Source organism: Pteronotus mesoamericanus, unplaced genomic scaffold (genome assembly GCF_021234165.1).
Source record: "Pteronotus mesoamericanus isolate MK-2021 breed Mesoamerican mustached bat unplaced genomic scaffold, CSHL_Meso_final contig_90, whole genome shotgun sequence".
Classification (NCBI taxonomy): domain Eukaryota; kingdom Metazoa; phylum Chordata; class Mammalia; order Chiroptera; family Mormoopidae; genus Pteronotus; species Pteronotus mesoamericanus.
The window spans coordinates 21502029-22026638 of record NW_026555277.1 but is presented as its reverse complement, the minus strand read 5'-3'; the positions used below and the strand labels follow the sequence as shown (position 1 = coordinate 22026638).

General features: G+C 38.5%; 10 protein-coding genes, 2 non-coding genes and 4 pseudogenes across 16 annotated transcripts; 7 read left to right on the top strand and 9 right to left on the bottom strand.

The window, feature by feature from the left end:
• Positions 1–8495: 8495 nt before the first annotated feature.
• Positions 8496–41520, top strand: CASP10 (caspase 10). Its single transcript, XM_054585839.1, has 8 exons — positions 8496–8631; positions 11785–12138; positions 13285–13378; positions 24688–24823; positions 29640–29779; positions 36529–36637; positions 37548–38040; positions 41310–41520. The coding sequence occupies exons 2-8, from the start codon at positions 11792–11794 to the stop codon at positions 41440–41442; spliced, it is 1452 nt and encodes a 483-aa protein (XP_054441814.1). The 5' UTR covers positions 8496–8631; positions 11785–11791; the 3' UTR covers positions 41443–41520.
• LOC129080563 (septin-10-like) lies at positions 27799–29592 on the bottom strand (annotated as a pseudogene).
• A 31175-nt stretch (positions 41521–72695) lies between the features above and the next one.
• Positions 72696–95777, top strand: CASP8 (caspase 8). Its single transcript, XM_054586211.1, has 9 exons — positions 72696–72839; positions 73761–73875; positions 83944–84281; positions 87640–87745; positions 88469–88607; positions 89737–89873; positions 91511–91652; positions 93922–94423; positions 95608–95777. Exons 2-9 carry the CDS (start codon positions 73777–73779, stop codon positions 95741–95743), a joined length of 1599 nt encoding a protein of 532 aa, XP_054442186.1. The 5' UTR covers positions 72696–72839; positions 73761–73776; the 3' UTR covers positions 95744–95777.
• Positions 95778–97873: 2096 nt separating this feature from the next.
• Positions 97874–129921, bottom strand: FLACC1 (flagellum associated containing coiled-coil domains 1). The gene is made up of 15 exons (XM_054586210.1): positions 129816–129921; positions 124140–124298; positions 123572–123646; positions 118363–118411; positions 116785–116918; positions 114886–114979; positions 113232–113293; positions 111452–111549; positions 110365–110417; positions 108563–108662; positions 106846–106949; positions 103826–103888; positions 98888–98977; positions 98661–98770; positions 97874–98000 (listed from the first exon to the last, which is right to left on the bottom strand). Exons 2-15 carry the CDS (start codon positions 124250–124252, stop codon positions 97874–97876), a joined length of 1272 nt encoding a protein of 423 aa, XP_054442185.1. The 5' UTR covers positions 124253–124298; positions 129816–129921.
• On the top strand, positions 101133–102127 carry LOC129080710 (BRISC and BRCA1-A complex member 1-like; annotated as a pseudogene).
• A 7568-nt stretch (positions 129922–137489) lies between the features above and the next one.
• On the bottom strand, positions 137490–190226 carry TRAK2 (trafficking kinesin protein 2). Its single transcript, XM_054585838.1, has 16 exons — positions 190010–190226; positions 168388–168679; positions 164315–164509; positions 157381–157457; positions 155612–155728; positions 154396–154605; positions 153683–153761; positions 152075–152205; positions 151112–151186; positions 149637–149774; positions 147724–147803; positions 147205–147408; positions 145436–145734; positions 143815–144081; positions 141841–141946; positions 137490–139389 (listed from the first exon to the last, which is right to left on the bottom strand). The coding sequence occupies exons 2-16, from the start codon at positions 168476–168478 to the stop codon at positions 138711–138713; spliced, it is 2748 nt and encodes a 915-aa protein (XP_054441813.1). The 5' UTR covers positions 168479–168679; positions 190010–190226; the 3' UTR covers positions 137490–138710.
• A 190-nt stretch (positions 190227–190416) lies between these two features.
• On the top strand, positions 190417–213604 carry STRADB (STE20 related adaptor beta). Its single transcript, XM_054585837.1, has 12 exons — positions 190417–190634; positions 193634–193732; positions 199950–200030; positions 204762–204861; positions 207276–207397; positions 208296–208404; positions 209237–209360; positions 210557–210728; positions 211029–211133; positions 211294–211538; positions 212236–212278; positions 212780–213604. Exons 2-12 carry the CDS (start codon positions 193721–193723, stop codon positions 212921–212923), a joined length of 1257 nt encoding a protein of 418 aa, XP_054441812.1. The 5' UTR covers positions 190417–190634; positions 193634–193720; the 3' UTR covers positions 212924–213604.
• Positions 213605–217143: 3539 nt separating this feature from the next.
• On the bottom strand, positions 217144–276354 carry C2CD6 (C2 calcium dependent domain containing 6). The gene is made up of 16 exons (XM_054586178.1): positions 276298–276354; positions 274385–274459; positions 269609–269660; positions 268098–268258; positions 264038–264160; positions 261210–261254; positions 260224–260292; positions 258459–258538; positions 254930–255076; positions 249069–249174; positions 247589–247655; positions 245122–245165; positions 243787–244083; positions 225423–225503; positions 220254–223763; positions 217144–217431 (listed from the first exon to the last, which is right to left on the bottom strand). Exons 1-16 carry the CDS (start codon positions 276352–276354, stop codon positions 217144–217146), a joined length of 5202 nt encoding a protein of 1733 aa, XP_054442153.1.
• LOC129080708 (corepressor interacting with RBPJ 1-like) lies at positions 271435–272794 on the top strand (annotated as a pseudogene).
• A 9574-nt stretch (positions 276355–285928) lies between the features above and the next one.
• TMEM237 (transmembrane protein 237) lies at positions 285929–301659 on the bottom strand. Its single transcript, XM_054586209.1, has 13 exons — positions 301518–301659; positions 299557–299588; positions 299217–299221; positions 298004–298060; positions 295716–295853; positions 294347–294464; positions 293403–293560; positions 291429–291552; positions 290996–291187; positions 289892–289965; positions 289169–289262; positions 288116–288237; positions 285929–286279 (listed from the first exon to the last, which is right to left on the bottom strand). Exons 1-13 carry the CDS (start codon positions 301554–301556, stop codon positions 286212–286214), a joined length of 1221 nt encoding a protein of 406 aa, XP_054442184.1. The 5' UTR covers positions 301557–301659; the 3' UTR covers positions 285929–286211.
• Positions 301660–302738: 1079 nt separating this feature from the next.
• Positions 302739–340562, bottom strand: MPP4 (MAGUK p55 scaffold protein 4). Its single transcript, XM_054586208.1, has 21 exons — positions 340487–340562; positions 339436–339557; positions 337157–337234; positions 334924–335004; positions 333545–333676; positions 332818–332899; positions 331566–331651; positions 329958–330029; positions 329345–329541; positions 326568–326632; positions 324445–324462; positions 321334–321372; positions 319106–319126; positions 317785–317799; positions 316647–316688; positions 314404–314574; positions 313066–313146; positions 310568–310661; positions 310086–310194; positions 304973–305107; positions 302739–302930 (listed from the first exon to the last, which is right to left on the bottom strand). The coding sequence occupies exons 1-21, from the start codon at positions 340560–340562 to the stop codon at positions 302739–302741; spliced, it is 1908 nt and encodes a 635-aa protein (XP_054442183.1).
• On the top strand, positions 303847–303950 carry LOC129080823 (U6 spliceosomal RNA). The gene has a single exon (XR_008530221.1). It is a non-coding gene; the product is annotated as a U6 spliceosomal RNA (small nuclear RNA).
• LOC129080562 (cytochrome c oxidase assembly factor 8-like) lies at positions 309146–309641 on the bottom strand (annotated as a pseudogene).
• A 6087-nt stretch (positions 340563–346649) lies between the features above and the next one.
• Positions 346650–418911, bottom strand: ALS2 (alsin Rho guanine nucleotide exchange factor ALS2). 4 transcript variants are annotated; one of them, XM_054585832.1, is made up of 34 exons: positions 418848–418911; positions 408366–408441; positions 406889–407043; positions 402960–403894; positions 395920–396277; positions 394135–394303; positions 393016–393112; positions 388595–388672; positions 385262–385444; positions 383307–383478; positions 381336–381516; positions 379312–379377; positions 374288–374450; positions 370107–370238; positions 369581–369709; positions 369015–369085; positions 368549–368615; positions 367989–368191; positions 367809–367874; positions 366651–366749; positions 365920–366084; positions 364659–364770; positions 364381–364458; positions 360776–360909; positions 359685–359852; positions 355930–356047; positions 355015–355211; positions 352795–352917; positions 352155–352331; positions 351231–351276; positions 350962–351023; positions 350256–350405; positions 349899–349995; positions 346650–347945 (listed from the first exon to the last, which is right to left on the bottom strand). In XM_054585832.1, exons 2-34 carry the CDS (start codon positions 408383–408385, stop codon positions 347907–347909), a joined length of 5010 nt encoding a protein of 1669 aa, XP_054441807.1. In that variant the 5' UTR covers positions 408386–408441; positions 418848–418911; the 3' UTR covers positions 346650–347906. The 4 variants fall into 4 exon arrangements, with proteins under 4 accessions (XP_054441807.1, XP_054441809.1, XP_054441808.1 ...); XM_054585834.1 differs by having other exon boundaries at positions 355015–355172; XM_054585833.1 differs by having other exon boundaries at positions 359685–359849.
• Positions 418912–439590: 20679 nt separating this feature from the next.
• CDK15 (cyclin dependent kinase 15) lies at positions 439591–523122 on the top strand. Of its 2 annotated transcripts, none has more exons than XM_054586207.1 (13): positions 439591–439832; positions 440560–440709; positions 440898–440992; positions 447794–447873; positions 459435–459529; positions 460267–460329; positions 467948–468071; positions 469634–469754; positions 480603–480696; positions 490691–490754; positions 504221–504269; positions 510653–510792; positions 523031–523122. In XM_054586207.1, exons 1-13 carry the CDS (start codon positions 439710–439712, stop codon positions 523120–523122), a joined length of 1290 nt encoding a protein of 429 aa, XP_054442182.1. In that variant the 5' UTR covers positions 439591–439709. The 2 variants fall into 2 exon arrangements, with proteins under 2 accessions (XP_054442182.1, XP_054442181.1); XM_054586206.1 differs by having other exon boundaries at positions 523013–523122.
• On the bottom strand, positions 502615–502740 carry LOC129080789 (U6atac minor spliceosomal RNA). Its single transcript, XR_008530197.1, has one exon. It is a non-coding gene; the product is annotated as a U6atac minor spliceosomal RNA (small nuclear RNA).
• Positions 523123–524610: the final 1488 nt, after the last annotated feature.

Genomic DNA, 524610 nt, shown 5'->3' with positions numbered 1-524610 from the left:
CTCTCCCCACACCCCCCAAAAAAAAGAATGAAAGAAAGAAACCCCATACCTATTAGCCACCATTACCTATTCCTCCCACTCCCCGTCCCTAGCAACCACTAATCCACTTTCAGTTTTTGTGTATTGCTTATTCTGAATATTTCATATAAATACATACAACATATGACTATATGACTCTATGTGTCTGGCTTCTTTCATTTAGTATAATGTTTTCATCCATGTTGTGGAATATATCAGTATTTCATTTCATTTATGGATGAATAATATTCCAGTGTGCGGCTATACCACATTTTGTTTATCTATTGATAGAAATTTGACTTGCTTCCATCTTTTTGGCTATTACAAATAATGCTGCTATGAGTATTCACGTATAAGTTTTTGCATGGATATATGTTCTTTACTTCTCATGGATATATATGTAGGAGTAGAATTGCTGGATCATATGATAGCTTTATATTTAACTTTTTGAGAACTGCCAAACAGTTTTCCTAAGTGGCTGCACTACTTCACGTCCCCACCAGCAGTGTGTGAGAGTCCCAATTCTCTCCACATTGTTGCCAACACTTGTTATTATTTTTCTTTTTTCTTATAACCATCCTACTGGGTATGAAGTGGTATCTCATTGTGATTTTTTTTAATCCTCACCCAAGACTGTTTATTGATCAGATTGAGAAAGAGAGAGAGAGAGAGAGAGAGAGAGAAATGGATATTGATGTGAGAGAGAAACATCCATCAGTTGCTTCCTGTACTCGCCCCAGCTGAGGATTGAACCTGCAGACTCGTTGGTCCCCTGATCAGGAATCAAACCTGCAACACTTTGGCCTACGGGATGGTACACCAACCAAATGAGCCACCTGGCTAGGGCTCATTGTGGTTTCAATTTGCATTTCCTTAATGACTAATGATGTTGAGCACCTCTTCATGTGCATATTGGCCATATGTATATGTTCCTTGTAGAAAAATTTATTTAAATATTTTCCCATTTTTTTATTGATTGCCTGTTTTATTTTGCAGTTGTAAGTATTTATAAGTTCTGGATACTAGCCTTTTATCAGATATAAGCTTTGCAAGTGTTTTCTCCCATTCTTTAAGTTGTCTTTTCACTTTGATTCCCAAACTTTGTTTTAAATTTTTGCATTGTCATCTCTTCAGATTTCAGATTTGTTCTATTAAACTTACCATTTGTTTCTTATTTTTTCCTTTGACATATTTCCTGCTTGTTGTGCTCCCTCTGCAGATGTTCAGATCAATACCTGCATCTTTACCCTGCCATCCCTGAACTCTGGCCCGTTCAGTTTTGGGCACTAGGGACTGAAGTAACTACCTGCCCCTGCCACAGGAGTCCACAGACCTTCATCCCCCATGAACTTTATCCTGGGAAGTATGGGTTCTGTGACAGTCAACAGTTATAGCCATGTGGTGGGAGGAGTCCCTTTTCCTTGGAAAAGTGTCTTTTCGGTTGTTCTTTTTCCTACCGTTTGAGGAGAAATTTTCAAAAGTCTCCTTAAGAATTTTCACAGGAGGGGAGAGTATCTTGCATGCCTTTTTCAAGATTCCTTTGAATTTGCATGTGATCACTTAAAATTATAGAACTAGGTACAGAGTGCTATAAAAGTTACTGATTAAACTGGAGCAAGCTATGTTAGAACTAGGGTCATTGGAAAGCTTCAGCCTCAGAACCTGACCTTTAGTCAGTGGACTCCAGATAAAAATACACGTGAATAAAATGCCTAAGAATGTAACAGGGAAGAATACCTTGCTTGCTCATCTCCAAGCCATAAGGTCATCTAGCTAGAGCTAGATTTCAGAGAAATCAGGGTAAAAGAGCCCCCAAAGAAAGTTCCCTCCAGACTTCCTAAAGAGTTAACATACATCTATTGGGGTGGAGTTTTCTGGGCTATTGGTTTTTGAAGTAACTGCACAATAATTTTTATTTTTCAAGACTTCCAGAAAAGTCTATTGCCTGTACAGAGGAAGCTGAAACTGGGCCTGGGAAGTTGAGGTTCCATGTGTCTCCCTTTATATACTTTGAGGGTGGGGAATCTGGACCAGAGCCTGGATGTAAAAAAAAGCCACCACCACCACCCCGTATCGAGGTGGAAGGAACTACCAGCATTTGCCCTTTATCACCAGGGTAGTACTTGACTCCCACCACTATGAGACTATAAAGATCGTGATTGGCTTTTCATGTGGGCCCAGTCAGGAAACAGGTGCTAAGACATGTTTATTTCCATCAGCTCACCATCAGCACGTCCTCAGTAATTATGTTCTAAATGGAAGGAAGGATAAAATGCTGAATACAAATCACATGGCACACAATCTCACCTCTGTAACTTGGTTCAAATATTTCCCTGGAATACTAGGAGTACTTAAATAAAAGTTTAAGTTTACTTCAAATACCTCCTCCTCCTCCTAGACAGCCCTATCTGGATTCATTCCTTGCTCCTTGAGTCTCCTGTGGCACTTCGGTGAAGCCTCATTGCAGCATCACCCTCCCCGATAGTTACAGATATTACATTATATCATAAATAGCCTTGGGATCAAGAGCATGGGATTGGGAATCAGAGAGACCTAGGTTTGAATCCTGAATTCCCCTCTCGTTCTAGCTTTGGGGTGATGGCAAGATACTTTGCCTCTCTGAACTTTGATTTCTTCATCTATTGAATGTGGATAATAATGCTGACTTCAGAAGCTTCATCAGAAAAAAAAGGGATCAATAAATGGTAGTAGTAATAGTTATTGTGGAAGGCAGACACTTTTATCAATGTCTTCTTTCTAACTGTACCCAGTTCAGTGCTTTACACATAAGAAGGGTTTGCTAAATATTTAATATAATTGAAAAAAACCTATGAAAAAGTTAAGAAGTGACAGTTTCAGCAAGCGGCCTCCTGATATGGCCCAAGGAATGAAATATCTATAGTTGAACAACTGAATAGAAGACCAGGATTGAGGGCTTGTCTATCTTTACCCTTTTTTCCAATTGTGCTAATATGTACATAACATAAAATTTACCATTTTAACCATTTTCATCTTGATATGTAAGAAACATACAGATATTGTGCATGGAATCAGAAAGTCTCTAGATCTCCATCCAAAACCTACCTTTAGAGTTTAAAAAATATACATTTTTTTGTATTTAGGAACATTGTTATATCCATTTTCTCTTTATTATTTTTAAATTTAAATTGTTTTTATTTTTAATTCATTTGACATACAATATTATATTAGTTTTTGGTGTATAACCCAGTGATTAGACATTACATAACTTACTAAGTGATCATCCTGATAAATCTTATGCTCATCTGACACATATATAGTTAATAGAATATTATTGACTATATTTCGTATGCTATATTTTACATCCTCATGACTATCCCGTAAAGACTAATTTGTACTTCTTAATCCCTTCACTTTTTTCACCCATCCCTTCAACCCTTGTTCTATCTGACAACCATCAAAATGTTCTCTGTATCCGAGTCTGTTTCTGTTCTGTTTGTTTCTTTTGTTTTTTTAGGTTCAATTGTTGATAGATAATGTATTTATTGCCATTTATTTGTTCATATTTTTGATCTTCTTCTTCTTATTCCTCTTCTTCTTTTAGAAGACCCTTTAGCATTTCATGTAATACTACTTGGTGGTGATGAACTACTTTAGCTTTTCCTTGTCTGGGAAGCTCTTTGTATGTCCTTCGATTCTAAATGATAGCTTAGGGTAGAGTAGTCTTGGTTGTACGTCCTTGCTTTTCATTACTTTGAATATTTCTTGCTAATCCCTTCTAGCCTAATGCTTTTAAGATTCTCTCCGTCTTTAAGCTTTGGCATTTGAATTATGATGTGTCTTAGTGTGTCTTTGGGTTCATCTTGTTTGGGACTCTGTGCTTCCTGGACTTGTGTGTCTATTTCCTACACCAGGTTAGGGAAGTTTTCTGTCACTTTTTCCAAATAGGTTTTCCATTCTTTGGTTTCTCTCTTCTCCTTCCGGCACCCTCATGATGTGACTGTTGGTATGCTTGAAGTTATCTCAGAGGCTCCTTACACTATCCTCATTTTTTTTTGAAACCTTTTTTCTTTTTGCTTTTCTGATTGGGTGTTTTTTATTTCTTATATTCCAAATTGTTGAGTTGATTCTTGGTTTCATCTACTCTACTTTTGATTCCCTGTCAATTATTCTTCATTTCAGTTAAGTAGTCTTTATATCTGACTAATTCTTTTTTATGGTTTCCATGTCCTTTTTTAAACTGTTGAAGTTCTCACTGAATTCATTGAGTATCCTTATAAAAATTGTTTTGACCTTTGTATCTGGTAGTGTGCTTGCCTCCATTTCATTTAGTTCTTTTTCTGGAGAGTTCTCTTGTTCTTTTGTTTGGGACCTGTTTCTTTGTCTCCTCATTTTGACAACTTCCATGTGTTTGTTTCTATGTATTAGGTAGAACTGCTATGTCTCCCAGGCTTTGTAGAGTGCCCTTGTATAGTAGGTATTCTGTGGGGTCCAGTGGCACAGCCTCTCTTATCACTAAAGCTGGGCACTCCAGGTGTCCTATCCCCACCCTGTGTAAGCTGTGTACACTCTCCTGTTGTAGTTAAGTCTTGATTGCTGTTGACATGTCAATGGCAGAGATTTACTCCTTGGCCAATCAGCTGCAAGGGCTGGCTGTGAAGGATCAGCTGTGTAGGGACCCACCCCAAAAGGTAGTACTTACTTAAATGGGGCTTGGTTACCCACTGAGCCTGCCTCTTGAATGGAAGTGGTTGGGTGGCGCTTCAAAGTGGTCTGAAGCTGTCCATCAGGTAAACTGGCTCTGGGACCTCCCAGGAGGTTCAGGCCAAGGTCAGCCACCACCTGTGTTCTTCCTGGGGCTACCTAGCATAAGATATAAAGTGATCTGCAGGCGGCTGCTACTCGTGCTGGGCTTGGAAGTGCCAAAGCAAAGTCAAGCTGTAAACCAATACTGTCTGTTGCTAGTTCTGGCTCTGGGGCTTAGTGAGAGGAATGAGGCACACTCTAGTCAGATACTGCTTGTTAGAGAGATTTTAGGAAAGTCTGAAGCATGAGCTAAGATAGACCACTGGATGGAAAAGTTGCTATAAACAGCTTGGGCTGGACCTGAAAATTGTTTTGGGTAGGGTCCCAGGGAAATCACCTGGGTGGGGCTAATGGTGTTAGCCAGGTTATTGGAGTCTCAGATATGGTATCTGACTGTTGGCTCTTTGGGGGTGAGGTCTCAGAAAAGGAACAGTGGCCTCTGCCAGCACTTCTGTCTGGGAGAAAACTGTCCCTTCAGCTCTCATGAGATGCCAGACAATTCAGTTTCTTCCCATATGTTGCTGGCACTTCTCAAGGTGCCCTCCCAGTGCTGGAGCTCAGAGGAAGTGAATATAAGTAAGTCTGTGTGTGAGCCCTTTAAGAGGAATTTCTGGGACCACAGTCCTCAGTAGTTTTTGCAGCCAGAAGTTATAGGGACTTCTCTTCCTGGCACTGGAACCCTGGAATGGGGGGACTGGTGTGGGGCTGGGACCCTTTGCTCCTCAAGGGGACCTCTGCAGCTGACATATCCCTCATGATTTTTATCTGCCACACTTGGGTGTGGGACTTGCCAGTTCTGTATCTCCATCCTCTTAACAGTCTCAATGTGTCTTCTTTAAATCTTTAGTTGTAGGACTTTCATGGAGCTAGATTTCAGGTGGTTTTGAATGTAGTTCTTTAGTAGTTTATTTGTAATTTTGATGTAGTTGTGGGAGGATGTAAGTATTGCATTTCTCTATACTGCCATCTTGACTGGAAGCCCCATTTTAACCATTTTTAAGTGTACAATTTAGTGACTTTAAGTATATTTACACTGTTGTGCAACCATCACCACTATGTCTTTCTTAAACACCGAAGTTCTCTGGACGATGCCTAGGATACAGAAATGGCACTTTAACACATTTACTAATCAAACTTCATAATTATTACTTTTATTCAAAGATAAAATATCTTTCTAAGATTCTGTACTTCTTCCCAGAACTTGGCACATTTGAATTAGCTGAAAAGCAGTGCAGTGACTTAGAGCCAAACTTACTGGTTTAAGTTTTGGCTTTCCTACTAGCTCATTGTGTGACCTTGGGCAAATTACCTAACCTTTCTATGTCTTAGTTTTCGTGTCTTAAAAGGGAGGCCCTGACCCTGGGCAGGTAGCTCGGTTGGTTGGAGCATCATCCCATGCACTGAAAGATTGTGGGTTTGATTACTAGACAGGGTACATACCTAGGTTGCAGGTTCTTTCCTCAGTTGGGACATGTATGGGAGGCAACCAATTGATGTTTCTCTCTCTCATGTCAATGTTTCAGTTTCTCTCTTTCTTTATCTCTCCCTTCCTCTCCCTCTAATTTCAATAAACATATCCTTGGTAAAACGGGGCCTTGGTAATAATATTTACCTTAGAAATTTGGGATGATTAAGTAAATAAAGCATGCTTGGCACATAGTAATTGTGATGATATGTATTAGGTATTGTTTTTATTCTTAGAAATAATGTCTTCAAAGTCTCTTTCCTGTTGGACTGTGCTGTGAAGACAGACTTCATCAGTTTTGTCTACAGTTAGTTGAGTTCCTTGCACATACCTCAGATAGGCTTATATTTCAGCTCCTCCTCCTCTTCTTTTTTGCCTTTTTTTCTTTGTTTATTTGTACTTGGACTTATTGAGAAAAGATTAAGATGGCTCACTACTATCCATGAACTTCTGGGTTTTATCTTAAAGCTTAAGCAAGTTGAAAAAACTGACAGTTCTCTTTTTGACTTACAGAGGGGAGTATCCCAAGGGAAAGCCCAGAACAGTTGGTGCCTTCCAGGAGTTCAGTTGTAAGTCGTCCTGAGCTTCTTACCCAAGAAATAGGTCCCGAGCTCTACTGTGGGGAAAGTTGTATATCTGCCTTTAGAAGGTGCTGTTTATTTTTTTATTTTTTATTTTTGTAATAGGTTTTTAATTTTTATGTTTTTAATTTTTAAGATTGCTGTTTATTTTTTTATTTTTTATTTTTGTAATAGGTTTTTAATTTTTATGTTTTTAATTTTTAAGTCATGTTTATTCTACTACAGTTGTCTCAATTTTTCCCTCTTTGCCCCCACCCATCAATCCCACCCCCAGCCTCCGGCTTCCACAGTCAATTTCTACTCTGTTGTCCATGTCCATGGGTCATTCATACATGTTCTTTGTCTAGTTCCTTCCCCTTCTTTCCACCATTGTCCTCCTTCCCCATCCCTCTGGTCACTTTCAGTCTGCTCCACGTTTCCATGCCTGTGGCTTATTTTGTTCATTAGTTTATTTTGTTAAATAGATTCCACTTATAGATGAGATCATATGGTATTTCTCTTTCACCAGCTGGCTTGTTTCATTTAGCATAATATTCTCCAGTTTCACCCATGTTGTCACAAAAGGTAGGAGTTCCTTCTTTCTTTCTTTTTCTTTTTTTTAATACAGATAGATTTTATTTATTTTTCTAAATGTCAGGATCCATTATAAAATATTAAAAAATTTAAATCCATTATAAAGTCTCAACAATTAAACCGACATGACACCAGCACAGAAATGATCAAGTAGATCAGTGAAATATAATAAGCATTCTAGAAACAAATGTATATATCTGTCTAACAATGTAATATGTGATTAAATTGATATTTCAAATCAATGGGGAAAATAAGGCTTATTCAACAAATAGGTGCATGGATCACTATTACTTGAAATAAAACAAATATAGAGCTTTATTTCACACATTACACACAAAATATTCAGGTGAGTTAAAAATCAATATGTGAAATCTAAGGAGTTTTAGGAGAAAATACACAATAATATTTTTCTTACCTGAAGTAAAATATTCAAACCCAGAAGCTATAAAGTAAAATATTGACAATATGACTATATTAAATATTTAAGACTATATAGTAATATACATATAAAAATGTTAAAGGACAAGTAAGAGAATAGGAAAATATTTGCCACACTTGTAAAAAAGTGTTAATACTTTTTTTGTTTGTTTGTTTGTTTTTAGGGAAAAAAATTCTATAAACCTTTAATCAATAAATGGCTAAAGAATACCAAAAAGTCACTTAAAGCTTTTTAAAAATAATAGAAATAGGCAAGAAATATACAAAAACAGGTTTAGTTTCAACAAATAATAAAGGAACAATTAAAATAACACATCATTGTCACAATCGGATTAATATGTATTAAAAATATTGGTACTATCAAGTATTGGTGACTATGAAAGGAACTGGGTATTCATAGAGTCTTTTTCTTCATCTTAAAGCCGTCCCCTTAGCACCCTTAACATATTTTGCAGTGCTGGTTTGGTGGAGGCATATTCTTTTAGCTTCTTTTGTCTGGGAAACTCCTTATTTCACCTAGAAGGCGCTGTTCAATCAGGATCATCCTAATGCCAAAAGAGGGAAGGGAAAGGCAGTGACTACGTAAGCAGGAAATCAATCTGAAACTGAGATCCAGTTTCACTTCTATAGCCAGCAACGAGTCTTGAGTTTTCTTCTGTAAATCTTCTTGGAACTTGGAGCCCATAGAGGATTTTAATTTCATCAAAACTTTGTTTTCAATTTCCCTAAGAACCACTTACTTCCAGAGGATCAGTGGAATTTGATTTGAAGGTATGTTATTCACGCCTTTCTCCCACTGAGGTCTTAGACTTCAGCATTTTCCCCATGCTTTATGACATAGAAATTTGCAAAGTTTCTTGTTTTCAATAATGGCACTATTTCTTCCTGGATTTATCAGCCTTCCCAGGGAAAATGATAGTTTTAAAAACTATCTTCCAGGAAGGCTCTGACATAGCCTTTACTGGCAGAAATATGCTAATCTACAGACAAGAGACAATGCCTGGATGACCCACCAAAGGTATAGATTTAGGTTCTTTTTTTTTTTTTTTTTAAAGTGATTTTTAAAAAATATATATTTTCTTGATTATGCTAGTAGAGTTGTCCCATTTTTTCCTCCTTTTTATTCTGCTCCACGCTACACCGCCCAACCACCCCAGCATTTCCCCCTTTAGTTCGTGCCCATAGGTTGTACATAAAAATTCTTTGGCTTCTCCATTTCTTATTCTATTCTTAACCTCCCCTGCATATTTTATACCTACTATTTATGCTGCTAATTCCCTCTTCGCCGCCCCCCCTGCATTCTTCCCCTTCTCCCTCCCCTCTATTTTACTGTTCATAGTTTTTGATCTTCTTTTTCTTAGATACATCCTTTTATCATTTCATATAATAAGGGCTTGGTGATAATGAACTTTTTTAACTTTACCTTATTTGGGAAGCACTTTATCTGCCCTTCCATTGTAAATGATCGTTTTGTTAGATAGAGTAATCTTGGATATAGGTCATTGTTTTTCATGACTTCGAAAACTTCTTGCCTGCAAGGTTTCTTCTGAGAAATCAGTTGATAGTCTTCTGGGAACTCCTCTGTAGGTAACTCTTGCCTTCTCTATTGCTATTTTTAACACTCTTTCCTTATCTTTAATTTTGGGTAACTTAATTATGATGTGTGTTGGTGTGTGCTTCCTTGGGTCCAACTTCTTTGGGACTCTCGGAGCTTCCTGGATCTCCTGGAAGCCTATTTCCTTCGCCAGATTGGGGAAGTTCTCTTTTATTTTTTTCAAATAAGTTTTCAATTTTTTATCTTTCTCTTCCTCTGGCACCCCTATGATTCAGATGTTGGATCATTTGAAGTTGTCCCAGAGGTTCCCAAGACTCTCTTCATTTTTTGAACGTTTCATTCTGTTCCGGTTGAATGTTTATCTCTTCCTTCTGCTCCCAATCGCTGATCTGAGTCCCAGTTTCCTTCCCTTTACTGTTGGTTCCCCGTATGTTTTTCTTTATTTCACTTTGCATAGCCTCCACTTTTTCCTCTATTTTGTGACCAAACTCAACCAATTCAGTGTGCATCCAGATTACCAGTGTTTTGAACTGTGCGTCTGATAGGTTGCTATTTGCTCATCGCTTAGTTCTATTTTTGGAGCTTTGACCTGTTCTTTCATTTGGGCCATATTTCTTTGTCTCAGGGCACCTGCTATGTTGGAAGGGGCAGAGTCTTAGGTATTCACCAGGGCAGGGCTACCCAGGTCGTTGAGTTGTGACCTTGTGTATGGAGGAGGCATCCAAGAGGGAACAATACCTCTTGCTTGGCTCTCTGCTGGCTTTCAGCCAGTTCCCCCACTACCCACAAGCAAATTGGGACCTTCCGGTGCTTATTTCTACGTGGGTGGGTTTTTGTACATTCTAGGACCCTGTGGGTCTCTCCAATGGACTCTTCTGTGTGGCTGGGAGTTTCTCTTGCTGCCACAACTCCCACAGGTTTTTACTACCAGAGGTTCTGAGGCTTTCTTTTCCTGTACTGGAACCCTGGCTTGTGTGGTCTGTCTCTCTCTGCAGCTGTTCCTCTGGTTTATCCACAAGCAAATGTAGGACTATTTGTTTGCCAGCTGCCGCCTTGCTGTGAGTCCTTTCTGCCCCAGCTGCCAGTCTCCACCCCTTCTACTGGTCTGGATGAATGTTTCTCTTTTAACTTCTTGGTTGTCAGACTTCCATACAGTTCGATTTTGTGGCAGTTCTTGTTATTTTTTGTTTTTAAATATGTTGTTGTTCTTGTTTTGGTTTTGCGAGGAGGCAAAGCGTATCTACCCATGCCTCCATCTTGGCCGGAAGTTCATGATTTAGGTTCTTCAGAAACTTCAGGACAACTGTATGATATGCTAGAAAAGGAAGATGTCTCCAAGAAACCAATTATTTGGTTTCTAGTATATAGGGCTACTGAAGGGAAGACCCCATAGGTGATCACATAAAAATAGCATTCTTTTTGTTTCCTTTCTCTAATAATATAAGTAATATGTGTTCATTGTTTAAGATTTGATAAACTCAGACAAGAGCCCAGAAAAAAATTTATATTTTATATAATACCACATAGATATAACCACTCTTTGTTACTGATGTTTTGTTTTTGCTATGTTCTCTTTCCTTTAGAAAGTAGTTTCTTGTATCTAAATGGACAAGACATATAATGAGTATGTACCTTGTCCATATAATATGAATAATACTACTCTGAAAAACTATGTCAATTTATTGCTCCTTTTATTAGAATAAATTTCAGTGTAGAAAATACCACAGTTATGAAATGGTCATGTGGAAATATTGACTTGGTTAATTTGTGACTTTCTATATTGATTTGAACAATTCTCATCTAAAACCTTCCATTATTTCTGGGGTCTCAGATGATGGCTCCTCTTTCTGTGGGTTACAAGCCTGTCTTTTTATGGTTAGCAATGTTACCTCATTGTCTTTGGGTTGGTAGGCACTTTAGAAATATAAACCCCCAGATTTCTTTCTTTCTAAAATGTAGGGCATAAATCTAAGTGCCATTTCTGCCATTTGGTGGGAATGAATAAGAGCTCCAACCATAAGGGCTCTAATCAGGAGCTGTTCTGCTGAGTTGGCCTCCCTTTTGACCAGATTCTCTGGTGGACATTTCCATTTTGGAGAAATCTGGGTAAATGAGTTCCAAGAAAAGCTCACTCCAGATCTCCTAAAGAATTAACATGCAAGTGTTGGGGTCAAGTTTTCTGGGCTATTGGTTTTTGAAGTAATCACACAAATAATTTTTATTTCAGTAATTTTTACTTTTTAGCACTTCTAGGAAAGTCTAATAATTCCTGGAACAGAAGAGGCTGAAACCAGGAGAGGCCATGGGAAGTTGAGGTGCCTTGTGTTCTTACTCTCTAACATGCTACCTCAACTTTCTATCTTTCTCAGACTGGCCATGACATCTCAAGGTCAAAATTGGACTTCCAGTTCATTTGATAACGATGGAAAGAATTTTCGTGGAATGCTACTGGATATTAATTCAAACCTGGGAGATAAAGAAGTAGAACAATTAAAGTTTCTCTGCCAAGATTTCATTTCCCACAAGAGTCTGGAGAAGTCCAGCTCAGCCTCGGATGTTTTTGATCATCTCATCACAAAGGGGCTGCTGAGTAAGGAAGAACCCTTTCTCCTAGCAGAACTCCTCTACATCATGCAGCAGAACTTACAGCTGAAGCACCTCAACTACACAAAAGAGCAAGTAGAGAGTTTGCTGCCCACCCAAAGGAAGGTCTCTCTGTTCAGGTGAGGAGGAGTCTGTAACCAAGACAAAAGGGTTTTCTACTTGGTGTTCATGCAGGTCATTGGGCTCTGAAGGACCGGGATTAAGACCTCTTTCTTACCCACTTCTTTGGATGTTACAGTGATCTACACTAGGAGATTTCTCAGCTCTAGGTGCTAATGAGCGGAGAGGTTGGGCCTCTTGGACCTAGCAGTGGTTTCCTGTAGTTTTGTTTCTCACTGCTAAGGGAAGCTTACTTCAGTGTAGCAGGCCTACGTTTGTCTCTTTCCCAGTCTCCACACCCTCTGATGTCTTTTCTGTGAGCCACCCGGTGTGTCTGCCTATATTCAGTTATTTGAGAAGAAAAGAATACAACCTTGGAGCAAATCAGCAAAGTGAAAATGATGTCTCTGGGATAAGGGGGGATATCATTTATGGCATGTCCAGTTACATATTTTGGGTGAAATGCAGAGAGGTAAAATATAGGAATCAAGCCTATCATAATCAGACCTTAGACAACACTTTTTTAAATTGTTCACTGATATAGTATCTTCAGAGAACTTTACAAAGAGGAGCCTTTGAAGTGTAATTTTACCTAATTGCCTGGGTGATTATGACCTTCAGGCTTTAACACTTGGACTGGCTCCCAGAACCTGAGCTATCCTTGGGCCAGTGAGGGGATTCTGGAAATCATTTTTTTCCCCACTCTGCTGTTGAACAACTGATTTTCCTGAGACCAAAGAATGGTCTGTGGTATATGGAAGTGTTAGTGTGTGAATGAAATATTCAGTTTGTCTGGTAATTCATTATATGACTATCCAGAAGTTGCGGGAATGTCCTTCCTTCTTCAGCAGTGGACTCTACATTGCCTGGAATCATTTCTACAATGAAGTTGGAGATGAAATTCCAGAATTGTGTTTTATGTTTTTCCAGCTCTGGACTTGGCATCAGAAAGCCTGTACCTACCGTGTACTGTGCTATCTAAATTGAATAGGTCACGTTGAAGCTCAAAGTTTTAGTTTTGGGGTCTATAAAATGGGATTAGTAATTGTCTACACACAGGGTTGTGGTCATTTACATGGGAGAGAACATTTGTAAAAGTGCTTGATTTATTGTGCTGTCCTCTACAAGTGTGAGGCTTCATTTGTCTTTTTGGGTATGTATCTTAGAAACCTGCTCTATGAACTGTCAGAAGACATCGACTCAGAGATCTTAAAGGAAATGATCTTCCTTATGAAGGATTCATTACCAAAAACCCATCTGGTGAGTGGATCATATAGAATGGGGTCTTTGTGAGCATTGCTTTAATTGGTGTTTGGGAAGAAGCTGGAAAGGGTTTTCAAGATGGTTTATTTTATCTTATTTATTTATTTACTTTTTTATGGGAGACAGTATCATACAATGGTTAGGAACACCAACTTTGTGTCAAATGGACCTGGGTTCTAGTGCTGGCTCTACCACCAGCTCTTCCATATGTGATCGAACATTTCTGAGTCTCTACCTTCTCATATGCCACACCACTTCCTTCCAGGACTGTTCGGAGGGTTAGAGAAAATAATGTTCATAAAGCATTATCATAAGGCCTGTATATGACACACAATGACCATGCAGTAAATGATTAACTGCCACTGATATCCACTGTGTTTTATGATATAGAAATATTCAGGGCACAACAAGGACATGAGAAGGTGGGAAATAGTGGCAGAATGGGAATTAGTTGTTTGTCATCTAAACTATTAGAGATGTCTGAGGGAGTCGTGTGTCCTTTTCAGTGGACTTAGCAGTGTCTTCCATGTAAGGGTTCTGCGAAAATCAAATGAAACAGTTTGAGAATGGGCTTTGTAAAGAGCTGTATAGGTATAACGTTTTTAGTATTAATGTAATAATGTTATTTGCTAATATTCTTACTACATCGGTCACATTTGCTAATATTCTCTTTTAAAATGATACTTTATTGATTATGCTATTATAGTTGTCCTGATTTTTCCCCTTTGCCCTCCTCTGCCCAGCATACCCACTCCCTCAGGCAATCCCCACACCATTGTTCATGTCCATGAGTCATGTTTATCAGTTCTTTGGCTACTTTGGGCATGTACTTTACATCCCCGTGGCTATTCTGTAACTACCTATTTGTACTTCTTAATCTCTTCACCTCTTCACCCATTTTCCCATACCCCCCAGCCATCTGGCAACCATCAAAACACTCCCCATATCCATGAATCTGTCTCTGTTCTTCTTGTTTGCTTAGTTTGGTTTTTATATTCAGCTGATAGATTTGTATTTTTTGCCATTTGATTGTTCAAAGTTTTGATCTTTTTCTTAAATAAGTCCCGTTAATATTTCATATAATAATAATTTGGTGATGATGAACTCCTTTACTTTTTTCTTGTCTTGGAAGCTCTCTATCTTCCCTTCAATTCTAAATGATAGCTTTTCTGGGTAGAGCAATCGTGGCTGGAGGTCCCTGGTTTCCATGACTTTGAATACTTCTTGCCAATCCCTTCTAGCCTGCAAAGTTTTTTTTGAGATATCAGCTGACAGTCTTATGGGAACTCCCTTATAGGTAACTAACTTCTTTTCTCTTGCTGCTTTTAAGATTCTCTCTTTATCTTTAATTTTTGGCCTTTTAATTTTGATGTGTCTTGGAGTGGGCCTCTTAGCATCATCTTGTCTGGGACTCTCTTTGCTTCCTGAACTTGCATGTCTATTTCCTTCACCCAATTAGGGAAGTTTTCTTTCATTATTTTTCAAATAGATTTCCAGTTTCTTGCTCTTTCTCTTCTCCTGGCACCTTTATGAGGAAAATATTGGATCTCTTGAAGTTGTCCCATAGGCTGCTTATACGATCCTCATTTTTGGGGGATTATTTTTTCTTCTTCTTGTTCTGATTGTTTGTTTTTTGTTTCCTTTTGTTCCACATCATTGATTTGATTCTTGGCTTCATCCATTCTACTGTTGTTTCCTGTAAATTGTTCATTTCAATGAGCAAATCCTTTGTTTCTGTGGATCTTTTTTATGCTGCTGAGGTCCTCACTAAGTTCCGTAAGCAAACTTATAACTAGTGTTTTGAACTCTCTATGTGGTAGATTGCTTGTCTCTATTTTGTTTATCTCTTTTTCTGGAGTTTTGATCTGTTCTTTCATTCGGGCCATGTTCCTTTGTTTACTTGTTTTGGCAGCCTCCCTGTGTTTGTTCCTATGTATTAGGTAGAGCTGATTTGACTCTGAGGCTTGGTAGTGAGGACTAATGTAGTAGATGTCCTGTAGGGTCCAGTGGCACAGCCTCCCCTGTTACCCATGATGGGTACTCGAGGTGCACCTTTTGTGTGGGTTGAGTACACCCTCCTCTTGTAGTTGAGCCTTTGTTGCTGTTGGCAAGATCAATAGGAGGGATTTACCCAGGCCAGTCAGCTGCAAGAATTGGCTGTGACCACTCACCACCAACCTCCAACCACAATGGAAGATCAGCTGTCCAGAGGCGCAGGGTGGTGGTGCTGCGAGGTGGTCTGTAGCTGTCCACTGGGTGTGCTGGCCCTGGGGTTTCCTGGGTGATGCAGTCCAAGGTCTTCCCCCACCTGTGTTTGCCCAGTGCCACTCTTCCTGAATTATAAAGGAATCTTAAATGGCTGCTACTTGTGCTGGGCTAAGAGATTCCCAGGTGAAGCCAGTTGTGAATCTAGGCTGGCTGCTGTTAGTGAGAGCCTGGGGCTCACTAAGGCCAGCTGTTGCTTGTTTGATAGAATTTAAGAATTTGTGAATCATGAGCCAAGACCAGCCATTCATATGGAAAAGTAGCCTGGGTGGGCCTGTAAGTTGTGTGGGGAGGACGGAATCCCTGGGGATCTCCTAGGCAGGTCAAGCAGTGTGAGGCACAATGATGGAGACTCAGATACCGCACTGGTTTGCAAACTCAGTGGGCGGAGGATTTAGAAAAGGGACAGTGGCCTCTTCTTGCCTTGATGCAAGATACTTCAGTTTCTCTCTGTGTATCACTGGTGCCTTTCAAGCTACTACCCCAGTGCTGGAGCTCAGAGGGAGTGTGAGTAGGTGAGTTTGTGTGTGGGTTCTTCAAGAGGAAATGCTTCGGGCTCCAGAGGTTTCTTCTACTGACTCAATCCCTGCTGGCTTTTGTAGCCAGAAGTTGTGGGGACTTATCTTCCTGGCACTGGAACCCTGGGCTGGGTGGCCTGGTGTGAGGCTGAGACTCCTTGCCCCTGAGATATCCCTCCTGAATTTTCATCAATCACACATGGGTGGAGGACCAGCCTATTCCCTGTCTGCACCCCTTCTACCAGTCTCAGTGGGTGTGGTTGCTTTAATTCCATAGTTGTCTGACTTCCATTCAGCTCAATTTCTGATGGTCCTAAGTAATGGTGGTTTTATATTTTAGTTGTAGTTTGGATGTGGTTGTGCGAAGAGGTGAGCCATGTCTGCCTATACTGCCATCTTTACTGGAAGTTGCTAATATTTTTGCTAACTGGCAGGAAAGTAGCTGCATGTCTCTTCCAGGCCTCAAAGCTTTATATACCATATATAATTTTTTATTTTGACTTCAATAGCATCTTATGACAAGCAAGTTATTTAATTTCAGAAGTATCCATTTTCAAACTTTACCCTGTAATGGGACTTTCACTGTGTTATTCAACCACTATTTTTATTAGATTCTAAGTTATATAACATTTGATAACACAAAAGACTGCATATTACATATGTACATTATAAAATGTAGCACTAAGTGAACATCTATAAAGGTCCCCATCCAATTTATGAATGAGAACCTCAGAGATGCTCTTGAGCCTATGTGTGTAGCCCTGCTATACCGCATTCTCCCCAATCAACTTATATTGACAAATAGCTTTATTTTTCTGAATCATAACTGAGGAATGGGAAACTGTTTTACATGTGGTAGGTCAAATGAGGACCAGTTTGTAATGCATTAAACATGTTTATTGGTGTCAGATCTGTAGACCTGAGCAAGTTATTTTTCTGTTTTGGCTATACTCTGAGACATTTCCCCCCCATTTTCAGAGCCCTCAAGGATTTTAGCCTTTTGCATCCTTCGATTGATCATCTCTAGAGGTCCCTTCTCCCAGAGATTTGTCGTGAGTTCCTTGGGGGTGAGGGCTGAGTCTACTCATCATTATAGCCACAGAACCTTGCAGAATCTGTTACAAATGGTGCTGTGAATAAAAGCAGGAAAGAGAGTGATGATGCATCTACCCCTTTCTAGTTCTGAAAAAATGACCTGAACACTCTGTCTATGTGATTTTACAATGAATAACTAGGGGAATTAGCAGGATGAACTAAATCACAATGATGGGGATGTGAAAAGATATAAGATTCTCATAGTTGTTGCCTCTTGTCAAAATCTATTAATTTTTTCCCTTAGATAGCCCCTGGAAGTTTTTATTCCCTCCTGTTACTGTTTTATTTTTTATGCTCTTCTCATTTCTTTTTATTTTTTTATTCTTGAAAGAAAGCACCAAAATATGAGTACAGAAAACAACATGAACAAACATACAGCTAAATGAATTATTATAAGGCTAATACCTTTGAAACCACTACCCAGGTCAAAAATTGAATTTTACCAGCCAGTCCAGAAACCCCTCCATTTGCCTGATCTCAACCACAGCCCCTTCCCACCCTCTAGAAGTAACCACTGTCCTGGCTTTTATAGTAATTAGTTTCTTATATTTCTTTATGGTTTTATCACTTACCTCTGCATCTCTAGACCTCAGTTTAGTCTTCACCAGTTTTTTATTTTGAGTGTCCTTTAATTTATAGGTTAAACTCCCCTCTTACAGTCCTTTCTTTTGCTTAAAATTTATCTGTTGAAGAATTCTAGGACAACTGGCCCCTAGAATTTCCCCTCATCTAGGTTTTGCTGATGTGTGTGCTTGGTGCAGTTTAGCATGCTCTTCAGTCTTCTGCATTTCCTGCAAATTGGCAGCTGAAATCAGAGGCTTCATGAGACTCAGGTTAGATCCTTTTGGCAAGAACACAGTGGTATTGTGTCGCATTCTTTCATTGGAAGATGCACAAGCCCTGGCTTTCTATTTTGATATAAGCAACTGCTGATGTTCAACAATTTTGTATATCGATTCTTTGGGGTTTGCAAAATGGGGATTTTTAAATTCTATAATTTTTCCTCCTTGTCTATTATTTGGTTACCTTGTGATACAGTTTATATATAAATGCTCTATTCTTTCTTTTCTTTCTTTACCCAGTGTTTGTGATAATTGACTATTATTTTGTGATTCTCTGAAAGTTACCCATTATAAAAATATAAATTTGAATTCATAGATTTGAATGTATCTGGTGGGTTTCAATCCATTGCAATTATTATCCTTACTGGAGTTTACATTGTCTCATTTCACCCAGTGGTAGCCTCTTCAAATTGGTTCCTGAGTCTTTTTTACATTATGCTAGTGGTCTCCGCGGGCTTCCTTGGTAGAGCAAGAGATCACAGGTGCATTTTGTACAGTTTCTGCCCAGATCTTGAATCCATTATTTTTCCTAGTTTCTTTTCATGAGAAATGTTATTTCAAGACTACAGACTAGATGATGAAAATGCTCATTGCTTCTAGGTATTTTTTTTTCCAAAGAATAGTGCCAGGAAATGTGTGTGTGTGTGTGTGTGTGTGTGTGTGTGTGTGTGTGTGTGTGTATTCTGTGGTTACTATAAAATACTTCATGAATTCACACCATTATTTTTAAGTTGTATTAATGTTTTTCATGAATCCCTTATGTAGTACATCTGTGTCTCTTTTCCCTCCTGGGACGTGGTCCTCATGTCACAGTGGGTTATAAAATTAACTGCACTATTATTTCTTTTCTTCCACATCACACATACTACACTGTCAGAATATCAGTGCTTCTGCCTCCAATATGATTATTTACAACAGTTGAAACTTTTATTTTGTATGTGCTATACCTATTATCTCCCCATTTTTTTTAAGGGTTGAAATATATCTACACTGTTGGAGTATATAGCCACTATATACTAAACAATCTCCTTCTTTTCAAATTTTATTTATTTTATGTTTACACTATCTTTTAATTTTTGTTCAGTTCTCTTTCTATAAGTAACTATATGTGTGTAGAAACCTAAAACACCCCAGAAAGGTCATATTTGTCCCTCTAGTGTGACCAAGTGAATGTAGACCTCTTCCTTCTTGTCTGAAGGGCGTTCAGGTTCTTCTCCACTGGCTGGCAAAGAATTTATTTTTGTGATGAAATCTTTTGCAATTGCAATCTCAGATAAAACAACCTTATTAAGTCCTGGTATGAAAACCCAGATGAGTTTCCATACCAGGGCTTAATAAGACTGAGTATTGTATAAATATGGGACCTCCCAAAAATAGGAATTATATTCTGGAGACCAAGCCCCTTGCAGAACAGGCTTCCCCTGTTAGGTAAGTGTTCTAGGAACCCATCTGTATCAGTGTACCAGCTGGCATTAGTGTGAGAGGCTGTATTTGGCTTCAATGAATTTTTTTTTAAGACAATTTGATTGCATTTTCCCATTTCATGATGGCTGATTTATGAATGCACCTGCCCACACTGTGCTGGGCGACCCCCGTGCCCCACCCTCTCTATTCACCCAGTCCCATCCTGATGAAAAAAAGCCCTCAAAGGGAAACATTTTGCTGATGAGGAAGGGGTGAAACAAGAAATGGTAGATGTACTAAAAGGCATCAAAATCAGCAAGTTCAAAAACTGTTTTTAGCAGTGGAAAAAAATGTCTTGATAGGTGTGCTGCATCAAATGGAAGTACAATAAGATATTTTGGGAGAACCTTTATTACAGTATATTATTATAATTGTTCTATTTTATCATTCATGTTTGTTGTCTATCTCTTACTGTGTTAATCTAGAAATAAAATTTTATCATAGGTATGTATGTATAAGAAAAATAGTATATGTATAGGGTTAGCTATTATCCAAGTTTTCAGGTGTTTAGTGGGGGTCTTGGAATGCATTTCACCACAGATAAGGGGAAACTAGTGTGTAACACACACATATGCCATATACCCTAAAGGTCCATGAGTTCTTGGAGAATTAAAAAACCAGGGGATTTGTTTCAGATAATAATTTTTAATATGTTTGTGTTTACATTGGTTCAGAGCAATTACCTATTCAAATGACAGAATTTAACTTAAATGCAGAATTTCTCTACATTAGAGGAGGTTTCTGTAGTTTGAAATGCTCTCCAGTTTATTCTGCTAGTATTCTTCCCCAGCTTTGTACATCCTTTCACAATTTTTGCAGTTTCTGGGTTTATAAATAAAATGAGACCATGTTCTATTTTTACACCTCTCCCTACTCCATGGACAGAAGTACTTAGTCCTTGCAATCGGGTGGAGGATGGAGAGCTTTATAAAAGGAGTTCCTGGTATGCTTAACACTGAGCAATGATTTTATCCACTAAGAATAGCTAGGGAACGTACTTCTTCTTCCCCAGCTATTGCTGCGGGTCTTAGGCATATGCTTGAAGGCATTTGCGGCTACAAAAACATTTTTATGGTGAGGAGCATTCCAAACACTTCTCCTCTTTTAAATTAGCTTTTAAATCATCAAAACCTTGTGCTCAAGTAGCCAAATGATTTTATGTTTTTTGTTTTTTGTTTTCACTTGGTACAACAGTAACAGGATAAGTTGCTTTGTTTAGATGTGGCATAGAACTGCAGCATAACCTGGTCAAATTCAGGAAAACTGCATTTCCTTCTTAGAGTCCAAGTGATCTCAGCTTTATTCCAAAGGAAGTCTAATTGTTCACTTCAGAATTGTGGCTGAGTTATACACCTCAGATAATCCAGGTTGCCCTCTCTGTTGGACTTTGGGATCAGGCCAGCTTTCTGAAGTGTGTAAAGGACGATCCCTAAGCAACCCAGAGGAGTTTCCATGCTAGGGCTTAATAAAGCTACATTATCTGCAATTGCAATCGCAGAAGATTTGATCACAGACATAAATTTGTCACCAGCCACTGAAGGAGGACCTGAATGCCCCTCACCCCAAAAGGAAGGTTCTAAATTGTTATGGTTGCACTAGAAGGGCACAAATCCCTCTAGCACAACCTTCGTAGAGTGCCTTAGGTTTCTTCTTTGGTAGCTTCCATGAAAACTTAATAGCACTATAGCTGCCTTCAACTTTCAGGAAATCTGTTCTCTGTGTAGCAATCAACACAGAACGCTGATGTAAAGGAAACCACACTCAAATCTACTACCTTTTTAGGAAAAAAGCAAAGCAAAAAGCTTTGTTTTTTTATTTTACAATTTCTTTTTAATTATAGTTGACATAAAATTTCTTATTAGTTTCAGGTATACAATATGTGAGTCAACATTTATATACCTTACAAAGTGATTACCATAATAAGCCTAGTAACTATCTGTCACAAGGTGGTGTTCTTAAGCTAGTGTACAGACTCCATTTAAATTGTGTGTATATGTGTGTGTAGAAGCTGTCATTTAATAAACATTTAATAAACTCCCAAAGTATAATTCATTATACTTTGTCTAGAATTATTTCTTAGCCCTCTTTTCTCCATCTGGTAGAGAAAAGATGTTGTCAAGATAGGAGCACCTGTTTTGAGATTCAGAGAGAACTCATTTGCCCATAACTTACCACAGCACCTTGTGCGGGGTTCCCCCCAACCCTTGTGCCCAGCAGATCAGCTCTGGGTGAATCTTCCTTCACCCTCCCCTCTCCTGCTTTGTTCCCTGGCCAAGCTGTGGATGTGCTGGTGCCACTTGTCGGGGCACACACACTTCTTTGCCTTTTTGGGTCTTACACCTGTGTCTGGAATTTCTTGAAAATTTATAATGTCTCTTTTGATCAGATGAATTTATAATTCTGGCCTTTCCCTTGGTTGTTGGCATTTTGAGTGACTTAAAAAAGATATCTTATTGTTTATGGTATTACCATTCTCCCAATTTCCGCCCTTACTCCCACCTCCCAGCCCACCCCTCCAGATCCATAGTCAGTCCCCACACTGTTGTTCTTGTCTGTGGGTCCTTAGTAATGTTCTTTGACTACTCCCTCCACCTTCATTCAACCCATCCCCACTTGCCCCCTTCCCTCTTATGGCCGTCCATTTTTTGCACGATTATATGCTTCTGGCTCTATTTTGCACATTAGTTTATTTTGCTCATTAGGTCCCTCTTATAAGTGAGATCATATGTTATTTGTCTTTCACCAACTGGCTTTTTTCACTTAACATAAAAGTCTCCAGTTCCATCCATTCAGTTACAAAAGGTAGTAATTCCTTTTTTCTTTCTGCTGCATAGTATTCCATGTATAAATGTACTACAGTTTTTTATCTACTCATCTACTGATGGCCACTTAGGCTGTTTCCAGCCCTTGGCTATTATAAATTGTGCTGCTATGAACACAGCAGTGCATAGGTTCTTTTGAATTGGTGTTTCAGGATTCTTCAGGTATATTTCCAGGAGTGGAATCACCAGGTCAAAAAGCAGTACATTTTTAGTTTTGGTGGGGAATTCCATACTGTTTTCCACAATGGCTGCATCAGTCTGCATTCCCACCAACAGTGCACTGGGGTTCCCTTTTCTCCACATCCGTGCCAGCACTTGTTGTTTGTTGATTTATAAATGAGAGCCATTTTGGCAGGTATGAGGTGATATCTCATTGTGGTTTTAATTTGCATCTCTGTGATGGCTGGTGATGTTGAGTATTTTTTCAAGTGACTTCTTTTATTTTTACTTTTATTTCTTTTCCACATTATTCAAATTCATTTTATTTATGTGATACCTTTCTTTTCTACTCCAGATAGTTTTTGTCAAGCTTACATATCTTTTTAAAACATTGTTGTTCAATTATGGTTGCCCCCATTCCACCCCCCATAACTCTCCCCTGCCCTACCCACCCCCCACTTCCCATATGCAATGACTTCTTTTAAAACACACACACACACACACACACACAACTACACACACTGTAATTAACTTCCTCATCCTTACGTTACTGCTCTAATTTCCTTCTTCCCTCTACTGCCAAACTTCTTGGACAAATACTCTACACAAACTCCTTCTCCAGTGACTCAATTCTTGATCACATTCCAGTGTATTCCAATATGGCTTTGGTTTGCATCACCCCAATGAAACTATTTCTGCTGAAGATACCACAAACCTCCACATAAACAGCTTTTTAGTTCTCATGATTTCCCACATATGGTTTTCTTCGCCTTGAATGTCCTTTTCCATGTTGTCAAGGAAGGAATAGTCATCCTCCAAGATGTAATTCAAGTATTGCCTCCTATGTGCATCTTGTGTGAAGCCTGCTGTGTTGAATAGATGATGAATAAATAGACAGTATCACCATGTAAGTCATCTTTGACTCTTCCTTCATGCTCTCCCAATTGAGCTACAAAACTCACCAAATTATAATTCAGAAATGTTCTCAAACCCAGTGCTTCCTCTGCTTTTCTAATACTAGCTTTAGACCAGGTCTTGTTCATCTCTTCACCAGAGTATTTGATCTTTCTGACAATATTTTCTCTCTGATCCATTCCTCCTCCAACCTATCCCCAAGTCTTCTATTTAAAAACAAATCTATTCATGTTACTGTTCTTAAAAGCTACTACTGGCACCCCTTGACCCATGGCATACTTGCCCAAACCTCTCACATGGCGTGTGTGTTCTTTCACCATCTGATATCAGCCCACTGTTCCTGCCATGACCTAGCTCTCACCCATGACTCGTACTTAAAGCCTGCTTCTCCATATTCCTGAACACACTGTCTTTTCTCAACTGTTCAACCATCCACCATGCCTAGAGATCTCTTCCCCATATCCCACTCTGTTGATAGTGGGCAGATGTTCACATTCTGAGTAGCTTCTCTTTTCTGGAGGCTCTAATATAATTTTATTCATATATGTTTTTTCATAACCAGCTAAATACACTGAGAAACACTAATCATTGAAAAGATCATGATGCCTTATACCCCATATGTAATTCAATATTAAATTAATACTAGCCAATTTGCAGTTTTTCCTAGGATTACTTAAGATATTGTTTCTTTTAAAATACAAAATGTAAAATTCTTTTAAGACATTTTATGCTTATTTTCTTGGAGCCTCTGTTTTAGTGCTGCTCTAATCTATTATAGCTGTGAGTTACAAGTAGTATAGCTCAATGGATAAGAAGAGAGATTTGACATCAGACTGCCAGAGTTCAAATATCAGCTCTGCCACTTATTGGCTCTGTGACCCTGGACAAGTTATTGAACTCTCTGTGCCTCAGTTGTTTTATTTTTAAAATGGTGATTGTAGTAGGATCTATGTCATTGAGTTGTTTTTTGAGGTTAATACATAGCAAGCACTGTCTGGTGTATGTGTGTGTATATATACATATATATAAAATCTGGTATTAATATAGATTATACAGAGATTTACTTGGTAATGCCTCTTCCCCACACTATTGAACTCCCCTGGGATAAACAATCTACCTTATTCATCAGTGCAAAACCTGGCGTCTAGTGGCCACACAGATAGTGTTTAATGAATGAGTGGATAATCAGTAGGCAAGTAAATGTGACTCCATTGATTCTCTTGCAGACTTCCCTAAGTTTCCTGGGACAACTGGAGAAACAAGCTCTAATAGATGCAGACAATCTGACGTTACTGGAACATCTCTGCTCAAAAGCTGCACCTAACCTTTTGAAAAAGATAAGAAAATATAGAAGAGAGAAAGGTGACTAACTTATGCTTGCTTGCACCAGACCGTGGAAATTCTTAAACTAATTGGTCATATGATAATTGGTCACTCTGATGACATTCTCTTGGGAAAGCCAGAACTCTCCTGAATTTCTTTATTCACCTCATTTATTGAATGCATACTTTGTGCTAGACACAGTTCTAGAAACTCCTCTTGGGAACTTATATCCTAGAGGGAGGAAGTAGTTTTTAGACAAATGTCTTCTTCTTATTCTTATATGAGAGCGAGAGTATGGGAGATCGGTTAGAATGAAATAACAATAAAGGAGGCAGGATCGCCTAAGGATTATGTTAAGGAGTCAGGTCACTAGGACTTCATTTACTAGTGATGCAGTGGCCCTTTTCTCAGCATTTTTATGTCTCACTTTCCCTGTCTCTGAAATGGGGATAATGATAGTATTCACCTCATGTGTGTTTTTGAAGATATGCACTTTATATGAATTATAAATGAATTACATATGAATTATAAAATGCATATCTGGCACAGAGTAAAGCATTCAATACATGTTTCTATGAATGGTTTGTCAGAGAGAAGAGTCATCAGAATTTTCATGTGGTATTCTCAGAAATTACTGTCAGAGAAGATATTTATTATTATTCTTTTAGTCTGTCTTGTAGAAGTAGTATTGGTTTGGTATTATATAGAGGTATTAGCACAGAGCAGAAACAAAACCTGGCTGCCTTACTGAATATCAGTATGCTAAATTGGTGTTATTATGACTCTATTTTTCCACTGTTTAGCAAGAGCTATAGAGAACCACATCCATATTTTAGTTCAGTGAGTCAACCTACTGTGCAAATTTCTGTGGTTAAAAACAAAACTAGCCAAAAGGAAACTTCTCTCTAAGAATTCTATAAACACAAAATGAATTGTGGAACAAAATATATTGTTATTAAACTGATGAAATCTCAAACCATGCCTAAAGCAATGAATAAATGTATAATTTAAGTAAAACTTATGAATAATAAAAATAGGTGTCTAATCATTGAGGTTTCAAGTGCAAAATAAAAAGCAGGAAGTTGATGTTGAAAGTATATTTGGAATCCTCACTTGAACTCTGATCTCTAAAATTTTTTTATCTAAGCACACTGACATTCTCCTGTAATGTTCCCATAAACATAGGGGAGGTTGTCAGATTGTTTAGAATATCTGAAGTCTGCATAAGTCACTCTAGTGTTTATGTAGTAAATGCTTCCATGAGTCTTGAGGACTGAGTTTCATATCAGAAGAATTCTAATTTTGATTTTTCTTTTCTACAACCTATCTGCTGTGTGATTCCTTGGAATGTTGGGAGAAAGAAAAAAGGAACTCTTGTTTTCCTCTACTACTCTCATATCAACACTTCCGGAACACTTCTGACCCCCAGTGTGTGAGTTTTTCCACACCAAACAATTCTCCAGTTCTCTGCAGACACCAGCTGGGTGTCCTACATTTAACTCAATTTTGACACTAACCAGAGTTAGCGCAGGCCCTAAGGTCTCAGGCCCCCAAGACCACCCCCCACTTCAGATGCCACTTACAATTAGTGGGTCCCCACATTACACGCAGCATGTGTCTAATTTGGGTAGAAACTGGTAGTTTTAACGATGCCCCCCTTGGGTTCAATACTTTGCTAGAATAACTCCAGACTCAGAAAAACAGTTTACTTACTAGATTACTGGTTTACTATATAAGAAACAGCCAAATGGAAGAGATGTATAGGGTAAGGTATGGAGGGAGGGACACGGAGCTTCCAGGTCCTCTCCAGACAATTCACCCTCCCCACACCTCCACGTGTTCACCAACCTGCAAGTTCTGTGAACCTCTTCAGTTAGGGTTTCTTGTTTGTTTGCTTGTTGTTGTTTTGTTTTGTTTTGTTTTATTTTTTATGGAGGCTTCAGCTGTAGGTATGATTGATTAAATCATTGGCCATTATGATTAATTTGAACTCTAGCCCTTCCTAGTGGTCTGAAGGTAGCTTCTTCCAATCACATGGTTGGTTCTTCTGGCAACCTGCCCCCACCCCAAGGCTGTTCAGGAGCCCCCAACCATCAGTCACCTCATAGGCATATGAAAGACATCACTTCAGAGAGCCTAAGGATTTTAGGAGTTGTGTGCAGGAAAGGGAGCAGAGACCAAATATATATTTATTATTATATTATAGGTGTCAATGGATAGTTTAATAGTGACTTTCTACAGTCCTAAGAGTTTGGGTTTAATTCACTCAATACTTACTTAGATGTTTTTACTTTTAAACATATTTTGTTTCATCACAATAATACATCAACCACAATAAAGTGAGCTAAGGAATGGAAGGCCATCATGTTATATAAAATTTGATATAAAAGCTTGGAATCATGTTACAAATTAGATAATTAACAACAAAAATTTTAAAGTCCTATAAAGCTATTGAGAAGTTAGAATTTCATGTACATAATACATTTTAAAACATATGGCCCAAAATGTTACCTTTAGTATGTCCAAAAAAAAGTTCATCTTGGACTATAAATGCAATCAGAGAGCCGTAATATAAATGAGCTCAGTATTTTCAATGGCACTGATGCTGTGCTGTGGTATGACGCTCTGCCAAGTGACAGAAAGTGGACACTAGGAGAACCAATCTAGATTCATCATAACGCAGCAACTTAAAAACTTCTAACAATAATAAATACATAAGTGCTATCCTCCACTCTGGCTTATGTGTTGACCTAACACTTAAAAGTATTTATCCATGAATGGCAGTAACTGTGGCCATTTGCCAGATACAGAATAAGTGATCCAGCAAATAAAAGCAGCAAGAAAATCACAGAATACTCCTAACAGTTTAATATCTTTTGCTTGTGATTACCTTCTGTGATCTGAAACTTTTGTTTCATATGACATTGGAATTCTTGCAGTCCCTGCTCATCTTCAGGTTGCCACCTGTTTCCATGAAAGTCTGGTTCTGGTATGTCCCAGAGGCAACGTTCTTTTTAGAGACAGGTTATTTCTTCTTCCGAGAGTCTTCTCTTTCCTTCAAGTTTCATTCTCTCTTCTTGGTGAATTCTATTAAGCTGATCAAATTTAACCTGTACTTCTCTTTTAGCTTCTTCTAGAATGAATGGCTTCTTTCTCCATTACTTGCTGCAAAAATGTCTTCCTCCCTTTCTTCCTCCCTCTGATGTTCCCCATAAAATTTGTGTCTTTTGGTTTTGTAGGTCTCTTGACGTATTCTCTGGGCCCACATGCCCATTTCCTCCAGTTTGCAAAGCCTGTAAATTTCATAGTGCCTAGTATGGGTCTGTTCTCCCAGATCCTTTATGTGTGTAAAAATGAGCATTTCCCGGAGCTTTACGAAGTCTCAGTCATTTTCATTTTCCATTTGTAGAACACCCCAAGTGTGCTGGTGAATTTTGACCATATTATTCCCAACTTTTAACTCATCCATACTTCTGTCAACTGATGATCATTGGCACCAATTCAAGGCCTACAGGAATCCCCAAATTGGGGAGTGGTGAAGAAGGAAACTTTATTTAGTGCAAACAGTGATAGAGCACGACTATGAAAGTAGTGCTACATTGCAGCTGTTCAAACAGCAAGGCTCTGAGGCTGCCCCTGCGGCCAGGTGGCCCTGGGGCCAGACCTCTCTTCGGCTAGGCAGCTCCGCGATGGGCTGTTCCACTGTGGGCCGGACTGTCCTGCTCTGGCCAGACATCTTTGGTGTTTCAGCTCAATCCTGGGAAATGCAATCTTCAGTCTTTAGTGGAAAGTACACTCTGAGAGCCAAAGGGGAGCTGGTTTATATGCACAAAAGTCCCTGCCCTCGGTCCCCGACTGACCTGCCCTCATGCAAATGAGGGCTCTGTATCCTTAGAGTTTCATTGGTACAAAGACACTGCCCTGGTTGGTCAGAGCTGCGCAGCTCTGATTGGATGGGGAAAGCCTCTATCCTATTGGTTTAAATAGGGTTCTAGAAAACCTTTATAAAGACTTGTTCAAAGGGCAGAAACAGTGTGGGCAGGCAGTTCTGCATAGAGGGAAGCAGGTTAGTGCAGAGGCTTCTTTGCAGAGTGCAGTTTGCGTGAGAGCGCCTGTGCAGAAGTGGCTGCTGGGCTCTGCTTTTTAAAAATTAGAGCCCAGCTGGACACCAGAGGCCGTTCTCAGTCCTCAGTGTTCACACTTTCTACAAAAGGAAAATGGTGAGTGTCATTCATGGAAGCCTTGCTTTTAGTAATAGTTTCATATCTGTTGGGAAATGGTATATCTGGACACCATTGCTGACCAATTCACTCATGAGCTTTATCTTAAACTTCTGTAATTCAGTATTAGAAATTGCATCATGTTTACCTTACTGTCAAGGTTCTTCATGGTTAAGAGATCCGTGTCTTCAGAGAGTGCCTTGTTGGTGAAATGAAGCAGAGGCACACATGGATGTGAGAAAGAGAGAAGGCTTACTCTTCAGTTCTTGGAGACAGGCCTCAAAATGAGCATTTATGTAGTCACTATTGGTTGGTAGGTCTCTTTTTGTTTATTTGGTCACCAAATCCCACTGTACCCAACAATGGCCCATTTTAATTGAACATCACTTTCTTGGAGTTCATATGTATGAGCTTTAAATCTAACATGTGGATAAAATACAAGGATTCATGGTCTTCAAAATTAGTTTTAAACAGTGTACCAATCAGCATCGATTTTCTAGCTCCAGTCTCCCCAACACAGAAAATATTAAAACAGAAGCCTTGCTGAAAGAACATATTGACCAGTGGATCAGGCAAACCCTTAAAACCACTATATCCAGACACAGTTAAAAGAGCAGATATTTTCTCTTTTGCAGAAGCTGAGCAAAGCCAACTGGGGGCCAACGAAGTAGCATACTTTGAGGGGTGTGCCCCAGTGGTGGAGGAAGCCAAGGAGGGCCAGAAGGAAGAACTACTTTCTGTTTCAGATATTAAGCAAATCCTTCAAGCCTTGCCGGTAGGTACATTGCTGTGTTGGAAAATGTTTAACCACTATCTCCACCTCCACCACAAGCTCCCAAGAAAAAGAGAGGGAGAATGAGAGGAAGGGAGGTAAGGGGGTGGGGAGGTGGAGAGAGAGAGGGAGGGAGAGACTGATTTCCATGGCTGATTTCAATTTACCAATCTGATATCAACTGTATTGCAGAATTTTTGAAAATCTAACAATGGCTCTCACTAGCTGGTTTGAGGTGACTCCATTATGCTGCTGCTATGTTGTACTATGTCATCTTTTCTTATCTCTGGGGTTCAGTCAGGGCTGGCTTCATGGGCATATAGCCTGTGCAGTGGCATAGGACCCATGCTTTTTTAATGCTTAGCTGTTGCTCTTTTGAAATTCTTAATAATGTATGAACCTTTGTTTTGCACTGGGCCCTACAAATTATGTAGCCAAGCCTCCCCAGAGGACAAGAACCGAGTTTCTGTAGTGCCCAGCAAGGGAAAAGGGCGGAAGAGGGAAACACTGGGAGACATTGCACTCTGTTCCTCACAACATGACCATGGTCCTTGAGAGACATGTGACATTCTTCCCTGGGTTTTGTTTCTTTCCAGTGGACTTGGGCAGTTCTATTTTGCCAGCCTCTGTCAGCATCAGTGAAGTTAGTTTGGTCTTGGAAATTTTTGTTTTTGTTTTTAACTGTGGTAAAACACAAATAACATAAAATTTATCATCTTAACTGTTTTTAAATGTAAAGTTCAGTACTGTTAAGTACATTCACATGGTTATGCCACCAATCTCCAGAACTTTCTATTTTTCAAAACTGAAAACTCGGTATCCACCAAACAATAGCTGCTCATCTCCTGCCCCCACCAGCTCCTGACAAACACCATTCCAGTTTCTGTTTCTATGAATTTGACTACTCTATGTACCCCGTATAAGCAGTTGTACAGTATTTGTCTTTTTGTGACCAGCTTATTTCATTTAGTGTAATGCCCTCAAGGTTTATCCATGTCAGAGTTTTCTTCCTTTTAAAGGCTGAATGATATTCCATTTTGCTTATCCATTCATTTATTGACAGATATTTGGGTTCCCTCCACCTTTGAACATAGTACAAATACCTCTTCGAGACCTTGCTTGCAGTTCCTTGGGATATTTACCCAGAAGTGGAATTGCTGGATCATAGGGTAATTCTGTGTTTTAGTTTTTGAGGAAACACCATACTGTTTTCCACAGCAGCCGCATGGTTTCTACCAACAATTCAGAAACGTTCCAATTTTTCCACATCTTTGCCAACACTTATTTTCCTGGTTTTTGATACTAGCCATCCAAATGGGTGTGAGGTGGTATCTCCTTGCGGCTTTGATTTGGACTGCATCATTAATGATTAGTGATGTTGGGCATCCTTTCATGTTTGTTGGCCATTTGTATTTCTTATCTGGAGAAATGGGTTGTTTTCAAGTTAGGTTGTTTGTGGAAGTTTTATTTTTTTAAAAAATTTATTTATTTATTTTAAATTATCTGTTTATTGTTTAGTTGACTTCATTGGGGTGATATTGCTTAATAAAATTATATAGGTTTCAGTGGTACATTTACATTTTAAAGGACATAGTTACCTCCACCACCATCTTTTATTAAAAAAATGGAATTTGCCTCCTTTTTGAAGTGTGTGGTGTTTTCTTGTGATTAGATTCAAGCTATGTATTCTGGCCCGAATTTCACATAGATGATCTGCATTTCTCAACATCACATCTGGAAGCAACAGTGTCTGTCTGCCCCTCATTTCTGATGCTAATTTTGGATATGTGGTCCAAAGGTTGTCTGATTGGTTCATTATATAGATAGTTTTATAGAATTACTATTTTTCCTTACAACTAATAAACAAGTATTGGGGAGACATTTTAAGGTGAAGCAAATATGCTACTTTCTATCAAAATTTTCCTCTAAATTGAGCATCCATTGATCATTCTTGTGTGACTGAGTGTCTATTATGTTGATTGAAAAGCAATGATTCTCAAACTCCAGTATTCTCACCACATTTATAAGTCAACATTCAACATTATACTACGTTAGTTGAGAGCCCCCTTTTCTTCCCTCAAAGCTTCTTTTGCCCACTGAACTTAATTCTCCCCTATTCTTTCAAGTATTTTTGTGTGTGCTCAGATACTGATGTGTATGTACCACACGCATATGCACAAACACACATGAGACTTTGCTCGTTGTCTCTTAGAAATTCAGTAGTTTCTAAGGGCTGTGGCTCAGGCTCAATCTCTAAGTGCTGCTCTCTTGTTGACATTGGATGATTCTGGCCACAGGCAGATGAAGATGAAGATAGTTGTGAGGTGCTGGCAATGCAGGAGGCTTTGCGGGGGCAGCACCTAACATTATATATGTTCTCATAGACTCTCAGGGTTGAAAGGTGTATTAAAAGTTATCTAGGCAACCGTGCCCCTGTCCATAAAGTGGTGGGTAAAATAACACTGGATAAATCATCTCATGGTTCATATGCACCTAAGAGGTTTTCTTACATAAAAGAGCTCTGCGAACACTCGCATTTAATGAGAAGAAACTGTATTTCAAGCAATATCCCCTAATTTGATCTAAAAGCAAGTCAATATTTTTGAGTGTGACATAGGCTATCCTTACTGAACTATTCCAGAAAAAAAAAATGAAAGACCAAACATGACTGGGAAGCAGGTCATTCATTCATTCATTCATTCCTCTCTGACAAAGACTTGGTGGGCGCCAACAGAGGATGCAACATCCTCTGAGAAAGAGAGCCAGGCAGACCTTAAAGCTTACTTCCCATCCTTATTGCAGTTGATTTTATCCAGATTTGAAAGAGAGGAAACAAATCAAGGAAACCTGGGGTCTGGGGGCTAAGCAGAGCCCACTTCTGCATCTGGAATTACCCTAATTCCAGGAAACTTGCTCAGCTAATTTTAAAACCATCTGGACAAATGGGAAATAGCCTGCCAGGCCTTTGGATGTTGCTAATAAGGACTCCAGGTTTTTAAAGAAAGGGAAATGCGGCTTGTGAAAAGAAAGGCAGGAAGTCTTCAGAAGTGAAACTGAACGTCTTTGCATTTTGTTCCTTCAAAGAGCTGAGGAATTCTGCTATCGTGCACCTTAGGAGAGAGGCAGTGTACCTTTAATCTGAGTTGAAGATAAATCACTTCCTGTAGCCAGGAGCCTGGTGGCCCCAGCAGGGAGGCGCCCAGTGACTTGGAGGTGATTCAAACAGGTGTCCTGGTGCCACTCACCATGCAGCCAGTGGCAGGGTGAGCCCCTCCCCAGAACACCGTGGTCACGTCCCTCTGGGGCTTTCTGCTGCAGACCAAAGGCTGGGTTTGAGGTGGTAGGGGAGGACAATGCAGAAAAGCTGAGGTTCCTAGACTGTGTTTCAGTTTTGTACTTAGTTATAGAGACCATTTATGTAGCCCAAAGTAAAAACTATGATAGAGTACACACGGAGAAGTCTGGGTCGCCTCCTTGCCTCCTCCCCTCCCCCATAGATTACCATTTTAATTAGTTTTCTGATTTACCCTATTTTTACTTTCAAAAAAGAAAACCCAGCCATACCTCCCCTAGATTCTAAAAGAGATATCACACTAAAATACTGTTCTTTGCCTTACTTCCTTCATGTAACAGTATCAGCTGGAGAAGTGTATAGAGATTGACTTCAGCACCCTATGCTCACTGTGTGGCTATTCCTTAGTTCCTTCAACCACTCCCTGTTGGCAGATGTTAGAGTTACTCCTAGTCTTTAGTATAATGCTGCAATGAATAAATATCCTTGTGCGTGTGTCGTATCATATTCCTGCCACTGTGTCCTCATGAATATTCCCCTTTGGAAGAAGGGAGTTGATTCTGTTTTTGTTGCCTGCCAGTGACCTTTACGACGGCTAGAGATTAGGTATCTGTACTTTTCTACATCAAGTCAATTTTTTAAAACAGTTTACTTACCAGTTTTATGGTAAGGATACAACTCAAGACCACCCATATGGAAGAGATCTGTAGGGCAAGAGGTGAGAGTTGGGAGCGGCAGGGAGCTCCCGTACCTTCCCAGGGCGCATGTGTTCTCACACCCCAAGTCTAGATTTTCAACCCTTTCCCCTAACTCTGTGAATTTTCCGCATTTTATGCACCTCTTGTTTCCTCAGCGGGAGGGGCCCTGGCAGGATGAGCCTGCAAGGAGTAGTGGTAGATACTCTTAACACACCTTTTTAAATTTGGGTCACTATGGCAGAAATAGATATATTTGATACAGAGTTATTTAAGGTGACTTGGGAGAAGGGTTACAAATTAGTGGAGAACTCATTTCTTCTCTCAATTCAGAGCAAGCCACTGAATGCATGGATTATACCAGGCTTTTCTATGGGAGGATGAAGAGGTGATTTCTACTCTGAAAGCCTAGCATAGCAGCTTCTGGGGAATGCAGGCAGCCCTTCAGAAGAACCCTTCAGAACCCTTCAGAATCGCTCTGTGGAGAGCGAAGGAACCCCTGGCAGGGCTGAGGCCCCAGGCCAGCAGTGGCGGGGTGGGGGGCGGGGCAAGTGAGTGGGGGGTGGGCGGGGATGCTGAGTCTGAGGACGACGGTGCGGCTCCGCATGCTGCTTGCAGAAGCTGGAGGGAGGGACTTGGCCATGGTGTGTTTAGTTTCCTGAATCTTTGCCCAGAAACCATAACCTCAGGAAAATATTTCAGAATCTGCCATCAGGCTAACCTGCTTATAGACAAACAGGTTTTTGATGTTGTCTGTCTGTGATGTGTAAAGTTTATCAGATCTGATTCCTCATTTTTTTTTTCCTGTAAATTTAAATTTCAGAGTCCAGCACTCTCCACTTTCCTGGGAATCTCTGTTTTTGTTTTTTTGTTTATTTGTTTGTTTTTGCATAACTGAGACATTACATGATATGTTCTTGGTGAAGTTACCATTATAGAATATGTGTCATGTGCTAGGCATTGTTCTAAGAGCTTCCCCTAGGGCTTATCTCATTCAATTCTCCTGTCACCTGGACACAGGTGCCACTTTTATCATCATTTAATGATGAGGAAACTGAGACCCAACGACTCTAGTCTTTTGCTGGAAGTCACGCAGTTAGAAAGGAGTGGCGCTGGGATTTGAGCCTAGCGGTTGGGCTCCAGAGCTTCAGAGCAAAGACTTACTGTGTAGCTATAGGAGCTTAGGCAATGGCTTCACTTCCTTGAAAAATAAACAAGCTTCTTTCAGTCTTGCAGTTCTGCGGTTCTAAAGTTTCGCATGGCTTCCCTGGAGCATTACCTTCTCCCGAGGTGAGGAGGAATGTTCAGGGGCTCCGTAGGACTGCAGCTCGGGTCCTTTTTGGTGTGTTTTCAGGTCTGGGTGGTACTGGACTTGCTCAGCCTGAGCGGAGCACCCAGGACTGACCCTTAACCAGAGTTAATCAGTAACTCACTGATGAGGGCAGAGCTTGCTGGACTCTACCAAAAACTTGCTGATGGGAGAAGGAAACTTTAAGAGAAATTTTCTTGTTACTGTCATGTGACAAATAGCTCATCTTTGGCTTCCTCTCTATGACGGATTCTAATTTAGAGGAACCAGGGAGTTTGCAGGTACCCTTCAAAGCACTGAAATCCTCAGCTAATGCCAAAATCATGACTAAGTAATCTCAGGGCTATGGACTGGTTTTTGTCCTTCCCAGACTGAGTCTCTAGGCTTTTTTTATTCCCTCTTTCTTCTCCTCAGTATCTGGCCAGCCTCTCTCTAGCCAGTGACACATCAATGCCAATTCTTCCTAACCAAGCTTTCTACCAGAAACATTAGAGCTGATTCATGTGATGTTAACTCTCAGCTCAGCCCATGTAAGACCGTCTAAGTGGGGAGAGATATTGGAAGAATCTGAGTACTTCTCTTTCTAGGTGACAGAGTAACCCTGGTCTCCATGGAGATGTAGGGACCATCTGCTTACATTCTAACTTTTGAAACCAACACAGACGTCTAGGCAGTTTCTTCAGGGCATCTCCAACTGGGGTCTAGCCCGTAAAGATTCTGAGGGCTTAGAGTTCTTTGTGCCTGTCGTGGCTCTCCTTCCGCTCTCTCCGATTATCTCTGTCTTTCCCACCTTTCTCTGTAACCATCAGAAACGTGTTGACCTTTGGCTGTGGAGAGGATGCGCTCCCCCTCTCAGCCAGCCCTTTTAATTATTTTGAGAAAGGGAAATTTCTCTTTTAGTGACTGATGCCTCTTCTTTTCTGTTTGGATTCAAGAGGTACCATGTTTTCAGGTCATTTTAGCCAGACAGAGGCCCCGCTGAAGTCAACTCAGATAATTTGCAATCGTATGCTGTTTATAGTAGCCTTCAGAAAGAATTGCATATATTTTAAAATTCCTACTGTGATCTCTACCGAAGAGATTTCTCTGGTTTTGGAGGAATCAGATCACTCCAAATCCCACTGTCTGAAAAAAAAATTAGAATTTGATAGTTTTGTTGTCTTATTAGATCCTTACTTATGGATCCTTCACCTGGCTAATCTAAAAGGAAGATGCTTTTGCATAACCTGGGTTTTCTAAAGTTAAAGTACATAGTCTGTTACTTAACACTGAGGATTGACATTCTGCAATTAAATGAAGTGCAGTCTGAATTTTAATCAGGGCCTGGCCATTGACTAACTGCAGACCAGGGCCAGGGCCTGGAGAATTCCGTGATCAATGAAGCGGTTGGTTAGAAACATTAAACTCTTAAAGTGAGGATTCCCTAACAAGTGACTCTATCTCTTCTTCTTTCAAGGAGGAAGCTGTGTATAGGATGGATCGGAAATACAGAGGCCACTGTGTTGTTATCAATAACCAGAACTTTACCTCACTGAAAGAAAGAAGAGGAACCCAAAAAGATGCTGGTAAGAAAGGCTGTAAGAGTATATCAAATGCAAGTTGGGGATCTTAAAATAATTTTTTATTTCTTATTTTCTTTCAGTAATTTTTATCTTCCATTTAAATGTAAGGATGATATTATAAATATTTCTAAGCCTATTACGTAGCCCTAGTGTTTAAGTCCTTCCAGGCTGTGATATCAAACTACAAAGACTGGGTGGCTTACAGACAACAAACACTTTTTCCTCACAGCTCTGAAGGCTGGGACGTCTAAGATCAAGGTTCTGGTGTTCCAATGCCTGGTGAGAGCGGGCTTCCTAGATGGCCACCTTCTCATGGCTCTAACCTCACTTGGCAGAAGGGACAGGAGCACTTTTTGGGGCTTCCTAATGGGCCCAATCCTCATGGCCTAAGCACTTTCCAAAGGCCCCACTTTCTAATACCCTTTCTTTGAGGGTTAAGATTTTACATACAAATTCTGGGGGGACACAAACTTTCAGACCATGACACCTGGGGTGTCACCAGCCTGCTTAAAGAGCAAAAAGAATCCCTGACTGTTTATGGCTCTGTGGTTTGGGGGCGAGCATGCTGGGTCTGTATGAGAAAACCTGCATTTGGGCTCTAGCTCCACCGCTAACCAGGTTTGTAGCTGTGGGAGACTCACAGGACCTCCGCTCCCTCATCTGTGAAACAGAATGAACTCTGGCCTCTGGTGACCCTCAGGGCCATTGTGATAATGCTGTGGGTACTATAAAAAAGCAGATTACTTATAAAATTTTATGTCATGAAAGTAAAAATAAAAAAATCCAAAGTGTCAAGCTATTTGCTGTGCAACTTTTATAACTATTAGCATTGTTTGACCCATTCATTTTATTTTATTTCAATCAATTTCACTTCATTCTTTTCTTTCTTTCATTCTTTCTTTCTTTTTGACAGACTGCCTGATGCATGTGTTTCAGTGGCTTGGGTTTGTTGTAAAAATATATGATAATGTGAATAAAACAGAACTGGAGGAGGTTCTTAAGAAATATAAGAGTCATCCAGACCATGCTGAAGGAGACTGCTTTGTGTTCTGTGTCCTGACCCATGGAAAATTTGGAGCTATCTTCTCTTCAGATGAGGCCCTCATTCCCATTCGAGAAATCATGTCTCACTTCACAGCCCAGCAGTGCCCTGATCTGGCTAACAAACCCAAACTCTTTTTCATCCAGGCCTGTCAAGGTGAAGAGATACAACCTTCTGTATCCATTGAAACAGATGCTGTAAATCCTGAGTCCACACTCCCTCCCCTTCAGGACAGTGTTCCTGTTGAGGCGGATTTCCTTCTTGGCCTGGCCACTGTCCCTGGCTATGTATCCTTTCGTCATACCACAGAAGGGAGCTGGTATATTCAGTCTCTGTGTAATTATTTGAAGGAGTGGGTCCCAAGGTAAGAGTTTCACATTATTCAATTCACCTACCTGTTTGTTCATCTGTCTGTCCACCTATTTGTTCATGCATCTGTCCATCCACCCACCCATGCATACAATCATGCATCCACCCACCCACGCATCCACCCATCCATGCATCCATCTATTCTAACATCTGTCCAGCCATCCATCCACCCATCCAACAAACCTGTATTGAACACCAGTGTACAACTGGAAAGGAAGATATGGAATAAAAAAACAAAGAAAAAAAACAACAAAAAACACACCCTGGCTGGTGTGGCTCAGTGTGGATTAAGTGCCGGTCCGCAAACCAAAGTGCACAGGCCTGGGTTGTGGGCCAGATCCCCAGTAGGGGGCGCTTGATAAGCAACTACACACTGATGTTTTTCTCCCTCTCTTCCTCCCTTCCCTTCTCTAAAAATAAATAAATAAAATCTTTTTTTTTTTTTTAAAGACACAGTCCCGGCCCTCAAGTTGCTCACAATTTAGATGGACAGACAAGTAGATGGGGAAGAGCATTTTCCAGTGGTAAATACATATTGTGAAGCATAGGTGTTACAGGAATGCATAGAATTAGTACCTCACCCAGATTTGGAGGGTCAGGGGAAAACTTCTAATTGTGGTGAAAGACATGTTAAACACAGGAAACAACATGAATAAAGGCATAGGGGCCTTTTATTTGTTCCTTCCTTTATTCATTTATCAATCACTCATATTTACTGAGTGCTCTCATGCGATGCCTTGGACCTTGGTCACCTGCCTCTACTCAGACGACTTTCCTTCTGTCTCTGCTACATGCTCCTCACCTGGTACCCTGGAGATAGGCATTCGCCAAGGTTCTGCCCTGGACCTTCTATGCTTTCTCTCTGCAACCCCTCATGGCAGTTTTAGCTGTACCTGGAGGCCACTGGAACCTCCACGAAAATGTCTCCCAAATTAGTAACTCTGAGTTTCTGGAGGGGTAACTTCATTCAATTACATCCTTAGTGCCTGGCATAGTATCTAATATATTGTTGAGCTTGGTAACTATTTGCAACCAATGAATGATTGATTAAGTCAACCTCATTCTTAAGGTCAGTCTTGCACATTTTTTCACGGCCCACGAGTCATCCTACCTTTGTGTTGTCCTTGGACCTTACAACCCAATGAATAGTCTTGAACTCACCTTCTCAGCCCTCTCCAGGAGCTTCTACTCCTGAATCCCATTTCTAGAAATGGCCACAATGCTCTTCTGGGAATTTAAGATAGGGACTCAGGATTGGAGCCTTGATTTACCTAAGCTTTCCCCTCTTCTTTACTAACCTCTATAGTCCCAGCATAACAGTCAAAGGCAATGTCTTATGGCTCCATGGGGACACTGTAAGCCTGCTATAGTGGGTACTGAGCTAGGGACTAGAGGGACATTGTTAAGAAGAGAGACAAAAATGTCTTCTCCATGGAGCTTACAGTCCAGTGAGGGGAAGCTATATAATAAAAATGTAAATAAGTAGATATTTAAATTAATAAGATAATTTCAGATAGTGACACCTGCTATGAAGAAAGCAAAACAGGATAATACTACAGAGAGTGGTGGCAAGGAGCTACTTGAGAAGACTTCTTGATCAAGGTGATAGTTCAAGTGTGACTGAATGCTGAGAAAGAGGAGTCAGCCACAGGAAGGTTTCAGGACAGAGATAACAGCTCTGTGAAACAGGATAAAAGGACCAAAAACCAGGCAGGGCCTGCATCTCATCTGAAAAATAATGGTGATGATGAGAAGTAGTGGTAATATTAGTTTAGCCAAAAATCCATATGGTTTTTTCTGTAAAATAAAGTACTTATTTTTCATTTTCACCAATAACTTTATTGATTTGAATATTTTGCCAGCTATCCCCCACCATGGTATGATGTTGATTGTTCTCAATTAATGTCTTGATTTGATCACTAACAACTTCAACTGGTCTACCCGATCATGGAGCATAATCCAGCAAGAAATCTCCAGCACAGAACTTCACAGATCATTTTTGACATGCTTGATCAGTCACAGCTCCTTCTCCACACACTGACTGCACAAATAGTTTTATTGCATTTCAGTTGCATTTTTACCTTTCTTGAAATATGAAAGCAAAATATGGTGAAAATGCATCTTTTCTTCCATCTTCAATATTAAAATGGCTGCACAAAAATTCACCAATTTCAATAAAATTTTACAAATGTAAACTGACATGACAGATATCACAATGCAATCTAACAAAATTGTTTCAAATGAAGTTCAAACAACTAAGCACTACCAGAGCCAGCTTCTGAGAAACCAAACTGATTTTTTTTTGCCAAAGTAATACTACTAATAATACTAAAAATGATGGTCAATGGAATATTGTACCCATGGTTCTAAGTGCTTTACATAAATTACCTCATTTAATCTCATGGCAGTACCTAAAGTGAGTATTGTTATCGTCTTCATATTAGAGCCGAGAAAACCGAACACAGTAGTGACTTGCCTAAGACCACATACTCAGTCAGCAAGTGATAGAGCCATGATTCAAACCCAAGTCTGTCTCAAGAGCCTTTGCTTTGCTTCCAATAATATGCATTGCCCACTCCTGGAGCATTCATTCTAGTAAATGCTACATGCCCTACAAGCCCAAGTACAAGTGTTACCTCCTCCATGGAGCCTTCACTGCTCTCAGTCAGAAGTTCTGTCTTTCTCCTCTGAACTTTCAATGGAACTTTGACCTTCTTTTCATATGGCATTGATCACATTCTGCCTTGTATTATGAATTTGGTACCTATGCTATTCTTGGTACCCATTTTATGTCTGCATTTTAAGTGTTTAAGATTAGGAATTGTATCATATTTATCTTTGTATCCTTCCCCAAGCCAAGAACAGAGAGGGTATTATTAATAGGAGGCTCTCTTTCTCTATCCCTATCACCTGCCCGTCTTATCTACCTACCTACCTACCTATCATCTCTCAGCTCAAAGGAAGAACATGGAAAAATAATTATATGTAAAGTTCCTTTATGAACGAAGTACATTAAAACACAAGGTTTAATTATTATAATTTTCTTAAACACTGAATGTGGAATTGAAAATTTTATATAATTTAGCATTTGTTTTTCTATTTCAGAAAATTTCTATTTCTATTGCTTTCTATTGGGCAAGATTCCAGTTAGAATCTAGGCATGTTAGGCTAGGAAGAAGTCACATGTTTTAGGGTCTTATTTCTAAGACCTGGTACGTGATTACTGTCTCCTGATTGAAAATATATTTTCTTCTCTGCCTACAGACATCAAGATATCTTATCCATCCTCACTGCTGTCAATGATGATGTGAGTCGACGAGGTGGAACAAAGAAACAGATGCCTCAACCTGTTTTCACACTACGTAAAAAAGTCATATTCCCTGTGCCACGAAAATAACTTTTATTATGGTAGGGAGGTTTCATTGACTCTTAGACTTGAAAGGAACTTTCTCTTCTAACTTCCAGCCTACTATAGGAGATCAGTGACAGATGGTGAGCTGGCTTCCAGTCTATCATTCTAGTAATAAGAAGTGCTGTATTTTCAGACTCAGTAAATTCTGCTTTTTCTTTTCCCCTTTCTCAAAAAGTCTAAATGATACAAAACTTTTTTACTGATGCCTTGGGTTATAATCTTGGTTTTAGCTGTGCATCCTGAGAAAAAAATAATTGGCCTTTGTGTATGTGTAAAGTGAAAAGTGGGAACAGGAACATTTTAAGGTTCCTTTTAGATCTAAGAACCAGTATTCTTAGATTTCTCCTCCACATGACCACTCCTTGTTGTAATTCTCTGTCTTCCCTGGTGCTTTGTTTTGGACATTGGCTGACGATGAGATCGCGGTTTGCTGACCCTACCTCTCCTCCTCCCTTCCCAAGGATTCCTTTCTGCCCTACAACTGGGGGAGGGAGGAATTTGGTTTATGCCACGGCCATTTCCTGCTGTAGTGTCAGGGAAGATGTTCCTGCAGGAACTGTTTTTCCTGGGTTGCAAACTGGGTTGGCCCTAGGAAGATGACGGCTAAGTGTAAAGAGAGACACATAGTCAGCTCCTCTGGGAGCAGAAACTTTACAATCTGCTGTTATGTCCCTGTTGGTCAGAACCGTTCAAATGTTGGTGACAGAACACTCAACTCAAGCTGACTAAAGCAAAGAACTGATTGCATCTCTCACTTGAAAACAAGAATGCGTAGTGCTGACTTCCAGTGAGGCATGAGTCAGGACTCAGTCCTCAGTGCAGCATCTGTCTCTTGGCCAAGGGCCCTCAGGCTTGGCGGCTGCACTGTGCTGACTTTCGTCAACAGCACCCCCACCGCCTCTGCCTCCCCATCACAACACACTCTGCTTCTCCAGCCCCAAGGACAGGAGATGCAGCTTGAGGGACTGAAGCTGTTCACAGGGAGTGTTGCTCTCTCCTTAGCCAGAGAGGTGCCTGGCTATGCCTTGTGGATAGGGTGGCTCTGGAAGGAATACTTGACACTTTTAAAATTAAGGTTTTGAATGTTTTTACATATGTGAACTTTTTTTCTATTGCAGAAGGAATGTTTCTTTTTCAATTGCTGGAAAGAAGGTGATTGGAAGTGTTGTAGTTAAAGCCTTCATTTATAGATGAGGAAGCTGAGGCCCAAGGAGGCAGGGCAATTGGCTACAGCATTTCAGCCAATTATTGTTCACATGATCTTATTTCCCATGTAAGTGAACTGGACCATCATGGGGCATAATAGGACTTCATGAACATCTCTTTGGATATACAGATGCCCGTGAAAGATGTCAGGGAATGAAGAAAATTCTCAGTGATGTCTGATTTTATAAATTATTTCTGTGAAAGTCAAATTCATTTAAGGTGAACTTTCTATGAAAAATAGTCATGAGAACTTTATTATAATGTAGCTAGTAGTCACATGTATTTGAATGCAGTTTGGCAAAAGAAATGAATCTAATACATAGGTCAGGATGGTCTTCCAAATCAGTTGGTTGTGTAAGTCAAAGCTAACAGCTGGTGGTTACAGTCTTTGTTCACCTGGATATCCACAGCTGTTGGCCATTCAGCAGTCCTCCTGGGCAAGGGAAGCATGGTGTGGTTAAAAGGGAAGGGCAAGGCCTCTGGAAATGGAAGCCTTGGGTTTCTGTTCTGCCCTGTGGCTCCTTTGCTCTAAGACACTAATTCAAGCTAGTTGTTTGAGCCTTTTCTGTAAAGTAGAGAAAATATTATCTGCTGAGGAGATTAACGATTACATATATACAGGGTTGGGCAAAAGGAGGTTTACAGTTGTACGTGAAACACAGTATTACTATTTATTAATTGTATTATTTTTCATATGAACACCAGTAAACCTATTTTGCCCCATTCTATACATATTTTTAGATTGAATGGATATATTTTTAGAGATCTCTATTTAGATATATAGATAGCTAAATAGAGATAAATATATATGTATGTATGTGTGTATATATATATATATATATATATATATATATATATATATATATAATCTCCATTTAAATTTAATTATGGTGCTGTGCATATAAGGCCTTTAGATGGCAGATTCTTTTGGTAGTAACCTAAATGGCAATAGCAGAGTTTGAGTTCTCTTACATCTAATTCCAGCTGACTTTTAGCTGCAAATCAACACTAGCAATACCTACTGCAATCCTCGGCGTGAAGAGCTGGCTCTCCCATCACTGGTTCACAGTGTCCTCAGCAGCAACAGGCTGGCTCCTGGCTCTGAGTCCAGATGACCAAAACACTGCTGATGAAGTCTCCTTCATCAAAAACATTTGGGGTTTGATGTTTAAGTCCCGGGCCTGTGGTCTTTCTCATATTTCTATTTTGCTGGACTTTAGCACTCGTGCAAGATTAAATTCTAGAATCAGGAAGCACTCAATGGACTTTCTTTTCTGAGACCTCCAGCCAGGACTTTAGGAGTCACTAGGCCTTTATGGCTGTGGGTCACAGGTGTCTATACAGACACCAGGGGTGAAGCTGTCCTTGGTTCATTTTTCTTCAATGTAGTGTGTGCACACTTGTCCTGTGTGTGTGTGTTTGTGTGTGTACATTTAGAGTCCAGGAACAACAGGAGGTGATTTGATTACAGCTGTTTGGCTATAGCCATTGTCTGTCCAGACTTTCATGAAGGAAATGGGCAGACTGAGTGATGTTTCTGTATATTTTGCTTAGTTTTGCTCAACCTATAAGAGCTGTAGTTATTTTTTCTTTCTTTTCCCTTCTTTCTTCCTCAAAAGTTTAGCTTCTATAAAACAAGACACAAAAACATTTGATAGCATATTATGCAAATGTTTGTTATTTAATAATGGTGCTCCCAGTATTTACTATTATTAGAGCCATTAGTTGCCATGGCATTTTACTGGCCTCTTCTTCAGGGAATTTCTTTAATGATGGGCAGGTTTGATATCAAAGGGATGCCCCATAGCAGCCACATTATGTTCTGCCAAGGCTCAGGTAATTTAAACATATAAGCAACTGGTACACTGTGGATACTGACCAATCAGAATAGGCACTGACCAGTATAATACAGTGGTAAATGCTGCTGAATAACAGCCTTTATTAATGATCAAGTCTCCACTGAGGTCAACCAAATTAGAAGATTAGCTCATTTTATAGATAACTTCTGTGCCATATCTAACTTACAAAGTCTTCCAGGTCAGATCCTTTCCCAGAGATCTAGTCAAGTTGTTCTTAACCTAGAATTCTTGGGCCCATTGGAGCTTGTGAATGTATTCCCAGGGTCTTTGAGTCTTCTACCTTCACTTGTAAATGTTGTCATTCCTTTTTGGTTATCATTTTAAAAAATCAATAGAACTGCATCCTGGCTTTTCTGTTATGACCACTTTATATTTGAGCTCTGCCACGCAGTCTGTGCCCACATCCTGGCATCCACGGAAAGTGATGAACTTTATGTGGAATTTTTAAAAAAAGGTAAATGGGTTGACATTGATTAATAAGATTATATAGGTTTCAAGCAAACATTTCTAGGATACATGATCTGTATATTGTATTGTGTGCCCATACATTGAACTTTTTAATGTAGCGTGGATGCAGATCTATGGCTGGAGGTCCTCGGATTTATTGTCAGGTGCCAATCTTTAATTGATCTGAAACCTGTTCCAGTCCATCCTCTCACCCATGACAGGGTGGCAAATCTTCCACTATCCTCCACCTTTGCCTCACTCTTCCAGCACAAAGGGAATTCAAACCACATGCAGAGTCATGGATTTGGGAGCGTCAAAAAACCCGGGGACTCTGTGGTCCAGCCTTCAGAGTGTTAAGTGACTTGGTGAATTCCCAGAGCTGTTAATGGAGGATTTGCAATCCTATGTATCTACTGCTTTGCAAACTGCCACTTGGTTTCACATTTGGACAGATTTTATTGTTCTTTTCTCTGTTGTATTTGAATCCACCTCCTTAGAATGTACTTAAAAAACTGGTTCTCATTCTAAACTCTGGAGTCATATAAAACAAGTGTAATTATCCTCTGTGGAAGTATTCAGTGTCCAGCAGAAGTAAAGCCTGCTTGAGTGTGGTTGGTAGGGTAATAATATGGGTGTAATAATTTATAGTTTTAATTTGAACATTTCACCTAAAATGTCATATGGTGTGCTTGAGTGTGATATTGTTATATTACAGAATTACATGCTTATGATTTTGTAATAAAAGATTTTTGTAATAAAAAGGGGTGTTATTTGTGCCAGACCCTGTATATTGTGAAGTTATTTAACTTGTATTCTGGTAGAGTATGGGCCTTGTTCAAAGTCTGCAGTTTTCTTTCAATGTTGTGTTAAGAATATAGTGACACACCTGTATCTTAGAACAGGAACTAAATTTTTGAAAGTGAAACTCTTTTAAAAACAATATTAGGGGAAATTCCCTGTTTAAAGAAAGACTCATTTGCCAATAAAAACAACCATTTCTTAACATAACTTTTGCATATATGATTTTTAAAAGAGAGTTTTTCTATTAAAGTTTTAAAATTGTATTAATTCTTAATTTTTAAACTTATTTTGAACAGGAAATATAAAAAGATAAGGAAATCTTTACATTGTTCAAAGATAAGGAAATATAAAAAGGTACCCCGGAAAAATCCTGCCTCTTGTTCTGCCTACCGTATGCCCAGTCCTCCTACCTCCTTATCTCATAAATAATTTATGGGTCTCAATGCAAATACAAATACAACAAATACAAATATGTATGTATTTTAAAATAGATATTGCTTGAAGCAAAGTGTATACACTGTGAAACTCACATTTCTCAATTGGTCTTATTTTAAGTGATTCTATGCAAGATGATTGGAAATACTGGTACAATTCTAGAATGGGATTATGAGCTTTGTGGACTGGATCCTTGTAAATAGTAGTAATTGACTTACAAATAAATAAAGTGATTTTTTCCTTTTTTCCTCTGATTAATACATTTTATTTTACTTAATAACTTTTTTTCTGCTTACATAGTCATGTATGCTCTTTGTGTAATATTTAGGAAATACAAGAACACATAAAGAAAAAGAGTTAATTCATTTGTAATTCCACTTTGGCATTTACTTTTCCATTATTTTACTAACTTCCATGTCTTCCCAGTCATGCAACCGGTAAGCTTTGCCATGATCAATATCTGTACTTCACCCCAAGTCTCAGTGTCGAGCATGCCCTTCCCCCCCTGACAACCACCTGCTATCTTTCTATCTCACTTCCTCTAGGACCCTGCCACCAGGGCCTCTATTTGTCCATTAATCTTATCTGCCATCTTTCCAATGTCAACACCACCCCGCCCATCCCTCCCTCCCTTCCCTCCTTCCCTCCTTACCCAGCTAGAGTCTGGAATAACTTGAAAGGCCAAGTTAGAATTTGTCATTTTTGTGTTGTGCAGAGTGTCTGCCCCTGGTCCAGATTCTGTCCCTTCTCTTCCTACCACCAGCTCCTTCCAGATCACCTGAAACCTTAATGTGTACAAGAAAACATGAAAAATGTACACCAAGTAAGATTAGTGCACCCTTGCACTCAGAATGTTGTGGAATAATTTTCTATGATACTAACCTAAAAAGTTAGAGTTATTTCCCAAAAAGTCCCACCTTTTTCTTTAACAACCGACTATAGATCTGTTATTTGTGAATGATGTAAGTAAACACACTTTCACCTCCTATTTCAAAATATCAAAAATGACACCAAAAAACTAAAGAATATATATTCTACAATTTCATAAAATAATTAAAAATCCAGTTAGATGTGAAAAAAAATGAACCAATAATTAAAAGAAAAGGAATATGCATAAATAATAAAGATATTAAAACATAATTTATTTCCTTAGCAACTAGAGAACTGTAAAAATAAAGCCACAATGAGATACTAGTTACACTCATTATGTTGACAACACTTAAAACCCTGTCAGTAGTAAGTATGGGTGAGGACATGGTGCAAAGGGAAGTCTATGGCACTGCTTGGAGAAATGTAAGTTGACAGAATCACTTTAGAGAACTACTGGCAATCACTTTAGAATACTGGCAAGAAGACTTGCACACAGTATGATCCAGCCATTCCATTTCTGAGTCTATGGCCTGAAATAAACTCTTGCACATGTACCAGGAGACATGGGGGAGAATTCTCAGAGTGGCGTTATTTGTAAGAAAAATAAAAAACAAACAACCTAATCAACCTAAATATAGAAGATTCAATTGTAATCACCTAAGAAATACTACCAAACTGTGAAACAAAATGAACTAGAATTATTAGAGAGAACCATATGAAACTGCCATTCTTCTATGACAGAAAGAGTGATACATTGGCAATTTTATAGAGCTTGAATACATGTATCAGGACACATCGTTTTTCTGGAGCTAGATGGTGATGGATATGAACATAGTGCCTATACTCAGTGCCGCTGAACTATTCTCTTTAAAATAGTTAAAATGGTAAATTAAAAAAAGTCTATTTAAAAAGAGAAATACAATCTTGAGCAAATAAAAGAGTGAATACAATGTGATACAATTTATACAATGTTAAAAACACACAAAGTATTCCTATATGTTGCTTATAGATTCATGCCTGTGTTGTTCAAATACAAAGATATGCATATGGCAATAAACAAAGAGTTTAGAATAGTGGTTACCTGGGGTGGGTCAGGATTTGAGGAGTGGGGGTAAAGAATGTAATGGAAAGAATTATGCAGGGGTTTCATGTTTTATTTCTCCAGCTGGGTGCTGGGTCTATGGGTATTTTCTTCCTTCTGAAATCGTATTGCTTGTTTTGATGCTTAATGTCATTTGGCCAATAGATGGGGTGATTTCTCAGCTTGTTGCACTGTTGAGTAATTGGCCATGTAGGGTGTGCAGGGTGGCTTTGTCCTCTTGGTTGGAACAGAGTACGTTTCTTCAATTCAGCACACATCTGTACTTTGGGTGGTGGTTATTTCTGTGGTTGGTGATATAATTAGTGTTACCCAAACAAGGATTAGGAGCATTGACTCACTTTTTTTTGCCCTGGGCCAACCTTGTTGCAAAGTAACCATTTCAATACAGTCTGGAAAAGTAAGCAAGCCTGCAGATGCAAACCTGCCTTGTGATGCCTCGGAGCACCCCAAACTTATTCTGACAGGTTAGTGTTAAGTCTAAGCTTCCGATAGAGACACAGCCTTCTTCATCTGAGATACACCCCTCCCTCGGCTCCTACTCTATTGCTGTGGACATTTCTTCTTTCCCAGGTGCATAGAGGCTCAGTACTATATCTGATCATCCTACATCGTTGCTTGTTTCATTGCTTGAAAGATTCTCCTCATCCCCCTGCACACTCATGCCTTCCTGGATCCCCAGCTCCGGCCAGTGAGCCAGTTTGGCCTAGAGGTATCTTAGTGCTCCCAAACTAGCAGCTCCAGCCCTTGAGTCTAGCCACTTGATGGTGCTGAAAATGGTGACTCTGTGAGAGTGACAGAGAGGTGTTACTCTCCCATTTTATAGATCAGAAAATCAAGACTCAGAGGAGATAAGTTATAAATAAGTTCACACTGCTAGGAAGTGGGAAGGACCAAACTTGAACCCTCTTTGGCTTATCTCTGTCCAAGGCCAGGTGTCTGTGCTTCCTGTCTGCCCCACACTGCTCCTATGCATGTATTTCCTGAGGGACAGTGTGGGGGAGCTGCATGGGGTAATTTGCACCCCACCCCCCAGTTCTGGAGGTGGAAGCCTGGCCTCTCCACTTGAGTTACCACACTGTAATGTCAAGGACATGCCAGTTTTATCAACAATTTCGGGTCCATGAGAAATGGGCTTGGCCAGATTAAAGACCACGATAAAATATTAAAAGAGGAAGCTCTCTTACTTACAAGAAAGGTGACTCATTCTGCCAGTAACTGAAAACACGGCCATCAGTAGAAGAGTTAGGCTGGCTTAACCTCCTCAGGCCATTGGCACTGATGCCTTAGGTTTGGGATCCTTGCATGTGACAAACCACTCAATCAGGCTTCCCCCGTTTTTAATTTAGTTAGTTAGTTAGTTCTTTGTATTTAGTAAGGGGTTAAAGTTTCTGGAGAGGAAAATGAAACTAATTCAGTGGCAGGAAGAGTACACATGTGGGGACACTGAGCAGACTCTCATATTTCTACCACCTCCCGTCCCAGGTCCGCCTTTGCTCAGAGGTCTCGCCCGCCCTCGGGCAGGCAGGGCAGTGGTTAACGGTTCCTTCCAGAGGCAGCTCCATGCGCTGCCTGACAGTCCCAGGGCCCTGAGGCAAGAAGTAAACCCTTTCCAGCCCCACTTTTCTATGTTGGAGCCATGGAATTTAGAATTCTGAACTTCTCTCTCTCTTACCATCTTATTGTTCACAGTTTTTCTCTTTATTTTTAATGTTTCCATTATAGTTTCCATTCAAGATTATTCTGTATCAGTTTCACATGTATGCCATAGTGGTAAAAAAACAAACAAACAAACAGAAAACCATGTACTTTACAAAATGGTCCCCTCAATGTTTCCAGCACCCGCCTGACCCCACACAGAGTCATCATGATATTGGCTATATTCCCTGTGCTGCCGTCTGCATCTCTCTGTTCATACTTTTGTTTCATGGGTACATGTGTCTAATCTTCCTCATATCACTGTAAATGCCTTTTAAAATTTTCTGTTTTATTTGGAAATATAACACAAGCAGGTGGCAAAAAACTAAAATGGTACAAAAGAATACACGGGGAAAATTAAATCTTACATCAACCCCTGTCCCCCAAACCTCCAGCTCTTTTCAGACATAATTACCATCTCCAATGTGTTGAAGCCCTTCAGAGATTTCACAAAAGAAATAAAAATGGAAAATGACATTATGAAAATGTGTTCGACCTTCTCAGTAATTGCACAAAACCAATTAAAACAATGAAATACTCTCCCTCAGATTAATAAAAGTTAAAGAAAAAGAGATTGGCAAGGGTGTGGGGAAGTGGGCACTTTTAAATCTTTTGGTCATATACATTGTGCGGCCTTTTAGGGAGAGCAATTCACATCTCTCAGAAATGTACCTGTACAAGCCTGTGACAGAACAATTGACTATGAAGCCGGAAAAGCCAGCGTTCGTTCAGCCTGCTGCTACCAGGCCCACTAAGCTGGGACAGGGACTGAATCCCCACGGGCGCTTTGTGCAGGTGGCCAGCAACCTGAGAAGACGGTGGATTATGTACACCAAGAGCCCTTCTGAGATTCCATTTTAAATGGACCCTTTTTCTAAGGAGCAGAAAAGTGTAGGTAAGGGGTTTGGAACTCAGGGAAAAGGTCAATCAAATAAAAGCTCCATATTCTTTCATCTGTGCCCTGGGCTGTGGGCGTCTCACCCTGGAGCACAATGGCTCATATGCCACCTTGATGGCTTGCAGGCCTCCTGAGACACGAGGTGGAGCTGCTTATGGTCTCTTGGAGTCCGGGTGGGTCATACCTTCAGTTCCTGAAACAACAGCTTTTATGTGCATTGATTACTAAGCTTAGTAGCCATTACCTGAATTAAAATTTTCCAACTCTTGAGTTTCCCATCAATTATTCTCCTAGAAATTTTTTCTTCAGATATAGTCACCTTTACAAAAGCACATGCTCAGTACTGCAGAGTGTGCGATAGCCCCGAATAAGAAAGCGCTATTTCCTTAAATAGGGGAATGACTAAGTAAAACTTACAAGCTTTATAATAATATACTAGGCATTGAATTAGGGCTGTATTTAGAGACCTGGAAAGATTTCCATTTCGTCTCATAAGTAAATCACACAAACATATGGTTTGCAGCTCACTTTCTTTATATGTACAGTATATAAAGTCCAGCTAGGGGTTCAGTTAGAGATGGAAAACACACCTGTCCCTTAAAAAGGACATTTGAAAGGGAAGAATTATTACCTAGTAAAAGAAGGCGGATTACTAAAAGCAAAGTCGCTCTAGGGGGAGGGAGAGCATCAAGGAAGAAAGAAATGCCGGAGGCTCCTCCCCGCCCGCCCGGCTGGGGACTCGGGTTGTTTGAAAACGAGGCCGTGCCCACTGACGCTGGGGACGTTCACTGAAGTGTCAGGAGCCAGAGTTTGTCTGCAGTCAGCGAGTGGGCACTGAGGGGCAGGAGGCTGCCCTGGCGTGCGACAAAATTCTCTAGAGGGCGAGCACCGCTGAGTCTTTTGCAAGCCGCTGATAGCTGTGCTTGAAGAGCAGGAAGGAGAGCGCCCTGAATCGGGAAGCGAAGCCCCGGCCTCTGCTCGGCCCTGTGCTGCCCCTCCAGCGCCCTCTACGAACAAAGCCTGAAAATGTTCCAGGGGCCAACGAGACATTTTTCTACCGTTTAGCCGCAGAATCACCACTCAGGATGAAGCAGAGACTTGGAGCTGCGGGACGACACACTGACTGATACTGGCACAAAGCACGGATCCTGCTTTTGTACACAAAATGGTGTTTGTGACATAAGTGCATAGATGCTATAATACTATTTGTTCCTTATTCTGTATTTACTTTGCATGCCAGAACCTGTTCTCAGGGCTTTGCGTGTATTAACTCAATTTATTGTTAACTTATTATTGATTTTCAGAGTAACCTGCAAATGCAGGAATTACTAATATTTCTATTTATGAATAATATGAATAGGGGAAGCACTGAGTTATTATGTAACGTGCTCAATGCCACACAGCTAGTAAGGGACAGAGCAAGAAACAGTATGGCTTTACAAGCACAGAAAAAAAGATGAAAAGCATCCAAATGCTAACAGCGGCAAGCTCTCAGGGCAGTGCTGAAGAGGCCACGGGGGAGGCTCTCACTTTTTAACCAGTGTTTCAAATAAATACAGTGCTAAAACCACTGCTTTTAATTTTGTTTTTGTGTATGTGGGTGAGGCCTTTGGGGGGGTATTTTGCAAAGAACAAACTAAAATAATTAATAAGTGACAACTCCCCATGCCAGTCAGTAAGAACAAGTGTCCGACAGGAGCCTATGCTTTCAGCAGTCCTCGGGAGGGGCGTTTCTGGGAGGGGGTGGCGGTGGCCTGAGCAAGGTTCTACAAGAAGGTGTCACACACTCTGAGCGTTGCCTTCCCATTCACAGTGTGTCCGGTCTGAGCTGGGCCTGGCTGTCCACACTGAGCTTCAGCCTGCCCTCCCCACCCCAACTGCTTCAGGGAGAAGGCGGTCAATGGCTGCCTGAAGGATGCCAGGGGGCAAGGGAATTGGCACTGATGGAGCACCTGCCTTCTGCAAGATAACGTAAGCAAGCACTGCGGATCTTGCCTTGCTCACTCCTGGCAGCAACCTGATCAAGCAGTCGTCATTATCCCGACTGTCCAGTGAAGCAAATGAAGGTACCCAGGTCCTCAGCAAGAGTCAGAGCCAAGATTTGTCTCCAGATATGTCTGATCCCAATGTCCGAGCTCAGTCTTCTACACCTAGCTGCTTTCCAGACTGTAGAGGGCTAGACCCCTTTCCCCAGCCACCTGCTTCTGGAAGGCTGCCCTGGATGGCTGCCCAGCAACTTTAGATCCTCCCTCAGAGGCTGCAGGTCAAGGTGTCACTAGGGGGAAAGCCAAGCTAGAGGGGCTGACTTTGGCTTTCAACTCACCATCATGTCTAACTTCCTTCTAGGAGCAGCCTTTGGGCTACATCCACTTTCAGACTGTGTGGGGTTGGGCCTGGGCAGCCTGGGTACAGCTGGTCACCTGCTTCTTGGGAACATCAAGGTAAACCCGGAATTTCTAGAGGAGATTATAGGGAAAGAAGTGGTGAGTACCACTGCTCAGTCCAGACACCAGATTGGAGCTGGGGCAAATTGGGGTCCACCCACCTTCTCCTTGGTTATCAGTCACTGTTATTACCTGCAGGATACGTGGGTGGAGGAGGACAGTATTCAGCCATGTTCTTGATACCTGTGCTATGAGCTAATGCAATGTTCCCATATAGTGTGGGACTCTACAACAGAGGAAGGATCACCAGTGATACTGGGAGGCACACAGACAATATGCATTAAACAACAATGGATAACATAGTGAAAAGTTATTCTCTTTATAATTTTCTTACATGGTTGGGGAAGGGGAATCCACAGCCAGTGCTAACATATCTTTACTGTGTTTCAAAACATGCTAACTTACCTTTTTAACAAAGGAGGCAGTAGACAATAATATCTAGCTTAAACTTAGTAACAGTGTTACATTTTCAATTTATTTATTTTTACAACTCCTTTTTTTGTAGTAAATATGATGCTTTTCGATTTATGGTAATAACGTAGACTTTTCTTTTTAACATTTACTTATGCATATATTTATTTAAGTAAAGAAAGCGAATCAGATAAAAATTAGACAAATAAAAGAATAAGTGAGTAGGGAATATGATAAAAATTGTCTGTCATCCAGGGATGACTGAAGTGGACAACTCGGTGCCAGTCATGATGAAGGCCACGCTGCTCTGAGAGACAGCACCTGAAGTGCCTAGCGGATGATTCAACTATGCAAGCCTAAACACTTTATTTTTTACTTTTTAAAGTAAAATTTATTTTTAAAGATTTTATTTATTTACTTTTTAAGGAGACTGGAAGGGAGGGAGGAAAAGAGGGAGAGAAATATCAGCATGTGAGAGATACATGGTGTCTCTCGCATGCCCCCAACTGGGGACCCAGCTGAAACCCAAGCATGTGCCCTGACTGGGAGTTGAACCAGTGACCTTTCGGTTTGCAGGCCAGCATTCAATCCACTGAGCCACACCAGCCATGGCTAACATTTATTTTTAAAAAGTTTACATGTCCATAGGGTAGGAAACTGAGAAACACAAGAAGCAAAGAACAAAGTCATCCACAATCACAAGCAGTTTACAGTGTGACATGTCTTTCTAGGTCCCCATGTGTATTTACACAACCAACCTTTCATTTTTACGTAATTAAGATCATACAGTTAGGAATCATGCTTTCTCATACATCATGAATATTTACCATTTCAAAGTCCTAAAGTTATATAATTATTTTGATAACCAAGAATACACTATTATCACCTCAGTCTGGAGGGAAAAAAATCTAATCTTTCCTTTCTTGGTGACAAAAATTTCATAAAGGACAGAAAGAGCAAGAGGCCTCTAGATAATGATATTGGCAGAGTTACAATTAAAATACTACATTTCCTTAGTGTTCAGTTAAAAATGAGACACAAAACAACAGAGCACACAAAGTATATGCTTCTAGGAGAATTCATTATGATCCATACTTTTTAAACATTAGCAATTTTCCACTGATATACTTAATGTATTCTTATAGTACAGCCAGAAAAGGCGCACACATCAATGGTTATCACCACAACCTAAGTGTGAACACACCCCTCCCTCTCTCCTTCCTCTTGCCCAGGTTAATGAGCAAGTCCTGATGTACATTTCCCAGAGATGGTTTAACAATTCCATGTCCAGGATCCTTCTTTTCTATCATTTACAACAAAAAGATATTTACAAGTTGGTTAATTCACTAGCTCTACTTTTTTTTTTAATCATAACATTGTCACCTCAGGACAACTCAAAAGTAAATAATGAATCTTGTCCACAATAAACACAGGTACTTCACAAAAATGCACATATAGACCTATGGCTCTTATCTAAAATCATCGTCTAGAAATGGAGATACTAGCAAAGAGCCCTTCCCTTCACTTTCCTCTTCTCCCTCCTCCACCATTCCAGGGACTAAGTATAGGACCACCTCTAGTTCCAAAACTTAGGTTAACAAAGACACTCTCAGAAGACTAACAAAAGGGCATTTATAAAGGGATTACTTTACTACCTCTACTCTTAATATGCATTGGGCTTTACGACTTGTTTATCCTACAATATGTGGCAATATTAACTAATATGCACATATATAACAATGTGTACACAGTCTGAATTTGTCTAAAGGCTCATGGGCACAGACTCTCCTCTCTGTACTTCCTTCCCTCCCCCTCCTCCATCACCCTGTGAATGGTTAGCCTACTCTGTGAGACATCAAGTTTAACATTTCCATTCCCAAAACACAACCATTCCTATGAATTAACAGAAAAAAATATTTGAAGAGTGTTATTTTAGCTTTTTACTTTTTAACATATGTTATGTACTTTTAAACATCTGGAAAGACTACATGTTTCAACTAAGGGTTTAAGTTTGGCCACTACGTACATAATAAATAGCCCAAAAAGTACATAGATAACAGCCAGCTGCAAAAAGTGGCAGGGTTGCTCTCTGCCAGAGACAGGCAGCTGGAGACACAAAGAGCCTTTTAAAGGGCCAACGCATAAACTGTTATTTGCAGCCACTTACCCTGGGCTCAGCAAAGCCGGGGGCAGAGTGAGCTAGAGATGCCTGAGGAGAGACTGGAGAAGGAGGCTTTGGGGATAGAACTGAGAAAGTAGCCAGAGGAATCCCAGTGCTGACTCATCATCCAAACAGCAGCAGCCATCTTGCTCAGGCAGAGACCACTCCCCAGAGCAGCTATAGCATAAGAGGACCCAATAGCCCTGCCCCCAGGAGGACCTCAGCCCCATCCTGTGGTGTCTCTAAGCCAGCCAGCTGAGCGCAGAGTGGCAGCCACAGATAATAGATCCATGGCCAAAGGGGGCACAGAGTAGTCTAGAGACACTTGAGAAGAGACTGGATATGGAGGCTTGGGGAGAGAATGGAGAGAGTAGCTCGCAGGATCCTGGTGCTGACTCCTCCCCCATATTGCAACAGCCATCTGGCTCAGGCAGACCACTCCCCTGAGCAGCAACAGCATGAAAGGACCCAATAACCCTGCTCCCAGGAGGGGCTCTGCCCGGCCCTGTGTGTCTCTAAGCCCGCTTGCTGAGGACACAGTGACTAGATTAACAACTGAAGGAGACAGTCACAGACAGTAGATTCCTGAAAGTTTCAAACAGTCTGCTTAAGGTCAGATGGGGTCAACATTTGACATCATCAGAGGCAGATCCAGAAAGAAAAAAACAGCACTCTCCTACCATAGAAGTTCACAACACAAAGTCAAGAAATCAAGACAGATCAATTTAAGAAGCAGAAGCAAAAGAGAAGAGCCTCACAAATAATGGGAAGACAAAGAAACACCGCCCCACCCCTGCCCCAGTCAAAGGGAAAGGAGGAATCCCCAGAAAGAGAATCAAATGAAATAGAGGCAAGTCAACTATCAGATATTGAGTTCCAAACAATGGTTCTAAGGAAGCTAAATGAGCTCAGTGAGCTCAGACAGAATTACAAAAAAACTGCAGGGAAACTATAAGGAACTTACTGCAAACTATATCAGCATGAAAAAGGACATAGAAACTATCAATAAGACACAAGAGGAAATGAAGAATACAGTTTCTGAACTGAAGAACACAGTAGAAGGAATCCAAAGCAAGCTCGATGAAGCTGAGGATCAAATCAGCGAGCTGGAGGACAAGGTAGAAAAAAGCTCCCAGAAAGGGCAAGAAAATGTAAAAAGATTCAAAAAGAATGAAGAGACATTGAGGGAAATGCAAGACAACCTGAAACGTAATAATATCTGTATAATAGGGATACCAGAAGGAGAAGAGGATGAGGAAGGGATAGACAACCTGTTGAAAAAAATTAATGATGGAAAACTTCCGTCATTGGAGGAGAGAAAAAGTCACACAAGTCCAAGAAGCACAGAGGGACCCAAAGAGGCCCACTCCAAGACACATCATCATTAAAATGGCAAATATCAAAGACAAGCAGAGAATCCTAAAGGAAGCAAGGGAGAAAGAGGTAGTAACATATAAGGGGGCCCCAATATGGCTAGCAGCTGATTTCTCAAAGAAACACTGCAAGCCAGAAGGGAATGTCAAGAAATATTCCAAGTCATGAAAAGCAAAGGCCTGCAACCAAGACTGCTCTCCCCAGCAAGGCTCTCAATTAAAATGGAAGGTGAAATAAGGAGTTTCCCAGACAAAAGAAGGCTAAAAGTATACACCTCCACCAAACCAGCATTGCAAGATCTGCTAAAGGGACTGCTTTAAGAAGATGAAGAAAAGGAGTCTATGAATACCCCATTCCTTTCACAGTCACCAAAACTTGATATTACCAATATTTTTAATATTTATTAATTTGATTGTGATGTGTTATTTTAATTGTTACTTTATTATTTGTTGAAACTAAACCTGTTTTTGTATATTTCTTGCCTATTTCTATTATTTTTAAAAAGCTTTAAATGAATTTTTGGTATTCTCTATCCATTTTTTGATTAAATGTTTGTAGAATGTTTTTCCTAACAACCACCCCCAAAATTATTAACCCTTTTTTAGATGTGTGGCAAATACTTCCCTATTCTATTACTTGTCCTTTAATATTTTTATACGTATATTATCTTAAATGTTTAATATAGTCATATTGTCAATATTTTACTTTATAGCTTCTGGGTTTGAATATTTTACTTCGGGTAAGAAAAATATTATTGTGTATTTTCTCCTTAAACTCCTTAGATTTTAAATATTGATGTTTAACTCACCTGAATATTTTTTGTATAATGTGTGAAATAGGGCTCTATATTTGTTGTATTTCAAGTAATAGTGATCCATGCATCTTATTTGTTGAATAAGCCTTATTTTCCCCACTGATTTGAAATATCAGTTTAATCACATATTATATTGTTAGATATATACGTTTGTTTCTAGAATACTCATTTTATTTCATTGATCTACTTGATCATTTCTGTGCTGGTGTCATGTCGGTTTAATTGCTGAGACTTTATAATGGATTTAAATTTTTTAATATTTTATAATGGATCCTGACATTTAGAAAAATAAATTAAATCTATCTGTATTTAAAAAAAGAAAAAGAAAGAAAGAAGGAACTCCTACCTTTTGTGACATCATGGATGGAACTGGAGCATATGCTAAGTGAAATAAGCCAGTCAGTGAAAGACAAATACCATATGATCTCACCTCTAAGTGGAATCTATTCAGCAAGATAAACTAATGAACAAAATAAACCACAGGCAAGGAAACATGGAGTAGATTGAATGTGACCAGAGGGGATGGGGAAGGAGGACAATGGTGGAAAGAAAGAGAAAGGACTAATCAAAGAATATGTATGAATGACCCATGGACACAGACAACAGAGTGGGAATTGACTGTGGGAGAGGGGGGCAAGGAGGGATGGGTGGCAGAGGGCAAAGGGGGAAAAACTGAGACAACTATAATAGAATAAACATAATTTAAAAATTTAAAAAAATTTTAAAGAAAGAATTACACCTTTCATCCATCTTCCAGGGTTGGTGAACTCATATATACTTGAATGAATGAATGTCCTAATTAGAATCCTGGAAGAAAAGTTGAGACCCTAAATGAAAAAAAAGAGCACACCACTGTGCACTCAAGTATTTGAGCTGAAATGACCTCAGAGATTGTCTAGTCTAACTCCCTCACTTTGCAATGTGGAAATTGGAAATTAACCAGCCCCGGCACAAGTCTGAGTACGTCACTTCTGAGCCTGAGCTCGTCACTTCTGAGCCTGAACTCTTTCCTGAGCTCTGAAAAGTACATGCTTGGACTGCCATGCGGTGTCTTATTTCCTGATCAGAGCCCCACCCTCTCACGCTGATTTTCAAAGTCTAGTTCAACTTTGGAAATTCCAGAAGTACTTTGTGCCAGCAGAATATTTCTCATTTGACTTCCATTTCCAGAAAGACGCATCTGCATTTGCCCACTGGTAAGATTTATCTAGAATTTTGGGGAGAAACCAATTTGTTTCTGGAATTGTCTATGCCGGAGGCACTGGGATATCTAGATAATACTTTTTTTTTTTTAACTGAATATATATAAATTACAAGTTTGGTTCCTTGCAGCTTTCAGGTCTGCTTTTTTGCACAGGTGGCTAGATTTCTCAGAGTACTCATCACAACTTATTAATGGATAACAGTCTCAACTTTTGAGCTCCACCCTGCTTACTTAATCATGGTAATTAATTCTTTCTCTTTTTTTCTCCTGTTTAAATAATAAACAAGATAAAAATATCCAGTCCTGACTAGTGTGGCTCAGTTGGTTGGACTGTTGTCCTGTTAATGGAAAGATTATAAGTTTGAGTCCCAATCGGGGCTCATGCCTGGGCTGCGGGTTTGATCTCCAGTTGAGGTGCATGTGAGTGGCAGCCAATTGATGTTTCTCTCACACATTAATATTTCTTTCGCTTTCTCTTTCTCTTTCTCTGTCTCTACCTCTGTCTCCCTTCCTCTCTCTCTAAAATCAGTAAGCACATCCTTGGGTGAGGATTTAAGAAACTATATCCCAAAGAATATTATAGAAAATACAGGGCAAGAAAGTCATGGGGGACTTTATTTTATGGATTAAGCATGCTGGGTTGTGTTAAGGGAGCTCTGTGTGCTAGCTAAATGACTCATCAGATCTGGTGTGAACATGGCCAACGGAGGTGGCCATCTTGCACATTCTAAAGTGGCGACATTATCACGTTAGGTTTTTAGACCGAATCTTTCAGTTGATACTCACTTCAAAATAAGGTGCAAGTTTTCCATCAGAAAGTCATTTGCAGGTTTTTCACTTTGGAAGCATTGAGCCATGACATTGCAGAAGCTGGAATGCAGAGGAGACATTATTATATGATTTCTAGTGGCAACCCCATATGTATCTGTTTATCATTCTAGCTATGTTGTTTTGCAACATCACTGTCGTTTACCAAAACATCTTTTTTTTAAAAGTATATTTTACTGATTATGTTGTCCCCATTTTTTTTCCCTTTGCCTTCCTCTGCCCGGTACCCACTTCCCTCTAGCAATTCCCATGGGTCGTGCATGTAAGTTCTTTGGCTTCTCCCTTTCCTATACTATTCTTAACATCCCCCTGTCTATTTGTCCCTAGCAATTATGCTACTTGAGCCCTGCACCATTTCCCCCTTTCTCTTCCTTTATCGCCCCAGCTGATAACCCTCCACATGAGCCCCATATCTATGATTCTGTATCTGTTCTGATTGTTTGCTTAGTTTGTTTTTATTTTTTAGATTCAGTTGTTGGGAGTTGTGAGTTTGTTGTCATTTTATCACTTAGAGATTGCTTGGAGATTGCTCCATGTCATCACATTTCTTCTCCGGTTCTCTGGCCTGCCTTTTGTTTTTGTTTTTTGTTTTTAATTTATCTTTTTATCCTCACCAGAGGATTTTTTTTCATTGCTTTTAGTGAAAGAAGAATGGAAGGAGGAAAGCAGAGTGAGAAACATAGATGCAAGAGAGAAATATCTATTGGTTTCCTCCCATATGCACCTGGACCCAGGATCGCACACAAAGGGACCAGGATATAACCCACAACCTAAGTATGTGTCCTGACCAGGAGTCAAACCCTCAGCGTTTTGGTTACAGGCCAATGCTCCAACCAACTGAGCCATACTTGTCAGGGCTCTGACCTGCATCTTCACTCATCTTTTGAAAAGAAGCTCTTAATTCTAATGCAGTACAGCTGATCACTTTTTCCCTTACAGTTAGTACTTTTTGTGTCCTATTTAAGGGTCTTCTTTTACTAAATATTATAATAATGACATTCTCTTAGAGTTTCTCATAAAAGCTTTGTTGCTTTCCTTTTAAAATATTAACTAATTAATTTTTAATTGTCCTTTTTCTATTACCATTTCCCTCCCCTGTGCCGCCCTTGCACTGCCCCCTCCGTTCCCCCCATCCCGCAGTTACCACGCTGTTGTCCTTTTCCATGGGCTCTTTCTCTTTTTTTTCTTTTTTGCTCAATCACTCCACTCCCCCAAACACCCCCGACAAGAGCTGTCAGCTATCTATGAGCCTTTCTTTATTTTGCTTCTAATTTGTTCAATAGATTCCAAATATGAGAGAAATCACATGGTACTTGTCTTTCTCTGACTGGCTTATTTCACTTAGCATAATGTTCTCCAGGTCTATCCATGTTGTCGCAAAGGATAAGATTTCCTTCTTTTTTATAGCTGAGTAGTATCTCATTGTGTAAATCTACCATAGCTATTTTATCACCTCATCTACTGATGGATACTTGGGCTGCTTCCAAATCTTGGCTATTGTAAGTAATGCGGCAATGAACATAGGGCTGCATATTCTTTTGAATTAGTCTTTTGGATTTCTTTGGGTAAATTTCCAGAAGAGGAATTGCTGGTTAAATCCATATTATTTTCCACAGTGGCTGCACCAATCTGCATCCTTGCCAACACTTGTTGTTTGTTGATTTATTGATGATAGCCATTCTGGCTAGTATGAGGTGACATCTCATTGTGGTTTTCATTTGCATTGCTCTGATGATGAGTGATGTTAAGCATCTTTTCATATGTCTATTGGCCATTTATATGTCATCTTTGGAAAAGTGTCTATTCAGGTCCATTGCCCATTTTTAATTGGATTGTTTGTTTTTTGGTGTTGAGTTTTAAAAGTCCTTTATAAATTTTGGATACTAACTTCTTAGCAAATGTATCAGTGAATATGTTCTCCCATTCAGGGGGTTGTCTTTTTCATTTTATTAATGACTTCCTTTGTTGTGAAAAAAATTTTTAGTTGGATGTAGTCCCATTTGTTTATGTTTTCTTTTGTTTCCCTTGCCCAAAGAGATACATCAGAAAAAAATTTTGCTACAAGAAATATCCAACACTTGACTGCCTATGTTTTCTTCTAGTATTTTTGTGGTTTTGAGTCTAACCTTTAAGTCTTTTTGAGTTTATTCTTGTGTGTGATGTAAGAAAGTGGTCTATTTTCATATTTTTTTAATGTATCTGTCCAATTTTCATAACACCATCTATTGAATAAACTCTCTTTAGCCCATTGTATGTTTTTGCCTCCTATATCAAATATTAATTGACCATAAAGTCATGTGTTTATCTCTGAGCTCTATATTCTGTACCATTGAGATGTATGTTTGTTTTTATGCCAGTACCATGTTGTTTTGATAACTATGTCCTTATAGTATAGTTTGATATTAGGTAGTGTGATTCCTCCAACTTTGTTCTTCTTTTTCAAGATCTAGTTTCATAACACTGTGGTCATAGCTGTTGTTATTCAGGGTCTTTTGTGGTTCCATATAAATTTTTGGAATATTTCTTCTAGTTATGTTAAATATGCCATTGGTATCTTGATAGGAGTTTCACTGAATCTATAGATTGCTTTAGGTAGTATGGATATTTTAATGATGTTAATTCTTCCTATCTGTGAACACAGTATATGGTTCCACTTATTTGTGTCTTCTTCAATTTCTTTCTTCAGTGTCTTATAATTTTCTGAGTACAGGTCTTATATCCTTAGTTAAATTTATTCCAAGGTATTTTATTCTTTTTGAAGGAATTATAAATGGGGTTGTTTTCTTAATTTCCCTTTCTGATAGTTCATTTTTGGCATATAAAAATGCAACTGGCTTCTGGGTATTAATTTTGTACCCTGCTACTTTACTGAAATCATTTATGAGTTCTAGTAGCTTTTTGATGGAATCATTACAGTTCTCTATATCCAGTATGATGTAATCTACAAATAATGACAGTTTTACTTCTTCCTTTCCAATCTGGATGTTTTATTTCTTCTTCTTATCTGATTGCTGGGGTTATGACTTCCAACATTATGTTGAAATAAGAGTGGTTAAAGTGAACATTTCTGTCTTGTTCTCGATCTTAAGGGGAATGTTTGTAGTTTATGTGCATTGAGTATGATGTCGACTGTGGGTTTGTTATATATGGCTTTTATTACTTTGAGGTATGTTCCCTCTATTTCCACTTTACTGAGAGTTTTTAGCATAAATGGTTGCTGGATTTTATCAAATGTTTTTTATGTATCTATTGATAGGATTGTGTGGTTTTTATCCTTCTTTTTGTTTATGTGGTGTGTCATGTTTATTGATTTGCGGTATTTTACCAACCTTGTATCCCCAGAATAAATTTCATTTGATTGTGGTGTATAATCTTTTTACTGTATTGTTGTATTCAGTTTGTTAATATTTTGTTAAGGATTTTAGCATTTGTGTTCATCAGGCATATTGGTCTATACATTTCTTTCTTAGTGGTGTCTTTATCTGGATTTGAAATTAGGACAATGCTGGCCTTGTAAAATGAGCTTGGGAGACTTCCCCTCTCTTGAATTATTTGGAAAAGTTTGAGAAGGAGAAGTGTTAGGTCTTTGAATGTTTGGTAAAATTCACCTGTAAATCCATCCAGTCCAGAGCTTTTGTTTGTTGGGAGTTTTTTGATTACTTCTTCAATTTCCAGCTCTTGTATTCATTGATCTTCATATCGCTTTTTTAATACTCTATTTCATTTATTTCTTTTATGATATTTATTATTTCCTTCCTTCTACTCACTTTGGGCTTTGTTTGTTGTTCTTTTTCAAATTCCTTGAAGTGTAAAGTTAGGTTGTTTATTTGAGCTTTTTCTTGAGATAGGCCTGCAATGCCATGAATTTCCCTCTTAGTAATTCTTCCACTGTGTCCCACAGATTTTGGGTAGCTGTGTTCTCATTTTCATTTTTTACATGGTATCTTTTGATTTCTTCCTTGATCTCATTGTTAACCCATTCATTGTTTAGTAACATGTTATTTAGCTTCCATGTCTTGGTGTGTTTTTCAGTTTTGTTCTTGTGATTAATTTCTAGTTTCATAGCATTGTGATCAGAGAAGATGCCTGATATAATTTTAATCTTCTTAAATTTATTGAGACTTGTTTTGTGTCCTAACATGTGGTCTATTCTAGAAAATGTTTTATATGCACTTAAAAAGAATGTATATTCTGCTGTGTTGGGGTAAAATGCTCTGAAGATATCAATTAAATCCTTTTGATCTAGTATATCATTTAAAGCTGCTGTTTCCTTGTTGATTTTCTGTCTGAAAGATCTATCCATTAATGTCAATAGGGTGTTAAAAATTCCCTAGTAAGACTGTATTATTGTCAATCTTCTCCTAAATGTTCATCAAGATTTGCTTTATATATTTAGGTGTTCCTATGTTGGGTTTATAAGTGTTTACTGGGGTTATATCCTCTTGTTGGATTGTTCCCTTATTCTTTATGTAGTGTCCTTCTTTGTGTCTTATTATAACTTTGGCTTTAAAGTCTATTGTTTCAGATATAAATATTGCTAATCCCAGCTTTTTTTTCCTTTCCATTTGCATGAAATATCTTTTTCCATCCCTTTACTTTTAGCCTGAGTGTATCTTTCATTCCAAGGTGGATCTCTTGAAGACAGCATATATGTGGGTCTTGTTTTCTTATCCATTCGTATACCCTATACCTTTTGATTGGGGCATTTAAGCAATTTACTTTTTTAGTGATTATTGATAAATACATATTTATCACCATATTATTTTTTAAACTATGTTCCTCTTTTTTTCCTCCTTTTCTTCTCCTTTTCCTCTTCTTCTTTCTTCAAGCAGACCCTTTAACATTTGTTGCAATAGTGGTTTAGGAGTAACAAACTCCTTTAGCTTTTTCTGGCCTGGGAAGCCCTTTATTTCTCCTTCCGTTTTAAATGATAGCCTTGCTGGGTAGAGTAGACTTGGTTGTAGGTCCTTGATTTTCATCACTTTGAATATTTCATACCCATCTCTTCTCTCCTGAAAATGTTTCTGTTGGGAAATCAGATGACTGCCTTATAGGAAGTCCCTTGTAAGTAACTAACTCTCTCTCTCTCTCGCTGCCTTTAAGATTCTCTCCTTTTCTTTCAGCTTTGCCATTTTAATTACAATATGTCTTGTCATGGGCTTCTTTGGGTCCATCTTGTTTTGGGACTCTCTGCACTTCCTGGATTTGTGTGTCTTTTTCCTTCACCAGGTTAGGAAGTTTTTGGTCATTCTTTCTTTAAATAGGTTCTCAATCCCTTGCTTTCTCACTTCTCCTTCTTGTACCCCTATGATGTTGTTACACTTCGTGTTGTCCTAAAGGTCCCTTAAACCATCTTCATTTTTTAAATTCATCTTCTTTTTTGTGTGTGTTCTGATTGGGTGTTTTTTTCTACCTTGTCTTCCAAATTACTGATTTGATCCTCTGCTTCATATAACCTATTGTTTATTCCTTCCAGTGTATTATTTATTTCATTCTTTATTTCTGACTGGTACTTTTATTATGGTTTCTATGTCTTTTTTTTATGCTGTTGAGCATCCTTATAATCATTACATTGAATTCTGTAGTTCATAAATTTCTTGCCTCCATTTATTTAGCTCTTCTCCTGGAGAATTCTCTTGTTCTTTCATTTGAGTCCTCTTTCTTTGTCTCCCCATTTTGGCTGCTTCTTTGTGTTTGCTTCTATGTATTACATAGATCTGCAAAGACTCTGGAGCAGATCTATGTCAGATGATGATTGTGACCACACCTGGGCAACCTGTTTGGAGCTATCAGCAATCCACAGCTTGTGGATCCCTCTTCTGGTCCTGGATGTGTGCTGAAAGAGCCAAGCTGCACACCAAGCCCAGCTTTTAACGTCACCAGGCCCAGCTTTTAACATCACCAGGCCCAAGAGAGGGTTGGCTAAAGTCTCAAAGCACCTAAAGATCTACCTCTGCCTACTGGCTGTCTGTTAGGCTTAGTCATTGAAAAAGCCTCTGGCTATATGCTTCAGCAGGGCTTAAGCTCCTGCAGGGTGGGATGAGAAGGATTGCTGTGGGTGTGTCTATTGCTTTCCCTCAGGCTGATGCCACATGGAAGGAGTGCTTTGCCCAAGAAAGATGGTATGGAGAATGACTAAGCACAGGGATCCTGGCTGCTGACCTTTCAGCTCCCTCCCCAGAACCGCCAACTTCCTCTAGAGAACCACCAGCCCTAGACTCTTTTTTTTTGAAGCTCTAGCCTACTCTGTCCTCCATCCACCAATAGTTCAGGGTAAGTGGCTGCAAACAAAATTTTGTGTTTTGGCCCTTTAAAAGGATGGCTGTATCTCTAGACATCTCTCCCCAGTAGACTGAAACCCTGCTGCTTTTCACAGCCCATGGTTATGTAGGTGCCTTTCATGGTTCTGGGGGTCTATGCTAGGGAACCAGCTTGGGGTTTAGACCCCACATTTCTCAGGGGAACCCCCCTGCAGCTGAGATTTGCCTCTGAAACTTCAGCTGCTGCCTATGGGAGCTCAACCAACCCTCTTGTGCCTCTGTACTTCTTACTGATCCCAATGTGGCTCTTTCTGTAAGTACTTGGTTATAAGGCTTTTCCCCAACTAGTCATCAGTTGGTTATTCTGGATGATTTTTCTATAATTTAGTTGTAATCCTAGTTTGGTCCTTGGAGGGGATTAGTGTAGCTTCCCCCTACTTCACTGCCATCTTGGATCTCTGCTTTTCTTTTAATATTTAGGTTTAAGTTCCATCTGGATTTGAATGTCTGCAGGTAGAAGATAAAGGTTCATTTTATTTTTTTATGTCTATCCAATTGATCTGCCATTTATTATAAAGACCGTCCTTTTGTTTGTTTGTTTCACTGCAGTGCCATTTTTATCCATTATTGAGTGATATTATATGTATGAGACTTTTTTAAAGTAATAGTTTTAGATTTACAGAAAAAAACTGAGCAGAATGTAGAGTTCCTATGTACTGTTCTCCTCAAACTTTTGTCTATTATTAGCATCTTGCATTAGTGTGGTACGTTTGTTCAAACTGATGAGCCAACATTGACACGTTATTATTAATTGAAGTCTATAGTTTACATTAGAGTTCACTCTTTTCATTGTACAGTTCTCTTGCTTTTGCAAAATGCAAAATGTCATATATCCATCATTACAGTGTCATATAGAGTATTTTCACTTCCCTCTAAAAATTCCCTGGTTCCTAACCTCTGGCAAACAATTTTTTTTTTTTACTGTCTCTGTAGTTTTGCCTTTTCCTGAGTGTCATATAGGTGGAAGCATATAACATATAACCTTTTCATACTGGCTCTTTCACTTAGCAATATACATTTAAGGATCCTCCACATCTTTTCAGGGCTTGATAGCTCATTTCTTTTTAGTACTGAATAATATTCCATGGTATGGATGCACTACAGTTTGTCATTCACATATTGGAAAACATTTTTGTTGCTTCCAAGTTCTAGCAATTATGAATTATTAATAAAGCTGCTGTAAACATTCACGTGCAGGTTTTGTGTGTTGGCATAAGTTTCCAACTCATTTGAGCAAATATCTAGGGACATAATTGCTGGATTTTATGGCAAGAAAATGTTTAGTTTTGTGATAAATTATCTAACGGGCAGCATCACTTTTCATTCCCACCAACAATGAATGAGAGTTCCTGTTGCTCCTAATTCTCACCAGCATCAGGTGTTGTCAATGTTTTGAATTTTATTTGACTCTAGAAGATGTATGGTAATGTTCCATTGTTATTTTAATTTGCAATTCCCTAAAATCATACTATGTTGAGCATCTTTTCCTATGGGTTTTCTTCCTTCCTTCCCTCCCTCCCTCCCTCCCTCACTCCCTCCTTCTCTTTCTTCCTTCCTTCCTTCCTTCCTTCCTTCCTTCCTTCCTTCCTTCCTTCCTTCCTTCCTTCCTTCCTTCCTACCTTTTTCTTTATTTTCCTTTCTTTCTTTCTTTCTTTCTTTCTTTCTTTCTTTCTTTCTTTCTTTCTCACCATTTGTACATCTGTCTGGGTGAAGTGTTTATTCAGATGTTTTGCCCACTTCATAATTGGGTTGTTTGTCTTCTAACTGTTGAGTTTTAAGAGTCCTTTGTATATTTTGGACAATAGTCCTTTACCAGATGCGTTGACATTTTCTCCCAATCTGTGGCTTGCCTCTTCATTCTCTTTTGAATAACAGAAGTTTTAATTTTAATAAAATCCAATTTCTCAATTATTTTTCCCATGGATTGTGTTTTCAGTGTTGTACATAAAACATTCATCACCAAACCTAAGTCACTGGGTTTTCTCCTATGATACCTTCTAGAAGTTGTAGAAATTTGTGTTTCACCTTTATATCTAAGACACTTTTTGAGGTTAAATTTTGTGAAAGGTGTAAGGTCAAGGTCTAGATTCTTTGTTTTTTTTGTTTGTTTGTTTTGAGGATTTTTGTTTGTTTGTTTTACAGGTGGATGTCCAGTTATACCAGTGTCAATTTCATGAAAAGGTTATCCTTTCTTTCAGCTAAGTCACTTCACCTTTCTGAGCTTTGTTTTCCTAAATGTCTTTGTAACACCTGTCCCACCTGTCTTAGACTAAAAAATGTAGTTACCAATGAAGACCAAATGACATAGCAGGGAAAATGTTTTAAAACTGTATTTTGTTTGCCCTGTCCAGGTAGCTCAGTTGGTTGAGTGTTGTCTTGCTATGCCAAGGTTGCGAGTTTGATCCCTGGTCAGGGCACATACAAGAAGCAACCAATGAATGCATAAAAAAGTGGAGCAACAAACTGATGTCTCTCTCACTCTCTATTTCTCTCTCTCTCTCCCTTCCTCTCTATAAAAATCAATAAAGTTAAAAAATAAAGTAGGTTATTGGTAGAAAATAGCTTAGGGCTGGGAGCTTGTGAGGAAAGCAGGAGTGGCTGCCAAAGGATAGGGGGTTTCTCTGGGAGATGATTAAAATGTTCTGGTAATGATTGCACAGCTCTGTGAAGATATGAAAACCCACTGAATTGTATGATATGTGAATTACATCTCAATAAAGATGCTTAAAAAAACTATCATGCTTGACAAATATGTTCGTATTATATCATTAAAAGTGGCTCTTGGATGGTGGTGATGATTGCTCAAGAGTATGGACGTACTTAATGCCGCTGAACTGAACACTCAAAAATGGTTAGAATGGTAAAATTTATGTCATGTATATTTTACCATTATAAAAACTTTTTAAATGACTCTTTACACTTGTCCTTAGGGTTTGAGGTGCTCTGTTTCTTAGATAGGACAGATAGTAAAGTAACAACACGAAGGACCTACACCTTGTCTATGTTCAGACCTTCAAAAAAATATTGAAAAAGCTAGATTGGTGACATGAATATTGATATCGCAACCCAACAATTATTTCAGTTTCCTCCTATCTAGATCAGTGGTATAGGTCTAAGTTTGCAGTAGTTTTTGATAAAGTAGAGGGGGCAGGTACTAGCCACAAGGAAGGTGCAGAGCACACATGTTGGAATTGGTGACTGTAACCTCTTCTATCTGCCTGTGACTGTCTAATCATCTCAATATCAAAACAAAAATAAAAAAAATTTAAAATCCCAGTGGTTAAAAACTTTTAAATAACTAGGTGAGTCTTTTCAAGCAAGGCCCAGGAGGTGATAAAATAGGTTGATTGGAATGCAATCTCTTTTCCTTTCCTCACCACTTCCTGGAGGGTGTCTAAGGCCCAGAACCAAGCCTAGTTGCTAGGGCGAAAGAAGGGTGAGGATAGGGCCTGTGGTCAGTTATGTGCAACTTAATGTAGAAGCAACAAAGAACATGCACGTTCTCAAGACTTTGTTTCACTGTCAGTATTTATTCTTGGCAAACGTCCTGTGGTTCAAATTCAGATCCATGGGAAGGGTGTGCTGCAGCGAGTTGAGAGAAGGTTTAGTCCTGCTCGGCTTTCTTAGGGAGGCTTACAGGTCCCAGTCTGCTTTTAGCACATAAGTAGGCCTGAATCTCCAGGGCAGGTCTTCAGGTGGGAGCTGAGATTCAGGAGGGTGGAAACCATTTGGGGATCAAGTCAAACCAGGCTGTGCTTTCCCTACACTAGGCAGGGACCAACTCCTCCAAGTCCTGCTGCTACTGCAACACCTCCAGGTTTTCCAGCTAGTCTAGGATGAAAGACCACCTACATTATTCATTTCAGTAATGAACAGACACAGACATATATCTGAAGATTGAAGCAAGAAACTGTTTCGAGCAAGTGACTTCGTAACGATCCTGGCAGATCACAATAAGAATTTAACTTCAGGTTCATGACTCACTAATTAATTATTCATCTTCCTTTTTAAAAAGTGTTAAGACTGGAAGAGGCTAGGATCAATATCTTACAAATGATACATGATGAAGCCCTGAAACACCTTCCTTTTTCCACACCCATCCTCAGCATGGGCCTCTGGATGCCCCTGTTGACCTTCAACAAATACATACCTAGATATTTCTCCAGCAAAATGGTTTTCTTCAGAAACAACAAAGAAATGAAATTCAGGACATGTGTTCTAATGGCCTGTTGCATGCAAGTCCAGAGAACAAAGGAGAGGCACACTCCTTTATGCTTTATGGACTTAGGAGGGGCTGGTACGAAGTCTGTTGAAACAAACTAAATATTCAAAGTGTAATGACTATACACCAGCTGAGCTATAGCAGTCTCCCATTGGCTGAGCTGTTTCTGGGCAAGGAGGAATCTTTTCTTCCTCCTCTGAGGTAGTCAAGCAGTGCCACTTCCTGTTCAAGATGCAAGATACCCCTCTTCCTGTTGTGAAGAGTGGTATGTCCCTGAGAGTTCTCTCTTTTGTCCTCCTGACTCTATTTTAAGTGAGTTTTCTATTTATTAATCTTCACACCTCCAGTGGCTCATCCATTTCTGCCAGGCTGGGCTCAGGTGCAGGCTAGGAGATGAGCGTAAATCCTGGAGTGAGATGATCTTGGGTTGCTTTGCTGGCCTTGCCATGCTCAGCTGATTGACACTGAACTTAGTTTCCTCATCTGTACACTATGTCTAATAATTAAAATAGCCACCTTACAGAGACTGTGAATTAAGTAACAATGGTGGTGAATATTTATTGAGAATAGTGGAAAGCCGAAGCACTACTTACTCCAAGTGCTTAATCTGTTTTACCTCCCATAATTATGCTCAGGTAGGAATTTCACAGCTGGGGCCTGAAAACTGGTATTTTTTAAACCTCTCCAGTTAGTTGAGAACCATGGCTGTGTATCAACGTTTAGACAGTGATAAACTGTTCAGTGTCTTACCGACAGACTTCATTCTGTTACTCACTAGCTCACTTGGCCAAGTCTTTCATCCTTTCCAGGCCTCAGTTTCCTCATCCACAAAATGGGAACAAAAATAGCATCCACTTCTGAGGTGAAACAAGCTAGTTTAGGTGACTGTATCTGGCACACACAAAATATCTGATAAGTGTTAGCTGTTATGATTAGGCCAACTCCTTTTTCTTAGGTGACTGAAAACCCAAAGATCTTCTGACTTTGTGCATGGGTCATTCTGAATTAGTTTAAATTCATTGCTTTCCTAGCCACATTGTTTATTTCCAAGTGTTGTGGGAAGGGAGGCTAGTATATTACTGTGGGAAAATCCTGTGTTGGGTGCAATAGGACTGAGTTTGAATCTATGTATCTGTTGGAGCCTCAGTTTCCTCGTCCATAACATGGGAAAACAAAAATGCTGCATTGCTATGAGAATTAGAGACGATGCGTGCAAAGGACACAGCATCTAGGTAATGCCTTATTGCCAGCATTTTGGTTATAAAATGTACAAGATGTGAAGAAAAAGGCAGGAAACGTTTCCAAAAATTCAAACAGGAAACAGAGACGGAGCATGAGCAGTGGATGAAGAAAAGCTGGAGTAAGCCTGGAGCTCAGGGTCCTGGGTCACAGACCTCTCTGTACTACCACCTCCCCAGGCTTGGCACTGGACAGGCGCTGGTCACTACTAACCTCAGAGCGTGGCCAGGGTCGCGAGCAGTGTTGTTACCCTTACTTGGGGCGAGGCCAGACCCACCCCTGTGTTTTTGTGCAGAATCTCCCTGCATTTCTGCTAGTGGCCTGTTTTGACCCAAGGACAGCCCCTGCCATCTGCTCTGAGGAGCTGAGCCAGGGCTTCCGTGCAGACCTGAGCTGCCTCTCCTCAGACCCCTTTCAAGGGAAAATGGCATTTTACTTGCCACAGGCAGAGTGAAGCCTGTCTTTAAAAATTACAAGAGTTCTTAATTCTAAACTTAGTCTGTATAAATGCTTTCCAATAAAGCATGTCCAGCTTCCTGGGTTTCTAGTTTGCATGTCGATTATTGTCAACCCCCTCTTCTGCATGGTTGGAAATTGAGCCTCTGTTCCTTTAAAATAGAAACATTTTTTGTGAGTCACCTCTCTTTTGTCTGAGGAATCAAGTTTATTCTCTAGTTCTTTCTGTTGAGGAATTTTCTCTCTCACCGAACACCAGATTCTGCCCTCTGCAGCAGGGCAATGCTTTCACGGTTGTCTCTTGTGATTTTTTTCAAGCCCTGCTTAATTTGCTGAGAAATTCTGAATGTGCAGGACAGAGAAACAGGAAGTGAGATTTTGGAGGAGTCAGAGGAGCCTGGTGAAAGGATCGAAAGTGAAAGAAAACTCCCTGGAGGCAGTTCCACCCCTACTGTTTCTTCCTGATCTGTTTCAAGGGATATTTCTGTGGTTGTGTGGCCAAGCCTTAGGAATTTGAGCAGTGAAATTGGGCAGTTCAGGGGGTCTTGGCATCGGGGACTTGGAGACTGTGATGTTCCTGGGACAGGGTGGAGCAGGTGAGTGCCTGGTGCAGAAGCAGCTTCGGGGACTTGCTGAGTGAGAACATCTGTGGGTTCTGCCAGGCTCTCCGAGTGGGGTTTCTCTCTGAACTACAGCCACCAGCCTTGCCACTTCTCAACTCTGGAAATCTCTAGTTCCTCTGCTACATCTCTTAGAGCCTCCTCAGAATCTTCTCAGTGGCCTCAAGTATAGACAGTGTTTCTCTCCTGCCAGATCAGTGTGGAGATTCCACAAGACTTTACTTTTTTGTTTTCTTTTCCATTCAGTCCTGGGACAGAGGGCTGAGTGAAGCCTTCTTCTCTCACATCCCGATGCCCTGGGGTCCTTGGTGTCTAAGGCCCACAGTCCCCTTCTCCCCATGCCCTGTTCTAGGAACTTTCTTGGTCCTCACTTCCTACTCCCCTTGATGGCTCCCAAAAGACAACTCTTTAAATCTTTTGATACATATCCCTGAACTGATCTACATCTCTGCAAAAAGTGCTGTTTTGTGTGTGTACACTATTTTTTAACAATGTGACCTGGAGCAAGTAAGTGCTTTCTCTATGTCTGTTTCCATTTCATTAAATGGAGTTACTACTACATCCTGAAGAGATGGGGAAGGATGTGAGGAGATATGCATGTTAATTTTTACAAACATATTACTTGAATTATTTGCTCATTCTTTTTCTTTCTCTTTCTTTCTTTCTTTCTTTCTTTCTTTCTTTCTTTCTTTCTCTCTCTCTCTTTCTTTCTCTCTCTCTCTTTCTCCCTTCCTTCCTTCCTTCCTTCCTTCCTTCCTTCCTTCCTTCCTTCCTTCCTTTCTTTCTTTCTTTCTTTCTTTCTTTCTTTCTTTCTTTCTTTCTTTCTTTCTTTCTTTCTTTCTTTCTTTCTTTCTTTCAGTAAGCACCCTGTATTTTGTGCTCTGTGTTTTTTGGCAGGTACCACTTTCTAATCATGCATGATGGACAGTCTCCCCAGTCCTGCATAAGGACTTGCCCTCCAGTCCTTGACCTGATCCAACCTGCAAACCTTTGCCAACGTGATAGATCTAAAGTGCGTATCTCGTTGCTTTATTTTGCATTCCCCATGTTACTAACAAGTTGGAGCATCACTGCACACACTTGGGCTATTTGAGTATCCCTGGCAGGGAACTCCATATCCCTGTCTACAGGGTTTTTTTTTTCTTGTTGATTTGCAGGAAACATGTTCTATATATTATGAGTCCCATGGCAGGTCCTGGGAACACGAACATGAAAAATGCAGACACTGCCCTGTGAAGCTCAAAGCCTGGGACGGGAACTAGTCACAGAACGGTAGGACAGATGCTGGGGTAGAGGCTCCAGAGGCATCAAGAAAGAGTTAGGGATACCTCCTGGCTGGGACTTAGCCACTAACAGAATTTCATTCTATTGATGTGTTTTCACTCAGACTTTGTGAGCAGAATCAAGTGATAGAGAAGGACATCAATGTTCCCGTGGCACCTTTACCTAGCCCTGGATGGGGGAGAGGCACTTTCAGGCACTCCACTTAATCCTATTATCTATAAGACAGGTCTATGTCCCCTGAAAACGTATTCTATCTAGGGAAAGAAAAAAGGCAGTTTCAGAGAAGAGAGGTGTTTGATTTCTTTGTTGGTGTTGTTTCTACTTTTAACATCAGAAAACATTTCACCTGACTCACAGCAAAAAGACAGGGCTAATGTGTGCTTTGTTCACTGTTACATCTCCCAGGCTCAGACCATAATGAGGGCCCTAGGATTTGCCTCTTTGATAAGTTTGGCTCGTTGATTCTAAGGTTTTCTAAGTCACTGAGGGCGAGATCTGGTGGCCCCAGGGTCCATGGAGGTGATCATTGTATTTGAGTGTCAACAGGAAAACCACGAGGGCGCGTGGTGGATGTTAGCAGACTCTGTGAGCTGTGGTGAGGGACCCCACCACACTTGAGATCTTGAGTTTTCACATCTCAAGATCTCTCAGAACTGATAAATCAATATTTATTGAATGGAAACATTAATAATAAAACCAGAAAAATCTGTAAATTCCTGAATTATGAAAGCATTCTTCGTTATCATTCAGTCCAACTTTCTAATTTTGAAATATGGTCAGGAGGCCCCTGAAGTAAAATGATCCATCCATAGTCATATACCAGCTACTTGTTTTCTGTCCCCAGTAGCTGTAGGAGGAGTTACTCTGTTGAAAACAGGAAGTAAGCACTCTTGCTTCAGTCTGTTTTACACCCTTGCCTTCTTTGCGCCAGTGAAAACAGGCAGCCGTGAGGGTCCTAGGATTTGCTTTCGGTAAGTCATTTGGGCTTTTTGGGAGGAAGGCCTTTGATTCTAGAGTTTTCTAGGTTGCTGAGGTTGGATCTGGAGCCTTAGGCCCATGAAAGTGAACCTTGATTTGAGCGTAGATGGGGGAACCATTAGCAGTCCCTCTAGAGCCCCTAGGCCCATGGATTCCAGGTTTCAAGGCCACTCTAGCGTAGGGTGATGCCTTCCTGGGGGGTTTTCTGGAATGCTCCAAGTACAGCTCTCTATGGAGAGGTCTCATCTTTATGCCGATGAAACTTGTTGAATAGGAACCAAAATCGAAGTCTCAACTGACTTTGCTGCTATAGCTAACCATTCATCAATACACACCCACCCACATATGTACACACTAACAGGAGCGCACACACACAAACACACTTGCGACAAGCACATAGCCCTAATAATTCAATTATTTATTTTTTGAGACATTAAGAAAGTACAAAACAGTACGGAGAATAATATAATGGCAAGCATAAAGTGACAAAATTTGAGACCATGCTTGTGGAGTTAAGCATTTATAGGTGAAGTTATGAATTTAGTTCCGTTTGAAATGTATAGGATTGGTTATAAACTTTATTGAGATTTGACCACTTTTACTGGGCTGCATGAAAGTGCTGGTTTCAGGGCCCTGGGGCGAACTGTGTTTGTGTGCAGAGTGGGCACCTGGAAGGTTCTGAGGGAATCCTCCTTTTGGAGTGGTTGTCCTGGCCGGAAGGGAATAGCCACACTTGGGCCTATTGACACTTGGGCCTAAGAGCCATTTCAGCTTTGGATGACATACAGGTTTTTGTATCAAAAGGTTAATGTAAGTTTTGGATTCATTTTCCCCAGTTATCCATATCCCTAGAGGAACTAGGACACTGCTACAATATTTCTAGAATTGTTTGTGATTAGGTGAAATTTATTTGTCATTAAATTGTGGCATATGAGGCAGCGGTGGAGTTGTGACTCTGGAATTCAGATGCTGGGTCTAAATTCAGGCTACAACATCGACTAGCTTGGCGGTAAGGTTATGGCCCTCTCTCTGCTACAAAGGATTTGTTAAGAATTTCTGTTTTTGTGTTTCAGGGTAGTTTTTTTGTCTTTTAAAGTTTTTAATAATTTTAATCTTTAAAAATATTATGATTATATATTTTCTTTTACTGGCTTTCAACTGCAATTAAAATAAAATCATAATCTTTGTAGAGTCTTGTCACTGAAATTTCGAGTAAGATGCTCAAATCTGAGTCCCTTCCTGACTTATTTTTAGACTAATTTTTCGCAGTCATAGAATGAGGATAATGATTGCAATTTCATCAGACACTTGTAGTAAAATGAGACAAGAAAAAATACTTTTACATTTATATGTATTATATGTCATAAACATGTATTTCAATATGAACATTTGGTTATAGTTATATACTTTGGGGAATAAACATATTATAAAATATTTAATATACTTATATATTATGTAATATAAATATATTTATGTGAATTCATTGTTTAACAATACTGTAGATAGATAATCAAAAGTAAAAGAAAACCTCCTGGAGGTGTTTCCATCCCCATCCCTCTCCTCTGCCTTTTATTTTAAATATTCATTTGAATATATTTTATATATGTATGTACATACTATTGACAAAAGCTTTAAAAAGGTTTATTCCTTCTCACTCCATAATATTATTACTAGGTAATTATTCTAAGAAAGTAATCAGAGCGTATAAGGAGGCGTTCATGTTAGGATCATCCTAAATGTAATCAGAGACTGGTTACATAAATTGTGGTTCATTCATATGAGTAGATGCTTTACAGATTTAAAAATCCATGCTGTAGAAGAAAAAATTAAGACATCAAGATGTATGTACAATATTATCAGTAGAAAAATACACTTATGCCTCAGGAATATGGTGTGTTCAATTATAAGGATATATGTATACACACACACATAAAATATGTGGTAGGGAAGATAGTAAAATATTAGATGCTTATCTTTGGATGATGGAATTTTAGGTAATTCTAATTTTTCTTTTTATCTTTTCTGCATTTTCTAAAATGAATACAGTAGGGGTTGTTTTCATTAGGAAAAATAATTGTGGAGGGAAAAAAGAAAATTCTGCTTGCATTAGACTATTTGGTTGATTTTATTCTGTAAAGGAAGATTTGAACAGTGGTTAGAACTGATTTAAAATTTTAAAGACACTGAATCATTTAATGGTACCAAATGGGGCTGGACCTAGTTTAGACACGTTCCAGTATATGAATGAAAATGGGTACTTAAATAGGATTTTAATTTAGATATATGTACATTTATAATGCGCATGGTAACAATTTTAAACGGGGGAAAAATGTTTCACTTTCCTGTTCACCCGTAGGCCTTCCCGCAATCATCGCTAGGCCTCTCTGTTTCCTCTCCTCCGTGGCAACTACTGAGCAGCTCCCTGTGTGTTTGGTTCAAACATCTGTGACTATACAAGTCTATACACCATTTAATAATACATTATATAGAGCACACATATCCAACCCTGTGGTTCTTTCCATTCTTTTTAATAGTTGAGTAGAGCACCACTGGATGGTCAAAATCTTATTTAATGCTTCTGATAATGATTAAACAGTTGTTTCTGCTCTTTTGTTATTTCAAGCAATTCTGTCATGAATAACCTCCTACCTATGTTTCAGTACACTGATGTTTGAGCTAATGCAGGGAAAAACAACTGGAAGTTACCTTGTGGGGGTCAAAGGATATGTACATTTTATATTTTGATAGATATGGCCAAATTACCCACCTACCTGTTTGTATTTCCACCATCTCACAAAACTGTGTATTGCAAGTTTTGTATTTCACCAACTTGATAGTTGAAAATGGCCTTTTGTAATTCCAATTTGTTTTTAAAAAATTTATTGTGAATGAGGTTGAATATCTTTTCAAATGTAAAAAAAACATTATTATAAAAATATAAAGCCACTGAAAGTTACCTTTCTCTGAACTCTCTGCTTATGATCTTTACCTGTTTATGCATTGGGTGGTTGGTTTGTCTTTCTCTTTTTTAAAAACTGGCTTATAGGAACCCTATTTTAAGCAAATTACTATCCATTTTTCCCAATGCAAGATTTATTTATTCTTAAAGTGATTTTTGCTCAATATTTTAGTTATTATTTAAAGACATGTATCAATCTTTCTTTAATGTCTTTCAGGTTTCCTGTTACACTTGGAAAGGTTCTTCACCTCTATAAGATTATTTTTTAAAAATTCTCATTTTTTTCTTTAGCATTTTAATTTTAAGGATTAAACCTTTGATGCATCTGTAGTTTATTTTGATGCAAGGAGTTCAGTTAGGATTCATTTCAGTTTGTTCTAGAAGTCTATTCATTTGTTCTAACACCATATGTTTAAAAGCCCCCTGAATGTGGATAAACCTGTTTTATAGTGTGTTTGATTTGGCCATTTTTCATTGTTAACTTATAATAGCCAGAAAACACAGACCATATTATTTCTGCTTTTGGGGAATCTATTAAGATTTTCTTTGTGGACGGTTTTTCTGAATATTTTGTATGTGTCTGAATGCATGTGTATTTTCTACTGAGAGGATATGCTTGTTAGAATTTGTCAACTGTGCTACACAAGTCTTCTATAGTCTTCTTATAGTTAACCTACTAGATTTTGTAGTCTCTGAGAGAGATATATGAAAGATTCCTGCTACTTTGGGGAAAGTAAGTTCTTTGAGTTCTCTGAAGTTCTTTTGAAAGTTTAAGTTCTAATTTTTTGTGTTTTTTGTTAATTTACATTATATTTTATTGTTTATGCTATTATTGTCCCAACTTTTACCACTTTGACCCTCTTCTCCCAGCCCCAACCTCCACTCCTTCAAGCCATCCCCACACCATTGTCCATATCCATGGATCATGTATATATATTTTTTGGCTACTATAATCCCAATGCTGTACTTTACATCCCCATGACAATTCTGTAACAACCAATTTATACTTCTTAATCCTTTCACGTTTTTCACCCATCCTCCTCACCCCCCTCCCATTTGGCAACCATCAAAACATTCTCTGTATCTATTATTCTGTTTTTGTTCTGCTTCACTTATTTTGTTTTAGATTCAATTGTTGACAGATATGTATTTATTGCCGTTTTATAGTTTATATTTTTTATCTTCTTTCTCTTAAAGAAGAGACCTTTTAACATTTCATATAATACTAGTTTTGTGGTGATGAATTCTTTTATTTCTTTCTTGTCTGGGAAACTCTTTATCTGTCCTTAGATTCTAAACGATAGCTTTGCTGAAGAGAGTAATCTTGGCTGTAGGTCCTTGTTTTTTTATCGCTTTGAATATTTATTCCCAATCCCTTCTAGTCTGCAAAGTTTCTTTTGAGAAATCATCTCACAGGCTTATGGGAGCTCCCTTGTTAGGTAACTGCTTTTCTCTTGTTGCATTTAAGATTCTCCCTCGTCTTTAACATTTGGCCTTTTAATTGTGATGTGTCTTGGTGTGGACCTCTTTGGGTTCATCTTGTTTGGGACTCTGTGCTTCCCAGACTTGTATGTCTATTCCCTTCACCAAGTTAGGGAAGTTTTCTGTAATTTTTTTCAAATAGGTTTTCAATTTCTTGCTCTCTCTCCTCTCCTTCTGGCATTCCTGTCATGCGAATGTTGGTACACTTGAAGTTGTCCCAGAGGATCCTTACACTATCCTCATTTGGGGAGATTCTTTTTTCTTCTTGCTATTTTGATTGGGTATTTTCTGCTTCCTTATATTCTAAATTGCTGATTTGGTTCTTGATTTCATCCACTGTACTGTTGATTCTCTGTGAATTGTTCTTCATTTCAGTTAGTATATCCTTCATTTCTGACCGGTTATTTTTTATTGTTCCCATGACTTTTTTATGCTGTTGAGGTTCTTGCTAAGTTTACTGAGCATCTTTATAACCAGTGTTTTGAACTCTGCATCTACTAGATTGCTTGTCTCCATATTATTTGGTTATTTTTCTCAAGTTTTGTTTAGTTCTTCATTTGAGCCATGTTTCTTTGTATCCTCATTTTGGCAGCTTCCCTGTGTTTGTTTCTGTGTATTAGGCAGAGCTACTATGACTTCCTGGTTTGGAAGAGTTATCTAATGTATTAGGTGTCCTGTAGGGTCCAGTGGCACAGCATCCCCAATCACCCAAGCTAGGTGCTCGAGGTGTGCCCACCATGTTGGCTGTGTACACCCTCCTCCTGTAGTTGAGCCTTGATTTCTGTTGGTGGGTCAATAGGAGACATTTACCCAGGCCGATCAGCTGCAAGGATTGGTTGTGACCCCTAACCACCAACCTATGACCGCTGTGGAGGATTGGCCATGCAGGGGTCCACTTCACAAAACAGCACTAACTTCGGCAGGTCTCTGGTGCCCACTGAGTTTGCCCCTTGAGTGTGTCACTTGTGGAGGTGGTTGGGTGGCGGTGTTCCAACCTGGTCTGAAGCTGTCCACCAGGTATGCATGCTCTGGAGTCTCTCAGGATGTGTAGGCCAAGGTCAGCCACCACCTGTGTTCTTACAGGGGCCACCTGGCATGACCTACAAAACAACCTGCATTTGGCTGCTACTTGTGCTGTGTTTGAATATGCCCAAGCAAGTCCAAGCTATGAACCAAGGCTAGCTGCTGTCAGTGCTGGCCCGGGGCTACTTAGAAATAGGCACAGGGCATGCTAAGGCCAGATGCTAGTTATTTGACAGAATTTAGAAAAATCTGAAGCATGAGTCAAGACAAGCCATTCATATGGAAAAGCCACAGCAAACAGCTTGGGTAGGGCAAACAGTGTGAGCCAGGTTGATTGAGTCTCAGATATGGGGCCCATTTGCCTCCTTTGTTGGGGGAGAGCTCAGAAAAAGAACAATGGCCTCTGCTAGCATTTCTGTCTGGGAGAAAGCTGCCCCACAGCCCTTTCCCTGATGCTGGACAATGCAGTTCCTCCCTATATGTCTCTGGTACATTTAAATCCGCTATTCTTCTGCTGGAGCTCAGAGAGAGTGAGCCCAAGTGGAGCTCAGAGAGAGTGAGTCCAAGTCAGAGAGAGTGAGTCAGAAAAAGGGTGAGAATGGGCCTTTTAAGAGGAACTTCCTGCCTGGCTGGTGTGGCTCAGTGGATTGAGTGCCAGCCCGTGAACCAAAGGGTCTCTGATTTGATTCCCAGTCAGGGCACATGTCTGGGTAGCAGGTCAGGTCCCCAGTGGGGGGCACGTAAGAGGCAATCACACATTGATATTGCTCTCCCTCTCTTTCTCCCTCCCTTCCTCTCTAAATAAATAAATAAATAATAAAATATTTTATTTAAAAAAGAAGTACTTCCTGGTACTCCAGCAGTTTGTCTTCCAGAGCCTCCATCCCCATGGGTTTTTACAGCCAGGAGTTATGGGGACATATCTTCCTGGCACTGAATCTCTGGGCTGGGAGGGCCTAGTGTTGTGCTGGGACCCCTCGCTCCCAAGATATCCCTCCTGATTTTTTATCTGCCACACATAGATATGGGACCAGCCCATTCCGTATGTCCACCCTTCCTACCAGTCTTGATATGGTTTCTTCTTTAACTGTGTAGTTGTAGCACTTCCATTCAGCTTTATTTCTGCTGGTTTTGAATAATGGTTTTTCTGTAGTTTAGTTGTAATTTTGATGTGGTTGTGTGAGGAGGCAAATCCCGCATTTATCTATGCTGCCATCTTGAACGGAAGTCCTTGTTTTCTTTTAGGAACACAAACGTAATTGTGTCAGTCCTCCATGATGTGGCCTCCTTGCCTAGTGGTGCCTTCCCTCAGCTTCCCAAAGAGGCTCATTTCCTTTCCTCCTCCACTCCCTTTGTTCTACTCCTTTAACCACAAGAACACACCCAAGCTAGTATTTTAACATGTTTTATTCATGCAGATAATAGCTGCACAATTTCTCTTTAACACATTACAGGAAAAAGTAAATTCCTTTTCCTCGCTCCTTCACCCCCAAGTTGTAGTTTTCTCCTCCATTTCACAGAAGGAACAACTTTATAAATTTATTATGTCTCTTTCCAGAGCTTGCTTTTACATGGATGTCTGTAATCACTAAAAATCTAATTGTATTGCTTTGAGTATTTTTAAAAAGTAGATGTATGATTTTCTTTGTTATATTGCAACTTGGTTTTTTCACTGCCATCATAATAACATATTTGAATCTCTATCCATTTTTAATTTCAGAAAGAATGCATTCCCTTAACCTCTGCCTAATATTGTGTAGTATGACTATATTTTATTTAACTGTCCCTTTATTAAAGAATGCATAAAATGTTTCTAGTTGTTAAGGATTACCCATCATGCTGTAATGAGACTCCACAAACATCACTACTTTTCACACCTGTTGAGCACACCTGTTGAGCACTCAGGTGTATTTCCATAGAGCGTGATTTGAGAAATGAGCTTGCCAGTTTGTCCAGCAGTTTTTGTTTGTTGCACTTTGAATATACGGTGTTAGGTGCTGACCCCTTATTTAAGATATCTTTCCTAACTAAAGGTATTTTCATGATAATCAATTGCTTTGCAGTGAAAGATCTGGGCTCTGCAGCCCTTGTGAATTCAATGCAAAGTGTATCTTTCCAAGATACTGTGCTTTAGTTTCCTGAATCAACAAAACTTGTCTAAATAATGATGTAAGCTCTAAATTAAAAGGGAGAAAAAAGGTTTTGCCCTATAATTTCAGTTCTAAGAAGGAAATAATCAGAGATATATACAGGATATATGAAAAAGCCTCTCAATGCAATATTACTTTTAACCATAAAGAAATAAAAAATTACTGAATATAAAATTTGATATATCCACATGCTGAGAAATCCAGAAATGTTAAAAATATGCCAAAGAAGAATATTTAATTGTAGAGGTATATATTTATTTTAACTATTAAGTGGAGAAAAAAAGAACAGATGTACACACTTGGTTATGTGGTCTGATTCTAATTTTTATATAAATGTGTGTGTGGTGTATGAATGATAACTGAGATGATGTTATAATTTATTTTATTTTGGGGAGGGCTAATTTTTTTTTAAATTTTTTTATTGTTGAAACTTTATTTTAAATAGTCACACTGTTTTTATAATCTAGGTGTGGACAGGAAGGTGTTTTTTAGAAGTTTCAAAGTATTTTTGGACACTTTGAAAATATGTTAAAGCTTACCTTAATGTGCAAATTAAAAATATTTTTATTTTAACATCATATGAACAAAATATACAGATCCTGGTTCATTACGTCTGATTAATACCTCTGAGTAATAGTTGGGATTTGTGTTTTCATTCAAGAATGTTACTAAATGCAGCAAGTTTAAAGATCAAGGAACCCGTTTGCTTTGTTTCAGGAAGGAAAGCAGTTCAAACAGGTTAAGGTCATTGAGGTTAAGGGGAGTGGCAAAGGCACGGAGTCTGTGGGATCAAGGAGAGGATGGCGCTAGACAGAAAGTTAAAGCTTTCCTAGCTCAGAGTTCTCAAACCATATCTCTCTAGGACCACCTCTTAAGTTAAGGGAGAGCCTGAGAAAGAGTTCAACAAACAGTTCTTCAACTTTGCAGAGTTTGAAAACCACTGTTTCCAACTGAATTTTCACATTTATTATTCATACTACACCTTGGTCACAGCTCTCTGACCATTGACTAGTTTGTATCCCTATCTTCCCAAACAGTAAGCTACGTAAGAGCAGGAAATTGGCCTGCTTGTTTTTTCTTCCGTGTATCCACAGCAAAATGTCTGACATGTATTATAGTAGATGTAATAGCATTTGATGCAGGAACAAACCAGTTAATGGTACTTTTCTTTTTCATCTGAATATAATGTTGCCTTTTGACTTAGGCTACTGCTACATTCAACTACCTCTGGACAAATATGGATTTCAACAATTGTCTCTTTGAAATTGGGGAAGATCTGAACAGTGAAGAGGTGGCCTCCCTCAAGTTCCTAAGCCTGGACTACATACCACAAAGGAAGCAGGAACCCATCAAAGATGCCTTAATGTTATTCCAGAGACTCCAGGACAAGAGAATGCTGGAGGAAAACAACTTGTCCTTCTTGAAGGAGCTGATATTCCGAATTAATAGACTGGATCTCCTGGAAAAGCACCTGAATACCAGCCAAGAAGAGATGAAGAAGGAGCTTGAGATACCGGGCAGGGCTCAGATTTCTGCATACAGGTGGGGGGATTCCCTATTACGTGAGCACTGGGAGGCGTTGGAGGAGTGGACACATCTTTGTGGGAGGGTTGATTGCAGGTTGCTTGCTGATTTATCATGACTGGAGGCTCTGGGAAGATGTTATATCAGGGCCAGATTAAGAAACTTAGAGACCGGATATATAATTCAGGAAAGAAAATAGCTAAAATCATAAAATAAAATTTTCAAAGTGAAACATTACCTGTAAGTATGCTGACATTAAAATAGACTTATTCTAAATGTCCCAATTATCTGTTATGTGCCTATTATCTTGGTGTTTCTGCTTTGCTGATGCCCACATTGTGTGCTTACTCTGTTTATTTTGGATAAAGCATCACTACTTTTCACCCTGATATCCTCCTCTCATCTGCTTGTGGATCACTGTGGAAATTCTCAATGGAGTTCCAGGCTTGTATCCACACTTGCATTACAAAATCCTCCAATGAGGTATATGCTGCCAGCTGTTTAGGATTGGCCAGGCCAGAGGCTGCTTAGCCCCTGTGAGGCTGGCTGCTGCTGAGAGAACAATGGTGACCTGGGGGTCAGTCCTGCCAAAGGCTTTGCAGCTCAACCTTTCTTCACTTGTGGGTAAGCTAAGGGTGATAACAAGTCACATTCAGTTACATCTTTGTGATTCTTAAGACTTTAAATATAGAAACATATTACCAATTTCTCTCTTTCAATGCCCCCTGTTCTCACACATTCCTTAAAGTTATTTTTAGCTTTCCTTTCAGAAAACTTCTACTCAAGCATTGGCTGCACCCATCTCAATGTCTCTGCTTGCTTCTCGGTAACTGTGGTCTGTGCAACATGAAGTCCTCACAGCTGGGGCTGAAAACCATTGTCTGCCATTTTACTGGTCTATTAGAATGCCCTGGTCTTTCTATTTTCAGAGACCTGAGATTCTGGCATGTTCCTTGTGATATGTTTCTCTACTTGAAATTTGACCATCTTGATTTTAAATGACAAGAGAGATAGTCTGGGTATATGTGTGTTCTAGGGTTGCCATAACAAAGTACCACAAACTGGATGGCATAACACATAGAGGAATTTATTCTCTCATAGTTCCAGAGGCTAAAGTCTGAAATCAAGGTGGCAACAGGGTTGGTCCCTTTTGGAAGCTCTATGGAAAAGCCTGTTCCATTCTCCTCTCCTAGTTTCTGCTGGGTACAGGCAACCCTTGGTGTCCCTCATTTTGTAGACTCATCAGTCCAGTCTCTGCCTCCACCCTTCCCTTTGTGCCTGTCTGAATTTCCCTCTTCCTTTAAGGGCCCCAGTCAGTGGATTAGGACCCATGCCAATCTAGTATGATCTTATTTTAATGAGATCACAACAGCAAAGGCCCTTTTTCTAAAGAAGGTCCCACCGACATGTTCTGGGTGAACATGAATTGGGAAGGATAGGGAAGGAGGATCTTATTTTAGGAATAAGAAGGAATGGAAGGAGGACCATTCAATACTGGGTAATTTTGGTTTAATAAGATTGTGAAGTTCTTTTAAGGTATTTTTAAATTAGGTACCAATTAATCTTTAAAAAACAAACCAAAACACCAAAACGAAAAAAACAGCCCCAGAACTAGGAAAGCTGGAAGATTTCATTTTGTGCCTGCCGTCTTGGTTTTCTAGAAGCCGAGTTAGACTGCCATGTGAGTTAGACTGAGACAAATTGCCAATGCCAGGCAATAGTCTGTACCTCTCTGTGGGGGGTGGGGCAAGAGTACCTAACAAGGGCAAGATCTTTCTGTTAAAATATTCAGCGTGTTAGTTTGGTAACACAAGAGTCAGCCCAAGTATAATCTACTGCTTGTTCATCATTGTTGGTCATTAGCCAGGAAATAAAAAATGCTCTAGGTGGTCAATTTCCATTTATAAGAAAGTATTAGACATTAAAATTTTCAAATTATAATTTCTATTTATAAAATAAGTATCTTCTAAACTATCCAAGTTTATTTCTAGACAATGATACTACAAGAAAACCAATAGGTTTCAGTAATGAGGAAAATAAAGGGGCAAAATACCTTGTAATAAAGTTAAAAAGGGCAATAGCTTTTGATTGGACCCTATCTTGGCCAAAGTGAGAAAGCTTTAGCAAAATACTTCTAGGGTAGAGATTTAATGAGAAGGATGGAGCAGATCACAATACTGAGTAACTTCTTTCTACACTATTTTTATCTTCAGACCTTTAATTTTCTAATTTAACTTTAAAGTTAATGTGTTTTTGTATTTAAGTTATTTGCTTTATACCATAATAATGTAAGGTTTGCTGACTTATCAAACATTCCTTTGTTCATTGAACAAGTATACCCCAAAAGTCTATAATAGGTTAGGAAATAATAATGCCATGTATTGAGCACTTTGTGTGTTGCCAAAGACTGGCTTAAAGCATTTCAGATAAACTTATTCATGTAATCCTCAACACATTCCAATGATGTAGATATAGAATTATCTGTAGTCTAAAACGAAGAAAACTTGTGTAATTTTTCTGAAGTCACACTGCTCGTGGGTGGTAGAACCAAGGCTCCAACATTGTTAGTCTGGGTCCCTTGCATTTAAACACTGCCCCTCACAATCTTCTGAGCTTGTGGAAACAACAAGGGCATGGACCCTGCTCTCAGGCAACTCGCACAACTTTGTAAGCAGATAATTACACGTTACCCTTTGGACAATCCAAAGTCACAGTGGGGTAAATGCAGTGCTTGAGGTCACTTAGGCAGTGCCTGAGCAGTTAGTGGATCAGTGGTTGTCTGAAGATAGATAAAGGAATAGGAGTGTGGGGGGCACGGATAAAGGGGTGGGGGCAGGGCACCCCTTCTCCATGTATGTTTGGAGAAGAGATGATGGGAAGGTGGTGAAGAGCGGCCGGCCGAGAGGAAGAGGTAGGCTGGGCTCAGTTCACAAAGGTCTGTATTCCAGAGCCTCTCAAGCCTTCCTACTGAAGGTAATGACTGGCAGAACACTGACAAGTTTTAATTAGGAAGTGATGATCTGATTTGCATTTTGAAAAGCATGATTTCTAAAGTCAATACTATTTTTTTTTATTGCAATAAGCTCTTGATTTTAGAATGAAGATGAAAGAAAATCACAATTCATTTAACAAAATTAACTGACGAACAAAGTTAGTAGAACTTTCAGTTCTATTAAAGGTGGGAGTGTTGGGCTTGAGTCGATAGTCTTCCATGTCACTACACCAGCCTCTTTTTAAGAACTCAACCCATAATCACGTTATTGGCTGGCTTTATTTTGAAGGGAGACCATTGGAATCAAGTCTGCTGTGACTCTATACATCAAGTGGGACATTATTTAAGAAAGCATTTCTCAAGTGTCTCCATTTCCCACCACAGGGTAATGCTATACCAGATTTTCGAAGATGTAAATACATCGGAATTAAAGTCCTTTAAGTTTTTTTTGAACGAGGAGATCGCCAAATGTAAACTGGATGACAGCATGGTAAGACCTGGTGCCATGTTTTAGTCCTGAGCCAGTCAATGGGGATTTCTAAGATGGCAGAGAGGGCTGTTTGGTAGAAGCAACCTGAGTTTTACTTTTTTTAAAAAAACTTGAGTTGAAGAAGAAAGCTGTCAAGCATGAGAGTTGTAGGTGTGATTCCTTTGTATGCTGTGAAGGGCTGCTCACATTAATTATCAGGAGCAAGGCAGTATCAGGAGGAAGGTAGAAGGCTGGTTGTGGGGGTACAGCACAATGTGGGACCATGTGGAGCCAGGAAAGACAGTGGTGGGCCTGAGACGTTTTGCCTGTGTGTGTGTGTGTGTGTGTGTGTGTGTGTGTGTGTGTGTGTGTGTGTGTGTGTGATGCCAGAGGAAAGGCTGGGTGTGAGCCAGTTCCTGGAGCTGCTGCTATAGGGGCCATGGCTGTTTCACAGCATTCATGTGAGTGTGTCCATAGGTGGTTTCAGCACAGAGCCTGGGTCCTGGAGACTGATGGCTTCTCCTCTTATCTTCTCGCTTCTGTATTTCTGAGCCAGAAACCACAGAGTTGCCTCCCTAGTAGTATATTGACTTAATAAAACCAGTATGTCTTCTCAGGAGGGTCTACTTATAAAGCTTAGGGTGGACCTTGGCTTGGAGAAAGTGGAATTTTTTTTTTTTTAATCGAATCTAAAAGCCAATATGGCCCATTTCCATCTTCCAACTTTATCTCTCCTCCCTTTAGAACTTGCTTGATATTTTCATAGAAATGGAGAAGAGGGTCATCCTTGGGGAAAGAAATTTGGACACCCTAAAACGAATCTGTCACCAAGTCAACAAGAGCCTGCTGAAGAAAATCAATGATTATGAAGAACTAAGCAGAGGTAGAAACAGCCTGATAGCTGTGAATCAGCAAAATGTATTTTTAAATTGACAAATCCCACTATGTCACAGTGTTTTTTTAAAAAAATTTTGTTTATTGATTTTTAGAGAGAGAGAGAGGAAAGAAAACAGAGTGGGGTGGGGGAAGAAACAATCCTGTACCACTTATTTACTCATTATTGATGCATTCATTGGTTGACTCTTGTATGAGCCCTGACCAGAGATTGCACCTGCAACCTTGCAGTATTGGGACAACACTCTAACCAACTGGGCTACGTGGCCAGAGACATCACAGTGTTTTTTAATAAAAACTATGTTTCTGTTTCAGTTCAGAGGTTCATAAATAGCTGAAGTAAAATCAATGAATCATTGTGGTGATTAATACAAATTGATTGTGCACACACTACAAAAAGACAGTTTGCAAACTGGGAGTATTCAAAACAAAACATGGAATGAGGCTCAGGAGTATACTGTTATAAAGCAGCTTATGGAATGAGAAAGCAGTGACTGCTTATTTTTCACAAAGACTGGTTATAATGTCAGAATTTTCTGAAATGATAGGGGATTGACCAGTGGTTATCTCATATCAACCAAAAAAAGTTCAAGTTATGCTCCTGATTTTCAGAGGCATAAGCAATGTCAAATTAGTCTTGCAACATAAGCTAAATTAACCTTTGCTTGTATGGTTAAATTGGTTTTGTCAGCTCAGGAAGTGATGTTGTTGTTGCTGTTAATTTTAACATCTTGAAAGAAGTCGAGATGAATTTTCAAGTGGTAATACTTTGAGATGTTTTCAAGACTTGTTTAGCCGATTTACTCTTTGATATCCTCATTCCTTCCTCTCTACAACCTCTACCATTTATAACCACATTTTAATGGATCTGCTGCCTAATCAGGATGAAAGCTAGGTGGCTACTTGTCACCTTCTCTATGTCCTAAAAGATGTGTAAAAAGACCCAGACTGTGTGGCCTCAGGCCAGCAAGTTTGAAATAGATGCAGAGTTAGACAGTCGTAAGAATTTTACTTATTCTGTGGATTGCAAGGATATTATATGTTCAAGGCAGTCTGTGAATTTTCCTTTTAAACGAGGCTTTCTGTTGTTCTAAGTGCTACATGTTTCTTTCCTAAAGCATCCTCTCTGCCGTGTCGCATTCCAGATGTGTCTCCATCATTTGTAGAGGAGGCGTCAGTTGAGATGCTGTCAGTGTCGGACAATTCAAAAGAACAGGACTGTGAGTCTTCAAAACTGGACAGTGAGTCACAACAGGTACAAGAAAACCTCCCACTACTTCTTTTCTTTACATTGCAGATTCTAGTTAGTCTATTTCTTAGCCTTGTTAGCTTCCAGATAAACTAGCAAGGGGAAGACACTTAGTAAATATTTTGAGGACTGCAGAAAAATTTCACAAAAGGACAAGCTTAAAGGGTGACTTTGTAATTTAAAAATGTCTGATCTCCTCAGTTTCTTATGTGTTAAATTTTTATTTTAAAAGCAAAGGCAAAGACATAGAAGGAGCTGGAGGGCAGAGGGGTGAGGAGTCTCCTACCTACCCCTTTCAGCAGCTGTATCAGCCTGAATGGCGGTGGTGGGGGGGTGCGGGGTGCTTTGGGGGAAGAGACCAGAAGGACTGGGAAAAGTCAAGCCTTTTCTTTTTAGCTTGACATTCCAAAACTGTTTCTCCCTTGTGTTAGGTGTGAGTGGCAAACGCTCATGATCTAGCCATCTCTGTGTTCTCACCTCCATGAGCGGGTACTGGAATTGCCTTTTTAGACATAATCCCTTCTGTTCATGTAACCTTCAGCAATTCACCAAAAACATTCCACCTCATTAGACCACTCCTCTCTGTGGCAGGAAGCAGAGGAAACCCTGAATGTTACAAGTCCAGGGGGAGACTTGAAATTAAGCTTGAGAAAAACAATTTACTAGTGGGCTCCTGAGCAAATTACCAGACTTCTCTGTCTGAAAATCAAGGATTAGCCAAAGTCATGTAGCACTTTACAGAGTAAAGCACTCCACAAGTGCTGCCCCCAAGAAACAGCTAAGAATACTGAGTGCAAGAGAGATTAGGTAACTTGCTGAAAGTTTTAAGGTTACTTGATGTATAGGGCCAAGAATTCCATGCCCTACCCCAGCCCAGAGCCCTTTTCTTTACTTATAGAAGCTGCATGGATTTCCCAGTAAATGCTGAATATCTGAGCACTGACCCAGCCCTGGGCGAATCAGGACACCCTAGGGCCACCACTGACTGTTAATGTCAGGTACTAGAGTCTGGACACTGTAACCTGCAGCATAGCTAAGACCTGCCTGACCAGTGCATCTCTCACCTTCACTACAGTCCTGAGAGCAGATGAATCCATCAGCTTTAAAAGTCCTGGGGCACTTTGTCATGTGTGAAGGGCAGGCCCTCAGCTGTAAGCCTGCAAACATGGATGAGTTGAGTGGATGGTCAAGGAAATCACAAGGTCATGGAAGGGCAGCCCAAAGAGAGCGCTGAGACATCCCATCCATTCATCAAGCAACTCCTGACTGAGCCCTCACAAATTAAGAAATCCTAGTTCCTGACAACCGATGTCATCTGCCTTGAGCAAAAATGAGAACAAATAATACATTGTGATGACAATATTAATATAAGTGCAAAGTGCTCATGAGGCCCAAGCATTGGGACATTGACTTTGCACACTAATGGTGGAGCAGAAATGTGGCGACCCTGTTTGAGGAGAATAGGTAGAAACTAACCAGTTCATTAGGGAAACTATGTCACCTGGGGTCGGAGCCATGGAATGAGCACTTGCAGCCCAGTTTGGCTGGGGGGACTGCCTAACCTTGTATCAGGGAGTTGTTTGTTCATGTCTCAAGTGTTTGATCCACAGAGTCAGCTCCTGGGTTGCATTTTTGTTTTTCAGACATTGGACAAATTTTACCGAATGAAAAGCAAGCCTCGGGGGTACTGTCTGATCTTTAACAATTATGACTTTAGCATAGCGAGAAAGAATGTGCCCAAGCTTCAGAACATTAAGGATAGGAATGGAACAGACTTGGATGCAGGTATAGTAGAACCAAAAAAGAAGTAAAATATTTCTAACATTTATGTTTTTATCAAAAGGGGAGAACAAAAGCTATACCAACAGGGCCATATGTTTAAAAAAAAAAATGGATGTAACCACATTTGCCTATGGAGGTAAAGGACTTTCTTGTATTTTTGCTAGTTTTCTCTTTTAACTTAATTTTAAAAATTAAAGCAATGTATATATAATGATAAAATGTTAAATCTTATTAAAAGGCTTATACTAAAAAGTAGCAGTATGTTTTGCTTTTAATCCAACTAAATGAATAGTGCTTCTGTTGAATGTATCAGGTATTACAATGTGTAAAAACTGCCTTGGTATCAAGACCACTTATAGAAGTTACATTTATAACACAGCACAGCAGAAATTGTAACTCCTCAATAGAAATAGCATTTTTCAGATATTAAACTAGACAGAAATTCTTTTGCTCATCTTATCTCAGCTAAGATTGAGAATGCACAAGTTAAATGAAAAAATAATTTGCAGTGTGTGAACACAGGAATGGCTACAACTAAAAGTAATAATAGAAATAATCTGCCTCAACCATTGTGATATTAAGCATTTTTATTTGATTAAATAATTTTTAAAAGTGATTTTTATGGGTCATAACATCAGGTAATGACTTATTTTTTAAACTGAGTAAATTTTAGAAAAGTAAGGTAGGCTGATTTTAATCACCAGGATTCTGCCAAAGATCTCTGTTAACATTTGTTTATTCAAGCAAATCTTTCTATGATTTTAAAAAGCCGCAGAGCTTAAGTCCATTGATTATACCATTGATCATCATACATCTTTGTACTGAAGAAAAAGTTTCAGGTCTTTGATTTCCATTCACTTATTATTAAAACTCATATATTAAATTAATGTTTGACTGTATATCTGGCATTTTGTCAAATGGTACAATCGTATAGTTATGTAGGTTGAATAAGTCTAGAGATCTAATGTACAGTATGATGACGATAGTTAATAATACTGTATTGAGCCCTGGCTGGTGCAGCTCAGTTCGTTGAGCATGGTCCCACGAACTGAAAGGTCATGGGTTTGATTTCCGATCAGGGCACATGCCTGGATTGTGGGTTCAGTCCCCGCTTGGGTGCATGCAAGAGGCAGGTGATCAATGTTTCTCTTGCACATCAATATTTCTCTCCCTCTCTCTCTTCCTTCTCCTCTCTCTCAAATCAATAAAAATAATACTGTATTGAATATCAGAAATATGTCCGGAGTATATTTCAGGTGCTCTTGTCACAAATACACATATATATACAGTAACAATGTGTGGAGATATGCTATTAGCTTGTCTAATTTAATCATTTCACCATGTATATCATCATGTTGTACACCTTAAGCATATACAATTTTTATTTTTTTTAAATGAATCAGACAGGCAGCCAGAAGATACTGAAAGACTTTGACTAGCTCTATGAGCACATTTTGGGGGAAAATAATGTTAAGTACATAGGAAAAAAAGCAATAAAAAATAGTGCAATCACTAATTCCAGGAAAGACAAAAGTTTAATAAGAAAGGAAGAATAATTAATATTATGTTTAAATAGTACTAGTAATACAAACATTACTAATGATTCAACTAAAAATAGTAAATAATTGTGTAAGAGCACCAAAGGCTCATCACCCATAATAGGAATTCAATACAAAAGTCAAAAACTTATCAATGAATAAATAGCAATATACCCAAATTTATTACAAAATGGAGGTTAATAAAAAATAGTAGTTAAAAGTTGAATTGCCTTCTTGAAACATGACTGGGTGATATGGAAGGGTAAAGAGGGGATAGTTTTCTCGTAATAGGTCTTTTAGTTCTACTTAACTTTTTAAACAGTCATATATTGTGTTTTAACCATTTTGAGAGGGTTCAGAATAAAATAAGTATGGATTTTTTGTTCAAATTTTTGTTTTTGTTTTTGTTTTCTAATTATGTAAGTAATACATTTTTAAATTGGTTTGGTAATAAGCCTAAAAAGTAGCTTACTCATCTTGTAGACTAGTTGAGATAAAACAACAGGCCAACAATAGTACTCCCCTTTTTATCTTTTTATTTGCCTCAAGACTGAGAAGTTTTTTCAGCTGGTGGCAATAAATATTAGAAGCTTATGGAATCCAGCCACTAACATAAAGGGTCTTATTCTTAAGTTCTGGTTCAAATTCTTATCTGATCAACATTCTCTTTAGCTCTGGGCTGTGGTGTGGGTATTATTGTGGTGTAATATCACTCTTTGTATTTCTCTTTTCAGAGGCTTTGCACAACACCTTTGGTAAACTACATTTTGAGACAGTGAGTTTCAAAGACTTCACAGCAAAGGAAATCTGTGGCGCTCTGAAAACCTACCAAAGCATGGACCACAATAACAGAGACTGCTTCATCTGCTGCATCCTTTCCCATGGAGACAAGGGCATCATCTACGGCTCTGATGGGCAGGAAGCCCCCATCCATGAGCTGACTTCTTACTTCACTAGTTCAAAGTGCCCTTCCCTTGCAGGCAAACCCAAAATTTTTTTTATCCAGGCTTGCCAAGGGGATAACTACCAGAGAGGTATAGCTGTAGAGACTGACTCAGAAGAAAAGGATGCCTATTTAGAAATGGACTCATCACTTCAGAAGAGATATATCCCAGATGAGGCTGACTTTCTGCTGGGGATGGCCACTGTGAACAACTGTGTTTCCTACCGAAACCCCACGGAGGGGACATGGTATATCCAGTCACTTTGCCAGAGCCTGAGAGAAAGATGCCCTAGGTAATTCTTGCCTATCCAACCCTTCATTCATCCATAACTGTCTAGCTGTGGATCGTTACAGCTGTACTTCCCAGGTCAGCTGCAAAGTGGGGGAGAGGACAAATCTTGAGTTCACAGATAGAAAAAAGTGAGATACTTACTGAGGAGTTCCCTTTTGTACCACCTCAAAGAACAATCAGGAAGGAAGGTGAAGTCATATAGCCCAGCTCTGTATTTAGGTAGAAACATGACTGACTATTCAACTAGAAAACTTCCATGAAGTTTTCCAAAAAGGCTGTAACCCATTTCAATGTCTAGCATTCTCTAACCCTGTCCAAAGTTCTATATAGCTAACAATCTTCAAACTCTCTTGGAGTACTATGAAAGAAAAATACCAAAGAGTACAAACCCTTTATAGTTTTACTTATTTATTTGGCCTCTTTTGAAGCCACAAAATGTAGGAAAATATCCTTTTCTTGTTTAAATATCCTGTGTTTCCTTTAGTTAAATGATGGTTTTATATGTTACAGTTCACCCAAATGTACACACAACTGATGGATAGCAAGCAGCCTTCTGCAGGGTCCTTCTAGTTCTGTGTATCATTATGTTTTAAGTGTATGAAGAGTGAGAATTTTTCATGGTAGATAAAGGAGTGAACCATGACTTCAACGCTGTTTTCATTTCGTGATTCAGACTGTGAATCCTGCAAGGTTCTCAGGGCTTTTTGAAGAGGTGGATAAATAGGTTGTCCAATTAAACTGATTAGAGAGGCTGGTGAGAAAGGGGTGAGTTGACTGCAGGAGACGTTTGATTTTCACCTCCCTTAAGTTTGCTTACATCATAGATGAATGCACAGAAGAAATGTCAATTTGAGGCAGAGAATGTTACAGGCCATTGAGCTGATTATGGATGGATCTAAGTAACTTAGTACATGGAGTAGAGTGAGGTACAGATTGGGAAAGGAAGAAACCAAATCTGATAACACTGAGGTTTCTGATGGTCTTTAGAGATCCTGAGTAAACCAAAGAAAAGTTATTAAGTTCTGAGACAACTCTTTTATCTGAAAAGCTGTGGTATGTCTTGGTTTAGGAACTTACTATTTCAAATGCCTGTTGTCTTGAGAGAAATAACTATCATAAGCACAGCAAGTAAGAGGGTTTACTCGGTTTCCTAACATATGGTCACAATGTTGTTATGTTTTTCAGGGGTGATGATATTCTTACCATCCTCACAGAGGTGAACTTTGAAGTAAGCAATAAGGATGATAAGAAAAATATGGGGAAGCAGATGCCACAACCCACTTTTACTCTGACAAAAAAACTCTTCTTTCCACTTAATTGATGTATAACACTATGCTTAATTTTTTATTATGATGCTGCTATTATGCTTTTACTTTATGCTTTTATTTACTTGCATAACACTAGGCTTAATTTAATTGTTATTGTGATGTTTCTATTTATCTCTTGCCCCCCCCCTTTTGTTTTGATGGCAGGAAGGGGAGAGAATGGGAGTCAAGACAATTTAATTTGTATGCAAATTGAAGCTCAAATATCTAGCTTTGTAACAACTGCTAGATATTTATAGCCATATTCATGATTTTAATTGTACTTTTAATTTGATAAAGTTTTTAAAAACTATAGTAGATACAAAAAGTACAGTAAGTTTAAAAGAAGGGTAACATCATAATGGTTCAAAAACAGTGGTAGATGTATTTCACACATCTCTCATCTGCTTTCAACCCATAATCGTTCAGTTTAACTCCCTTCAAATTGTTAAGAATTTTGTTTTGTTTTGTTTTGTACTTTCAGTCCCTCTCTTTCCAAGCCATCCTTCACACTACTTCACAAGACCTTTTTTTTACTTTTTATTCTTCCAGGTTCTTTGACTTGCCTGCTAATTAAATTGGCATAAGATAAATTAGCAGGAGAAAAATAAAATTAACTTTCATACATGGGGGGGGGATGAAAATATGAAACTCAAAGAAATAACTAAATCAGGCAGATTTTGTTTATAGACAGAGTAACACTAAATTTGTGAAGAATTTATAAAACAAAGAAAGTTGGGCTTGGGGTAGTAAATTAGTAAAGAAGGAACATGTTCTGTTTACACTGCCTTATTGGCCCTGCACTCCTTATCTCTGGCAATATGAGGGATTCTCTTCTCTTTGGACAGGGAGGGTACTTTTCACATAGGTATTTATTTCCAGCTTTCAGAGGAATATAACAGGGTCAGAGTGTCCGTCTTGCACGGACTATTCCTCAAGTAACTTTAATTCAAAATAATTAATATACCCTGAACCCCATTACACATTTCTTTAAAATACAAATTGGAAAAGACTATTTCGTACATTAAAAGTTTTTGGAAAACTTAAAAATGTTTTTACAAATCTGTTATTATCTTTTTCCAAACTCCCTTTTCAGACTTTTCTCTTATTGCTCTTATAATATATGAATGCTTCTATGTTTGATTTTCATTTTTGCTAGCATTGCTTTGCTTCTTTCATGCTTTTAAATTTATAATTTATATCTTTTGTTCATTTGAAATATTTTTAATAAAATATAATTGAATCTTACTGTCCCTTGGATGTTGTTTTGCTTATTTTGTTTTTAGCCAATGGCATCTCACAGGAGGAAAATGTCTAAATCACAGGTATTTCACTTGAGCCTCCCAATGTTGACTCACGCAGTTGTATTTTTAGAAAATTGTTGTTCATATTTAGAAATTGGGAAATGTCACATAAAAACCAGAATATCTTCTTTCAAAATTGAAATATTCGACCACATTGTCCCCATGCTCCTGTGCGGCAGCAATGGAATGAGTTTTCCCACTGCCCCCCTCCCCCACCCCAATGTCCTCTATTGAAGCTGCTGCCAATTACTGACTATCATTGTGTCTCTGGGATTGTTTCTCCATATGTCCAGCCCACTTCCCTTATTTATGTTGCCTGACCTGGGGGCACTTGAATTCTTGCAATGGTTTAGAGGAGGCGGTGAGAGTCACCAGGTCAGGAAACATGACCAAGATGTGGGAGAGCGGGGACACAGGTGAAGAAGAAAGGTTTCAGAATCAAACCAATCAATTCTTTCTTGCTAGCTAAACACTCCAAGAGGACAAAAGGTACAGTCCAAACCACAGTCAACATTTAATAGGAAGAAGATTTTCAAATCAGTGTCTTCACAAAGGAATACGTAACAGTAGAAGAGAAAATAGTACATCCAGAGACAGCTCAGCTCTAGGTATAGAGAATATCACTTTTCAATGAAGAGTCATGAAAATCCTATGTATCTGAGGTGAGAATTAAAACTCCCAACAACTCAGAGGAAAGCAAATTGTGAAAAGACAAAAGTAGAATCAAGGCACCCAAAAACCAAACTCATCATATGTGTTTCTCAAGAATACCTTACATGAGTCCTCTAGGCTTACACAGATGGCATTCCTACCACTTCTGATGATGGAGAACAATTTTTCTGCTCATAATTCTTGTCTTTTGCTGCTACTATCTTCTACAGTGTCAGAATCATCTTCATAAATAGTAATACAGGTTGATCTTCCAAATCCTTCTTCATAAATTTCTTCATTCTTGGCAATTATCTGTTGCCTATAAAGAAATAGAGGATGTATCACTATAGATTCAAAGGGTAGAAAGGGCCGTAAGAGAGAAATGTGGTTTCATTCTTTTATTGGAGGCAGTTTCACTCATTACTTGCAGTGGTTCTGAATTTAATGAAATATGATATTTGGGTGACCGAATACCCATATGAGGAATTTTCTACTAAATCAACACAATGAATAACTTCCTTTTATCAAAATTTATTTCAGTGATTTAAGATGCATCTTGAGGTAGCATAATTTCTGACCTGAAGCAGATTTCCACAGGAACCAAATGTGACTGCATCTAAGGGTAAACCACTAACACTCAAACCTCTAAACTCTCAGGGGAGATGGATTTAAAAATAACCTTTAGTCACAAAACTGAATACACTGAGAGATTCTCAGATAAATCTCACACATCATTTTGTATAAAAACTAAGACGTAGGTAAGGGAGAGGAATCCAGACACATTCCCAGGACCATTTCCCCTGTTCCCCTGCAGCTGGTAAATTCTGTGGCCAGGCTCACAGTGAATATCTTCCTTCCGAAAGTGCCTGTGCCTTGACTTCATTAGGGAATGCCTGGGTTCATCTCCACCTCTTCCTCATCCAAACTCCCTCTCACTTCCTAAAGATAAGCGAGTCATGTTTTTGTGCATTATTCACACCTCAGATTAATGTTTTCTTCTGTCAGGAGCTGTATGGTGTGTTTAAACTTCTCTTCAGATTCGGCAAGCTTGGACTGGAGTGTTTTCTCCAGATTTCCCACCACAGCTTTCTGAAAGACATGTAAATTTTAGTAACTATCTTTCCCAAAAAAGAACTGTATGGCAGAGCTGCACAGAGATCTGGGGTCCTCCCACAAACTCCCATCCCCATTGCAGCCAGGACTCACCTCTCTCTGGAGTTCCATCTGGGTTTGGTAGAGGGTTGTGTTAAGTGATTCTAGGATAATAACTTGTGCATGCAACTCTTCCTCTATGATCTGTGTAAGAAGAAATTCTTTTGGGTTATCATGATGGTATCTATCCACTTATTCCCTCTCTAGGCACCTGGGCTGGAATGGGAAGCATTAGCTTTAGCTCCTCCTTCTGCTGCACCATTCGGTCACTGTGCCCTGTCCATTCTCCCTCCTCCATGTCTCACCCACCCATTTATACCCTCCTCCATAACCTGTTGCCGCTGCCCCCGAGCCAGCCCTGACTGGAGCTCACAGCGGTTATCACAACAACTACCAGTCATTTATTAAACAAGTATTTACTAAATATCTACTACAGATCCCAACTATATTACATTCTGGAAAAGGCAAAACTATGGAGATAGTAAAAAATATCAGTGGTTGCCAGGGGTTGGGAGGGGCAGAGAGGGATGTATAGGGATGTATAGGTAGATAGAGAGGATTTTTAGATCAGAGGAACCCTGTAGAATGTACAACACAAAGAATGGACCCTAACGTAAACTATGAACTTTAGTTAAAAATTATGCATTAATATTTGTTTATCAACTGTAACAAATGTACCACACCAAATGCAAGATATTAATAACAGATGAAGTTGTGTGGGGGTGGAGAGTGTATGGGAAATCCCTTTATTTTCTGTTTAAGTTTTCTATAAACGTAACGGTACTTGAAAAAAATAGGCTGTTAATTTGAAAAAAACTCTTACTACTGTATTAGGCACTAGGAATATTATGATGAACAAGACAAATATAATTCCTACTCTTATGGGGACACATTCTAGTGAGGGAAATATAGAAAGAATTAAATAAACAAAATAATTATAATAATAAATTAAAAACAAACCAAGGATGCACGTGGAGGACACAGTATAAGTGATGGGAAGGCATAAGTGTGGGGTCTACTTTAGAGAGATGCTAAAGAGACTGTAAAAATGAACCAGATGGGACTCCACTTTCAGGTGTCAGTCTCATTTAACTCTTACCCGTGCTTAGAGCCCTACCCATGTTAATGAGCATAAACTTTGAAAGTACCATCATTTATTGGAACTGCGTTGTGGAAAGCATGCCATTTTGCAATTTTTTCATTTATTCATTATAAAAATCAGCTACTACTTACAGAATGTTTGACATGTATCAGCCAGTGTTCTAGAAACTGAGGATTAGTGGTAAAGAAAACAGACAAAAATCCCAGCTTTCATTGAGTTTATCAGGTTAGATGGTTATGAGTCTTTACAGAAAAATTAAACAGGGAAAAGAAAAGGTCAGGCAGGTTGTTTAGTGGCCCCTGAGAAGGTGGCATTAGAGTGAAGACTGGAAGGAAGTAAGGAAGTTAGCCATGTGGATATCTGGCAAAGAGCATTCTAGGAAGAGAGCAAATCAAGTGCAAATACTCCAAAATAGGAGCATCCTGGCCTGCTAAAGGGATAGCAAGGAGTCCAGTGCCACTGGAGTGTCATGATAGAGGAAAACAAATCAAAGGGAAGGTTGAGGGAAAGAACTGCCAGCATGAAGCAGGTAGAACAATCCTCAGAACCAACACAGGACTGGAAACAGTTCATATCCCCACCAGCCGGGGCAGAACAACCCTTCTAGATACACACAGCTTTGGGTAGACTGCTCAGAAGGGTAGCATCTCAGTAGTGGGGAAAAATTAGCCCTAGATTATAGACTGCTGTAATTCTGCCTGATATACCTTAAAACCAAAACTTGAAAAGCTCAAACTGTTTCCAAATAACTTAACTGAATTCCAAAACAAAGCTCAATGATATTTAAAGGAATACAAAATATTCAGCACCCAAAAAGGTAAACTTCACAATGGTTGGCATCCAATTAAAAAATTACCAGGCATGCAAACAAGCAAAAAAAAAATGTGACTATAAATACCTCTAATCAGGTCCCCATCTCAAACAACCTAGAGATCTGCAGCCAGAGCTGAGCATCCCCAAGCCTGAGAACAGACCAAACCATGAAGATCTGTCCAGAGTCAGGCATCCATGAGTCCAAGAGCAGACCGAACCAGGCAGTGAGACGGTCGGAGGTGTCTCTCACAGCCAAAACCCTGGGAAGGTGATACGCTTGGCACCAGGGTTTGTGAAAACAAGAAGAGGGGTTAAAGCTATCACTTTCCACAAAGGAGGATTCTGGCTTCACCCATCCCTGCTTCATCCAGCCACTCAGGAGCCATGGAGGGGGCAGAACCCAGCAGCCCCACCGAGGAAGAAGAGGAGGAGGAGAAGGAGGAACAGTTGGGGAGCCGAGGCCCCACACTCGCTCCAACCCTGAGGGGGCTGAGGACTGGGCACTGGGGGCCCAGGCCAGTGTGGGCAGCCCCAGTGAGGGTGAGGGTGAGGCAGCCAGTGCTGATGATGGGACATCCAACACTCTGGGAGCTGGCCCCAAGCCTTGGCAGGTGCCCCCCCCATCCTCTGAGGTCCAGGTGTGGATGCCAAGGGTCAACTGTCCAGAGAAGGTGATCATCTGCCTGGCCCTGTCGCAGGAAATGTCACAGCCAAAACTGGAGTTGTTCAACAGCTCTAATACCAATGCTCTCGATGTTTCCCAGAAGTTGATTGAGATGTTCGTATGGACAAAACACAAGATGGACAAAGGCCATGAGTTGGCACTTGTGGTGGTGAACGATGACACCACCTGGTTGTCTGGCCTGACCTCTGACCCCCATGAGCTCTGCAGCTGCCTCTATGACCTGGAGACAGCCTCCTGCTCCACCTTCAATATGGAAGGTCTCTTCAGTCTCATCCAACAGAAGACCGAGCTGCCAGTCGCGGAGAATGTGTAGACGATCCCACCCCAATATGTGGTCTGTACCATCCTTGTCTACAGCCGTGTGCCCTGCCAGCCCTACTTTTCCTTGACAGAGACCATAGAGAAAATGTTCCAGTGCCCATATTTCTTCTTCGATGTTGTTTACATCCACAATGGCACCGACGAAAAGGAGGAGGAGATGAGCTGGAAGGACATGTTTGCCTTCATGGGCAGCCTGGATACCAAGGGCACCAGCTACAAATATGAGGTGGCACTGGCTGGGCCAGCCCTCGAGCTGCACAACTGTATGGCCAAGCTGTTGGCTCACCCACTGCAGCGGCCCTGCCAGAGCCATGCCCCCTACAGCCTGTTGGAGGAGGAGGATGAAGCCACTGAGGCTGAGGCCACTGTCTGAACCATCCTTGCACGTCCAGCCTTGTACAATGCAACCCGTGGCCTAGAGTGCTAGTTGTTAAACTCCACTCCATGGGACCCTGGGGGACTTTAAGGAGGCACTCAGGATACTTAGGAGCCCTGGAAGGAAACCTAGGATTCCAGAAATCATCCCAGGGACTGTGGGCACCCATTCCCCATGTTTCCCAGCTCACATCTCACTCCCCAGTTTGTCAGTTGTAATTTGTTCTTCCCTGTGTGATTTTTGTCATTAAAATAAAAATCTGACAAGTCTCTTAAAAAAAAATACCTCTAATCAATTAATAGAAATAGACCCAGAAATGACACAAATGAGAGGATCAGTAGACAAGCTCAATAAAGCAGTTATAAGAATACACTGGACCTACCTTGTTCGCAAACCCTTCCCTTTCCTTCATAGGACATTGCAGTCTGTTTGCCCAACAATAATGAAGCCCTGCCTGGATTCTAAGGTATCATTCCATGCTTTCATAATGGCTGCTCATTTCCCAAATATGTCCATTCTGGATCCAAATTAAATTCTCAGTGAAAGAAGAACCACAAGGCACCTTGTATGTTTGAACAGTTTCCCTTCAGGTGTCTCCCAAATGGAAGTCTCAGAAGGAGAAAGTTCCTTGAGGAGGCTGTGGGGTGAGGTGCACTCAGAGTTTTAAGGAGAGGATTGGAATTAGGGTTCCAAGGGGGCAGTATTATACTTCTTAGATTTAAAGGAAGAAATCTGGCATTTAAGACCCCTTTTGTGGTTTGAGCCTTACTAGAAATGGAAGACATCTGACATTGAAGATCACACAGTATACTGCTTACATATTTGTTCAAATCAGGCTCTGAAAAGACACCAAATTGCTTTGTTTTACAGATAGTTCTAAAGTTCTTTTTGACTTATTGATTCCAGAAAATTCATCTTTAGCTTTTCTATTTTTTATCAGTTTTTGGAAAATTATCATTGATTTCATTTGATTGAGAGTATACAAGGTCTGTCTGGAAAAAGTCCAGTCATTCTTAATATAACAAGAATGGTTGTGCAACATCAATGTGATCTGGCAGCCAAGGAGAGTGGACTGGAATGCACAGGCATGAACAATGACGACTTCACTGTACTAGTCAGTGGGGGTGGTAGACACCATTGAGTGAGCATGTGTACTGTGTGTCCATCACATTCAAAATGACTGAGTGAGTAGAGCAACAAATCTGCATCAAATTTTGCCTTAAGCTTGAACATTCCTCCATAGAAACTGTGTGGATGATTCAGAAGGCCACAGCTATGGGCAACTGGTGATTGGCAGCTCCATCATGACAATGTACCTGCTCATGCATTACATCTCCTGCAAAGATTTTTAGCAAAACATCAAATCACCCAGGTGACCCAGCGCCCATATAGCCCAGATTTGGCACCCTGTGACTTTCCAAAACTAAAATCACCTTTGAAAGGGAAAAGATTTTAGACCATTGATGTAATTTTGGAAAATACAACAGGGCAGCTAATGGCAATTGGGAGAAATGTGTGCCTACTCTGAAGGGGACTGAGGCATCATTGCCCTATATACAATGTTTCTTGTCTCTTCTTTAATAAACATCTCTATTTTTCATATTACATGGGTGGAAACCTTCTGTACAGACTTCATATAATTTTACTGATGTATTTGTAAGATGCTAATTCCACAGAAAAAATGAGAAACCTTACCTCTTTGGTCTTTTTAAGCTCCTCTAATCGCAAGGTATCATTTTCATGTTGTTTCAAGAGTTCCTAAAAATAATTTTATTTGGAAAGGTCAACAGTAGGGTACTGGAACTTCTTTCAAAAACTAGGAAAACCAGAAAAAGACTCAGAAATATAATATTTACCAAAGTTTAGATATTGGTTTCATGAAGCACATATTTTAAACTAATGACATCACATGTAGATGTTAAATAATGGAAATCTTACTAATGTTCAACCTTAGTGCATTGACAAATACTAAAAAGTATTTTTATCAAAGGCTTTCTTTGTTCATACACAGATTTAATACTGTTAAATGTGCACTCCTCCAAAAATTGAACTTTATATTCAATTCAGTTCCAGTCAAATACCAGCAGGTTTTCAAGATAATTCTAAAATGTATACAGACATACAAAGGATATAGAAAAGCCAAAATAACCTTGAAAAACAAGAGCAAAGTTAGATTTTCACTTCCTGATTTCAAGCTACAGTAATTAAGACAGTGTGTTGTTTGCCCTAAGTAAGAGCAAATATTTAATAGAATGGAATAGAATGGACAGTCCACCCCTGCCCCTTCCCAAATATAACAAAGACACCAAGGCAACTCAATGGAGAAAGAAAAGTTGGGTTTTTTTTGGTTTGTTTTTTTGTTTTTTAACAAATCAGTCTGGAACAACTGGATGTCATTCTGGAAAAAAATGACCTATGACCTCTACCTCACACACAAAAAAGTATTCAGAATGGCTCATAGAATCACGAAAGCTAAAATTATAAAGCCTTTTAAAAAATAGGATATCTTCATGTCCTTGGAATAGACAACAGTTTCATAATGAAGACATGAAAAGCTATAACCATAAAAGAAAAAATTGGTAAGTTGACTTTTAATAAAATTTAAAACTACTACCCATTGAAAGACAAGATGAGCAAAATGAAAAGGTACTTGTACAGAATATTTATAACCATAGGCTGGGAGACAGAATTTGGAACACATACATCTGACAAAAAAATTTCTATCCATAATACAAAAATTACTCCTACATATCAATAATAAAAACATAAACTATCCATGTTTTTTTAAATGGCAGAAAACTTGAACCAACAGTTCATAAAAGAAAACATATATATGGTCCAATAGGCATATAAATAATTGTCCAACACATTTAGTCATTAGAGAAACTAAAACTGTAATGAAATACCACTTCATACCCATTGGAATGATCAAAATTAAAAGATTAGCAATGCTAGCTGTTGTCAATGATATGGAACAACTGAAATTCCCATATATTTAAGATGCAAGGGTGAAATGGTACACCCACTGTGGAAAATAGCTTGATAATTCTTCATAAAGTTATTACGAGGATGTACCTTAGCTTGTAGTAATAACACTCTTAGATATACCCAAGAGAAACAAAAGCATGTGTCTACAAAAGTACTTGCACAGAATATTTAGAGAAGCTTTATAAAAGTCAAAAAATGAAAAAAACCAAAATCTCCCCAAACAGGAAAATGGTAAATGCATTGTGTAATACTCCTATGAGGGAATACTACTGAACAATAAAAAGGAAGAAAATAACTGATATTAATAACAAATGAATAAGTTTCACAGACATTATATTGATGGCAAAGAAGCTATACACAAAAGAGCATATACTGTATGATTCCATTTATAAAAAGTTTAAAATAAGAAAAAAATAATCTATGGTGTCAGGAATCAAAAGAGTAGTCGGCTTGGGGCAAATCTTGGGGAGACAGGGATTAACTGGAAAGGAGATTAACTGGAAAGGGATTAACTGGAGAGTTTCTTGATTTGGGTATTGGTTACATGAATATATACATTTGTCAAAACTCATCAAAATGTACATTAATATCTGTGCATTTTGCTAAGTGTAAATCATATATATGAGAGAGGGAACACCCATTTACAGATTTATAGTCAGTGTCAATAGAGGAAGAAGAGATGCACACAAATGATCAAATTTCTCCCCACTAAGAGGAACTACTACTAGCTGCTCAGACATCTGAGCTCTCTAAACCCCAGAAGCACTATTACAGAGTATGCTCCATCTCCTTAGTATTGTTTTGCTCAGTAATATAGTGCAAGCCATAAATAGGCTTTTACTAGTGAAATTAGTGGCTTTTCAGTTAGCATAGCAGTTGGAAATGGGATCTTAAAAATGGAATATTCAAGATACCTAACATATTTTAGAGACACTTTCTCTACTTTGCATGAAATGGGTACAATTATCTAACAAGCCTGTAGCTCATACACTTAGGAATGGGGTCTAAGACTCGACTCCCAAATGGTCCTGTGTCCTGCTTTGGAGCAGCTCTGGTTGCCTGATGCTCACTACAATGGTTACAGAATAATCATTGGAGCCTACTTCTGCAATGCCAGCACTTATACCTACGATGAATCTTTGATGCACCCAATAACTCAGAAAACTGGTGGTATAACTGTTTGGATCTGCTAGCAAACACATGTTTGTGTAGTAAATGCCTACGTGTGTGGTAGAATTTGGTCTGAGATCTACTTTCATCATAACCTTCTATCAGCCTCAAGGCTGCAGAGGATTGACTCACAGGAATAGCCAACCTTCACAACTTCTAACTTTTAGGGAGCTGCCCTTATTTACTAAGAGTTGTACATGACCAAATTTGCTTAGTTTAATTTGCAACAATACCCTTTCTCTTCAGGCATAGTCAAGAATGAGAAGGACATTCAGAGACCAGGATTTTGGCAAAACAGGGAATTTCAGCTTCTGTCTATGTTTCACATTCTATTATATCTTGTTAATTATAATTTTCATTCCAATAACCCTGTGGTATGGCTATCTAGATAAAGGACACCAAGACTATCAGTCTACTTGCATATTTCCTAGGGCAGATGGGAAAGGAGAAATATTCCCAGAAAGACAAAAGCTTGACTAATCACAAGGGCACACCTGGGAACCAGATGTCCCACCAAGACGCACATCCAGCCATTGGCGCGCTTTGGGCTGAGTTACCTCTTTCTCTCGATTGCAGTTCTCAAGGACAGCACTGTATGAGTCATTTATTTTCTTCCTTTCTTCCTCTGACTCTAACTCAAACTTTTTTGTCATCTTATTTTCTGTGGAGGCAAGAGGAAATCACACAGAGGTGTAAATGTGGGGGAAAAAACAGGTGCAGAGAGAAAACCAGCATATCTGTAGATAATAGAAAGTCCAGAATGGGTCACACCCAAGGTCGTTTCAGCTTGGTGATACGGCTGATGCATGCCTGGAGAGACATGGGAGTGAGGTCAGCATGGTGGTGGCTCTCAACCACATCAGCCGTGTGGGATTTATTTCTGTCTCTTGTTCTTTTTGTGTAGTTTATTTTAGACCTGTTGCCTATTATTTTGTTTATTCTCTCTGCTGAAGTAACCACTATGCTTTCTTGAATATCCTTATCTTAAAGTACAGCTCTTGGCTAACTTGACTTTTACTGCAATAAAATTTATTCTGTACTTAGCTCTGGGGTAGAGGTAGTCCTAAATGGTTTTGGGGAGCAAAGGAACCTGCCAGCAGAGACCCAGTCAACACTGAACAGAAGGAACAAGGGATGAGTGGCTAACACAAATTTCTTCAGCGTTACTGTGCTGGGGATGGATAAGGAGTCAACTCCTGGCCTCACAGGATAATTCTGGACTGAGCTACACTCTGAGCAGGCTAAGCCTCGTCTTCCAAAACTGGTTGTAACATCTTAACTTAGACAACACGGAATGAGTGTAATGTGAGTAGCTAGGAGTCAGGGAGGTGCCCTGGGATATGCTACACCAGGATTTCAGGCAAAGCCTCAAATAGGAGCAGCTCCACAGTCCATTCCCAACCTAAACTCTGGTGTCTGCATGCTAATTTCTAGCAGTCCAGCATCCTTACTGGGGTAGGAATGGCCTTAAGAATTAGCTTTCCCAGGGAGTGTCTGTATTTAAATCAGTAATTTGCTAAAATCAACTAAATTTTATATAAATTAGGTTTGGGCAGGATGTGGAATAGGTTTGTAGAGGCCCCACTCCTGCCTCTATGCTAGGGAACAGAGTTCCCATAGATTCCTCTCTCCCTTTTGCATTTATGAAAATGTTCAGCTGAGTGGGAGGCTCACCAACAGAGCACTTCGTGTGATCCCAACTCTGCGCTAAGTGTTAGAAATATTAAAAATATATAGCAGTGTATAAATGTATCAAATCAATATATTATATACTTTAAACTTATGCAGTATTAATGTGTAAATTATATCTCAGTTTAATATATGTTTATATCCATATATATGTACCAAATATGGCTTACTTGGGGGTGGATGGGAATATAGAATACAATTCAGTACAATATATTGTATTGCTCCTCCCTCAACAACCCAATATTTAAAACCTAATTTAAGAACTTTTTTTCTGAAACTTTTGGACCAGCCTGTATCTAGATAACAAGTCTGCATTCTTACAGATGCCCCAAAGCTTGCTCCAGCCTATGATGGCCAAACTTAGAATCAGTGAGTCTTGGAAGGTACAGACTCAAGCAACTGAACTTCATAAAACACTCCATTCCTGTTGTCACTTTCTTGAAAACTCCAGGCACCTACCATTCAGGAGTCTAGCCACATGGCTCATCACTGTTAGTGAATCCACGGCTGTCTTCCCTGAGTCAAGACCAAGTTTAATGGCAGTTTTTTTGGTGCACCTATCGTCAAGAAGTCAGAAGGACTCACTTTGCTGTAGCAGGATCTTTTCGCGCTCCAACTTCTCATCCTTCTCCCATTCTGCTTTCTTCCTTGACCACTTATCTTCTAGCTCATCATAAATGCTGTCCTGTGGAGGCACAAAGGAATCATGAAGGGAAGGCCCCTGAAAAAGACTTCACACTGGCCCAAGGCCCAGCACTGGGCCCTTTGCAGTTTCTCTGATCTGGGACCCTTGTTTGGGGTGGGGGCGGGTGGTGCAGGGCCCTGTATGGGTGACTGGTGAAAGTAAATTCCAGCCCAGCCCTTTGAGAGCTAGAGAAGCCTAAAAGTCAGACTCTGCATGGTGTTTGCCCACTGGGACTGGGCTTCCTTTCAAGACAGGTACAGTTCCTCATGTTGAAGATTCATATGTCAGCTCTCTCTGAATTATGCATAAATCACTCATAAATAGCACATGAAGAAACAAGGGAAATGCCTAAAAGTTAATTTGAACATTTAGAAAATAATAGAATGTTTTTCAGAGAGTGTCTACTTCCTTCAGCAAATCTAACTTCCTTTGTGGTTGAAGTTAAATAAGCCTAACCAGATGTCATCCCCTGTGGGTTGGCTCAGATTTCATGATAGTGGGACCTCAAGAAGCAGAAGGCCCACTTCCTGGATACTGCCAATAAGGTCTCAGAATCTTGACCCTCTTCCTTGTTAGGTTAATGGCAGAATTCACACTGGGCCTGGCCATGAGAGCTCACTTTTTATTGTGGCCATTTAAATAGAGTTTCTCTCATCATAATCTTCAAGACTGGCAGGCAGCTCGGTTTCAAGAGAGGTCACACTCTTTGGAGAGCCCCAGCTTAAAGCACACACAAAGCCTATCTAGGAAACTGGGCAGTTTACCTGCTTGTTAACCTGACACTTCTCTTAGGCTCTGGTCTATGACACTTTCCCTGGCTGTATCAAGGTACATCTTGAAAAATGAGTTTTAAATACAAGCTCAAAACAAACTGTGAGTGATAAATAGGATTTCAGAGGTGGTGCTGGCGCTGAACTTTATTTCCTCCTTTGACAGGGTGATTAACTGTCCTTGTTTGCTTGGAACTGAGTTGCTTCCTGGGACTCCAGACTTTCAGTGCTAAAACCCCAAAGTCCTAGGCAAACAGACTAGTTGGTCACCACAGGATAGGGGCTTGCTGCCTCAGCCCTTCCCTGTCCGCTCCCCATCTCCCATTCTCTCTTTTTCTTAATGAAGAAATCCTGCCCTAACTTCGTCCCTGGGCCTCTATCAAATTGGCTGACTAAGTGAATGGGCGATGTTCTGGGATGACTAAGCATCCCCATGTTCTACTGGTGGAAGTAGTGCAGTATTTCTGGATGACAATTTGGCAACTGTATAGAGGCTTTTACAATGGTTATTCCTTTTGACCCAGCACTCTACTAAATCAAAGATATCACAAATTACAAATATTAACAGCCATTGTCTTGGGGTGGTAATAGTTTTTTGTTGTTGTTGCTGCTGCTGTTGGTTTATGTATTTCCTTTAAAAAAAAAGAAAACACCAAACAGGTATTACTTTTGTAATCACAAACATATTTTTCAATGGGTTTCTTTAGGGGCCTGGGTGACTGACTTGTCACACATGGAAGCCATCACAGTCCAAAGGTTCACTGTTCTCTCTGGGCCCAGTTAGTGTGTGCTGCTTAGGTCCAAGGATGTTAGGAATCTAATGAAATTATTTTCTGGGCCAGAGCTCTAGATTCATCCCGACATCATTGAGCAACAGAACAAGCCTTGCTTTTCTTACTCTCATAATCCAACAAGAACGCTCTGAATCTCACCTGATACATAAGAAACATAGTCTTCAAATACTTGTGTTCCTTTCCCATCTCCTCTGGACAAAAGGAAAACAGCAACATCATTACTGCTCTGAGACACACACTTTCAAATTCAAATGTGAGCTCTCTTGCACACTTTCCTCACCTCAAACTCATCCCCTAGGCGGTAAAGCCACAGTGTACCTCAAAAATCACTCTGGAAGCTTATCAGAAACTTGGATGCCTGGACCATCCCCCCTACCCACCCCCTCTAAAACCTCAGGAACTGAGCTCTCAGAGGAGAGGCCCAGTATCTGGCGATGATATGTTCCTCAAGCAATTCTGATGGACACTGAGTCTGAGAACTAAGCCGCAGGGTAAACCTGAATCTTTGGAAGAAGAGAAGCAAAATCTTATAGCATGTACCTGCCTCTCTCTTTTTAAAATAACATTTCCTAGCATACATTGGTTTTGAAAACAATACATAGTCTCTTTTAAAAACTGGGAAATGAGCAAGGTATAAATACCATCTTTAAAAAAATGAAAGGCAATAGAAAGAGAGAAGATTATAAAATTTCTCTTTCTCTCTGTTGGAGGTTAGTCTATAAACCCAGAATTCTGAAGAAGACACACTTTCTTCCTCTCAAGGGCAGCATGAACAATGGGATAAATGGCCAACGCAAATCAGAGTGTATCAATGAATTTAATGAAACACCATTATTTTGCAGGTGAGGAAACTTGTTGAATTAGAATAGTAGTATATTTGCAGAACTTTAAATATACTTTAAAAGTACTTTCTCATTCTGATAAAGGCAAGTATTGTCCTCAGTCTGTAGATGGGGAAACTGAGACTTGATATTAGGGGACTTGCTTGTATCTCAAAACTTGGTCGCAGATCCTTCCATCGTCTGGGTGTAGGAAGGACAGTGGTAGACATGGCTCTCCTCTTTTCAGTTTAATTCTCAATCACTCCCTCTCCCACAGCCTCAGGAGGAAACCTGGAAAGTCCAGTTATAGCCCACCCACGGCCACGCAAGTTCCTTAGCCCTAGGCCCACGTGGTCAGCCTCCTGCCCCTTCACCATGGTCATTCTTCCAGGTCCTGAACATACCTAGTTTTTCCTGGGCAGCCAACTTCTCTGCCTTTAAGATTGCTTTGTAGTTGTTCTCCAACTCCTTGAGTTCTGCTGCATGAGCCTCTTTGAGCTCCCTGTGGGGCTCCGGGAGAAGGCCACAATCATCGGTGAAAAGAAGTCCAGAGTTGAGCTGTATTCACCTGATCCCATCTCGCCTCCCTCACATAGGGTGCCAGTGGGCACTCTGGGAGACCCTCACTTTTTGATGCATTCCCTTGGCATTTATCCAGAGAAGGGGGAAAGGACTCTTATTTTCACCAATCACTATCTTGAATGGAGCCAAGGGGTTCCTTAGATGGTCCTTAAGAACACAGTCTTGAAACTGTGGGCTGCATTAGCTCCCAAGATGAGGGTTAAAATGAAAGGCTTTATGAGTTGTCAAGACAACAAAAGACATGGAGGAACCTTACCTGTGTATTACTAAGTGAATGAAGACAATCTGAAAAAGTTGTTAATGTATGATTCCAACTATTTGGCATTCTGGAAAAGGCAAAACTATGGTGGCAGTCAAAAGATCAATGCAGTGATTGCCAGGGGTTTGAGGGGAGAGAGGGATAAATAGGCAGATCACAGAGGATTTTTAGGGCCGTGAAACTCTTCTGTACAACACTATAATAGTGGATACATGTCATTATACATTTGTCAAACCCCATAGAATGTGCCCAGGCAGAGTAGCTCAGTTAGTTAGAGCATTGTCCCAATACTCCAAGGTTGTGGGTTTGATCCCTGGTCAGGGCACATGCAAGAAGCAACTAGTGAATGCATAAGTAAATGGAACAAGTAGAAGTGTGTCTGTGTCTGCCTGTCTGTCTGCCTGTCTCTCTCTCTCCTTCTCCCCCTCTCTCTAAAAAAATCAATGAATAAAAGTTTTTAAAAAACACGTAATGTGTTTTCACAACACCAACAGTGAACTCTAATGCAAACTATGGATTTTGGGTGCTAATGATGTGTCAGTGCAGGGTCGTCCACTGCAACAAACGTACCATGAGAGTTTGGGATGTCAATAATGGCATAGGCTGTGAAGGTGTGGGGTAATGGGGGTATGTGGGAATTGTCTGTTTTACACTCCATTTCACTGTGAACCTAAAACTGCTCTAAAAAATAAAGTCTATTATAAAATAAATAAGTTAATTAATTAATTAAAAATGTCTTTTTAAAAAGCAAGCCTATGACTCAACTAGGAAGGCTTCTCTCCACCAGGGCTTCTAAGGCTACTCTTGGGTTCAGCAGGTAGCAAGGAGGGGATTTTGTAGGTTTCCTCACCCACACAAACAACAGAGCTCATTACTGCCCCTTGGTTGGTCTTTGGGGCTCTGGTTCCTGCCCCTCCCATACCTCCTTCCCATTTTTCCCAGGCCCTGATTTAACAGCAGGGAAGGTAAGAGGAGAAGAGGAGGGAGATGATGGGAAAGAGCAAGAAGAAGAGGGGACTGGGCTGAGAACAATAGTTGTTTATCATAGAAATCTCATATAGAATAAAAAATGGTTCTTCTCAGCAATCAACAAAAAGGGAGATTATAATGGAAATAAATAATTGGATGAGAAAGTACAAACCGAGAATAACCTTTTCTGGGCTACATTTCAGTGGCCTCAAATCAAACAATCCTACTCTCCAAAGACAGGTATACTACCTCCCCTCGCCCCTTGCCACCCAACTCCATTTAGCTCTGTCTGAAATCCCAGTGAACTAAAATCCTGCAAGGATGTGGGGGACTTCAGGCCTTCAGCACACAAGGGCTTGTGCCAGAAAACATACCTGTTCTTGTTTTCAAAGTTCTGCTTCATTTCAGCACAGCGGAGATCCATTTCATCAGAGAGCTGGAAATGAGGCCATCATTAGCAACACAGGACTGAGGACCCCCACTCCAGTCTGCAACTTCTGAGAAACCTTCTCATTCATGGGGAACACCCCACTCCCCAGGTTTCTCCATCATTACTGAGGGAACAGAACAATTCCTGTCTTGCTCTATGTTGTCTGGTATGTAATCGGTTCGTAGTGTTGCTGTACAGAAACCATCTCAGTCACTAAAAGGTTTTGTGAGCAGGTCTGGTTTCCCCTGCTGGGCTGTAATCCCTTTGTAAGAGCATGGCCTCTGGACCCTCAGACACATAATTCAATTGAACAATCATTTCTTGAACAAAGGGCTTGGTCTGGAAAAGCCAAAGAAGTTGAAGACTCAGACCCTGCCTTCAATGAACTGCACATCAGTGCTAACAAATCCTTGTTGGCAGAATGGTTGTATCCCAGTAGGTAGGATTTGCTCACTTCCATTCTAACACATGAGGCCCTCTGGTCACTGTCTCAGGAGGGATGGACACTTCCAAACTAGTTAGGACCTGCTGTCAGCTGAGACAAGGGTTCAGGACTTGTCTTTGTCCCTCTCTGACTAAACAGTGGCATCAGCACACTTCCTTTGCACAAGTTCACACAACAGTTTGGGGTGTTTATAGGTAGGAAAATTTTATTTCTTCTTTTTTTAGGTGAGAGAATTTTAAGCATCACAGTCTGAGGTCCCTATATGGAAACAATCTCTAAATATGTCTTCAGCAGGACTGATGCTTCAGAGAGTGAAAATGAGCATTTTGCCCAGTAAAGGTTGTTTTAGTAGGAAAAACCCCATAAACCTGGCAGTGTTTTCAGATAAATATAGTGATGGCTTAGTAGCAGGGGAGGACTCAGTCTGAGTCACAAGCTGGGTCTCTGGAGGATTCAGAAGCATCTGGGGGGTATGAGAGGGTGAGGGGTGAGCCTGCTGGAGATTCAACCTTTACAGGTGTGTTTCAATAACAACAGGAAATATGGCAGGGGATTCTGATTATCACTCCAGACCAGGCCACCAAGCACACCTGCTCGAAGTGGGAGAGAAGACATTATGATAAAATAGATGGTAAAATCTAAAGAAAATGTCACCTAAATCCCCAGGAAACAGAGTGTAATTGATATCAGCAGAATCTTAAGTGTGGGTTTTGGTGGTTTCAATAGCAACAGGAAGTGGTCACTGGAGGTTTCTGCGTAGCTTTTGAGCAACACTAGAAGCAGTGACCAATGCTGGTTCCCAAATCAGGAGCCTTCACAACCTCTGGAACTTATCTCACCACCAGGCAGGAAATGGCTGGCACTCTCTAGTGTGGAGAGGACAGGGCCATTGAACACACTGGAGGCACTGGGAGAACTCCCAGAAATTGAGTTAGAACTTGAGGAAGAGCTGGAGTTCTCGAAATTATGGATGAGGATGTAGACAGAAAAAGACTACAGGGTGACCACAGTCCTCTCGTCAGAGCTCTTGTCTGGAAAACATGGGTCCCATGAGTCAAGTCTTTGGCATCATGCCTGGCAGATAGCAGGTGATCTGAAAGTCTTGGTCTTTCCCGTACTCGTAGGGATATCAGCTAACTTAAGGATCACTCACCAATTTTTCGGCAGACTGGTGGTCTCTGTTCATTTGCTCTATTAACATCGTCAGCTCTGAGATCTGCTCTTCTAGGTCAGTAATGATATCAGTCCTATGGGATAAGTAGTTCTTTGATCATCCACAGAACTTCTATTTCATGCAAGTCAAGCCTCTTCTTAAGCATGACCAGCTGTGGCCCGCTGAGAGCTGAGCCATGTCCTGCATCTGGTCCACTATCACTGGGGTGGGAAAGGAGGAGTAAAAGGGTGGGGAGAAGGAATTTGGCAGTATGGTAGTTGAGCCTTAAACATGACCTTTTGGGGTAAGCTAGCCAGAATTGAGTGGGATGATTTGGTTGCCTACTGAATAGAAGGGAAAGAGGAATATGTCATAAATCTTTTAGGGTTTGACCTTGATTTAGTAATGATAGTTGAAATGGAAGGGGAAGAATTTCAGATAATTAGGAAATGAAAATTTGAGGAATGAGATTGATGCTGACAATGAATCAGACAAAAAATGTGCCAGAAACTGGATGAGGAGAGAGTTTAGGAGTGGCTTTCAGGCTTGATAAAGGTTTTCTGTGCTTCTGGATCAGGAGCCTCCATGGTATCTAAGATTATTCAGCCCTATTTGGTTGACCTGGAGTAAACAGGGTGGTAGGTCGTGCTGTGTGCAGTGCAGTAGAGAGGAAGTCCTTGGTTCAAGGGGATGAAAGAAACAAAAGGATGTGTGAGGAGAGGGCCTCAAGGCACAAGAAAGAAGAAAGGGTATGAGAAAGAAGAAAGGGTATGAGAAAGAAGAAAGAAGAAAGGTAGATCCTAACATGATCTTCAATACAAACAATACGCAGGGCTTTACCAGGGTATAAAACAAGTATGAACTATTGTATTTTATTATGCCATAACCAGTGACAACTTTCTTATTGAATCCAAGAAGTAGTTGAGGGTGCTGGCTTGACTGTGGGTACATGGCCCATCTCCTCCTGCAGAGGGCCTTGGATGGGTAGAGCAAAGAAAACAGGGCCTGAATGTTCCCACTGGAAGGAAGAGAGAGACTGGAGTCTTTCTCTAGACCAGGTCAGAGGAGGTTGGCTCCACGCATGACCTCTCTCAACAGTGGGCTTATCCCCAGTCTGAATCCCTTCCCACTACTAATGGCTTGGTTGTATCCTTTTTATATGCTTACAAATAGAGAGGTGATTAATCTGTGTGTGTATGTTTTCTGTTATTATTGATCTTTTAAATTTCTGTCTTGAGAAAGTACTTTTCACAGCAATTTAAAGCCCAAGGAAGAGATACTCACTAGGGGGTCATTGCGATAGCGCAGGTAGGAAGTACTAGATGGGAAAGAAGAAGATATGAGAGGCTTCGGAGGTAGAAGATAAAGGATGCGGGGGCTGCTTTTACATAGCATTAGAGGGTAGAGAGTGTGTGGGACTTGAATGACAGAAAGGATGACAGCATATTCAGCTGGGATGGAGTTAGGCCAAAATCTTCTATGCTGCATCTCCCAGAGGGAGAACTAAGTGATACCTTTGGACACAATGAAAAAGGGATGCAGACTTGGGCCTCCCAGGAACCCTGACTTTACTTTTAGTTCTCACCCAACAAATTTGGATTATTTTCTGAATATTTCACCAGTTCACTACTTTCAGGAAAAATTGCTCCCCTTTAGTATGAATCACACTATACCCAGTCATTTTCCAGATCTGTCGGCTGACCTGATCTTTATTCTGCCTAGAATGGGACTGATGGAGCAGAGAGGCAGTGTGGAGAGGAATAGGCATGAAGGGACCTTGCGACACTTCCCGAACAGGGACTCTGAGATTGGGGTGGACATTTGGGGCTTTTCCTTGAGGCCAGGCCCAGCCAGGCAGGAATAGGTCTAAGGAGCTGGATATTGGTCCAAAGACATTACCTGGAAGTTTTGACTTTGTCCATAGTCTCTGATTTCAAATGCTTTTTTCTATCAAACATCTCATCTCCCAAGGTGACAGAAATTTGCTCCCTATTCCGAAACAGGCGATAGCCAGGTGACACGTTGATTACTTCCTGGACATCAAGGTAGAAAGTAAGATAACATTGCAGCATGCCGAGATTCCTCCAAGTCTACTAGTTCCCTACTCACATCTAAAAACAGAGACGGGATGGGAGTCCAGCGCTCAAGTCCTTCCTGTACCCTCTCCAAGTTACCATTCGCCTTTGTATCTCTAGATTTCTTTCCTGAGATCCAATCACAACACTCAACTGGATCCAAAACCTAACTGTTGACACCCACTCCGCACTTCTCACCCAGCTCTGTCCTCCTCTATGTTCTCCGCAGCTGAGTATTGTGGAAATCAGTCAGTTTTTAAAATTAGATAGGCCTGAGTTTAAATCCTGACTCTGCCTCCAACCATAGTTATTCAACATCTCTGTGCCCCAGTTTCCTCTTCAGAAAATAAGGATAATAACTCCCTCAAAAGGATTTTGTGAAAATAATACAAAATAACCTGTGAGAAAATGCTTAGCACAGTTACAAACAGTATTTTTTTAGTCAGTTCTTCCTCTGTTCCCTGCTAGATGCCCTGGGCAGGCCTACTAGCTGTCACAGACACACATAGGACTGTGCCTTCTAGAGTTGTGCAGAATAGCCCTGCAGGATACAAGACCTGCCATTGTTATCTCCTAAATGTTCCTCATCTTCATTCTGTCCTTCCATACTCCTGGCCCAGACAGCCTGAGGCCACCACCATCTGTCTCTTCAGCTCTGGGGATACTTCCCCAGTGAACCTCTCTGCTTTTAGTCTGGCTCACCTAAATTCACCATCCTTTCCATCTGGAGGGCTATGAATATATTTGTTTATTTTTTTCCTTACCATTAAGGGATTACATGATCCTTTTCTAAGGGGGTTGGGGGAGAAGGAAAAAAATAGATAAAAGCACAAAGTAGTAAAAAGCACCAATTATATCCTACCCAAGGGTATTTTTTTAATATATAAATAAATCTTACCTTGTCGCATGCATGTGTCAGACCAATAAAAGCTCCATGCATCAAAAGGATTGGGCCCACACTTCTAGACAGGTGTCAAGATCCCTCAGGGTTTGGTCCCATCTCTTTTTCCAAAACCTCCTGCTCCTCCGCCCCTCAATTCCTTGATGGCCCCTAGCCCAGCATTTGCGGATTCCGATGCGCAGCAGAGGGCTCCCTGCATCTACACATGAGCTGTCCCCTGGCCTGGACTGACTGCCACCATCTGTTTTCCCTGGGATACTCTCCTTGCCTTACACAAGGTAGTAAACAGGTCATTAAGCACTCCCTCTGGGGTCTGGCTGAGCCAAGTCCAAGTCCTGGTTCTGATGCTTAGCAGCCACACACTATAAGAAGGGCACAGCACCTCCTCATAGGATCATTGCAAAGATTCAATGAGGTGAATGCATGTAAAGGACCCATGCCTGCACACAGTAGGTACTCAATAACTGTTAATCCCACCACCCTCATCCCACTTTTACTCACATAAGGGAAATTATTGCTCTCCTCTTGTTTTCCTAAATGGGTTTTCACTCTGTAAGAGAAAAGCATGCTCAGAAGCAACCGAAGAGCAGCGAGAAGTTCCAAGCTCAGGAACTTCTGTGTCCTGACCCCACCACTCCTCTGTAAAAAGTGTCATTCCTGGGATGATCTTTGAGGCCTGTTTCAGCTCTCAAAATATTATGGTTTAGGAATTAGAGAATATTTAATGGTCCAGAGATCATTGGTACACAGGTTGTGATAAAATGGCAGGTACTAAAAAAGTGGGAAATTGACTAGTCACTAGTCTAATAGTAGAACCATTCCTAAAATAAGGACCAAGAGACTTGGAGTGAAGATCCAAAGGGCTCTCCTAAGAGGGTGGTGCATAATCTTAAACACACACATTTTTTAATGACATGTACATTGTCTGTACAACTGCCTTTCTTCTCATTTGTACCAGGATTTGGTGTTCTGGGACCCTGAAGTAGCCAGTTAAGTTAATTCAGGATAAGCAAAGTATTACAATTTTGAGATCTGGTGCTAACCCTGATTATAATGAATGTTTGTTTTCAGGTACAGAAACATGAGTATAATATCAGGGATTCAAATACCAAAAGACTATTTATAAGGAATTTCATCTAGAAGTTTGAAAGATTAGAATAAGAGTAACTACCTTATGATGTGCTGACAAAAATAGGTAGGTCTATGTATATGATGCTAGGGCCTCTCCCCTTGGCCTCAACATATACTCACACATGTACACATACCACTGGGCAGTAGCTGTGAAGACAGACAACTGAAACCTGTTCTAAAAGTTCCATTTACCCATGATCAAAACTCTGGCTGTGGTGAGTGGGGTTGGGAGGACATTTCCTGTGGAAGCAGTTCCATCTTGGTTAATACCCATCAGTCTGGTTTAGCTCCCACATCTCCCACCCCTACAGGAGGCCTCCGGGGAGGCACTCAGGACTCTCTTGAGAAAACCATTCCAAGGATTTGGCTACCTTAGATGTGACCACCAACCTTTGAGTTTAGCTTTCAATGGCAAAAAAAGAAAAGTTTCTGTGTGTTAAAAAATGGGCATGGGTGCGGAATATATATTTATAATACAGTGAGGTCCACATGTAATTTAAGAATTAAAACCATTTAAAATGCAACTTAAATCAACCATTTGTTCCCAATTCAATGGTCCCCAAAGATAACTTGGTCTGTTTCCTCTGAATTTAGGAAAGCCTTGTTGGAAACCACTGGGTCTCTTTAAAAAGCAGACCATGGATTTGAGTTTATGTCCTTTTTTTTTTTTTTTTTTTTTTTCGCTCTTAGTAAATCTCATTGAGCAAACTGAAACTTTCCACAGCATTGCATTAACTTTAGAATTTCTGGAAGGGTAGGAATGTGACTATATAGATATTCATTTTGTTAGATAACTGTATTTTTCTCATTGAAAAGTAAAAGGTAAGAACGATCCAGAATAACTCATCTTTCTTTACTCTTTCTGTTCTTGTCAACCTGTTACTCAGATTACTCAAATTATACTGACCAAATTTTGACACTTTGTTGACATCAATCAACATTTGCTCATTTAATAAATTCAATGAGTGGTTAATATATGCAAACCACGGTGCTTCATACCAAGAGAAATGGAATGAGTTTATGAGAGAAAAAGGCACATAAATACTGGAAAAAGAAGCAGAAAAAAAGTTAAGTGCCAGAGAGAAATGCAAACAAAGTGATTTGTTAACTGTGTCTGTCAGGTGTTGAGAGTGCAGAGCTACTGCCATTTTTCAAGGCTCCTGATATCATAAAAAAACAAAAACAACCCCCAAGAATTGCTGAAACAGTGTTAACAACAATTGAGTTATATCTCATGTTTAAGAATTAAAAACTTTTGATACAAAAAGCATATTATATGTTTGCAAGAAAATTTGAGAATTCACAAAAAGGATGTAATTCAGAGGGCTGAGATGGCATGTTTGAGGACAGAGACCCAAGTTAAGAGTTGATTGGTGAGCAGTTTCTTCCTGTGTTCATTTGGAGGTCATGTCAACAAGTACCTGAGCCTCTTCCCAAGAGTGAGGGCAGAAGCAGCAGGCCCTCCTGTGCCTGGCTGCACCATTTCCCTTCCCAAGTGCTGTCTAGGCAGGACTTGGAGGCTGGCCGACATGGAGTCCAGGACAGCCTACACTGACCAAGCGTGTCTTCTCTGAATTGGTTTTAGAAGATGGCAGGGAGTTTGCCTTGAAGGGCCTACTGGAAAGTCATAGATACAATCAGCAGGTCTTTGATAGAGAATTTTAAAAACACCCACTAAGTTTTCCTCACTATGTTGCAAAGACAGAGGAGGACAGTATTGGCAAGGGTTAACGTTGGCAGCCAAAGTTGGAGCTGTGGGTATTAGTGAGTTCTCTCCCAAAAGAGACACTGGGTGACTGAGGCCTTGAGCTTGACTATTAAAATGGAAGTAGTATAAGATCCACAGGTATGATCATGCAGGCAGGGTGTCAGCACATAGAAGGCAGAAAATAGGGAATTGTTTCACTCATACACAGGATCCCTTAGAATCCCTTGTTATGAATGGATCCAATTCCCATCAAGCTTTGCCAATACCACTCCACTGAGACAATTTCCTTTGCTGTCACCAAAATGCAGGCTACTAAATCCAATAGTACTGCCCAGGCTTCTTCTTAATTGACTAGCAGCAGTTTTTAACACAGATAATTCGACCCTCTGTCTTTGAATATTTTTATCTTTTGCTTCCAGGACACTAGATAGATGATTCTTCATCTGTCTCCCTGGCCACTCCCTCTCAGTGTCCTTTTTGAATCCTCTTGTCTCTCCCACCTTTCAACAGGAGTGCTCTGGGGCTCAGTTCTCCTACCTCTTCCTACCACTATCTCCACTCCCTGCCTTGGACATCTCACCTGGGTGCAGGCTCTGAGCACCACATGCTGATGACTCTTGAATGTGTATCTGTAGTCCAGACCTCTCAGATCTGCTCACCCAGATGCTTACTTGACATTGTCACTTGGATATTAAGAGGTATTTTGAACTTCCTAAGCTCAATGCCCTACATAGGTGCACCTCCTGGAGTCTTTTCCAATCACAGAAAATGGCAACTCCACCTTTCCTATCACTCAGCCAAAAATTCTGAAGTCAGTTTTGACTCTTTTTGTTTTTTCTCATATTTTTTACCCATACCATTAGCAGATCCTATTGGTTTGTACCTTCAGAATGTGTCCAGAATGCAATCACTTCTCACTACTGTTTCCACCAGGTTCAGTCACCATCATACCTTGCTTGGGTCCCTGCAATTAGACCTCACTGGGGTCTACACCTTGGCTTCTCCTAAGGCTTCTATGCTTGGCCTGCAACACTCCTCATTCTTAATGCAGTAGCCAGATTAGTCTTTCCAAAAATGCAAGTTGGATCATGTCACTCTTCTTAGAATCTTCTGATAGCTTCCCAGCTGTTAAGGTCTTAGTTGTGTTCCCACACCCCCAAATTCATACATTGAAGCCCTAACCCCTGGTATCTCAGAATATGACTATTTGGAGATAAGGTCCTTAGGTAAAATGAGGCCATTGGGATGGGCCCTAATCCAATCTTAATGGTGTTCCCATAAGAGAGACAAAGACACAGAGAGACCCCGGAGATGCACATGTACAAAGGAAAGAACATGTGAAGAGGCAGCAAGCAGGCAGCCATCTTTAAGCCCATGAGAGAGTTCTGAGAGGAAACCAACCTGCTAATACCTTGGTCTTGGACTTCCGGGCTCCAGAACTGTGAGAAAATAAATTTCTGTTGCTTAAGCCATCCAGCTTTTTGTTGTTGTTGTTGTTGTTGTTGTGGCAACACTAGCAGCTGATACAGCATCCTTTTTAGAGTACAAGCCAAAGTCCTTACAGTAGCCAGCAAACTTCACTGTATAAATTTCATATTGCTGCTATAACAAATTACTGTAAGTCTAGTGGCTTTAAACAATACCAATTTATCTTACAGTTTTAGCGGTCAAAATGGGCAATGGTCTTACTGGGCTGAACTCAAGGTGTTGGGAGTATTTTGTTCCTCCTGTAGACTCTAAGAGAAAATCTGTCCCTTGCCTTTTCCTCCATCTTCAAAGCTGGTAGTTGCATCACTCCGGCCTCTTCTTCTATTGCCACATCTCTTCTGACACTTTGACTTCCTCTTTCACTTATAAGGACCCTTATGTTTATATGAGGCCCAGCTAGGTAATCCAGGATAATCTGTCCACCTCAAAGTCTGCCGTTTAGCAAACATAATTCTATTTGCAATCTTAATTTCCCCTTGGCAAGTAGCAGAACATGGTCACAGTTCCCAGGGATTAGGATATGGACACCTCTGGGGGACCATTATTCTACCAACCACATTAATCATCTCTTATTTCTCTGAGCCTATCTCCCAACCACTCTACCCTGACTTTCTCCATTCCAACCACACTGGCCTCTATGCTTTCCTGGAATAGGCCAGATGTGCCAAGCAAGCTCCCACTCATAGCCCTTGGCCTTGCTGCTCCCTCTGCCAGGAGTACTTGGCCCAGATGTCAGTGTGGCTTCTGCTGTCCCATTTACAGAGGGACTTTCCCTGATCTCCATACATAAAATAGTAACTGTAAGCTCCAAGAAAGCAGAATCTTTGTTGTGTTCACTGATGTTCTCCGTACCTGAAACACTGCTTAGCAAATAAAAGATGCTCAATACATGTTTTCCAAATAAATAAATGAATGGAATACAGAGACTCATGTAAGACACAAAACTAAGTCCCACTTCTGAGTTTATAAAATATGGGCAAAATTTTAAATTTATATGTAAAAAGAGTTATAATTTACATAAAACCTTAGACACAGGAAAGTAATCAGTAAAAGGATAAACACCATTAATGGGAGGCCTTTTGTCTGTGACAGGCATCATGAATTGTGACTTTTAGGGCAGGAAACTGTTGTCAGGGCACCTCAGATGAGAGCTCATTCAGATGAGAGCTCATGTGTAATGATTTTGAATGCTGTCGGTACAGCTGGCCATAGAATCTGTATGTAGGATCTGAGGTTTGGGGGAAATTACAGTGGGTTCTGGCAATTCTCTGATCTTCCTGGCATCAATTAGTTCAAGTTAAGCAAGGGTGTGAAGGCTCAGGAGAGACTGTTTTATTCACATAATTCAAACCATTCCCACCCCATGGACGTGCAAATACTTACCTTGGGAAGACAGTAGGTTTTGTTGTTGGTTGGATATAATTTTGGTTTTCTGAAGCTGGAGAAAGAAGAGTTGGCCTAAAAGGAAAAAATAAATAGCAAAAAAAGAGAAAATTGAAAATCTGGAAACCTGTTTTAGGACTCCCAGATTAGGTAGATCGCACAGTGACCCAAAATTGGAATACATGGGCTGACAACAGAGAGCTGAATGCCTTGGCACTTGTTCACTGTTCTGGGGGGTCCTGGGTTGGCAGTACAGCTTGTCCTCCAGTTTCCAAAGCTCTTTGTTCCTCATGGAGGGGTAGCTGCCATGGGGCCCTTTGGTTGGGAGCCCCCCTTTCTCTGCTCAACTAACTCTGAGACTCCCTCATTTAAAATTACACGAAACCTAGGCAGGACTGGCAAGAGCAATGTGCAGCTAACAGGCTGGCAGGGAAAGCTGTGCAAAGCTAGGCTTCCTGACCCTCTTGGGAATTTTGCTACTAAATTGTTTTGGAAATCTTATGAAAGAAAGAGGGCTGCAGATGGACCCCAAGCTCCCAGGCCATAGTCTAGCCCAGGTAATTCTTACTTGGGCTTCCCTGTGGAGGTCTTTCTTGGTGGCTGAGGGGTCTTGATTAGCTTCCGTGGTCCCAAGTTCCAAGGGTCCCAGCAGGTGCAGTAGATGAGAGGGCTGGGGTACATGGCAGGAGTATGGGGCAGTTTTGGCTGCTAGGTCAGGAGACCTTTGCTGAATTAGGGGAGCAAAAAATGGAGAGTTACATCATTTAGAGTCAAAGTAACAATATTTAGAGACAATTGGGAAAAACCCAGGGAAGGCTCAAAGCACGGATAGTAGATTCTGGAAGCCATTGATCTGGTACAGCACCTTGACTATAGAATCACACTTCGCCCTTGATCTGGGACAACGTCTTGACTATAGAATTACACCTCCGCCCTTTACCATCCAGTAGGCTTGACTTGAAAGTAATTTAAAACTTGCCGTAACTGAGTGCTTACTGTGAGCCAGGCACACAATAAGTAATAGATTATTCTTATCCCAATTTTACAGGTGAGGATACTGAGGATCAGAGAGGTCATAGAGGTAGCAAGCTGCAGAGTTGGGAACAAATGGAAGTCTACCTGACTCCTAATCCCTTGTTCTTCCATCGGGTCACACGAGCTCTCACTAAAGTAAAGAGAAATCTCTGCAGCAGTTCCTGCACAGAACTTTCTGGAAAATTAGTTCTGTTACTCAAATTAAACTGGATCTCCCAGTGTTTCATTCCTGGCCACCTGCCTGAATCACAGTCAAAACTCTTTCTTCTTGGCTCCACAAAAAAACCCCCCAAAAATCCCTGTTAAGAATTTTGGCATGAAAAACAACTACCAGATAAACGTGATCACACTTGATCACGTTTATCTTTTTCTTTCCAGAACCCCACTAACATGAGAGTGCAGGATTAAAAGAGGTTTCATGTCATAAGAACAAAGAGAATGGGAGAGGAGACAGTATTGTGGAAGTGATGTCAATACACATTTGGCACAATAACTTCCTCATTTAGCACACCATAAAAAGCTACAGCCTATGTTTATGAACTAGAAAGAGCCAAATCTCATGTAAAAGACTCTATAAGACTCAGAACTTGACCCTGGTAAATCATCCGGTGATAGTAATAGGCATCTCACAGATCCGTTGGAGTCTGTGGTAGGTCAAATAATGCTCTTTCTCCCACCCCAAAAATCGATGTTCTAACCCCTGGAACCCATGAATATGTTACTTTTTTGTTCCGAAGGAACTTTACAGCTATGATTAAGTCAAGGATCATGAGATGGGGACATTATCTGGATTGTCAGCGAGAGCCCAAAGTAATCACAATCACAAGCGTCCTTATAAAAGGAACGTGGGGGAGTCAGAGCCAGTAAAGGGTCAGGTAGGAGTGAGGAGGAAAGGGTCATGAGCCAAGGAAAGTGGTCAGCCTTTAGAAACTGGAAAAGGAAAGAAAATGATGATTCTTCCCTAGAGGTTATAGAAGGAACAAAGTCTTGTCAACACCTTGATTTATAAGATAATAAATTGGTGGTGTTTTAAGCCACTACATTTGTGGTAATTTGTCAGAGTATTTGTAAATGAAAAGAAAAAAAAAAACCAACAACACAGAAAATTTAGTGAAAATTAGCAATAGAAACATAGAAACCTAAGAAAAGAAAAGTTGTATAATTACTCCAGGTTAAAAAAAAAAACTGTATAAGAAAGCAGATATAATCATAGTAAGGTGCACACACACACACACACACACACATATATTTAAACACATAATACTGATTTAACAAAAACATGATTTGTGACCACAACTGTGGGGAGGGTAATAAGAGGAGAAAGAATGTGTGAAACCCTCATCTATCATAGCAGGAAGTCAATAAAGAACATATAAAATTGAAAAATTAACAAACAGATTAATTATTTAGAAGTATAATGTTAAGTTCCAAAGAAATAGCTTAAAGAGGTGAAAATAATTGCCTCTCGGGAAACTCTAGAGAGCACACTGAGGAGCAGAACTAAGAGGGGTGGGGAAGAAACTGCAACTTTTCATTAATGAATTTTTAACATGATTTGATTTTTGAATGTCTATGGATTATTTGATAAAAATTAAAACACCACAAAAAAATGCTATGAGAGCCAAGAGACCAACAGGCAATACAACAACGGATTTAACTCAAATTTTGAAGTCAGTGACTGGTTTCTATTAGTTCATTGGAATAAATTTTCTTAAGAATCAGCCGAAAAATGAAACGAACCTTTTTCTCTAATGTGACTAATGCTTGAGAAACCCAGTTACAGCTAAACGGGACCTTAACATTAAACCATTTTACAGGTGAGGAAACTGATACTCAAAGTCATGGATGCCTACACATTCTCACTTAAGAGCATAAATACTTACAGCTCCTGCTGTGAGTACCATGCTAGATGCTGGGTACTGAACACTTGCACCTTGCTCTCAGAAAGCATGCAGGTACTAGGGTAGTCTCAGAAAGGGAACTAAGTGAACTGTGGAACCAGGGCAAGAGACAAGGCCTTGAAGAAAGGCAGGAAGTGCCAGTGGTCTGGGCCCAGGGTATGGTGTGGAGTAGAGGTTAGGGCTAGAAAGGAGGCCAAGAGTCTGGGTAAACAGCAAAGACCTAAATATCAGGTGATAGGGCTGCCAAACCCAGCTGTTTGTGCTCCCCTGTGTTTGGCGCCCTAGCCAGGAGATCTCAAGGAGATGAGGTCAGGGAAGCAGACGGGATGGAGCACCCCAGGTGAGAAGACAATGCCACAGGGGTTAGAATTGAGGTGACAATCTGAAAGGATACTGCAGCACTAGCAAGAGAGTAGCTTTGCTTCTGCTTAGGACCTGGTATCTGCTTCCTGTGAGGACAGGGGCCGATTCTGAGGCAGGAAGTGACAAGTGAAGGCAGGCCAGCTCCCAGTAACCAGCTGCCTTCCCTATTCCATTTCTTGCCTGCCCATCTGGACTGCGCCATTCCTGAAGGCCTGGACTTCACCACGTCATTCTCTGTGCCCCCACGGGGCCCTGGCAAGGCAACTTGTCTGAAATGCCTACTAGATAAATATTTGTTGCTGAATGACAAACTGGGTGATTATCATCACAGGGACTAGCTCAACAAGGAGAAACTAATCCACAGGTGAAACTGCAAAAATGTAACGGTCACTACATTATAAAAAACATTAGAAATTTGAATTATAATAGGCCGGTGGACCACCTGGGCCGCCGACAGGGCCTAGGGACCGCCCACATCCGACGTGCCCGCGGCGGCTGCGAGCGGCGCGTAGCAGAACTCAAAGGTCCTTCTAAAGCTGCGCCTACGGGCCCTGGGCGTGGAGGAGTGGCTGCTCCAGTCCCGCCACTAGATAGATACAGTTCAGGAACTGCCGCAGGGCCCGCCACTTTGGCTATCCCGACTCGCTCTGGCCCCGGGGCGCGGTCTTGCGGGTCTGCGCAGGCGCAGGCCTGCAGCGCACGCACCTTTTTTCCGCGCGCACGTCGCGCAGCGCGCACGTTCTTTTGTGGGACCGGTTCGGGATCCCCTGAAGCACCTCGTCAGCTGGAGGGCATGGCTGGCCTTGAGAGTGGTAGGGCTAGTGAGAGGGCGCCGCGCGTACGCCCTCCTGGAAGGGAGCGTGGTGTGGAGAAGGGTGGCAAAAATAAATAAGAACAAACACAATGCTACAATCACTCAATGGAATTTTTTGCATAGATTTTAATTTACCACTTGAAAGCCTGTGGAAACATGAAGACGTGCTCATGCACAGATATTAAGTGTAGGCAGTGGATACAATTATGTAAAACAATATACCTACACGGAAAAGGGTTAGAAAAGAATATATTAAAAAGTGAAAATTAAATCGAGCTAGAATGTCAGAGTTATGATTTTTTTCCTCAACATTGTTTACTTAAATTTTCCTTGGGCTTTGGGGTCAGGTGGCCCCAACTTTGCATACAGGCTCCTCTGTTTACCAGCTGTGGGACCTCAAGAAATTAACTTTTAGTTTCCTGAGTCTCAGTTTCCTAATCTGGAAAATGGGCACATGGGAAGTCAGTCCCTACTGGGCAGTCCTGCACGCGAAATGAGACTATATCAGCAAAGCTCTTGGCACATTGCCTTGCACACATTAGGTTCTCAAAAACTGTTAACTGAGTTTAGAAATATAATGAAACTCAGTGGTATTTTGTTTACAATGGAAGCTTTTATTTCTAATTTTTGGGGGAGAATAGGTTTACTTTGTGTGTGTGTTAAATAAAATAGGCAAATTGTAAAGAAAATTATAATCTGAAGGAAGTAAAATTTATCCAAAATACTAACACCTAGAAAAGACCGCTGAAAATACTTTGGTTAGTGTCTTCTAGAATGGTCTCTAGTCTAAAGAATAGATTTACATAATTGTTCATACACAGGAACGAACTCTACATTCTAGTAGATAATCTTTCAGTAATGTCATGAGGTTCTTTGAAGGTAACTATACATACATCATCTTTAAACTTGATTACTGTGGAGAAATTTTTAAATGTACAAAAGTAGAGAAAAGAGTATAATGAACTCATGGATCACCTAGCTTCAACAGTTAGCAATTTGTGACTAATCTCATTCTTATGTACCCAGCCCATTTCTCCAACACCAGGTTATTTTAAAGCAAACTTAAAACAAATCTATAATTTACATTATGCTTAAAGAAAATCTTTAAAGCAAGTCTGTGATTTGTTTCTATATCATCATGACTTAATTTATGTTTTTGTTTACATTTTTGTCTTTCATTGTTTTCTTTTTAAATTTATTTTTATATTTTTTTGTAATTTTTCCTTTGCTTTTTTCTTTCATTTTGTTTTGTATTTTCCCCATTTATATTTTTAACCAGGTTTGTATTGATGAAAGTTTTGTTGCCTTTTTTTCCTATTATAAACCATGCCATGGTGTATATTCTTTTGCTCAAAAAGTAAAGGCTTCTCCCTCCAAACACCCATGAGGATGATACTCAAAATACTTACCAACCATGAGACAAGTTTATCACACAATCTGAATAGATATGGGGTTACAAGGCTGTTAGAGGGTCCTGGAGGACTCTACTTCTACCCTTGTGCTAGGCATTAACCCCTTAGTTGCTGAATCATGAGGAAATCTGGAGGGCCGAAGGGAGGACTTGGGCAACCCAGGTGGCAGGGAGGACATTTGAGGGTTTCGGACAATGTATACTTATAACTAGTATGGCAGTATTTCATTATTTCAGTAACGTGCGTACCAAGTCAACATCAGCCTTCGACTTTCAGTACTCTCCCAAGAAGTAACCACTGTTAGTTTTTTTTAGTATCCTTCCAGAAATTATATATAACGTATAGATAAGACCTTTCATGTCTTTACATAAATGAAAGCATACTTTACTCCCTATGCCATACCCTGCACTTTTTGCATGAGAATGTTTCCATATTAGCATCGATAGATCTAATACCTTCACAGTTGCTTGGTATTGCATTGTATGGCTCTAGGAATATAAGAATGCATGTGTGCGTGTGCACACATGCATGTGTGATTTAGGATTTTTTCACCCCATTATTGTCTTTCTTCTCCCTGCTGGTTTTACCTGTGGCTGAGTGGACTGAAAGTGCCACCTGGTGGTTATCCGTGAGCCAGCTGAGGCTTCAGAAAGGTCACTGGTTAGTATTAATAATCCAAAGAAAATAATTATATAAAACATTTTTTCCAAAGAGCTTACCTTGGACTGCCCAAAGATTTGTTTTTCCCATATGGTTTCTTCCCACATCCAGAGTCTTAAAGACAACACAGTGGTATAGAGAATTTGTTTTCCATCAATACAAAATCAGAATTCATTTTAGGTCAAATCCAGAGGTTCCAGAATTTAAGACTTCAGTGGTCATTCCAAGTGACTGAAATTCCAAAGCAGAAATTGCAGAGTATGTGCAGTGTAGAGAGACAGACTTCCAGTGAATCCAGTCACAAGCTTTTAAAAAGCCTGAACTGGCATGAGCACAAATGTCCGTTCAAAAAGAATGGACATTTTAGTCTTTCAATATTACAGTGAAAGCCTAAGTAGGGGAGAAAGTCACTCATACATTCAGACTTTCTTGACTGGGGCCTTGAGTTGTGAGGGTTGTCCTTGGTAGAAAATTGGCAAAGGTTTGTTTCTTTTATTGCTATGGAAACAGAATGGCAGCACCTCATTTGCTCAGGCACTCTGCTCTTACAGAGAGGAGACTGAAAGGACAGCCAGTTAACAAACTCTCAAGATGTAAGACAAAATACACTTAAGGTATACTTTCAGAGAAAATAGAATTAACCAGTACACCTAGGCTTAATTGGCCTGTGGCAGTAGTTGCCAGATAGAATCTGTGATGGAGTTAAAGCTTCTGTCATTTGCCCACAGAACCCTAAAACTCTGAAGTGGACACTTTCTTCCTTGAATTTCAAGCTTTGAAATCTGTAAAAGTGCAAATCCCCAAGACTAGGAGTCTTTTTCAGTTACTGAGAGTTCAGACTTTTTTTCCTAAATAAGGCCATTTTTCTCATTATAGAAAAAAATGCTGCTTACAGACCAGTGGCTTTCATTTTATTTTACAGAAACTCACCATAAGAAATAAACTTTACACATTTTATAATAAACAGTTGTATGAAGTAATACCCTTGTTACATACTATTCTCATCTATTCTTTTTCTTTTATTTAAAATGAAAGCTGATTATAAATCCACTAGATTGATTTCATGATCCACTGATGGGTTACAACCTATAGTTTACAAACACTGTTTACAAATTCATCCATTCATTCTACTCCACATTATTATTTACTGCATGCTAGGCACTTGTGAAGTGTGGGTATATACGAGGTCTGTCCAGAAAAAGTTCAGCCATTAATATAACAAGAATGACCTGCATGAAACCTATGTAACCTGAAGCCAAGGAAGGTGGACTGGAATGCACATGTGTGAACAATGATGACTTCACTGTACTAGTCAATGGTGGCAGTAGACCCCGCTGAGTGAGCATGTGCACTGTGTGGCCATTGCATTCAAAATGACCAAGTGAGGACAGCAATGAAAATGCATCAAATTTTGCATTAAGCTTGTACATTCCTCCGTGGAAACTATTCGAATGATTCAGAAGGCTGCAGCTATGAGCACCTGGTGATGGGCAACTGGTGATTGGCAGCTTCATGATGACAACACACCCACTCATTAACTACATCTCATGCAGAGTTTTTTGGTGAACATCAAATCACCCGGGTGACTCAGCCCCCCTTACCACCCAGATTTGGCACCCTGCGACTCCTGGCTTTTCCTAAAACTAGAATCACCTTTGAAAGGAAAGAGATTTCAGACCATCAACGAGATTCAGGAAAATATGGGGGAGCAGCAGATGGCAATTGGGAGAACTGAGGACTGAGGCATCATTGTCCTATGTACAATGTTTCTTGTATCTTCTTCCGTAAATGTCTTTTTCATAGTGCATGGATGGATACTTTCTGGACAGACTTCGTGCTCCACAGAGCTTCAAGACTAGTGGGGGAAACACAATAAATTGAATAAAAGCACAATGGAGCCTACATTAAGGTCCTTACCAGATGCAGTGGGAATGTATGGCAGGAATTTATAATCTAATGAGTCGGAAAACAGTTTTAATCAGAGAGGGGATCTGACTGGTTTTGCATATTAGAAAGATCATTTTGACTGCAATGTAGAGAAACAATTAGAGGGGCCAAGATAGGAGGCAAGGAAACCAGTTTAATGGTCAAATGAGGCACAATGGTGGCCTTAAATTGAGGGAGTAGCAGTGGGATAGAGAGTAGAGTATGCAATAGGACTTGATGATCAATTGGATGTCAGGATGAGGGAAAGGAGGAGGCAATGATTCCTTGGTTTCCAATTTAAATAATTGAGTAGATGGTGGTGCCATTTACTGAGATGGGAGAGTCTGGGGGATAAAGAGGCTCAGGAGAGTAGAGCCCCATTTCAGGCTTGGACATGTTGAGTTTGGTTGGAAGGGAGACATTCAAGTAGTAATGTCTATTACATGTCTGGGAATTCCAAAGAAGAGTCTGGGCTAGAAACACTTTAGGGGTCTTCCGAGTACATATTTAAAAGCTAAAGGAATGGGTGAGATCACACAGGGAAAGGGTGTTGTGTGAGAAGAGGGTCTAGAACAGAGCCCTGAGGAAAACCAAGATTGCTCAAAGCGTAGGCCATGTGTAGGTTAAAACATGTACTACTATCACCTCGATGAAAGTGGCTCAAATCAAAGAGGCTCATTAAGTTCATGAACTACAAAGTATGGAGGCAGTGTTATGAGCGTTGAGGCATATTCAGCTATGTCATTGAGGAGCTGGGTTTTTTCCATTTTTCTGTCACGCCAACCTCAATATGTTGACTGAGCGCAGTCGTGGTTGTGTTGGCAGAGGTGAGTGGCACCAGATGTTAGGTGGGTGGAGGCAGACAGGACCTTTGTTTACAACCTTTGTACTTGAGTTCTGGCTAGGAAAGAATTTGGAGCCAAGATGCAAACTATAAGAGAAAGCTTATTTAAAAAGTCACTGAGATAGAAGAAGTGAGCAGTAGAAGAAACGAGCTCAGGAAACAAGTTACAGAGGCAAAGGAAGGGGCCCTTGGAGCTTAGGTGAGAGAAGGGTAAATGTAATGTGTTGCGGGGCGGGGTGGGGGGGTGGATGGGGGAAAAGGAGGGGGATGGGAAAGGCAAGCTCCCAAGGGGGAAAGTACGCTGGGTCCTCCATCCTAAGGGCTTTTAAGGGTGGGGATTTCAGGGGAGGTCGCAGGGGAGGATCTCAATAGAACATTCACCAGCTTTTCAGATGCGCCCTTTCAGGGTTGGGTCTCCAGTGATTGGTGGGTGCCAGGGCAGGGGGTCATTAGTCAGTGCAGCTGGTCCTGATGGCAGCCATGGCATCACTTCTATGGTTTTGCTGTTTTTTGGGGCTTAGAGCTGAAACACAACTAAGGCCTAAATGTTATCCCTAGGGGTTAATGCTTAAGGGAGTGACTGCAAGGACCCATATGGGAATGACATGAGACCATCCTCTGGTCCCTTATTCCTCCTCCAAGGGGGTCTACCACATGATTAGCAACATGCCAAGGGAGGAAAGGTCAGGGGAGAGTCTGAATCACATAACCAGTGATATGAAAGTTCAGGGGGTCTAAACTGCATGACCAGCAATACACTAGGGGAGGAAAGGTTACCCTGGGGGTGAGGTCCTTGTTTTCCCAGTTTTGCCCATTGCAGGGCACCTGGGGCTTTCCATCCTGGTGCCTTTCTGTATCTGCACCGTTGTCCTTGCTCTGCTCATGTATGTGTAACTGCTACCACAGCTGCACTGTGGCTGTCACAACTGCAAGCGCCAGGAGCAGGTTAGATGGAGACAGACCAAAGCTAGAAGGAAGGGAAGGAAGTTAGGAAGAGAACAATGGATAGATTTGACTAGTCATCTAGTCAAATCCATCTCCAGCTAGAGATTGAGTATTTACTTTGTGTCTGTTTATTGTGTTAAATTTTATGTTTAAATGCTCTCATGATTTAAAAAGAGCAGGATTTCAGTCTTATGTGATCATCGGCTAAAAACAAAGATACAAGTGTCCTGAAGGAAAACCCAGCCACTTGACCTCGCCAAGGCTTAGCACTAATTACTACTACTTGGAGGGGTTTTTTTTTCCTTCTTTTTCTCATTTTAGTCATTAATAGAACTACTTGGAGGTTTTTTTTTTTCCTTCTTTTTCTCATTTTAGACATTAATAGAACTCTAAATGGCAGAGGGGAAGGAAATAAAGCCTTTTAGGGGCTAAGTGCAAACTGCTCTTCTCTTTGATTGAATTTAGGGAAATTCTGGTATTGCATTAAAGGTTCGTTTTTTTCCAAAGACCCAGAAAGAGGACTGATGCTACTAACATTAGTGATTTTGCTAAGAAAGCAAGAAAAATACATTTTAGGAAATAATACTTTGATGTTTATAATTTGGCTCTTTTGTATTTTTCTCTTATCTCACATCTCCTTTGGTGCACTTTACTCATACTTTCTTACATTAAAGAACAAAAAAAACCAAACAAACACTTCATGTTATTGCTGGTAACACTGCCTTATATTTTGTAGCACCTTTACCGAACATGCACATTTGTTCATTTGAAAATTTTATGGCACTTGGCTCTTATTTTTTTAAAAAATAGTGGAAAACAAAACTTGATACTAGCACAACTCAAACTTAATAAAAACAGAGATGGAAGTCAATATGATGCTGAAAGCATCAAATCTTTACCCTCATCAGAAGATTATTGGACTGACTTTGTATATCTACTGAGAATGGTTTGTGAAAGAAAACACAATTAAAGATGCTGGAAGTATCACTAAATAGTCTGTCAAAGACGTAGAGACTCATATTTCATTTAGTCCTCACAAAATGTTCACAATCCTAAATGGATATTAAATGAATTTTAAAAATATACTGCAACTAAATTGTGGCAAAGAGAACATCAAATAACTTTTTCTACTGTATCTACTAAATTTTCAAATTTTGTTGCTTGGAAAGTTTCTAGATAGCTAAAAATTGCTATTAAACTAAAGGGATCCGTTGGCCTGTGCACATCAAAGCCCAGTAAAACATGAATGGGAGTTTCCAGGAAAGAAGGTATGCATTTATTTTTAGGAAGTGGCCCAGGCTCGGAGCCACAGGTGAGCTAATGTTCAAAGACCTGGCTCCCGAAGGGTTTCCGGGAGATGTGTTATACAGGGAAAGATCATTAATCATGATGACTAAGGGAGTTAGGGTTATGGTCTCTACCAGTGGTCAACACTAGGGTAAGGGGTAGTTAGTTGATCAGTAGCTCTGGTCCTGATGGCAGCCATGGCCTTGCTTTGTCTGGTTTTGCCACTTTTCTGGGCCTGGAGCTGAAACAAAACAGAGGCCGAGATATTATCTCTACTTTGATGGAAACTCTTGTCTCTGAGGTCACTCTTGTTCCTAAGATTATTTGATGCTGATCAGAATCTCATTGTTCTGAGGGCTTAATGGTTAAGAAAGTGGACAAGTAAGGCAGGAGGAAGCAGGTGAATCAGATGCTTGATGAGGCCAGTTTAGATGGAAAGAAGGGAGAAAATATCTGTTAAAGAAATGAAGTTTCTGTGTGGAAAGATATGATATTCTGTGTTACAGAATATCAACAGTATGTTGTAGACACCAAGAACTGTTTCACACACCCTCTATACTATTTTTTAAAAATATCTAAGAAAAATACAGTAAGATCTGTTTACAACTTATGACTATTGTTGTTTTGTGTTGGTTTGGCAAATAGAGGGGGTTTTCTGTTCAGGAAAAAAACCATAATGAAAAGAAAAGACAATGCAGGACTATCAGCAAAAAGAACTGGGACAAATACACACGAAGACAAATGAAAATTTAAGGAGATACTCATGTTTATTATCTGATTTACATTTGACAAAGCAAAGGTAAGTGTAACAAAGAGCTGTTTGACAAAGTCAAGCCCCAGATATCAAACATCAGTATTTCCCTGGCAGCCGCAGAGGGCGCATTGCCTCTCCCAGGAAGCTGTGCCCTGCAACGCACACCGCTCAGCGTCTATGCATTTGGAGTACAGGCCTGCAGGCACCTGCTATCAAAGGAGTGGACCATTAAACACTCAGAGCTCTAGTTCAGACATCAAAAGTCAAAGTTAGTAACTAACAAGTACTACTAATTATGTACTAGAGTGGTAAGAAAAACAAACAAACAGGCTTTGAATACTGTGTCTAATACACCTGCAAGAAGTGGCTCTTGTGAGCTGCCTCTAACTTATTTCTCCCCTTTGAGAAGGCCTGTTCATTTGTGTCAAATCAAGACATAGAGTATAAAACTTTTTAAAATTTTACTTTAACAATGGTCATTAACTTTTCCCTAAAACACATGCCTAAGATTATTTACAGAAGATTTGGGATCATCACAATTCAGGAGAACGTCTAATTCTTAGCTTAGGAAGGTATCCTTCCTACAATAAATATAATAGGATACTCAGAAATATCTGAGGTATAATCACCTTCTTAGAGGAGGAAAAAAAGATTGGTGTTTCCTATATTGGCATAAAAGTACATACACAGTTGATACAGAAAAAACTAAAATGTTGAGGAGGAACTTGCTACAAGGCTCTAGTTCTTACTATACTTTGCACACAAGTTTGTTACAATAGAGATTCTCAGGCCGTACCAAAAATGATTTCAGGCAGAAACTTTGGAAAACAGTAAAATACAATTCAAGACAGGATTCATTTCTAGAGACAAACATGCACCAGTATACAATGACCATGTTTCTGGTGGAACAGCAACATTAATCTAATTTTCAAAAACTTAAGTCTGGTTCTCTTTAATCAGATGTGCTTTATTTGGTGTGAATATGCCCTTGCCCTGCCTCCTAAGTTACCATTTTAGCATTGATTATAGAAAAGTATACTAATTATACAGAATACTCCAGAATCTTATAGATATTTAATTTATATAATAAACATAAATCTGATAATTTAACATTTTGTACCACTCTCTGGCCCTACACCTTCTTACTTCCTGATGTCTCTTAGAAACTGGCAACAGGAAGATTATTTTCTTAGAGAATAAATAAAAAACTTGAAGAATCAGCCAAAATAAGTACCCCAGAGTTACTTATGAAGTAGAAAGTCAAACAGTATTTTTTAAAAAGCAAATTGGGATATATTGGAAACATAACATCAGGAATTCGTCTGGCCAATTCCCACCACATTCAGGGACACTTACATTTACTGATGCACCTGATGAAATCCTTTCTAAACATGTGTACCATCTGCTGACTTCAGCATGACTGAGTGAAGAGAAGAAAAAGGAGGAGGATACTTTCTGTTTTTAAGAAATTTATCTAGAAAAGCTTTATTAAAAGGTTATAAAAAGCATGGAAAATTCATACATTCTTGCCACTACATGCATGTGGGTTTTTCTACCCCTTTGAGCACATAGCTCTTCATGTAGGAAAGGCACCTCAAGAGGAGCGAGCAAGGGAACTCCTTTGACTCAGGAATAAGTGTATCGGTGGGAACCAGAGGAGTGAGACTAGTTCAGAAAATTCAGTTGAGTAGAACAAAGGAGCAAAAGATCTGTAAATTAACCAGCAAAAAGTCAGTGCCTCCCATTTTCAAAAATAAATCAATTAGTCCCTTCCTTCATCTTCTCTCCATCATGCCTTCACATTAGGGTACTTCTTCCTGAACTGCCCTGTCTAGATCAAGCCATGCCATCTGAGGAGCAGTCCCTGATCAGCAGTACCCAGAAAACAGATCCACTTCTTCCCAGTTCACAGCCAATTTGTCACAAGGCTGAAGCCTAATTTCCCAAGTTTCATTTTGCCATCTCACATATTTTGTAAAAAAAAACAAACAAAAAGAACCAGAGAAAAAAGCAAGAGCTTTGACTCTCCCATTAAAAAGTTCATTCTGTAAATTCACAGATATCTAGAAAAAGGCAGATGTGTTTTAATTTTATTTTACATTTAAAAAACTAGTCTCAAAGCAAGCACCTGGGTTTTTTACTTCAGTTTAAATAAATAATTTAATGTGCCTGAGAATTTTTGTGCAAATACATGTCATCTTTCATTAAAAATATGCATAGAACACTTTCAAAAAAGCTTAGCTGCAACCAACTTTCCTTATTAAAAAATGTACATACATACATACATATACAACATTCTCTAATTCCTACTGATTGTACTTCTGATTTAATCCCATCCAAATTCCAAGGAAATTCAATTATGTTCATACTCCTTGGCCACTAAACTTATCCAGAAGCAATATTCTGAAAACAAGTTTCTCTGATTCCAATTTACCCACATTTCCTTCTTAAAACAAACCCTTCCAACCTCCACACACATTGTGTTTTAGGATGTTGTATAAAAATACAAATTTAAAAAATGAACTTTTGTTAATCACAAATACAAAAGGAATTTGGGTGGTGCTTGGGCTCCCAGAGATTCAAAGACCTGAAAATAGAAAGCAAAAAGAGAGTCTCCACTACACTGATCTTATGAAAAAAGCAAAATTCCTCGATTGCTAAAGCTGTGAGTTTGCCATTTGATGGAAGTGTAATTTAGCCAGACATCAACAAGGGAAAACATAAAAGCCACCTCACTCTTGTCTCAGTAACAGACTTCCAGAATGGCTTTCTCTAGGCAACAAAGTTGCTCCTTTTCTCTTCCCACCTCCTCTAACCTGGGTGTTCTCTGCTTACGCTTACCAAAAAGGCAATGTGCTAGCGAATTAAGTATTCCTGGCATACTTCAATATCACTGAATTTATTTTCTCATCACTTTTTATTTTCAAGACAAGAACACCCAACCGAAGGAGTGTATTAAATCTTTTTTTCCTTTTCTGTCTCCAAACACTCACGACCCATTCATTTATACTTTTAATTTATTAGACCTCATTCCTTAAGACCTAATCTCAATTGTTTCCGATCTCTCACTTTCCTCTTCCCACATTCACAACCCATTTGCAACATTCCTTTTCTCTCCATCAGACCAGACTACCTTTATCAGTGCAAATCTATCCTTCGTGTGCTAATTTATATAGCAGGTCAGTTAACTGCTGAACCTCAGTCCTCCTTCAAGATATCCATTTTGGATGAGGATGTGCAAATTGAGGGGCCAAAGCTACCCATCATGATTGGAAGACTCTGATTCCTCCTCAATCCACTCAATAAATTACTACCTGAATTTAAATAAACAGTAGAGTCTGGTGTCTGAAGACCAAGTTCTGCCTCTTGGCTTCTTCCATTTTCCTGGGCATCAGGGGTCTTGATTGCTCTGGCTATCCCCAGTCTCTTCAGCCTCTCTACTAAGTTCATCTTCAATTGGCACACATCAGGAGGGTTCTGGGAAGGTCTCAAGCCATACATCTCCTGGAGGAATGTTTCAGCCGGTCGGGAGGCCAAAAAATTTTCAGAGAGATGTACTCGAGGCTCAAAGGGCAAAGGAGAAGGGCAAGGTGAGTGAGATGGTGAATTTGGGGGTGTGGAAGGGATAGCCAGGTCTTTAGGCAGAGGCTGAAGGAGCGAGTTCTCTGAGACTGGGCTGTGGTACACTTTAGCAGAGATGCCTCGCTCCTGTAGAAGTTTGGCCAAGCTCATGGTGCTACTGCAGGTTACAGTGGAGTCTCGTCGGTTGGTGATTGATTCACCAATGCTCAGTCTATAGGACATAGCAGGAGAATTTACCGCAGTGTTTGATGAACTGCTACTGCTACTTCCACAGGATAATGAAGGGAACCCAGAGCTTAAAAAAAAAAAAGAAATGCAGGAGAGACAGTTTAAAAATAAAAAGCCATCTCCAAGTCAGTATTTAAGTAATTACAGTAGTTATCCACAGAAAATATAGAGGATTAGGCAACACATTAATAACTGAACTCTGTGGCAGAGATCTGAGGAATGAAAATTTTGATCTTACTTAAATGATTGGCTAATTATTTGTAATTTGTAACTTAGTTATTAATATTAAAACATTTAATAGGATATGAAAGTTTACTTTACTCTTAGATAAAATTATTCTTAAATGTTAACTCTATATAATTGTGGGAATATAATTAAATTGTATGGTAGACATCAAAGAAATTTAAATATTAAGGAAAGTAAATTCTAGAAATTCTTGTTACTATGTCCATTCCAAAAAGTGAAATATGCCAAGAGACAACAATCTATTAGTAAACAATGAACATTTTAGAAAACACAACCTTTCATAATTAAATCTGAGAGATTCTTCTAAGGAGAAATTTCTTTTTAATCTTTAAATTTTATATTACTGAGAACAAATAAACTTCTAACTGTTAAATTTCTATTTTCAAGAATGTTAATTCCAAACAAGAGTAGAACAAATTTCTCTCAGCTTTGACTTAGAACATATGTTTCTGGACAATTAAACCTTAAAGCTTTAATACTTATTAGAATCTTTCTTTTTTTTTCCTTTTTTTAACAAATAAAAAAAACCAAGTAAGAAATGGTGATAGAATGGGGAGTATATTTCTTTACTCAATCCCTCCCCCCAAGTTACTGTATTTAATAGGTAAACTTTCACTTCATCAAAAAATACTCAGTATATCAAGATATCAAGATTTTTGAAGATTATAAACAAAATGCAAGTTTAGAATGACTAAATAAACTTCTCAAAGTATTAACTCAATCAATTGACTGCTTAGTTAAACTAAAAACCTCTAAAATGATGAGGTCCAGTATGTACTGCTAGGGCCCCACCTCCTTGTCCCTATTTTACTGTAGAATTTGCCTGTTCTTCCTGTTCTTTCCCAAGTTGTACACTTCATATGATGGAATCAGCCTGCATTGAGAGTGCCCTCAAGAACCAATTTTATAAAATTTATCTTGTTGACTATAAGAACAACATAGAAAGATTGCAGATATATCTGTTTATTACAGGCTTTATTGGGATCTTCATTGGATATCACCCAAATGCTTCCCTAAACAACTGCTTTGCTTCTATCTAATAGACATTGTGAATCAATCTTATTTCCCTCCACATTGGCAGCTGGAAAATTAAGACTCAAATGCCGGGCTCATCTTAGCAAGTATATAAAACTTCACACTAGCTTTACTCTTTTATCCATTTTATAGCCTTACTCTTGATTACTCTTTGCTTTATTTTTCTTCTCTCCTTCCAGTTAACAGTATCACTGCAATGTTATACATATTTTTGAAAACTACCTTAGATTCTATTTGGGAACTGGCAGGATAGGAATAGCAGCAATATGGTTTGTTAAGTTGAGATTCCTCCAATATATGTTGGAATATCCATGTTCTTGCCTATGCAATAAATCTTCAGCCTTGCCTAAAGGGGTCTGGCCTTTGTGCTCAGCCTCTGGGAAGCAACCTATGTCATATCTCGCAGAAGTGTCTTTGTTTAGGAGCGAGGCTGGCTACAGTAGATCCTGGGGCAGGCCTGGACACACCCAATAGTTGTAGGGTCAGGGCTGACCATGTCAGAAAGACCAAGCATTTGAATTAGGGCAGTGGCTTTGGGTCAGTGGACCTAGAGGAGAGTTCAACCATATAGGTAATCAATCGATCGATCGATCGATCATGCCTATGCAATGAAGCTTCAAGACAAAATCTCTGGACACTGGCTGGCAATGCTGCATGTGCACGATCATACATCAATGCCAGGGAATTAATGAATCCTAAAGACAAGGGAAGCTTTGCAAGTGAGACCCTCTCAGACCCTGATCTATGCATCTCTTTATTTGGCTAATTTTAACCTGTACCCTTCGTAGTAAACAGTCACCATGAGCCTAACAGTGTTCAGTAAAGTGCTGGGTCCTTTTAGCAAATTAATTGAACTAGAGAGTAGTTCTGGGAACCCCTTGACCTTGCAGATGCTGCCAGAAGGGAGGATACTCCGGTGTGGAGAGGACTGGTCCCTCGCAGTCTGGCTAATGGTAGGTATAGTCCCAGCTGGGCCATTTATGACCCGTCTGCCCCTGGACCAGTCACATGAACTTTCAGTATCTCATTTTCTTTATTTACACAACACATACTCCCTTTCCCTGCCTACTTCAAAGACTTATGAGATCAAATGAGAAAATACAATGTGAAAATATTCTAAAGACAAATTATCACAGAAAATTAAAATTCTGGGAATTAGAATGAAAGTAATTTTTAAAATAAAATCATAAAAACATAGGTGAGGAAAGAAGTGAGGCCTCAAATTGCCCAGACCTACCTGGGGGTAACCTGAGTGATATCAGAGGGATGTAATATCCTACAGGTGGTGAAGGTGAATGTCAAGTTTGTGCATGACATACACTTTCCTGGGTTTGAGGTTGCAACTGAAGTAGAGGTGTTTAGGGAATCAAACACAAAATTGAAAGAGCAGGTTAATAATGTAAAAAAATTCATTATTATTTATTAATAATGCAGCACTTATCAAGCGTTATTTATATAAAAATCCCCAATCTGAAATAAAATATATATAAATATGGTATTAGTATTGACTGGTTAGTATTTAGGTTCATCCTTCAATACTTTTAGAGTATGATTTAAAAGGATTAAAAATAGCTTAGAAATAGGAGAAAAACCCACTCTGAAAAAAATATATTAGCAACCAAGATCTAGTCATTCAATCTTTCTAGCCAATTTATCTATTCCAGCGGTTCTCAAAATGTGGTTTACAGACCTTGTTGAGGGAGTCTATAGATCAAAACAACTTTCACAGCAATGCTAAGATACCATCTGCCTTTTCGACTGGGTTGCCATTTGCACTGCTGGTCCAAAAGCAATGGTGGGCTAAACTGCTGTCTCTTTACACAAATCAAGGCAATGGCACTAAGCTGTACTCGTCACTGTTGTCTACTCACAGTATTAAAAAACAGCAACAAAACAAAATGCCAAATTCACATAAGAATGTCTTTGAAGAAGCAGTAAAAATTATTCATTAAATCTTTGCTCTTGAATCTTTTTCATACCGTGTGAGATGAAGTGGGAAGTAGGAATCAAGCGCTCTGCTGCGCGCCAACATGCCAGAGGAAAAGCGCATGTGCAGCTGAGTTAAAGTATTTTCATGGGACACCATTTTCACTTGAAAGAACCACGAATAGCAAACTACAGTTCTTTAGACTTGGCTATTTGGCAGAAATTGTCTTAAATATGAATGTAGTGGAACTGTCTCTTCAAGAAAAATAGTTGACAGTATTTGCTGCCACTGACCAAATTTAAGCTTTCAAGTGAAAATGAGATTTTGGAAAACTTGTATCTACCACTGAGAGCCTGAAAGCTTCCTAATACTAAAAGACTTATTTGATGAGATATATTATGTAATAAAATGTGTCAGCATTTGGATGATGTGCATAACTCAGTAGAAAAACCAGCATTTTCCAAATGACCAGTGCATAATGTTATAAAATCATGCATGGGGAAAAATGCATTAAAAATGTAGGATAGTCCAAAAGATTTTAACACAACAAAGTCTGAAAAATTCACTGATAGGGTTTCAGATTCCGTACTGCTACAAACCTTAAACTATCATTTATCACATTTTGGTGTAAAATCGAAGAATATCCACAAATACCTGAAAAGGCTATTAAAACACTCTTTCCTTTTCCACCTACATATCTTTGTGAGGCTGTATTTTCTTTGCACTCTTCAACCAAAACAACAGATTATAATAAATTGAATGTGGAAGCTGATACGAGAATCTATCTTCTATTAAGCCATAAATTGAGATTTGCAAAATTGTAAAACAAAACCATTCTCCTCACTACTTAAAAAATAGCTGTTTTTCATAAAGCATATTTGTGTTAACATATAATTACTATTTTTAAATGAGTTAATACTTTTAGAATTTCTCAGTTTTCATTTCTAATATGGTAATTATCAATAGATACAGCCTGCACAGACAAGCTCTCTGGAATTCTCGATGATTTTTAAGAGTGTAAAGAAGTCTGGAGCCCAGAAAGCTTCCAAGCCAGTGATTGAATTGATTTCTCTCTTCTGCCTTTTCTATTTATGTGACCTGGCTATGACAAAGTCGAACTAGAAAAGCCACTAAGTGCTATAGATTTTTATTATCTTACATTACGTTACAAGGCTAAGTACACTGCCATGAGACTTAGTAGAGACAGTCAGCTGACCATACAGTAAGTCAGGATGCAAAGTACAATTAGTTACTACACTATATTCAATCAAGCGCTCTTCTTACCTGTAGCTGGCCCACCTATTGAAGTAATGGGTGGTAGAAAGATTCCTGTTACCGGCTTGGGATCTGGAGGCTTCTGTTCTACTTGGAAAGGTTGCTGAACCTGAAAAGTGATACCTTCCTCTTCATCCTCTTCTAAGTCTGAGAGGTGATAAATGGCATCCTTGGGCAACTGGGTAAAGCCTTTAGTGATAACACCTGGTCGTGGGTCAAGAATGGTTCCTAAATTTGGTTGAGCAAGCTGCTGCCAGTGGTGCAGAGTTTGTGATCCTGAACGTGCAAGAAACAAACAAACAAACAAATAAATGGCATGTTATAAATTTCTCACAAAATTAAATCTTGAAACAGAAGCTAAAAATACATGTGTAAAAAAATGTAATAATAACATAACTACTTATTTGGTCTTAATATTTTGGCATAATTTGAAAACTAAAGTTCTCTGTGAAGGACTGACAATTTTGCTGAAGATACAAATAATAATCTTTCTATTTGAAAAGTTAACTTTAAAAAGGATATCTAAAGCAGGGGTGAAAAAACACGACAAAACCCTTAATAGGAACTCAGATCGGAGGCAGAGATGAGAAGGAAAATATGTGCCTCAGAGGTGGGGCTGTTCTTTTCCCAGGTGACAAAAATCAGTACTTTCTTGGCTTATAAACTTTCAGGTCAAAAGTCAGGATCCTAGAATGGAAGACACCTTGACTTTTTCAGAGAGAGAGAGAGAGAGAGAGAAAGAGAGAGTGTGTGTGTGTGTGTGTGTGTGTGTGTGTGTGTGTGTGCACTTACCCACCTTGCTCATGCCTCACCTTTCCTGAGGCTTGCAGGGAGAGTAGAAAAATGAAGGAAATGATAAAAATAGGACATCACCCCATGTTTCCTACCTATAAGCCCTGGTGAATGATTATCCCAAGAATTTGCACCAGGTGCATTGTCTAATTATGACACCGTAGTCATTTCATCCTAAAAATGGCAACTCTGACAAATACTTGCACTAATCATTAATGAATAAAACTAACATATAGAACTTGTGAGTTTGAGGGGTCCTACTCAAAACTTTGTCTGATATAGACTCTCTTGTGATAGTAGTAGAGAATCATTTGAAGACTGCCAATTTTGTATAAAAAATGAAATTTATTTTGAATTCAAGTTCTATCTTAGAAGAGAACAGAAACTGAACTGAAAATAACAGACTTGAAAAGAAAAATACAGGAACATATACCTCTAAGTAGATGACTTTACTGGGGTAAAGAACTCTTTTTTTGAACAGGAAGATAGAGGTGAAGTATTACATCTATATTATTTTTACTTATCATATCCCATTCATCTTACCATAAAAACTCCCATCAATAATATTCCTTGGCAAAGGACAAGAAAAGATTATTCTTCTTCCCTCATCTTTATATTTTAAAAAAATCAGTAAAAGTGAACTAATGGCGATGGCCTGGAGAACTCATTCATTTTCCCACAGAGCACTACCCAGCATTGCCCCCCGAACAGCAGTTAGGGACGACAAAGATGTCTTCTGCATGCAGTGCTCCTACAACTACAGTACAAATCTCAATTCTAGGGGAAGGAAAGGCCAATAAGGAACATGGCTTAAAAACGGCCTTTACTGATTTATTACCTTCAAGGGGTTTGACGATTTGTAATTTTTCAGGCATAAAACACCGAAGGCAGCTGGCACTGCTGAAGTCTGTGATCTCCGACCGGTCAGTGCAGAGAGAGGCAAGGCTCTCCGTGGGGGTGCCACGGCCACTAACCCCGTCTTTCTGGTCAGCCAGAACCTGGATCTTCCGCTCCCATTCTTCAGCAAAGAACTGCTTCTCACTTAAATAGTTCTGTCGCCGCAGACTAAGGCGATGCAGTGCTGTAGCCAACTCACTATCTCCAGAGGGTTCTGGTTGACCCACCTTCTGAACGTTCCTATGGAAGAATCACATTCATGGGCTGTAAGGACTGTAAGGGTCATGAGCAAAACCTAGACTTCTCCTTTCTGTAACGGTGAATATTCAAAAGACTGATCTCAAAAACAGTACTTTCTCTTAGATATCTGGAATACAGAAATAGTAGCAGCATACCGAAGTCATTAGTGTTATATATCACTTTTACAGATCATTTCAAGTGACTTTGGATAGGCAAAAATATACATATTATTATGTTATGTTTACTCACTTTTCTATTTCACTTGATATATGAACTATGACCATCTATAAATTCAGTTTAGTCAAAAATTAACTATTATCATATTTCATGAATCTATAGTATCATTGATTACAAAAGGTACCATTATTTTATGTACTACTCAGAAAGAAAAAATGCTACCCATTAAACTATAACATGTTACTAGCTGCAAAACATAAACAATTTCAAAAATATTAAAATGTGAAAAAAACTGCTTCGGGCCATAGAGTCCCCTATGAATATTACAGAATATTTAAAAAGCAAATAACAAGACTTATAAATACTGCATTTTCATAGTCCTGTGATACATTTTTTTCACTTTTCACCACTTTTTAGATTAGAGGTATCTTATAATTGAATATCAAAAGGAAGAGTAGCAAGCTGAGTTGTAGTTGCTCCTGGCTACTGTGTGTGAATTCACAGAGATCTGTTTGTTCAATCTTCTAAGGTAAGGTATTAACACATAAAGCTATGTGGGTGCAGAACATGCTCACTGCAGACCAGGCAATACAACTGAAAATCCAGAGTAATGATTTCTATGTTGGGAAAGATTTCTCACAGGTGCTAAATACTTACCTTTCAACACCTTTCAGCTGACTTTCCAGTAACTGCTATTTAATTTGTAGTTATTAGTTATTTAATGCTAGTTATTCAGTTCAATGAAAAAAAGGAAGGAAATCAGTTTAAACAAATATGAAATTATAAGCAAGCTAAGTTTTCCTCAATAGGTATTCATGCTTATTGTTTATCTGAAAGGCATCAAAGCAGTTGAGATTATGAACATGGGTTATGAGAAACTGTCATCTGTTACTATGTATAAACTACCAATGACCGAATACTTTCAAACGTATTTGAGTTTGAACATGAAGATTTAAACCTAAACTTTGCCACACCAAAGAAAAAAGTAGTAAAGAATGTCAGAGTTTAATGCAAGCTCCATTTGTTAGTACACTTAATTAAATGTAACTTTCTTACTCCAAAACACTTTTATAATACCAATGATCAGTCTTACAAATACTGAGATATGGCATCATTACTGAATGGAAACTGACAGTTTCAGAACTTCTGTGGGAAAGCACAGAGCAATGCCGGAATTTGAGTATGTGAATCTGTTATGTTGACATCACAAGAAACATACCATGAAACTTAGATTTTTTTCCCACTAAATTTAAACTTAGATTTTTTTCCACTGCCACGGTCTATGTTTCTTACCCTGGACCCTCCTCCAAGTTGCTCCGCTGGCTCAGGAGGGTTTTGTCCTCTGTTTGTTGTAAACCAGACTCAAAAGGTTTTGCTGTCATGATGACACTTGAACGGTTGGAGCCTGGAATGGCTAGCAGAGCTGGGAATGGGACAGAGCGGCCCCGTGTGTCATTGGCAATCCTGACAGTATCAAATACCCGCTTCTGCTGGGCTCTGTTAAAACAGAAGTGTTCATTATTGCCACTCTCTGCTGCTGGAGTGCTTTAGAAAAGAGACATGTATGTGTAATTCATTAAAAATAAAGCCACCCTGAATAGTCTCTAAAGCTTAGGAAAGATCATTAAAAAATAAACTCCAGAACAAGAGAACTCCCACAAATGTGAATATTAAGGGAAAAAAAAAAAAAACCCTGAAAAGTAAGCAGATTGACTACTGCATTGCATAATGCCTATTGCTTTGGGTTGAGGCTTCCTTTAAATTTCTATCCCAATGGTTGAATAAGAACACATGTATGTAATTTCTACTTACTTTTGTTTACAGAGAGAAGATTCCTCATCCAAACTCAATTTTTTACGCATGGTCCCCTCAATCTCAGATGCCAGAGATTCCTAAGAAAAAAAGTTTGAGATTCCTATAATAATTATGTAAGAGGCCTGCTAGGAGAAGTGAACTGTCCTTAAATTTAGAGTCTCCAGAATCCAGTACGTTTAGTGTTACAATAAAAGAAAATACAAATAAATATAGAAGAAAAAAAAAAGACATTCTGGAAGTGCAACTTTTAAACAAGAACGAAGTACTTTTTCAGGCAAAAACCAATATGATAAACAAATACTACATATGCAGACACAAAAATAAAAGGTACAAGAGGCCATAAATTAAAATGTTACTAGTGATTCTGTAGAGGGCAGCATTTGATGGTATTTAACAATTTCTTTTGGTTTCTCTGTAATTTCTAATTTTCTATAACAAAACATGGACAGCTTTTATAATATAGAAGAACCTTTACAAGAAAAATAAGCAATCTTCTCTTTCCCCTGCACAGGGATCAGAATTCAACTAGCATGGGTGGAGTGCTCGGCAGGGCCGAGCTGACAATGACTGGAACTGGAGGTATTGGTGTGAACAGTATGGATGGAAAGAATGATATAGAACGGTTTGCGTGGGTTTGTGTAAAAACATATGTATATTTCTCAGCTTTATCTACTGAAGGGCCTGTAAGCAACAACACTCTAGTGGCAATGGGCACATGGCACCCTGATCTTGGATTCTAAATACCATTCCTCATCAAAAGTAACTAAAGCAACGTGGAGAAATGGCTGATTCCAGGACTGGGACAGGGGAAGGGCAAGATGAGCTTGAAGGAGATACCCCTGGCCAAACCTGGGACGACTGGAATACCAAAATAAAAAAAAATAATGGGAAATAATAATAATGAACTAAAATGGGATTATATGAGTTCATACTGAAATAACTTAGTGAGCAATCAATAAATGAGGCAGAAAAGCTCTAACTTACAAAAGAATAATAGTTAATAAATGTTGAAAACATGAAGAAATTAGAAATCACCACTTGGCATTAAAGCACTGTATTGATGTCAACTTTCTGACACTGATGGTGGTGATGCGGTTCTATAGGAGAGTGTCCTCGTTTTTAGTAAATACACACTGAAGTATTAAGGGAAATAGGATGTATCTGCAACATAATGTTAAATGGTCCCGAAGAAAATAAAAGAATAGAGACTGTAGTAGAATGTTAAAAATTGACGAATTTAAGTGAAGGATATATGAGAGGTTTTTTTTTAAACTATCATTGGAACTGTAGTCTAAATTTTAGATTATTTCAAAATTAAAAAGTTAAAAAACAAAAATGTGCCCTCAATATTCTTCAGAAAATCTACTATGATTTATAGTTTCCGTTTTTAAAAAAAATTTCACAGGATTACATGTACGTGTTTAAAACGAACTAGATTGCTAAAATAAGTCTTTGAACCAACATTATAAATTCTGGCATAAACTTAGTAGTTTTCATTAAATAAACATAATTCCCTACTCTCATGGGGCTTATACTCCAACTGAAGTTAAATACACCAAGAAACTCCGGATCTATTGTAAAAGGTTTTATTTGAATAAGTGGGATGTAGTGTGGCTAGGGTAAGGATGACCCAAATTTAAGGAGTTTGATGGTCCACAGACCTGAACCTAATCTGCCCAGAGTTTATCTCATATATTACAATAAATGTGGGTGATCATCTGTTACAAAGAAGGCTAGAATAACTAAGAGTATTAAGATAGAGATATGCAAATTAATGCCTAAATCAAAGGACAATTCATGTTATCTCTTCTTAAGATGCTTTACACACCATCAGAAACTGTACCACTCTTAGGACAATCTAATTTTAAGCAAGTTTCCTTAAATACATAACATCTTTCTTAGTCCCTTACCCCAGAAAATGCTCCACATGATTGGGAGAAGTAGAGATGAGCAGCAGGGCCAGATCTACTACGAAGTTCCTTTATTTCTTCTTGGGATTCATGTAACATTCCTAGGCACTCCATATTCCTGTCTTGTAACTCATGCAGCTGAAAGAAAGGATGGTAATTAGTGCAGTTTATTATATTCTGAAATGACAACGGGAGAAAAAAACCCCATTGGCATAAATATTAATTTTATCCAGAGAGCTAACTAATCAATACAAAGACTCTAAAACAAACTAAGCAAGGACAGTACATATATATTTCAAGCTGCCAGAATCAGGTGAGTCTTGGCCAGAGTATACATAAACACAATTTCTTTTTTTTTTTTTTAAGATTTTATTTATTTATTTTTAGAGAGGGTAAGAGAGGGAGAAAGAGGAGAAAAACATCAATGTGTGGTTGCATTTCGTGCACCCCCTGCTGGGGACCTGGCCCACAACCCAGGCATGTGCCTTACACTGGGAATTGAACCAGCGACCCTTTTGGTTTGCTGGCCGGCACTCAATCCACTGAGCTAGGGCCAAAAACAGGATTTCTTAAAATTCCGAATGTAGCTGAGACAACTAACTATATTCATCAATTCAATATTTAATGCTTCATACCCTTAATCTCACAGAGGAAATATAATAGTTATGGTCAAGTCAGATTTAGCATACCGTTAGATACGTTCTGTTTTCAACATCATTCTGAAGCCTGTAAATGACAAGACCAAGTCTACAAAGTATTGCATATGACGTCAGGGTGCTCATACACCCTAACAAAGTAGTTTCCTCTCCCTTGTTTTAGAACCTTTTTTGTTAGAAATTTTTGAAGTTAAAATGTACTCTGAAAAGTATGTACATTCACAAGCATCAATAGAGTACATTCACAAGCATCAATCTAACAATTGATGCTTGTGAATGTACATACTTTTCAGAGTACATTGTAACTTCAAAAATTTCTTGAAGTGTAGTATGTTGACTATATTATCAGCAGCACCAGGACTGGGATGCTTATGAAACATGCACATTCTAGGCCCTCCTTCTAGACCTACTGAATTAGAGACTTTGGGGGATGGTGCCATTTCAGACTCACCCTGCCAGGTAAAAGAACCATCAAATTATATCTAATACATAAAATTTTTATGTAGATACTAAGTAAGAGATTTTTGCTATTTCTCCTGATACTTTAAAAACTGTTGGGTTAGTTAGGGTAAAGCAGGTAAGAGGGTCACTTATTCCTAAAGAATCTTATAAAAGTCAAGGTTTTCCCCATTAGTCAGTATGGATGTTGCTATGTTATTAGTTTTAGGGATAGAATTTCTTAAACGCTTTACTTCTTAGCTCTCATAATTTCATCTTGATCTTTTGCTGTTATTTTAAATCTTATTCACAAAGATGAAAGAAACTATTCATTCCTCCTCCTCCTCCCATATCATACAAGATAAAGGAAGATTTCATTACCTCCATTGTCAGTTGCTTTTGGGCATCTTTGGAAGCTTGTAGGTGAAGTCTCAGTTCTTCCTTCTCAATCACATGCTAACAACATATGATAAGAGACATGTGAAGCCTTCCCATATAAAATAGAGGCTACTCTCTTTAAGGGTGCCCCTCAGGGATATAGACTATGCTGAAACCTATAAAAAGCTTACCTTCCAAAAGCCAAATAAGAGCAATAAAATGGCCAGAACACAAAATCCATCAAGATGTTCAGAGGCCAATGAACATGAGTCAGTAATTCACATCACAATTTTCTGAGAAAGATCCAACCCCCTTTTACTGTAACCAACCCCGCCATTCTTTTAACGTTATTTCTGCAAATGATGACCTGTTAACTAATAGGTGACTGCAGATAAACATCCTCTTTGCTTAAGAATCCTAGGAACTAACTTCAAAGAAGCAGACTTCAACCTTTAGACATTCCAGCTTTGGGAGATCTGCTGACCTTGAATCAATTATCTGAACAGACTGTGTTAGCTTGCCTATGGTCCTCTCAATGGAGAACTCTCAGCCCCCTTCTTAGGATTCCTTTGCTCTGTTGTTTTTCCTTCCTTCCCCCTCCTTACAAAGACCCTTGCCCTTGTCCAATTGTTAAGCTGGTCTTTGAGATGAGGGCTCCGCCATCTTCTCAGGCAGTGGCTCTTGAACAAACCTACTTTCCTTCTTCCAGTCCCCTATCTCTTGATCACTGGCTTTTGGGCTGTGGATAGCAGCCAACCTTGGGTTTGGTATCATTGTGGAGAGAAATAGTGACTTCAAAGCAGTTATCCATACATCATGACACAGAGAAGACCAAAACAGTGATCAGATTAAAGCACTTTAAAAGGACAGGGACCATGATTATTTTGATTAATCTAGCACTTGGCACAGAGCATGGTACTAGGTCAGTGCTTAACAAACATCTGTTGAATGAAAGAATGAACTTACTTCTTTAAGTTTGTGCTGAAGATCTACTATCTGAGACAAAAGATTGGAGATCTCTTCTTGGTATCGAATCAGTTCATCACTCTTCCCAGACAATTCTTCAGTCATTTTGGACATCTGAGCATTTGTTTCACCTTAAAAACAAATAAGAATTTTAAAAATTAATATAAATGTTGACTAGGGGTTGGCAAACTATGGCCTGTGGGCCAAAACCTGTTTTATAACAAACACTAAACTATCACAAATACCTTTTTGTTTAACGTAAACTTAAAAAATAAAGATTCTTCTGAAATAGGCTAATCTTAGGAATCGAATATGAGGCAATAAAGCTAAAAAGAGGTGTCTTGTAAAGGCAGGCTAAAAGTTTTGCTTCAATCTTTTTTTCATTATTAAAAAGATACGTACTCAAATCTTTTTCTTTATGAAAGACAAGAAGGCTTGAAAAGATATAGGTGGGTTATATTTCTTTGCAAGTGCCAAGACATAATCTCATTTCTGTCTTTGAGAACTCTTCAGGAATGTAAATAAACTCCCACAAGCAATGAACATTAAACTTAACAAGTCTAACAAAGGAACATTTCCAGAATGGAACAGCCACAATCCATTAAACCTATTGACAAAGCTACTGAAGTGCTTCTGTAGGAGACAGACTTTCTGAGATACTTGGGAAACTGAATAGGGCCTCTAAAGCAATTCTTACAGCCTAGCATTCTTGAATGCACATGAGATAAAAGCCTAGAATTCCACTGAGGAAATAAATCTTTATTTCATATAAAAATTTTGATATCTAAACACAAGTGGCAGAACCTTTTCTCAGTGTCATATTAAACTATTTTTTAATTGACAAAAGGCCAGTAACATTTCATAGGATGGCAACAAGATGGAAGAAGACCAGGATCTGAGCTCTTGGGCAAGTAATATCTTCTCTGTTTTTTAAAGTAGAAAAGGTGGGTAATGAGAGTATTAATGGAGAAGATTCAATTTACCTTCCCTCTGGTTCTCTAATATTCTGATATTCTAAGTTATCGCATTCTGAGGCCCCACCGCCCAAATGAACTGATGTGATGTTACATTTTCTCTTTCAACATAAAACGTTATAAATTAATAGAGAAATTAAACATCTTTCTCCAGTAAAGCTGATCTTTTTCCAAGTAATTTATTTTAAAATTTATTTTAATTAACAGTACGTCAAACCAAAATGTATTCCTTTATAGACATACAGTTGGTACTTAATAAATTACACACTGAATGTAAAGCATGGCTTTGCCACTTATCTATCATTTCCTGACTCTGGCAAATCACACTCTCTATGGGACTATTTTCTCATCTGCAGAACAAAAGCTTTGGTTTCTTTCACTCTTAACATGCTATAACTAATAGAAAAATGGGTCTTTATTTAATGATGATGGCAATTGAAACAAAGATATTTCTTAAAAGTACATATGGTATTTTATTTAGAGTTGTGGGCTCAATGTGATAGTCCAAGATCTTCAGTAATTATTTAATACTGTTTCTTGAGATGTTTCTACAGAAACCATTGACTTAATTTCTGAGTTGGAGATATCCTACCAAAGAACTGCCCAAAGGCAAAAAAAGTATGTTAATACTTACGAAGTTCTTTAACACAGTCATTGACAAGCTGTTGTTCTTTCTCTTCATAGGTAATAGTTTCTGTCTTTATGTGACAAGCCTTCAAGAAAAAGAAAATAGTATGTGATATCTTCTAATTATTTTACAGTATTAACTTAAAAAACCTTTAATTCTCATTTGAAGAGAAAAGTTAATCACTTACAAAGGAAAAATGTTAATCATTTATAAAGCTTTATCTACCATACAATAAAGGTATGGAAAAGTGTATGACAAACATTTCTGCCTCATTCCTCTCAGGGCTGTTGTAAATGCCTATTCATCCCTCCAAACCCCACCCCCCCGCCACTCCCCATATGTCTCTGCCTGGCTTAATCCCTAGCCTCAGCTAAAATGTCACTGGCTTAAGTAGAACTTCTTTGATTCCCAACTCCATCATACAAGCTCACAGAACCTTGAAAGTTTCCAACATAGTTCTTACCACAGTTTTATTTAATTATTTATTTAAGCTCCACAAGATATATATTCTATGCTGTGGCTTTCTCTATTTCATCTGTCAGCTTGCCACTATCCATTTTTCAGTGGGATCAAAGAAACAATAGAAGGTAAATAAATATATGTCTTCACTGCCACTCCCTAACTAGAATGTCAGTAGTAATCCTTAGCTATGTCACAATTCACCTCAACACTACCTGGGTTTAAACCGTAAAGGAAATTGGGAATTAGGTTGAATGTACCTTGGATCGAAGAGCCATATTCTCTTCTTCCAGTTCCTTGAGCTTTTCTTGCAGCATGTCCAGCTGCAGCAAGCCTTGAGATAAGCTAAAGGACTCATTGAACCGAAGAGGTGTAGAACAGCTGGAATCAGTTTCACTCTCTTCAGAAGCAATGGAGACAATTCGAAGTAACTCATCTTTCTTGGATAGCTCATGCTGCAGTTGATTAACCTGCACAGCAAAACGGCCTGATTTACAAGATGTCTTTTATATTGCATTATTTCAGATAATATATGTAATATAACTCCTAATTCATGAAGCAATTATTTCTCACCATAAAATATGATTAGCTGCTAGATTTTACTGACTAAAGTAGCAAGTGCTAATAAGAGAATAAATCATCAGATACTTCTTAAGCTATCATTTTTGAGCATTAACACAACGAATACAGCTTTTTCTATACTAGGTACGAAGGAAAGCCAATTTTCACATTCTATAAAATAGACATATAGGAAGAAATTTTCACATAAGATGATACATTCACAGTTAAAAACAAAACAAAACTGATGAAACTTCAAAGTATCAGAATACATCCCTACTTTAAATTCTTATCGTAAAGGCTTATACTTTTTAAGTTCTATAACTCTGCATGACCTCCTAACTTTAGCTCTAGGGAATAAATATTTTAACATAAAGGCTCAAACATTATTAAATATAATGCATTTATAAAATATAAATGAAACTAGATAAAAATAAATTACAGAGAATTTGAAATTTAATCATTTGAGTTAATAAAAAATCAGTTTTCACTAAAAATATTTATTACTTAGGAATAAATACATTTTAAAAAATTTTTGGGGGGGTTTTTGAATAAAGATTCTTCACTGGGTATCTATTGGGGATATATTGTTAAAAAATAAAGTTAAGAAGAGATCATACACAAAGTCTATACAAAGGGGTGAGGATAAAATGCTAGAATCTAAGCAGGGTGCCGCAAGTGTGCTAGGTATCGAATACAGGCTTTTACACTGACTAAGGCAGACTCACAGAAGCGCACCTCTGCGCAGCACCATTTCACTTCTCTACTGGTTAGTTCAATGGTGGCCAAGGAAGTCCACATGTACTGGTATTATTTACCCATTTATTGTCATCAGTTCAAGGACACTCAGGAAAAGAAATTCCTCCATTGTGTAAGACCTAATTATTTCATGCTGCAAATACTTGATCAAAGACTTACTTGATCAAAAGCTTGTCCTAGCTGCTCCTCCAGGGCTTCATTCTGCTCAGACAAGACATGGTTCCGCTTTAAGAGAGCTTGTCCAATTCGAGCAGCTAGCTCCAGGTCACGATCCCTCTGTTAAAACACCAAATACACTTTTCTTTGAGTACCAACAAAATTAGATGGTGGTTTAGAGATTTTTGTAGTCAGTTCTGCTAAACACAAAAGCAATGTTCTAGAAATCATCAAGATTCATTTTAATGCCCAGATACCAAATAAACACAGGGCCTGGCACATAGGTGATGTTTAATACAGGGGTGGGCAAAAGTAGCTTTACAGTTTTAAGTATGTGAAACAGAGTTTATGCTTGTATTATTATGTATTAATTATTACATTATTTAGTTGTATTATAACTGTAAACCTACTTTTGTCTACCCCTGCGTATGCTGGTCAAATGAATGACCACTGCACTTATAAATGCAAGTGGGCATTTCTTGACATCAAGTGAGATTTATTCATTAATCAACACTATTAATTAGAATTTAGCAACCCAACCTTGAAAGTTACAACTTTGAGGAATTAGAAAAATCAATGTAGTCTTTATAACTGAGGTCAGGGTCTGGCACACAGTAAAAGCCCAACAAATATTTGTTGAATGCATCTGTCTATCAAGCATGGCAATAATGCAGAATTAGGTATTTAAGATGTGGGGATCAGGTAGGTATGCTAAAAAGTTTCATTTAGGGCAAACTTATATGGATTAAGAAAAGGAAAGCACAGTCAAGAACCCTATTGTTGGCTGGTGCAAAAATGATGATGTGAAACAAAATAGGGACAAAGGTCTAAAAGTTTTGAAGCTACAAGGTTCTGCTCAGAGTTTAGAAAAAAAGGGAGTCTAAAGAAGTTGGTGGTAATGATGCAGGGATGCCTACAGAAAAGCCAAGCAAAGCAAGAGTTAGTTACTCTTTCTGGGTACATGGTGATACTTGGCAAGAACACAGAAATCCCACCTGCATGGTAGTAGTGAGGACTGTATTCTGTAGGATGGGAAATTGTCAATATACATTTAACTGCTTTCTATATGGTATGGGTTCTGCTTACATTAATCACTATAAGTAAAATTAAGCTTCTGTTCTTTCACTCCATAGTACATGAAAACAAGTGGATGGGTTATTTCCAAAATTTAACACCCACTTATTTTCAATGTAGGCTAAGTGGCATACACAAAGTCATTCTAGGGAACTGGAGGCTAGGTGGGGAGAGGGAAGGGGTTCTTCAAAGAGAAAGACAGTCTTCCATAAGATCAACAAAAATTGAAGTCTAAGGAGATCCCTCTATGACTGCCAATTGGAAAAGATAACACCATACATATTAAAAATGTCATGGACAAAGTGAACTAAAAAAATAACCCAAACTGAGAGCAAAAATCTTTGGAAGATTTTCCAAACTGCAGTTGTAGATTTGCAAAGGAGCTGTTTCTTGAACAGGCAACTTTGCTCCAGATTGAGTAACAACATCTACTTTTCCAGGATAGGGAGGCCAGACAGCACCATTATAACAACAACAAAAACACCCCTAAATCTTCTATAATTTCATAACAATTAACTTCAGGAACCATCTGCTTTGGAATGCCAGTTGATATGCCAATTGTTCCAATTCTAACAGCATTATATTAAATAACCCACAGCAAAGACATCATTTTTCATTTGATACAAAAGTTTGATAGATTTCAAATGATCTTCAAGTATTAGTTTTTTGTATTGGAGAAAGAAAAAGTATATTCCTACCTCTGCCAGGAGATGTGTAACCATGTCGATGTCATTGTAAGTTCTGGTCATCTGCTCTACCCTGTCTGTGCCTAGAACTAAGATAGTTAAAAATAGTTATTTAAAAATAACAGAAATTTTTAACTATTCATAAGAACTGAAAGATACCAGCAATAACAAACCCAGGCCTTCACAAAAAGACATCTAGAAGAATAAAAAAATGTATGAAAAGAAAATGTTTCATGTTTTAGACAATCTGGAAATAGACTAATTATTACAAACAAATGTGTGTCAAACAATAGATCAAGAAAGTATCAGAAGACCACAACACAGTCACCTCCTGACTATCTCCTCCTCCCTCGGTAAGATTAGAACTTTAGCCCTCTCATACTAGAGAATGTGAGCTGGGAAAACGCATTAAATCACCAACTGTTTTATATCCTAATTTAAATTAAAACTACTGAGGGGCAAATCACCATTGTTTTATACCCTAATCTAAATTAAAGTTACTGAGGGGCAAGTTTTACAGTTACTAAGGAATTCAATTAGAATTCCATTGTGATTGTCTTGATTATCACTATCATGTGAGTTGATATCAATAAACAAGGAACAAGACTTGTAGGAGTTCTTGTAGCTCTGGTAAGAGCCATAATCCTCTTTTATCTTAATTAAAAACCCTTTATAATAATCCTCATATCCAGGCCTTTGTTATAAAATAAATTATATACTATATTATTACTTGCATAATTCAAGCCCAGTATTTCTGCACTTCATAAGCTCAGGAACTGCCAATGCAGTTGGATAATTTAACTTCAAAGAGAAGGACAGCTATGACTCCAGTAATTCTACAGTTACAACAAGCAATATCTTTTTAAGATAAAGATGATGCATAATATAAAAGGAATCTTTTTTTAATCCTCTAATCTTCATATGAGGATATATTTATTGATTTGAGAGAGAGAGGAAGAAGGAGAAAGAGGAGGTAACAGAGAGAGAGAGAGAGAAACATTGGTGCGAACAAGAAACATCAATTGGTTACCTCTCATACATACCCTGAACAGGGATCAAACCTGAAAACTAGGTATGTGCCCTGACCAGGACTCAAACCTGCAACCTTTTGGTGTACAGAATGACACTCCAACCAAGGTAGAAAGGTAGAAGGAAGGTAGAAAGAGAGGGAGAGAAACATCAACGTGTGAGAGAAACATCCATCAGTTGCTTGATCGGTTGCCTCTCGCACGTGCCCCAGCTGGGGTCCTGGCCTGCAACCCAGGCATGTGCTCTGATGGGGAATTGAACTGCTGTCCTTTTGCTTTGCAGGACGATGCTCAACCAACTGAGCGATGCCAGTCAGGGCTTAAATAAATGCTTACTGACTCTTACCTTGACCTTTCATTTTCAGATTAACAAGACTCAGTCAGTTAAAAACAGTTTTTATATAACTAATTTTAAAACTACATGACATGGCTTATATTACATGACTGACCAGAGGTGAAAATGCAGTGGCAAATTTAATTTGCAACAAAGCCAGTAAGTTAAGGACGTAAACAGCTGTGAGCTACAAGTGACACAAAATAAAAGAGGAAGAGAAAATGAAGGGCACAGTAATACATAAAAGAAGTGTTTAGCATAAAGCATGTTTTAGTGAGGCAAAACTAAAATGTACTTCCTATAAATGCTTACCATCTGTCATAGTCTGAAAATTTAAAGCTGAACCTTAAGAAGTTAATCGTGTTTAATGATCTCATTTTCTTGTATGAGGAATCTTGACTGAGAGGAATTATATGACGTGTCCAGTACCACAAAGCAAGCCATTAGCGGCAAAGCCAGGATCGTAATGGCGTGATAGTAACACCCATCCCAGGAACGGAAGATAAAACTCGGGTCTGCTCATTCCCGGTAAGGGGCCCTCAGATCATCCTGCTGTTTCTACCACTGCCTCACCAAGATCAAAGGGTCTTTAGCTGATGAAGTGCTGGAGTCTCCACCTGTTATAAAACAGCACAGATCCCAATTTTGTCCTTTAAAGTATGAGCATACTTACATACGAGAGGCTGGAAGGACATACATTAAAATGTTAATAGTGATTATCTCTCTGGAGGGATTATAGTTGGTCTGTTGTTTTTTTTATTTCAGTTTTTTGCTAATGTTCCATGCAGAACAAATGTTATTTTTGCAATAAGAAAAAAAGTAGCTCTTGTTAAGAGGTTTCATAAAGCAAACATAAATTTTTAAATGCTTAAATAATTATTATGGCAAAGAAGTTCGATAAAGCAACCAGAATTCTTTACTTCCTATGTTTTAAGTGAAACACGCTATATACTACCAAGCCCCAAAGGCTGAGCTGCCTCAATTGTAGAGTTGCTCAATCAATTTCAGTCATATAGGAAGGAAATGGATTCCTCCCTGAAGCCTGATGAGTTCTGTCTTCTCTTCCTTATTATAATACTCCTGATAAGGACGTGTTGCTTGGGATGATTTCAAAAGTACTCAGCACAAAGCCCTTATATGTTCTCTTGGCATTTAGGTATTGTGATTAAATGCTTCTAAAACCATAGCCTGATTATTCACCATAATTCTGTAACTAGGAATGAAGAGATAGTCAAGCAGGCTGACTTTATTACAATCAACCCCATCAAATCCTATTTTCCCTTCAGTTCTCAGCTGTTAAAACAGAAATATGTTTAATGGTACAGAAATTAGCAATGCCTCTTGCTTGTTTCCAGACATGAATTTCCCTAAGCTAATTCTCTCATCACGGAGATGAGAAAAAATAATTTTTTTAAAAAAATTTATTGAGGTATAATTGACATATAGATAAACATTTTTTTACAGAACAATTTTATAACTTGGTTTTGAAAGGTTGTTAATTCATGTTCAACATTTCTGGTATAATATTTAGAGAATCTAATATACCTTATACATACATATATATATATATGTATATATATGGGGGTTAATGCACTTAAGCACTTCACTCATCCTTTCTTTACTTTGCACCAGCTATCCCAATTTCACATTTTTTTCAGGATGGGAAATGCCAATGGTAATCCACTTTGATATCTGCTATATATATGTGATGATGCTTGATTGTTTTCTCAGATGTCCCCTTTTCAAGATTTAGAGTTTTTACCACAACTACTAAATTTTGAAAAGACTTCTAGTCCTTCATCACTCTCCAACTCTTCCACACCACAAAAGAAAAACAAACCAACAAAAAACAAACATGAAACACAAAAACATCACCCATGTGGTATCATAAAAGCTGCAATAGCTGCTGACAACTGCAGACAGGTCTTGAGGTTTTAACCCTAAAGAAGTAACCGCAGCTTTTGCTGTTATACAGAGAACATTTCTGCAATACAAAAAAAAACAACACAAACAAACAAACAACAAAAAAACAAAAACCAACAAAACAAAACAAAACAAAAAACAGAAAAACCCTGACTTCAAAAGAACGACAACAGACTAAAAAGGAGACTGATGATATACCACTTATACTGATGATATGCCATTTTTACTGATAGTATACCATTTAGGGCAGCCTTTCTCAGCAGAGTTCCCGGAGGAATTAAGCCCTACAGATAACGATTTGAGTGACTATTTTCCCAATTCTCTCAAGGAATGTACTTAGCTAGTGCATGACGCATAGGTGATAAAGCAATCCATTAAACATAGATGTTTTAGGGCATATGGACTAATTATTTTGTGGAACTGGCTGAGAAGGCTGATTTAAAGAATCATATATCTGCTCATCTCTCTGACCTGACTATGATTAATGCTTCCCGAACATTATCAGTTATAGTTCCTTTCCTGCAAATACAGGTCAATAATATTTGAGGGCAGAGCTTGAAGAAAAGTATAACTACCAACCAGAAGTCATAGTTTTTACCATGTATTTTTCTACAAAAATGTATTCCTACTCCTTAAATTCTCCAATTAATGTCACTGTGTAATGGCCAGTTAGCTCTGCTTGACGAAGCTCTGCATCAGCCGTTATGAAACCTGAGCGCGCACTAGCACTGTCCAGAGGACTTGCTCAAACAGACTGCTATGCCCCAACCCCCACCCTGCCCCGTCCCGTTTCTGATTCTAAAGATCTCGGGTGCGGGCCCAAGAATTTGTCCAAGTTCCCAAGTGATGTTGACGCTTTAAATAAAATTTATGCAATCAATCACTCTCCCCATTCTTTTTCTTATGCATTAGGAAGTGGTACAGGTGATTCCTTATTCCCAAATAAAAAATATCCTGAAAGGTAGATCAGGTTTCTGTTCTGTTTCTGTAAACATGAGCAACTACTACTTTCTGTCATGTGTGCTCTGGCAGTACCACTCACTCCACAGCTCACTCTGGGTCTCATTCTTAATAAAATGAAGAAAAACCCTGGAGTGACTGTTCTGCATACAAAACATCCTTTTGAGTGTCTTAAACTTTGTCTATTTATGGCGTGAACTAAGGTGGAGTTTTTTTCTTTTGGGGCCCATCCATTGCTATCATGTTCTATTTTAAAAGTAAATAACCGCTTTCTGGTTTCTTTGATGGGGCTTCAGAGAAGAACCAGTATCATTTCATTCATGTGAGATAGGCTCCCAATCCAAAACCTTGCCCATTTTTCCTTCCAAATTTCTTTATTTTCTTCTCATAATTCTTTCAGTTTCTTTATGTTATAAAAGAGAGAACATGCTACTTCCTTTATTAGCTGTGAAAATTCACTTTAATGACCACAGAATCTACCAGCATGTGTGGGAAGTAGAGATAAGAAGGGGCTGAAGTAGCACCAGGGAGCTTGTCAGGGTATAATAATTACTTAAAACCACAAATCTTGAAATGTCAAGGGGATAGAAAACTGTAGGAAAGGGTGAGAGAATGTTCTGTATCTTGCTTTTTAAAACCTTAGTCAATTGCTAAATAAAATAAATCACTTATCTTTTAAATCATAAGTTGCAAATTCATAATGAAATTTATTTATGAGTGTATTGTTAACCCAAAGAATTAATACCTTTAAAATTATAGTGAAATTAAAGTACAGTACAAAGATAAAGTATTAGTGGACAATTATAATCCCAGCTTATTTGTTTCTTGATCTTAGGTATATCAACATACAGAATATACTTTAATTTTCAAATTGTTGAAATGAAAATAGTGCCATTTGACTAAAGGAATAGGATAGTTTTCCAGAACGTGGAAGGACAGAATATATCAACCTATTAATCTTACATTTTTTCTTTTTCTAAAGATGTTATTTATTTTTAGAGAGAGGGGAAAGGAGGAGAAAAACATGATGTGCAAGAGAAACAGCGATCGGTTGCCTCTCTCAAACTCCTAACTGGGGACCTGGCCAGGAACTCAGGCATGTGCCCTAACTGGGAATGGAACTGGCAACCTTTAGGTCTGCAGGTTGGCATTCAACCCACTGAGCCACACCAGCCAAGGCTAATCTTAAGTTTTAAATTGCCATCTTGGACATTATGGTCTGTTTTGTATAAAGTCCTAAAAAACCAAGTTTTTAAAAATTTGCTTATCTTTTATTTTCTAGTTTTTTTCAATTTAAAATTTATCCTAAAAATAATTCCATTAAATCATGATCAGAGACATCTTTCTAGCTACAGTTCTTCCCCACCCCCACCTCATGACTTACAAGACCAAGAAGAAGTAAACTAAGGGATACTTTCTGTGCCACTTTATCAAAATAATGACAAACAAAATTTATTGTGATGGAATTTCAGTTTGAAACTTCCTTCTCACAAATCTGAAAACTCATGGAACAAAGGGAAATGAAAATCAAAACAGTGTTCCTTCAAAAAAGCATTTTTTAAAAAGTTTCAAGCAAGCAACTTCTCAAACTAGAAAGTTAAGGAAACTTAAAGAGCTATTCAGCTATTTAAAAAAATTACTGAGAACAGAAGTACGTTTTACTTGAGTTTCTTGATATTCCAATTCAAGTTTAAACGATGTTTAGAATTCTTTTTCTGAGCAGCGAATAACCTTGCTCTAGAAAACTACTATTAAAAGCAAGTTAATGATTAGTATGAAAATGAGTATTTCACAACAATCATTCTCCAGCCACAATCTTCAAAAACACTGAAGCACTGACTGGGAAAATCTCTGGGACCTGATGCAACCTCATATCTAATTCAAATGAAAAGAATTTCACAAACATATCAGCGTTGGACTGACACACCTTTATTATATATTACAACAGCTATTACACACATAACATTTGTATAAGGAATAAGAAAAAAGGAAGCTCAGCCTGAATTCAGATCTTTGGAATGGGGTCAAAAACAAAAATGTCTCCATAATTTAAACTTTAAAAAGTACTCTATTTAATTTTGTCATTTCTAAGAGCTTGGTGTAAAACAGACTTATTTTCAGGACAAATCTGGCTTAGCCTTTCACTGAAATATTCTCTGTGAATTCTAAGTAAATAATTAAGTTTACTATATAATGTATATTTATTTCTTCTTGGCATTATTAAAACTACTTATGCATCCAAGGACTATGCTTCTTAATGATTGACATAGTTCCTGTGACTGTGTTTAATAGGGAAGATAAAGAGTCAAAAAGCAGATGGCTTAGGATTTCAAACTACTGGGATAATAAATGTCAAGTGATATAAAGGAATATTAAATTTTTAAATGATTTCACCACCCTTTTTTTTTTTTTAGGTTCCCTTTCTACTCAGTTGGAGGAAGGATCAAGTAAAAGATGGGAGAAGTGGGAACCTGTGGGTGTGCCTGCGACCCTGGACACGACTCTCAGAGTTGTAAGAATGACAAACTTTCTGCATTCAGACAATTAGAATCATCACTTTGTGGTGTTAAATTAGCTCCAGTCAAAGCCAGTACACACTGAACAATGGCTAGGGGTGTCAGACACTTTAAAAGTCAACACCAAGATAGTGATGATTTTTATTTCAATGGACAAACTTTAAACGGGTAAAAAAAATACTCACTCATATAACGGAAAGTCTCTTCGGCAAGGACTGGAGAGAGGGCACCAGATGCATGCTGCTGCTGGTGTGAGGACTGAGCCCAGTCTTGATTTTCGTATAGAAAGAGAGAGTCAACTTTTAGTCTATACTGGGGTAGTTGTTCTTCTAGCAGACTCACCAGCTCAACTTCAGGGAGATCTTCATTGGAGCAGACATCTGAAGAAGAGAGTCCATGTAAATGATTCCAATGTATTTCAGTTACTAGGCTACAGAGAAAGATCACTGAAATAAGTTCTGCCAAAGTAGAAAAATCTAAGACACATTAGCCAAGATCAGTTCTCCACTGATTTTTATTAATGTATCCTGGCATTATAGTTGGTCTTTCTCTGGGTTTCTTTAATATGAGAACTTCTATAGTAAAAATAATACCATGAATATCTAAAAATATATTGCTTAGTATACATGTTTTTAAAGTTTAAAATGAATTTAGACAAATTTATTATTTCCTCTTTATCTATCTATTTAGTGCTGGTTAAAAGAGATCTGATTTCTAATAACCTACATGCTTGGCTGAAAAAAGGCAGCACAAAATAACCAGCAGGAGACAGTTCTAAAAAAGTAACACTACATGTTCTTTAGTAACAGAATTTGAACTTTGCAGGAAAATTCTTCAAAATCTGGAAAAATTATACTTTAGTGTATTTTCAAAGCAACTAGACATAAAAAAAATTAACATTTACGGGTTAAATATTAACCATTAACATTAACATTCTAGTACAGTGTTTCTACACTGGTATTGGACTAAGTAGTTCACCATTTTTTTTTTAAAGATGTAGTACATTTACAGCCACGAATACCTTTCATATCTCTACTCACCTGCACACCTCTAACTCCCCCACCCCACCCTATACATATCTCTGAAGTTGCCTGGGCTTCTTTGTCTTTGCATGTTTGTTCCTGACTTTCTGTCTGAAATAATGCCCATCATTTAACACCTCCTAAATTTAGCTGTTTACAAGAAAAGCAAAGTTATCCCTTGTAATATGCTTAAAATACTAGGGCTTAAAATAGAGAAAATACAGGATGTCACACCAACCAACCAACCCTCTCACTTTTTTAAGAGATCTAGTATTTCCTTTGTGGGTTGTATAAAGAAACATGTCCTAACTATAACAAATAACAACAAATGAAAACATACCCTAAAAGAGTAAGTTTCTACTACTTGACCTTGACTTAACAATACCAACTTAATAAATCAATTACAAGGAGGATGACTACAAACTACCCTATCCACCTAGAAGTACATGCTTTGGCTTCGTAACCACAACGATGAGATACATTTAAAACCTTAAATATGGTTTTAGAGGAGCTCTTAGCAGATTTCTTAAATTTTGAGCCCTAAAACTACATCAAATTCTATTTCCATGAATTCCATGTGATTATCTGAATTTTTCCTGCCACAAATACATCTCATACAGGTTGCCACTGTAACACCTGCAGGAAGAGAAGCTGGTTAAATACATGTGGAGGCATTCAAGGGTATGATGGAAATAAAGAACAAAAGTAACACTTAAAAACCTACCATTACCTAGAGATGTTCTTTGAATAAGCATTAATGAAATTCTATGAAAATTCAAAGTTATGAATTCTCCATTTCCAAAAGGTAATTAAAATAAATGAGAATACAATCACAGTTTAGTAGACTAAATTAAATATCCTTCAGACTAGTTCTTTTGCTTCTATGTTTCTGATAATCCACTACTCATTACTGTCCTGATTGTCCAATCCTAACAACTTCCTCTCTACCATTTTATTCTCCAAATGTCTCTTTCACATGCACACTTCTTTCTAGCCACCTTGCCTCCATTTAGGTTCAAGGCCTCCTTTTCTTTCTTTTGAATATGGCCTCCAAACTGGTCTGCCCTCATTCCACTCAAATTTGCCTCCACATCTTCATATCTTAATTACATCATTCTCCTACACAAGGTCATGTGGTCTGAATTTCATCTAGCCAGAGTAGACAAACTTCATGAACAGTTGGGACAATCATTAAAGATTCTAGAAGGTCATGCCTATCAGTACTAGGGCTAAATTAATGCTAGAATAAAGCATACTAGGAGTATAGTATAGAGTATGATCAAGAGCGCCACATAACCAAAGATTAAAAACAAGCTTCAAAAGGATCCACCTCATCAGTAAGTAACTTAAGGACCTGCCAAAACAAATTTTAAGTCTTCCAAGGAAAACAACCAAATCCAAACATCTAATAATGTAATATTTATCATGTTTATCATTCAATAAAAATTATTAGATACACAAAGAATAAGTAAATTGAAATCCATTAGCAGTTGGAAAATGAGTCAACAGAAACAGGCCCAGTAATGAAAAACATGATAAAATTAATAAGCAATAATTTTAAAATAGCTATTACTAATATGCTCAAAGGTTTAAAATGAAAATATAACTTGATGACAAGAGAAACAGAATATATTTCTATAATTATAAAACCCAAATAGAACTAGGGTACACTAACTATCAGAAATAAAAAGTTCACTTGGTAACATTAATAAATTAGACATTCTCCAGATGAACAGAACAGTAGACTTGAAGGCATAGCAATGGAAACTACCTAAAATGATGTACAGAGCAAAAAAGATGGAAATGAAATGAACAGAGCATCAATGACTTGCATCACAATATCAAGCATTTAATATACATGCAATTGGAGTCACAGAAGAAGAGGCAGGAACAGAAAAAATATTTTAAAAAATACAGGCTAAAATCTTCCAAATTTAATTAAAACTATAAATTCATAATTAAGTAAGCTGAACTACTTCAAACATAATAAACACAAAGAAAATCCAAAGAGAAAATCTTAAAAGCAACGAAGGGAAACAAAAGACATTACATTTGAGGGAACAAGGAAAGAATGACCCATCAGAACCAACATACGGGAGATGACAATGCAAGGTCATTAAAGCACATATAAAAGTCAACTTAGAATTCAGGAGCAGTGGAAACACCTTTCAGAAAAGATGAAGTTTTTCAGACAAGCAAAAAACTGCAACTATCCATTGCCAGCTGAACTACAGAACAAAAAATTCTTCAGGCAAAAGAGATACAAGACAGATACAGATTAATTTATATGAAATTCTAGAAAAAAGCAAACTTTATCTATAGTAACAGAAAGCAGATTAGTGGTTGCCTTGAGTCAGCAGTAAAAGGTGGTGAGTACTGGGTACGAGGGAGCTTTTGGGGGCAATAAAGATGTTCTACAACTTGATTGTACTGGTGTTTACGTAAGTGCATATATGTAAAAACCAAAGTGTACATGTAGAATGAGTGCATTTTATTGAATCTTCATAAAGATATCTCAATAAAGCTAAATAAAAAAATGGGAAAAAAACCTTTGGGTTTAGATGGGTTTCAGAATTTTCTGGAGTTTTAGTAAAGTAGTACTGTGCATTGACTGTATGTTATTTAACATCCCCAACTAGTTATACAGCAGTACTCTGTACTTAAATACACTAACACACTTTCAGCAAACATAAATATCTAAACTGAAGTGAGGTAAGTTTACAAACAGCTATTTCTAAATAGGTCATATTTCTAAACAGGTCAGGTTTTGTGGCCCAATGAATTTAACCAAAGTTTAGCAAACCCTTTGGGTGTTCAGAGTTTTTTTTCATTTAGTCTTGCAAATGAGGGCTTATAGTTCTTCACCTGTTGTGTGTACATGAAGTGTGTCCTGACTGCCTCTTACATGTCAAGTGTTCTTGTCAGGTGCTTGCAGGGTATACAAGCACAAGCAGCTTTGTCCTTGACCTTCGGAGTTAGGGAGACGAGTATGACAGCTCCTGCTGACCCGGGGCTCGCCCGTTACAGCGAGTCAGACCCAGACAAGGAATGGCACGCAAGGCATATTTTGATAATACGACAGGAGACCAGGGGATGAAGGAATTAATTCAGTTGGTTTCTGAGAAGAGGAGGCTAGAAAAGGAAGCTAGCATTTTATCACAGGGATATTAAATGTTGGATTAAGGCGTTTGCATTTTATCCTCTAAGCAGTTCAGTACTTATTAAACTGGACTCACCAGTGATGCTCTCTGAGTCTCTGTGATTGCTATTCATGAGGTTTTCTTCACCCGCTGGTGATGTAAAAATGGCATTCTGGGATTGATTCATGCAGGATCCTTTCTTGCTTTGGTTGAGAAGGACAGCTTTGGTATGAATTAGAGTAAAGGAAATCCATCAAGCCATTCAATAAAAAAATGGATCTGGTTGTATAGATATTTTCTTTTAAACAGATTTTTTTTCTGATGTGACAAATGACATCTGCAGCCACGAGTGCTCTCAGGTCATTATCATACCTTGGACAGTCATAACCTAGAACAAAGAATACATCACATGACTTTGAAAATCAGCATACTCTTTAATAACAGCCGTCCAATTACCTGTAATGTCTGTCGTTAAGAACGTTTTCCTAATCATGCACACGACATTGATACATTTCAAAATAACTATGCTGGATGAAAGGAGTCAGACTGAAAAAGAAGATATAGTTTATGATTCTATTTATATAAAATTTTAGAAAATGTTAACTTATCTATAATGGCAGAAGGCAGATCAGTGGCTGCCTGGGGTTGCAGGAGGGGTTACCAAGGGGCAGGGGGAAGGTTTTGGGGATGATGAGTATGTTCATTATTGTGATGTGGTGATGGTTTCACAAGTGTGTATATATGTCCAAACTTACCATATTGTACTGTACACTTGAAATATATGCAATCTAATGTATGTTAATTATAGTCAACAAAGCTGTCAAAATTTAAGATAACTGACTGCTCATTGTGGGACCTATAATAAATGTAAAAGTAAAATGTACTACAAAATAGCACAAAGGCCAGAAGGAGAAAAATGGAAATATACTGTTGTAAATATTTTATATTACATGGAAATAGTAACATATTGCTTGAAGGTAAACTGTGATAAGTTAAAGATGTATATTACAAACCCTAAAGCAACCAATGAAATAACTCAAGAATTACGAATAATAAACCAACAAAGGAGATGAAACGGAATAATATCCCGTTTCAACCATGACACTACTGACCAGATAATACATTGTCTTGTGCTTTGTAGGGTATTTACTGTTTCACTCTTTATAGAAGAAGTTTGCCAACCCTTGATCTAGTAGTAAAATACATCATATATCAAATAATCATCTGTCTAAATCAATGATTTCCTACATCAACTTCTTAAACAGAGTTCTCCCTACATTTAGATACTTGTAATTAGATCACTACCTCTAGAAGAATTCCAGTAAACTAAAGAACAGACCTCTTTTTACACCTACAGGTATATTTAAAGTTATTTTCAATTTCTAAGAAAGCATTTTAAAAAATGTCACAAATTTGCTTGCGAAGAAGAGAGGTGAGGGAAAGAGAAAGGAGGAAGATGAACAGGGAGAGGATAAAATGCTTCTCATACCAGTTCAAGTTTGTTCTTAAACAGAACTGTGGTTCCTAATCATATTGGAACCAGATAATATATTGAAAATTCAATGATAATCTGGAGACCTTCTGCATGACATTCTGTTTCATACCAGCTGGTTTAATCTTATATTTACATTACCATTCCCACTTTTCCTGTGACTTTATATTTACATATATCTCACAGGAATCACACACATGCACACACACATAAACCCTATTTATAAGTTTCAACTATGGACTCCAGATCTTTGCTCTAGAAGAATTGCTTCTTAATCAGTTTTGAAGCTTGTTAATGGGTTCGCCTTAACTCTTGCATACAAGAACAGAGAAAGCCACGCTGAACAGAGAACTAAGTCCATCTCCAGAGTCACACAGGAAGAATCTGGACCTCCTGGGCAATGCAAGAATCTGCCCAACCTGCAGACTGTGGAGCAGGTCAGGGATGATTTGGAAGTATGTTCTTCCTGACGACTCTTTAGAACTAAATGAACTCTTTGATTATGTCCTGGTCTAGATCTGAGCTCCTCAGTAGGACTAGCCTGGAGTAGCAACTGTGAGTATAGAATAACATCTATAACTTGGCATTAGACGAGCCTGAATTTTCAACTTACTTACTGGTTTTCTGACTCTGAGCACATTATCTAACAGTGCTAATTGTCAAGACAGGAGTTATAATTAACTACTTACTCTTTTTAGGGAGGATCGGGTACAAGGACTAAAATGCTCATTCCCTTTAGTTTCCCCTCCCCCCTTTCATTTGAGCCTGAAGAAAAGATGATACCTTCAGCCTAACATTTAAGTTTCTGACTCAACAGCCAACTCTAAGCCCAGAATGGCTACCCTGGTTGAGTACAGAACAGATATAGTGTAAAGATTACATCTGAATAATCTTCATAAAGAGGTAAGACCTGAGAAACTGTGTCATAACGAGACAAGTGTCATGAGGCGGGACTGCTGAGGTAAATTATTACTGAAGCTTATTTCTTCATGGAGTCTGGGGAAGGGCTGCTGATGATAAGTCTTCACTGTAACTGGTACCATTATCCATAGCATAGTGGCTGTATTAGTTTCCTGCTGCTGCTACAACAAATTACCCCAGGTTTAGTGGCTAAAAACAACAATCAATCTGTTATGCTACACTTCTGGATGGCAAAGGATAAAATGGTTTCAATGGACCCAAATCAAGGTGTTGCCAGGGCTGTGCTTCCTCTAGAGGCTCCAGAGCCCCCTCCTCCATCCTCAAAGCCACAGCACAGCAGCTTTAAATTTCTCTCTCTCGTTCTATGTCAGTTACCATCTTCTGCCATATCTCCCTTTATCTCTCTTTTCTAAGGATAAATGTGATAACATTTAAGGTCTGATGGGATAATCCAGGACAATCTCCCCATCTCCAAAATCCTTAATTTAGCCTCTTCTGAAAAATCCCTTTTATCATACAAGGTAATAGTCACAGGTGCCATAGGACTAGGATCTGGATGCTTCCAAGGACCATGACCCACCTGACCACAGTGGACTCTGGAACTAGACTGCCAATATCTGATTGCCAGCTCCACCACTTACTGGTTGTACGGCCTTGCAAAAATTACTCAACCTCGTTTATTCATCTGTAAAATGAGTCTAATAACAGAGCCTATTTTGTGAGGTTGCTATGGAGATTAAGTGAGTTGAGAGAGGAAAATAATAGCTCCTACCACAGAGGGTCCATAGGGAATTACATGAGTTAATACATGTGAAGCTCCTAAAACAACACTTTAGAATACAGTGAATAGTATGCAAATATTAGTTATTATTTCTATTACTACCAGTTAGTACTATTTTATTGTCATAATTATTATTGTACTTTACACAAAGTGAAGCACAATGTAAACCTTGCCCATGACTCCTTAATGGCAGCTTTCCTCAACATCAGAAGTCCCATTTAATTCTTGCCCTCTTACACGTGGTATTTACTGCTATTAATCATTTTCGTTCTACTTCTCTGATGCATGAATAAAGGGAAAGCGTTCAGAATCAGAGTCCTAAATGTAGTAGAAACTAAACTTTGGCAAGTGGAACAACACATTCTCAGTGTCTTTCCTAGTTTGTACACACACATTCTAAGTACTTCCTTGAGTACCATCTACTTTCTATGCTGGATCTCCATTCACTCTTTTTAGGAACAACTTTGCTGCTTTTTCATAAAACAATCAATCAAGCATGCACTATTAACAAGAAACCAGCCTTTGTAATTCATGCACATTTAGGAGAAAATGAAATAAAAATGGCCAAGTGACTTATTTTAATAAGAATAGGACTTTAAAAAGAACCACCAAAACATGGCATTGATAGAAACATTACTGGCAGAAAACAACATGGTTAATAACTTAGTTTAGCTTAGCCATGGAAACTAATCGTCAACAGTGAGTGTCTAAATATAGGCCCTGTGCCTTAAAAAAACTTACTTCCTTAACACAGGATACTCTGGTCAAAACAGCCTTCAAGAAAAACTAAAATAACTCAGGGAAACTTTATCTTGACAGGGGCACAGGTGTACAACAATAAAGTTAAATTTTATTGTACAAATAATACTTTGGGGATTAATTTAAAATGCACGTTGGCTGCTGATCAGCATGCGGAAGTAGGAACAGTGCCCGTCACCAATTCCAGCAGCAGCTTTTTTAGGCAGTAGCAGCCCTAATCCAGACAAAAAATAAACTGTGTCATTTAAAAAATAAATGTACATTGTCCCTACATTAAATAATAGATTTTTTTTTTACAGAGACTCACTAATTTTAATGTATCTGGCTACATCAAAGATAAGATATGCTAAATAAATTTTAAAAACCACGATCATTTCAAAACCAGACACTGAATCACAAAAGACTATATATGACAGCTTCAGTGTTAAGAGCTAAAAAGAAAAAAAAAGCAGGGTGAAACCATCAACAAAATCCAACCTGGGCAGTGAGCAGCGGCCTGACAAAGAAAGAGACCAAACACCCACACGAAGTCCAGCTGCACTCGTGTGCCACAGTATATATCGCATTGGCTACACAGGTCAGCTATTCTACCAGCCATTGTAAAGTTCATCCTGAGGAAATAGGATTTGCGCCCAGCAAATATTTTGTCTCTCTTCATTTAGTGCCACTCAATGAAAAGATCTATAGGGTTTTCAGAATATGAAATAAAGGGGCAGTTCTACTTACAAACAGGTTGAATTCCAAAAGGCTGTTAAATCCACCAGTTTAGAAGCCAAAACTGTGAGTGAGATTTAAGCTTATGGGGCCCTCATTTCCTACTGATATTTTGAGCGTAAAAAAAAAAAAAATTGCCCTGTTATGTTTAAAATGAACTTTTGCTGAGGTGGGCAACCCCTCCCTGCCACAATCTCTACCAACAGGAGATGGGAGGGAACCGCTGGCAGCTAAGGAACCCACATCTGCAGATTAGAAAAGGACTTGACCCCGTGATGCCATCTGTGGCTTCTGATGAATTCCCACAGCAGCACTTCCATTCCTCATACTTGGCCTTTAAGTTCCTGAACGCTTGATTTTAACCTTAACCTTTGACTAAACAGATATCCCACTTTAACAATGACCCTCTGCGAAAGCCTTTCAGACATTCACAGTTCTTCATCTTTGGTGAACTGTCAATGGCACAGATATATGTATTTTTTTCCCACACTGTGGAACAGTTCTTCATAACCATTCTTATTGTCCAATCCTTTATTTAATATGTATAATTTTCTCATTTTCACTTTTTACACGATTTCTACTTCTATGGAAATCAATTTATCATAGCCCTGTTTTTAGAGAAAAAAGTAAGGTTTGTAACATCTATAAAATACTTCGGAACTATATACATATAAAACAAACATACCATCTATAACAGTAATGGTTGAGTTGAAAATGACCGCTTGTTGGTGATAGCAGAGCTGAATCCCTTGGTCTGGAGCATACTTTGTCCCTAACCAGAAAGTTCATAAATTACAGTGTCAGGTCCGACCCTTCCACGTTGTTAATAAATAGCTCTAGCTCTCAAAGAGCACATGCTCTTGTAAAAAGCATGGCTATGCCTCTCATCTGGAGCTGCCTCCTAGCAATAATCCAGAGTTCTAACAACTATTCTTACCTAAGGTAACCCTTTCCTGGCACTAACTACTGGTATTAGAGAAACTCATAAAAATTTCCCCAAACAAAAAACCCATGATGGGAATGCAGATCAGTGCAGCCATTCAAAGAAACCATCAGAAATTATGCAGCCAAATTAAGTATTTATGTACCCAAAGCCCCAGCAACTATGCTCCTGGGTACATGTACCTTAAAGGAATTCTGATATCAGCCCACAAAGAAGCATTTCTGAGATTCTCTCTTGGATCTTTGTGATAGGTGAGGGCCTATTCGCTGGCGAGTTGATAGGCAAAATGTGGTGGATACATACCACAGAGCAACATAGCACTATGAAGACAGTTGTAAGCAAAAAATGCAAGAAGCAAAATGAGAGAGATACCACAATGTCATTTACATAAATTCAATTTTTCTGTCATATTTATAGACATATGAAAATGCTTGTCTTAGGGGGAAGAAAATAAGAGGGAATTTGGGACAAGGTATGGGGATAAAAGGGAAAATTTAAAAACCTATGGAAATTCTACTGCTCGGTTAGCAGGCTACTTACCATACACTTATACTGCGTCTCTTCAGTCCTTAAAGTCTGATCACCAGCCTGGATGCAGAAACATTTGCTGGAGACAATCTGTGAAGAACTCACAAATCCCAGCAATGTAAACTATGTGGACCCAGTTCCTGACAACTTCTTAAAAGGCCATGTTGCTTTTATATCACCACTTAGCTGCTCTAAAGCAGTATACTTAGATTTCAGCTAAGGAAGTGGTAGAAAAACAAAATAAAACAAAACAAAAAACAAGTGAGATGAAGTCTCAATGTTGACATTTTCAGGTGTTTGGTTATCTGATAAAAGCTCTGAAGGGAAAATGTTTAAGTTCAAAGATGACAAAAGTTTAAAAGTGGTACATAATAAACTACCTTCCTTAAATACACAGACCTCTGATTCTCATTTGATGAAAATCAGCCACAGGCTACAATGGAAATTTCCATTCAGTTTCTTTCTCTTTAAAACACATAAACACAACACAAACATGTGCGTGTTTGCACCTTTTATTCTCATTATAAATAAAGTAATGTGTTCATTCAAAAAAAATTCAGGCAGTATAATATGGCACATAAATATGAAGTGCAAATGAAAGCTAGTTGTAATCTTTTACCAGGTTTCACTGGGAAGTAAAATATTAACACGGTGTTTATCAGCCTATTCATTTATCTTTCAATGTCAAGTTATTATCAATATATACCATCATTTTAAAGTAATTCATTTCTGAATTACATAATATTTAGAATATACAATTATATAATCATTGATAGTTTCCATTAGGGACTTCCTAAAAATGAACAGGTTATTCATCCTCTTTAAAACTCAAGAATCGCTAACAAGGGTCAGTAAACTTTATTGTAAAAAGTCAGGCAGTAAATATTTTAGGCTTTGCAGCCATAAGGCTTCTGTTGACTATTATTTTTTTTCAACCCTTTAAAAATGTAAAAAACATTCTTAGCTAACAGAACTGGCTACATCTGGCCCACAGATATAGTTTCCTGACCTCAAGTCTATACCCTAAATCATGGTATTTTTGCATCACAGAATAAAAGATTACAATGACACCAAACTATTATAGAAAATACAACAAATAGTCAAATAAGATATATCAACATCTTTTAAAAACTACTTCTAGACAGGAATTCCATCTTTTGAGTTTCAAACGTGTTTCTATAAAAGATTATGATTGGCTTGGCAATATGAAAACCAAAGCACATTATTATCTGGCAGTTTAAATAATTTAGTGATGTCATATAATAGTTTAGTCAAAGAAAATAGAATAGAAAACAGCTCAAAAGTACTAGATGCAAACCTCCAAAGGGTTGTAGACTTCAGCCTCACATTCACAAAACAGTCTTGATTTATTTCTCTAAGAGAAAGAGCAACTTGATACTTAAACTCTATCTGAAATTCTGTATCCTTTTAAGAGAGCACTATCTTCTCTGCACCATCTGGCAAAAGAGCTACAAACAGTTACATAGGATATTCAATTCTAACATTGCCAATGCACTTAAGAGGGTTTTCTTACCACTTCTAAAGAATGGAGATTGAGTTTAATAGGAACTATTTAAATATATGTATGAAAGTTTGATAAATGGAGAAAATAATAGCTACCTGAAGGGTTATCATTATCAAGTAATGCCAAATAAGGTGCACATTTCATCATCTTAATATGGGACAGCGGAGCTCTGAGGATAGAAATAATTTTTGTTTGGGAAAATACATGGAAAACCCATTTGTGGTGGAAGGTGAGGCCTTCAAGCATCAAAAAGGAAGCTAAAATCCTGTGCATAAGACTAGGGAAATAATTGTTTGTTCTCCCTTTCTTTGGATGGGGAGAAGGAAGAGAAGGGAAAGAAATCCCATCCAGATGACAGTAGCTCAGAGGCCATAAGAACACCAGGAATTTACAGAAATCTTTGGGAGGGTTTTGGCTTCCCTATAACATGAAACAGAAGGTTTAAGACAACTTTGTAGTACTTAGAGTCTGGACACTCAGCTGACATTTGGGTTATTGACATATTAAAATATTTGCTCATAAGAGCAGTTGCTGTCAAGAATTTATATTCTAGAATATTAATAAAATCATCATAGCTATTATAGTTTAAAATATTCTTTAAACATAGAAAATTATGACCCTTTAACTGAAGTACTGGTTAAAAAGGGGGGGGACAATTATGTCTTCAGACATGAGTAATGCAGAGTAAATGGCATTATAGAGTCTGGATTTCCTGTTCTCTCAATTAAAAATGGGGAGAAGGGTGTCTTGAGCAGAGGCATTTTATACAATAGATTCTGTGGATACTAGTATATACTCTACTCCTAGAACCAAAAATTTCTTCTCCACTAAATTAGAAAGCATTTTTTTTTCAATGTTGACTGGCAAAATTTAGGTAGTAAATTAAATTAAGAGACACCATCACCCGAAAACCTACAAACACTTCACAGATTAAGAAATAAACTGGGTGCGGGGGGGGGGGGGGGGTATTAAGGGGCTAAATGGCAATGAAAAAAAAGAAATAAACTGAACAGATATAATTATGCTAGCAGACTTAAGATTACTGTGTAATATGTTCTTTAGGATTTATCTTCAAATCAAATAGTTACGAAGACCTCCTGAAGTAGAATTTTCATATAGCAGTAAACACAAATTTTAAAAACAGAAATATTTCAAGAACAGGTAGAAAGTCTGTATCTTCTTTTCTTTTGGTCCCCTTTAACAATCACGTGTAAACATGCTTTTGCTGGCCTACACTGATCCTAAATCTTTCAGTGATTTTAAATGTATAATACTTAATGTCTTCAGAAGTACAAGCTTCCAAAATATGCCAAAAGGAAACTGCAAGCAATATAGCTTTTTAGATCAATAAAGTAATCAGGGGCACCAGGACATGCAATCTTAAATGACCAGGAACAGGGTGTAACTCTAAAATGGGAGTGAGTGATGTCACGGTAGAATGTTTATTACATAAACATATTTATATGCACATATAATTCTAACATAACTCTAGAATTCTGCATATCTAAGACATATAACCATTTTAATAATGTAATTCTTCTAGGCAAAAAAAAAAAAAGTGTTCAAATTATATTATGGTTGAGGCATAAGCACAAGACTCATTATTTTCCAAACCAGTTGTCACAATCAATTCCATAACTTCATGATAAGGTTACCTTTTGAGGGAGAACTGACATATAATGAATGATTCTGGTTTGCCAATGAAATTCAGGAACAGAATAAGGACATAAAAATTTTGAGATATGGATGTCGGCTATCTGCAGTTTAGGAGACAATCAAGATTCTCAAATGAACTTGATGGGCCTGATAACTGAGTAGCTGATGAAACTTAGGAATCTTACTCCTCTACTTCCCTGTAATTGCTAGTATTCCTAGTTCTTCAGGATTTTATCACGGGCCCTCTCCTCTCTCAGAAATTCCATCTACTTCAAAGGCCTTAATTCCTAATTATGTGATAATTACTTCCAAAGTCTCTACCTTCATCCCACATTGGCGTTTCTTGACTTTAAACTGGAATTCTCAATTATCAACTTATAGTTAATACCATAAATTTACCACATTCTAAACAGAACTTATTATCCTCTCATGAAATCTGTTTCTTCTTGCTTTACTAATTAGCGAGCATCATCAACCCACCTGACTAGCAGAGCCAAAACCCTAAGTCATCTGTCTTCTCCTCAGTCCCTGCAGTCCATGCAGTTCCCAGCTACTGTCGATTTGTTTTTCAAGCCTATTAGTATGGCTTTATCCAAGCCCTCCTAACTGTCCCTGGCTACTGCGACAGCTTCCCACCTCGGCCCTCCTTCTCACTCTAAGCTCTCCTGGTTCTTGTAATGCACGCTGCTGACTCAGTCCACCCTCTCCCCCCCATTCCCTTAGCTTCCAATGTCCTTGTGCTTCAAATGTCCTTGCCTCTAAATGCACACACACAAGGAAATAACTTCTGGTAACTTGGTTTCTCATGCACATTTTCCTACAAGGGAAAAATATACTAACTATGGGAACCAAAACATGTGATCCACTTGACAGTTTTACCGTATATTAAGAGCAGACACTCTTGCCTATTTATCATTCTTTAGTGAGCTTGCTGAGCGTATCAACTGAATACAAAGAGAAAACTTCAGTTTCTAGATCTGAATAACTGAAGAGACACCACAGCCCTGTGAAGCTTTTCCTGAGCAGAAACTAGTTCTTTAGACACTGAGAGCAAAAACCAAAACCTCTTTGTTAAATTCATGACTTTACTGTAGAATATACCTAAGTTTCCTGAGATTGGCTTATTATGGTAAACAATTGATAATAAGGACAGAAGAGCTCTGTATTTCAAAAGGAAAATACATGATAGAGAAACAAATTCTCAGTTCTACTCCTAATTCAGTCTTTCCTAAAAATAGCTAACACTGATAGAGCACTTACTATGTGCTAGGCATTGACTTTATTCTTCTCCTATGGTATCTGTTTTTGCATTATGCACGTGATCCCCCTCTCATACTCACAACAACGACCCCAGGATGTGGGTATTACTGTCATGGTTTTATAGAGAACACTGAAGCTTCGAGGTTGATGAGAATCAAGCTAGTAAGAGCCAAGAATCAAACCCAACACTGTTCTTCCAGAGCTGGAGCCTCTCACCTCTGAGCACTATGCGGAAAGACTGATGGGGGGAGGGGGGCCGGAAGTGTGTGTGGTTTGAAAAAGCCTCAGAGATAATTCTAAAATAATCCTATCTCTCCACTCCATTTTATAAAAATCACATGACTACTAAAAGAGAAAAAAAGCAACCAAGTGCCCAATTTTTTAAAAAAATATTTTATTCATTTATTTTTAGAGAAGGGAAAGGAGGGAGAAACAGAGGGAGAGAAACATCTATGTGAGAGAGAAACATCTATGTGAGACAGAAGCACTGATCAGTTGCCTCTCCTATGCTCCCCAACCAGGGACCAAACCCACAGCCCAGCCATGTCCCTGACTGGGAATCAAACCAGCAGCCTTCTGCTTTGTGGGATGACACCCAACCAACTGAGCCACATCAGTCGGGGTGCCCCGAATTTGTTCTCATGTGGTTTATAATATGTTTTCTTCTAGAAAAAAATGAGTCATCTGACCCCAAAGTTGGCTGTGTTTATAATGAAGCAGAGTGATCGTTTTTATGTTTATTATCTTTCTTTAATAAGACAACTCTAAATCTGAGTTTGATTTTGCCATTAAATGACTATTCAACAATATTGAGACAATAGTGATAATACAGATATATTACTGTAAATTGGGAATAATTCTGACACTTGTTCTGAGCTGCTACATATAAGTAGAATATAGATCAAAACAAATTTTTGTTGCAATAAATTAAGTCCATCTACATCGTAGTATCTTGCAAATGCCACACATTCAATAAATATCTGTTAAATGAATAAATCCATCAGTAGTCCAGTTAAGTTCTTGCAATCTCTAGTAGAGTCAAAAACAGAACTACATGAGAAATTTAAGATTGTTAAAGCATTTGAAAATTGAAGGTTTTCTTGGCCCAATGTACAAAAATCTACTCAGGCCTCTCCTGGGTTTCAGTAAGAGCTCTGAGAATGCTACAGGGCTATATCGATTAAGCCCATCAGTTATAACAAAGTTGCAAACATTCCCGAGAGAGATGTTTTTGAAAACACTGTGGCAAAACCTACAGATCTTTAATTCCGCCCCCCTCCCATCAGTTTTCTTATTTGGAAAACATTGGTTGTGAGATGTTTCCCTACTAAAATTGAGGCAAGGTGATGAGAAAAGTCTAACTGCGATGGGGGTTTGGGGGGAGGTAGAGCCCTGAGATAGAAAAGACTGACAGAAGTTGACGACTCAGGTCATTACTATGACTAAGCCATTACTGTGTAATATAGTGACTATAGGAATATCCTCCAAGATTATACGCTTTTAAAGAGCTCTTTTTTTCCTTACACTAAATCATCTCAAATTTCTTTTTTTTTAATTTTTGAGATTTTAAGTCCACTGCTAATTTTGTTTTCTGCCTCACTGTGAGGCAATCAACCATCACACTTTACTATTGCCAGTCTGCCTCTCCTCTTTCTCATCTGCTGTTAGCTGAGAAACCAGATAAGCAGGTTATCAGAGAGTCCAGAAAGTGTCTGCTTGAGACTGAACCTCAGGACCTGTTTTTCTGACCCCTGGCTGTTTCCTCAAGGACTTCTTTCTTTCATCCCTCCAGCACTAGGGATTTAGTTGGCTTGCTTCTCTTCTTTAGCCAAGTGCTTTTCTCACCTAGTGATCTTTTCCCTCGGCTGGTTATGAATACACTTTGTCCTTTTTTTTTGCTGTCTCCCAAGAAAAGTATAAGTCCTCCTCTTTTGTGAGAATTTAACTGTTGTTATACAGAAATATAGAGTAAACATGGAAAAAACATGGAAAAACATGGAAACATGGAACAAACATGGAAAAAATGTTTGAGAAATCTTAAAACTTTTCATTGTGATTTTGTTCCTTAATCAGTGTTCACAGACTCCCCCCTTGAATGCTCCCAGAAGACTATGTGCTTTCTTCCTCACCTCACTGTGAGCTCCTTGAATGAAGGTATCTTATTTTTTTATGTCCAAAACTTAAAAGCTACTGACCCATGGTAGGCCAGCAATACATGCCTAACTACAAGATTAATGATTTAAAATGCCAATATACAAAATTACAGAAGTAATTTCATGAACAAAATTGCTTATTAATACATTTCAGTCCAATATCAACTAAATGAACTGCCTTGAAAAACAAAATCTTAAGCTAAGAGTGACTACAGGAATATCCTCCAAGATTATGCGCTTTTAAAGAGCTCTTTTTTCCTATATTTGAAAGAAAACATTGTTTTTACTTTATGAAAAACTATTTTAAGAGTTTGCTGCTAAAGCGTGATTTGTCATTTTTATAGCAATAACGCAGGGTCCACTTTTCTTGTAATAACTAAAAAAAAACTGGTTGTCAATTTCATAGAAAAGTTACAAATGAATTTTTGGCTCACAGCTTAGCTTTGTCATGTCTTCCACTAAGAGCATTTCCAGCTGTTTATATATTGCATTTAAAATTAAGTCCCATATCAAATAAGAAATGAGCAAATATCTACTTAAAAAGCTCAACATTGCTTATATGTCTCTTTTGCAGTCTTTTGATTTCTGTGACTAAAAATAAGACAATGGTTGGCCTAGGATCTGCTAAAAAGATGATAATAATGGGGAGAAAATTTTAAGTTGTTGAATTATGTACTTTAGGAACAGCTGTTCAATCTCAGAGACATTTTAGTTGGCTTCCAGTCTCCTTCTCTTCCTTTATTCCTTCAGACAGAGAGTGCTCTTTCTTAACCAACAAACTTCCCTTTGTTTTGATTTATACCACTGGCCTAAATAACCCCAAAGCACCACATAACATGCCTGTGACTGAAAGCAATAAAACAGAAAGCAGAGCTTTGGGTCCTTGGACCCCAAACCTGTACATTACATAAGTGATGAATTTGTAAGTCCATTTTCTAAGTTGACATGCATTTTAAATATAAAGAGGTATTTAAGTTCTCCTGAAAAGGTTACAAAACCACGTGAATGGGACTGTTGCAAATTTGTCATCAACCCGAGCCTCACACCACCGGCATGCCCTCCAATGTCCTCTTAAATGTCCTTTTCTGAGATAATTCCATACCATGCCATTCCCACTCATCTCTGAAACTCTGTCTGTTCTCTCCTGCTTTTACTCTCATTCCTCCCACCAATAAACCCACAAAATCTACAGTTTGTCTTCTCTCCAAACTCTGAGAATTAAGTACAAACATGATCTCAGTTATGCACTTGTGTACTTATTGATGGGGGTGTAAATTAGCAATCCTCTCCGAAGAGACGTGGTTGGAAGACAGAAGGGGGAGAGAAAATTAGTTTTCATACTACACCTTTCCATTTTTCTACCATGTGTATATGTCCACCCAGTTAAAAAATAATGAAGTATGTTATAATACGTAAAAGTCTCTATTCCTGCCTTTTCTCAACTTTGCTTCACTGGGTATCTCTTATCCTCCCCTCAGCTTCGCCCTCTTCCATGGCCTATTATCATGTTCAAAATTTTCCGTTTCATTTAAATTAGATAATAAAATCTCAAAAATCTCCCTTCCTCAAGAAGGTTTCCCCTATAACTATTGCCCTCTGTTCTCAGCCATGCTTCTTTAAAGGGTATTTACTCTCATTCTCTTCTCCCCAGCCCTCACTCACACCGCAGCTCCATGACAATCTGAATTTTCAGAAACCGCTTGCCCTTCAGTCGCCAGTAGTCTCTGCTGACCAAGCCAATAATACCTTCTTGGTTATTATTTTATGTCATCTCTGGTGCAATATTGTTGACGACTCCCTTCTTCAACTTTCCTGCTGTGGCTCTTACAATGAACGCTCTTTCTCAAACCCTTTCATTGCATCACCCTTCGTCTGTAACGCAGGGGCTGCCCAGAGCTCCAGCTGCAACTTCCTTCTTTATTGTTGCTGTTTTTCATTTACCTCTCTGCAAACCAACCACTGCCACAGATCAAACTACTTCTTATCACCCAGTGTGGCTCTTAGGCCAGTCTTCTTCTGGAGCGCCACAGATTTCTCCCCCCAAACGGATCTACTGCACAGTAGATGCCTGCTTTCTCTCACCTTGCTGTGTCCAATATATTACCAAATTAGGCGCAGTCAAATGCCAATATATACCTCAAATTCACCCACTTCTCCGCAGCCCCTCTCCTAGCATCCCAATTCACGCCGTCATCATCTCCTAGACTATGAACCAACTCCTAACAGGACTTCATGTTAATCTCTTATTCCTCTCTATTCTCCATAAGGCAACAAGAATCATGTTTTTGAAACTAAATTCCTTTTAAAAATAAACCAAGGGTTCCCATAATATCTAGAATAAAATCCACTCTTCAAATCATAGTCTACAAGGTCTGGCCAAGCCTGGCCCCGACTACTTGCCCCTCATCTTGCAACACTCCCCTCCTTGCTCTTACTCAGCCACAAAGACACAGACCTTTTGTCATTTCTTTTCACTTTCTCATCACATTCTTTTCTCTGGGCCTTCGTAACTGTTTAAGGTACCTGGAATACTCTTCCCTCTTGTTCTTTACAGGGTAGCCACTCCTTACCCTTCAGGTCTCAGGTGAAAAGTCATCGTACAGGAGAAGTTACCAGACTGCCTTATCTAAAGTAGCCTCCTCTGCCATCTTTATTTTCTAATTCAGAATCTAATCTGTTTCTCTTATAATATATACTACAATGCACTTCCAGGAAGGATGGGGGAAGGTGCTCTCTTTTCCCTTTCCTCCTCCTTGCAGATCAGAATGGCAATGTAAAGGCAGGAGCTCATGCAACTCAATAAATATGTGTTGTGGGACTATCAACTGAACTGGTGGGTGAATTCTTTCATCATTAACATGCATAACTTATCAGCTCCATTGTTACACAACACAGTGTGACACTATTAAATTAAACTCTATTTTATTTGAACCATTCCTTCCTCCTTCGTGACTTGTCAGAAAGTTTTCTGAAGAGAAAAAACTCAAAGTATGGCAACCACTGACAAAGACATATAGATAAGCTTCAAAGACCTCAATAAGCTTTACAACATGAATTAGTTCCACCTCTATACCATGAGTAGACTTTATATGCTCATTTTCTATGCATGAATAAACCATAATACATGGTAGTCAAATAGGATATGCCCAAGGTTACATGAGTCCATAGTCAAACTAGGAATAAAATCAGATCATTATATTTTAAGAAGTAAGCCAGTTTTTTAAAAAATTTCAATAAAATGACCTCAATTAACAACTGGTCAGTCAGCTATTTATTGGACAGCTTTCAATGTTTCTTGAATTAAACTAAAAACACTGAAAAGATATTTAAAAAATAGTATACCATAGCCTCTGCCCTAATGGAAATTGAAGATCTAAGAAATCTAAGAACTAATGGTGAGAGCTCTAATGATCTCTCTGATTTACATTCAACCTAAGAATCTAATAATCTGAAGAAATGTAAGAAAATAAGATAACACAACCTGATTTATTATTTAATGAGTATTAGGACAGAACTGTTCTACTGGGGGGGGGGGGGGCGGGGCAGGGGACAGGGGTGGAGCTTTTTCCTAGCTGGAGCGGTCTGGCTTCAATAGGAGTAAGATTTGAGTGAGTTCCTCAAGGACAGAAAGATTTGGATAGTAAGAATAGGGGCATCTGGTAGGTAAAGACAAAGAAAAAAGAGGCCTGAAAGAAAATAGAGCCAGTTTGGCAGCAGTATACAGGCCAATTAAAGTGGGAATGATTATGGGGAAAGTCCTTGAGGCTCTAAATTTGACTAGCTCAGATTAAGAAATCTAAATTTAAACTAACAGGGAACAAATTTCTAAATGGAAAGTGACATTTGAGAAATAAATCTAGAGTCAGAATAGAGGATAAATTTCAGGAATAGAGGGATGAGAGACAAAAAAAATTAGGAAATTTTCTCACAAGGTTAATGGAAAGTGACCTGGAAGACAGTGAAGTCAGGACTTGATCCTGAGGAGCTGGGACTGACTAGATGAACTTTATCCTCTCCTAAAAGATCATTAGTATAAGCCTCAATCACTTGGCTTAAAACCTCACAGTTTTCCTTGCTCTTCAATCCCTAAGACTTCTCTTTCTCAGACATTTGCTATCTTCCCAGCCCCCAAACTGGCTTCTCCAATGACGCAATATACTCCAGCCAAAACAAAGAATTGTATTTACTAGTTTCCTAGACACACCAGGAAATTCCCAATCCTATAACTTTGTCATGCTATTGTTTCTACCTTTAATGTCCTCTTTCCAAAGTCTAGACATTCTTCACACTCCAGTTCAAATGCCAGTTTTTTCCACCAAGCTTTCCCAGAAGCCCCAGTAATCACTGCTTCTCAATACTCCACTTTTCTCTACAAAACTTTAAAAAAAAACCCCAAAACTTATGAAGGTTCCTTATCTCCTCTGATAAATTGAACACTCCCTATGGAAAATATACCTAATTTATTTTTGTATTCCTACCTCCTCTTTTCATTGGTAGTTGAAGATCTTAATAATATATGGCAACAGCATATAATGGCTAAGAGAACAGACTCTGAAGACAGCTTGAGTGTGGATCTTAACATTGCCATTTGTTTAGCTATGTGACCATGGGCAAGTTACTGGACCTCTCTGAACTTCAACATCTGTAGGCATAAAATGGATATAATAACAGCAGATATTCCATAAGGTTATCAGGACTTAGATTAGAACAGTGTAAGCACCATAAAGATGTCTATTAAATACAGTGGAAAAACAATGAAAATACTGTCGAGTGTTGAGTAAATCTTTATTTATGAAAAGCAAAATGTCAAAAGCGAAGCTAGTCTTTAGGTACAAAACAAGTATATACAAATTCTTGCTACATGTTATGTATGCCCTAAAGGTTAGCTGTGCCTTTTAAAAATCTTCCTTATCTTAACAATGGTTCTATGTTTGACATTTGACATTCTGAGAAAATATTTAGTTCAGTTTCTTGTGGCAAGAGACACATAAATTGGTCTCCTTGCTTCCAGTCTTATTCCCTTTAATCTATCCTCCGCAAGGTTCACAGAGTCATCTTCCTAAAATGCAGACCTAATGTTTATCCACTGCTACAAACTCTCTCCATCCCATTCCCTTAACATAAAGATTAAACTTTGCATCTCACACTAAGTTGTCCTAACATGGCCCCTGCCTAGTCTCCAGCTTCAATGTCAACACCTCTTACCACAAAACCCAATTACCTGGCCACACCTAAAAGGCTTTTTGTCTGTCATTTCATTTGTCTAGAACATCCCTGTATTAATCTGCTAGGGCTGCCATAATAAAACACCACAGGCTGGGTAGTTTATACAACAGAAATTTATTTCCTCAGAGTTCTGGAGGCTAGAAGTCCAAGATCAAAGTGTTGACAGGTTTGGTTTCTCCTGCGGCTTACGGATGTCCTCCACAGGGTTTTTTACTGTGCACACTTTGCTGGGGCCTCTTTTTGTGTCCAAAGCTCCTCTTATAAGGACACCAGTCAAAATAGATTATGACCCACTCTAAAAGGCTGCAGTTTAATTTAATCACTTCTTTAAAGGCCCTACCTCTAATTATAGTCACATTCTGAGGTCATCTGGATTAGGGCTTCAACATTTAACAAAAGTTTTGGAGGGACAGAGTCAGCCCATAACAACCCCTTCTCCTTTTCTTTGTCCAGGCTAATTCCCATTGTTTTTCCAAACTAGCCCAAGCCTTTCCACCCCAAGAAGATTTCAGTGCCTTCTCTCTGTGTGCCCACAGCTCTTTCGTATGATGCTCTCTGAATGCTGCTATCCTATTACCACTCTATCACAATTGTCTCTTTCCCTCTTCAGACTGTGTTTCTTAAGAGCAGAGACTAAGTCCCTAGCACTTAGTACTTAGTGCTCCTTGAAGGTATTTAATAAAGATGTGATTATTGAGAGAAAGTATAAATAACCCATGAACTTGAAGAAAGTCAAACGTGGGTTCAAATCCTGGCTTTACCATTTAATTATCTTGAGACTTTGGGCAAGGCACTAAATGCCAAACTTCTCTTCTATATAAGGTAATTGTAAAGGTAAATGACCTAATTATAATAAAAAAAATCCAGCTGTGTGGTTGGTACACAGTAGGTTCTCAATAAATGTTAAGAATAAAGATTCTGAGATGCCTGAATTTGACACCGAGTCCCACCACTTAGTGGCTGAATGGCCTTGGGTGTGTTAACTTATCCTCTGCTTCAGCTGTCTATGTATAAAATCGCCCCTTCCATCTAACTTATTTCACTTAGCAGGATACTCTAAAGATCCATCCATGTTGTCTCAAATAGCAGTATTTCAACCTTCTTTTTATGGCTGAGTAGTATTCTTGTGTGTGTGTGTGTGTGTGTGTGTGTGTGTGTGTGCGCGTGTGATCTTCTTTATCCAATCATCTGTTGAAGAACATCTAGGTTGTTTTCATTTCTAGGCTATTGTAAATCAAATCACAATTAACACAGGGGTACATATGTGTTTTCAAATTTTGGGGGTAGATACCCAGAATAGGGATTGCTGGGTCATACAGTAGTTGCATTCTTTGAGGAACCTTCATACTGTCTTCCATAGTGGCTGTACCAATTTACATTCCTACCAGCAGAGCGTGAGGGCTCCCTTTTCACCACATCCTCTCCAACACCGACTTTTCTAATTGATAAGAGCCATTCTAATGGGTGTGAGATAGCTATCTAATTGTGGTTTTGATTTGCATTTCCCTTACAGCTACTGTAAGTCTGATGGAAAAGAACAAGAACCAAGAACCGCATGATTTTAGTCATATGTGGGATATAAAACAAACACCAACAAACGAACAAACAAAACAATCTCCTAGACACAGACAAAAGAATGGGGATTGCCAGAGGGGAAGGGAAGTGGAGAGAAGGCAAAGAAGGTTTAGGGGGTTAAACACAAGGTGTTGCAAGGACACTAGATTTTGGGTGGTAAGCCCAAAACAGAGTATACAGATGTTGTATTATAAAGTTGTACACCTAAAAATTATATAATGTTACTAGCCAATAAATATAATTTTAACAAAGCACCTCATGTGTTTCTGTAAGTTAATATAGGTAAAACATTTAGATGGGTATCTGACACATAGTAAGTATTATATAAATGTTTCCTATTATTACATGAGCACTGCAGGTCTGAACAAATATGACTGGAAACCATGAATAACTTGGTTCTTTCAATACTAAATCATTTTAAATATATTAATCTCTCAGATTACTTACCAACTAAATGGGATGGTAATTTAAAAGGTTCAAAAATTGGTAGATAACAGAACTCAAAATAAACATGATTATATCTGTCTCTTTCCTTGTATTGGTTTTTAACATATATCCATATTGAAGTAAAATTTTGAAGAAACAAGCTTTTGTACTCTTAACACTTACAAGTATTAAGCATTTTCAGTGGAGAATAACACTCCTTGGCTCATATTTTCAACTGCAGATTCACTAAAACTTTGAACCAGAAAGGACCTTTGAGATGGAAATCTAATCCTATGCTTTACATAAGTAAACTGGGGGTGGTTTGGAATGTGCTTTTAGGGCCTTAATGAGCAACTCTCTGCAGGACAGAAATTGCAAGCACAGAGAACAACTGGGTTAAAAGTACTGAAGCAGGGGTTTGGACTTAATCATAGATGCCCAAAGTAGGTAGAAACCAATATTGAGAAATAACACTGAATAATGCCTTTAAGATAATTTCTGAAATAAGTACAAGTTACTTGATCTGTAACTTCGAAGCAAGGCAAATCTAGGTTTGAAAATCCACTTAAGGTCTTTGAGCCGCAGATTTAGTGCCAAAGAGTTATTACAGTGAGTGAGTGAGTGAGTGTATGTAGAGCTTATAACTGGGGTGCCTGGTGGATTGAAGATGCTCAAGTGTTTGGTCTTTCCGACCCCTTCCATCATATAAATAAAAATCTGTAAGGTAACAAAACAGTGTCTTTCAGAAAATGTATGCTAGCTGAAAGTGTAAGGCTTGTGGAACATTACTTAACTTTAAAACTAGAAAGCTGAATGAATGCTGAGATGATAAAGTATCTTCATCCCTGCCCTTTCTCGCCACCAACCGTCCTTCGCGATTTGTTTTGAAGCGTCCCGTCACCACCATTAGCAATGCTATTTGGACACCATCGTAGCTCAGGCATCCAATTCCACAGCAACGATTCGAAGGTCAAGAAAAAGCTTACTGAAATATATATATATAGTAAAAAACTGAGAGTCCATTTCATTCCTATGGTCCAGTCTAGTTTGATGAATGGCCAGTGAACGATTAGTTCACTGCAATTAGTGTTGTGTTTTTGTTTTTGTTTTTACGGCGCAGAAACTGCAGGTTTAAGTGAAAGGGCTGCGGTAAGGTGCCTGAGTTAGTTCACCACTATTTTGACCTAGAAATCTTTTAAGCGAGAGGTTATCTTTATGCCAGCGCTAAAAAGGACATCTGCTAGTATCCATTATTTGCGCTTGAAACTCAAGTCAACTGCTTCTTTGAAAAGAAGTGTGATATCTGCCTCAAAATCAATCGCAGGAAAAGTCCAACTCAACTCGGCTCAACATAGAAAGAGCTCTTTCCAATACCCTCTCCTCTCGCTCACAGCACAGACGGCGACCGAGGCTTAGGGTTTATAACCTCCAGGCACCAAAGCCGCTCTTCTCTGAGGGTCGGGGGCCTTGTGGATAATGTCCCGCAGGGGATGAGAATGCTGCCAATCGTCAGAAGCGGGGTGCACCCGGAAATCAGGGCACAGTGCCCATCACTTTGCACTCACACTTGGGAAACAACCCACTTCCCACCGCCGGGCGGGGACACGGCGAGGACCCTGCCGCCCAATACCCAGCCTTGCGCTTGGGTGTCCGTGCGCGACCTCGGAGGACTGGGAAGAGCGCGAGGCGGGACGTCTCCTTCGTTTTCCAGGGAAGTTGGCCAGGGCAGGCTCGGGTCGTGCACGGGAAGGTTACTTACAGGAATGGCCCGGAGTCCTCCGCCCCCGTTCCCTCAAGGAGAAGCTTCTAAAGCGGCAGCAGCCTCAGAGTTGCAGCCGGGCGGCTGCCACCGCCTGGAACCGCCCGGGCGTGGCTGGGACGCGCGAGCGACTTCACAACATCATTACACGGCGACTTCAGTTCTACAGCGACACCGGGTCAATGGCAGTCCCCGCGCATCTGGGGAAGAGCAAAAGAACCCCACTCTCCCAGCAGCCCCCACGGCACCAGCCTTCGCCTTGCTGGGAATTGTAGTTCCCTGTCGACCCTGCCCCCCCGTCCCCCAGAGTTGTAGTTTCGCCTTTGCCCCGCCCCGAAGCCCGAAGGCCACGCCCCCTAGTTGCCTGTCCCTCACGCGGGAGGCGGGTCCGCGACCCCGAGTCGGGGTGGGGCGAATCCCGTCCCGACAGATAGCCTGGGACTGGGGCAGAGTTCCTGGATCGCCGCCCCAGTCCGGGTCGCGCCGGCCTCCTGCGCCCCGCGGCCCGCGCTGGGAGCGGGCCTTGAGCGCCTGCCGTGCCCCTCAGCACTGGACTCCCACGCCCGCCGAGGCCCCGCATCGCTGGCCGCCTGAGGAAGAGTCACTAGCCGTGATCGCCTCCAGGGTAATGAAGGGAGGCCGGCCAGGGAGGGGACTGTCAAGGGGCCGGTCGGGGACGGGAAGGAGGGCGGCTGGGTCCGCGCAGGCCACGGGAATCCCGGGGCTGACTCGCCGCTGCGACTGGAGCGCGGCCCCCCGCCTCCGGCGCAGCTCCGGCTCTGCCCGGATCCCCTGGGGACGCCGTGGCAGAGGCACCTGCGTGCCCGGTGGGCGGTGCCCGCTGGTGTTGGGGGCGCCAGATGCGCGAGGTCCGAGCTCGCCGCCCCACTCTCCACCCCCAGTTCCCACCTTTGGCCGCGCTCACGGGCCTGGCGGAGTTTCCGGACTGAAGACACCCTCTGACCCGGGATCCATGTGCCACCGTCTGCGAGCTCATTATACAAAGCCCGCCTCACCCCACCTTTCCCCCGAAAAAGCAGGACTAGGAAGGAACTTTTTGCAAAAGTAAATGTCTAAGCTTCCTTTTATCCTTAGTATTTAAGTTCAGCGTTGCGTTTTTCCCTCGTGGGTTTGTTGTGTCAGGTACCCTTTTCCTCTAATCTTAATCAGAATTTGTGACACAGCGCCTACCTAACACAGGGCACACAGTAGGCGTTCATTGAATGTTTTTTGAAAGCATGAGTCACGATACTAAGTTTGGAAAATTCTACTGAGTTGTGCGTCGCTATAATTTTTAAGATATTATGGGTTCCCAAGATCACTTTGAAAATTACAGTAATTTTAAAGCTCAGCAAAGAGAGTGAAGTTTGTTTTGTTTTGTTTTGTTTTTTGCATTCCCTATAATAATGGACTGTTGGATGCTAAAATTGACTCAAAACCCAAGTTCTGTAAAAAGGCGCAGCTCCTCGTTTTCACTGAAAGTGTCAACCTTTCAGAGTAAAACTAGCATTCTATTATTAAGTTATTTATAAAAACTTTATCCTAATTAGCTTTTTAGATACTAGTGCAAGGGACCACACTGATGTGAGTACATTTAGAAAACTGGGTCTCTAAAATACGGATTTAAAAAAAAACACATTTATATTCATACCTAGTGAAAGAGCATGTAGAGAAAAATATGACAGCAAATCCCCACCCCCTCCACACACACACAAACACACACACCTCCCAGCTCCTTACTAAGTGCAGCTGCTGCCTTGACTTCAAAATGTCTTGTAAAATTCTCTCTTAATAGACTGGCATAGCTAAGCAAAAACCCCTGGGATTAAACTACCCCATGTGGACAACCCCTTTAGTACTAATAAATCTCACAGATTGTGCACATTTCTTCTCAGTTTTTCTGAAAAGTAGTAAGGTAATGAAACTTAAAGTTTTTGTTGTTACTGTTGTTAAGAAACTACTGATGTTAAGTGGAAAAAGCAGGAAACAACATCCTAATAACCAGAATATTCAGTTCATCCTGACGTCCCATGTCTTTCTGCTCATGGGTAGGTAAGTTACAAGTGGTCAGGGCCTTATCTGCCCTGTCACCAGTGACTGTCCCCAATGTCCAGTGCAGTGCTCAGTCCACAGTAGCCATTTATTAAACAACTGTGGAATGAATACTTGGCTGTTTCACATAACAGTATAATGACTTTCAATCTGTATGTGGTTTTTTCATTTGCTTGCATATTTCTTTAGAATAGGTTACTAGAAGTGAGAATTTTACTGGGTCAAAATGTATGAATATTTTCATGGTATCAAAATAGTGCCAACTAGCTATACAAATGAGCTGTACCATTTTGCACTGGTATATTTGAGTGTGCCTTTCAGAGCATCCTCTCAAGCTCTTATATTGATACAGTGTTTGGTAGTTACGGGTACTTTCAGAGGAAGTATTTCATTTGATCTCAGGCACCCTGGAAGGTGGCCAGGACAGGCATGGCATTCCTCCTTTTGTAGCAGAGCAACTTCCAGCGCCTGAAATTGTTACAGTTGAATGACAGTTAACAAAGTAATCATATACTTTCAGGTTCTTCCTCCCATTCTTTACCTTTGGTTTGTAGTGAACATCTTGAATAAATTCACATCTTTCCTTAGCAATAAAATTGGATACCACTCTATAATATCAGTGGTTTACAAAATCTTCCTTTTCTTTCTCATTTTGCTCGATATTTGCAGATACTTTCATCAAACTTGAGGACTTCGTGAAAATGAAATAATAAAACACAATTTATATGAAAGAAGAGAGATTTAGTAGGTAGAAGGAAACAACCAGGCACTATCAAGTTTAGAACATTACTACCCTATTAGGAAAGATCTGGAAACTTTTGTAGCTCCTCAAATCTGAAGAAGTTACTCTTAAATCTCTGAATCTGTTGCAGAATCTTCATAAACTATTTAGCTTAATACTCTATTAGTGAAAGTAGACAGGATTCATTTCCACAGTTATCTGTATATCTTTCATATCTGTCAGTAAATTCCAAGAATAGAATTGAGAACAAAAAAAAAGGTAAAAAATATTCAATCTACCAGAAATATTATTTTCACATGAAAACAAACAAAAAAAAAATTTAAACATGTGGCAACAAGAAAATATTATTCTTAGTTTGTTACTAATCCTGATCCTTCCAAATTTGCTAGTCAGAGAACCCAAATAATTTAAAAGGTAATTAATCTGAGAAGGAAGTTTTGGAAGTTTCAAAGTATATTTATAAATGGGCTTCCTAAGGCACCATTTATATCAAAAGTGGGTCCAACATTGTTTTTCCATATTATTTTCACAGTTACTTAGAGTTCTTTTAAAATAGTACAGAAAAAGACAGAGGAGGAGAGATGCTGATATATTGACATTTTGAAAATATCCAGAACCTCCCTTCAATTTCCCTCGGTCTTTCTGTCATGATGTCAGATCCCAAATATTGTTCAGTAAACAGAAATGCTCTTCAAAGACTTTCCAGTAATGTCTCTATCTAGTCCTTGCATCAAGGGATTGCTGCCTAAAGTGTTGTGTGGGTTTATGGCAATTAGTTCTTCAAGAAACTTTTATATAAGTCTGAATTATTTTGCTTTTGTTTTTTATAGTAGGATATTTCTGCACCTTCAAGATAAGCAAAAATCTTCTCTGCAATAGATGGATTTTTGTCACTTTCTGTGAACTAAAGCGATTCAATGTCTCTTCTGGTAAGTTTTTGTTAATGTTGATCTAATTTTGTTAAATGTTAATGCAGAATCATAACAAAAGGCATATTCTGATGGGATATTCTTTACCCTGAGATGTTGTTTTGACTTGGATGACTTATTGTTTTAAAAAATTGAGTTAAATTCTCATTGATCTTTTGTTTCTTCAAGAGAGTCTCTCCTATACTTTTCTGATATACTCATTTTCTTTTCCTTTGACCCATACCCACTTTTTCTCATACATATTCTGTTCTTGGATATGCCTCTCTCATCCAGTTAGCTATGCTTTATTATTTAAATCTTTCAAAAATGTCCTGTACAAATTTCCATCTGACTAAAGACAGGCAAAAGAAGAAATTTTTTGAAATAAGCCTCTTGACTTAACAAGACAAAAAACATTTGAATCAGTGTGCAATATGAGGTATAGATACCACCTTGTTTTCTATTAATATAGATCCATGTCTAATGTACTTTAGATATTGGCATCTACTTTAGATTAAGTAGTTTTGGGACTTTCATCATGTCTTATACAGATTACAATACAATACTTGAATATTTGAATTATATTAAAGCAACAATCATTTAAAAAGTGATGGGTACATTTGTATGAGGACTTGTAGTTTATAGAAAACTTTTATACATTATATCTCTTTCAGTCTTCAAAGTTGTGAGTGATTGGCAGGGCAGGTGGTATAATCCTTATTTTGAGTTTGGCCCAAGATTGCAAAGAATTAGAGCTAGGTCTCAACTCCTATCTGCCAATCAACACCTTCATTTGCCAAGTCTGAGAGGCAGTACTAAGAAGTTAGAAGAAGGTATTATTAGTAATACAGAATGCATTTACTTTATGTTTAAAGTATACCTTTTCTGCTTAAAAGGGGGAGCTTTATATATCTGGAAAATACATTGAGGTGAGATACCTACCTCATTTCCAAAACAAGGATCGGCAAACTTGTTCTGTAAATAGCCGGGTAGTATTTGTGTGCTATATGGTCTCTCTTAAGTTACTCTTCTGTTTTATTTGGTGTGAAAGCAACAATAGGTGATATGCAGATGAGTGGGTCTGTGGGTCAGTTGAATGACCCTTGCTCTAAAGGATTACTTAAGATGTAAAAGGGGCACCCATTTATGATCAAAACACTCAGCAAAATGGGAATAAATGAGGCATTCCTCAACGTAATAAAGGCCATATATGAAAAACCTACAGCCGACATTGTACTCAACAGGCAAAAACTGAAAGCTTTCCCACTAAGATCAGGAACACGACAAGGATGTCCGCTTTCACCACTTCTTTTCAACATCGTATTGGAAGTCCTAGCCACAGTGGTCAGACAAGAAAAAGAAATAAAAGGCATCCAAATACGAAAGGAGGAAGTAAAACTATCATTGTTTGCAGATGACATGATAGTGTACATAGAGAACCCTGTAGACTCTACCAAAAAACTCCTCAACCTAATAAGTGAATTTGGCAAAATAGCAGGATACAAAGTCAATATTCAGAAATCAAAGGCATTTTTGTACACCAGCAATGAAAGAGAAGAAGAAGAAATCAGAAAAAAAAAATACCATTCAATATAGCAACAAGAAAAATAAATTTAACCAAAGAGGTAAAAGACCTTTACGCAGAGAACTATACAACACTGAAGAAAGAAATTAAAGAAGACACAAATAAATGGAAGCATATACTGTGCTCATGGATTGGAAGAATTAATATCATCAAAATGTCCATAATACCCAAAGTAATTTATAGATTCAATGCAATCCCTATTAAGATACCAATGACGTATTTCACAGAAATAGAACAGACATTTCAAAAATTTATATGGAACCATAAATGACCCCAAATCACCACAGCAACTTTGAGAAAGAAAAACAAAATAGCAGGGATCACAATACCGGACATCAAATTATACTACAAAGCCACTATATTCAAAACAATCTGGTACTGACACAAGAACAGACCCATAGACCAGTGGAACAGAACAGAAAGCCCAGAAATAAGCCCAGGTCTATATGGGCAACTAATATTTTACAAAGGGGGAAGAAACATAAAATGGAGCAATAATAGCCTCTTCAACAAATGGTGTTGGGAGAGCTGGACAGCTACATGCAAAAAATTGAAATTGGATCATCAGCTGACATCATACACAAAAATAAACTCAAGGTGGATAAAAGACTTAAATATAAGTCGCAACACCATAAAAGTCCTAGAGGAGAACATTGGCAGGAAACTCTCAGATATCCCACGCAGCAATTTTTTCACTGATATGTCTCCTAAAGCAAGGGACATAAAGGAAAGAATAAACAAGTGGGACCTCATCAAAATGAGAAGCTTCTGCATGGCTAAAGAAAACACCAGCAAAATGAAAAGGGAGCCAACTGTATGAGAAAATATATTTGCTAATGATACATCAGATAGAGGTTTGATCTCCAAGATACGTAAAGAACTCGCTCGACTCCACTCCAAGACAAATGATCCAATCAAAAAATGGGCAAAGGACCTGGGCAAACCCTTTTCCAAGGAAGAGATACAGAGGGCCCAGAGACATTTGAAAGGATGCTCGGCATCACTAGCCATCAGAGAAATGCAGATCAAAACCACAATGAGGTACACTCACACCGGTCAGAATGGCCATCATAAACAGATCAACAAATAGCAGCTGCTGGTGAGGCTGTGGAGAAAAGGGAACACTAGTCCACTGTTGGTGGGACTGCAGTCTGGTGCTTCCATTATGGAAAGCAGTGTGGAATTTCCTCAAAAAGCTGAAAATGGAACTGCCTTTTGATCCAGTGATTCCCCTGCTGGGACTATACCCTAAGAATCCAAAAACACCAATTCAAAAGAACCTATGCACCCCAATGTTCACAGCAGCACAATTTACAATAGCCAAGTGTTGGAAGCAACCTAAATGCCCATCAGTAGATGACTGGATCAAAAATTATGGTACATTTACACAATGGAATACTACACAGCAGGAAGAAAAAAAAGAACTACCGAATTTCACGACAGCATGGATGGAACTCGAGAGCATTGAGCTAAGCGAAATAAGCCAGGGGGCGAAAGACAAATACCATATGATCTTACCTATAAGCAGAACCTAACCAACAATACAAAGATGCAAGGAAAATAAGACCAGCAACACTGAAAGGAAAGGAAACCAACAGAGACAAGAGGGAAGGAGGGGGGAGCGGTGGGGGGAAAAAGAAAGGAAAGGGCAAGTCAAGGAACATACAGCAAGGACTCATGGACAAAACCAAAGGGGAAGGGTTGAGGGAGGGAGGAGGAAGGGGGCAAGGGAAAGTGGTGCGGGGAAGGCAGAGACAAATGTATTTGAAAAAAGTAAATTAATTTTTAAGAAATAAAAGATGTAAAAGGGCATTTGATAAAGATCCTGAAATGATTCAGAGGCTTATATGGTTACTCAGGGCTTCCAGATTTTGGGAAAATGAGATCATTTATCTATTTATTTATTTAAAATGTATTGATTTTCCACATTTGGGGAAAATGAGATTATTTATTTATTTATTTTAAATGTATTGATTTTAGAAAGTGAGGGAGAGAAACATCAGTGTGTTGTTCCACTTTATGCATTCACTGGCTGATTCTTGTATGTGCCCTGACAAAGAATGGTACACCCATCCTCGGTGTATCTGGATGAGCACTAATTAACTGAGCTACCCAGCCAGGGCTGGAAAAAGGATATTTTAATCTATTCCGTAATTATGGATTTTGTGAAAACTAATAGATATCATAATGGGTGATTTATATTCATTTAATTTATTAATAGTTTTACTTTAAATGATATTGCTGCAATAATGAAATATTTAGAATCCTTTGACTCAAAATATTCATGTTTTTTCCTCAATGAGATATTTGTGCAACTGAGAGTTGGTATTTTTACTTATAAAGGACATTTCCCCGTTTAAGTTTTACCTTCTGTTTGATAGTTAAGAAGTGATGTTTTCAAACATAAGTAAAATATTTTCCTTTTAGGTTCTCTACAGGGTTAACTGCTTTTCACTTGGCTGTTATGATAATGGGAAAAAAAATCACATTAAAAAATATTTTGGATGGTTTTAAATCATTATACTGCCAAAGATATTCACATGTAGATTTTTCACGAGCTGTTATATTCAACAGCATTCAATTAATTCAATGTGGATATAAAAAATATTTTTTAAGAATAAAATATGACTATTTTGTGTGGGCAGCTTTCTTGCCTTGTGAAAATTTTATATAAAGATAATGAAATGTAAGTTTACTATGTTAGTTTATAAAATAGTTTCTATATTTCTATAAGTAGAAAACATGGATCGTAATTCTTATTTTGAAAATAAATTATGGTTTAAGTTAAAAAATATGCCTAATATATCTTAAATTAACTTCTTTTCCATCCAAAAAGGTGATGAGTATTTTTTAGAGAGAGATTCTTTTTATATGCTTGAATGTATTTTGATAGCTGTGTTAGAGGTGCCTCCCAACCTGCCCCTGCCAAGTCCACTTTGGGGTTTGGTGATTCGCTAGGAGGACTTGCAAAACTTGGCATATAGTCATACTCACAACTAAAATTTATTGCAACAAAAGGATACAAAGATACAAAGCAAAATCATCAAAGGGAAGAGGTACATGGAGTGAATTTCGGTGGAAACCATGCACAAACTTCCTAGAAGCCTCTCTCAGTGGAGTCACATAGGATGTGCTTAATTCCCCCGGAGTTGTGACAACATGTGTGACATATTGCTCATAAGAGACTCATTTTCAGGGTTTTTACTGGGGATTGGTCATGTAGGTGCCCTCTGCTAGCAGGTAACTAATTCCAGACTCCCAGAAACAAAGCAGGTGTTAGCATAAATCATACTGTTTGCACTAACAGCTTAGGCACCGTGAGCTATTGTTATCAGAGAATGGTGGGAACCTTCCCCAAATTTAAACTCCTAGATATTAGCTAAGGGTCAATCTTGCAAGCAGGGCTTTTCAGACGACAGCATTTTAGGCCTGCTGTGTTCACTCTTTTCTGCACAATGGTGTTACTTATTATTGAGAAAAATTTAGAGTAAATGTTGCAAAAATATATATAAATATCAAATATAATGTATAAATGACCTAACTGATGGTTATTTTCAATATGAGCAACAGTAAGAAGTGACTTCATAAATTGGTATTGTCAAGTTCATTCACCCCAGGCAAATCAATAGAAATTTTGCAGCAGAAATGATTCCACAACTATCTTGACGTTGTTAGCTTCTGTTCTTCAAGGGTAAGATTTACTTAAAACAGTGGGGATATATGGCAAATTATTGTGATATGGTTGATAAGGTATATCAACTGTAGGAATTTAAAATAATCTGTAATTCAGGCTAACTGGGAAAATGATTAGCATGATTAATTTGATATTCTGGCATATTTTAAAAGAAAGGGAGTTTGATTACTTTTAAGTAACTGCCTACAAAGTATTAATGAATGGATTTATAAAGACCCATTTGATGTTAGTACTTTAATGTGCATATAAAAATAAAGGTTCATGAGATGCTTGAGAATAATTTATTATGAAAATCTATTTCATAGAATTTGTTTATAGCTTTCTTTTGACTTGTCCTTTTTTCCTAAATAGTATAAGGTCAGTTGCACCCTATTAAATGATGATGTGATAAGTCACATATAGATGTTACCTGTCTTTCTTGGCAATATGTGACAATAGGACCATGGGTTAAAATGCAGGAAAATGTAAATCGTGATAATGGAACTATCACGATTTGAGTTGAAGTTAATGATGTTTGTCACCTTAAGAAACAAAAGTGGTTCCAGATAGACTCAATATGTGGTTTAATGTAGATCAAAATGGTTCCTACACTTAAGAAAAAAAAGTCTGAGAATCACACTTTTATAAAATGATTGTAATGGGCACAGTAGAATAATCTTTAGCTATAATTCAGAAGAAAACTGCAAAGATGATGGAAGTGTTAAATATCAACACCAGCTATAAAAATTGATACTGTGACCTCCAGAGAGAGGACTAGGATCAGAGATATCCCTTCTCTCCCTTCTCTCCCATACTGAGTACCTCCACAGTAGGAACCCTGGCTTCAGTTGCAGGTCCCTGCATGCTATCCTTCCCCTCTGTCCCTCACTCCAGTCACTAGACATTTTTGTATCCACACACCACCCCTGCTTGCCTTGTGGCTTATTTTTCACTTATGTAATTCATTTTTGAATTTCCAGAATTGTTTCTGCACTTCAAGAACACAAGTTGAATCACTCAGACCTGAAAAACAGTCTGAAACTGGTATCCATCAAAACTTGGTAAGAAAATGATTGAATACAATTAATACTCCTCCTTTGTCTTCTGTAATACCATTCGCCCGTGGTTCTCCTGTATCTCTTCTTCTTTACTGTGTCCTTTACTATTTCTCCTTGCTCTGCTCCTGCTTTTCTCCAAAGGTCTATGATTGACCTCTGCTCTTCTGCCTAAACCAGCTCTCCTTGAGCAGTTTCTCCCGTTCGTATGGCTTCAGTTGCTCAGATTTCAGATTATCCTGGAGCTGCCTCAGGTATTCTTTCAGGTGAAGAGGGAACCCTGGCATCAAAGCAAACTGATGATTTTCAAATTTTTACCTACCACCCTGGCTCTTTCTTGGGCACCAGAGGTGTCTATAGAATACCTTGCATTAGGGTTTGCACAGGCATCATTACGCAGTTTGAGTAAAACCTTGAATCTTCTCTCAAACTTCACCAACACATTGTGTTTCCTTCTTTGGCTAATGAAAACCCATCTGCTGAGTCATCCTAACTAGAAGCTGTGGAATTATTCTCACACTGCATGTACCTCTGCTCCCACATCTAGTTATACACCAAGTTTGATGACTCTGTTATACAGCAAGTTGGATGACTCTGTATCTGAAACACCCTTGAATCTATGCCCTCCTTCACCTGATCGCTAATGCCACTCAAGCCTCATCATCTCTCACCTGGAATATTGCACATAGACTCATTGCCTCTAGTCTCCTAGACACACATACAGCCTCCTCTCATCACTCAGGTCAGTATTCAGCGCTGTTACCAACCCAGGCCTGCTTGAATCACTTTCCAGCTTTGAAGTTTTCATTGGTTTCCAAAAGCCTATAGGTAAAGCCTAAACTTTTTTTTTTTAAATCTAGGAAGTTCATTGGGAAGTTCTTTTTAGACCAATAGTTGTGAGGGGTGGTAGAGGTAGAATTGGTTGTGCCCAAGAAATCTGAAGAGCTATCTTAGCCGTTCCCATGAGTATCTCTGAAGCTGGCATGGCTCTACCTAATTGTCCTAACTTGTCCAAGGCCCCTGGGCATTTGTACTCCTGTATCCATCAGTCTTGGATACAGGCAGCCCCTAGGAAAGTGGCATAACCTCAGGCAGGGCAACTTCTTTCTGAAGAGGGCAATTCCCTGTACAAGACTCAGTTGCCTTGTAATTGAAGAGACAGGAGCCTCCATTCTGAAAGGAAATCTGGCTGTATACCGTAGTATCCACCAGAGGGAGAATCAGTTAATGAGTCAAGGACAGGAGATACTACTAAGAGTCTTAGGATACTAACAGAGGTTTTCTAAGGGAGTGAAGGGGAAGCCCAAACTTCTTAGTGTGGTATAGGGACTCTTAGTGGTATGGATAAGAATAATTTTGAGTTTTATTTCTTGCTACTGAGTCTTTGCACATACTCTTTTTTTTTTCTGCTTGAAAAGATCATTCTCCTTTTTCTGCCTTTAAAATTGCACCTCATTCATAAAGAGTTGGCTCAAATAGCACATCTCTGAAGGCTTTCCTCTTGTACCTTTTATCTCATCATGTTCCTACATATCTTACACAGCCCCATAAAATGGCATTGATTATAGTATCTCACAATGATTGATGTATACACCTCTCTGACTATTACATGATCCCCATAGAATAGACATCCTGTCTTTTTTCATCTTTGTCTCCCCCGGGCAATGCCTGACGTAAATAATATTTAAAGAAACATGCTTGGGAATAAATACTTCTCTGGGATCTCACCACCCCCCTCCCCCTCCACCATCCTTACTTCATACTGTAATTCTCACTGCAAAATGGAACCTGCGTTGCAAACGGCTTGTTTCTTAAAAAATAAAGTAATCCCATTTAATCCTGTTTATACATTTATCCTGATTCTATCTTCAGTTGTCTTCATTTTTGTCATTTTACTTTTTACCCACGAATTCTCTAAAGCCTTCCAGTTACCTGCCCTTTTGTACAATAGGATGTAGTGTCTAATCCTAGTTTTCATTCATATATTACCCTTCAGCCCTGACCAGTGTGGCTCAGTTGGCTGAGCATTGTCCAACAAACCGAAAGGTTTCCAGTTCAGTTCTTAGTCATGGCCCATGCCTAGGCTGCAGGCCAGGTCCCCAGTTGGGGGCTTGCAAGAGATAACTGATCAGTGTTTCTCTCATACTTGCTGTTTCTCTCCCTCTCCCTCCCTTCCCCTCTCTCTAAAAATAAATAAATAAAATCTTTAAAATATATATTACCCTTCCGATTGAGATAGTGTTCGGAGAGTAAAGTGTCTGTTGTTACCTCCTTGCTGTTGCCAAGAAAGAGAACTGAACTCAGAAGACTTCCACTGTGTACTGCCTATTTTTTTTTTTTTGTATGTGCTAAAATATATGTAACTTAAAATTTACCATTTTAACCATTTCGTGTGTACAGTTCAGTGATATCAAGTACATTCAGGATGCTGTGCAACCATCACCACTTCCATCTCCATAACTCTTCATCTTTTAAAATGGAAACTCTCCACCCATTAAACAGTATGTCCCCATTCCCTCTCCCTCCCATTCCCCTGGCAAGCACCACTCTACTTTCTGTCTCTATGATTTTGAGAACTCCTAATACCTAATATAAGTGGAGTCACACCATATTTGTTTTTTTGTGAGTTATTTCATTTAGCATAATGTTCTCAAGGTTCATTTGTGTTGCAGCATGTTTCCTTACTTTTTAAAGCCGGGTAATATTCCATTGTATGTGTTCTGCGCATGCATTCATCCGTGGATGAGCATGGATTGCTTTCACATTGTAGTTGTTGTGAATAATGCTGCTGTGAACATGGGTGTACAAATATCTCTTCAAGACTTTGACTTTTTTGCTTTCTAATTCTCTAGTCATCAAATCAAAAAGAAAAGAGAGATTAGTTTGGGATGATTTACTCTTAGTAAACCTATGTGGTCTTCTTACTATTACCATGTTGTTTTCTTAAGTATTCATAATTCACTTATCTAGTAATTTGGTATCAGACTTGACTGGGTAACTGCAGCAAGCTGGCCCCTTTGCTTAGTTTTTCCCTTACTTGGAAAATTGGGTCAGGATTTTGACTATTTCCATTAATATCCTAGATTTAATTGTCTTTGGCCTGAAAGTTTGAACCTATTTAAAACAATAAATAGGCTTCAGCTAGTTTTTTACAACCTATGAGCACCCTTTCCAGTTTACTTTTTTTTTAAAAGATTTTATTTATTTATTTTTAGATGGGGAGTTAAGTTGGGGGGAGAGAGAGGGAGAGAAACATCAATGTGTGGTTGCCTCTCGTGTCCCCCCCACGAGGGACCTGGCCCAGAACCCAGGCATGTGCCCTGACTGGGAATCAAACTGGCGACTCTTTGGTTCCCAGGTGGGCACTCAATCCACTGACCTATACCAGCCAGGGGATGCCCCTTCTAGTTTAAAGAAGATTTTTTCCCTAATGGAGAAGATGAAAGCAAAGTACCGGTTGATCAGTCTGATTTCAGTCCATCAACCTTGTGCGATTTTTTTCAAGCAGTGAGCTATCAGCCTCAGTTCATTCTGTGCTTTGGCCTGCCTGCCTGGCTTACAGGTGATCTCTTATTTTTTTTTAAATTGTTATATGCTCTTCTTTCTGTCTCTTACATGTGTTCTTTAAATCTCAGTTTATTTGAAGACTACCTGTTCTAAGGAAATTAATCTGATTTATTTTGTTTTTATCTTCTTTTTTCTTCATTGAGATTATTTTCAATTGTATAGTAGAATTTCTTTTCATAATCTGTCATCCTTCTTTAACAATATTCACCTTTATTCATCTTTAGCCATGAGCTTATATTTTTTCTGCTCTCTTAAAACATTAGGGAACACGTAGAATTAAGGATATAAAAAGTAGTTCACACAATTTCTGGCACATAGTAATATCATTTCTAACCCCCTTCTTCATTCTCCTTGCCTTGGAGACAGTAATAAGATTCTAGCCACCTGCTGGTGCCTGTAAGGCTTCTAAGAGTCTTTTGGAGCCCTGGTGTCCTTTGGGAGCGCCTCATGGCTATCATATGACACCAGTGGCATTGGCCTCATTTTTCTCCTATGTGCCCGTTTCACTGCCACTGGGATGGGTGCAAAGCTAGAACTTTGACTCTGGAGCACCCTGTGAGCTGCCCCGTATTGCTTCATGGTCATTAACTCAGGAGGTATGATTTTTTCCCCCCCGATCTCTCTTCTGATTCACTTCATCTTGTGAGAAATATCTTCAGCAATTTTAATAGACTGGGGTGTGGAAATTGCTACTTGACAGTTAATACATCCACTGGCTGAGAATATGCCTGTCTGAGCAATGGATAAAACTTGTGATCACTTGAAGCAGTAGCACAAGCATAGAATATTACTCACAGGTTCCTGCAACTTTTCCTTTGAATATTTATTTATTACCTCCCTTGAAGACTTAAAAACCATTCTTAACAACTCCTAAAAATGCATACTGGACATTGTGCTGGCGAGTATCCTTCGCTACCTGTGAATCTGTGTTTCCTGCCTTCTCTTCCTATACAGGCTGATCGCTTTTTAACTGACATCAATCATTAGCAGTTGTAAATTCTTTCTAGATCTTAAAATAGTGTCTTACGTCACCTTTCAATATGTCCTTCTAATAAGCACTTGAGTGTTTGAAAATACAATATCTGTATTTTCTATTGGGGCAGGGTACCAAATTGGGAGACCAAAAAGGTGTATACCTATTTTGTTTTCATCTTTTCTAAAACAACGCAGGTTGATGAGCCAACCCGTTCCAGGTTGCCTCCATCCACTAGACACAGTGAAGTGATTTGTTCCACCAACGTCTCTCACTATGAACTCCAAGTAGAAATAGGTAAGAATCATGGATTTCATATCATTGATCCTTCATTGTTAGAAATGAAATTGATGACAAAAAGATCTTTTTAGTCATAGTCCTTTAACCAGACTACCTTTTTTTTTAAACTTAAAAACTTACCTAAAATCCCATTTGTAATAAAAACCTATCTCTGTCAAGTTTGGAACAGGATGGGTATTATGTGTAGCCTTATACATGTGGAACATTTGCTCTGAATATTCAGAAACATCCATCAAGTAGTACAAACAGGTGCTATGTTAGATGCTAGGAACATAAAGCCATGCAAAACACCTGAGGAGTTCACATCCTCTCTGGGAAGATGAACACATTAGATAGCTTTGCTTCATCCACTAGAGGATACTACAGCAGAGGTGTGCTGAATGCTTTGGGAACAGAAAAGATGGAGCAAAGAGGAGCTGGATCCTGAAGAATTAGGAAGAGGTTGCTAAATGTTCTAGTCGAAGTATTTGTTACAAACAACAGAAAGCAATCCTGGCTAACAAGCAAAAAAGAAATTTTTTAAACAATATTGCTAACTCAGAGAATTATTGGCTGGAGAAATAAATGGCCTGGAAGAAGGCAAGAAGAGCTACATGACTGGAGCCACAGCCGGGGCCACGGCACAGGCGCAGCCCAGGTCGAGTGGAATCTAGTAGGGTACCGGCAGCACCCCGGGACCCCGCGGCACTGAGTTCCGACTGCCCCTGCTGCTTCATGTCACTCGCTGTGTCCTCTGGCTGGACAGGCTTAGCACATTGACCCTCCGTGCCAGGGTCAAGGAGACAAAGGGAGAATAAGGATCTGGCCTTTTCTAAAATAGCACTAGTGGAAGTGCCCTAATATTAGACAGGAGGTTCAGATGGGGTCAGTTCAAAAGAGAGAAAATATATTGGGCTGGCCGAAAAATTCATTTGATTTTTTTCTCTAAGATGGCTCTAGTAGCTCTTAATTGTCTTTAACTTCATTCAGAACAATTTCGTTAGATCGTATTGTGACAGCTGTCATATCAGCGTGCATTTAAAAAAAATTATCAAAATTGGTGAATTTTTATATAGCCATTTTAATAGTTAAGATGGAAGAAAATATGCAACACTTTGGCATATTATGCTTCATTATTTCAAGAAAGGTAAAAACACAACTAAAATGCAAAAAAAGATTTTTGCAGCATGTGGAGAAGGTGCTGTGACTGAATGTGTGAAATGTGGTTTGTGAAGGTATGTGCTAGAGCTTTCTCTCTGGATGATGCTCCACAGTCGGGTAGACCAGTTGAAACTGATTGCAATCAAATCAAGACATTAACTGAGAACAATCCACATGATACCTCATGGGAGATAGCCAACATACTCCAAATATCCAAATCAATAAAATCATTGGTGAAAATGAAAAATGTGTCTTTTATTTTATGGAAAAAACTAAACAGACTTTTTGGCCAACCCAATATTTACTTCAATAGATGACTGAGGAAGGATGGTTAGGAAGAGACTACCACATAGTTGCCTAGAAGAGGGAACACGGGGAGGGCAGGCAGTGGTAGGAGATAAATCTGGGAGGTCTGGAACACACTGTGAAAGACTTCCCATGGCATATTTAGAAGTTCAGGCTGTCTGTGTGTCAGCCCCCACAATGTATCAATTTTATCACTGAAAGGACTTAAGGCAGAAATTTGGCACTTCCCCTCTCTGTGCTAGAAAGACATTGTAGAACAGTGATGATGGTAATAATAGCATCGAAATAAGGCATTATATTGAACATCTTATATAGATTTTTCATTTTACCCTTTACCACTCCCATTTTGCAGGTAAGAATACTGACGCTCTGAGATTTGAAAGCAAACCTTTCTGACCGCAGGATCTAAGCTCTCAGCTGCTGCACTATAGTATCTTTCTATTATTAAAATGCTGAATTTAGAAGGACAACCGCTAGCAATTCTAAGCAGCATTCCGGAAGATGTAGTAGATTAGTTATAAGGAAGTATCATCCTCATCACCTGGGTCTTTTTAAAAATTACAGTGCGCATGTCCCATTACAGGCTTACTGAATCTGAATTTCTGGTGATTGGAAGCCAGCCGCGGGATTTTGAAGGGGTTTTCTCGGTGGTTTTGGTGCGCGCCCTGGTTCAGAACACAGGGCGCAGCGAGGGAGTCACTGCCTCTCTCCAGAGGAAGAGGACAGGACTTGAACTAAGGCAATGATGCTGACACTGGAGAGGAAGGGACGACTTTGAGACTAATGTCTTTTTAAAGATAAAAGTGGCAGAATTTGGTGACTGGAAAAAGGGAGGGAGCTAATGCTTATTAAGTGCCTATTAACAGTGTTTTCTTGAAAAGCTGAAGTTTTTAATGTTGATGAAATCCAAATTATCAATTTTTGTCTTCTCTGGTTGCTAACACAAGTTTTACCTCTGATTGTAGGAAGAGGATTTGACAACTTGACTTCTGTCCATCTTGCACGGCACACTCCTACAGGAACACTGGTGACTATAAAAATTACAAATCTGGAAAGTTGCACTGAAGAACGCCTGAAAGCTTTACAGGTAACAGTATGAAAAAAAATAATACATTTAGAGTACTATCTGTCTGAGGAGTTAACATCTATAAAAATTTTTCTTCCAAATTATTGTTTTGTTGGAGAAAAGTAGCTTTCTTTCTTCTAGCAAACATGAAATTACAGAGTTAGAAAGAATACTAGGAAGCCAGATCCATGAAAGAATAAATATACTCAAACTTTGGTAACTACTATAAATTCCTTCAAATAAATACCGTATTTGAAATGCTGGTCTGAAGATTTACAATACTCCTAGTCAGTCCAATCACAAATAGTCATATGGGGAAATAGAAAGAAACAAAAGCAGATAGTTTCCTTTCCAAATAGTTAAGTAAAATTCACTTCTAGATTGATAAATTTTAACAGAATTGCCTTTCAGGAATATTATCATACCATTTTCGTTGTCACTAATCATTTTTGATATAAAGAAGGAAAGGGTTTTGTTTTGATATTGTCCTCATGCATATTTATACACAAAAAATTGGAAGTTAATAGTTGTTTTCTCTGTGATGCAATGTTAGCAGTGACTTTTATCTTCATGTATTGATGTATTTTTAAATGCGTCCAGGCTAAAAACATAGTATCATTAATGAGTATGACCTCTAGAATCAAACTAAGGTCAAATCCCACTTTCACATGTATTAATTATGAGCTCTCAGACAAGTTTTCTGGCTTATTTCTAAGTGTCCTCTTCTGTCAAATGGTAATTCTAGTATCACAGTGTGTGGTGGTTGTGAGATTTAAAGCGATGACAGCACTAAGAACAGTGGTTGGTACTAATAAGTTTTACTGAGTATTAGCTGCCATGACTGCTATTATCTTTATCATAAGGAAAGAAAAGGTTTTCAAACATCTTCAACGTCTTCTCTCTCATGCGTCTCTCCTAGAGAGCTGTGATTCTATCCCACTTTTTCCGGCACCCCAATATTACAACTTACTGGACTGTTTTCACTGTTGGCAGCTGGCTTTGGGTGATTTCTCCATTTATGTCCTATGGTAAGAAAACTCGTTCTAAGTAAAATAACTCATACTTTAGCCTAGATGCTATAATTATAAGGATAAAAGGGACCTTAGATTTATGATGAACTCAATTCCAAATTTCATGATAATATTTCTGTTTCTGGTTCATGTTGAATTTCAGTTTTCAGAAAAAAGCAGAATAGGTTTGATGATCAGTGGACCACCACTGCTTCTCCAGGAAGCCCACGCCGTGGCGCCTGCTGTCTCTTCCCTTCAGTGTCCTTCCTCTCTGTCTCTCGGTGGAGAGCTACCATTACCCTTCAGGCACATCTTCCCCTTCCCTGTTTCTCTACATGGTAAACCTCTTTTCCTGTACTGGAAACTTCTGTGCACGTACCTGGCTCCTTCACTGGATTTGAGCTCCTTGAGGGCAGGATTGCGTATGTGTTTATCACATGGGGCACCTGGGTGCTCATCCAGTACCGAGCACAAAGCAGTGTTCAATAAGTGTGTTGAATAATTAAATGAATGCTCTAGCACTTTAATTTTTAGCACAGCTTTTGTGAATTATCTCTGGATTTAAAAATATTTCTTCACATGTATATACACACAGTATGTACTTTTTTAGTAATATTGAAAATCATTAATTTTCTTTTCTGATCTCTAGAGTGTCATTAGAAAAGTCTTTTTAAATATTCTTGAAGGAAAATTACCTTTGCATAGGAAAATGGTTAGACTGTAAAATCTAACAAGGGTGTGTGTGTTGCGGGGAGGGGGGCGTGTTTATGGTTGAAAAGAACATTTAAAACATAGCTAGAAGCCAAATCACTTTCAATATTCACTTTAAGATTTCAGGGGTTTCTTTCAGGTTCAGCAAGTCAACTCTTGAGGACTTACTTTCCCGAAGGAATGAGTGAAACTTTAATAAGAAACATTCTCTTTGGAGCCGTGAGAGGGTTGAACTATCTGCACCAAAATGGCTGTATTCACAGGTATTTACTTATTTGTATGTTGCAAAATGAAAGAATTTTAGTGGAAGAAATTTTTTAGGGAGATTTTAGGAAGGAAGGGGCTGTTGAGCGTCCGAAGGAGGAATAGGAAACTTGTAAATAAAAATCGAGGGAGGAAGGGGCAATAGCTACTGTCGATGTGAGCTCACATTTTTGTTCATTCGCCGCAGTGTGCAGACCCCGTCTCTGTGCCGAGTGCTGTGCCCGGTGCTGCGGAGAGCGCCTGCCCTCCTGCGGCTCAGGTCTCAGTCTAATGCGGGATGTAAGCTGTAGGGAGTGGGATCCTAGTTAGCTCTTTTTTTTCCTTTAGCAAATAGCTCCTTTATCTGTTTTTTGTCTTTAAGTCATAGTTATGTCATATACAAATTGTGACTAAATCTTTCTTTGATTTCTTAAATATTTTGTAACAACTTGAGATTATCGTACTAAATATCAGTTCTTATGACCAAACTGTAGGTGCAGAATTGGCTAAATATTAAAAAACAGCGCTGTTCTAAGATACTCTGGGACTTTGTTTTCCTTTTTAATTTACTTTTAAATAAGCTTTTTTTTAATTGTTTGTTTCTATCTCCTTCAAGCTTTTTTTTTCTGTTTTGTATTTTTAGCAGCACTCTGTTAAATGAGAATTTATAACACACTCTACTGTAATTAATCAAGATTTTATTATACTTTACCAGACTATTATTGGTCATCCTACTCTATTTGTCTGTTTGAAACTCTATTAGTTTCCAAATCCAGTGTTTTAGATGAAAAACAAAACTTGTTTATAATTTCTTTGACAAAATAGTGTTAATACCATGAAAGGCTGTCTTTTTTTTTTGGATAATATTGCATTTAGCTTTATGCTTTAAATATTAGTTGATTTTTTAAGACTTCCCCTTGGGTGTTTTGCAATACCATCCTAAAAGAGTGAAATTAATCATTTGATTCCATTCCAAGTTTGAAAAAAAATGATCACTTCCAAACATGTAGCTGTCAGTTATATCTTTCCTTGTCCTAATGCTATATTAAACAGCTGGAAGGATTCCTTCATTTCCTATATAGAGAGAGCGGTGTGCTGCTATTTTATAAAGAGTATTTAATTTCCAAGAGAATACATGGATTTGTTCTGACCAGATTTTTATTCTCTCTCCATTGGCCAATTTCCTAGCATTTAGGATTGTTTCTTTCTGTTCTAGGAGTTTTAAAGCCAGCCATATCCTCATTTCTGGTGATGGCCTAGTGACCCTTTCTGGCCTGTCCCATCTGCATAGTTTGGTTAAGCACGGACAGAGGCATAGGGCTGTGTATGATTTCCCACAGTTCAGCACATCAGTGCAGCCGTGGCTGAGTCCAGAACTGCTGAGACAGGTCAGGTGTGGCCGTTGCATTGGGTTGTCTGTGCGTCTCGAGTGTCTTATAAGCGTGACTATAAAGGACAATTGTGACTTTATATTTGGATTGGTGAATGGACTGCTACTGCAAGACTTTTTTCTTTTTCTTGTCAAAATTATTATCTTAGGAATTTTAAAATGTGTGCCATGTATTAGGTATAGCGTGATTTCTTATGAGTTTTCCCCCACTTTTGTTCACCGCCCTTTATCAAAAAAGCACATGTATGTAACTTTTAAAGTTATCTAACTAAAGGACTTCAAATTAATTGTTCTACAGGATTTACATGGATATAACGTAAAGTCAGATATTTACAGTGTTGGGATTACAGCATGTGAATTGGCCAGCGGGCAGGTACCATTCCAGGACATGCATAGGACTCAGGTAAATGCTCCTTAAATCCCTGAACCACCTTCCTTTCATATGATCCCTTATATTCTAGATGCTACCTGTTGAACATCCTTGCTATAAGACTCTTAGGATCCTTATTGTTGTTGTTTTATAAATTTTGCCTGAAAAGAATTGAAGGAAATGTTTCTTTTAGATGCTGTTACAGAAACTAAAAGGCCCTCCTTATAGCCCATTGGATATCAGTATTTTCCCTCGGTCAGAATCCAGAATGAAGAATTCACGATCAGGTATAGACTCTGGGATTGGAGAAAGTGTGCTGGTCTCCAGTGCAACTCACACAGTAAATAGTGACAGATTGCAAACGCCATCCTCAAAAACTTTCTCACCTGCCTTCGTTAGCTTGGTACAGCTCTGTTTGCAACAAGATCCTGAGAAAAGGTAATACTGCTTACTTCTAATTAACAGAAAACATGTTTTATATTTTATACAAGTTTTATGATAGTCCCTTCCCACCAAATGCAAATTTTTAATCAGTCTTTTGATAAAAACAATTATGATCTAATCTAGACAGTATCAATGCTAAAAACAAGTAGAGGCAGTGAGCAAATGGGAAGAATACAGCATTCAAAGTCAGAACACTCGGCTCTAGCCTTAGCTGTTTTATTTCCTAACCAAGTCACCTTGTAAAAATCAGTTAATCTTTCTGGACATTACTTACTACATTTATGTTAAGACATTTTAGAAATTTCCAAGCAGTATAAAAATGTTATTTGCTGCTATTATAATAATATAATTATCACCATAAATAACTCTATATTATCATTAGTATTTTGGAAATAAGGTGTATGTCCTGTCTTTTTTTAGCCTCTTAATGCCTAGTATAAGCTCCTTATAATTGATAAGTGCCCAGTAAATGTTGAATTTTGGACTAATTGAAGGATATCTCTAGAATTAATTCTTCTCATTAGTCAAGGATGAAGCTAAGAATTAGGCTTCCTGAGATATATTAGTTTTCCTTTTAATTTATAGTTTTGGATTTTATAGTTCTAAACCTAATTTCTAATATATTTTAACATCTAAAAACCTACATTCTAATATGAGGTTCTGTTTTTTTATAACTTTTAAAATTTTTCAGGCCATCGGCAAGCAGTTTATTATCCCACGTTTTCTTCAAACAGGTAAGCTGACCTTTTTCTGTTGTCTAGGAGTTTTTAAATATTATTAAAAAGTCACTTCATTTTATTGGCTTAATGGGACAGTTTGGTTACCAAGGTTCTTAATAATTTTCTTGAAAGATCAAGTTAAAATCAAGAAAACATTTTGGTAGTTCAGTTACAGACTTTCTAAAATACATCCATTCTGCCACAACAGGTAAAAACAAATGGAATATCATCATGTATTACTATATTCTCAGTTTCCTTTAATTCTTATTACTTTAATTTTATTTTTCTATATTATCTAGAAATGACTTAAAGGCAAAATAATCCTGATAAAAATCAGTTTATTTGGCTCTCACTTCTTCCTGTTTTCAGATGACCAGAATCAATGGCATTTTTAGTGAAAACCCCTAAAAACAATTTTAAACACTTTTAATGATTTCTTTGGGCGTTATTTATTGCTAACAAAACCAATGTATTGAGTTTATAAACCAAGAGCCTTATTTTGAGTTTCTTCAACAGATGAAGGAAGAGAGCCAGGATTCCCTACTTTCACTGTTGCCTCCTGCTTATCACAAGCCGTCAATAGCACTGCCTCCAGCGTCACCTTGGATTGAGCCAGAATGTGATTTTCCTGATGAAAAAGACTCAAATTGGGAATTCTAGGGCTGCCAAATTCTTTTATGTCCTACATACTTGACACTTTCTCCCTGCTGCTTTGCTTCTGTATTGCTAGGTACAAATACTAGGATTATACTTGAAAATACAGTTGGTGCACTGGAGAACCTCTCATTTAAAACCACTCTATTCAAAGGAGCATGAGTCTGTGGCCCTTCGGTTAGCTCAGAGTGCTATTACAACTCCAGGGAAACTTCAGAATTATAAATTCAGCTACATTTAGTGTCACCTGTTCTCAGATTTGTTCCCCAAAGCTGTGACTAACTCTTCTTGCTAAAAACTCTCAATATATTAAGTTTTTGAGCCAGTTAATCCTTTCAGCATTTTGCTGCCCTCAGGGGAATGAGCCCTCAAAGGACAGTGCTTCCAAGTACATTTTTTTTTACTTCCAGATTCTCTAGCCTTTGTGATCACCTATTGTTAGACCAACAGGCTAGTTTATCCTGGCATCAAACTCTTTTCTGGTAACAGGGAGAATGTTTATACTTTCCCATTTTCCTCTGTTAATACTTATGGTAATATGAAACTGAGCCTCACTCACATTAAATGATTCACTTGAAATATATAGAGATGTTGTGGGTTTGTTTTTCTTTTTTTAAAAGGGGCTAAAGTAACACTTTTCTACTTATATAAATCATGGATCCTGAATTCATGCACCCCGTGGGAGCTCAATAAAGATTTATTGAATTGAGTTTATGCTTTTACTTACTTTCTTTGTGTGGTTTGATAAAACCTAAAACATAGATTCGAATTTGTTTTGCCAAGGAAAGCCGGTTTGCAAACAAATAGGTTTATTTACAGAACCTGTGAATTGGGGACAACCTGGTATTTGATTCAATGGAGGGAGATGTTCTGGTCCTTTATATGATTATTCTTGCTCCTGTAGGTGATGCATCATACAATGACATGGAGATCTTAATTCATGGTATTACCATAATAGCAAAAGAGAAATGCTGTGTCTCAAAGAGAGTATGTGGTTTGAACTGTGGTAAATTGGGACCTCTCTCAGCGGATTTTCTTAATCTGTATGCTTTTACTTAACATTCCATTAAAATTATTTTAAAATGATTGGCTTAAGACTAAAAAGTTAAAACCAACGATACAGTGTATAAATTACTAGACAATTGGAAACAAACCTTTTCATGTTTATTGGCTAGCCCCCATCAAGAATGTTTAGGTCCCTCCATCAAGTAAGCCACAAAGACCTGCCAGGGTGGAGGAGGGAGAGAGAAGAATGAGCAGAGGCCCTCAGATCACATGTAGTGATAGGGGCTACAGTAGTCCTCTAATCTTCTAAATTCCCCTTCAGCAAGAGGGCATCGCAGATAGCATCGAGGAGGTTCTCCAGAATCAGGTGGAGTGTTGATAGGCGTAATGCCAAAGAGGGCTGTGAAGACCATGGAACAGTGCCCCTCGGATCTCCTGAGGGTGTATTACTGTTCTCCAGAGAAACAAAACCAACAAGAGATGTATTATGAACTGCCCCACACAATTAGGGAAGCTAACAAGTCCCAAGATCTGCAAGGTGAATGGGCAAGCTGGAGGGGAACCTAGAACCAGAGGTGTTCCAGGCTGAAGACCCAGGAAGAGCTGATGTTTCAGTTTGAGTCCAAAGGGCAGGAAAAAGCAGATGCTCCCGTTTGAGGTGCTCAGGCAGGAGGGGTTCTTTTCCTCAGGGGAGGGTCAGCGTTTTTGTTCTCTTCAGGCCTTGAGCTGGAGAGGCCCACCCATATTAAGGAGAGCAATCTGCTTTATTTAGTATACAGACTCATGTTAATTTCATCCAGAAGACCTCACAGAAACACCCAGAATAATGTTTGACTAAATATCTGGGCACCCTGTGGCCCCATCAAATAGACACATGAAATGAACCATCATAGTAGCTATTGTATTGAACAATATTTGACTGATAGCCTTACCCTGAGAATGTCTTAAATTTTGTACCACCGGATCCCTGCTTGCTGTATTAGTTCTCTGTTGCTGCTGTAACAGATTACTGCAAATTCAGTGGCTTAAAACAACACAGATTTACTATTCTACAGTTCTAGAGGTCAGAAGTTTAAAATGAGTTGGCAGGGCTGTGTTCCTTCTGTAGGCTCGGGGAGGATCTGCTGCCTTGTCCAGCCTCTAGAGGCTGCCTGCCACCCTTGGCTTCATGCGCCAGCATTACTCCAACTTCCGTTTCCGTGATCACATCTTTTCTAATGCTGACCCTTCTGCCTCTCATTTATGAAGAGGCTTGGGATTATTTTGGGCCTACCCAGGTAATCCAGGATAATCTCATCTATAATCTCATTGCAAGACTCCTAATTTAATCACAGATGCACAGTCCTTTTTGCCATGTAGGTTACCATATTCACAGGTTCCCTGAAGTAGGATGGATAGATGGTCATTCTGCTTTCCACACCTGCCCAATCATCGCAGTGTCGGCTTTCTGAAGGACCCGAGCTAGCACAGGCGCCTTAGCTAAAATGCCTTCGTGTGAGCTTCTATATAGCCTTTCCCAAAGAGCGCTGATACAGCCCTATTATAACCACTTCTGTGTGTATGTCTCTAACAGTTTGTGGACTCCTTCAAAATACTCTTATTCACTAGACTATTCCTAGTGTGTAGCAAAGTGTTTGGCATATTATGGACATTTAGTATATATTTAAGGAATTCAACATCGAATAAAGGTTATGAGATTTTTTTTTTAAATAACTTGAAAATTTGAGATTTCCATGGTAGGAAATTTTAAACTCTTTTGTGTGTCACAGTATTGCCAGTAAGAGTTTAAAGTGAGTCTAAGGGATTTCAGATTTCCATCTAGTGTTTCCTCCTTTACTGCAAGCCTGATCAATGGTCGTCCTTTTTAGTACTGCCGGCCATCAGCCTGTTAGCTCTTAAACCCATTTCTCCCCCCTTCCCTTGCTCCGCTTCACTGGGAACTACAACACATTTCCCACGCACTCCCACTCTGGTTTCCAGGGGGGCAACAGTGGAAAATCAGAGGGCAAGGACAGAGAGGGGAGCCGTGCTATTTCTCTCCCTTTCCCCCGACTCTTCTGTTTGTTCTCATGTCTCTGGCAGTGACTGTATTCTTTTCTTCTGGCTTTAGGACTCTGCTGGCACCCCTCGCTCCTGCGGTCTCTTCCGTGTGAGGGGCAGTCGTACTCCCTGCTAATGTCTGGACTCACCATCCCTTTTGGTTTCTTAGCCATCATTCCATCACTCATGAAACCAATTCCCTGTATTTTTTTCTACTTGAAAATTCAGAGTTATATGTGTTTTCCCAGTCACGCTGTGACTGATACAAGTGCAATTTAGAATTACTAGAAAATCTTGGTCTCCCCCAAAAAAAAAAAAAAAAAAAATTACAGCCTGGATTATACCATTAAATGAATGAGCAGGAATTAGGTTTTCCATCAGCCAATGTAGTTAAACCCCATAGTTTTTATGATTTGTGGGAGAAAAATTGAAACTGACAAGAAGTCTATAAATTAAAGTGTTTGCTTCTCAAGAATGAAGCAAAGTTCAACGCGATCCAAATACTGTACTTGACAGGAAGAGAGCCAATTTTCAGAAGTCTCGGATTTAAATCCTAGGTTGTGTAGATAACTTTTTTACACAGTTTCTGCAATTTTATGCAGTTTCTTGAGTTTTGTGTTATTAAAGAGGCCCTTTCATAGTTTTTAAATTAAGAAAGTCACTGCAGTGTAGGAGATGCCTCGAGAAGTATTAAATCTGTTCTTTATTATCTTTGCAGTATAAAAAGTTGTAATATCCAATATTAAAATGAACAAGTTCTATAGGTCTAGAGAATTGCATTCTGTTGAAACAAGAAATAGAACTAAGGCTGAAGAGTAAAAGGCTAAATAAATGCAAATACAGAACCTGAAAACCGGGTGGGCAGGGATAAGTTAGAGCATAACAAAAATTTGAGAAATCAGAGAACTGTGAAATGGGAGTGGTATTGTTACATAGTGAAAAAGAGGAAAATCGGGTATTTCTTGGTTTGTTCCTGAAGGCTCATAAACAAAAATACATTTACATCAAAAAGTGTTTCTTTTCATTTTAATGAAAACAAAATGGTTCTAACAAGATGAAATTTGGTTGCTGACTTCTATCACACAGAAGGACAGACTCCACACCATTTTGTTAATTGGAGAAATGGTATTCTCACTGTTGGCCTCACATACCATTCTGAACTCTTTAACAACTGGATAATATCACGAATGAGCAAACATTTTTTTGGGCTGTGTTTTATGGATATCATAATCTGGGATGGTATCATTTCGATGAACTAAGCCTGCTGAAACCATTCGAGGACTTGTACATTTTCCAGTGTAGCTTTCCCGTCGTTTATTAACCTCTGGAGCAGTATACGGTCTTGCAGAGTGTTTTAACCGATCGTGGTTCTCATCTGGGCTCTTTCCTGAAAGCCTTGCTCTTGATGTCAATTTTCCAAGATGCTGAAAAGAGGTCATAGGTGAATCCTCAAATCTATCCGAACAATCCTAAACATTAAAATAAAAGGTCAAGTTGGTAAGTTAGGCCTCTAATGGAGGGCACGTTGACAGCTAGTGGGGGGACGTGGGGGGGGCAGGGAGTATAGCGGGGGAGGGATTAAGCAGAAAGGAAAAAGGACCCATGGACATGGGCACCAGCGTGGTGAGTGCTGGGGGCAGAAGGGTATAAGGGGACTAAATGGTAATGGGAAAAAAACACAATAAAGATTACATTGAAAAAGTACATTTTAAATTTATAAGGACCAAAGTTTGTAATATCCACAGTTAAGAAAAAAATGAGAGCTAAATTCATATCCTACACCCGATACCTCTCATTAGAAACTCTAATATTATAGAAATCATGCTTTAGAAAAAAAAATATTGTTTCAAAGGATCTGTTTTTTTCAAAAGAGATAGAAGATACAAAACTTGAAACCAGATAAATTTAGGGCAGCTGTCCTCAGGGGTCAGACTCCTAGGCAAAGCTGGACAGCATGTTATCTCATTCTTTTCCTCCAAAGTATGTCTTCGCCAACCCCAAGTATAAATTATGAACTCAGATTTTACTATTTATATCATCCAAACTTTCATTCCTTAAAAGTTCATACACATATATAAACATGCACACAAAGCCCAGTATCTAAAAATACAGTTATTATGTTTATATTAAAAATAATAAAAAATTTCATGTACATTCTGAAAGTTGAGTAAGTAAAACATTCAAGAAAATAACTAAAAGACATACACCAAAAATAATTTTAAAAAATGGTAGCCATGTTAGGGTGCTGGGATTATGAGTTTTGTTTTCCTTTTCTCTTCAAATTTTTTATGATATGGCTATATTTTACTACGATAATAATCTACGAGTGCCCATAAGAAGATACGGAGCTATTAGTCGTTCTCAAGTTAGTTTCCTCTGCAGTATAAGCAGCTTGTATCTTAACACTTCACTGAGATGGCCACAGCCAAGGCGTGGGCTGCTCTCATTTGGAGAGGAAGCAGGAGTTGATTATTGGAATTGGAGGGCTGGGGGAGGTTCCGCAGCACTGAGAATAATTAGACAGCAATAAAGAGAAGATTTACAGAACAGGATGTGTTAAGAGTCTAAGAACAAATTCGACCTACTTTCCCTTTTGCATGGGTTTGCGGAGGGCAAGGAAACATTCCTCCTTCCCCCTCTTATGTACACAGAGCAATTAGGTAAGCCTCATTATTAAGGGAATTTGTTACACTGGTGAGCAATATATCATTAGTGCTTTCCAGTACGTGTTAACAGATTGCTAGAGTTCCAGTGGCGGTGCATGGAGACCCACACCACTGGTTATTTTTCTGGATGCTCCTACGACTCAGTTTCTCAGTCTTATGTTTGGATTGCTTTGGGGGGATTCTTGGATTTTAGAGAATCAGATGAGCAAGTCGTTCTGATGACCTGAAAAACTCCCTCTTACCATGCAGTTCTCTGTTGTCAATGTCCCTAGAGAAAAGTTTAGGTACTATTGGTTTAACAAAGGGAAATAAAGATAACTCTATCTGCCTTGCCCACTCCTAGGATAAGGATTCTGAGATCCCATATAATCTCAAACCATATAACATAAACATAATTTCTTGTTTTGTTTAAAAATGTACTATATGAGTCCATTTTTCTGAAAGAACTTCACAATGTTTTTCTTTTCCAAAGACTAAAAATCCACCTTCTTTCTATTCCTAGTGTGCACCAACCTTCACATCATATTCGATAGTAAATTACTGAATTTAGATAGAAAAAAAGGAATCCAAAGTTGGGAGTGTAAGCTATATTACCCTGCTACTAATTTGCTTTATTGTGGAAAATCAACCTACTATAAGAATTCAACTATTCTGAAATTAGGTCTATTTTCTCAAAAATAGAATTACACATATCAAATATCATTATAATATCATTGTAGAATGTATTATTTTCCCAATTGTAGGCCATGCCTGTTTATATACACCAACAGGTATGAGCAGTGGTCAAGAAAAGTAAAATTCATCCTTTCCATTCCTAGATTTTAACTTTCTTTAGAATGGTTTGCAGAAAGTCTAGTAGGAGATTTACACCTTCCTATTTTATGTAAAGTTAAAAAATAGATTTGAATTCCCAAGTTTGTCAGCACACAATATAGCAGTGGGGTGGTGGTAAAAAGAAGAGTAGAAGTTAAATTAAAATGTTGCAGTTCATGATCCGACTCTGAGTTTTACACACCCTAATGCTTAGCAGATTAACTGGCACAGAGTATCTTTGTTTGCCCAACCAGATAGTTCAGTGACATGAAAAAGACTATATATTTATACTTATATCTGTATGAAAGAAAACCCCAGCTGTGTTTCCACTGCAGACAGCCACTGCCAGCGGGCATACAGGCTGTCTAACAGCCCCTGGCGCACAACTGAGCTGGGGCTGGGATCCAGCCAGTTTTCCATAGACAGGGCCACGGGCTCTGGCTCCAGGCTGGGTCAGCCTGCAGGATCTTCCTCGAGGAAAGGGTGTCTTTTTCTAATTCATATTCCAGAGGGGCTACCCTTTATCTATTTTGTACAAGGGTATTCGGTGTGTTAACAGTCCCCTGACTTAGTGATTGTATTTTGACTCAGGTGAGGTGATGTTTGAATGTCAGGAGAATGGTTTTTTTTTTTTTAAATTTCAAGGTATGCATATCTTGGGACAATGAAGGTTACACACACATCTGCATGCAGACATATATATACACACACATATGTATACACACATATATGTGTGTATATATATCTTAAATTAGATTATTCACAGGACTTTGCAAAATACAGAAGTAGAAGACTTAGGAAACCATCATTACGTGTATAGTGCTTCTCGCAGTCCAACGGAGCACTGTCCTAGGAACAGATTTCCTTAGCGTTCTTGTGGTGGGCGGTGTGGTTGGTAGGACCTTAGCTATCTTAAGTGACTTTTTTTGTGTGTTGACATGGTCTCTTTCTTTTCGGACCTTGGCCTTTAGATTTTCTCTCTTTATTACTTCTGGGAAGAGGGATGGTTTTGAGTCTTTCTCAGCTTTCACAGCTTGAAACGATTGTGATTCAAGGGCCTTGGCATGTCTTTCATTGCAAATTTCACTTGGTGTTATAAAAAGAGCTTGTATTTCTTTTTTGTAATGTGCAAATGTTACTAAATGATGTTTTTTATTATTGTTATTATATCCTTTCAGTCTCTGACAAAACTGATGTTCTAATTCTGAGTTCTCTTCAGCCTCTGAATTGAAACAAATTAAAGTGTTACTCTGCCTGGAAGAAAAAGTGAATTTATTCATGTATTTTTCATCTTCATTTGGCTTTTTGCAATAAGGAATTCTAGGACATGGCGACAACACTGCTTCAGGTTTTTCCTGTACCACCGATTTATAGATGTTACTCTGCTCTTTTTTTCCAAGGGACTTCATTTTTGGTGTCCTTTCAAAGCAAGCGTTTGATTGAGTTGTTTTTGACTTACCACTCCAACTATGCGGGTCTTGAATCTCTGTTTTAATATCAAAATTTTCTGCTTGAGGAAGCTGCATAAAGCCATGTTCTTTCCTTTGTTTCTTAAGCACTATATCTGTAAGTTGTTCTGATGATTTCTTTAATGGAATTTCTTGGGCATTTTTGTTGGAAGCAGGTTGTACTTTAATTAAAGTCGGTGTTTTAGCTCCTTTAGGGTAACATCTTTTCTGTTCTCTAATTGTTGATGGATTTTCTTTAGTATGCTGTAAGGGAAAATACTCCTTTTCTTCCTTTCTGGTCAATTCTGTTTCTATAACTCTAGCCTCAGGAACCTTTTGTAAAGCGGCTCTATGAACGATTTCTGAATATTTATTTTGCTTTTCTGAATGTTTCTCCATAAACTGATTTTCATCTCTAAAAGATAAACATGGCTTTATACATTTTAATGACGTGGAACTAGAATTAATCAAATTTATATGGTTGCTTATTCCTTCTAATTGTCTTTCAGTGATTAGCCCTGATTTTGAAAGTTTTTCTATAAAAAACCTCTGGATGTGTTTGCTTAAATCAGCTTTTGCATTTAATAATTCACTTTCTGATAAAGCTATGAGATAGTTTTGCAGGGGTTTATTTAAAGGGTATGTCATGTTTACTTCAAGCCCTCTACCAAAACTCCCCTTTGAAATATCTTGTCCTAATTTGTGAAAAGATATTGAAGCACTTCTGGTTCTTAGAGAAGATATGTTTGAGTGCATAGGTTCAGATTCTGTCTCTTTAAATAAACTGCTTTCTGAAAGGTTTTTAAGGAAATAATTTTGAAGAATTTCACTTAAAAAAGATTTCAACTTTATTTCCAAATGTTTATTTATGAAATAATGATTAAAATTATTCACAAAAGACATGGTTTCTTTTACAGTTTCTGAATATTTCTCCAGAAAAACATTTTGCCCTTTTGGTTCTGCTCTCTCATTCATCAAATACAGATTTTGATAGATTTTTGGTAAGTCCGCTTTGGTAATATGTCCTGATTCTGAAAGTCTTTCTATAAGATAATGCTGGATATGTTTACTTAATTCAGATTTTAAGTTTTTTATTTCTGACTCTGAGAGTGCTTCTAGAAATACACACAGCTTTGGATTCAAATGAGGTTTTCTGTCTAATTTGTCTGCTTTATCAAAATCCTCTTTAATTCCTTTAAGGTCTTCTATATTATTTGGAAACGGGTGTTGAATTAGTCTTTCTAATTCTTTTTCTGGTTGTCTTCTCTTTTCAGACTGATTATATTTTAAAAAAACATTAAATATGTTTTTGAAAAAGGATTTTAAAATTATTACATCCGACTCATTAAATTTACTCAGTAACAAATTATTTAAATGTTCTAAGGTAGAACTTAGATCATCTTCTTCTCTATCAAGTCTCTGACTACTACTTGGCAAATCCGTTTTTTTATCTGGCATTGATGGATACTTTGAATCCTGTGGGGATATATTTTGGCCTTTGTCTATAAATTCGACTCTATTTGAAGAAGAAGTGCTTTCTTTAGGAATGACAGGTATATTCTGCTGTGAAAGAGAATTTGTTTTCCATTTGATTTCTGAATAATCCTCTATGGAATCTTTTGGCTTTTCTCCAGCAAAGGCTGCCTCTGTATCCAGCAAAGAATTTTCCTGATACTCTTTATCTAATTCTACCACTTTGATTACCCCAGATTCTAAAAGAGCATCTACAGGAAGTGCTTGCATTATCTGGCTTGTGACAGATTTGGTCTCTGGCAATTCTATTTCATCGTTTTCTTCATAGTGAACAAGATCATTTGAAGACAAATTCTCCCAAGCTGCGCGTAGCTGATTCTGCCAGCTCATCTGTGTCTCACTCGTTTCTTCTACTCCCATCTCCAGCTTGGAGAAGGCTGGGGCAGTGAATATTTGCTTTATAACACAATCATGTGCAATGCCACTGAAACCTGGTTTAGAGCTAGATATTTCACTTTCTAAATGTTTCTTTTTAAAACTACTCTTTTTTTCCATTGGAAAAGCTATCTCACCAGCCTCTAAGTGTTCTTCAGAGACAAGTTCGCTTTCTACCTCTGGAGACGTTCCTGGACCACCTTCTGAAAGTGAAGCTGCGGGAATATCTTTAATTATTATTGGATTTACAAGACACTTTGAATACAAAATGTCTCCTTTTGAAAGCCGGCTATTTAAATCTTGGACTGTTTCAAATATTTTGTCTTCCAGACTACTTGATGGTTTATCATGAATACTTAGAAGTAGCGAACTATGACTTTTTTTTCTTGCTTCAGTGTCCACAGGAAATTCTGGTTTAGAAAATAATTTCTCTGAAAGGTCTTGCAGATTTTTACTTAACACTGACTTGAGCACCACTGATTGTTTTAAGTTTTCTATGTGGGCAGTAAGACTTAATGATTTTGAGAAATGACATGTATTTACATTCACATTTCTAGTCAGTGATGATTCTCTTTCCAAGTTTGGCAAGGATACATTTGGTGGTCTTTCCTTTAACTTATTCTTAATATCTAAAGCCTTTATTGTGGAGATACTAGGATCACAGGCTAAATTATTCTTAGTATTTAAAGTCGTTACTGTGATGATATCAGGGTCACAGGTTAACTTTTCCTTAGTGTCTACAGTCTTTATTGCAGCGGTATCAACATGAGGAGGCCAGGTTTTATCTGTAGGCCTTGGAGTTTTTGAATGTGTTGGGTAAGGAGGGTCTTGGTCTTCATGTTCTATAAGCTCTTCACTTAAACTATTTCTACATTGGGACATGTCTTGGTCCTTCCTTTTTCTGACTGACATTTTGTTCTTTATATTCCTTTGAAAAGGATCAAAACTGTCCTTGGTGTTGAAATTCTGTAATGTTAAAAAAAAAAAAAGTAAGACATTCTGTAACATTTCAAATTTATAATAGATTTTCTATCTAATTTTCTTTGAGCAATCTGTCAATTTATCTGTTCATCCTTGTGCCTTTATGAAGATAAAACTAATTTTAATTATTTATAAAATATTTGAAATTTTAATGGAAAATTTTCAGATTCCTAACTCTAATACTATTTTGTGTCCAAGAGCTTTTTGTTACCTGGAATATTTGTAAATAGTTAAAAGGCACTCACAAATAGTTTTTTTTAAATAATTCAATTTTCAGTTAGCTGCATTTGCTTAGACAATGGCTAACATCAGGATCTAAGTCCTATCCATATAAATATTTACCATTTAGTATCAATATAGGAAATTTTTAAAACTGCAAAGTATTATATGTCCAATTAAAAGTATCATAAATATTCTTTAAAGGCTGACGGGACATATGTCATCTGAGAATTTCAACAGTGATGAGTTCCACTCAATCTTTGCACATAACAATGAAATCTTACTTTTTGATGAATACTATATACATCTCAAAAATGGTTAAGATACAGCACTCTACAAAATTCTGGATTACAGTGAAGTTTCAGTGTAATATCCATAGGCAGTTTTGTAGCTCTGAGATTGGATTAGTCTCTCACTGAAATAACCTTCAAAATGAAGTTTCTTATTCAAACCCTTTGTTCATACAACTACTACATCATCCAATTGAAAAAAGCAAAATGTGAAATGATCAGCCTAGGATATATTTTAGCTTATTTCACCTTAGTAATTCAAGCTTCATTTTAATGGATATAATTCACTATAACTGGTTTCCAAATGGTAGTTGACACCCAGGCGGCAGCATAATAATCCCCTTGGGTTTTTTGAGAAGTAAAGATTCCTAGGCTCTCTTTCCAGACTGAGATTCATTTAGTTAGAAGTGAGACCTGGAAATATGTATGTTTAAAAGATAGCCTGGTGTTTCTAATTGGTAATTTAGTTTTGGAGCCATTGAATCACATAATATATTAGAGAAACTTAGTATTTAAATGTGAGGTGGGACACCCAAAAAACTGGAATTATCTTCTGGAGGGCAGGCCCCTTCTAGTACAGGCTTCCCCCACTGGGTGAGTGTTCTAGGAACCCCTCTGTATCAGTGTACCAGCTGGCGTTGTTGTGAGAAGCTGTATTCAGTTTCAGTGAATTTTTTTTTGAAGACTCTTTCAACGCACTTCCCGATTTCATGATGGGTGATTTGTGAGCACACCTGCCCACGCTATGCAAAGTGTGTAGCGGTTTTTGACCAAAAACTGACCCCTATGCCCACCCTGCCTGTTCACCCAATCTCACCCTGAGTGATTTTTTTTTTTGTTTGCTTCTTTGTTTCTCCAGATGAAAAAAGTTCTTAAAGGAAAATGTTTTGCCAATGTGGAAGAGGTGAAACAAAAAAAACAGCAGAAGCAGTAAAAGGCATCGAAATGGATGACTTCAAAAACTGCTTTGAGCAGTGGGAAAAAACATCTCTATAGGCATATTGCATCAAATGGACAGTATTTTGAAGGTGACTAAAATTTAAACATGTAAGAATAAATACACAATTTTTATAAATAAATTCTGGGTTTTGGGAATCCTTCTTATATAATTGGTATGGGGATAGGATAACTCAGCACTCACCTGATATTTTGGTTTGAATTCTATGTATTCTGGCCTCAAAGATGGTGCCCTGTATCCTTTTTGTGAAAAAGCCACCTTATAAAAAGAGAGGTTTTGAACAACAGTTAAAAATATGTTGACAAAAAATAAATTAAATACATGGAAAACAAATAAAAAGAGGTTTTTATTTCTGACTGCTTGTAATAAAAGGGTATTTTCCAAAATAATTTATTCTTCCAATAGATATTAAAGATAAAAAATCTTTGAAACCTAAATAAGTTTCTCATAACTACTATACTTTCCCAAGTATCAAAACCAATCTGTGTATATAGATACACAGACATATATAATCTTAGCATCCTTGATACTGCAATACTTATTCCACTGAATTGGTAAGGTCAAAATGATGCACACAACTTCAAGAAGAAACAAAAGTAGAAAACAGAACTGTCAGAACAAATTGTAATCTAATTTTAAAAAGATTGTGAAATGCTTTAGATAACAAATGGCATCTGTTATTATATTGAAATAGCATTTTCAATGATTCTCAGCCTGTAATTGTTAAATGGGTACTTAACATTGCCTAAGAAAGCACTTGCTGCCAAATCAAAGTTTATAGAAACAATTGTAGAATCACAGACCCATTGAATTTTTAGAGATAGAAGGCACTGTAGAGAGAATTCAGTGCTACTCCTTGTTTTACACAAGAATCTGAAACTGAAGTTTGTTGCTGCAAGTGACCCAGATAATTAGAAACCTCTATCCTAAGTACCCTTCCACCACATAATCAAGACTGCAGTGAGGAAGAATGGGGCTTTGGAAGCATCACAATGTGCAGATGCACTAGCAACTCGTCTAGAGAGAACTTGACTCTCTCTTTGTTGCTGGCTGCTTGGACCCTTCAACACTGTTCTCTTTGGCACACACACAGCACACACTGCTGCTGCTTTCCTATGCATTATCTCCTTTAGTCTCTAGAAGGTCCATTAAGTATCAGGTTAGCAGAAATAACAATACAATGAATGATGTTTTTGTAAGAAATACTTTTAAAAATTGTATCTTTTTTATTGAGGTAACATTGCTTTGTAACATTATATAAGTTTCGGGTATACAACATTATTATTCAACATCTGTACATGCTTATAGTATGCTCAGCACCAAAAGTCTAGTTTTCATCCATCAGTAATGAATACCTACCTAAGTGTTCATTATTATTAAGCAATTAATAACATGACTTTATTTTTAAATCTTCAGTGGCTTCCCACTTTTGCTGTTATTCATTGCCCTCATATACTGACTCTAAATTATTTCTGTAAGTTTTGCAATATTCCCCACCCTACTTCCTCTCTTCCAGGAAAATGTGTCTAACTCAGAATTCTTGAAATACAGCTCATACATTTCCACATCTGCTGTTTGGCTCATTTTGTTTGAATTTCCCAAAAATCTCCCTTAAATTCTAACATTTGAAGGTTTATTGTTTTAAATGAATTAGCAGATAAATTAAAAATACATGAAATATGTATGACAAGAAAGTAGAAGAGAAAGTAGTAGAAAAATACCTCATTTTTGTAAAATATACAAAACAACCCAAAACTCCCCCTTTATATAAGCATAGAAAAATGTGTAAAGGGATACAAGATACTAACATTGTTTTCTCAAGGGAGTAACTCTGCAGGAGAGGAAAGAAAACACTCTTTTACCCTGTTAAACTCTGTGTTATTAATTAGATAAATATATAATACTTCTGTCAATAAAAAGCTCCAGTACAGTTTTACTGGAAGGAAATACTCTAGGTATTCATTTCAGGAAGATAGAAAGGACAATAAACCAATCTAGGAGTTTCAAGATAGTAAACTGAATGGGTTTACTCTTTCTTACTTCCCAAGGTTCAAGTAAATTAACATAAAATAATACATGTATTTTTAAATTGCATGGCAATATGAAAAATTAGTAAGGCAAGGCACTAGGATTCAGAAAGTTGAGAAAATTCAGAAAATATGAAAGCAGATGAGGTTGACTTAATGGAAAACCCCAATCAAGAAAACCAAGCCTTACATACAGAGGGCCGGCCCATAGGCATATGAAAGGATACTCAACATCACTTGCCAACAGAGAAATGCATATTCAAACCACAATGAGATACCACTTTACACCAGTTGGAATGACCATTATTAACAAATCAACAAACAAGTGCTGGGGAGGTTGTGGAGAAAAGGGAACCCTAGTACACTGTCAGTGGGAATGCAGGCTGGTGCAGCCACTGTGGGGAACAGTATGGAAATTCCTCAAAAAATGGAACTGCCTTTTTGATTCCACTGCTGGGATTATACCCTGAAACTCCTGAAACACCAATTCAAAAGAACCTATGCACCCCTGTTACAGCAGCATTATTTACAATAGCCAAGTGCTAGAAAACAGCTTAAGTGCCCATCAGTAAATGAGTGGATCAAAAATATGTGGTACATTTACACAACGGAATGCTACATAGCAGAAAGAAAGAGGGAACTCCTACCTCTTCCGACAGCATAGATGGAACTGGAGAGCATTATGCCAAGTGAAAAAGCCAGTGGGTGAAAGACAAATATATGATCTCACCTATAAGTGGAACCTAATCAACAAAACAAACAAACACACAAAAAAGAACCAGAGGTATGGAAATAAAGAACAAACTGGCAGAGACCAGAGGGCTGGGGGGAGTGGGATAACAGGGAAAGAAGGAGAAAGGTTGAGTCAAGGAACATGTGCAAAGGATCCATGGACAAAGACCATGAGGTGGGGATTGTCTTTGTGAGGGTATGTTGGACGGGGCAGGGGAGAGCAATGGGGGGTGGAAATTGGGACAACTGAACAACAAGAAAGGAAAGAAGAAAGGAAAGAAGAAAGGGAGGAAGGGAGGGAGGGAGGGAGGAAAGGAGGGAGGGAGGGAGAGTAGGAGGGAGGGAGGGAGGACAGAGGGAAACCAGAACCTTAAACAGCAGAAATCAGGTGGGTCTGAGAAGCAATAAACTCAAGGCCTGAAAATACAAAGCAGGTCAGATGATGATACAACTGTCATAGTTATTAATTTAAGTGCTATATTTGGAACAGCTGGATCACTTGGACCCTTTTCCATCACACAGAGCACACACTGCTGGCAGCATTGCCTTTCCCCAATCACCGACCAAACAACAAAAAATCCTGCTCTCTAAGGAATGCGTGCCTCTGCCTAGGTGGAGATCCTACTTGAGTTTTGAGTCTTTACAGAGAAGCAGAGTAGAGCTTGCTGCCGCTCACATTTCCACATCAGATAACTGAAGGAGAATAAAAAGAAAGGAAAGGAGGTTCCATTCAGGAGAGAAACACATTGGTTCTTTGGAAACGTTGCAGGGTGCCCAGCTATGTGCTGCCCTCTTCCATCCCACACACCCTTCAGGGGAGCCTGCCTGCCACGCCGAGCAGACACCTGTACGGCCAGCATAGTCACTCCTCATTCCCAAGGATGAGCCAACAAAGTTCACCAGATACATGAAAAATGTCAACACACATAAGTGAAGAGTCAATAAGAACAAACAGACTAACTCCAGAGTAAATAGAGATATTTCCGAGGGAGGTGGCTGGAAGGAGGGTGACTCTTGGAAAAGAATCTAAATAGTATCCTCAGAGATATTCAAAAAGTATTGATTTCCACTTAGCTGGACAGCAGGCGCCTCAGAGGTTATGTAAACAGAATAGTTTTATAGATTACCACTCCACTTCGCTTCCCCCCAAAAAATCCACAACTCTTGGCCTTTTTCTATTTTTCCTTCTCAGTTAATAGTGTTATTATCTACTGAACTGTTAGGCCAGAAACCTGAGAATCGCCTTTTATTTTTCTCCTCCTTCTGTTTTCCCCATCAAATCCAGCATTAAGTACTAAAGCTGCTACCTTCAAAATGTATCAAGTGTCTAATCACATCTCACAATCAACTCCACACCCCTCGTAGTACAAGCCATTATCATCTCTCCAAACAATAGTCTCCTATCTAGTCTCTTACACCTTGTGACAGGGACTGATAGTTGCCTTTCCCAAAATACATATTATCTCAAAAACCTAATTTCGGGCGTGAGGTGGGGGGGATGACAGAAATGTCCCCTGCTAAAAAAGCTACATGTTCTAGCCTCCTTCGAAGACAGGAGTGGCTATGTGACCCAGTCCTGGCCAACTACGTATAATTGCAAGTTATTAGGAGGAGCTTCTGAGAGAGAATCTTATAGCAAAGGCAGACTCAGGTGACAAGTACCTGATTAATCCTTCTCCTTTTCACTCTTCCTGCTTGAAATATGAGGTCTGTCTGGAAAATGTCCAACTATTGTTAACATAACAAGAACAGTTTGTAGAACATTGATGTAACCTGGCAGCCAAGGAGAGTGGACTGGAATGTGCATGCATGAACAATGGCAACTTCATCGTGCTAGTCATTGGGGGCTATAGACACTATCGAATGAGCGTGTGTACTGCGTGGCCATTGCATTCAAAACGATCTAGCGAGTAGAGCAACGAATCTGCATCAAATTTTGCGTTAAGCTTGAACATTCCTCTGCAGAAACTATTGCAATGATTCTGAAGGCCACAGCTATGGGCAACTGGTGATTGGCAGCTTCATCATGACCATGTGCCCACTTATGCATTATGTCTCATGCAGAGATTTTTGGTGAAACATCAAATCACCCATGTGACTCAGCCCCCCTACAGATTTGGTGCCCTGAGATTTCTGGCTTTTCTCAAAACTAAAATCACCTTCGAAATGGAAGAGACTTCAGACCATCAATGACATTCAGGAAAATATGATGGGGTAGCTGATGATGGTGACTAGGAGAACTATGTGAGGTGTCAAGGTGCCTACTTTGAAGGGGACCAAGGCGTTATTGTCCTATGTACAATGTTTCTTGTACCTCGTATCTTCTTTAATAAATGTCTCTATTTTTCATATGTCATGGCTGGATACCTTCTGGACAGACCTCGTAGATTGTGATGCCTTGGGGTATAGAGCCCATTTTATGTTATCTACAGTAACAAGCCCACGCTGAGGATAGCTGTCCAAAAAGAAAGGGAACCTGGGTTCCTGATGACATCATGAAACTACCGTGCTGCTATTTAAGGCACTGTTTCTAAGTGGTTACTCATAACTAAGCATAATTCTAAACTGATCCAACAGCTTCCATACATACCAAGTCTTCTATAATGGGATGAAGCCAGAAATAAAAAATAGAAAAAAACCAAAGTAAAAAATATGTAGAAATTTAAAAATTCTTAAATAACCAATGGGTCAATGACTAAATCTCAAGGGAAATTAGAAAACACCTTGAGACAAATGAAAGTGAAAACACCATGCCAAAACTTATGGGATGCAGTGAAATCAGTGCTAAAAGAGATATTTATAGCTGTAAACACTTAAATTAAAATTAAAGATAACAAATCAACAACCTAACTTTGCACCTTACAGAAATGGAATAGGAAGAGCAAACTAAACACAAAGTTAGAAGTAGGAAGGAAATAATGCAGAATAGAGATAAATAAAATAAATAGTAGAGAGGCAAAAGAGAAAAATCAACAAAACTAAAAATTGGTTGTTTGAAAAGATAAACAAAATTAACAAATTTTTAGCTAGATTGACTAAGAAGGAAAGATTCAAATTACTAAAACCAGAAATAAAAGTGAGATAATACTACCAATTTTACAGAAATATAAAGGAATATAAAAGAGTACTATGAGCATTTGACACACAGACATCAAGCTAGATAATTTGGATGAAATGGGCAAATCCCTTAAAAGAGCCAAACTACAACTCAAGAATAAACAAACAATCTGAATAGACTTGTAACAAGTAAAAAGTTGAATCTGCATATGAAAAACTAACTCCTCTGGGCCATAAGATAGTCTATTGTACATATCTACGCAGAATTTCTTAACCCTAGTATCTACAGTTTTGTAATTTCCTTGTAGTGTGTATGACCAATGTCCACAGCTTTTCTGTCTGCAATCCAAGTTTTGTGAGACGGAGATGAACTGGTCAGTCCTTCAAGTATCCCCACATAAGGGTAGAACACACACAAAATAATTTGCAAATAAGGTCTGTTGTGTTCTCTCTCTACTTCAGTAAAGGAGCTGGGCTGCCACTGCTCAAGACCAACAATGCTGCTGTTCTGGAAGGGGGATGAACAAGAGTGAATACAAATGCCACTAAACTTTCCTACCATTTTGAAGATGCCTTTTTATTAATTGGGTATTCTGCTTCGTTGCTGTAAACATTTTATTGTTTTCCATAGATCCTAAGAAGTTGGCCCAGACAGCTTCTGGTTGTTTTTCAATGTTTTTCAGGAGAACAAGAAGTTGGAGCTTCTTAGTCCACCATTGTGTAGACATAACACCCCTTTAAAGTTTCATGTGATGGCTGGACAGTGATGAATTCCCTCAGCTTTTGTTTGTTGAAAATATCTATTTTACCTTCTATTCTAGGTTGACATTTTTCCCCCTTTGATTACTTTGAAGATAGCATTCCATAGTCTTCTTCCCTCCATAGTCTCTAACAAGAAGTCTGCAATACTTCTTATATTTGGTCCCCTATAACAGTGGTCTCCAGCCTTTTTGGTACTAGGGATTGGTTGTGGGGAAGACAATTTTTCCATGGACCAGGATGGAGGGCATGGTTGCAGGATGGTTCAAGCGCATCACATTCAAGCTCACCTACTGCTGTGTGGCCTGGTTCCTAACAGGCCATGGACTGATACCAGTCTGTGGCCCAGGAATTGGGGACCCTTCCCCTATACTAAACATGTCTTTCCCTTCCCACTCCCCATCAAGTATCTTAAGGTTTTCTCTTTACCATTGGCTCTCAGCAATGTGATTATGATATGCCTTACTGTGATTTTGTCTAGTTTTTTTCCTTGGGGTTTATTGAGCTTCTTGAATTTTCAAGTTAATAAATTTTTGTCAAAATAAAAAAATTGACCAGTATGTCTTCAAATACATTTTTCAATTTCCCCTCCTTATGAGTCTCCAATTACATATATGTTATACCACTCAGTATTTTCAATCAAGTTGCTAATACTCTGATTTTCAAAAGTCTTTCTTTCATCAGTGTGCTTTTTTTTGTATAGTTTCTCTCTTTTGGTCCATTGGTCTTATCTTTTGCAGCATCTAATATACCATTAATCCCATAGGGGTTTTTAATCCATTTCAGATATTCTATTTTTCATCTTTAAAAATTACAGTTGATCTACTCATACCTTTCATCTATCTCATTATGCTCATGTTTATTCTACCTTCTTGAACACATGAACTATATTTATAATAGTTCTTTTAACATCATCTTCTGTTAGTTCCATCTTCTTTGTCATTCATAGGACCATTTCTATTGACTGAATTTTCCCTGCTTTATGGGTCATAGTTTCTTGCTTTTTTGTATGCATTTTTTTACTTAATGTTTAGAATTATGAATTTTACATGTTTGGTTGCTAGGTTTTGTTTTCTTCTCTAATATAGTGTTTTATTTTATTCTGTACACATCTAAATTACTTGGAATCAACTGAGCTTGCTTTTGGGCCTTATTGGTAAGTGTGGTTTATTGCAGGGTTGCCTATTGCAGGGTTTATTGTAAGTGTGGTTTGTCACCTATTAAGGTGATGGCTTTATACTTGCTGTCACATTTGTTATGAGTCTTTCCACGGTGGCATAATGGGAACATAACATTTTTAGCTATGTGGATCCCTAGAATTTTCTACTTAATCCTTTCCACTGGTTTTTTCCACTACCTCCAGTAGTCCATTATTCAGATCAGTACTCAGCCAGAGATTGAAAGGGAATGCCTTCATAGTTATCTAGCGATATCTTGCTCTATAATTCCTTCTTCGTTGGTACTGTACTCCACAGACTCTACCTCTGCTCACCAAAACCCAATCTCTGTTTCCTCAACTCAGTGAGAACTCCAGGCTCCATTTTGCCTCCCCTCTCCTGAGGCTGTGGCCTTCAAAGAGTAAGTTGGAGCAATTGTAAGGCTCTCTTTGTCCCCTTCTGTAAGAAATCGCAGTCTTATGCTGCCTTCTTTGCAATGTCTGAGAACCACTTTGCCGTAAGTATTTTCCAGGTTGATTATTTTTTTAAAGCAGAAAGGTAAATCAGGTCCCTGAGACTCTATCTTGGCTAGAAGCAGAAATGTGACATTTACTTTCCATGGATCTATCATATATATATGCTACTCGGCTCAGTGCTGATTAAATTATAATAATCTATAAATGAATTTTCTTGAATTTGAAATATACTCAATGTATAAATAAAACATAGGATATTTTACTATAACAACACAAACAGAATGTAAGTCTTAGAAACCTTGACAAAGGAATTACAACATATAAATAACAAATAAGTAGTAGATGGAGGAGACAGGAAAATGAAATCTTTTTAAACACCTTTTTCATCATTCACAGAAGGAAACTGGTAGACAATGTTCATTGGTTTACATACCAAGACATACTTGAACAATAAAAAAAAATTAAAGTTAAAATATAGAAATAACCCCCCCTGAAAACACTGGGAGAAAAAAAGAAATATTTTAAATATATTTCTTAAAGCCTTATAGATAATCATTAGAAAGATAAATGTAATGTCTAACAAAACTGAGAAAAATTATAAAGGTAAAGTTTGAAATATTATAAATGCTCTAAATTACTCCTCTTTTCAAGAGTAATATCCACACACTCTACCTGAAATTGATAAGTTGAAAAATCAAATAGAGTTTCAACTACATAATTTAAAAATATAATGAAACTTATTGGGAGAACTATAAAGCAAACTGATAAAAGTAGTCATCTTGCGGAAGTGAGACTGGTAGTGTGGTTGTAGGTAGGGAAGGATAACTTTCATTTTTTATTTTATATCCTGTGCAGACTGAATTTGGTGGGGGGCGCTGTGTGGTATAGCTTTAATTTTTTTTTAAAAGGCTTAACTATGTAAAAAATAATAAAGGGTATTCTTAATAGGGCATTGAGTACATAATTGTTGTACAGGCTCACAATGAAAGACAGAAGCATTTGTTGGTTTGCAACACAGACTCCACAGCCAGTCTGCCTATCTATGTTTCAAACCCAGGTTTACCACTTGACAGCTAGGTGTCCTTAAGACAATCAATTATCCCCTTCATCCATAATTTTCCTACATATAAAATAGATATAGCAATAATATCTACCCCATAGTATTATTGTGAGGATTTAATGAGTTACTACATTAAGGTGCTCATATAGTAGCTTGCAATGGAAGTATTGACTATTACTATTAAAACAGAAACATTTTAGCTATTTAAAGTAATGAAGTAGATATGTAGGCTGTATAAACAATGTGATATTAAGTAGCAAATTAAGATGCAGTATAACATGGCTAACCACGATAAGCAATCTGGAACAATGTTGGTGGCATAAGGGAAGTCTTTTTTGCAAAACTGACTCAAGTAGAATGAAAAAACTTAAATAGGCAATATTTTAAAAATTGTTTAAATAATTAAAATACATGACTATGCATTCATCAAAATTTATTGAACTGTATTTCACAAAGAGTAAGCATTAATGCATGCAAACTAAAATCAAATCAATAAAAAAGGATGTTGGGGATCAACAAATAAGGTGGACAGCAACAAAGGAACCTAACTGTAGTGCAAATGTAAAATATAACCACACTGAAAGGAGTAGGAGAAAAGAGGAACTGACCTTGGTAGCTGGGTGTTTTGACTGGGAATTGTAAGGCTACCGATAAAGTCAAGTGCATATAAATATTGTACATACTCTGGTAGGTAAATCTGTTCTTCATGGGTATAGTACAAGTTAGTAATCTGAAAATGCTTTGTATATATATTGGGGCTGAATCAATAATTAAATGGATAGTGAATGATGAGATCCAGATTTCTCACTCTTGGAGAGAGAAGTTACATTACAGACAAACAAGAAAGGAAGGCTAGAATGAACTCTGTGATGCTGGAACAGAATCGGAAACAACAATATAAACTTGCATTTAGCTAACTATATATAAAGATAGTTATATAGAGAAATAACAAGATTGGGGGGATCTGGGAGTATGAGTAGAATCATACACATATTTGTCCTTTTGCAACTGGCTTATTTCACTTAGCACCATGTTCCTGAATTTTATCCATATTGTAACATGTGATCTGATTTCCTCCTTTTTAAAGGTTGCATAGTATTCTGTTGTGTGTACATACTACATGCCTTTATCCATTCACCTGATGATAGACATTTGGGTTGTTTTTACCTCTTGGCTATTGTGAATGATGCTGCAATAAACGTTGGTGTGCAAATATCTCATTGAGATTCTGCTTTGGATTATTTTGGATATATACCTAGAAATGGGATTGCTGGGTCATATGGTAATTATTTTTAATTTTTAAAGGGACTTCCATATTGTTTTCATAGCAGCTGTACAGTTTTACATTCCCACATTCTTGAACAGAGCACAAGAGTTCCAGTTTCTTCACATTCTTGCAATACCTGTCTGCTTTTTTTGGGTAAAAGTTAATGAGGTGATATCTCACTGTGGTTTTTGATTTGCATTTCTCTGATAATTAGTGATGGTGAGTATCCTTTTACATACTTGTTGTCTATTTGTATATCTTCTTTGGAGAATTATCAATTCAAGTCCTCAGCCCATTTTGTAATTGTGTTACTTGTTTTTATGTTGAGTTATAGAAGGTCCTTATACATTCTGGATATTAACTCTTTATTGGATAAATGACTTTCAAATATTTCCCCCCACTGCATAAATTGCCTTTTCACTCTATTTATTGTTCCTTTGATGTGCAAAAGTTTTTAAGTTTGATGTGGTCTCATTTGCTATTTTTACAATTGGCATTAAATGCTCTATAATGTAGATCTCTCAAGCCATACCTGGATAAGGGCCTTGCTAATTTTCTCATGAATAGAGATAGTAATGTCAAAATCATGCTTGATTTATTCTTAGAGTGACAATTCCATATAATATTGACTTCATACAGGAAATCCTGTTATTTAAAAACATCTACTTTAGTCCTGGCTGGGTGGCCCAGTTGGAGCATCATCCCATACACATGGGAGGAATAGGGCCATTCCATCTTGGTAGAACTGAGGTATCTTCATTTTAAAGAAAACTTCTGAGGATTTGTAGGTTTCTTTAGCACTGCTATTTAACTGCTCAATGCTGTTATAGTAACAATTTTTATTTTAAACAGTAGCAATATCAGATTAATGATTTGTAAAATAACTTAGGATGTCTTTACTTTAGGAATTAGATCTCATCTTGCTTCCTATTCTATTGATACATGTCTTTCATGTCTTTGATTAGCATTGGCTGTCTTTCTCCTCTTTCATTAGCCACTGTGCTTCTCCCAAAAGCCATGATAAGTCCCTCTTTTTCCTTTATCTCTCATTTATCTTTTCTTCTTCTGCATGTATTTTACAGTGGTGAACTTTTGTATACCAATTATGTAAACGTTGTATATGTGTTTGAGTGAGTTTTATATCCATCATTTGCAGGGTCTTAGCTGAGTTAAACACCTTCCTCCCCGCCAGGGCCCTGTCGCCCACAATCTGGATCCCCGGGGAGTCATGGAATGCAGTTCCCCACACCCACAGGTGGCCTTTGGCCTTGGCTGCAGGTCTTCTTAGAGGGAGTGAGGAATGTGGTATATCTGGGAGTAGGAAAATAGAGTATACTTGTGAGGATTTGCTTATCACTACCAACACCTTTAGGGGAAAGTCAGAAGGCAGGTTGGTTCACAGAAACTATCAGTGGTAGTAGCAATAAGCCAAAACACATATGGCAAATAAACAAAATACAACATCTACCAGATGTCTACTTTAAACTATCGTGCCAGATGCCAGAAGATAGAAAGATGAGTGAGATAAATATCTTGCTCCACATTTGTCAAGGCTGTGATCACATAACTAGTTACAAAAGATGAGATGTTGTTCTGGTGCCAAATCACTTGAGGTGCCATAGTTAATATGGAGTCAAGCCCAGTCTCAAGCCAGATCATCTGTTAACTGCTAGTGAAGCTAAGTCATAAAAAACTGCAAGGAAAAGCACTGATGCTTCTCTTAGGGCTTGGAATCTTCTCCCCTGTGTGAGCATGGGTCATAACTATGGAATGCAAAATATGAAGTAGAACAAGCTTTTCTTTCTCTTCTTCTCACCTTTCATCTCAGTACTTATTTCTTGCCTGGTCCTCATCCCAAGCCTCACAAGTCCTGTTCCATTTCTGAAATACTGCTGTAGCCTGGCATGTAGGCAGTTGAATCTCAAACAATTAGGGATTTTCAAAGAAAGGAATCCAATACAATTAATTTCAAGTATTAATGGGCAAGTGGGATGAGGAGAATGGCTCTTTAAAATCGTTCATATCACAACTGATGGGAAGAAATAGTCTATGCTTTCCTGGTAATATTGTGAGTTGCTAATAAGCAGTAACTGTTTTGGGGAGGCAGAAGTAAAGAATTCAAAAAGTCTGCTTAATAGTCTTCTAAAGTTAGTCTGCTAAAGTTAATGTTACATTTATATTGCTTTATAATAATCTATACATTTATAATAAATGATAAAATAGATATAAAATAAAATATTAATTCAAAACTGTGTAAAATGTTAACAATGGTTTTAAAGGATATATTGTTCTACTTACTGATTTTCCTTTTTTATTTGTATTTAGCCATCCACAGGTCTTATCTGGAAAAAAATTTTTTAATAATTATATAAATAAGTTGGGCCTTGTGGCATTTGACAAACATGTTCTACACACGTCTTTACCTACTGACTGCGCAGCACAGCCATTAAGAGCACAAGGCCTGTAGCCGGACGACCTGTTCTCAGGTAGTCTCTGCAACTAACGAGCCCTCTAACTTCGGATAAGTTATGTTGACTCTCTCTCTCTGTCTCCTTATATGTCAAATGATGAAGACTCTCCCTTCATTGAGTTATTGCGTGATTCATAATAAGCACAGAATGAATGCGAATTTTGTTGTCATTGTGACCATCATTATTACTCCCTTTTCTCTAATCCCTGACACATTGCACTCTTGGGTCTGTCACTAATAACTCCAATTTCTCTTTTCAACAGTATTGTTAAAATGCATACAAGTGATTAAAATTAAATGTCATCATGCCCTATACTTTTATGTACACAAAAGCTTGTCTGTTAGTTAGAATATGTCAATGTTTGTACTGAGTACTTCTACTTTTCTGGCTCTTAATGCTAGTTCAGAAAGCGAAGTAAAAACTAAACAAGCAAGCAAACAACTCATCATTGCACTCTAGGTGGTTCTGAATGTTTTCGTGGCTGTTAAAAATGAAGCACATTACTCAAACTTGTATGCTCAACTGGATGTTTAAAAGATTGCTTTTACTCATCCGTCTGAGAGCCTCGTTTTAGCCCATCCTCTAGGAGCCCCTCGGGTGATCTTCCATCATACATCTGCCATACTACCCCACTCTGTAAAACTCTGTGCATGGTAATCTGCATTCTACATAGCTGTCATGAATAATGCTGTCATTTCCTTGAGAATTCAATTCATGACCCTAGAGAGAATTCTTATGTAATAAACTAAAAGCATTGATATAGTATGGAGAGGAACAACCATGGTCTTCAATGAATTGTGGTTCTACGATAAAATACATGTGCATAAATATCAGGAGTTAGAGAGTATCTATGAAAGCAGCTGCAAAGTAACTGAGCTGGGCTCATGCCTTTAATCTGCTTACAGGTAAGATAATTCAAGAAATTCAACAGGAGCGCCATATGAGCCGTACTAAATAAAGTCTTTAATGTACTGCATTTTATTTTATATAATGTGTCTATAGAAGTATTGGGTTAATTATATAAGACTGGTCTGCATGAATAAACTGAAAAGCACAACGCAAAGCACCAAAAAAACCATTTAAAATATATACTAGAAATCTTAAATAGTTTATGTCCAGTAATGCAGACATTTAGATAAATAAGAGATTCTCATAGTCACGCAGGGGGGTCTAACCCATGGCCGAAGGGCTGCATGCAGCCCAGGATGGCTATGAATGCAGCCCAACACAATATTGTAAATTTGCTTAAAACATTAGGCGGTTTTGTTGTATGTGATTAAATGTCGCAACGTACTTAATGTGTGGCCCAAGACAACTCCTCTTCTTCCAGTGTGCCCCAGAGATGCCAAAAGGTTGGACACCCTTGCAAACCATCTCCCTCATTTTAAAAATGAGAAAAAATCCGGTAAACTTAATGACCTGTCTAAGAGCAAGATAGGAGTGAACAATAAGAAAATAAGCCCTGTTTTCTACCATAAGCCTTTGCTTTTATAAAAAAAGATATACCACAGTTTTTCTTTCCAATTCTGCATTTGATTCCAATTCTGCATTTGATTTGACACTGCTTGTAAATAAATAAATCACTGCTTGATTTGAGGCTGTTCACTCATCAGAGGAGAGTGAGCTACTACTGGCTTGTTTCCTATGCTTTCTACAGAGTTTTCAAATTACTCAGCCTTTCCCTACCTCAGCCGCCTGACCTGTAAAGCTGGGATATTAGTGTCAATCTCACAGGGTTGTAAAAAGATTAAATAAATTAATATATATAAAGTATTTACAAAGTTATGATGATTAAATAATGCAATATAAGGCAACCACCGGAAGTACTCAAATACTTATTTTTTAGTATTTAGTTCCACTCTTTCATTTTTTAAATGGGAAAATTAAGGCTTTTGTAAGACAAATGATACCCTAAGGTCACAGATGTAGTTAGTGTCCAGGCAGGTGTGAGATCCAGTTTATACTCTCATTAATATTTTAGTTGGGAATAATAGAATAAGGAGTTTGCTTGCTGTTCTACTAGGTTTGCTCCCAAAGTTTTTCTAGCGTTAGAAGAATCCCAAAGATATTAGAATAAAAGTTTTATAGAAATCATATTATGGTTACCCAAGTATCCCAATCTCCCAAGATACCTTATTACTATTGAATGTTACTAACAATGGTCATTTTTTCTTCTACAGTAGAATAAATAATAACTTAGGTGTATTTTCAATTTTTCATGACATTTAAAGTATTAGCTCTGAAACTGACATATGTTCCAAAATAACTTCCTGCACTCCAATATGTTCTTAGAACTGTTATCATTGTATAGAACAGATATATAAATACATATACATATGTGTATATATGTATAAATACAAGAAACATATGGTTAAAGCATTAACTTCTAATCATTTTTGTTTTACCACATTCAACTATTCAAGATAAGCCAAATTTCTCTTTTGGGTACTTTGTTCTAAAAATATACTTCTCTACAAACTGATAGTTACAAAATGGTCATGGGGATGTAAACGGTAGTAGGGAATATAGTCAATAATATTATAATAAAGATGTATGGTGCCAGGTGGGTACTGAATTATCAGGGGGATAACTTTGTAAATTGTATAATTTTCTAACCACTATGCTGTACACCTGAAAATAATATAAAATAATATTGAGTGCCAATAGAAATTAAAAAATAAAACTGAAAATTATAAAATAAAAATATATTTCTCATTACACATTCATTGATACTTTTCCCCATAGGTCCATAATCGGAGAACACTCTCGACAAACCAGGGATGCTTGCACGTTACAGAGAAACATGTTTGCTTGCTCATCCTCCCTGACAAGTGTTCTATCTATCTTCTTATTTTTTCTTCATTTTAATTATATCACTACAGTCCCCTCTGGATGCCTATTCAGTCACGACACAGTTAAGACCGTTCCAACGATTAAATATTAAAACATTTCTCTACTGATCTGTAAAATGTTGCTGCCTAAAAACGTTCCAGCACCCATTCTCACATTCACGGCCCTGCTACCTCCTCCCAGGGTTCTCCCACATCCTTCAACCCCAGCTGGCGCAGCAGGAGGCCTCCAGACCTCCCGCCCAGCAGTGGGGTCTGATTCGGTTACTCCATGCTCATGCTGTACCAGTTGTTCAATGTTTTGATTATCACCTTCCGGTTTTGATTATCACCTTCCGGTTTACTGATATGTTGAATATCTTCATAATGATATCACTGAAAAACTAACTCCTTGATTTAGAAAAACCTCTTAACTAGATAGATCTCCAGGGTACACAGATAAACATAATAAGTGGTTAAGTAATATTATAATACATAAAAATAAACATTATCTAGGATTTTAAGGCCACCGGTATTTTGCTTTGTTTGATTTCCCACTAATATTGTAATTCCATAGATTTTTCATGCCACTTATCAGAAAATAATGTGATTTATATTTTGAAAGTCTTGATAATCATTGTTTTACATTAGTTCATATTTTAAATTCACTGAATATTTAAAAATTACAACTATATGTAAATAATGACTTACCTACATGATCAGAGGCCCTTCCAAATTCATTCAATGAGCTAAGGGAACAATATGAACTCTGAAATAAAGCACCATAAATAGTTAATAGGAACAATAATTAAATATCAATATGAATTTTAAACAGCATTATTTATGGCTAAAAATAATAATAAAATGAGATTCAATGTTACCACTTGGCTTTATCTTACATAAGAAAAGATAACTTGCATGGCTGAAGCGCTGTATTAGTAGGCTGATGAGGACATTTCAAGCATCAAAACAAACAAGGAAAAAACCCACGTGCTATTACTTTGTATATCATTGACCCCTTCTTGTTTTCTCTAAGCCTCGAGGGGAAAAAACTAATAATGTAAAAGATAAAATAAAAATAAGATTGATACCAAAGAAAACATATGTCAAGAAGGCACAAGGGACATTATAGAAAGTGGTGGAGTCAGCTGCTCAAAGAATTGGCTCCTCTACTGAAACAAGTATAAATTGTCAAAGACTGACAGATCACTTATTTCAAATTCCAAAATCTAATACAAAACTTACAGCAGCAGGGGACTGTTTAATTATAAAAGGACAGATAAATTTTGATATTTTAAGAAATCCATTAGGTCATTACTTGGCTACCAAGAGAATGGAACAGAGACTTCAGTGACTGACCAGCAATGACAAGGAATACAGTCTTTTCAAAAATAGTTTAGATAAGTCACAAAAGAAACAGGTGACTGCAGCCCTCAAAAATTAACAGTAATGTCCCCTGGAGAAGGTGGATAATCTAAGTTCTAGAGTTACATTATAGTATTTATTTATTTCTTTTTCTTTTTTTCTTGTATTTTTTCCATTACCATTTATCCCTCCTTCCACCCTCCTTCCACCTCCACTCACCTCCCTGCCCCCACAATCATTGCATAACAGTTGTCCGTGTCCTGCATTGATCAAGTCTCTGAGCTCCATTTTTCCAACAAACTCAATGACAGTCAGCATTTTTAATGCTGAACATTTTCTATAATTACTATATTACTTCCACATTCAGTAAAAACCAGAATGTTATTCTTTTTAAGTTACAGGGTTGGGTTGTTGATCTAGGTATTTAAGCATAATTCCCTGACTAGAGATACATAAGAAAATTACATATTTTTGAATTTGTTAGGGAATTTAGAAATGACCTAGTATGATCCATCATATAACAGATGAGGAAAGAGGCTTAGAGATTTAAGTGCCTGTGCTTGTTAAAGTATTTAGAGGCAGAGCCTCACTTATAATTCAGATTGTTTACCCACTAACCAATATACATTTTTACACTGTTTTATGAGCTACCTATAATAGTAATTCAAATAAGATGTAAAGATCTAAATAGAATACACTGTAACTGTTATTTTGATAAAGGCTTTACATTTACATTCACATTCAGATAATTCTATTGTAAACTATAAAATTATTTCTAATAGGGAGAACATATGTTATTCCCTATTATATAACAGTTACATTAAAAATTTCCACTGAAGTAACTTCCCAAGCTTTTAAATTTCCTTTGAATTTACATTTTGTTATTGTTTTTACTCTTTCAGCTGAATTTGACACCAACCCATGAGACTAGTTTGTATTTCTGATATTTCTGATCACTTTGCTTTTCTTCTTTAAGATTTTTCCTCCTTGATGAGTATAAATAGGGTAATAATGTTTAGTATACTTCGACACACTTCCACTCACATACATTTAATTGCATTTTCAATTTACTTGTATTTAATTTATTATGTTAAGTGAATCAACTTTGTTTTCCCTAGTCTTATACGTCTAATGTGTGGGCAGACACCTTTAGTACAAGGCCTTGCTTTGGATCTTGGCTTTGAAAGCTACATTTTGATTTTGAATCTGGGGAAACTTAACAGTGCTCTTCCTTCTAGCTAAGCTTAGATTGTTACTTTGCCACCTAATTTCTGTTGGAGATGAATCTAAGTTCTTTCTATTTATTCCACTTGGACTTATTAGGAGTACTTTTCAACATTACCTCTGATGCAGATGCAGATGAGTTTGATTTTGAAATTTTTGGATGTTTATCTTTTAATTTTACTTTTGGTTTAAAGTGTACATTATTCAGTTTTCTCTCTGTCACGGCTTCTAATTGGTCTTCTGAAAGCAGTATTTTGTTCTTTTCTGTTATTGTCAGGCTGGGAATAATGAGCAATGGAGTAGCTCTTTGTTTTGTTGATTCACTACTCTTAGAAGCAACAGCATTTGAATGATCTTGATCCATCTGGTTCAATGTTGGTAGAGTCAGGTCCTTCTTATCATCATTATCCAGTAACTGGAAAATATATTTTTAAAAAAGCTACTAATTAATCATCACTGATTAGAAAATATTTAAAACTGACAAAACTGGACTTAAAATCATTTGTACCCTTATCCTTTAATCATAACAAGTTACCATCAATATTTGTAAATCATTACAACCCTTATTAAAAGAGTTGAGCAATTCTCTACTTGCCTGAGACCATGGACAATTATCCATAAAAATGATCATACTAGTTTATAAATCAGTGGTTCTCATATATTAAAATTTAATAAATTAGCAACATCTCAGAAAAGAAGATTGAGGGATCTAACATTTTATTATTATACTATCACCAATATATCATAAAAAGAGGAAATTTTAATAGCAAAATATTACAAAGAATGGTATCTTATAATAAAGGACGGACTATTAAGCTAAATATATTGAACACTGTGAAAAATGATCTATGTTGTCTTTTTTGTCCCTTTCCTTGGACTGGGGAAAATAGTACATATGACTCTTCAACTGGTTTTGGCAGCCAGTGACCCAAGGATGGAAATCATTAAATCCCACCTGTTAAGTAATATAGAAGAATCATTTATTTTTTATTGGTTTACATGGGGATTCACTATTTTATGGAATATATCTTCTGGAAAATTAGATAAAAAGCATATAATATCATGTTAACTCTATTTTTATTTATTTGTATTGTTAAAAAATAGATTATTATTCGATAAGAAAAAGAATGTGGTCAGGTGGGTAGTATCCATTTCTAAGATCATTGTGCAGAACTTCATGTTTTCTTTTATTTGTATCCCCCTTCTCTTCATCAACTCTTCTTGTCCCCCATCTATATATATATATTTTTTAAATGTTACTATTTTATCCTGAAACTTCTTTTTTAAGTGTGTAATTTTACTTAACTGTATGTAACTGTAAATATATTGCCATAACAAAAATAACCAGGATAACCTGAATAACTTCTTGAGTGCTTTTTTCATCTAGAAATATTTCTCCATTTATAAATATTTCACCCCTTTAAAAAAATGACTATAAGTCATCTTTCCTTACCTCACTTGAAATAATTTCAGCTTCCTCATTTACAAAAGAGATATCTGTTAACAAATTAATATATTTTATTACATGTAAAATAAACATATTATTTATATGTATGTACAGTAATAAATTATTATTATAGTTTTTCTCACCAAGAACAAAGAAAAATTAAATCAAAGCAGCTATACAAACAAACACTATGTAGTAAAAACAGACTGATGAATCTCTTGGAAGATGAGGGAGTAGTAAATGTATGAGAGTGAAGATAAGATGAAAACATATGTAAAGTGATGAGATTTCAGATCTATCAATTAAGACACAAAAACAGGTGTAGAGTATATTTTGTTAAAAGCCAGTAGTAAATAAAATAAATCCCAGTTGGTTGTTAGTAAGATAGGATTTGAAAAAGAGATTTGAATAAACCAGTGAAAAAAAGGACCATTGAAGAGATGTAATTAAAGCACTTGTGAAATTTTCCTAGAAATACAAAGAATACATCTTTAGCAAGTAGAAAAGGAAAACCTAAAAGAAAGAGAGAGGGAATAAAGAATTGAGATACAAAGGAATGTATGAGTTTAGTAAAAAAAGAAATTATATGGTCATTATTAGTTGCGTGCTTGTGGTCATCTCATTTTTCTGAGCTTTGGTTTTCTCATATGTAAAATGGGCTAACAGCATCTTATAGATATGATACCAGTATATGTAAGATGTGAGCATCAATATGGTTAAATGCTTGAGCTCTTGGGTCAAAGAGACTACGCTCAAATTCAACCCTCATCATTTAATGGTTGTGTGACCATTGATTGGTTTGATCCTCAGTTTTCTTATCTGTAAAAATATGGATAAATAATAATTGTGCCCTCAACTGATTGCTGAGGATTGATTTATGGAACCCAAATAAAGTGCCTGGAAGGCTGTGATCAATAAATGTTAGCTACAACTATAGGAAGCCAAAAGAACACCAAAACAAAAGAAGTCACTAGATGACCCAATGGGCCTTAAATAAACTTTTTGGATAAGTGAAAAAATATAAATAAAAAAGGAAAAGATGGCCACGACTGGTGAGTAAAAAAGGTTAACTTACAATCTTCAACAACGATATTGAAGAGTTAAATGTGGTTCCCCTACACCTAAAACTTGAATGTTTTAGGTGCAAAGTAGGCTAAAATTACAACAGCTCTGCTAGGCTGAAAATACGACAGCTCTGCCAATAAGCCCACTTCCGGATATATATCCTAAAATCCCAAAACACCAATTTGAAAGAACATATGCACTCTTATGTTCATAGTAGCATTATTTGCAATAGCCAAGACTTGGTAACAGCCCAACTGCCCATTAGTAGATGGGCAGATAAAAAAGTTATTGTACATTTACACAATGGAACACTACACAGCTGTAGAAAAAGAAGGAAATCTTACCTTGTGTGACAGCACGGATGGACCTGGAGATTATTATGCTAAGTGAAATAAGCCAATCAGAGAAAGACATAATACCATAGAATCTCACTTATAAATTAAATATAATGAACAAAATAAACTGATGAACAAAATAGAAACAGAGGCATCGACATATGGAATAGTCTGACAGCTATTAAAGGGGTCAGGAGAAGGGTAGACTGGATGAAAGAAGGTGGAAGGATTAGCCAAATAACGTATATGCATGACCCATAGACAAGGACAACAGCGTGGCGATGGCCAGAGAGAAGGGTGGGGCAGAGGCTGGGTGGAGGTGGGCAAAGGCGGGGAGAGAAGCGGAGACACCTGTAATAGTGTTGACAATAAAGAAAAAAAAATATTCTGTTACCAGAAAAAAAGTCTTAAATGGTAATTGTGGTATATTTGCAAATTTAATGCTAATTTCCTGTCCCTCTCCCCCTCCTTCTTTCTCTCTCTCTCTCTCACATACAAACACACACACACACACTTCTACATGATAGACCAACAGCTCTACAGATAACAATGATTAACGAAAATGCCATGTCTTTTTTTCTTTTTTTTATTGCAGTTCAGTTACAGGTGTCCTGCCTATTTCCCCATTGTTCTCCCCTACTTCGCCCCCCGACTCCCATAGTCGATCCCCCCATCGTCCATGCCCATGAGTCCTCTATTTGCTCCTTTGTTTGCCCCTTCCCCTTTTTCCCCGCATTATTCCCCTTCCCCCTCCCCTCTGGTCCCTGTCAGTTTGTTCTTTGTTTCCAAAAAATACCTTTTCATAAATCAGAGTTGAAATTTAACTTTTTTCTTGTCCTTAAAGGAGTAAAGGAACATTAAAAAATTAAAATAACTCTGAATTAAGTTGAAGCCTTTTCTTTGAAGTGTTATAAATGAATACTATATACCAAAACTATAATGAAACACATATGTATTCCCTATCAAAATATGAAATCCACTTAAAGCAAATTATTAATTTTATATTTGTTATATAACCACACTGTTTTTAATTATCTTAATAATAAATTCAAAAAGTAAATTAGTTTTTTAACCTGATGTTACAGTATCTTCAGACTTCTCTTCAAGTTGCCTTTCATATATCTCATTGGTATTACTTCTCTAAAAGCAAAAAAAGAAAGAAAATATATTAAAATATACTGGGTGAAATGTCCAAAGAGCTCAAACATTTCTGTCTGCCTTCAAACTTTTAATACATTTTTAAAAATTTACAGAAGACAAGAGGGATATGTGTTTGTGAGACGAGCAACACCCTGGCCAGGAGTTGAAGTGCCAGGGAGAGGATACCTAAGAATTGATAGGGTACTTAAATGATGAACGTGTGAGAGAAAGAAATTACAAGATAAATGACATAATGTAACTTTAAGGCCTATAAGAGGATACCTCCAAGAAACAGATTACCTTTTTATTAAAATGCATTATGGTTTATGAGTTGAAACGTGATGTGGCTCTTTACAAATTCCAAGAAAAATCATAATATAGTGTGATTATTGGCTCTTGTAAAATACTGATTTTTCAATAAGAACCCGAAGTCCATAGCCCCATTAATTAAGAATCCTCCTAATTGTCCCTAAAATATCAATTCTGTTTGGTAATGCTAATCAAATTATTCTATAGCAACACAACTCTGCCCAATTATAGCAGAAGCATTAAAAATCATTAATATATCAATATAAGTACCGTTTCTTTTCAATGTTTTATCTATCTACTGAAATCCCTTTAAGTGCTTTATTGCCAGATAAAAATGTATAGGTTAGACTGGATTTCTAAATATGAAACCTTACTTATATATCTAATTGAGGTCTAGTATCTAAAATATGTAAAGAACTCTTACAACTCAAAAATAAAAATATAAATAACCCAATTAAAAAAATCAGCAATTGATTTAAATAAATATTTACCCAAAAAAAGATACACAAAGGACCAGCACATGAAAGATGCTCACATCATTGGTCATTAGGGAAATGAAAACCAAAACCATAATGTGATACCACTTCAAACATCCTGCGATGGGTTTGACATATGCTACAACAGGAATAAACCAGGAAAACACTATGTTAAGTAAAGAAAGCAAGTCATAAAGGACAATATATGGTGTAATTTCATTTATATGAAATGTCTACAAAAAGCAAATCTAGGGGACATGAGTATTTGGAGGGTATAGACTAAGGTGTCGGGTTTCTTTGTGGGGTAATGAGAATTTTCTAAAATTAATTGTAACAATGGACACACAGCTCTGTATATAATAAGGGTCACTGAATTGTGTACTTTAAATGGATGAACTATACATATACAAATTATATATCAACAAAACTGTTAAGAAACTAAATCTTGTAAATTACCAATTAATATTTGTTGAATGTCCCATTATCAAAATAATAAGTGTATGGACCATGAATAACATTTTATATATCAAGAACATAAACAATATCTGATCATCACTTTAATTATCATAATCTTTTAAAATAAAAAGTATTAAAAGCTATATATGGGAGGACATATTATGTTAATTACCTCAAGTTCATTATGTTCCAATTTAGGGGCAAGAACTCCTTCTAAATATATAACTTTTTCTCTCCATGTATGCAGATCTCTATATTCTTTTTTCATGTTTTCCAGCCTAAAGAAAGAAGAGTTATAGATTTAAGAAGCAAGAATATATATGTTAGATTCACAAAAGAATACATACAGTGTGATCCATTTTTTAAAAGTTCCAAAAGAGGCAAACCAACAATATAAAGATATTATATTGTTTAAAGATATAGTCAAAGAAAGAGGAATGATTACAACAAAAAGCAGGGTAGTAGTTACCTGGGACAGTTGGGGAGAGAGATGTAATCTTTTAAGGACACACATAACACATTTCTGATATTGTGGATGTTGTATTTCTTAACCTGAATTATAAATATCTAGGCAATTGTTTTCCTTTATTTAAGCCATACATATATGTTTTTTAAATTATTCAATACATATTGGTCTCATAACTATATATACAGACTTCCAGCCAAGATGAAGCCATAGGTAGATACGCTTTCCTTCCTCGTACAACCAAAAGAAGGGCAGCAACAAATTTAAAAACAAAGAACAACCAGAACTTCCAGAAAATCAAACTTTTTGGAAGTCCAACATCCACGAAGTTAAAGAAGAAACATTCTTCCAGACAGGTAGGAGGGGCAGAAACTGGCAGCTGGGGCAGAGAGGATGTGCAGCAAGGCTCAGCAGAGTGGGTGAGGTGGTGGCTGGAGGACAGGGTGGTCACACATTCACGTATGTATAAGCCAGGAGGAACAACTAGGGAGCCACACAGGCTGCGCAACCTAGGGCTCCAGCGCAAGGAAATAAAGCTTCAAAACCTCTGGCAGTAAAAACCTGTAGGGGTTATGATGGCGGGAGAAACTTCCAACCTCAAAGGAGAGTTAGTTGGAGAGACCCATGGGTCCTAGAATGTACACAAGCCCACCCACCTGTGAACCAGCACCAAAAGGGCTCAATTTGCTTGTGGTAGAGAGGGAAGTGACTGAAAGCCGGAGGAGAGCTGAACAAGTGGCATTGTTCGTCTCTGACCCCTCCCCCCCATACAGTGTCACAACACAGCCAAGTGAGTTGCCCGTCCTGGCAAATACCTTACACTATGCCCCTTACAACATAACAGGTATGCCAAGATGAAGAAATATGGCCCAAATGAAAGAACAGATCAAAATTCCAGAAAAAGAACTAAGCAACAAGGAGATAGCAAACCTGTCAGGTGCAGAGTTCAAAACACTGGTAATCAGAATGCTCACAGAAATGGTTGAGTATGGTCGCAAAATAGTGGAAGAAGTGAAGGCTATGCAAAGTGAAGTAAAGAAAAATATACAGGAAACCAACAGTGAAGGGAAGGAAACCGGGACTCGAATCAACAATTTGAAATAGAGGGAAGAAATAAACATTCAACCAGAACAGAGTGAAGAAACAAGAATTCAAAAAATCAGGAGAGGCTTAGGAGCCTCCAGGACAACTTTAAATGTTTCAACATCCAAATCATAGGAGTGCCAGAAGGCAAAGAGGAAGAGCAAGGAACTGAAAACTTATTTGAAAAAATAATGAAGGAAAACTTCCCCAATCTGGCAAAGGAAATAGACTTCCAGGAAGTCCAGGAAGCTCTGAGAGTCCCAGAGAAGTTGGACCCAAGACGGAACACACCAAGATACATCATTATTAAATTACCCAAGATTAAATATAAGGAGAGAATCTTAAAAGCAGCAAGAGAAAAGGAGACAGTTACCTACAAAGAAGTTCCCATAAGACTGTCAGCTGATTTCTTAAAAGAAACCTTACAGGCAAGAAGGGGCTGAAAAGAAACATCCAAAGTCATGAAAGTCAAGGACCTACATCCAAGATTACTCTATCCAGCAAAGCTATCATTTAGAATGGAAGGGCAGATAAAGTGCTTCCCAGATAAGGTCAAGTTAAAGGAGTTCGTCATCACCAAGTCCTTATTATATGAAATGTTAAGGGGACTTATCTAAGAAAAAGAAGATCAAAACTATGAACAGTAAAATGACAATAGAATCACAACTATCAACAGTTGAACCTAAGAAACAAAAACAAACTAAGCAAGCAATAGAACAAGAACAGAATCACAGAAATGGAGATCACACAGAGATTTATCAGCAGGGAGCAGGAGAGAGGAGAATGGGGAAAAAGGTACAGGGAATAAGAAGCATGATTGGTAAGGACAAAATAGACAGGGGGAGGTTAAGAACAATTTAGGATATGGAGGAGCCCAAGAACTTCTATGTACAACCCGTGGACATGAACTAAGGGACGGGGATGCTGGTGGGAGTGGGGTGCAGGGCAGAGGGGGAGAAATGGGAGAAAAAAATGGGACAACTGTAATAGCATAATCAATAAAATATGCTTAAAAATAAACTACATATACATATTTTATAAATTATTCAATATACGTATGATATCTTTCACAGAAGAACAAATTTAAAAATAGAAACTTAGCTTCTAATCCAAGAAAATATCCAAGAAATAAGTTTATAATCCAAAGGCTTTAAAAATCTAAATATATAACTTGCAAGAATTAAATGAAAACGGGGGAATGTTTCCCAAATTCATTTTATGATGATAAGCCCTAACCAGGACATGATAAAAAAGGAAAATTAGTTTAATCTCACTCATGAATGTAGATGCAAATGTTACAAATAACATAATTTTAGTACAAAAAAATTCAGTGTTGTAAAGATATTATAGCATAAATAAACTGGTTTTATTACAGGAACACAGGAATATTTTGAATTACCATTAAAAAATAAAGCCATGGCTGGTATGGCACAGTGGATTGAGTGCCAACCTGCGAACCAAAAGGTCACTGGTTTCAATTCCCAGTCAGGGCACATGCCTGGGTCGCAGGCCAGATCCCCAGTGGGGGGCACGCAAGAGGCAACCACACATTGATGTTTCTCTCTCTCTTCTTCTCTCTCCTTTCTCGCTAAAAAAATAAATAATTTAAAAATATATATATATATAACTGAAATACAATTTAACTGATTAAAAGTGAAAAAGCATTTGGCAAAATCTAACATTCATTCATGTGTAAAATAAAAAGAGAACTCTTAGAAAACTAGAAAAGAAGGAAAGAATTTACTTAAGCTGGTATAGGATATCTACTAAGAAGCATATAAAGAATGCTTTTGACTATTAAATGCTAGAAGCATTGTCTTTAAAGATCATAAATGAAACAAAGATATCCCCCTGTTCTGCTATTCAAATCAGACACTGACTGGACTTCTGGTTAGCATAGTAAGACAAAACAAAATTAAAGAGTAAGGATTATGAATAAACAAAATTGTGATTTGTAGATGATTGTTTAAATAAATTTCCCCTACAGAAAAATTTTATTAAATATGAAATATCTCTAAAGAGGGAAATTCTAAAAAGACATTGTCAGCAGAGGTAGCAGAGTTTCTGAATCTTCCCAAATATCTACCTAAAAATATTCAGAGCATCTAGATACCAAATCCAAAAACTTACAAGCAACATTTACAACAATATCATGTAACAAGGTATTCCTGTGAGCCCCTGAGCATATAAATAAGGCCTGCTTGAGCGTGGTTGGTAGGGTAATAATATAGGTCTAATAATTTATATTTTTAATTTGAACATTTCACCTAACATGTCATATTGTGTGCTGGAGTGTGATATTGTTATGTTACATAGTTACATGTTTATGGTTTTGTAAGAAGAGATTTTGTAATAAAAAACAGGCATTATTTGTGCCAAACCCTAGACATAAGATCTTCATGGTATTAGTGTATGTATGGGAGAGAGCAACCAGTATAAAAGGAGTGTCTGATCCACTTGAGAATAAGAACATCCCCAACAGCTACCATTAGTCACAGGAGAGCACAGCTGACCAATTTAAGAATAGCAATTAGCCCTGGCTGGTGTGGCTAATTGTGGATTAAGCACCGGCCTGTGAACCCAAAGGTCACCAGTCTGATTCCCAGTGCAGGGCACATGCCTGGGATGCAGGCCAGGTCCCCAGTAGGGGGCGTGCGAGATGCAACCACACACTGATGTTTCTTTCTTTCTCTTCCTCCCTCCCTTCCCCTCTCTAAAAATAAATAAATAAACGTTTTCTTTTAAAAAAAGAATAGCAATTAAAACCGGGAAGGGTTTGTCCATTCAAAAAGTAAACGAATGAAAACGATTCATGGCAAGAACTAAAAGGACTGAAGCAATTTAACCACTGTGAATGCTCAAAGCTGACCAGCCAGGTCTCTACTCCAGTACAGGGCCTCAGAAAAAAATCTTAGAAATCAAGTCTTTGTATTTTTTAAACACCGGATAAAAATATCAGAAGTGCGAGCTCTGTGAAGCTGAGAAAGCTTTCTAAACTGTCTCCCTACAAAAATTAGGAAAATTAACTTCATATAAACTTGAGCAACAGAAAACTATCAGGGCCAAATTCCAAGGTAGTTATAAGAAGAAAGAGAATAGGGAAAATAACTTCTCAAGATTATGAAAACATACAACAAAGATACATGTGAGTCAGTGGGCAGAAAGTGCAAGTGACCCACTGAGACTGATTCTGTCAGGAAGAAGGGAGTGGAGGAACGCCGCTACTCAAAAGAAAGCCCAGCACAACCCACCGCTCTCACTGTGAGCCAGACAAGCCACGGTTCTGCAGGCAGAGCTTGGAGAGAAAGAACCAGTGAATTATAAAATAGGTCAGAAGAAAATATGTAGATTGAACTATAGAGAAAAAAAAAAGATATACAGAGCAGAGAATGAGAGACCTACAGAATATATTGTTGAGTCAGGGGGCAGAACAAATATATTTTCTCCTGTGAAAGCATTTCTATCTAAAATGGAACTGGAGGATATAAAATGGAAAATCTCACACATGTGACCTCAGAAAAACAAAACTTAAGGACTGAGAAACCAATTTCCCATAAATCTTTGATTTACAGAAAACTGATAATATCGCAATTTTCTTAAATGATAGGGAATTGGTCAGGGTTGCCTCATATCAACCTTGAGGAGTTTTATTTACGGTTTCTAGGTCATGAACAAGAAATGACCCAAGTCAAGTTGGCCTTTAAAAATAAGCTAAATTAAGCACTGGACGGGTGGCTCAGTGGGTTGGAACATTGTCCCCTGCACCAAAAGGTTGCAGGCTCAATTCCCAGTCAGAGCACATGCCTAGGTTGTGGGTTTGATCCCTGGTCAGGGCATATACAGGAGGCAACCAACTGATGTTTCCCTCTCTCTTTTTCTCTCTTCATCTCTCGCTAAAATCAGTAAAAAAAATATATATATCTCTATATCTCTATATCTATATATCTATCCTCAAACAAGGATTTTTTAAAAAGGCTAAATTGAGCATTGTTTGTATGATTGGCTGACTGGTTTTGTCAGCTCAAGGAATTTTTAAAGCTGGTGTCCATTTGTGTCTTATTTTAACAGACTCTAACTGAACTTTTCCCTCCTTGCATATAAATTTCCCTGCCCATAAATACAGCTTACCCCAAACCTTCAATGGACTCACTTATAGCTTGCTACAATTTGCATGTCCTGAATTACAATTCCTCTGTTATTCTTAAACACTCATCTTTTTACAATTTTGAGCTTGCCTCAGTTTATCTCTTTATCTTGTTGACCTTACCTTATAAATGAGTTCTCACCTCTTTTCTAGCCATAGCACTGACTTTTTAAGAAACACCCAAATATGTTAAGCAAAACTCAGGAAAAACCTCTGAACCCATGAAATGCAGCCACAGTGAAGGTTTCTGAACTAACAGCAAGCCCATGTCTCAAAGGAAAAAACTAATATACCAACAACACACAAATAAGATTTAAAGACTTAAATCTTTGTTTTTTACCTTTCCCGAGGTGGTTGCTGAAGTTTTTCAAGCCGCACTGCAGAGGGCTGGTTGGATTGGGGTACTGAGGCTGGCGTCCCAACAGTCACATTCAGGTCTGGGGATAAGAATGCTGGATATTCTATCAGCTGTGGTATAATAACATTTCTGCAAAATGGTAATAAAGGTAAATACTGAAATTATACAAGACACGTCTAAACACAGCGGTAGCTATCACTTTTGAATTGCTCTCTTTTTTATGCTGTAAACTCACCTATTCACTTCGGGCCATCAGAAGACAGAGTTAGGAAAGAGGACCAAAGTCAGAAATCCTGACAGAAGTGCTGTCTTGAGTACTCTTACTACTAAAAGTATGGGCAGCAGAAATGGGAAAGGAGACAAGAATATAAAGTTCTAGGGAAGCTGAAAGTGTTCCAGCCTAGACCTCTCTCCCAATCTCTAGATCCAAATCTTTATCTCATGGCGCAGTCAAGGTGACACATAAAATTAACTATCACAAGTCCACCCTTTGTCAATTTGGCACCCATAAGCATTTCCTTAAAATGCTTTTAATCTCCAAATGAAAACAATAACAAGGTCATAATTCCTCCTACAGCCATTCTGCACACAACCAAAAGCTCACTATCCCCTTCCCCAGAAGAGGAGGTGTAAAGTCCTTGGGCATTTACCCTTCCCCTTGATATCCTTAAACTTAAATACTATGATATAACTTAAATATTAAGATATAAAATCAATACATCTTATGTTAAATGATAAGAAATAAAATAAAGTTATTTGAGATATATAAAAAAATACACACCCATATATATATATTCCCCTGAGGTCAGTTGGTAAATGGGCCAGAGCAGCACACCCAGATGAGAAATATGTTGCCTTCAAAATCCAGAGCCCCACTAGATGTTATGCATATGTATATTTTGGTTTAGGATGATCCAGACACAACTTACCCTTTACCTTAGCAGGAATATCTTGACAAGCCCCCTACCACTGGATTCCTAAAATTTCTCTGCGGTAGAAGGCCCCTGAATTTTGTCAGACTTATTTTCCACCCTGACATGCAAATATCTTACCAATAAGTCTAGAGGTACATATAGTGCCAGGAAGGTGCTAGAATTATCACGCTATTAACTATATAATTGTCCAGCCACTATTCTATACACTTGAAACTAAAATTTTTTTTTAAAAGGTCTAGTTCTTGCTCACTTGACCCAATCAGCATGATGTCATCGCTGCGAAGGCCTGTGTGATAAGCTGTGTAACGGAAAGGTGATGATTCTTGTGAACTAAATTATGACGTAGGAGTGGAGAATGGACATACCCCTTGGGGAGAACAGTGACGGTGTGTTATTGGTCTTGCCAGCTGAGAGAAAACTGCTTGATGGTCTTTATTAACAAGCAGGGAGAGAGAAAGCATTCACAAGATCAACAGCTGTACACCAGGTACAAGGGGTTGTGTTAATTTGCTCAAGCCATGAAACCACATCTGGCATAGCAGCTGCAATTGCAGTCACTACCTGGTTAAGCTTACAATAACCCACTCAACTGTCATTCTCCAAAAGCCACTTGTTTTCTGCACAGGCAAATAAGCAAGTTGAGTGGGGGTGTGATGGGAATCACCTCCTGGATCTTTCAAGTCCTTGACGATGGCACTAATCTCTGTAATCCCTCCAGGGATGTGTTGTTGCTTTTGGTTTATTATTTTCCTAAGTAGAGGTAGCTCTAGTGGCTTCCATTTGGACCTTCCCAACATAATATCCCTCATTCCACCGGTCACAAAACCAATGTATAAATTCACCAACTGCTCTTTATGTCTATTCCAACTATATATTCCGGAATCAGGGAACTAGAGGATGGGTTCGAGGACCCACTGGCTCCCCTGTGGGACGGATCACAGTTAAAACTCCACTGATCACCTGACCTCCATAAGCCCCTACCGTGGTGAACAATAGTGCTGTTTTTGATCTTCTGAAATTAGCGTCAGTTCAGAGCTAGTGTCCAGCAATCTCTGAAAGCTTGGATTATTTCCCTTTCTCTAGTACACAGTTACCCCAGTAAAGCACTAGGAAAAAAGTTAACATTATAAATTTTTAGTAATGTGCCAGATTCTCTCCTCAAGACACCAGGCCCCCCCTTCATTCAAGGGGTTCTGGGTCTATAGACTGGCTTAAATTGGGGATGGGTTGAGGAGCTGTGACTCCGTTTTTATGATTCAGGTGAGACTTCTGTTCACTTTACCTAGAGCTTTTCTGCTTATACAGATCAAATACAAATTTAGTGGGCTTCCTATGTATTTTTTTTCCCTAAAAATATCCTGATCAACGAGCCAATGTCATAGGTCTGTGTGACTCATACTATTCTGACTGCTGCGTTGACTGTTGTCCATTACAGTAACCACTCCACCTTGCCTTCTGTGGTTGAGTGCTATCATTTGGCTCCTGCCACGCTGGCACTCAATTACTCCCAGTTCAGTGAGCGCGGTTCCCATCATAAAGTCTGGACTACAGAGAAGAGCAATCACAGAACCCTTCAAGAATGGGTATGAAAAGTTCCTTGGCTATGTCCCTTAGTTCTTTATGTTTGCCTCTACAGGGGTTCTTATCTATTTTAATAATTTTTTTTACAGGTTACCTCTTCATCAAACCATGAGCTACTTGAGGATAAGGACCAGGCCTCATTTATATTTGTATCTGCAGTGCCTTGGGGGTATAGCAGACTCAGTAAATGTTTATTGAATCAATGAGAAAATGGATAAAGAGGGAACAATCAATAAACATAAGAAAAACATTCCACTTTACTATTTCAACAAATCACCAGTATCAACTGGATAAAATTTGTTTTTAAGAATAATACCCAGTGTTGGTGAAACTAAAAAATAAATACTTCAGAATATAATTTCCTCTCTTATATCTAATTCCCTAATTCCATTTCAGATATTTGCCATTTCTGATTCTTAGAGAGCACTATAGATTAAAATGTCTCTCTCAGGTGCTCATTTTTCTTTGATCTATTTTTTACTGTTGAAATTTCAAGACCGGTTGACATGTTATATTTCAAGTTACTTTTGGTTTCCTAATGACATATATTGACAACAGACTTGCCTGGATTTAAAAATAACAAATGGAGTGTGTGGAAGTCAGGTAAACACTACTGTACTGCAGAGCAGAAAACTAAAACAATTAAGACAGCTTGATCTTAAAAGTCCTCACTTCTTTCTACAAAAGGAATATCTCTCTGGCCAACTTTCTTCATCAGGCTACCCCTCCCCTCCCACCTTCAGCCGCGAAGCTGGCACCCACCTCCTTTATTTTTCTTATCTCCAGGCTCCCCACCGCCCACCAGCTCTCTTCAGCGCTATACCCAGAAACTCAAATTTTCTCCCCCTTTTTAAGCAAAACAATTCACTGCTCTCTTTGGGTGGAGTCTAACCCATTCTGGCCATGTCTTAACACAACCAAAATACCCCATCAAGCGGTGAAAGGTTTCAAAGGCCCCACGATCCGACTGTGTTAACAAGACTTAAAACACTTACGTGACAGGGTCTGTTCTTTCTGGAGGTGGTGCAATATTCATAAACATGGATGGTTCCACAATTTTTTGAAGAGGTTTTAACTGAAGAAAATGATATGTATATTTTAACACTGTTTAATGACAGAGTTCACCCTAATACCCCTATGCTCCAGAGCTATGAAATAGGCCTTAAACAATACATATAAGGAGAGAAGGAATTAAGAGAGGAAGAACTAACATTTATTGAATGCTAAATATTTGCCAAGAATCTTTTATCTTTCATATTATTTAATCTTCTCAGTAATCTTCTGTAGTAGATAACTGTTCCTATTTTACAGATAATATTGGAGTTCAGTAATACGTTCCAGGGTACCCAAAAGGCAGGAGAACCAGGATTTCAATGCAGCTTTATCTGTCCTCAGTGTAGTACTTTTTTTGGACATTATCATGATAAGTAAGTAGGGAACTATATTACCAAAAAGTTCATACACAGAAAATTGAGGTGAACTTTTATTATACTTCCCACTCATTTCCACCTCATACCTTTGTTCTTCGTTTTTAAGAGTCCACCTACATAAAACACTTGCCCAGTTTTATTTGAAAAGGCTATTTCTCCCTAGGAATGGAATTGTTACATGTTATATTCAAACACAAAACCTGCCTCTGAAGTTAATATTCATAAACTGTGACTGTCACAAAAAAAGACTAAACAATTAGGGGCCCCATCAGACCTAACTGACGATAAGAAAAGATAATAAGCAGAAGGGGGAAAAAAATCAAAGGAGAGAAAGAAAAAGGAAAACAATGTTTGTGCCTACCGGCTTTCATCTCTATATTACCTACTTCTGACTCAAAATGCATTAAAAATCATTATGATCTACCACAGAAAAAATTTAAAAATACATTTTATGGCGATTTCTCAGTTAACATAGTGGCAGACTTTTCAATAAGACTATCCACTTTCAATTTGTAATTGAAAAAAACAACCAAGACTATAAAAAATAGCAAAAACTAAAAATGAAAGATTGTTTGCAAAAGATAGGAGTCCTTTCCCCTATACAACCACAGCACTAATATGACTGAATTTATAAATGTGCCAAAGCTGTGATAATGCCCAGGGATATCAAGAATTCTTTCAAAATTTGATGAGACTATATGTTGGTACAACTTTTCTAGAACAATCCTTGAAAAGTTCATTGTCTTGGACAATAATTTCCATTCTAGAAATATAACCTATGGACACAATGAAAGGACATAGGTTAATGTACAAAAATTTTCACTGCAACATGGATATATGCAGTGAATTTAAAAGGACAGGCCAAAGCTAGGAAGGTATCTTCTTCGGGCATATTACTTTCTTGGTGAATCAAGGAAGATATAAATAGCACTAGATATTGAAGTAGTCATGGGGGAAAGGTGCATATATAATCAGAGTACAAATAATACCTAAATAACATCAATGACTCCATTTTAATATGTAGTTTTAGATCTAAAAATCCACACTCACTTCTTGAACACTGAAAAGTTTTGTTTTAAATTACATAAGTATGTGTATATACACACACACAAACAAGTTTATAATAAAGATATTTTGAATAAAAGATCATTATTTTAAATTGGATAAGCAAATAATGGCAAAGTTTCATTTTCTTTAGGCTGGAGGAAAAAAAGCATTCTTTTAAAAATATTTATTTTAAAGAACTTATCAAATTGGAAAGGCCTGAGGCTCCGAAAGGTATGACTGACTGAAGAGCTGTAATACAGGAATTTTTAAAAGGGGAACTAACCTGATGCGAAAATCCAAAACCAAAGTTGCCATAGGAGAACATAAATTCCACCTCAATCCTGCAAATAAACTAAACATGAGGCAAATTTATTTTATTATTTGATCAGAAAGATATTTTAATAAAGAAGTAATAGCAAGTGATATTTTAACTTCACAAATCTGTAAGTTAGAAAACTGAAGCGCGAATTTCCTGATTAAAAAGAAAAAAATTACACAAGGAGCTCCTATAGAAGAAACTGAGGAGATCCTGAACTTTAAAAAAATTTTCTGTCAAGTTAAGCAATATCATATCACTAAAAATGTGGAGAATGTTAGTTTATAATTGTTAGCAGGATTATACTAAGATACATATATATATGTATATATATTCATATACATGTATACAAGTTATATATTTTAAAGTATTCACTCACACTTCTCCCACCTCCACTTCCCTTTTCAGATATTATTTTGATTTACATTCTGAACCCAGCTCGCTTATGTGTGAAATGAAGGAGGGTGTCAGAGGTCATGACCTCAAATGTCCACCATTCTGGTTTTTACGTTCCTTGTCCCTGTTTTGGCTATTGGCAGCAGAAGTCTCTCTGAATAGAAGGTCAATTAATCAAGGCAATGATTTTTGAGCACTTAAAAAATTCAAGTAAGGCCTGTCAACAATGCTTTAGAAACTCCTCAAGGAGAAAAATGTTTCCTCAGCAAGTGGGGCTCCCAAGGTTATGCAGTCCAAGAAGCATTTTAATCTCCTACCCAATAATTTCTAAATTTCTTGTTCACAATGCAGCAGAGAATTTGTTAAAAAGTGGAGGTGAAGACTTTGTGAATAAATATTGTACTTTCTGTTTAATATATTTCCATTAATCAAACTGTGTTTAGTAGGGTAACAAAAAAATAAAAATAATATCAGAGGCTACAAACAATATCAGAGTCAAGTTATATGAAATGTTAAGTGTAGAGGCAAAACTTTCAAAGTTTCAGTAAAGCGCTTACTGTGTTTTTATGCAAAATTTGAAATTCTTCAATAAAGCACCCTTTCTAGAATAAATAATAAAATTCTTAAATATAGACACACTCATGTATATAATGTAAACTATTTCATACATTTTTAAAAAATCAGGTAGTGATTGTAAGGCACACATTAACTCAGTAGCTAAAATACAGAGAAAATAAATATTTGAGAGAAAATCAAAATTCCAGCTTATACCAAAAATAAATGTTAATATTTACTTTAATATTTTAAACAAAAATGTCCCTGCCAGTTATAGTCCCACTTTTTGAAGTCTTAGAGGAACTGCCTACAGTACTTTGGAGGATCTTTTCTGTAGTTAGTTATTGAAGGGTTGCTTATACATAAATCGACAGGATAAGCTGACTCCTGACAGAACTGAGGTTTCTTTTGTTTTTCGGGGACTGTTGGTACCTTTTAAACCTGCGGCACCTGTGGTCAGCACCTCTGGTCATCTCTGCTGTGTTATCAGGTCTCCCAACCAGGCCAGCATCCCACAGTTGCCTTCTTGCCAGCATTTTCCACTGCAGCTCGTGGAATTCCCATTCCAGGATTAACAAACAACCTTACATCTTTTACGGATCCACTAAACATCACTGCTTTGCTTTACCTGAGACCTGGCTCACTACTAAGGATGTTGCTTTCCCTATAAGCTCAAGTGAAGGCCCATGTACTTCAAGGTCAGGAGATGGAATAACACCCTCCACACTCCTTCCTATTGCTTCCATGTAGATGTAAACAGTTTTCCTCTTTTAAGCCTCACACTATCTGGGATGTCTTTCAGATACTCTAGTCACTAATTCTCATTAGTGGAAAGTTTGGTATCTGGTTCACATGTCTTTTGTGCTCCTTGCACACCCAAAACATAACAATCCATGAGAACCTATTTAATACCTGCCCTCTCAGTTCTCAGTGAGACATTATAATGAGGGAAATAACAGGTGGTTATAATGGCAGGCATCATACAGAATTAGTATATCATAGACAGTGAGTCCTCACTCAACTTTAAGCCATATGACGTATAATGATACCAATTTTACCATAGGCTAATTGATATAAACAAGAGTTAAGCTCCTACGGCATGTCATCAATGTTATAACAAAACGATGTTACTTGAGGACCTGCTATATGTTCTTCATATAAAAATCACAAGATTTATCTTGGCTGGTGTAGCTCAGTGGATTGAGCACTGGCCTGGGAACCAGAGCATTGCTGGTTCAATTCCCAATCAGGGCACCTGCCTGGGTTGCAGGCCAGGCCCCCAGTAGAGGGTGCATTGAGAGGCAACCACACATTTCTTTCTCTCTCTTTCTCTCTTCCTTTCCCACTGACTAAAAATAAATAAATAAAATCTTTTAAAAAAATCACAAAATTTCTCAGAAAATTCATAAATAACTGAAATTGAATTCCTCAATGATTCTGTCAATCTGCTCTCTATAGCTTCCTTTCCTTGATAACTTCCCTTTTCCTAAGTGGGGTTGGAGGGTGGGGAAATATCTAACTGTTCTAAGGCTGCTTTTTTCTTCTTATTTTCTTTTATACTCTTTGTCTCTGCTTTTGATCAAAGATCTTAACCTATAGACTCACCTTCCTCATATAAAAGTTAACTTTTAGTAATACTTTTAACTATTGTAAATGTCTTTGAGTTATTTCTGGAGATCCCACACACATCTGCCCAACTGAATGAGCCTCCATTGGAGCCTATTAAAATATTAATCCTGAATGTGCACCTCATCGAAATCCACCGAGCTTTAGGCTTGTCTTCACTTAGCTCCTCTGGTGAGTCTCAATGAATGGCAATGAGCTATTTGGCTCCCTGTCCTGAATTTGACTCTGCTCTGCCCAAAGCAAGTTACATGGCTAAGCCGAGCGGGGAGGGGAAACCTGTAGACTACTCAAAGTATGGATACAGAAATATATGATTTTTTAGGGGGCATTACTCTAACAATCTTCCATACCTTTGAATTCTCTGTTACTTTCCTCAAGTAATTACAGTGGCTATCAATCTGCCTGTTGAATTTATCACCTAGCCTTAGGCTCATCTGGTAAGGGTCATAGAACCAAACCAATAAACACAAATAGTACTATAATTCACCACAAATTTAATAATAACCTTGCCTTTTATAACCAATACAGCAATATTATAAACTCCAATATGCTCATGTGTTTTATTGGACTCTAAGCCTTAATAATTAGCTCGTATTTCTGGTTTCTCTCAGAACCTCAAAGGAACCCCACATGTATCAGGGATACGAAGGACCCAGGGATTAATGATTTAAACCACAGATCAATTTTTTAATAAAGCTATTCAAAACCTAATATATGATTTGTTTAATTCAGTTCAAGGTGTTTGTCCTCCATAATGACGCTGAATATATTCAGAGAGCAATTGATACTAATTGGTAATTACAAGAAAAACAAAACAAAACACTTGTGTCCTCTCCATATATACCACAGAAGATCACTGTTGTGCTTCCAAACATGAGCTGTAATTTGGGTCTGGTCATTAGGTCCCTTTACCTCATCCAAGCACTAGATTCTACCACTCTCCACTGAGGATTTCCACTAATACATTTCAGAAAACATAATTAAACATCCTTAATCTTTCAGGTTGTATTACTGGCCTTCCAGAAAATAAATTTTCAACAAACCAAATTTTTTTTTTTAATAGCCAGAGGGAGATATTGTTTCCTGAGCACATGAGTTTGAAACCAGATAATAATACAAGGAATCCATCAGTTATAGATAAACCTTAAAAATAAACACCAACAGGATAATATGATACCAAGTAAAAAATTATCTTGATACATACCTGAATTACCTCATAAAGGTGTATTTGAACACTCCCTAACATGAGAGTGTATTTGTCTTCATTGTCACATTGCATTAGATCCAAGTAAATATTATTTCGTACATCATCTTGCCGTCTGGGAACCTTGATATAAATATATATAAAAAAGCATTAAAGCCCTAGCTGGTGTGGCTCAGTGGATTGAGTACTGGCCTGAGAACCAAAAAAGTATTACATTTTCAGTATGCATTTCAGATATAATTTCTGAATAAATATGAGACCTGTCCAGAAAAAGTCCAGCCATTATTACTATAATGAGAACGATTTGCGTGACATCAATATAACCTGCCAGCCAAGGAGAGTGGGCTGGAATGCGCATGCATGAACAATAACAACTTCACTGTACTAGTCAGTGGAGGCAGTAGACACTGTTGAGTCAGCATGTGCACTGTGTGGCTGCTGCATTCAAAATGACTGAGTGAGCAGAGCAATGAAACTGCATAAAACTTTGCGTTAAGCTTGAATATTCCTCCGTGGAAACTATTAAGATAATTCAGAAGGCCACAGCTATGGGCATCTGGTGACTGGCAGCTTCCTCACGACAATGTGCCCACTCATGCGTCAAGTCTCATGCAGTTTTTTGCCCAAACATAAAACCACCCAGGCGACTCAGCCCCCATACAGTCCAGATTTGGCACCGTGTAACTTCTGGCTTTTTCCAAAACTAAAATCACCTTTGAAAGCAAAAAGATTTTAGACCATCGATGATATTCAGGAAAATATGAGGGGACAGCTGGTGGCAATTGGGAGAACTGTGTGAGGTCCCAAGGTACCTACTTTGAATAGAACTGAGATGTCATTGTCCTGTGTACAATGCATCTTGTATCTTCTTCAATAAATGTCTCTATTTTTCATATTACATGACCAGATACTTTCTGGACAGACCTCACACATCCATAAACTATATTATATTATTGTCCATATCTAATGATTAGTTTTCATGTTATTAGCCTTATAATTTTCTAATCTCAGAGTCACATATACCCTAATGCCAATAAAAGTCAGGATTTTGTTTATGTCTAATGTAAATTACAGTCTTTTTGAAACACCGATGCCTACATTCTTCCTTTTAACTCTACACAGAAGTTTGGCTTCAACATCAACCAAAAATGTAATATCAAAGGTAATCTAATATCCAGTCCAAATAATCTAGATAATCCGAAAATCCAATACCAAAAGACACCGGTATTAATATCCTTTTCAGTCTTTTTTCTTTAACTTTTTGATAAAATGTACACTGTTTTCTCAACTTGGAACTTTGAAATCTGTAATACAATACCGTATTTATGTCACCTTTAAAATCCATACACTCTTGCCCTGACTGGTATGGCTCAGTGAATTGGGCATCGTCCCACAACTGAAAGATCACCAGTTAGATTCCCAGTCAAGGTACAGGCCTGAGCTGTTGGCCAGGTCCCCAGCGGGGGGCATACAAGAGGTAACCGTTTCTCTTCCCTCTCTCTCTCTCCTCCTATCTCTAAAAATAAATAAAATTTTTTTAAAAAATCCATATACTCTTGCTGATTAGAAAGAAATCTCATGCCTCCCCACCCAAGATTCTAAGTGTCTTTAAAAAATAAATTTAACTGAGACATAATCGACACATAACATTGCATCACTTTTAGGTATATAACATAATGATTTGATATTTGTATATATTGCAAGATGAGTATCACAATAAGTTTAATTAACATCCACCACCACACAGTTACAATTTTTTTCTTGGATGAGAACTTTTAAGATCAACTGTCTTAGCAACTTTCAAATATACAATTTTATTAACTATTGTCACCGTGCCATACATTAGATATCCAGAACATATTTATTGGGTTGGCCAAAACAGTTCATTTGTAAGATGGCTCTAGTAGTGCTTAGTTGTCTTTAACTTTAATTCAAAACAGCTTTGTTAGATTGTATTATGACAGATGTCATATTAGCACACATTTTTAAAAAAACACATCAAAATTGGTGAATTTTGGGGTAGTCATTTTAATATTGAAGATGGAAGAAAAATAAGCAACATTTTTGGCATATTATGCTTTATTATTTCAAGAAAGGTAAAAACGCAACTGAAATGCAAAAAACAGATTTGTTCTGTGCACGGAGAAGGTGCTGTGATTGATCGAACATGTCAAAAGTGGTTTGCAAAGTTTCGTGCTGGAGATTTCTGGCTAGACAATGCTCCATGGTCAGGTAGACCAGTTGAAGCTGATAGCGATCAAGTCGAGACATTGAGAAAAATCATTATACTACGTGGGAGATAGCCGACATGCTCAAAATATCCAAATCAATAAAATTATTGGTGAAAATGAAAAATGTCTTTTATTTTATGGAAAAAAACCTAAACAGACTTTTTGGTCAACCCAATGTCTTGTAACTGGAAGTTTGTATCTTTCGACCACTTTCAGCCATGTCAGCCACCCCAGAGCTCTGCCTGTGGCAACCACCAATCTCTTCTCTGTGTGCATGAGTGAGGTTGCAGGACTTTTTTTTTAGATTCCACATTTATGTGAGATCATGAAGCATTTGCCTTTCTCTAACTTATTTCACTCAGCACATTGTCTTGCAGGTCCATCCATGTTGTTGCAAATGGCAGGATTTCTTTCTTTTTATGACTGAATGTTTCATTTTTAAAAGTGTTTAAATCTATTCATCCTGGATGGCACTTATGTTCTTTTCCATGTAAATAATGCTGCAATGAACATGGAGGTGTAGATACCTTCTCCAGATAATAGTTTTGTTTTCTTCAAATACCCACAAGTAAAGTTACTGGATCATATGGTTATTCTATTTTTAATTTTTTGAGGAGCTTCCATACTGTTTTCAATAGTGGTTGCACCAATTTACATTCTTGCCAATAGTGCACAAGGGTTCCCTTTTCTCCACATCCTTGCCAATACTTGCTATTTCTTGTTTTTTAGATCATAACCATTTTAACAGGTGTGAGGTGATATCTCCCTATGGTTTTGATTTGCATTTCCCTGATTATTACTAACGATGAGCACCTTTTCATGTACCTGTTGGCCATTTGGATATCTTTTCTGGAAAATTGTCTATTCAAACCCTCTGCCCATTTTTAATTGGATTATTTTTTTTCTGTTAAGTTGCATGAGTCCTTTATATATGTATATATATTTGGATACTGATCTCTTATCAGATATATGACTTACAAATATTTTCTCCCATTTTGTAGGTTGTGCTTTCATTTTGTAGATGCTAATGAGAGTTATATATTTGAGGGGGGGATTGTTATAAAGACTGAAGAGATTATTCCATGCTAAAATAATTGGAGGGATTTTATATAAGAAAAAAGGAGAGAGGGAAAGGGGGAGAGGAGAAAAAAAGAAATGTACTATGAACTGAATGTTCGCATCCCCTCAAAATTCCTATGTTGTATCCGAAATGTCCAGTGCGATGGTATTTGTAGGTAGGGTGTTTGGGAGGTAATTAGGCCATGAGGGTAGAACCCTCATGAATTGGATTAGTGCCCTTGTAAGAAGAGACACAAAAAAGATGATCTCTCTGCTCCCTGCCATATCACTGTGACAACAGGAAGAAGGCCATCCACAAACCAGGAAGCAGGGGAAGCAGGCTCCCACCAGACAATGGATCTGCCATCACCTTATCTTGCTTCCCATTCTCCAGAAAGATGAGAAATAAATGTTTGTTTCTTTAAGCCACCCAGTCTACAGTAATTTGTTAGAGCAGCCCAAAATGACTAAGCCGGGGTAGGAGAGGGTAGGTAGATGGGAGGGGAAGAGCAAGACAGAGAAAAATGCATGTGTGATAAACCACAGGCAGTAAGATGTCAGGGAAAAAGACCACCAAGATTGTGCATTTTACAGTAAGCTATTCATTTAAAAATACATTAATTAGTTTAAAATATATAAATAGAATACTGTAAAATATCAAGTAAAAAGGTACTGCTTTTGTTTCTTTCCTATCACCCCAAAATATATAATTAATTTAGCATATTTGAAACAAATGCATCCTTATAACTAGAAAAGAGTGTTAACATTACCTGTACAGAAAAATACTTCACTTCATCAAACTTAATTATACTTTTCTTTTTATCATTGTTTTGTAGTGTGTTCTGGGGTTGCAAGGCATATGCTTTTGTACATTTCACAACATTGTTTACAGAGATGCGAACGCACAAATTACTGCAATGCTGCAAATCAACTGAAAACACAAGTATTTAGGAAGCAAATTTTGTTGTAATTGAACAATAACATATTATAAAATTTATCCATTAAACAACGCAGGCTAAAACCTAGGAATCAACCAATAAATAAAGAGGCAATTGTAAAGTATATTAAACAATAAAAAAAGTCCATTAAAATAGTGTTTTTGTCCATCAATGTTAGTTAGGTACAGTATAAGTAGGAAAAGGTTGATTCTTCCTTAGATCAATTCTCATATTTTTATCCTTACATTTCCATTATAAATCTTTTGTAATTTTTCTACATTTTAAGGTGAATAAACATTTACATTATATTGTTGAAAATTTTTTCAACTATAATTATATAGAAATTCAAGAATATGTCATTTGAAAGCAATTTATTTTTAATTTTAAGACATCAAAATTTAAAGCAGCATTCTACTCTAATTCACTTCACTATATACTTCACTTATATTATACTGGCCTGCATTTTTATCTTTCATAGCACTCATGCATTAAAACAATTTTGTTTTTATGATTTAACTATCTTCAACAATCTCTATATTATATAGAATTCTCTTCACTAAATCATCTATACAAAAAGAAACACCAAGTCTTCAAATTTAGACTGGGTTAATGCCACGATAAATCTAATCCTAGGTATTCAGCTTATTTAAAGGCACTGAGATAAATAAATCCTTTAAATAATGTTTAAGAGAAGCACAGTCATTACTTATATATAAATTAGTACTATAAATTCCAAGATACATATTTCTCTTTTAACTTATATGGTGACTGACGTGGGTGACAGATGACGGAAAATCTTTTGTCGCTCTCCACGTCACACAGTGGAGTCCACACACCTCTGTGCTTAACTCTCGCCTGGGCCTGTGACTCCTTGAACACGCAGTGGACATGCCCAGGGCTGGGACTTGGATAAGGTCAGAGAGGGGCTAGCCAGGGTGCAAAACCTAAGAGGACACCAAAAACTTCAGCAATGAAGATAAGTAATATTTTAATGTAATATATTTTTAAAATCAAAATGAATACAGAAAGAATAATAAAAGACAGGCCCTGGGGCTACACAGAAAGGAAGTTCTAACAGTTTCCGCATCCAGGCTCAGTCCCGTCTCCCGGGCATTCTCACTAAAGCACCAGACACATAAATGAGCCAGTTTAGATATTCCAGCTGTTTTGAACCTCAGCTGTCATAATGGTACACAAGTACTGCCTAGTGAATGCACAGAGAGTGATTAATAATAGTTAATGTCTGAAGCCAGTAAGTCTGAGTGTCTTGTAATGCAGTAACATGTAACTGAAACAGTGATACATGATCATAGCGTGGTTCTTGAATTTTAAAAAAAGGATACTCTGAGGTGTAAAATAACTGCAGTTCTTTATATGAATAGCCAGACAGCCAACCTATAACAATCAAAATAAAAACACAGTGAATGAATTTTTTAAAGTTAACTTTTCTTCCATTTTACTCTATACTGAACTATATATTTTTTAAAAGCTCCACTTTGTTAGTCTTTCTCATTAGAAATAATTTAATGATTGGAAAACACCAGAAAGCATAAATACAGAAAAAAATAGGCAGGATTTGTTCAAAATAAACCTAAAATGAATAAGAGTACAAAGCAAAACAATGGTTCATTACCAACTTAAATCCTGTAATCACTCTTTGAGTAATTTTTATTTTATATTAGGTTAGACGTGGTAAAATGTAACATCTTGCATATCATAATAAGAAATATGGCTTGCTTGAGATAAGCTTTTTTATCCAGTATCCTAAAACCTCTTTATTCATTCAACAATCATTCATTAACTATAATATGCCAAGGACTGAAATATTCATTTTCTCTTATAGAAAGTGTTTCTAAATGTTAAAGAAAATTGTATCTAGTGTTTAACCATAAAATTAAATACACAATGAATACAGAAGCACTTAAAAGTGACATGCAATATTAGCCAAATATATTTAGCATGTTTGTCTTTTATAAAAAAGAGCAAAAGTAACAACAATATTATATTAAACATTATGAAACAAAATAAATGCCCCAACAATATTTTTAAATGTAATGTAATTGGCTGGATAGCAATACAGAACAAGAGGTTAGCATTCAATATTTAATTAAAAGAATACTGTACCTTAATGAATCCAAAAGAAGAAAATATTATGGTCCAATTCTTAAGGAAACATAGGTATGAAATATTAGGGTAAAGAAAAGATTCTACATTTTCAAATTCAAAGTGGGATGGGAGTAATGCCTATTATATAATCTAGGAGGGATTTTAAATGTTTTTGCCGTATGTGATTCCATAAATCATTGTTTATTTCTTAAAATTGGGTTGTATATAGGAGGATAGAACAGGAAAGTATAGCTATAATTTTGTATTGTATAATTCTACACAATGCAAATCACTGACTGCCTGCCAAGAATCTCAACGTGAAGCCATGAGCAACAACCTTAATTTTCCTTATGTTTCAAGAGCTCTTTATATTTTTACATAATAGATCCATAATACAGAAAAGATAATTTCTATTCAAATATAAAAAAAGATTTAACACTCAAAAATATAATGATTATTCATAGATTTTCAGATAACAAAAAAATATTACCACAGAATCTGAGACCCACCTGCAGCCCAAAGCAATTAACCATGTCAGGATCTTCACCCCCAAACACTCTCAAATAGGCGTTTAAAACAAGAAAGCAACCAGAAAGCTACTCACAAAAACACTTCCTGTGTCCAATTTTAGGACACAGGTTTTTCAGATCTTTTTCTGAAAATGGGGTGTGGCTATCAGAAGCAGGGGTAGTGGGTAGTGACGTAGTTATCATTGTTTACACACATGCAAACCTTGCCAAATATTTCAAAATAAGTCACAGAACTTTCAAAGAGGAACTGGTGAGACTAAATCATGAATTGGGAAGAGCTATCAATTACATGCTAAACATCTCTGTCAAAAACTTCCAGTGGACCTTTAACAGAAGCTTTTTCATATCTAGCAACATATAATTCAAATGAGGGAAATACAAATTAGAAAGTTATAAAGTGTGAGTGAAATCAGAATGGTTTTCAATATGTCAGTTCTCAGAAGATGTAGAAGTCATATTCAAGAGTATGGATTATAGGTTTGTTTACATTGCTCTCAGATCTAGCGGCTGATTTCTGTATATGTTCCTCCAAGATGGGGAAATCCTTCGCCAATTTAATGTGCAAGAAGGACTTTCATCCCACCTCCAAATCCAATATCAAAAAAGTATGGATGGCAGAACAGAAAATATCATATGATAAGAAGAAGCAAGAAGAATTAATGCAGCAGTATCTGAAAGAACAAGAATCATATGATAATAGATTGTTTATGGGAGATGAACGTGTAAAGAATGGTCTTAACTTCATGTATGAGGCTCCGCCAGGAGCTAAAAAAGAAAACAAAGAGAAAGAAGAAACAAAAGGTGAGACTGAATACAAATTTGAGTGGCAGAAAGGCCCGCACGAGAAAAATATGCCAAAGATGACATGAACGTCTAAGATCAGCCCTTTGGTATTCGGGTTTGAAATGTGAGGTGCATTAAATGTCACAAATGGGGCCATGACAACACAGATCGAGAATGTCCTTTGTTTGGTCTTGCTGGAATCAATGCAAGTTCAGTTCCTGCTGATGGCTCAGGGCCATCCATGCACCCCTCTGAGCTAATAGCAGAGATGAGAAACAGTGGGTTTGCATTGAAACGAAATGTACTGGGGAGAAACTTGACTGCAAATGATCCATCTCAGGAATATGTTGCAAGTGAGGGTGAAGAAGATCCAGAAGTCGAATTTTTAAAGTCACTGACAACCAAACAAAAACAGAAACTTCTCAGGAAATTGGATCGACCTGAGAAGAAAGAAAAGAAAAAGAAAAAAGATAGAAAAGAGAAAAAGCTTCAGAAGAGCAGAAGTAAACAAAAAAAAAAACCCCATAAAAACAAATCCTCCTCCTCCTCCTCTTCCTCTTCCTGTGGTGAGACTTCAGAAAGCAGCAGTGAGAGTGATAACAAAGAAAAAAAAATACAAAAGAAGAAAAGAAAGAAAAACAAATGTTCAAGAAATAAAAACAGTGATATAGAAGAAAAGGACAAGCCTAGGAATAGAAAACTTTATGAAGAACTTTCTAGCAATCACTGTAACGAGGAAAAAGCCAAGGAAGAGTCTAGATTTTTAAAACAAGAGAGTTCTAGGGAGACTAGCAAATGGAGTCATTCTGATTTTGACAGAGTCCAGAAGCTATAACCACAGCCTAGAGAAGAGAAGTTCTGAAAGAAATGAGAGGAGCAGCAGGAGCCAGAGCGGAGATGAGAGGAGCAGGAGAAGCCGGAGCAGAAGTCACAGTAGTTACAAGCAAAGGGAAATAAAACGGCCACAGCGAAGTCCCAGTGAAGAGCAGAATAGAAGAAATGACACCAGAAGCCATGGCACAGATATATACAGAAAAGGAAAAATGCAGAGAGAACGTAGCAGAAGTAGAGAGTAAAGAGAGACTGCATGTGACAATTACCTGGGAATAAAAATATCTCCACTTCTTTATCAAATACCTTTAGCAAGGGCTAATATGTATTATTGTCTTCCTAATAAAAAAACTATTTTCATTCTCCATCTCTGTGAACTGTCATATCAAGTTACAAAACTACATGAACCTCATAAGGATAAACTTTGCAAATATTTGTAAGTAATATATTTTGGAGGTATAAAAATATTTTCTGTTGATAAGGGTTTTCTGTGCCCTCTATACCTGATAAAAACCCCATATAACTTGGTGACATTTTCTTTGTTCTGAAACATCATTAAAAGAATGATAATACAATAGAATGGGTAGAATTTATTTCTTTAAAACTTTTTTTAAAGTTTTTACGTTTTAGTTATTGATTTTAGAGAGAAATAGAAAAACAAAGAAAAAAGTATGGATTACAGAAATTAGTATGTCAACATAATGATATGCATAATTGTTTATGGACAAAAGTGATTTCAAAGAATCTTTTCTAAGTTTAGATTCAGACAGTGAAGGCATATATTCCAACTTTGATTGTGACATAAGAAAAAAAGAGTTCTTTATCTTTAAATGGTGGGCAACACTATTTGTAGTATCATTTGTAAAAACAAAAATGTATATGAGGTATATTAGGTTAGAAGTGGTAAAATGTAGCATCTTGCATATCATAATAAGAAATATGCATTGCTTGAGATAAGCTTTTTTATCCAGTATTCTAAAACCTCTTTATTCATCAATAATCATTCATAAACTATAATATGCCATGGACTGTGAGCTGTAACTATATTGTATATGGTCATTTGTAAAAACAAAAATGTATAATGAATATAACCTTATTATTTCCCCCAAAAGAGTTGTGTTAAATTAACCATGTTTTTAATCAATAAAATATATTAGTATATGAGGAGCTAGAGAAGAGGAATAAGAGAAACTCTCATTTCACAGCCAAAAATTACTCTCATAGTGTTCAGAGAAAAAAGATAACTATAAAAGAATACCACCATATTTGATAGCTCTAAATATACAGAGATCCTCACGTCCTATACATTATAGCACTCAAAAGAGAAAACAGATTTTTCTGGTCCTCAGTCTAGATATTAGGTCCTACCTGTGTGTTCATGTATACGTGTTTGATTTTTGTTTCAGGGGTTTATTATATTTTGGATGAAAGACAGGTGTAGGGTCAATTTTCAAACTATAGCTCAAAGGTTCCTAAATCTGACAATAAATACAATCACCTGAAGAGCTCAATAGAAATACGGATTCCTAGGCTCTATTCTCAAATTCTAAGTGAGTGGATTTTAGGTTGGGCCCAAGAATCAATGATTTTAAAAATTATTCCAGGTGATTCTTATGTAACTTGGGTTTGGAAATCCCTAATAGTACCTAATATAGAAAACTTTTTTTCTGTGAATCACGATGTTTTCCAAAATTTCAGTGATTATTAGAATGCTTTTCTGACTCATGAAAATGAAAAACTAATGAATATATCATTAGAGAGTACCATTTTTTATACATACTTTTTGATTACCAAATACTAAACATTGACTATTCTTAATGTAAAGTAAGAAATAACTTGTACAGATTTATTAAGATTAGTCATACTTACCACATCCCCAAATGGCACCAAATTTGCTGCTTCAGGTGTTATATTCGGTTCTTTACTTTCACTTTTTCTCTGCATCTACAATGTAAATAAATTAAGATTTTAGAAGGCAAAGAAGAACATAACTAAAAGTTTACTTCAATTTTCTAAGTATCTAGTATCAGGTATTACATTAGGAAGTAGGATACTAATATGTCTAGAAAACTCATCCGTACCCTCGACAAGTTTATCAATAAGTTAGCAGAGAGACAAAGGAGAGAAGTGCATGGCAGCATAAACAATGACTTCTTGCGATCTAAAAAAAAAGACCATCGTTACAACATTCCAGCTAATCTGATGTGGACTAGGTACTGTAGCCTACAAATGTAGTGATTCTACTTGCAAATTGTCCCAATATTCCTTCAGCTATCAGTCAAGGAAGAAACTGGAATTTAATCCTTTGTAATAGTTAGTACACCGGAATGAAGCAATGAACAGATAGTTTGGGGGTCAAAGTTAAATACCAACCCACTAATATTTGTGAGTTGGTATTTAACTTTTTTCTAAGGGCTCCAGTCATTACACACAATGGTTAGTCTTTAAAAACTGTAAGACATTTTAACATAGATTTTAAAAATAAAGAGAAAGGGGTAGGGAAAATGGAGGGGAGAGGTGAAGGGAATAAGGAAAATTGCCTATTAAAAATATAACTTGAAAATTGCCACTTGCAAAAACATGGGTGGATATCAAGAAAATCATGCTAAGCAAAATAATTCAGACAGAAAAAGTTAGAATCATATGATTTCACTCATATGTGGGATATAAAGCTGAAAGCAATACATGAACAATGAAAACAAACTCATAGACACAGACAAGCATGGTGATTATCAGAGGGAAGGGGGTGGGAGGTGGTGAAGGATAAAGGGAGTCAAATAAATGGTGATGAAAGAAGACTTGACTTTGGGTGGTGGGCAAACAATACAACATACAGATGATGTATCATAGGATTGTACACTTGACACCTATACAATCGTATTAACCAACGTTGCTCCAACAAATTTAATTTTAACTCTCTAAACTTGAAAACAAGTATATTCACCCCAACCTTTGCTGAACTTGAATTAATATGACTTTATTTATAAACATTAACTTCCCCCAAATCTTTGTTGTTATGTCTTTCAAGAATTACTGTTGGATTTTTAAAGTATATAATAAATCTTTAGTCATGCTGAAATTTTTGTTTTAAGGTATATAATACCTTAGTTGTATCAAACGATTTGTTTTCTTTTTTTTTGATTTTTTTAATTTATTTTAATTTATTTTTTCAAATACATTTGTCTCTGCTTACCCCCCACCACTTTCCCTTGCCCCCTCCCTCCTTCCCTCTCTCAGCTCTTCCCCTTTGGTTTTGTCCATGAGTCCTTGCTATACGTTCCTTGACTTTCCCCTTCCCTGTTTTCTATATTTTGGATCATTTTGCTATTGTTGAGTCTAACTGGTTTAATATGTTTTATATACAGGATGGGGCAAAAGTAGATTTACAGTTTTTCATATGGAAATAATACAATAATAATACAAGAATAAATTCTGTGTTTTGCATACTTATGACTGTAAATCTACTTTTGCCCCACCCTGTATATGATTTAATTTGTAGTTTAAGGTAACTGAGTGACAATTACTGTACTGTCACAAAAATAACAAACTGTGGTACATTATATGTGTGTTTAGTGTGGAACATCTTTTTAATATTTTGATAACCTTATTATAAAGTCTACTTCAAATGTGCTTTTATTACTTTTTTGAATGTGCATCTTCTTAACAAATTCAAATTAGGAAAAAAAACTTTAAAATACTGATGCTCAATTTATCCTTAACAAAATGGCAGAAACTCCTACCTCTCCCCTCATTTTCCTAGCTTTTTATTTTTTCTTCCTCACCTGAGCAAAATTCTCTTCAATGACAGCAACATGAGCCAACCAATCATTTGCCAACATGCTATTAGAACTTTGAACGGAAGTTCTAGGAATCAGTCTCATAGCCTTCTGACGCCACCTAGAATTTCTCCTGAACCTGCAGAGAATCTTGATTTGTTGCTTCTACTATGCCTATCCTCTCTGTCACTTTTGGCCCTACCCTGAATAGAAGTCCCTTGGCATGTCTATTAAAAAGTCTGTACATTCACTCACACTGTTTTGCAGTTTCTTTCCCAATGATCTTTGTGATCCACTCTCCTCCATTCCAGTTTTCTTTGAAAACCACTAACCTACAGGCTTACCTTCCCGTAGGAAAATTCCTGCTTCCTAGCCCTAATGGAAACCTCAGTATCCTTACATTACGTATCATTTATAGCCATATGCCTGACATTGTGCTGATTCTAGCTTGAAGTGTTCCTGCCCTTAAGAATTTCAGCCTGGGACTGAAGACAGACAGGTGGAAAAACAATTACAGTTTCACTATAAGAAAATCAATTGCCAAGAAGAGAGAATTTTATCTTTATCTTTGCTCAACCCAGATCTTCTACATGGGAAAAAGAGTATTTTATTTGATTAGTCAGATCTTGCCATTCATTGTGGGAAAAAGAGTACTTTATTTGATTAGTCAGATCTTGCCATTCATTGTGTAAGCTACAGGTACATGGAGTTATTAACTCTAAAAAAGGGTTTCTTTTAATCTTCTCTTTCCCTGCCTAAGCTCAAGAGCAATGGCTCCTTTTCACCCTCTTTGGTTTTCTGTCCCCCCAAAATAAGGATACTCACAGCAAGGCCCAAGGATGATCCCCTACAGTAGCAAGGGAAAATATTAGAATTTAGCAATTTTCTTTAACAAGTAAGAAACTATACACATATAGCTGACTCTAAACAGTATACAAATAATTTGAGGAAAAGTGTGAATTTCATACTCATGCTTTCAGGGTATTGTGTTGGCTAGTTAGGTGGATTAACCAACTATATGACCTTAAGTAGTAGACTATTTAGTCTACTTTACAAGTAGATGAGAATTGACCATAAAAAAATTCATGGAAAAACATTTTTAAAAGTTGGCAAACATAAAGATGTATCATGCTAAGAGGTGTGAGGTGTGTAGTTTTAATTTGCATTTCCCTAATAGCTAGTGAAGATGAACACCTTTTCATATATCTGTTGGCCATGGGTACGTCTTCTTTGGAGAATTGTTTGTTCAGGTCCTCTGCCCAGTTTTTAATTGGCTTTGGTGTTGAGTTGTATGAGTTTGTTTGTTTGGTATCGAGTTGTATGAGTTCTTTATGTATTTTGGATATTAATCCCTTGTTGGAGCTGTTGTCTGCAAATATTTTCTCCTATTCGGTTAGTTGCCTTTTTGTTTTGTTGGCAGTTTCTTTTGCTGTGCAGAAGCTTTTTAGTTTGATATAGTTCATTTATTTTTGCTTTACTTCCCTTGCCTTTGGGGTCAAATACATAAAATCTTCTCTAAGACCAAGGTCCATAAGTTTAGTACCTATGTTTTCTTCTATGAAATTTGTTGTTTCAGATTGTATATTTAGGTCTTTGATCAATTTTGAATTGTTTGTACATGGGGACAAACTGTAGTCTAGTTTTGTCCTTTTGCATGTGGCCTTCCAACTTGCCCAGCACCATTTATTGAAGAGGCTTTCTTTCTTCCTTCCATTGCATGTTTTTGGCTCCTTTGTTAAAACTATTTACCCATATACATGTGGTTTTATTTCTGGACCCTCAATCTGTTCCACTGTTCATTTTTCTGCCATACAATGCTGCTTTGATTATCGTTGTTTTGTAGTGTAATTTGAAGTCACGTAGTGTGATACCTCAGCTTCATTCTTTTTTCTCAGGATTGCTTTGGCTACTCAGAGTATTTTGTGATTCCATGCAAATCTGATGATTTTTTTGTTCAATTTCTTTTTTTTTAAATGTCATTGGGATTTTGATGAGGATTGCGTTAATCTGTACACTGCTTTGGGTAATATGGACATTTTAACCAGACAGATTCTCCCAATCTATGAACACAAATTATCTTTCCATTTTGATGTGTCTTTTCAATCTCTTTTAATAATGCTTTGTACTTTTCAGAATATAGATCCCTCACATCCTTTGTTGAGTTTATTCCTAAATATTTTATTTTATTTTTGTTGCAATTACAAAAGGAATTATTTTTTCATTTCTTTTTCTGAAATTTCATTGTCAGTATATAGAAATGCAGTGGATTTTTGAACATTGATTTTTTTATCATGCAACTTTACTGTATTTGCTTATTGTTTCTAATAGTTTTTTGGTCAAGTCTTTAGGATTTTCTACATGTCAAGGATCGTGTCATCCACAAAATGTGACACTTTTTACTTCTTCATTCCAATTCAACAAGACAAGTATTAATAAGTGTTGAAGAGGTTGTGGAGAAAAGGAATTGTAAACTTGTACAGGCACTGTGGAAATCAGTGTGACTATTCCCCCAAAAAATTAAGAATAGAGTTACCATATGACCCAGCAATCCCTTTTCTGGTTACCAACCCCCCAAATTTGAAAATATGTATTCACAGAGATGTAAACACCCCTATGGTCATTGCAGCATTATTTGTAGTGGTTAAGACATGAAGACAGCAAAAGAGTATTTGATAGAGGACTAGATAAAGAAGATGTGGTACATTTATACAATGGAATACTACTCAGCCACAAAAAGATGAAATACTGCCATTTGCAACAATGTGGACAGTCCTTGAGACTATCATGTTAAACAAAATGTCAGTCAGAAATACCTAGGAACTTTATGATTTCACTCACATGTGAGATATAAAACTGAAACTCATATAGACACAGACAACAGTATGGTGGTTACCAGAAGGAAGAGGGTCGGGGGTAGTAAAGGGTAAAGCGGGGCCAAGCATATGGTGATGGAAGATGATGTAACTCTGAGTGGTGGGCACACAGTGCAATATACAGATATGCATCATAGAAATGCACACTGGAAACCTATATAATCTTATTAACCAATGTCACCCCAATATATTTAATTAAAAAAAAGACATATCATGCATTTTGCTTTTACCAAAAACAAATGTTTCAAATTTTCTAATCTTTTCTGTGATAACAAATTGCTGTCCATAGTATGTAAACTAGAGAATATTTTAAAATATATATTATCCCCCCTTTCAGAGTAAGGTAACGACATTTTTAATGAATGTGAAAATAACCATCCCTTTGAGGGAACTCTCGTGCACTGCTGGTGGGTATGCAGATTGGTGCAGCTACTACAGGAAACAGTATGGAGGTTCCTCAGAAAATTAAAAATGGACCTGCCTTATGATTCAATGATTCCACTTCTGGGTATATATCCAAAGAAACCCAAAACACTAATTTGAAAGAATATGCACCCATATGTGCATTGCAGTATTATTTACAATAGCCAAGATATGGAAGCATCCCAAATGCCCATCAATAGATGAGTGGATAAAAAAGAGGTGGTACATGTATACAATAGAATATTACTCGGCCATAAAAAGAGTGAAATCTTACCATTTGCAACATCATGGATGGATCTAGAGCATATTATGCTAAATGAAATAAGTCAGTCAGAGAGACTAATACCAGGTCACTTACGTGTGGAATTTAAAGAACAAAATTAATGAACAAACAAAATTGAAACAGACTCCTAGATATAGAGAACAAACTGATGGTTGCCAGAGGAAAGGGGGTTGGGAGTGTGGGTGACAGAGGTGAAAGGATTAAAAGTACAAATTGGTTGTTACAAAATAGTCACGGGGCTGTCAAGTACAGCATAGGGAATACAACAATATTGTAATAATGGTAGCGGGCCAGGTGGGTATGGGAAATATCGGGGGAACACTTTGCAAAGTATGTGATTGTCTAACTAATACAAAATAGTATTGAATGTCAACTGTAATTAAAAAAACAAATTCTAAATTTAAAAAAGAGAAGAATCATATCTTTGCAATAAATTTGTGTTAAGGTGATAAAATTTTGAAAATTATTGGAAATACTCCTATCTAATGTTATTTGTGGGTATGCAAATGTGTTATAACTAGAAATTCATGCTATTACACTTTAAAAACTTAGAAACAAGTTTCTTATTTGTTTAAAAATCTCACAAGTGAAAATTTCAACAGGTTAAGAGACCATTTTTCCTTTTAAATGCAAAGACGCAATGCTTTCCAATTAGTTTGCCAGAACTAATTAATCAGAAAAGATGATATTTTACTGATAATATCTGAATTAAAATTTGCAAAATAGAACAGAAATGTAAATAAGAATTGTGATTTACTAAGCACAACCAAATTGTACCTCTTCCATTTTGGAATTTAAATCTTTGACAGCATCTTTTTCAAACATAAAAAGCATTCAAAACAAGTACTGGAATACACGTGCCTTAGAACCAGACCTTCAAATCACTACATAACAAAGTATTAAATCAAGCTTTTCAAAAAAATAGTGATCCTTATTGACTTTTTACCACTAGTAAACAAAATGAAATTAAAAATCATTTACTTTTTAATTTAACTTTGTATATTGTACAATTTATACAGTAGATTGCAGTATGTTGTATAATGTACAAGTAAATATACAAACATTGGTGATGCTCGTACGATTTTTACTGACAAGACTGTGCAATTAAAGAAGTATGGAGACCATGGATATAGAGTCACTTCTGTGTGTCTATAATTATGTCTCACTGTCCTAAATCCGTCTTTTCTGGAGGCTTTAAGCTGCCAGTTTCCATGCCTATGTCCACCTGGGCACAGTCTGCTTAGAACGAGTGAGGCTCACGTCTCCATTTGACAGCCCCACTGCCTTCAGTTTAAGATGGAGATAGGAGTTGCCTAATAGTTTTCAGTTCAGACTTATTACTAGGAAGGCTTGGATAAAGCTGAGACTTAGTTCCTCATTTGATTTCCCACTTTTTTCACAAATACTAATGGTTGCGATGCTGGCACTAAAGAAGAACAAGGGGTAAGATTTTAGTACCAAGCCCCATTCAGAATGCCCTAGAACTATCTCGGAAACACAGGGCAAATAGGGTGTTGGGGAAAGAGAGTCAGGGAAGGAGATCATGATACTTCAAGTGGGTTTGAAGAAGTAAAAAAATCAAGAAGTAGGAGAGGAGCCCAAATAGAAGAAACACGTGTAAAAGCATAAAGAAGCATGGCACGGGTTACATTATATATTATGTTATATTGATGTAATATACAGAAATTGATAAATAGACCAGTGGAATAGAATAGAGGGTCCAAGAAAAAAAATAAAAATACATATGGTAACTTAGTGTAAAGGTGACATCTCCAGTCATTAGGGCAAAGATGGATTTTTTTTTTAAAGATTGATTGATTGATTGATTCTTTTAGAGACGGGAAGGGAGGAAGAGAGGGAGAGAAACATCAATGTGTGGTTGCATCTTGCCTGCCCCCTACTGGGGACCTGGCCTGCAACCCAGACAGCTGCTCCACCCTGGGAATCGAACTGTCTACCCTCCGGTTCACAGGCCGGCGCTCAATCCACTGAGCCACACCAGCCAGGGCCAAAGATGGATTAAAAAAAAAAAAAAAAAGTTAGGACAACTTATTTGGAAAAAGAAAACCTCAGGAACTGAAAACAAGGGTAACTAATGTTTCCGGAGTTCAGTGCTTTTAACCACATAAATGAAATCCCAACGACGATGAGGACAGCAGCTCACATTTATGGACTCTACTCAGTGCTTTGCATTGTTAAGCACTTTATATCGTTATCTCCTTTAGTTCTTCAGATAACCCTATAAGTAAGGTAGGCAGTTATTGTCTTCATATAACAGTTAATAAAACGAAGCTCTGACAAGTTAAATAACTGTCAAAATCTTTCTCAAGTATTACCACCTTCCAGTTTCGGGCAGGTCTCTCTCCCTCCCATCTTCATGCACTGACCCTTTTGCCCTTCCCTGGCCCTCTAGGTGGTCGGGTTAGGGACAGGCTCCCCTGGTGGGCGGGGGGACACTCACGTCGATCAGGCAGCGCCCAGTGCCCTCCTTGGCCTGGTCCTCAGGCAGGCCCGTGGTTATTACCAACTCCTGGAAGTGACGGACTGAACAGAACTCCGATCCTCTGATGTGCGTGCTTTCCAGGCAGGTACGGGAACTCCGCTGACCGTAGGGGCCCTGAACAGGGAATGGACCCGCCCACCGTGGTTATCAGCCGTGTTGGAAACCTTGGTCATCTGTTGGGGAGGATCCTTCCCTCCATCCTCTGCCCGGAGGGTCTCTGCCTAACCGACGACGGCGGGCTACTGCGCAGGCGCGGCCCTCTCACGGCTTTTCCCGCGCTCACCCGACCCACTTCCAACCTCCCCCGCCCCACGCACACACGTACAACACTGCGTGATGTTCACGTGTAGGGCCGGCTCCTGTACAGGGCGGGCTTTGGGGGCGTGCGAGCTTAGTGAGCCCAGAGGGTCATTTCAGGTTCCCCTGGAAGGAAGTCAGGACATGCTGGTGAGCAGCCAGGCTGCTCAAGCACAGTGATTGATCACCGTAATTCGTTTTCTGGTCTGCCTCCTAACCCATCATGGGCCCTCCTCCCTGCACCAGTTCTTTCTGGGAGATTTACAATATGGATCATCACTTGCTTTCACTATCCCCGAGTTCCCGGTGTTATATTTCCAGCAGTCTAGTTGAATACCTTGATGGATCTCCAGGGAATTATGCTGAATGGAAAAATCTAATGTCAAAAGATTACATCCCTTATGATTCAATCTGTAATTACAATTCTTTCCTAGAGTCTTCAACTCCCATACCTGTCTTCTGGCTAGATTATAAGCCCCTAAAAGGCAGTTACCATGTTTTCCTTTTTTTCCCCCACACACAGGCTTAGCAATTTAAGATCAAATCATCTATCTCAATCCAAGCTTTATGTTTCATAATAGATTGCAAATAAGCCAGAGGTCCCAAATGCCCTCAGGTCTACTTTGCTATATCACAATCACCTGGGGTGCCTTTTTCTAAAGGTAGCTTTCCAGGCACCATCTCAGATCTACTGAATCTGAATCTCTGGGGATGGGGCCAAGAAGCCTATATATTTTGTTCTGCTTGGGAGGAGTGGAGAGAGGCAGGTATTAATTACTGAACACTTTACTTTGCACACTAAAAAAAATTAAAAACTTCACTGGGGATCTTGTCTGTTGACACCTCAGTAGCTCTACTAAGTATATCACTCTATCCTCACTTAATGAGAGGAGAAAGGTGAGGAACATGATTTGAAGCCAATCATGCAAATATACATGAGCAATTAACTTCTTCCAACTTTCCCTGTCATCATGGCCAAAGGTTTTTTGATAGACACCGCTGGGTTTTCCCTGATGAAAATTTGTGCAGGTCTACCAGTTACTCAGGAGATTTAAAGACCAAATCATACTTCCAAGACTTAGAAAATTCAAAGGCAACTATGCCTACACTGGTTACAGTATTATCAATGTAGCTAGCTTCCCAATGGCATTCACAGCAGCTCTAGAGCGTCTCTATTTTCTAAAATGCTGGGACCAAAACTCCTTTCAACCCTGTATTAACTTTCTTTTGCTGCCATAACAAATTACCACAAACTTAGTAGTTGAAACAACACACATTTGCTATCTTACGGTTCTATATGTCAAAAATCTGACACCAGTCTCACCAGGCTAAAACCAAGGTATCAGCGGGGCTGAATTCGTTTCTGGGAGTCGTAGGGAAGAGTCTGTTTCCTTGCTTTCAGGATGTTGGCAGAATTCTGTTCCTTAAAGATGTAGGATGGAGCTCATATCCATCTCCTTGCTGGCTGCCAGCCAAGGGCTGTTCTCAGCTTCTAGAGGTCACCCACACTCCTTGGCTTGTAGCCCCCTCCTCCTTCTTCAAAGCAAGCAACATCACAATGCTCTGACCCTTCTTTCACCATCATATGCTAATGGAAGTTTAAGGACTCATGTGATTACACAGTGCCCACTATATAATATGGGATAATCTCCCTATTTCAAGGTTCACAACCTTAATCACATCTGCAAAAATCCCTTTTGCCAGCTAAGGTTCCATAAATTGGAACATGGAAGGCTTTGGAAGATATTATTCAGCCTACCACAATCCCCCACGTTGGTTTTCTCATATTTTTCCTTGAAGACAGTGTTCAGGTGTGGTGAGCCTCAGTTCTAATGAGCATGGCTTCCCTGGAGTTTGTTGACGAGAAGGATCATGAACTCCTGCACCACCAGCTCGCTGCCAGCATGAAGGCTATCGCTGATCACAGTGAAAGCTGGAAATGGCAGCCTGCCAGTGGATTCAGTTCTGACAGCAGGGGAAAGTCCCTTTTCGGCTACTCCAGCCTTACAGAGAGCAAAATACTCCTGCTATGATGCTTAAACCAAAATCAGACCTGTTCTCAGACATCCCTCTCTATCATCAATTTCTCAATCCTCTTCTGTTCTAAAACATTCAGTTGCTTGCTACTCAGGGCTAGCACAATAGTTTCACTGATGAATTCCAGAGCCTTTGAGCTTTGTACCTTCCCCCAGAGTTTTTTTATTATCTTGAGCCCTAGGGTTTCATAACAGTTGAGGCACCACTGGATACAGCTCCAAAGAGACCTTTTCCAGTGCAGGACCCACATCAAGTGTGGAATTTCAAGAATCAAAGATCTGACAAGAGCTTGAGAATAGGTACAGTGAATTTCTACTCATACTTCTTGTCGTGCAAAAATGGAGGCAGGGGAAGGGGTTCTGCAGAAGTCAACTGAGTGTTAGCTCAACAAGCTTCCTTGGCCTCTCCTTTCTCTCCCTGTGCGCTGGCCTACTCAGCTTCTCTTTTGTTATATTGTTTTTTTAAAGTTCCCTATATGAGTCTGATTTGCAATCAGCTATGGGAACCACTGATACAGGTTTAAAAGGGAACTAAACTTTTTCGGTTAAAAAACTTTTCAAATGAAAAAGATATATTTTCTTTTTATTAGCCAAAAAGTGAAGCATCTTTCAAGCTAAATTACATTACATTATACTTATTACATGATACACAACCATTAAGTCAGTTTCAAAAAAAAAAGACAAATTTCATATTTCAATTAGTTCAGAAAGGAGACATCAAAAATAAATAATGAAGGACTCTTTTTTCCTTTTCCCTTATTCCCTAAATTTATGTTTAAACCTGATACATCTTTTGTACCATTAAAGTTACGGCTTTTTCTGTATTACTGCTTTTTAAATTAATGATTATAAATGCACCTAATTTGAGAGAACAGGAAAAAAACACTTTCACCTACTGGTTTCTAGTTCATTATCTCCTTTGTCATTAAGACAATATGCTATTATGCTAAGCAAAATAAGCCAGGGGATGAAAGACAAATACTATATGATCTCACCTATAAGTGGAACCTAATCAACAAAACAAACAAGAAAAATATAACCAGCAACATTGAAAGAAAAAAACAAACAGAGTAACGAGAGGGAAGGAGGAAATGGGTGTAATGGGGAAGAGAAGGGGAAGGGTCAAATCAAGAACATGTATAAAGGACCCATGGACAACGCCAAAGTGGGGAAGGATTGAGCGTAGGAGGTGGGGGTGGGTGGGGTAGGGGAGAGTGGTGGTGGGAAATGGAGACAAATGTATTTGAACAATAAAAAAATAATTAAAAAAAGAAAAAAAGTCACAATTCAAAAAAAAAGACAATAATGCTATTGATATTAATGTTACGTATAAATTGCAGATACAATTTTAACATTTTCCATAATCTTGAGAATTTTTTCAGTATTATATAATCAAAAAATCAATTCCAAATACACCTGTACATATCTTACAAAAATATATTTAAAAACAAGAATGAGAAAAATTCTAAATACTGAGTTATTATTCCTCTGAAGGTGAGTTGGCATTATGAAGAGGCTTTGATTCCTTTATCTTTATCAGGATATTCTTCCACATCAGAGGAGAACATCAACTCTGGAAGAGAAAATGAACAGACCATATTTAAAATGGTTTCCCAGTAACTCAAAAAGAGTTTTCCAGTTTAAAATATCAAAATAATAAAAATTGAAAGCCCTCAAGTACAAGAATTCTTGATAGTAAAATCTGATTTAAAAGGTGAGCTAATGACAAACGTATAAGTTTTGCATTTAAAATTTTTCAAAAAGTAAAAATAAAAATTTTCAAGTTTTAAATGTAGTCAATCCCTAAAAAATAAAGCATATATAATGGAGAGAGTATAATAACGTTCACCAGGAAATTTAATCACTTGGAGAATACAGGATCATCAAACAGCTGAAATGTCTAATTCTGCAGTGATCACGACGGCCTCAAATGTAGGGGACAGATGTAGGGGAAGGACATGGAACTAACAAATGAAGCGTGTGCCAGAATATCCTAAATGTGTCCTCCCAATTAATCACCATAATGGCTCTATGAGTGACATATTTCATCCTGACTTTATATTTACTTTTTATCCACATGGAAATACAATGTTATATTATTCCCATGGCCCAAAAAGAGAGGATTCAGTAAATATTTTGTAAGTAACACACACCTTGTGATTTAGACTGAATACTGCATAAGCCAGATCAATCCCAGCTACAGTATAGAATGTTATTAGTTGACATTTCTACATTTAAACTGTTACTAGCATATATATGTAATTTATTAAAATATCAACAAATATTAAAAAAGAAAACCTGAGGAACCTTAGATCAGTTTTCTGATCTAAGTATTAGAGGAAATAAATATTTGAATGATCAAATGAAAGAAAACAGCAAAATACATAAACCTTAAGAAGATTTTTAAAAATACTTTACATATATCAAAAGAAATGAAGCAACATAAGAACAATGATACAAAAAGATACATTCATAAATGAAAATACAAGAGTGTATTTTTTGTCTTGGTTTTTACAACTGGAAGTGCTGGGAAGGGTCTCAGTTGTGACTTCTGAGAGAGTTTGTAATTAGATGGTCAAAGTGCAGTTAAATGCTCAGAATGTTAAACAATCAAAAACATAATACTAACCAAAGTCCAGAAAATACCATAGAGATTCAAGTGTGAAACTGTGGAACATCTGCCAATGAAATACAACTTACAAGACAAATAGCAAGCAGTTCCTAAAGCAGTGCTGAAGAACTAGCGGTTTGCTAATATGGCTCCTCTCCCTCAGCGGCTCCAAAAGGGGTCTGAGAACTAGAGATTAGTAAATCTTACTGCACACTGGTCGCACTAGAGATAAGGTTACTAAACACTTTATTAGACAATGAAAGGTTAAGAATTTGTTCCACGGAGAAAAAGAGGTAAGAATAATTCACTCTAATATGCATCTGACAGAGGCTACATACATGAAGGATTATTTATTTCAAATTAAAAGATATTTTGACTTTGTGAAGTCTATGATTGACCACTGTGCTGTATACCTGCAACTAATACAAAATAATATTGAAAGTAAACTGTAATAAAAATTAAAACAAAATATAATAGATACTTTGATTGAAGGGAGAGTGGGAGAAATGAAGAGCTAAGACTTTCTATAAAATTCCCAAAGGGTTAAAAAACAACCAACCAACCAAACCCTAAATAGGCGCCAGGGCCACAGAAGGCCCTCATTCAGTTCTTTGAGGTTCCCACTCTCCTAGACACTCCTCCCTGCTTGTCTCAGCATCTGTCTCACCAGTTTGTTGTCATGTAGTTATTTTAACTACGTCTTTGCTTTCACAATATTATAAACTATAGCCATTAAAAGATTTCTAAAATCATTATAGAGGATTTCATGATACACTCATACTATTTGTTCTTTAATACCTTCACTAAGATCCATGCCTGGCCTATAAGACAAAAAAAGCCAAGATAATCCAACCAGAACGGCCACCACCAGATTCACCATGATCCATGGCTGGAGAACCTGTTCCTCCACTCCTGCTGCCCTGAAGGACAGAAATACTCATTATTAATGTCTCCATTTTTGTTCATATCTCTAAATATATCCATTTATTAACTTAAAAAACAGTAGTCTTCATCGACAGAGATAACAAGAATGAAGTAAAATGATATCCTATAAAATACACCATATGAGTATATATCATGAGGACAAAGGTTCAAAGGTTACTGAATTCTAAACAGATCTGCTTCGTACACTGACATAAACAGAATTTCAGTGTTGCCAAAATTTTTTTTTAAGTTTACCTTCCAACTACTATGTTGTTACTTACTCTTCATGAAGTCGCTGGTCTTTCTCTCTTTACCTCATGCTTCTAGCCACTCTCTCAAAAACGACTGCCCCTCTGAGTTTTGTGAACTGGACGGCTGGCCACTGATGTGTGGAGGCTGGCGCTCCCTAGTCTGCTGTCCTAGCACGGCTTGGTTTTCCTACTCTATCCCAGCTCCTCACTCCCATCACCATTCTGGGGTTTTAGGCTGCGGATTGGGGGTGAAAGTGCAGGGTTCTTCCAGTTCATTGTGTAATGACGCATTTTAAAACTGTAACTTAAGGGATTTAAAACAGATTTGTAAAAAGAAGACATTTCATTAAAAATGCAAGCGTTCATAACAATAGTCATCCATTAACCAATGGAATAGTTCTTTTCTTTTTTCTTTTGGAATAGTTACTTTCTTGCCACAATTTTGGAGACAAAAACAGGGCCTTTATTATTTTTTATAGATCAGGATACCACTCTAATCCTTCCACTCTTTTACATATATGTGTTACTCCCACTATCACTGTTATTACTCCCATTATCACTGCTCATTACTCCAGTTATCACTGTTGTTACTCCCATTATCGCTGTTATTACCACCATTACTCCCATAACTGCTGTTATTACCATCAACAATTGCCAGTGCTACTGCGAATCTTACCAGAGGCTGCCATTAACAGAAGACGGTGTGTAAAGGTGTATTCTGTCACTTGTCATTTGCTGACTCAGAGATAGTGTAAGTGCAGTAAAGTACACTAAAAAAAAGATAAATGACATTACTAACAATGTATTTTTAACAGCCAAGTTTATTTTGAATTTAGAGATTACTTTAAGGTAAAAAATAATCTGTACTTTAGGGAATAATGATACAGAAGAAATCCATTTGATCAATTTCAACAGGCTGGATTATTTTTCAAGAACACAGAAGGGTCTTTTGAGGTGCTCACTATTCCATCATTAGAACTGACTAGAACCTAGAATACCTTTTAAGAAATTAAGTAACTGACTCAAAGTCCTAAAACTATTTTTATTAGTTTTATAACTAATAAAATATTTATTTTCATAACTTAGAAAATATATTCCAAATTATCCAAAAGATAAATATTATATATTACTGAAATCTCATGCCAGCTGTCTGTTTAATGTGAAGTAGAAAATACAATTTAAATATTACTTAATATAGAACAAATTAACTTTTAAGTTATTTAGTTCAACCTCTATTGAAAAATACTTTAATCAAAATTATGCCTACCATGTTTTTTCAATTACAAATTCTACTGAATATCAATAATATAAAAGCTTTTTAAAAATAAAACTTTTCCGTATTCAAAAGTACAATGTAACTCAAGTATAACACAGTTGTCAAATTAAACTATTTACTCACAGAAAGATGCTAAAGCCGTTGGATCTAGGGCAAGAAAATTTCGGATTGCTACTGATGTTTTGGCAAAGTCAATCCTAGAAAATACAAAAGTCTTTTGTCACAGTGCAACTGTAAACCTCTTACAAAACTGTATTCTCTTGACTGTAGTGTTTCCTTCTCTATTCTGATGCCATTGCATTTATTGTTTCTTACTAAGCCTTAAGTAACTACAGTTTATTTGGAAATTGGGTGTTTACTGATTTGATCAAGTTAAATGAGGCTATTAGAATGGGCCATAATCCAAAATGGCTGGTGTCCTTAAAAGAGAGGAGATACACTGCCCCGGTTGGGTGACTCAGTTGATTGGAGCATCGCCCCACACACCAAAATGTTGTAGGTTCAATTCCTAGTTCAACACATACCTGGGTTGCAGATTTGATCCCTGGTCAGAGAGTGTATGGGAGGCAACCAATCAATGTTTCTCTCTCTCAGCCTTCCTCTCTCTCTCAAATCAATAAAAACCGTATCTTCAGATGATGATTAAAAAAGAGAGAGAAGAGGCCCAGACACAAAGATATATGGGGATGCCATGTGACAAGAGAGGCAGAGAGTGGAGTGATGCATCTCTTAGCTAAGGAACATCAACAATTGCCAGCAACCACTGGAAGCTAGGAGAGAGGCATGGAATAGTCTCTCTCAGAGCCCTCCATAATGGAACTGACCTCGCTGACACCTTCATTTCAGACTTCTGGCCTCCGGTTGTGAGAGAATTAATTGTTATTGTCTTAAGCCCCTCAGTTTGTTGTATTTGTAACAACAACCATAAGAAACTGAGACAATATGCAAACTCTCATCTGTACCTGATTCAGATGATTTAGATTTTATTTGGAAGAAATTTTGAACTTAAGAGTTGATGCTGAAATGAGTTAAGACTTTTGGTTATTTTTTTCCCACGGTATAACCACTCTGCACCCCCACAAAATAACAAAAACAGACTGGCCTAAAAATAAGTCAAAATAATATTAATATCCTATAATTCTGTTTTGAAAACTGTCAGTGACAGATTTTGCTCAACATTTCCTCCTGAAGAAAAGTTAGCAGGATCTATAGTCATAACAGTCTTACCTGTCAAAAGCTGAAACTGTACTTAGAGCCAAAAGCAAGTAGAGAAGACTCTGGAATGGATATGCTAAGGTCTTGTATTGTTGCAGAAGATTCGAGAGGTTAGAAAGCTGATTTCCTGCTAGAACATATATCACAATAATATTCCACACAGCACAGCCAGCCAAGAAACCATGAGAAAAGAGACCAACCATCCTGAAGGGAGAAGGGTTTTATTAGTATTCATGAATTACTAAAGTAAAAAGCTAAAATATTTGTACAATCTATTCATGAAAGAATAAAATTTGCCAGTTAACAAAAAATAAAAAAACAAGACTTCTCTTTTTATTACACTGAAGGCAGATTATTTACCAGTGCTGAACAATCAACACTTTAAGATAAATAAATATACATATATATATGCTTGTTTTAAGAAAAGTCCAACAAAAGCAGCCACCTGAAAGCTCGGTGCACTGAAAGTGCAACATCTCTGGTCGTCCAGGAAGGCTTCATGTCCATTGACATATCTATGTTTTCTGTGGTCTTTATCAACTCTGAACGATCGGTGGCCTGGAATCGCCCTAAGAACACATTACACAATAATCAATTAACAAGAGAGAACCCTGATATTCTTTTTATTATTATTATTATTCTTCCATACCTAAGGAGCCTTAGATAGAGTACAAAAGTTTGCTGTTTTTTTCCCTCTAAAATCCCTCCTTCACTCGGTTCTTATTTCATAAGGCTCTTTTCTTTCAGTTGCAAACACAGTGCTTTTTTCATCTTTAGGGAAAATAAACAATGTCCTTGTGCTTTCTTCTCAAACCAAAATGATGTTGAAATGTAATAGTTTTGGAAATTGATTATATTTAACGAACTACAATAATGAACTACCAAATAAGAAAAACATCTAGAAACCTTTAACCTGACAAAGTCTAAAATATTCTGATTTAGAGATTTTAGGACTGGAGTTCAAGTGTCAACCAAATAAAGATAAGCCAATATTTGAAAACACTTTACATTTCTTAGGAAAAGATACCAGCGTATGTAGCATAGTGTCCTGTGATGGCAGAAAAGAAATGGGTTGTTTCATAAATTTCTTTTAAGGAGATCCCTATGAAAAGTATCAGTCAAGTGTCAGCGCTGCAACACTGTGTGAGCAGAGCTTTACCCTTTTACTGTTGCCAAGGAGGCCCCTTCTCAGACATTTACCAATCCACAAACGGACCTCAGGCAGCAGCAAAGGTTCCATTTCAGTTGTGCTTGCCAAACCTGGCCACCAGGTATTTTGGAGAACAAAGGCAGAGGTGCATCACCTAATTTCCCTTAAGCAAGGACAACTTCTAGACAATTAGTATTTTTTATGGCCAGTTACTCTAGTAAGGAAGTTTCTGTGCTAAGGGAAGCAAGAATAAAAACGAATAAGGGATACTGCTTGATAATAGCTTGAAGTAAAATAAACTAAGTGGCCACATGGTATGCTAATAAAAGCGCTTGACTGGAAGTCATAAAACCCTGAGCTCCAGGTCTGCACTAATCAACTGTGAGACCCTGGGTAAGTCAGTTAGCCTCTCTAGCTCACAGGTTTCTCACTGGCAAAGGTCCCTCAGGTGGTTGCAGAGACACAGTTTTAGAACAACTCACATAAAATCTAAATTGCAAATTTCAAGGACTGATCTTTGCCTCAGATGAGTTCTTTAGGCAGTATACTCATAGCATATGGCATGCCCATGGGAGGAGCATGTGGTCATGACCATACTTCCCAGAAGTTTTTCTTAAAACATTGCAAATGCAGCCTTATAACCAGTGCATGCTACATAACATCAGAACTGTTTTCCAAAAGAATATATGGCTATAATGTTGCATTTTTTTAATAGGGTAGTAATATCATATATGTTCTCTCATTTATTTTTAATTAAGAATATATATCAATATCTGCCCCACCAACAACACCACTATCAACTGCAGAAGACTGGTAAAATAAAACAAAGAAAGAAATGGGTGGAGGGTAAGGGGAGATTTTTAAAATTACCCAAAATCCCATAACCCAGAAACAACCAGCATTAATACTTTGGCATGTTTCCTTCTAGTCTTTTGTCCTATGCATTCTATAGTTGAGATCAAAGTATATGTGTGTGTATGTTTATTTTTCATTAGAATCTTTCCACAAAATGTAAAATTCTCCCCTAAACATTGTTTTGGATGATGCAGAGTTTATTGTATAGATAAAGCATACCTTACTGAAACTATTCCTATGCTCTTTTATATTTAGGTTATTTCCAGTTTTTCATTCTCATGAGTAACAGTGTGATGATTAGTTTTGTGTATAAATTTTTGTCCCTGTTTTTGCTTATTTCCTTAATTCAGATTTCTAGACGAGTAATTCCTAGATCAAAGGATATCCTATGTTCCAAAACAAGGAACAACTTACGGCTTTTTTCCACAAACACTTTGCCTACAGGCTGGCTAATGCCAGTGGGTGCAGTGAATACAGACTGTTGCTCTGGACCACTTTGTTCATCAGTAATTATGTCTTCATCTTCTACTCCCAGCTCATTGGCATACTGCAATTCTGCTGGCTGTGTTTTCCTGTAATCAGGAAGAATATTAAAAAAATGGGGAATTACTGAATATTTACAGACCCACATAAGGAGATACCTGTGAGTAGAGTGAAAAGAGCCCTAGGTTTTGAGTGGAAAAATCTGGATTTTACTCAGACAAATCAGTCATTAACTGTCATGTGCAGCAAGCCATCTATATTTCTCTGGGCCTCAGTTTTCTCCTCTGGACAATGAAGTGACTGAACTAGATTTGTAAGGTTCTTTTCAGACTTAAAATTATATCATTTTATATAGACACTCACTACTAATTATAGGGACATATCTAAATACAAATAATAGTGTTATATAATTTCCAGTGTACTTCTCTAAAGTATGCTATACTATTTTATCTGACACAATTTCCCATGCTAAAAATACACATTTTTACTTTTTGCTGAAATAATCATAATTTGAATTCTGTTAACATGAGAAAATAAATTATAATCACATATTTTATTAATAGTACCTTTAATTTTAATATCTTTAATATGTAATTTTTTGCTACTTATATAAAATGTTATATTTGTGTTACTCTTTTTTAGAGACAGCTCCTAAGAATTTTTATTTAAGTACAATATTTTACTTTTCTCGGTGGTTTACACTTTTCAAACTTATTACTAGATTGGTTTAACTGATATTTGTGTAATACAACCTATCCTGGCGATATACATCTACAAGTATTCACAGGACCTAATCAGAAGCTATTGTTTGGGAGCTCCAGACTAAACATCACAGTGTCCCTGAAGAATATTTAGAACATCAAATAAATTCTTACTTTGTCTTCCTTCGAGGTTTTTGAATAACTGGCTCCTCAGCTGGCTCCACATCAACACCATTTTCATTTTGTAATAAAGATGGACTAGATGTTCTCTGGGTAAAGGCAGTCTCCAATTCTGAAAAAAAGTAAATTAAATATTTTAAGTATTATAATGTAAAAAGAAAAATAATGTACAGGCTTTTGTAATACAAGAGAACAGTAAAAAATTTAATTGGGCAAAAAAAATTTTAGCATCTTACACAGTTTTTATTTTAAAAATTTTATACCTTCAAATACACAACAAAAATTTGAAATTGCAATGTTAAAATATATGGAAAAAAATTACATAATTCAACAGAGAGACGCACATGGAAAAATGTGAGGACAAGAGACACAGAATGTAGTGATGCTGTCATTAGCCAAGGACTGCTAGGAACCACCAGAAGTCAGAAGGGGCAAGGATGGATTCTTTCTTAGAGTTTTGGGAGGGAGTCTAGCCATGTGCACACTTTGCTTTTGAACTTCTGTCGTCCAGAACTGTTGTTTTAAGTCACCCAGTTTGTAGTGATCTGTTACAGCAGCCCTAAGAATTAGTATAACTTATTTTACAAAATGGGATCTTCTGACACATACTATTTTATAACCTTTGTTTTTGACTCAGCAATATATTACTGATGGTTTTCCATGTCACTATATCACTTTGACAATCCTGTTAAGTGGATACTTAGTTTCTATTAAATGGATAAAATGTTTTGTTTAGCCAGGATCACATTGTTAAATGTTTGGCATTACTAGTTTCTACTTATCAATAATATTACAGTTAACATCCTTTAATTACTGAAGCTATTGTAGTTACTTCTATTCCAATAAATTCAAACAGGCTATGCCAATGTATACTCCTATCCACAGCATACGAATGTTCCCATTTCTCATCAATACTTTTGGATTTTTTAAGTTTTAAAAAGCACTGCCATTTTGATAGGCAAAATAAACGATACAGTATCATTTACCTTGTGAACAGTAGCAAAACTCAATAAATGTTGGATGTTGCCTTATTATATAATTGTTAATAGAGAATCTAATCATTCCCCACTAATATCAAATGTCCGTTTCATCATATACTAAATTCTTATACATATCAAGATCTAAATTTTCTGAATCCTGAATTTGCACCATTTCCTTTAAAATCTACACACATATGATCAAAAAAGGCCCTCTAAAGTGGTCTTGACTTAACCCATTAGAGTTACTCTAGTAATAAACATTTTAAGCAAAAAGGAAAAACAAAATGGATATGGGTAGGAAAAAAAATGGGAATGGACAGGTTTTTAATAATACACCCAAAATCACAACTGCTTTCACAACCTAACCCTGTGTTTTTACGTACCAAGAGGTAGCCTTGTCTTCTTCTGTCTTCTTTGAACAGGAGCTTCTATGTGCTCTTTGGGTTCTTTAGCTGCTGACTCAATGCTCTCAGGCTGCCTATGAATAGCAGTCTGAACAAGGCCTTCCAAAGAAGCACTTGCTACACAAATAGAGTGAAAAAAAATGGGATAACATGAGCAGAGATCACTGAGTTTTCAAAAGATGGAAAAAGAACTGGAATGTTTCCTACATAATAACCCCTTCTCCTAGAGAACTGATTATGCCCCAAATCTTGATTTCCTTCCACCTCACCTGTAACTTCAGGTTTTAAGCTGAGAAAGGAAATAAATGAGGGAACGAGGGAAAATGAAGAAGAAAATGATGGGGGAGGGGGTTGGGGAAGTTAGGAAGAAAAACAAAAGAAGAGAGGTGGAGAATTTGCTTCAGAATTTCAACAAGGTAAAAACATAATAGAAACTGTCACCATAGAGAACCCTCTTATCTGTCTTATGCCTTAAGAATTATTAGCCTCTCTATAGTTTAGTACTTTATTAGTAAATGAACAGATGATAATGTCATCATGGATAATTGGAGTTAACAGATAATTTATAAATCTCTTCATTTGGTCATTAATTTCAATGTCTTCCCTCATCATGTCTTTGAACAGATTTTGACATATTTTGGCAGATTTGAATTTCACTCGACTGCATTCACAATCTTGTCCATCTTCTTCAGAAAAAAAGAAATATAAATTATTAATAAACAAATAAAACTATGCTTAACTTCATCATAATTCAGATAAATGAAAACTAAAATAAGTACTTTTTGCCCATTAGATTGACAGAAAAAATTTAGAGGACTGATACTGTCCTATGTTGTCAAGGATTTAGCAAATGTGACGCTCAAACTCTGTTGGTGGCGATAACTAACTAAAGCTTCCTTGAAGGCAACAGCAGAATCTTATCACATTACTAATGCACTTGTCCTTTCTCTAGCAATTTCACTGCTAGCAACCCATCCTACGAAAACAGTTCTTCCCCACCACCCACTATTTTAGGACTGCAAAAGTAGAGAAGTGAAAAATTTGAAATAATCAAAATGAACAGTTTCAATAATCTAACAACATATCCCCTTTGATGTCTAGAGCACTGACTTTTACAAGAAGGAAGTGCTGGTAGCCGGGACAGAGCCAGATCTCTGCTCCACACTCCGTCTTTATTGTGTTCTCTACCTGCAGCCTTCCTAAGTCCAGGTGTACAAGTCTGTATTTAACTGTGAGTGCATTTTAAAGCCTAGCATTTCAGTATCTTTGTGAATCTAAGTCTCTTTGCATCTTTTTTCTTTTTATCTGTGTCTATGTCTTTTTCTCTTTCTACGTATCCGTCTCCATTTCTTTCTTTTTCTCCATTTATTCCTCCATTTGCTAGGAAATCAATAATAAGCCAAAATAAGTTTCTGACCAAGTGTAAGGTATGATCAGCTATGAGCTTTAAGAAGCTCACCCGGCAGTGGAGACATGACCAAATAGAGTGAAGGAAAGCTGGAAACACAATATTGGAGGCAACCACAATAGCTCAGGTTAGAAGAGGAAAGGAGCTAAGCTACCTACAGCTGCGACAGTGGAAATGAAAGGGGAAAAAGAGACGTAAAAGATGCCATAGTAGAAGGAAGGGACCAGTTAGAGGCAACCCTGAGGTTTCCAAACTGAGTGACTGGGAAGTGATGGGTTCCATTAACAGGAATTTGTGAGTGAAAAGTAAAAATTGATTTATTGTGAAAGGTGTTGAATTCTGAATATGCGAGTCTGAGTTATTGACAGAACATCCAGGATGAGTAGGGGATAACTAAAAAAAAAGGAGTTCATAGAACTTGCACATTACTGGAACTCTAATACCTGGATGGCAAGGCCCTGCCTTCAGACTCGTGCTCTAAAATAGAGATTTCTCTGACTAAAATGAGATACCCAAGAGCCTTGTGACTCTACATCCAGTATCCTGTTCAGGGTTCTGAAACCAAGCATAGCTTTAGACAACTTATGCTGTCTAGGAATTAAAGACTTCCAAGAGTCGAAGGATATAGTAGAAGTAAGAGTATTGGTGGCACAACCCTTTATTTTACGAATCCTTTTAGATACTCTTCAGGCTGCCTGCTGTCTTGTCCCTCACCACCACCAGGAATCCCACTGCTTCAAGGTGACCTTGATTCTATCCTCAGTGCAGCTGTGACTTGTCTCTCCCTGATCTGTGATATTGATCATGCCTGAAGTCCCGGAAACCTTGTGATTCCATGCAACAAAGAACAACTTCTTACCTAGTGTGGTTTTTGTTCTTGGCTTCCTTTTCTTAGGACGACTAAGTGGAATGTCATCTATAAAACAAAAAGAACAACACAAAAGACTGCCTAAAATTCTATGCAGGGAACATCCAAAAGGGAACTTTTAGGGAAGATCTTTCCCTCTCTTCTCTGAATCCAGCCAACATCTACACTTCAGGGGAAGAAGGCAAGAAAATGAAAAAGTCAAAGGGACTTGGACACAGTTAGAAACTGTGATATATAAAGTGTGCTTACCAAATAGTCATCTGATCCCCTACATTTCCCAGCCCCCTAGCACTTAGGTGTGTCCTATGACTGGTTCTGGCCAGCAGGCTGTGAAAGAAGTGATCTGTGTCATTTGGAGGCCAGAACACTGAAAGAGCCAGTGGTAAACCCTCCAGCTTTCTCTTCCCTTGCGGTGGCAACTGGGGATACCTCACAATAAGATGGAAATAGACTGAATCACTGCATCGTTAGTGAAGAGATGGTAACAGGCAAATGCCCTGATTTGCTGCCACAATGGGCTTTGCATTAACCAGAAATAACCCTGTATAGCATTAAAGCACTGAGATTTGGGGCTTAGTATAGCATAATCCAGACTATCCTGACTAAATGAGACAAAGGAAGATGCAGTCTCTAAGACAAAATTACAAATGAGCCAAGAGCTATGATCTGGGTGACTTCACTCAGGGATAGGTCCTTTTATATTTTTATTATATTATGAAGGTCAAATATCAACCATATAACAGTGTTATTAACTGTCATTTAAAAAGAATAGCCATAGATTATTATCATAAAAAGATATTGCAGTATTATAAGGTATACCATTCAGATTCAATTTTAAGAGAAACATTAATAAATTAAACTTTTAAACATCAAATACTATAATTAGAAAGTTTTACATTAACAGTGAACTAACTCACCTTGAATATCACTTTACATGACACCGACCAAATTTAATCAGGGCAAAGACAAAAAATAAAATTCTATTAATGAGAAATCTATTATATAGCCAGACTGAAAACTGACTTAAATCATTACAAATCTAAAATAAAATTAGCTTTCACACAGTCTACTAGTTTATAAACTAGTTTATTTACAAATAATAATCTTTTTAAATAAAACTGCTAATAAAACCCCAATATTTTCTGAATCTACATGTACATATTCCATACTATCTGTTAATAAGGTAGATTAAACAGATTAAGACCCTTACTTTGTCACTGATTAAAAACAGCTTAAACTCTGAAGGAACTATTCTAGCAAACAAAAGAAGGCTGGAATTCTAAGAAACAAGACACTTAAAACATTCAGAATGGATCCATCACTCTGCCATGTTGACATTCAGGCTTTGAAACAGAATATTTAATTATAATAGTTACCCTAATGATTCAAGGATTTTTCACCTTTAAACTGTTAAGAAGCCTTTTCCTAAAAATTTCAAGAAGTCTTTTCTGAAATACTAGTTTTACAATGGTAGTTAATTTTTCACTTTATTCATTTTTGCATTTTAAAAACTCAATAATAAAATTACTGTAAATTACTTTTACCTTGGCACAGGTGGAAGGGCTCGTGGAGGACGCTATGGAAGAAAGAAGAAAATTACTTATAAGTAAAAGCCTAGAGCATCTTTACTCCAGATAGTTCCAATCTTTTGATTACCCTGCTCATCAGTGAAATCCAAGAAGTACTGATGAGATTCAAGTGGACAATATTTAAATTTCATATACCTATTCTAAATTTCATATACAATTCCTTCCTTTCTGTGTTCCTTTTTATCTACAGGCCAGGCCCTGTTCTAAGCACTAAGGAAATATTAGTGAACAAAACGAAGAGACCCTGCTTTCATGAAATTTTACATCCTAGTGGTTGAGTATTAGCAGATAGTGTTGGTGTATATATATAGAAATAAATGAGGGTGGATGAGGGCTACTACTTTAATTATGGAAAGTCTCTTTGATATCTGAGCTGAGAACTGAACTGAAAGAAGAGCTTACATTTTTGACAAAGGAAAGAAATACAAAAGCCTTTAGGGGAGACTGGACTTGGAGTGTTCCGAGCAAAAGGCTAGTAAGACTGCAGCAGTTACCAAGGAGAGGTAGGCAGGCAGAGTCCAAATTAATTAGGGTCCCGAAGACGGAGGGAAGGAATCTAGATTTTGTTTTGATTCAGTAGGAAGCCAAAGGAGGTTTTAAGCCACACAGTAACATACTTTTTAAAAAGATCGCTCTGAATACAGGACGAAGAATGAGGGAGGGGGGATTCATGCCAGGTTCACATTAATAAGAAGAGTTGTGTTTGCAGTTCAGAGAGATTATAATTAAGCATTATGGAACCTTTAAAAATAAAATACTAACATTAATGCCTAGAAATCGGTTTAATGTTCCAAGTATCTCATGCTGCTTCCAAAGAACACTGATTCTAAAGGGTTAAATTTTAGCCATTCTTGCACTTGGTTTTGCAGCTGTCCCGTTTAGCAATCCGTTCGTTTAAACTGGGTATTAATATAAATGCTACAAGATGAAAGCAAGGCAGGCTGCCTTGACACTACCCATTAACCAAAATCACAGCAAGGAAGGTACGATAGTCACATGAAAGCGCTTTTGTTCTAAAGATGCTATGAATAGCGTTCCGTGCAAGGCTCAGTTCACAGAGCTCCACATTTCAAAAGTCCCGCAAAAACTGCGAATCACCCGTCCAAAAACCCAAACTTTAGTCCCTCGAAAGTAGAATGGTTCAACTGCACACCAAATCCAAATAACTTAAAAGTAACTAAGGCTCGCTTACCACCTGCTTCTTTCCCATTCTTTCTAAACTCCCCGGCGGCGCTCAAGCCCGCCCCCGCCGGCCGCGCGCGCAGGCGCAATGCGTCATCGGGCTGCGTCGCCCAGGCGCTCGGCCCCCAACTCGCTCCCAGAGCTGTGGGAGCGAGGTGGGGGCGGATACCGGCCCTTTGCTGGGCCTGTAGGTCTACCCCAGCCAGAAAGGGGGCGTCGGCGTCGTGGCTGAGGAGTCCGGGAGGAGAGATTCCAGTAGGCGTGGGGTAGCAATCACAGTTTTCCCCATGGTTTCGCAAGTGATTTGTTCGAGAAACGTGGCAGAAGACCATGATTAAAAGTCTCCGCTGGCAGAAAGCGATCTCTTTCCCGGGCGGGTAAATGCTCACCGGAAGGAGTCAGTTGGAATTACTTCGCTGGCAGCCGAGAACCAGCAGGGGCCCGAGCGGCTGTGGGAGGAGGCGTCGTCATGGCAACATATTCACTCAGGCCCGGGAAACTTCACGCCTGGCTCCGGGGGTTCGGGTCCCGGTCTTGGGACGAATTTACAGTTCGCGCCCGAATCCAATGCTATTGGAACCGAAGGGGGTCCGTGCGCAAGTTCACCGGCCAGGCTGTCCCATTTCTGATCCCCGCGCGCTGGCGTTGGCCCCGCCCCAGGGGTAGCTGCTGCCTTAGGGCAGCACCCTCCTCCCCGGCCACCTCTCGTGGCCGACGCGCCCCTCACCGCTCACCGGGTGATCCTCCAGCCGAATCGCCGTGTCGTCCCTCATGGCGCTCTCGCGGCTGGGCTCCCTCGGCGCAACCGCCGCGGGCCCGAGCCTGGCTCCCCGCGACGCCGCGGCCTCCGGGACCTGCCGGAGGCGGGGACTTCGCGGCTCCTAACTGGGCCACCGCCCCCGGGACCGGGTGTCCGCCTGCCTCCGCCCCACCCGAAGTTCCCAGGGTTCAGAGTCGGGGACGCACGCTCTTAGCCACCAAGACCACGTTACAGTTCGGAAGCGGGGTGGGGAGGTGATTTTTTTCCGGTCACTTACCCTCGGGACACCTTTTTTCTCGAAGCACAATCAGATCTGGCCTCACATAAGTTTCATCAAAAATACTTAAATTTCGTTTCTTTTTTTAAAGAAAGATGATACTCGCTTTAAATAAAAAACTGCAAATATTTTGAAGCATGCACTCTTTTATAGTTAAGGGATGGCGCGGATATGGAGAAGACGCAGTAGATACCGGGGCAGGGAGAGCGACTGGAAGTCTCAGACCGAGGGAAAGAAAGAAAAAACTTCTTGGAGTAACATCCTCATCTTGTGGTTTGCTCAGATATTGGTCTCTAGGACTAAAATTCATTGCCCTCTCCTAATTTAAGCATAAAAGTAGATATTGATTTTCAGGAAAATTAGTGATCGCTACAGCTCTGATCAGAATACTTTTTTCTTGTAGCCTAATGTGTAAAATGATGAGGGCAGTGCAGTGTGTACAGGTTTTGATGTTAGATGTGAATTGTGTATATTAACCCATTTTTCTTACTGAGGTAGTCAAGTAACCACTCTTTGTAAAAGCCATTTTCATAAAACAAGTTTCCTGAGATAAAATACAGTTTCTGAAATGAAATATTATTTTATTTAGAAAAGCTCTTTTTATCTGAATTGTACAAGGACTATATGAAATCAATAAATGGTTCTCAAACTCAGTGACTTGACTTTGTTCACATTCCTACCAATTGCTGTAAAAGTAAAGGAAAACTGAAAGGAAAAAAAATGTTTTCCCTAAAAGCCAAATAGGTAACTGCATAACCATATAGTGCAAATATTTTTTCAAGTAAGATTAATTAATACACTGCAGGACTTTTAAAGTTGCATACATTATAATAGGGCAAACACTGTTTTAGCTCGCAGCTATTCCAGAGCTCTGTAACAGATGAACACTGTTAAAACTCCAACATTAAAGGGAAGCCCTTAAGACTCAGTATCAGAAGAAACCCATGTTGCTGGCACCCACTGAGGCTCCTCCTGAGCCTTCTGAACTGCAGACAACAACTGGGCACATGCGTCTTGCAAGTTGTCATTCACAATCACTTGATCAAAAAACTGGCCAAACTGAGTCTCCATTTTTTGGGCTAAATCCTCCATCTCTTGTAGATCTTCATCCTTTGGGAGAAGCAGAAAAATACAAATACCACAAACTTAACAAGACAAGTAGAAATAATATACAGTTTATGCTGTTACATTCAGTTTCAAACTATTTATTTAAAAATTAGATAAAATAAATGTCCTCTATTTTAAATCACAAAACTTATGTTTCTATCTTTAGCCTTACTAATGTCTCCCTGGTCAAGGTTTTACAAATTTAAGTAATGGTTTGTAGACAGACCAATCCTCTCAATTCCCCATTTGGACTAAATTATAATATCCTATTATTAAATACTTGAAGCTCTCAAACCATGTACACATAACACAAAATCAAAAACTTTACCACTTAAATATAAATAAAAACCATAAATTTCAAGTGAACATTTAAATAGAATGTAATTGATAAGAATGGCATTATTTTGCAGATACAAAATGGTCACTTTTAACAGAATAGTATGACATGGTTCTATTGAATTAGGCATACCTAGATTACACTTTGCTTCATGGTGACTTAATTACCTATAATATTGTCTATTTCTATTGTTGTGAAATGTTCATTCAGTGAAGGTCATTTGGCCTTTACCTGGCACCAATGGATTAAATTCATGCTGTTATTTTCTTATTTGTCCATAACAATTACAATAGTACAACTTGTTGCCAATGCAATCATAAACATATAAATGCAGGCACTATAATCTTGTGGCAGTACTCCTTTACAAGGTATCCATACTCATGATCCAAAAGTAATTTTGTTAACTTGTTTAGATTGCCATAAACATGAGAACATAATTTTAAATGCCCATAGACTCAGACTCAGAACATACATCCATGGACCCCAGTATCTGAAATGCAAATTGGAGAGTGAGACTTTCATACAATAGTCATTAAAAAATATGAAGATTAAAAATATAAAAGGATACTGTAAAGATCTCTCATGCTCACTGCAGCAACACATATACTAAAATTGGAAAGATACAGAGGTTAGCATGGCCCCTATGCACAGATGGGATGCAAATTTGTGACACATTTCATATGTTTAATTTTGGCGAGGTGAAAAAAGTTCTGGAGATAGTTTTCACAATGTGAATATACTTAACACTACTGACCTATATACACTTACAAATGGTTGAGATGGTAAGTTTTGTGTTTTATGTTATGTGAGTTTGTTTTTTTTTACCACACACACAAAATTAATGGATGCAATATCTTAATCAAGGCAATGGTTATCTGGGTGTGAAAATTCATTGAGGGGTACACTTACGATTTATACACATCATTGAATACATGCTATGACTTAAGATATTTAAAGTGAATTTAATGAAGAAATATACATATAAAACTGGGGGGAAATCACCTATTTTAGGAGGGGTTCACTGATTAATCCCACCTGGCTTGGCCCCTCTATTATTAGCATCATATTAATAAAATGTTTTATGTTTAGAAATATGTCTAAAGATACCTCAAATTACAGATGACTTAGCTATATTCACTAATTCATTTTTATTTTTTTTAAAGATTTTATTTATTTTTAGAGAGAGGGTAAAAGATGGAGAAAGAGAGGGAGAGAAACATCAGTCTGTTGCTTTTTGTACGCACCCTGACAAGGGACCACGCAACCCAGGCATGTGCCCTGATCAGAAATTGAACCGGGGACCTTTTGCTTTGTGAGACAATGCTTAACCAACTGAGCCACATTGCTCAGGGCCACCAAAGCATTTTAAAAGTAAACTTTCAAATGTTTTTGTAAAATAATTCATTTTAAATACAAATATCAGGCTTGTGCACACCCAGTTTCTGTGTAGGTTTACAAGCTGTGGTTTGAAGGTCTTTTTTTAGAGCTAGGCCCTCCCCCGAAAAAAGAAGAAAAAATAAGAGTAGCATTATAGCAATTATTGAACCTTTTTAAAATATTTAAAACTATGTCCAGTAAAAATAAATTATAAGGGCATTATTTATTAAAAAAACAAATTATATTCCTCAACAAAGGGATACTGAGGCAATAATACAGTGATTTCTCACTAGAAGAAAAAATATATTTATCCATTTCCTCTGTGTCTTACCTTGAACTTCATGTCCACAAAGTAGTCTGTTATGATCTTGGCATTTTTCCGAGATTGTTTCATGCAACTCATGTTAGATGGCTTTATAAATATGACATAGGGCTTCAGTTCATGGGTTCGAGCCACTTGAATACCCTACACAGAAAAATTAGGTGCACATTTCAAAACAGAAGTCCTAATTTCCTAGAGTCAACATGAATATTTGCCAAATTTCTAAGACCAGAAATTAGCAATTATTTTTAGCCAGAATATATTCTCATGTGCCCTCAAGTTCTCATGTCTAAAAATATCATTTTAATAATTAAGAGATAGGGTTCTAGAATTAAAACTTACTGTAAATCCTGATCTTCCTCTTACTAGCCATGACTCCCTTACTGAAATTTGAGAAAAGGATTCTATATGTGATCTCACAGGACAAACACCAAAACAGACTCTCAAGGCCGATCACCTCTTGCCGTTGCTACCACTGAAATATTTACACTGAAACCAGCTTTGACCCAAGTAAGAACAAATTTATTGTCCCCTGATTCTCTTTACACACAAGATACACATATATTTTTTAAATGACTACAAAAAAAATTCAAAGGAAATAAAAGTATTATAGAAATTGGCCCAAAACACTAACTCAAAAGAACATAAGCACCCCATGTCCATTGCAGCACTATTTACAGTCGCCAAGATATGGAAGCCGCCCAAGTGTCTATCAGTAGATGAGTGGATAAAACAGCTATGGGGCATTTATGCAATGGAATACTACTCAGCCATAAAAAAGAAGAAACTTTTACCCTTTGTGACAGTATGGGCGGACCTGGAGAACTTTATGTTAAGTGAAATAAGCCAATTAGAGAAAGACAACTACCACATGATTTCAGTCATATGTGGAATCTAATGAGCAAACTGAACTAACAAGGAAAATGGGGAGAGACTTATAGATGGAGAGCAGGCTGACGGCTAGTGGCCGGGCAGGTTAGTGGGTAGAGGGGTGAAGCAAAAAAGGAAAAAGGACTCACGGACACGGACAACAGTGTGGGAATTGTGTGGGGGTGGGAGTATAAGGGGACTAAATGGTAATGGGAAAAATTATAATAAAAATATTAAAAAGAAAATAAAGAAATTGGGCCTATACATTGAATATTCTTTTTTTTCCCAAGAAACTCAATTTTATTTCACTTTTTAATTCAGAAAACAGAAGCATTAAATTTTATCCCAGACATTTTCTGGGAAAAGCAGTGTAAAATATATCATTGAGATAACCTTTAATCTGTAATTATTTAAAAGTCCACAAAAATACTTTACTTGAATATGGCTGTGACAGAGGATCATCTTAAAACAACACAGTACCTGTTTAACTTAGCATACAAATGTAAGGTTCAAAATAACCTTAATTACAATTTATTTGCATTTACTTGTGACTTTAATATTTTCCACAGCCATTTAATCTTTAATGTTTAAGAATCCAAGAAAGAGGAAAACAGCACTGTCATTTCTGGTGAATTCACTCAGAGCATTTAAGAACCTAGCAACAGTCAACACCACGAGTCAAATTAAACTTGTTGGCATTAAATTATTATTACAAAAGGAAAAGGTGAAGGTCACTGAGATTTAAACTACACTTAGGTCCTGAGTGGCTAAAACTCTCCTGCCAACCCTCAGTGCCTAATCCCCACGCAATTTATGTCAACTGGAGACAACTTTAGGAGAACCACTTGGGACTCTGGGCCTCTTGGGTGCTTTTTGTGATTCTGCGCCCCGGGGCCTCAGCCGTGGTCCCTTCACGGGGGACACCGGGACACTAGCAACTCCTGCTTCCCCTCCAGCTGGCATGGTCACCATGGGGCCCTGCTTCGGGCTGACATTTGTCAAAGGAAGGCTTTACTGTCACAATTTTTACTTTACAGAGTCAAAGAATCACTTGTGCTTTCCGTTGTCTGAATACAAAACATGTTTGCTTTTTAAGTCACTCTTAGATAAAGCATCCGTGGAACTGTGAAGGCACGGTCGCCGTGGGGGGGGCTCTGGTAAGAGCCTGGAGTCTGCAGGGCACTCGTTCCCTCAGTCACTGCCTCCCTGCCCCTGCCCCCTGGCAGCTGATAAACAGTGATCCGAAGTCCCGGGCTCTCAGGCTTTCCTGCTGCAGGGGACCGGGTGGTCTGTTTCTGGAGATCTCTAGCTTCTCGCAGTTGCCGGCCCCCCACCCTTGACTTACTCATTTGAGTAAGTTTCTGTTCCTTGAATCCTGGGGAGGCTGCCTCTAGGGGCCCCGAGGATCTCAGCCACCAGGAAGGGCTACGGTTGGTAGAATCTCTTGCACGATGTAATCACAGGTCCTGGGCCCCAAGCCTCCGGCAGAAGAATCCATCTGCTCCAGGTTCTGATAAATAAGCTACCTGGGTGCCAGGGTAACAACCTGGGACAACGTAATCCCAACGTCTCCAAGTAGGGGTTTCAGGGCACTCCTACATTTGCAAAGCCCTATGCACAGCACAACCTAAGCGTGGTTGTTCAGTCATCCCAGAGTTTACAAATACTTCGCCCTTCTCGCGTCCTCCCTCTGCCACCGCAGGTGGCCTGTAACAGCATACCGTACCATTAACGGTCTGTAAGGACGCAGTGAGCGCGCACGCCCACTCACACATCTTTGCCGCCCACATTGGGATTCACCTGCCTGAAAAGCAAATATCCTTCCAAAAGACGATCCACCTGTCTCTTGCTGTTCCCATGAAAAGTCACTGTCAAGGTCTCCTAAGAACTGATGTGCAAAAAGATTCTGAATGGGATTCCAGTGGACGTTGCTGTTCATTTTAGGGTCATTTTTACCCAGGGAGAAGACAACGATCTTGAAGTCAGTCGGGGAATTCGAGCGGATGAGAGGAGAGATTAAAAGCTAGGAAACAGCTCAGGCCCTCTGGTCTCGCCCACACAAACCGATCCCCGCCTCCTGCGCCCCGCTCCCCCACACCCTAGTCTGGGACCCTAACCCTGCTGCGGACCCCTTTTCCCCTCGTTTCTCTGTAGATGCACGCAGTGTCACACATGCCGGGTGACAGGTTGAGAATCCGCGATTAGCAGCAGTCGTGGGGCTAATGATATATTGTTCTTTCTGTGAAACCGCATTCCGTGTTATTTGGTGCATGAACTCCCCTCTGCGGTTAACAGACCAGGAAGCAAGCCGGCCCCAGGGCAGTGTCTCTAGGGAAGGCTGCGCTTGACCGAGGCGGCGGCGCCCAGACGCTGGCTGATGAGGTTCTCACTGTCACCCTCAGTTCATGCGCATTGAACTTACGGGGCTCAAGGTAGGTGAAGAGCTCCCTCCAGTTAGAGGAATTTCTCTTTGGAAATCATCTTCGGTGGCGGTTTATAAGCCATAAAAAAAAAAAAAATCCAGTCTTACAAGTCTATTGTCTCATTTTAGAATAAAAACTGTTTGCCAAGTGGCTTTTGGTGAGGCTGCTGAGGCAGGTGTCCCCTCCTGCAGGCCGTGACCTCCCCATGCCACATGGCTGCAGGATGCAAGACAGAGAACCTCATCATCGCATAACCTTATATAACTTCATTCGAACAATGCTGATTTTACAAGAATTTAAACAGAGGGACGTAGTCTAGTACATGCTATTTGGAAACAGGGGCTCTACTACCTTGCTGGCACAAATGGAGGAAAGCTCTCTGAAGTGCATCTGCTGTCACCTGGTTTCTGACAGAGGAGCTGCACCTGCTTCCAAGTCTGTCCTCACGGTGGCCCAGGGCAGCTGCCTTTCTCGGGCTTGGTTACTGAGGGCTGGAGACAGTGCAGCAGCTTCCAACTGATTTCCGTCCGAGGAGTCAGTCAAAATTGTCAGGCGAAGTTTTATTAATGTTTTCACATTCTTTTGTTTCAAGCTGGTATAATTCAAAAATACAACAAAACGGGCACACAGTGGTTGGGTTTTATTTATCACTTCCATGACCAAGAGCTAGCTGCGAATCCACAGTCAGGACAAAGCCACGTGGCTCCTGGCCACCAGGACCTGCATTTTCCCAGACCCGCCCTACAAGTACAGAAATCGAGGGGTTCCAGGAAGAAGGGGTGGGACTCTGGTCACTTACAGGCTTTTAGAGCCCTCATGAAATGAGCTCCTAGAACCAGCCACTTCTCAGGGAAGTGATGGAGAGCGGCGGGTGGGTCCGTGAGGGCTCCTAACTGCTGGTCTTCTTCTGTTTCAGTTTCAGCTTGTCCCAAATGCTCTCCTGGGCCACTCTTCTCATGAAGAAGGTGATGGAAAAATTATGTTGTATCAGTATCTATTATAATAAATATGCTTCTGAAAATTTTTACTTAAAAATTCCTTGTAAAAGGTTGTCATTTCTTCTGCATTCAATGTTGCTTTTTGACCTCATTCCGATCTCAGTTCCAGGTCTTTAGCTTTTAGACTTGAATGAATAATTCTTTTTCCTTCCAGAATGTCAAATTCTGATTTGTCCAGAACTGTTGGTTCCATTCTTATGTTTCTTGTCTCAGTTCTCTGAGCTTTTGTTGCAGTGGTGATTCATGCTCATGGATGTAAAAATGAATGGGATGAAGGTTTGAATATTTATCTGGCGGTCCTATCCGGTCATGGCCAGATTTCCTTGGAGGACCGAATCTGCAGAGAGGAGGGGGACTGCTCTTCCGCAGGGTCCGCCAGGCCACCATGGTCCCCGGCCCTTGCAGTGCACCACAAACATTGTATGCCCTTTACCTTACTTTAATTTGCTCACTCCTGCTCCATTCCCCAGACAGCCTTGGGGAGGTAGCTATAGATATGACAACACAGGAACCTCATCTCCTTGTATAAAGCAACATCTTATTCTCTCCAGAAGACATTACTGCGATGCCTTTGTGATCAAGGTCAAAGCAAGATTCTAAGTTTTCTTTATGGCCAGCTGCTCAGTTTTTGTGTTAGAGAAACTAAATTTCTTCCCTAACTAAAGACAAGCTATTGGCAATTGACCTTTTACATAACATCCTGACCCTTAGAAATGGGAAGTGGTCTTATCCTTAAAAGGCTAACAGAATAAAACCTATAGAATGTGTATAAAATGGATGACATACATTCGTTATTTTGGGAAGATGGAAAACACGCCACTGCAGACCCACCTGAGGCTCTAAGTCCATGACACAGATCTTGCCTTCCTCCAGCACAGCTTGCACAGCGTCCACACTGGTGCCGTAGAGGTGGCCTTTGTACTCACCAGACTCGAGCATCCTGCAAGGGTGGGACAAAGAAAACGAGAACTCTTTCTACAAGTAAAGTATTATTAGTAGTACCATGAAAATAAAAACAGAATGGAATGAAATATTGGACTTTGCTAGCACAAAAAATTTAGTGGACATTTGACGGGAGAAAAAAAGTACTCGGAGATCTGGGACTATGAAGATGACTTCTCTGAATTCTCTACAGTTTGCACTTCGCTTCTGCTCCCTCTTGTAACCCAACGACTGGTGTACTAGTAGATTGATTTACATTTCTTTGGTTAATTCTTCAGAAACAAAAGTAAGTTACCTCAGAAGCTTTGGAAAGTGCCTAAGCAGTGTAAAACAATCAGAAGCAAGAGTTAGATTCTGAACGTCTAACTTACCGGTGACTATACATGAGACTTTCAAATGTTTCCTTTGACACATAGTGATATTCACGTCCATCTATTTCATAACTCTTTTTGGAACGAGTAGTATCTGCCAAAAAAAGTGAATTTTTCAAAAGATCTTACAGTCTTCAACATGTTTTGATTTATTGCCAATATGCATTTGAATAAAAATGTTCAATCAAGATAAATGAATGAATATATAAACAGGTAGATTTAAAAAATGCTAGAACCAAAAAGAAGGTGTCTGAATGGGTGATAAGGAAGTAGTTCTCATATCAAAATTATTTAACTTGTAAACCTTTATTTAGTAATCATGGTGTGGACAAGAATGCATTCGGTATTAAGCCAGGATAGGGAGGCCCTAAGGGAACGGTTGCTCTAACTTCTAAATAAATGAATTATGTATGAGCCCTAAGATACCTAAAGGCTCCCAGGTAGCAATACCTGCAATATCTTATGTTTAGATAGTACATTTCACAAGACCTCATTTCATCTCTCCCACTCACAGTGAGGTGAAATATTATCATAGTTAACTGAAGATTTTGGAGAGCAACTAACTTGCTCATATACATAGACTAATGAAAAGCAAAGTTGAAAACAAGAACCTAGGTGTTCTGACTCTTCCTAGACTAATCTCTTTTACTAACCCAGATTGTCTCAGATTTGAAATGGAGAAAGCCAATGAAGGTCTGCAGTCTTGCCCAGATGCACTAATAAACAAGTGAAATGGAGATTAGCTTTAGGGATCTCTAAAAGGGAAAGATCAGTGGAGTCTGAATGTAGTCTAATTCACTAATACAACCACTTTGATTATAGAGTCTTTAACTTACATAGCACCTGGTATAGAACATAGGAGTTCATTGAATCCCTAAGAGTGATTCATTGTTTGCGCATCCATTTATTCAACTAACATGTACTGAGTGTCTATGTTTCAGCTATCATGCGGTTCTCCCAACACAAAGATACATAAGGCACAGTTCTAGTTGTGTCCTATATATGCTGCAAAGCTAGTCTTTTAATCTGCATTACAACAAACTGTCCTCATTCATAAAAAATTTGTGTATTTGTATTTGACAAAGTTTAAGGATAAAAAAGATCAATACCTGATCTATAGTAGGAGCTTGAAACAGGTTCAAAATTACAAAAGGAGTTAAGGGCATTCAAGAGGCTCAAAAAACAAACATTATCAGGGGTCATTTTTTTTTTTATTCACACCTCTCTTCAGATTCTTAGAGTTGCTACAATTATGCCACTTCTTCCATAGTTTTGTACTAAAAAAAGTTCTAGTAAAAAAACACTGTCATTCTCAGATGATAGTAAATTATGTTAATATAAACTCAAGATGATCCCTTTTCCTGGGCTTCTATTGGACTAAATCTTATATGGTATGTTAAAGTCTGTGAATTGGTATTTACATAATGCAACATATTCATTTGAAGCTTAAAACCAATCAATTTAAAAAGCAGGGAGCCTGAAGTCAGGGAAGGAAGTAAAACCCACTTCTCTTCCCTGTCTTGGCATTCCCACGGCTCCTCCCCAGTATTATAAGTCGCCAAGGCTGGAGAGCAGAGAGAGAGGAGAGGAAGCAGGAAGAGGAAAATTATCACATAACTGATGCTGGCTGCCATTGGCTCCTTTAGACTTGGCACATGTTTACACCTGGCTCTTTCTTTCTCTCTGAGAGGATGTTTGGGTAATTTGCAACCCTTACCAGCACCACACCACACTGCCGAGTATCTCAAATCCATCTTTGTTCCAGCTAGTCATTTATGATTTCCTCCACACCCCGAGGTATCCAAGGGTCCGCTTCCAGCCTCTTTCTGCTGAGACTTCCTCTTGGGTAGAAACTAAGACAACCCCAAGGTGACTTTCCCCCACAGTATCCACCCAGATCTGGTCCTTGGGAAACATCACAACACTTTTGCTGTGACAGACTCTGAAAGGGCAGCCAAACTACAGCATCGGTCAGTTCCTCTAAGCTCTCGTCCTTTAGATTGCTTTAGGTATAGTTTGCCACCTAAATTGCAGGAAACATATATTAAGCTCTCTGAGTGGTTTCCCTAAGTTGCTCTGTCTTGCCTTGAGATGAAGGGGAAGCACCCACAAGCTCTTCCCACTATGTATGGTATAATCATACTTACAAGTTTATATAACATTAAATATGCATATGTTATATTATTTAATTTAAAAAAAACAGGAGTCAAGTTCAGTACCAGAAAGATAATAAGTACTAAATGAATGTTAGCTATTACTGTAAATATTGGTGTTTCCTGAGAAGTCACTTACATGATTGTTAAGAAATGAAAAAAAGACAAAGTCACATTTTGGTAGCCTAGTTAATAAATCATTTCCCTATATTAAAATATAGTTAGAAATTTTAAGAACTATCCCCTGTGTCTTATATTTTCACAACAAAAATGGTAAGGCATAATTAAGATGCAAAGAAAGTTTTACCAAAACGTGAACTGCGATGAAAGAAAAATTAAACATACGTGGCACAGCACTTTGAAAATGGTTAGGGTTAAGTTCAATAAGTTGTCTTCTCAGTTCATTCACTCCAACACCAGAAGGTCCTAAACACAAACAGTCACATACAGAAATCATTAGATGTGGATAAGTATAATTATGTGGTGAAATCATCATTTCAGTCCTAACTAAAGAAACTTGAGAGCAAATGTCCTTAGGGAAATTATACAGCTTCTCAGCTCACGAATTGGAACAACCCCAGAAGACTTTTGGGAATTTTCCTGGTGACCCACGGAAGAACCCACACTTTTCCAACATTTGGAAACGAGGTGGGGAATTGCCAGAACCTATCACCTCAACAAACTTCGTCTAATGTTGGACCCTGTGGGAATTCTTTGGCTTCATTTCAGGTCATCTGAGACAACCTGCCTTTCCTCTTCAAATGAAGTTTATATCACGTCACATCCCAGAAATCAGGCTCCACAATGACAGGTCCAGTGACTCGGAGAAGTCAAGGGGCACATTTCCTGACAGACAGGTGAGTCAACACCCCAGGAGCCACTGGAGACAGGGCTGACTTCAGGGGTATAGAACCCGCGCCCTTACACGAGGTCTGTGCTTAGGATACTGCACTTGGTGAAATGCTCTTCTTTTGCCACATTGAAATTCTTAATGATTTTTGAATACGGGGCCGTTGCATTTTCATTTTGCGCTGTGCCCTGCAAATTCTGTAGCAGGTCCTGGCTGTCAGCCATGTTGTTTGCTCTGTGGGGAACCGCGTTGCTCGCAGCTGGAACGTGCAGAGAAGATGCAGTAAGACGGAGGTTACTACTGCTGGAAGAACCAGCTTCGGGGAGATCTTGGCCACAAAAACAGGTTGCCCCAAATAAAAAACTGTATTTGCCATGTTCTTTAGCACCAATGACATAGTCCAGGACTTTTTTTCACACTTCTCTAAAAGAGGTGCTTATAAATATCTTAGAAAAATTGATCTTAAAAACTTATTTTCTTATACAGACTAATGGTCCAGTTTAGGAGAACACTCATCTATGCTTATAGAACAAATTCTAAACAGGAAAAAAAAACAACAACAAAAAAACCCTCAGTTACAACCTCATCACAATATACCTCGTTATACAAATTCAAATACACTATGGCATATCACATTTAATTGCAGAAAATAAAAGCATGATACAATAATGTTTTATTTATAAACACACATATGACAGAGGCTTTTTTTTTTTAAGGTGTTTATATGGCAGTCCATAGAGAGTCCTCCTTTTACCACTACTCCCAATGCAAGGCTCGTGAGCCGAGAAGAACACTTCACTGTGGACCGGGGAGGCGCTGCCTGCGCGACGTACCCACGAGCACGATGAGGCGGTGCCTGTCTGAAGGGCGTCGCTGGTACCTCACCACCTCCTCGTAAGGGGCGCCGGCCACATTGCTACTGCAGCTGGCGCCGCACAGGCTGGTGCGCAGCTGGCTGAGGTGACACTTCCTGCGACACAGGCGCATGCTGCGGCGGAAACCAGCTGGGGAGGGTGGAAATGCACGGAACATTAGATGTAGGGCAGGAGAGATCCCTTCCAGCTTCAAACCTGCTGGCACACACAGTGACTGAGATTCCAAAGTGTTGATTTACACAGTCACATTGTCTAAAGGTAGAAGAGAGGAAGCAATATGAAGGAAAAAAAAATGTCCCACATATTACCTCTAAGTGGCACCCAGAGCCCCCTATGTGCCAGACATTGTACCACGTGCTGGTCATATAATAGTCAACTAAGCCAAGACCATTTCCTCGTGAAATTTACATGTTATCGAGGAGGAGAGACCAAAATCAACAAAGATAAAAATAAGTGCTTAGAGGAGGGTCAGTGGATAGAGTTGACATGGTGCTTCTTTAAGTAGAGGGTTCAGTTAAGTGTCTGAAAAGTTGACATGAAGCAGGTGTCTGGACGAAGTAATTGAGCCAGCTGAGGGGACGTCTGTGGGGAAGAGCAGTCCGGGCCGAGGGAACAGCAACTGCAAAGGTGGAAGCGCTTGAGGAAGGTGCAGCCTGGAGGCCCCTGCAGCTGTGGGCAGTGAGCAGTGGGGATGGTGGCAGGAAGTGGGTTGGAGAGGAAGCTGGAGGTCACCCAGGGCCTCAGTCCAAGGTTGGATGGTGGTCAAAGTGGGATAGGAAGTCATTGGATGGTAAAGAGATGGGTGTGACGTGATTTGATTTATGTTTCTGGTTGCTGAAGGGGGGATGTAAGCTGTAGGCACAGCAGGTGTAGGCTCAGGGGATAGCAGTTAGGGGACTATCCCAGATGAGGGGGGCCAGTGGCTCGGGCCACGGTGGAAACAGTGAAACAGGCTTATTACTCACATTCTGAAGGGGGAAATACTAAGACACAGGCAGGTCAGGTTAAGTGACTGCTCACAACTGTATGTTCAGTGGCAGGTTTGGATATTTTAGTCATGATATCCAAACTCCCAGAATCCTGCTTGATGTGCCTACCCAACCACAGGGCTTTCTGGTAGTTCCAAAGTGGTTCCCAGGTCCTCTCAGTAGATTGACATAGGGACCCTATGTGTATATCACACACACATGCACACACCCCACCCCCCCTATAGTTTTTTTGTATATGTTAAAACCACGAGTTCACACTAGTACTTACAATGTCAATTCAACACCATGGGTTTCATTTTGGCAGGCCCCACCCCCTCTTTCAATATGTGTAACTTTTTCTCTAATGAAGAAAATAGGCACTTATTATCCCTCAATACATTGACATATTGTGTCAATAAACAGCACCTGTGCAGGGCGGGGACAGACCGTGTCAGCAGCCTGGCAGAAAGTGTCAGAGCCCAGGCTCAGTGAGGAAGGCACATTCGCAGAGGCTGTGAGGTGTCAGGGCGCATGGGACAGCAGCTGCCTCCTCCCCACTATTCTATCCCTGACAACCTGCACCAGCCTGCACCGTCCCTGCGTAGATGCCTCCCCTCACCTGCTTCTCGCCCACCTTCGTGCAGTTGCCTACCTTGTTCCACCTACCTGATGGCTCAACGATGAACTATTCTGGGCTGGATGCAGAAAGGTGGCCCCGTGTCTTGTTTTTAAACTCTCCCTATAATTCCAAGCTGCACCAGGCTTGAGAACCAACATTGTACTTGGCTGACCATGCAGCCCTGCCTCTCTCCCCCCACGTCACGAAGCAGGAAGCCCAGCGCAGTTTTAAATGAGCAGTGCCTAGTCCTTCAGAAAGCCCTGCCCAGCTGGCAGATTATGAAAAGGTGGCCCCCAGAAACTAAGTTTAGTGGTCAGAGAATTGGTCTCTTTAGAGTAAGATACCTATGTTATAGGACTGTCTGAAAGAAAACCAAAGATTTATATTTGATAAATAATTAAGAAATATTCAGTGGAAACCAGATGAATAACCATAAACAATCAACACATTACAATACAGAGCTCCTCTCCTTGCAAAAAAGAGAGGGGGAAACCAGACCAAGGAACAAGTTGGGAAATGTCCATCAGCAAAACAAGCTTTCAGAAGAATGCTGGGTTGGTATGAATATAACTTAGGAAGTGACGAAGACCCACCTCTTATTAATCCATACCTACCGATAAAGAACATCTGACCATAGCCAACAAATTCCTCCTTGTCTGGAACACAGAGAATGGCAGCAGCAGAACAGGCAGAGGAGGAGGAGAAGTTTACTTAGAACAGATGCAAGAAATTACCCCCAAATCTCAGTGACACTAGGCCAGTAGATGGCAGCACAGCTGTTCTAGCCTTGGGTGACTTGAATGCCCTAAGCTCTTTCTACCCTACCATGTGCACCAAACTATGTGGAGACACTCTTCAGAATGTTAGCAATACACTGAATATATTCTCTCTAGCATGGTTAGGAACAAAAACCTATTTTAGGCTTATGTAAAGTTATAAAGAAGATACTGAATCATTGTAAAAACTTAAAAATTGGCTATATACACTGTTAAACATGCCCAAAGTAAACTGATTTAAAAAACAATAGACTGGCTTGGCTTTAACTTGTAGATATTGATTTCTGTGGGTCCTATAATGAACCTCTTTGTTAAAGATCGGTTTTTATTTTCTCCCTTATAAAATAGTTCATTCTGTATGATCAGTATTTGCTCTACAGTTGCCAATTACTTCTCACTGTCCAATGAGAGAGACAAAGAGTGAGGAAAACTGTGTCCAGCAGCTCTGAAACTCCTGGGGGATCAGAAAAATTGTTATAAACTCCAGAAAAAAATAGTATAGAAATGTCATTTTCAAATTGCTTTTTACTAATATATGTTTCTCTTCACTTATTCAACTCTGTTCTGATCATTGAAAAAAATACATAAAGAGCATTTGTTCATAGAATGAACTGTTACATATACTCTTTTTTTCTTAACCTCTGTTTTTATTTAAAAAAACACACATTTTAAAACATTGACTATAAGGAAAACACACCAATATCAATTCCATCTCTGGTAAAATAAGCACAATTTTCTAACTGAAATATGTCAGTAAGTTTAAAAGGAAACGTTTACTTAAGGATATATCCATCAAACTGAATTTTTTTCATTATTTATTTTAAAATACTTTCAATGAAATTGAATATTTTACCACTAATTTCACCCTTAAAACATCATGTATCTTAAAATTTATTCTGTCAAGTATTCACTTTGAGGCACCGAAAGATCTTAAACAGAGCTCTATTTGACTTACCCAGCAAATAAAAATAATTACCTTCTGAAAGTTCCTCTGGATATTTGGGTAAGTATTAAAAAAAGACATGAAAAAGTTAAGCCTTTGAGAAGACCAAGGCAGCCATCGAATAAAGACAAATGGCAAAAGTGAGGTGTTCATGTCTCCCTCGGAGAAATTTTAAGTCGTGTGAGTCCTGGCACAGAGTGGGGGTCCCAGAGACTCGTTTGTCCTGGCTCTGCTACTCAGGGGACAGAACCTTTTCTGCACTTTGCTTATCTAGACTCTCCCTGATGGCTTTTTTCCCCATAAAGACTCTTCTCTGCTTGACACAAAATGAGGTTTGAAAGAGAAAAATTATAGGAAGGGAACTGATTTGAGCCCCTGCTCTCCTTGTCCCCCAGAGGCCGTGTGGCTGCTGCCCTGCGAGGTGGAGGAAGTGGGCCAGGCGCCGCCCGCAGCCGCGCCTGAGCCTCCCCCTTGCTCCTCACCCCTCTCTGGGCCCATGCAGACATTTCCATCTCCAGCTGGGCCCTTGAAGACAGGAGAAACTGAACACACACATTTATTTGTATATGATAAGAGGAAGAGAGAAATCGCCTAAACTGACCTAGGGATAATCAGCCAAAGCAGTCGTAGACTGACGAAGCGGAGAAAATGAAGGAGCGTGAGTAATGCAGACATGCCCCAAAAGGCTGCCAGTTTTCCAAAACTATTCTGTGGGATCTATGTTGTTACTAATGATATCAACATTATTTTGAGGAACAGACACTTGACGATACTGTGTGTCATCAATAATGACAAATAACATATTAAAGAAAAAGAAAATAATTGATTCAGTATTCATACCTCACTTTCCAGCTTATTCACTATTGGTATGGAGTAGACAGAATGTGTGGAATAAATTATTCGGTAATTGCAAGGCAATGTCTTTATTCTGTTCAAATGGTTCTCTCCATGATAACTGTCTTCTAAACCACCAGCCTTTTCATGTTAGTCTTATGAAAACTCACGTAACTATTGTGTATAAAAGGACTACTCATTTATATTTGTAATGAGTTTTGTTCACCTGGAAATTCAAAACATTGTGCACAATGGTATCATAGACTCCAGGATGTTTAGCATTTCTGATTCCTACCAATGAAAAGCCAGTAGTGCCCGGAACCAATTGACAACCAAAAATGCCCTTAGAGTTCCACAACGGCTCTTGCGATTAAGGTGCAATTTACATCTCACAACTAAACTGTTGATGAACTTAAACAATTATTGTATCATAATCCCTAAATCTGTGTTTAAATTACACCAAAATCTGAAATACTATATACATTTTAAAATCAGTACCAAATACTCATTTTTGACTTACCAGATTCAAACGTTTCTTCATCTGTGGTTTTCCATGGAGGCAAAAACCCAAAAGTGCCATTATATTACTAGCAATACGGAACCTGTATTTTAACAGTATAATCCCTTGACCCTATGCTTCTGCACACACACCAACTTGTAAATTTTCTTCCCAAATCAAGGCCAAGTCAGTGGTGTCTCCATAGCAAATATAAACCTTAAATGAGATGCATGGCTTTAAGCAGTAGGGCCATGATAACAAGCCGGGGTGCAGCAGGAGCTTAAAATAAATAAATAAAATGAAATAGAAGAGAATAAATAAAATAAAAAGGAGGCTTAGAGAGGAGGGAAAGGTGGAATGCAGAGGAAGCCCCTAGAGATTCCTGGATATCGCACAGCTTTGCACTCGAGAGCCTGCAGGTGTAGGAGGGATGCGCCCTGCCTGAGGATTTGGGGCTCCGTAAGCCTGGGGAATGGGGCGAGGAGGATAAGTATATGAATGGTTTGATTGTGTAGGCTTGTTTAAGTGACTGGGAAAGATGATAAAACCCAACTTTCTCATCAGTTAAAACATTCTTGCTTTTGTTTTAAAGAGATACTAAGGGTTAAGACACTAGATTGCACATGAAGAGCAACTTGAACTACATAGCAACATTATTACCAATGCGCACATGCTTGGGTGGGGCAATGCTGTATCTAAGGAACACTCACATGTGCAAAATGAAGTATTTATAAAGCTATTCATTGTAGCATTGTTTATAATAAAAAAATTGGACGTAATTCAAACATCTGTGCCAATAAGTGATTGCATAAATGCATAACTTATGTAGCCAAGAAGCTGATAAAAAATACTGAGATGGAATCATCTCCAAGATATATAATATTAAGTAAAAATGCCAGGAACAGAGTAGTTTGTGTAGCATACCATCAAAGGGTAATTGTATTTGTTTTGTTTTGTTTTGTTTTGGTGAGGATGAAGGCAGAAGAGAGGAGGAAAAACATACATCGTTGCTTTTATATGCACAGAATAGTCTGGAGGGATTATGGAAGAACCTGAGAGCATTTATTGCCTCCAGAAAGGAAACCGATCAGAGCAGTGGGGAAAGAGAGGGGCTTTTTACTGAGTATAGTTTTGTGGTTGTTGAATTTGAAGTATATGAAAGTATTACCTAATAAAAGTTTTAAGTTAAAATTATCAAAAGGAAATGAATACTACTGAAACATTTAAAAAAAAACAGAACTTGTCCTTGGAAAAATAAATAATAATCTCAGAATTATTTTGTAGTTATTCTAGGAAGTATATGTGAATCTTTGAAATACCCACTATTTAAAGATTTCACATTATTCTTCAGTTTCTAAAAACTCGTTTAGCTTATTGTTAAAAACAAGACAATAGTCCCAAAACAAAGTCACTTATGCGAAGCCTCACATCACCAAATTGAGAATCACCTTGGTTATAACTGGACTTCTGACTGACAGACCCCTGCTGTCCCTTCGGGGAAAGCGGCCCTGCGGAACCAGTCCGCTCTTTGCTAAGGTAACTTGCGCGCTCCCACTCCCCTCTGCCCACGAAAGTCCTTCATCTAGTGACGCGCCTCAGGGCTCCTTTTCCTCTGCTCACTGAGATGCTGACTGATTCATGAACTGTTGAATAAAGCCAGTAAGATCTCCAGTGTGGAATTTTTATTTTTAGCACCATAAAGCCAAGACAAAGTCTCTCCAACTAGCCTCCCAACAAAACCCAAGTGATTTTTGAGCCAATCTTAGTTCTACCACTAAATATTTAAAAAAAAAAAATCTTTTCCCAGTGTCCAAAAAAATTAAGTATAGAAATGTAAAAAGCTTTCATATATTTCTCAAATTTGGAACTTGCTATTTATCTATATTAGAATCTACCAGAAGATGGTATCAGACAGTAACAAAATACATAGTTTGCTTTTTAGAAATGTGATACCTCCACATTTTATAGTATTTCACAAAGAGCATGGTGGCTGCCAGATGCTCCACCTGCAAGTCACTGAACGTAACACCTGAGTGTTACTAGGTGTTACTGTGCCATTTCCAAGATACTGATTTCTAGGAGGCTGGTTTGGACCTGGAGATATTCCCAGAGCTGTGCTTCCCTTCCGAGTGTCAGAACCATGGAACAAGGATAGGGTGGGGGGTTCGTTTTACACATTTCTTCCGGCGGGAAGGCCTGTGGCCCCTGTGGCTGACTCTGCCCGAGGGACGCTGCAGAGGACATGTTACCTGCTTCCACACACTTCTCGTCAATCTTTATGTCGTCATCTATAAAAGAGCATAGAAAGAGAAGAATAGAACTTAAAATGTGTTAGCACCACGAACGAAAATCCCTCTATCTAGGCTTATGCCAATAAACCACAGGCCACCTTATAATAATGATACTCTTACAACTATTGCTGACTTGGAGAGATGAAGAGGACTCTACTGTATTAAATGAAAATATATGATATGGGAAGCTACACGTCATAAAGTGGTTAAAATTTGAAAAGCATATGCTTTTGAATGCTGGACAAATTATTATAGTTTACCTCTAAGTTTCAGTTTTCTTTCTATAAATGGGGATAGTAATAATACCTACTATATAGGATAGAAATAAGTAAGGTGATGTAAGAAAAGTTCAGGCACATGGTAAATACTCAATAAATGTTAACTGTTTTTTACTTTCAGCTTGGGTATATATAAGAAAATGCAAGAGTGTAACTTTTAAAGCCATTCATCCTAACACTGAAAACCCTTTACAATTGTGATTTTCAACCAGTGTGCCCCAAGAATTTTTAAAAAGATGCAATGCCTGACTATTTAGCCAGGGGCACTGACCTTTCTTCCCTTAGATTGTCAAGTTAAAAAAAATGGCAACAGCCAACACAATAGCATCAGGTGTGAATGCCATAAATATATAGGTCATGTAACAGAGTTACATCTTATTGGTCACATCGCATGATAAGGTTGTGTCTGATTGGTTAATTCTTGGTACCAGAAATCCTTATATACATGTATAGGTACCCGAATTTTTAAAAAGTCACTTTGGGTCAAAAAGGGTAGGTAATTACTACAACTTTTTTGTAAATTAATCAAAATTTACCTATTTTGGGGTCAGATCAGCCAAAAAAAATTTTTTGGTGTGCTGCAGAATTTCAGTGCCATGAGATGAAAAAGGTTGAAAATCACTGCTTTCATGGCCCAAATGAAATGACCCAAACCCAACTTTGAAGGCTATTGTCCACTTCTCTCCTTCACACATCTTATACTCCCATTAGAGTAGGTATCACTGGTTCTTCCTCTGTGCCTTTGCTTAAGCTGTTCCTTTTGCCTGTAATGCTTCAAGGTCCACCCCAAACATTGGTCAAAATGAATAACTCTGCCATGAACAGAATTGCATTTTCTTCCTGCTGCCCTGAGCTTTCTGCTGCTATATATCTAGCCACCTTGTAATAGAATAATTTGCGTGTTTGCCTTATTTACCCTTCTAGATAGCTCCTTGAAAGGGGAAATGTAGTAATTTTTTTGAATAATTTACAGATTTTCATGCAGTGTCTGGCACATAGTAATTACATGAATTATTTATTAAACTGAGTCAAATTTACCTTTTAAAATAAAAAATGGTGCTTTGAATATATATTCTGAAAAAATCTTTTTATTTCAGCACTGTGCATCTTGTGCCCAGCATAGTGTCCAGCACTTCCCCAGGGATCAATAAATAGTGGTTTAATAAATCTTTTCTATGTTCTAAAAGTACATATTATACTCTATATAATAAACTGTAATATTATAAAGTAGCACCTATTGCCTCCTTAAAGGGCACATCATTAATTACTGTTTTTAACATAAAATATTCAATTTGAAACATTTTCTGAAATACTATTTTATAGAGGTAGGTGCACAGATAAACAAGCACCTAGCTAAGATTTTTCACAGTGTCATACAATGTCCTATATTCATTTAGAGATTATTTTCCAGATTAGTAATTTATAACAATGAATTTACTAGTTCCTAGGACATAACTAGAGGTTTTTTGGTTTGTGGTGTTTTTTTTTTTAAGGCAGACAAAAATTACAATTGTCATTCTTATTTTACAGAGGCCAGGAGTGAATCTACCGTAAGAGCATTTTTTAAACCTGTAACTCTGTGATCTGAAAGAACCCCTGATTTTACTTTCTTGAGATCAGCAATTCCCCACCATTGGCTAGGGTGGCTCTTACAGACTCGTTTGTGCTCTGCCCTCCCACCCAGCTTCATGTTGAAGTTCTAACCCCATTTGGAAACTGGGCTTTTACAGGGCTAAAGTTAAATGAGGTCATAAGGTTGGGGCCTTAATCCAAAAATAATTAGTAGCCTTATACACTATAAAGAAGAGAAGATACCAGATCTTTCTCTTTCTCCCTTTTTCTCTTTGTGCGTTTACAGAAGAAAGGCCACGTGAGCACACAGAGAGAAGGTGGCCATCTGCAAGCCAGGAAGAAAGGCCTCACCGGAGCCAGCCCTGCAGAGCCTTGACCTGGAACTTTAGCCTCCAGAACAGTGGGAGTATAAACACTGGTATCTGTTATTTAAGCCACCCGGTCTGTGGTATCTTGTCATGGCAGCCCACGCAGACTAAGGCAGCGGGCCCACTACCAGCAAGACAGCAGAGGCCCAGCCCTCCCCAGGGGCCAGCCCACGCTCCCCACGCCTTCCAGTGTCAGGGCGAAATGGGGGAGGTGGCCAAGAGGACTGCTCTTCTCCTTCCTCTCTCCTCTCCACAGGCAGACGGCATCTGGCTTTCTTGCTTTTGTGAGTGTGTGTGATGGACATTATGGTGAGTCACCCGGGTGTCTGGGCAAGGAGAAGGGGAGAGGTAATTACTGGAGGTCCCATCGGTCCTTGATGCAGGGCCGTCAGACAGAAGCTCCCACCCAGACTACACTACTTGCAACTTCTGATAATGTTCTTTTTACCTTCTTTGAACCTCAATCTTTTCATCCGTAAAATGGGAATAATAGTACTTTCCTTACAGGGTTATTTTGAAGGCAATGTATGTAAAGCGCTTGACACAAAACAGAAGAGCAATTTCATGACTTTTATTGAATTCTTACAATGCACCATGTTAGAGACTCTGGGACTGCATGCTGTAAACGTTGGTTCTCTTTTCTTTTACTCCTTTCAGGCTTAGGAGGATTACACTGTGTGTATGTGTTCTTTTGACTGGCATCTTTTTATAAATTAGGGTATTAGCATACTACTGCTAGGTGCATACTAAAAGCTTAATAAATAGCTGAACTGATTTGAACCGAATGAGAACTACAGAAAATTTCTAGAAAACTTTGGAGATGAGGGTTTTTTCCAAATACACTTTCTTACCTTCTTCAATAGAAATTGCTGGGTACAAACAAAAATGATTGAAGCAGAAAGAGGGAGAGAGAGAGAGAGAGAGAGAGAGAGAGAGAATGCATGCATTAGTTTATGCTCAGTTTCTCAGATTAACTTACTTAAAATAAGAAAAGCAAAGTACCAAAATTATAGTACTTAATAGTCTAGCCTTATTCTCTAGAGACTTAGTGAATATTTAGCAACAAAATGATAGGTAAATAGCCTATAGAACTAATGTATTTATGAGCCTTGTTAAAAATGGGGACCTACTTGTTTCTGGCAAATTCTACTCCTTTCTGTCCCAATAAGTTGTAAAAGGTTGCATTCTATTCTCTTCTGAATTAATATGCTTAGTACAGCATATTTTAGAAACTAGCATCTTGACTGAAGGAAGGGAGGAAGGAAAAAAGGAGGGAAAGAAGGAAAGAGGGAAGGAAATAAAAAAAGGGGAATAACAACCCTAAGTGACTCTTCAGTAAATAACTTTTTAATAACCAGCTGCAAACTAACATAGGTCTGGAATTTTTCTATAACTCTTGATTAACTAAAAAAAAAAGTCTAAATCCTTTGACTCAGTAAACTGCTCCTGAGATTTCTTTTTCTTAAGGTAACATTTAAGCAGAGCAGGAAGATACAAAATTAAATCGACTACAGAATTGTCTACAACAGTTAAAAAGAAAAGAAATGATCTAACAGTTTAGAAGATGATCACACTCCATCTGAAACATCCCTGTGTGAGGTAACCTTTTCAGTCAGTGGCTCCAACCCTGCTGTTCCTGGACTTACAGATTTGTGAGGATAGTAATAGGGTCTGCAAGCTATTTTCAGGATGGACTTTTCAAAAACTCTGGTGAATTAGGGTACTGGCATACTACTGCTAGGTACATAATAAGAGCTTAATAAATAGCTGAACTGAATTGAACTGAATGAGACCTATAGAAAATTTCTAGGAAACTTTGGAGATGAGGGTTTTTTCCCAAAACCCAGCTATTAGGCTATGGTGAGCAAATCAAGTGGCCAGACTAGTTATCGGATGCTGATTAGAAACTTTATTCGCATTTCCATGTGTCTTTGAGGAATGAAATAGAAAAATGAATTAAAGAAGTGTTTCAATCTGGTTTGGTAAACTAACTTTTTTAAAACACAGGGGAAATAACTAAACTATCACTTGGAAAATTATACCTTAAAAATGTTTCTGATAATATGTTAAGTTAAAAGAAAGAAAGAAAGTGGTATTGTAGCTGTTAACTATAAACACATAAACTATATTCTCATAACTGGAAGGTAGTATGAAAATATAGCCAATATGAAGAATTACAAGAGCATTTTCTTCTTTCAGAAATGTCTCTATAGTTGTCATCATCTCTCTTCAAGGAAAAAAAAAAGATGAAAAATGATTTCTGGCTTAGAGACTTGAGAAATAAAGAGAGGACATGCCGTGGGCAAATATGACGCTGACAGCGTTACCTCTCTGTGCTCCTTCCCTCCTCCAGGTGCCCTGCCCCCTGCGCTAAGTCCTCCCAAGGCGGGGAGGGTCCGCCGGAGGGTGTTTCTGAAGGGCCTGCTCCGTGGGGGCCAGCTGAGCTCTGCCAGCCGCAGCGCCCTTCGCGCGGTTCACAAGCATTTCCCACCATGGATCCCTTCACTCAGCCTTCCTCCCCTGCCATTTGAACAATACTGTCTAGCAAACAAATTACATCCACTCAGTGATTATTCAGGCCCATGTCTACCCATCAAAGGCACACGCAGCTGTTAATCAGAGCTTCTGAACAGTGTGACTTGTAACCGCCCTAAAGGGAACCGGTGTGAAGGCTCTGCAGCCCTGCCGGCCAGGGCCCAGGGCGGGTGCAGGTGCCCGCCCTGGAGACCTCAGAGGACTTCACGTGGGGAGTGATCCCCGAAGGTGTCACCGACCCAGGAACCCGTGCATTTTCATAAGCAGAGAACTCTTCTAAATGTAAAGGAATAAAGAATGTCTGTGTAGGGTTTCAGGTGGCTGCCTGGTTATGGGGGGCAGCGGGGACAGTTAAAGCGCCCGCCTTGGGCAGGAAGCAGGCCCTGGGCGAGAGGAAGCCGCGGCGCGCGGGCTGGGTTTGAGGGATCGGCACACTCACAGGCGGTGGATTTGAGGTCGGTGTGAGGCTGGCGTGGCTGGGACCACCAGAACGCTCGTTGCTTCCTATGGGGGAAAAATACACCATGAGAAAAAAAATAAAAATCAACCCAGGTAAACCCAGGTGAAATAGATGCAGGCTAGAATCTTCCTAGAATTCTGCTGCCCCCACCCAAGTGAAAAAAGATTTCTTCTCCAAACGTTGTCAAACACATTCTCTAAATAAGCAGCCTGATTCCTTCCCCCCACCCCCCACCCCCCACCCCCCACCCCCCACCCCACTTCATGGGATATTTTTAGAGCCACATTGGCTGAAAGGGAACATCTGGGAGTGACCAGTAGTTCCCAGGCCACAGGCTGCATAGAGGAGCCACGGCGCCCTGCCCTGCTTCACGGCCCCGCTTCAGCCGGTCCCGTTAGAATTTTCGCACCACGTCCCGGTGTCTCTCCCAGACTGAGGATGCCCCTACAGTTCCTTTAGAGACACGCGATCTCAGTCCCTTCTGTTGTTCTTTACTTGGGCACTGATTCAGTAAACGGGCCATGGGCTCCTTGCGAGACCCCCAGCGGAGCCTCCTCGCCACTCTTCTCCGGTCGGTCGGGAGCCCATCCGGACTAATCTCTCTAGGCCTTGGTCCCTGTTCGTGTCCTCGGGCCCCCAAAGCCCAAGCCATCCCTTATCCTCTGCATTCTGATCTCGGAAGCCCTTTCACACGCCGCCCCCTGGAGCTCGAGTAAACACGAAGCAAAATCCTCAGACTCCAACTCAGCCCCTTCTCTGCGAGAGCCCTTCACCTGATAGCTCCAACCCAAACCCAGGTCTCCCTGAGGTCGCTGCTTCCCCTGCATCTTTCCAGGGGACACGGGTTTGCCTCCCCCTCCCAGGGGTGCGCTGGCCCGGCAGCTCGGGAGCAGGGGAGCCCTGCTGTGTAGCTTTTGCCGGTTTCTCCGGCGTCAGTGCTCTCGTGCGGCTGGTGTCAGGCCGCCGCCCTGACGTCGCTGACCGCGGCCGTGAGAAGCGCCCACAGTGGGCCCTGGTGGCCGGCCGGCCCCCGGCTGCTCGCGGCCTGGAGGGGTGGGGTCCGGGTCCTTGCTTCTCGGGGCCACCTCCCGCCTGCTCCCTCTCGTCTAGAATCCCCAGCTCTTGGCTGTTGCTCCCCCCACTTTCCTGGTAACCATCCCCAGGTTACTCCTCGCTCTCGCACTCAACACTGTCGTCATTATTCCTGATGATTTTATTACACCCTGGCCTCTCCGTTCCTTGATCTCCTTTTTCTCAAAGCCCTTCCCACATTCTACCTCAGCCACTGCCGCCCACTGTCATGCCCTAGAACCTTCCAGAACCAATAGCTGCAATCCCTCCTTTAAGAATTTCAGTTCCTAGCATCCCTTTCTTTCACCAACACCTCCCATCTTCCCAACCCCAATAATCTGTTGACCCCGTGGGACCTATAATCCATTGACCTTTCTAGGACCTTTCTACTGACCCTTTCCTCCTCACCTCCCTCCTCAACAGCTTAAATGTCATGTTCCTTCATTTTAGTCCCTCCCTGGGCTCTTTCTTGATTTACTGTTAAATCCAACTCTATCTAATCTGGATCTACCCCCAAGGAAACGGACCAGAATTACTTCAAATTTATGACCTTTAACCTTGAGTCGTCCCTTACTGTGGATCACACCGTATTTACCTGATCCATTTGCTCTCCAGCTCTCATAGAAACTTCTCAAGATGCTTCCCCTCTCCTTTCCAGTAGCCCCTTACCCCCTCACTCTCAGCCCATGACAGTGCCTCTTTTGTCACTGAGACAGTAGGAGCTGTTGGAAGGGACCCTCGGCAACCTCCACCATTCGTGTCAAGTCTGCTGCACACTCTGGTCCCCACTGTTCCCATCAATGGGGGTGAACTGCTTATGGTCCCACCTAAGCCAGCCCCTCTTCTTCTGCCTGCTCAAGGCAGTTCTCTTCTTTCTCCTGTCATAAAAAATTGCTTTCTCACTGGATTACTCCCACTAGTATTATTTACCTCATCTAAAAAAAGTCTCATACCACTCTACTTTCCCCTCCAGCCATTTATGCTGCTCTGCTTTATACCAAAATGTCTTGAAGATTTTCCCATGCTCATTGTCATCAATTTCTTTCACATCTCACTCTCTAAGGACGGTGGCCCCGCCCCTCCACTAAAGTCACTTTTATCAGGATCACCAATGACCTTCATATTGTTAAATTCAATGGTTAACTCTCAGTCCCTTCAATAGCAATTGACATAGTTGATCAGAATGCCATGCTGTCTTGGTTTTCATCTTGCCTCGTTGGTCATTTATTCTCAATATTCTTTGCTAGTTCCTTGTCTTCTTCCTGATCTCTTAACATGGGCGGAGCCATAAACCTTTTAAAATCTTTTTTTTTTTTCCCTGTCTTTACTTGCTCCCTTGGATCTCAATAGCACAGAAGTGAAGGTGGTAGATTGAGATTCAGTAAATGAGGTTTCAACTCAGCCTTGAAAGATTAATAGAGGGAGTTAGAACTACCATTTTAAGTTAATTTAGTTTTCTACATGTTTCCTCTCTTTTCTAGCTGGTATTATTATTTTGATCGTTTGGTATTTAAGATGCTTAGGGCATATGGATAAATCGACACTTGGATTTATAAACCAGTGTGTGAGTTTGTTCACCTGTTTGTTTCTCTTTATCTCATCTTAATTGCAATAGCAGAGGCCTGCGAAAATGCTTCATTACCTCATGGCTCAGTCCTGAGTCCAGGAGTGATAACTTTGCTTACCTCTTCAGAAGATTGTTAGAAGGGATGAGGCCCGCACAGGTACCAAGGTCTGCGATTTTCCGGGCCTGCCACCAGAGGGCATCGTTCTGGTCCACAATCTGGAGGATGTCCCCCTTCTGGAAAGGCAGCCCTGCATCCGCGCACGGAATGGTGGGATCCTCCTGGGGCCAGTACTCAGTCATGGCACGAACATACACCTGATGGTGGGTGCGTAATGGGACTATCAGAAGAACCCATGCACACATGGGCCGTCAGGATGAAACAATTTCTCCCACTCTCCCGCCTGCTGTTCCTATCTTTTCTCTCCATCCTCACAAAAAAGGAGAACTTGCTTCTTGAACTGAGTTCAAGAACTATGGGAAAAATGACTTTGGGAATATAATCTCTTAGCACTGAGAGTTTTCCCTCAAATGTTCACCATTCTTGATGTGTCTTCCTAATTTCTTGGCACCTCATCTCCTTTTATTGTATTCATTTACTCATTTGCCTCTCATGTGATCAGTATTGAAAAATCTACAACACGATATTGAACAAATGTTCACCATAGTATAGAGAACAGTAGTATGGTACCTTACACACTGTGTGTGAGTCTGAAGGCTCAGTAAATTCTTACCATCTTCTGGCTATTAACAGGAGGGTCAGAAACTGGAACCACCTTGAACATGATTGTTCCATGAGACATGGCCTGGAAAACGTCAAAGGGAGAAAAAGGACAAGTCACAGAGTTCAGTGGTTACTGGGATTCAGCACATGGAGTTTCAACTCGAATGCTCAAGTCTGATGTGATTTCCTCCACAGGGACTTTTACAAGGGTTCAACAGCTAAATATTACCACCCAGAAATGGAAATTAGAAAGATATTTAGCTCTGCTTCTGTCCTGCTCCAGAATCTCTGGTGGGGCTCCAGAGTCACTGGTCTGCCAAGACGCACACCAAGGACTGACAGGGACCCTCCAGCTCGCTGCCACCAGGACCACCCTGCTCAGCAAGGTCTTCTTCCCACAGACACCAGGGCGGAAGATAGGTTCTCAGTCTGCCCCTCCTTCTTCGCACCTCAGTCAGTAACTATTTCCTGATTCTGCACCAGGAAGCCCAGTCTGATAGGTGAAATGAAGGGCTCCCTAGTCTTCGGAGGGGGGGAGGGGGTGGGGGGTTGACAAGTTCCAAGCTAATGGGAAGCCCTCAAACATTTGGAAGAGAACCTGACAAACCAGTAGGGATGGTAAGAATCACTGTCACCAACACTGTGACAAGCTTTGGAGATCAGAAATTAACAAAACCCCCTTCTCACCCTTCTCTGGAATTTCACAACCCTGTTGTCCCGGCAACTCCACAGCTGGCACCAGGCCTGAGGTGGAAGCCTGTGGGTCTGTGATTGACACTCTAAGTTTTCTTTAAATAGTATCTTGTATACTACGCAGAATCTTATAGCAGTGGTTGCAAAATATTTAGATGCTTGATAAACTCCTTATAATACCATGCCTCCTCTCAGTCCCAAGGCATATAAAATTTTAAAAAGTTCCCCAGAGAACCCAGTATGAGAACCACTAGTGTACACGATACACAGTGATTGACCTCAGGTCCCACACTTGAGGTGTGTGTGGGGGGGGGGGGCGGGCTGCTGTGTTATTGACAGCTGGACTGTGATTCAGGCAATTGTTTGAAGGGTGGGAGTGGGGACCTAAAAAGAGAAAAAGGCTTGTATAATCAGGTCAGAAATTTCCAGTTCAAAACACCAAGGACAGTGGTAGAACCAGCAAGGATGCCCCCCGCCCCACATGCTGCCCTCCGGTGACCTCTTTCCTGCCCCCAAACTGCCTCAAGGAAGATCTCAAGCGGATTTCAGCTGCGCACAAATGCTGGGGGAGCACGGGGCGGTTTGCTCAGCTTCAGACTTTCCTGCAGAGTCTCACTCAGCCCACACGGTCTCAGTTTGCAGCACAGCAACCCAGGAAGTGAGGGACCTGGGTAGGGAACCTGGCAGGCTTCCTGAGACAGAAAGAGCAGTTGGGACAGAGAAGTCTCTTCCCGAGGGTCGAGGGTCGGCAGGGTGCAGGGACAGAATGCAGAAACAGACAAGCTCTGCGGCCTGGAGAGAGGAAGCTGTCAGAGGGATCAAGCGCCCCTCGCATTGCAGTGAACACACACGCCGTCAGCTGGATGGCCCCTGTTCAGCCTTGCATTTCACTGAGTCCTGAAGAAGATCAAGAGGGGACTGTTACCAGAATATGGATCACTTGCTCAGGGTCCAGTCCCTCCACAGAAACTCCATTCACTTCTACCAGTTTGTCTCCAGCATATAATAAACCTAGGCAAACAGGAACACAAAACAAGGAAGGGTACAGGGATACTGGCAAAAATAGAGGTACCTATCCCAAAGCCATGTAACAAGCTTGCTAACTCAAGCATGCTCTAATATTTCAAACTTTATTGTGAGATACTAATGCTAACACTACTAATAAAGCAAAATGGTTATCCTAATTTGCACTACCATCAAAGTGCAGGAGAATTGCATTTTTAACTGGGGGTTAACTGGTGGTGATATCTTTAGTTTTGTAATCTGATGTTGTAAAGAGGAACTGGACTACTGGTAAGAAGATAGCACTGAAGATAAAGATGTCAGGGTCACGAGGAAATGATAAATGAAAAGGAAGGAGAGGAACACTTTAAAAGGGGCCCTTTGTGGGGAAACATGGGGGTTAAGATTAAGCCTTGAGGAATATGGAGGAAAACAGTGGAACTGTCAGAGGGAGGAGACGAGCTGCAGGATGATGTGACGGGAACCATGACAATTTCAAGACAGGTATGGTCAACAACATCAAATGTGCTGGAGAAGTACAAATACAACTCAGGCCGAAGGAAAGGCCAATGGACTTAGCGACTAGGAAATGCTGGGGCAATTACTCTAAGAATGTTGGGGCAAATCCCTGTGCCAGGTTTCCAGGGCCATGGACAGTGGGGCTGGGGCAGCAAGTCATAGAACTGGTCGCTTGTAGCAGAGGAGTGAAACGGTCACTGGCAGAAAGGGCCAGCACGAGGCCGTTCAGGGTGGGGGAGACCTATGCCTTTTTGGAAGCAGAGGGACCAAGTAAAGGATGAAAGTTGGGAACATAGAATGAGGCCAACCTGGACTTCAACCCTAATTCAAACTGAGCAAGTCAGTTATTTAATCACTTAGAGCCTCAGTTTCCTCATCTATAAAACGGTATAATACTTAACCTTGTTAGGTTGCTACGGGAATGTAAACTGAGAGAACATTAATGTGGTGCCTAGAATGGAGAGGCTCACTGAAGGAGGGGAACAGGATTTCCCCGGAGTATTTATTCCTTCTTTCTTTAGTAACCATGCAATGCAACGGTGCTCATTGAAGATCTGACCTTAGTGAGGAAACAGGGGTTTCCCTGCAATGGAAACTAAACGGTGAAGGGTTTCCTGCTTTTCTGGTCCCACTTGCACCCTGCCACCCCAGCTTACCACTCCTCTCGGCCAGCCCGCCGTGGATGATTCTGGCCACCAGGATGTCCCCTGTCATCTCGTGACGCTTGATGGTAGCTCCCTGGGGAGAGGGCACAGTGGAACCCCTCTCTCAGCTACTTGACCATTTTTCTGGTGGCTTCCCTCAACGCAGCTCTGCTCTTTCAGATGAGGGTATTCGTGCCAAGTGGGGCCATACTGTGCCACCAAAAGGGAAAGGCCATGCACCCTTGGCCCCTGAGTTCTCTAACCACCATGTCGACAAAAAAGAAGGTTTAGATCCTTCCAAAGATAAAGAAACCTTCCACAACTACAACCTAACCAAGGAGGCTCTTCTCAGAAAATCAAATGAATGCCTTACATAGCTTCCCATTAATGGAGGAAAAAAGACGTGGGCAAATACACTGGGATTGAGTGAAATATATGTACATGTCCGAAAGCCAAATACTAAAATGTCTTATCTCTCATAGCTCTGTCTAAAAAGAAGAACACTGGACTGAAATCCTTCCTAGTGAAAACATCACACGTAATATGTTTGAAGCTACAGGCAAAAATCCTTAAGCTACACGTTGGTCATTATTATTACAGAGTCCCTCACATTTTCTAAATGCCTCAAACTCTGTCTGTGACCACAGACAAGAATATGGCCCAAGTAACTACTAGAGATATTTAGCTCACAATTGACCCCATTATAATTTTAAAGAAAAGTATAAAACAATTTTCTTACCAGGGGCTGTTGATTTTTCACCAAACAAACAATCCTCATTGCTTCCTCACTCTCCGGGATATTGTCTGGCAGTGGGGGGAGGAGGGGTTCAAAATCTTTCTGAGCAACAGTGTCATGGGCACTGAGCAAGGCCTGCGAACAGAGAAGGAGATGGTGAATAAGTGTCACACATAAGGCATATCCATCTAGAAAATAGTGACTCGGTGCTATGTAAGACACAGCAATGAGAACAACCAACACATACATGCCAGCTGCAGTTCTAAGCATTTTATGTAGATTAAGTCAATCTTCAGGATAACTCTATGAGGCAGGTGCATTTATTGTCCCCATTTTACAGATAAAGAAACAAGACACAGAGAAGCTGTCTGTAATTTGTAAATTTTATCACCATTTTATTAATAAGTAAAATAAAGGTCAGAGGGGTTATTTGATTTGCTCCAGACCTGAAGCCAATACCTCATAGTGGATTCAAACTGCATCTGTGATCTGTTTATCACCATACCTAATATATTCTTTCATTTCTGTTAAAATGTATTATTCTATCACTTTCTCACTTTCTGGAAACCCATGTCATCCATGATGCTCCTATGATTTTGAACTAAAACACAGTTTTTCTAATATTTTCCCTAATTAAGGCAGAATGAGGGAGGCAGTAATCACACTACCTTGCTGGTTTAACCTGACAGTGACATCAAAAGCCCGTGTAGAAGAGAATGAGAAAAAGTAGTTCCCTGGTGTAAGGTCTCATAAAAAATTCCTTCTAATGACCCACTAGGCTAAGTTTTTCATTTCATGGGGAGGGGAAGCTGTCATTCTACAGCCCTGCCTAAGTTTGTTAGGAAGAACTTCACCAGAAAAGAGAGAAAATTCTCTAGGGTTATCTTGTGAACTAAAATTTTTGACTCAAATTCCATTGCTCCAAATGCAGACATTCTTGTAAGGTCCTAATTTGCTAATAAATTGATCTCAAAAATCTGTAAGCATTAAGAGGTAGGCTTCTGTTCTGCCATAATTGTTTTTCACATACTCCCCTCTCCCAAGAAAATCATCATTATACTCTATTCTCCAAATACCTACACACACTTTATCCATAACCTAAAATAGTCCCAAGGTGGAAAGGAAGGATGCTAACCTGATTGCCCCAGAATTTTAGAGGCTTTGCAGGAGGGACATAAGGAAAGTTTTGGATGCCTTCTCATAAATATGTCAGGTTTGGCTCATGTCTGAGTCCTACCTGTTTTGGTACAAACTGTTGGTAACCCGTGTACAGTAACAGGACATCTATTCAGGAAGCACATTTCCCATCACGTTCCTTTCTCTCCCCGCCCTGTGTCTCTGTGCCAGATGGGCATGTCATGTCTGTTTTGGTAAGAACTTGCCTTCAAGTGTGGAGCCTGGAGGATTTGTCTCAGTTCTTGGATCTCAGGGGAACTAGAGGTTGCACGTAATATCTCTGCCACCTGGTTGATGGAAAAAGCATACACTATGAAATTTGTTGAAGTCTTTCACCTAGTTAACCCCACCCAGGCTGCATAACAGATATACTGACTGGCATGATATTGACCATGGAAAAGCTGTTATAGAAGCCTTCTTTTTCCTCTTTAAAGTTAAGGCCTACGATCCTTTTTTATTTATTAAGTTTTACTACAGCAGATAGAATTCAAGATTTGGGTTGGATCTGAAGCCCCTTGCCCCAAGCCTGGCAATTCACAGGCCTAGAAGAACTGACATAGTTTTGTGACATTATATGTTCCAATTTCCCTCTAGTGACTCTAAAACATCTGTTTGCTAATACGAGGGCTTTATGGGCTGGTTAAGGTACCTGAGTTCTCCAGGCACAGGCTCAAATACCTGGAGAACTCAAGTAGCTTAATCCCATGGGATGCTCGAGTCTTCTATTGGAAAATGGGAAGAGTAATGTGCGTTTTAGGGCTTATTATTTGATTAGTGATTTTATTTTGTTTTTTGATTAGTGATTTTAATAATTGTGCAAAGGAAAAGTGCTAAACAGAATAAATTCTGATCTCTTTGCTGTGTTTTAGGTGTAGACCTGCTTTCTGTCAGGACATAAGGCCTTTCAAGACTTCAGGCAGCCCCACGAGTCTTTAGCAGTCGAGTGTCATCACCTACAGCCAAATGAAAACGGGCAGTTTGCCAAGCTTTGCCTCTGTTCAGCAGGATTACAACTGGACACTAAGCACAATTTGACTAGCTGATTACTGGAATTGAGGGTAAGGCTTTTCTTCTTCTTTCTTTCCTCCTATTTCTTTTAATATGGGTTGAGCAATAAATAATAAAATAATGGATTACCTTATTCCTTCATTTGACAAATGTTTATTGATTGTCTGCTATGCGCTAGCACTGTTCAGAGTGATGCAAATACAGCAGTGAGTTAGGCAGACAAAAATCCCCATTCTCATAGAGTTTACCTTCTAGTAAGGAGATATAGACAATAAAAGTCAAAGAAATAGTTTTATTTGATGGTGAGAAGGGTTAAAAAGAAAAAGAAAATAGGGAAGGTAGATAGGGAGTGCTCCACGGGGATTGCAATTTTAGATAGGGTGGCCAGGGTGAAGGCAACACTTGAGTGGAGACCGGAGGAGATGAGGAAGGAAATCATGAACATACAGGTGACAGCATTACTGACATAGGGAATAGCAAGTGCAAAGGGCCTGCGGCAGGAGCGTGTCTGGTTCAAACAACCACAGGGGGCTAATCTGGCTGGAGCAGAGTGAACAAGGGGGAAGGCAGAGAGGGGGACATCAGGGAGGCGATGCGGCTACATTCTGTTTGGTTATGTGAGAACATTGACGTTTCCTCTGAGGTGGGAAGTCATTGGAAGGGTTTGAGCAGAGAAGCGACATGACTGAGTTGTCCTTAAAGAGGATCGCTTTGGTGGCTATGCTGGGAACCGACTACAGGGTGCAAGACCACAAGAGTAGAGGCAGGAGACCAGGTAGGAGGCTACATGGCAATTATCTACACAAGGCAACGATGGCTTATACTCTTAGGCGGCATGTGGAGGTGGTGAGAGCTGGTATTCCCAGAACGGAGAGGACTTTCCGTTAGATTGGGTGTGAGGTGTGAGAGAAAGAGAAAGTCAAAGCTGACCTCAAGGACTTTTGGCCTGAGCACGGCGAGAACAAAGATGGATTTACTGGGATATAAAAGGCTGGGAGAGGGGTGGCTTTGGTGGGGGGTGGGGATGGTCAGGAGCTCAGTGTGGGACAGAGTGAGTGTGAGGGGTCCACTAAACGTCTGACTAGGGTGAGTTTGACATGAGTGTGTGTTCAGGAGAAAAGCCCAGCCAGGGTTCTGAATCTGGGAGTCATTGTAGTAACATTGTCCTGTTTATACAGGGCAAAAGGAGTCCAAGGTTTAGAGAAAAAAGAGAGAATCAACACGTGCTAAAAATGTTTTTTACGTGTTTTAATTTGGGAGATAGCAGGCCAATTTTCTTCCTTCTAGTAAAGCTCAATCAGAACACTTAGTAGATGCATAATCATAAATTAGACTTTTCCATTAGAGCCTTTAATTCATTTAAACTAGCACTATGAGTAAAATGGCATCATATTAAAGTTCCACTGTTCTGTGAACTAAAAATCACCTCACCTCATGGCATAACTGCTGTGCGTGGGAGGTGGCAGGAGCGAGTTGTTTTCCTTTAAATTCCTGGAGGCAGTCATAGACCTGCGGAAGGGCAACGGTTCAGAAGGGCATGTGGATAACAGGACTGTTGACTTTTTTGGATTTAAGAATCTCCAAGGGAAGAAACAGCCTGGGAAATGTGAATAGCATGAGTGTTGGCCTTTGATAAGGTATCTCTAGTTGTCAAAGAGAAATGAAGTGCAGGTTGGTGGTTCTATGGCTCCAAAGGCTCTATCACCGGTTGCCATTGGAAAGTGATCTTCTCTAACTGATTCCATGGAAAGAAATCCAAACATTTACTCTTGCTAAACAAAGTGTCTAGAGCTGAAGCCAATGGGGATTCGGGGCCGGACACCTGCAAGCACCTGGGCTGGGCGGCTGGGCAGGGCACCAGCTACAGGACCAGGGTTCCCCAAAGGATCTCACCAAAAGGCTGGGCACACTATATGCTCATTCGTACTCTGCTTTTATCTTCTGTTTGTTTCCTTCTCCTCCCTTAATCCTCCAGTAAAAGTTCATTTATGGAAATTCCAACTTTGTCTCTGCTGACCCCTGGGAATCTTCCATACCAGGATCTAGGGTTGGGCTGAGTACACCCAGGCCTGCCTGGCTCTCCAGGGCAGCCCTTGATCTTATTTTAGAAATGCAGCTTCTCTAACAGACATGGCAATGAGACCCGAGAGGCCAGCTTGGCAGGGTCCCCTCCACCCAGACCTGGAATGACGGTACTTCCCTGCTCCGCCTCTGTGCCAGGGCTCGTGCTCCCCTGGAAGGGAGCAGGCTGGACGGTCGGTGCACCGACCAGTGACCTTCAACTCGCACTTTCAGTGACATCGCAACTCGCAACTTGCAACTCGTGCTTTAGCCAGTTCCCGGAAGGAAAGTGCCTGACAGGAATCCGGTGGGGTTCCCCCCAGTTTTATCGAGGTATAATGGACATATAACATTGTGTAAGTTTAAGAAATAAACACGACTTTATATATATATACATATATATGTATATATATATGTATATATATCTCTCTCAAAATGACTACCAAGTAAATATATATATACACACACACGTATATCTCTCAAAATGACTACCACACTAAGTTTAGTTAACACCTCTATCACCTCATATAATTACTATTTTGTGTGTGTGGTGAGAACACTTAAGATCTACTCTCTTAGTTAGCAACTTTCAAGGATATAATATGGTTTTGTTAACTGTAGTCATTATGCTGTACATTAGATCTCCAGAACTTATCCTAAACTGGAAGTTTGTACCCTTTGGCCAACATCTCCCCATTTCCCCTATATCCCAGCCCCTGGAAGCCACCATTCCACTCTGTCTTTATGAATTCCACTTTCTGAGATTTCATATCAGTGAGAACACGTACTATTTGTGTTTGTCAGATTTACTGCACTTAGCAAAATGGATTCATCCATGTTGCTGCAAACAGGAGGGTTTCCTTCTTTTTTATGGTTGAATAATATTCCCTCATCTATCCCACTTCTGGATATATGTCCCAAGGAAATGAAATCGCTTTTTAAAAGAGATCTGTGCACCCCTTTTCCAATGCGATATTATTCACAAGAGCCAAGACATGGGGACAACCTAAGCGCCCCTCGATGGATGAATGAACAAAGAAGTCGGGAGTTTTGAAACACGTGCTGTGAGGAGTGCTTCTTTGCTTGTGCTGGCCACATTTCACACTTAAGAAAACACCCACATCCCAAAAAATAGCTCCTAAAGGATCTTTCTTAATAATAACATTTGCTCAGAAAAACAAAATTATAGTCAGGTAGTAGATGCTATTGTATGGTATGTGAAATGTTAGCCAAAATTTAAAGAAGAAATCTTCAGGATAAAAAACACTTAAGATACTGAAACAGAACTATAGTACCCCATTTTCTGATTCAAAAAAAAAAGTGGAATAATTTTTCAGAAGCTTTTTTATTTGTCCTGAGTTGGCCTCAAGGACAAAGGCTTGCAGGTGGCTACTGAGTGCAGCCCATGGCCATCGAGGTGGCCGCTCTGTGCTCCCGGGGACCTCGGGGAGGAAAGAAAGGAGCTGTGAGTACTCTTTGCTGTCTAAGTTAATTCCTTCCCAAGCTAAGAGGTTTGTTAGCTCTCTTAGAATTGTCTCCTCAGGACTCCTTCCAAGTAGAAATTTCCTGCCAGCTGACAAGCGACAGCGATGGCTAAGCAGCTTCTGCTGCCACACTAAGCAAAGGCTTGCAAGCTTCAGGGTGCTCACCTTCAGCAGAGCCTGCAGCCACGGGGAGTGGAGGAGGTCATACAGGAGACACAATCCGGTCACGTCTCGGCTGTAGAATAGATTTAGCTCTTGCAGCACAAGCCTCAGGATTTGGGAGAGACCTAGGAAAGGGAGAAGGCAGAGTCCGGGCGGTGGGCGGTGTGAGGGGGGCCGGTGTGTGGAAAGGGAGGCAGGTGTGACTGTGAAGGACAAGTCAGCGGGGATGTGCCGCTGGGGCTCTGAGGGGTGGAGATGACCCTGGCTTTAAGGCCAGAAGACCTACCTTCAAGCCCTATTCTGTCACTTGCTCGTGAACTTCAGAAAGTCACCCAACTAAACGAAATCCAGTTTGCTTGCAGCAAAATGAGCATATGCTAGCTAGCCCATGGGGTGTTGCTAATGTTAGATGAAATGATAGATCATTGTACACAGATGTTAAGATATTATAAGAACAATACTGCTTCCCCCTCCTCAATCTTACCAGCCTTTCACTTATTCCAAAATTACCTAGTTGTTTTCTGGACGCTCCTTTAATTCATAGTTATTTGTGTTTACCCTTTCTAAAAATTCTTTTTAAGAATGTTATTGAAAAACTCTCCCAATAAGTTTTGTGTGTCTATGAGGTTTTTGTCTTCTTAACCCCGTCACCTCTTCCACCCAGCCCACGCCCCCTCCCCTCCGACAGCTGTCTGTCTGCTCTCCCCAGCAAGTTTTTTAACACACATCTCAGATTCCACTGATTAAAGGGACTGAAGAGATTTTAGTGAAAGCTTCATTTTTTACAGATCTTTTCATAGAAATTCTATTTGTTGCAGTGATGTATTGAATGTGAACAGTTATGAAATTCTAAGTTTAAGTAAAACATTGTGTCAAGTTCTTTCCTTCCTGACTTGAAAATTACTTAGGCTTATGTATAGGACACTCAAAAATGTATGTTTCTTACAGGAATCACAGTAAATCTATCAGAATTTCAACCCATTCATTTGATCACATATTCTGAGTGATATTATCAGACTTTCCTAGTTTAGAAAAAGATCCTGGAACCACACACCATTCTTTGTACTGGATGCCATAGGACCCTTCATGTCCTTGTCCGGCGGCTCTGCTCCTTTGTTTGACTGGATCATCCTCCTGGCCGAAGCCTCTAGAGAGAATTCAGAAGTAGGAAGATCAATAGACAGCACACCGTTCACTCAATCATGCAGGCCATGAAGCTCTTAGTGCACTGAAACATATTTTCAACAGCATTTTTGGGCAAGTCAGACACTGTGCTACACACAGGGATCCTTACTGATAAAATATAAAATTCTTGCACTGTGGCCCTCTCTCTCTAACCATCACCAACTGTACAAAAGAGAAAACTATCCTATAAAACGCTCCCTCTACTCTTCTCTTCTTTTTTCACAAGTGATACGTATTTGTTTATTTCCCACCTTGTCTAGTTGATTTTACCATCATTCAGTGGAGCCTTCCTGGCCTGACTGCACTTGTGCCCTGTCCCCTCCTATTGTGCCCTGTAGTCCTTCATGGTGTTGGCCGCGATGGCAAGAGTCATGTGTTACTGCTGAGCCATACTCTTAAGAGTGTATTTTCTATGTTGCTTTAGGTAGGTTTAATTTCAAGAAACAGAAACCCAAAATAATAGTGGCTTAACAGGATGGAAGATTATATCTTGCTCTTGTAAAAGTCCAGAGACAGAGACAATCCAGGGCTGGCAGGGTAGCGTTGCTCCATGACATTCTCAGAGAACAGGTTCTTTCCACCCATCGCTTCACCGTTCTGGGGTAAGTGGTGTGCTTATCCTCCTGCTTATCCTCCTGCCCCAAGGTGGTGGCTGGGGCTCCGGCCATCACTTCTACATCTCAGCCAGCAGGAGAGGGGAGGCCTTAAGGAAATGAGGGCAAAGGAAATATGCCCACTGCTCTTTGAGGAAGTTTCCCAGAAGTTGCCTTACACAATGAAGAATCATCTCATGCCCTGTATAACCTTCAAATGTCCCACTGGAATTTCATGTTGCTGGAAGAAAACCTCTGTTACTATCTGAGCCTAGAACTCAACTCTTCTTTACAGGTTCTATAAATACAAAGTATTTTTGCACAGTTTTAATACACGTCAAATTTTCTGGAATACTGCTACCACAACCAAGGGATTCTTTTACTTTTTTTTCCTTGGACTCTATCAAGTTGTTCATCATGTCAGAAAACTATGTCATTAATGGTATTATTTAGAGGGTGTTACTACCACACACAACTCTGTCTGCATTCAAAGCTGCTGCATCTCTAATGGATTTTTTAATAGGTGTAAATATGTGTTATTTCTGTGTATCTTAGGTATGGTGATATCCCATATTTACCTATTGAAGTGTGCAATGTCTTATTAGCTACACTTAATTTTTCCTTTTATATATACGGACTTTTTTGAAGTTTTGTGTAGGGAAGTATCTTGGTTTGGTTTCTCCCAGATTCAGACACAGGGCAAGGATTCTAGGGAGGTGATTTGTTTGGAAAGTGATCTCAAGAAGACACCAGTAGAGAAGTAGGGTCTTGAGGTGGAGCAGAGGGGAAACACCAGTAAAAGGTGTATCAGGCAAGTAAATACTCTGGGCAACTGGAGCTTCATCCCATGGGGAACAAGGGGCAGGCAGGTGGGGCTATCTACACACCAGTGCTGCCTGTCATTGGTTGAGGGTTGTTCCCAGAGGGCATTGCTTCTGGCACTTGCAGCCTGCTACATGCGTACTTTCTGACAGGGCAGGTGCTGGCAGTTGGAGGTTGGCCCAGAGTGCACACAAATCATAAGGACTATGGGGACAGGAGTGGGGCACCAGCAGCATTTGTTACGATAGGATAATAAAGGATTAATCTGAAAAAAAATTTTTAAGGAGCATTTCAAATTAGTAAAGACTGGGGTATTGAATCTGATATGATTGAGAATCACTGTCCAGAATCTAGACAGACCACGGGATTGAGTCAGAGAAGCTATCTTGAAAAAGATATCATGACCATTGTCTCTAAATTGTAAGACAGTGAGAGGGGCAACACAGAAAGCTGTTGCGGAATTTTAGGCAACTTTTCCATACACATTCTTTTTAATGTCATGTTTTGCCTTGCCCACCTACCCTTATCTGCTTAGTCCTCATCGAGTCAAGTTAAATGCTGCGTTTTCCTATGTTCGTTTCTGAGCCTCTGTTAATCATTCAGCACAATTCCTTCCTAGAGGGGAGAACTCCCACGGTAGGGAACGGAAAAGCGAGATGGAGTGCCTGCCAGACAGACCCAAGTCGGAGGAAACAGATGCCTGACCCCAAGTCATCATAGTCATCAGGCAGCCTCTTAAAACACATTATCCAGAGGACATCTCAAAACCATACATCCTCAGTGGGGCAGTACAGATTAAACAAACCAGGCGCTGTTTCTGCTCCATGAGGCGGGCCACACTTCTTCTGTATTTAATGCCCAACTCCAGCGCTACACAGATAATTCATATATTCTGAAAAGCCTGTTTTGCCTAGTTTCTCAGCCATAGAGGCATAAACAGTAATTTTCATCACTACAGCTTGGATGCCTGCCTGGTCATCCTCGGTTTTCTGTGATACATTTGTTATGCGCTGAAAATGTGCTCCCCCACAACCCATGTTTACTGATGGCCTTCCCCTCAATGCGGCATTTGGAGACGGGGACTTAAGAGATAACTAGGGTGGGGCCTTACTCATGATGGCCTTACTGACCTTCTAAGAGACACCAGAGCTCACTTGCTCTCTGCTCTGTGAGCACACAGAGAGAAGGCGGTCTGCAAGCCAGGAAGAGAGCCCTCACGAGAACCCCACCGTGGTGGCACCCTGACCTCAGGCTTCCAGCCTGTGGAACTGTGAGAGCATACACTTCTGTACTTCTGTTGTTTAAGCCACCCGGTCCCTGGTATTTTGTTACAGCAGCCCTAGCTAAGAAAAAAATTCAGATGCTCAGAAAATAATCCCCCCTCCCTCCCTCTCCACTCCCTTCCTCCCTCCAAGTGGCTAAGAAAACTATAGTGACTTATTATCTTCAGAGCACTTACCATGCTTCACAATCCTCTTACACATTAACCTGTTCAGCGATGGCCCCTGTGTGGGTCACGTCTGCAGAGGACAGGGAGCGGACAGCTGCTCGTCCAGCCCACTGCTTTGGTCTCAGCAGCTCTAGCAGTGCTTGGGTCATAGCAAGCACTTGGCATTCCCAGCTTTTGCTGATGCCTCCCACAAGGAGTTCAAGAGAAGCTGGGATGCCAACCCTGAGGTGGGAGGCGGCTGCGCTCGGGACGCCTGTGCACTTCCTCCCCTCAGCCTGGCCATGCTGACTTCAACCCTCTTCCCTGTCTAACTTGGACACTGGAGCTGAAGGAGATCTTAGAGATAATCAAAGGCAACCTTCATTTTACAGATAAGGAAGTGCATACTCAAAGAGGTATTCAGTAGTGTTATCGAGCAGTAAAATCTGTTTTACTCGTTTCCAGTGTTAGTCCTGAAAGATGCTAGGTCATGGCAGAAGACTGTGATGTCACTTCTTTGTCTTCCTTTTCACAACTTCTGCACCGTCGGTTGAAACTTACCTATTCCTACTGTCGTGAGAATGAGAATTCTTGATTGAGACTGTTATGTTAAATGCCCAACCACATGCAATTCTGGACTAATTAAGTAACAGAAAGGACAGCCAGTTCTGTCGTTAACTTGGAAGCTGCATTCGTATTATGGACTCCTGAGGAGTTTGTCCTAATTATTTAAAAACCACGCACTTTTAAAAATGTAGTGATTACTATTAAATGCTACAACCCTCCACTCTTATTATGCTTTTTCAAAATGATGCTTTCTGCTAAACAAAGCCTGAACAAGACTTGAAAACTTAATGAGAAATGGCCTGTACAAAAATGGCTGGTTTTCTCTGGATCACAATACTGACTAGGATTAAGACAAATGCTCGATTTCATTTAATCTCCATGAGAATTCATTATTCCATATTTTAAAAATAGCTTCTGAAAGCAAAACCCCTTTCAAAAATCATAAAATTTCCCGCATAATCTGGGTCACAATGAAACTACATCGCTTAAATCAGATTACCCAGAACTGTATCTTTCGCTATTAAAAATGGACGGAAGGGCAGACACACAGACATCAGGTAACCGAGGATCATCTGGCAGCATCTCTTACCTGCAAGGCTGCAAAGGTGGGATGTTGCTCCTATCGAGAGAAAAGCTCTAGTAGGACTTACTAGTGGGCCATTAACTGTCAAAGTCACCTCACTGTTCTAATCTCTGCACACCCTCTTTGATTTAATCCTCACAAGCCTAAACACTAAATTACTCACAAGCCTCTCCTGTCACAAATCTAAAGCATTCCTTGCACTGAAAAGTCTAGTAAATTCTATCATTTTCAACCTTCACTTCAGTATTTTCTCTCAAATTACCAGAACATAGTTAATACTTAAAGATTAATATCTTTGTTGACTATTTCAGGATAACAGACACCCTCAATAGAAGACAGCATTTTTATTTTAATGAAAAGAAAAACTGTGGAGACACCTGAGAGTAAGCCGACCCCCTAACCTTATTTTCTCACGTTGTGATGAGAAAGCAATGGTACACTCTTGAGCCAATAATAATGAAGCCTCTAACAATTCCTCTGCAAGCTCCCCTACCAAGCCACTGTTCTGCACTTAATAGCTAACTATTGAGATAGCCCATTCTCTATCTCAGATTGGAACTAACTCTTTATTTGAAAATTTTATATTGCAAGGAGCGGGGAGAACATTTGAAAGTAGGCATCATGGAAGAAGAGAAATGGTACTGCTGACACCAAGGCAAAGGGTAAAAAACAGCAATTAGAAGAGGGTTATCGGCCGTTTTATCTTATACATATGGCTTTCCCCTGCTCTCCACTGGAGATGAAAATCCACACTGGGAATGTGATACATTTGTGAATGTTTTGAGCACAGTGTACTGTACCAAAAGCACTTAATTTTACTAAATTTTTCATTTTCAACTCGTTTTACTTTTGAACTTTTAATGCATAACCCGTATGAAATGACATCTCTGGCAGCTGTAGCAGGGAAGAACACTGAGAAGTCCTAGGTTCGAGTCCCAGCTGTAACAATGAGCAACTCACAGCCACTCCTTGCCAGCGAAAACAGGAACCAGTGGTGCAAACGCCTGCCTCATGGGCTGCTGGGAGCATTCACCATGTTCGTGAGGCCTCTGCAAACTGCCACATGAGGGCTGGGTATTTCTATTTACAGACAACAGCCTGGAGTCCTAGGGCTTTCCCCTCCAAGGGAACTGAAATTTTATAATTTTTATAAGCTATTTAAAAAGTATATAGTTTGAAAAATCTGAAGTGGGCAGATTCATTCATGACTCCAATAAAAGAATGAATTGTCATATATTTTTTAAAGAATTGAAACAGCCTACCAGCATTTGAGAATTTCTTGGTAGGTCTCAAGTTTTCCAGTCCATTTCCACAATTACCCCAGGGTCTCCCTCTTAAGGGGTCAAAGGCATTCAGTATATTTGTCTTTACAAGTCAAATGTGAAATTTGTGTGTATTTAAAAGTCAAAACATTCCTTAATGGAAATCTAAAATATTTAACATAAACTAATCTTAAAGTGTTGGTCCCTTCCCAAAGCATCAAATGGACAGGCTTCTTGAGAAGATATTAAAACAGGAGAATGATTAACTAAGGCCTAATATTTCCACCAGGATATTTTAACTCCTCATTCTTCCCTTCCCTGAACCTGTTTTTTTTTTTTTTTTTTTTTTTGGTTTGTTTGTTTTGGGGGGGGCCGAGGGAAAGGGAGAGGGGAGTGGGGAGAGCGCAAGAGAGAGAACTATCAAAATATGCCTTTTATCCAAAGGAATAAGAGATTTCTTTTGAGATCCTTGTCCTCGTGGGAGAAACTGGGGACAAATGTAATAGCATAAAAAATAAAATAAAGACCCTTGTCCTCAGGTTGTTAAGAGTCAGAAAGTTAATTTGCCCTTTGCCGCCAAAGGTGGTATAATTATAAGCTTATGTTAATTTTAAAGAGAGATGTCTAGAAGCCTAGAGGAACCTCTGAGGCTAACACAAAGAGGCACAGATTACAATGTGAGCAAAAATACTAAGCCTGGATTTCTTTTAAATTTTTAGGCTGCCCTGTACCATCTCTTTTGCAATCAAAACAACCTCGTAAAGATGAATGTCTTTTATTATGAAAATTGCCATTACATTATAGCCAGCATTCCAAAACAATATTTTAATAAACACTTGTCTTGATTATAAAGTAGAGCAGAAACCATGATCCTTTTTGAAAATTAACATCTGCTGATGTTAATGTAAATCAGGAGGATACTCCATATGCTCACCATTTGTGTAGATGAGATGAGGAAGAGCACCTATGTTATTCGGAACAGCTACTAGTGTTAACTTATACAGTATAAACCAACCACTTACAATAGGACATTAAAAAAAAAAAGCAAAACACTACAACATTGAAGTGTCACAATACTTTTGAGATAGGAAAAGCCAAAGCTTGTTTCCTTTTCTTCCCCTCTGTGAGTTTAATGCGAGGTATAGGGAAGAGCCACAACACTAGGTACGATGGATGCAGTCCTTTGCTCCCTGTCTCCTAGTCTTTTGTCCTGCTCCAAACCACAGCCTGCATGCAAAAGCTCTTCAGGCTCTATTCACAGGCCTGGGACACAGCGTTTGCACGTGGACAGATGAGGATCCATCGCAGTGCAGAGTCAGTATCTGAATTCCAGTGTATTTACTCTGTAGAATAAAATTCCTATGTTCTTTTATTCAGAAGGCAGAATACTCCTACTTAGATGCATTCCGTGTTTGGGGCTGAGATTTGCTGGTCATTATATTGAACGTCTCCCATGATGAATACCCTGGTGGAAAACCTTAGAAAAAGTTAAAACTGCAGTTTAAAAGTTCTCTTTCCCCTCTCTCAGCGAAGAAGCATGATGCACACATGATTGCAAGGGATTCAGGAAGGCATAGTGTGGTAACCGTAGTTTCAAGTACAATCTGCTCCTTGCAAAGGGGTCTGGGGTAACTGCAGGCAAACCAGAAGCTCAAAATTATCCATCATCTTCTTTAATGTAAGAAGCTACACTGAGAATTTTTCTTACAAAGTCATGTAGCTGGCATAACCTTTACTATAGGAAGAGATATCCTCTTTTTTCAAACAGTTGGTGTATGACATTTTGAAGACTTCATATAGGCCAGGCAATGGTTGATTCTGATTTCTACATCCTTTTCAATTCTCCCTTTAAACTGTAGTCTTTTCTTCTGGGCTCAGGGCTCTGATCATTAGTAAGGTTCAGAAAAAAACAACCAAAATAATACAGTATCCTAATTTCAAGACCATTCTCTTTTGCTACTAGAGGAAGATGCCAGATGGTGCTGTTAACAACACTCTGTGTAGATAATCCAGTCGTCAAGCTGTTATGCAGCCTAGTTAAGCTTCTCACGCTGGATCTGGTAGTAACATGCCTGAAAAAAAGTTCAAAACAATTTCAAATTTATTTTGAAAGAAATTATATAAACATAGCCATACACATAGGACTAAAGAAAGGAAATCCCTTATTGATTCTAACAGCCCAATAAAATGAGTTGCTATCATTTTTCCGATTTTCTTCCAGCCCTCTATCTAATGTTTATACTGCTCTGTTTAATTAATAGATAAAATTTGTACATTTCCCTCTAACTGTAAAACACACACACACACACACACACACACACTTTTTACAAGCTTTTTCACAAAGCAGAAATACTATAATTTGCTAAGCCACTATTAATCAGACATTTAGAGTATGCTGCTCATTAAAGGTACAGAAATAAATGGAACTGGGACCATCTAGTGTGTTTGGTAAGCATAGAGATTAAGCAGCATTCCAGACCTAGTGAGTCAGAACTCCCAGGAATGCATCTGTAAGCAGCATCCCCAGGTGTCTCTGGAAGTATCCAGGCCTGGGAGCCACTCAGACTACAAAGAGTACTTCATCCAAATCATATAGAATGTTTTCCTTTCTTTGATTAGAATAAATCTCCAGGAGTAGGACTATGCAAACTCCACAAACATTTTTGGTGTTGTTGATATCAATGTTAATAACAACTGTTTTCCAAAAGGGTAACTGCTACTTAATCCATTATGACCAATATGGGAATAATACTGATTTCACTATAACCCCACCAGCACCGGGTAAATTTTAAAACATTTTTGTTAATTTAGCAGGCACAATATGACAGACACCTTGTTTAAATCTGTAGTGCTATAATATTCAGTGAGGGTGAGCATTTTCCTACATATAAATGAATTAATTCAGTTTCTTCCTTGGTAATGTGTTTAGAGATACTCTTCAATAAACATGAGCAGTTAATAAGTCACTGGTGGTCAGTATGCTCCCTAGTTCCCACCACCCTTTTTCAGTTTATTTAATAGAAATGGTATTTAAGTTGAAAAGTTTAAAAAATTAACCCAAACCAGAAATCTAACATTAAATTCTAGTTTTTTTCTCATTTCAATTAGTCCTTCCTTCTCTTTTTCTCCTTCTCTATTTAACCCTAAAGCATCTGTAATTTGCAATGTGGGTGATTCCACCCTGATCATACTCTCCTTCCAAAGTTCTTAAGGAGCTATTCCAATACTTTGACTATTTATTAAATAAAACTTCTTTTCCATTTGTGCCTGGTGTTTCCATTTTCATATATGAAATTTTCATTATAATAATATTAGTATGGGGGCTATCCCTTCCATTTATTAAATAGTTATTTGTCTATTCCTATGACAGTAACATACTATCTTAATTATCGTAATTCTAACCTGGCAGAGTGGGTCTATTCTCTCTTTTTTCAGAAGTGTTTTTGTCATTTCCTACTTGTTTTTCCTCCAATAAATCTCAAAATGATTCTACTATCGTCCAAAAAAAAAAACTAAGGTAGGAGAACTGAAATGACTTTCAACAATCCCTAGAGAGCACCCAAATCAGAGAACCTCATTTGTAACCTACCGGTTATAGTAAATACAAGAAAAGGAAAGCAGCAGCAATTCATATTCATTCTATACATACTGCCTTCCATGTACGTACCTAAGTTCCATTAAATAGTTCTATTTTTGGATACTTTTTTGGACACTAAGAATCCTTTCTGTTTCTTTTCTAGAGTTACATTTATATGGATGGTCTACATTCATAAGCATTTGTAATGCTATGAATGATAAATTTATAGGGAAGATTGGGTGCTGAATAATTTGCTTTAGTATTCTGAATAATAATTAACTTATTGGTACTTTGATATATTTTAAAATAATAGTATGTGCTTTAAAGGTACTTAAAATGTTTGTGTTAAACTTCTATAAAGAAGAAAAGTAGCGAATGACAGATTTATATTATGATAAATAAAGGACAGATTTTAAAATAACAAATATTAAATAATACCTATAGTTACCTTCAAGGTGGTGAACATTATGCCCTGTTCCCCATGCTGAAGATACGGGTCCATCAGATCCTCAATGAGATGTACCTCAGAGCCTAAATTCCTAATCCTGCCCAATGAGAAAAAAAAGATATTGAGTTATTTCTACTTATATGTGCATCCTCCTTCTAAACCTGTTTGAAGGGGGGAAAAATAGCTCAACAAAGGCTAATGCCATAGTGAAATGGATTAACAGAAACAGTTTTTTTCTAGTGGGAAAGCATATTTCTGTCATCAGTTCAGAAAAAGCAAACATGTTAAAATAAGTACATCCAGGCATACATGTTAAAATAAGTAGTCACTAATATTAAAGTCAGAAAGACTGATCACCTGGCCCGTAGCACCACATATAAGAAAACAGGAAACAGGTCATCCATGGACCACAGGAAGTCTTCCTGAAGTGAAGCCAGGACACTCTGAGAGATCTCTTCAAAAGTCTGCTGGATGACTTTAAGTTTGTCTGATGGGGTAAATGTTGTGCTGTTGGGAAAAAAAAAGGACAAAAAGATACCTTATTATCTTCTTAATAGAGACATTTGGTATTAATTTTTTTGACAGTATACTCTTGTGGGGTACATGTGTCTTAAAATGGACATATCAGGCGTAATGAGCTGCTGGAAGGGATGGCCTTTGTAATCCTATGGTTCTCTGAGAAAAGAAGCTCCCAACTAACTACGATTCACCTGGAAGAATTCACTACGTCACACAGCATCTCCTTTTACCCAAGTGGGTCTTATTTTCCTAATATACGCTCTTCTGTGAGTGAGAATTTAGTTATTTTCCATTTGGCTAAATATGTGATTATATAGGTAAGGTTCTGGGTAGGTGCTCTACTACTTTTGAAAATAAAAGGGACTTGCACAGTAAAAGGTAACCAAAATGTCTCAAAAAAAGCCTTTCTTTTCTCCAGGCTGAGACTGATACCATCTAGAAGTGGAGGAGCTGCTCAGAGCTTAAATGAAAATAAGATCTTATTAATTTTGTAATATGCTAACCACTACTTTGATTTATGTGATTTTTCAACAAATCAGATTACCTGATCTGCTGTAGACATTCTACAGCTGAGGCAAAACAAGCGTCTTTTGTGGTTGGCAAAACCTGCAAAAAGAGAATTTATGAAGCTCAATGAGAAAAGCTGTCCTTTACTGTGATAATAAAGTGATACCAGTGGCAGGGTGCAGGCCTTTGGTGAGTAACTCATGCTTGGGTACTGTTCTACTGAACTAGGATGGAAATTTCTGGGTATCTTGAATCCCCCATTCCAAAGAAAAGCATAGTTGCTGAGAAAACTAAAATATACTATACCTTTTTAGTCTCTCCAAGGATTGACAAGGTCACTGGCCAAAATTTCCTACAATAGAATCCATACTTTGTTATTACAAGTTGTAACTTATGGTGAATTAATCACCATAAAAACAGGTGATGGCTATACTGGCTTCCCTGTCCCCCATTTAAAATAACTTCCATAAACAGGTTAAGTTTTAATAAACATTTCATAAGTAATTTAAAAGTTTCTATAATGTCCCTAATGGATTTGCCATTCTATACTCCAGAAGCCCTATACATTATAGATATGCGCTAACATTGGCTAAAAGCTTTCCTTCATTCAGTTTCATCTCATTTTCATTACCAAATTACTCCACTGAAAAAAATAAGTACTTTCCAATTCAAGTTTATTCACTTTTTGATAGCAAAAATATATAATTATTGGGCATTGGGGTGACTGGCCTTATCACAGCCCTTGAAAGAAAGCATAATCACTTAGAATTCCCCTGCAATAACAAAAAACAATATCATACAACAAAAAGAGCACTTCTAAAACTTTTAAACTGGAAATCATGGATGAGGAAGGAGGAAAGAGAAGAAAGAATGAATGAATGTCAAAGAATGAATACAGTTAGCTTTTTCTGAAAATGTGAATATATGTATTTTGCTTTAAAGAACTACAAAATATCAGGTAGGGTAACTCAAATTTTTATATATATATATATAATATACACATAATATTATATATCACACATAAAAATAAAAAACACCTTCCAAATGACTGTGTCCACATTCATTTTCAAAATTTTCAAAAGACTATTAAATATCATTATTTTGTGGGATATGCAAATAAGTAACTGCAAATCATATATATAATTAGACATTAAAGTACCAAATTCCTGATAATGCTGTTTCCACTTTACCTTAAAATCACTTGATTCCACTCATAATTACTGTACTTACCTTTGCACCCCAAGGAAGCCGAGAAGAGCAATATCTGGCTGCTTATTCAGCCGCAGAACACACTCCCAGTAAATGTCTTCCTCACGATCGTTATCCAGGGCATAGAGCATAAACAGAGGTGGATACAGCCGAGGTAGCAGCACAGGAAGCAGTAGCCCGGAACTTGTTACCACGTAACTACAAATATGGGGGTGAGAGAAAAAATCATTAGTGTTAAAATTCAATACAGAGTCAAAACTGAAAGTAAAGATGGGAAATTTTGAGTAAAAAACCATTTATAATATTCTACTTTTACACATGGAGTTCACATGAGGAGCTTAGCCCCGGAGTTGTATCTTGGACCAACTGTGAATTCTTTTCATAACTCACAATCTAACCGAAACCTACTTAGTTTCCATTTTGAGACAGATTTCTCTGTTGTTATTCTAGATCAGTATGATGCTACTTTGCTCAGATGCCTTTGTGCCCAATCATTCATGGCTGCACTTTCATGAACTTGAGAGCTAAAAGGAACCTCAGAGATTAACTCATCATTTTAGAAAAAAGGAAACTGAGATCTAGAGAAAACTTCTCCAGGGTTCTTTGGACAGGATCATCTGGTCCCCACCCCTTTCTTCACTTTCTCCCCAACTCCACTTACCCAGGCTCTGGTGATTCGGATCTGGAATCTGACATCCCGGTGCAGAAGGATTTCCTTTCAGAAGGCAGAGGAGCAGAGAGAGGAATTGTGCTGCCCTCTTCAGGAAGCTCAGGAAATAAAAACCTAGGAATTAATAAAAAAACATAATTACACAATTATACCTCTAGAGTGGCTAAGAGTAAAAACACATCTCCATTATTTAATCTATTTAAGGACTTATGATATCAAACTTTGTATTAATATTTTACTTGTCTGAAAATCTTAACTGATGTTTCTTACAGAATAAAATTAAGAGTATAGCTAATAATACAACTAAAATTTTTCATGTGCTATGGTTTTTTTCCTGTCTAGTTATTTAAGAACAAAGAATTCTGATATATATGATATATGTTTCTCTTACTGGCAAATCTCATCTGAGGTCAATCTGTATAAACTCTTCTAACAGAGATCATTATTCTCAGAGTGTATCAGTGGAAACCACTTAAATGTCCAACATTAAGGAAAAAAGCCCAATTATTATAAAGTTTTTAAAACTTTTTTTAGATTTTATTTATTTATTTTTAGAGAGAGGGTAAGGGAGGGAGAAAGACAGGGAGAGAAACATCAACATGTGAGAGAGACATCAATCAGCTGCCTCTTGCATGCCCCCAACCCAGAACCTGGCCCACAACCCAGGCATGTGCCCTGACTGGGAATTGAACCAGTGACCTTTCAGTTCACAGGCCAGCACTCAATCCATTGAGCGACACAAGCCAGGGCTAAAACTTTTTTTTTAATTAAATTTATTGGGTTGACATTGGTTAATAAAATTACATGGATTTCTGGGTAAAAATTGTAAGTGTTTATATAAAAAGTCAAGTTGCTGAAAAATCTTTCCAGGTGATCAAGCTGCCAAGTTGTTAAGGACTTTTTCCTGGGCTTTGAATTTGCCCTACATTTTATCTCCAATCTCTTGTATGCAAATAGTGGGCTCTACCATAAACAAGTTTATTGCCCTCTTTCTTTTTACAGACTTTAACCACGACCCTTTCTCTTTAAAGGCAGTCTGCAATCTTCTCTATTTTCATAAACTTACTCCCTGCCCCTAATTTTATAGTTGGGAAAGCTAAGAAAGGTCAGGAAACCTATCTTCATTATACCCATCTTGCTAATGTCAGAGCTGAAACACTCCCAACCCAGTGGTCTTATCAGTAGATGACAACACCCCCTAAACCCTGAAACATTTCCATATGCATTTATCAATTTGAGGCCAATAATATAAGGAGGTTTTCTGGGACAAATTCATAAACTTCTGCCTAATTATCTTAACATAATATTTTCTTGTTGGCTTATACCCAGTAAAAGATTTTGAATTTCACTAGTTCCAGATTTGCTTGCTGCCTTAAAACTCTTTCCAAAAGTGCTTACTTGCTCACTTTCTTACCTCCTTCAAAATCTTTGTTCAGGCAGAGACAAATGTATTTGAAAAAATAAATAAATTAATTATAAAAAAAAAATCTTTGTTCAGACATCACCTCATTAGTCAGGCTTCCTTGACCTTCTGTTTAAAATAGCTGCATCTTACCTTCAGTCCCACCCTCTTTCCCTCTGTCGCATTTATCATCATCAGACATATTATACATTTTATTCCAACTACAATGTAAGCTCTATGACAGTGCATATTTTAAACATTTTTTCATTACTGTTTTTGTTCACTGATAAATACCTCCAGGAGCTAGAATGGTGACTAACACATAGATGCCCTCAATACATATTTGTTGAATAAATGAACAAATATCATGCTGCTTTCAAGTGATAGAACATAAACACTCATGGACAAAACTTTGTACTGGACTTTATCTTCTCTGTTGTTAGGTTTTAGATACATTATTTTGCTTAGAGATGAAATCAAAGACTACTATATTCCATACCAAAATTAGAATTAAATAACAGTTATTTTAGCCTTCTATTGTAAGAAAGACATAAAAGAAATAAGTACCAATGACTAAGGTTTTTTTTTATACTTATAGCATAAACATGAGGTAAAAACATGTCATTATTCAATCTTTTTAAGGATTTCTGGCATAAAACCATTTTCTTGATGAATAATTTCTGTGATGAAGGGAAACATTAAAGATTCTTTATGAAGCTGTAATCTCTGGATTCAGAGTGAAGATGCCCAAACCATTAGTATAAACTAATACCTTACAACTTACAGACTTCAATGAAAAGATCTATTACCTGACCAGCTGGAAAATTCGCTTAAGGTAGGACTTAATCTCCTTCACAGCCTCCTGCAACAACCGGCGGTTGGCACCCACGCCTACGTATGTCATTCTGTACACCGCTACCAGCGTCTCCACAAGCCTGCCCAGTGGGTGCAGAGGAGTGTCACAGGCCTGAGCAGGAGGGCAATCAATGGAGTCGGTCAATGTGCACTAACAGAGAAACAATCGACCAATAATAAACAGCTTTCAAAATTTCAGGAGTCAACTTATGGACCAAGAAAATTCAAATACTCTTCAATTTTCTGAAAGTGTAGAGTCTACCCAAGTAATATGAAGCAGGAGTTCCTAATCTTAATCAAAAATCCATTTAACATCTTGGGAAAATAGCTTTGGATATACTGATACAGGATATCATTAAAAGAACAGTTCTAACATACTTTGAACTTCCTAAAAAATATATACAGTGTTACCTGGGAGAAATCTAAATAATGACCATTGATTATTCTCTGAAACAGTATTTCTTCAGTTCCCTTGACTTCTCTCATACTCCTTCTTGTACCTCATTTCAATACATGTCATACTTTAAACTGCAGCTGACTGTACAACATTTGAGAAGGAAGCAAAGACAGCAGAACCAAATCTCTAGTTTGCCACTGTTACTAACAAAAAGCTATTTTAAACTCTGACCCTAGTTCTTAAGAACCCCCTTGAACACTTTACAAAAGTTAAAAAGTTCTATGGTCATTATAGAATAATCTCCATGCAGAAATGTGCTTTTGTTAGAGAATTAACAAACAAACAAAAAAAATTACATAGAAAGCAAAAACAGGATTATGGTAAAAATGAGTTGTGAGTAGATTTGAATGATATATTGTGGTAGCTGCATCATTAATTCACAAGACCAGTATAACTGTGACTCTAGTTTTACCTTTATTAAATATTTCTTGATGTCATCATATTTCTCTACTGAGAAGGCACCAACATGCTGAGGAATGAACTCCAAACTCTCCAGTGTCTGAGTCTGTGAACGACTTAATATTTCTGGACTAGTAAAAGGAAAAAGAAAACCTACTATGAATTTCACATCGAGAAAGCAAGATAACTGTAATATGCACATAAAACAGTCACCAACTAAGGATAAAATGGAGCACCTAAAGTGTGTCTGGCCCAAATGAGCTCGTAAACAGTAACTAACCCACTATTAAGTTTATGTAATAGTCATTCGAAACAGCATTTAATGTTACGTCATAACAACAATAAAGATTTTGCTCTAATATAAACCATGGTGTTGGAAGATACTATAACGTCAGCTCAGAGAGAAAATTGGTGATAGATTTGTTAATGACAAGAGAAAAGTAAAATAATAGGGAGAGGGAGAGCTAAGGAAAAAAGAAATCAAATTAAAGGGCAAAGGAAGAAATAAAAATAAGCTCAAGAAGTAGGGATATAAAGGGGATCCTGCAACAGGTAGCAAGGTAAAGGGACGTTCTGGATGAAGAGTGAGATGACAAAACATGTACTAGTAGTAAGCAGCAGCAGTTTTCGGTAATGGCCCTCTATCATTAGATTATAACCAATCAGATATTAGAAACAGTGCACGATCATTATTATTACACTATTTTAGAGAAACAAATAAGATATGGTTTTATATAAAAATTCATTCATTCTTACTCCTTGAAAACATTCTACAACAGTTAGCCAAGGTTAAGTGGCGGTCTAAAATATCAATGTTTACAACAGACTCGATCAATGAAGACCCAATGGCATCACACACGAGGGCAAGTCCACAATTTTAATCAATTCTGGGGGTTTCTATTTCTCCTGATAGAGTAGAAGGTAAATATCATGAACTTCATAAATGAAACATTATAATCACCTCCCATTTATCCCAAGTATAGGAAAAAAAAGAAGACCCAAACTTCTTTCTGCACTGCAGGTTCTTTAGGTGCAAATGCTCAGCAATGCTTGTGGAAGTTACTGGTCAAGTGAAAGAATAAGGATGTGAAAAAAGGCAGATGGTGAAAAGAAAAGCAGGAGAAAAGGGGGGAAAATAAGAAAAAAAGAAATAAAAAAGCACACCTGTTATTTTTCTTTCAGTACATCAAAATTGTTGTGCCACTTTTTTAGGCCCCCAAAGGATACTGATGAATATGCAGGCATTTGAACTGCTGTGTCCCTATAAGTAAGGCATTGTTTTAACCTAGCTGCTTTCAAGATTATTTTCTTCCAATCTGAGTATGATGTATTTGTACATGGGTACCTTTGCTTTTTTTCTAGGGTACAGTTTGCTCAGCTTCTTGAATCTGTAGGTTTATGTCTTTCACCAACCTTGGGAAGTTTTCAACCATTATTTCTCCATATACTTTTTTTCAGCCCTGCAATTTTTCTCCTCTCCTCTGGGATCCCAAGGACACAAATACTAGACACTCAGGTCCTGAGAGCTCTGGTTATTTTTTTCTTGCTGTTTTTTAGTTTGGATAATTTCTATTAATCTATTTTCAAGTTTACTAACTCTTCTGCTGACATCTATTCTTATATTAAGTGTACTCAGTGATTTTTAAAAAGTTTTGGTTACTGTATTTCTCAATTCTAAAATTTTGATTTGGATTTTATTTTTTCTGAAAGTTGAGACTTTTTAAAAAGATTTTATTGATGTATTTTTAGAGAGAGGGCAAGGGAGTAAGAAAGAGAGGGAGAAAAACATTGATGTGTAAGATCAGCATGTGCTCAGACCAGGAATCAAACTGGTGACCTTTCAGCTCTCAGGCTGGTGTTCAATCCACAGAGCCACACCAGCTAAGGCCTGATTTGGTTCTTCTTTGTAGCTTCTCTTTTTTGCTTATACTTATCAATTTTAACATTTATTTCAAGAGTGTGATTGCTCTTTTGAGCATTTTTATACTAGCTGCTTTAAAATTCTTGTCAGATAATTCCAAAATCTATGATAGGGTGCCATTGATGTCTATTGCTTGTCTTTCTCCAAACAAGTTAGATTTTTATGGTTCTTTGATTACCAAATAATTTTGGTTTATATCATGGACACTTTAAATATTATGTTATGAGACTCTGGGTCTTATTTATATCTTATGGTGAATGTTAACATACATAATAGAGTACACATCATAGGCCTGAAATTATTATCTTTAGAAGAACCTGCTTGTAGAGTTGACCCCTGGCTGGTACCTGGGAATTAAGCTTCCTAAAAGTTCCCTATAGTGATAGAAAACATTCCCTGAGAAGTGTATTTTGTTGTCCACAGACTATAGTAACAATGTGCTTTATGATGAACAACTTTCCTTCTGGGACTAGAATCCTGGTAGTTGCTGAGCACAGGGTGTCAACGTGACCAGCCTCCATTAAAAACCTTGGGCACTGAATCTCTAATGGACTTCCCTGCGGAGAAACACTGTACATGTGTGGCTGCATTTTACTCCTGGGGGAAAGAGTGTGCTCTGTGTAACCCCTGCAGGAGGGAGAGAGCATGGAAATCTGGCTCATGGATTCCTCCACACTCAGCCTGTGCCTTCTTCCCTAATGATCTGGCTGTGGGTCCTTACTGTGTTGCTGTAATGACTCTTAACATGTGAGCACAACTATATGTTAAGTCCCTCTAGTGAATCACTGAATATGCAGTCATCTTGGAAATCTTTGGAACAGCTGATGTACTTTTTTTGGCCTGCTATGGGCTGTGGTTCCAATGTCAGTTCACTTTCTAAAGCCTCAGCAGTCCTATTTGGATCTGTCTGTGAGTATACCACTCAGTGGCCAGTCTGGGACCTGGGTGTAACCCGCCCTTGGAGATCGCTCCTCAAAGTGTGGGTATGTTAATTAGGATCAAATCCACACATGTGCAAGTATGGGGTGAACCCAGGAATTCATAAACATCTTCATAAGGCTGCTTTCCGGAGCTCCTCTCTCTGCATTAACTCACCAGTTCTGGTTCCCCTTTTATATCCTCTGGCCTGAAACTGCCCACATCTACCAAAGTGCCATGTCAAGAGCCAAGTAATAGGACAGAAAGAGAAGCCAAAAAAAGCAATGGGATTTGGCCAAGATTCTTGGACTTGAGGATCAACCAAAGGGGGAAGAAGTCCCTCATGAGTTTTAGCTCTTGCAAGCTTTCTATGATGGTTTCTCAAGCAGCCACCATCACTGCCCCTACTGCAGAAATACCTGGAGACTGGAGCACGAGAAAATGGAGGAAAAGGAGAGAAAGAAAACCCAGTGGATCTCCTCCACTCTATCTGAACTTTAAGAGTCTCTTTTTCACATCTTGAGCCAGAAGCAGAGGATTTTTTCTGGATCTGTCAATCTATGCCACAGTGCTTACTTCAAGGTTTCAGGTTACACTGAGTTCAGGCTGAGGAATACTGAAGTTTAAGACCCAGTAAACTCATGACTAATTCAATGGTACTCTGAATTCAGGCGTTACTCCAACACACTGGCTGATATTTAGTTTTCAGAGTTTTCCAACAGCTATCCATATATTCTGTGCGGGTTTTATAGTTGAGTTCAGTAGAAGATAAAGGCAGGTGTGTTTTAACTCTCTTACCCAGAAAGAGAAGTACATCATTGACTTTAAAATTAAGCTATATTAAGTTAAATGTGGCAAGCCTTGACGATTTACTTCAAGTTTCATCCTCTTACCATGCTCTGCCCTGTGCTGGGCAGGCGCTCCCTCACCTGTCTCGGTGCTGGCGCCGACTGGCAGTCAGCGCCACAGCAATATTTTCCCATGCTTTCCAAACTTCCCCTTGGCCTGGATTGTCACAGCCCAGCTGACGCCAACATTCATCAAACACTGCTTTCCACTTCTCATCAGGAGGCACTGCCAGATTTCCTAGCTTCCTGCTAAAAAAGTCATGTCAAGCTTTAATCAATCATCTTTCTGTGTGTGTGTGCACGCGCGCAAAAAATCCTGAATAGAAACACACACAACTGGGAGTGCCTCTGCGACAAAACTTCCTAGATTGATGGTGGTTCTATTTTAAAAACACCGAATACAAATCTTAAAAAGATGGTTTTTAACTACTTAGTGTTCGTCAGGTACTAAAGTTTATGAATAGTTAAGTACAAAGCACATCAGAATTGACTGCTTTCTACATATCCACAGAATTGATTTTGAAAATTGATTGCTGTTAAAACAAGGACTTCCTGTGCTTTGCACAACTCATAATGGGAATTGTGAAATGCACTGCATACTGGGTTCTAAAAATACTCTAAAAATAAACATGGTATGGAAAATATATCAAGCTCCCATCAGAAAAAAGAACCTGAGATGCTACCAAAATACAAAAAGTGAAAGCTGCAAGCAATAGAGAAAAATACACATATGCCAAAACTTGTCAAAAGTATATAACTTAGAGACTTATATTTTGCCTTTCTTTTCCATATGTGCAGAGTAAACTATTCCACTTGTTGTGTGTATATATATATGTAGGCTTGATCTTTACTTTTCAAAATCAAGTGGTCTAGGCATTCTATTTAAGAATGCTCTCTGTCAATCAACTTGGATACCTGAACCATTAACAGTAGCATTATTCCCATACACAGAACTTTTATTTTAAACATCTCTGCTGTTAAGACTTTAATCTAAACCAAAACTATAGATTTACCTAACTACAGTAGTACCAGTTGACAATTCAAGGAAGTTACACTTTATTAAAAAAACTTTAAAACCTTGCTCTGCACTTAAAATATTAACCAGCTTTGATAAAAAGCAAGATAACCCAAAATATTCAATAATTAATCCAGAATTAATATTAGTTACTCACAAAACTTTGGGTCTGTCTTTATCACTCTCATACAGACTAGGCTTAAAGTAGGTTCCAGTGATTTTTATCCCAGATCCCCATTCTCCACTAAAACAGCCTTCAATGTAATCTCCATTTGGCATTGTCAGTATTCCCTAGGGTAGAGTTAGAGAAAATATGAAATTAGAGGAAGTATTTTCAATTTAAAAATTCAAGAGGAAAAAAGAGCACCAAATGGTTAATATTTCCCTTTTTAATTTACCCTTTACCAATCCCCAGCTATTTTTTTTAAAAGCATGTGTACATGCATGTGCAAAAAGAATATGTAAAAATAAACCCTTGGTAGAAGGAAAAAAAAAAATCACAGAAAAATTTAGTAAAATATTTTGACCTGAATGAAATGAACACACAACTTAACTAAATGTATGGGAAGCTGCTAATGCAGTGCCTATATTAAAAATAAGAAAGATCTCAAATAGTAATCTAAAATTGCATCTTATAAAACTTAAAGAAGAGCAAACTAAACCCAAAGCAAGAAAAAAGGAGATAATATACATTAGAGTAGAAATAAATGAGAAAACAAAATAGAGAAAAAATTAAACCAAAAAATGCTTCATTGAAAAAAATACACAAAATTGACAATTAAGTAGATAAAAAAAAGGAAAACAAAATTATAAAATCAAGAAAACAACACAGGGTACATTATATCAGCCTTACAGAAATTAAAAAGTTGGAAAGGAACATTAAGGGAACTTTATGCCAACAAATTAGATAACTTACATAAAATATGAAAATTCCTAGGTAAAACCAAATTACCAAAACTGACTCAGGTAGAAATAGAAAATCTGAATAGACCAATTAGAAGGAAATTGAAAATATTCTCATAAAGTAATACTCAGGTCCAGATTTCATTGGTTAATTCTCCAAAACATTCAAAGAAAAAATAATAATATCAAAGCTTCACAAACTTTCAGAAAATAGAGGAGGGAATCCTTCCCAACTCATTCTATGAAGCATTACCCTGACACCAAAGACAAAGACAACATGAGAAAATGATAAACCATTATCTCTCATAAATACAGATGCACACATCTTCAACAAAATATTAACAACCTATAAAAAGGATTATGTACCATGGCCAACTATGATTTACCCTAGGAAAGCAAGGTTGGTTTAATATCAGAAAAAGCAACCAACATAATACACTGGATCTATAAAGAACAAAAACCACATGATCACATCAATTGACATGGAAAAAACCCTTTGAAAAATCCAAAACCCATTTATAATAGAAACCCTACACAAACTAGGAATAGAATGGAACTATCTCAATCTAATTAATCTATGAAAAACCTTTAGCTAATATCATACTTAATTGTGAAAGACTTAATGCTTTTTCCTTACAATAGGGAACATGGGAAGGATGTCTACTCTTACCATTTCTATTCAATATTCTATTGGAGAGTCTAGCAAGTGCAATCAAACAAGAAAATAAATAAATAAATAAAAGCCTTCCAGATAGCAAAGGAAGGGGTCAAACTAACTTTATTTACAATGGGATCCTATATGCAAGAAATCCTAAGAAATATACATACACGTGCACATATCCTACTAGAACTAATAAATGAGTTTAGCAAGATTTCAAGATACAAGGAAAAAATATAAATGTCAACTGTTTTTAAATAATAGCAATAAATAACCCAAAAATAAAATTAAGGAAACAGTTCTCTTTGTAACAGCATAAAAATACTTAGAAATAAATTTAACTAAAGCTATGCAAAAGATGCACACTGAAAACTTAACCAAAGATATGCAAAAGATGCACACTGAAAACTATTAAACACTGCTGATAAAATTAAAGATCTGAATAAATGGAGACACATTCCATGTTCTCGGATCAGAAGATTCAATATTATTAAGATGGCAATTCCCAAATTAACCTATTGATGCAATCTCTATCAAAATCTCAGCAGGTTTTATTGAAGATTTTGACATGCCAGCTCTAAATTTATATGAAAAGGACAAGGATGCAGAATAACCAAAAAAAGTTGGAAGACTTACACTTCTGATTCTACAACTCACTAGAAATCTATAGTTATCAAGATATTACGGTACTGGCATAAGAGACATGAAGATCAATGGGATATAATTCAGAGTCCAGAAATAAACATATTCATGATAAATTAATTTCAACAAAGATATCAAGAAAATTCCATGAGAAAACTGCTGGGGCAATTGAATACCAAATGCAAAAAAATCAGTTTAGACTTTTAACTCATGCAATACACAAAAGTTACCTCATTATGAATCACAGACCTAAATATAAGAGACTAAACTATAAAACCTTCAGAAGAAAACCTTAATAACCTTGAGTTAGGCAGATTTCTTAGTTATGACATCAAAATCATGATTCATAAAAATTATCTGAGAAATCAGACTTGGTTAAAATAAAAGGTTTGTGCTTCAAAAGGCTCTAGTAACAAAAAAACAAGCCACAGACTGCAAGAGAATCTCATATCTAGTAAAGGACTACTATCCAGAATATATAAAGCACCCTTCCAATTAAATAAAACTATAATCTAGTTATTTTTTTGAATTGTTTGTAATTTTTGTTTTTTTATTGTTGTTTAATTACAGTTGTCCCCATTTTTCCCCCATTACTCTCCCTTGCCCTACCCAACCTCCGCCTCCTACATTTAATCCTCCCCACCTATAAACTAATTTTTAAAATGTCAAAATATTTGAATGGGTAAAATGTGGTTTCTCTTGCTTAAATAAACTGAAAAACAATTTTTAAAAATATTTTAAATACACACTTAACCAAAGAACATATATATATGAATCACTAGTAAGCACGTGAAATACACTGTAATGATATATGCAATCATTAGCCATTAGGGAAATGTAAATTAAAACCGTAAGATAACACTTTGTATCTGCTATAATGGCAAAAAAGAAAAACAAAACAGAAAATAAAAAAATATTGGCAAAGATGTGAAGAAATTAGAAATTAGAACCCTTACACACTAATGAAGGGAATGTAAAACGATGCAGCCACTTTGAAAAACAATTTGGCGGTTTCTTAATACATTAAACATCAATTTACCACTCAACTCAGAAATTGCACTCTTAGGCATCTACCCCAAAGAAATAAAAAAATGTTCATACAAAAATTTGTATTTAAACATTTACAAACTATTAATTCATAATAGTTTATGACTGGAAATAATAGAATGCCCATTAATAGGAAGGGAAGTATTGCACATGCCATATTATGGGAAGCCCTCAAAAACATTATGCTAAGTGTAAGAAGCCACGCAGGAGAGACCACACCTTATATGATTCCATTTACATAAAAGGGCCTAAAAAGGAAAACCTGTGGAGTGATAAAGTCCACTAGAGGTTCTCTAGGACTGGGCGTAGAAATGAGGGATGACTTCAAATGGGCTGGAGATGGTGATGGAAATCTTTTTGGGTGATGAAAATGTTCCAGAATTGGATTGCGCTGATGGTCACACAACTCTATATGTTTACAAAAAATCATTGACGTTAGCCTTTTAAAAAAGTAAAGAAAAAATTAGTAAAAGATTGTATTAGGGAGATAAAGAAGAAAGTTAGTTTCCAACCTTTCCACTAAGAGTCCAGTCATCAGAAAATTCTCCCTCATAAATGGTATCATCTTCGGAAAGTAAAACCCCATTTCCCTATGTGAAGAAACGAAAGAAACATCACAATACATAAAATGCACAGTAACTTAAAAGTACATATTCCCCAAAGCCTTACATAATTTTAAAGGACAAGAAAAACAGTACTAATAAGGTAGAGAACATTAAAAACAAATAATTTTCAATAACAAAAATTAAAAAAAAAATCAGTAATAACTATGTGCAAATACCACACTCACCATCATTTTATTAAGGTGAAAGTTGCCTTCATAATATAATCCAAACTGGGTAACTACCACACCATTCCCTTGACATACGTCATCTTGCCACATTCCCATATACTTTTCCCCCCTTCACAGAAAGAGAAAAGAAGTGAAATTTAAAAAAAAAATCAATGATGATAAAGATGAAGTGAGGAAAAAACAATTATCACATGGAAGATACTAAGCATCACCCTAGGTTGGTATGTGTTCAATTTTTCTAGTTCAATTGGTTAACTCCATCTCCTCAAATGTGAGACAGTGTGATAGCATAGCAAAGGCACCTTACTCATAGCAATGTTCTCTCAGGAATTAAATATTATAGTCGGCCTGACAGAGATCTGCATATACTCTATGCATTTTCGTGGTAACTGTAAAGTATATAATTATAAGAAGGCCAACACTTCAACTCTAAATAATGTCATTTAAAATCTAATAGGTAGACTCAAACCTATGCATAATTTTTGATGACCCAGAAGTTTAATAACAAAAACAAAAAAAAAAAAGAAGAAGAAAAGAAATGGAATTTATCATACAAGAAAACTCATGCTTCACCTACTCGAACTTAGGGAACTAATCTCCACTAAAAAGACAAAATAAGTACAAACTCCTTGTTAAATAATCATGGAGTTTAGTAATAACAGCAAACTTTTTAAAAAATTCTACATTGTGACAACAACATGAGGGGGAAAGAGCACATAATGAAGTCCTAAAGCAAATTAAGCCCAGTAAAATATGGAGGCAAAAGAACTATGCATCTCCCCAAGGTTTAAATGAATTTAATCTTGACTCCCGGGTTGCTTGCATGGTGGCAAGTATCTGACCTGATAGGAAGACCTAAGCAAAAGGTATTTAGATACGATTCTATGACTGCAAAGCATTTCCACAGGTTCCCTGTGACCTTTTCCTCCTATTATCTACTGACTGCATTAAAGGCTTTTCTTTGTATAATAAAGATTTGGTAGCCCTTCTGAGACACTAAAAGTTTTTTATGTGTGAAGCTTTAGGAAAAATGGTATCAATATTAATTTTGAATGATCCTGACATTATAAAGAAGTAACCTATTGTTTGGTCCACAAGTAAATGAATAAAATGATGTCTTATATCTGTCTTATTAAAATTTTTCTCAACACTGTCAAACTAAGATATTTAGTCCTCATAAAATCATCAATTTTTGAAGAAGTATAGGAATCTTATCCCCCTCCCACTAAACTCTGAGATTAGAAGCAGACTACCGTACCTTGTGATATCATCAAAGACACCATATCCTGCTTTCTTATCCATTACCCATTGGCCAATGAACATACTGGGAGAAGAGGAAGTCAATTTTCCACTTCGTAGAAGACCATGACCATGACGCATGTTATCTTGAAAACATCCCTCAAACACTTCACCAGAGGCGTAACTGTGGTTAAAAAGAATGGATAAACATCACAAGCACAATCCTTATTTTTGCAAAGTTAGGAAATTCAAAATTATACTCATGTCTCAAAGGTAATTATAATTATTTGTATATATGGTTATTTTTTACCAATCAAAATCTTATTTTTGAAGATTGAGGCTAGGAAATCTAAGATGTCATAGGTGGTATGCTATGGTAACATGGGGGGGAAAATGTACATTTAGTTCCTTACAGGAAAATGAGTGATCTCTAAAAGATGATACATTTGTCCATATTAGAGTAGTATAATAAATATAAGATAAATTTATAGGCAAGATATTTAGGAGATTTTATGGTACAGTCAGGGTTTATAAGGTTTGTACAGTTTTGTTAAGAACTAAATAATAACCTAATATTTTCATCTTGTGATGGACGAGAGGAACTTTAAAATAAGACTCCATGCAGTTTCAGTCATACAGAGAATAGTAAGTAAAATCCACTCCTTGAAAATTTTGGCTATACGAACATTTAAATTTACATGATTCTTTGAAAAAGCAACACCAGTCCAAGAACCTCTCCAATGTTATTACCTATAGACTCCTTGACCACACATTTTTCCTTCTTTCCAATGGCCCACATAATGGTCTTCTTTGTTTAGTGCTTTGTTTGGGATTCTGTATTCTCCGTACCTGCCAAGGAGAATAAAAAACAGAAGATGCATTTATGACCTATTCACCTTTTACATGTACACACTTGTAAACGTTTTAACAAGGAGAAAAGAGAAAAGATTTACCAATAAAAGGAAAGGGGTATAGGGAGTCTTGGTTTAAGCTGTATCTATTACCTAAGCTATTTGGCAAGCCTTAGGGGAGTAGGATATCAACTCCACTATGCAAAGAGATTACATGTTTTACTGTAAGCCCAATGAAAAACAGAAAATCTGGTCCTAGACCTATCCCTGCCACTTACTAGTCACATCATCTTGGGTAAGTAAGTCCTGATACCCAGGTCCTTCACCTCAACAGTAAGGGGGTAAATCAGGTTATCTAAAGTCTCTTCTCATTCTAAAGTTCTAGTAAAAGGAAATTAAAAGATATCGCAAAAACCTACATTATCACACACCCACACAAATCACCTACCCAATCTAAATATATAATAATCCTTATATAGTAAAATAAGTTATTTCTCGAACATAATACAAAATACTTCATTGCCATAAATTTATCATGAATATATTTAAGCGTTAGAAAACATGACAAGCTTATATAAAAATAATGCCACTGACTACCATTCGGACAATATAGCACTTAGGAGACTTACCCTTTAGCATATCACAGAAATTAAATGACTTAAAACTTCTGAAAGGAAAATTTCTGTATGTCCTTTGTGTAAAGGGGACACTGCTTTCGCATCATTATTACCATCAATGATGCCCAAGGTTCTCAGTCTTCACAACTGAGAAGCAGATAGAGAACACAGTCCCATTTTAACAGATGCAAGGCTGTGCAATTTGAGGCCACATGGCTATCAAGGTAAATGATTTGCTCTATAGGTAAACCAAGGCTGCATCCTAGATTCCTAGCTTTCTTCTTTTTCACATATCTGCATTAGAGGCCCTAGTTCCTGGTATGTATGTCTAAAAAACAAAACAAAAATCTAGTACTTGTTTTGAAAATAACTCTGAACACAAAATAACATTAATTTGTGACTGAAGTTGAATTTACCCTCATGTTTTATAGTTTTCTTACCCATCTTCCAAGCCATTCCTGAACATGCCAGAATACATCTTTCCATCTGGCCACTTCAAAACCCCTCTGAAATGCATAAGCAAAGAATAATACACGTCAATGAATGCCTCATCTAGTTATTACTTTCTCAGTAATTAGACTATCATCTTTACTCCAGGCATAAATCTTAAACATTTTCACCTGCCATGAGGCTTCCCTGAAAACCAGCGTCCATCATAGCTTGCATCCTTTAGGCGAGGATCCTTGTAGAAAGTATATTTAGCACTGCGAGAAACGGGTGGTTCCTGCCTCTGAATGCTGCTTCCACTTCCGTAAGGCGGCAGATCAGATGTCCCCCTCAAAGCCTGATCCACAGCTTGGCTTATAGCCCGTAGCCACTTAGTCTAGGAGCAAAATGTGCAAATAAGCTTAAGGCAATAGGTCATCAAACATTGCTTTAAATCCTGCTAGTTTTCCTTGGTGTGAATAATTTTTATGTCTTCTAATGCTTTTCTTATTAATTAGGTAATGCTGATTAGCTCTTAGAATTCACTGCTATATGTTTAAAATGAAGTCACATTAAAAAAAAACAAAAAACAAAGAACCCAAGAGTCTATAGTCTTAGTTTAATGAAGATTTATCAGACATAATTATGGATCATTAGCCAAGCAAGAATAATTTTTATCTCTTCTTTACTACCATTCATTAGAGACAGGAATATCTAAGTCAAAGATTGAAAGAAAATAGCATAATTGACTAACCTTTTCCTGGGGTGTTGATGAAATGAGAGTGAACTGCTCCTCAGGTGTAGTTATCTTTAAGCCATTCCTAAAACATTCGTATGGATCAATACCAGTGGATATGACAACTTGGCATTACAGTATCAATTCTCAAACATGAAAAGCAACTGTTTATTTCAAGAAGAGCAGAAGTCAATTAAACGCAACGCAGTCACGCCCTGGGTTTGGGTCCCAGTAGGGGGAAAGGACACACAGTTCCTTTGCTCTGTGTTGAACAATGGGGATGTGAGCAATGGAGAAGCCCTTCCACCACCTCTGATCTGATGTGAGTGTCACCACAGTCCACTTTACTATCTACATGCTGGAAGGGTAAGCCTCGTTTTGCAGAATGGGGAGGCCTCCTGAGCTTTTTTTCATGTCTAAGGAAACAAACTGGGTAACAGAGGGAAAGAATTAGGATGGAGGTAGGGGAGGGGGACACACTTACACACCACCAGCTTCTTCAGAAAGTGGCTCTGCCCACAGCGTGGCCAAAGGGAAAACATGGTGCGTGGAGAACTGAAACAAAGAACATGGAGATACATCTGAGGAAGCCCATGTGGGCCCTGGGGTCTCTGGCGCATAACCTGTTTCAAATGGCTAAGTCCACATGGGTGTCACCATCTTGGCCAAACAGTCCCCATGACATAGCTAACCCTAGTGCGGCTCCCTGTGTCTACAGCATGGACCCTGTCTCACGGCTGATACTCATCTGCAAGATGTAAACTAAAAAAGCTCCCTGAAATCTGGCCCACACCAGCAATGCAAGCTAAACATTTTCTTTTACTCAATAGTTTCAGCAAAATCACAGTAGATTTTAACACAAAAGCCAAAGGGAGTAGGATTGAGGCTAGGAGGTGGGGATAGGTGGGGATGGGCGGGGAGGGGTGGAGTGGTGGGGGGTGGAAATGGAGACAATTGTACTTGAACAACAATTAAAAAAACTATAATTAATTCGATAAGTATAGTACTCCACTTTCCAGTGGCTTTTTTAAGGTTAGGAATCTGGCCCACCTGGGCATGGACTAGGGCATCATTAAAGAGAATGAACCAATTCACAGAAAACCTCCCAGCATGCTGCAAAGATAAGGCTCGGTTACTGCTTTCACACAGCAGTCGACGCTCTGGCTTCCTTAAGGAATCCTGAAATTAAAAACAAATATAAAATAAAAAAATCAAAATTATATTGATATGTAAAGAGAAAATGAAAAATATACAAATCACATTTAGAGAAATCTGTTGGTCATAGCTTAGTTTGGTGTTAAACCTAAATTTAAATGTAATCCAAACATTTCATAAAATTAGCACGCAAAGGAGAATGAGAAGAAGACAGAAACAAAGGAGGGTGAGAGACATGTTCGGAGAGGATTCCTAGGAATGAGGAAAGATGTTGATGTTTAGAACATCCGTTGCTGTGGTCCTTAGCCCGCCCTTAGAAAGGGGCTCATTAAGGCATTGTTATCATGAACAAGTGAGGAATGAAGAAAACGAGGACAGTTGCCTACTGTGTGCTGAGGTAATGACAATTGGCATGGTATACCGTCATTTTTCCAGGAAAGGTCTTCCAGAAGCCCAGGGTGTATTCTGCTTCCTTCCTTTTCCTGCCGAGATGGAGAGCAAGAGACTCATAACAAGAACTGGAATCCTGCAGTTTCTGGTATTCTGGAGATGTCTGGAGGCCAATATATTAAAAGGGGAAAAAATAATATAAAACAATTGTCCAGATTCTGTAGCCTCAGTGTGATTTGGATACAACGTATTAAATTTAGGGAGGAAATCCAGCCTAAGAATAGACATGGTATACTAAGTAAGGCTGAACAAAAAGCAGATTGGTCCCAGAAAATTCTGTAACATACAGGTACATAGGAAATGGAGAAATAACTTAAGGGGAAAAGAAACAAACAATGGCTATTATCAGTAAGGAGAGAAACAGAGAACTCAGGATAGACCAGAAATTCTCAAATGTTTTGGGTTCAGTATCCCTCTGTTTTGCTTATGTAGGTTATATCTATTGATATTTACCATATTTGAAGATACAGCTGAGAAATAAAAATATCTATTAATTTACTTCAAATACAATAAAAACTTTTTCAAAATTAAAAAAATGTTTAATGAGAAAAGTGGCATTTTTCTACATTTTTTACTTAATCTCTTTATTAGCTGACTTAAAAGATGACAGCTGGCTTTCCATTTCTGCCACTGCATTTAATCTTTTATGATTGAATAAATGAAAAAATCTTTATTTATACAACTATATAGTTGGGGCCTGGCCAGTGCAGCTCAGAGGATTGAGTGCTGGCCTGAGAACCAAAGGGTCATTTGTTCGATTCCCAGTCAGGGCACATGCCTGGGTTGCAGGCCAGGTCCCAAAGCAGGGCACATGAGAGGCAACCACACATTAATGTTTCTCTCCCTTTCTTTCTTCCTCCCTTCCCCTCTCCAAAAAGAAATAAATAAAATCTTAAAAATACATAGTTGGGAAAGGGAGGATATTTTAATAGCCACTTCAAGTAACTGTGGATAGATTCCTTTGAAACTGAACCAAAACTTGTTAAATCATAACTTCTTAAAGAGTAGCAGAAATGTAGAATCTGAAACTACATTAATTGAACTTTCTGTACTCTGTTACATGAAAATCCATTGGTCTATCTTAAATTTTGAATAGAACTTTTATCCATGCATGATTTTGTAACATGTAGATTGGACATTTTGATGTTAGTTCACTGAATTATTCAGAACTTCCAAATGTTGACACAAAAATCACATGTTAGTTAACACTGTCAATCTCATCAGAAAAAGTCTTTAAGTGCTGGGAAAATGCCAAGCTCGCAGTAATAGGTACATGTTTTCCACATTTTAATTTTTGTTTAAAAGTCCAGATGTTATCATTGGCAACAAATACTGTCAATTTCCTCCTTGAAGTGACAGGCTAATTTACTCAATTTTGAGGAAATATTTGTCAAAAACCCAAATCTGAATGTTTAACTGTTCTTTTAAGTTAAAAAAAAAAAAAAGCAGCTCTCAACTCAAACAATCACCATCTTGTCCTTTTCCCTGAGAAACCTCCATACTTTGGTACACAGCAGAGCTCCTTTAAATGGACTTCCCATTTCATCATGCAGAATATTACAAAGATGTATATTTCTATGTGTGAATGTGAAAGTTAACTAGACTTAACTGTGGTGATAATTTGCAATATATACATATCCCAAATCATCGTGCTGGAAGCTGAAATTAATACACTGTATGTCAATTACATATCAATAAAAATGTATACTCAATGGCTGAAGTTCAATAAAATTAATTTTTACTGCTCCATCAATAATATTCCTAAGTGACTATTCAGGGTGGTCATTTTGTAAGTTATATAAATGTCTAATCACTATGCTGGACACTTGAAACCAGTATTATATTGTATGTCAACTCTAATTAAATTTTTTAATTTAAAAATAAAAAATGAATTCCTAAGTGAATCTGGCATTCTTTTGTTTACTTTTTTTTTAACTGTAAGTACATGGCAGCAAAGAACACAATGAATATGATGGCAGTTGCCACCTCTACCTTGATTCATGCTAAGGAGCCAGCAGTTTTACTCATCTCTATTTTGCAGTGTCAGTACAAATGACAACACAGTGAAAAAAGCAAATGTCTTACTGCTGTCCTGAAAATAGTTTGATCGTGTGACCTTCCTGAAGGGTCCTTGGAATCCTCAGGGGTCTGCAAACCAAGCTTGAGAACCAATCATGGGGTAGGGTATAACTGCTGGGCCTTGTGGAGGCTGAGCAGAAGGTAAGATGAAAGGATGATCCCATATGTTCATGAGTAATTATTTTATATTCCCCAATTCTTAAGAGTCACTGTATTTATTTTTTCCTCATTCATTTAAGAAATACTTAATGGTTTCTAGCACAAATACAATATTCTGCCGGGTTCCAGGGATAAAAAAAAATAAGTAAGGTACATGTTTGTGTTCTGGGAGCTTATAAGTAGGCAGAAAAGACAGAAAAACGTACAGCATACCAGAACAATGCAGTGGTGCTATTAACAAGTTATCTGTCAGACAAGAGGACACAGTAAGGTGAACAGAACAGACTCAGCTGCCAGAGTGTATGGATGTGAATTCTAGCTTTACCAATTCTCAGCTGTGTCTCATTGCTCTCATCTGCAAAAGGGGGTAATAATAATATCTGTTTCACAGGGTTGATGTGGGGATTAAATAAATACATATAAAGTACTTAGAATAGTACCTGACACATGAAGTGGATTTAATAAATATTAGATATTATTTTTACCTCGTTATGTTTACAATATGTGATGTCTAAATAGTACCTTAGACTTACTAAATAACCATTTGAAGTGACAGAGGATAGCCATGTGTTTTGAAAAAAACTTCAACAGATGATTCTGATCCTCAACCCTGGTTAAGGACCGCTGACATAATGCGGTAAGAAAATAATGGAGAGATAAGTAGTAGCAAAACAGAGAGGAGGGAGTAAGTTATTCTTAAAAGATGGGAAGGGAAGTGTGGTATAGCCAGAGAGGGCTTCATTTTCATGAGAAAATGACTTTTGACCCAGGCCTTGACGGTTTCCCATACAGAGGATGGGCACAGAGGTGTTTCAGGAAAGAAATATAAAGCATATGAGAGCCACACCCAGGGAATCTGAACAAACATGGACGACACAGGGTAGATGAAACAAAAATGGGTATCTGATTGTGGAGTCTGGAATTTTTACACAGAACTCAGATCCTTGAGATTGGAAATAGTACAACATTAGACTCTGAACATTCCAAGTTGATCTAGGAGGGAAGATTTTTTAATTAATCGAGAATCTATTAAGGTAAAATCTGTATCTCATTGGGATATATGTGTAGCCCAAACCACCGTTGCTAAAACTAAGCCAGTGTGGGTAAAACTAAAGAAAAGACCTACAGGACCACAGTATGATCAAATGCAGAAAGCCCACATCAACTCTTGGGTTACTCTGGAGACTGAAATCTATCCAGATAAGAAGACAGAGCCCAAGATTAAGAAGATTCTAAACTATAAGCCACCCTAAGTCATTACAGCTTTTATAGAGCTCTTCAGACAGGAAATGAAATAAAACTATACAATTCAGTACAATTTCAAAAGTAAATTTCTTAGGACCAGCTTTATCATATATCCATATGCTAGAGCAGCGATAATTTTCTAGGGTTCCATCTAACTATGTACAGAAAGTAGACCAGTAAACATGTGAGGAAATCCTGTGACACTGTGATTTCTCATAGCATATGCCAAGGTGACCCGAATACCTAGTGTGACTCTACCATGAGTCCAGGCCAGGTGTTAACTCCACTGCCTTACAGGTGTGTGTTTATAAAGAAAGCCAGGGTTGTAAAGAGCTCCAGTAACTCTACTCAGTATGCACTCAATGAACTTTAACAACTATTCAATGAGTAGTGTCATACTTGGCTCTCAACTTTAGACACAGTTTAATAAAATGAGTACAATTCAACTTGATAATGTTCTGAGAGGAAACTGAATCCACAGGAAATAAAACTAGATCTATCTACAGTTATCTGTTTTTCTTTCATTTCCCTGAAGAAACATAAAGTTAATTAAAAATATATAAATATTAAATTAGTGGAGTTCCTGACCACAGGGTGGCGTAATCCAAACAAACATAATATAATCCTTGGCTTCCCAAGTGTCCAAAGAGGGTATATATGGGAGCTTACCACTTCAAAACAAGTAGCAAGCTTTAGCAAAACTTCTGCATAATTATGAAGTCGTCTGGTTGGCAAGAAAAACAAAGTATTCAATATTTCTATCAACTGGGTGTTTTCATCAGTCACTTCTGATAAATCTTGCAGCAGCTCCTGGTTTTTATTTAGGAAATCACTGGAGATAGAAAAAAAAGAAAGAGAGATTCAGCTAATCATTTTGGTAATGACAACACGTATGATTATTGATCAAAAACATTTCACTAGATCCTACCTTTTTCAGGATTTTTCACATTTTTAGGTGCTATGAAGTAATAGATGATGAATATAACAAAATAAGCCAGATATAATTAGAAGAATTTCCCTGGGTATAATGATACTTTTTAAGTACGAAAACTAGCAAATGGTAACGATAGTAATTCTATAATAGAGATGGTTACTCACAGACTTATGCTTCCTGTTCTAGGAAATCAATCATGCACCCCACAGTTTCAGGGAATAATTTGAGACCAGCTAACATCATAACCTACTAATTTCTGAGTCAAAAGTCTTAGCAGTAAATGGCAAGGCTAACTGCTCTAATCAGTTGTGCTAAACAGAAATACTAGAAGAAAAACAAAGCTCTTTGCTTCAAAATTGGCACGAAACAGTATTAAAATACTTCTAATTTCTTCCTTTTTTCTTCAATTGTTGGTCACTTAAATAAGAATTTAAATAACAGGAGAGTTATAAAAAACTGTAGGTACCAGTACTATAATTAATAGAAAATAATAGAGCACATTATATGCGAAGAGTTCAATACTGAGATCTTCAAAAGCATTTTAAGCTGAAGCCAGCAGTTATTTTTTATATTCAGTTTTATATATAAGTTCATTATTAAGATTGTACTGCAGATTTTGATGCTGATCAATGCCCACTGAGACCAAACTCACTCGACCAAAATACTTTTGTAAGAATTAGTGTAACAAGATATTAAGTATCTGCCATTTAACAAGCAATAATTATGTGCCAGGCCCTGAGTGCTTTACAAGCATTATACTACAATTCTTAGCTACAAGGCCTCAAGTAAGACAATGTCACACAAGACTATCAGGCAAGAATGAATCATTTTATTATCCCTTAGAGAATTATGAAATAAAGAGATGTTTAACTCAGAAATTATGACATATTACTGTGGAAAGATGGAAAATATGTGATAATTTCCAGGAACTCCAAAGTTTAATGACACAAATTGGATTCTTTTATAATGCAATTAAGAGATCTAAGAGACAGTGCCCAGGGGAACACACCCAGATTTTTATTTATACTTGGCTTGTGTGAATGTTCCTACTTCCACCTCCATGTTCTGCTGCTGAGATCATCTGAGGACACTTGTTTGTTCCTTTCAGATCTGCTTTGACCTTCTGAGAGAAGGAGGTGAACACATACTCCCTCTGACCACATTTCTCCTGAATGCACTGTATTAGACATAAATGTTCCAACTCTTGTGAACCCTATTACTTTTCAGGACTCACTCATTTCCTTGCCTACAGACTTTCCCAACAGGGGCCCTGGTATGCTCTAAGGAAATCTGAACCAGAGACTCTGCCTAGCCTACCTTCTTTTGGGAGTTTTTGATCTAATAGTGGCAATACTGCTCTTTCCAAGTGGCCATAAAAAGGTGAATGGATAAACAAAATTTTGGTATATGCAACAGCAGAGATGAACCGTTAAAGCCTTAAGCTTAGGGAAGTAAAACATATACAGATGGACAAATATATGACTTCACTTACAAAATAGGCAAATTCATAGACAGGAAATAGAATATTGGTTATGAGGGGCTGCAGGGAGAGAGGAAAGGTAAGTTATTGCTTAATGGGTACAAAGTTTTTGTTGGGGACAATAAAAAGTTTTGTTTTTATAGGTAATAGTGATGGTTCATAAACATGTGAATATACTTAGTGCCACAGAAACATACACTTAGGAATGGTAAAATGATAAGTACTATGTTACGCATACTTTACAATATTAGTAAAGACTATTATTATAAACCCTGTAAGTGATCAAACCACCGGGCCAGCCTGAAGTAGGCAGCTAAGTGATGAGAGTTATCATCCAAGATCCACAACTGTCCTGTGGGCTCACTAGCTGTACTCTAGAGGTTCTCAAAATGTTCTCTTTTAAAATAAATACTTTAAAATAATTTTAAATATTGACTTTGTAAGTAGAAGTTGAAAAAAGACATTATTACTGCCTCAAAGTATATAAAACTCCGGGGTTTATAAACCACTGCTTGGGAAATGCTGCCCAAATGCAGACTCATTACCTCCTGCCATGGTTCACAATCACCCAGTGTTTGTTTCCTGCTTTCCCTCCGCCCAGGCTCTAGCAAGAGCCTTTCGATTACGTCATTTGATCTAACTGCTCTCACAAGAAGGCAGGTCAACTCTTAAGTTTGACACTGTGAACTCAACTCTGAAATATCAGAGGAAGGTTAACAATAAGATATAGTTAAGGCACCAGGATCAGCAACTGCCACAGTCCTTCAAGAAGTTCACAAACCTCCCCATTTAAATTGCCACAGGTATCCACCTATTTTTTGCACTCTCCTGTAATTAAACTTGCTTTTCTTCAGGAATTACTATTTGTAAAATAACTACTCAATTTCTTTCTGCTTCATTTAATTATTGGTTTGGCTGCAGTCATTTTCTCCTATTTTCTTCAAGATACAGCATTCCACCTATACTTTTAGTCATTATAATAATATACAGACAACTAAAGGCACACCAAAGTAGTGAGTCTATCCATCTGCTGCTTATAAGAAATATACAAAATTATAATACAGTGCAGAAAGGCTGAAAGTAAAAGAGTAGAAATGGCATCATTATAATAATATTTAAAAAAACAGCAAGAGCAAGGATTTTAAAATTACTACATAAGGTTAAAATATAACACTCTTAACCTGTCATTAAAAAAAAATGAAGGCCAAACTCCTATATTTTGGGAATGAATGAGCACATGGTATGAAGAAGAAATCATGATGGTAATTTTTTAAAAAATTGTAACTGAAATTTATAAAAACAAAATGCATCAAAACTTTTAAAATAAAGCTAAAGCAACACTTAGAGGAACATTTATAACCTTACATAAATATAATAACCTTAAATAAATAAATATTAGAGCCCTGACAGGCGTGGCTCAGTAGGAGCTGGACATCATCCTGCAAACCAAAAAGTCGCCACTTTGATTCCCTGATCAGGGCATACGCCTGGGTTGCGGGCCAGGTCTCTGGTTCAGGGATTGCAAGAGGCAACCAGTTGATGTGATGTTTCTCTCCCACACTGATGTTTCTCTGCCTCTCTTTCTCCCTCCCTTCCCCTTTCTCTAAAAATAAATAAATGAAATCTTTTAAATACATTAGAAATATTAAAAAGATTGAAAAATTACCAAAGTAAGTGCTAAACTAATGAAGTTAGAAAGTGAACACAAAGAAAGTAGAAGGAGATAAAAAGCAGAAAACAAAGAAAGTATTAACTAAAGCATAATTTTGGGAAAGAATAATAAAAAAGGATAAACTGCTGAAAAGGATGACCAAAATAAAATGATAAAAGATTCAAATAAATATTAAGAACGAAAATAGGGAGCACAGCTATAGTAATTATGGAGGTAAAAATATCTTAAGACAGTCATAGGAATATTATGCTAATAAATTTTAAAACAAAGATGCAATAATCAATTTTCCAGAGGAATAGAAATACAATAATTAAAGCCATGAGAAGAAAATAAAGACCTGAACAGAGTTATTCATTAAAGAAACCAAATCAGGCCCTGATTGGTGTGACTCAGTTGGCTGGGCAACATTTCGCAAAGTGAAAGGCTGCCTGTTCAGTTCCTGGTCAGGGTACATGCCTCGGTTGCGGGTTTGGTCCCCAGTCAGGGCAGCCAATAGATGTTTCTCTCTCTCTCTTTCTCCTTCCCTTCCCCTCTCTCTAAAAATAAATGAATAAAATCTTAAAAAAAAAAAAAAAAAAAAAAAGGAAACCAAATCAGTAGTTTAAAAACTCCCTACAGGAAATGCCTCCATACATTTGAAAAATGAAGGCCATACATTTTTCAAAGATGAATTCTACCAAATCTTCCAAATACAGATAATCCCAATCTCACGCAAACTAGTCCAATAAATAGACAAAGAGAAAAAAGCTCCCCAACTCATTTTATAATTGCTATTACAATCCTTTCACCAAAATTGGGCAAGTTTAGAAAAGAAAGAACATCTCATATTCATTTAAGATGCAAAAATCTGAAATACTGGCAAATTAAATCCAGTAACATATTGAAAACATAGAAACCAATGAATTTACCTTGAAAATCAAGAATATTTAATATTTATAAAAACGTTATTCAACTTTTAGGAATAGAAGAGAGCATTTAAACCCTATAAATGATATTTACCAAAAATCTAAGGCAATCATATTTAATGGTGAAACATTAAAAGTATTCCCTTTAGAAGATCGAAAGTAAACGTGGCAGACATTAACATCTATTAAATCTGGGTTATGAGTACATATTTGAAATGTTTTCTGTTAACATGACTGATTTTTTAAACCTGCCTTTGTTGTAGGTCAACACTTGTTTAGAAACTACACAGTTTAGAATGACTGGCCTCATGTAAGGGGCTTTGATATTTATTACTTTTCCAGAAGCTGAATGCAAAAACTTTATATTTGTGCAACACTATGCACTTTTCTATGTAGCGTCACACACACATTCCCATTTTTCAGAGGAAAAAATTGAGCTCAATTTGGTGAAGAGAGTTGTCCCAAGTCTCAGAATATGTGGTAGCAATAAAGAAAGACTCAGACATTGCAGTTTTTTCAATACCATACTACTTCCTATGATAATCAGAGGCTACTAACCCCTGTACCTTCTAAGCGTTAGTAAAAGCCTACATTTTGATTCATTTGGTAAAATGACCAGGTAAAAGCTTTTCAGGGGCACTCAAAAACACAAAACACTGTAAAACATGACCTTTGGTTGACAGAATGATAAAGAATGCTTACATGGCAGGCTTAGCAAGAAGCTGGAATCCTCCCATAACCAGGAAATTTGTAATAGATGTACAATACCTTGAGCAAAAAAGAAAACACACGTACATTAGTGTTAAAATGTATGTTAGTTCTTCAGAGTTGTTGAACAAGCATCTAGAACAACACCCCTTGGTATCTCACCAAGAAGTTTCAGCACTTTTGTGATGTCAAGACTGATAAACTATAAAGGACTGAAGAGAAGGGCACGTTATGCAGTAATCACCAATACTCAGGGGAGGAAAAAGGCCATTTTAGTAAGGATGTTAATGTAACAGGAAATTTTTATAATACCTAAAGGTATGCAGAAGATGCCAGAATTTATCTGGTAGATTTTACTTTGTGACTTAAATTTGAGAAAATATGATTAAAATTGTTGGATTATTAATGAAAAATTTCTCTAATCTTCATTTTAGGTTTCCCAATTAAGTCTTCAGAAATAAACAACAGAGATGAAATGGTAAGAAAATGTGTTTAAAAAGCTTGAGTGAAACAGCGTTAGAAAATGTTGGTTAAAGTATTGATCTAATTAATGCTAGAGATTAAGTTTTGATATGCTGCTTTGAGCCATGTAAATTTTTTCTATACTCCTAGGCTGGCAAATGTAATTAATTAACTTTGAAAGAGAAGGCAAACTCAAAAATAGCCCAAGCTAACATACAGTTAAAAATAGTTACAATAGTAAATTTTGTTACATGTATTTTACCACAATTAAAAATAATTTTCAAAATTCATAAATAAATTTTTACTTGCTCCATCTATATGAAAAAATTTCCCAAACGTCAAAATAAAAAGCATTTCAGGCATAAATTCTGAAGTATAAAAGAAGAAAAAGAACTGAAATAGATTGTGATGAATACAAGTCAAAAAAGTAAAATTATACTGGTAAAAACTGAAACCGTCACACAAACTAAATTTAGCTTAAAGAGTAAACTGATACCAAATTATGTTATTTTCATGTCTAAAAGATGAGGCGTTAAGAGACTCTAGTCAGGGTCTTTCCTCTCAGACAACAGCTTCAGGTATATTAAACTTTGCTTAGAATTAAAATCACATACATCTATTTGCACATATATGCTAAATCCAAAAAAAAATACATTAAGATTATTAACAATGGTTATTTCTGGTGGAAGGTTATAGGTGACATAAAGATAATCTTTCTTGATTATCTTTATTTGCATAGTTTGCAATAATAAACATACATTACTTATATTATAAATAGCCTAAACAGAACACCAACAAAACATGAACTTGAGGCTGGTGCTTTTCACTGCCTCTGCGCTGTGGTTGCTATGGTCCTGGAGCTTCACACAGAGCCTGGCCCTTAGTGGGTATGCAGTCAAAGGAGAAAACCTACACTTCAGATCAACAGTAAAATTAAATATACATTAAAATAACAAATTATGTCTCACATTATAATGTCAAGATACAAATTAAGAAATAGTGAGAAATATTTAAATTTTCAAATACACTTGGGGTATTTTACTAGAAACACATGAAAAGAGCCTTAGATAACTATCCTCAGTTTTATTAAGAAAATATATTTTAAAGATAGTTTGGTCTTAATCCTCCATTTACACAACAGTAAAAACCAGACACTGGAACAACTCCATATTTACAATCAGTAATTGGTCTTAAAATAATTTTAGTTACTTATTTCCTCAAATTTTAGTATAATTTACTTAAGTAAGCAAATTTGTTCTCTAAAGGGAATGTTTACATATTCATATTATAGTACATTTCATGTAAAGTATACTATCAAATATTCTGCTAGAATATAAAAGAAAATATGAGAATTATTTTTAAAACTTTTTTCCCCTTAGAGAAAACTAAAGTTTTAGCAATGCAGAACTATAATTGGCTTAAGATTAAAACACTGCTTTGCAATTTCTATTACCTTATATCACTCTCCCTAAGCTAGTCTCTTCTGATTAAGGAGCTGTTCTCCTTGGCAGAAAAACCCTGCAGAGACTGAACATGACACGGGACTGGATACTTGCTCTGTATAACTATCCAAGAAGAGACTTGCATGCTTCAGAATGACCAAGCTCCTGGCTTCCTTTACCCCATGAAGGAAGCTGCTCAGGGAGGCTCCGTGCTGGCCAATGAGGTAACATAGCTTACTGAATCGGCTTGCCACCTCCTGCAACAGCTGGACAGTGCTTGCAGTGCCCAAATTTTCTGTAACAAAAATAATGATGATGATGACAACATAACCTAAAGATTCATTACCTGAATACTTCCTTATGATCAAGATTATGAATTCCCCTTTTCTAAAAATACTTAACATGTTGAGATGCATGAACTCAAATAATCACAGTATTAAAGAAAGCAACTTGAGAGATCACAGAATCCAGTCATTTGAGGAACTTGTTAACACAGTCACAGTGATCCTGTAGGTTCTGACTCAGTAGGCCAGGGTTAAGGTCCCAGGATGGATATGTTAAAAGAAAAGCTTTCCAGGTAATTCGGAAGACAAATCTGAGAACCACTGAGCTGATCCAACTCTCCTCTCATTTTGGAAATAAGTAATCTGAAGCCGAGAGAAGGGAATTGCCTATTTTGATGCAACGGTTAGTGACAGCCAGGAATTAAACTAATTTCTGTAGTTATATCTTGGTTAACATTTTCAACTTTTTGTACTGACTTCTGCTCAACTTGTCCCTTGGAAAAGCCCAAAACCTAGTACAGAGAGGACAATCTAAAAGCCAGGCTGCCTAGGTTGCTCTAAACTTTAGAGAGGGCATCAGGAGATTATTTGCTTTTTCCCAATCCAAAATTGCTATTTTCTAGGACTTCGCACTAAAAAGTGAAGCTGATGGGCAGACCAGGTAAGACCAACATAGAAATCAGAAATCAGGACAGAGAAAAGGCAGACAGCACATTACATTCAGAGCAATCCAGGAAGCCTGCAGCTTGTATTACTTCCTTCCTCTTGCCAAAGTCATGGGGTATTGAGCTCGCCCACTGGAGGGGGTTTACAGAGCAGCGCACTTTAACACAAGCAAAACACATCTTTCAAAAGATGCAGATAGTCTCCAACTTACAAAGGAAATGCTAAGTTAGTTATTTGAAAAGATGTTTTCCCACTGAAAACAATGAGCTTGTCCATAAAAGCCAATGTCACTTTAGTGTGGAAAAGCTGATGTACTAACAAGGTAGAATTTAATTACTACCAAGTATTGGCCTGAATTCTGGGTCCTCAGAGGGGGCCAAGGAATACAGGAGAGAAAGAGAAAGAAAACTTTCTCTTCATTTGCTGAGTGCAGGGCCAAATCTAGGAAAATCCTTAAAGTAAGGGAAGTTTATTTTTAATATCTGCCCCCTCCAATCTCCATTTGGTATTCTTTTCTAACCTCTTGGAGATCCCAGGTACCTAGTGTATCCGGACAGTTGAGCACCTTCTTAGGACCATCATAATCCATTTCCTCTGTAATATCTCCTCACCTTCAATCCTCTTTGTAGCTGATTACAGCTAAGAAAAGGAGTCAGATTTATTCAACTCATGCTAATGTGGAATAAGACCCTTACCACTGTTACAGTTATCAACAATTTCAAGAGACTACACATAAATTCAAATGAATCTCTATTTGACCTAAGTCAAATTTGAACTTAGTCTATTTGAACTAAAACAAAGAAAATGAAAAACACAGGTAGTATAATGTAAGATATCTTAGGACTTAGTGGCACTAGAAGTGTTGTTTAGAACTCTAGCTCCTAGGTCAACTTTCACAAAAAATTGTTTCTGCTTCTCTGGCATGAATATTTGGAAAGCTCCATTTTCTACCTCCACAAGTAAAAGGAGCTCTGGGCAGCGGTAGCTGGACTAATGAAAAAGTGGAAATAGTTTGCAAGGTGCTGACTGCCTGTGTACAGGAAGAAGAAAGAAGAGAATGGAAAGGAAGGAGTAAACCATAACTCAAAGGTTTTATTGGTGTTGTAGGAAGAATAGACAAAAGTGTTCTACTTACCTAAACTGAGAAGAGGCCTGAGAATCTGAGATTTGATATCACTAAGTTTTGAATAAAACCGTCTTTCCGTAGTAGCCAACTCATGGAGACTGGCAATATATCCCATAATGTTCTTGTCCACCAGGGCTAGGTAGCTGTCTTTTCCCGCGGTCACTCTACTTATATATCCAAGCTAAAACAGAGGATGAGAAAAGAATAAAGATAATATATAATTTACTAGTAGCAATTTGGGCATTGGAGCTGGCTTATGTCACCTGGCAAGAGCCAACTGGTAAATATTCAGGAATTTTACAAGTTGATAACAAAACCATTGGTAGCCTGAAATTGCCAATAAAAAAATCACCCCCCCCCATCCCAATGGCAAATACCACAGGTCAGAACTTTCTGGTCTTGTTTTAATTTGAATTTTAGAGATGGCTTACTAGTACACCACTGTTACATATGCATATCTGGATCTATGTATAACTACATACACTATACTTTTATTTATTGCTAAAATACCTTTTTATTTTATATTACATATGTTTAGAACCAGATACACACACCCTAAACACACAAAGATCCAAATGATGTGGATACATGTCTCAGGACTCCTTTTTGCATAAAATAGGAAAAATGAGAGCAGAGAGGACTGTGCTATAGATCAAAGTATCAAAGGGCCGGGAGTTGTCTCCTAAAAGTACTTTACAACATTTTCTTTTAAAGATAATTTTTTCATTTATCCATGACACCACTGAATAAAAACATTTAATGTCTTTATTCACATACCCCTATTAAACTAGGCAACCAAGCTGCAGACCCAATAGGCTATTAAAATTCCATTGTAACTAAATGCACATTAGAGCCTCATCCATTTCATTAGGATATTTCATCCTTTATCTGGACTGTGGCATCTTGGATGGGGAATGTGGAGCCAGGGCCAACAACTACAAAGAATCAATTAGTATGCCTGGAATAACAGGATATATATAGGTTAAGAGCTAAATCTTGGCCAGTGTTGTCTTTAGCAAAAAAGATCTTGTCCTTGTACATTCACAGCTTACACATTTAGCCATTAAAAAACAGAGTTAAAAAAAAAGTCCATAGGATATATTATTCAATAAGAATAATAATCCAGAATGTACGAGCTCTGAGGGTTCATTTCCTGGAGGCATTATCACTTGGAGAATGTGAGTTACCTTAGTGGGGGTGGGAAGTGGGGAATGACACAGAAACAGGCCAATGATTTAAGTTTATGACAAAGAGTTAGAAAGTAGGAAAGCAAAGAAATTCAGATCAACACATGAAAAAGGGATAAATAGTAGCAAATAAAAGGAAAAGCTAAGAGAAATGGGGAAGCAAGGTGAAACAAAGCACTCTTGGTGGCTTGTCAGGCCCCTGAAAATTTTCCTTCCCACTTATAGTTAAAACTTCATCTACTCTATTTATATTCTGATTTACCTCTGAAAGAGCCACAGCAGTAAATAATAAACCCTAAAATCCCTACTCTTATAAATCTTAGAGTTAAGGAGGACAGACAATAGACAAAGTAAATTATAGTGTATTAGATGGTGATATGCACTGTGGAGAGGAGTAAGTCAGAAAAGAGATATGGGATGAAGGAGAGGATCAGGAGGGGTATGTAATTTTATTTTATTTTATTTTTTTTTTATCCTCACCAGAGGCTATGTTTACTGATTTTAGAGAGAGGAAGGAGGGGTGGAAAGAAACAGCAATGTGAGAGAGTAACATCGATCAGTTGCTTTCCATAAACACCCCAACCAAGGTCGGAACCTGCAACCTTTCAGTGCACAGGATGACACTCCAACCAACTTAGCCACCTGGCCAGGGTGGGGCTTGCAATTTTAAACACAGCAGCCAGAGTTACTTAATAACAGGTATACATACAAATAACAAAAACAAAATACTTCTTGTGTGTTATAGTATGTGGGCCTTAGGATCCAATTCCTGTTCACCTTACTACAGGAGAGGAGTACTGGAGTCTTAGTACCACTGTGATTCTCTGGAAGGTTGTCACCTTCTGTAGGTTCCTGTCGGCCACTGTAATATAACCCAGGCTGGAAGTCTTCTGTATCCACCAAAAACAGGGAATAATCCTGGCCAGCGGCTACACTCCAGACTCCATTTTTACTGTTTACCTGCAACAACAGCAAGATATTGTCTGTCCAAGAGGAAGAAATCAGATAGAACTTCAGATCCACAGGAACTGAAATATTAGGTCACTTAAACAAGTTACTTAAAGCAAAGTCAGTCATATCTCAGAGGGCCAAATTTACTAGGCAACGTACCCAATCAAATGCAAAACAGACACATGTGTAAGAAGAAATCCTTTGTTCAGTTTAAAATTTAGAACTGGATTGTTTTTATAAAAATCTAAATAATTGGAATTAAAAAAGAAAAAAACAGATATGATTTTTTAATTGTTATTTTTATAAGTCCCCATAGGATTTGGCCTGCACTACAATCAAGAGGCCCAGAAACTTCTAGAGCCCTATTCTGATAGCTAGCATACTCTCATTTGGCTGTGTGCACAAAACTTGAGGTTTAAAAAAAAAAACACAACAATGCTGAATTCCATTCTGGCCAACTGAATGCTAAAATTCAGGTTTCCCACTTGGAACTCACTGCCTCTCTGATGTGACCTTACTGTGTCAATTTGCAGGGTGCTGAAACTGATGGAACCCCTTAGAATCCCATTGACATGGATCCCCTAGACTTGTGGTTCTCAACAGGTAGTTTTTGCAGGAGCAGCAATTACCTAGAAACATGTTAGAAATGCAGACTCTGCGGCCACAGAGCTTCTGGGGGGGGTGGGACCTGGCAATCTCTTTAACAAGCTCTCCAGGTGATTCTGATTGCAAAAGTATGCCTTAAACCAATAGTTTTCAATCCTTAGTATTCCACATAGTGATTCAGAAGTCACCATGGAAAGGCAGCCACCAGGGCTGTCCCCAACCCCCTTCACTCTTCAACAGAAGAAGTTCCATGTTTCTCTGTTTTATGGAATTCCACATAAGATTTCATTTGAAGGAAGTGTTCTGCTATGAAAACTACTGCCCCCAACATCCAGACCCAGCTTTAGCCATGGTTCCTAGGCTCCCAGACTGATAAGCAAAAACAAACAAACAGACAAACACACACACAAACAAACCTATTAGACTCTTTGCCTAGACAGGTTCCAAATACTAGGTGTTAGATGACTGAGTGAATGAGTGAGTGGATGTGTGTGTGTATGCACATCTCTACTACTTTATAGCTACCCTCTTCACATTACACTATCTTCTCAAATTCAGGCTATCCAGATAACTGTTTTTCTGTTATTTTTGCAAAGAATGAATTAAAATTTTTTTTCAGGAGGAAAGAGTTGTCTTCTTAGTCTCTAATCAAAACTAACTCAGATCTCACTCTACCTTGACTTTACTTAAAATGACTTCAAGCTGTTTTTCTCATACTTCTCTTAAAATAAAAAAAAATCAGAAAATTAAACCCATAATGCTCTTTGTATGCACAGTTAAAGACTAATGAAACTAAAACCTTGTACTGGGCTGGCCAAAAAGTTCGTTTGTTTTTTTCCATAAGATTGCTCTGGTAGTGCTTAGTTGTCTTTAATTTCACTCGAAACAGATTGTATTGTGACAGCTGTTATATTAGCATGTATTTTTTTAAAAAGCTTATCAAAAATTGGTGAATTTTTTGTGTAGCCATTTTAATATTGAAGGTGAAGGAAAATATGCAACATTTCCAGCATATTATGCTTTATTATTTCAAGAAAGGTAAAAACACATCTAAAACGCAAAATAAAAAATTTGTGCAGTGTATGGGGAAGATGCAGTGACTGATTGAATGTGTCAAAAGTGGTTTGCCAAGTTTCATGCTGGAGATATCTCACTGGACAATGCTCCTGCTCCACGGTCAAGGAGACCAGTTGAAGTTGATAGTGATCAAATCGAGACATTAATTGAAAACAATCAACATTATACCATGTGGGAAATAGCCGACATACTCAAAATACCCAAATCAATAAAGTCACTGATGAAAATGAAAAATGTGTATTTTATGGAAAAAAACTGAACGGACTTTTTGGCCAACCCAATAACAAACTCTTTCGTCTGACTCTAAAACAATAAATAAAAAGTTTATTTCCAGGGTCTCCATGCTATATTATAAAACTTTCCTTAGTATGAATAAAAGCATGTTGTACTTTATTCAAATGAACAAAAACAAGGAACAATGACTTACCATATGTTTATTTGTGATAAAATAGCAGAAATTAAATAGCTTACCACTAAAACATTTATAATGAAAATATTTAAGAGTCGAGCTAGAAGTAATAACTGTTCCCTGATATTTTACTTAAATCTTTCCTTCTCAGGAAAATGAAGTTCGGTGGAAGAAAACGCAGCATGTAAGTTTTACATAGCGGTGTATGCAGTGCACACTGAATACATGTGTGAATCATTGGGCTATGTATTAACATGAATCACTGGATTAAGGTTAACTATCCTTTTTTAGTCTCTGTTACTTTGAGTGGAGGGAGCGTATCTTAGGGTGGGGGAGAATCAAACCACAACCACATGAGCTCTATATTCTATTCTGTTAGGCTGTCACCATGCATATTGCCTGCTCACTACCCCTCCAAAAAACAAACAAATCTTGTATAATGAGTCAATTCTACTGATGAGGATTTGGTATTTCTTCAGGGTGTTGGGGCAGAAAAAAAGGTAGAAACGTTCTTCTAGAATTGCATCAAAGAGACTAGAAGTTACCAATGTCTGAATAGCATTACATAAACTAAAACCAATTCACAAAACAGTGAAGAAATCATCTATACTTTTAGTTTCACTATAAAAAAATGAGAAAGTTTAACTATGTATGTAAAAGAAACCAAAACAAGACATAACACACCAAATAATGTTATGTAAAAGTCAAAATTAATTGAGAAATCGAAGGAGGCATTTGGTAGTATAAAGTTCAGAAGTCTGTATCATAGTCCTAAAAACACTTGTTTTAAAAGAAAGAACTTTATCATTTGTAATTTTATAAAAGGACAAGAAATATATAAATGTTCAATGAAAAGTGAAAGCTAAGAAAAAAGGAAATATAATACATCAATAAATATAAATGTAACACACCAAAAAAAAAAAATTGGCTTGAAAACAAGTTTTCATACATATTTTTAAAATTAAGTATATCAAAACAAATTTAGGCTACAAATTTAATATCTTGTTTTAAAACACGAAGTGAAGCAATATAAAGTGTTATAACAATTATCAAGTTCGCAAAAGTACCTTTGCAAGGCGAGGAACTGTTGTTGGAAAATCGGAATGCCCAAGTTGACCAAAGGTATTGCTACCCCATGAGTAAACCTATTAGAAAACCACAGAAAAGTAGATAAGGTTTGTGAATCTGACTTTGCATGTCACTTCAGAGCCTTTATAAGTACATACACACACGCGCGTGCGCACACATATACATATACACCCATACACGTATACCAGTAGTTACACATAAATTACTTATACAAGTCTTTTCACAAATTACTTGTACTAGTCTTTCTATTCTTTAAAATAACAGATACAAGGAAATTTATTTTAAACAAGACCAGAGATAATGGGCAGATAGATAGAATACAGAGGAAGACAGAATCCAAGGGTTAACAATAACATTTTTCAGGTGTATACTATCTGCCAGGCATTGTTCTTAACATTTTCTGTGTATTAATTAATGTTTCACTCATATAATTCTTTTTTTACAGATAAGGAAACTGGCCCAGAGACGACGCAAATCTGTAAGTAGCAGAGCCAGGATTTAATCCCAGGAAATTATTCTGTACTGTCACTTACAAAGAAAGTGATACAAAGAAAAAGTGATCATGATTTTTCACTCTGTATTATGGAGTACTACGGAACAACTAGAAAGCCTTTTATTTAAGAGTCACTGAAGGAGAAATGCAAGTATTATCTGGCTAATTCTAATCTTCCTTTCTGTTCATTTTCAGAATTTATGGCTCACTGCCTATATTCACTCTACTAGAATAATTTTGGGATCATTTCTAACATTGTAAATATTATACTGGAATATTTTGGGATTGTACTGAATTTTCTCTGTAATGATTTAATGATCTAGGGAGAAGTTGCATTTTTGCAACACTGACTTTTCTCACCTGAAAATAAAACCTCTCTCTCTTTATTCCCATTTTATGACTTATTAGAAGAGTTCTTGAGTTTGTGTCACATGGGATCTACACATTTCCTACTAAGACTATTCCTAGCTCCTTAATACTTTTGTTTTAATTGCAAAGCAGCTTCTTTTTTCCATGGCATGGTTTCTGCTTCACTTTGTGTATATAAGGAGGCTAGCAATTATGTTTATTTTGTAACTAACCACATTCCTCATCTCTTTTAAGACTTTTAGATGATTCATTGGGTTAATAAGTTATCCATTTCCTTCCTAATATTTATAGTTATTTATATGTGATATGTTACTTTTTTGGCTAGCCTATGTGAAATTTAAAATAGAATATTTAATGGTTTAGAATCCTTCACTGACTTTCTCTAAAAAGATAAAGGAACTGATGAAGAATCATTATATGTATATAAAAATTACATTTTATTGATTATGCTATTACAGTTGTCCTGATTTTTCCCCCTTGGCCCCCGTCCACCCAGCACCCACCACTCCCTCAGGCAATCCCCTCACAATTGTTCATGTCCATGGGTCATAGGAGTAAGTTCTTTGGCTAATCCATTTTCTATACTGTACTTTACATCCCCATAGCTATTCTGTAACTACCTATTTGTACTTTTTTAAAAAAATATTTTATTTCTTTACTTTTAGAGAGAGGGGAAGGGAGGGAGAAAGAGAGATACATTAATGTGTGGTTGCCTCTAGTGCACCCCTTTGCTGGGAGCCTGGCCCACAACTCAGGTGTGTGCCCTGACTAGGAATCGAACCAGCGACCCTTTGGTTTGCAGGCTGGAACTCAGTCCACTAAGCCACGCCGGCCAGGGCCCTATTTGTACTTCTTAATTCCCTCACCTCTTTACCTATTCTCCCCGACTCCCTCCCAACTGGCACCCATTAAAATGTTCCTCATTTCCATGATTCTGTCTCTGTTCTTCTTGTTGGCTTAGTCTGTTTTTTAGATTCAATTGTTGATAGATTTGTAATTTTTTGCCATTTTATTGTTCATAGTTTTGGTCATCTTTTTCTTAAATAAGTCTATTTAACATATATAATAATGGTTTGGTGATGAAGAACTCCTTTGATTTTTTTCTTGTCCGGGAAGCTCTTTATTGGCCCTTCGATTCTTGAGCAATCTTGGCTGGAGGTCCCTGTTTTGCATGACTTTGAATACTTTTTGCTAATCCTTTCTAGCATGCAAAGTTTGAGAAATCAGCTGACAGTCTTATGGACTCCTTTGTAAGCAACTAACTGCTTTTCTCTTGTTGCTTTTAAGATGCTCTCTTTATCTATAACCTTTGGTATTTTAATTATGATGTGTCTTGGAGTAGGCCTCTTTGCATCCATCTGGCTTGGAGTACTCTGTTTCCTGGACTGGCATGTCCATTTCCTTACCAAATTAGAAAAGTTTTCTTTCACTTGTTATCAAATAGATTTCCAATTTCTTGCTCTTTCAAAATTTTCCTTCTAGCACCCCTATGGTGCGAATGTTGGACCTCTTGAAGTTGTCCCAGAGGCTGCTTATACTATCCTCATTTTTTGTATTCTTTTTTCTTCTTGTTGTTCTGTTTTTTGCTTCCTTATATTCCAAATCATTGATTTGATTCTCAGCTTTATCCACTCTACTATTGTTTCCCTGTAAATTGCTATTTCAATTAGTGTATCCTTCATTCTTGACTAGTTCTTTTTTATGCTGCTGAGGTTCTGAGTTCCTTGTGCATCCCTATAACCAGATGCAGAGTTTTGAACTCTGTATCTGATAGATTGCTTATCTCCATTTTGTTTAGCTCTTTTTCTGAAGTTTTGATCTGTTCTTTCATTTAAGCCATGTTTCTTTGTCTCCTCATCTCCCTGTGTTTCTATGTATTGGGTATAGCTGCTCTGACTCCGTGTCTTGGTAATGTGGCCTAATGCAGTAGGTGTCCTGTAGGGTCCAGTGGCAGAGCCTCCCCTATCACCTATGCTGGGTACTCAAGGTGCGCCCTTTGTGTGGAGTGCATACACCCTCCTCTTATAGTTGAGCCTTGGTTGCTGTTGGCAGATCAATGGGAGGGATTTACTCAGGCCAGTCAGCTGCAAGGTTTGGCTGTGACCACTGACCACCAACCTCCCCGCTCCACAGAGGATCTGCTGGGTAGTGGCAGGGCTGCGGTGCTACAACATGGTCTATAGCTGTCCACTGGGTGTACAGTCCCTAGAGTCTCCCAGGTTGTGAAGGACAAGGTCAGCCCTGATCTGTGTTTTGCCTGGGACCACCCTGCCTGAATTATGAAGCAATCTGAGATGGCTGCTACTCTTGCAGGGCTTGGAGATTCCCAGACAAAACCAAGTGGGAATCTAGGCTGGCTGCTGCTAGTGCAGGGCCTGGGATTCACTGAAGCCAGCTATTGCTTGTTTGAGAGGATTCAGCAAATTGTGAAGCATGAGCCATGACCAGCTACACATATAGAAAAGCAGGTTGGGTGGACAAGTAAGTTGGGTGAGGCAGAGTCTCTGGGGCTCTCCAAGGCAGGTCAAACAATGTTAGCTAGGTTGATGTAGTCTCAGATATGGAACTAGCTTACTGGCTCTGTAGGGAAAGAGTTTAGAAAAGGGACAATGGCCTCTGCTCACCTTGATGCCAAACACTTCAGTTTCTCCCTGTATAGCACTGGTGCCTTTCAGGCTGGTACACCCAGGGGCTGGGATTCAGAAGAAATCTGAGTAGGTGAATCCGTGTGTGGGTCCTTTAAGAGGAACTGCTTGAGGTTCCAGCAGTACCTTCCACTGATTCAATCTCCACTGGTTTTTTTCAGCCAGAAGTTGCGGGGACTTACCTTCCTGGCACCGGAACCCTGAGCCGAGGGACCTGGTGTGGGGCTGGAACTCCTCTCTCCCGTAATCTGTCTCCTGAATTTTTATCCACTACACGTGGGTGTGGGACCAGCCCATTCCATGTCTGTGCCCCCACCTATCAGTCTGGATGGATGTGGTTTCTTTAATTCTGCAGTTGTCAGACTTCCGTTTAACTCGATTTCGTAGTTGTCTGAATTCCATTCAACTTGATTTCTGACAGTTCTGAGTGATGGTTGTTCCATATTTTAGTTGTAATTTTCATGTGGTTATGCAAAGAGGCAAGCTATGTCTGCTTACACCGTCATCTTGACCACAAGTCCCCAGGTCCCACAATTTTAAAAGAGAAAAATGCCTTTTTTTTTTCTTAATGTCTTACTTATGGAAATTCACCAACACCCTGGAAAATTCTGAGTTGTTTTTGGATGAGAGCACATCCTAAAAAGATTGACAGGTAGACCAGTGTTTAATCCAAACTCTACTATCACATGTGTGACTTTAGCCAAGTTACATAATTTCTCTAAATCTTCCTGTAAAATGGAAATACCGCTATGCAACATAAAACACTGGAAAGATCAAGTGAGATACAGGACTGTTGACTGACACATAGCAGATGCTCAATAAATAATGGTTCAATCTTGTTACTCAGATCTTCTGTGAAATTAAGATAAGCTTTTAATAGTTTGCCTCCTACCTGGGATTTTGCAGTAAGTGCAAGAGAATGGTAACCACCTGCCTCCAGATGGATTACTTCTTTCCCATCCAGACATTTTACACACAATGGTTGAAGCCTTAAAGAAAAGCATACACACACACACACACACACAAACTCAAATTAAGAAGTATTCTCAGCAAGAATCAAGACTTTTCTCAAATTATAGAGTAAGTGCTTTCAAGTAATAATAAACATTTCAAAAGAAAATAGTGAAATAAAAATGATGACTCTATGTTTAATCTATTCCTAAATTTAAGTGATTTTGGATGGTTTTGACTTAATCTTTATTTTTCAATCACTAATTAACCACTATAATTCAGAACCTGTTAAGAATCATAGAACTACTAAATGATTCATACAACAGAGAGATTACTTAGGACACAATGAAATACAACCACTGAGAGGAGTTAAGTCTTTTTTTTTTTTTTTAAATGCCTTGGTTGCCTACACTCTGCTAAGAATAGAGACATTAACTGACTGTTTCAGATAACCATTCAATTTACACACCTTCACAAATGTCTAATTTGTTAGCATCATAAGCATTCCTCTTAAACAGTTTTTCCTTGAGGTATGTGGATAAACATGGTTTAACAATGCAATTAATCGTTATTCTGGCAGCAGCTGAGAAATATCTTTCAGGTAAAAAAAAAAAAAGTTGGTCCTTTTTTGTAGTTAAAAATTTGAATCATTCAATGAAATACAACCTTATCCCACACTTTTCTGTGTTTCAAGATGAATATACAGGGTGGGGCAAAAGTAGGTTTACTGTTGTAAGCACACAAAATAGTTTATTCTTGCATTATTCTTTCTTAATTATTGTATTATTTTCCATTCAAACAACTCTAAACCTATTTTTGCCCCACCCTGTACATGAAAGATGGGATGGATAGGTACGCCATGGACACTTAAGTCTTTTATTGCTAAGAACAAATTCAAGACTAAGGTGACAGCTGTTTTTTAAATCAGAGTTAATAGTGTATAATAATTCTGAGTTAGAAGAGACCAGACTTGATCTATAAGAAAATAAAGATTTAGGGACCTTCGCAGGAGACAGGTTATGTAAGTCACTTCCTAACAGTACCTACTGGCAGCACTCACCTAGGCAGAACATCACCATGGCCCAGCTGCCCTTCCTTCCCTTTTCCCCACGTCCACACCTCTGTTCTCAGAGAGGGCAGGAGGGCATCTGCTTCTCCACTGTATGTAGGGGTCAGAACCACTGTCCGTGTTTTCACCCGTGCAGCTTTTCTTAACAGCCTGGGGGAAACTGAAACAAACCAGAAACGGGGTGAGGGAGTAGATGAGGGGTGGGGAGGGGGAAAATACCACTTTGATAAACTGATTTTCAAAGAAATACATTAACATGGTTTTGTGAAGCATATTCTATAGGCTCTCTGCAAAAATAGTCAAACGAGTTTGGCAAAGCTGCCTACTACACTCCATCCTCCACTACCAGCCCTGTAAAGTCACACATACATTAACATACTAAAGGGACTAACAAGTCCTGAGGTTAAAAGCCCTGTTTATATCTGTCTAACCTAGGCCCCCTTCCAAACATTTGTCCATAGACTCTTTTCTGTATGACATTTCTATATAACAAAAATCAATATTCCACATTTGTGATTCAAAGATATCTCAAAGATAAAATGCTAGAGGACATTTAAGAATAAGAAAACTTTGGCACAAGATTCTCCTTCAGACTTAATACAATTCATGGGCTTTCTTTATACACACATACTCAAATTAATCAAGACGATGGGTTTTATTTGCAAACATGAAAATCTAGTGGCAATGAGAATTAAGAGGCATGATAACAAGTGCTCAGTGACACAAGAAAGTGTAATGAGTTAAGCAGAACAAGGGTAGGAAAAAGGGGCAGAGCAGAAAAGGTAAATTTTATTACACTCTAAGATTCCTAACTTTAGAGCTTTGCACAAAATGGTGCAAACCAGGAGTTGGTAAACTATAGCCAGTAGGCCAAATATAGCCCAATGCTTATTTTTGTAAATAAGGGTTTTATTGGAATATACCTTTAATCATTCATTATCTGTTATCTCTGGCTGCTTTTAAGTAACCACAGCAAAGTTAAGTAGTTGTAACAAGAGACTACATATATAGCCTGCAAATCATAAAATATATCTATTAAGCTCTTTACAGAAAAAGTTTGCCAACTTCTGGTCTAATCCAATACTTCTCAAATTTGAAAGCGCACACTAGTCACCGGGGTATCTTATTCTAATACATATTCTGATTCATCAGGTTTGAGGAGGAGCCTGACATCCTGCATTTCTAACAAATTCCCAGATGCTGCTGAAATTGCTGGTGTACAGGACACATTTTGAGAAGCCGAAGTCTAGATGACTGAGATTCCTAAACTGATTGAGAAATGTGGGACCAACTGCATAATATTTTTAATATTCTAAGAATTTATTTCTAGTGGTTTCAGAAAATGAAGCTTTTCTCTTACTGATGCTTAAAATTATCTCTACTTTCAGGTCAAGTACATAATTATGCATGTGTCGAATGGTCACACCTGCAACTTCATCTATCTGGAGTACAGGCCCCCCAACTAGGAAACAAGGAAGCCATCGCTACATTCCAAAACAACAAAATAAGATTCATAATAAAGTTCATAAGCAGAGGCAAACATCATGAAAAAGTTAGGTTCTAAACCTATTTCTAGAGCAGACAAATATGTAACTTTTTAAAAAATTTGTAACTTTCCTTTAGAACTGTCTCTGATGACCAAAATTAAATAAATGTTGGCGTTTAAATGTAAGCTTCAGCAATTTGGAAAGTTAATTTATAATAATATAGTATGTGATGTCAGGAGCATCTTGGATTCGGCAAAAGTCAATTCACAAAACCTGGCTATTTCCTTACCTTGTGACAACAATCCAGGCAGGGAGAGTCTTCGGCTGCCTCCCTCTGATTCTTCTTCTCTGATATCCACAAGACTTGAGCTTTTTTTCCCTTGCATCGATTCCTGTTTAACCTGTTCTTCTCTGCTATCTTTCAGACCTTCTGGGCCTATGGAACTACTGCCTGCCTGAGCTCCAGGTTCACAAGGGGCTGTACTATAAAAGTTCATAACTTTTTTAAGAGACAAGGCCCCAGCTTCATACGTAGCGGCCACTCTCACACCAACAGCAGATGCACAAGAGACCACCAGGCTGTTTAGGGCTGACGTGCTTGTGGTTGGTGGGCTGTGAAGATTTGGAATTGCATCTTCTACAAGAGGCTAAAATATATATACATAAAAAAGTATATAAAAATATGATCCCTTATACAATAGCAATCAATAAAAAAAAGTTTAACATCCATCACTATTTGCACATACAAGAATGTAATGTAAAGGTCTTATTATCTCTAACTTAAAGGTATGCCCTGTTGATCATCAATTTGACATTATAAATGAGTATGCAAAATACAGTTCCTCATCAAAAGCACTTCCTTTTTAGTGCTATATTTTTCTATGGTTTTTAAAATAAGCCTCAACTACTTTTGTAAAATTAAGCATAGTAAAAGGGGAAAGGAGAAAAAAGGTGTGAGAAACATAATCTTTAATATGAAGTGCACTGTGACAGCCCTAAAGAAGGTTGAAAAGATGAAAGTTTTATTATCTATCACTTTTATGAAAATTTACACAGAATGCTCCTAAGAAATATCAGAAAAACAATGTTTTTAAAAATGCCTTCCCTAAAATGTTTTATAAATGTCAATTTAGATACAACATATATAGGCAGGAAAATAAGTTATACCTCTGGCCTATCAGTCCCTAAATTACGCTCTTAAGTTCAAGTCCTTCTACTATTTCATCAATGAGTTATTTTCCATGACCCAGGGGCTAGGTAAACTGAAGTTATTACCTTTGCTCTCACTACCACAGAGAGTAAATGTGGTAGGTTAATAATTAAACATTTGGAACCAAAGTTCTTTGTGTTATTTATTGTTGTATTAGAAAGTCAAACTAAAGTTTTCTAAAATCGTAATAAAAAATCAGTTTTTATTGTGAACTGTCAAGCACCATTCTTTATGAAAGTCATTAAATGTACCTAATAACCACACATGAAAAGCTTTTGACTTGTCAGCATAGGTCACAATGAACAATTTGCTTCCTACGCTATCCTGAAGTCAAAGGGTATATACATATTCCTTAATTTATCCTGAGCGAAAAACCAAACAAAAAAAAAGTTTTTAATATTGGCTTTTGATTTTTTTTTTAAAAATCCGTAACTTAGGGCCTTTCTTTCTTTTTTTTTTTTAATTTTAGAGATAGAGGAAGGGAGAGAGATAAACATTGATTGGTTACCTTCTCGTATATGCCTGACTGGGAATCAGACCCTTGATCCTTAGGTTTATGAAACAATGCTCCAACCAACTGAGCCATACCGGCCAGGGTGGCTTTTGATTTTCTTAAAGGAAATAATTACTGTTCACTACAACAGTGCTTGACATGGAGTAGGTACTCAATATATTTGTTGAATTAAATATTAAATTCAAGACAGCTATTTCTGTGCCATTAATTAATTAATGACTCATATTTTTGAGTCAATTAAAATACAGTGTGGGGCAAAAGTAGTTTTACAGTGGAAGTATGGTAAACACAGCTTACTCTTGTATTACCTTTTGCATTATTTTCCATACAAACTGTAAATCTACTTTTGCCCACTCTGTATTTAAAAAATAAATGTACCATATAAAACAAAAAATAAATATAAAGCCTGTAACTTCCTTGGTGACACAGTCCCCATGATATTGTTCAGAAGAACCAGCATCACTGTTTCTACCCTTTGTTTATCAAGGCACCTAACAGAAGCTGCAATGGCATTTAGGGGTGACTACTTTAGGGTGTTCTTACCATTAGGTAAGAAAAAGTCACAAAACTTTATTTTATATAAACTATTGTTCTAACTGGCTCCTCTACTTAATTATATTTAACAATACATAAAGTAAATAAACAAAACAAAAATACACAGCTATCAATTTTGATGAAAGGCATAATTTTAGGAGTTCCAGTCCACCAACAGTAAAATTCAATAGCGAGAAATAGGCTTCATTGACAAATATTTTGGTTTATTTCACAAAAGTAAGATATTCTTTCAGTTATACCTGGTCAAAAGAAGAAAAAACTGTCCTAATGAATGAGCCATATAGCTAAGACACTATTTGCAAAAACTGAATTAAATGTGGTATATACACACAGTGCCAAAACTAGCACAGGTGAGGAAGAGTCTCCAAAATGGCAGCTTAGGTAAACATGCCTCGCCTCCTCACACAACCACATCAAAATTACAACTAAACTATAGAACCACCATCACTCAGAACTGTCAGAAATCAAGCTGAACAGAAGTCCACAACTATGGAATTAAAAAAACCCCACATCCATCCACACTGGTAAGAGAAGCAGACACAGGGATGCAGAGCTGCAGAATGGGCTGGTCCTTCACTCACGTGTGGTAGATAAAAATTGGGAGGGATATCTTGAGCACCACACCAGGCCCTCAAGCCATGGGTTCCAGTGACAGGAAGGTAAGTCCCCGTAACTTATGGCTGTAAAAACCAGTGGGGATTGAGTGGATGGAAGAAAATGCTATATTTCCAAGCAGTTCGTCTTAAAGGACTCATGCACGGACTTACTCAGACTTACTCCCTCTGAGCCTCAGCACCAGGACAGTAGCTTAAAAGGCACCAGTGGCATATGCGGAGGAACTGTAGTGTCTGGCATCAGAGAGAAAGCTGGGAGACAGCCTTCTGCCAGATGGAACTGCTGGCAGAGGCCATTGTTCCTTTTCTGAGTGCTCCCCCTACAGAGCCATATAGCAGCGGGCACCATCAACCTCGCTCACATTGTTTGTCCTGCCCTGATGATTCCTTGAGGCTCTTTGGCTCTGCACCACCCAAGCCACCCAACTTACAGGCCCACCCAAGCCGTGAACTGTGAGTTTTCCATATGAATGGCCTGTCTAGACCCATACTTCAGATCTTCCTAAAGCCTCTCACAAAAGCAACAGCTGGCCTCAGCAAGCCCCTGTACCTCTTGCTAAGTGGCCCCAGGCCTGCTACTAGTAACAACTGGCCATGATTCACAGCCTGGCCACATGTGGGTACCTCCAAGCCCAGCACAAGTAGTAGCCATCTGCAGATCGCTTTATAGCTTATGCCAAGTGGCTCCAGACAGAACACAGGTGGTGGCTGACCTTGGCATGAACCTCCCAGGAAACCCCAGAGCCTGTGCACCCAGTCAACAGCTACAGATCACATCAGATCACTACCACCCAACAACCTCCACAACTGACACACTCAAGAGGTGGACTGAGCAGGCACCAGGGCCTTGTTGAAGTAAGTCCTGCCTTGTGGAGTGGGCTCCAGCATAGCTGATCCTCCATGGAGAGCAGAGGTTGGAGGTCAGTGGTCAGAGCCAGTCCTTGCAGCTGACTGGCCAGCGTAAATCACTCCCATTCCCCTGCCAACACCAATTGAGGCTCAACTACAAGTGGAGGGTGTATTCAAGCCTGCAAAAAGGGTATACCTTGAGTATCCTTAGGTGATAGGGGAGACTGTGCCACTGGACCCTATACAGGACACCTACTACATTAGGCCATACCACCAAACACAAAGTCACAGCAGCTCTACCCAACACATAACAACACACAGGGAGGCTGCCAAGATGAGGAGATAAAGAAAGATGGCCCAAATGAAAGAACAGTTCAAAACTTCAGAAAAAGAGCTAAACAAAATGGAGATAAGCAATCTATCAGATGCAGAGTTCAAAACACTGGTTATAAGGATGCTCATGGAACTTAGTGAGGATCTCAACAACATAAAAACAATCCAGACGAGAATGAAGGATACACCAATTGAAATAAAGAACAATTTATAGGGAATCAACAGTAGAAGTGATGAAGCCAAGAATCAAATCAATGACCTGGAACATAAGGAAGCAAAAACCAACCAATTAGAACAGCAAGAAGAAAAAAGAATCCAAAAAAATGAGGATAGTGTAAGGAGCCTCTGGGACAACTTCAAGTGTACCAACGTTCACACCATAAGGGTGATGGAAGGAGAAGAAAAAGAGCAAGACATGGGAAACCTTTTTGAAAAAATAATGAAAGAAAATTTCCCTAATTTGGTGAAAGAACAAGACATACAAGTCCAGGAAGCACAGAGTCATAAACAAGATGGATGCAAAGAGGCCCACTCCAAGACACATCATAATTAAAATGCCAAAGGTGAAAGATAAAGAATTTTAAAAGCAACAAGAGAAAAGGAGTTAGTTACCTACAAAGGAGTTCCCATAGGACTGTCAGCTGATTACTCAAAAGAAACTTTGCAGGCTGGAAGGGACTGGCAAGAAATAGTCAAAGTTATGCAAAGAAGAGACCTACAGCCAAGATTGTTCTACTCAGCACAGCTATCATTTAGAATCAAAGGGCAGATAAAGAGTTTCCCAGACAGGAAAAAAGTAAAGGAGTTCATGATTACCAAGACATTATTATAAGAAATGTTAAATAGACTTATTTAAGAAAAAGATGATCAAAACTATGAACAATAAAATGACAATATATACATATCTATCAACGATTGAATTTAAAAAACAAGCAAAACAGAAACAAAAGCATAGAAGCGGTGAACGTTTTGATGGTTGCCCGAGGGGAGAAGGGGTCTAGGGAAAAAAGCAAAATGGTAAAGGGATTAAGAAGTACAAATTGGTAGTTATAGATAGTCATGGGGAGGTAAAGTACAGTACAGGAAGTGGAGTAGCTGAAGAACTTATACACATGACTAATGAACATGAACAAAGGTGTAGGGATTAACTGAGGGAGTGAAGGGTGCTGGGTAGAGAAGGGGAAGAAATTGGAACAACTTTAATAGCATAATCAATAAAATAATTGAAAAATAAAATAATTAAAAAATAAAATAGCCCTAGCTGGCATGGCTTAGTGGATTGAGCGCCAGACTGTGAACCAAAGGGTCGCTGGTTCGATTCCCAGTGCAGGGCACAAGCCTGGGTTGCAGGCCAGGTCCCCAGCTGGGGGCACACAAGATGCAACCACACATTGATGTTTCTCTCCCTCTCTTCCCCTCTCTAAAAAAATAAGTAAAATCTTTAAACAGTAATAAAATGAAATAAAAACATTAAAAAATTGCTTGTCTAAAGAAAAAAAATAACTAGCAGAGATAACAAAACTTTAAATGTTTAACAAAAAAAGTCCAAAGAAAAATGTAATTCCAATGATGATAATCTACTAATCAAATCAACTATATATAATAATGTTTAACTTCAATATAGTAAATCAGAGGAATGACTTTTAAAATGTCAAACTTTTTCACAATCATGTACAAGTCTAGAAATTTTGTACATGCATTCCTGCTAAATTATTACTTTTGTTTGGATTTTTATAATACCTTTCGCCAAACAGCTTATTCTTAACTTTAAAAAAATCAAAAATCCACAAGGTTTAGTCATTAGACTGTGAAATAAAAACCGTTTTTAAAAACACTTCTAACCCATGTTCTTTTTCTGAGAAAGTAAACAACAGAAATAAAGAATCAAAATCTAAGCCATTCCACAAACCTAAGAAAACACCCCTTTTATGATCAGGTGTTTTTATTTTGTTTTGTCTTTTGTTGTTGTTTTGTTTCATTATCTTAGAATTTTGGTAAAGCAAAATCAAAAGGCTTACACTAAGAAAAAAAAAAAACACATCCTTTTAGAACAATTCGTTTTAATCAGGAGGTTAATTTTACTGTATGCTACTGGTAACTTTTCTCCATTTATTACAAGTTTTCAAAATGAGAGTAGTTTAAATAAGATGAAGAAAATATTCACTACCACCACTCCTCCAAATAAAGCCCAATAAGGACCAAGGTATAACTGAAAAAAACTCAATGTAATACCAGTAAGGCGTTTTGTTATTTTTTTTTTAATTCTGCTTACAACTGAAGGATCCATTACATAGCAACCATCCGATAATGAAGGGTATAACTGAAGAGGGTATAAATACAAGTCAGGAAAATTGAAACTAAGGGTCTTTATGACTTTTATTAAATTTAGCTTTAAATCCTAGCTCTATAAATTATATTTCCTTCTCTCTCTTTCTAGAGATCTAGCCCGTTCCCTGGATAATCATCAAGCCCTGAGGAAACCCAGACCTGACTAATGATCACAAGATCTGACCTCTGGCAGGCTAAAGATAACATCCTGACCTGAGTTATGCTCCAGCTCCAGAGCCCTAATGTACAACTACCCTCTGGCTACTTTCCCATGAGACTAGACAGGAGAACCCCAGAAGAGACCTCAGAAATGTCCTCAAGATCTGACAAAATGATTTACTACTCTTAACCACACTCTGACCAACCAGCTCCCAGCATGACCCTGAACCTCCTAACTCATGGTGTCTTGTGATTTTGCCCTGTATAATCTGTAACCTACATGCCATCATCAGGGAGCTCCGGCTTTAGAGCATTAACTTCCTGTTCTCCTGAATGATGCCATTCATAATAAAACAGCCAGTATTTCTCCACCACAATTCTCGGTATTCAGTGTTTGGCTCTGCTAGTACCAGGTGGTCTAACTCTTTCAGTACTATAACAGAGTCTTTGTTAAACTATTCAGGGGCCCACCAAATTGCAGTACCTTAGTCATGGGGGAAAGTACTAAGAAAAAAAATAGAATTTTGCTACGTATTAAACAAGTTCAGTGTCACATCTTTCAACATCATAAAGGATCAGAATTTAAACAGAAAGCATAATTTTGAATTAATCTAGATTTTTCCTTATCTAAGCTTATGAGATAGATTTATAGTCAAATTCAAAAAATAAAAAGTGCTACCAAGTTTTAGGTATTTTCAAGTTTCTAAAGAAAAACTCAGATGGTTCAACTCCAGAAATAGCTTTATATTATTAAATTTAGCAGGTACCTGGGATGGCATTGGTTTTTCACCATTCTCTGCATTCTCTCTTTTTGAGTGATCTGACAGTTTCTGCACGTATTCATTTACTGCCTGAGAGTTAGGGTATGATGGTATGTTTCTTGCAGAAGACACTTGCGTTGTTCCCATGATGTCTAGTTGGGAGGAAACGGCATCGCCACTTGTGGTCTGAACATTTTCAACATTCACTTCGGTAGCTACAGGCAGATCATTTTCTACAACAGTGTTCTCAAATACTTCTTGGCTGTCAACGGTTTCAGTGGAGGGGCTGATGGCAGTGCTAGGCTGGTTTTCTGCCTGGGATTCTGACAGGGTCACACCTAATGGGCAACAATGACTGTCTGATATAATCACATGGTCTTCTTTGTCAGTCATAGTGATTAGGAGCTGGCTGCACTGGTTGCATCTTTCTGGGACTGGCTTCAGATCCTGGGAAGGGAGGCATTGTACAAGGGCTAAGCTGTGGAACGCGCCACAGGCAACTTGCAGCACTACACGCCCAGCAAGATGTTCCACCTTTTGTGGCTTTGTCACGGGGAAGGTAGTGGTAATCAGGCCCAACTGACAACCGGTACCCCATGCCCAAATCTCTCGGCTTATTGACAATGCCAGAGTGTGCTCCTCGCCACATGCCAACTGCAAAATCCTGACTGCTAACAAGGGACTGGTCTCAGAATCAGAAATGCTAACAGGATTAGGTTCTGGAACATACTGCTGGTTAGCTACTGCACACTGGCCAGCAGAGTTCTCTCCCCACATGTATGCTATGCCACTTTCTGTCACTGCTCCACTGTGGAAACTCCCCGCTGCCACAGTAACAACATATTGCCCAATCAGGGCATTTTCTTGAATGGGGCTACTTGGACAATTTTCTGCTGATTCACTTCTCCAGGGAAGACTCCCAAAGCTGTAGACTGCACCATCTGAAAGTTAAAAAGAAAAAAAAAGGGGAGGGCAAGGGGAGAAAATTAGTGAATTAACAAGAAGTTTTATCAGCAAACTTTTAACATTCTGAAATATAGTGAGAATTTCTACAAATTGCAGAAAGCTACTTTCAGATGAAGGGTATTGCTCCTTTCCTTCAGCCTCATCCTACAAACTCTAGCATTGATCACAAGCTTATTACAGAAGCAGAGTCCAACTGTTCAAAGACAAAATGATCATGACAAGAAAAAAATAAGCAGAATATAAAATCTGTTAAGCAAAAGACACATTTGTTAATATCTATAACATTCACTACTACTGAATAAGTGAGAGCAGCAGAAAATTTATGCAATGGCATAAAAATGTAAGAGATTCATTTTGGCCAAAATTAAGAAATTAGCTTTCTACCTCCAGATTGTACAGAAAGCACCATGGTTAACAAGACATGGCTATCTTCAGGTTGTGTACCATATGATGTGTAATTTTTAAATGTTATATAGAATATACAGCCATGTGCCACTTAACAACAGGAATACATTCTGAGAAATGTGTTGTTAGGCAATTTCACCATTGTGTGATCATGGAGTGTGCTTACACAAACCTAAATGGGATAAGCCTAGGCTGTATGACATAGTCCACTGTTCTATAGGGGAGGAAAAATAATTTTCCCTTCCCTTCTAGGTTCTTGGCTAAGTCATCCCTGTAATAAATGGCTGAAGCTACCAACTTTAATACCATCTTCAGCAGAAGTAAAAAGATGCTGGAGGTGGAGTGAAATCAGTTATGAAGGTTACCAGGAAAAGTACAGTATACAAGGGTAAGGTTGCTATGCAGATTTAAGTCATTGTATTCTGCATTGAGTTTCTAAATATAGTATGAAAAAATAAGTACTATTCCCCACCCCAAAAAAGCAGCAATTAATAATAATAAAAATGCATACTTTATCTTTGGCCTATTATATGTGGCAGATATATACTTAAATAATTCACAGTATCTATGTAAAAAAGAATACAATAGTAGCTGGAGTGAAGATATAAGCTTTTATTAAATGGGAATTTCTAATTTGAATAGAGTATTGAGAAAATAAGTTTACTGGTTAAAATATAAAACATTTCCAAGTGATATATTGAATAGCAATATACTGTTGCAACAGCTCACCAGCTCCTTCCATTGATATTATTCCACTAGAGAAAACTATATTGCAAAGAAATAGATATTTAGACCTCCCTTTGTTTAACCTGGAACACCTCAAAAATAGTGAATCATTGTCCTCACTGAATAGTGAATCAAGTGTGCTCACTGAATTAAGAGCTAATGGTCAAATTAAGTAAAGACAAAGAAGCTTGAAAATTTCTAGCATTCACTCAGTACCATTTTCTCACCCAAAAAAAGGCATCACTTCAAGATCTTTTTTCCATTTCGAACTACACTCTTGTATGAGGTAGTAAGATTTTTTTAAAGTTTGACACTTAAAACCAGAACAGTAAAATTTAAACACAAACTGTGGTAGGCTATATATTTTTTTAAAAGTTTTCCCTCAGTTGTCCTAGTCCTTTAGGTATGATTCTAGATATTTAAAGATGCTATGTTCATGAAAGTTCCTAAATATCTTACTGAAGGGCTAATAAAACAATAACAGAATTCCACTTATGTTTGCTTGAAAACTATATATTTTAAGCCCATAGGCAGGTATTAAATATAGTTCACATTTTTAAAAAATATTTTCATTTATTTATTTTTTAGAAAGACCATAAGGAAGAGAAAAAGAGAGAGAAAAATGTGTGAGAGATACCAAGATCAGTCGCCTCTCACACGCTTCCAACTGAGAGCCTGGCCTCCAACACAACCCAGGCATGTGCCCTGACCGGGAATCAAACCAGCGACTTTTCGGTTCGCAGGCTGGTGTTGAGCTACTGAGCCACACCTGCCAGGGTTATAGTTCACATTTTTAAAATAAGGCTTTTCCCAAATTCTAGCTTAATATAACAATAATGTTATATATTGTTATAATAAAAGTTATTGAATACTAAAAAAGTTTTTAAAAATCCATGTTAAGCTCATAAAACCACCAAGGTCAGATTTAAGCTTTATTTCCTAGAATTTGTCTTCACTTAGTTTCTACAAGGAAAATACCAAAGCATTGCTGAATACTTAATAAATGCTTGCAGAGCAGAAATTTTTAAATTAGTGAAGTTGCTGGCAGTTCTGACCCACATTACGTTCGCCATGATTGAGTTGGTAAACTGCCATAAAAATTAAAGGCAACTCTCCATGTAAATTAAAGGACTATATTCCTATCTGTTACAGATTCATAGATTTTACCATTAGCAGTTCTTATGAGCTGCTATTTATACCTAGAAAAACTACTGAGACACTATAACCAAGTAGCTTAAAAAGCAGGCTTTGAAATTAGACTCTCTGGGTTCCAGTTCCAACCGACACTCTAATATACAGCTAGCTGTGCTGAGAGAAATTATTTAATCTCCCTGACCTTCGGCTTCCTCATCTGTGAAGTGGGGATAACAAAGTAGCTAGTGGAGACTCAAAGAGATAATACATATAAAGTGCTTAGTGCAGTGGCTGGCACATAAAATTGTTTAATAAATATTAGCTACTAGCATTATTATTCTTGTACATTTAATGAACAAAGTATAGCAAAAGAGCCTCTGGACAGGTAATCTTGAAAAATAGTTAATTTTTCATGCACTTACTAATATAAAATTGAAAAACTATCCTTCTCCCTTTTATTCTTGTTATGGTTTATCTTAAATATAAAAACTAATCTGATTTCTGATAAAGTGTGTATCTGAAATTTAAGAGCTAATCTGATTCCTGATAAAGGGAATAAGAACATATTTTGAAAACAAAAAGAACATAAGCTCCAGCAAAGTGCATTAAAAACACCTATCCAGTAACTCTCTTACCTGCTCTTAAACACTCAGGCATTTGTTAAGAGTTTCAGACAGTATTTGTTAAGCCATTCTTTTCAATACCTTCAGTCAGCAGAACTCCATGCTTCACTCCAAGGGCTGCTTGAAGAACTGTCTTTTCTCCCCAGCCGGGCAATCTCTCCGGTGTTACTGAACAGGATCCTGCCTGCCAGACATGGACCAGGCCTCTTTCTTTGGCTCCTTCTGCCTCTGTAGGGCTACAAATATCAAGAAATATCACTTAAATGTTCCTGCAATTAATTCAGAGCTGTATCTTTTATTCTTAATACTTTCATAAGATTTGTTCCTTTTACTAGCACAATAGGAGATTGGGTCAGATAATTTAACTAGTACTTATTTTATGCTTTGGTTATGACACAGGAGTGGAGATAAAACTAGTTATATGAAAGGTGATAATCTAAACCAACAAATTATTTACCACTATCTAAGAGGCAAACAAAACCTGGATTATTTTGTGAGGTTTTATGATTCAGTAGCATAAAATGTCAAGATCCTAATTTCTCAATACGTTAATTCTTTGTTTAGATATTAAAATTATAACATGGCCCAAGTTGGAATCTTATTTTAAATCTTTAGTTTTAAATATGGTAAAAAAGTACTTGATGAGAAAGATACAAGCAATAGGGATCCATATTTCACTTTACACTGAGTTTAGGCTGTATAATTGCTATTACAATTTTTTTTAAGTTTAATCTTTATTGTATTTTTTCCCATTACCATTTAGTCCCCTTATAACCTCCCTTCGCCCATTACAATTCTTAAGAACCAAATTATTACAAGTACCAGTAAAATCCTTCATATGCTTCTCATGTTCTAGCCAAAGAATTCTATCTACCCATCTGATGATTGTGGTTGAAAAAACACAAAACACACAGCTGCATAACAATGACCATATCCTACCTGCCTCCCCTTCTAAGAAAAGGGCACATTAAGATACCCTGGGTTTCCATTGGATAAAGTTTTCCTATGTGTCACCACTGATGGTACATTTTTTTTCATATTCTTTTTTCTAGAACTCTGATGCCAGTATTTTAATAAAGCACTGAAACCTTTTTAGTTTTCTTTATTTCATAATACCTAGGAATTTCTCTATTTTTGCTAAATAATATTTCTCTACATTATAATTAGGCATACCATGGTTTCATGAAAGGGAAGCCACAAACTTAACCTTTTTTAAAATATCAATGACTAGTTTTCTAAAGATAGAAGATGACTGCAATTAATAAGGCTATTTCTGAAAACCTGCAATTATTTATGAGAAAAATAAGTTTTCAAAGGCTTTATAATGAAATGAATATATTTTGTGCCTTTTATAAGCATAAGAAAGGAACTAGGTACAAAGCTGATCACTAATCAGCTTTAACATCTTTCTCTCTTTACCAATCAAAACAAATGTCACTCACAATTCCTACTTAATAACTGTCAACAAAAAAATTAAAGTGAAAAGAAGCTACACATACGTGGACTTGTTTGTGTTTTCCTAGAAGGATAGGGAAGAAAGGAAAAAAATGGGTTTTACCTTCTCTTCTTTGAGTCCATGGGTCAGTGGGAGCACTCCATCACCAAATCATTTCCTCTTTACAGTATTTAAAGACCTAAATGGTGAAACACAGGTAAACACAAAGAACAGTAAAATAATACTTTGCTATTTTATACCACAGATCGAAAAAAAAGAAAGCGAAAGAAAAAAAGGAAGTCCTCTGACAAGTGCACATTCACTAGGCAATAAATATGCAGTGAAACTATTTAAACTATTTCATATCTTGCCTGCCAAAGAGGAATACCTAGACTGAGCCTGTCCACTGAGTTTATAAAAATGCCTGTTGACTATCCAATGATATGTCAAAGGAGGACTAGCTACAATTTAGCTGTACTTTGTCAGACAACAAAATTTTTAGTTTCTTTTTTTATTATAAAGAAGTTCAATCCAAAAACTCAATGTGTTAAGTTCATTTCATAAACATTAGGTTACTTTTTAAATGCTTCTGGAATACATGAATATTTAAATACCAGTTAAGTAAGAATTCCTAAAATATCTTCAGTAATGTATCAGATTTAGGTAGTTTTAATTTACATTTTTTAGAATGTACACAAAAAAATCACATTATTAAAACAAATATTTTCATTTATTAGAACTAGCAGTATTTTCCTAAAATCAACCTCAATTCAAAACCATAATCCATAGGAAAGAAGAAAATATGTTTTAAAATCAACCCTTGAATAGAAAAGAGCTATATAAAAATTATGGTACAAGTATCATGACCTATCAGTTCAGAAATGCAGTGTTCAATAAAGAGGTAGAAATATAAACAGGCAGACAGAAATGGTCACTGCATTTCAACTAAGAAATTCACATATTTAAGAGCAACAAATCTCATGAAAATAAAGGCAGTGTAGTTTTATTTGTGTGAACCACAAAACTACTGTGGCCAAATTTATGATTTTTCTGCAGAAGGATGTGGCATGGTCGCTGTGCTCTGAAAACAGCCCATCCCAGCAGGAGTGATGTAAGATCCATCTGTTTACTCCAGGTTGCCTGTGAATTCTTACAGTTTCCCATCTGTATACCTAGAGGAAATTACTCGCTACCTAATGCTTATTTTAGAAATATTTTGAATCATTCAAAGTTGGATGAAGGGTACTATGTAAACAAAAGATATATCTGAATAAATTTAATAAGTGCTATTAATTTGATAAATATGATTAAGTGACACTATGTTTTACATGTGATGGTAACTGAGTGAAATGTATGGTTTGTAGTACACAGAGAAATTCTGAAGCCATATCTACCTTGTGCTTATCCTTCAGAGATCAAGAAGTAACTGTTCCCTTGATTAAAGTTCAACAATACCCAGCAGAAATCAGAGAACTCCTCTGGGAGGCTATGGAAGTGCAGGAGCACACTTTACAACTGATTAACTGTATGTTAATAGAATTTTGTCCTACTGCCTGACATTCAAAAATGTTGAGAATCTTTTGGGAAACTGAATAAAACAGTCAAACGTTCTTCTCTTTTACTGCCCTATTTTTGAATACAGAGTTGTTTTTTAAAGGGGATTTCACCTTACAGTATATGATTTCTCACCACCACCCATTTTTTTCAAATCCAAAGGGAATTAAAACTTTCCAAACTGTTTTACAACTTTCTTTTGTTACTATATATAGTAGGCACAATAATGGTCCCAAAGATGCCCTCATCCTAAGGCCCACAACTTGTGAATATGTTAGGTTACATGGCAAAAGGGACGTTATCCTACAAACCTTAAGAGACGGACATTATCCTGGTTATCCAGGTGGACCCGATGTAGTTACAAGCGTCCTTAAACGGGGAAGAGGGAGGCAGGAGAGAGATGTGATGATGGAAGCAGGGTCAGAGAGATGCTACATTGCTGGCTTCCAAGACTGGGCAGGGAGAGGGGGGTAAACCCAAGAAAGTGTGTGGCCTCTAGAAGCTACAAGATAAGGAAACAGACTATCTCCTACAGCCTCCAGAAAAGAATACCGCCCTCTGACACATTCATTTCAGCCCAGAGACCCCTGTTGGACTTTCAACCTAAAGAACTGTAAGATAGTAAGTTTGTGTTGTATCAAGCCACTAAGTATGTAACAATTTGTTACAGTAGCAACAGAAAGCTAGCTAATATACTATCTCATAGATATCTTTCTGTATCAGTTTTTATAGCTCTAATTTTGTTTTAATAGTTTTTCATGTTTGACTTCTTTCAAGAAATGTCTGCCTGAAACTCAAATAGGACAATGAAAAAAGAGAAAAGATTGCAAAGGAAATATAACTAAAAAGGAATATTTAAGCTAAATACTATGGGCAGCTTCTATCATCAAGTTATATCTCACAGTCTTAAACATAAGTGGCATTTACCACCTCCGTTTATTCTAACATTCTTTCTCAATTAAGTATCCATACAGAAAAAGTAAATGAAATATTTGGTTGTTTTTTTTTAAAATTTTTATGATCCCCTCTCCAGGAAATCTGTAAGACTTACCTCAACCATTCAAATGGCACTTAAACTGCCTTTTGTTCTTTCAGTGCTTCATGTTTTTAATTGTTACAAAATTGCCTAATCATGAGGCTTCCTCTGGGGCTATTTCTCCTCAGGTGAGCTTTAAGGTCCTTACTCTACATTCCTTTGGGGGACAGGATCGCTGTACTCTGCTCTGATACAAGAGCTGTGTACAGTCAGAAAATGTGGGGTCCTCTTGTGCCTTGAGTGGCCTTTCCAGAGACCAACGACATCTGTAAAATGGGCAAAACAGACCCTAGCATCCCCTCCAGGTATTACGTTCTATGAGCCACAGAACAAAGCTAGCCTCATTTTTAAAGCATACCACTCTATACTTCAAATTATTCTCTCTTTCAGAGTGAAATGTAAAGTAATTAAACTCTCAGATGGCCCTTTAACACAAAAAGCCTACCTTGATTCTTAATGAATTGACTCTACTTTTAGATCCCACTGGATATACACCTTACTGCTACCTTTAACAGAAAAATAAGCTATCTTGTACATCCAGAAGATATATATACTTTTAATGCCATGATCTGTGAGTACCCTGGGGGAAAAAAAAATAGTCTGGTACAGATGTCCTAATTATTGCTAGAAAGAAAGCCACAAACCATCCACAGGTCCATAATACCTTAACCAGAAATCCAAAATACAAAAAAATTCTGAAAACTAAGGTTTTTTTTTCATAACTCTTTTGGTGGTAAAATTTAATCTGATCTGAACTCACCTGACAGCAAAACCTGATCTGAACTAACATGAGGTTATTTAATTTTTACCCCTTTAATGTGAAGTCATATATTTTGCTGCAGAAATATTAATACAACTATGAGAGAGTACCAAAGGTCCCACAGGAAGTGTTATATGTGGTTTATGCACCTTATTACAAAGGTCAAAAAATTTTGAATTTCAAAACATATCCTGCCTCAAAGGTATCAAGAAAGAAACTAGGCACCTGTATTTTAAAATAACAACTATCATTTTTGGTAGGGGTCCCCAACTTTTAACTGCTGTAAACGTCAATTAGTTTCTTTTACGTACTTTTAACATCAACTTCATCTTAGAGAGTACAGTAGGAAGTTGCATTGTTTACAAGACACTTTATAAGTGCTTATATGATTTATTTTAATGGTGATAATTACATTTGTTTCAAAAGTTTTAATTCTATGGTAAAATACTTACACACAGGGCCCAAATTAACTTTGCAAGAATATCCTATACTTACTTGAATCATCTTCTCAGTGGAAAAAGGAGGCCTGAGCTTTTAAATTTCACACAAGGCTGCCAATTTGGTGGGAAGAAGTAAAAGGTGCTTTGTCCTAGAACAACTAAAAGTTGCTGATGTATGAGACATAGGTGAGGGATAAAGAAGGAGGTATAAAAAATTACCTCTAGCCCTGATTGGTGTGGCTCAGTGAATTGAGTGCAGGCCTGTGAACAGAAAGGTCACTGGTTTGATTCCTGGTCAAGGCACACGCCTGGGTTGCAAGCCAGGCTCCCAGTTGGGGGTGTGCGAGAAGCAACCAATCAGTGTTTCTCTCCCAAGTAGATGTTTCTCTCCCTCGTTCTCCCTCCTTTCCCCTATCTCTAAAAATAAATAAATAAATAAATAAATAAAATATTTTTTTTAAAAAATGATCTCAAGGTTCTTCCTTGAACAGCTGTATTTTTTTAATTGATTTTAGAGAGAGGAAAGGAGGGTGAGGTAGACAGACATCTATTTGCTGTTCCCCTTATACATTCATTGGTTGATTCTTGCATGTGCCCTGACGGGGGATTAAACCCTCAACCTTAGTTGTATAGAGATGACGCTCTAACCAACTGAGCTATCCCAGCCAGGGCTCTGCCTTGAACAACTAACTGTATGTAGGTGACACCATTTACTGAAATGGGGAAGAGTGAAAGAGAGAGCCTTCTGAAGTAGGTATTAAGATTCCGGTAAGATAAAATTTTTTTATGTTATTGTTTAAGATGCCTGTGAGAAATCCAAGCGTACATATCAAGTGAGCAGATGAATATATGAGTATGGAGTTCAGGAAAAAAAAAGGTTTCAGCTACAGATATAAACTTGGGAAGGCACGTAAATCATATCTGAAATCAAGACAATGGATAATATCATTGTACTATATATTAAGAGAGGAAAGGCCAAGGTCAAGCTGTGAGGAGCTCCTGAACTTAGGTTGGATAGGATGAGGAATAAGGAAAAATGGCTGTAGTGAGAAGTGGCCTGAGAAATAGAAGAAACAGGAGCCTGGTGTGGGCACAGAAGTAAAGCAGAGAGTGTTTCCAGCAGGAAGGCCTGGTCAATTAGGTCAATGCAGCTGGGATCTAATACGTTGAAAAATGAAAAGTGTCCACTGGATATGTCAACACAGATATCACTGCCGAGCATGCACAGTCTCAGCCGTATGGGAGAGGACTGAAAACCAGACTGGAGTAGGATGACTACAAATGGCAGGTAAGGATATGAAATTAAAGTTCATATATCTGATTCTTGCAAAAAATGTTGAAATGGCAAACAGAGAAATGGAGCAATAGCTGTAGAGAAATGTGAAGATAAAAGGTGGGTTTTTTTTTGGTCTAACATGTTTGAGGGAAAGAGTCAAACATGTTTGCAGGACAATGACATTGATCCTAGATAAAAGGGAGGTAAGGACAGAAGGCAGGACCGAGTCCTGGACTACATGAAACAGGAACATGTGGGGTGGGATTGATCTTTCACAAAAGGAAGGATCTACATTTTAAAAAGAAGGGAAACAGCAGGTAAAGGTACAGGCAGGGTTACAGATGTTGTGATGGGAGGATAACAGTCCTGTGAGAGGCACCTCCAAGTGACCAGGACTTTCCGGGTGTGCTGTGTGCTCAAACCTCACTCCTGACTCCATTCGTTGTTTCTTTATTTTATCTTGCTGTATTTACACATTTTTGTAAACGACCTTAATTTTTATTTTTAGGGACAAGGTAGAATATAAATAACTTTTAAATAGGAACAGAAATGTGTTACTAGACTATTATCCCAAACGCACAGAGAAAATTAAATCATGTAGGAGTCTATGTTTTCATCCCTAATAAACTACATTCTCTGGATAAAGTCCTTTTGCCTTAATAATTTAGTGAAAGGTAAATTTTGCAAGTCCTAAATATACTTTCAAATGTTTAAATTTCACAATTAAAACTACATGTATTTATTGCACCTACTATGTTCCAGGTTTGCTAATCTAAAACTGCCACAGAAGCCAAAAATATCTTATTCCCTATTATATCCCAGCTACTTAACATAGTCTTGATATATAACAGGTACTCAATAAATATCTGTAGACAAAGCCTATACAAATAAACAAGTTCCTGCTTTTAAAGAGTTTACATACCAGTATGTCTTATATTTCTGACTACAAGAATGACTCTCTGTAAAGCAGACGGCACACTCAACACAAGGAAAGCTAACTTACTCTAGCAAAGTTGGGCCCTTCTAATCTTATTCTCCTATCTCACTTACTGGTTTAAAACAAGTGTACTGATTAAAATAGTAAAAATAACAACAATAATTGTAGTTACAAAAGTAATGATTAGTGTTTAGAATGAGACATTAAGATATAAAGACAATAAAAATAATAATAGAGAAGCAAATTTCATCATAATGCCCTGAAAAAAAACTGGACACAGAGTGAATCTGATGTAAAATTACTACAGATCATATGCAGTCATTTACACTCTATTTTTAAAGTTTGACTACATTTCATTGCAATGGAGTAAACCAGAGTTTATACTGCGAATGTGATAAACAATAATTTAAGACATTATGGTATTCTACACATGATACATGCTTAATAAATGTTTGGTTTTAGAGGCTTGGGCAGTATGTCTACACATAGATTAAGGCAACTTTTGACTCAACCACCTGATTTACAACTAATCTAAACACCAACAACTGCTAGTTCATGGCTATTCTGTCATTGAAGCCTCTACCAGCACTACAGAAGGTCAAGGAACACTCACCTTGGAGTGAAGCCTAGACAAACCAATCACCATCAAAGGTCACGGCCACTTCAAATTCCAGCCCTCTAAGCCTTAACTGGTGCGGTGCAAGCACTGCCTGATACCACTACAGTAGCTGACCAGCCTCTTAAAGTCCTGACCCAGAGTTCAGTGATTCAGTAAATTAATGCAATGAATAAAGTCAGTAGGCTGGCCAAAAAGACTTGTTATTTTGTGAAGTTTATATTGAAGTTTACCGTATTATAATAAAATGTAACCAAGTAGGCCCTTACTGATGTGACTCGGTTGGGTGCCATCCCAAAAACCAAAGAGCAGTTCGATTCCCAGGCAGGGCACAGGCCTGAGATGCAAGTTCATCCGGGTCAGAGCGCATGCGAGAGGTCAATGTTTCTTTCTCACATGTTTCTCTCCCTCTCTTTCTCCTTCCCTTCCCCTCTCTCTAAAAATAAATAAATAAAATCTTTAAAAAAAAAAAATGTAACCAACCCAAACTTTAAGTTAATAACCAGGTGTTATCTGTGGTAATTTTGTATCTGAGTCACTCTGTCAATCTGCTCTGCAATACTTTCAGAGTTCATTATCAGTATATGCTTATATTTCCCAAGAGTCTCTAGAATTTAAATTCTCCTGCAGCCTCTTAAGAAGGATCATTTCTCATAGCCTAAGAAAAGCATTTCCCCAGGAGCACAAGTCAAATAGGAAAGTAAAATTGACTAAATAATTGGTCTGTCTCTTCTCCTTAGAAATGCTTTACACAGTGGCTGCACAGGCACGTTGTTTTTCTACTGCAGGGAAAAAAATTATTTTTCCAGAGCCTACTACATTGAGACTAGAAAATAAAATAAGGAAAGCATATTGGGAGAGAGCCCTGATTATAAATAAAAATGTTAAAATGCTAGTTTCACCAACTGTCTTAATCATACATAAATCTGTAAAAAAAAGAACAAATTCATGTATCTATCAATTTTAACAGATATTAGCATGTTTTCATGTGAGATCTAAAGAAGCTCTGTACAAACCTTTCTTCTCCAAAGTTAATGTGTCTTAGTTCCCTGTTCCTATGTTTTTATGTACTTTTATTAGGTACATATGTATCAATAAATAATGTATGTTATATTACTTTAAAACTCTACATAAATGCATCACACTGTGTATACCCTTTGGCAAGTTGCTTTTTTTAATTCAGTATTATGTACTAGAGATGTATGTGTGTTGATAAGCATATATCTAGTTCATTCATTTACACTAGGGGATAGTATTCCATTGCATGAATAAACCATAGTTTATCCATTTCGCTACTAAAGTACAGCTGGATTGTTCTAGTTTATTGCCATTTTAAGAGCTGCTATAATCATCTTTGCTACATGTGTACTTGGGCAATTGCCAAGTTTAGTTAAGAAATCAGCTCAGCAAAAATTCAGGTTATGGAAGGAAAGAGCCCCAGAATAAAAGCACCAGGTGCCACTTTTAGGCATAACCACCACCTTCCTAATGGTCATGTGAACTGAAGAATTCTATGATGACTCAGAAGAAAAATATTTAAATAATATGATAATTAAGAGAAACATGAGTTGATCATTTTGTAGAATTAGTAAAACTAAAGCTGATCTTCTCTCTAAGGATTACTGATTGGCAGCCAACTAAAACTCTACCAAGCAGCCCAGTCTTTTCCCCATAGGAGTTGAGAGAATAAAAGGACTCCACAATAAAAAACTAACTCAACAAGAGCCCCAAAAAGTACTCATTACTTTGCTGATTTAAGTATTTTTGCTCTACCTATATGGGTCAATTAGTTCAGCTACTGAACAATTTTATCAATTGTTCACAGCGATTCTACCAATTGCACAATGCAGGCAAACGTCAAGGCATAAGACAACACCATTAAATACATACAGAAATAGGAGATGGGGATAGAAAAATAAACTCAATACTAAACAGCACCAAGACATAGTTTGTTGCTATATTACTTGTGGTTACCATGCATTTTCTTAAAGACTGATATCCTATAAACTTTACTATTGCCATTACTGATGACTGAAATTGTTTGGTCATCAACAGAGAAGAGTTAAAAGGAAAAAAAAGTTCTAAAAAAAAACTACCAGAAAAATTTGTATCCCTAATACAGCTGGAATATGTGGTAGGTTTAATTCCACAAAGTTATAAAAACCACTAACTGATTTAAAAGTCATTAAAATCCTTACAGCATTCCTCAAAACCATACCCCTAACTGGGACCTGACCACAACCCAGGCAAGTGCCCCTACCGACCTTCCGGTTTGTAGGATGACACCCAACCCACTGAGCCACACCAGTCAGGGCATGGTACTTTATTTTCTTCATCATATTTTTTCAAATATTAATATTGTGAAACAGCTTTGAACTTTTTTCTGTAATTATGAACTTTGAATCTGTCAACAGTTTTCAAACTAAGTACTAAATGTAAACTAGGTATAAATTCCATTAGCATCTTTTCCACATCAAAACGCCTTTATAGAATACCAATGATACTACATACCATCCTGAAATCATATTTTCTCTAAGAATGTATCATAAGGTTATCTCGAAAACTATTCCTTGATTTTAAAAAGTGAATTACAGTTCTTTTCTAAAAATATTCAGTTCTCTTTCCAACCACTTAGGGGAAAAAAATGTCAGTTTGGGTCATGATATAGTGAATGAAAAAATTAATAACCTAAAAACAGCTAATATGTATTAAACATCTACCATGTGCCAGGCATGGAAAATAAATGACACATGAACCATTAAATATGAAGACAGTATTGTACTTTTATCTCCAATTTAGAGATAAAGAAATTGAGGCAGAAAAGTTAAGTAACTTTCTTAATGTAAGTGGATGTATGTCCAGATCCAAATCCTAGGATCTTAACCATTATGCTTATATTAATAACATTAAAACTGGGGTTATTTCTCCCCAATTTAGAGGTAAAGAAACTGAGGTAGAAAAGTTAAGTAACTTGCCTACTGTAAGTGGATGTGTGCCCAGATTCAAATCCTAGGATCTTAACCATTACACTTATATTAATAAGATTAAAATATTTATTGTAAAAGCAAATTTTCCTGCTTTAAATTCTTTTAAGTATACATTAACTCAAAGGTCAGGTGGTCACTCCAAACCATTCATATTAATGATAAACTGAAAAAAATACTGAACCAATAAGTTTGCTGAATGTTTACACCTATTCAGAATAAATACATATCACACAATTGTAAAGCCTTTTAAAGAATATTCACAGCCACCAACAAATCCAAAAGGCAAGAGACTAAGGCTATGCATTTGTGTACCACACTTCTGCCAGTATATAGTTTCTCGTTTCCAAAGCAGTTTTATTACCCAAGAGTACTAACACCAGCGTCGCGTCAGGACTATTTCCTCAAGATAGCCTCTGTTAATTTCCTGTCATCTCAAAAGAATTCAACCACCCTTTGGTATCACTTGAAACAGGAAAGGACTTGGCTAAACTACTAACTCTTGATATCAAAATCATCTTTTTTCCGCAACCGCCTTTTCAAACCACCGAAACCCTCTCCACTGCGATCTGTATCCTGGGGCAAACCCGCTTGGTACAGTCACCCCTGCTCGCGGCCAGGGACCTGGGTTTTTCTGCTCAGTACCTGGAGCGAGCATTCAATAAATCCCCATGAATGAATGGGTGGAAGGCAGAGTGGGTGGAGCCGGGTAGACGGGGGCGTGATGGAATTTCACGCGGCAGAGACCACTGCGGGGGCGCCCCATCTGGGGAGGGAGGAAAGGCGCCGAGTGCAGGAACCTGGGGCCCGGGCGAAGGGGCGCCGTCGGTCGTATGCTGGCTTGGGAAAATACGGGCGCCGTCTCTGCGAGTCTCCGCAGGGGGCTCCCGGGCCTCGACCTGCGCCTCCGCCTCCCTCCCAGACCCGCCTCCGGCACACTGGAGGCCCCGGCCCCTCAGCCCTCGGAAGCCTAGGGCAGCCCCGGGACGCGCGCTGGCTCACCTGACGCTCCAACGGCAGTAAAGCAGTCTGCGTCCGGCGCGAGCTAGTAGCCCAGGGAGTCCGTGGGATCAGCTGATTCACCGGGGGCGGGGCGTCCGGGCCCGAGCGGGGCTGCAGGGCGGCTAGCGAGTGTCTAGGCAGCCCGGCTTTGCTCGGGAAGTAGGTGGGGTTAGCTGCCGACGGCGTCTGGTACGGATCAAAATTATCCAAGAGGCGTTGGGCGACGCGAGCGAAGTCTTCAGAGAAATTGCTCCGTTCTTTGCATAGGGCGGAGCCACCAGTCCTGAAGCGCACTTGGGTGATGACGTAACCTGGAGCCGTCAGGGGCCTAACTACCACGGTGATTGCTGGTGGCGAGAGTGGTTGGTAGTTGCAGTCATTTTGTTACCACCTCAAACTGCGGGAGCCAGAAGGCTGAGTTCGCTACTTCTTACAGGGAAAAGGCTAAAATATCTTCCAAGTGCTCGTATGGACTGTCCCTTAACGGTAATCGCTTCCCGCCCCTGCGAATGACATCCTCTCCTCGAGGCGCGGGTTGGCTCTAGTGTCCACAGGGTTCGCACAGTTTAGTTGCAACCCCAAAGGATAGAGTAGGATAGGAGGACATTAACTGGCCTTTCCTACGATTCCCACAAGGCTCCCCACGATAAGATACGAGTAAAGCCAGTTTGCCTGCCCGGCACACAGTTTCACGACAGCCGCAACCCCACTCCGACTCAGCTCGCACCGAAGTCCTCTCTCGAAGTTTATCCCGAGCGAGCCGCCGCTCTGGGCACCCTGCGTGCGAACTCTGCTGCTAGGCAGTGTTCCGTCGCTGGACCTGCAAACCTGTATTCAGACCACCGAAGACCAGTGTGCAGTCAGGATCTGAGGTTGCTGGCATAAATGGTCTATCATGTCAGTAACACCCTCAAGTCAATAGCCTCCTTGATCTTTCGTCCACCTGCAAAACCGTTAGTCTACAGCAATTCAGCCAACTCTGCGCCAGTCCACACTGCACCAGGGCTGGAAATCACATAACCCTGAGAAATGGCACCAGTGCAAACCAAAGCTGTCCGACTTCAGTCGGGACTTCGACGGGACCAGGAGACCTTGCTAACCCTGAAACAGCCTTTTCAAATTGCTACTCAGATTTCAGCTATTCCCAGTCCCCTGATATTCCCAACCCTCACACTCCTAACATCTTACTGATGAATTCTACCCACCCCATCCCTTTGGTAAAAATAAAAAACTTTGCCTCCTACATTTCTGAGGAAAATGAGACCACTGCGAAGGAATTTCCTTGACTCCCGCCAGGCAATTACAAAATCTATCTTCACTTCTCCTTATAAGGGGTATTTTGTCCTCTCAAGGTTTATCCCTCCACCTGAACCCAGGATTCCTTCCAATCCCCTTAGAGGCTTCGCTTAAGAGATTATCATCCCCTCTCTTTTGTGCATTATCTTTTTTTCTTAACATGTTAGTTTTTAATGCTCAAACTGCATAGCAGTTATTTCTCAACACATTTTTCAGATGTTATTTATATAAACGTTTCATTGAATTTTCAAAAAAATACATTTTAGGCTAAACGGTTTGCTGGAAAGTTTGATGTTGCTTCCAATACAGTTGGTAGACTATCAACCATACTAGTCACTGTGCGAAGTTGTTGCCAACGGACAAGATCTGAAGCGTCTGGTCTAAGAGAAGCCACTGCCGTGTGGCTGAGTTTCCTATTTGTAAAAAGCAGAGGGTGGGCCTTTGCACTGCGATGTTTTCCACTTTCTATAACAAGGCAGGGGCAGCCCCTCTAAGTGGCCTGAATGAAGTTTGGCGGGGGTTCACACCACCAGGGGGTCCAAGACACACTCCTAGATGAGCCAGAGGACGCAGGATACAGAGGGAGGATCACAGTAGTGTAGGGAACGGTGCTGGGTTACTTTCTGGTCAGCAGGAAAGACCTCTTGTCTATTTTCAATCTCAACCCCTCTGTTACTCTTACTCTTTAGTAGATAAGCCTATTCCTGTCTATTTAATCTTTTTTTTAAAGAATGTTTTTATTTTAGATTATATTTATTTATTTTTAGAAAGCAGGGAAGGGAGGGAGAGAGAGAAACATCACTGTGTGGTTGCCTCTCGTGCACCCCCTGCTGGGGACCTAGCCTGCAACCCAGGCATGTGCCCTGACTGGGAATTGACCTGGTGACCTTTGGGTTTGCAGGCGGGCACTCAATCCAATGAGCCACTCCAGCCAGGGCCTATTTCATCTTTTAACTTATTTTTCCTCTGTCCTCATTTCTTTGCAACCTACTTTTCTACCTCTACTTTCTGACCTCCCACTCTTCTTATCCCAGACTATAATATCTACTTTTTCAGGTCTACTGACACCAGTAGTCACCTTCTACTTTTGGAATGTAATGGTACAGTCTAAGAATGAAAACATTTAATGCAACAGTTTAAATGAAAGAATGACTCTATCTATATTGATGATATGAAATGATCTGAAAGTCAGACTGTTAGAAAAAGTACTAGACACTGAGTCATGTGTATTGTAATCCACTAATTGTGTATTACATGTGTGTCTTTTCTTTAAAGATCTTATTTATTTATTTTTAGAGAGAAGGAAAGGGAGGAGGAAGAGAGCGAAAGAAACATTGATCAGTTGCCTCTTACAGGCTCCCAACTGAGACCTGGCCCACAACGCAGGCATGATCCCTGACCAGGAATCGAACCTACAAACTTTTGGTCTGCAGAGCAATGCCCTACCCATTAAGCCACACCAGTCAGGACTGTGTGTATCTTTTAGAGAGAGAGAAAAAGGTATGATATATATCCTTGTCTTTGTGTGTGTGTGTGTGTATGTGTGTGTGTAACACACATATATAAGCTCTGAAAGGATACATTAAAAACTGACTAATGCTGAGGAGAACTGGGAACAATGGTGAAGTGAATAATCACTTTTTATTTATGCAATCTTGCACTGTTTGAACTTTACAAATATAGTTTGGATATACTTTTTACTTATTTTTTAAAAACTTTTAAATATGAAAAAAGTGTATAGTTTTATCTTCCTTTTCCTCTTATTTTTCTAGCTTCTGGGACAGATGCCTTCTGGGTTTTCCTCATACTCTTTCAGATCTTTTCAGACTCTTGTCCCTTAAATTAATGGATTAAATAAATATTTATTCCACACTTATTGTGTGCCAGGCACTGTTCTTGGCACTAGAGAGACACGATAATAAACAAAACAGACAAGAGTGTCTGTTCTCATGGAACTTGCACTCTGGTGGCATGGAATATAATCTCCAGAGATGGCAGCCATTGACTGCTGCCTTCGTGTATACAAATGCCACTCTTGACACCAAGACATGCAATCCATTTCTTCTTCCTCTGATTATGGGCTGGTCTTGTGATTTTTTTTCCTTTTCTTTCTTTCTTTCTTTTTTTTTTTTTTAACTGATAGAATGAGGCAGAAATGAAGTTCTGGGACTCCTGAATTAAGTTCTTAAAAAGAAGGGGCAGCTTCCAGATCTCCCCCTGAGAAGCCAGCTGCTATGCTCTAAAGAAGCTTCAACAATACTACAGATTGATAAGGGAAAATGTAAAGAGATAAGCCACATGGAAGAGTATTAAAGTGTCAGAATGTGAGTGAAGCCATCAAGTGCCTTCCAGGCCAGCCCCATTGCTGGCTGAATGCAGCTGAATGATTGATACCAGCTAATGCCAGTGGGGAGGAACAGCTTCATCAAGCCCTGCCTGAATTCCTGACCCAAATTACTAACAAATAATAATTTATTGCTTTAAGTCACTAAGTTTTGAAATGTTTAGTTATGCAGCAATAGTTAAAACAAATGGGAAGAGTGAGAGATAATGAACAAATATAATGCTGTCTAGGGCAACAAGGAGGCAAAATAGTGTATCAGCTAAAGCACATAGTAGCACCAGGCAGCCTGGGTTCAAAGCTTAGCTCTTGCACTTATCAGATTTGTGACGTTGACACATCTTATTTAACTTTCATGTATCTCTGTGTCTTCATCTATAAAAAGGGATAGTAAAATTAGCCAACTTATAAGGTGATATGAGGGTTAAATGTAAGGTACTTAGAACGACACCTGGCACATAAGTGCCATATAAATGTTCTTGTTCTTGTTGTTGTTATGAATAATAAAGAAAGTCAAGGGAAAAGATGAAGAGTGCAATTTTATATAAGGTGGGCAGGGAATGACTCTCTTCTAAGAAGACATCTGAGCAGAGATCTGATGGCGAGACTCAAATGTAAGGAAAATTTTAGTTAGACTAATGAGCTTAGCAATCAATGTATGTAAAAAGGTATTGTTTCAGGAACTGAAGGTATAACCCACCTTGACTCCAGGAGACTATAAGCAGTTCCACCTTTGTGCCTCAGGAAGACTGCAAGCCATCAAGGTGGTATCTGAGCCATTGTGCTCCAGGGTGAGACCACAGCCCAAGACACATATAAAGACCCCCACCCAGGGCACAGATGAAAGACCATTGCCCAGGGCACAGATAAAGAATGCTGCAGCTTTTATCTGATTCACTTTTTCCCTGACTTACAAAAACGCTTACCTACCTTTTTCTTATAAAAAGGGTAGGTCTAAAATGGAATGTAAGATAGTCTGTTAGGGTACAAGCCTGCCATCTTCTCAGATTCCCAGTGATCTGAATAAAACTCCCATGAAGATGCAATACCTGTCTGGGCTTATTGGGTCTGGTAGTGACAGGCACCAAGAACACAGGCTTTTTCAGTTTCAATCTGAAGGAAAGTAAGGGCAGAGCCGTATTCCCAGATACCGGGTAGTCCAGGCAAAGGGAATAGGCAAAGGCTAGGAGGGCAATGTGGCTAGAGCTGAATGAGAAGGAGTTGAAAGATGCTGAATAAGGCTAGAGCTGAATGAGAAAAGGTTGCAAGGTGGAAGATCGGATCAGGGAGATATTGATTTGATAGTGGGAACAGATCCTTTGGGCCATGCAAAGGACTTTGGGCTTCTCTGAGAGATAAGGGCAAAACCACTACAGGGCCTTGGGCAGAAGGTATTGTAAAAGTAGCTTTTATTTTAAAAGTAAGACTCTTACACTCTGTGGAGAATTATCAGAGGATAGGAATTTAAGAATGGAAGCAAGGAGATCAGTTAGAGGTGATCTCAATGGCTGAGGCCAACAGTCTTGATGGCTTAGCCTGGAGTAGCAGTGGAGGAGGTAGAAAGGAATTATATTTCTGATGCATTTTGCAAGTATAGCCTACAGTATTTGTTCATGGTTTAGACATGAGTTTTGAGAGAGAGAGAGAGATTAAGGCCTGAGTTATTAATAAAAAAATATGCTGTAATTTCCTGAGATGGGAAAGACTAGAAAAAAGAGTGCTTGGGGATATGTGATGGAAGTACCAAGTATTCATATTTGAACATGTTATAGTTTATATGGCTATTAGGGTTCTGACAGGAGATGTCAGGTAGTTAGTTGCACATAGGATTCTTGTGTTGAAGATAAAATTTTAACAAAACTTTAAAGGTCAAGGCAGGAGATATAACTTTTTATTAAAGATTTTATTTATTTATTTTTAAAGACGGGGGAAGAGAGGGAGAGGAATATTGATGTGTGAGAGATACATCCATCAGTTGCCCCCTGCGTGCCCCACCCAGGGACCCAGCCCTCAGCCCAAGCATGTACCCTGACTGGGAATCCAACTGGCAACCTTTCAGTTCACAGGCTGGCACTCAATCCACTGAGCCACACCTCAATCCATTGAGCCTTGCCAACCAGGGCCAGGAGGTAAAACTTTGTAAATTGTGAAGGGAAATAGAAGCAGTCTGAGCCCCAAGCCCTGCAGCACTCCTCCTTTTCAAGATTGAGAAGATAGGGAATATATAGTTCAGAATCCTGCTGGGTTCTCTGAGAGGGAAATAGTGTGTGTTTTAGACACAGAAGGCAAAAATATCTAGCAGAGAGTGTGTGAAAAAGAAGACTGGTAGAAAATGAGGTTGTAGTGATCATGTATGGGTTGGTGGGCCAGAATATGAGTTTCTCTTTCATTCTAAATGAATGGGGAATCATCAGAAAGTTTTAGTGGGGAAATGACCTGATCTGGTTTATGTTTTTGAAAGTTCATTCTGATAGGGGATCTCAAGTTAAAGATGTTAAGCCTTAATTGATAGGATTAAATGATGAATACACCTGTAAAGCTGTTACTCCAGAACCTAGAAGGTGTAGACAAGCAATTCAACCTTTGTACCCCAGAGGATCTGCAAGCAATGGAGATGATATCTGAGCTGTTGTGTTCTAGGGAGGGAATGTCCAAGATGCAAATAAAGAATTGTTCATCAACAGATAAAGAAGTACTAGGAAAATCATCCTGGACTGAAACTCTTACCCGATTAACTTTTTTTCCAAACCCCTTACCTACTCTTTCTTCTCCTTGTAAAGAGGTCAGTTTAAGATTAGATGTTAAGATATTTTTTTGAGGGTACATAACCTACCATCTTCTCAGATCACTGGCATCTGAATAAAGGCACCCATAAAAATTCAATCCTTGTCTCTGCTTATTGGTTCTGGTAGTGACAGGAAGCATGAATGCTGACTTTTCTGGTTTTAATTCTGTCTAGTGCTTTATGTGTTCTTCCTATTTCATTACCTATATTAAAAAGAAGTTTACTCAAGTTCTGAGATATAGTAACATTAACATTTTTTGTTTAAGTTCATTCTGACTGAATACAGGAGAGTAAGTATAGAAGCATGGAGACCAAGTAGAGGTATTGCATTAGGCCAGATGAAAAATCATGTCTTGGTCTAGGGTGATGGTATTACAAATTAAGAAATAGGTAATTTGCCCTGGCTCATATGGCTCCAGGGATTGAGCACTGGCCTGCAAACTGAAAGGCTGCAGATTCATTTCTCAGTTAGGGCACATGCCTGGGTTGTGGTCCAGGTCCCTGGTTGGTGGTGGGAAGCAGGCAACCAATCGATGTTTCTCTCCTTCTCTTTCTCCCTCTGATTCCCTCTCTATAACAGTAAATAAATAAAATTTTAAAAAAGTAAATAGATTTGTTCTGGCCAGATGTGTCTCAGTTGGTTGGAGCATCATCCTGTAAACTGAAAGGTTGTGGATTCAATTCCCAGTCAGGGCACATGCCTAAGTTACAGGTTCAGTCCCAATTGGGGTGTGTAAGGGTGGCAACTGGTTGATGTTTCTCTGCTTCTCTCTCACCCTGCCTTCCTCTCTCACTGGAATCACTGAATATATATATTCAAAACAATTAGATGGATTTGAGATATTCTCTGGAAATAGAGTTGGCATGATTTAATGATGGATTAGACATAATATTTGATTTGTATGATGCCTGGGTTACTTTCTAAGCAACTTACTAGTGAGAATTCCATGTTCTGAACTTGAGAAGACTAAGGAAAAACATCTTGGCATGGTTCAAGAGGTCTGTTTTTGACATTGTCCAAGTTGAAGTGTCAAATTGGCTGTTGGAGTGCTACGAAGAAGTCAGGGTTGAAGGTAGAGATTTGAGAGTCATTTGGACATCAGTGCCATTAAAAGATAAAGAGAAGTAGATTAAATTACCTGGGAGGAAAGTGTAGATAAGGCTGGGACTGAGCACTGGGTTGCCCAAACTTGGAAGTTGAGTAGAGGAGGAAGAGCCAGTAAAGATGACTGCAGAAAAGTCCTCACAGAGGCAGGAGGACAACTAGGAGAGTGTTCACTTCACAGAAATGAAAGAGGCTTTCAGAGAGGTGGCATGATAAATGGTGTTGAATGCAGATAAACAGTGAAGTAAGATAAGGTCTGAGAAGTAACACATGGGTTTGATAAGATGGAATGTCTGGTGATTTGGCAAGAGCAGATTCAGTGGAACAGTAAACACAGAGGCTTAACTGGGGGTAAGTTTAAGAGAGAATAGTAGGTGAGGAAGTAGAGACATCTCCTTCAAAGAGTTTTGCTATGAATTGGAGTGAAAAAACTGGGACAGTAGCTGGAATAGATGTGGCATCAAGGTATAAAATAGATCCCCAAACCCAAGCGTTAAAAAAGCCAAAGAGTTGATATGATAGCAAACTTAGATTTCTTATTTCCAAAGAATGCACACTTACAGGGGAAAAGAGATGTCCAATAGGTCTTTCTATATATCATCATAGACTCAATACTCTCAGTGCACAATCTAAGTTGAATCCACTTAAAAATATAAGCTCTTTTAGCATGGCATATATCACACTAATATGTAAACCTATATGTCTCTTTCTCTTGTTAGGTTCTAGGCTCCCCAATAGTGTGTTTCTCATTTTTAATTCTCTAGGGATTACTGCAGTGCTTTGTACTTTAGCAATGGTTTAATAAAATTGTTTATTGAGAGCTAGCAGTTTAACAATCTGTTGAAATACAGCTATCCTGACTGAAACGTTGGTTCCAGTTCCTTTCTTCCGATTGATTCTGACTGGGAAGATTGGACCATTCTCTTTCCTAGTCTTATAATTTTTTAATTCTCACCTGAAGTTTTTTTAAAATTGATTTTAGAGAGAGAAGAAGGGAGAGGGAAAAACATTGATGTGAGAGAGAAACATTATCAGTTACTTTTCATATGCACCTCAACAAGGAGTTGAACCTGCAACATTTTGGTGTATGGGATGACTCTTCAGCCAACCAAATCACCTGACCAGAGCCCACTTTCCTATTCTCAAAAGTCAGGAGACAAGGATCTTCCTGCACTCAAAGGTCAAAAGGCTTGAAGCCAATGGTTGACTTGCCCTCGGACAATCCATGAGTGAGTGTGTGAGTGTGAACCTGTGTGTATGTGTGTGGAGGCTGGGTTGCAGCCTCTGTAGATAATAATACTTGGGCTAATTTTGATAATATGGCAAAACAATTTATTTTATAATGTGTTATCTGCAAAATGCTTCATACATATATTTTATTCTTAAAACAACCCCATGATAGGTATAATTATTCCTAAAATACACCTGAAAAAAGTGAGGCCTACTGTCTTGTTCAAGTTAATCTAACGACTCTTAATGGCAGAGGGATTCAACCCAGGCCACCAAATCTAGATCTCCAAACTTTAAACTCTTCTCCCCCGTACCCACCTCCCTTCCCCTTTGTCCCCCACCCCTCCCGCCCACACACTTCAACTCCCATTGGATCAAGGTGGTAAACAGAACTCAGGACTAAGGTAAAAAGTAGGTTCAAAAAAGAGATGATGGAGGATAACAGAAAAGAAGTAACAGGGTCAGTGAAGGCCAGTATTAGAAACTGAGAATGCTCGTGGAGGGCAGTGTACAGGGATGTGCCCAAAGTGGGGCCACAATGAACAAAAAATAACCACTAGTTTTAAGCTTTCATCCTTTATATGTATGTGTATATGTGTGGGGTAGGGGGGTGCCTTCACACACATGTGAAAATGCTATTATTTACTTTAACAGCCATTGATTAGGAATCTGAAAGGAGTATAAGATAGTTCATACTCTCAAAGAATGTACTTACTAACTTGTTAGGAAAACAGAGAAAATAGTTATTAGAATGCACAGTTCCGACAATCAGTGATCCAGGAGCTCAGACTGTAAAGAGATGGGGGTAGGGGTGGGGAGAATCAAAGCAGCCCGGAAAAGTTCAGAGCAAAGGTGGAACCTCAGCCAGGACCTGAAGGAGGAGTGGGTACAGCTAAGGGAAGAACATGTCAGATGAAAAACACATGAAGGCTGAGTCAGAACATCAAGGAAGGTTTATTGAACAGAGAGGCTACGGGCATGGCTATAGTGACGTGTAGGTGGATGACTGGGAAATTGTGGTGGGCGGGGCAGGATAGAGTCAGGTTGTCAGAAGCCAAGCTCAGGAATGTGAAAAGTATACCACAGAAAGATCCTCTGGTATTTGAAAGTAGAGTTGTAGTCTGTGTATCTTATTCTACCTAACCATTAAAATAGAGGCTGTGTATGTGTTACACTTCTTATTCTTACTGAATTAGATTATATTGCTATCCCAAATTAAAAAGGCTAGGTAAAAACAACGTATACCTTTGTTTTAAAAAATGGGTGCTGAGATTTTTGAGTGCCTTATATTTTAGAAAAGGAGTACCCAACTCTCACTGGCATCTGGCAAAAAAGATAATGGCCAAAATAAGGAACTAAGATCTGCTGAGGACATATTGTAATTTGGGGGAATGATTTATATAGAAATGCCTCTACTTATCTCATACCAAAATAATTAGTAGATTGAATTACTAATCACCTGATGTAGGCAAGCAAATGCCAACCTATTTTTAGAATGGAAGCACAAAGCTATATGAGAGTTGTTGAGACATTATGTTCATAAATCCTATATTATGACATATAAGTAACTATTAGTGCAAGCATATTTTAAATATAAATGTAAATATATAAAATGTAAACATCTATAGATATTCAAATAAAATATTCATCTATATCGAGTTACTTTTATGTGATTTTTGCCTAGTAATGTTACACTTCTTGCCCTTGTTCCTCCCTCGTCTCAGTTTTGTTGACAAAACTGTTCTGACATATCTTAGCCTTTGATCTCAACCCGGGCATTATAGTCACAAAGAGCCATAGTTTGGGCTAAAGGACCTCTTTCCTGTGTGTATTACAATGTATAACATGTAAATTGTTGTAAACATTTAAAGAAAGTATTTAGGCCCAACTTATAAAAAAAAATAGTGAACCAAATATTTATTTGCAAGTGAGTTGTTTAAAAGCTAGAACATGTTTTCCCATAGAAACAGTGAGGTAAGTAATGTCTTAGTTCCTGGACTAATCTACAAATGTTATGTGACTTATGATATTCAAATAATGTGCATTTGCAATGAAAAATATGGGGAAAAATGAAAGCAATACTTTTGCAATACTTTATAATTTAAAAAAAAAAGAAGGAAAAACCCTTGGCATTAAGTACTTTTTCATGGGTGCAGAATGGGTGCAGGTACTTAATGGAAAGCAGGTTTTAAGGGACAAGTATGAAGAATTCAATGAAAGTTGTGGCGCTCTGGAGCGCAGAGTCGGGGAAGGGATAGGTGAGGGGGTGGAGCAATTCTGGAGCCTGAGACAACAAGAAAAATGTGCACTTTTATGCACACACGGATCAAAATAGCCTCTCATATTTGGAATCAATCAGTAAAAGTTCATAAAAGCCTTATAATTTGGAAGAACATCTACATATAAACCCGCGCTGTCAATCTGTTCCTGTTCATACACCACTGTCAACCCTTATAAAGGAGTCTGTCCTGCCTAGGAGATTGGAGGTGGGATGGGGGTGCCCAGGGTACCTCCGCAGCCACTCCGCGGAACCGTAGGCTGTTTAGAAATGACTGTTCCTTGGCACGGGGCACGGGGCCCTAAAACAAGCAGTGGTAGCTCCAGTTTATTTAAAATGTTGATTCTGTATGTTGTTCATCATGGATTTTTGACATTAATTTTTATTTTAATTTTTAGATTATGATTTAAAAATACTGCATTAACGTTGTTTATTATTTTAATTCGTCTTGATTACCGAGGTGTGTGTGCGTGCATGTGCGTGTGTATGTTTGTGCGTGTCCTTCTTTATCCCAATCTGGGCACTGGTGGGACGCATGAGGAAGGAAGCCACACGGCAGGCCTCTAAGTTAAACGTTTTTCCCATTTTTCTTTCTCTCCCTCCTCCCCTCTGCCTGTCTCTCCCTCTTGTTCCTCCTCCCCTTCACCTTCCTATCTTTTTAATTTTTTAAATTAACTTTTCTTACTTGGGGTCTCCAGCTTCATTAACTTGCCTTGGCTGTTACCTAAGGCTCTGCCTGGGCTCGAAGCCAGTCTGGGGGCTGGGAGCCGGGGAGGGCAAAGTAGTTCCAAGAGAAAGAAGCCTAATGGATTTGCACAGATTTTGAAATACTTAATTTAAAAAAACAAAAACAAAAACAAAAAAAAGGTGGGTAAACACTTTAAGATTTAGAGTCTTGGGGCCACGTCTTGGTTTGCCCAGCCCTAGTAATGGCTAGGTTTATATATGTAATAAAGGCAGTTGAAAGGATAAGAGAAACTTATGAATTAATTTGGTTGGGTTAAAAAAAAAGATTTTTTGTAAAAGGACATGTGTAAATTTGACTGATTTCCTGAGGGGAACATTCTCTTAAGGAAAAGGGAGTTTGGAGGGAAGAAAAGGTGAGTTGGCCAGTTCTCCGTCCCGGCCACCAAGTGGTGCTGTCGGCCCGAGGCTGGCTGCCTTCCGGCACGGGGACGGAAGGGACTCAGGTGTCCTGGGATGGAGGTGGGGAGAGGAAGTCTCAGAGGGCCTGCCTCACAGTTTGGGGGTATCAGAAATTTACAAGTCGGGTTTTTGTGAGTTGTGATTATTTGTATTTCTATACCCACAGAATAGGTATATTTTCAAAGTAATAGTAACTTGCCCGAGACGTTTTCAAGCAATACTAAAATTCTACTGCTACTCTTCAGAATTACAAAGGGTGGGTTTCCGAGCTCTCACTTGACCGACAGAGCAAGAAACTTTAGGGCAATGTTAAAGAAGGTTACGCAAGCATTCAATGTATTTCACAGAAATTAAAAATAACTTGTACAAGGATATTATTATTCTTTAGTCAGCAGCCTGAGCACTTCTATGGTGAACCGACTGATTGTTCTGATTGTACATTGACTGTGAGGGGCTGCTAGAAAGAGAGGGATGGAGTTGAAAACGGCAGATGGAAGGCATTCACCTCAGCCTCTGCTTTCAGGGATGCATGTTCCCTGTCAGGGAGAAAGTTCTTTCATATGTGTTAGGATACCATTCTGAGTACCGAGAAACGAAATTCCCTTCCATGTGTAAGGGGACAGTGTGCTGAGTTGATGGACACACTGTGTGACAAGGGAAAGGGTGCTCACAGGACCTGGGTGCTCACTGTGTGGAAACATGGTTAAGAGCATTGATCCTAAAATCAATACCAGGGGGTTTTAAATTCTGATATTTGTACTCTAAGAAACTTTGGGCAATCCCCAGTTTTCTCATCTAAAATTGGGGTGATAAATATCCATGTCACAGAATTTAAATGAGATAATATATATGAAGTGCTTTTTAAGAACTGACCAAAAAATGGTAGCCACATTAGGTTGAACTGCCTAATAAAGGAAGGGAGGACCAAGAACAGGCATGGAAACTCTGGTGTGACTGATTATCTCCCAATTTTTTTTTAAGGATTTTATTTATTTATTTCTAGAGAGAGGAAAAGGGAGGGAGAAAGAGAGGGAGAGAGATATCAATGTACAAGAGATACATCAATTGGTTGCCTCCTGCATGCCCCCAGCTAGGGACCTGGCCTGCAACCCAGGAATGTGCTCTGACTGGGAATCTAATCAGCAGTCTTTCGGTTCACAGTTTGGTACTCAATCCACTGAGTCACACTAGACGGGGCAATTCTTAATTTGGATCAAGAAGGAAAGTGGTCAAGTAGGTTTAAAGTATGGACTTTAATACTACTCTGCCTTGGTTTAAAAAAACTTCTTTCTTGTGTGGCCTTGACAAACTATTTAATACTTCTGACCACAGAATTGTTATGAGAAAATACAAGTAAACCATGTGTTCTCCTTATTATTGTCACTTTTTTCTTACCTATAGCCAGAATACTGCTACTAAATATGACCTCACCATGGCACCTGATTATGCTATATTTACAAATCTATTCTTTAGAAAAGAATTTTAAATCAGTCTTTAAAATATCATGCTGTTATGTTGAAAATTAAATATAAAATTGGTTCCCCCCCATTTTAGTGGGCAACAAATCATCAGTTCAAGTCATTTCTGGAATTTTCCCTGAATGCATTCAGGCTCAAGAAATTAAACGAGCAATCATACAAATGAAAATAACAACAGAGAAAACATCTGGTCTGTAGAAGCATAATTTTTTTTTTTCCTGCTATACTGGCAATAGGAGTCTTCCACTTTCCTGGAATCTACATATTCCCAAGGATTCCTATACTGTTTGAGACAAAAGGCAGTTTTTAGTGTTCAGAATAATCGCGTTGTTTCATAAGCTAAGCCATTCCGTGACAGGAACACCTTGCAATTAGATTTCTTTACCTGCCTGCAAAATGTCTCTTTTAACCTGTCATTGCTTTCCAGTAGTTTTAGAATGTGGACATGCACATATGGAATTGCTCAGCATTCTTGAGCGTTCCATCTGTAGTTCACAGTTTTGATCCACAACAGGTTAAACTACTCTTTCTAAGTGAAGGCCAGGATGTGGGGAGAACCTGAATGTGAGACAGAATCTAATATTACAGCCAGGAACACAGAATTAAAGGCTAGAAAACTGGTAACTGGGACATTTGGCATTTCTGAGCAGATATTCCCAAGGGCTCTAGAAACTGTCTTCTTAAATCAATACAACTTGTGAAATTTGGAAACATGGCCATCTTGTTCCACATATTTTTTCAATAACTTACTCGTTTTGAATCTTAGTCTTTCTTGAAGGCAGTGGAAATAGAAGATAACACTGGAATTTACATCGTTAATTTCATCATGAAAACTAAATACAAGTAAACAAATACCACACTAATATTCAATAATAATGCGATGTAAAGAAAGACCGCAAATGCATCTAAGGTTAAGAAGGAGACCCTGATACCATGTGCTTGCAGTTCTGATTATTGTCAGCAGACAGCACTCTTAGCATGTAGAGATTTGAATAAAACAAAACCAAACAAAACAAAATGAAGTACTCCTGGAAGAAGAGGGGACATGTGGTTTAAGAATTGTACTGTGTAGCTTTTATTTGGACCAAAGGTTATGTCATAGGACTTCTGATTATTGAACAAGAATTACTTAACTTTTACTGGTCCACCTTAAATAGAGTAATTAATTTAAATCTAGTCCTAATAATTAATGAGAAATGAGACCAAAGAGAGAGGTTTTGTGTTGTTTTTTTTCCTGCAAATACGATTATCAGTGTCCCTTCATTAAATACAATTAGAAAAATTTAGTAGTTTTCAGGAGGCTTTATAAATATGTTCTACTATTTGCTAGTTAGTAACTTTGGGAAAGTTACATAAATTCTCTAAGACTCGGTATCCTCATGATAAGTGGGGATAATAAAGGCGCCTACTCATTGTCATGGAGCTGGAGGATCAGCATGAAGTCTGACGCAGAGCATTTATTACTGTTATTCTATGAAGTCTATGAATTATTACTATTATTACTATTATACTATGAAGTCTGATGCAGAACCATTATTACTACTACTGCTGAGACAGACTGAGCCTCTCCTAAATGGATGGGAATGTTCTTCAGTTGCTTTTTTAAGCCTCTTCTAGATAAGTTTAAAGTTTTCTTCCTTTGAGATACCAGCCAATGGCGGGAGCCTGGAAAGTAAGAGCTCCCTCTGCACCTGCGTGAAGAGCCCGGCCCTCTATGAGCCAGGTCCCAGGAGCAGCTGAGGGGAGCCAGGCTCTCCTTAGTCTGTGCTCCCTTCGTGCATCAAGCTCCCTCCCTTTCTTCTTTGTCTCCAACTTGTTTTCAGTAAACGTCTTCTTTTGAATTTGTTTTGCTTCCTCTCCTTATTACTATCTTGGGGAGGGGAACCAAGAACCCCTTCAGTGGTGATGCTACTATTGTACTTTTTTTTATACACATACAACCAAATTGGGAGTAGGCAGGAATAAATATAAAAAAATAATCAAAATGTATGGATTTCATGTGAATGTGTTCTTAAGAATATTGTTTTATTCTACTTTCTCATTTAGAAAATTCTTAAACACAAAAGTGAACCTTCATTAAGCTATCACCTAGCTTAAACAATCATCAACATTTTACCAATTTTGGTTTTTTCCCCCAACGTCATTTTTTCTGGAATATTTTTAAGCAAGGAAATTAGGTCATTCTACCTATAAATACTTTAGTATGCATCTTTTAACTGTAGGATTCTTTTAAAACATAACCACCATGGAAAATTAAAAATAAATTCTTTTTTTAAAGGTTTTATTTGTTCGTTTTTATAGAGGGAGGGAGGGAGGGAGAAGGAGAGGGAAAGAAACATTCATTGTTTGCCTTTCAATGTGCCCTGACCCAGAGGAACCTGCAACCTAGGCATGTGTCCTGACCAAGGAGAATCAAACTGGCTACCTTTTGCTTCACAGGACAATGCCCAACCAACTGAGCCACACCAGTCAGGGCAAATAAATAAATAAATAAATTGTTAAGATCATCTAATGCAATATTTAAATTTTCATACTTGTCTCAGAAATGTTTTACAGTCGTTGCCAGGGGCTGGGGGGTATATATAAATTCAGATAAGCAAGATGAATAAATTTTAGAGATCTAATGTACAGCAGGGTGACTATAGTTAATAATACTGTATTGCAGACTTGAAATTTACTAAAAGAACTGACCCTAATCATTCTTGCACACGCACACACACAAAGGTAACTATGTGCAGGGATACATATGTTAATTAGCTTGATTGTGGTAAACATTTTACAATAAATACAATATATCAAAATGTCATCTTGTATACATTAAATGTATATAATTTTTATTTGTCCATGATACCTCAATAAAGCTGGGAGGAAAAGATGTTGTTTCACAGCTGATTGGTTCAAATCAGGATTCAAACAAGGTCTACAGATTGTATTTGTTGTGTCTCTTAAGACTTTTGAATTATTTTCTTTTTTATACCATTGATTTGTTAGAGAAATCAGGTATTTTGTCCTTTCTGATTTGGCTATTTGCTTCCTTGTAGTATTATTTAACTTCTCTGACCTCTGCATTTCTTGTAATTCAGTTTGAAATCTAGATACTTGATTCAACTCAGACTAAGTATTTTTTCTTCAGTCAAAAATACATTACAGGTGGTACTGTGTTCTTTCTGTTGTACCACATTAGGAAGCACATAATTTCTAGATGTTTCAAATTCAGCGGAGCGAAGATTGATCAGTAGACTCAGATGGTGTCCACTTGACCCCTCATTGCAAAGTGTCTTATCAATCTTTCACCTAATGATTTTATTGTAGCATCCATTGATGTTTGTTGCTTAGATCTATTATTCCATTAGGGATTGCATAATAGTGAATTTCTACTTCTATCATTTCTTCTGTCTTTATTAGCTGAAAATCTTCTATGAGGAAGAATGTTCTACTCATTAACTATTTAATAACCCCAGAAAAACAATTTATATAAAAAAGACTAAACAGCCCTGGCTGGTGTGGCTCAGTGGATTGAGTTCCAACCTGCAAACTAAAGGGTTGCTGGTTTGGTTCCCAGTCAGGGCATATGCCTGGGTTGAGGGCCGGGTCCCCAGTGGGGGGCATGTGAGAGGCAACCACACATGGATTTTTCTCTCCCTCCTTCTCTCTCCCTCCCTTCCCCTTTCTCTAAAAATAAATAAATAAAATCTTTTAAAAAAATTTAAAAAGACTAAATAAATACATGATTTCCCCCCTTTATCAATATTAACAGTGATGAGTTGGAGCACTAGAAATCTCCAAGTGATTATTTTTATTTATAATCACCATGAAGTTATGGATTTTACATATTTCATGTGTTCAGTACATTATGGTTGTTATTTTTCGTGTTTAAATTGTCCCATCTTAAGCAAAATGGGAGCCCCTTAGAGCAGGCGCCTGCGTCCTTTTGACAGGACTCCCATTGACTTAGGATGAACCTAAGATGTCTTTCTTGATAACTGCTGAGCTTTCATGCTCCAGACATTCAGCCACTATTTCTCCACAGGTGCTTGGTTCCTTTTAATTAAAAAATAGTATTTAGAGACCTCAAATGGGCACTAGCATTGCTCATTGCTATTGAGTTGTAACTGTTTCTAGGTCTTTTGGGTTGACTGAGATTTTTTGAAAGGAAAGAAATGATAAGTTCATACCAATATTTCCTAATTAAATTTAAGATCACATACTTTTTAATTGATTTCTTTGATTTGATATTTATGTCTATTTTCTCTTATGTTGAAAAATTTAGTTTTAATGACATTAGTATAATTACTTGTTTAATCTAAAAATATACCAATAAGAATTTCAAAATAGTAACAGTAACATTGCTACTATTAGTAAAACTACTGACTACACTTTATTTTCTCTTATTTCTTTGCCACAAAAGGTAACATACAAAAGCATTTTGCTTTTTCTACTTAACACATTTTGATGATCCCTGAAAGTCATTTTTTTACATTTTCCTTTTTTTATAGCTATACTCTATTGTGTGGATGTACATGGATTGTTTTTAATGTTTCTGACATTACTTCTGATGTTATTATCTGCTGAGTGTTTGTGAAAACCTACATATTTATAAAAGGTTATAATTAGACCATAATTCCTAATAATCTGGCTACATTAAATAAGGGCAGGTATGCAAAGATTAGTAAAGCGCAAACTCTCAACTAAACATCATAGTTTGAATACACACCGATTAAGTAAGGAAAAATGACTCCAAAAATGTAGGGTGGGAGGTGCTAGCCTGAAATTATCAATAACCTATTAATTTTACTACTAATTTAAAAATGGTTACCCTTTGTCTTAACATGGATCCCCTGGAAACAGAGTCTCAAAAGTTTATATGCTATCCCTTAAATTTGAAGGGGGGTCATGTGCAATGTCATGGAAGCAGAATTGAAAGGACAGGGAGAGTAGAGAAGGAGGGAAAGCAAATAAACGCAGCTTGCGTCTTAGCTGGCCTCAGCTCACCACACATTGCTGGTTTCGTAGTGGAAGTGCACTCCCTGGGACTTCTTGCATTTCTCCATTGTATCACCTGGCCTTTGCAGAAGTTTGTGGCGAAGCCAGAGCCTCTGCGGGTCCATTTAGGCTGGTAACCAGACATGGGGGTCCCTGGTTGTCGTCAGCTTCTTGGGTGGGGACTCTTTGGTCTATTACCATGGGAGGCAGCAGTAATAGTGACCACGTTCAAGACAGCATAGTGGGCTTCTCCTACTAGGAAGCTGCCCAGGACTCTGAGGTAGGTCTGGCCAACCTGGGGGGCCACGTGAACTGGGTCTGGTTCACAATTCAAACTGAAATCACCTAAGTCTTCTATCTTTATTCAGAAGTCTTTGGTATCAGAAATTGTTTCAAACACAGAGCTAGAAAACTTCTTAAGAAGTCATTTAATATTTTTTATTGACTGTATACAAGACCATAAATTATTTTATTTTTGAAAAATCTGAAAGGTCTCTTAAAATTTCCCTCAGTAGCCCATTCTAGTATCTAAACAGAGCATTTTAAACCTAAAAAAAAAAAATCAGTCTACTCTATTTCAGCAACTTGTGACTTAGGTGAATTACACCCTAGGCTAATAAATATGCTAACTATTTAAAAATTATAAAAGTCCTGGCCAGGTAGCTCATCTGGTTAGACCATCATCCAATACACCAAGGTGGCAGGCTGATCTCTGGTCAGGGCACATACAGGAAGCAACCAATGAATTCATAGATGGGTGGAGTGACACATCAATGACTCTCTTCCCTTTTCTTTCTCTCTCTAAAAATCAATAAATAAAATTTAAGAAATAAAAATTAAAAAAGTTATGATAATTAGAGGGTGATAATGAAAACCTATCTCAAACCTAGACTGGGATATAACTTTTGTATGACAAAATTCACAGTATCCTTTTAGGAAGAAATCAACATTTTTTTATAAAAATATAATCTAATTATGATAAATTCTAATGGAATTATGAAATATTCTGAGAAACTATCTTTTCTCACTCTGTTGATTGTCAGTCAAAAGTTTAGCAGTCTTTAACCAAATATTCTTTTTGTATTAATGTAAGTAGTCACTTTTTTAAAAATACATGTCTCTAATTTGAGTGACTCTTTGAATCGGCCTCTTCTAGATCTTTTTTCTTGTGGCAATATTGAAATAAAACTTTAATACATGTTCACAATTAAATTACCTGACAGTCTTTTTAAACCATTGTGAGGTTCATATATCAAATATACATAAATATTATTATAATAGACATAACTCATTTTTTTCCTTTAATGATAATAATTGTGTGTGTATATACCCTACATTGTCCCACTCAGATTTGCATATTATAGTGACAATAGCAAACCTTAGGAGTCCATGAGAGTAAAAAGTTCTGTTCAAAGTCTACAAAGTAGCTTAAGCTAGATCCTCAATGTGACATTCTATTAATATAGTAAACATTAATTACATTTATGTGACAGGAAGGAAGGGAGAGAGTGAAGCAGAGAGGAAAAGAGGAAGATATTTCATGCAAACTTCTCTTTCTCCACCATTGGGTAACTGTACCTGTGTAGTAAGAACAACACAGGTGCTCACTAGATAGTTTTTGAATCAATGAATGAACGACTACCCCTCTGGGAGTATTAGATACACTATTGCTTGAAGGTGAAGAGATGGTGTAGGTATCTTCAGCTTTCTTTCTATTCTATTATTCTGTGGTTTCTCTGACTACTAAGAGTTGGCTAGGTGGCAAATATACTTTAAAGCCTGAAAAGCAAAATTCTCTCACATGAGAGGGAGAAAATACTTCCCAACACATCCACTTGGGCACCAAAGAAACCTAATAAACGTCATTATTATTTGCATGGATAAGCAATGTAAATTCATAAAAACTATGTATACTAATAGAACTAGCTTGTGGCTGGAATATGGACCTTAACTGTGCCAAGTTTTATTCTATCCAGTATTAGCTGTCCTGTTCTCAGCTGTACACATACGCGTGCAGGCAGCCGCCTTTCCAATGTATGCTTTCTTGGACCGATAAGGAAAAACTGCTGAAGTCATGAGGCTGCTCCAGCAGAGCCCTCATGTGAGTCATACGAAAGCTCCAGCATTACTGACCTCTGGCAAAAAAGGGAGTGAACGGGGACAGGAAAGGCAGAGAGGGAGAGGTTCAAGTGTGAGCTTTCTCCTTGAGCCTAGAAGATTATGGGTCAAGAGCTGTGTGCAAAGACTCTCCAGCCTGGATGCAGCTGCCATCGCTGTTGGGAGGGAGGCGATGCACTCAGCTGTCAGAGGAGTGCGCCTGTAACGACGGAGGCTGCGATTGAGGTATTTGTATCCCAGGAGCAGCATCTTTCTCTATTGATAAACCGAGGAGTTCAAAGACTTCCTTTCTGTAGCAGGGTCTGATTTTTCTGCGGTAGGTCTAAACCAATAAAAAGAAAAGTCTATTAAAGTCGCAGAGAATTTATGGCTATTGTTATCAAATTTGAGATTTTTTTTTTCTTCTAAACTAAAAGGGAAAAATAATCCTATGTTTTCGCTGCCTGAAACTCAGTTGACTTGAAGTCAGGAAAGTAGTTTTACTCTTGAAATCTCTCCAGTACTAAACTACAAAACTAAACCTTAAAAAGCAAGCTGCAGTATTGCTATGCTGTGGATTCAAAATTTCAATAATTAGCTCATGATTATTAACAATGCTGTACTAGAAAATTATTCCCCTAAAGTGATAAATTAGGGGACATGAAGAACAATTGTGAGTTAAACAGAGAAAAATTAGAAGCCATCCATCAAAGAAATTTAGATTAACCTAAGTTTTAAAGACATATTTTAGGTGAAGAAAGAATATAGTGTTTCAACAATTGATATCATTAAGATTTTTTTTTAAGCGATCCAACTTCCAGGAAAGGTGACTTTGGGGGGTGTAGAAGCTTAAAAAACATTCAAAGAGTAAAAATCAGACAAAAAAAGGAAAAATAGTTTATGCCAGCCACTAAGTCTTGACTTTGCATAAATTTTATTCTTGTACTTTCCTTTTTTTTTTTTTTTCCTCTAGCTAACAGACCTAAAAGAAGCATCTTGTTCCATGACTTCATTGCACCCCAGGGGACTTCGGGCTGTCCATGCCCGGAAGTTCAAGAGTAAAAGGCCACGGAGTAACAGTGATTCTTTTCAGGAAGAGGATCTAAGGCAGGGCTTGCAGTGGGTGAGTGAGCAGCTGATGCTGATCAACAAGGATTTAATGTGTGCTCATCTAGGGAGGCTGGCCCTGTTTCCAGGGCAATTACTAAGCAGACCTTCCTGAGTACACTCTGACAAATTTCTCTGGGAAACAATAAAAAGTGCTCTTTCTTTCTTTCTCACCCCTCACCCCTTCTTGTTCCCCTTAAGCAGAGGAAGAGCCTCCCTTTTGGGGCAGCCTCATCTTACTTGAACTTGGAGAAGCTAGGTGAAGGTTCCTATGCTACAGTATACAAGGGGATTAGCAGGTAAGTGACTCATAGCTAGGAGAGACTTTGGAGATGAGGATCCCACCCTCCTGATTTGACATTGTAAAGCCAGGTGGCACATAGCAGAAGTTCAGGACCTGTGCAAGGCACCATCATCAACAGGGAGAGACACGATCATTTAAATAGCATTGAAGGAAAAACAAACTTCTCTTGTCCCAGTTAAAATCAGCCCACGGAAATGTCTATCAGCTTTTCTTCTCTTTTATTCAATTCAAAGTAGACTTCTTCTACTACTTAACCAAAGAACAATTACTGCTCTTTGCCTGATGGGAAGTGCAGTTGGTAAGATGTGTCTAAATAAAGTGTTTTTCATATCCCTCCCTAAAACATGAGAAAGGTTTGCAATGGCAACCTTCAGTTCGCTCCCTCATTCTGCCTCTTTGCCTTCATAGCAGAAACTGAAGTTGGTTTCTGCAAAGTATGGTATATGCAAAAAAAATAAAAATAAAAAAGGTTAATTCTGGATTTTCTACACATAAAATAGACAAAGTGGCTGAAGAATAAAAATACTGCTAATCCAAAAGCCAAGTACCTATTTTGACTCACATAAACTTTGTTAAATATACGAAAGATCCATGAGCTCCATTGCTTTTTATTAAAAAAAAAAAGTTGGAAGCCTGATTTCTTTATGTTACTTCAGTGTTGAAAAATGATGGCTCAATAGTGGTTAGGTGTTAATTTAAAAATTTAATATACATGCTACAAGACTATCATTTATTTATCTTAGTACTTGTGTTATTAATTTTACTTGTTAAAACAGGACTTTAGGGGAAATATTTTAATCACATTATGTAGAAACATGATTTAGTGCATTTCCATGGACTATCTTAGGAACTGAGAATGTAAGATTTTCTTCAGAGGACTCGGCCTAATAATAGGACAAAAGATAAATTAGAAATATTTGTCCAAGTGCAAATATATATAAAGTGTATTCATTGAAGCAAGATTTATAATAGAAAAAGTAAAAACCTGATCACAAATATCCACTAATGAAGGACTGGCTAAATAGTCATCAATTTACAGCCATCTAATATATAAGACAGATCTACTACTATGAAAAGATGCCCAATATTTTAAGAGACAAAAAACAAGTTACAGGACAATATGCACTCTATGATCTCATTTAGGGAAAAAACACCCAAATGTACTTACTTTACATGTGTAAATTTGTAGGGTTATATTGGAGTTTGGAAAAATCACAAGATATTGTTAAAAGTAGATACTTCTAGTGGTTGATACTGGGGTGAGGAAAGAGAGATCACTAAAACTTTTCACTTTATTCACAAAGACATCCATTATATTTATAACTTAAAAACAAGTTTAAAAATATCATAGAGATAGATGCCAAAAAGACATTTGATAAATTCATCACTTACTAGTTTTTTAAAACTAAGTAAAACAGGAATGGGATGATACTTTATGACTATGATATAGAATATTTCAAATCAACAGTATATACATTTCTTTGTTAAATACCAGAGACTTTACTATTAAGTTAGAGTTAGAGCACAAATGCCCATTATCTTATAGTTAAATATTATTGTTAATATTCTAGCTGATGTAATGAGGAAAAAAATGAATATCATTTTTGTGGGTTATAGAACTGTCTACCTAAAAACCCAAGATAATCATCTAAGAAACCATTAAAAATAGTATGATAAACAGTAAAATCAGCTACAAAATAAAAATATACTTATCAAAATTTGCCTCTATGTATTAGCAATAATTTAAGAGAAAATATAGTAGGAGAGATTACTCTCACAAAAGCAACAACAAAAATCATTAACATGAACAAATGGGCAGGATTCATCTAAAGATTTATTATGGGACATAGAACACTTGAAGAAAGAGCCAGAAGGACATTAATTTTTTTCTCATACAGGCACTCATTCAGTCTACTAATATTTTTAAGCACCTACTATGTGCCATTTACTATTTTAGCCATAAGGATTCATCCAAAAATAAGAGACAATAACCCTTTCTCTTATGGAGTGTACATTCTAGTGGGGGTGAGAGAAGCAATACATAAAGTAGTAAAATATTGAGTTTGTCAAAGAGTGAAAAGTGCTCTGAAAAAGGATAAAACAGGGAAGAGGGTCAGGAAGTGCCAGAATGGGGAGGTGGATTGCTATTTTACATAGAGTGCTGAGAGGAGGCCTTGCTGAGAAGGAACACTTGAACAGAGACTCAGCCACAGGAGGCGTGAGCTGTGCGCATATGTAGCGGAAGAGAGCTTCAGGCAGAGGGAACAGCATGTAAGAAATCTCTGAGGCAGGAGCAGGCCTAGCACTGGAAGCCAGTGAAGACAGGGAGGAGATATAATTGCAGCAGGGTTGATGTAGAGGGCCTTGTAGATCCTTCCAGGAACCTCTGTAAAAATATTTGGATTAGAACATCTAATAGTGCAAAGATTTCAATAGTTCTCTAATTTACAGCCTTAATGTATTATAAATGTGTACAAAAGCTACAATAATTAAAAGAGTGTAGCACAAGTATAAGAAAACAGATTGGCCCTGGCCGGGTAGCCTAATTTGTTAGAGCATCATCCCAATACACCAAGATTGTACGTTCCATCCCTGGTCAGGCCATACACAAGAATCAAACAAATGAAAGCATAAATAAGTGGAAAAACAAATCCCTCTCTCTCTCTCAAATAAATAAAATTTTAAAAAAGAAAAAACGGATCAAAGAAATATGAGTTTAAAACATCCAGAACTGTCACAAATCCAAATATTAGTAAGATCTAATGTTTAATCATGGTGGCGTGTCAAATCAGCAAGGAAAAGAGGACAATTCAATAAATGGAGCTGGAACAATTGTTAACAACTTGCAATAAGGTAAAAATATACAATGTAAATTCCCAGTGGATTAGAGTTAAATGGAAAAAAATCCAGAAACTAGAAGAATAGAGAATTCTTGTATAACTTTTAGGTTGGAAAGGCCTGTCTGCACATAACATTTAAGTCAGACCCATAAGGGAAGATTGAAAGTGTCCACGGTACCCCACCTATCCAAGTATGTTCTAGGGAGCCCCAATTCTGAGACACCTAATAGAAGTTTCATTGAAACAATCACCATTGTCAAATTGACAAGGGGAACCCTAGAACATACTAAAATGTGATCCTTCATTGTAGGTGCTCTCAACATCTTTAAAATGTTAGTGTATACCAGTACTATCTAAGAGAGGTTAAGGAAACTTAAGAAATATAAAGCATTTTCTAAACATATTTGACCAAAAAACTTTCTTGGATGGGTAGAGAGAATTTCACAGGGCTATGCTCTTAGTGAAACAATTGGGAAAATGCTGACTGTCATAAAGTTTTTTAAAGTTCAGAAAGATATGATAAGGCACAAAAGAAATTGGTGAAAAGTATATGCAAAATATTTTAATTAAAAGGGGCAAATAGTCAAATAACAGAAGAACCGGAAAGACAAATATATTTATGAAAATTCAGTTCTACAAGTAAAGAAAGAGAAATTAAAATGCTATGATCCTTTTTACCTATAAATAGGCCCCAAAAATGAAGATAAAAGCATGCTCCAAAAAACAAATCCCGCATTTATGGGGTTATGTCAGAGGGACCCAGGAGCCAACTGAAAGAGCTCCCAAAGGGCAAAGGTAGACAATTTGAATCACAGGATAAATGACTGTACTATAGTATTAGATTATAACTCAAAGTATAAAAGAAATATCAGTGAGTCCATGCTGATATAAATAAATGGTTCAATAAATGAATAATCAGAAGAGACAAATTTCCCATGGAGAATTCCAAATAATTTGTGTAGATATCCCACCCTCAAGGAGATGGAGCGTAACTCCCCACTCCTTAAGTGAGAGCCACTCAGACTGACATTCTTCCATAAGTACAGTATGAGGGTTGAGACAACTAGAGGGAAGAAACCTGACAAGCACTATCTCAGCCAGGTGATTAAGGACATCAAAAGCCATTAATTATGATAATATGTACCCTTATTATGGTGTGACGAAAATGGTACTCTACTTCCTCAAAACCTGTAACCCCAGTGTGATCATAAGAAAAATTTTGATAGAGGGGTATCCTACAAAATTCTTGACTGGTACTCCTCAAAAGTGCCAAGGTCATCAAAAATAAGGAAATTCTGGAAAACTATCACAGCCAAAAGGAGCCTAAAGAGATATGACAACTAAATGTAATGTATTCAGGATAGGTTCCTGGAACATAAAAATGGCATTAGGTAAAAACTAAAGAAATCCTAGTAATCATAATGCAATGTATAAATGTATCAAATCAAAACAATGTACACCTTAACTTACACAACATTATATGCCAATTATATCTCAATTTAAAAAAAGACTAATATAGATAAATTGATTGATTTCATAAATATACACATCTACTGATATTTACTTTAAAAGAGATAAAAAGAAAGAATAGTCATTGTAAGAAAACATTTTGAAATAAAATGGATAATTCATAAATGCTATAAAAAGAAAAAAGAAAAACATACAATAGTAATGAATTTTTAAAACTAAAAATCATTTATAGTCTATCACTCTCATACAGCAATTGCATATGTGCATTTTGTCTTCGATATGCACACAGTTTACAGTTGAATCGAGCAACATGGGTCCACTTATACAGGGATTTTTTAAATAAATACTGTAAGTGTATTTTCCTTTCTTATGATTTTATTAGTAACATTCGCTCTTATCTAACTCTATTGTAAGAATACAATATATAATACATAAAACATACAAAATATGTGTTAATTGACTGTTTTATGTTATTGGTAAGGCTTCCATCAACAACAGGCTATTTAGTAGTTAAGTTTTAGGGGAGTCAAAAGTTATATGAGGATTTTTGACTGTTTGGGGGAGATGGGATGAGCACCTCTAATTCTTGCATTGTTCAAGGTCAACTGTATTTAAAGTTACAGACATGGTGTGCTTGCTTGTTTTGTATCCTATTGTCTATTTTATCATGAATTTTTCTTTTTTTCTAGATGCTTCTAGACTTAAGCTTCTGTTATGAATGTAAAATATTTCTTGTGTTGATGTATGACACATTTTTAAATTTTATTTACTTAAAACTTAAGTAAAGTTTTAAATAAATTTGTGTTGATGAGAGGGAAGGGGAGGGAGATAGAGAGGGAGAAACATCCACCAGTTGCCTCTCATGCACCCCCAACTGGGGACCCGGCCTGCTACCCAGGCACGTGCCCTGACCAAGAATTGAACTGGCAACCTTTCAGTTTGTGGAACGATGCCCAATCTATTAGTCCACACCAGTCAGGGCCATATGACAAATTTTTAAACTTTCATCTGCTGTTGGACATTTCTGCTATTTCTATTTTTTCTATTATAACTAACAGTAGAGGATATTTTTCATCCATTTGGAATTTTAAAATCTTTGTTATGTAAGTTTATTGGGAAAAATTCATAGGTGTGGTAGTTTTATGGCTTTTCCCATGTATTATGTTGCATTCCCCCCAAATTTTAGCAATTTGCAATGTAACTCACAATAAACAATACAATATTAGTGCAAAAACAATTAAAGAATTCCTAATAAACTATGGGCTTTAATTAATAATAAAGTATCAATATTGGTTCATTAATTATAACAAATGTACCATACTATATAAGATGTTAACAATAGAAGAACCTGGTTGTGAGGCTATATGATAACTCCTGTACTATCTTCTCAATTTTTCTATAAATCAAAAACTGTTCTAAAACATGAAATCTTAAAAAAAAAAAGAAGACAACAACTCTGCTCTGTGTTGGCGAGGGACTGTTGGAATGGCCACTCTGATGATCAGTTCATAGTGTGATCACTCTGCAGCACAATTTTGAAACATGCTTTTAAAACAATAAAAACGTGTGTGCAGCATACTCTGATTTAGCAATTACACTGCTACCCTTAGAAAATAATAGGGGCTGTGAAAAGATTGATCTACAAATATGATCATCACTGTATTTTTACGTCAAAAAGTTAAAAATAATTTAAAAACATTTGCAATTTGCTAAACACATTTTAGTGCATGTGATAAAATATGTCATTATTTAATATCACATAATAGAAGGATGAATAAAACAAAAAGCTAAATGGAGGAAAAACAGTTTAACAATAAGATGATATATAATATGAACTCCACTGTATTACAAATATTATTTATACTTGTATTAATATCTTTTTTATTCTCTGGCACTTACATCAGCGAACAAAACAATGAATAAGTAGAGAGTAGGAGGAGATGGAGAGAGAGAGAGAGAATGGTGGGATTGGACAGATCAGGTAGCGCCTAGGAGGCCACTGGAATTTGGCTTTTATTCAGAGTGACAGTGGTTTGTTTTGAACAGAGAAGTGACTTGTTTTGACTTTCACTTTAGAAGGAGGCCGCGGGCTACTCTGTTGAGAGTAGACAGTAGGGGTACAAGAGCACAAGCAGGGAGACTGCCAGGAGGTCACCACAGTAATTCAGATGACATAAGGATGGCTCAGATAAGCGCACACAGGGAAGTAAAAGGAATAATAGAGATCATAATATTACAAGGATGGACTCAGTTATGTGTGTGGGGGGAGTGGTTCTCTGATAACTGTCTTCTCCGAATGTTTAAGTAACGAACATGTATCCCTTAAGTAAGGAAAAAAAATGTTTTGCTATATATGCATATGACTTTTAAAACTTTTTATTTGGAAAAATTGTAGATTCGTATGCTAGAATATATTTTGAAAGAAATATTTTTTGTTAAACTGCTATGAATCATCCTTATCTGTGCCCTTTTCCCCATTCTTCTAGAATAAACAAGCAACTGGTGGCTTTAAAAGTCATCAGTATGAACGAAGAGGAAGGAGTCCCATTTACTGCTATCCGGGAAGGTAAGAGCAGTAAAATGGACCCAACAGATCTGTTTCAGTTCCTTGATTCGGGGAAAACATGCATTGAATCTATCCATTCAGCATCTAGCTTTTGATATTTCTAGAAGTAATATTATAATTGCAATCTTATTCTTTATACCAGTTTTCCAAGTATATTTACACTATCGTTTTACTACTTATTATTGAGGAAATTAAGACTCAAAAGTATTACGTTAGTTGACCAAGCCTGTGAACTCAATGAGTATTTACCAAATACCTTTGTGTATTTGGTCCCACACTAAGTGCAAAGGCTATACCTATATAACCCCAGAAAAATCCATATAAAAGATAAAATAAATAATAAAATCCCATAAATTCTGAGTAAACAATTTGCTTGAAAATAATTTGTTTAGATGGCATTTGAAAAACTCTTTGGGAAGGCATGTACTTTTAGTGTTGTTCCTATATTTCCTTTGTACCCTGGGCAGCATAGGAAGTGGGTGAGGATGGACTTGGGTTTGAATCTTAGATCTAGGAATTACTAGTGCTATGACTTTGGAAGTTTACATATTTAGGGCTGAATTTATTGCAGAAGGAGGATAATAATAGCACCTATTTCTTTGAGTTGTTAAGAGGATTAAATGAGAATATGCTTTAAAGCACTAATCAACCCTGACTGGCCTCGCTCAGTTGGTAGAACGTTGTCCTGCAAAGCAAAAGGTCACTGCTTAGATTCCCAGTCAGACCACACGCCCGGGTTACAGGCTAGCCTCTGGTTGGGCCATGTGAGAGACAACCGACAGTTGTTTCTCCCTCTCTTTCTCACTCCATCTAACAATCGATCAATCAATCAATCAATAAAATCTTTATTAAAAAAGCACTGATCACAGAATCCATTTTCAGAATTCAACACATGCTGGCCATTATTATTCCATTCTTGTTCCTTTCTCGTAGTGATGACTTGTTCACTATCAAGAAGCCACTATAGGGAAAATAAATCATTAAAAATTCCATTTATTAACCTTTTAACATGAGCCATTTGAGATAAAATGATAATAGGATTGTTATCCATTTCATCAAAAACCCAGAGAAATGGCTCTTTCCTGGCCTTACTTTCTCCCTGTTTAACTACTTTATTTTCCTTTCCCTACTTTATGTGCACATCCTGTATGCAAAACATATTGCTGGGTGTTGTGATGGATGAGAAGAAAAAGCCTGATCTTTGCTCTATATCATTTTCAGATGTAACAGAGCAGATGGTTCCAGTTACAACCAGTGTTATAATGGAGGTAAAAAAGACATAAACTAAGATGAGAACCAGTTAGCGTCAGTGTGGCTAATGGAGTCAGTCGATTTTGGACAGAGCTTGGAGGGATGGGTTATGCAAACAGGCATGGAAAAAGCAATTCAGAAAATGAGTCTATAACTGAATTTGATGCCATTTTCAACAGTCTTTCAGAGCCCTTGGGAAATGTGTTATTTTGAATTTAAGTAGAAGGGCCAAATGGCTATCAGGTTAGCCAGTGATTCAGCCTGGTAGGATCAGGTGCATTCTGGAGAAAAGCACGGTTTTAAGTGTTTAATATAATGGAAGCTGCATTTACTAATGCACTTATTGATGGTCGCCATTAAAGAACGACCAGATTTAGACAGAGATGTATGTAGGTTAAGGAGTATTTCTGAACGTAATAAAAGTCTCCAGGTTACCTCATTCTCATGGTGTTTCCTTCATGCACTTGTCTATTGCTTCAGGTCTGCCTCACTCACTCACTCAGATTTTGCACGCAGCCAAGTTTTTCAGGTTGATATTTGACAAAACCTTTTGCCGGGTTTTGCTAACAGATGGTTCTCAGCAGGGTTCAGAAAAGCTGGATCAGTATTGTTCTGTATGCTAAATGTTTCTTTTATTGCGTATTTACCAGGACTTGGCTCTCCATCGCAGGTGTTTGCAATTATAGTTAGTATTCAACTGTGGACTTTGTTGGTTTGCTTTATGGACTTACCTTACTGAATGCTTTGCTTTATAATATTAAAAACCACAAAAGGATTTTTGACACATTAGAGGTTGTTAGGCATCTAATTTCCAACGATGAATGTTTCTTTTTCCACCAGTGTGAAAGCTGGGAGCCCTTGTTAGAGCAGTCCTGTTCCCTCAAGAAGATGTGAGACCTCGTTTGAAAACTTTGGCACTGCCCCACTTTTCCTGAAAGAACTCTAGGATGTGAGACCAGGGAGACAGGAGGTTAAATGAGAAGGGCTGGAAAGCAAAATAAGAACAGCTGGAATTCATTAGTTAGAATCCAGGGTCACTAGCTAAAAAGGCAACTGAAAGCCACGTGCAGAAAAACTGAGCGAGTAATGCAGACTTCTTTAAAAAGCCTTGAAGAAGCAATTACTTTTCCTGAACAGTTTGGCTGGACTATGATATATCAGCCAAAGATTAATTGAGTAGGATGTTACTATATGTACAGTCTCTATATAAGTAGAATACATGTGGCAGTTTATTAATCTAGTCATTTGGAATACTATTTGATCTTAACATGTAATGTTATGAAATTAGCAAGAGTATGAACAGCACTAAGGAAACTGTATCTTAATAATACCCATGCAAGATAATTTTCATGTTACCACTTTCAAAATTCTCTTAACTATCTTTAAAAATAGATCTTCTTCTTCTCCTAATATGTAGCTGTAATTCAAACCAAATCTCTGATTCAAAAATTTATGCACTCTGTGCATTCATTCTACAACTATTTATTGAGCACCTACTGTGTGGCCAGGCACTCTGTTGGCTGCTAGGTACACAGTAGTGCACACTATAGACATGTTCTCTACCCTCATTCTTTTGCTAATTAAGAAGATTAGCTACCTTCATAGCAACTTATAAAATCTTTCTTAACTAGTTCTAGAATTATATTTTAAGTCTTTATTTTTATAACTAGGAGAAAACACTGTCATTAGAATAGACGGCTATTTTAAATTTTTACATAAGAACATGTTCCCTAGTTTTATTAATCTGTGTCCCAGTATCTTAATAATGTGCAATATTTTAAATATCTTCCTATAACATTAGAAAGTTTTGGTTTAAACCCAGGACTTTCAGCCTGTTAGCAGCATTTGTTTAGGAAACAGTCATGTAACTAAACTTTTTTGAGGACCAGGCATTAGACACAGTCTCCCCTGCACATGCATCATCTTGTTTTAAAACCCTTATGCCAACTCTTGGAGGTAAAGAGTGTTGTTGCTGTAGTAGAGATGAAAGTATCCAAACTTCAGAGGGGTTAGGTAACTTGTCTGAGATCTCAGAACTAGGAATCACAGTTGTTAGGTAGTAGAATCCAATCCCTTCTATTCAAAATCCTTCCTACTTTATTGTGATAAATTTAGAGGGCCTTAACTCAAGCATTTCTTCTGCAATAGTAAACATAAAAATCTATTTTTATAATACATTTTGTATAAATGTTAAGCAAAATGCAGAAGAAACATTTTAAAGGAAATAATATATAATATTGTATATTTGTCAATTCTGATTCTGTCATGGATTCTACAGCACCAGTAATTGCAGTGTTTAAATTAGAAACAGTTTTAGCCAAGAGTCTTTTAAGAGCATTCTCTAGTAGAAAACATTACAAAGTAATTATTCCCAGTCCATATATGCAAAAACAGCCAAAAATAGACTAAGAAGCCTCCCTAAGGTCATACAGTGAGGTACAGAATACCAATTAGAACCGCTGACTCATGGGTTACCACAAATAGATTGCAGCAGGCCAGGCTGACAAGAAGTTCTCCATTGAATGCAATCAAATCACATCACAGACATAGCATATTTATATGTGCATAGTTACATTTTTATAAAACAAAGTGATGCCAGGATGATGCTATGTGATCAAATTATAATTCCAAAGAAATCAGATAATAACTACTTACCTAACATTTGTCTTAATATTTATCTTGATTTCTTTTCTTGGAATGCATAACTGAACTCATTGACTTGATTTGTGACACCCAGACCATAGAAAATGTAACATCAAGAACTACAAACTCTTAATTCAATGCACAGTGGGGGTTGGGGTAGCAATTGACTCCGTTATTGACTTCTACATAAACTCATTACAACTGTCTGGGCTTCATTAGTTCACAAGCACTTATTGAGCACCACATGTGAGGCCTGTGCTGGGTACTGAAGATGCAAAGATAGGGACAGGGACAGTCAATACCCTCAAGGAGTTCGCAGCCTAGAAAGAGCTTTGACTACCACACACTCACTATATGTAACTGTGCCCTAGAACTTTGAGAGTCAGCCTTGTTCTTTCTGGTCATGATCATCTTTTACTTTTCCTTCTACCAGAGGTGTCCAACCCCTGGCCCGCAGCCTGCATGTGGCCCAGGATGGCTATGAATGCAGCCCAACACAGAATCATAAATTTACTTAAAACCTTTTTTTTTCTCATCGGTTTTGTTAATGTTTGTGTATTTCATGTATGGCCCAAGACAACTCTTCTTCCTCCAGTGTGGCCCAGAGACCCCAAAATATTGGACACCCCTGAGGAACTTTAGAGTCTAAACTAAAGCAGAACAGTACCAAATTTTTATGACTCATTGCTCTTGCAAAGGATCAATTTTTACAAAACTTAACCAAACCACAAACACCAATGAAAGGAATGAAAACAAGAAATTAAATATTCTGATATAATTGCAAGATGAAAATAACTTTTTTCTAAATTATTAAATATCTTACATATACGAGAATCAAATTAAATTCCATGTAATGTTAAACCAGTTAGTCATATTAAACACCTTTTTGGGGTATTTAAAATAAAGAAGCACTTCGCATTTTTAAAACAAGCTTAATAACTTTAAGGCTGGATCATTTTTCTTGATCTTTGGGATTATGTCATTTTCTTCAGGTTTTCTCTCTGGCTTTTCTGGGTGTTCTCAGGATCATACCAAGTTAACATACACAGAATTCTTACAACAATGCCTGGCATACAGTAAATGCTCAATGAGTGTTAGCTATCATCGTCATCATTATCATCATCATCATCATCATTATCAAAGTATTTTGGAAGCATTCAAAGATATTCCATTGTGATTCCATTTGTCTGGAGCTTTAAAGACTCTCCAGTTTATCTTTGTGTCTTTTCCTTGAAGATAAATGAAAATTAGTAGACTTAGAATATATGAATTATAAAAGCAATAATTTTATAGGAATCAGAATGCTCTGATTTTCAGATCTTCCCCTTCTCAGTTGGCTTTGCATCCCTTAGCTGATTAGCCTGCAAAACACATCACATCCTGCTGTGAAGTTTATGAGGCAGCCTTGAAATTAGTAGAAAGATCTTTCCTTTCTGGGTTTAGACCCACACATCTGAAGTTACAGGCATTTTAGATACCTCCAGTGGATGGACCAAACAATATACCAACACCATGAAAGAAATGCTTTAAGCATCATCTACTCTTTCATGTAAATTCTCTATTACTTATCATCTAAAGTCACAGTTTCCATGTAAGTATTTCAGTAGTTCTGGGGTGTTAAAAAAAAAAAAAACAGGTGTAGACATGACCATAACAAACATAACATTTATAATCTAATAAGGAAAACAACTAAAAGAAACAAGAAATAAAAGTATCTTCAGCATAAATACCCTATACCAACCAATTATAGGTATAGAAATGATATTAGGCAATTAGTGCCCACTAATTTCAGGGTAAATGCTTATAAATGCTTATAGACCAGACATTGTTCTAGACACTGAAGACACAGCAATAAGCAAAAAGACAAAAGTGCCTGTTTTCAATGGGGTTTATATTCTTAAGGGTGGAGACAGACAATAAACAGATATATAATATGTCCATGTAATAAGTGCTATACTATGTCAGGGGTGATAAGCTGTATGAAGAAAAATAAAGCAGGGCACAGGAATAGAGATCACTGGGGAGAGAGGCGTCAGGGAAGCCAAGAGTTGGAGCAGAGACCTGAAGAAATGAGGGAAGAAACACGCAGAGAGCTCAGACAAGAGGGTTGCAGGCAGAGACAAAGGTAATTGTCAAGACCCAGGGAGGAAATGTGTCTGAAAGTGTCCAAGGAACAGGTAGGAGGCCAATATGGCTAGAACTAGTGAGCAGAAATATCAAGAAAACTGTGTGAAATAAAAATTATACCCACTAATGTTAGCAGTGAGCCTTATCCTAAGTGAATGTTACTCTTTGAGCTTTTTAGCAAATGGTAGTATGAAGCCATTATAATTAACAAATCATGCCACCGTGATTTTAAAAATAAACAGGAGTTTTAATGATATATTTAAGTGAGAGTAAACTCTGTATTAAAAATAAATCTAAATATCTTTACAATATTCTTAGCAATTTCAGCTTTACCATATCCTTTTTTTCCCTTAGATTTTATTTATTTATTTTTAGAGAGAGGAAAAGGGAGAGAAAAAGAGGGAAAGAAACATCAATGTGTGGTTACCTCTCATGCACCCTCAACTAGGGACCTCACCTGCAACCCAGGCATGTGCCCTGACTGGGAATCAAACTGGCAACCCTTTGGTTCACAAGCCGGCACCCAATCCACTGAGCCATACCAGCCTGGGTCACATCCTTTTAAAATCTAATTTTGGCACATGTTTTGTAATTATAGGTGGGGTGGCGGCATAGAAAGAGAAAAAAATGAACATAATTTACAAATAAAAATAAACATAAAATATAAGAATGTTTAACTGATGGTCAGAAGTCATTGTAAGTATGGAAGGTATTGAAAACTCCAGCAGAAAGTGACATAAACAAACTTGAAAAAAAATTACATTACAATTGAATACAATAAATAAAACATTATATTAATTTCAGGTGTTACAACATGATTAGACATTTATATAACTTACAAAATGATCACCCGAACAAGTTTAATACCCATATCTGACACTATACATAATTACTGAAGTATTATTGACTATATTCCATTTACTGTACTTCATATCCCCATGACTGTTTTTATAACTGGCAATTTGCACACCTTAATCCCTTCTCCTTTTCACCAAGCCCTCCAATACCCCTCCCATCTGGCAACCATCAAAATGTTCTCTGTATCTATGAATTGATGTGAACAAAATTTTAAGATAATAATCTGGGAGTGGGGATTTAGTGAGGTTCAAGGTGAAAAAGAAGGGCAAATATTAATTCTTTGTTTTTTGCTTTTAATTTTGTATTTATTTTTTAAAAATTTTTCTATTGTTCAATTATAGTTGTCCCCAATTTCCCCCATTGCCCTCCCCTGCCCTAGCCACCCCCCTTTACCCACATTCAGTTCTCCCCTCACCCACCCCGTTGTCCTTGTCCTTGGATCCTTTATACATGTTCCTTAACTTGACCCTTCCCCGAGACATATAAATAAAGAACAATCTGACAGTGGCAAGCATTAATTCTAATTTACAACTGTGTGATGCTTGACATTTGCCAGGGATCCACGCATGGGATCTGGTTCCATCCTCATGTCGACCCTGTGAAGTCAAGTCAGGAAAGGCATTATCTCTTTTTCATAATGAGTGAACTGAGACTTGGTTGAGATACTGTCCCGAGCTCACTTGGATAGAAAGTGACAGGGCCAAGATTCACAGTAGGGCTTCTGGCTCCACAGTCAACTCTCTGTTAAGACACTCAATAAATATATTTGATAAATTAAGTGATTACTCTTGGCTGAGTGTTGTACCAGATGGTGTGACAGCATCTTAAAGAGAGAGAAAGTCACTCCCTCTATTTGCATATAGCTTTCAGCCTAGGACTAGAGACATTAAACAGATGCCTGTGAAACTGTTTACTACATTTTCAAAGCAATGTACTTGTAAGAGTGAAATAATAAATTTAGCTCATACGGATTCAGAGAGCAAAAACTAAAGTTAGAGTATTAGTCAGTAAAGATAAGTAGGGTTAACGGGTGAAATAGGGCTCCTTGGGTGGCAAGAGGTTGCCAGCTCAGACTAAGGTGAGTAAAGAAGGAAATTAGCTGACTCAGAGATCTGATAACTACAAACTAGCTGGGAGCAAACGATGTCTCCGGAATCCATGTCTGATTTTCTCTGCCTTAGTTTTATTCCCAGGTATTGGTAATCCGGCCAGAGTAGGTCCTGGCAAATCCTACACACTCACCACTCACCATAAGAGAAGAAATGACTTCTATCCTGATGACACCAGCAGAGTAGGGCTTAGGTTTTGTGCCTGTCTCTGAACCAATCACTGTGGCAAAAGGGTGCTGTGCTCTGATTGTACATGCCTGGGTCACACGCCCACTCCTGGGTAGGGGTGGGGTCAGCACCCCAAAAATAGCATGGACTGAGGAGAGTGTCTGCTTCCCCAGAGGAAAATAGAGGTCCCACCACTAGAAGGGAGAATGGCTGCTAGGAGAGCAAAACAACAAAGGATCATTACAATGATAAGATTACTGAAGGAAGCAATTTTGTTCCAAAATTTGAAGGGAACATTTGAATTTGTTTTTCATTTTATAGAACATTGATTTGAGTTTTTATTTGAGTTTTAATTTTTCCTGTCCTTTAAGTCCTTTCTTAAATACATTTTATTGATTATGCTGTTATAGTTGTCTCATTTCTTTCTCCCCTTTACTCCCCTCCACTCTGCAACCCCCTTCCATCAGCATCCCCCCCACAACCCTTAGTTCATGTCCATGGGTCGTACATATAAATTCCTTGGCTTCTCCATTTCCTATCCTTTTCTTAACCTCCCCCTGTCTATTTTGTACCAACCATTTATGCTTCTTATTCCCTGTACCTTTTCCCCTATTCTTCCACCTCCTCCTCCCCACTGATAACCCATGTGTTATCCATTGCTGTGAATCTGTTCCTATTCTAGTTGTTTGCTTAGTTTGTTTTTTTTTTAAGGTTCAGTTGTTGATAGTTGTGAGTTTGTTGTCATTTTACTGTTCATAGTTTTGATCTTCTTCTCTTTCTTAGATAAGTCCCTTTAAAATGTCATATAATAAGGACTTGGTGATGATAAACTCCTTTCACTTTACCTCATCTGGGATACACTTTATCTGTCCTTCCATTCTAAATGATAGCTTTGCTGGATGTAGGTCCTTGCCTTTCATGACTTTGAATACTTCTTTCCAGCTCCTTCTTGCCTGCAAGTTTTCTTTTGAGAAATCATCTATGATAGTCCAATGGGAACTCCTTTGCAGGTAACTGTCTCCTTTTTCTCTTGTTCCTTATAAGAGTCTTTCCTTACATTTAGTCTTGGGTAATGTAATTATGATGTGCTTTGGTGTGTGCTTCCTTGGGTCCAACTTCTTTGGGACTCTCTGAACTTCCTGGACTTCCTCGAAGTCTATTTCTTTTGCCAGATTGGGGAAGTTCTCCTTTAGTATTTTTCCAAATAAGTTTTAATTTCTTGCTCTTTCCCTCCTTCTCACACCCCTGTGATTCGGATGTTGGAATGTTTAAAGTTGTCCTGGAGGTTCCTAAGCCTCTCCTCATTTTTTTTTGAATTCTTGTCTCTTCATTCTGTTCTGGTTGAATGTTTATTTCTTCCTTCTGCTACAAATCATTGATTTGAGTCCTGGTTTCCTTCCTTTCCCTGTTTGTTTCCTGTATATTTTTCTTTATTTCACTTTGCATAGTCTTCACTTCTTCCTCTATTTTGCAACCATACTCAACCATTTCTGTGGGCATCCTGATTACCAATCTTTTGAACTCTGTATCTGATAGGTTGGCTATCACTTCCTTGCTTAGTTCTACTTTTGGAGCTTTGATCTTTTCTTTCATTTGGGCCATATTTCTTTGTCTCAGCATGCCTATTATGTTGGAAGGGGCAGAGCCTTAGGTATTTGCCAGACTGGGGCAATTCACATCACTGCATTGTGGCACTGTATGTTGGGTAGGGGTCAGAGAGAGAACAATGCCACTTGCTCAGCTCTCCACTGGCTTTCAGTCACTTCCCCTGCTACCCACAAGCAAATTGGGCCCTTCTGGTGCTGATTACTGGGTGGGTGGATTTGTGTAATCGCTCCGATGGACACTGTGGGTCGCTCTGATGAACATTCATTCCTGTGAGGCTGGGAGTTTCTCCCACCACCACAACCCCACCAGATTTTTACAGCCAGAGGTTTGAGGCTATATTTTCCCACACTGGAACCCTGGGTTGTGTGGTCTGCCTCGCTCCCTAGTTGTTCCTCCCAGTTTATCTGCACACAAATGTGGGACTGCCTGATCCACCAGCCGCTGCCTCACATGCCCTAGTTCTCCAGCTGCCGCCTTGCCATTCATCCTCTCTGCCCTGGCTGCCCGCCTCTGCCCCTCCCAGCAGTCTGGGTGAATCTTTCTTCTTTAACTCCTTGGTTGTCAGACTTCCATACAGTTCTATTTTCTGGCATGTCTCGTTGTTGTTGTTTTTTTTAAACTTGTTGTCCTTTTGGTTGTGTGAGGAGGCAAAGTGTATCTACCTACGCCCCTAATTTTTCCTGTCTTTTAAGTCTTAAGGACACTGTTTCTTTATACAGGGATGTCCTGAGTTGAGACTCATCATCCTCTTTTTGTGCCTTTTCTGTTCTCTACCCTTCCGTCTTATCTCTGGTACCCCCAAGGATAGCCTTTTAACCTCGCTGCCAGCCACTCACTAGCCGTTTGTGGGGACTTCTCCCCTTTAGGGCTGCCCTTACTGACCTAATAACAACCTGCTACTGAAGATGCAAGAGACAGTCTTCAGCCCTCTCCACTCTTACTATCCTGAGCTCCCAAGCTTGGCCCTGTCCTCCTTTCAAGTTTGTATTTTCTCCTTTGCACAGAGGTTTCCAATTCTCCCTTCAAGAAACACCTTCTAGGCTCTGGCCAGGTAGCTTAGTTGGTTAGAGCATCATCCCAATACACCAAGGTTTTGGGTTTGATCCCTGATTAGGCCACATACAAGAATCAACCGAGAATGCATATATAAGTGGAACAATAAGTAGATGTTTCTCTCTCTCTCTCTCTTCCCTCCTCTCTCTCTCTCAAAAAAAAAAATCAATCAATAAAATGTTTTTGTTAAAATCCCCTCCACTCTTTACAATGTTTTAACAATTTTTCATCCCATGCTCTTATCCCTGCCTTCTACCAGCCCCATCCACCAGCCTTGCTGAGCCCCTGTGGGACTTTGAATTTTAGAAAATGGTCACATGTTGCAAAGTCCTGCTCTAGAAGGCAGAGCACTCCATTTCCTGCCCCCACCCCCAACCCTGTGGCCTTTATCTCTCCAGGCCTCCTCTCCTATAACTCTGAAGCAGAGATGATAAGATTCCCAGAGGAAAGCATTTGCAAAGTGCTCTGAGTGCTTTGATGAAATTGATTGGATAAATGGAAACATATTTTTTTGCAACTGCTCTAACCTATTAAAAAAATAAGGTATGCAAATACAATGACTCACCATTTCACAAATAATGAGGTCCTTTGTAATTTTAAATATTATTTCATAAGAGATTTTTCCAGCAATGAAAAACCAGAATGCTTTATTTGAAATATTTAAAAAATAAATACTGCTTGATATCTTTAAAGCAGTGCTTTCATTATCAATGACTGAATTAGCATTTTGTTTCATTTTTCTAGCTTCTCTTTTGAAGGGTTTGAAACATGCCAATATTGTGCTCCTGCATGACATAATCCACACCAAAGAGACCCTGACATTCGTTTTCGAATACATGGTGAGTTGCCCCAGCATTTTACAAAGCGTGAGGGAAAATCCTGGTGCTTGTATAATGAATCTGTTAATATTTTATGGCATGATAAAATTTTCATTACAATGTGGAACGTGTCATGGAAATTTTCATTATTATGATTAACAGAGCCTATTGTTCTTACGCTCATTCTTTAATCTTGCTTCTTTACCAAATATATTTGCTGTCTTTTTCCTCTCACTGATAATAATAAATACAAATTTTGAGTTTGCCTCCTAAATAAAACTTTTACACTTTTTTAAAATCTATTTTTAATCACTACCTGAGCAGAACCCAACATTTTTTCATCGATACAAATCAAAAGGTTTTTAAAAATTGTATGTAAGTTTACTAAAGAATACCTGAGTTTTGTATTTTTGAGGGGAAAGCTAGTCAAATATCAGCACAAAGAAATCATAAGCTATATGTACTTGACTTGCCTCCAAGAAGAATGAAAAATCCCTCTGTCATCGTGTTTAGTGACAGTCATTTAAGATGAGCATCTCTTTATGCCAAGAAGCAAGCCTCCTTCTAAGAGCAACCAGTTAGAAAGACACACTGTTTGACCTTAACAGTGGGGTTTCAAGAAATCCAGATTATGTACCTTTTGCACCTTATACTAAAAAATCCTGAACTTTGTAACGTCTCTGACAGTCAAATCTGTGCTCTGCTTTAGGGCGCTGCCCAAGCACCACTAACATCAGTCTCTCCACCGTTTCATGCAGCACACAGACCTGGCCCAGTACATGTCTCAGCACCCAGGAGGGCTTCATCCTCACAATGTCAGGGTGAGTACTTTGAGGGTCAGGATCTCTGGCTGGCCCACAACAGGGCAAGAACTCTGAAACAGACTGCAGTACAAAGCAAAGTCCCAAGACACTAAATAAGATGGCCATCACTGATATTCTAGAGAAAAGTTAAAAAAAAAAAAAAAAGTTGCCCCTCAAGAAATGGAGCCATGTTTAGAGGAGTTAAAAATAAATTTTTGCCCCTCAGGAACTAGGCAGCCCGACCTTGTCAGTCATTGCCATCATGCAGGCATATCTCCAGAAGCATAAGCCAATTCAAAAGAATTGCATTAAAAAAGAAGTAGTGAAGGTAGGCCATCATATAATAAATACTTTTTTCAGGGCAGACTACTGTGTTCTGTGATAAAGTTTGTGTTGTATTTATAGTTCTCCATGAGAATTGGCAAACAAACTACTTTTGTTAGATCTTAATTGTTTACTCTTTTGCCTGTGCTATCAGATCCTATTGTCTATGAGACTAGCTTCCTTTTTTCCAGACATTAGAATAGCAATAATAATAAACTTTTAACTAGCTATAATTCTACATGTTATAAGTTTTAGAGACCATTTATTTTATGCTTTTCATTCCCTAGTAGGGGTGTCCAACCTTTTGGCATCTCTGGGCCACAATGGAAGAAGAAGAGTTGTCTTGGGCCATACTTTAAATACACAAACACTAACGAAAATTGAAGAGCAAAAAAAAGTTCTAAGTAAATTTATGATTTTGAGTTGGGCCTCATTCATAACCACCCTGGGCTGTGTGGGGCCCGCAGGCAGTGAGTTGGACACCCCTGCAGGGTTTTATTGGCACAAATTAATTGATTGGCACTTAACCACCTGAGATTTGTATATGATGTACTCGTTCATTTAACTAATAATTTATGTATTCATTTATTCATTCACTCAAGAAATATTTATTGAGTACTTAGTAGATCCTTAGGTTTTACTAATGAATAAGTTGTGTTTTTTTTTTTATTTTCAGTGCACTTAAAACCCAGTAAGATATGTGGACTTAAATAGGCGGTGAGAAGCAAAGTGATAAGGCAATAGACATGTTAATAGGAATATTATGAGAACTCTTAATAAAAGACTTAATCTACTCTTAAAGACAAGGGGGGAAAGGCATGAGGACAGAGGGGTTGAGGACAGTGAAGAAATTTTAATAGCTATTATAGAATGGAATAGGAAACTAGGAAAACCAAGAAAGTCTCTAATAGTGTGTTAACGATTCTAGTGAGAATTAAAATCATTAAATTATCTGCATGATCATGGGATTTTTTTTTAATGGTAGTGCTTAGCAATTCAAGTAGAGGAGAAGAGAAAGCAGACAGTTTGATTGATTTAAAGTTGGGGTTTTGCCAGATAAGTGGGAGGAAAAGACAGTTTGGCAAGAGAATTGAAGAGAATGTTGAAGGGTTAGAATGATGGTCAGTGGCATCTAAACTGAGGGAAGGAAGTGAAAACAGGCAGGTTGCTGATAACTAGGTAAAAAGCAGAAGCGTCAGAAAACTAAACCTGAGATGTTGATTATGTAGAAGAATGGTTGGAGGAAAAAAATAACTGTGAGAAAGATTGTCAGGCTTATGTGATTGACATACCAGACACTGTGCTAAATGCTTAGATGGAACACAGAATCCTGCCCACAAGGCACTCACATCCAAAAACAAGATAAAAGAAATATACACCAATACCATTACAGGACATTGAATAATTCCAAGTAAGAAATAAGACTTGGTATTGTAGACATGTAAAGAAGTAAAATATATTTTCTCATTTTAAGAGGTTTCATTAAGCCAGGACTTAAAAAATACATTGCATTTTAAGAGGCTGAAACAGGGGAAGATGTTACAGGAAGAAGAATTATTTTCACCAAAGGTATAGAGCAGGGAAATAGAGGACAAATTAAAGGAAGAGGACCCCAGAGTTATGGATTGTTAAGGTTAAGGGACAAACACTGCTTTTCAGTCTTCAGGTTGTGACCCATTCGTGTGTTATTAAATCAATATGGTGACTAGCAACCAACAGTTTAAGCAATGAAGTAGCATGGGTGAGAAGAGGATAAAAAATATTTTTGCAACCTTTTGTTCCAACTGAAACTGTACTTAAACGTATGGATGTGAATGCTGGGTACCTGTGTATTTCTTACTGTGGTTGCAGGGGAAAAAAAGTCTTTAAAAACAATGGGTTGATGTAACTTTCTTGTTTTGCAGAACTGCAGTCTAAAGTTTGGAAGGGAACACATTTTGCTCGAGGTTATAGAACCAGCTTTTGCTATTGCTAAATGTGATTCTTGGTTAGGATGCTTTTCCACTGCCACCACATTGCACCTCTGGCCCTGTGGACCTGACATATATTAAAAGACTATATTAGTGAAAGGGGATACAGGAGTCTGGGGGAAAGATTGGGTCGGTGGCTGAGAACCTCACTTTCTAAGATGTGGACTTTATTCCTTAGACATTAGACTCATTAAAAGGGTTTGAGTTGAGAGAGAATGACGTGATCAGAAGGAAATTTATGTAATTGTGGTCTGTGGGATGGATTAAAGAGGGAGAACTGGAGTCAGGGATTCCAGTTGGGAGTTCATTGATGTGGTCTAGCCCAGTGCCTCTCAAACTTCAATGAGCAGAACTACCTGGGGATCTGGTTCAGTAAGGATAGGGTGGGGCCTGAGCTTCTGCTCCTAACATGATTCCAGGTGATAGATGCTGCTGGTTGAGGACCAAACTTTGAGTATCAAGGACCTAGGTAAGAAGTAAAAAGACCTAAGTTATGGTAGTAAAGGTAAGAATGGAAAGGAATATGAAAAACGGAAACAGTGGAGAGTTAGTTCATCCAGGACATGGTGACGAACTGGACATGAGGAGGGACAGGGTGGGGCCAAACATGACTGATTTTGAGTTTGATTGACCAGGAAAATTATAGTTCTATTAATAGAAATAGAAGAAGTTGGTTTGGAGAAGGGGAGGAGTCCTGTTTTAGAAGAGTGAACTCATAGGGAAATGACTGGCAGGCCACGGAAGAGGAGATCGGTGCTCAGGAGGGGCATATGAGCTGGAGATGTAGATTTGAGGGTAACTGGCACAAGGAGTTTTTAGGTAGAGACAAGAGAGTGGATAACCAAAAGAACAAATCCACAAAGGGAAATACTGATGATGGAACTTTTGTCTTTAGGACCTGAGAAGAGGAATAGGACAGCAAGGGACCAAGGGAAATAGCTTTTAAGAATGCAGAGGATCCAGAAAAATGCATTTTCATGGAAGTCAAGGGAAGAGACAATTCTAAGGAGGGTATGGTTGAGAGTGTCACAAACACCAAGGATACAGTTGAAAATTATACTTGACTACAACGACTATGTAGATGTGTGAGGAAAACATGAATAAATAGAAGGATGTATTATGGGTATAGGGAGACAGAAAGGAAGACGTTATCCAATCAAAGCTGATGTGAGTAGGGATGAGTTCCCCATAGTAGAGGCAGCAGTGAAAAAGCTGAGATGACAGAGAAGGCTAGGTATAGTCCAAGAACTGATGATAATTCAGTAAATCTGGAAGTTTGGAATTAGCAGAATTGGGTATGGTTAGAGATGAGGCTTGAGGGGGAAGTAGGAGTCAGAGCATGAAGGGCCCGGCTATGTCATGTTACTCAATTTGAGGAGCCATTAAATGATTTTAAGCAAGGAAGTGATAACTTCAAATTTTCTTTTTGTAAAGCTCTCTCTGATGACTCTGCAGTGAATAGTCGGGGAAGGGGCAATACATTTTTGGGAAATATCATAGTCCCCTTGTTTTTTTTCCTACTCCCACTCCATCCTCCCATTTCCTCTAGTCATTCCCTAAATGCTGTTGTCTGTTAGGTTCCAGCCTTGACACTGAGGCTAATCGGACAACAGTGATGCAGATGTGAGGTGATGGTGGAGGAAAGTGGACATATATGCAATCGATTACTTAGCTAAGATGAACAACAGACAAAAGAGTCAGCAATAATTTTTCTAGCTTTACGTGTTTAGATGGATAATGGCGCTACTCATTGAGAGAGAGAAAGAGAGGAGAAAGTGGATTTCAGAGAGAAACAGTGAGGTAAGTTTTAGACATTCTGAGTTTGAGGTAATTATGGAATGGTCAGACTACATGGGTCTAGAGTTCAAGAAAGAATCTGTGTTGGAGATAAAGGTTTTGGAATCTTCAGACTACAGTTGTTAATTGAGTGGATAAGATGGCTAATAGAGAGTATGTGGAATGATAAGAGAAGAAGGCGCCCTAAGGAATTTCAATATATTACAGATCAGTAGAGGAAGTGGAGGAAGAGGAACACATAAAAAGAGCAGTAAGAGAATTAGGAGAAGAATTAAAGGGTTGTAGTACCAAGGGGAGAGAGCTTTAGGAAGGAAGACATGGTCAACAATGTCAGATCCTGCAAAGAGAAAGAATGAGAGATATCCATTGGATTTCCATAGCAAAAGGCTTTGGTGACCTTGGCAAAAAAAAAAAAACCCAAAACATTATGAATGACTGATCAAAACAGTTGCATATGATGCATATGATAGCAAGACCCGCTGTGTTATCATGGAGTGAGGGGGCTGAAGTTGATTGGAGAAGCAGATCACTGGAGCCGACGAAGTCAGCTTAATTTGTTCACCTGGCCACCAATGTCAAGGAAGTAACAGCTGTGATCCAGGTGCCCAAGTCTTGAGTGAATGATGGAGAGTGGTGGGGAGTTGTGTCGATAAGAGTGAAAAGAGGAGTAGAGGAAGTTGTAGCTGGATGGCAAGAAAGTCTAAGCAATAGGGGGTTTTACTTAAGGGTGGAGAAGCAATGGTTTTGAAGTGGTATGGAGGCATCAGGAGACTGCTGACCCCACCTCCCCGTGATCAAATGTATGAGTCAGCTGTAGGAAAACTAACATCCATTTGAGGATGCTATAGGAAAGCAGTGAAATCAAGGTCCCATTGAGGAAAGGAGCTAGAAGAAAATTCATCAGCTGTTGAGTTGCAGGTCTGGATTTGACACCTGGCCCTGCCTTTTTTCTAGACACATTTTTAAAGTTTCCTTTTTTTGTAGAGAGTTTTAAAACCAGGATGGAGGAGTGAACAGTGAACAATGAAAAAGTTTGGATGCAGAAGGAACCCTGGATACTAGATTAAATAAAAGGAAGCACAGAGCAATATAGAGATGAGCTTATGGGAGGAAAATGAATAGTCAGAGAGGTTTATTTTTTGAGTAGTGACCACAGAAGACATGATGGGAATCATAGTGAAGTTTGCCCGTGTTGGATTTAACAAGCCCAGGGCTTCCTGGTGAGTGGAAGGACTCAGGCTTCCCTGCAGGAGTTGGCTGACTGAAGTGATTGTGTTTTTAAGGGATTCCAGCCCAAATGGCAGTAGCCCAAAGGCATTACATTTTGCTCCCAAGAGTCTTATAGTGTTGGAAACAGAACTAACCCCTGGCGTATGGGATGCCTCTCTGGAAAGAGTCACCCACATATCTGGCTTGATGTTGACTGAAAAAAAAAAAGCAAAACAAACACCGTCAAATTGGGTCATATTTTCAGTGAAGCTTTGGCACTGTTGAAGGAAGAATCCAGGTTGTAAAGGATTAAAGAGTGAGTGGGTGGTGAGCTTAGTCAGCACACACTGCAGTGAGAAGTGTGGCTGTGAAATACCATACCGTAACACCACAGTGCTTACCGTTTACAGATGCTTGCGGACAGACATCTGTGGAGCCAGGAGGAAAGAGACTGAGAACAAGAAGGTGGGAGGCGGGTGTGACTAATTAGTGAGAACAGGCCATCCTTGGGACATGAAAGGCATTTCAGCCTGGCCCACTGAGGAGCTCGGTTTCTGACTCAGTCAGCCAACTCCGTCTTTGCCTGTCATGTTCTAATTTTTGTCTTTTCTCCGGCTTCTCAGGATGGTGTAGTGCAGTCAAGCAGGTCTGGATTTGACACCTGGCCCCGGCTTTTTTCTAGACATATTTGTAAAGTTTCCTTTTTTTTTCAATCCATAAATTGAGGACAAGCACATCTTCCTCAAAGAGTTGTTTAGAGAATTATAAAACGTGGTAGGCATTCAATAAATACTATTTTCCCTTTCTTCCTTCTTCTGTCTCTCTCTTGCTGATCGTGTTTTGCCTTCTATTCCTCACCTGCCTCCATCTCATCTGTCCTTAGTACTTTCCCATTGAAAAACATATTCTATGGCATCTTATCTTTCACCTGAAATTTCAGTTGTTTTTTTATATTGTCTTTTCCATGAACATTATAACCAATTGGAAGGTTTAAATGATGACACAAGAATTTTGTACTTTGGTAGCGTCATGGTTGGATGAATGGAAAAGTAAACAGTGTGTGTGTTTGAAGCACCAAGAAGATAAAGCCTTGGGAAGATTCATAGAACCAGTGAACATTTGAAGGAGAAGTCTCAAGAAATTTTCAGCACTCTTAAATGACTTGTGAAACTGATGTGGGACCTCCATGAAACCTCCACGGCCCCAGCTATGCGATGGTGGGTGAACTCCCCAGCTCCGCTTCAGTCAGACCACGCTGCTCATTACCTCACCTACAACGTCAACAAGCCATTGTTAGATCAGTACAGGTCCGAGCATCTCTGAAGTTCCTGGTTTCCAAGATGTGATGGAAAAAGGGGATTTATCCACACAGCTCTGTGTCTGCTATTTTACCTGTGTCCCAAGGAATGCTGGGGCTGGCCCTTTCTTTGCTAAACTGTCAGAACATGTTCTCAGTTGGCATAGGTCTTTGTAAACACTAATGTTGATGTTTGAATTCTCAATTGCCAGTGGCACTGGAAAATAGCAAAAGACACTTGGAAAACTAAGCATTCTTTTTTTTAAACTTTAAACTTCTATAATGATGGAACCTAAAAATGTCTGGTTTCTGTGCTTCATAATAACATGCAACATTTTAGAATTTGGGCCCAGGGTATATTTTTCCTGCTGTTTCCCCCATCTTCTTTCTTCTCCCTACTATTTACTCCTTGTCCTCTTCTCAATTTTTTTTTGGAGGGGCCTAATTCCTTTTGGTCTCTCTTCCCTCTTAATTTATATTTATTTCCCTTATTTTCAACTTTGAACCTAAGACTTTAAAAATAGGTTTAAAAAGATAATGGTTCCTTTATTTCCTTTTACCATCTAAGGGTCTATTTTCCAGTTTGGTCTCCTTGTGTTGTGTTTTTAAAAGGGTTTCATATCAGAGAGCCTGGAAAACTGAAGCAGTTGTAAACCTTAGTATATCATTTCCAGGTCAACTTTGATCTCATATGCCAAGTTCATCAGTGGGGAAAAAAATTAAATCTCTCACATCTAAATCAATAACTAGTGTTCCAAAGGAAACTTTAAAGTTTTACTTCAGGTTTTTTAAGGAAAGTTAATTCCCTCAATATCAAAGAAATGAGATGTCAGGGAAGGCCAGAATCCCTTTGTTTAGGACATGGGCTACTTATTTGACTTTCCTTGTCCTTTCTTTTCCCTCTAAATATAAATTTTTCCCTCTCTCTGTCTCTCAAGAGACACTTTTACTATATTCTTACAGATGAGTGTTTTTCATTTAGAGGAGAAATCCACATAGTGGCTCAAATCTGTTTAGATAAGGTGTTCATTCCTTCCAGCTTTTCATGTTTCAACTTTTGCGGGGCCTGGCGTATATCCACCACCAACACGTTCTTCACAGGGACCTGAAACCTCAGAACTTACTCATCAGTCACCTGGGAGAGCTCAAACTGGCTGACTTTGGTAAGCTGCCCCACGAGTCTTTTTCTGGGCTGTGAACAATGATGCTTTTGTGTACACATGTTTAAAGCATTGACAAGGTCTGGCCTTTGAAAAGTCGAGGCCCGTAGAGCATGATGCTTTAGAGGATATCAAACTACCATAGAGGAAGTGTGAGGCAAGAAACAAGGAGCTTTTTAGGATTCTATCAAACTCCAGTCTAATCAGACCCTAAAACTTTTGTGCCCCTAATAGCCACTGCCATTTTTGATATAGAGACATCTGTAGGAGTGAACTGTACTTGGTAAGTCTCTGTAAATCTAGGTGGATATACAAACTCCGTCAGAGTAGATGGAGGATATCACAGGATGACTGAATAAAGCTCCAGATTGTCAGACAGACTCGTTCTGCCATGAAGGTCCCAGGACACTTGTTCCTGCTCAATGCTGTAGCTATATAGGTGTGACTGTGAGGCTTTTATTTCCATCAAAGTGATGCAGAGTTCTCTTGAGCGTTAACTGTATCTTTCCATTTTAGCACTTACCACAGTTTATAATCACACACACGCGCACACACCTGTGTGACAATTTGACCCCTCCACTAGACTATAGGCATTATGATGCCAACCTGGGTCCATTTTTGTTTATCATTGTATCCCTAGTGCCTGGCACCATAGCAAGTACTCAATGAATATTTGTTGAGAAGCTGATTCCGTGTGAGCTGAGGAACCACTCTTCTCTGTTTGGCAGACGTCAAACAGTTGTGCTCTAGCTGCAGTACCTTATTCTGAGATAGTAGCTTTCATCTGGATAAGTAAGCATTTAACAGATATTTATTTATCAACTCTCCACAACAGTGACTCATCTGTTGAATATTTTTCCAGCTATAGATCATGTGATTCTGTGAGATCAGTAGCTGACTGGCAAAGTACTCTCATTGTGGAGAGAAGCACTTTGAAACTGACTCATCTGAAGTCCTACCAAACTAACTAATTTGGTTTAGCAATGCCCGCCCTTTGTCTAACTGGGGATTCTGCATTGCAAAAGCGGAGGGTGGCCATGTTAGTATGAACTGAGTTCTGTTGCTGTTACAGAGACCCAAAATCACAGAGCTGTAAATGTGCTAGAAGCCAAGCTTCTTCTCACATACCATCTGACTTAAGCAGTCAGAACTTGGAAGGAGGTCCCCCCATCCCTAGGGTGTTGCCTCAGCTGCATATTTCAAGATGACTCCCACCTCCTTCTCATGACAACCTGGAGGAGGGAGAAAAGGAAGGAACACTTACCCCCTCCATTAAGTGCGTGATCTGGAAGTTCACACATCACTTTTGTTCATACCACATAAGCAAAAATTTAGTCAGGGAGGCTACATCTAGCTGCAAAGTAGGCTATAATTTGAGAAATTCACTTGATAAAGTACACAAGGACCAAGAGAGCAGAGTAGCTTTATTAAAGGCACCCAGAGTTTGTATATTAGTGTTAAAATATTGTTCACTCAGCCAGTTATACCCTCCTTGGTAGAATGTATCACTGTAGTTCTCCAGGAAATCCCAGAACAATGAGCCTATGCTTCTCCTCTTTGGTCAGGTCTTGCTCGGGCCAAGTCCATTCCCAGTCAGACATACTCTTCAGAAGTTGTGACCCTCTGGTACCGCCCTCCTGATGCCTTGCTGGGAGCCACTGAATATTCCTCCGAGCTGGACATGTGGTAAGAGCTAGTGCCAAAATAAATGAAGAAAATGTGAGTCATCCTGCCCTTGAGGGTTACTTTATAATCTGTATTACATTTTTAATAATAATTCTAATGACAATCACATTTGTCTACAGAAACATAAAGTGCTTTCAAATACATAGCTCATGTGATTTTTTTTCAAATCATTCTGCAAGTTTTTACAGTGAAAGAAACTGAGACTCAGAGAGGTCTTGCCCAAGGCATGTTCTGAATCCTGTACCTTTTTATCATGCCTCACCTCCTGGCTCTTTTCTCCAATCTTTAGTCTTTTCTCCTTGTCCTTAGAGAAACACACATACACTCCCAAATCACAGATATGCACACAAACACACACATACATACTCACTCGTCAGTGCATGCATGATCACACATGCCCCGATACAGTTCAGAGTCTGGTGAAAAAGCATAAAGACCAAGAATCAGGAGACCTTATTTTCATGCCAGTTCTACTCCTAGTCAATTTCTCTGGATTATGTTATCTTGAAAAACTCATGTATCCTCTTTGTATCTATGTTCCTTCATTTGGAACGATTTTATTTATTTACTTTTTTTTTTTTTTTTTAGAAATAGGGGAAGGGAGGGAGGAAAAGAGGGAAAAAAAGCAGCAATGTGCAAGAGTTACATCAATCAGTTGGCTCTCCCACAATCTCCCCTGCGCCCCTCCCCCCGCCCCTCCCCCACCCCAACTAAGGACCTGGCTTGCAACCCAGGCATATTCCCTGACTGGGAATCAAACCGACAGCCTTTCAGTGTGCAGGCCGGTATTCAATCCACTGAGCCACTCTAACCAGGAATGTTTCTCCGTTTTTTAAAATGAGGGTAACAAATTCTCCCATGAGGGGCTAAATGGGATTGCACTACAAGTATAAGAACCAGATAGATGCTGTCAAGTAGAACCACGTTGTTGGGGAGGCTCTTGGATTAATGGGCTGCAGTGATAAGTGTGGGATCTCAGGCACTCCCCATTCCTAGAGCAGCAGTGCTATGTTATCTAGACATTATTCCTGAAATATCCCAGTCCTTTGGGGACCACAGTTAAATGTGTGGTGAATGCAGTCTTAGCCGCCTCCTCAAAGGTAACAAAATCCATGGACTTCTTTCAAGACTTAAAAGGTCATATATAGAGGGCCCTGGTTTTTTGTTGTTTTTTTTTAACCAATAATGGATTAAAGAAATTAAACAGTGTCTTAAGAGGCTAAACTAAGCTTTGGATTTCTTAAACAACTGAGAAAGGTGGCAGAAACTTTCCTCCAGTGTATCTGGAGTCATTGATTTTCAAATACCCGGTGACATTTCTGCAAGTATCGTCTGCTAATCAAAGCCCTCCTGACACTGAAAGGCCTTCGATGGGCTCTGGCTTTCTTAGCCCTTAATGATCCCTTTCTAGTGCTTCGCAGACAGAGTGAAACTTTTACTTATCACTTTTAAACTTTGTTTTATTATGGAACATTTAAAACATTAAAAAATGCATATAAAATATATTTACATAAGTGTTTCTCAACAAGGGTCAATTTTGCTCCTCAGGAATGTTTGGTAATGTCTGGAGACATTTTATATTGTTACAGCTGGGTGGGTGGTACTACTGGTACCTAGTGGGCAGAGGTCAGGGATGCTGCTAAACAAACATTCTACAGTACACAGGACAGCACCCCCTACAACATAGATTTATTCTGTCCCAAATGTCACCAGTGTGAAGACTGAGGAACGTGATGTTGATTGGGAAGCATAACAAAGTGAGCACCATGAACCCTCTACCCAATGGAACAACTAGAGCATGATACGGGCACACCCACTGTGTCCCTTCCCCATCAACCTTCCTCCCACAAGAAGGGCTTCTGTTCTGAGTTTTTTCTCTTGCATTATTCCCTTGCCCTTTTTAAAGATAATATTTTTACATTTTTAAATGGGTTCTAAAAGAGGTTGTTTCACCTGCTTTTGAGTTTTTATAAAAATGGTATTATATATTGGTTTTAGTCTTCTGTGACTTTCTTTTCTTTTTTTTTACTCAATATATTTCTAAGATTCATTCATGTTGATCTGTGTAGTTACACTTTATTTCCTGTTGATGAACATTTCATTTAGTTTATTGTCTCATCTGCTCTTGCTATTGTGAGTATACTTGATATTTACATTTAAGGATTTCTCCAGGGTACTTACTTAGGAAGAGATTTGCTGTGTTACAGAGTATGTGAATGTCTAACTTCATAAAATAGTGCCAAATTGTTTTCCAAAAGTGTCTGTAATAATTTATACACCAATAGTGTTATGGGTTATAGTTGCTTATCCACATCTGCACCAACTTTATAATAACGGATTTCTTAATTTTTGCTAATCAAGTGGGTAGAATAGCATGATGTTTGATCTAAATTTGCTAATTACTAATGAAGTTGGACATCTTTTTGTGGATTATTTGCCATTTGTTTTTTCTCTTCTGTGAAATACCTGTTTGTCTTTTATTTATTTTCTTTTGGTCTCCCTGTCTCTGACTGTCTCGCTCTCCCTTTCTCTCCTCCTTTCCTTCCCATTCTTTCTTTATTGATTTATAGGAGTTCTTCTATTCTGGATACTAATCTTTTATCAGTTATGTGTATTGCAAGTAAGTCTCCCCAGTACATGGCTTATGTTTCCACATCTTTACATTGTCTTTATTAACAGGAGTTTTTAATTTTAATATTGCTGATTATAACAATCTTTTATGGTTAGCCCTTTCAATTTTTGTTTATAAAATGCTTCCCTTCCCGAGGTCAGAATGATACTGTCCTGTGCATTCTTTTATAAGTCGTAACATTTCCCCCTCTCACTTTAACTCTTTAATACATGGAAATTGAGTTTTGTATATCTAACCAATCGTCTGATCCCAATTTCTTCAGCTATCTGCTAGGCAAAATCTCTTGTATATCTTATATCTGTAAAAGCATTGGTCTGCTTCTGTGCTCTCTGTTCTTCCCCACTGGGGTCAATTTATCTGTCCCTGTACCAATGTCCCACTGTATTCATTTCTATAGCTCTATATTTGGTAAGACAAGTTTCTCCACTTATTCTTTTTCTAAAGTGTCTTGGCTATTTTTCCCCTTTGATTTTTCATATAAATTTTAGATTCAATGTTTCAAGTTTCATGAAAAATCCTAGTGAGATTTTCATTGGAATTTCATTCGAATCATAGAACACTATGAGAATCATTAACACCTTTGTAATATTGCCTTCCAACTTTTAAACATGGTATATCTCTTGCCCTGACTGGTATGGCTCAGTTGGTAGGGCATCATCCCACCAAGTGAAAGGTCGCTGTGCAATTTCCAAGTTCTGGGTTCAGTCCCTGGTTATGGTGTGAATGAAAGGCAGAAGCAACTGATAGATGTTTCTCTCCCTCTCTTTGGCTTTCCTTTCCCCTCACTCTAAAAATAAATTTTAAAAAATCTTTAAGAAAACATGGGATATCTCTTCCTCTGTTTAGTTCTTTAATGTCTTTTAGTAAAGTTTTATAATTTTCTAAGACCTTATATAACTAAAGCAAAGATTGTTGTAAATCTGTTTCTTTTGTTTATTGTTTCTTTGGTTTCTTGCATATGGTATCTTTTTTTCCATGAGTGTTTAGTTGTTTTTGAGAGTGATATGCTAGTTTTCCTTGGAATTTCATTTGTGGGATTTATTAGAGACCTTGAATAAAGTGGGTTCTCTCAGGGAGATTTACATTTGATTCTGCTAGGCACATTTTTTAATAAAGAACTTTATTAATGTATATTACATATGTGTTGGTCTGCCACTCAGATCTTAATTTCTTGATACCATTCTCTACTAAAAAGAACTAGAATTTTTTGAAGAAATGGTCAATTCTAAGGCTAGGGTAGAAGAAAGTACAAGATAGATCAGGAACATCTCATCGGGTGGGAAAATTTTTTTATAAAGTGATCAAAAAATGATGGAAATGTGTCCAAATGACATGAGAAGCAGCTTGAGGAGATTCTCAGTAGCCAGAGCTGGTGGAATTTAAGCATCAATGTAAATCATTACAGTAATGGATTATAACCCATTGGGGGTAAAAAATATGTAAGTGTATATTAAAGATAGCCAGATGGTAGATAGGTAAGAAAGGAAGCTCTTCCTTTCAGTAAATGCCAGCTAATAACTAGAGAAGAAATGATGGAGTTAGAAAATCACTATTTGTAATATTATAATAGTAACTGGTCCAAACAAGCATCATCAATGCCAAACTAAAGGAAAAGTTTGATGAGGAATGAGATATTTACGTAGCATCAAAGTACCTCCCCTCAAAGTGCATATTAATTACAAAGGAAAAAATAGTAACCATGCAGTAGAGAAATGTGGCAGATGCCACCTTAACCAAGTAATTAGAGATTATATTATCAATAATGAGACTGACTGACATTCTATACCTTGTGATATGATGCACTGAGAAAAATATATTATCATGCAGGTTTTCCTGCAAATGAATGAATGAACGAATGAATGACTAGCATAACCAGGATGAAACCAGAAGAAAACCAGATAAACTCAGTTTGATCAACATTCTACAACATAACCACTGGCCTGGACTCTTTAAGAGGAGAAGGGGAGGAAAAATCTTTCATATCCTTTAGGTTTAGTGGGTGAACCTGCAAAGTAAACTGATGAAAAACAGATTAACAGGAGAAAGGCACACAGATTAGATTTGATGTTAAAAGTATTATGTGGCATGGAGGAGACGGCTTCCTAAAAAGAAAAGAAACATCCTGAAGAAGCAGCTAGGCTTGGAGGCTTTCATACCATTCTGCCAAAAGACAGTACATTGTAAAGCAGTCTCAAGACAAAGGGAAAGGGTGTCTGGACTTTCCAGGGGCCATAAAATGTGGAAAGGTAAATATATGGGGGACCCTACTAGTAAATAGGGGTTATTTAGCAAGGTTTTTCAATGTAGATTTTTCTTGGTGCCATCTCTGTCTCTGGTCATAATGTTGTGCTCCCTGCTGGTTAATGGGCTGGACGATGAGGGGGCATCTGCACAAGGAGGAATGTATGCCCTGCTTTCAGGAGGACAGGGGAAGGCAGAGAGCTCATCCTGTGTTTGCTTTTTCTCAATTGCTTTTAACACAATATAATCCTTATGTCAGAGTGGCATATTTTGGGGTGGCATTTTCTGTTCCCCTACAAGGTCAAGGTTTTAAAAGGCAAAGGCAGGGAAACTGTTTCAGATTAAAGGGGACTAAAGAGACGAGCCAGCTACACATAACGTATGGTCCTAGATTGGACCTTGGGGGAAACTGAGCTAAAGAACACTACTGGGACAAAAGGTGAAAATTAAATATGGTTTGTGGAATAGATAGGGGTATGGGATCAATGTTAAATTTTCTGATTTTGATAATTGCAGTTTGTTATGTAAGAGAGTGCTTTTGTTCTTAGAAAATCCACATAAAAGTCTTTAGGGGTGAAGAGACATGGTATCTGCAACTTACTCTCCACTGCTCCAGAAAAAACAGAGGTAAATGGATGGATGGATGGAGAGAGAGACAGAGACAGAGAGAGAGAGAGAGAGAGAGAGAGAGAGAGAAAATGGTGAAATGAAAGCAGTAAAATGTTGGCAATTGGTGAATCTGTTTGAAGCATATTATTCTTGCAATATTAAGCTTAAAATTATTTTAAAAATTAGAAGTTAGTAAAAAATTGAGAAAAAAGCTTGTGTTTCACCCAAGATGGTAAAAGAAGCACTGGCCCAGTACATGGTCATTGTTTGCAATTATTTGATGTGTGCTCAAGAAGGATGTTTATTCCCGAATTGTGTTGGGTTCAGGCTTTTATATATGTTCCAAAATTCAAGGTTGTTAATTGTGTTATTCAAATCTTTATATCATTTTTATCTGTTTAATTTAATGAAAGGTGTTGAAATTGTTGGTGGCTAACTCCGTTTCTGTTTTTGTTTTTCTTAAGGTAAACTCTCATTGTAGAAAGGAAAGGTAGTCTTGCTGGGGATATAATTCTATATCGACAGTTATTTACTTTCAGAGCTTTGAAGATAGCGTTTCACTGTTTTGTCTTCCATTGTTGCTGTTGTAAATTTGCTTTTAGCCTAATTGCAGCAAAATTTGCTTTTAGCCTTTTTTAAAATTGATTTTATTTATTTTTAGAGAGAGGAGAAGGGAGGGAGAAAGAGAGGGAGAGAAACGTCAATGTGTGGTTGCTTCTTGCACACCCACTACTGGGGACTTGGCCTGCAACCCAGGCATGTGCCCTGACTGGGAATCAAACCTGCAACTCTTTTGTTCACAGGCCAGTGCTCAAAAAAAATCCACTGAGCCACACCAGCCAGGGCGCTTTTAGCCTTATTGTCTTTCTTTTGCAAGTTATCTCTCATTTTCTTCAGATGTTTTATTTTGCTTTCGTTATTATACAATTTCCAATGTAAGTTGTGTAATGTGGATTTCTTTTTACTTACCCTGCTTGGTATATATTTGTGCTTCTTCCAATTATGAACCTGTGTTTTTCATCAGTTGTTTGCTTTTTGAATGTTGCTTCATTCCCTTCTCACTTTCTGGGCTCCAATGAAAGGTTTCTAGATTGCATCTGTCTCTTATCCTCTCTTCCATATTTTCCATCTCCTGAACTTTGTGTGCTGCATTCTGGGCGTGTTTTCTTGCCCTCTGACTGGGTCACCAGTCCAGTTCTGTAAGACTCTCCTAAACTATGTATCCCTTATCTTGTTACTGCAACTAGAAGGATCTATATTATTCATTGATAAGTGTTTCATTAATTTAATCATAAATAATGACACAAAATAAAATTCAATTTTAAATTTCAATAATTGTCATTACTCTTATTCATTTCACTATCATTGCTGTTTGCCCAGTAACACTTAAAAAGTAATGTAGAAATAGAGCAACAGGCATCTTCCATTGAGTTTACTGTATTTGTTCACTCTCTACATAATCGTTAGACATTGGGTGTTTACTTTGGGATACCGCTCACCCATTTTTCTCCCTTTTCACAGTGATGAGAGGAGAAGTGAGCAGGGAGATTTCAAATTGACAGAGGAAGAAAAGGGAAAAAGTCCTATTCTGCTAGGCCATACAACTCCATAAGGTTCAAACTGAGTGCATTTAAGGAGGTAAATGATGGTGGTCAGCATTAGAGCCTTTGTCTTAAAGAAACTAATTGTACCTGAAGTGCAAGAGCCTCTTACTCACAATGATCCCTAGCGGTGGCAGGGTCAGTGGGAGGCCCTGAGCAAATGGTTAGATTTTGGAAAATGAACAAGTAGGGTTTATTGGTTTTTCCCAGCACTCACAACCAATGCTCTCTAGTCCCCCAGCATCTTTTCTTCTCTCTCTGCTCCCTTTTCAAACTTTAAAAGATTCCATCAGCAATTTCAGTGAGAAAAACTCATAAAGTTTTAGCGTGGTCATACTGTTTTATTTTTGTTTTTACTTTTTTTACATTGCATTAAGATTTATAACATAAAATTTACTGTTTTAAATGTACAGTTCAGTGGCATTGATTACATTCACATTATTGTTCAACCATCACCACTACCCATGTCCAGAACTTATCATTCCAAACTGAAACTGTACCCGTTAACCAATACTGCCTATTACTCCCTCGCCTCAGCCCCTGGTAACCACCAGTCTACTTTAGGTCTCTACGAATTTGACTAAGTACTTCACGTAAGTGGAATCATACAATATTTGTCCTTCCATATCTAATTTATTTCATTTACCGTAATGTTTTCAAAGTTCATCCATATTGTGGTAACTGAGATTTTAAAGAAGGATTTATTTTGCTACCCCAAGTCCTCTATCCAAAATTGACTTCAAGCAGCTGCTGGTTTTAGGACCACAGGAAGTTATGAATATTTCTCCCTTCAAGTTTCCAAATATAAAGAGTGGCCCAGGGAAAAGCAAGTGGAAACGTCATGTCACTGCCACATACAGCATTCTGCTGTTCTGAATTAATTACAACCATGAAAAATGAAATACCGATTCACTTCCCCCAAAAACATTTTCATATATGCTCCTTGTACCTCCAAAAACCCGAAACTCCTGAGATGGTTTATTTCCCCAGAGACTGCCTAAGAAATTTGAGGAATCTTTCTTTTCTCTCTTGTGGGAGAATTTGTTCATGCTCAGAATAGGGAAAAGGTTAGGAAGAGAGCCAGGAAAAGCAGAAAACATGTAAGCTGTTTCCTCTAACCTAACTGAAGAACCCCAGTTGGAGCAGTAGAACGGCCCAGTGCATCTCTCCTTTATGGAAGGATTCACTGTTTGAGGCCATCGGGTCTTTTTTTCCCCTTGTGTGTGAAGTTCCCCTTCAACTACATGGGCTGCCTCAAGGGTATCTCCACAGAGCAGAAATCCTCTCAGAAGCCTAAATATATGTAGGATAAGAAGAGCCATAGGAATAAAGACTTAAGAACAAAACGGGAATAAAAGGAAATAGGAGCTGGTTCACTATTAGGACTTCAATGTTCAGAATATTTAAAATGTTTGTTTAAGGCTAGTCTGGGGTAGGCAAAACGGATGATAGCCTCATAACTTGTTTAAGAAACAAATTAAAAAATATAAAAACAACATGAAATTTATAAAGTCAATAAAAATATATATATATTTTTTAAAGTATATATTTTTTAACTTCAAAGTGAAATGGTTTGAGACTTTTGAGGTACATACAAAGAAACTATGTGGGGCGGTAGGCAGAGACCGTTCGATGGTGCTCACCAGCTCAGCTTCTCAGTTGGCATATCTTACAGTTGACCATTGCCAGCAACCAGGATGATTTTTAACCATTTGACACTTTTTTATTACTTTTATTCTTCTCCATATATTGTTTAATTTATACATTTTATATCTGTTGCCTTAAAGACAAGAAGCAAAAAGAATATTTAAAGACAAGCTCATGAGAAGGTTTAAAATGACAATAATTCTAAAAATTTACCTCAAGATACTCCTCCCCAGATTCTTAAGTTACATTTGTCTGATCAAAATTCTTGGATCACATATCAAGATGTCTCCTGTACATGAAAATCAGTAAAAAGTAAATATGGTGGCAATTATATACAAATTGGCTTTTTAAAAATTGGGGATAAAAACAACCTGTTGTTAGAGCAGGGGAAATCTGCCTGCAAAACTCAGACTGAATATATATATATATATATATATATATATATATATATATATATATGAATAAGCCAGTTGATTATTTTAAATGCAAACCAAATATTACCTTATGAAAACAGCTTTTGTCTCTTTAGATAGAATAAAATACAGTTTAATTTCCATTTTATATATATATATATATATATATTCTGTCCCCGAACCAGACACAAGATAAAAATTATTCTTGAACTTTTTTATCAAGATATCTGCTTTCTCCTACACAATTGATTTAAAGTAAATTAAATAGCATGTGTTTAAAGTCAGATGGAAAAAGTAAAAATTTATCATCTGGGTTAAATACATATGTATAATATTAAAAGACCATATTTAATATGAATTTTTAATAATGTGATGATTTATAATAAAATTTTCTGCTTATATATCCTTCTTTATCATGCCACACAAAAATGTCAACATGGTTAAAAGAGTCTGCAAATTTATGTGTTAGTGAAAGAAATTTGGAGTCAAAGTTTTGGACCATGGGGATAATCTCTGTAATCTGTCACCTGAACCATTTTTATCACTCAAAAGACTTACAAGAATAAAAATGCGCATTATTACCAAAATAAATCTTACTTCTTTTGATCTCTCAAGAATTACCCTCTTATTGGACTACATAGGAAAGGAAACATATGTCACACTACTTTATATATTTTAAGATGCCCCTTCTCGTTGCATCTTAAATCAGGATGCAATTTACAACCAGTAGCGTCTTACAATACCTATCGACCAAGCTGCACTTTAGACTGTGGTTAACGTTGCCAGTGTGTGAACATCAAACGTGCCAGCATCAAAACTTGCAGAATGTCTCAGTGACTTGGAAGAGTCTTGCAAACAGAACAGCTTTTTTTTTTCTTTTTCTTCTTCTTTTTTTTAAATCCTAGGAACCAAACAATTATGGAAAGGGGGTAAATCAGACATGTTTAGCAACATTCTTTAAACAGGAGTCAAAAGTAGGCTAACTCTGGGTAATTGCAAGGTCAGCTTAGGAGCCCAACACCCATGGCTCTTCGGTCTTTAATGGATTATTTTAAGACATGCTGTGTCATCAAACTCCTGATATAGAGGGTGATATCGTGGATAAACACAGACATCAAAGAGTCTGAGTCAAATGCTGAACATGAAAAAGTTTCAGGAGCACCTAAGCCAATTTCTTTCATTTACTGTTCCGGTTTTTGCACATACAAGTATGACAAATGATAAAATAATCTGTCTAATTAAATGTATAGCAGCCCTTTCAATAAGAATAAAGAAACATTCTGAGCATGTCATAGTTTTACCTGCAGGTTTTTTTGTTTCTGAATAGTACATACAATAATGGTGCCTCTTACAATGATGGCATCTTAAGATACAGTGAAAGAGAGTATTCAGTTTGTAGGTTTAATACTTTCCCCTCCTCCCATAAAGTGGATAGTTAATGAGCTTGAATGAGCTAAAATGTTTGCTATCTATACTGTATTCTTAAATGCTGGTTGCATTCCATTTTAACAAAAAGCTGCAGGCTGTTTTTATTTTTGGTTAACAAAAGGATTTTTTTTTTTTTTTTTGCCTGAGACTTTTTATAGCATGTGGCCTCTATTTAACTGTCCCCAAAATATTTCTTGGGAGGAGAAATGCTAGTAATTCAGTTTTCCAGGTATGGTTTCTTTGAAAGTGTCAGGTTGACTCTTATTTCTTTTGCTAGGGGTGCAGGCTGCATCTTTATTGAAATGTTCCAGGGTCAACCTTTGTTTCCTGGCGTTTCCAATGTCTTTGAACAGCTGGAGAAGATCTGGGAGGTAAGAGAAGAATTCCTCTTAAGAAGACGAAATACCTGCATTTCAAACTTTAAATCAAATTTGCCTTTGAGACAAATGATGCTGTCCATCTGCTTTGAGATATTAAGCTCTGTGTTAAGGTTGTGGAGACTGCAGTATTTGCCACAGGTAGAATAAGCACCTTGGGAACGAGTGGTCAGGAAACCCCCTGTTGTCCTGTAGCATTCCATGAATCCACCTGCTCCCTATTATTATTGTCTCAGTCTCCTGGGCAATTTCTGCCATTACTTCTTAAACACATTTCTGTCTTGCCACCCCCACTCTAATTCTACTATATGTTCGGCCCTGGATCTTTGTCAACTGAAGACAAGGAAGTAAATAGTCATAGAACTCCAATAAAAACAAAGACTTTGCCATGTGAGTGTGAGAGAAATACAGTATTTATTATGCTCCTCTAACACCAAATTCCTAAGATGTCAGGGTGCTTTTGTGTGTGGTTCCAGTTTTTTTTTTTAATTTTATTTTTCACCTACAGTTCACATTCCATGCTATTTTGTATTAGTTTCAGGTGTATAGCGTAATGGTTAGACAATCACTTAAAGATTTTATTTATTTATTTTTAGAGAGGAGGGAAGGGAGGGAGAAAAAGAGGGAGAAAAACATCGATGTATTTTTGATTGGTTGCCTCACACATGCCCTCAACTGGGGACCTGGCCGGCAACCCAGGCATGTGCCCTGACTGGGAATTGAACCAGCAAGCTCTTGGTTCATAGGCAGGCACACAATTCACTGAGCCACACCAGCCAGGGTGACAATCATATACTTTACAAAGTGTTCCCCTGATATTTCCAGCATCCACCTGGCACCATATATAGTTATTATAATATTATTGACTATATTCCGTATGCAGTAGTTGACATCCTCATGACTATTTTGTAACTATCAGTTTGTACTTAATTCTTTTATTTTTTTCACCCACTTCTTCCATCCTCTCTGCTCTGGCAACTATCAGTCTGTTTCAATTTTATTTGCTTGTTTATTTTGTTCTTTAGACTCCACATATAAGTGAAATAATATAGTATTTGTCTTTCTCTGACTAATGTATGTCACTTAGCATAATATCCTCTAGGTCCATCCATGCTGTCACAAATGGTGGGATCTTTATTCTTCTTTATGGCTGAGTGATATTCCATTGCATATCTGTACCACCACTTTTTATTCATTCATCTGTTGATGGGCATTTGGGCTGCTTCCATATCATGGCTATTGTAAATAACACTGCAATGAACATAAGGGTGCATATGTTCTCTTAAGTGCGTGTTTTGGGTTTCTTTGGATATATACCTAGAAATGGAATCACTGGGTCATAGGGCAGTTTCATTTTTTAGTTTTTTGTGGAACCTCCATACTGTTTTCCACAGCAGCTTTACCAGTCTGTATTCCCACAAACCTTGCACAAGATTTCCTTTTCCCTCATTCCTTCCAGTGCTCATTGGTTGATTTATTGATGATAGCTATTCTGACAGGTATGAGGGAATATCTCATTGTGGTTTTAATTTGCATTTTTCTAATGATTGGTGATGTTGAGCATCTTTTCATATGTTTATTGGCCACCTATGTGTCCTCTTTGGAGAAGTATCTATTCAGGTCCTTTGCCTATTTTTAAATTGGATAGATTAGTTTTTTGAGTTGTATGAGCTCTTTATAAATTTTGGATATTAACCCCTTACTGACGTATCATTGGAGAATATTTTCTCCTGTTTAGTAGGTTGTCTTCTCATTTTGATGACGGTTTCCTTTGCTGTGCAAAAAGTTGTTAGTTTGATGTAGTCCCATTTGTTTATTTTTTCTTTCATTTCCCTTGGTTCCATTTCTTTATTCATTGTTTACCCCTACCTCATTTACACCATGACATTTTTCATTTCCTTTGTAGCTTATATGCCATGTTAATCATCTATATAGTTCTCTTTTTTGGCAATTTTTTAAAATTATAAAATATACATAAAATTGCCTTTCTAGCCACTTTTAGTGTACAGGTCATAGGCATTAAATACTTTCACATTGTTGTATAACCATCACCACAATTCATTTCCAAAACTTTCTCACCGTCCCAAACAGAAACTTTATACCCATTAAACAATAACTCCCCTGCCTCTGGTAACCTCTTATCTTCTTTTTATCACTATGAATATGCCTATTCTAAGTAGCTCATATCAGTGGAATCATTTAGTATTTGTCCTGTGTCTGCCTTATTTCACTTAGCATAGTATTTTCAAGGTTCATCCATTTTGTAGCATTGTCAAAGTGCTTTAAACTCAGTTTGTTTGGTTTTTTATCACTTGTCATCTTGCTCCCTTTGAAGTTTGCTACTTCAAGCAGACATCTGGAGCATTCTTTCTATCGGTCCCCAGTGCAGGTATCTTGGAAAATACTGCTGCACTGGGTTTTTTGTGTGCAGGTGAGGAAACTTGTCTTCTCTTTACAATTTTGATTTAGTAGTCTCAGTGTTTGCCTATCCAGAAATGATATGAAATTTTTATTTTCAAATTGCATTCCCACTATGGAGTTCTTAATTAATTTATTTTTTAAAATAGAATTTATCTTTTTTTAATATATTTTATTGATTATGCTATTACAGTTGTCCCAATTTATCTCCCTTGTTCCCCTCCACCCAGTACCCCCATTTATACACACATAAAGGTGAGAAAAACTCCTTAGAGAACATTGGGAAATGGGGAAAAAAGTTAGTTGCCAGTGTATGGAAGGTCATTGGTTTACCTCTATGAAGAAATTCTATGCAAATCAGTCTAGTGCTATCAATTCAAAACCCAGAAGACATTGTCTTCTGGCTAAAATAAAATGTGTTTTGAGAAATTAAGACATTTTATAGAGATTAATTACTGCTATTAAAAATTTCTCTTGGAAACATGTGGGTTATTACAGGGCACCATAGGAAAAATTGGGAAGCATTCACAAACTAAGAAAACATTTTTCAAACCAAAATATTTTTTTCTCTACTCATCTGCAAAACAGAAAAATGCTGTTTATCTTCAACCAGCATCATTGGTTGCCACAACATCATCTGAACTGGAGACAGCTTCATGTAATAATAGCTTTAAAGTCATAAGAACTGGGTTTGAATTCTAGCCTCTTTATAGCTAAACAAACGTGGGCAAGTTATATAGTATGTCTGAGCTTCAGTTTTCTTATTTGTTAAATGGAGCTAGTGATAATGACTTTCTAACTTTGCTGTCAAAATTCCATAAGATCAAATGCATAACAAGTTCCATGTGCCAAAAGGGCTCAATAAGTATCTGCTGCCTTTCTCTCTCATATAAATTATTATTGTAGAGATGTTTCAATAACCTAAGTGCTAAAAACCATTTTCTGATATGTCACCTAATTGTTCTTCCAAGTTGTATTACTTCTTGTCCACAACAGAGGAAGCGCAATTAGCATGGCCTAAACCTGACCCTGCAATGACCTTTACACATTTGAAGAGTATTTCCTAGTCATTTAATCAGGAAAAAAATACTTTTTGGTCACTCACCATGTAAAATACTCTATGATGTCTTGTAAGAAGTTACAAAGCATGGAAAAAAGGGAAGAATAAGGCCTTCTGTTGAAGATGGAGGTATAGATAAACACGCTTTGCCTCCTTGCATGACTACAGAAAAAAATTACAAGTAGAGCACAAAAAACATATCACTCAGAACTGTCAGAAAATCAAGCTGTATGGAAGTCCAACAACCAAGGATTTAAAGAAGCCACATTCATCCAGATGGGTAGAAGGGGTGGAGACACAGAGACAGGCAGAGAGGTGTGGAGACTCAGCATGGCACAGAGAGAAGGCAAAAAGGTGGTCTCACATTCATTTGTGGTGGATAAATATTGGGAGGGATACTTCGAGAGTGAGTGATCCCAGCATCAGGCCAGACCACACAGCCCAGTGGTCCAGAGTCAGGAAGATCAATCCCTATAAATTCTGGCTGTAAAAACCAGTGGGGGTTGGGGCACGGGAAGAAACTGCTGGATTTTCAGGAGACTCCTCCTAAAGGGCCTAAAGGGACTTAGGACTTACGCAGACTACCCCCTCTTGGATTCAGCACCAGGAAAATAGCTGGAAGAGTACCAGTCACATACAGAGAGAAAGTGAAGTGACAGGAAACAGTCTGAGTGCCAGGAGACAACCTCCTCCCAGACAAATCTCAAGCAGTGATATTGTCTGCTCTCCCAGCCCTCCACCCACACAGAGCCACAAAGTGTTGAAGCAGGTTGCCCCATGCTAGTGATTACCTAAGGTTCTGTCCCATACAACTTACATGTGGCTTTTCTATAATAGCCCACATTACTAAGATAAAGAGTCAAAGCCGCTCTACCAAATATACAGAAACAAAGGCCAGGAGGCTGCCAAATTGAGGAGGCAAAGAAATATGGCCCAAATGAAAGAACAGAACAAAACTTCTGAAAAAAAAAAAAACTCTAAATGAAACAGAGATTACCAATCTATCAGGTGCAGAGTTCAAAACACGGATTATCAAAATACTTAAAGAACTCATCGAGTACAGCAATAGCATAAAAAAGACCCAGGAGGAAATAAAGCTTACATTAAGTGAAATAAAGAAAAGTCTACAAGGAACCACTAGTGGAGAAGATGAAGCTGAGAATCAGTTCAACGATTTGGAACATAAGGAAGAAAAACGCATTCAATCAGAACAGCAAGGGTAAAAAGAATTTTAAAAATGAAGATAGTTTAAGAACCTCTGGGACATCTCCAAACATACCAAAATCTGAATCATAAGGATGCCAGAAGGAGAAAAGAAAGAGCATGAAATTGAGAGCTTATTTGAAAAAATAATGAAAGAAAATCCCCCTAATTTGCTGAAGGAAGTAGACAGAGAAGCCCAGGAAGCACAGAGACTCCCAAACAAGCTGGACCCAAAGAGGACCACACCAAGACACATCATAATTAAAATGCCAAAGGTTAAAGATAAAGATAAAAAAAGAATCTTAAAAGCATCAAGAGGCAAGCAGTTTGTTACCTACAAGGGAGTTCCCATAAGATTGTCAGCTGATTTCTCAAAAGAAACTTTGCAGGCTAGAATGCACTGGCAAGAAGTATTCAAAGTGATGAAAATCAGGGACCTACAACCTAGATTACTCTATCCAGCAAAGCTATCATTTAGAATGGAAGGGCAGATAAAATGCTTCCCAGACAAGATAAAGCTAAAGGAGTTCATCATCACCAAGCCATTATTATATGAAATGTTAAATAGACTTATTTAAGAAAAAGAAGATCAAAACTATGAACAATTAAATGGCAACAAATTCACAGCTATCTACTGGATCTAAAAAACAAACTAAGCAAACAACCAGAACAGGAACAGAGTCATAGATATGGAGATCATTTGGAGGCTTATCAGTTGGGAGGGGGAAGGGGGAAAATGGGGAAAAAGGTGCTGGGATAAGAAGCATAAGTGGATAGGTACAAAATAGGCAGGGGCATGTTAAGAATAGTATAGGAAATGGAGAAGCCAAAGAAGTTATATGCATGACCCAGGGATGTGAACTAAGAAAGGGCGATTGCTGGAGGGAATGGTGGTACTGGGTGGAGAGGGACAAAGGGTTAAAAACTGGGACATCTGTAATAGCATAATCAACAAAGCATTTCTTTTTTTAAAACGGGAAGGATAAGAAAAATGAATCATCTGTACTTTCAAGTGTTGTTCTATCTAGGTGGAGTGAAGAATGAAGTAAATATATGTGAAACAAACACTAATTGTATGTATATGTGAAAGGATGTATATGTAGATATTAGTATAAATTATAATATTGAAATAAGTTATATTATTAGGACATTTGAAAGCTGTGTATAAACTGATTTTTTATATTACATACTATCTTTAAATAATCATGTTTTTAGAAGCATTTAGTACAGCACTTTGAAACCATAGAACAGAAAGAATGGGCTAGACATTTCCCAGAACCTGGTGCCTCTCTAGTTATTGGTTCAAATTTCCAGGACTGGCCTTGCTGACTGACACTGGCCATCTGAAGATGTTTTAGATAATTCATTAAGTGAAAGAATTTGAACTTGAATCAGAACATATAGTACCAAAACATGAGCAATGCAGCAAAAACAAACATGTCTTAACAAATTAGCCTAATAGTTCCTGACCAGAGAGCCATGTTCATTTCTACGTTGTCTTTATCACACTGCAATCAATCAAAGGGACTTTATTTTGACACTTATGACAATTCATTACAAATTTAAAGCAAGTAAACATATTAGAAATAACACTGGCCTGCAGTCAGAAGACATGAATTCTAACTCTAATTTCAAGTTATGAGGGAAGAACAATTCACATAACCAACCTCCATGGGCTTCCAGTGTCTTAAATGTTACAGATGCTCCTCAACTTTTGACAGGTTACATCCTGAGAAACCCATTGTAAACTGAAAATATCATAAGTCAAACCATAGGAAGTCAGGGACTACCTGTATTTGGTTTTCTGACTCCATGAAGTTGTGACTTCTTTGAACAAAATGTAAAGAAAATACTGTAGCTCCCATCATTTAAAATCATAATATTCTTCTCTGTTTCTGTGATTCCCCTTCTCCCCTAGGTAGCTTTTTTTCTCAAGTCTGTCAACTTGCATAGCTCATTGTTGATTTTTGATCTGTACTGATCAAGGATATAGTTCCATATTGCTTAGCCATACTTTATGGTCACCAGGAGGTCAGATTAATTACATCTCATTTCTTCCTTGGTCCTATCAAAGGAGGACCACGGTTTTGTTACCATAACTGTAGTTCCACACTCTAAGGACAAAGTGGAAAGTCACCACACTCAGCAGCAGCTTGTCTTTAATACTACTACATCTCAAGCAGGTTAGAAATTTAAATATTACAAATAGTTCCTGATTTTGTGTTTTACTAACCATGGTCTACACACATAAAAATAGGAGATCTATTTCTAGTCTATGATATTGGGTGTAGGAATGGCTTCTTTGAAAGCAACATGTCCATTCTAAATCTCCCCACCTCTAAACACAACTTTCCTCTACATTTATCCTGAGATCTCACTCTTAAGAATACACACATAACGAGAAGTCCTGAATTTTTATTTTACCTTCTTTCTGAAATGTGTGTGTGTGTGTGTGTGCGCGCGCACACACACATTCACATATGAATAGCTGTCACTGCTTTCTGAAATCTAATTCTTTCAATACGTGTTTTTTAGAAAATAATCCAAGCTGTGGTTCTAAAATCAGAATAAAACAAACTATGCAGACCTTGAATCCATTAATCAAAATGCCTTCAGTTTCCATTCCAACAAAGGCAGAAAACAGCTTCTGCAGCCCACTGTGTTTTCAGATAGAGCACTCACTAGCTGCCTTTTTAAGAGCCTTTAGGGAGGGCATAAATCAACAATTTTTGGTTTTCAGTTTCCCAGACAGTGAGGTAGAGATTTAGTAATTTTGTAAAGGGAAAATGAATTCAATAACTTTCAAATAGAAACTCAGCATCAAATTTCCAAATAAAGGATATTGAATTTTGTTTGAACTTTTAAAATCTCAAACTTAAAAGCTTTTAGCATAATATTTAAAACTCTTTGGTATCCATTTTGTTGATTTAATTAAACATAAGCAAAATAACCAACAACTTCTGGTAACTTGTACCTTAGGAAAATATGGATGTGGTCATTATTTATTTCTCCTATTGCTTTCTTCTCTTTGTCATCTTTGTTTTCTTTGCATTGTACTTTGTAAGTCCACAGGAGATGTATGGTTACATGTAAGTCACACCCACTTGTTTACATGCACATCTGTGCAAATCCATTAGATGGTAGGTTAAAAAAGGGGAATTAGCTACCCGTCTTCTGGCCCTCTTCTACAAAAGAAGAATTAGTCTAGTTGGTTTTTCAAAATGGATTCTAGGATTCTTAGTGTTCCTCAGTGTGGTTGACAGGAAAAGATCTATAATCCTCTCAGTAGCTTTTCAGTTTGTTTAGGGAATGGATCAAAGAAAGATTTTACTGTGTGGCATGATTTTTTAAATTATTATTATATGAGGGAAAGTAGCACTTCAGTGTCTTTGTTTGAGGATAAGCTTAACAAGCACCACAAAATATACTTTTCAGCCAGAGTCCTAGTCAACAAGCAGGTTGGTATTAAGATTTTGTATTCCTCATTGATTAGTATCAGTCAGTTCTTGGCCAGGTGACTTCCCGCTGTAACACTTGGACTGCTATTTTGCAAATGGGTTCTCTAGACTCTTTCTACAAGAACTGACTAAGAAACTCTTTCTTAGAATTATATTGTAGTGGTGTAATAAAAGCTGCTAGTATTTAACTAATATCTTATTTTTAAAAAGACATTATTCTAGCCCTAGCTGATGGCTCAATTGGTCAGAGCATTGTTCCATATACCAAGAGGTTGTGGTTCAATTCCCAGTCAGGACACATACCTTGGTTTCAGGTTCATGGCTGGGGAGTGTACAGGAGACAACTGATTGACCTTTCTCTCTCTCCCTTCCTCTCTCTCTAAAATCAATAAATAAAATCAATGTTATTCTAGCTCCCAGATATAACTGACATTAAGCTTTTATGATTATCTTAAAAGAATGGTAAGGTGATACCCTTAAGAGAGTGCAGAAAAACAGCACCATCCAGAATCTGAAATGTGTTGACATTGTACTCCAAAAAGACTTCTATTTTCCTATTAATTCAAAACCAGAGCTTCAATGTAGTAATCCAGAGTATAAATGTGATCTTCTTCAGTGATATTGTTACTATTACTATCTACCAGTTAAAAACCGAATACCATATTCCAAGCTGCTGGGCCACAGAAAAAAATAAGCAGATAAAATGAATTTGGTGGAAAGCCCTAGAGTTAAGTTTGGGATCATTTTTAGCCAACATTCCACTGCCTCAAGATCAGTAACCTGAACCCTTTTTAATTTCAGCACATTGCAGAACAGCTGAATGTCATGCTATAGCATAATTTAGCCTGTCAAGTGCCTCCTGTTGTGTGTGTGTGTGTGTATCCATACATATATGTATATACATATATAGTGTATAAGTACATATATACATATATAGCATATACACCTATACATATGTACATATATGAACATGCATATATAGTATATACATATATATGTGATGTTAGGCAAAGGGAGATCACTAACTCTCAACATAGCATCCTAATGCATGTTCATCATGCAGTAGATATTTAATGATGAGAATATGACTTTAAGCAAGGTTATATCATTTGCCTCAGAATAAAAAGTGAGTTTGCGAAGATACAGCCTGAGGACCTATATTAAGATTCTCCAGAGAAACAAAACCAATAGGATATATAGAGATATTTAAGAGGAGATTTATTATAGGAATTGAATCATGCGATTATGGAGGCTGAGATGTGCCATTTGCAAACTGGAGAAACAGAAAAGCCAGTGGTATAATTCAGTCTGAGGCCAAAGACCTAAGAACTGATGGGGCTGCTGGTGGTAAATCCCAGACTCTGAAGGTCTGTAGACCAGGAACATCGATGTCTGAGGGCAAAGAAGATGGACGTTCCAATTTAAGAAGAGAGTATGTACCCTTCCTCCACCATTTTGTTCTATTCAGGCCCTCAGTGGATTGGATAATGCTTGTCCGTATCAGTGAGGATGGATCTCTTTACTTAGTCTACCAATTCAAATCCTAATTTCTTCCCAAAACACCCTCACAGACATACTCAGAAATAATATTTAATCAGCTATCTTGGCATCCCTTGGCCAAGTCAAGTTGACAGAAAAAATTAACCATTATAGTATCATAGGAATATACTAGTTTTGTCCATGAAAACTACAAATATGGAAACAGAAAAGTTTCTTTTCTATATCTATATCAGCTGGTCACTTCTCATTCTTCCCTGTTCTTCCCTGATCTTTCTTTCCTGTCTTCAAACCTACTCCATCCACTCCAGCACCCCCCTCATTTTTCTCCATCTTTTTTGGCTTTGTGTAGGTATTGGGAGTCCCTACAGAGGATACCTGGCCTGGAGTTTCCAAACTACCTAACTACAATCCAGGTAATACTTCATTTGAGCTTCTCAGTGCTCTGAGAATTAGCAGTGTGAGAGATTTAGCTACGTAGTATGTTCTTTTGTTGTTAACTCAACAGCAAAGATAAGCCTAGACAAATTTTTAGGTCTTATATCCCCTGACTAATCTTTTTATGAGGAAGACCCTGAAATAGTACTTGAGTTTAGATTAGTTCTCAAACTCTGTAAAGCACAAATAGCAAACTGAGTAAGAATTTGAAATGACTATTATTGTGGATTTCACATCTATTCTAAATACAGAACAGCTCAAGGAAACAATTCAAAAGGTGGTGTCACCTTTGAGCCCATGACGGTTATTGATTTATATGCTAATACAACAGAGGGGAAGTAGAGGCTCATTGGTTCATTAGGGTTAGGACAGGCCAGATAAGGTGTCTCTAGATTATACAAGAGTTCACCCTGTTGGTCATTTTCTGTCACATTTGGTCCTCTAAGATTGGCTCCTAGGATGGATTTGGAAATTTTGGAAGTGTTGTCCATGGGGGAAGTCTTTGAGAAATGGTCCCAAGGCCATTTCAGAAGGGACAGATTAGCCAGTCTTCACATCCAGGATGTTGAGACAGAAGGGAGGAAACAAGCAGGGATGAAGAGATGTGTCAGATGCTAGAGAAGCAAGAATGGCTTTAAGGAGAGCTAGATATGCACAGATAAGGACAATGTTCAGGTAAACATGGCCCAAGTCACATTTTCTAGTCTTTATGTTCTTACATTGTCCCATTACTAATAATGTTTTTCCCCCCAAATTGTCATCACTAACATTGGTGTGACATTATCGTGCAAGGTCTTCATGGGAGCAAGAAACCATATGGAGATTAAAAAGGTGATTAAAGAGAAAAACAACAGACATAGGAGACTAAGGACTTTTTTTTTCTTCTGTAACATCTAATATTTTTGCTCAAACAGCTATACATAAGAATCAGATATCTTGAACTAACCAAGATTATGGAAACCTGATAGCAAGCTAAAGACAAACTATAATGTCATTTTCAGCTTTATGTGAATGATCTTATGCATTGCTAAATGGCTTTAGGGTCATTTACAAATAGTTTACCATTTCTAACTATTTTGCTAGTTTATCACCCAAGAAAAATGCTGCTGTGTGGCCACAGGGCTTCCTTTCGGTGTGAGATGAGAGAAAAAAAGGACAGGCTTCCTGTGGAGACCTTGATCCAGGTGCAATCTGTCCTGTCTCCTGTTGCCACAGTTTCTAAGGGAGTCTGTTTTTCCTCTTCTCTCACCATACCCATACCTCTCCTTACCCTGCCTATATTCTCTTCTCCACATGAAAATGGGACCCCTCAGCTTTCTAATGTGGCTGCAACCAGAAGTTTAGGGCCACAGATGGGTTGTAGAAAAGAGTTTGGGTACTGTTGATACAAAGCAGCCACGGTGAACATACGTTGTTCTCCCAGACTTCGAATATTTGGGTCTCAGATTGGTTCAGACAATAAAGAGTTTCTTAGTACAGAATACCTTGATGAGAACAATAATGATAGAAACTTGGCCAAAATGCTCCCCTGCCAGATTCTGTACTAAATAAGGTAACTGGGTTCCAATAAAACAGTGAGAAATATGTTCCATTTTTCATTTTGCTGTCATCAAAGAAATGTGCTATTTTTTATTTATGAAGAGAAATCTCCAGGTACAACAACAATAGGGTTCACACTCTGCATTGTTTTCCTAGTAAGCATTCAATTTAATTCAAATGAATTTAAAAAAAATTTTAAGCACCTACTCTCTTTTCTCCAAGATAAGTCCAGCTCATGTTGGGCCTGGGGTCAGTGCTATTGATAACTCAATCTAAAGACTGTGCTGTAAAAGTCTCACCCACTGCGGCATTCCAGGAACACCTGCTGTGTGAGTCACGAAGTCTCTCTGAGCCGTCTTCCTCACTCACCCCATCCCTGAGCTGCTGCTGCTGCCCTTGATGAAGGGAACGGAAGAGGGGACGGGAGCCAGAAAAATGTCACAGAGCAGAACTGTGAACACCATTCTGGATGAGATTTCCATTCTTTTCCTTTTTGTTCTAAGTAGCAGTAAGGACCCCAAACTTTGAATTCAGCTGGTACAGCAATTTTGAAGGAGCCAAAGAGGTTAGAACTTGGGGGAATCATCCAGTGTCCATCTGTGCCCTCTCTGCCATTTCCAGGCCTTGTCTGGACTATGTCTAGGAAGACAACACAGTTTCTCTTTGTACAGGTTAAAACAAAACAAAACCTGACCCTGCTGGACAGATTTGTCTGGTGAGTGGGACTGTGGGTTTTTCAGCCATCAGTTCTGACTATTGTGCCTGATTAAACCTGGGCAATGTACGAGAGGTGGATAATTCTAGAGACTGGTTTCCTTCCTTCCTTCCTCCCTTCCTTCCTTCCTCCCATCCTTCCTTCCTTCTTCCCTCCCTCCCTCCCTCCCTCCTTTCTCTTCACCCCCCCACCCCCATTTTAAGCAAGCTGGCTGGAAAGTCTGTGTCCTCTACTTCAAAGGGCCAGTTGTCTTGTTTTGATGTGGGCAGATTAAGAAGTAGGCTTTGAAAAGTAGGTTTTTTTGCTTGCTTGCTTTCTTTCCTCTTTTTTTTTTAATCTTTTCTCCTGGGATAGCTTTCAGAGCAATATATCCAAGTGTCAGTGAGGGGGTTCTGACGAGCACGGATTCCCAGACTCTCAGCAGGATCATTCTCTAACAGAAATATAAAAGTGAAATATTAAAAACCCTGGAACGTGAACTCCATCTGCAGAGTAGCCAGGGTCTTGCCTGCTTGCACCATGGGAAAAAAAGATCTCCTTGAAAAAAGAGGGAGGAGGAAAAAAAAGTCCTTTGAGTAAGAGGTTTACAGGTTTACTAGAGCATAGTAACATCCCCTCAAAGAAGTGGGTGTTGCTCTGTGACCCCCCAAAATGCTCCTCCTTTGACTCAGCCGCCAGAACAGTCACCCTCCCCTGGCAACACACCCCCTTTTCACATGCTAACTGAGGTGCCTGTGATTGGCTGAACAATAAGCTGGTCACACTTGCTAAAGGACTGCCATCTTTCACACAATTAGCCAAGACACATTAATCAAACTGGCGGGGAGCTGGAGCTGAGCTGGTCTCCTGCAGTGGGGGAGGGGAGTTTTGGTGATCCTGAATAAGAGTCCACAGGAAGCAATAATAAAGGACAGCATGCTCGAGGGGACTCTATCCAGAAAGTCTGAAAAGGTGAAAGCTCCATATCTGTGAGGCCAGAGGACTCCAGAAGCCTAGAGCAAACTAGGTATCGGTCTTGGCTAAAATCTGCTAATACAAGACAGTCGTGTGAATTTAAAAGCTGGACCCCTAGAGACATTTTTACGAAGTACCCTCACCCTCTTAGGTTTTCCCCTGCCCCCAAGAAAAAACGCACTCAGGATTCCCTTCCCTTTTGAGCTTCAAGCACTTTGGGCCCAAATGGAACCAAAAGGAGTAAAGCATATAGAAAAAGTAGAGAACAATTTAAAATCAATTAAGATAAGGTATTAATTGGCAAGGTGTTGGTTCTAAACTAAGTATTTGAAGAGCCTTTAAAATAGTTAATTTTGAGAGAAAAAAGGAAGGTTAACCTTTGTGCATTCAATGGCAGTATCTTCTGGCTTTTCTTTTCCATATTTCCTCTAAATAGATTTTCCAATGGCAATCTAGAGCTAATAAGATCATACCTTAGAGACGGGTTTGCTACAGAATCATGGAAGGCTTTTAAAAGACTCAACTAAATATTTAGACATTTCTCAGCTCAAGTAAACAGAGGGCTTACTCCGCTGGAGGTTGTCCAGTCACCATCTCATTAGATGCAAAGATCCTGTGATAAAGAAAAACTTTTTTTCTGCCCACATGATTGCAGCCCAGTTGTGGTTTTTAATGTGTCATTGATTGTTTCATCCAACTTCTTTTGCTCCACTCAAAGGGTCTGTCGTGGCTCTGTTTGCTTCCTTAAACACGGTTTTTGAAAGCACTCATGCTGTGTGAGCTCAAATCCTAGCATTAATGTACTGCTGGGTTCATTTCACCACACTCAAAAGCGCTGAGTTTAAATCCCTCTCAATTCCATTTGAGGCACCAGAAGACTTTATCCTTCTCCACTAATGGTTCCAAGTTTACATCTAGATACTGGGGTCAAGGACAGGAGAGGATTTAGAAATAACAGTGCATGACATTAGTCCATGCATTTGCCAAATTGGCAATTAGTTCCTGATGTGCGTGCAAAGCATCTTATTCCTGTCTCTTTGATGCTTGTTCCCATTGAGAAGGGAATAGAGTCCACAGAGGCCTTCAAACTTTTAAAGAAATATCTGCTGAAAATCATGCCTGATTTGTGACAAGAGCTCAGCTGCGGGGAAGCATCCGGGATTACCCTGGTTCTTTCAGCCCCAGAAAAGAACGCTGCACATGGTTAGATTTTCCACTGGAGGAACTTAGTGGAAGTCAAAAGGCCGGAAAGCGGTATAAAAGCCCTGCCGAGACCCAGACTCACTCAGATGGACTATGAACCATAAGCAAATGGACCCTGCTCATGCCTCGTTATTTTCAGTATGCCTGCTTTTTCAACTGCTGACCACCAGGTGGAAGCAAGAAATAACAGGGATGGAAATACTGTAACAGGAATGCTGACATCAGACAGCATTTCACCAGAGCAATCTAGCCTTTCTCTAGAAATGTTTTATTTTAACCTGAAACCCAGTGTAAGAGTTTCACTTCATCTGATACCACTGTGGAACAGATGACAATTAAAATCCAAAATGATCCTTGCCCCTATAGGGATGATAAAGAGCTACCATGCTTCGGACTCAAAGGGTTCTGCGCATGTCTTTGTTGGGACTGGCATCAGTAACTGCTCAGTCACATGAGCTATTAGCCAAGGGAGTTAGCCAGTGGGATGAACTGAAGGGAAAGACACTGATAAGAGCAGTTTTAACTACGAGCATGAACTCTTACACGGATCAGCAAGTCCAAGCTTCACTTTGTACTCCCAGGGGGCACATGTGGAAGTTACTTATTTCCTAGTTCCCTCATCTGCAAAATGGGAGCAATCCAATCATTGAGAAAGTGTTCCCTGTGTGCCAAGCACAGGACATACATAGTTGCTGATTCTTACTTCTGCCTACCAGGGTCCATGCAGGGAGGGAGTACCACGATTTTACACCATGAACTGAAGCTTTCTTCCAGGGCCCTACAGAGGCATTTCCTACATTGGCAATGGGTCAATCCATAGCCAGATCTTGTTTTCCTTTTGTTAACTGCGTTGTGTCCCTGTGTCTCATTTTGTGGTGCAGTTCTGAGAAATAAGTGAAATTATTAACCTGCATCTGCCATGGTACCTAACTTTTTTTCCCCCCTGATACAATTGACATATAACATTGTGTTTATTTTAGGTGTACAACATAATGATTTGATATATGTATATATTTTGAAATGATCGCCATACTAAGTCTGGTTAACATGAGTCACCACACATGATGCTTAACTTTTAGTAGGTGCTCAACAGAAGTCCGTTGTCATTCTCTTTTTCACACAGCGTGGAAGTTCATTGAGCTGCTGAGTGACTCACCAAGGCTCAGACTCAGTGACAAATGTATGAGAACTGTTGCTATGCTTGTTTCTTTATATTTCGCTCCCCTGCATTCTTGGCTTCCTTCTAGATGCCAGGCACACCTCCTAGCTCCAGAATTGAGTTTTGCTTTTGCTTGCTTGGGCCTAAACATTGCTTGAATTCGCACACCCTCAAAGCTGGCCTGAAGTTTTCAAACTCCCACCTAAGTCAGTTTGAGGGCCTGTTTAAAGCTGTCCCTGCTAATGAAGGCTCCGTTCTGCTTCCCTCCCACCACACTGTTGTGAGGTGCATGCCCACTTTGTGGCTACAGACCTTTTCCCTGGTAGGACCCTTGTTATCTACATGTTACATAATGGGTATCCAGTCAGGGCTACTAAATCACAGACAGAATCAGTGTTATCATTGTTGATTTCAACTCCCCACCCCAATGGCATAGTGGAAAGAGTGCGAAATTTTCTATAGAGCAAACCTGACCCCTTTTTTAGTGTTTTTAGTATTTCCCATGTGCCACTTAACTGGCACATAACAGTCACTGAATATTTGTTAAATGAAATAATCAATGACTAGAAGTTAGAGAACCTGCGTTCTAGTTCCAATTTTACCCTCTAGGACTCAAGAATCCTGTTTTGCCTGCTTTGCCAAGAAAGCACATGAAAGTTATTATTCACCTTATTACTGAGTAATAATAACTACTGTTATTGAGCATTAATGATGAGTTAGACACTTTCCATACATTATTCTACCTTGATTTACATACAACAGGCCTGTCATTTGGGGCCAGTGTTCTCATCCCAACTTTATAGATGAGAGAGCTGAGGCTTAGGGAAGTATGTGTCTAGCCAGAATATCCAGACCTGTTGGACTCCAAGGTAGTAGTCCACATTATTTTTCAATCATCAAAGAGCAAATATAATGATTTGGTAAGAAAACAATGACCTAGACTGGGGACTTTACCAAGTCTATTTCTGAATGACTTTGTCCTTCCACCAGCCTTGATTTTAGAAGCTGTGAGCTTGGCAACATGTTTCTGGAATGTACTATGAGTAGAGTCCCTACCCTGAGACTTCAGCAGCCACCCCCTAGCCCCTGTCCTTGCTCCAGCTAATGAAGCCAGTGGCATTCACTGAATCCACGAACCCTGATTGGGCTCATTACTGTTGTATTCTTGGAGCACTGCGGAAAGCTCCTGGGGAGTTACTATTAACATCTTTATTAACCCATCCCCCAAATCAGTCAGTGAAATTCATTTAGATACACAGCCCACTTTGATCTTCATTAATAGTTTCTTCTAGTTTCTACATTTATTTTTAGTTTTCTCATCTTTAATTTATTTGGTGGCAATTACTAGTTCTTATTGAGGGGGACTAGAAGATCTTTAAATAGTTAAGATTAGGAAAAACTGCAAATGAGTGAAAGGCAGTTAAATTATTGTTCCAAGGAAAACCCTTCTATGTTTCTTCCTAGTTCAAGAAAAGGAGTCTTAGGATTACAGAGATCATAAAAGTGGCTCAAGCTGAAGGCTCCTTCCCCACCTTCAGGGCCAGTGCCATGTGTCACTGATCTCTGTAAGACATAGAGCAGGATACACAAGTGGGCTTTCTTGAGATACTTTTGCTTTTTAAGAATAGGGTTTAGTAAATTTATTTCATTTTTATTTTTTATTCAAGCATCAATTTTTCATTCATTCAACAAATATTAATTGAATGCTAGGTGTTGGGACTGGGAGATTAAAGAATAAATAAGACATTGATACTTGCCTTCAAGGCATCCAGTCTGGAGGGGGAACAATAAATAATACAATGTGGAAAGTATTAGTATAGCAGCACCCCCTGGGGAATCGCTAGGAACACCAGAAAAAAGGCGCCCTTGGTTTTTCTGGGGAATTTAGGGACTGTATGAGAGAAAGAGGTATGAGCTGGGTCACAAAGATGATTAAGTGAGCTTTTTCCAGGTGAACAAGAGGAAGAGAACATTCCAGCCAAAGGAACTTGACACAGAGGAGTAGAAAAGCAGGTATTTTGGTAATATACCAAGGAGGTAAATTGCTTAGGGAAGCTAAAATGTTCGTTTTGTGGTAGGGCATTGCTGGAGATTAATCTGGAAGGATAGATGGGGACCAGATGGGGAAGTATTTTGTAATCATCCTAAGGATTTGGGCTTGACTAGTAAGCAAAGAGAGGCATTGGATGATTGTTAGCAGGAAAGTGATATGGCAGTATTTAAATTTTAGAAGAAATTGCTTGGAAGATTATATGTAGAATTAAAGTGGCCAGAAGCATTGTGACAATGCTCTTCAGGGGTGTCCAACCCGCAGCCTACGGGCCAAATGCAGCCCAGGATGGCTATGAATGCAGCCCAACACAAAATCGTAAATTTACCTAAAACCTTCTTTTAGCTCATCAATTTTCGTTAGTGCTGTGTATTTAGTGTGTGGCCCAAGACAGCTCTTCTTCTTCCAATGTGGCCCAGAGATGCCAAAAGTTTGGACACCCCTGCTAGGTTCTAGAAGATAAATAGGAAGTCTCAACTAGAGCCATGGCAGTGGATAAAGAATGGAAGGGACAAATCTAAAAAGCACCTAGGAGACAGAGTAAAAGGAAAGTTGTAACTGAATGGATTTAAGCTGTGAAAGTCAAATGTGTCTGCAACGGGTGAAAGGATGATGGCACCACCCACTGGCACAGGTAGTAAAAGGGGGAAAGAACAGATTTGTGGAAAGGTAATGAGTATGAGGTTTGGACATTTTGAGATTAAGTTATCTCGGGGGCCACCAAATGGAGATACCTAGAAAGCAATTAGAAATACAAGCCTATGATTACAAGAGTCCGATCGAGAAAGACAAAAATGGAAATCATCTGCTTAAAGTGGTATTTAAAGCCCTGGATATGAATTCAGTTGCCCAAGGGAGAGTGGTAGAGAAAGGAGACTGTGATAAAACCCTGGGGGACCAGTACTAATGATCAAGCAAAGGAGAAAGGGGTCTCTGGAAGCTGAGAAGGAACATCCAGAGGGTCTGCAGAAGACCAGATGACGATGATGATCTACCACTGAAATCATATGGCCTTAAGCTCGTTGAGGGAAGGCCAAGTACAATACACACTGAGCACAATGCCTCTATGTGGTGGGCCCTAAACATTTGTTGAGACTACTAGGGAATGGCAAATGTTGTCCAATGGCGCATTATTAAATACCATCCACAATGAATGGTCAAGCTATAGCTCAAACACCACTTGTGGGTGTGGATAGACATTAGTCATGGAAATGTCCCAGGCAAAGAGAAGAGACTCCTGGCTGTCATTCTTCCACCCACAGGGAGCAAGGCCTGGCCTCCCCTACCTCTGCTGAGACCCTTACTTTAGGGGCAGGCTTCAGAGCATGAGATATTTCCTTAAAATCCACAGAAAGTTTTGATGCAGGGTTAGAAAAGTGATAAACCACAAATGTGAGTTGGAGCGCCAGGCTCAGATGCCAAGGAGCACGCTCATTGAGAACATTGCCTTTTGGCGTCCTGATGACACCCAAACAGGAGTCTAAAGCCTGCGAATGCAGAGCATCAGAAGAGCCAAATTTAGCCTCTTTGAGCCAAAGACTAAGGAAGCTTTCAAGCCAGGCAACCGAGGAAGAGGGAAGCAAGCAGCCGGCAGGGTGCGGATGCATGTATTTGGGGTGCGGAGGCAGGCGGACCAGAGAAGAGGTTCAGCTTTTTGTGGTGCAGTTTTAAAGTTACTGCTTGAGATAGAGAAATAAGGCTAACAACATTATCAGCTATTTAAATATACGGTATCTCAGGAATGCATTGTATTTGGGAAATTCCAGAGGTGTAGTTCAGTAGACAGCACCTATAAGATAACCTTAGGGTGACTGTGACAAGACTATAGTAACGAGAAAATGTTTTACCTTGAGGTAAGACTCAGAATGGTCCTGGTGATGTTTTATCAACCAACCAACAAATCTCTGTTACTGTTCTTGAAAAGAGCTTTCTTAAATATTTATGAAAAAAAATTGCATAATTTGACTGTGGTAGCAACAGTTTTGCCATCATTTTAATTTTACTATATTTAGTTGGGAAATTTAAATGTTCAGCTTTTAAAGTTTCTTTTTTGCAGCTTCCTTTGCTTTTGCTACCTCAGATTCCAATTGAACTCCAATGAGAACTCTTTTAAAGAGAGCTGCAGAAGAAGAAAAATCTGGTCTTGTGATTTACTATCATCTTTAGTGGGAGAAGGGAAATAAACTGCCTACAGACTTATGATTTTTAGAGACTACTGAAAGAAACAGACTGCTCTTGAAATGGTACTGTGTAAATTGCGTATCTGTTTGTGGATCATTCTCTCATTGATTGCTTGCAGCTTAACTACTGGGGGAAAAATCAATGCAAGAGAGACAAGGTCATTCAACATTAGGTTATCTGCATCAGAGTGGGAAGGGAGGCCATAAGCAGGCATTGGGCTTTGGCTGGGCTTCATAACAGCAACCTGACCGACTCTGGACACATTAATACCCCTATCTCAGCTAGTGCAGCTACAAAATAGGTGTGGGAAGAGAGTCAGTCACAGTCTATGCAAGACATGGAACCTCAAGTTCAATGTTATCACGTTGTCTCCTGGTGCAACTCTTAATGGGTCATCCTTTACTGGTAGTATTTATGTGAACTGATATTTCCTTTATCCGACTTCTTCTTTTTCCCATCCTTGAAAAACATGTCATATGAGTCAGACGCTATGTTCTGCCATTTGTATATACATTGATTAATTGGATTCTCCCAAAAAGCTCACTGAGAAGTGTGTGGGAGTTGCTGGTGAGTGGTCAACCCTGCCCTCCTTGCTAGATCAGCCTCCTCTGGCTCACTTAGTGTCATACTGGAAACATCTGGAGACCATTAAAGACAATAATACCACCACAATGGACTAATGCCAGGCCCTCCCCAGGACTGGCGAATCAGACTCTCCCAGGTGATGGTTGCTAATATGCAGCTTGGTTTGAGAAGCACTCTGTTAGACCATGCTAGCTCTCTAAAATGAGAAGTAAAGACAAGAAGAAAAAAACCAAAAAGTTATGAATAACACTAACATTTATTGAGCCCCCTACTAAACATTGTGTGTCATCTTATCTAATGCTCCCATGTAACTGGGAAAACTATTCCCATTTTACAGATTTGAAAACTTTGGAGTTACTTAGAAATACCCGAGAGGAGAGAGAAAAGCATGGTAGGTACATCAAACAAGAGAAAGAGACAGAAAGAACAGCGGGAAATCGTAAGGAATTATTTATATTACACTCATGATCCTAATTCTCACAGCAACCCTGTGCAGCAGGGGCTAGAGCTGTCCCCATCCTGCAGATGGGAAAAGTGAGGTCCAATGACATTAAGCAACACCCTCAGGTTACGTAGCTATAGAGCTATGTAGAGCTATGTCATAGCTTACATAGATGGTAAGTGACACAATGTGGATTCAAAACCTGTGTCCAGGGTCTTAACCACACATGGTTTACATTGCCCATCACTTTTCAGAGGAAGAGTAAGAAGAGAAGCAAACAGGATTTATTTTGTTTAGTGCTCTCGGGCAGGCACTTTATATTCATTATCTCAGTGAATCACTTCATCTTTGTGAAGGGACAATGACCTCCAACTTGGGTTAAGGAAGCAGGCTGGCCATGCATCAAGTATCTTGCTTAAGGTCTCAGTGAAACTGAAGCAGCAGTTTCAAACCCTAGGTTCAGTGTTCAAACCCTAATTGAATTTATTCCAAACACATGTTCCACAAGAACAATGCCAAAGTTAGAAATAGTGTTAAAATACTAACAGCCAAACAACACATAGGGCTCTAAGTAGGGAAAAACAGAACATGAGAGAGGATTGAAATGGATTTCATTATGTTGATTGGAAATTGAGATATGACTGAATAAGGAAATACTTTAATTTGGTTTGGTGAAGGAAGAACTGTAAATAGGCAGCAAAAAGTGATTTGGAAATTAAACCTTCGCAACAAATGCAAGATATCCTTATCTTCACTGGTTATTTGAATTTAGGCACAATCATCTGAACAGAGAGTAACTAACCTGTACCTAAAGTACTTCCCTTAGTGCCCCCCTGGCACTATCAAATGCCAACAGAGGGGTTCACGTTTGATTGCATCTGACCTTGAAAATTCAGCTTCAATCACTTCCTTTAACCACTCCTTTCACTCTACAGCTTTTAGCACAATAATTCCATTTTCTTTAAATTTATTGTTGTTCAGTCACAATTGTCCTGCCTTTTCTCCCCATTGCAAAAGAGTGGTTAGATGCCAAGAGGTGGATGGTGATGCCGTCACCACAGGCACGTCATTAGGCCTGAGGGCCTCTTCCATCCTTGTCAAGGGGAGTGCTAGTCTTCTCTCCTTTCATAGAGCACTATCGTTCCATTTTTAATTGAAATTACTTTTGAAGTTTCAAAATAATATATGATTTTTATGAAAAAATCTTTTTAAGAAGATAGACATAAAAAGGGGAAGGCCCCCATGTGACCCCCATCACAATCTGGTGAGCAGTCTCCCACCTCATGTTCTCTATATACACAAAGATGAATTTGTCAGCATTAGCAAAATCATTTTTTGCCCAACTACAATTAAATTCTTTGTTGGGTAAGCAGTCCTAGTGTATTCCATTCCTGTAAGAGCTGGAAGAAGAGATCTTTTGAAACCAAAACAATTACATTTCAGGCCCAAGAAAAGTATAAGGCAAAAACATCAGTTTAAATGAGAGTTGATGTACACTTTTCTCATTGGAATGGGAAGCAGAGGGATTTGATAAGGAACATCAGCTTATTTCCCCTCTAGCTACTCTTATGGCCCTGACATAGAGTAAGCATTCAATTAGTATTTCCCAAATGAATGAGAAATTGTTCCCTTTTATGGTGGTTTTATTTTGGGCTAGTGTCAATACCAAGAATAATAGAAACACATGTAACCACATGTAAATGTTATAAAGAGTGCTCCAAACATAATTACATATTTTATTATCATCCATTTTGGATCATTCAAGCCAGGATTCTCTTCCAATTTTACTGCAAGTGACATATGAAATTAGCCCTGTTACTTTTTACCACTTTTGAGACTTTGCCCCATCATCTGTCACATGACTTTTCATGGGAGTGAACTTTGTTCTATCCAATGAATTATAATCTCCAAGAAGGTGGGGAGATTTCTTTTTACTTCTTTTGTATTCTCCAAGCACTTGGTACATGCTCTGCACACAGTAAATGCTCAATAAACGTTTGTTGACTTTTACTGAATATAGTAACTATATTAGTTTACTAGGGCTACCGTAACTAAATACCACAAACTAGATGGCTTAAACCACAAAAATTTACTGTCTCACAGCTCTGGAGGCTACATCTGAAATTGAGGTGTTGGCAGAGTTGGTTCCTTTGGAGGGCTCTAAGCAAAGGATCTGTTCCAGGCCTGTTTTGTGAATGGCTGACTTTTTGTGTCTCTTCACAGTACCTCCCCCTGTACGTGTCTGCCTCTGTCCCCCTTTTCACGATGACATCAGTCATATCGGATTAAGACCCACCCTAATGACCTCATCTTAACTAATTATATCTGCGATGACCCTCTTTCCCTATAAGGTCAAATCCTGAGGTACTTGGGGTTAGGACTTCAATACATGAATTTGAGGCCAGGGCGGACACAATCCAACCCATAATAGTGAATTCACACAGAATTATAAAATATTTTTAGTGAAAAGAAGCCTTAAACATCATTTACTTTGCCTACTTGATACCTGAATTCTCTCTTACTCCAAGCCAAGAAGAACATTTAGGGTTTTAATATTGTTGGAAACAGGATTTTAGGGTTGCTTTGTTTTTTAACATGTCTATGTGTGCTTTTCAGAATGGTTCCCACTGTCTAAACCTCAAAGCCTTCAGCATGTCTGGAACAGGTAAGCACCACCCTGGAAAGCCTATCTTTCAGCAGGGTTGGAAGGGACATTTTCCTGGACCTCAAGTCTACTGAGCACCTCAATCTGCAGGCCCTGGGCCCCAGGAAGATGCCTCTGAGAGAGCCAGCCACCTGTGAGTTAGTTTTTCTCTATGAACCATTTTACATTCACTGAGAGTTGTCATTAAAATTGTTTTGTGCCCCTCAACCATGCCCGAGGCCTTGAGAATGAGGGAGTGTTGGCCTGCAAGAAAACCTAGTGGGTTTATTATTCTCTGACACAGAGAAACCAAATAACATCACTGAGTGGCTATTGGAGGGGGTTGGGGGAGCTTGATTCATGGAGGTCATGCTTTCCCAGGCCCTCTCTACGCAGTCTCGCTCAGACCAGGGCAGACTTTTATTACCAGCTTTCAACAAATCCCTAGTTTCTTTTGCAAAGTAAAACAGATAATAGAGACATTCCCGGAATAGTTAGCTAACTAAGCCATGCCAAGCAACCTCAGGGCTAAGAAGAACTCAGTGTTTTCGGACAATGACCAATTACAATAACCAGTATTATTTGATCTGAGAGTAATTAGCCAAGGCTCTGTTCTTTTTGCTTCAGTGAAGAGGCAAAAAGGGCAGTGAGGAAAACATCAGAGACAGGGGAAACGAGCTCAAATGTCAAAGAAAAACACACTCTCGCAGGTGGGGAGATGGGGAAGAGATCCCAACTGAACATTCGAATGTTGTTCTTCCCTGAAAATGTGGTAGAGTTTAACTCAACACAATTTTGTTTGATTTCTCCAGACTTAGTGTTCATGCGCCTCAGAAGGCCTCCGCATAGAGTGACTATCAGAGCACAAAGAGTAGCCTAGGCCAGAACGTAGAACTCTGGATTCCCGCGGGGTCTCTTAGTGGGAGGGACGCCCCCGCCCCCATCAGGATGTCTGCACGCTCCATATTTATTTTCAAACACACTGTACTGCCTGCAAGTCCCTGCTGTTTTGGAGACAGGCTCCCGGAACTGCTGTTCCTTTCTTTCAAAATGTGCAAACTTTCTCTTCCCAGCATAGTCAGGTAACCCCTAGCTAGGCATATTTGTATTTTAGCATTGTCTGGTGGCTTCCTTCCATTTCACTATTGGCTAACCATTTAACTCCAAACCTGCAAACCACCTTAACGCCCTGTGCAGCTGCTGCTGGCACTGTCACATGGCAGAAGACAGCGTCGCCAGCCTCCTGCTATCGTCCCACCAGCCCTTCCTTCTAGGGCTGAGCAGGACTTGAATTAACTGAATATCCCTCTGACTTTTCCCACCACGTGCAACACCCAGCACCTCTGCCCGTTGCCTGGCTCCCAGTAATACCTCTGTCTTAGCTCAGACTTTTGGCTTCTCACTCAGTTTGTCAGAGCAAGGAGTAATGTCTGGAGCTGTGCGGTCGAGTACAGTAGCCACTAGCCACATGTGGCTATTTAAATTTAAATTAATTAAAATTAAAATTCAAGCTGTTCCATTGCACTAGTCAAATTTCAAGGGCTCAAAGGCCGCATGTGAGTAGTGGCTACCCTATTGGACAGGGCAGAAATAAAACATTTTTTTCATTATGGAAAGTTCTGTTGGATAACACTGGCCTAGGTTACTACACAAGACCATTCTTGGCTCTGGAAAGGTCTTTGGCATTGACAAAGGACTAATGTTAGCGGGGATGTCTGCTATGCTGCCTATGTTATTCCATTTATTCCTCTCAAATCTCATTCCCATTTTAAAGAGGAAGAAACTGAGGCTCAAAGAAGTTAAGAAACTCGGCCAAGGTCGTCAAGCTAAGTGATAGGACCAGAATTCATCTAGTACCCAGGGCTCTGTGGCTTTGTCAGTTGAGTCAGGTTGTAAGTGTGATGAGTGAAGAGCAGCTGAGATGCCACTGGCTTTTCTACAAGGTTTTAGCCGAGGTGCACCAGATCTGTGCAGGGCGATAAATGCCCTCCAGGGCCTGGGGTTTGTCTGGGGTATGATGGTGGCCCGGTTAACGTGTATACACTCACATGATAGACAGATTGGGAAATTACAGCTTCCTTGATGTTGTTTCTCCCTAGTGTTGGATACATTTCATACTGAGTGTGTCCTAAATTGACAGCATTAAAGAAGTACCCACTCTCCTGAAACAACAAAAAAAAGGTCATTCTTGGAAAAAAGAAAAACGAAGATATTTGAATAAAGCCTGCAGCTTAGTAAATAGTATTGTGCCAATAATAATTCTTAGTTTTGATCATTTTACTGCAGTTAGGTAAAATGTTAACATTAGGGGAAGCTGGTGAAATATGTAAGATCACTCTCTGCATTATGCCTGCACATCTTCTGTAAACCTAAAATTACTTCAAAATAAAAACAAATTGAAAAAGAATGTGCCCACCTCTATCCCTGCTTTTTTCTCTTTCTATGGCTCTACGGGAAAACAACAAAGAGCCCAGTTGAACTCACAGTGACCAGCCTTGTGCTACAAACAGAAAAAGCCTTTCCACTGTCAAGGTCGATATCAGGCAGCAATGGCAGTAGGAGATTTTTATACTCAGAAGCAGGTTGTGCTGTTGCCTCAGGTTCCTGAGAACCACCAGGTTTTAGATGTGTGGAGTAATGGGCTAGGTGATGGTGCTTTACACAACCACAAAGCCTGAATTTTATTTTTTTTCTCATAGGTTGTGTTGCTATTCTAGACTTCTAAAATTAAATGTGGATGTCCTCGCACCCAGCACCTCTTTTAGAGTCAATTTACAATTTTAGCCTTTCTTTACAACTCATCTAAGCGACAAGGCCCGTGGCAGTTGAGGTCAGCTGGAATGACTTTGTTTTCCTTGCATACAGAGACAGGAACTCTCCTGGGTTGCTGGTGGGAATGGAAAAGGATGTTCTTAATAAAAAATGTTAACATGTTATATATTCTTCAACCTGGGAATTTCAATTCTCAGAAGGTATACTAAGAAAATCATCACAAAAGTACACAAGGATTTCTCCTTGAGGATATTTGTCATAGCATGATTTTAATAGTAGCCCCGCACACCCTAACAAAAAGAAGAAAAAACTTCAATACGTGGCTGGCTATGTAGATTATGGCATGTCTACATAATGGAATGCTACACAGCCATTAAAATTATGTCCTAGAAAGCTAATCCAAGTCCTGGGAAAGTGATCAAGATAGTCAATGGAAAAATTTTGTTAAAACATGTAGAGTATGATCCCATTTTTAGGTAAAACAAAAAAAATCAGCATAAAAATAAAGGACTAAAGAAAAAAAATGAACATGAAAGCAATGGTGATTCTCTTTGAATGAAGGGAGTTATCTAAGAGAGAGAGAAGTGTTTCAATTTTTTTCTCTGAATTTTTTAAGCATCCTACAACAAGTAGAACAATGGAACACTTCTCACTTCTTGAAATGTTACTAGAAGGAGAGTTTCACCAGGGGACTCTTTGTCTTTATTAACAGACTCTCATTAATTGGGCAGGTGTATTCTCTTAACTCTGTGAGATACTTCAGGCATGTTTGGTCGCTACCATCACAAGCCTGACAAGTAATATTTATTAACATTCAGCCTATATGGAAAGGCGCTGGTAGGCAAATGAACATTTGTGGTATTTGCTTTTCATGCCAACTTTCATATCGAAAGTAGAGGTTGTAACCAGTGAAGAACTGTTCTAGGAGGAGTTAGAGTGGGTCTCAAATTATAGCAATAAAGATAGTCCAGAGTAAGCAAGACTGGAGATGGCAGAAAGAAGCAAAATGATACCAGCATGGAGAAAAAATGATCATTTGTGCCCAAAGAAGCAGCATTTGTGTTCCTGGGGCTCTTTTTTTCAGCTCCCAAATAACAGTGCAATATGCCAACAGCAAGAGATTACTCGGGCACTTGTCCAGGTTGGGAGACCCCACTGCGAGCTGCTTACTAAGTAAAGGCTTATATTCAGGAGGGCACGGATTTGGTTTACACGAGGAAAATCAACATGAAATTGGCTCATAGAAGGAAAAGACTTCACTTGTATGCTTTGCCCTGGTCACTGCCTCTGCCAGCTAAGGAGCAGGGGAAGTGGGTGGTAGCAGTCATAGTTTGGAGGCCATGGGACTGAAACAAATCCCAACACCACTAGAAGCCTTTTGGGAAGGGTGGGGGGTGGGTTAGGTACTTGAAGAGGAAAGTCCTAGAAAAGGAGTCCTATCACCGATCAGTACCTACTCTCCTTTCAGTTTTCTGGTAAAAGTGGCCTGTTCTCCCTGTGTTCCTACTATCCTGGTGGGCTCCTTCAGCTTTTCTTGGCTTCCCCAGCTATCTGACATAAACACAGTCTAAATAAAAACAGTAGGCGTGCCGTGCTAACACCAGTTCAAAACAGGCTCTGTAGCCTTCCTTATCCAATCAGATTGCAGCTCCTAAACCTCTTCTACAGAGGAATTCTGTAACAATTCAACTATGAGCCAATGGGTAGGGGTATGCAGAGAGAACAAATCACTGATTAGGGTGGGAATGTGGAGGTGGGTGCTGATGGAGGCTTTGCCCCCTCCTCACCATAACCACCTACCCACCCACCCCCACCCCCTGGGAATTCGTAGAGGGGGTTCAGGACCCAAGTTTGGCATACATCGCTCCCCACTACCCTATAGCAAGAGTGAACCAACAACAATCTTTTCACAAGATTTTCCCTGAATCTCCTTCCAGAGCGACACCAGGCCCTAGCGATTTGTACCAGCTTCCTCACACAAACCCTATTTAATCAGCCCAGAAAACCTACACCTGGGCAGGGCACCCATACCGACCAGACCGTCTTTAGGCCTCTAGTTACTAAGCAGGCCTTTGCCCTAGATTCTCTTGTCTCCTAACTGGCCTGGAAATTTGCAAGGACTGGGGATTTACAAATTTTTTTTTAAATGTATAAAGCAATTACATCTGAGTTTGAGGGTAAAGTTCCCTGTTTGTAGAAACAGTTTTATGTCATGGGAATTAAATACCTGAAAGTTTCTTATGTAAATCCTATGCAAAAAATTAGGCAAATTACCACTCTGGGCCAAGACTTCCAGCCTCACTGCATCACAGAAGGGGAAGGGTATCAGTTCTTTGTTGCTTCAGGTTAGTATGTATATTTGACATTAAATAAGCCCATCTATTTTTGTTTAATTGAGGATTTGCATGGCCATGCAATTTAATTCTGAATGTCAGACATTAGTCCTGTGGTTAATTGCCTGCTGGGATCTGCAGTTTTCTGTCTTGTGGCTTTCCACTTGTAAACCCTTCTGTGGGCTCTAGAGATGGGTGTATGTACTTAAACGATTGGCGCTAGATTAGCAAAGACTTTCAAACATTATAAGTAAATAGGAAACAAGAAGACCCACAAGGCCTGGAGGATTAGCCCCTGCAACCCTTCATAGCTTCAAATCTGGCCCCTCGCCCCTTCTTTGTCTAGACCAGCCAACTGGTCTTTCTTCCTTTAAACTCACTCTTCTCCCTCCCACCCCAGGGTCTGTAAGAGCACCACAGATCTCTACCTACATCCCCTACCCCAATTCCTCAGCTTTCAGCTCAAATACGGAAGCCTTCCCTGACTAGCTCCTCCCACTCTTAGTCAGGTATCTGGGCCTTTTTCTTCACAGTTGTACTTATGCATTTGTATGATAATTTGATGTGTCTGACCCCTCTACCAGACCAAGCTGCCAGAGGGCAGAGTCTTCCCTGTATCTCTCAGAGGTAGCCACCTCTCAGGATATAGTTGCTCAACTGATGGATTTATGCATCTCCAGATTTATAATTCAACATGAGGTCAAGTTGAGGATCTGTCCTTACTGTAATTTGGGTACTTAATTATCTCCCTTCCTATGCTCCTTCTCATGGAGAACCAAAAGAGCATTTTGGCTAATAACCCTGGGAATTGAGCTTCAGAAACACTATACACAAGGGCATTTTCCACCCAAGCTTTATCCTCCAAAATTGCCTCTCTTCCTCTTCCCCTTCCAGAAGTCAACGCTTGCTGCCCTTGGAGCATATTCCCAATCAGGGCTTTCTGCTTGGTAGAGGCTGCTGTGTCCCTCAAAGAGGAATCCCAAAGTCTATATTTCTGCTCCTATAATTATACTCCTGGGTCATTTATGTATATATGGTGCCAGAGACACTATGGAGGCTGGGAGTGGGGGTAGGCCCTGAATGATAGAACAGTGAGATTTTTTTTCTCCCTTCTTTAGTAACTGGACAGGTAAGAGTTTCAGTGTGGGGGTTATTTTTCTCCTCGCCATCATCTTTACTAATTCCAGTATATTTGGGACCTGCTTCCAGCCATCTCCTTTTCTTTATTTTTCTTCTTTCCTCTTTCATGTATCAGAAAGGAGGCCTCTGGAGAAACTCTCTTCTCTGCTACTTTCTCAGGTTGGGCAGAATTCCCGAAGCTGAAGACCTGGCCTCACAAATGCTGAAAGGCTTTCCCAGAGACCGCGTCTCCGCCCAGGAAGCCCTGGTGCACGATTATTTCAGCTCCCTGCCAGCTCAGCTGTATCAGCTTCCTGATGGTGAGTGAGGGAGTGTGTGCATGTGTGCGTGTATATATACACATGTTGGTCTCGATGTCTAAGCGTTTCCTCTGAGCACTGGAGAATCGTTGAATTTAAAACCAAACAGGAGCCTGGAGGTCAATTTGCCCAGGAGGAGCACGGTGGGACCCTATCTGGCTTGAGTGTTGCGTGAGATTCTCTAAAACGCAAAAGCGCTGTTGGATTGAGGTGACACAGGCTTCTTTGTAATGATCTAAACACTTCCCATTTGCACACTTACACTTCAAAATGAGATGAGATGAAGGTTGCCTCTGAGTTTACTTTCACTAGCATCTGCCAGGAAAAGCAAAACCAAAGCTTCTAACAACCCCCTTCTCTCTTTCCATAGAGAGTAAGATGAGAGGTGACATGGATATGTCAGAGAGGAGAGCTGGGCCTGTCTGGATTGGCAATCTGACGCTGCCACGGGAAGTCCCGGGGCGGGGCGCTGCGGGGAGGGGAGCATCCTCCCGGGCCGAACGCCCACGGGAAACACAAGTTACCCTGAAATCAGCTTAGCTGCCTGGGCCTGAAGTCATCCTCCAAATCTGAAATCTGCTGAGGGATCATGTGGCTGGAGCTCTCCTCATGTTTCTCAGAATGTGGCCAGGAAGGGCTATGCGGAGGATGTGGGCGTGCGGTCACCGCCCGGGCTGTTTGGGGGAGACTGTCTTTAGGTGGGGTTTCTTTGAAAACACCCACCATTCAACAGAAAACATGTTTTAGAAGTCCTAAGCTGGAGAGAAGAAAGCTAACAAGGAAGGCCTACAGACTCAGACTGGGAAGAAGTTACTGAAATGGGATGGGGAGCTTCTGCCCAAGATCCTTGGACATATGGTCTGGCCAGAGTCTCCAGGGTCTACAAATGCAGCATCGCTGTATCTAAGACATTGTCCTGCAACAGCTCAAAGCTCTTAGTTTGGGATTTCTTGAGGTATCTTATTATTAAAGTGAGTCATTTAGGATCTCCAAAAATAAACAGAATCACACAACTGGGGTTAATGTGTCTTACTTAACCTTGTGAGAAGAGTCAGTCATCAGTATTTATTAAGTTGCCATTAAGTGTCAAGAATATATTAAGTGCTATAAAAATTGAGGAAAAAAAGACGCTTGTCCTTGACCTCAAGGATCCCACGGTGTGGGAGGAAAAGAGGGTGAGGAAGAGGAAACAGGGCACCCTCATACACATATTAGCACAAATCATATCTAAACAGCTACAGTCTGTGCATAATCAGCTGCAGATGTTCAGAGAATATGTGTTTGCTAAAGGCAATTCTTTGGAGGAACTAGAATAAGTCAAGTGAGATGGATTAGACTGGAGGTGAATCTGGAGTGGAATTTGAAAGGAGGGAAGGGACAGGGTTTGGCATATGGGTGGAATAAAAAGCATTCCAGGAGACGTATAATTCTTACTGGTTCCCTCCTGGTCCCTCACCCCCTGCTTCATCCCACCACCTCCCTCACTCCCATCCCATTCCCTCCTCCCAGTCTGAGCCTGTGGATCTCTCTTTGTTAGCTTTTTCTCTCAGGCTTAGGACTTCTCACCGCCACTTCAGGCAAGTATACGAGCTTGGGTGTACACACACACACACACACTCTCTCTCACGCTCTCACACTCTTCTCTCTCCACTTACAGAAACTTCTCCCATTGGCCCTCCTCCAGGATCTATTATTCTACATACAGAGAACTGCTGGGATCTTCAAAGTTTTCTGAGCATCAGCTTTTGTCTGATGAAGGGTAATTAGGAAGAAACAACCACTGTCCAAATGGATGTGTTGTTAGAAACTTGAGTTTTGATTTTTCCTGGCCATCTGAAACAAAGCCACCAACAGAGGGGCCCCGCTTGCATGTGTGCGCACACACATGCATGTATGAGAGAGAGATCGATCTGTATTCCTCCTCTGTTCACCCGGCTACAGAACCCAAATCTACTTTGACACTTTTAGAAAAATGAAAAGATGGAATCTTGCAGGAGGCTGCCTGTGCTTGGGTGGGGGGGGGGGGCGGGGAGACGAAGAGCACTCACAGCAGGAGGGAAGTTGACTTTTCTTTATACATATAGGGGTTTTTCCATGCAGAGTTTAAATTATGCCTGATAAAAGGAGTTTCATGGATGTTTCAGGTCTTTCAAATTCTCCTGGCTTCCTCCCAATTAAATGAGGTTTGTCAAAGCCACGGGGCTCTGCTGCTGCTGCCTGGGCCGACAAGCACTTCCTGCAGCGACATCTCAAATCCCCGAGGGAGAAGATGAAAGGGCCAGTGCCAAGAGACAGGGGAAGGGGGGCGGGTTGGGGTTCGTGTGTGTATGTATGTGTGCATGTGGGAGGGGGTGTGGGTAGGTTTAGAGACAGACCGACAGATGGGACTTGGGACAAGTAGACAGGGAAAGCAAACCTGCCAGGAAAATTGGAAAGAAAAATAGAGGAAAAGAGAGAAGCAGCTGGGGCCAGTTTGTGTACCTTGACAAGAGTGGCCTTTGCCAAGGGCACATCCTCTAAGGGATGCATTCCCTTGGTCTGGCAGTACCCGCCGACTTTTTTATTGCCCATTGCCATGAGCCTTCATTAAGAGCCTCCTTTGCAGACAGGGAACACCAACCAGTTATAGTTCCCGACCAGTAGAGACGCAGAATCTATATCTACATCCCTGGTGGGTTGCCCCAGGCATAAGAATTGTGCAAAAATAAGACATGCTCTTTTGAGTGGTTTGTAAAGAGAGTTTCCCTGCCATAATTATGCAAGAAATTTTGCTCTCTGGTGACAATTCAATATGGAGTGATTTAGGGGCTTATATTTATATCATTTTATTATTCTGGTTGCAGGATAACAAAGTTGTCACTTTAAAATATATTCTGTTTCCCCTTTGATCTGGGAGATGCCAGCTCTTACTGTCTGCCCTCTGAAGAAGACAATTTAAGCATGAAACCCGTGGGTGGGAAATATGTGAAGAGCAGAAGGACAGCCTAAACCCCAGTGGAAGAATGACATAGATATGCTCCCCCAAATGCAAGAATTGCTCACATCCATCCATGTCTATTTTCACAAAGCCTGCGAAGTCCTGAGCAACCCTTTCTCCAGGTCATGAAGTACGCTTATGGCCAATGGAAATCAGAGGGTTACTTGCCATGAAAATCCAGGAATTCCAGGATTAGTTCCCCTTTGGAAAGAACTCTGAAGTGGAGAAGCGTGAATATTAGAATGGCAAGCATGTGGGAACTTCTGCCCAGGGCTGACGTTTTCCCTTATTGACTCCTGAACACCTGAAGAAACATTTGTTGAAGGAGAAATTATGGGGAGTCTCTCTCAAAACACACCAACACCAAGCTAATTGCTTTCGCAGATGGCCAGGGAGACGCTCTTCTCACGCAGTCGCGGGCCTATGGCCACGCTTGTGGTCCTCAAGGCTGAGCCAGCAGAGCAGGACGTCAGCTGGGGCAGCGAGGACCTAAAATTAGGCCCTTGGCAACTCCCTAATCTTAGCTGCAGTTTCAGCTTCTTCGTTTAATTCCCTTTGCCCTCAGCTTGAACTTGGGCTCTGGGAAAGGAGCACTGTTTAATGATTTTGGGGTGGGGGAAGTAGAAAATCATTAAGCTGCCCCTTGTAGAAACTGGCTCCACTCCGTTCTTACAGGGGGCCTTCCAAATGTTACCCTTGGAGAGTTAAGACTGATTTTGGAAACCTGCCATTTTGAACCACAGACACTGATCCACAAAAGTATTTTTTTTTAATCTAGGGCAGTAAATGCCACGTGATTTAAGAGTCTGGTCCTTAAGCCTCAGTCCTTGATCCTCAGGACATCAAAGGCTGTCTCTCTCTGTGGCTGGTCCCATTTTGCTTTCCAAATCCCAGGCTGAGTCTTTCCCATTCTTTCCTGGGCTAAACCCCTCTTCTCCTTTAACACAGGTTTCAGCATCTTGGGGGAGAAAAATCCTAAAACTTAAAAGACTGCTATTGTTTCACAAGTAATTTTGCAAAAAACAATTTACCAGAGTCCTTCTTGTCATACTTGTAGGGATGGAAAAAGGCATGACATTTACCCCAGCCCTTCATCACACCACCGTAGTGTCTATACTCTGGTAGGTCTTCAGCAGGCTTACTGATATTGCCATTAAAATCTTAGTAATGTTTTGTTTTGCTCCAAAAAAAGAACATCAGACTTTCTTTTAATATTATCTCTTTAATATTCAATATGTTTGAAGATCCCTTGATATCACTTTCCCAAGTTCACTCCTCTAGGCTGAACTTCTTTGACCTTCCCTCCACCCCCAAATACAGGTTCTGTTTCTCTCACTCTTTCATGATTTTGTTCCATGATTCTATTCTGAACCTGTTGCAATTATTGAGCTTATCTCTGAGACAATGGACCCAACAGAGACTCGGTTTCCTAACATAGTTGAAGAGTTATGTTCCAGTTCATTCATCAAAGATTTGTAGAGCATCTATTCGGTGTGATATTGAGGGGTGCAAAAATGAACTAGTTGTGGACCCTGTCTTCAAAGAGCTTACAATCCTTAAGGAAATGAGACAACTATCAAAACAGCTCCAGATCAACTGTGAAATGCTCTTGCTGCTCACAGGAGGTGAGATTAACTCTGGCTATGGGGGTGAAGGATAGCTTTGTGAGTGGGCCATGAAAGATGGTGGGGTCTGGGTGGCTGGGGAGGAAGAATATCCAGGGAGAAGAATGGCAGCCTCAACTTATCACCATCTAACATTATTCTGAAGGTCTCTCTTAAAAAAAAAAAAATAATGGCACAATTCTGACTTAAGTTTCATCCTGATTGTTACTCCTTATCATTATTATATGTCTTCTTGCCTTAATTTAAACAATCTTTAAGACTTCCGGGCAAGATGAAAGTGTGGGTAGATACACTTTGCCTCCTTGTACAAACAAAAAAAGGACAACACATTTAAAAACAAAAAATAACCAGAACTGCCAGAAAATCAAACTGTATGGAAGACCAACAACCAATGAGTTAAAGAAACATTCATTAAGACTGGTAGGAAGGGTGGAGACAGGCAGCCTGGGCAGAGAGAACACACGGCAAGGCAGCAACTAGAGGACTGGGCAGGCAAGGCTGTAGCTGGTGGACCAGAGTGGGCAAGGCAGTGACTGGGGGACAGGGCAGTCCCACATTTGCATGCAGATACACTGGGAGGAACAACAGGGGAGCAAGACAGACCATGAAACCCAAGGTTCCAGTCACCACAGGTTTTTATAGCCAGAGGTCTGAGGCAGGGAAATAAAGCCTCAGACCTCTGGCTATAAAAACCTGTGGTGATTGCGGCGCTGGGATAAACTCCCAGCCTCACAGGAGTGTTTGTTGGAGAGACCCATGGGGTCCTAGAGCATACACAAACCCACCCACCTGGGAATCAACACCAGAAGGGCCCAATTTGCTTGTGGATAGTAGGGTAAGTGACTGGAAGCCAGCAGAGAGCCAAGCAAATGACATTGTTCCCTCTCTGACCCTTCCCCTACATACAGCACCACAACACAGCTACATGGGTTGCCCCACCCTGGCGATACCTAAGGCTTCACCCTTAATAATGTGACAGGCCCACTGAAACAAAAAAAATATGGCCCAAATGAAAGAACAGATCAAAGCTCCAAAAATAGAACTAAGCAATGAAGAGATAGTCAACTTATCAGATGCACAGTTCTAAACACTGGTAATCAGGATGCTCACAGAAATGGTTGAGTATGGTTGCAAAATAGAGGAAGAAGTGAAGGCTATGCAAAGTGAAATAAAGAAAAATATACAAGGAACCAACAGGGAAGGGAAGGAAACCAGGACTCAAATCAATGATGTGGAACAGAAAGAAGTAAACATTCAACCAGAACAGAATGAAGAAACAAGAATTTTTAAAAATGAGGAGAAGTTTAGAAACCTCCAGGACCACTTTAAACATTCTAACATCTGAATCATAGGGGTGTCAGAAGGAGGAGAGGAAGAGCAAAAAATTGAAAACTTATTTGAACAAATAGTGAAGGAGAACTTCCCCAATCTGGCCAAGGAAACAGACTTCCAGGAAGACCAGGAAGCTCAGAGAGTCCCAAAGAAGTTGGACCCAAGGAAGCACACACCAAGGCACATCATAATTTTATTACCCAAGATTAAAGATAAGGGGAGAATCTTAAAAGCAGCAAGAGAAAAATGAGACAGTTACCTACAGAGGAGTTCCCATTAGACTATGAGCTGATTTCTCAAAGAAAAACCTTACAGCAATGAAGGGGATAGAAAGAAGTATTCAAAATCATGAAAGGCAAGGATCTACATCCAGCAAAGCTATCATGTAGAATGGAAGGGCAGATAAATTGTTCCCCAGATAAGGTAAAGTTAAAGGAGTTCATTATCACCAAGCCCTTACTATATGAAATGTTAAAGGGATTTATCTAAGAAAAAGAAGAATATCAAAACTATAAACAGTAAAATGACAACAAACTCACAACTATCAACAACTGAACCTTAGTTAAACAAACTAAGAAAACAACTAGAATCACAGCAATGGATCACATGGAGGGTTATCAAGTGGGAAGGGGGAAGGGGAAAAATGGGGGGAAAGGTACAGGGAATAAAAAGCATAAATTGTAGGTATGAAATAGGCAGGGGGAGCTTAAGAATAGTATTGGAAATGGAGAAGCCAAAGAACTTATATGTATGACCCATGAACATGAACTAAGGGGAGGGGAATGCTGAGGGGAGGGGCACAGGGCAGAGGGGAGTAAACGGGAGAAAAAAATGGGACAACTGTAATAGCGTAATCAATAAAATATATTTAAAATACAATCTTTAACATGGATTAGTGAAATTTAGTTTAGCTCTTTGTATGCTTATGATATCAAACCATTCAATGTATTGTTTTTATTGTCAAGTCTATTCCAAATTTAATTTTTTGTCCTCTTAGAAGCCAGGTTTCGAGGGTTAGGGGTGGTAGGAAGAGTGGAGGTGGATTCTGAGCCGGGTCTCTCGGCTCTGTTCTGCTTCTAGGAGTCTGTAACCTAACACAGACCACTCTTTCTACCTTTTAAATCCTTCATTAATCAGTGCTTAAGAAACAAGTTAGGAAGTGTCCTCCATTACACACCTCTTCACCTTGTATGCTTAGCGTTGCCCTCAGCTCATTCCAGTATATTAGACGAGATGTGAAGTTGAGACACAGCTTAAAGATGTTGCATAGAGTTGCGTTGCTAGGAAGTCTGGGTCAGCCAAGTCCCTCAGCCCCAGCAAGCCCTTAAATTGGTTAACTTTGTTAGCATGAAAGAGTCTCCAAGTAAAAACGAACTCTTCAAGAAAGAGTTAGACCGTTCCAATGGGAAAGGATCTTAGAGACTTGTTATTCCGTATCCTCATCATATAGATGAATCCCTAACACCCAGGAAAGAATAACAGTGGTCGCCATTTGTTGGGCATTGATGTGCTTTACCTAAATTCTTACTTAATCTATACCCTAACTGGTGAGGCTGGAGTTATTATCCTCATTTTACATATTAGAAAATTGAATTTGAAAGAGGCTAAGTAAATTGCTCAAAGTCATGCAGCTTGTATGTGCAAGAGCCATGATTTGACCTCAGACTGCCAAGCCTCTCTTCCCATTACATATGCTGCTAAGGGTCACATGGGAACTTAGTAGCAAAACGAAGACGGGAACCAAGATTTTGATTTCCATTCCCAAAACCTTTCCACTGTCTCGTACACTACCTCTGTTCATTTTAAAGCCTTCTGAGGAAAGAGTCCATGTGTCCCCTGGTAATATCTGACAATTCAGAGGGCTCAATTTTATGTTTAACAGACCCCTGACCTTTTGTCTTGGTTTTTTGTTCTCTTCTTTAATACACAGTCCCTCTTGGGTTTTTCGATTTCTTAATCAATGGTGATTTACTTTTTGTATCACTATAATTCATTCAATTTTATAATAAAAATCTCAGGGATCCAAAGGAAAATTGGTCAAAGGCATAAAATAGCAATTTCTTGCAAAGGAGAGAAAAAAAGAGCATATTAACACATAGTATAAATAGCCTTACTAGTGAATAAATAAATACAAATAACTGTTAAATCAGTTATTTTTTTCCCCTTAACCTAATGACTCCCAGTATTTGTGAGTTTGGGGCAAAATGATTCTCTGCTGATGGTGGTGTCAGTTGGGGAAATCTTCACAAAGCGCAATGACATACATATCAGGAGCCATACAAATGCTCACAGCCTTCAACCCGATACTTTGTTTCTTAGAAATTATACAAAGAAACAATTGAACAGAAAAAACAACCTAGATGCATAAAATGTTCGTTGCAGTGTTGTCTATAATTTTTTAAATTATAAAGTACAAATAAAAGAAACCATCTAAATATTCAACACTAGAGAACCAATTGAGCAAATGTTGGCATAGTGACTCAGCATACAGTACTACATAATCATTTCAAACAATTCACAAGAGTCTGTGGTAATATGGAAATATTTATGCTATGACATGAGCTAAAAGAAAGCAGGATACAAAAATTCCATGCTATCATGTGCCTGTGAAATGTACTATGCATATCAACAAAATGGAAACGATTATGGATAATTCTTTTTCCTTTTTCAAAGATTTTTTTTAATGTTGATGTTATATTGCCTCTATTGTTTAAAAGAATGAAGTATGACAAATTGTACAGGGAGTCTAAGTTTTGGAATGAGAGGTAAAGGATCTGAGTTTTCTCTTTTTTTTCCCCAATGTAAGATGATTATTGGCCTCCATAAACCTCAATTTCTCAACCTACATAGTGGGTTAATACTAGTTTCCTTTATCCCAGATTGACAGAATGTTTATTTTATAAAGCTTTTAACTCACTGTATGTAAGGGTTCATATAAATTTGGTCCCTGGGGGAATGAGAGGTGAGAAGAAGAGGAAAAGATAAATAGGCACTAATTAATTTTAAAAGGCAAGATCATCTGCTTTAATTGGAAATGTGTATGTGCTGTGCTCCTAGTCAGAGTTTTAAGTGCATTCCTTGTTAGTTAGCAACTTCAATTTAAAGTGCTGTGTGATCCTTTGGGCTTTGAAGATATGAAACCTATATGCATACACATGAGCTAAAATTACCGTGTACTCAGGAGGCTGTGTGCCCTCTGAATAATTAAATGCACTAAGCAACTCCAGCTGATGGATTGCTGATGTCTAAGAGTAGTGCGAAAACCACGTGACAGGAGAAATTATAAGACCTTTTGAAATAATGGTTTAATTTTCAAGCTTTCTTTTTAACTTGTGCTTTCTCTTTTAGCCATTGCAAGCAAGTAAAAGAGATTTGATTATCTTGTTTCCTGTGAAAGGTTATTTAGCTCCTCAATCCCATTAAGTCACTTTCTGCACTCCAGTGCACTGTGCCTTCACCGGGTTCTCAGCCCAGGAAGAGTAAATGGAGACACCAGGATCGGGTTTCTAAAGGAAGGAAAGTTAAAGCAAAGTTTGAAAGGGGTGACAGCCAACAGCCAGGAGCTTAGGAACTCAATTAGACTGAAAGACAACTATCTCATTATCTCGTTCCGAAATGATCTAAATACATAAGAATCTAAAAGTTTTAAATAAACTTGTCCTACTGACTGTCTAGATGACTGAATATCCCTTCTCAAAAAATTTTTAAACACCCACTTTCGTATTTATTTATTCTAAGCGCGAAGCAGCTGCGATAATTATGCTGTCAGATTCAGTAAGTTAATGAGGAGTCAGCCGAATGGAAGGTTTTGCATTTGTGAGATTGCTGCAGGAGAACTGCTCTGATGTTTTCTTCCTTCTTTCTTTTCCTCTTTTCTTCTTCCTTTTATTTTTCTTTCTTTTTTTTCCCCCTGTGAATTGGGATGGAAAGTCGGGCAGTCCATGGCCAGATTGGTTGGAATCCCTATGGTTAACTGGTTGCTTTCCCAGCCCTGTTCTGTCAGATAATCTCTCTCTCTCTCTCTCTCTCTCTCTCTCTCTCTCTCTCTCCATACTTGTTCCATCTCTCCCTCACCCCCTCTTTTTCCCTCACTCCCTCTCTTTTCCCCCTCTCCCTCCTCCCTCGTTCCTTGCTTTTGAGGAGCTGCTGCTTTTGAGGAGCAAGGAAGCCTGAGGGAAATCTTCATGCCTCTGTCCCCAAGGCAAAAGGACACTTCTCCCTGAAGGAAGTTTCCAAAATGGTTTGGACTTAAGTTGATCTGAGAGTAATCTGTGAAGTTTCTGCACTGTTTATTTTAGCTGTTTGAGTGTTTATGCTATGGAATGAGCTAAAAGGGAAGTAGAATATAAAATTGCATATCATAATGTACCTCTGAAAATGTATTATGCATATCAACAAACTTGATGCCTCTCCTTTCCAGCCTAGAAAATATGTACTTCCAAACCCAAGGAGTCAGGCAGGGCCACAGATTGTGCACTGTGTAAATCTAGGCCGAGTGAGGCGGAGCCCACATTGCCGGTTAATTTCTTCCCTTCAGGTGTGAGCAGCTTCCAGCAAGCATAATTATTAAGGCATTTAGGCTTTTGGTGCAACAAATCTAGAAATTTCTCTTTTTGTCAATTGTGCAATATTTACAGCAACCTAGGTTTGCACTGACTGTGAGCCTGGCAGAGCAATGCCCAACTGGAAAGGTGTCCTGAGCAGGGCTGGATGTGCTTTGTGACAATGTGGCTGTTGCCTCTTGCTGTTTTTCTCCGATCATGTCTGTGCTGATGCTTGTAACAACGGCTACTATCAGCTAAAAATGTATCATGTATTAGGAACCACCCAAGATGTTTTGTATATATCTTCTTCAAACTTAGTACAGTCTGCCAGGAAATTTTATTATCCCCATTTTGCAGATAAGCCCCTTAAAATGTTATCTCTTGGAGGTCTTGGCCCATAATTTTAGCATAGGAAGCACCCAGGAACAACATACTTAACAAATACAGGCATTTCTAAAAATACAGATAACCAGTACTCTGAACTAACCAAATACATGAATCAGAGGACAAATGTAATATATATATAATATATATGTATATATATATAATATGTATATTATATATGTATTACATATTACATATATATTTTGTTATATATAAAACAAAATTTATATAAATATATACATTTCAAAAATTTTCAAATTTACAGAAGTTGCACTTAGAGTCTATTCAAATAGATTGCCTAATATACCTAATGTAACTGACTTTGAAGCCTTCCAAAACATACCTAGCCCAGCATGATGCTCATTGCCTATCATCACTGGCACAAAAGTTCAGACTCCTTGGCTATATAACTTCCTTCACCATCTACTTTTCCAGCTTTATCGTATTATCTGCCTTGTTCTAACCATGCACGATTACTTGCAATTCTCTATTTTTAAAAAATGTTTTTTAATTGATTTTGAGAGAAAAAGAGATTGATGTGTTATTCCCCTTATTTATGCATTCATTGGTTGATGCTCGTATGTGTTCTGACTGGGTTCAAACCCACAACGTTGGAGTACTGGGGTAAAGCTCTAGCGGGGGAGTCTGACCTTTTGGCGTCTCTGGGCCACACGGGAAGAAGAAGAGTTGTCTTGGGCCCCACATTAAGTACATTGCAACACATAACCACATAGAAATCTCATAATGTTTTAAGTAAATTTACAATTTTGTGTTGGGCTGCATTCATAGCCATCCTGGGCCTCACGTGGCCCGTGGGCGGGGGGTTAGACACCCCTGCGACTGAGCTGCCGGGCCAGGGTCTCACTTGCAATTCTCTCCTTCTGCCATGCCTTTGCTTGTACTGATCTCTCAGCCAGAATTGTCCTTCCTCGAAGTCCTTGACCATGGACATTGTCATCCTTCAAGGCTCAGAGAGTCCTTGTCCATGCTTTTCCTGTGCTCCTTAGTAGACTCAGGAGAGGTGCTGTCATGCACCTCCCTTTTGACCCTTGTTTGTTAGTGTGTGTGTGTCTCCCTGTTCTATTCCTAATTTTACCATCTTCAACACCTAGCATAATGCCTTACGCAAGTGTTCATTTGGTAAATATGCATTGAAATGGATGGAATAAGGAGCCACTTGATAAATGTTAGTCGATTCAGTAAAGTGAGTTATCCATGAGTCAGTATAAATTATTCATGGGTAAGTGTGGCCCATGTTTTGACATCTCTTCAGGTGAGAAATATTATAAAAACATAAAAATATACCATGAAATCCCAGGAAATAATATGTTGATGGTTTTCTCTTTTTTTGCATACAGAGGAGTCTTTGTTTACAGTTTCAGGAGTGAGACTAAAGCCAGAAATGTATGACCTTTTGGCTTCCTACCGGAAAGGTCGCCACCCAGCCCAGTTTAGCAAATGCTGGTGAAAAGAAAAGGCAACATCACCATGCTCCTGCCAGGTAAGGGGACCCAAGAGAGAGACTCCTTAGGGACAAAACTGAAAGGCAATTGAGGCCAGAAGGCTGCCAAGCACCTCTGTTCTGCATCTGGCTCTTCATTCCCACTCTTGGGACAAGCGGCCTAACTTCTTGAGGCTGTGAAAAGAGGGTGACAACATGCGTCACCTGCCTGCCCCACTCCCAGAGCAGTGGTAAGGCTCCCAAGACAAAACACAAAGGTCTTTGTAAAGGTCTTCAGCTGACGTGAGGAATAAAAGATTACAACTGTCTTATTGTATTTCCTTAACTACAAAGTCTCCTCTGTCAGCCAATAGGACAAAATCATAGATCAGTGTGACCAGCTGTCCCCATTTGCTTGAGACTGAGGGTTGTCTTGGGAATATGGGACGTTCAGTGCTAAAACTGGTGCAGTTCCAGGATGCTTCGTCACTGTGGTGGTGCAAATTCCCACCTGACCTGCCTGCAGGTGCCACGGAAGACCTGGTTCAGAGTCTGGACCTGCGCAGGAGATGGTTATAGAGGCCTGTGAGAATCAGGTCATCACTACCCCAGGCTTCTTAGGCTACGCCTTATGCATGCAGGGGGAGTTCTGGGAACCAAAAGGGCCTGATGGACAGGCAGGAGCTGCCCACCAATGTCACAGACACAGCTGCTCTCATGGGTCTCCTCAACCAACCAAGGGTAGCCCGGCCTCCCCAAGTAATCCTGAGGAGGAAGAGGTGGGTAGAATTTCCCCAAAACTACCCTAACTGTAGTTCTGCTGGTAGGCACAGGAAGCCAGGCTGGACAACTCCAAAAGCTACCATAGTGCAGACCCCCTTGGATGTTACTAGAGCACTTCTCTCACTGGGCCTTCCATGGGGGGCAGAGGGAAAGTCATCTAAATAGAGGAAAGAAGGTGGGACCCATGCACGGAGCCAGCCAGCCCACTTTTTAGGTGACCCTGACTATATCCCAAGCCACAGACATTAGACTGTGATTTAGCCACCCATTTGGCAACTACAGCTTCCCGGTGCTTCCTCACAGAACTTTTGGGGCCCAGGTGGTCACCACTGGCATACCCCCCGCCCCCACGCCGCCGCATTGTTCCCAGGGCAGGATGCAGCTCTTCGCCACTTTGTCATGGCTCTCCCTTTGGCTGTTGATATTTAAAGACATGTACACATCTAGGAGTCTCCCTTCTGGATCTTCTAAGATCATTGTATTTAGAAATTTGGAAATTGTGATTTAGAATGATAGCTATTCCTCAGAGTTTTTTATGAAATACCTAAGTTTGTATTTTGACAATATACATGCAATTGGAATTACAATGGGCAATACAATAATGTAGAATTTCTCAAGCAGAATATATCCTAAAGCAGAGATTTTTACTGTGTAATTATGTCATTTTAAAACCCACTAGTTAGGAGAATAGAATTAGCTACATTCTATAAAGTGAAGGATTTGTGCTTCATA

Excerpts from the sequence above, each read along its gene's own strand:
- CASP8 (XM_054586211.1), top strand. The coding sequence starts at position 73,777 with ATGCATGATGGACAGTCTCCCCAGTCCTGCATAAGGACTTGCCCTCCA. Across the intron at positions 88,608-89,736 it reads TTATGAAGAACTAAGCAGAG|CATCCTCTCTGCCGTGTCGC; the intron begins GTAGAAACAGCC and ends TCTTTCCTAAAG. Across the intron at positions 89,874-91,510 it reads TGGACAGTGAGTCACAACAG|ACATTGGACAAATTTTACCG; the intron begins GTACAAGAAAAC and ends TTTGTTTTTCAG.
- TRAK2 (XM_054585838.1), bottom strand. The coding sequence starts at position 168,478 with ATGAATCAATCCCAGAATGCCATTTTTACATCACCAGCGGGTGAAGAA. Across the intron at positions 155,729-157,380 it reads TTACACATCTCCTGGCAGAG|AGGGATCGTGACCTGGAGCT; the intron begins GTAGGAATATAC and ends GTGTTTTAACAG. Across the intron at positions 154,606-155,611 it reads TAGGACAAGCTTTTGATCAA|GTTAATCAACTGCAGCATGA; the intron begins GTAAGTCTTTGA and ends TTTGCTGTGCAG.
- ALS2 (XM_054585832.1), bottom strand. The coding sequence starts at position 408,385 with ATGGACTCAAAGAAGAGAAG. Across the intron at positions 379,378-381,335 it reads TTCTTGGATAGTTATACAGA|GTATTGTACATCTATTACAA; the intron begins GCAAGTATCCAG and ends TTTTTGCTCAAG. Across the intron at positions 359,853-360,775 it reads AAAGACAGACCCAAAGTTTT|CAGGAAGCTAGGAAATCTGG; the intron begins GTGAGTAACTAA and ends TGACTTTTTTAG.
- STRADB (XM_054585837.1), top strand. Across the intron at positions 209,361-210,556 it reads CAAAATGGCTGTATTCACAG|GAGTTTTAAAGCCAGCCATA; the intron begins GTATTTACTTAT and ends TTTCTGTTCTAG. Across the intron at positions 211,134-211,293 it reads AGGACATGCATAGGACTCAG|ATGCTGTTACAGAAACTAAA; the intron begins GTAAATGCTCCT and ends TGTTTCTTTTAG.
- MPP4 (XM_054586208.1), bottom strand. The coding sequence starts at position 340,562 with ATGATCCAGTCAAACAAAGGAGCAGAGCCGCCGGACAAGGACATGAAG. Across the intron at positions 310,195-310,567 it reads AGTCTCATGTATAGTCACCG|GATGCTCGAGTCTGGTGAGT; the intron begins GTAAGTTAGACG and ends CCACCCTTGCAG. Across the intron at positions 305,108-310,085 it reads TCATGGACTTAGAGCCTCAG|GGTATTCAAGTGGCTCGAAC; the intron begins GTGGGTCTGCAG and ends TTTTCTGTGTAG.
- FLACC1 (XM_054586210.1), bottom strand. The coding sequence starts at position 124,252 with ATGTACCCCAGCCCTCTCATCTACTGCACCTGCTGGGACCCTTGGAAC. Across the intron at positions 123,647-124,139 it reads ACCTCCACAGGGAAGCCCAA|GCCAACTCTTCTTTCTCCAG; the intron begins GTAAGAATTACC and ends TTTTCCTTTTAG. Across the intron at positions 103,889-106,845 it reads ACTGCAATCGAGAGAAAGAG|GAACTCTTGAAACAACATGA; the intron begins GTAACTCAGCCC and ends AATTATTTTTAG.
- C2CD6 (XM_054586178.1), bottom strand. The coding sequence starts at position 276,354 with ATGTTGGCAAATGATTGGTTGGCTCATGTTGCTGTCATTGAAGAGAAT. Across the intron at positions 261,255-264,037 it reads ACCTTTATGAGGTAATTCAG|AAAGGGTGCTTTATTGAAGA; the intron begins GTATGTATCAAG and ends TATTTATTCTAG. Across the intron at positions 260,293-261,209 it reads AAATTTTGCATAAAAACACA|TTTATTTGCAGGATTGAGGT; the intron begins GTAAGCGCTTTA and ends CCTCATGTTTAG.
- CDK15 (XM_054586206.1), top strand. The coding sequence starts at position 439,710 with ATGGGTCAAGAGCTGTGTGCAAAGACTCTCCAGCCTGGATGCAGCTGC. Across the intron at positions 460,330-467,947 it reads TTCATCCTCACAATGTCAGG|CTTTTCATGTTTCAACTTTT; the intron begins GTGAGTACTTTG and ends CATTCCTTCCAG. Across the intron at positions 480,697-490,690 it reads AGCTGGAGAAGATCTGGGAG|GTATTGGGAGTCCCTACAGA; the intron begins GTAAGAGAAGAA and ends GGCTTTGTGTAG.
- TMEM237 (XM_054586209.1), bottom strand. The coding sequence starts at position 301,556 with ATGAGGGACGACACGGCGATTCGGCTGGAGGATCACCCG. Across the intron at positions 294,465-295,715 it reads GAAGACAAGGCTACCTCTTG|AATTGGAGACTGCCTTTACC; the intron begins GTACGTAAAAAC and ends ACTTTTTTTCAG. Across the intron at positions 286,280-288,115 it reads AGGCATGGATCTTAGTGAAG|AGTTGATGTTCTCCTCTGAT; the intron begins GTATTAAAGAAC and ends TTTCTCTTCCAG.
- CASP10 (XM_054585839.1), top strand. The coding sequence starts at position 11,792 with ATGACATCTCAAGGTCAAAATTGGACTTCCAGTTCATTTGATAACGAT. Across the intron at positions 12,139-13,284 it reads AGGAAGGTCTCTCTGTTCAG|AAACCTGCTCTATGAACTGT; the intron begins GTGAGGAGGAGT and ends TATGTATCTTAG. Across the intron at positions 13,379-24,687 it reads CATTACCAAAAACCCATCTG|ACTTCCCTAAGTTTCCTGGG; the intron begins GTGAGTGGATCA and ends ATTCTCTTGCAG.